Source organism: Anguilla rostrata, chromosome 2 (genome assembly GCF_018555375.3).
Source record: "Anguilla rostrata isolate EN2019 chromosome 2, ASM1855537v3, whole genome shotgun sequence".
Taxonomy (NCBI): Eukaryota; Metazoa; Chordata; class Actinopteri; order Anguilliformes; family Anguillidae; genus Anguilla; species Anguilla rostrata.
In genome coordinates this window covers 24588838-25165553 of record NC_057934.1, presented here as the reverse complement: position 1 = coordinate 25165553, position 576716 = coordinate 24588838, and the positions used below count along the sequence as shown (strand labels likewise).

At 41.3% G+C, this 576716-nt stretch overlaps 8 protein-coding genes, 3 long non-coding RNA genes and 1 pseudogene across 17 annotated transcripts; 9 read left to right on the top strand and 3 right to left on the bottom strand.

The window, feature by feature from the left end:
• Positions 1-40369: 40369 nt before the first annotated feature.
• Positions 40370-150602, bottom strand: tbkbp1 (TBK1 binding protein 1). 2 transcript variants are annotated; one of them, XM_064321369.1, is made up of 10 exons: positions 150112-150602; positions 91492-91724; positions 88474-88599; positions 86204-86308; positions 85794-85944; positions 81256-81458; positions 78224-78285; positions 53747-53862; positions 47487-48187; positions 40370-46897 (listed from the first exon to the last, which is right to left on the bottom strand). In XM_064321369.1, the coding sequence occupies exons 2-10, from the start codon at positions 91714-91716 to the stop codon at positions 46769-46771; spliced, it is 1818 nt and encodes a 605-aa protein (XP_064177439.1). In that variant the 5' UTR covers positions 91717-91724; positions 150112-150602; the 3' UTR covers positions 40370-46768. The 2 variants fall into 2 exon arrangements, with proteins under 2 accessions (XP_064177439.1, XP_064177440.1); XM_064321370.1 differs by lacking the exon at positions 150112-150602 and adding an exon at positions 93289-94936.
• LOC135247658 (uncharacterized) lies at positions 81389-87494 on the top strand. Of its 2 annotated transcripts, XR_010328263.1 has the most exons (5): positions 81389-81476; positions 82790-82889; positions 84985-85157; positions 85536-85624; positions 86556-87494. It is a non-coding gene; the product is annotated as an uncharacterized LOC135247658 (long non-coding RNA). The 2 variants fall into 2 exon arrangements; XR_010328264.1 differs by lacking the exon at positions 85536-85624.
• Positions 150603-165418: 14816 nt separating the features above from the next.
• Positions 165419-177642, top strand: pdk2a (pyruvate dehydrogenase kinase 2a). The gene is made up of 11 exons (XM_064321368.1): positions 165419-165829; positions 167013-167154; positions 170320-170391; positions 170484-170668; positions 171237-171326; positions 171571-171648; positions 172048-172124; positions 172227-172325; positions 172818-172928; positions 174349-174462; positions 175616-177642. The coding sequence occupies exons 1-11, from the start codon at positions 165712-165714 to the stop codon at positions 175757-175759; spliced, it is 1230 nt and encodes a 409-aa protein (XP_064177438.1). The 5' UTR covers positions 165419-165711; the 3' UTR covers positions 175760-177642.
• A 13535-nt stretch (positions 177643-191177) lies between these two features.
• LOC135247655 (uncharacterized) lies at positions 191178-195522 on the bottom strand. Its single transcript, XR_010328262.1, has 4 exons — positions 195411-195522; positions 194813-194892; positions 192639-193613; positions 191178-192418 (listed from the first exon to the last, which is right to left on the bottom strand). It is a non-coding gene; the product is annotated as an uncharacterized LOC135247655 (long non-coding RNA).
• On the top strand, positions 194843-290827 carry myo1d (myosin 1D). Its single transcript, XM_064321365.1, has 22 exons — positions 194843-195421; positions 225490-225698; positions 226949-227042; positions 228794-228959; positions 229178-229231; positions 229970-230065; positions 231549-231665; positions 233504-233707; positions 234628-234773; positions 235117-235231; positions 236055-236225; positions 243815-243885; positions 244946-245020; positions 245742-245874; positions 246612-246778; positions 247910-248117; positions 261078-261301; positions 261513-261651; positions 261768-261872; positions 262919-263032; positions 267070-267224; positions 284805-290827. Exons 1-22 carry the CDS (start codon positions 195327-195329, stop codon positions 284959-284961), a joined length of 3015 nt encoding a protein of 1004 aa, XP_064177435.1. The 5' UTR covers positions 194843-195326; the 3' UTR covers positions 284962-290827.
• Positions 290828-291118: 291 nt separating this feature from the next.
• On the bottom strand, positions 291119-298562 carry LOC135247654 (cyclin-dependent kinase 5 activator 1-like). Of its 2 annotated transcripts, none has more exons than XM_064321366.1 (2): positions 297779-298562; positions 291119-296114 (listed from the first exon to the last, which is right to left on the bottom strand). In XM_064321366.1, the coding sequence occupies exon 2, from the start codon at positions 295900-295902 to the stop codon at positions 294988-294990; it is 915 nt and encodes a 304-aa protein (XP_064177436.1). In that variant the 5' UTR covers positions 295903-296114; positions 297779-298562; the 3' UTR covers positions 291119-294987. The 2 variants fall into 2 exon arrangements, with proteins under 2 accessions (XP_064177436.1, XP_064177437.1); XM_064321367.1 differs by having other exon boundaries at positions 298308-298562.
• Positions 298563-299863: 1301 nt separating this feature from the next.
• LOC135247652 (26S proteasome non-ATPase regulatory subunit 11-like) lies at positions 299864-313695 on the top strand. The gene is made up of 13 exons (XM_064321364.1): positions 299864-300024; positions 302812-302913; positions 303405-303601; positions 303906-303963; positions 304881-305075; positions 306999-307143; positions 307703-307763; positions 309028-309090; positions 309248-309373; positions 309492-309527; positions 311977-312028; positions 312578-312720; positions 313402-313695. The coding sequence occupies exons 1-12, from the start codon at positions 299934-299936 to the stop codon at positions 312718-312720; spliced, it is 1269 nt and encodes a 422-aa protein (XP_064177434.1). The 5' UTR covers positions 299864-299933; the 3' UTR covers positions 313402-313695.
• An 8592-nt stretch (positions 313696-322287) lies between these two features.
• LOC135247651 (vesicle-fusing ATPase) lies at positions 322288-382693 on the top strand. 2 transcript variants are annotated; one of them, XM_064321361.1, is made up of 22 exons: positions 322291-322455; positions 341281-341366; positions 343872-343971; positions 345600-345639; positions 351419-351585; positions 352095-352202; positions 352560-352635; positions 353104-353259; positions 355971-356170; positions 357332-357497; positions 359065-359139; positions 359808-359995; positions 365548-365643; positions 366931-367087; positions 367395-367528; positions 367887-367953; positions 370586-370665; positions 371025-371159; positions 372776-372889; positions 377116-377171; positions 378946-379017; positions 381104-382693. In XM_064321361.1, exons 1-21 carry the CDS (start codon positions 322444-322446, stop codon positions 378974-378976), a joined length of 2244 nt encoding a protein of 747 aa, XP_064177431.1. In that variant the 5' UTR covers positions 322291-322443; the 3' UTR covers positions 378977-379017; positions 381104-382693. The 2 variants fall into 2 exon arrangements, with proteins under 2 accessions (XP_064177432.1, XP_064177431.1); XM_064321362.1 differs by lacking the exon at positions 378946-379017 and having other exon boundaries at positions 322288-322455.
• Positions 382694-388139: 5446 nt separating this feature from the next.
• Positions 388140-389400, top strand: LOC135249486 (uncharacterized). Its single transcript, XR_010328703.1, has 2 exons — positions 388140-388314; positions 388352-389400. It is a non-coding gene; the product is annotated as an uncharacterized LOC135249486 (long non-coding RNA).
• A 4718-nt stretch (positions 389401-394118) lies between these two features.
• On the top strand, positions 394119-401073 carry LOC135247650 (ORM1-like protein 3). Its single transcript, XM_064321360.1, has 4 exons — positions 394119-394471; positions 395226-395416; positions 396332-396483; positions 398298-401073. The coding sequence occupies exons 2-4, from the start codon at positions 395243-395245 to the stop codon at positions 398431-398433; spliced, it is 462 nt and encodes a 153-aa protein (XP_064177430.1). The 5' UTR covers positions 394119-394471; positions 395226-395242; the 3' UTR covers positions 398434-401073.
• Positions 401074-401853: 780 nt separating this feature from the next.
• Positions 401854-409225, top strand: LOC135242623 (uncharacterized; annotated as a pseudogene).
• A 1134-nt stretch (positions 409226-410359) lies between these two features.
• Positions 410360-460908, top strand: LOC135247648 (uncharacterized). Of its 3 annotated transcripts, XM_064321357.1 has the most exons (11): positions 410360-410504; positions 426553-426803; positions 435394-435577; positions 448096-448261; positions 449665-449767; positions 451163-451195; positions 451655-451687; positions 454529-454668; positions 456997-457135; positions 457558-457628; positions 458321-460908. In XM_064321357.1, exons 2-11 carry the CDS (start codon positions 426587-426589, stop codon positions 458549-458551), a joined length of 1317 nt encoding a protein of 438 aa, XP_064177427.1. In that variant the 5' UTR covers positions 410360-410504; positions 426553-426586; the 3' UTR covers positions 458552-460908. The 3 variants fall into 3 exon arrangements, with proteins under 3 accessions (XP_064177427.1, XP_064177429.1, XP_064177428.1); XM_064321359.1 differs by lacking the exon at positions 426553-426803; XM_064321358.1 differs by lacking the exon at positions 451163-451195.
• The last annotated feature ends 115808 nt before the right edge of the window (positions 460909-576716 follow it).

Genomic DNA, 576716 nt, shown 5'->3' with positions numbered 1-576716 from the left:
ATCTCATTGGCGATCTCAACAATTTTTGTAAAATCTATGCCTTTCCAAGCACACAGCAGTATCTTCAGAGAAACCATGGGCATTATTCCATTTCCAAGACAGCATGCAGCATGCTTTTTGAAGATTGTGTTCATCTTTATGCACTATTTACGTTTTTGTCATCTATTTGATTTTTTGAGATATTACATAAAAAGAGAGTTGACAGATAGTTGTCTGTTGTGTGTTTTTGTACTGAAAGTTATTCTACTAAGTATTAAACTAAGCACAGAGGACAAGAGTCACTAGGGCTTTGCACTGTCAATTTAGTATAACTATAGTTTTAAAGCACATTTTGAAGCTATTCTGTGTTTAGGTAAAACTAAACGCTATTAGCGTGCTGAACATGAAAATAACATCAGTGATTCATAGAGAGAGTGTCTCACCTCTCTGTCTGCTTTCCTTGCATATTAAGAGGGTTGTGTGGTTCTGTGGTTGTAGGCAGGTTCTGAGTGGTTCAAGCAGATTAGTCTTCAACAGCCAAGAGCCCTACTGCAACACTAATGCCAGATACCTAAGACCTGATCTTTGACACACCACGCTATTCATAGGTAGAGTCTGTAACATAAGCAAGGCGATTATTAGGCTGCTTCTGTTGTTTCTTTTCTTTGTTTTGTGTTCATGTGAAATCACTTTAATCCCAGTAGGAACCTGTTTATTTCACTGGTAAACACCATTTTATGCTTATGCCACTGAATAAACTTCCCTCCACTTCCTTTGAAGGTTTGTAGGCTTCTACATCATTTGATGATATTCTTACCACAGTTGTTTTGCCATTTATTTTGTTCCATTGATAGTTACAAACAGTGCACATGGATCATGTTATTTAAATGCAAATGCATTTCAAAGATGTCAGACCAGTGTTCAGTCCAAAATGGGGAAGTCATACACCGAGGTGTGTCTGTGTAGTGATGCGTTCACAAAGTAGCAAAGGCACTGTGTGGGAGGGCTTTGTGTGTGCGTGTGTGTGTGCGTGTGTGTGTGTGTGTGTGTACTGTATGTGTCTATTTGTGTGGTTACGGAATCATATGAGAGAGGGGGGGCTGAGTCAGACTGTGTCTATGACAGTAGTGCTATGACACATAGCGGAAAGAAACTTTGAATAATATCCAAAAAAGAACTTCTGAAAAGTCGAGGGCAGATTTCTTTTTAGACATTCTATTTCCTATAAAGAGGGCTTTTACTTTAAATCGGCTCTTGGTATGCTCCATTCCAATTTGTCTATATTATCTTTTAGGATTTGTTCAGAAATAAAATTCAATGCAGTCAACAATATATGCACCTTATTAGAGGAACTTTGTGACAATTTTTAAAGGTAAATGTTCTCATTTTGGTTTTATAACAATGTTGGCGCGACAATCAAACTATCAATGGGAAATATGGTTTTTGCTCTTTGAATTCATGTAGCTGACTGAAAAACTGTGGCTGGAATTGGCTCAAGCACCAGCATTATCTAGCTCTAGCTCATGACACTGACGCTGGAGGCACATTCGGTGTTCTCTTTTATTCCAGTAATTATTCCAGCGGAAAAACTGAACAAATAAACCCAGCTCCATTTGCAGACTTGCACTCCAGCCAGTGTTTTAGTCCTATTTCCCATGATGCCCCACACTCTCCCCCACCGCACAGCATGCCCCCCCCCCCACCCCACACCCTATCCCGCCATCATGCCATCAGCCCCGGGCCATGCTGTGCTTGCTGAAGCGCTCCACTCAGTGTGTGGCAGTGTGCATCCCGCCATCAATAGGGGTGAGTTACACAGGTCGCCGGTTCAAATGCGGGTCAAAGCTCCATGCTGATGATCGTCTGCCAAATGACAACTCAACGTGTTATTTGGGGTCATTTGTTTACTGCTGGGCCTGCCTCTCCCCGCTGTATTGGTCAATCAAGACAAAATCAGCCATCCACATGTATTTACAGAGACACAGATACGCTACATTTTAATTGTAAATGGTTTTTCATTTATTGACAGTAACTACTAATAATAACACCAACAGTAATATAACTACTACCACTACTACTCTGTTGCTACAGCCACAATTACAATGTCTGATACTATCACTACTACTACTATTAATAATTAATCATAGTACTCTTCTGTGTCTTCCATTAATATTTAATGTTTAATTTCCATCCTTTTCTGTGTTTTTTTTTATTTTTACATTGTAAACATGGAAACGTTCATTGCAAAAACTCTATCACCCATCTACATTCATCATACAATGCTGATAAAGTTAATATTGTGATCATTTCCGATCAGTTAGGCAGCAGAGTTTAAATTGCAAGCGGAAAAATAATTCTGCCTGCTCATCATTGCCAAATTTCCTCGCAATCTCAATATAAAATCTGATGAACATGTCTTTAGCATATTTGTGTCAATTCAAACAATGAAAGTACAAATCATATCGGAAAGGAAACAAGCCACTCTTACTGACAGGTCTAGCGTTACATGGAAAAATGGTAGGGCAAAAGGCCTGATTTTACAAGCTTTGCGGAACCCGTCTTTCCCAGCATGCTTGCAGCAGCAGTCACAACAGTCGCACCCTTGGCCCTGACTAACCCAGAGGAGGCAGGCCGATGCCCCTTACCACAGTTGAATCTGACAGCAGCACTAGTGGTGAACCAGGTTTCATGGAAGAAATCACCTCTTCAATGACCACTGCAACCAACCTGCTGGACATATTACATTACATTACATTACAGGCATTTAGCAGACGCTCTTATCCAGAGCGACTTACACAACTTTTACATAGCATTTTACATTGTATCCATTTACACAGCTGGATATATACTGAAGCAATTTCGGTTAAGTACCTTGCTCAAGGGTACAACGGAAGTGTCCTACCCGGGAATCGAACCTGCGACCTTTCGGCTACAAGCCCAGTTCCTTACCCACTGTGCTACACTCCGCCCTGGACACATGGACACATGGACAAGCAATTTATGGAGGCTGGATGAGGCTACCCTCGGTTGTTCAAAAAGAATTTTGTTGTACAGTTTGCAAAGAGGGAAAAACCCTAAAGTTAGACATAATTTGATGGATATAGGCCTTGAATTTACTCACATCTGGAAAAAGGAAATTCTTCGGAAAACCCAATGAGGTAAATGCTCAACATCAAATAACTTTCCAAGATGAGCACACTGCAGGAAGTGAACGATACCAAATTATGTTACCATAATAGTGCAGATAGCCCACTGGTTCCAAACGAGTGGAATTTACGTTCAGCCTCGCAATTAAGAAATTCTGCTCAAAGTGCTCAGTTAGCTAATGCTTTCTACAGACTTTATGTGTGAGAACAAATCTGTGGTCCACTGTGACAGGAAGAGACTTGACCCTGGTGATATAGTGAAAGTTGTAAATTCACATGTAAAGTGCCTTATTTGAGATTATTATTGTCATGCCTATAAGACTTTCAGGCAGTATGCCCTTTGTGCTTTTAGGCTACAGGGGGATGTTTACTAATAATCAGAGGCAATCCTGCATGCTAATTCATGGATACATGTGTTACTAAACATGATTTTGCATGGTGAGATATTCCAGCAATTATAGGCAGTGTGAGATAAAAAATTACATTACATTATATTACAGGCATTTAGCAGACGCTCTTATCCAGAGCGACTTACACAACTTTTTTTTACATATGGTAAAAATGGTTGTATTAAGTTTTTATTTTGTTTTATTTAATATAAAAAAGATATTATGGTTTATTGTATCTATCTAAGCTAACAAATGTGTCGTATTTTGAATGTGCAAATAACTAATATAACTTCACTTAATATGGCATTACTGCTTATATTATGCTGATAATAATTGCTTTATTATTAATTATTATTATTATTATTATTATTATTATTATTACATTTTTGTATTGTGGTATCTCTGATCCACTCTACTGTACTTGATGTTGCTGTGCCCAGAGAGAGTTTTTTTGGTCTGGCTGGCCACCTAGTGGATAGATATGCAAGAACACCCAAATGAGAGGATTGATGGGAAAGCAGGAAACAAGGAGCAAAATCAGATATGCTATATTATGTATTCAGTGCTGAGCACTACTTTTCAAAGCAAAAGCAAAGCATGATGTAATTAGACCCAAAAGCCAAAGCACATGCTTGGTTGTGGCCTTCTGATATTTGACTAGTTTAGAAGAAAATAGGTTGTGTGGATTGGAGGGGGAGCTCTCAAGGAGGATGGTGGCTGAGAAAATTGATTCAGCAGAGGGGAGACAAGTAGTGACTGGTTAGGTAATCTGCAGTGAAATGAGACCACCGGAGGAAATGTGGCCATTGTCGTGAGACATTACTGAAGATGTAGGCCCTTCTTCCTGACCTGGGGAGGTGTGCAGGATAACATTGACATAGTGCATCACCTGTTCCATCAACTAACATGCTGTTCAGCACCACAAGTTTGCTCTATGATCTACGCATCTGAGTTCATTTTGGTTTGTTTAGAGAGCTTCTGTGACTTTGCAGATTAGAGCTATTACTTTCATATATGGTCAAAAACATCACATGACAGTGTGAATGAAGGACAGTGCTGTTTGAGTGCTGTGCTGTTGTGTTCAAAGAAGGCTGCATTTTCTAAGCAAAGCGTAGGTGACACAAAAATCAACATGTAAAATAAAACAAATGCCTTTTTGCCTCATATTTTATTGTAAATCACAACTTAACTGCTACCATGCAACTCATAATTTGTTGACAGGCCTCTGTTGTGGGCTTTGTTTTATTTTGAGGCTTCATGGCTGGATTCATTGTCTGGATTAGTACTGTGTATGGTTATTAATATGATGAAAATCTGAGCACTATCTTCTTTTGGAGATTGTAAACTAATATTCTGCACTTGAGCAAGTTATAATAATGCAAATCTCAGACACATCATTAACTTTTTATTTAAGCATTTGAAGTATTTCAAAAGTTTTACTATTTGCTAGTATTAACATAATGTACATCTGAGGTGGATCACACTACAGCTATACCAAGGAAACAAAACTGCCAGGGTTTTCAGCTTGAGGATGTAAGAAAAATCAATTTTGACATAAATGTGTAACAATTCACATTGGAATATCACATAATATATTCTCCCTTTAGAATGACTTGATTCCTCAAAACTGAACACAATTTTAATATTGAAAATTAGTTATCTGGTCAAAAATATCTGTATTATTTTTTAAAAGTTTTTTTTTTTGTCTAAATTAACTCAGGTTGTGTTCTTGACATTGGATGAAGAATAACTGTCTGTTACGTTTTTGTCTCCTCACAAAAATAGACTAATATCTTTATGACTTTGATTTCTTGGGTTGCAATTAATTAACGGTTATGCCTGAATAACTTTGAACATATTGGCAGAGGTGAAACCCTGTGAAGGAACGTGTCAAAGTAGACTGCCTCTCTCTCACTGTTTCTGTTGCAACTTGCAGAGAAGTCTGCCACTGAATTTTTTTACTTGACCAAGAATAACTAGATCGTTAAAAGTTCAGAGAAGGCAAAGAACTGCCTGGTAATCATCACTTTACTTGCTTTTTTAAGTTGCAGTAACTTCTGAAATTTACACATCTATCTATTTAAATTCATAACATGACATTTTAGCACAATATGGGACAAATAATGAATTGCTGTAATTTGTATCAGTACCTATGCATTTATATTAATTAATATTACAATATATTGACTGTATATTAAATATTAGTAATGATATATTTATATGTTTGTACACAAGCCTACATCCCTGACTACTATATATCAGCCATTATTAGCCCCAAGTGATGTAATTAAAAATACAGAAAATTCAGGCCATCTTGGCTCCTCTCATTGCCTGTAATCTAGGCCTCCGAAAGGGGCTTTGGTTCCACTGACTGTGCTATATTGAGTTATACATAATTTGTTGCTTGTAAACCTTTGTAGCCTCTGTTGTAGCCTTTGTAGCCACTAGTTGTCACACAAGTAAATATCTATATATAATCTATTATATGTATGTTGCTGTAATGTGGCAGAAGTTATGAAATCAGATATACCGGTTCAACAAAACATATTCAAATGAGTCCGATTCTGCTCAAGGTTTCTTCCTGCTATCAGTCAGGGAGTTTTTCCTTGCCACTGTTGCCTTAGGCTTACTCTTGGGGGGCCAGTTCTCTGTAAAGCTGCTTTGTTAAATACAAAGCAAATACAAATAAAAATTGATTGAATTGATTGATTGATTCTCAAAATGCATCTGTAACATTATTACAACATTGCTAGTACATTACAAGAGCATTGCTTGAATTAGGAAACGCGCTTGTTTGTCATGGGCATGCTTAGTGTGTATAAATGACTGACTAGGTTGACTTTCTGACTGAACCCCCTCTAGAAGAGGTAAGGTGCTTCTCTCCCCATGCTGAATCTTAACAGGGTTGTGGTTAAGACTGTTCTCTCAGTATCACCTAAGCTTTGTGGTGGGGGAAAACACAGCTTTAAAACTGAAAGCCCACAACACTAAGAGGAAATGCAATAGCGTCAACTCCTAGGTGTCAACCTCTTTCAAATTCTCATTTATTCTTTGCTTTAAGGAAACGGTCTCAAAGCAGGTTGCTTTTTTGACAGAAATGTATTTCTAGCCTGAACCACAGAACATTTTGGATAGGTTTTCTGTTTTCAGCTGAGCCCAAAAGTTATCATGCCAGCTTCTGTTTTCAGTGCTGCAGGTAGATTTTAACACCTAAATGAGATATTCTAACACTTTCATGCAGCAGGGAAATTCTGCTGATGCAGTTATGCAATGCTGTGACAAATGATGAATAATTTTCAGGTTTGCTGTGATTTTCACTGGCACAGATTCAGCTGTACCATACATTAGTGTGGTCATAAGCTATGTTGCATTTCCTGCTTCTGTTGGCTCTCTTTCTGAAATGAGGCTAATGTGGCAAGCATATGCATGCCACTGTGTGGAATGGAGAATTAGTATTTTAGCAGTGCATTGTCTTCAATAACAGTGCAGCAAAGTTCTACATTTTCTATTTTTGCACTACTGTGAACAAAAAGAACAAAGTGTGAAGGGTGATGGTATGAAAAAAATAACTTCATGCTGTTCCTCCCATTTTCTCCCCAATTTGGAATGCCCAATCATATAGTGACATACAGTAATTGCCAAAATGTTTGGGACAAGGACATTTTTTTATTTTTATATTATTTATTTGGCTCTGTACTCTGTTCACATGTGGTTGAAGGGTGCATTTATTTGGCTCTGTACTCTGTTCACATGCGGTTGAAGTGTGCATTCTCAGATTTTATTTAAGGGTATTTTTATACATTTTGGGTTCATCATGTATAATTTACAGCTAAATAGGCCCCCATTTCAGGGCTGTTACGGCTGGCTCGAAGGGTCGCAACAAACAAAGTCCAAATCACCAAAAACAAGACAGAAACTGATCTAAAAACACAAACTCAGACATTTATTTATCTAAAACACAACTAAAACTCTCAAAGTTCACAAAATAATGAGGCTTCACAAAAACCTACCAAACACAAACCACACAAAAAGAAACCCCAAAGAAGAATTCTCCGCAGCTTCATACTGCAGGGCTTATATTGGGCCACAGGCAGGTGGAGGCAATCAAGCAATTGGGTATTACCTCCACCTGCACTACCCAGGCAAGCAGAGGCTAGGGACGTAACAAGGGCATCATAATGTTATTAAATACTGTAGCTTCAGGTATGTTTCTGATTAGTCAGGTGTGTTTAATTGCTTCCTTGGTGCAGATATGAGAGCTTTTAGTATCTAGTTTTGATCTCAGGCTGATCTCCCACCCATAAGACAAAAAAAAAGAAAACTATAAAGGTACATTGGTCCTTTTGTTTTTTTTTTTTTTGCTTTTTATACAAACAAAAACTGCAAATGACCGAATGTCCAAGGAAGTGTGCGCACGAACGCCGCAGGGAAGTCTGCGCGCGTCGTCGTCGCCGCAGGAAGGTCTGCGCACGCACGCCGCAGGGAGGTCTGCGCGCGTCGTCGCCGCCGCAGGAAGGTCTGCGCGCGTCGTCGCCGCCGCAGGAAGGTCTGCGCACGCACGCCGCAGGGAAGTCTGCGCGCGTCGTCGTCGCCGCAGGAAGGTCTGCGCACGCACGCCGCAGGGATGTCTGCGCGTGTCGTCGCCGCCGCAGGAAGGTCTGCGCACGCACGCCGCAGGGATGTCTGCGCGTGTCGTCGCCGCCGCAGGAAGGTCTGCGCACGCACGCCGCAGGGAAGTGTCTGAGTGTCCGTGGTGTCAGAAGTGGGATGGCAGATCCCGGACAAACCCCCATTTTGTTACGGCCGGCTCGAACGGTCACAACAAACAAAGTCCAAATCACCAAAAACAAGACAGAAACTGATCTAAAAACACAAACTCAGACATTTATTTATCTAAAACCCAACTAAAACAAACAAAAACTCTCAAAGTTCACAAAATAATGGGGCTTCACAAAAACCTACCAAACGCAAACCACACAAAAGAAACCCCAAAGAAGAATTCTCCCCAGCTTCATACTGCAGGGCTTATATTGGGCCACAGGCAGGTGGAGGCAATCAAGCAATTAAGCAATTAAGCAATTGGGTATTACCTCCACCTGCACTACCCAGGCAAGCAGAGGCTGGGGACGTAACAAGGGCGTCATAATGTTATTAAATACTGTAGCTTCAGGTATGTTTCTAATTAGTCAGGTGTGTTTAATTGCTTCCTTGGTGCAGATATAAGAGAGCTTTTCGTATCTAGTTTTGATCTCAGGCTTTAGATTGCCTTCACAGTCTATTATTGGCTTTGTCAACATGAGGACCATAGTTGTGCCAATGAAAGTCAAGGAAGCCATCATGAGCCTGAAAAAGATTTCACACTGTAATCTTTATGTTTATATGCATGTTAATGCCGACCCCTGTGTGTAACAGAGGACAGTGTATGTGCATTACTAATATTACTATCATAATATTACACCCATAAAATAGCAATAAAACTGCAACATGACTTAATACCAGGTTTTAGTTGGTCATAACATAAATTTCAGAGGCATCAAAATAGCAATATGCCAACATGACCACACCTCATTTTAAGACCAACCCATCCACATGGGTGCAAGGTCGTTTGCTATTTTAACAGCGTAGGTGCTGGAGGGGAAAATGGCAACTGCAAGTTTGTTACTAGCAAATACACTTTAAAGACTTTACAGACCCTTATTTGTATTGTATGACAGTTGTATTTGTCTGTTTGTATTCTTGTGTTATTGTTGTAACAATTTTTATGCTGCTTTCTTGGCCAGGTCACTCTTGAAAAAGAAATTTTAATCTCAATGAGACTTTTACCTGGTTAAATAAAGGATATATATATATATATATATATATATATATATATATATATATATGTAAGTAGTGGCTTGTGTGCCTAAAGTCAAGGAAGTGGTAATATCACCTTTCAACTCACCATTAACCTGTTCGACTGACAAGGATTTTGTTACAAAGAATAAACTCACAACAGGGTGCTAACATATTCTCAGCTGCATAATCAATTTTAATACCAACTTTAAATGCTTTTTCCAAGTTATCAGAATTATTGCGTATTTCAAGTCATTTTCATTACTAAGTTACAGTGAGGTAATTGCAGTTGTTGCATAAAAACACAGTTATTTACAGATTCACCTGGTTGTTGTGAATGGTAATAAAAGATAAATGTTTTAGCAAGGATACTTCAGGTAAATAGTTTACCATACAGACAACTGCTGTAGCTGCCATCTGGCTGGGAAATACCAAGAACATAGGCTAATCAACATGAGGGCATCATTGTCAAGCTAATATTTTGTACTGCTCTGCCATAAATTTGCAATGTATAAGGTAATCTGGTTGCTGCCATACATTCCAAATTTGGAGAGTATGCTGCAGGTCTTACACCAGCTTTAGCTGAATAAGTTTAATGTCTCCAAACAGCACAGCAATGCCATAACAGTGGCACATAAGACTACAGTTAATTTATATGGTGTTATTGGTTTCATTCATAATGTGTGAAATTCATTCCTACACTGCACAATGATGATGACAACAAGTCTGTTGCGTGGGAAAGGCTGTCGAATTGCCTTCAGAGTTAGTGCACATGGTGTGAGTTAATTACACGTGTTGTACTCCACAGAAAAATGATCAGTGTTATTTTAACCCTAAAAGAGTTGGAGTCTAAGATTACATGTACTTTACCAGAGTATTTGCATAATATTTATTTAGATATTATTGTGTACAAAATGTAGGCACAGCTAAACACCAGGACTTGCATTCCGGTCCTTAATCACAAAATTCTAAATTGTCAAGTTTGGTGATTTTTCTTAGTGATACTGATTATAGAAGACTGTGTACCCTTAGGGTATAATTTCTAAGTAGTCACATGTAGGCATGTGTTTGTTTGTTCATCAGCAGTTAGATAATGTTTTGCCCAGCCATATGCTGAAGAAGTTTTGCTTAAGAGCGGATACAGCAACTATAAGAATATGTACAAGGCTGGATCAATGTAGAATGTAATAAAACACAGAGCATATATATCAGAGAGCTTCTTGCTCTGTTTCAGAGAAAGCACTGTACAGATGTATTGTTAATTCTCTCCATGCTGCATATAATAAAGAGTGCCTTATCACAGTGGACCTTCTAAACTCAGAATGGATTATTTCCTTGACAATGTGGTGCCATGGCCTAGTTTTTTTTAAGAAGCTGTGGTAACGCCACATATTTATTTTTATATCCACACATGTATTTTTTGGAACTCCTTTGCCCATCCAGTAACCCCCCCAACCCCTGCGGACAAACCCACAGCCACACTGACCTCCTTTGAGATGTACTATAACTCATCACCTCTCATCGTGCAGCCACCTGTCCACTTGACCCCATCCGATCTACAGTTCTCCAATCTATCTCCAGCGAGATCCTTCCCTATCTGTCCTCCATTGTTAATTCCTCTCTTGCCTCTGGTCATGTTCCCTCTGATTTTAAGATGTCTTGTGTTACCCCACTCCTCAAGAAACCCACCTCAGACCCCTCCGATGTAATGAATTATCGATCCGTATCGCTTCTACCCTTTCTTTCCAAAACCCTTGAACGAGCAGTTCTTAAACAACTTTCTCCATCAGAACAACCTGCTAGACCCTCACCAGTCTGGCTTCCGATCTGGGCACTCAACAGAGACTGCGCTCCTGGCTGTGACGGAGGCACTTGCCACTGCAAGAGTGATACAGCACAGTCCTTGCATGAGAACAGTGGACAAGATGACAAGAGTAGAACACAATCACAGTTACATGCAAATGTGTAAAAACGTCTGTGGTAGGGTGGGCGTGGTTTGCGTCGGCTGCAGAGAGAGAGTGATAGGAGCGGCTCTCGGATCCAACGTCACAGCTGTCAGGTGGAGGTAATCGGCGCCGATAATTGATAATTGTTTAATTGCACTGATTGCCTCTGATTGTTCAACAGTGAGCCTGGGGTTTTAAAAGCGGAGACCAGGACCCTTAAAAGAAGGAAGCTGCCAGCTGAAGAAAGGACCTGCATCGGTTGTATGCAGAAAAAAATGTTCGTTATATAAAAAAGGACAGCAGAGAGAAAAACCGTGTCCTGTGTATGTATTTAAAAAAAGCCAGATCTGCAGAAATAAAAGAGCACGTAAGTGCAGAAGGGACTTGTGGTTTCCCGTGTTTCTGTGTGTTGGAAGTTCAGAGGGGTGGCACTCGTCTTGCCACAGTGGTGGCCCGTGCGGGGGGCGTGAGAGAAACTTCCAACACAGCATAAAATGGAACACAGCCCGGAGCATGGCGAAACCCCACAACCTGTGGTAGCGCTGGCCAGGATGCTGGAGGGGATGGCAGCCATGCAAGAGAGGCAGGCTGTGGTACACGCGGAGCAAATGGAGACTCTGCGTGCCCAGTCCTCCCTCCAGACTCAGGCGCTGCTGCAGCTGGCTGCTGCGGGAGAAACTAGCCCCCGAGAGCGACAGACACGGCCCCAAGTCCATCTTCCAAAAATGACCCAGGATGACGATGCCGAGGCATTTTTGAGGTGGCAGCGGGGGTGTGTCGATGGCCGGAGGAGGAGTAGGCCGTCCGCTCCTGCCCCTCTTAACAGGGGAAGCGCAACAGGCAGCACACAGCCTGCCACCAACAGCGAGGGCCGATTACCTGACCCTGAGAAAGGCGGTCCTGGACCGCCTGGAATATAGTCCGGAGGAACAATCGGAGACGGTTCCGAGAGACGACCCTGACAGGAGAGGACCGGCCATTCGCGTATGCGCAGAGGCTGCTGGACATGGCGCGGCGGTGGCTGCGTCCGCAACTCCGCTCAGCAGACGGGGTGGTGGAGTTGATGACCCTGGAGAGGTTCCTAGATGGCCTCCCGGGGGAGACTGCGAAATGGGTGAGGTGCCACCGACCGACCGGATTGGCGGCCGCCGTCACCCTGGCAGAGGACCACCGCCCGCAGCCAGTCGCAGCAGCAACAGCAGCAGGGGCGGGCAGAAACTGCTCTGCGCAGGAGAGACCCTCCTCGTTCCCTTCCGGCCCCTTTCTCTTCCCCTCTTCCCCGTGCCCAAACCCCCTCCTTTTCCCGGAACAACCCGTTTTTTTCCCCAGCCCCAGGCTCAGTGGCGGGGGGGGCTGACCCACAGAGGGCTCCTCAGACGCCTGGTCCGGGGTGTTGGCGGTGCGGACAACCGGGTCACCTGCGCCGCGAGTGCCCACTCATGGAGGTGGGGCAGGTGGTTTGTGTTGTCGGTCCGCCCACCTCCGCTCCCGACCTAGACGGAGCGTACTGTATTCCGGTAAGGATTCAAGGGAGTGAAGACTAGGCGCTGTTGGACTCAGGGGCTATGCAGACCATGATTCAACAGAGCCTGGTTCGACCCGAGGCATTGTTAGAAGCACCATGGGTGTCTATAAGGTGTGTGCATGGGGATTTACATGAATACCCTATAGTATCCATAGAAATCCGTTTTCAAGGAAAAAAGCATAAAATAAACGCTGCGGTTAGCTCCCGTCTTTCGCACCCTCTGATTTTAGGCACTGATTAGGCGGGGTTTCACCAGGCAGCTGGTAAAATAGGGGGGGTGCATTCACGACGGGTAGAGCTGTGTGATGTGTGTGCTGCTGTCAGTGGTGATGCGGGGTCGCCCGACGCGGCAGAGGGGGAGTCGGTCCCAGGGGAGACTCAGGTGGAGACTCCTCAGGTACCGGTGTTTCGTGCCATGGAGGATTTCCCACTCAAGCAGTCGGGACGACACCCTACGCTTTGTCTTTGACCACGTGATGTCCATTGATGGTCAGCAGGTGCGCCCTGAGACAACGCTCACTCACCCTTATTTGTAATAATTAGGGACTGGTTATACAGTGTGTGTCGTGACACTCAGACCGATGAGGAAATCACCCAGTTGCTGGTGCCTAAAAGCTCTTGGGAAATGGTTTTCCAGATGGTTCATTTTAACCCCATGGCTGGGCATTTAGGGTATGAAAAAACGCTAAACCGGATAATGGCTCGTTTCTATTGGCCAGGCATTTGGGCCGACATGCGTCGGTGGTGCGCGTCGTGCCCTGAGTGCCAACTAATCAATTCCCCGGCCATCCCAAAAGCGCTGTTGCGCCCCCTTCCGTCAATAGAGGTCCCTTTTGATAGAGTGGGCATGGACCTCATCGGGCCATTTGATCGGAGCACACAGGGATGCAGCTTTGTGTTAGTTCTGGTGGATTACACGACACGGTATCCAGAAGCAGTTCCTTTGCGCAGCATTTTGGCAAAAAGTGTTGCACAGGCATTGTTTCAAATAATCTCTTGAGTGGGAATGCCGAAAGAGATTCTGACTGACCAGGACACGCAGTTTATGTCACGCACTCTACGCGAGCTGTACGGGTTATTGGGCATTCAATCTATTAGAACCAGCATGTATCATCCCCAAACGGATGGACTCGTTGGGCGTTTTAATAGGACCTTGAAGTCCATGATCCGGAAGTTTGTTCACGAAGATAGCCGTAATTGGGATAAGTGGTTATCTCCTCTGTTGTTTGCAGTGCGGGAGGTTCCCCAGGCCTCCACAGGATTTTCTCCCTTTTAACTACTATTCGGTAGGAAACCCCGGGGGATATTGGACCTGGTTAAGGAAAACTGGGAGGGTCCGAGTCCCAGTAAAAATGAATTACAGTATGTGATGGACCTACGAGCAAAACTCCATACACTGGGTAGGTTGTCACGGGAGAATTTGCTCGAGGCACAGGCACGTCAGCAGCAGCACTACGACAGAGGAACTAAACTACGACAATTTTCAAAGTTCTTGTGTTACTCCCTACCTCTAGTTCTAAATTACTCGCCAAGTGGCAAGGGCCCTTTGTGGTCACACGGCGGGTTGGGGAGGTGGACTATGAGGTAGAGCGTTCTGATAGAGAGGGAGCAAAACAGATGTATCACCTCAGTCTCCTAAAAGCGTGGACGGAGGTGGTGGCTGTCTCTCTGGTTACGGTGGATAAGGAGAGAGATGAGCTGGGGCCGGAGGTACCAAATTCGTCCAATCAAATCTCACCCCTTTTAGATGACCATCTCTCACCGAATCAGAGAGCAGACCTTGCCTTGTTGCAAAAGCGTTTTGCTGATGTGTTTTCCCCCATACCAGGACGCACGCACCTCATACATCACCACATTGAAACTTCCCCGGGGGTGATGATGCGGACCCGCCCCTATAGGTTGCCTGAACACAAAAAGAAATTGGTTCAGGCAGAGATAAAGGCAATGCTAGAGCTGGGGGTAATAGAGGAATCCCACAGTCCCTGGAGTAGTCCCATTGTGCTGGTAGGTAAGCCTGATGAGTCTATTCGCTTCTGTGTGGATTATAGGAAAGTAAATGAAGTGTCACGGTTTGATGCTTATCTACCGTGCCGCTGTTGTTCGCACTTAACTTCTCTCTTCCTATTGTTTTGCAGACCGATGCGTCGGACAGAGGGCTGGGGGCTGTTTTGACCCAGCAGGTGGAGGGAGTCGACCGCCCTGTGCTGTACATTAGCCGAAAACTGTCGCAACGAGAGGCAAAGTAGAGCATGGTGGAAAAAGAGTGTCTTGCCATTCAGTGGGCGGTCGGGGCCCTCCGTTATTACCTTCTGGGTCACCCATTCACCCTCTGTTCAGACCATGCCCCCCTCCAATGGCTCCACCACATGAAGGATACCAACGCCCGGATCACTCGGTGGTATCAGGTATCTGGTCGTGGCTGACTTCCTCTCCCGCCCCGAGAGGGTGGGTTGTTCATCGGCCGGATGGCTCCCCGGCCTAAGTCGGGCGGTGGGGGTATGTGGTAGGGTGGGCGTGGTTTGGTGTCGGCTGCAGAAAGAGAGTGACAGGAGCGGCTCTCAGATCCAACGTCACAGCTGTCAGGTGGAGGTAATCAGTGCCGATAATTGCTAATTGTTCGATTGCGCTGATTGCCTCTGATTGATCCACAGTGAGTCTGGGGTTTTAAAAGCGGAGACCAGGACCCTTAAAAGAAGGAAGCTGCCGGCCGGAGAAAGGACCTGCATCGTTATATGCAGAAAAAGACATATGTTCGTTATACACAAAAGGACAATGGAGAGAAAAACCGTGTCCTGTGTATGTATTTAAAAAAAGCCAGATCGGCAGAAATAAAAGAGCACGTAAGTGCGGAAAGGACTTGTGTTTTCCCGTGTTTCTGTGTGTTGGAAGTTCAGAGGGGTGGCACTCGTCTTGCCACAACGTCATTGTGCAACCAATTTTTCTTTAAACTTATTTGGTTTTGTCATGCTAGTTTTCCGTTTCCCCACTAAAAAAAGGGTGACCATGCATTGGAAATTGATCTGAATATTTCTACTGATAACAAGTTAATTGCTGATTTTTGTTTTATTTTATTTTATTTTACTGCATGTAATAGGATGTGCCTTATCACAATGGTCCTTCTAAACTCAACAATTCAGATTATACATTTTTCCTGGACAAAATTGTTGATGAACAAACAGTTAATTCATGTTGAATAAGGTATTTCTGTAATATGGAGGCTATAAAACACACAAAGTGCTCTGCATGACTACTGGGGTATATGTGCTTCTAAAAATTGTGCATGTGTGTTTGTGTATGTTTGTGTTTGTGGTGGGGGATCTAGATTTCTGTTACATTGAGAACAATGCTGCTGTGTTCTTTTCTAATAATAGGCATACATGCTTGGCCACTCCCTGGCTTGTGGTGCAAAAGAGAATGAGGGAGGTGGAGATGAGGCCAATTCCTAAGAACATCAAGCCTTTCAAAAGAAGTGCAGCCGAAATATGACCCTGAGCTTTTGAAGACAGGATGGGTGGGTTCTCTGAGCACTTGTATGTCTTTGTAAGGTTCAGCTCCAGGTTAGCAACAGAAGGCGGGGGTCAGGGGCACTGGGTTGATGACAAAACACGGAAAAAGTAAAACAATTGTATTTACTATGTACATGTTAAAGATTTACAATATTCTGTAGTCAGCAAATTCCCCTTCATCTGTTTTAGCTTCTTTGAATTACAACAGACAAAGCTTGTGTGCTTTGGTTGTCTTGCATTTGCCTTTGTCAGCAACAGTGTTCTTAGATTTTCTTCTCTGCAATTGTGCAATTCATTTTCTGTGTTGTACAAAAAAGCAGGAGAGGCTAAATGCATTTATTTGCATGGCTCAGAAAGGAGCCATTGCAGACTTTAACTTGCATCGTGTGGCACATGGTCCTTCACAGAGTGGCATGGCGTGAAATGTTCTGGAATAAGTTGTATTAAGAAACATATTGAAAGTATTAATGATCCACATCATTGGCATTTTAAGTAGATGTAATTAAGAGGGTAAAAGATTATTATCCATCCATCCATCCATTATCTATATCTACCCATTTATCCTGAGCAGGGTCGCGGGGGTGCTGGAGCCTATCCCAGCCTGCATTGGGCGAGAGGCAGGAATACACCCTGGACAGGCCGCCAATCTATCGTAGGGCACACACACCATTCACTCACACACACATACCAATGGGCACTTTAGGGTCTCCAATCGGCCAGTTTTTTAACCTGCCTCCTGGCATTTGTCCTCACTTTAAAAAAAGAGAAATTACAAAAAGATTTTTGCGTGTGTGTGTGTGTATGTGTGTATGTGTGTGAGAGAGAGAGATGGCCAAAACTGCTAAACACAGAGCAAAAAAAAAAAAAAAAAGCAAAGCAGAACTTCAAAGAGCAAAGAACTTCAAATGGTTTACTACAAAAAAGATATATATATACATATTTTTTTTTCTATATCAGAGATATTTGTTTTATATTCTATAAAATAAAAAACAGGCTAAATATTAAATTAATATGTTAAGAAACAACAAAGAAAAAGTTAAGAAAGTTTGCCTTTAATAAGAACAGGAACACTGCTGGTCATGTTTTTCCTGCTTAAGTTTGTTACTCCTTTTCAAAATGAAGCTGTCATGTTTGCTGAGAATTAAATGAGGTCGGGCTCAAGCTGGTAGTGTGGATGCTACACAGCTCATCACTCACAGCACTGAAAAGTATTTCTTTCTTACATGATTTTGCATTGTTCCAGTGCTGTCGGAGTATATTAGCTCATTGTGGCAATGTTGACATTTGTCCTCATTTTCTGAAATCTGCTTATCAAGGATCATTTTTACCAAGTTCATATCACAACCTGTCAAAACTGCCACCAGATCAGGAAAAAAGTCTATGACAATCACTCTGAAAATAGGACACTGTAAAAGGCAATGATTTTAAATCATCTTAATAACGTTGGTGCTTTAAAAAATGTATTTAATCATTTTCTTATGTTAACATTTATCAAGTGTTTAGAAGTCAGACCCCTGAGGTATATACTGTAGGTACATAGGGTATATACAAACACATACATATGTACATTATTATTTTCTATCAATTATGTATTGATTTGTTGATAATAAAAAAAAGATAAAGGAGTAGACAGTCATACCCACAGTGTAGGAGGCCCTTAGTAAGTATTCAGTTTATGTACATAAGTCATGTGATTTCAGAAAATCACTTGTCTAAAAGTGCCATCAAACCATGACTGGTAATGTGTCCTCTTCTCTAAAACACCCACTTTCTGTTTCAGCAATCTAAGCTGTGAAAAATCACACACAGGACAAAGACAAGAACTACTGCGCCAGCTGAAAAGATCTTTTAAGATTCGTAAATCATTCATAAATTCGCAAATTAAGGTTAAAATATTAATTTATTGTAGCCTATTTTATTTCCCAGCAACAAATAACCATACCGCTTGTTCTTCCTGCATTATTTTCAAATATTACTTCAAAGAGCTAAATCTTTTATCAATAAGCCAGCAGTGAGATGTTCATACACTGATATACTTTCAACACTCAGGTTAATTAGCTGATTAAGCAACATGATAATGTAGTCGTGAATATAATCAAATGAAGTGGATCGTGGTGGAGCTACGATGTTGTCTTACTCTAAAGTTAATACTGGAATCTTTTTCCGATTTTTCATATTTCAAAATGGAAATACTTTAGTTGCAGGAAGGGATTTTGACACATGCACATATAAAGGTTTGAATATGTTGCATGTTTACTCTTCTCAAGAATTCATGTGGAATGGATGTTACTTCAAAAAGTGAGCTATGATTTGTGGCTGCTGACATCAGAGGCTGCGCTACCATGTAGCAATACGCTGTTCTAACCCAAGCGGCCAAAAGCTGGCTTCATTTTTGAAGCTCACTTCCTGATCTTGTTGAGACACATTGCTCTCTAGTGCCAGTATGGTTGGCTTCAGTGTATATCTTTCAGCCACCTTTTTCAGTGCAAGTCTATGGCACCAATGCAGTGAAAATATGAAGTAAATAATTTTTTCCTACAAGAACATGCAGTTGGAATATATGTTTTTTACTTGTCTGTTGTCCCCCTCCCTCGATGTGCCAGTTTATTACGTTATTGAGTCATTTGGACAATATAATATTTTGTGGACAAATCAGGGACAATTTGCATCTCTGCATGTCATCGTATCTCACATGCCCAAAACCAGCCCCGACTTTATGACCATATAATGGTCCTGATTTTTCTGTACTGTGCAGTCTCCGCCTCCAGTGGCAGGATGAAAACTGGACTTCCTCAGTTTCAAAACACTTTTCACAAACCCAAGGAAAGTCGATGGGTTACATCAAACTCATTTTGTCCACATTTTTTCTACAGTTTTTGTTCTAACCCCAATATAACTTCCCAAAGCCACCTGCCACAGAGTTTACCTCCTGTTATAGACTGATTTTTCTCTTACAGCACAATTTAGGTATAAAGAAAGTTGTTAAATGTACTGTAATATACTAGTTAAAATAATGGAGGGGGATCTGCATTATTTTAAAAATGTAATACTTTAAATATGTTTTAGGGGTAACTCTTAAAGCAGGAGATGTTCTCACTAAACTCTACTGACAGTATACTGTCTGAAACTTTTCACTATGATGCAGGGTGAGGTAAAAAATGGTGATAAGAGTTCTAATCAAAAACCAGATGATACATTCAGGAGTCAGATGTAATTAACTGTGAAGATTGCTCTAAAAGCAATACCAGTCACATTTGACTAAAAGCTTTACAGAAGGTTTGACCCTGATGTGACCCTGAACAACAGTAGGTGTGGTGACAGCAAGCGTTCTGCACCCATCACTTGTTGTTGCAGAAACAACACAACTGCACCATATGTCTGGTCTATTGAAACCAAAGGTCCCAAAGTTCAAATCAAGCTCGCTCATCTTCTGTATGCAGTGTTCAGCATTCTGACTGTGCATGCAGAGGGTGGATGGTGGCATGGAACTGTGGAACTGGAGTCCCCCGCTAATTAAACCCAACTAATTATCCTGACGAGGTGATTTGTATTAACACCCCTCATCTGTGAGACGCTCTACAAACTGTCAGTTCTGTCACACTTTATTTCACTTGCAAGTTTCGCACCTGCCAGAGCTCGGAACGTCCCAGAAAACAAAGAGGGAAGGGAGTGAAAAGAGACAGAGGCAGAAACAGCTCTGTATCCCCCCAGGGTGGAGAATATGCATTAAACTATCAGACTTTTCCGCTGGTAGCCACTGCATCATTTTGTTATGATACCGTGCCTTCCGAAAGTATGCAGACCCCGACCCCTTCAGTTCACACATTTTGTTATGTTACAGCCTTATTATAAAATTGATTAAATTCATTTTTATTCTCATCAATCTACACACAATACCCCATAATGACAAAGCAAAAACTGGTTTTTAAATTTTTTTTGCAAATTTATTAAAAATAAAAAACTGAAATATCACACATAAGTATTCAGACCCTTTGCTATTGCACTTAAAATTGAGTTCAGGTGCATCCTGTTTCCATTGATCATTCTTGAGACGTTTCTACAACTTTATTGGAGTCCACCTGTGGTAAAGTCAATTGTTTGGACATGATTTGCAAAGGCACACACATGCCTATATAAGGTCCCACAGTTGGCAGTGCATGTCAGAGCAAAAATCAAGCCATGAAGTTGAAAGAACTGTCCGTAGACAGGATTGTGTCAAGGTACAGATCTGGGGAAAGGTACAAAAACATTTCTGCAGCATTGAAGGTCCCAAAGAACACAGTGGCCTCCATTATTCTTAAATGGAAGAAGTTTGGAACCACCAGGACTCTTCCTAGAGCTGGCCGCCTTGCCAAACTGAGCAATCTGGGGAGAAGACCCTTAGTCAGGGAGGTAACCAAGAACCCAATGGCCACTTTGACAGGGCTGCAGAGTTCCTCTGTGGAGATGGGAGAACCTTCCAGAAGGACAACCATCTCTGCAGCACTTCACCAATCAGGCCTTTATGGTAGAGTGGCCAGACGCAAGCCACTTTTCAGTAAAAGGCACATGACAGCCCGCTTGGAGTTTACCAAAAGGCACCTAAACGACTCTCAGACCATGAGAAACAAGATTTTCTGGTCTGATGAAACCAAGATTGAACTCTTTGGTCTCAATGCCAAGTGTCACATCTGGAGGAACCCAGGCACCTCTCATCACATGACCAATACCATCCCTACTGTGAAACATGGTGATGGCAGTATCATGCCGTGGGGATGTTTTTCAGCGGCAGGAACTGGAAGACTAGTCACGATCAAAGGAAAGATGAACAGAGCAAAGTACAGAGAGATCCCTGAAGAAAACCTGCGCCAGAGCGCTCAGGACCTCAGACTGGGGCAAAGGTTCACCTTCCAACAGGACAACAACCTTAAGCACACAACCAAGACAACACAGGAGAGGCTTTGGGACAAGTCTGTGAATGTCCTTGAGTGGCCCAGCCAGAGCCCAAACTTGAACCCGATCGAACATCTCTGGAGAGACCTGAAAATAGCTGTGCAGCAACGCTCCCCATTCAACCTGACAGAGCTTGAGAGGATCTGTAGAGAAGAATGGGAGAAATACTCCAAATACAGGTGTGCCAAGCTTGTAGCGTCATATCCGAGAAGACTCTAGGCTGTAATCGCTGCCAAAAGTGCCTCAACAAAGTACTGAGTAAAGGGCCTGAATACTTATGTAAATGTGTTCAGTTTTTTATTTTAAATAAATTTGCTAAAATTTCTAAACCTGTTTTTGCTTTGTCATTGTGGGGTATTGTGTGTTGACTGATGAGAATAAAAATGAATTTTATAATAAGGCTGTAATATAAGACAATATGGAAAAACTGAAGGGGTCTGAATACTTTCTGAAGGTACTGTATTTGCTTTCAGTAATTGGTTGTGTCTACGTCATCAAGTGCAACAATGAGAGTTATACAGTCATATAATTTGAACTGATGAGACTGTTTACTAGACAGGTAGGTAGATGCTGTAGATGTAAACACAAACATTTTTTGCTATGGTGTAATAATTGTTTGCACAATATTTTTTCTTCTTTAGGATTGTCATTTAAAAAGATTAACTTTTATGGTTATAATAATAATAATAATAATAATAATGATAATGGATGGACTTGATAATTGATACTACACAAATAATTGATGACAAATATGAAAGCACTATATCATAAGTATGAAATAGGAAGTAGAGCAGTAGAGCTAATAGGACTTGATGTTTCAATCCCTGTGGTAAATCGGCACTCTTGATGATGGCAGTAAGATTGGAGTGGTGAAATGGAGGGTAGGTACGTCATCGGGGTCATCAGGTGGGCACCCTCCTTCTTTGACATTTCATTGATAAGCCCACGACATCTCCAGAGGGATCAATGGTGATACCTGGCATCCCAGGTACACCCCCCTGAGTTCCATACCCTCATGTCTTCATCTTGCAGTTGTTGTCTTTCCTTTTAATCCAAAGCCAATTGCTGCTTTTTTCCACTGCATTTGACAAGGACTTGATTGCTTGTTGGAGGGAGCGACCCTCACCCCCATTTTCTTCAATAGACTGGTCATAGATGTAGCAACAAATCCCCTGCATCTCACTTCTACAGGGAAAATCTTGGTCTTCCAGCTGTTCTGGGCAGCTTCAGTTGCCAGTTCAGAGTACTTGGTCTTTTTCCTCTCATAAGCTTCTTCAACTCCATCTTCCCATGGTACTGTCAATTCCACAATGTATGCCAGCTTTGGCTGTTGTGGACCACAGGACCATGTCTAGAGTGTTGTAGCCACAATGTCTGGGGGAATCACAAGCTTTTTTTCCAAGTCCACGTCCATTTTCCAATCTCGAGCAGCCTGCAGAATGCTTGCATTCTATGATGTTATATGGTGCTCTGGAGGTTGGCCTGCTGGTACAAATGGTGTGAAGTGGACATTTCCTGCCGATGTTTGTGGGAAAGCATTTGCGGTGGTTCGCCTCTGTTCCAAGATTGATGCCAGCTGTCTGAGAACTTGGTTATGCCGCCAAGTGTAACGCCCTTGGGTGAGGCTCGTCGTGCATCCTGTTAAAATGTGCCTTAGTGATGCAGGTGCTTGACAAAGGGAGAAAGCGGGGTTTTCTCCGAACCACTGCCTCAGGTTCTGGGGTGTGGGTAGGAGGTCATAAGTGGCTCTGATGACAAAACTTAGCCGAGATCCCTCCATCTCCCAGATATCATGCCAGCTGAGTTTCCTCTTTTCCAGGCTCTCCCAGTTAGTCCATTGGCCCTGCTAGGTCATTGAGATGGCCTTGGCGTGTCGCTCTGCCTCCTCCTGTCTTCTCACTTCCACGATGAGCCATTTCTTCTGCACTGATGTTGCCTCGTTCCATTGAGGAGCTTTTGGGACAAGCCCGAGACCGGCTCTCCCATGTTGGACTTAGCCAACCACATCCCTGAAGTGAAGAGCAGACTTAGCACTCTGAATGGCTTCAGATAGGGTCCACTTCCCCTCCGTTGCCACACGGGGGTCCGCTGTTCAAATAACAGTATCTTCAGATTCAGTGAGGGTCATGACTAACCTTGCTTAGGTGCATTTGAATTCTTCCACAAGACTTGTAATTGGTAATTCCAATTTGCCGTTCCCGTACAGTCCGACAGGACTTAAGCATCGTGGAAGTCCAAGTCACTGTTTCACGTGTGCTGATCACTCTTTCCAGATTTTCCACTTTGTTGATGGGGATTTCATACACAGTTAAAGGCCACATGAGTCTTGGGAGTATGCCAAGCACCACAGCTTGAGTTTTCCTGGCAGCAAGGTCTTGTTGATGAAAATTATGTACGTGATGGTATCCTTTTTGAGTTGTTCAAACTGCTCGGTGTCCTTGAGCTTTGCATCATACCATCGGCCCAAGCTTTTCACTGGCATTTATGAAACAGTTGGGACAGGTGTGCCATCAATATGAAATCTTTGATCCGTGACTTTACCTTTGACAATGGAGATGCTTCTGCACTTGCTGGACTTGATCTTCATCCTTGCCCATGTGACGTTTTGAGGAAGCTTTTCCAGAAGTCTCTTGGTGCAGGGGACAGTTGTTGTTAGTGTTGTTATATCGTCCATATAGGCTTGTATCGGTGGTAAGCACTGACCAAACTGTAGCCGTTTTCCTCCCGCAACCCATTTTGAGGCTGTGACAATGAGCTCCATTGCCATAGTGAACGTCAATGGGGAGATGGTGCACCCCGCCATAATGCCTACTTCCAACGGGATCCGCTTTTCTCTTTCGTTAAAATGCCTTTCACAAATTTAAAGGGACCTTTGCAGAAGTCTGTTCTTGCTTTTTCCTTCTTTTTGCGTCGTTTCCTTAAATTCTCTGCTCTGCGCAGCTTCGAGAGCCTCTGTTTTAGGTCCTCTTGAAGGAGGTTGATGCCCTCCCTTTCTTCTGCTGTTGCTTTTTTACACAACTTCCTCAGGCCTCTTCTTTCTTTAACTAGTCGTTGGATTTCCTGGAGACGACAGGATTTGGGGGAGGAGGCATATCTTTCCTGCTGACTTGTTCCTTCACTCCACATTTCTCCGTTCCGTAGCTGTAGACTAGGTCGCCCATCTTCTCCAACTTCTTTTCTGCTGATCCCTTGATTGCCACTTAAGATCAGACTCACATCTGCATTTATGGTTTCCCACTTCTTGCTGTTAGACTTTGGCAATTTCACTAACGGCTTACGTCCTTGCATGTTCTCCACTTTACGATGTGCCTGGTTGTGTCTTGGACTGTTTCTTGTGCCTGAAACTTCTTCTACATCTCGTAGGGTACTGATACTCTGCAGACTGTGGGGTTCTTCCTGCCTGATTTGACCTTCCTCTTGACAGAATCTGGTCAATGCGGGGCCCTGGGATGGAGATTTTCAAGCATTTCTTCCGTCTTTGATGAACAGAGAGTGGTGATGGAGGGAGAAGTAGTAGTAGTAGCCATTTATTTTGGTCCTTATTAACAATTTTCCAAAAAGAATGCACATAGAAATAAATAAATAACAATAAGGCATTAAATTAATACACGTGGCTTGCACTATGAGAAGTGGGCAGTAATGGAGCCTCTATCTTCCTATTCCCTTCCTGGTGGCGTAATGGTAACCAGTTGTCTACTTACCCTTTTAACCAGAGCACCCTGCCGACTTCCTGTCATTCTGACTAATGACACCCAGCACGACATTATGATCCCAGCTAGGAGCATCTTAGCAGAACTCAATGTGCTACAGCAAGTACTTCCTGGAGCTGGAGAAGTCAAGACAAAAGATCAATCAGCTGAACAGTCAACTCCAATTCAAGCTCATAACCTTACCTTCAACTTTGCAGACTCCTACCTACCTGAGAAATGGAGAGAGAGAGTGGAACATAAATTATGGGCCATGCCAGCGGTGTTCTCACAGCACGACTTAAACTTTGGGAGAACAGATAAGGTGAAGCACCACATCAACCTCCAGGATGGAACCACTTTCAAACACAGAGCTCACCCCATACATCCCCAGGACATCGAAGCTGTCCATAAGCACCCCCAGGAGCTGCTGGATGCCAGCATTATCCAGGAATCTGAGTCTTCTTTCTCTTCCCCTATCATAGTAGTCCGGAAAAAGAATGGTAAGGTATGCCTTTGCATCAATTACAGGAAGTTAAACACTCAAACAATAAAATATGCATATGCCTTGCCAAATTTGGAAGAGACCTTCACAGCATTACATGGGTCTTAATGGTTCTCAGTATTAGACCTCAAGTCAGGATACTACCAAATAGAAATGGAGGAAGCAGACAAGCACAAGACTGATTTCGTATTCCTGGAGCCGATGCAGATGTCATTTCGCTGCCTTAAGGAGTACAGGTTGAAGTTATCGCCTGAGAAGTGCAAGTTCTTCCAAACCACTGTCAAGTATTTGGGACACATCGTTTCCAGAGAAGGTGTTGAAACGGATCCTGAAAAGATCAAACCCTTAAAAACCTGGCCAAGTCCAAAGACCCTGAAGGAGTTGAGGTCCTTTTTAGGATTCTCTGGCTACTATCAAAGATTTATTCAGGAGTATTCCAAAGTAGTCAAGCCTCTAACTGATTTAACTGCTGGCTACCCGCCGCTACGAAATACCAAGAGAACAAAAGAGAGGATCGAGATGTATTACCACCCGAAAGAGCCATTCAACGACCGCTGGACTCCTGCATGTCAGAATACCTTTGAGGCAATCATCAACAAGCTTACCACAGCACCTGTCCTGGGTTTTGCTAACCCCAAACTACCGTATATCCTACACACTGATGCGAGCACTACTGGATTAGGTGCTGCTATTTATCAAGAGCAAGATGGACAAATGCGACCAATTTCATTCGCCAGCAAAGGGTTATCACACAGCGAATCTCGCTATCCCGCTCACAAACTTGAATCTTTAGCCCTCAAATGGAGTGTGACAGAAAAGTTCAGTGATTATTTCTGTGGAAGTCAGTTCACTGTCATCACTGACAGCAATCGATTAACTTACATATTCACTTCAGCTAAGTTGGATGCTACCAGCTACCGATAGCTGTCTGCCCTCTCTACCTTCTCGTTCACACTTCAGTACCGTGCAGGGAAACAAAACTTAGATGCCGACGGTCTGTCGAGACACCCCCATGGCAAACTGTTGAATGATCTCACATCACTGGACGGACGGAGTGTAGCACAGTGGGTAAGGAACTGGACTTGTAACCGAAAGGTCGCAGGTTCGATTCCCGGGTAGGACACTGCCGTTGTACCCTTGAGCAAGGTACTTAACCGAAATTGCTTCAGTATATATCCAGCTGTAAAAATGTTGTGTAAGTCGCTCTGGATAAGAGCGTCTGCTAAATGCCTGTAATGTAATGTAATCACAAAAAGAACGTGAACGGATTCACCAATTCACCTTACACCATTCCCTTGATGGAGAGAACTTCACTCTTGTTGCACCAGAAGTGGTCCAAGCTGCCTGCGGAAGTCATCTACTCTGCCAAGTTCCGGATACAGAATCCCGTGACCCTTACATCACACTAGTGGAATCCCCTGCTCTGCACCCAGAGGCTATTTCAGCTACCTTTGAGCTGGAAGAGAACGCTGGGGGAATCCCCACCATCCCTCATCTATCCAAAGCAGAGAGCTGACCCCAACCTTAGGGAAGTCATATTCCAGCTGGAGATGAGACAGAAGCCTCCACTAACCGTGCGAAAAGAGCTCCCTGAACTTCCTTTATTGTTAAGAGAATGGCCCCGCTTGGAACTAAAAGATGGAATCCTGTATCGAAGGCGAAAAGAAGGGGAACACACCACCTTCCAGCTAATGCTGCCCAGAGAGTTCAGATCTATAGCTATGACAAGCTTACATGACAACATGGGTCATCATGGATAGAGCGAACTGTCAATCTCCTGCGATCACGGTTTTATTGGCCTAGAATGGCTGCTGAAGTGGAGAAGGTGAAGTCGTGTGATCGCTGAATACGAAGGAAGGCCCCACCTCAAAAGGCTGTGCCACTTGTTAACATTCAAGTCACCCGTCCATTGGAATTAGTTTGTATGGACTTCCTATCAATCGAACCTGACAGAAGCAACACCACCAACGTATTGGGGGATAACCTACCATTATACCAAGTATGCAGTAGCTGTACCTACGCCCAACCAGAAGGCTTGTACTGTAGCCAAATGCCTTTGGGAGAACTTTCTCATACATTACAGCATTCTGGAGCGCTTGCTCAGTGATCAAGGGCCTGACTTTGAAACCAAGACAATTAATTAACTGTGTGAACTGGCAGGAATTTGAATTTGAGGACAACACAATATCACCCTAGGGGGGAATCCTGTTGAACGGTTCAATTGGACACTTTTGAGCATGCTGGGAATATTGAAAGATCAAGACAAAGTACATTGGCATGATTTTGTACAGCCATTGGTGCACGCCTATAACTGCACCAAGAATGATGGCACTAGGTTCAGCCCATATGAATTGATGTTTGGGAGGCAACCGCGGCTATCCATTGACCTTGCCTACGGCATCCCTGTGAAAGAACTTCCATAAACCTCACATTCACAATATGTAAAAAATCTAAGATTTCATTTGGAGGAGAGTGTACTGGAAGGCAATCCCCACTCCTGTGGAACATCCCAGGTGCATAGTCTACCACAAATTTAGGCCAAATGGGCGTAAGCCATCATGCAAATGTGGAAGGACAACACAGGAGCTCCACTTAAACTCATCCATCCGAACCTCCAGTTGAACAAGTCTCTCATGTTGCTGACTCTTTGGCAGAAGTATATGCAGAAAGCATGGACAAGCATGAATCTGAAGCCATAAAACTGGGAAATTCATCTAGGTCTCACGAAGGCCCTGAGAAGACAGACTTACCTGAAAGCAGCACTATTGAGGAGGTCAGCCTACCTGAAACTCACGTACCTGAACATTACTTATCTGAAGTGGACTTACCCGAAAGACACAATCGGACAACTGCTGGAGCTGAACTTGTGAAAGACATGAAACAGAGCGATTCATCACAAGAACCCATCGCTGAACACTTGGAAGTGGCAGTGACTACAGCTAACGAAGCACAAAGCAGTGAACTGTTAAAAAGGTAGATATCTGGAGAAATGGAGACTCGCCAAAACGGCGATGAAGGACCAGAAGGAATACAGGCCGAAGCTGCAAATCTCGACACTGCTGAAGATAAGGAAGATAGACAAGATAATCCACACAGACACTCCACTAGAACCTCCCCTGACAGATTGCATTACAAACAATTAGGGAACCCCCTTGTGTCCATTGTTCAGTCACTTTTCCATGGCTTAACTTTAGCCTTTACAGACACCTTACAAGGTTTTAGTTACACTGAAGTGAGTCCAAGGAAGTGTCACGTAGCTGTGACCAGACAGCCATGTAGGTGTAACGGGACATACACACCTTCAAGAGGGGAGGATGTAACCCAGCTTAATGGCTACGTCATTAACTAAATTACTTTGGTTGAAATAAGGGTTTTATTTAATATAATAATCAGCACAGATTACTAAATGATAGAAGACAAACGGTGAAGCATGGTGAAAATGAGAATCAACAGAGATAAAATAATCTATAAAGAGATGTGTAACATATTGCTCAATATCAAATTGCATGCAAGAGCTTTGAAATGGTGATTCTTGGAAAAAAAGGGGTTATTAATTATTGGATTGTAATGGTCCATTGCGAGTCAGCGTAATCGCTCAGTGGCCAGGCAGAATTTTGATCGCATAGCGATTAGTCAATCAGAGCAACGTCAAAAAAAGTTAATAGTGAAGAATCCTGTGAGGATCATTCTTTTCGACCTTTCAACAAGTTGAGATTGGACATGTTTTACAAGCAGTGGAAAGCCTTCGTTGCATGAGCTAGAATAGCTAATTTACTGAGAAAAGTGAATTTATTGAATAGAAATACTTTGAAGATACTCATTATCGGTTGTGGAACAATTGCGAGTTGGATTGACGACGAGTGAATTATAATTGCTCTCTCTTATCGAATTGTTTATTTTTGCTAGCAACATTGGCTTAGCCTGCTTGCCTAGTCACAACCTGCTGCATATGCAAAACTGCCATTAGATCGTTCAGCTAGAAATGTGCTGAGAAAATATTAACCTAAGACTTGTTAACAATGATAACCTTGCGGTCAAGCTTTTAAAAAGAACGGACATTCCACAAGAATCACCATCTCAAAGTTCGTTGTGAAGTTGCGGTAGCTTACATCGAGTGAAGGAGAAGGGAAAAAAACATTTTCCTTGGCTGGGTTTTTTTTTTTTTTTTTTTTTGGCTATGGTGAGAACTGTCCCTTGGATCTGTATTTCGCCTTCATCCTGCTACTGCCCAATCCTCCTGGAGCCGCTGCAGATGTCAGGCTGGCTGTCACGGTACAGGGGTTAGGACCCAGGCGCAGAGTGGGAAAAAACATGAAACTCAAATGTAGACACAAATAAAGACTTTACTCACAAAACAAAACATAACAAACAAAAGGCCACGAGGGGCAATTCCAAAAGAAAACTAAAAAAAATCAGGAAACACGTAAAGGAACTCAAAACACTCAAAGCATAGCAGACACAGGGAACAGAAACAGGGCAGAACACAGGCAGGTTCAAAAGCAGGCAGGAACACAGTCAGAAACAAAAATGAAATGCTAGAAGATACATTCAAGTCAGGAACAAACACAAGGAACCAGCACCTGAGTCAAGGAGACAAAGAACTTAAATAGACAAGACACAGGTGAACTCAATACATAATCAAACGAGAGGGAAGGGATAACGAGAGGCAGGTGGGGACGATGATTAAATAACGAGACAAATAATGGAAAACAATAATACAATTAACATGGGAAAACTGAGGGAATGAACAGAAATACAAAAACTGAGAAGTGCCGCCAACTGGCGGCCAAAAAAGGAAAAAATAGAAACAAAAAGACAGAACCATGACACTGGCGAGCCATTGCCCAAAGCGTATCTACAGAGGGAGGGAAGCGTTGGTCATTAGTTGGTCATTAAATCGTTAGTATATAGCAATTAACGGTGGTACCAATTCACGGTCTGGTGCCATGTGTATTTTTATCATAAGCAAATACTTCCGTTGTCATTTTTCTGAAATATAGCGTGTTTCTGTAATGCCACTGTGCTTTCAATTTGTTATGATTTTTTTGTTTCATTGCACTTCAGAGATTTATATTCCAAACTTTTGTATTTGTATTTGTTTTATGTCTTTGTGTTTTCATATTTGTATTTGTGTTTTGTTATTTGTTAATATGTTTTCTGATTTGTATTATGTTAATGGTGCATTGCTTTGGATGTCTCAGCAACCATCATTGCCAACAGTCCCTTATTGTTGCCAAAAATCATTTGTCTTTTGCTGTATTTCAGGGCCAGTTACTTAACAAATGAAAACATTGGCAACATTTCCTTGGAAAAAGTGCCTGTTTCTGTAAGAGATTTGATAATTAATTCCTATTGTGAATTGACTACTGAGTTGCGTGTCAGTGAATTTTGGGAGTTAGATTTTCCAGTGTGTCGGGATGAAGATGTCTCTGGTTTGAGACAGTATAAATCCATTTGAGTCATTCTGTGAGGCCTCTTCAATTATTATGGCCACTTTTTGCAACACCCTTGCAGAAACCTGTAGCCGCTGCAACAACCTGCTCAGAAAGGAGGAAAACATGGAATTGGGCCGCAGCCTCTGGCGCCCCCTGAAGATCCCCTGTGATGCCTTGCCTTATACAGAGGGCACGGTGATCCCTCGTGTCTAATCATTCTGTCCATGGCTATATATATATATATATATATATATATATAATTAGTAGTTGTTTATAAATGTCGAGGAAATTACAATATAACCTTACACGAGGCACCACTTACATAGGCGAAGCAGTGTAACTGCATAATTAAAAATCAGTCTCATAAAATTACAGTTATCTACACTATCCAACCATAAATTTGGAACTTCAGTTAATCAAAATTACAAATATTAAGAATCAAATAATTAAATCAAAGATTTAAGAGATAACTGGAAGGATTATGGCTTGGATAGGCTATTTTGACTCAAATTCTCATGTTCTGGCAACATGAAAACAGACACAGGTTTAATAAAATAATTAAACGTACAGACAGAGCATACACAAACTAATCTAAATGGGGAGAACTATGCTAAATATGGAAGGTAAGAGGGGGTGAGTGTGTGTGTGTGAGTGCACATGTCCCTTTGTGGAGAAAGGGGGAAGGGCAAATGGCGGGTTGGTCACGTATGTGTGGGGTACATGTAAGGAATAGTGTAACCGGTGTGACTAAATAACTTGGCTCAGCTACGAAAGAGTACTGCTCCTGGTAGTGCTGCAGAGCGAAGTGTAACCTCAGCTCTTAAGCCATAAATGCAACCAAGCTAGTTATTCCTCCACTACCAACTATCCTATGAGTGTGGTGTGGTTAGGGTTGGAAAGTTAGTCGGGGAGAAAGAGAGGGAGAGAGAAATGTGGTTGCATTCTACCGGTTACATAAGTAATTTTAATGGACAAAATGGAAACACACATTTACATTAACTTCAAGACAGACAAGCTAAAATGCTATTGTTGGGAGTCAGGAGCAGCCCCGCGCTGCCTCCCGCCACCTAACAATGTTTTTTTTTTTCCCCCAGGAACCCACCCACCACCAGGAGATCAGGACAAGGCAGGTAAAAGGGAAACCTTTATTTAACAGTTAATTCATAAAAAACAGAGCACGCCACAATCTCGCGCCAACCCCGCCCTTCCTTCTTCCCCCCGGCTTCCTCTAGCACTCTCCCACTCTGGCTCTCCCCTTCCCTTCCACGGAGCCCCGACGCAGGTAGGAGCGACACCCCTCACACGCCACCCACTTTTAAGCCGCTGGGGTTCCCCTCACATGTGCCCACACTCAGCAAAAAAACAGTGTACCCACTCTGGCCCCCCTGCGCCTCAGCCCTGCTTCCGGAGGGGGGAGACCTCACCCTGCCGTCTCACAGGGGGAGCCACTAACACAGGTGGGGTCTCACACACACTCACACCTCCCACTCCCACACACACACCACAAACAATCATCAAAATAAAAGAAAGGATGTAGTTGGCCCACGCCTCAATGCTGGGCCACTCTACATCCAAAAGAAATTAAGAAAGAAAATCAAACCCCCAAAGGTCTACTGTCTCCCACTGTCCACGTCAGTCTCTGGGCTGCTGGGCGGCGCCCCGGACCACTCTGCCGTCCGCTGCGCGTTATTGAAGTCCCACTGTTTGCCATGCAGAGTCCCTGCTGCGCCCTGCAGCTGGAGAGCGAGTCGGCGCCGGCTCCGGTCCTGGTCCGCGCTTTACAGTCTCAGAGTGGGAGACTCGCTGTTCCTCCGCCCTCGTCAGGGCTTGTCTAGAGTCTCCCCTTGCGGCGTTGGTCCTTGCCAAAGTAGCGCAGTGTCCTTGCCACAGGACCAGTCCGGCTCTGCACAGCGCCGCTCCTCCCCGGATCCCACCACGTTTTCCACTTGGTCTGGAAAAATCCTCATCTGAAGAACCAAACATCCACCCCGGCGTCTCTCGCGTTCTCCCTCTCACCTGCCTCCTTATCCCTGCAAGCTTGTTAGGGCAAACACGAAACAGCTGCGCCACGCCCCCAACTCCCGCGACCGGCGAATCGGCTTACGCCCCGATCTGCATGTGCACCCAGACTCCAATAATCAATCCCCCAGTGAATCCGGCACAGCTGTCAGGCTACCTCCTGACACTATTGCCTGGGATGTGTAGTCAGTCTTACTGATATTCTGCCATGCATGTTGTTGTCTCCAGTGTTGTTGGTTGGGTCCTGGAGAGAACAGGTTTCCAGGCGTTAGGCGAGAAATCCGATTCCTAGTTCTGTAGCAGTGGCGATGTTGTCCTCCCCCCGAGTCGGTCATCAGAAAGGTTCTTCTTCATCGTGGTTAGTCAGCGCAGCACCGGGCATACACTGGTTTCAACGTGGGATGGGTTAGACTTAGTCGCCGCAAGCGAGCTAAGTCATCAGAGCCTGATTAAAGTGTACAACAACTTGTGTGTTTAGATAAGTCGGTGACAGCAGTGATCTTATGCATGACTTTGAATTAGAGTTCTACAGAGCTGTGAGAACTCGAGTAAGGCCCATAGGAGTTCCACAGTATGTGGGAACTGAAAGAACAATGGCACTGTGGAGGGGTGGTGTGGTTAGGGCGCCATCTGCAGGCAGAGATGGAGCAGTCTAGCTGGTTCGCAATCACAGCTGTTGACAATGTTCTTGATTGCTAACTCTTTATCTTCTTCTGTCAGCAGCGAGACCAGGGTCTGGAATGAGATGCACGTGGGAGCTATATTGTGTATTCCCTTCTCCTATCATGTGATGTTTGTTTGTTTGTTTGTATGTATGTACCTGTTGAACGCACAATAAAGCTTGCTCCAGTGGTGGCCTGTACAGGGAGGAGAGGAGACAGTACAAGCCGTGGAAGGACAAGCAGGAGCGAGTGTGATGGATTTGCTGCTGAAACATCTAGCAGCATTGCAGGAGGGGCAGACCCCTGCCCTTTTGGAGCTGGCTCAGGGGCAGGCGGACGGTCTCTCCTGCGAGGTATGCTGCAGTGGAACCCGACAGGACAGCTGCTGCTGACAACCCCAACTGGCAGGTACGCCGGACTGCAGATTCCACAAATGGCTAACACGTACCTGGCCACGTTCGAGGGTACAGCGGCTGCCTGTGGGTGGCCCACAGAAGAGTGGGCTGTGCGTTTGCTTCCCCTTCTCACTGGGAAGGCTCAACAAGCAGTGCACAGCCTGCCGGCATCCTCGAGAACAATCTATGAAGACCTGAAGCGGGCGATTTTAGACCGAGTAGGTCAAACTACCGAGAACCAACGTCACTACTTCAGGTCTCTTCAATATGAGGACACCCCTTTGCTCTGGCTCAGCAGCTCCGAGACGCCGCTAACCGGTGGCTCTAGCCAACAGTGCACTCGGCGGTGAAGGATGTTGAGCAGGTGGCGCTTGAGCAGTTTGTGTTAAACCTGCTAACAGCCACTGCTGACTGGGTGCGCTGCCATAGACTAACCTCACTGGATGCCGCCATTGCCCTAGCAGAGGATGACCTCAGCATCCTCCAACCTCGCTCACCACCTGGCCCCGCCCCGAGGGAACCCCGGTCTTCTCGTCCAGTTCCGGCTCCTTTCCTTAATACGCAAGCTCCCCACAACCACTTCCGTGTTCCCCCAGTCCCTGGTTTGCGGCGCCAGCCACCCAGAGACTTACTCAAGCGCCTGGGCATGAGTGCTGGTATTGTGGGCGTCCCGGCCACGTCCACAGGGACTGTCCCCTGATGGAGGTGGGGCAAGTGGTGCGGGTCACTGGGTTGCCAGCCCCCTCCCCTTGTCTGGAGGGGATGTACCGGATACCGTTAAGGATCCAAGGGGTTACACGCCAGGCTTTGTTGGATTCAGGGTGTAAACAAACCATGATTCATCAAAGCTTGGTTCAGCCCAAGGCATTGGTGGAAGCATTGTGGGTGTCAATAATAGACTGCATTTTATATAGCGCTTTTATGCCAGCTTTTATCCAAAGCGCTTTACAATTGACCCCTCTCATTCACCCATTCACACACACACTCACACATCAACGGTGAAAGGCTGCCAGGGACACTTCGACATGCCCGGGGGGGGGGGGATCGAATCGGCAACCCTCCGACTGCCAGACAACCGCTCTTACCTCCTGAGCTATGTTGCCCCATATAAGATGTGTGCTTGGGGATATTCACGATTACCCAGTGGTGTCAGTGGAAATTCTACATGGGGGAGGGAAAGAATAGAGCAAAGGTTCCGGTTAGCTCCCACCTGTTGCATCCCCTTTTATTAGTTAGTGATTAGCTGGGGTTTACTAATGAAATGAGAAGTTACATGGGGAAGCGATTAGGATCGATAGGGATCTCTGAGCTTTGTGATGTGGTCAGTGTTGACACAAGGTCGTCTGACACTGTTGAGGGAGAGGCAAGGTCGGGAGAAGCTCTCGCATGAGCTTCTCTGACTTCCAGCATACAGCTCCAGGAGGACTTTCCACTCGAGCAGTCTCGGGATGATACTTTACGCTTTGCCTTTGACTAAGTGATAGTTATTGATAGTCACCGGTGAGGGTATGTGGAGGGGTGGTGTGGTTAGGGCGCCAGTGCCAGTTTACTAACGTCCATCTATGGCCTTATTTAAAAGAAATGTTAACCTTTGTTGGAGTACAAAATGACTCAAACAATGAGTTTGTTTGCCACGACTCAGGGAAATACGCGCCATGAAATTTGATGTGCTGCACATTCCTTGATAACCATATGTTTCTTTAACTTAACATTTAGCTAGTTAATGTTTGCACTGTTTTGTGTCGACACCAGGCAATCTCGACTACCATTAGCTAGCTAACATTAAGTTAACATTACATTGGCATGGACTCAATAAAGGAATGAAAGATAATGTTGCTGTAACCCGCCTAACCTTGTTGGAGGGCACATGAAGAGTGGCAAAGGCCGGACACGCATGACAGTCATACCAATTCATTTAGCTATGATGAGTTTATCTTGTTAAATCATTTATCATTGAGTTTAGATAATTTCCTTTTTGAAATATGACTCCCCTTACAAAAAACTAGGAAACTAAGTTTACTTTTATTAGGCATACTTACATTTACAATACAATTGTATTGGTGTGTTGTTACTCACATGCAGCTATAGAGAGCAGAACCTGGGGCATTACCTACTACAGTACTGGAAGTGAAGGCACTTATTTCCCATCTCGGGGTAAACAAAGAAGGCACTAGAAAATTCGAACATGCCTGCCCCATTTTTGGCACCTTACTTCATTACACTATATAGAGATGTTAGATGTTGTATAAAATAGGAGGTTTTGTTTTTTCAAATTGTACTCTTGAAAACATGAGTACATTAAAACTCAGATACTTGGAGGCTTTTATGCAAGTGTTTTTTTTTTTCATTCTTTAAAAAGGTGACTTGCACTTCTACTTGAGTAATTATTTTATGGCTGTATCTTTACTTTAACTCAAGTATGATATTTGAGTACTTTTACCACCACTGTCCCTGGTGGACAGACATATTTTTATTTTTGCTTTTTTTTCCAGGTGTTGAAATTTAATTAAATAAAACTGAAATAAATAGAATGTTCAAAGTGAAATATGCTAACTAAGGTTAGTCTACTTCATAGGTTATAGGGCATAATTTGGTGGCACGGTGGTGCAGTGGGTAGCACTGTTGCCTCACAGCAAGAAGTTTTTCCTCGAACCAAGAATCAAGCTACAAGAAAAATTTTATTTTTCCCTCACAACACAGCAGTGTCACAATGCAGTGCAGGGTAATGCTAATATCACTATCCACAAAGACAGAGCGAAGAATTATAATGCTTGTCACAATGCATGACACCACAGAAGATGTAGAAATGATACTCCAGCTCATTCGCCCATACAGCTACAAGAAGAGATTTTCACCCCAAAGATGCATCCACTGCTATAACAACAGCACCCTCTCAGAGTGAAGAAAAGGCTACTTTCCAGTTAATATTTAGTGCTGAATAAAGTACCTCATCAGAAACAGCAGGGAAATACCATGCATGAATAGGCCTAACATTATGTGGGTATGGGGCGTATGGCATCAGTCGGCATAGACAGGTGCAAGAACAAGTTTGTGAACCCTTTGGAATTACCTGGATTTATGCATTAATTACTCATTAAATGTGGTCTGATCTTCACATTAATCACAATAATATCACATTCTGCTTAAACTAATAACACACAATCAGTTGCACTTTTCATGTCTTTATTGAACACATTGTCCAAACATTGACAGGTCAGGCTGGAAAAAGTAAGCAAATCCGCGTATCTAGGACCTCTTTAGCAGCAATAAACTCCAACAAATGTTTTCTATAGTTGCCGTCAGACTTGCACAATGGTTAGGAGGAATTTTAGACCTCCTTACAAAACTGCTTCAGTTCTTTGATATTTTTTTCAATTTCTTGCCTGAACAGCCCTCTTGAGGCTATGCCATAACATCGCAGTTGGGTTAAGGTCTGGACTCTGACTGGGCCATTCCAAAACATTTTCTTCCATTTAAACTATTCTATTGTTGATTACTTTGTGGTTTGGGGCATTACCCAACTTCTATTAAGCTTCAGGTGACTTACCGCTACCCTGACATTCTTTTGTAAAATTTATTGGTATAAATTAAAAAAGGTAAAACTTTTGTTTCACATAGAACATTGTCCTACCATGATTGTGGAACATCCAGGGGATCTTTTGCAAACTTGAAACATGAAGCCATGTTTTTTGGAGAGCAGTGATTCCTTCCATAGTGTCTTCCCATAAATACCATTCTTGTTTAGTGTTTTTCTTGTAGTGGACACTTCAAGAGATTTCTTCAGGTCCTTTACTGTTACACTAGAGTTCTTTTTGACCTGCATTGCACACTTCCCTCTTGGCGTGATCTTTGCAAGGTGCCCACTACTAGGGAGAGTACCAACAATACTGAATTTCCTTCATTGTAGACAGCTTGTCTTATCGTGGATTGATGAACATCCAGGCCTTTACAAATGCTTTTGTAGCTTTTTCCATGTTTTTGCATCTTCTTCTAAGGTCCTCTGAAAATAGTTTGTTCAGGGCATGGTTCACATGAACAGATGTTTTCTGAGAAGAGCAGACTTGGTCAATAACCGAACTATGCCTTTTTTTATAGGGCAGGGCACCTTCAACCCACACCTCCAATCTCATCGCATTGATTGGAACACCTGACTCCAATTAGGTTTTGGATAAGTCATTAGCCTAGAGCAGTGGTGTCAAACTCGTGCCATGGAGGGCCGTGTGTATGCAGGTTTTCATTCCAACCAATTAATGCTGCCTTAATTGAGTCCAATTACTCATTCAGCCATATGCGTTTAACTGCATTGAAGTACAGAATATAATAAAATTTTTATTTTGACAATGCGGGTCACCATAGACGTCGGGTCACCATTGTGCACAAACCTGCATCCCTAATTCAGCAAATAATTTAACTAATTATATAATCAAGATCTGAGGCTGGAATGAAAACCTGCATACACACGGCCCTTCATGGCACGAGTTTGACACCACTGGCCTAGAGGTTCACATACTTTTCCCAACTTAGACTGTGCATTCAGTATTGACATTGTGGTAGTCTATTATTGTGACTTAGATGAATATCAGACCACATTTAATGAGTAATTAAAGCAGAAATCCAGGTAATTGCAAAGGGTTCCGAAACTTTTTCTGGCAACTGCACATGTGTGGTCATAGGAGTGGATCAAAAGCAGAAATGCATTTTCACAGCATCCCAGCTGTGTGAAAACAGGAGGAAAGGGAGACAGAGGAACACACACAAAGTTGAGACTAGCCAGCAGCCAGAATTAATAGGAATATTTATTTTATTTTAAAATGAGGCTAAATTTAGCCACAAAGTAACACTGATTAGCAATAACCATAACAATCAACCAGTATAGCCAGCAATTTCAGTTGAATTCTTCTTTTTGCTCTAGGTCAGCTGTCACTGAGAACCCACCCCCATGTGAACAGGGGGCCAAAAATAACTTGACTGAGACTGAAAAAAACATTGTAAATTCAAGGAAAAAAATGTGAAAATTAGATTTGTTATCAAATATAATATTTGAATACAAAATGATTTTTAACACAGTTTGATGGGCAATCTTTTAAAACAAAGTAACACCTTTGTTTTAAGAAAAAAAAAAAAGATTAAAAAAATTAGCAATTATTAAATACTAGCCTACCAATCAATATTTCTTCAATATGAATTCTTAATAGCACTATTCTAACGCAGTATTTGACTTTGATTTCATGATCTATAAAAGTGGTTCCCATACCTCTCCTCGGGTATCCCCTGCCAGAAGTATTTGATGGGTTCCACCTCAACCGCAAGCACTAATCTAGGGCTAGATTAGTTGTATCAAGCGTGCTTGAGGTGGAACACATAAAATACCTGGATCCAGCTGGGAATACCCAAGGAAAGGTTTCGGAACCTCTGATTTAGAATAAAGAATTTCTGTTGACATCATCAATGTTAAATTAAACTGAATTGTATCATAGCTTAACTGAATTGTTTAGGAGTTAAAATTTAACTGAATCAGAGCTAAATTGAATCAGAGCTGAATTGGATCAAATTGTATTGAATCATTACATTCAACTATCTTTCTTGTATCAGTCATATTGTAGATCATGGTCTTATTCCAGTTGCCTATTTATTTTACCTCTTAGATCCTTCACTCGCTCCTTAGCTCCACCCATTGTAGGATGCAAGGAAAGGACACGAGGATGGAAGAATCAAAGAAACATGTATTAAGCAAGTGGAATGTCCTTGTTCAGTCAAGCATCACTTTGAAACTATGTCAATACAGACGTGGCAGATGGGGAGAGGTGGATCTGCAGGTTGATTATTTATACAGGTCACATATTCAGAAAAAAAGAATGCACTCGTGTTTTCTTGCTCAAGCATCCTTCAGGAGCCTCCTCCTTCATGGAGTATTCAACGGGTTGGAATGTCCTTAAAGATGGCGGACCTTGATCTATTTCTGGGTCAGGCAAGGACCGAGGAGACAAGGACGGATAAAATATGCAATTGGAATGAGCCCTGTGTATCAAGATGCGTATCGAATCTTCTGAGAGGAAAAGATTCACACCAACAGTCTATGTCTACAGAGGCAGCCTATATGCTTTGAATGTACCATCATATCCAGTATAATTTATTTAATAATTATATTATTACAATAAACTTCAACATAACAACTATTATTAGACAATCATGAAATTATCATGGTATGAATTCATTCTATAAGAATGTTATCTAATGCTTATAATCTTTAGATCTAATGCTATATCTTTTCAAGATCTGCATCCAAGTAGTGAACCTAAGCTTCACATACCAGCACACATCAATAAGACTACTGAGACAGTAAGTCTCTGTATACACCAGTTACTTGAACAAATGACCAACTCAGAAACAGGATACAGGGATGAACCAAGCCTCTCAGTGCAAGTTGCAGTTTATTTTTCACAATATTTACAAAAAAAGACAACAGGAGAAATTACAGCTTTATACAATTCTTTTTTCTTCTATTTTTTTGAAGTTCTGAAACTGACCAGTGTTACAAAATACTTAAAATGTTATTCCTCCGCAGTATAACCTCAGCTCTTCGAAAATTTTGGCAAGTCATCATATATTCCCTGTGGGGGGTTTGAGTGTCCAAGAAAGGAGCCATATTCACAAAGCTTTGTCCCCTGAGTTATTTAAGATGATTTTTTTTTAAATCATAGGATACTCATGAAGCTACTGCAAGCTGACAGAAACAGCAAGCAATGCCAAAGTGGCTTTGACAATGTCATCAGTAGCTTTTGTAAAGTAGGAGGGTTCAAACATAAGCTACAGATCTTTAAATAACTCCTGAGGTAACTCTTTGTGAATTATGGCTGGGGTGATGTGCAATGTAATGATTGTGGTTGCCACTGATGCACAAATAACTTGTTACAGTGTATATACAGTGCCCTCCGGATTAGTTGGCACCCAAATTATCGAGAAATCTAACCTTTGATTGAGGTAAAATTATTGAAAGAAAAAATGTCTTCATCAAGAAATAGTGTTCTTCTCAGAAACACAAGACAATTATTGCACCCCCCCCCCCCCGAGAAATTCTTATGAACAATTTTAATATTGCCATTTATATTTTATATTTTAATTTACTTTAAAGCTCATCTCAAATTCCGAACTTCCTTTGTCATTCATCAGCATAGGGTCTGAGAACTTTTTGAAATGAAAATGTTGATCATAAATCATAAATCAAGCAATAGCTATTAAAAACAACCAAAAACCTGAAAATGCCAACCTTCAAGGATCAAATAATTGCTAATGTTGGTTGTATCTTGTGGTCACCCAAGTCTTCAAACTTGTAATTTCATGCCACCTCCATGCCAACAAGCTATTTGGCTTGCCAGAAGAAAGCTTCTACTGTCATGAAATGTAAGCGTTGGGAGTTTGCTGATCATCATTGGAACTTTAATTCACCTTCCTTAATTAATCAACTTTGGATTCTGCATGGAGGAATGGTATTAGATCTCTTGCTATATGTTCTTCCACCTTATATCAATAATAGTGTGTCAATAATTGTGATACATCCTTTTAAGATACTGAATTTACTTTCTCTGAACAATAAATCACAATAATGTTATACAATTATACAATTGGTAAGCACAGAAAATATTTGATAAACAATGAAGTGAATTTTAATCCGCATTTTGCATTCATATGAAATGAGGGTGGAAATGATTGACACACAAACGCACATATGCAGTGTGTAAGTATTTGGAAAGTATTTTTTGTCATTTTGGCTCTGCACATCAGATTTGATATGCAAGTGTGGACTGTCAGCTTTAATGTACGGGTACTTACATTCACATCGGGTGAACCATGTAGGAGTTGCCACCCTTTTTATACACAATCACCCCAAAAGTAATTGGACAATTGGCTGCTCAGCTGTTTCTTGGCCAGCAGCGTGTTAGTCACTTGGACATGCACAAGAAAGCTAATAAAAGGTCGAGTTGATTTTTGGTGTGGAATTTGCAATTGGAGTCTGCTGCTGTTGTCTCTCAACATGAGGACCAGAGAAGTGTCAATGCAAGTAAAAAAGGTCATTATTGGATGTAAAAATCTGAATAAATCGATCAGAGACATATTCAAAACATTGGGCGTGTCAAAATCAACTGCAAGAAAGCACTGTTGGGCTCAGCAATTGCAAACAGCCTGGTAGACCACGGAAGACGACTCTACGGATGACCGAAGAATGCCTTAAATTGTGAAAAAATATCCCCTTTTAAACTGTCAAAGACAGCAAGCACACGCTCCAGGATGTAACCATAGATATATCAAAGTCTAAAATAAAGAGAATACTACACTAACATAACCTTAGAGTGTCCACTGCCCATCTTCCGCCGTGGTCTGAAGACTCATCTCTTCAGACTATACCTGGACTAACTACCACCACTCTGTACATTTCATTCTAAATCAACCCCCCCCCCCCAGCACTTTTTGGTAATTTATATTTGCCCTAATACTGTAGCTTATTCTTCTGCCTAGTTGGCTTTGCGGAGGTTAGGTCAGAATAGTGTTCACTGTGTGAACTAAACTGTGTTCTTGGCCAGAAATAGCTGTACAAAATAAGTATTGTATCTTATTGAACCTGTGTTTTGTAGTTGTCCATGAACATGAAATGCACTTTTTGTATGTCGCTTTGGATAAAAGCGTCTGCCAAATAAATGTAATGTAATGTAAATATAGAAACCACTGGTAAGCTTCAAGAACTGAACAAGCAGTTTAGAGTTTGCTAAAAAGTACATTAGAAAACTAGTTCTGAAACAAACTCTTATGGACAAATAAGTGAGTATCAACCTGTACCAAAGTGATGGAATGGGAAAAGTGTGGAGAAAGAAAGGAATTGCTCATGATCCAAAGCACACACCTCCCCCCCCCCCATCTTGGAAACATGGTGGAGGTAGTGTTATGGTTTGGGCATGCATGGGTGCCACTGGAACTGGCTCACGTGTCTTCATTGATGATGTGACTGCTTAAGTGTTCAGAAACATTTGCTCACATCAACTAAATGCTCAAAGCTCATTGAATGGTGCTTCACCTTGCAACAGGACCATGACAACAACCAAACACACAGCCAAAGCAACCAAATCATTTTTCAGGGCCAAAAAGTGAAATGTTCTTGTCTGGCAAAGTCCACCATCTGACCTGAATTCAATTAAACATGTATTTCACTTGCTGAAGACAAGAGTGAAGGCAAAAATATTCTCCACACAAACAGGAACTGAAAATAGCTGCAGTACAGGCCTGATAGAGCATCACAAGGGAATATACCCAGGGTCTGGTGATAGTTGACGGACTTCAGGAAGTCATCAAAAGCAAATAATCTTAAATGACAACTTTATTTAAGATTATGTTCATTTGTCCAATTACTTTTGGTCACCTAAAATGGGGGGGGGTAATTCCTATATGGTTCACCGGATGTGGATGTAAATGCCCTTTTGTTTAATTTGGAATCCAATGTGCTAGAGTGCAGAATCAAAACATCAAAAATTGTGTCTGTGTACAAGTACTTGCAGATTGCACTGTGTGTGTGTGTGTGTGTGTGCACGCACAAGTGCGTGCATACGTGTATATGCGCATGTGACTATTATATGTGGCTATATGAATGTTGCCTATTTAACTTCTGCTCTGCTGATTTTGAACATGAGGTACTTAATTGGTGCTAGGTACAGAAAGGCAGTATACACCAAAGCCACCAATAATTAAATCCAGGTCTTATCTTTGGTTGGCCACAAGGTAGAGCTAGCTTTGTCAAATCAAGAAATTATGGCAGAGGTTGGTCTCAAAATGAGGGTCCAATCCAGGGCAGCTTTCAGTACATCTGATTAATTGCTTTTTCAGGGATTTGTTATTCTCCAAAACGCAGATAATTCTCCCTCATAATCTTTACAAGGTATCACGTAACATAATTGCTGGTTCTTACTGTGAGCTATATGCATTAATTCCCATTGAACAATACCCCTTTCTCTTTCAGTTAAAGAGGTCTGGAATAGCTATTCAGATTTGTTTTTGTCTGTTAAGTATTTTTGCAATCAGGGTTTGTTTGTGTTGAAGTGTAATGTGGGGCGACATAGCTCAGGAGGTAAGACCGATTGTCTGGCAGTCGGAGGGTTGCCGGTTCAAACCCCGCCCTGGGCATGTCGAAGTGTCCTTGAGCAAGACACCTAACTGCTCTGGCGAATGAGAGGCATCAATTGTAAAGCGCTTTGGATAAAAGCGCTATATAAATGCAGTCCATTTACCATTTACCAAGTGTGTAGGTCACGCTCTATTACAAGGTGGACTTTAGCAATGTATCTCTGAACTGTATAGCCACTGCATTCACTTAATAGTTCACCACACAGAATAATCATGCTAACCCTACATCTAGATGTATGTACAATGAATGTACCAGGTGCTCCTGGTGGCCAACCAAGGACTAAAACTAATGTTTACATATATGTGGCTAAAATGGTTTCCCATGATTTTCTCTGGCCCTTTGGCAGTTGAGGCTATGAACAGTCTCCAATGCCTAGAGGCTCGGTATTATGGACTTTAGAGGTGGCATAGCTGGTTCTCTTCCAGACAGTGATTCCACTGGGCAGTAGATGTTGTGGATTGCTAGACTCCATCAATGCTCCATGCAAAAGCGCTTCACATTACAAGCTGGCTGGGTGTGAGCTACCCCTCTGTACATCACTGCTCGGCAGGGACCAAGCGGTCAGCGATCAAAGTGGTCAGCACTGAAACTGTTTGTGTTTCTTTACCAGCCTTAAAGTTGTGACTGAAGCAAGGAAACACTAACAGTACACACACACACACATACACACACACACAAATTTAATTGATATTGGACTGAGCCCCTAGAAAAGGACATTCCCTTTTCAAAAGAAGATGCAAGAATGACTAAATATCAATGCTAGCTATGCGATGGTGCAGTCTGAGCAACCTCTGTAGGCATTTTAAAATAAAAGCTCTATTAATATCATAAAAGCATCTGGAAGACTTACTAACAGAAAAGCAGCCTGTTTTGAAATTACACAGACCATATGCATTTTCTAATTTTCACAATAAACATACCTTCAAAATTCAATTTTCCTAATACAGGGTTGCCAATTTTGAGATCTAATATTTTGCAGCGAGCTAATACATAATTAAAGAAATTATGTATTAGCTCGCAGCACAATATTGTTTTTAGTTGCAGTCTTTTTTTTGGTCTGAGATGTGTTTAGAAAGTGTAAGAACACGAGACAGGGCCTGAAAACGTGTGTCTCACCAAAAGCGTGACAGTTAGCAACCCTGCTTAATGTAACCGCAAATAGGACATGACTTCCTTGAACTGTTCATAACCTTTTGTAACTCGGAGATCACAATTTAAGAAAGGCGAGATATCCCATAAAAAGACTGAAAGATTAAAAAAATAATTTGAATCAGTGGAATTGTTTTGCTATGCTCTTGAGTGCTGAATGGCCAAAATGGTCAGACGTCCATAACGAAGGATTTGGAACGGCAGATCATATTCTCACACGTGCTACAATGGACCTTGCCCATTCTTTCAGGGGACCAATATTCACACAGTTAGCTGCCCATTTAACCAAATTTAGTGAGAGAGAACTCAACCCGGGACTCTGTAATAGAGGGGGTATATAGAAGGACACGCTATCACAGGGCTGGTTACAAGATGCAGGGTGCAAATGGGGATGGCGATGGGGAAAAGCGTAGCTGGAATAATTTTTAGATAGTTGCTGTGACTACTGCACCATCAACAAATGTGAGCACTGCTCGATTGAACACATCAGTGACAACTGCTAACCACAAACCAAATTAGTCTGGTAGCAAAACAACTAATCTAAAATGTACCCATCCATAATAATGACCAAATTAGGAAGTCATCAGGTTTTTTTTTTTTTAATAAAACCAAGTTCGTTATAATACAACTGTCAACTCAACTTTTGGCTATCTTACCTAGCAAGCTGATTGACTAGCATTTCGTTGTAAAGCAAGCTAGCTAGCAGTTCACTACTTATATTTTGCAATCTAGCTAGCAGGCCAAAATGATCTGCAATATGCTACTTCATGACTTTTGGAGGGATCATTCAATTTTATTATGAATTATAATAGTGTCAAGGATTTAATAAAATGTAACAAATAATACATACATTGTAGTGGAAAGAGTCAATCAACTTTTTAAAAGTGACATTTTGCATCAATATCACACCACCCTATTTACATGGAGATCAGTGGCTTTACCCAACAATTCACTGTGGTGCTTGTCAGGCTCAAGCGAGAGGTGTTGTGTATTGAATGAAACTTCTGATGCACTACAGGATGAGTGACATCACCAGTTCCATTGGGAAAAGAACAGTTGTGTACTCTTCTATCAATCTAGTCCCTCCCCAAAAAAGATGGTAACCGCATGTGATTCATCAGCAGGCTGCTCCCCAGGTGCTGGCAGCTATCGACATCAGAGAAGCGTGTGGTACTTTCGTCGCATTACAAGAGCATACACAATATCTGTTTGAGTAGAAAGAGCACGGGTCAACCCTGAAAGTTCCCAGATGGAAACAACCCTGAACATTGACTGAGTAAAACAAAACTGGGGCAAAGACTGACCAGTGGTCTGTCTGTGTCACATATCAACGAAGCAACTTGTCTTGATTTCCATGTGTCTTCCATCATGGTCGTTAAGAGTCTTTTCTCCCACAATGCCGTTCTGATGGGACTCATCTCGTTGGCACAATATTATTAAAAAGGTTCGGTAAGGCTGGAGCGACGGCAGGCCGGTGTGGCCCTGCTGCAGTCGTCAGATCTTGCTGTTCTCCAGGTGCGAGTCGATGTGTTTGATCAGGGCGTCATCGGGGTAGCCGATTGGGAAGATAAGTTGACATAGGGGGCAGCTCCTGATGTCATTTTCCTCTGTTTCCATCCACAGCTGAAACCAATGAAATGCTGCTTTTAACATTGGATATATGAAGTCTGTTAATTTTCCATAGGAATGCAGTCCCTGATAGAGGGCACATTGAACTCTTGAGCAGCATTATTACATTAACATGAAGGGAATGATTTACTGGGACCTTTAGCACAGGCAAAACCTTTTAGCACACACAATACTAATAATACAACTAAGGATTGGTGCAAAACAAATACCATGGCCAATCACAAGGCATGTTATTGGTTTTGCATGTGCTAAATGGTTTTAGTAAATCACACCCAAAGTCCTCAATAGGTGTGCATTTAATTACAGTAAACACAAAATCCACAAAAGATATGCATTTAAGATAAATCTATCCATCTATCATTTCATATATGGTCACAGCAAACTATGGCAGACAATATTTTAATTATTTAATGATGGGACAAGGGAAACGTGAACAGACACCCCTTACAAGTTAGTGTGAATTTTGTCATCTGTGCAGTCATACCTATCATTCAACAACAAAAACCCCAACATTAAACACTGTTCCATTACTCAGGCCCACCTGGGTACAGACTGGATTGAAAATGAGCTTGGCTGTACTCACATTGATGGACGGCCAGGACTGAGCGTGGTCAGCGTGCAGGTAGCCGGGTGGGTGGCAGCTGAGGGTGCTGGGCCCAACCGGGATGGGGAAGGCGGAGCAAGAGGCAGGACCCCGTATGATGGAGGCGGTGGCGGCCGAGGACACCCCCAGCGTGCGCGGCGGGCTGGTCGGGTGGGGGCAGGCCCACTCCTCCTCGTCCTCAGAGGACTGCGGCGGCTGCAGGGGTGCCGGGGGGACGGGCGGGGGCTCGAAGCGCAGGTGGGGCACCTCCGAGAGGGGGAAGGGCAGCTCGCGGGCGTGCCGGGGACTCCCAACCAGGCTGCCCCCCGCGCCCCCCTGTGCCCCCGGCGGGGACTCCCCGCGTTGCTGCTTCAGGTATCCCTCCCCGTATGGACGGGGTTTGGGCAGGGTGGAGACGGGGTCCAGCGTGAAGCGGGGCGGCCGCTGGTAGGCGGAGGGGTCGGCCACCTCGGAGTAACTGCGTCGGCCCTGGAAGCTGGCCCGCAGGTGGTGGCTGGCGGGGCGGCAGGAGTAGGAGGCAGGGCCATCGCTCATCTCTGGCAGGGGCGAGTGGCGGTGCATGTCCGGGGAGAGGCGCTGCAGCACTGGGGAGCGGCGCTGGGGGACGGGAGAGTGCCTCTGGGGGATGGGAGAATGCCGCTGTGGGACCGGCGAGTGGCGCTGGTGGGAGTGATGCTGGACTGTGGAGACAGCGGTGACGTGTCAGCACATGGGCTTAGACAAGATCTCCTCTCTGGCATCATACAGATAATAATCACCTCACCCAGGCTGATTTCAGGTTGATTATTTTTTAATCTGAGCATGTAAAAAAGCAGACTAATCAGTTGAAAGCTAAACATTTTGTAAAGTGCCCTACAGCGGGAACATGATCTTTTGGGGGAAACCAACCGGTTAAACTGAATTTGGCGCAATACCTACCTCAATATTTCAAGATTTGATAGGAATTTGAAAAATAATACAACCTAACACTAACTTAATGTCCTGTTGGCAAGCTAGTCAGATCGAAGAAAAGTGGCTTGTAGTATTCTGGATAGTGGAAACAAGGTGGATACAGTGGAGTTGGAAAGCTAATTGTAAGACGTGAATATGTGGATACAGTAGGTACATCATGAGTAAGCAAGCTAGGATTGCTGTAATTTTTTGATATATCTTCTCACCAAAATTAAATATACAGTGGGGTGCAAAAATGTGGGCACGCCTGGTCAAAATGCCTTTTACAATTAATATCTAAGTGGAGAGAAGCTAACCTGATCTCTAAATGGTACAAAGTTAAACGTGACACATTCCTTCTTTCTTTTAAAGCAAGATTACTTTTTTCACCACTGTAGGTGGGAGCTTATTTACTCAACCTTTGCCAAATCGGATGACCAGTTCAGGCCAGAGGGGTAAAGAGAATGAAGCAAAATGTAGTTTATTTACTTTCTGTGCCTTGGCACTCAATACGTGATATATTGGGGAAAATAAATAGAATAACTTACAGTAATACATCTTAAAAATGAAAATTTTCCCCCCAATCTACTCATAATAAGAAACGAAAAAATGGTAAATAGAGTACCAAAATTCAATCCGGGAAGTTTTATTTCGCCTTAAAAGTTGCACTGGGTGGACTGCAGTGTTCCTTCATTTTCAAGAGCTCAGCACTGTATTAAGATGGTTTTCCAAATTACCGCACTAATGTCAATTAAGCTGCAGGTCAAGTATATGCAAACTTAATTGCGGCGTATGATTGGAGTTGCGTAGCAGCTAATGTGCAGAAAATCTCCCGCTAGTCCCACAATACTTTGGAAATGTGAGACCAGCATTGATGTTACTCTTGTTTAGCAGTGAATTCCGCTTTGCTATTCTCCCATGAATACCATTTTTGCCAAGTCTCTTTCCTATTGTGGAGTCATGAACGCTGACTTTAGCAGAGGCTACAAAGGTGTGCAGTTCTGTGGATGTTCTCCTGGGATCTTTTGTGACTTCCAGTAGTTGTCACTGTGCCCTTGGAGAAATTTTGGCAGCCTGGCCACTATTCCAAACAAATGTTCTCAATTTGGAGATAATGGCTCTCACTGTGATTCAGTGGAGTCCCAGAGCCCTACAAATTGCTTTGTAACCCTTTCCAGACAGTTATTTTTCAACAACATTTTTTCTCATCTCTAATGCAATTTCCTTTAATCGTGACATAGTGTGCTTGTAGAAATTTTGTGGTGACTACTCTTCTTCTTCTTCTTTGGTTTTAATGATGGTTGGCAAACTAAAATTAGTATATTACCGCCACCTACTGTATGCATTGCTATCTGGTTTAATTCTCTCAAAAAATAAATAACAACAGCCCAACCCTCCCATATCTGACTCGCAATTCTTCACTATTTCTCTATATCCCTGGCGTCTGACTCCCTCCAAACCCTTTCGCCATAATTCTCTGTATTTCGTCCCCCTTCACATCCGTTATTCCCAAAATCTCTTTCGCTGCGTCCACCACCATCTTGATCCTCTCTGATTTTGTTTCTATTTCACTAGCACAATTGATCACCAACGCTATAAATGCCAAGAATCTTCTTCTATCCATATACATAATTTCTCTGTCACATCTCACTTGATCTTTTGCCTCTGTTTCAGTTCTATTCTGTTCCTTCCTCACAGTTCCCGTTTCTGACCTCACTCTCTTCGTTGCTTCTGCATATGTTATTTTGTTCTGCACTCGTGTTCTTTCTATCTCACTTTCCCTCTTCTTTCACACTGCTTTGCCCTCACTTCATGATTTCCCCCACAGTGAAAACATATTGTCTGGTCTTTAGACAGCCTACAATCCTCATCTGAACACCCATCTTTCCCACACCTTCTACACCTGTGATCCCTTTTCCTACAAACTGCTGCCACGTGTCCATAGTCCTGACACCAATAACACCTCAGTGGAACCCTCTCATATGCCCTCACCCTGTAACTAACGTAATCTGAATAAATCCTCTCCGGTAGTTCTCCCTCAAATTCTAGCAGAACCACTTTTTTGTTAATTCCCCTCCCTATAACTTTTCATTTGCCTTGCCTTTGCTTCCCATCCAGACCCGGGCTTCACATCCACCTTCATTCCTACTACATATTTCTCATCCTTATTTTCATTTTCAATTTCTTTTTTCCTTTTCTTATTTCCTCCTTCTACCATTTCGCACTCCATTTTGTCCCTCCAGCAAAGAGCGACCGAGTCTTGTTATCGACTCACTAACTTCGCAGTAAGTATAGAACTCCCTGGTCGCAGAGCTCTGTGAGGCCATGCTTTTCTTCTCTTGACCTCCGTGGTGACTACTCTGATGGTAAGTTTCAATATGAGAGGGGTTTAGATTCAACAAGAATGACTGCAATCAAGCCTGGTTGTGTTTAATCAGCTGAATCTAATTAAAAATTAAATTTGGTTAATTGGGTTGATTGAGTATTTAAGGGGGCCTGTTTCATATGGGTGATATGGATGTTTGATAGATTTTTTCATTAAATTAATGAAATAATTTTAAAAGTCTAAATCATTGAGGAAATCAGGAATGGGGTAAATACTTTTTCACAACACTGTATTGTGCACTCAGTTGTCCAACTGGGGTTGAGACTACAAACTGTTTTTGTTGCCCCTGGTACTCGATGTGATGCCTCTGTTAAACGCATCCGTTCAGTGAGCGAAGGGAAGTGTCTGTCAGCTCCGTGAATGATTCACATGACACTGACATTTTTTTTAGTGTGGTGCTTTTTCCTCTTGCATGGTTTCTGATGCATGGAAGAAACTGATTTATGTAAAGTGGCTTCTTTCGATGTAAAGAAACAGGTAAGGACACAATGCCCTTAAACTTAATTGGTGACCTTTAATTTCTATTCACAGAATTTCTGGACTGAGCAGTCATATTTACTGTCATATGTATTTGGTCAATACAATAATTCAGATGTATTTTAACATGCTTTTTTGCAATTATTTTACTACAAATAGAGATTCATATAAAAAGATTAGTATAAGATGAGTATGGTCCTCATCTAGAGATTGAAATCTCATAAATGTACAAATTAATGTTAGAATCAGTATAATTATTGTAATGCATTTGAAAATATAATAATTGATGACGCATTCTAAATGCACAGTAGTGGTGCTGACTGTGACCTGAAAATGGTGTGTGCTCTGCCGAGTTTTAAAACACTGACGCCCATTAAAGATGGCCTTACAGCTTTTGTGAACAGTCATGCACTTAACAGGAACTTCATATACAATGCAGCTGCTTTTTTTTTTTTTGCAAACGCACAAATGACTTTAAATGGACTGCTAAAAAACTGCCCAGTGAAGTGTTTTTTTTCTCCTCCACTACTCAGTGGTTTCACACTAAACACAAAGGTCTGCGCTGAATTTGATTGGAAGCCATTCCATTTCTTTACTCTCACATCTAAAACTGGCAAATGTCTCTTTCTAAGAAAAGAGAAAATAAAAATACAGTCAAAAGGCCTTTTTAACATATCCCAGAGACAACAATCATATAGATTGAGCATACAGTATGCTGTGCTTCCTGAAATCAGAAGATAGCGATCAGTAATTTAGAGAAAAAAGACCTCTGCATCTACGAATCAGCAGCTTCTGGTTCTGCATTTTGCTGTTTCCAATTTCAAAGGGGAAACATTGTTTGTGGTTGTGTGGTTGAGTAGGCAAGTGTTAAGAGATAGGGGGTGTGTTGTTTATGCTCTCTGGCTTCAAACAGAAACTATGAGTACATGCAGCCTAATATTGTACCTTGGTTTTCTGTGTGCATCCTGCAAAACCGGTCACATGAACATGCAAAGCACAAACTAAAGTCACGATGTGGTGATATATTCAAACAAAGAATTACCAACCCATGCGCTCAAAGAAGTTTTTAACAAACTAGGCTATATAACAAATGAATGGTGCGTTGGCTTCTCATAGATAAGCATAGAAACGAAAGACGGGGGCCCGCACTCTTAATGAATAGATATAGATTATGAATGTCTACGCAACAAAATTCCTTAAAACCCGCATCAATGAACACAAAAGCGCAATTAGAAGGGAAGATGTGAATTTGCCAGTTGCAAGACACTTTTTAGAACATAAACATACAGTACAAACGCTGAGAAAATCCAAATGAGCAGAAGGGGCGGAGATTTAAATAAACATATCCTAAGGAGAGAGGCGTATTGGCAATTTACATTAGATACAAGGTGTTCGGGGATGAATGAGGATTTTGAATTATCGTGTTTTTTATAGATCCCCTCATTGTCTTTGGCCTGCAGGGGTTTGCATGGCCCAACTTCTGAACCATCATTAATTAAACACTGTTTTCGTGGATCCTACACTTCATTCCATGTATCTGTTTTTGAATCTATTTTGTATCCCTTTCAAAACAATATGGTTGTTGCTGCAACCTGTGTTTTTCTTATTTTTCTTATTAGCCTTACTAGCCTTATTGTCATACACATTGGCCTAAGACAGGTTTTGGTCATTATTGATTATATGATTATATAATTATTCAATCATTTAGAAGCTAATTTACATAAATAATTGGCTATTATGATGTCTTGTTTATTCTGGTTTTATATTTCCTGTTTGTCAGAAGAACTTCAAGACACTGAGGACGGCTTAGGCCGAAACATGTCTGTCTCTTTGTCCAAATAGGAATAAAAATGAAAATGATTTTGTTGCGTAGACATTCATAATCTATATCTATTCATTAAGAGTGTGGGCTCCCGTCTTTCCTTTCTGTGATATATTCAAACAGAAGTGTTCTTCACATTAAAAATTAGCGCTCATTTTACTTTTCCTGTAATTTAGGAAATTCTGCCTTTCTTTTTGTATTTGCCTACTACTCTTCAAATGAGGAACGGCTGCAGTAACCAGACATGCAAAAAGTGCCATAGTCCAGGTGAAGAGCATCTAATGGTGATTATTTGCAATTTCCATATTGTTGGCATCTGTACATAAAAAGTAGCATCCTTGTTAATTAATTTGTCTCCTTTTCACCGTGTTGAGTATTCTAGCCTATCTGTATACTTAAGTAAAGATCAATAAACCATGGATAATCATTTCAAAAATAATATTATTAAGTGGGTTTAAGGGTCAAATCCTGAGGGCCAAATGCAAGCAATGAAATAACAACGTAGACTGCTTATCAGTTGAGTAATGTACTGTACTGCTAATCAGCTGAATAATGTAATGCAATGCTAATCAGCTAAATATTGTAGCGTAAAAGCAGAGGGTATGGACGTGTTTCCAGGCAAACCTGGGCTAGCCTGCTCCTGGGACATCTTCCTCAGGATCTCCGTCTGCTTGGAGCTCAGGGCCTGCAGGCGAGACAGCTCCTCAGTCAGCTCTGTGTAGGCCAGCGCCAGGTTTACCCTGAGGGAAGGTCACACACAGCAACAGCGCCTTGGATTATCACAATCAGCCAGTGGATGGAACAGGAAATGTACTTAACCCCCCAGTGAACTATAAAAAACTAGTGAATGCAGGAGAGGTCTTTGGTTGGACACATCAAGCCTGTACAAAGCACTCAAGTTTCTTCATAAAATAACAGTGTCCTTGAAATATTAATGTTTCAAAAACTTTTTAAATGGAATATGTCTATGTTATTGACAAACTTAAAATATCATTCAAAATGTGATAGGAGGAAAGATTGAACACTGGAATTAATTGTCACTAGTCTTAAAAGGGCAGTATGGGGCAAGCATGGGTCATATTTTGGTTACCCAAGAGTCATTGCATTTGTTTCAGCTACAAAAAAAACTACAAAACTAACTTAGTTATGCATCATCTAAGAACAGAAGATAGACTGATTGGAAAGTGAAACAAATTCCTCCCCAGTACATTGGTTGGTGCACTGTAAATCTTTCCCCAAAAAAACTATTTACAGAAGTGTTTCACTGTACAGGACTATAAATATTATATTTAGGGCTCTATTTTCCATTCGGCGCGTAGGGTGCTGCGAGCCGTCTCACTGGTGAAATTACGTCATGGAATTTGACACACCAGAGCCGTTTGGTAATTCCCTGACTCACCATGCCCCAAAGTGGGGGGAGAATCACTGCTGGTGGTGTATCAGTCAAGATCGAGAAGTGGGCTGCCTGGTGTGAGATTTGAGCCCTCGCCATCCAACCGCTCAGACCAAGTCTACAGCATAAATCACAGACCAGCATAGGGCAGGTTGCTAATTTCATGGCTTTCCCATGCAATGTGTGCATGATCACAGCCCACTCAAAAGCCAATCAATGTATCTTATGCTGTCCAATTTGATTTTGACATAAATCCCAGAATCAGGAAAAATACATACTTTGCATTTATTGTTCATTGTCTTTTTGTTCTTTTTTGATCATTTTAATTCCTGCATTTACTTCAATGTTAAAGAGTTTATGGCTGTTTTTATATTGCATTGTGTGTCCCTGGGGTACTGTATTTCATTCTTTCATTCTTTTTCTTACATCTATTTGTATTGAGGAGAATGACTATAAACACAACTTGAACAATCTTTTCATTTTAATTGACTGTAGTTACATTGACAGCCACCGTACTGGCATAAATTATGATTAGACTGCATTTATAAATTAATGTCTTGACAATTAATGTCATATTTTGCAACAATCTCTCTTTCTGGCATAATAAATGCAATATGTAATAAACATAATATCAACATAAAACAAAAATGTACGAATAACGGTGTTAATAATTGGAGTCAAACCAGTAACAATCATCCGAAATTCCTATACCAACATAATTGAGCAGTCCAGAATCAGATGAGATTCATTCTAACTCAATTTCTGAAGGAAGTGACAGCCCAACTCTGCACCTCCCGCAAAAGAAACATCCGATTAGGATATCCTTATCCTTATCATCGATTGCAGTCATCGACTATGGAAATTGACAGTACGCCAAGCACAATGCAGATAGCTCTTAAAATGGAATGAAACAAAGTTATTTGATTGGCTATTAATTAATCCATTTGCACCACACCCACTGGTAATATATTCTATACAATCCAGCCCATTTTCCAGGTGCGCCGCTCTCTTGGAGCTCTATGCTGCTTGCCTCTGGCCACAAAAATACCAACATCCACTAGCTACACCCAGTGCACCCACACACTGTGCCATGCAACACTGATTCTGAAAATAAAGCCCTTAGTGTCAAAAACAAGCATGTCGTTGTTCACTGGTATTATTTATTTTTACAAAACATCTGTATGCACACTTATAATAATAAATCACTTTTAAGAATATAATTATTCAGGACACTTGGTTGTACTGTACGGATACAAAAATACAACCTATGAATAAAATACAAACTATATCAGAACATTTTCACACATTTTCCAGGAAAATATACTTTTCAATTCATTGTCACTGGGGTATAAGTTGTGAATCAATGTTGATGTTGATTCAATCAACATCAACATCAATCATAAACTCTGACTTGCCATTAAATTTAAGTGTTTCCTTTTTATGCAGACAGATTGGCAAGTTTGTGCTGAGAACTCCAATGTGTGTTCTTAATTATGAATCAAAGTTTTGTGAATCAAACAAATTTTGATTGAATCTTGGCCATAGTCATGAAAGGGGTTAGAATTCAATTTTTGGTGTAGTATGAATGTAACTGAAAAACTTCTACATGTACAGCACACATGACACCCTGATGCACGCTTAGAGTACACCTGCTAGTCTAAATGCAAAGTTACCCATAAATGTAAAAAAAAAAATCAGATAAAAAACTGATATACAAATGTACAACAACTCGCTGGTAAATATAAGAAGCAACAACTTTCTGGTAAATATTAGGAGTTTATAGCTTGGTTGGCTTATTATTATCAGATGTTTGGTTAAGTATATGTTGAGAATTACTTGCATAGCAGTCTATTTGGGTCACATGACACTGGCAGCATGTTTTATAAAATACCACCAATCTATTCAATATACAATATCCAGTTGAGGCCCAAATTTCACATACACCTAGGCTAAAGATATTCAAACTCAGTTTTTCACAATCCGCACATTTTATGTTACCATACAATTCATTTGGCAAGTCAATTAGGGTATCTACTTTGTTCACATCAGAGGTAATTTTAAAACAATCCATTAGAGACAGATTTATTTCAGCTTTGACCCAGTGGGTCAAAAGTTTACATACACCAAGTCTGTCTCTTTAAACAGTCTGCAAGATTCCAGAAATTGATGTGATGACTTTTTAGAAGCTTCTGATTGGCCAATTGTCGTAATTAGGAGTTAATTGGGAGTTAATTGGCACCTGTGGCTGTATTTAAGGGCCTACCTTTAGAGCCACTACATTTTTTGTTCTTGATACTATGGGAAAATCCAAACAATTCAGCCAAGACCTCAGAAAAAAAACTGTGGACCTCCACAAGTCCAGTTCCTCCTTAGGAGAAATTTCCAAACAGGTACCGCAAGCATCTGTACAAACAATTGTATACAAATATAAAAATCTTGGGACCACACTGTATTCATCAGGAAGGAGGCACCCAGGGCTGAACAAACTTTGGTCTGAAACTGAACCCCAAGACAACAACAAAGGAACTGGTGAAGTATTCGGAGGCATCAGGTACCAAAGTATCTACATCCACCATTAAGAAAATCCTACATCGCCATAGCCTGAAAGGCTGTCACGCAAGGAAGAAGCCCCTACTCTAAAACCGGCATAAAAAAGCCAGAATGAAGTTTGCAGGTGATCACCAGGATGAAGACCTAGCCTTTTGGAGGAGTGTTCTTGCGTCAGATGAAACAAAAAATTGAACTGTTTGGCCATAGTGATCAGTGCTTTGTATGAAGGAAAAAGAGTGAGGCTTTTCATCTGAAGAACACCATCAAAACTGTGAAGCATGGGGGTGGCAGCATCATGTTGTGGGGGTGTTTTTCTGGAAAAGGGATTGGTGCACTTCAGAAAATAGGTGGAATCATGAGGAAGGAGGTTTATCTAGAAATACTGAAGCAACACCTCAAGACATCAGCTAGAAAGTTACAGTAAAACTTGGTTGAAACTGGGTCGTCCAGCAGGACAATGATCCTAAGCATACCTCCAAAGATGTAACAAAATGGCTTAAAGAAAACAAAGTGAAAGTATCTGAGTGGCTATCACAAAGCCCTGACCAGAATCCCATAGAAAATTTGTGGACTGAACTGAAAAAGCGTGTCAGAGCAAGAAGGCCCACAAACCTGACTGAGTTACACCAGTTCTGTCAGGAGGAATGGGCAAAAATTCTGGCAAAGTATTGTGAGAAGCTTGTGGAAGGCTTGATTCAAGTTAAGCAATTAAATGGAAATGCCACCAAATACTAACAAAGTGTATGTAAACTTTTGATCCACTGAAAATCTGATTTATTACATAAAAGCTGAAATAAATCTGTCTCTTGGCTATTATTTTAAAATGACTACTTATGGAAATTAAGTAGATATCCTAATTGACTTAAACGCAAGAAATGTATGGTAACATGAAATGTGTGGAGTTGTGGAAAATTGAGTTTGAATGTCTTTAGCGTAGGAGTATGTAAACTTTTGGTCTCAACCGTACAATTCAATATATCAGTGAGTTTCCCATTGTTTGAACATGTGTTAATCGGGGGTAAGTCTCAGAAAATGCTTTGGTTCATTAAGTGGGTTCATGGGCTCAGAAAGTTTGGAAACCACTTTCACATGCCGAGTAACACTCCTGGGAGGGAAAGAATAGCTAGACCCAGAGAGATGTGGTAATTTGTGCATGCATTGGTGTTTCATTAGAGAGAGAGTGAGTTCTTTAACACATAAATAAAACAAATGCAAATCTTCACAGTTCATCCTCACAGGATCCTGTCAAACATAATAAATTGAAATTACAAAGACAAAATAAACCAAAACACTAGGACAGCCTTTAAGCTCAGTTTCTGCTCTCACTCCTTCTGCATGTCCATCCAGTCTCAGACAAATACTGTCGAAAGCACACTTTTAAAGGTTAGGTTGATTAACTAACGCAGGTCTGGTGCATGTGCCAACTTAACCAGTACGTGTGGTCTCAGGTTGCCCTGATTTCCACTCCTTAGACCAAGCCCTGCACACATTGCGTTATCATGATGGCTCACACTTCTAGATTTACGTCCTGTTGCTTTCTAATGTACTCTGCTGTGTAAAAGCTGAGACATACAGTCTGTGTTGTATACTCAGTAGTAGAGACAACATGGCTGTCTTATGTGCCAGAATAACATTATGGAATATATGTTTTTAATAGTATATATATATATATATATATATATATATATATATATACTATTAAAAATAATAATATAAGATATAGATCAAACCATATGTTACGTGCTGGTGATTTAATCTAACCCCCCTGTGCTTCTCACCTCTCCCTTAATGAGCTGCTGATTACCTGATTGGCTTCACCTGCCTGTGGCTCTTCATAGACCTGCTGCAGCTGAAGAAGAGGAGATGCTTTTGCTTTTTTATTTTATGCGCACATTTTTGTTTTACGTAGAAGTAGGAAACCTGCAGAAGACTCACCATTTTTGTTTCGATTGGGAGAAAGATAACTACTTGTAGTAGTCTAGGGTTGGTAGTCTTATGTTGGCCCTGCTTTGGCCTGACCTGTTTTGTCCAACACCTCCGAATGTTTATATATATATATATATATATATATATATATATATATATATATATATATTGGTTTTTTGTGTTTAATTGTCATGTGTCTTATAATAAAAGTTTGTTTATAGTATGTTAGGGAAATTTCTTTTGAACTTTGTTTTGGGCACAAGAGACTTTGTGTTGCATTCCAATTCTTGTTCTCTTTGTTGTTGTACTGTGGATTTGGGACGTAACACTGTATACAACCATACTATCACACTTCCAGTCTGCAACCTAGTCGCCAATCTGGTCCTCAATACATAGAGCCCTTCATTTCTGTACCTGGTTACTAAGAGAAATAACTGACTCTCTATAGAGAAAGCTAATCTTCAAGATGGAATGAAAGCATTTACATCATGTGCAAATGCAAGCACTGCAATTATCACTACTTGGATGACTGACGCCAGGGAATAGTCAGACATGAATGTTTCAAATCAGAGCAAGGACTTCCTGACATTCAAGAAGCCACACAAAAGTTTAATATGAAACTGATTCAGGACACTTTGAACTTCTACCTCTGTTTAAGGCATGTTGAAATGAACACAAGTACAGCTGCTATACTATGGAAACCACATAGTTCTGTTCAGCAAGCCTCACCGAGGTTAGGATGTTAATGAATTCCATTGTGGAATTATAGGAAGCTTCAACAGTCATACCCCTGCTCTGTCCCTATACAGTACCTCACACTCTATCAAATATAAAGTGGGTTCCAAGCACTGGTTATGAGCCATGCTTATTGACTGATGCCTTTGGCCTTTATGATGTGCCCCCAAAGCACCAAACTGAACGTGTAGCTTAAGACAAGGCACAATTATTTATGTAGTACCTTTCAAACACAGTGGTAATTTAAAGTGGTTTACACAGGCATGAAAGACAATAAAATATAAGGGCAAATGATAGGTGCTATTCTGTATTTCCTCGCTCCCAGAGCCTGTTAAACTTTTCAGAAACATGATCAGCAGCTTAACAATGATGCAACACACTCGTTCAGCAGACCATGTCATGATATCCACCAGGTTTCAATGTACAGGCAGCACTCTTTAAAACATTTCATCAACTGAAAACTAAGCATAATTGCATTCTACAGTGTATGGATCATCTGCCTTGTTCATTGGGCTTTGTGAATTTGTGTATTTGCTCATCATTAATGACCACTGGTATATTAGAAACCTGCTGCCATTTGTGCCTGCCAGTGTGACAGCGATGGGTGAGTGATATTAGCAGCTACAAAGTACATCAGAAAAACTATATCAAGGACCAAAAGGACCATCAAGACTGCTGACCTGTTCCACGGTGAAGGTGCAACCAAACTATTTAAAATAAGTACCCTCCATCTGAGAGAGGATCACTTCCATGTGATCATCCAGCACACCTCCCCAAGTTTTCAGGGTGTAATACAATGTCCACAGATGAACTCATTATGCTTTTACCCCTTCCCACCAAGTCAGACTGTCTATCAGCATGGGAAAAAAGCTATTTTGTCATAGCTCAAAGAACAATCTCACACTGCTCTCTCAATTAGTCTTTCCAAAAAAGCCCTCTAAAGAACTGTATACCTTCCCTTAAAATGTGCATGCCCTCTTTGTCTTTAACTACCAATGACATCACCAACATCGGGGGTTGGTAGTGTGTCATAAAAATAAGGGTTTGATGAATAAGTTGTACAACAGAGATGGAGAGAAATGAAGAGAGAGAGAGAGAGAGAGAGAGTGTGTGTGTGTGTGTCTGTGTGTGTGTGTGCGTATGGAAAAACAGACAAAATCTGATAACTCATGTCTGATGCCTTATCTGATGGATTATTACCAGTTTCAGAAAATACACTTCTGTTTATCATAACTTGACTCAAATCAGTTGAACCTTTGAGGTTAGCAAAGCCGTGGATCATACAAATAAGCTACTGTTATCTGTACCACACAACCACTGGTATTTCTCCCCAGTAAATGCTTAGACTTAGGATAACTAAGCACTGATGATAATGCGTTCTGAATAAGCAAATTGAAAGTGTCTGTACACTGAATAATCAGGCACAATGGTGTTGCATGATATAGCTTTGCAAAAGGATGTGAAACACAACCTTTCAGCCAAGTAGAGGAATAACAAATGGTTGGCACTTTAAAGAAATGCTTATCTTGATAGATCAATTCAGACACACAGGCACCTGACTATCTGTTAAAAACAGAATTATGGACAAATTCGAAGAAGATTTTAATTCAGTTATATCACAGACTTGCCAAATACATGGCGTGACTTCGTTGAAGGACCTTCAGCGTGTATGTTTGGATTCGCTGTTATCGAACAGAGATGTACTCGCTTGTTTGCCTACAGGATTTGGCAAAAGTTTAATTTTTTCAAGCGTGGCCTACAGTATGCAGTCTTCTATCAAATAAATAATGGCCAGAAGAAGCAATGGTTTTGATTGTTTGCCCGTTACAATCAATACAATCATTTCCCCAAATAGTGGCGAACTGATGCGGGTCTGTGGAAAAGTTTGCCTCCGCTAATGTTTTCCGGTGCACGTTTCAGACCACGCCTGGCCAAAACACTCTGATTGGTTGGGAAAATACAACTATCCGGGGAAGGTTGCCTCCTTCGTTTATGCCTAGAACATCAAGGCATCGGCCAGGCTCTGTTGAACGAAGTGAAAAAAGAGACTGGCTCGCAAGGCTAAGTGACCAGTAAACGAATGTCAACACAAAAATAAGAACAGTAGTTTTATCCTGATAGCTGAACACTTTATTTGAAATCATTCATATATCCACAATATAAATTGTATGTGGCATAAATTATTTAAGGCCCTCTTCTCTGTGCAAGTGGAATCTGGGTCTACACCTGAAGACAACTGCTGAATAGTTTTTGTTTTACAGTTCACTTGTAATAAATTTAGTGGCAGCTTAATGCCATTTACATTACATTGCAATCATTTAGGCAATGTTTTAATCTGGAGAAACTTCCAGTGTAGAAGAAAATAAGTGCATTCACCTGATTAATACGATCAATAGCACCAGACCTGACTAACGACATTCCTAGACCAGTGAATGTATTTGAAATAGCACTAAAGCACTAATGCAAATTATCTATGCTAAACAAAGACTAAAATACAAATCCTGAATACATACAGAGTATTTCTATAACCCACAAAAATACTACAGTATATAATGTTTTGGTACAGAAGGTTAGAGTGCTAGGAAGTGGGGGGTGTTTAGTTTGTGTACGAAGATGGCCAATGATTCTGCTGTCCTGATCACCATAGGGGGGTTCATTCCGCCACTGCCATTGAATCCAAATAGGCATCCTGACTAGGAGAACCGACAGAGGGACGGGAGAGCCAGTTGCCCTGAGGTGGAACAAGATAGTTCGGGAGTGAGATCTGGCCAGGCTGTCAGGCTTCAAGTTTGATTGGAATAACTGCCCTGTAGGCTAGTAACAAGGTTTTAAAATAGATACATGCTTTTGGTAGCCAGTGAAGTAAGTAGGACAGTTACTTTACAGGACTGATTGACAAACTGTGCCCAGTGTAATGTGGAGTCAGTCTCAACAGGGGCCCTGTATGCACATACTTTTGTATGGGTAAAGCAGCTTCTTGCTGATTCTTGTTGATTAAATCTTTCATGCATTCTCACTGTTTTTTTTTTCCTGAAGCAGAGTGAAAGTGTAATGACTACAGGAAGATATCAATGAATACATTTACTATTAAATGAATAAATGAATACAGAACTAAATGTCTTGCTGTTGGAGGGGAGGAAAACTTCACATTTTGTTTTGATGTAAAATTCACAAAGTGCTTCACAGAGGCCTTTAAATAAATAAATAAATAAATAAATAAACTCCAAAACAAAGATCAAGCAGAGGCTGAAAGCCAATCTGTGTAGCTTATTGCTTAAATCTGGTGACATTTTTCAAATGACATTGATTTCCAAGAACAAAGAAAACTGAATGCTTAGGAAACTGCACTACCTTTGACATTAATTAGTTTGTATTTATGCATAAAAACATAAGAAATCCTTATCACACTTCAATGTTCAAGACTGCTTGTCTTGCTACTGTATATTTTTTCTAGCTCAACATTACCTAGCAAGAAAGCTGTTCAACAAAAGCTTGTCAGTGGTCAAAGATAAATAATCTAAGAGAAAATGACAGGTGAAAAGTTTTTCTCCTTTTTACATCTGAATTCCCCTATAACACCAGCACCGACAAAAAGCCTGGGATATGTGTATGTTTTTTTATTTTAAAGAAGTGCCTCCTAATCCACTGTCCATCCATATTTGCTTGAAACTTTGTTCACATAATTTATGGACTAGGAGAATTAGCAAAACACAAGCAAGTCACAATTCAGTCACATGCCGATTGCATACAGATTACATAAAGCATCATGCATGAAAAATACAGCTGTGTGTGTGAGCTTGAAAAACAACATAAATTGTTTTTTAAATGGAATTGATACTTTTCTGCAAAAAGTCACTAAACATGACAGCCCAATGTGTACATTTCAGTTTGCCATTGTTCAAGGCCAAGATAGAACAAGACCTCAAAGTTCCACCTTGGCAACTATTGCTATGTGACACATTCTGAAAGAAGCAATGCAGCATTACAATGTTGGACTTTCTTGTGTGCTCTCTGGGCTGAGTCACTAACCACCCACTGTTATCTTCCCCTTCCAGCTATGAAAGACAGGATACAGAACCACAAGGGTGGCATGGCCTGTGTAAGTTTCTTTCTTCAGAATTACAGCTGCTAAATAACACTCTGAGGAATAATAACATGACTCCTTCTGACACAAACCTGAAGTCAGAATACAAAGGGTTTCAGCCTTGAAAATACTGAATTGCTTCTTCTTAAATATCTTCTAAAAAGAATAGCATTTAAATATTAAGCCGTTATTCTACACATCAGTGAAACATGTTATTCTATTGTCTCAGCTGGACATCGCAAATTGTTTTTAGCTCTACATTTTGAATTTACAAGACCTGAAAAATAAGACAGCCCTTGACATGCTTATTGGTAACTAAATTACAATTCAATGAAGCACATTGATAAATTCCGTCTGGCAGAGGTCATGGAATTTACATTTTGTTATGGGCCAAACGTTTACCATTTTTAAATGCAGTGACCTAGATGTTTAGTCTTCTGATTTGTCTTATTTAAGCACGTCCTTATGTAGTTCACAATTAAATATTTCACATTTATAAATACCTTATCACTACATTTATAATACATTTTGAAAACAGAATTTTAAAGTCACACAGAAACCAAAAGCACTCAGCAAATGACTCAAATTAATGAAGTTTCTAAATCCATTCATACAGATACAAATACAGTGAATTGTATTTATAATTACATATAGCAGGCACTCCACAACAGCAACATAAATTCTTCCTGACATTTGAAATAAAATAGTTTTAAAATTTGTGTATGAAGACAAGTTAGCTACTTGGCAGTTTCATCAGCCATCCTTTTCCCCTGTGTTTGCAACTGCCGTACAAGTTTTGTTGCAGCTTTAAATTAAATAAAGAAAATTTAGTTACACAGTCAAAAACAGCAATACCAAACAGGCATATATATATATATATATATATATATATATATATATATATATATACAGTACTGAGCAAAAGGCACCCTAGATTTTTAAATATATAGTATATATTTGGTCTTAGATGTTTCTTTTTTGTTTTCTGCATTAGTGTGTCAGTATAAAAGAGCAAATTTGAGATTTCCAAACATGAATTTTCCAAAAAATGAAATTTTACAGATACATTTTTGTATTTTGCTAAATAAAGTAATATTTTAAGTAACAGACTACTTTTCAGATAAAAACTTGATCAAGGGTCTCTGGGATTACCTGGAGAGCCAGAAGCAAGCAAAACAGCCAAAATCTGCAGAAGAACTGTGGCAAGTTCTCCAAAATGCTTCGAACAACCTACCAGCCGATTTTCTTATAAAACTGCAGGACAGTGTACCTAAGAGAATTGATGTAGTTTTAAAGGCGAAGCGGGGTCACACCAAAAATTGATTTTATTTAGTTTTTAACTATTTACTGCTCTTTATATTATTTTTTTCGATATTTATAACATTTCAGTTCATTATTTTTGAAAGCATCTTACCTGTACAGCATTTTTTTACAGGTGCCTAAGACTTTTTCACAGTACTATATATATATATATATGAACAATATATTATCATATATATGGAAAGATAAGGACTCACAAAAATAAGTACTCATACCTTGTTTTTCATTTTAATTAAGAAAAATATTTTTAAAACCAGTAATGTGATTCCTGATCTATCATAACAAAGTGAGATATGAAAACCTGAAGTCCAAATGTACTGTAGACCATACAACTGTAAATCTACAACTGTTTGGCAGAGAACCTTAATGCAACAAATATGGAAATATCCATTGCAATTGCAGCAATGTATCTCTTTGTTCCACAGAGAATACACTATTACACCAATATGACTCAAGCAGACGATGCAATTAATCCAGGGATGCATTCTCAGAGAAAATCATTTGTACTGTACTAAGGTATCTATAGATTTACAATTTTGTTAATATTAGCTGTAGAATGTCAAAACAGACACATCAATGTGCATCAGATGTATATGTTTTGACATTCTACATACAGCTGGTTCTAAAACATGAAAATAATATAAAAGCAACACATATTTTAATGTGAATTCAAATTAAAATCGCAAGTTTCAACATCCAATATTCAACAGACTCAAGGTGGATCATGTCCAAGACGGATCAGAGTTTTATGGAGACAAAACAGAACTTTGAACTAGAAGAGTGCACTCAGTAACGTGCAGATCTCAGCCAGGCGTGTTAGCTTTGCTGATGCAACAATAGAGGCTACACAATCAATGCAACCAGACAAATACAATATAAAGTTTTTACAATGTGCCACTGAGAATCCCAAAAACGGCGATTCAGTGAATGCTAAAGTTGGTGACATCTTAGCTAATGTCATTCATATCACCCATGATGTGACAGAGCTAACGTTGATGTTATAGTCTGGCACTTTCGTTTCAAATCTGGACAGGAACAATCTGGACAGGAACAATTCCAAAAGACCAGCGATGTAAATTATAAATTTCAACGTGAAAATGGCAACAAAATAATTGCCACAGATTTAAACATTAACGTACCCCATTAGTTGGCGGATTATTTTGTTGGCATTTTAACATAGAAATTGACATTTTACAGCGGTGGTTTTTAATTCCAAACGGAAGCAGTTGTTGATCACTTGCGGCCCCTACCAGCCGGTTAGGAGGAGTGAGGAGTTGGAACTTAATGTATTTCAATGGACAATGATGGAAATTAATTCAAATAAAATACTTGTCCTTGGCCTGCTGCCATGCACAACAAGTATTAGGCTGATTGGCCCAGTAGTATGCGAGATTAGCTGCGGACAGATACACAAACAAACACACACGTGACCAAACGCATAATCCCCTCCAGGCTCTTGCCTGGCGGAGATAATTAGCTGCGCAGTTTTCAAAACAATGTGCATGCATTAGCCACATCCACCTCTGGCTATGCAGCTGTCCCCTCACCGCCTCACAACAGAGAAGCTGTGCGGTAACCACGTGTGGCCTCATGCGACCTTTTCCTTTTGAACATAGGTCAAAATTAATTTTCACACTTTTTAAGAAGTATAATTGCAGGCTGCTGACCATGACCCCTTTAATGCAACCTTGACCTCTAGTGGTAAAATATCATTACTGCGACTCTGTGATGTGAACAGACAGATAGACAGCCAGATGAACAGAAAAGCAAAAAAAAAAATAGAAATGCATTCTAATTGAAATGTAACACACTCAAGACAAATATGTGAAATAGTCTCAATATATTTGAATCATGTTTTACACTTTTCAAATATTTAAGGATAAAAATGCATTAGACAAAACATATAACAACAGTTATAGACAGGGATGAATATGCAACTTCAAATATCCTAAACAATTTGAGTGCCAAACCAGTTAGACCATGTTTTAGTACAATTGATCGTAATACGTTCAATGAAACCTCCAGCTTTTCAAATACAGGCAGCCCTCGGGTTACGAACGAGATCCGTTCCTAAGTCTGTCTTTAAGTCGGATTTGTAGGTAAGTCGGAACAGGTACATACGGTTGTTATATAGTGTCAGTTAGTCAAATGTTTGTCTTAGTATATAGTATATATTTTACCTTTCTATGCATATAAAACACTTAAGAAATATTTTCAAATACAACTTGCAATGTTTTCATGAGCGTCACAAAGTAGTGTGTGCGTTCGTTATTACAAACCATTGTATTTAACTCTAATTTTTAATATAATAGGCTTTATGGCAGTCCATTCGTAAGTAGGAGTTGTCCGTAAGTCGGACGGTCGTAACCCGGGGACTGCCTGCAATACGCACACTGGCATCAGTGCACTTGGTATTTTTATCAGAAAAGTTTCGGTCATCCAAAACTTCCCTTGCCCAGTGAAAAAAGCTTTAAAACAGCTGCTGACACATTCAGAGTACTACACAAATGGACATCACTCTGCTACACTGTCTGTCATTACTGCTGTAGCCCAACAGGCTCTCTGAGGCCTACTCTGTTCACTGACCCACACATCACAGGTTAATTTCAGTACTCCAGACAGGACAATCCCAGTCTCGGACCCCACAGCCAGTACAAGCTTCCCCCCAGACTTTTTACTTTAAAGGTTTATACTTACAAAAGCGGGGGTACCATTGCCAGTGGAGGAGCAATAACGAGTGCATAAGCCCGAGAAGCAGTGCAGGAGAGCTCAGAATCCCACTCTGTCTGTCTGTCTGTCTGAGAGAAGGAGTGTGTCTGGTGCCAGTGTGTGTAAGTGCGCATGCTCCCAGTTCAAGGCTCTGGGGAAGTGACACTTCTCTTCAAAAGGCTCTTGGTATTTATTGACCATTGTCTTACCTTGTCTGTCAATTCTTCCTTTTCACACATGCCTGCACACTTTTCACAGCTTCGCCTGTGGACTCGCCTTGTTTCCCTTATAGGTGGTACATAGAAAGCTGCAGCTCTGACTAGCCTGCACCAGTGCATGTGTGAAAACCACTTTTCTAAAAGTGTTACAAACATTAAATGGCTGCCTTTACTTCTGAGGAGGCAACAAGCTTTGGCTGGCCTAATCAGCGCTCAATCAGTGTGTGTGTTTACTACAAAGAGATAAGGAGAATAAAAATAATGCTTTGTGTGTGTGTGCATGTGCATGTGTGAGTGTGTGTGTGTGTGTGTGTGTGTGTGTGTGTGTGTGTGTGCATCTAATGGTTGCTTTCACAATGTCTGAATTAGCCTGAATTAGCCTGAATGTTTATTAATTCACTGCCTATATCTTCAAGCTGACAGTGAACCAATCCAGCTTAAAAAAATTCCACTGTTTTTGTAGAGGGAGAAAGTCAACACTGAAGTTCCACTGATTTAATGGAAAAGAGGCGTAAACTTTGAGATCAACAGAATTACTGCTGGTGCAAGTGTATCTACGTCACACTACTGCAATTGTCACATTATTATTGAAGAAATGTGAAATCATTAACTGACCTGCAATACAATAACACTGACTACAGGCTATAGCATGCCTCGCTAGCCAACATGGTCCTTGCTAGCTAACATGGTCAGCAGCAGCTAAATCCCTCTTCTGATAGTGCCTTCCAATTCCTATCAGCTGTCTTCTTGAAGTAACATAACAGCTAATTCTGATAAACATTATGACTAACCATTATGACATGTATTTTTTTAAAATATCGCGCATGTCAGGATTCGGCTCTGTTTCTGTTTTTCCTTTTTGGGCTGCTAGATGGAGGCACTTCAGTTTGTATTTCTGTTCGCTCCCTCTTTAGTTTCCCTTGTGTTAATTGGATCATTGTTTTCTATTATTCTATCATTGTTTTTCTCTGCGTCTCGTTATCCCTTCCCTGTCTGGTGTTATTGTGAATTGTGCTCACCTTTGTCTGATCAGTTTCCATGTCTATTTAAGTTCTTTGCTTCCCTGACTCGGGTGCTGGTTCCTTGTGTTTCCGCATGTGTTTCTGCCACTGTGTTTCTGACTCCGTGTTTCCGTCTGTGTGTTTCCGCCCGCGCTCTTTCTTGTGTTCTGCCCTGCCCAAGTTCTGTCCTGGCGAAAAAAACACATTTCTGGACGGACGAGGAGACCAACATCATGCTATTGCAACTAAAAGAGTTAAATATCCTAAAATACATGGATGGAAGAAAAACACGGAATGGCGAACTATTCAAAAAGGTTGCGACAAAATTGGAGGAAGCAGGATTTATAAGAAGCCCTGAGCAGATCTGTGTACGGTAGAAGCACCTCATCTCATCTGTACCAAAACTAAAGCGTATAGAACATACAAAATGTACAGCCCTGTAAAGTTGTCAATTTTTTGTCTTTAATAGTCCAGGCACAGACAACATAGACAGACAAAACCAACAAAAGACAGCTTCGATGAGGGCGCCGCTTGCTACTAGCTACCTGTTTTGGTTCCACTATGTGACGCAAAAGGTCAACCGGAAGAAAGTCTTCATCAGACACACCTCGGTCAATAAATCGATTCCTTCCGAGTTATGTATATTGGACAACAAAAATAGTCCAATAAAATCTCATCTTTGGCCAAATGAAGCTATTAATATACAGTGGCAAGAAAAAGTATGTGAACCATTTGGAAATACCTGGTTTTCTGCAATAATTGGTCATAAAATGTGATCTGATCATCTAAGTCACAACTATAGACAAACCCAATGTGCTTAAGCTAATAACACACAAATAATTATAATCTTTCATGTCTTTATTGAACACACTCATTAAACAGTTGCAGTGCTGGTGGAAAAAGTAAGTGAGCCCTTGGATTTAATAACTGGTCAAACCCCCGTTGGCAGCAATAACCTCAAACAAGTGCTTCCGGTAGCTGCGGATCAGACCTGCACAACGTTCAGGAGGAATTTTGGACCATTCTTCTTTACAGAACTGATTCAGCTCAGCTATATTCTTGGGATGTCTGGTGTGAATTTCTCTCTTGAGGTTATTCCACAGCATCTCTATTGGGTTAAGGTCTGGGCTCTGACAGGGCCACTCCAAAAGGTGGATTTTATTTTTTTGAAGCCATTCTGTAGTAGATTTACTTCGATGTTTAGGGTCATTGTTCTGCTGCATCACCAAACTTCTACTGAGCTTCAGCTGGCGGACAGCCACCCTGACATTATCCAGTAGGATATCTTGATAAACGTGGGAATTCATTTTTCCCTCAATGATGGCAAGCTGTCCAGACCTCGAGGCAGCAAAGCAGCCCCAAATCATGATGCTCCCTCCACCGTACTTCACCGTTGGGATGATGTTTTCATGTTGGTATGCGGTGCCTTTTTTACGCCATACGTAGTGCAGCGTGTTCTTCCAGAATAATTCAGCCTTAGTTTCATCAGTCCACAAAACATTTTCCCAGTAGCGCTGTGGAGTGTTAAGGTGCTCTTTGGCAAACTTCAGGCGCACAGCAATGTTTTTTTTGGAGAGCAGCAGCTTCCTCCGTGGTGTCCTGCCATGGACACCATGCCCGTTCAATGTTTTGCGTATGGTAGACTCATGAACCAGTTCCAATGATTCCTTCAAGCCTTTAGCTGTTACTCTAGGGTTCTTTTTTTGAGCATTCTGCATTGTGCCTTTGGAGTCATCTTGGCTGGGCGCCCACTTCTAGGGAGAGTAGCCACAGTACTAAATCGTCTCCATTTATAGACAATTTGCCTAACTGTGGACTGATGAATATCTCAACTCTTGGAGATTATTTGTAACCCTTTCCAGCTTTATGCAAATCAACAATTCTTGATCGTAGGTCTTCTGAGATCTTTTTTTTGCAAGGCATGGTTCACATCAGCAGATGCTTCTTGTGAATAGCAAACTCAAAATGTTTGAGTGATTTTTATAAGTCAAAGTAGCTCTAACCCACACCTCCAATCTCGTTTCATTGATTGGACTCCATGTTTGCTAACTCCTGACTCCAATTAGCTTTTGTTGAAGTCTAGGGGTTCACATACTTTTTCCAACCTACACTGTGAATGTTTGAATGATGTATTCAATATGGACAAGAACAAAACAATAATTTGTGTGTTATTAGTTAAAACGGATTGTGTTTGTTCATTATTGTAACTCAGATGAAGATCATACCATATTTTAAGACAAATTTATACATAAATGCAGGTAATTCCAAAGGGTTCACTTATTTTTTCTTGCCACTGTAAATCGATTTCAACTATGCATGTAAACGCACTGAGTGTGCTTACAGGCTTGGGCAACGGGGAAATGTGACAGCACAGAGATCTATCAAAATCCACCCAAGCTGAGGCAAAGCAAGAGCAGCGGCTCAACCACATTGCCAGCCTGAAACCCTGCCTGTGCAGACGGCCACCGCATCGCTGAGCTGGCTTCACTCCCACACGTCTGCTGCCTCAGTGCCAACTGATCTGATGCAGACAGCCACTGCATCGCTGAGCTGGCTTCACTCCCACATGTCTGCTGCCTCAGTGCCAACTGATCTGAACCCACAGCTACAGAGCGTCTCTGAAGGAGTGACACAACCCCTGAAATGGGTTTTTTAGATGGAACAGAATGTCACACTAGGGAAGAGTGACTGACCAGTGTGCTCGTGACACAAATAATGGGAGAATAAATTCTGACTAATGAAGCTTGTAAAACCTACTGTGTTCACCTATGTTACTTGAAACAACACAAGATGGCACAGATATATGGAGCAAACAGTAACATAAAGTAGTTCTGTGATCCAGCAATACAAAAAATAATATCAAATACATACTATGTTAAATGCAAAACATTCTCCATGATTTTTTCTAAATGATTAAAAATATTCAGGTAGGATGTCAGGAAGAATAGTAAGACATTATGAAGTTTGATCCATAATAGCATCAGTCATATGCACTAGCTTTCAAAAATCTTCATTTTCAAAATTCTGGTCATGATCATTTTGCATTTTGGCTAATTTAACCTATGTGTAAAATACACATAATAGTTATTAACAAACCAGACATGTAATGCAATTCAACACTGCTATTGTCGCGCCCAAACAAACACCAATAATGCATAATGTTTCTGTACACAACAGATTTAACTCTGTTATTGCTCAACTGTAGTATACCTATGGAAAATACCTAATAGTGGTATGTTTCATCTTTTGAATATGAGATCTGCCATGTATTCACACAATTTCTACTTAGTAATACCAGTGTTAGGCCTACACAGAATATTTAATAAACTGCCTAGCTTGCTAGCTTTGAATGTGAGTTGATGAACTACCTAGCAAGCACCTGCATTACCTCAAAATGGTGTCTATGTATCATGGCCTTAATAATTGTGAAGGCAATGACAATCGTCTTTAATGGACTTAAAGTATGATCTAAGCCACAAGATCCTTATATACTGGGAACAAATAGTGATGACTTAATACTGCCAAATTCATATACTTTCTCTGGTTCTCTTAGTCATGAAAAAATCAATAAAATTTAATTTAAAAAGCTAAAGAATGCATAAACTAGGAAAGTGTTATGCCAGGGTATGTCAAAAACTGTTGTTTATCAAAGCATAACATCGTAATAGAAGCTTATATAGGTGTTAGTTGCAATGGCACAGCCAGACCGGCTGTGCTTAGGCACCATCTATGTCTCTTTTTGAGTCATGAACTTGCATGGACTTTTTACACAGTATTGTCCATGGCATTATGAGCCACAAAATAAATATGAGCTGGCTCTGGTGAGAGCCAGTGAATAAAATCAAGCTCATCAGTATTAATGATGAGATGATGAGGGGCCATGTTACATGTTAAATGTTTTAGAACTCAGTCAAGGTAAGTGTGGCACCGCTCATCGCTCGCTTTAAGCTTGCTTTCTCCAAATTAAGAACAGTAAAAGGTCTTTTTGTCAGGTGAAATACGATGGAGAACAATCCCCACACAGGAAAATGTCCAGTGTTAATTCAACAGTGTTAATCAATTCCAACAGTGTTATGTGGAACCCCACTGGAATGTGGGACCAAATGTTATCTATTGAGAGTTGTATTAACACTGGACATTTTACTATGCAGAAGAAAACAAACACTGGTACACATAAGGAGGAAATCTAATTTAGAGTGGTGAAACATTTGGGAACCCCCTGCCATGCACTGATAACCTGGGCACTGCATACAGTATTCTAAAAAGGACAATTGTTTTGTTGAATAAAACATTTTAACTTTTATTATTGGAAATTTTTAACAGTTATCTGTCATTGGAAAAAATAAACAAACAAATTGCTTATGTAGTTTGTAGGAGCTCCAAAATGTTCCAAATCAGGAGTACCAGTGGCAAAAAGCTTACTGTAAAACCCTGTTGAGTGTGTCCATCTAGCTAGTGGAAAACCATCTGTCTGTCAAAGAGGAGATAGGGAGGAAACTGCAGAAGAGTGAGCCTTTGAAAGGCTCCTCTCATTTCTGTTCTCCATCACTAGGTTCTGTTGTCAGCGCATGGCATGTGGCAAAGCCATTGCAATGGAAAGTGGCATTTTTGTTATGGATATTGACATGTTTGAGCCTGTTGAGTAATGTGGAGACTTGCCGTGCACCAAAGCGAGAAGAGTGGCATGGTTGGGGGTGTGTCAATGAAGATCAATCAGCACACTGCAATTTTGGTGTCAGCGTAGTCTGCAATTTGTGCTTGCACCACCCACCTGGTTCAACTAGGTCTTTGGCGCTAATCACAGCCCAGTGTACAGCAAATTGCTAATTTTGGGGCTTTTCCCAATACATGCATGCATGATCATAAGCTATTCAAAAGACAATCAAGCATTTTTGTGGCTCATGTACTGTCCCATTTGACTTTGATAAAATCGCCCAAGCAGGAAAAATGCATGCTTTTTATTTATTGTTCATTGTCTTTTAACTTTTTTATAATATTAATTCCTGTTTATTTATGTTTTTAATTGCTTATGGCTGCTCTAATGCTGCACTGTGGTCCCTGTCTTACCATACTCCTTTCTTTTTTTTACGCCCATCTCTATTGACAAGCTTACAATAAACGGAACTTGAACTTGAAAAATCTGTTAATTTTAATTATGTGCCAGTAGTTAAAATGATAGCTATATGTAAGGTCCACACATTAACTGCAGTAGTTTCAGTTGAAGTCAAAATTTTACATACACCTTAGCCAAATCCATTTAAACTCAGTTTTTCACAATTCCTAACATTTAATCCTAGTAAACATTCCCTGTCTTAGGTCAGTTAGGATCACGACTTTATTTTAAGAATGTGAAATGTCAGCGTAATAGTAGAGACAATGATTTATTTCAGCTTTTATATCTTTCATCACATTCCCAGTGGGTCAGAAGTTTACATACACTCTGTTAGTATTTGGTAGCATTGCCTTTAAATTTTTTTTAACTTGGGTCAAACATTTCGGGTAGCCTTCCACAAGCTTCTCACAATAGGTTTCTGGAATTGTGGCCCATTCCTCCTGACAGAACTGGTGTAACTGAGTCAGGTTTGTAGGCCTCCTTGCTCGCACATGCTTTTTCAGTTCTGCCCACAAATTTTCGATTGGATTGAGGTCAGGACTTTGTGATGGCCACTCCAATACCTTGACTTTGTTGTCCTTAAGCCATTTTGCCACAACTTTGGAAGTATGCTTTGGGTCATTGTCCATTTGGAAGAGCCATTTGCGACCAAGCTTTAACTTCCTGGCTGATGTCTTGAGATGTTGCTTCAATATATCCACATAATTTTCCTTCCTCATGATGCCATCTATTTTATGAAGTGCACCAGTCCCTCCTGCAGCAAAGCACCCCGACAACATGATGCTGCCACCCCCGTGCTTCACGGTTGGGATGGTGTTCTTTGGCTTGCAAGCCTCACCCTTTTTCCGCCAAACATAACGATGGTCATTATGGCCAAACAGTTCAATTTTTGTTTCATCAGACCAGGAAAAAAAGTTAAAAATTAGTTTTAATGACTTCAACCTAAGTGCATGTAAACTTCCGATTTCAACTGTATTTCCTCCAAAGCTAATTTAACATCATCTGGTAGTGCTCAATAACAAAGAGACTGATAAACAACAAGCCATGTTATTGTTTTGTCTGCGGGGTATAGGTTAGGTAGCCAAAAAATAAAGTTAATGTGTGGGTCACGCTATTCAAATAGCATATAGGCTATACATTCCAAACGGAGAAGCTAAGAAAAACTGTAACTCCACCGCACCTCAGGAGTGCTATTTAAAAATCCTATGCCAAATGTATTCTGTAACATTGGAAACAAAATAATAACCAAGGCGAAAGTGGCCTGCAATGTATGCAAGCAGCAACTGCCCTCCAACCCTTCAAAGGCTGACACTGTTTTCCCCTCCAAAGCAGATTGGTCAGTTAAGTTTAGTTTAACTATGCCATTTTTGTGAATTAATAATGGACTTATGTTTTATATATTTGTCTTTCGTTTGAGCTACAGTTGATGCCAAATTATTTTATTGCTGTGACTAGGATCATTGGTGTTGTTATGGTCTTCCCTGGTTTATTTTGTTTAATAAAACTTTCATGTACTGTTCATGTACATTTTTTCTTAGTTTTAGCACAGCACATTTAAGCCATTTAGCTATGGGCTTAATGGGAAATTTAAAATGGTTCTTAATAAATGATGAATGTTTATTGAACATTTTATTGGAATTTTGACAGAAAATAATTTTTAACAAATTCAAACAAATTCTTATTTATGAGGTTCGTTCAAACACAATTTTTTGGAAAAAGTGACAGCACTAGCTAGCTTAGATTACTTCACTAGGTTACCTAACTTAGCTGGCTAACAAAGTAACTTAGTGTAACTCAGAAGTTGTGGCTACAAGCTAACAGTGACAGTGGCCATTTCACTGTGCAAAAGTGGCAAACTGACCACCTTTGTGTGTCACATAACACTGGCCAATCAGAGAATAAACCATGAGCTGAGGAAAAAGCGCTGTGCTGAGAAGGCAATTGCTTCTGTAGTTCTTATACAGCTCTGTGGAGAGAAGCCATACACAGAATGACACTGAGTGATGAGGTCAGGTGAGCAATGAGTGGTTTAGATATGCCATAAAGTACGGTCTTTTATAAGAACAATAACAGTAAATAACTAAATAAATGGGGGCAATTGTAAAATACCAATAAATACAGAAAATGTAACCAGTATTATGATTAAATTATGATTCTATTACAATTAAAAATTGAGTTTCAAAATGTGAGCGATAAATATTTTTTTTTTGCCAAAAAAAATATTCCTCACACCATTATACCACCACCAGCCTTCACCCTTTTCTTTTTTTTGAATTATGTTTTATTATGAACCATTTACATGGGGGCGACAAAAAGGGGACATGTACTTAAAACACTCCATACATATACAAGCAAATAATGCCAGTCCAGCTGCTGTCTCCCAGGCCCTAAGAGTTGCATTAGATGACCCGTTAAGTCTTGGCGTAGTTGTTTCCAAGAAGGTAACTTTGACACACAGCACTGAAATTTATTAAGGGCTCAAGCCAACTTTTGAGTATTGTTTTCTTAGCGGCAGTGATGCCTGCAAGAAAGATCCTTCTTGATATGTAATACAGCCTTCACCCTTGACACAGGGCAGGATTGGCATGGATTCAAGCGTAAATCTGACCATACCATCTGCATGTAGATGAGTTTTATTTTTAATTCTGTTTTTGATTGGCCCTTATAGTTTGTCTGTGATGCAGGATATTTTAGATATTTCCATAAGTTTATGACTAACTATTGACCTTATAATGGTTGTGGGTTCTTGGTTAAAAACAAAATAACACATTTCATGTAACTCCAGAGCACCTTGTACTTGTTATGCCTTCAAAGAGACCATACATATAAGCAGATTCATTTTATAGTGTCTATTCACCTCTTTTCTGTGTCGCACAGAAATGATACTATACAACAGGGAAACAGGTTATTTAAATTTGAAAGCAGGACATAATTCTAAGGTCATTTTAAAGGGATAGTTTACTTTCTAGGGCTTTTTGATATTTCAGTTTTAGTGCATACTTTCAATGTGTATGTTTTTAATGTTTAGTATGTTTTAAACTTGTAACCTCATTTTATTTTTTCTGCTGTTTCTTTTAGAAATTGAACCTTTGTTGTTATGCACTACACAGTGCTGATGCTTCAAGAAACTTCAAAATAAAGTCAAAATGAGGACAAAAGCAGAAAGTGTCATGTAATGTTTTAAAGTGCAGAATTGCCTAAAAAAGGCAAGCAGAAAAGCTGTGTTGAAACAGGTTCCAGGAGAAAAGCACAACGGTATGACTTGTGCACTTTCAAACTAAAGAAAACATACTTTTCATAAAAAAGAATTGGCTTATTCTAAAAGACATAACTTACAAGAATCAGCAAGTCAGACAGAAAATAAGAAAAAAGGAGAGCGGGGGGCGACTGGCTAAGGCGAAAACAGGTGAGTCAGGTCTGGAAACTCCTGTGGTTGCAGGTTGATCCTCTCACTTTCTTATCGACTCACTCCTCATAGATTCACTGTGTTGATGCAAATTTCAGTTTGTTTCAGCTGAAAATGTTCTGGGTTTCCACACCAGGCAGTGCATTCAGGTCTGCCCCCACCCTTTACCCAGGAGAGCTGTGCGATACCTCCTAACAAGGGGCACACAAGTTTGGATAACTGCTTCCCCGGAGGTGATGGCAGCTGGTGCTTCCCTTGAGAACAGCAGCCACTTCCTGACCCATGGGACCTTCCGGTTCTCACTAGCAAGTTCTCAGAAGCTGCTCAGAATAGCACCCAATATCTAACAGTGCAGATGCATTTATTTCTGAAAGTACAAACAAAACCTACATCTAATTTTTCCCCTCCCTCACTTGTACTGGTCAATGTACTAAATTATACAAGGGTCACAGTATGGTCTGCTTTTGCTTCTAATGAACAACATTGACTTAATACCTACATCAAATGCTGTTATGGGCCTCTATATATACCAGATTTGGGGCATTCTGAAAATGATTCACTGCAATAATCCTTAATCTTATAAAACTGTAGTTTACATCAGCAGGGGTTTGTATTTGTTATTTGAAATGACAAATTGGCAACTTACTGTTCATCTCCTGCCTTCTTTATCCACTCCACATCACACTGCTCACAGGAAGCAGACATTTCCTGAAAGGAAAAGTTCACAAAGGATTAACTGTTATACCTATGGATGGCTCTTGCAGGGACCCAGTGAAACACGATAGCAAATCTCCCATTTGAAACTCACTGAGCACTACCTGTGGCTTCAAATGGCCTTTATGTATGCACACTGAGAAACATGCTCAAAAAACAAAATGGAAAAACCAGCAAAAGAAATACAAAGCGCAATATTTTTTAAGAAGTAATTTGTTCAGTCATAACAAATTCAGCTCACTTCTCCCTTCCATTGCTCCCACTAAATGGAGTGTGCTTTTACATACAGTACATTCTCTCTCTCAATTCCACATGCAATGGACAGCTTTGGTTGTTTGTGTGAGCAGGGACCGTACACATATCAATCACATTCCACACAGCTGTCTTCAGCCAAAGTTGGAATTTCAGCAAAAAACAAAGTATGTAGGAGGCGTTATCGCCATGGAGTTATAAACCTGTCATTTCAATAACTACAAAGCCCACAATTATTGACCCCCACATTGAAATCAATCATTAAAGTAGTGCAACGAATTAATTAATTAAATTTGTGTGATTATGTGTGTGAAATTAGTTTCAATAGTGCTTCATCAAGCAATTTGTATATAAAAGTGTCTGTCATTCAATTTCTGAATAGCGTGTCAAAGGGGAGAGCACCTGTTGCCTATTGTCGAGCAGGGGTGGGGTTTTGTGAAGAAAATGGCACAAACTGTCTGTATTTCTTTAGTACAATTTTTTGTCATGGAAGGAGGGGGATATTGCATTTGCGTTGTTTGAGTAATTTCAACTTCAAAGTCCAAATGCCTGATGCCATCAGATCTGGCCAGTCTAGTGTTAAGGGTATTTACATCCTTATCCAGTGACCCACGTAGGAATTACAGCCATTTTTAACCACAGTTCCCCCATTTTTGGGGACCAAAGGTAATCATACAAATTAACAAAATCCTTTTTCTGATTAAAAGATTTTTTGTCATATTTAGCACTAAGGCTGTAAATCCATTGCATTCAATGACTGCCCAAAGCCTGTGACCCACAGACTTCACCAGATGCTGGGTATCTTCCCTGGTGATGCTCTACCAGGCCTGTACTTCTATCTTCAGTTCCTTTTGGTTTTGGATTTTTTTGCCTTCAGTCTTTTGTCTTCATAAAGTACATTAAATTGGATTCAGGTTGAATCACTGAATTGGCCAGTCAAGAAGATTCCAATATTTGGCCCGGAACAACTCCTTATTACTTTAGCCGTGTGTTTGGGGTCATTTTCCGGCTGAAAGGGGATGTGCCATCCAACAGGTTTTGAGGCATCTGGTTGGATCTGCACAGATAATATGTTTCTTTAAACTTCAGAATTCATCCTGCTGCTCCCGCCAGCAGTCACATCATCAGTAAAAAACATGTGAGCCAGTTCCAGCAGCAGCCATACATGCCGAAGCCATAACACTACCTCCACCAAGTTTCAAAGATGAAATGGAATTTTTGGGATCAAGAGCAGTTCCTTTCTTTCTACACACTTTTCTCTTTCCATCACTTTGATATGGGTTAATACCCATCTTCCATAAGAATTCTCTACCTCTAACCTGGCCGTTCTGCTCTTGAGACATGCAATGGTTTGCATCCTGTAGTGAACCCACTGAGGTTATGCTGACGTAGTCTTCTCTTTATTTTAGTCTTTGTCACATCTATGCCTACATCCTGGAGTGTTCTTGATCTGTTCAACAGTAGAAAATGAGTATTTCTTCACGACTGAAAGTATTCTTTGGTCATCCACTAAAGTGGTTTAATATTGTCTGCCAGGTTTGCTATTGCTGAGCTCAGCAGTGCATGCTTGCTTCTTATCAATGTCAAACAGTTGATTTTGACACACCCAATGTTTTGGCTCTGTCCCTGATTTATTCTGATTTTTCAACCCCATGATGGCCTACTTTACTGGTATTGACACTTCTTTGATCTTCATGTTGTCAGACAATAGCAACAGACTCAGACAGAAAGACTACATGCAAATGCCACGCCTAAAAATCAACTGTAGACCTTTTGGTAGCTTTCTTGAGCATAAACTAAACATGCAACACCATGCAGCTGGCCAAGAAACTACTGAGCAGCCAATTGTCCAATAACTTGTGCTCTGTTAAAATGGAGAGGGGGGGGGGGGGGCTATGTGTAAAAAAAGACTGCAATTCCCCTCTTCCCTCTGCAATAACCTCTTCGTTGTTTCATTTAAAATCCAATATGCTGGAGTACAGAGCCAAGCAACAAAATTGTGTCACTGTCCAAATACTTATGGTATGCTAAAGGATTTATCACATGCAGAAGGATTTTACACACTTTTTTGACCAAAAAAATATGTGAAAATATTGGCTCTGTGGAATTAATATACTAAAATCCTGAGTAAATCTGGCATTAAGTAAGGTTCTCACTGGAAAACAAATAAAGTCTCACTCAAATTAATATAAATTAATAAATAAATAAATAAAATAAGACTGAATAACTTCTGCCCTCATTCTAGAAGAGGCAGTTTTACCATTACAGCAGTGTCATCAACAAGAAGTGCATTTGATAACATGATATGAGACAAGAGGAGTTTTGTTGGGCCTGTTCATGTTAATGTCGGTGTGTTTGTGGAGGGCGTGTTTTCTTTGTATGTTGTCGGAGGGTGAGTGTTTACAGTCAGTGTGCATGGACTCCTATCTGTATCTTTCTGTTTGTGTTTGACTCTCCGTGTCTATGTCTGAATTCAAACTGTGGGCATGTTTTTATCTGCTGTTGGTGTGAATTTTCCTGCACTAAATGTGGGTGTGCCAGCCTGACCTGTGTTGACCAATCCAACCACAACATGCTGCCCTGCCAATCTGTCCTTTATTAGCATTATGTGCTGGGATCTGCCCACAGTCATTGGATTAGATATTGTTTTTTAGTGTGGGAGTGTGTGTGTGTGTGTGTGTGTGGGACTGTGTGTGTGTGTGTGTGTCTGACCTGCTGCCTCTGTGTCTCCTGCAGCTGTCTCAGCTCCTCCTGAAGCCGCTCACACTCCCCCTTCAGCTCCTCCTCCCGCTGACACGCCCCCTGTGCCTCATGCCGCGCCCCCTCCAGCTCCGCCTCCAGCCGCTGCAGTTTCAGGTCGGACAGGGCATCAAGGCTGCGCGAGCTCTGCAGGGTCAGCGCCGGGCAGTCCAGCACTGCGGCAAAAGCCATTGGTTAGTCACAGTCTTCCATATCATACTTCCATATCACGTTTTCACTTCATTCACCTTCTTAAATTTCAGACTTAATCAGAGAAGTCATAATTGAGCGTCATACAAGTAAGACCTATATTCTCTGAAAAAAATTAAGCGCACATGGACGATATCTCCAGGCTGCTGTTCATTTCCCTCATGAAAAAGCAACATGTGTTTTCAAGCATTTTTAAAAATGTATTCACATTATATAGTGTTTGCTGGTGTGACAAAACTTGGTCGCATCTTGGGGACGCAAAACTTCCAAATCTGCCTCTGTTTAGAGGTAGATAAAATAAGCATCTGGAGTTTTCTAAATGGCATTGGAGCTTTGATTGGAACTAAGCAATATTGTCAGATGAGCTTTTTGGCCACGCACATCAGCAGTGGGTGTAGTGCTGGAAGAGGACCACAAACTGGTCCCAGAGATCTTGTTAAGTTCGATGAAATTACCACCTGAAGCAAGTAAATCCTGTCCAAAAACCCTATGCCTGTAAGCTCAAACCTGGCCACAAATGGATCTCACAGCAAGACAATAATCCCAAGTATACCTCAGAATCAACAAATTGGTTATTTCACCACTAAATTTTTTCTCAGTCCCCAGACTTGAAACAAATCAATTATTTGTGGTTTGACATAAAGACAGCAGTCCATAAGAGCAGACCAAAGGATATGAAGAATATTTGTATGGAAGAATTGTCAAAAATCCCCCAATATACTCACCAATCTCTGAATTACTTATGCGATATCCTTGCTAATGGAGCGTGTGCAAAGTAATGAAAACGGGGAGGGAATATTTGAATATTTTGAAAATAATTTGATGCATAATTGCATAATTTGATAAAAGTGATGCCACACTTTGAGGAATTAAGTGTGAGCCTAAATGATGAGGCCTAATAATCATAATACAAGTGTGCAATGTGGGTTGAAGTGAAATATTTCTGGAACACTAGGAGTGGGACTGCCAACTGTTGTTGCATAGCATCTCTGATATGACAATGTTTCAGACCTGGGTCAAATATGTATTTTTTTTGGACTCAAAACTTTTCTATGCTTTACTGATCTTGCCTGGTGTATTGAAACCAATAAAATACTCTCAAAAAGTGAAAACCCCGCCATATTCCAGTCATATTGGCAGGCTCAATTACACCAGGCAAGATCAATAGTTCACAGAAAAGTATTTGAATCTAAAACAAATATGTATTTGACCCAGGACTGCAATGTTGTAAAACATACAATTCTCTGCAGTGGACTAAAACTAGATTAAAGAGGACAATGTGTTGTTTTTCATGCAGGTGAAAAACATCAATGCATTTGTGCTGTGTCACAGGATGACCTCCGAGGTCACAGAATACGGATGGCAGCATGCCACTGTGTCCTCTGGGTTGGGTCCAGGTGAGTCCCTATGCCCCTGCTTGTGCCAGCTTTTCCATCTATTGGATGCCAGGGGAAAGTTTTAGTGCCAAACTGCGAGTGGCACCTGCTACTTTGGCCGTGCTTGTTTTTACGGAAAAGCAACTCTTGCTGCCACAGAACAAGAAAACCCCGGCAGACTTCTGGTGTGCTGTTGTTCGAGAGATATTCCCAGGTACATCATGAATGATAAATGTCTGGCAGCCTTATAACATTCTGAAACAGAGAGCTTCATTTACTTGGATTCAGTCAACATTTTGTCCTGAACTTTGACTCACTTGTGCCTCACAAACACATAAGATTAAAAAGCAAACTTTGGTGATTGCTGAACTAGCCACTTGTGTTTGTGAAGAAAATATAAAAGCCGTGCATTTGACTTTTAAAGTGAAAGGTGAAATTCTGAGTGAATTCAGGCCATTTTCTTCTGAGCAACTTAACATTGCTGCTAAGTTATGGTTTTATGAATTTGCTTTGAGAATAAAAGAATTCAGTAGCATTCTGCATTTTGTCTTTGAATTATGTGTAATGTTAACAAGTTTGGGTATTACTGTGCTGTACCTGCGATTCAGTGGTGTGCAACCGGGACTGGCAGAAGTCCAGTTGATTTATCTTGTGAAATAAATACTCATAACACCTTTTCAATTCAAACAACATAGCGTTTCAAGCAAGACGCCATGCTCTATAACTGACCAGCAGTTCCATTCCCGGACATATGAATAGAAGCATCTAGAATCTAATCACAAATCCAGCACCCAAACAACTACCCCAACATCTGTCCCCTTTTAACTAAGTCCTCATATTCAACATTTTTTCTCTCACGTGGTAAAGTAGTCAAAGTGCTGTTAATTGCATTCCCTTAAAACAGATATCATTGCAGAGTGACATATTTGTTAGCTGGTGTGATATCCTTTGTGCTGACATTTAGTATTTTGATGAAGTATGGAACAAGAATAAATGAATCCCTGCAAAACAAATGAATTCTGTTTCCACCAGGGCTAATAGTTCTTTTGAGAAGAGAGTGTCAGAACATGCGTGGGTTTCATGATTGAGAAGCACACAAAAAGACAACCTTGAGTCTGTTTGTATTGTGGTAGCTCAAAAGCAGTTCTCTCCATCTCATATCAGTCTTCACATACGCATATGCACATACACCCACACACACATTGACCAGAATGCCACTCAGATACTCATGAAAAAAAATCTTCAAAATCCAATCAACACATGCCCTTTAAAAGTACAATCCATACTAGTGCTTGGAATACTGGGTGCAACTGAAATTGTGTTCCTTAAATAGTTTTTTTCATTCTTTAATTTGAAGCAGTAATTTCATTGCGAAAATCAAGTTTTAGGGAGTCTAATTACACTGGCTGTACTGCCACTGAAGCATTTATTGTGGTACATTAATTCACTTATAGCTGTTTAATGATGTGTGACAACACAAAAAAAGATTTCTTTAATTCAGGCATAAACAAGTAAAAGAATGCTAATAATGAGAGTTACTGTGGATGAAGCAAATTTATCTGAAGTCATTACACACAGATATACTAAGGGGACACTGAAATTGAGCTGAAAGCTCAACAACGGCATTTTGGTTTAAAATGTACAGTTTTAGCAGGTACTTTTCCAGGCTTATTGAGCAGCTAAGTACTACCACCTTGTGGTCACCCTCTGCAACAGCTGTGACATCATCATGGGTGAGCTTGTCATCAGCACTGTGACACAAGGCTAACAAGTCAAGTGTTTGTGAGTTAGCTGTGTGCCATTTCATCCAAACGGTGCTGAAAAGAGGTTTAGGCACTGGATTAGAACACATGATACTGGTGGCAACTGGATCCCTAGTGTTGTACGCACTTGAACTGCTTCAGAAAAACCTAAAACGGTACAAACCAGTGCTATTTAAAGAATGAGAGATGAAAGTCACCCAAGATTAGGATATCTATGAAGTCCATGATATGCTTACATGTTTTAAGAAACCCAGCCACCCACTCTGTTCTCTTTTTCCAAGGCTTGAATTAAGGTATGAGCTTATACTTGGTTCTTGATTTTCTTTTTTCCCGTGATTTTTCCCCATACTCAGAACAGAACAGAAGAACACCCACACATGGATTTTAGCCAGCTGACAAAAGCTGAAGATGACACAAAGGCCACTTCTTTGAGGCCTTTCAATCCTGAATAGGAAACAGAAGACAGCCAGAGTGGAACCACTTTCTGTCGAAGAGACATGATGCATCACCTGGCCTTCTAACTGAGGTATGGAGGATGTGGTAATGATATAACACAGCAGTAAACAGGACAGGGGAACATGCCAACATAGTGTATGTGTGTGTGTGTATATGTATGTGTGTGTGAGAGAGAGAATGTGCATTAGCGGGTGGAGTGTGTGTATGTGTGTCAGGGGCATAAGAGGGGGTGTGTACACGTGCATGCATATGAGTGGGTTGCAGGTGTATACCTCAGAACTGCATTACTACATTGTATATAAATTCAGTGACCAGTCTTGAAATAGAAACAAAGATTAAATGTGTTTCCAATTATCCTGCTCACAATATAAAATAGCATGTACTATAACAAATATTTACCGCAGTTTGAAAACACAACTTCAAAATTCAACCATTCATCCCAATATAGAATTGTTTTTCTCCACCCAGTTGGGAAAGGATGAAAAATCTATTCATCTGGCAAGTAAGATATATCATCCTACCACACCCTGGAGAACTGTGAGTGACCAATTTTTTCTTTTGCTTTCTTACTGTGCTTTGGCAACACAGCTGCATTTGTCAGCCCATTAACACTTGATTATAACTTGTATTTGAGACATACACAGACAGAGAGTACGTTCAGGCAGGAGAAAGTTGTGGAAAAGCTAGCGTGCACTAATGAACTCACTGTGGGAGACCTCTGGGCTGGCATGGAGCTGCAGATATTGCATGTCCTTGCTGTGTAGCTGTGTGTTCAGCTTCTGCAGGGAGCTGTCCCTCTGCCGCAGTGCCGCCTCTAAGTTTCGGATCCGTTCCATGTGCTTCTCCGCTAGGGTGGTCTGACAGCGAATACGCACATCACGTCATAGTTACATACAGAGAGCAGCCACAACAATTCCATTGGTTTAGGATTATGGCGCATCTATGTTAATCTTAACATGTTTAAAAAGGTCATCCATTTACTATATCCATCATAACCGTGATGGATGTGAGTCCACCGTAATGTCGATTTAACATTACCCCAGTCTACAGTTCACATTGCTGTTGCCATGGTTTTTAATTGCAGGAGGTCCTTCCAGAGTGGGTGCTAACACTCACCATCTTGTCAAGGTCCCTCTGGAGGTTACTCTTCTCCATATGGATCTTCTCATAGGCCTGGATCACATCCTCTAATTGCTCCTCACGTTCCTTACTCTTCTGGAGCTGAGGAAGTGGTTGTAGCAGAATAGGAAGGAATTTAAGAAGACTAGAATTATTTACTTAAACATAAAAAAACATGAATAAAATAATTATAATTATAATAATCAAGAGAGTAACAATTTTTACTCTTCATATGACAGTATTCCACAATACCCCTCACCCATGAAGTGAACAATATAACTAAAAGCAGGATTGTCTGAATTGTGTGCCACATGATTGCATAATTTGCTGAAATGTTTTACTGCTGCAGGTTTGGGTCACATACTACACTGGCTACACGAAGGTCCCTGTTGCACACGTCACTGTATGTCCAGAACTGAGAACAGAGTAATTCCAGGGAGGAAAGAGGTAAAGAAGACCAGAGGACAGCTGATGGGATACTCTCCTAGGTGAGGGAAAGGCTTTCATAAGGTCACAGAAAGAAAAACCCTGATTGACAGTGAAATATGACTCAAGCACAGTTGGTGAAACCTCACTTAAGTGCTCTGCCAACACCGCGGTCTTGGCAGCGCTGATTTGATTGGGAACTATCGGGACGTGACATGGAAGCAATTTACAGAGGGAAGTGGGGGAAGAGGAATATAAGGAAGGACAAAGGAGACTTTCAAGGTGAACCCTCAAGAGGGGAAGACCAAGAGAGAAGGAGAAGGTGTGAACAACAGAACATGAGCGTACTAACAGATGGAGACTTGAGGGAGGAGCAGGGGAGAGAGAGAAACAGATGACAAAGTGGGATGACAGCACATGTACTGCGTGAACAGAGTAGGCTGGCATGCAGCTATGGTAACATGTTGCAATCAATAAGACATGGAAACACTCAGCATGACTAAGAGAAGCAGTGGCGGGTTGTTTGGGGAGCAGAGTTTACTAAAACACATTGCACGGTACAGCAGATCACTCCTTTCAGAAATGCTCTAGATCATGCACATATAGGCAGTGCTTTGACTGGTCAATGATTGCGTTCACTGTGTCACTGTGATCTGTAGTCAAAAGTGCATTTTGGGCATTGGCTGTTAGCAACTACAAACACCTTTATTTATTTATTTATTTTTCATGATACTTAAATAATAAATGTCCCTCTGCCTCTCTATGTATCTATGGGTGTTTTCACACTTTCATTTTTGATTCAAGTGGACCGTCTCAAGTGGACCAATGACTCAGCATATTTCGTGCATATGGGGACACACCAAATGAATTCAGAACCCTCTGAAACAAACAAAACTCTCAGCACGGTTCTTCTCAAGGTCCACTTAATTTGTGTACTGTGAACACAAAGTGGCCCCAGTCCACTTTGCTTATTGCCATACACTTTCATACCGCGATACTTGCCATACATTGATTCTTTGCAGCTGTAGTGTTTTCTGAATGTACCCAGCTAAAAGGAAATAGCAGAATGGCTTCTGGTGGTGTTTGAGGGATTGTGTGGTCAGAAGAAACCTGTATTCTTCTTGCACCACACTTCCTCAAAATGCAGTACAACCAAATGATAAACATGTCAGCAGAGGCCATGTTGAAGAAAATTACCCATAATCAGGGATTGAAAGCAGTACACAATAATGTATTAACGGCAAGAAGATTTTTATGTCTTAATGGTCTATTTATTTTAGGTACACATTCTGTCACTACGTAAAATTGCCATGCATTTTAATCTTTTGCCATTAATGTATACTTGTGTACCACTTAAGTCAACCCCTGCCCATAATTCAATGTTAAAGCAGTGGGGTATCAGTTCTTAAGGAGCTGTTGTGTGTAGAACAAGTGGTCTGAGATCTCATCAATGCTTAAGTGGACCAGAAAGAGAGCTAAGTCCTCATTCAAGTTGACTTACAATGTGAATATAAAAAAGACTCATTTGAGTTCATTTGTAGTTGGTTCCCTTTTTGGTTCACTTTACTGTAAAACAACTGAGCTTGGTTCATTTCTAAATACCTATATGTGAAAACACCTCTTACAGTCTGAAGATCATGAGGATCTTCTCCTTTCTGTTCATCTCAGCCTTTGGTTGTCCTCTTTCTGTTTCTCTTTCCTGTTCCTTTTCCGCCCATGCCCTTTTCTCATCTTCTGTCCTCATTCAGCCTGTCCTCCATTCCCTTTTACTTTTCTCTCTCCCACCCTCTCTACTTCCCTCCATTGCTCACCACCTCTCTCCCTCGCTCCCTCCCTCTCACCTCGTGCGTCAGTGTGTTGACTCTCTGCTGCAGGCTGTCATTCTCCGACTGCAGCAGGGCTGTCTCCTTGGGCTCAAAGGAGCAGTAGGAGTTCCTCTCCTCTCCAAATTCACTGATCATGGGGAACTGAGGGAAAAGCAGAACAGGGCTTTGAGAGGAAGGAAGGCGTCTTGGATAGGCCATACACTGGACAGCATGAAAATGATGACGGCAGATTGCCTACCTTTGTTATCACATATAATCTCATCTCATTCAATAATCAAGACCAATACTTGGATAGATTACAGCTCCGTAGCTTTGAGGTTTAAACCCATGAGTAAATTATTGTCTAATTACACAGGTGCTCAATACACAGCTCAGGGAAAATGAAAGCCAGCCTCTCAACAGTTGCTGTGATGATTGACACTAATACATGCTACGTACATATTTCTGGATCTGCTTTTCAATGTGGCTTGAGTCATCGAAGTATAGAGTGCCATCATTCCCCTATTACAGCTGCATTCCAGAATTTGAGATAAACTGATCACCGGTAGTGCAGTTTCACCGCAGTTTCACATCACACGCATGCACACACACACACAAACAAACCCGCACACACACACACACACACACACACATACGCAATAATATGCGATATGTTTGGTTTGGTAGAAATCCTTCACAAAAATGTATGCAGTCTTTTGCAGTGTTTTATTTATAGAGAATTTAACATCACCCTAAAAGTGTTACCTGATTTACCAACTGGAAGAAATTGAGAATTTAACAACAATGCTTACTCCAGGCTGATCAGAGTGGTGACTTTGAGATTAGGGCTTTGTTAGTGTAAAATGGACAGGGTCAGAAGACAACGTGGGTGCTCTAAAATACTTAAAATTAAGACTAAGAGACTTATTAAGTTACAAGTGACTATTGAAGGTCTAATCTAAAGACCTAAAGGTTCCACTACCTTAAGGAGCAATGAAGGTTATAGTCATGGACATGTTATAGTCACAAAAGAAATTAAAGAAGATACCAAATGAAAGAAGATACCAAACCACAGCTTGTTTCTCCCAAGCTATGGTTTGGTAGAAGCCATCCAATGAATACCAAGACCAAAGTTCACAAACCAAAAACAGAATATTCCAGAAACCAGGGAAAAGCTGTTCAAATAATAAATTAAGGCCCCATGCAAGATACAACATCAAAAATACCAGATCCAGATGTATGGTTTAGAGGCCCCCAAATATCAGCCCAAAAAGTAAAGCCAAACCCACTTTTTATGTAGTTGAAAGAGAAGGAGTGACACCCCCTCTTCTCCTGGCCCATGCATACTTAATGATCAGGGGAAGATGCATGGCTGATTGGGGGAGGCCGAGTTAAAGTGTGGAAGGGAGGTCAGAAAAGGTCTAGCTTTAAGCTGAAAATGAATTTATTAAAGTGGTGTTACATTGTTCGAGACAGGGCTAAGCACCCTGATATTATAATCAAAAGATTCATGGATTTAGCCTCATTCTAAATATGAATATGTTATGATGTAATTCAGCCCAGCTATTGCAGTATAAATTTTCTTCTGTTCTTAACAACAGAGGTGATGGTTGTTAACAATAATTGTAGTGCAACCTACATCTTCAGGCAAAATATTATCCATGTGAGTCATGTGACAAGGCCACAAATAAGGTCGTGCCATGGTGACCTCCACTTGAAACTGGAACAAACACTAAAAATATAAATTCCAATCTGACCAGCCTCAACAACCATTATCTACATAAACATTAAGATATTCAACTGAAGATTTCAATTGGATGTCATAGATTGGCAAACCGTGATCCTTATGGTATTCTGTGGCCACACTGTGGCTCTGACCCCCAACAGTTCTGGTGTTCTGTGTTTTTTCAGAAATAATAAAGCCCTCCAGGAGAGGAGATACCTTGACACCCCAGATTTCTATATAACAAATTATACAAATTATACTGTCTCTCTCTTGAAGGCGATTATCTAAAAACGAGCTACCAGACACTCCTTTCTGTATTTCATCTAACCTGAGACCTCTTCAGTCATATATTCAGTCATCGGTGATTTTATTGGGTTAACTGGACTGGAAGATAGAACCTATGAGAACCTGTCATATGTGCTGATGTCTTGTGCAATTTGTGCTGTGCAGTGAGATGAGGCATGGGACTCCCAAACAGTATGTTTTTCCACATTGTAATAGTTACCAGTACACATACAGTACAGCAATGCTAGTCCCTTGCGTTCAGTGATGCACAATCAAGGGATATTATATGAACTGGCCTGCACACACACACACACACATGCACACTAAGACAGACACATACACACACACATACACACACACAAACATAAACACATACACACAGACACGTGCTCATGCACATACACAAAGATGAACACATACACACACGCACACACATACACAAACACTCACGCACACACACGCAGCACAGAAATATCAACACTTCATGACGTGGGTTAACATAATCTTGTACAACCACGTATGTGTCTGTGCCTACTTCCCTGTGCACTTGGAGTTCTGTCATGCTGTAGCTGGGTCCCACATAATATGCAGGTTTCAAACATTCTTTTGTTATGTAACACTATCAGACACTGACAAATGCTGGTAAATAACTGACTTTTATTGCAATAGGCCTTCTGTGAGAAAAAATACCACTCCTAGCATACAAATTGGACACCCAGGTGGGTGTACTGCCTTGAAAACAGTATCACTGGATACACAGCTGAAATGAATCACTCTACTTCCTGCCCCCAGAATGGTTATTTTTAATGTGTGATTTTATCTATAAATAGCTAATGAATCACATTAAAACACATGGTATTTAACTTGGATCTCAGGACACTGAGACCCCTTAAGGTCCTAGGCCTCAAGTGACTAAACAGTCTGCCTGTTCTATACAAAGGGCCTTGAATCTGTATATGATGGAAACACTGTAAAAAAATATCCATCGGTTGAGACCAGCCCCCACCCAGCTTCCCTTGTCAATGGACATAGCTCTCCCAAACCTTTATCTCGTAGATTTTCAGCTTCCTCTTGATGCTGCTGTTCTCCCGCTCCAGGCCAGTGAGCCGGGTCTTGATGTCATGGTAGGCAGTGATAAGGGCGAAGTGGGAGGCAGAGTACATGTCATCCGGGAGGGGGGCGCTCGGCCAGTTCACCCCGCACCCGTCCTCCTTCAGCCCATCACCCCCACCCAGCAGGCCCAGCTCACCCCCAAAGAGAGACTCCATCACTCAGCCTGCAGGGACAGGGAAAGAGGGACAGAGCAGGGTCACCCAACGTGCATATGTATAGGATAAATGCACAGCGCAATACTCAACATCGTCTACAAAGTCACTCAACTATGGAATAGACATTCAAATAAAAACTGACAGAACATTCAATAACCAAATGAAATATTTGTGAGGAATTATTCACAAAATGAAAGATAATGGTGCTGAATGTAGTGAAAAAATATGCTTTATGTCAGAATTCATTATATACAGTATTCACCAACAGGATAAATATTATCATGTTTTATTTAGGGTTGTGTATTTTAACTGTTGTGTATCTCTATGTTCCTCATAATATGATAAGTATCACAATATAACATATCGAGATATGATACATATTGTTATGCACTTAATAATGTTCATTGTACAAAAACAAGTCCATACATGTGTATACAAATTCCAAGGCCCATATGCAACCCTGATGTATGTATGTATTACTTGATTTTTAGGTTTAAGTGTGAATGTGTACATTGATTTGATGTTGTGGGTGTGAAAGTAACTGCATGCCCTCACACAGCAAAAAATGAAACTACCCCTAGCAAGATGAGCAAGGTAATATTGTGTAGGCTTGTACAGACTTCTGGTTATGACTACTTCTAATTGCTACTGGTGATCAGTTTATCTTTATAAATTTAAATACAAATACTGCTTTAAGATATAATGACACACAGCTGTGTCTCTTAGTGAGCACACTGAGTAAGATGTAGACACCAGGAACTAAAATAATACAAGCATCATTAAAAATTATTTCTGTTCTCAGTTATTTAGCTACAGCCACACTCAATGAATTGTACAGTACACATCCCTGATTTTTTTTTTCTGACACAAAGCCAAAAAAAGCACTAATTGTTCTCATATTTTATTTCCTTGCACCCTCCCTTGACACTAGTCTTGAAAAATCTGAGTTATAATTTAAGTCCCTTGCCTTTGGTTTGCTGTCTGAAGTTGATTGTAATCACAGTAGTTGGAAATGAGTTATCCCTATTTTTACCTCTTCCGTTATTTATCTTCTTTTTTTAGCTATGCCCAAACACGGTTGGTTTCTTGGCTTACTTTACAATATGAATTTCAACATGGGGAATATATGCATATCATATAAATATAGAAATCAGAAAACAAATATATTAGCATTTTGTTGCATGGAATTACTGAGAAAATTGGGGGTAAGGTAAAGGAACATAGTTTTATTTGGGTACATTTTATCTCTATATTAATCCTTCTAAATTGCCTAATATTCAATAATGTTTCTTTAATCATTGTGCATACATATACTGTTGATGCATTTAAGTACTTGCACTCACATAGGTGAATAAGGCAGCTATTGAATAAGGAGCAAGACCAAGATGGCGGCGCTCACAGATGCAGCGGCTAGACGATCTCCTTTTCGGTACTCTTTATGTGTGTTTTTGTTTATATGTCTATTTGCCAATGTTAAGTTTAGTCGTGCGAATTCCACCTACAGCCGGCAAGATCTTCTGATCATAGGATTACAGCTTGACCAGGCCTTTACGAGTGAACTTCTGCACTCACACAATATACGGGAGGAGATAGCCAGGACACCGGGCTCTCCGTGGATCGTTGTCGGCTCCAGCAGACGTCGGAGGCGGAGGAGACACAGGAAGCAAAGGCATGGATGCCGGTCCGGCCTACTTGCTAGGCTAAGGAGACAACCACACAAACCACCGCTACCCAGCATTTTTCTCACCAACGCCAGATCCCTCACCAACAAAATTGACAAACTGAATTTAAGGGATCTCCGCGAACAAACTCATAAAGGACTACTGTATTCTGTTAATAACAGAGACGTGGCTACACTCACTTATCCCAGACGTAGCTATTGAGCTAGCAGACCGCACAACATTTCGCTGGGATAGAAACAAAGACTCCGGTAAGAGCAAGGGAGGGGGCTTATGCATTTACGCACAGAACAACTGGTGCACTAATACCAAAATCATAGACAGACACTGTTCTTCCAATCTGGAGTACCTGACAGTCAAATGCAGGCCTATTTACCTTCCACGTGAGCTTACCGTTGTTATAGTCACAGCTGTGTACATTCCACCGGATGCTAACGCTAGCATAGCTTTAGGCTACCTGCTCAATGCTATAAACTCACAACAGAGCACCTATCCCGAAGCAGCCCATATCATAGCCAGTGATTTTAACCATGCAGATTTAAAGGCAGTCCTCCCGAAATGTGCTACCAGGGGGAAAAATACACTAGACAAGGTTTATTCAAACATTAGGAATGGTTTTAGGTGAACACCACTACCACACTTAGGCCAGTCAGATCACCTATCCATACTCTTAACCCCAGAATACACCCCCCTCTGGAGAAAAGCTCAACCCACCACAAAGACTGTTAAGACATGGCCTGAAGGAGCTTCCTTGCAGCTGCAGGATTGCTTTGAAAGGACTAATTGCGACATTTTTGAGGATCAGGACTTGGAGGAGTATACATCAACTGTGCTCTGCTACATACAGAACTGTGTTGACAATGGTACCGTCGACAAACACATCCGGGTGTACCCCAATCAGAAGCCCTAGATGACAAAGGAGGTCAAAACTCTCCTCAAGGACCGTAACACCGCCTTTAGGTCCGGCGGCAGAGCCCTATACAGCACTGCTAGAGCTAACCTGAAAAGAGGCATCAGGGAGGCTAAAGCAGCCTACAAGAGGAAGATTGAAGACCACTTCACCAACAACGACCCACGGCAGGTATGGCAGGGCATCCAGCACATCACCAACTACAAGACCAGCAACCGCACGACTGTCGACAGTGACGCCTCACTGGCAGAGGAACTTAATTGTTTCTTTGCTCACTATGAGGTGAAAGCAGCGAAGACAGACACGACACCTCCAACAGCCACATCCTCACTGTGCAGGAGCATGATGTGAGGCGTTTGCTCAGAGCGGTGAACCTGAGGAAAGCTACCGTCCCAGATGGTGTCACAGAAAGGGCGCTGAAGGAATGTGCAGACCAGCTCTCCGAGGTCTTCACAAAGATCTTCAACCTGTCCCTGTCTAAATCCATCATCCCACCTTGCCTGAAGTCTGCCACAAGTGTCCCACTGCCAAAAAAGACTGTCATCAGCGGCCTCAACGACTACCGTCCAGTTGCACCTACGCCGGTCATCATAAAGTGCTTCGAGAGGCTGATCCTGCAGCACTTCAAAGCCAGCCTCCCACCCACCTTCGACCCATACCAGTTTGCCTACAAAGCGATTAGGTCTACAGAAGATGCAATCACCACTGCTCTTCACACTGCACTGACCCACCTTGAACACCAGGGGAGCTATGTAAGGATGCTTTTCATAGACTTCAGCTCTGCCTTTAACATCGTCATCCCGGGCAGACTGATCACTAAACTTACTCACTTAGGACTTTCCCAACCCACCTGCCCAGACTGTTAGACTAGGCCCCCACCTCTCCTCCACCCTTACACTCAGCACCGGCGCCCCACAGGGCTGTGTGTTGAGCCCCCTTCTCTATTCCCTCTACACTCATGACTGTTCCCCCACCCATACCACCAACACCAGCATCAAGTTCACGGACGATACGACTGTGGTTGGACTTATCTCAGGAGGAGACAAGACAGCCTACAGGGATGAAGTCCAAGGACTGGCAGCGTGGTGTTCAGAGAACAATCTCATCCTGAACCCCTCACACAATATACGGGAGGAGATAGCCAGGACACCGGGCTCTCCGTGGATCGTTGTCGGCTCCAGCAGACGTCGGAGGCGGAGGAGACACAGGAAGCAAAGGCATGGATGCCGGTCCGGCCTACTTGCTAGGCTAAGGAGACAACCACACAAACCACCGCTACCCAGCATTTTTCTCACCAACGCCAGATCCCTCACCAACAAAATTGACAAACTGAATTTAAGGGATCTCCGCGAACAAACTCATAAAGGACTGTTGTATTCTGTTAATAACAGAGACGTGGCTACACTCACTTATCCCAGACGTAGCTATTGAGCTAGCAGACCGCACAACATTTCGCTGGGATAGAAACAAAGACTCCGGTAAGAGCAAGGGAGGGGGCTTATGCATTTACGCACAGAACAACTGGTGCACTAATACCAAAATCATAGACAGACACTGTTCTTCCAATCTGGAGTACCTGACAGTCAAATGCAGGCCTATTTACCTTCCACGTGAGCTTACCGTTGTTATAGTCACAGCTGTGTACATTCCACCGGATGCTAACGCTAGCATAGCTTTAGGCTACCTGCTCAATGCTATAAACTCACAACAGAGCACCTATCCCGAAGCAGCCCATATCATAGCCAGTGATTTTAACCATGCAGATTTAAAGGCAGTCCTCCCGAAATGTGCGACCAGGGGGAAAAATACACTAGACAAGGTTTATTCAAACATTAGGAATGGTTTTAGGTGAACACCACTACCACACTTAGGCCAGTCAGATCACCTATCCATACTCTTAACCCCAGAATACACCCCCTCTGGAGAAAAGCTCAACCCACCACAAAGACTGTTAAGACATGGCCTGAAGGAGCTTCCTTGCAGCTGCAGGATTGCTTTGAAAGGACTAATTGCGACATTTTTGAGGATCAGGACTTGGAGGAGTATACATCAACTGTGCTCTGCTACATACAGAACTGTGTTGACAATGGTACCGTCGACAAACACATCCGGTGTACCCCAATCAGAAGCCCTAGATGACAAAGGAGGTCAAAACTCTCCTCAAGGACCGTAACACCGCCTTTAGGTCCGGCGGCAGAGCCCTATACAGCACTGCTAGAGCTAACCTGAAAAGAGGCATCAGGGAGGCTAAAGCAGCCTACAAGAGGAAGATTGAAGACCACTTCACCAACAACGACCCACGGCAGGTATGGCAGGGCATCCAGCACATCACCAACTACAAGACCAGCAACCGCACGACTGTCGACAGTGACGCCTCACTGGCAGAGGAACTTAATTGTTTCTTTGCTCACTATGAGGTGAAAGCAGCGAAGACAGACACGACACCTCCAACAGCCACATCCTCACTGTGCAGGAGCATGATGTGAGGCGTTTGCTCAGAGCGGTGAACCTGAGGAAAGCTACCGTCCCAGATGGTGTCACAGAAAGGGCGCTGAAGGAATGTGCAGACCAGCTCTCCGAGGTCTTCACAAAGATCTTCAACCTGTCCCTGTCTAAATCCATCATCCCACCTTGCCTGAAGTCTGCCACAAGTGTCCCACTGCCAAAAAAGACTGTCATCAGCGGCCTCAACGACTACCGTCCAGTTGCACCTACGCCGGTCATCATAAAGTGCTTCGAGAGGCTGATCCTGCAGCACTTCAAAGCCAGCCTCCCACCCACCTTCGACCCATACCAGTTTGCCTACAGAGCGATTAGGTCTACAGAAGATGCAATCACCACTGCTCTTCACACTGCACTAACCCACCTTGAACACCAGGGGAGCTATGTAAGGATGCTTTTCATAGACTTCAGCTCTGCCTTTAACATCGTCATCCCGGGCAGACTGATCACTAAACTTACTCACTTAGGACTTTCCCAACCCACCTGCCCAGACTGTTAGACTAGGCCCCCACCTCTCCTCCACCCTTACACTCAGCACCGGCGCCCCACAGGGCTGTGTGTTGAGCCCCCTTCTCTATGCCCTCTACACTCATGACTGTTCCCCCACCCATACCACCAACACCAGCATCAAGTTCACGGACGATACGACTGTGGTTGGACTTATCTCAGGAGGAGACAAGACAGCCTACAGGGATGAAGTCCAAGGACTGGCAGCGTGGTGTTCAGAGAACAATCTCATCCTGAACCCCTCAAAAACGAAATAACTCATAATAGACTTCCAGAAGAGTAGTGCAGACCCCGATCCACTATACATCAACAGGGACTGTGTGGAAAGGGTCCCTGTGTTCAGGTTCCTGGGTATGCACATTGCTGAAGATCTCATGTTCATGTTTTGGGTTGCTTTGCATCTGTGGGTCCTAGAGTTCTTGTTAATGTCAATCATGAGCAAGGACCAAGACGTTTGGCCGCAAACCTGGTATCCCTCCAGGAATCCAAAACTTGGCTATGCTGGAATCTTTCAGAAAGATCAGACAATTAACTGACCACAAAATTCCCTTTTTATGGCCATCTTGTCTCTGGCCAGACATGAACCCGGCTGAAAATGTGTGGTTTGAATTGAAAAGGGCAAAACAAAAGTGTGGACTGAAGAGGGTGGAGGACATTGAAAGATTCTGCATGGAGAAAAGGTCAAAGTTCCCCCAATATGATCTCATAAAACACAACAGTAGACAACAGTATGCTTATCCTTGTGAAGGGAGGGCATGCAAAGTACTGAAAACAGGGTCGCTAATCATTTTGACACCTACCCATTTAGGAAGTAAACTACATTTCCTAAAGTAGGAGGACGTCCCCTCTCATTTGTGGTTTTGGCCATTTCAGCCACACCAATTGCTAACAGGTACATGAAATCAAGCATACAGCCATGCAATCTCCATTGACAAACATTGGCAGTAGAATGGGTCATACTGAAGAGCTCAGTGACATTCAACATGACTTTCAATGCCACCTTTCCAACAAGTCAGTTTGTCATATTTCTGCCCAGCTAGAGCTGCCCCAGGCAACTGTAAGCGCTGTTATTGTGAAGTGGAAACATATCGGAGAAACAACAGCTCAGCCACAAAACGGTAGACCTCACAAGATCACAGAACAGGAACGCCGAGTGCTGAAGTGTGTAGCTCATAAAAATCACCTCTCCTTGGTGGCAACACTCACTACAGTGTTCCAAACTACCTCTGGAAACGTCAGCACAAAAACTTTGTCTAGAGCTTCATGAAAGGTTTCCAAGGCCAAGCAGCCGTACACAAGCCTAAGATCACCGTGCTCAATGCTAACCGTCGGTTAGAGTGGTGTAAAGCACACCGCCATTGGAGCAGTTGAAAGCGTTCTCTGGAGTGATGAATCACGCTTCACTATCTGGCAGTCTGATGGACAAATCTGGGTTTGGCGGAATGCACCGTGCCAACTGTACTGGCCCGAATAGTGCCAACTGTAAAGCTTGGTGGAGGAAGAATAATGGTCTGGGGCTGTTTTTCATGGTTGGGCTAGGCCCCTCAGTTCTAGTAAAGGGAAATCATAATGCTACAACATACAATGACATTCTAGAGAATTGTCTGCTTCCAACTTTATGGCAACAGTTTGAAGGAAGGCCCTTCCCTGTTTCAGCAAGAGAATGCCCCCATGCACAAAGCAAGGTCCATAAAGAAATGGTTTGCTGAGTTTTGAGGGGAAGAACTTGATTGGCCTGCACAGACCTGACCTCTACCCCGTCAAACACCTTTGGAATGAATTAGAATGCTGACTGCGAGCCAGGCCTTATGCCCAACATCAGTGCCCAACCTCACTAATACTCTTGTGGCTGAATGGAAGCAAATCTACGGGAAAGTCTTCCCAGAAGAGTGGAGGCTGTTACAACAGCAATTAGGGGGTCCAACTCCATATTAATGCCCATGGTTTTGGAATGAGATGTTCAACAAGTACATACAGTATGGGTGTGATGTTTAGTTGTCTACATACTTTTGGAAATGTAGTGCATTTCTCATTACCTGTATTGTTTATTGTTTATACATCTGATTGTTAACTTATATATTAGTTTGCATTTATAAGGAGTCCAAGTGCATATTGTTAGGCAAATGGTATTGGACATCAATACCATGATAGGACTAACCTTAAACTGTCAACATCTAAGTAATTTATAGATGCATTTTTGTTAGAAGGTTGGAAAACACACTTATTTGTTGCAATTTGCAATGATGAGCTGAGCCAGTCCCTTCTCAGAGGTCAGATCCAGGGGAAACCCTAGACAGGAGAATGAATATGGTGGTTTTGAGAATTTTTGGAGTTTGAAGGTGGAGGCAAGGTTGGTAAAATGCATGATGTTTGGCTATGTCATTCAGGTAGGATGCCATTGGTGTTTTGGAGGTGTTTATGTTTTATTATTTATATATAAAATTACAGTAATTGTGCTTTTTAAAATAGATAAAACTGACCTAAAATAAATAAAAACGGATGTAATGCCAACTTGGCACCGACCTCACCAGAAATTCAGAAGACTAGTTATGCACTGGAAGATCCATGAGGTTGGCAGACTTGTTTTAGTTTTGTTTGTAATACTTGCATTTTACACTCCACATAGTTCCATTCATCTACTTTTAGTAATAGTTAGGCTCACCCCTGTCAGTGATCCTTGTAGGTAGGGGTTGGCTGTAACGTACAGTATATATACATGATGACCTTATTTGTATAGTTGAACAGCTCAAACTTGCGGGCTTGTCATGAAGAAGCCTACTCTGAATGTCAATATCATCCCAATGCTCCGCTCCTCAGACAAGGTAACATGTCTGGGTGTTCTGGAGGCAATTTCCATATCCAGATTTAAATAGAAAGAACACACAGCAATGGCAGCAAATTCACAATACCCCATACTTTCTGTTGGCTTTCTGTGTTTTATCAATAGATGATTTTTAGATTCAATATAAAACTCAATATAAAAAAGGAAATTTCTTATTCAGCATGAATGTGAGTTAATGAAACAGGACAAAACTTTGTTTGCAGTACAGTACATACTTTGAAATACTTTGTGGAGGTTCAGATGCACATTTAGTGAGTGTGTGTGTGTGTGTGTGCTTGCGTGCATGCGTGTGTGTGCATGTGTGTGTGTTGCTGTTAGCGTATTTTGTCACTTTTGTCACAATTTATGAATAAACATTGAAGCTAAATATAATGAATATCTATTATAATTACTAAAATGAAATATAATCCCATTTGGTCTAATTCATGATAAGAGAAAAGGTTTAGAAATCCAGTTCCACATTCATACCAAAAGGGGCCCCTGCATTGATTTTATAAATTCATGTGTACCTGTTCTTTATGATTCCCCCAAAATACACAAATCCACCACATAGGCCCATTTTATCAAGTAATGGTTCTCTTACAATGGTTATCTACTTTTTAAAAATTGATTTTCATATAAATTGACTTGTATATACGAACATACACATGAAAGAAATGTCAGGATATATTTGTCACAGTGAAATAAATTATAGCAACAATGGAGTTCCTAGTACAGTAATATGGCACACAAGGGTGGTTTGGAAACATTGTATTTTCTTTCATCTAATGATATGACTTTAACCAGTAACCCAACTTGCTGAAGTAATATTGAATCAGAATTATTTTCTTTTTGCCTTAAAGTTTTGGGGCTACCATATACAGTAGACAACATATTGTTCATTTTCAGCAGTGATTGTAATGAGACATTTTACAGGTCAAGTGTATACATTAACAACTGGAGACCTAGTTTGTTTATTGAAATCAAATTTAATTATGAATCTATTATTTAATTTGATGTACTATTTAGCCTACTGATAAGATACTTTGATACTTTGCTGAAAGCGAGTACCTTCCTTCCAGTACCTAGTAAGTGCGTGTGGCAAACACGCCTGCCACAGGCCACCGAAGTGGCTTTCCTTGGGGCCCTCCAGCACAGAGACACAGTCCAGATTTATTTTACAAGGGTTTGGCAAGGTGGTACAGTCAAATGACCAGATCTTAAACCCTGTCATGACAGAGAGCTCCCCGTGTGAGTGGGGGTGGCAGATTTAACCTGTACGCAGTGATTACCTCACTACGCACAGGTGCAGCCACTCCTGTTCCTGGGTCCAATTAGCCTGGCCAATTATCTAATTCTTAACCAATTATCCAATTGGCCAGGTCTAATTAGCTTGACCAGAGGGCAGGTGTGGCTGCTTAAACCAGCCATCCCCACACCACAGTGCAGTATTCCTTATTCACATTTATAGGCTTCCAGGAACATCATTGTTTTAAGATTACTTTAAAGCTGTAGAGTTCATTGAAAATTGAAAACAAGAGGGAATCAAAGAAAGCAGATTGAGGAGGCTATAAAGAAGGCCTTTGATATGAATAGAGACACACTAATGGAGACATCTGACAAATCTAAGATGAAATATTCTCATATGTTCTCATGTTCACATACAGTTTTTTACCCTCGCCAAAAAAATAAAAATAAGTAAAAAATTTTAAAATAATTTAAAAAACATATTCTGTTTCCTGGTGAGACATTGAGAAGAAAAGAAGGGCTTTAAAGAACCACCAATCTTTCATATAAAAGGGGTAAGAATCAAAAACACAACAAATTAGTACCTTCATCTATAAGATGCAAACCTTTTCAAAAGTATGTAAATGAAGATTTGTCTTATTTAACCTGTTACATCCTGAACTTAGTTCAAGAACATAATCCAAAATATGACAGCACATTTACCTGTGACATAAGTAAAACACTACATGTATTTCAGTACAAGGTTTTTCTTTGGAATCCACTGCCTCTGCTTCTTATACTGAGAATATTACAACATGAAGTCCTTTCAGTTTAATAAAAGTTTATTTGTTTATTTTATTTTATTGTTATTTATTTTTGTTTTTGTCAATATTCTCTACTGCTACAGAGTGAAACGTGTTATTAATTTGTTCAAATTTCCATCGAGCATAGAGGTAAGGCCCAGTGTTTTGGCAGTGATACAACAGCCTGAAATATATCCTCCTCGTTAATCCACCAGTTGATCCATCTTTGTGACTCATCAATTTTTTCTGACCTGAATCATTTCAATTACAGATTTAATTTGTACCAATTATGTGAAATTGCCTGCAAGCTCATGATCACGGCAAATATAGCGTTGATTTTAAGACTTATTTTTCACAAATTTGTTAGCCGCACCATGACCCTACAATGTAGAGTATATAGTAAAAATGAAAAGGAGAAAACTATGCAAGTAAAAAGAGCACGACTCAGCTAGCTCTAGCGCCAGGTCTGGTGATAGCCAATTTTAACTGAGGCAAGTGAACCTTTATCTTTATCTCTAAAAGCTTTTTCTTCATCCCTATCCTACAATCCACAAGGACTCAGAAGCTAAATGCTTCAGAGATTGGCAGCAGAGGCAAGTTTTCAAATTAAGCTTATTGCACAATGAATACTTTTATGAAAATGTGTCTTAATCCGTAATTAATAATTACATTGCCTCAGTCCAGCTTACTGTGTTACTGTGAAATTGTAGCCTACCTTTCATATTTGCAGCTTTTTAACATTTAAAATGTTCAGATTATGTATTTCATTCAGCATGCATTGTAATGTTTTAATATCCAGTTCCTTTGTGTCCAGCCTGATGTGTGGGAAAATATTTCAGAAAGCACATATACAAAGCAAAATGAAAATATGATTTCTGAGATGGATGTCTTTTAGATGTCTTTTTTCAAAATTATCCATTTATAATCCATTCAGCCTGTATCCTTTGTTGGACTGTACAAACCCCATTATGGTTCATCACTGTTAATCTTAGAGTATTTAGCACAGCCAGTTACCTACTACGTATGTACTCAATAAAAGCTGCTATAGAAAAACATTGTGGATTATAACAGAACTGCAGGTTACTCAATCTAGCTACAGAAATCACAGGACCTCTCTGTAAAGATCAAAATGTTGTCAGGGTTGTGTTGTGGTAGGACCCAAGCGCAGAGTAAAAACACGGGAGGCTCAAAATGTAGGTTTCAAACAAAAGACTTTACTACTACCAGTAACAAAGCAGGGAACAAAAAAAAAAGAGGCCACAACGGGCAATTCCAAAAAACTCAAATATACTAATATACAAATATACAAATATACTCAAAAATACAACACGGAGAGGGATTCAAAACACTAGAAAGGCTCGAAACACAATGGAACTTGAAAATACTCTAAACACAGGGAACAAACAGCAAGGGAGTACAACAGTAGCAACCCGTAAGGGGAAGCAGGGAAACAGGACTTAAATACATGAAGGTTAAACGAGACAACAGGTGAACACACTGATTGAATGAACACAGGAAACGAGACAGACATGTCTGGAATGTGATCACACAATTATCCCATACCACAACAATTAACAATAACCAGACATACATAGGCAGACCAAACTAAGGGATGCAAGACAGGACAAAAACTACGGGGAGGCGGGAACCGAGGAGGCACAGGCGGGAACAGAGGAGGCACAACCATGACAAATGTTCCATTCCTTGCTTTTACCTAAAAGACTTGGGAGTGGTTTTGAAAAGAGACACAGTTGTCATGTTCTGTGGTTTGTCTGTGTTTCCCTTGTTGGGCCGCCAGATGGCGGCACTTCTGTTTTGTGTCCTGCTTGTACCCTGTTTAATTGTATTATTGTTTTCAATTGTTCAATTATTTGGTTTTTGGTTGTCTCGTTTTCCCTTCCCTCTCTGTGGCCTGATTGTTCATTGTGCCCTCCTGTGTCTCGTCAGTGTCGTGTTTATTTAAGTTCCCTTTCTCCCTGACTCAGGTGCTGGATCCTTGGTTGTGTTTGTTGATGTGTGCCTCTGATCATGTTTCTGCCCCGTGTGTTCCTGCCCATGTTCTGTTTTCCACGTGCTTTTGGATTTTTGGATTTTCTTTGTTTCCTGTGTTTTTGAAGTTTTCCTTTGCTTTTTGAGAGTTGCCCTGTGAGGCCTTTTGTTCCCTGCTTTTGTTCCTGTGTTGTAAGTAAAGTCCTTGTTTCCTATCACCGTTGGGAGTTTTGTGTTTTCCCCCTCACTCTGCGTTTGGGTCCTAACCCCCCAGTATCCTGACAACAGTGGTAGAGAGGCCAATAAATTGAAGGGCGCATGGAATAAGCTGGTACAGTAGGTCATACATTATTTCTGCCTCCAAATAAAATGTTGTTGGTCTTCATTACCTTTCCCAATGTTATTTGTTTTAATCTTAGCCTGCAAACTTGTCACAGATGGGACATTAATCTACATTCACCACGTCATTATTGCATCAAGAAATATTTACCTAATTATACGTAAAAAGCACCCTTCCAGGCATGGTTTCCTTATTGCCCTCTGCATTTATGTAAACTAACTGAGCAGTGAATCAAAACAGAACGACTGCATAAATATTTAGCTACATTTATTTAATTAAATGTATTGACCAGATGGCTTTAAATTAAGATGGTGAGTATTCATTTTTGCTACAAACACTTTAAAGCATTCATGGTTCATATATACACTCACCGGTCACTTCAATAGGTACACCTGTTCAACTGCAAACTGCACCCGTTAACACAAATATCTAATCAGCCAATCGCATGGCAGCAACTCAATGCATTTAGGCATGTAGACATGGTCAGGACAATCTGCTGAAGTTCAAACCAAGCATCAGAATGGGGAAGAAAGGTGATTTAAGTGACTTTGAACATGGCATGGTTGTTGGTGCCAGACCGGCTGGTTTGAGTATTTCAGAAACTGCTGATCTACTGGGATTTTCATGTACAACCATCTCTAGGGTTTACAGAGAATGGTCCGAAAAAGAGAAAATATCCAGAGTGGCAGTTCTCTGGGCGAAAATGCCTTGTTGATGGTAGAGGTCAGAGGAGAATGGCCAGACTGGTTTGAGCTGATAGAAAGGCAACAGTAACTCAAATAACCACTCGTTACAACCGAGGTATGCAGAAGAGCATCTCTCAACACACACCACGTCAAACCTTGAAGCAGATGGGCTACAGCAGCAGAAGACCACACCGGGTGCCACTTCTGTCACCTAATGTGGCCGGTGAGTGTAGGCTATATATTATATTTTTTGTTTTTGCATCTTGACCTATAGGGGATCCCTGTTATTGGTCACCTTCAGAACAAAAAGCTTATGAATATCCATTGCACTCACTGAAAAAAGCAAACAAATGTGCAATATTATTATGTTTTTATTACTGAGGGAATATGCCATGTTCATATTTTATTTTTTAGATACTTACAGTTTCTGACAACCTGTGTGCTTCATAATGGCTGGTATAGCGGCATTCACAAGTTTGTGGTTTAAAGCAAGAAAATACATTTCAAGTAACTCTAACGCAGCTTGTAGTCCTACAGAGCCGTTACCTTTCCAGTGCTCCTAAATCAGTATAATAGTGCAACAACATTTCAACGTTAAGATGCAGTGTTTCACGTCCTTTTCTTTTTGAGTTTTCCAAAAGAAGAGGTTGCAAAAGGGGGCTATGAGAGATGGTCTGTAGGCATTTTTCTCAGCACTAGATGAGTAGTCTGGATGAGGACCTCAATCGTTGTACGCGACAGCCTGGCTTGGGACTTTCTCCCCAGTCTGTTGTTCCTCTTGTATGGCTGAGCGGTACGGCTGCGGCCCAGCGCATCCACAGCTGCGACCACTCAGCTTCCCCGAAGTCCAGCACACCTCACCGGCTGCAGCAGACTCCCCAGCTAGATTTGAATGCATCATGTCATGAATGATGTTGAAACATTTTTGTAACGTGACAAGAACATTGTGTGCTAGCAGGGTTGATTGGGGTCCACGAGGACCCTCCAGACTCCTCCAGCTTGGAGGATGTAAAATATTCAGCAGTGACAAAGGGAAGTGAGGTGAACTGCTTTTCCCACAGACTTCATAACAAGCCCCATCCATGCCACTGTTTACAACGAGTTCAGTTTTGTTTCCAAGGTCAAATCTGCTTTAGGGTTGCAAAAAAAACTGACCTTCCTACGACTCAATTTCCATAATCACTGAACACACTTGTGTAGATACACAGTGTACATGTATGTAAATGTACATGTACATGTACTAGGATACCTTCAGTACAAGACGCAATAGTCGTGTCAAAGCTGACTGAAAGCCCTGAGTGGAACACCTCAAGCAATCTAAAAATAAAAGGAATCATGCAAAATAAGCGGATGTTCCTCCTCATCGTTTCAGCTTGGCTGAAGTGGAATGGAGTGGAATTTTCCATTGCAGCTTTATGTGTCAGACTATTCCCCAGTGAGCAGTTTTTGACAGCCCACAGGTCCCTCTTCTCCCATCTTCATTACCATTGCATTTAAACAAAGAATCCAGACTAATCTCAGAATTTCCTTCTTGTCAGCTGGCCTTCAGAAAATTAGAAAAACACCCACATCCACACACACGCACACACACAGAAATACACACACATACACACAAATTAGGTGCTATTATTGTACAAGAATAAATTGACAGAGGGTTTAAAAGCCTGTCCACAGCTGAAATTTGCAGTTTTAGTTTTACTGTCAACAAACAGTAAACCATAAACTTGGCATGCACACATCCTCTGTCAATGAGCCACCTATGAAGGAAATACACTCCTGCAGCCATAAGTACACAAGCAGAGAGCATGCCGGGGAATAAAATGACTCTCTCTCTCTCTCGCTGTAATTCACCTGGATCAATGCTGGGCAGGGCTTGCAGAGCTCCACAGATCTGTAAATCAACCAGACAGTTTGTCTAATTCTCTGTGCCATCCCATCCGGATACTGTGAGTGTCTGTAAACCTGCCCAGGGTTAGAGTTAACTGCAGCTGCAGACTCAGCGTGCAGTTCCGTGTTCTCTGTGTCAGGTTTAAAGCACCATGCCCTCCACAGGGCTCACAATATTATTGCTCTCAGTGTTTCATCAGAGTCAGACCAGGATGCCATTTGTTCCAGGGTGAGGTAAAAGCCAACAGAGCCAGATCTAGTTTCCTTTTCAGAAGGTAACATCGATACTTTGCCTTTCCATTTCTCTTTACCAAAGGGCACATTTTCCATTTCCTGCTGTTAAAGTACTAGGACCCACTACAAGCAGTACATTACAACCACAGCTGAAAATGAAAGGGTACTTAAAAATAGAACCTGTAAGTGTCCTTTCATAAAAGATTGCTTCGTGCCATACAATCAGGTTTTCAGGAGCAATCCACTACTTGAGCTGAATTAGAAGCACTTGTGCTAAAACCAATTAATCTTATTCGGTATCAGAGATGTGCAATGTTTTTTCCTTTCAGATAATAACCCATACAGTATATACCATCTCATAAAAAACATGTTTTCAACGTACAGACATGGCAAGTTACTCACACATACAAAGCACTGTCTATAACTCATTTATTCAAACTGGCAAAATTTACGCCTGCTATTAAAAGTATTGATATCAATATGACGCCAAGTTGCTGTACTACAAACAATATAGGCTATCTTGCCTCACCGAAATTAAAGAAGCTGTATTCCAAAGCAATGCTACCCAATGTTTCCTAAATTGTTTAAAGTCACTTGGCCCTGTGTATATAAGCATGTAGTACATGAATAGGCCAAACCTATGTGTGGATGAGTAATAATTTGGCATTTTTGTAAATGGTAAATGGACTGCATTCATATAGCGCTTTACAATTGATGCCTTGCATTCACCAGAGCAATTAGGGGTCAGGTGTCTTGCTCAAGGACACTTCAACATGCCCAGGGCGGGGGATCGAACTGGCAACCCTCCGACTGCCAGACAAGCACTCTTACCTCCTGAGCTATGTCGCCTTTTGTACGTTGAAAACGTGTTTTTTTATGAGATATCATTTCTTTATGCAAAGTGTTTGTTATGAGAAAGTGAGAACAATAATGCATATAAATGTGGACTATGAGAAGTATGCGTACACGTACATACACGCAAACACACATACAGCTTAGGCAGTACCGGATAAAACAATGGCTGTGACAAAGGGTGCAGTAGCATAAGTATAAAAGAAGCTTGCACCATGAGAAAAGCAACACAGATGTCCCCAGTGTATGTACTCACTGATTTCACAGCCATTCAACGAGCCTTCATTGACAGAATTATCAGCAAGCTCCTAGAATTTGATCTCCGTAGATCGCAAATTGTGTACCCTTCTGTCCTGCTCCGTTTTCTGTTATTTAGTCGAGATGCACTTTTAGTGTTTCTATGGTTTATAAGGTATTTTGATATGCTTAGCTGTAGGCAGGACTCCTCTTTGCTGTTTTGCTTAGCTAGATCACAGACCTTACGTGAGAATTCGAGAAGTAGAACAGAACAGTGGAGAATAGCAGCACAGACATATGTCCCAGCAATCTTTGCAGATCAGACAATAACAATAGAGAGAAATGAGGATAAATTATGAAACTGAGTAGTTGAAAATATATGTTTTAGAAAAATGGGCATGTAGGTGAAGTTTGACATGATCACAGACTATAGTGCAAAAAAAAATTAAGTGACCATGAGGGAGATGAGTTTCCTTATTGAACGGTATATAAAACAGACGGTATTAAAAATTACTTGTTAAGATGGTTGGTGAAGTAATGTGTGACATTGCGTAGGAACTGTTGTAAAAATTTACTTTTCTCATGTTCATTACTAGTATTTACAATTACGATAGAGTCATTATTTTAAATGCAATGTTTTAATGCGGTGGGCAGATAGTATATACGTAGTAATTGTTTGTATGTGGGTACATAGAGAACGGGGCGAGGTAACATGAATGTAGAAACATGGCGTTTGCTGATAAGAAGGTTTTGTACGGTAGCCAAGTGAAGAAATATAGTTAGTAGAAATGGCACAGTGGTTAACTGGTGTAACTTTTTAATAAAATCAATACATTTTCCATCATGAAATGCATATGGCTGGCCATGAGTGACTTTGGGTAAACGTATGCATTGAAGATTCTGATATTCTGATAAGTGCAAAAGCAATACTGCCCTACAAAGCCTAAATGCAGTAACTACGGAAAGGATAAAACTGAGAAAAATGGCTTTCTTTGAAGTGTTTTAACTGGCCATCCAAATGGGTTATAGGTATATCAGTGATATTGCACTAATTGTACATGTATTCATGAAGTAATTGTAATGCCCAAAAATCATGATGGCTGATTTGACCTTTGACCCCAAAAATGTAGTTACTGCACTCTGCCTTTGCATTGCCTTAAATGGTTCTAATAGCAATGCAAAAGCAAAGTGCAGTAACTACAATGTTGTTGTTTCCTTTCAGCTTTTACATTGTGTTTTTTTTTTTATTATATTGTATATAATTGTATTTAACAGTATTTAACAACTATACTTATGGATTTGTGCATGTTTAATTAAGTCTGGACAAACTGAGAATTTTAGACGTCATATTTTAGTCTTAATATCATTTCATTTCACTTTTTTACTTATTCACCTATCTAGATAATAATTTTCCTATCAATTAAATTTTGCATCATCATCTTCATTTTCATCATCGTTGTCACCGCCACCACTGTTGTTGCCTTGATGACAATCACATTAATAATTTCCATTATTCTTGTCTTTATTATTTAACACAATGAATAAATACAAGGCTACACTGAATCACAGTAAAATTTGTTTATTATATTACATGTTTTAAACAGCAGCGACTGGTGAGCAGAAAATTGGTGGGGCGCAAAACCTTCCTTTAAACTAATCATTGATCTCAAACAAATTAATTTTCAGTAATAACAAGCATGCAAATGATCTGACTAATCAATTGGAAAGTGACACACAGCTTCTTCGCATTGTGTTAGGGAGATTAAATGATAAATGCGATTTAGAAAAATCTGTTTTAAATACTAAGCAGTGGCAGAAACTTCCCCTCATTTTCCTTCGGTATCAATACAATTAATCCACAAAATAGGCTACTCAATACTATCGTATATAGCCAGCTCTCCCCAAATAGGTAGTTTTAGCGAGTAGTCTAGGCCTTATAGCCTACATTTATTTTCATTTGCAGTACGAAATTGCGCACATTTTAATCAACATTATTTGCGGATACATGCACTTCTTTCTCCGCACTCGTATTCATGGCAAATATCCGCAATGCGTAGGCTAGATTGTAAACAATCTTGAAGTGCATGACATGGCATTGGCGATGATGTCAATTTACAGATGATAATGTTACAGCTTTCAGGGAGCAGGTAAGCTAACGCTAGCTAACTAAACATTGCCTGTCAGTCAGCATATATAGCGAGGCTGACAGGTATTTTATATTGTGATTGCTAGTTTCTCAACGCTTAATGTCATCGTTACTTAGCCTACCTGGGTATTTTCTTTTTAACGCCAGTTCCACCATCCTCTTTCCCCTGGATAGTGCCATCTCAAACAGAGTTGTTGTGTGAGATTAGATGGGTGAAATCGGCTGGTGTAGAATCCCAAAGCAGCTGCGTGAGGTAGGCTAACTTAGATGGGTAGAGCGTGAAATCGGCCGGTAGGATCCCAAAGCAGACCGCAGTAACTTCACTTACTGCGGTCTGCCATGGTTTTGAGTCGGATTTTGTAGTTACTGCAATTTATATACAGTTTTTTCTCTAAAACAAAGCAAAATTGAACTCTGAAACTTTGTCACAAGATAAAACAGATATCAAGAAGTTCATTTTTAGTTATAACTCAATTTCGACCAAAAATGTAGTTACTGCGGTTAGCCTTCGGACGGCAGAATAGTTCAAAAGCAGGTGACAATTATTAGTTAGCAAATATAAGTGTAAGATTTGCCTGAGAGCGGGAGGAGGGATTTGATCATCCAACCTTGCGCTTCCCAGTCAGTAACATTGGCATTGTGCCACCATGTTTTAAAGAAGAAGACAGGCCAGTAAGCACCACTAAGCTCCAGTTGCATCCATATGGCCTGGTGATATTGCAGCCAGTTAACTGAACATGTAGATGGTATGTCATAATGCAGTCTTCGGAGAATGCTGGGTAGATGTGGTGCAAATGCAATAGTTGAGAAGTAATAGACAATTATTAGTGAGGAAAAAAGCACCTTTAAGAAATTTACTTCAGGCTTCACATTTACCATTGAGCCACAAACGGACTAGCTGTGGAGACTGGAAATTTTTTTTGGTAAAAAGATATGTCCATTTTGCGTGTGTATGTGAGATTTTGATTGGCTGGTGTCGGTAAAATGTCCAATGAGGAAACATATTCTTTGTGGGCTAGGGGCATTTCTGGCAGGAAAGAGAAGAAGAAGAAGAAGAAGAAGAAAGAAAAAAAAGCAAAATCCCCTAAGTTTGGGGCTTTATTGTGTGGGCTAAGGCTGTCAAAAGTGCCATGAAATTGAGTTTGAATATTAGCTTTGGTAATTAGTTAGAGTTCGAATATATTTGAATATCATTTGCCTATAATTCACAAAAATAAGCTGCTTATTGTCGGGCACAATATGCACGTGACGCTCCCTCTAAACTGGCCCATGCGTTATTTTCCACAAGCGGGCAGAGGACATGCGTGAACTTTAATACTAGGTTATTACATCTGGGGCCTCATTTAGAAAACGTATTTTAGATCAACAGTGTGGCGCACGCGTAGAAAATCACGTCAAAGTAGTGATTTATAAAATTTCAACATGACTCGATTTGACCGTGGAAACGGTCGTGGCTCTACGTCAGGTCTTCACTTGACGTATGCACGCAAGTTCATTTTTATAAATGAGCCCCCTTCAGTTTCTATAGCCTGCGCAAATGAATAAAGCACTTTCTCGTGGATGTAATTTGCCACAAATCGGCATTTATTAATCATAGGGAAATGATTGTTTATAGGAAATCTGTTTATTTCTTAACACAAAAACTATTCAAACGGCTAATACCTGTAGCCTAAAACAACATTAATTACTTACTCTGTTTAGTTTGTTTAACTTCTTTCATCATCCAAATTTATCAAAATCTTCAGAACAGAAAGGAAACATAGCCTGCCATGGGAACATTATTTAACCTAAATTGTTAGCTGACCAGATCTGTTGAACTAAGTGAAAAAGAGACTGGCTCACGAAGCTAGCTGACCCGTAACGTTAGGTGTCCATGGAGCTGAACGTATCACCGGAGGTTATTGGCAAGGAAAACCAGATGATCCACTTGCTCTGGGTCCAGGGCAGAACGTTTTTTGTTGACAGAGGAAGGAACGTAAGCACAGGAAATGAACTTTGCGTGCATGAACATGATTCGCCGCATGCAATTAAAGCCTGCATGTTAATTACAATACGCGGGATCCAAAACTAATTTTCGAATGCTCAAATTTAGGTTCGAACTTTAAAAAGAGAAAGATTTTCGAATAGTTTTCGAACTTCGAATATTTTTTGACAGCCCTAGTGTGGACATGTGAAGTTGTTTATGAATTCTGTCTGTTGAAATGGGGTCAGAATGTACAGAAAATTAATGTTTTTAAGGTCTGAGTGTCTGTGGCTGTTGCGGTTATTTCTGTGGGGAACCCTGAAAAGTGCCAAACTCTCAGTGCTGTATAGATAAGGCGTAACTTGGCTGGATGGCATACCTGCCATCCCAATACATAATATAAAGGTCACATTACAATTTAATATGACATTGCAGTATCTGTATACTTATATTTCATGTGTCATATTGTATTCATATATACGTAAGACTTGCATATGCCATGAAATAAAGCATGTGCATAATACTGTATGTATAATACTGCTTGCTGTCTTATGTGAAAGACCATCTGACCTTTCACATAAATGACTGCATCCACTGTAAAGCAACGTGCCTGATGTACCAATACGAAACACTGAGGCTCCTCCTTCAATATACAACCAGGAAGTTCACACGGTGCTTCTGAGTTATTTGCCTGTAGTTAGATATAAAATATAACATTATGCATGGAAGTGAGAACAATGTAAATCTTTGCCTGGAATGTGACAGTGAGAAATTTGCCTTGAGCTGTCCGTCTACACACAATGCAAAAGCAACAGTGTACACTTTGCAGTGTTTTGCAAAATCCATTACTGAATACAATGGTTAATTGTAGAAGAATCATAATGAATAGCCTTCTGAGGGCAACATGACATACAATGTAAATCAAGGCCAAAATACTTGCAACTAATTCACCATGGTTAAAATATTGCTCAAACTGACAATACCAACATTATTGTTATTTAATGCATTTGTGAGTTCCCAACCGAACAGTGTAACAATACAGAGATGAGTTCCTGGCTCAGTGTGTGACCACTATAGATTCCCACATCACATTCTTGGGGCCCTAGCCAAACTTACTAGCCCGGTTATGGTCATCTAATAATCCTCCAACATAACTGGCTAATTAATCCCTCCCTCTCCCAACTCACTAATGTCTGACAAATATTCTGACGCAAAATGGTTGCTATGCATCACCAAGCTTGGTGCTACACAATGTTGGTGAATGATGGAGGTGAGTCATCTCCCTTTCACAGTAGAGCCTTAGGATCAGAAAATGAGAGCTGCTATATTAATGCAAACAGTCACGTCACGTGGACATATTTCCTGGAAGCTCTCCTTGCTCTTGGTTCTGCCAGAAATGCATAAATGATGTTTCCAAACACATTTTGAGGAGCTGACAGGGCTGTGATTATGATTTATGTTTGACATTATTGAGCAGAACAATCGCTCTACTCACTGTTCCAGAATTCAGCACAGGTTTTTGGATTACTGTACCATGTCCATGGATATTCATATCAAGTGCCAAACAACATTTTAGAATTACTCAGACGTGGGGCCTAAGAGTAACAGAAATATATCTGCTTTAAATATGACTAATATCACTGTTTATGGAACCAACAAAAGAAAACATGGGATAACTATATATTGAACCACACATCAAAGAAGTGGCCACAAATAAAAGCATTATGACATAGCCTTCTCAAATTCTTTCATTGCTTTTGTGATAAATTGCACATTTGAAAGAGTCTTACATGTTTATAGCTATTCTAGCATAATGTGTTTTATAATTAGCTTGTTTTTAATGACAGGTGTCTGTGATTTTTTTCAATTGGAAAACAATTTGCGCAGGAATTGTTGGGAGTGCAGATTCTGTAAAGTATTCATTAAATAAATAGTAATTTTGTGCATCAGGAAATGTTGCTGCTTCTTTTCACACTAGTGCGATGGAGGAAGATTTCCAAGAATATTACCAGGTCCCTACCCCACAAATTGAAGGAACGCTTTACACGGAAAATCGTCTCCAGCCCTGTTCACACATGACGCCAACATGGAAGCCTGCCCGAACGTTTACGGGTTCAGATGCACGTGTGAAAGGGGACGACGACGGACCAACAGGCCGAGGTTTCCGAGAGGCCGACGCCCCCTCCCGGCCTGCCTCCTGGCCCCGTCGCTGCACCTGTTTTTCCCACAGCGTGCGCTGGTAAGGCTGAGAGGATTTGAGCCAGGCTCTGGCACCCGTGCTGGGAGCCCATTAACAGGCACATTAGGGGAGCATGTCAGCGATGCCAGGACCAGGCAGCGAGGTGCTGTAGCGTCATGTGCGCCCACTGCCTGAGCAAGCAGGCCCAGCTGCCTCACACGCTCTCCTGCATAGCTCTTATCAGGCCTGGCTGTTACCATGGGTGCACAGCCTACCTAACATGCTTTCATGTGTTCATTTCCAGTTTTACATCAACTGTGTTATGTGACATAGGAAACTAAAAATCTCAGAAACAAAAATACAGTTGATCCATAATATGTGTAAATTTTGTAATTTTGTAAACAGTGTACAGTGTTCTACTCAGTGTTGGGAAAAGGAAACCGAAAAGCCTAAAGCCCGGAGACAAGAGATGATACAAACTTGTGTAATTCTAGATTGCATGAACAGAAGACAGCTCCAGTTCAATATACAAACCTGCCTATAACACTGCATGAACCCAGATTCCATAGGTGAGTCCTGTGCTCAATATTCACTGTTATAACACGCTATGCATGTAGGTCTTGCGACCTAGTCTTGCTCAGCGAAGTTCGGAGGGAGACAGCCACTTAAAGATCCCAAAGCCCAGTTAAGAAAGAATATAAGCACGGTGCAGAAATGCACAGTCAGGGGCGGCTGCTCTCAGCACAGTGCACCCAGCCTGTCACATCACACCGTAACCCACAAAGGGCCTGGGGGGCCGGACACCATCTGGAAGAGCAGGCACTTTGGTGTCAGAGCTGCAGTGGCATGGCACAAAGCAGTGAGGACCTTTTTCAAAAGCATGAGAGCCGTTGTCCTCTTCACATAGCTTAAGACGTGAGCTGGCCATTCATCTCAAGCACACACACCGTGGGAAAAAATAGGAATCTGTTATTATGATCGCTCGCACTCCCTGTCAAGTTTTGTTTTTGTCAGGTGATTGGGATGCCAGAAATGCACATACACACACCTACACACATACACATACTGAAATAAACTTTCCATTAATCTTCAATCTTGGCATCTCGGAGATCCTGAGGCTCTCTCTTTGATCCCCTAGTCCTCTCCTCTGCTCTTCTGTTGCAGCTGTGGTTCTCATCTCCCCAGTAATCACTGGCCAATGTTCCACCGCCTGTAATCCTTCGGATTTCTTTGAGAGCCTGCATCACATGACATTGGCCTGATAAAGCAGGAATAAATGAAAGAGAACTGCCGGAGCTGGAAGCAGCTTTGTTGCTAATCAGGCAGTTCACTTATTGAGAGGCTGGGGGATCGAGGAGCCACAGAACGTTTCCTTCAAGTTGCTACAATGTTGTAGCAACGCGCCAAAGATGCTGCAGGCACGCTGGAGTCAGCAGTGGCTTTTGTAGCACACAGGAAACGTGTGGGGATCTGGAAGCAGAGTGCTTTCTGTCGCCTACTAATGGGCAAGCGATGCTGTCCCAATCTTATTCCATTTATACTCTGATGCTTTGACTAAAAGCCACAACTTTTTTTAGCTGGAAATGAGAGGTTACGTAACAAAATGCTTGCAGACAGTTTGTTTAATGCTGCAACCCAGATTTTGTATCACTTATTTATGTCTAGCAGTTACTGGGATGGGTGGACCAGTAATTTGGTGGAGAGAGGCATGATGGCCAATGCTGAAAAGTCCAGTTTAATCCAGCCTAAGCAGGGGGGTATTTCACAGAGCGTGATTATTCTGTAAACCTTGCTTATTTCAGCAATCTGTATAGATTCTCGATAACTCTGTTTCATGAAGCAAACTTGACAAGATGCCAGTTTTGTCGCTAAGGCAACATATGCATTGGGACTAGCCTGGTCTGGAGCAGGCTAACGTGTTTGAAGCTTGAAATTAAAATTAATGTTTTTGACTGGTTTTTAATTATAGGACATTCTGTTATTCTTTAGAGTTGTAAACCAGGTATAGGGGTCTGTGTGCCTACAACATAGACATATTCTCAACATGATGTAGATTGTCGTTAATAAAAATATGGGACCAAATGGACCCGATTATGTAGGAATCGGCAAAAATTCTGGAAAAGTATTGTGAGAAGCTTGTGGAAGGCTACCCCAAGCAATTAAAAGGCAATGCCACCAAATACTAACAAAGTGTATGTAAACTTTTGACCCACTGAAAATCTGATATAGAACATAAAAACTGAAATAAATCTCTCTTAGCTATTAGTTAGAAATTTCTTCTTACGGAAATAAAGTAAATACCCTAATTGACTTAACACAGGAAATGTATGGTAACATGAAATATGTGGAGTCGTGAAAAATTGAGTTTGAATGTCTTTAGCCTAGGTGTATGTAAACTTTTGGCCTCAACTTTAGCACTGATGCAATAGGACTACCTAAAGTATTTATGTGCTCGGCAATCGGTTCCTAGGCTGCATCTTTCGTTTTATTAATTACTGTGGAGTTGCCTTTTTTGACTTATAATCTTCATAAAACCCCATAATGAGTACCAGCTCCCCTACTGTAAACAATACCACACTTTTTTTGCCCTTTTACTCTGATCGACATGTTGTTTCAATCGACATTCACTGACTCGGATTGTATAAATAGCCCATGAACGCGCACAAAACTTAAGTGCCCAAACCTGGCTTTCATTAGGCTTGAACTAGCTTCATCTCTGGAGTAGCAATCTAGGTTTGTGAAAGGGAACCGATCCAGGCTATGTAACCCATAGACTAATTCATGTCTAGTTTATTTTAAGCCCGGATTTTCTTAGCCAGCTTATTTAAATACTCCCCTGGTCAAGCTGGTTTTAGCTGTGTTTTTGACAGGTTTACCTGGTCAACCAGCTGTTCATCAGCTAACCAGCCTATATAGTCAGCTAGGAAACCAGTTGGACCACCAGCTGAAGACCAGCTTTGACCAGTCACAGACCAGCTATGACCAGCTATAAGTGGCAAAACACAGCTTAAACTAACTCTTAAACCAGGTTAGAATCCCAGCTGGTCTTAGCTGGAATTTTCAGCATGGTGAGGGCAATATTGCCAGGTTACAAATGGGGGAGGGGGGCAGTGAAAGCCACGCTTGGGGCAGACAGCTCTTCATGGGCAGTACATCAAGGGGGAAGAAGAACATTTTCTGGGTAATTTGTCAGTATGTGAGAAGGCTTTGCATACCACAAATAGCCTTAGTATTTCTTACATTCTGTAAATTGTTTTTAATGTTTTTTACGTATCATGAAAAAGGTTTGTTATGGTAATGTTACAGCTCTATCACTCTTGCTTTGTGACTATTATGTGACTGTTCATTCACATTCTTACATTTCACCATTTCTGCCATCTTTGCATTTAAGTGTAGTTCAACAATACTACAAATAGTAGTTTCATAATAGCAATTATAAAACCTTTACGAGTTTGTCAGTAAAGATGCCCTAAAATCAGGTATTAGCATCTATGTAAATGTTAATATACCTCAAAGGAACACTGCATTCTCTAGCAATTATAAAAGAGTACTGTAGGGAATGTAAGGACAGCTATAAAAGAGTACTGGAGGGAATCTAAGGACAAATCAGCTTGTAATCGTTTCGCAAAAATCATAAAATGCCGCACATCTACTACTGGCTACAGCCAGCATAGGCACAGCCGAGATACGATCTGAGACAGTGGGGCTCATCCTTGCACCACTACATGGGCCTTAACTGGATGAGCCATCCAGCAGGCCTCGAAGACCCTTCTTTAATACAGCCCTATGAGAGGCAAGTTCCAACAGTTCTTCATTACACATGGGGTCAATAAACCTACCTACTCTCAGCCTCTTTGTGAATTGTATGAAAATGGCATGAGCATGTGGCATGTCCAGCCAAGCACAAATTCAAGATGCACTGGTGTGCCTCACAGTCCAGAACTCAGATCTGACCGTGCCAAAGATGGCTGTGGATAGCAAAAGGGATTGGCTTATGCTCAAAATGAAGGATGGAAAGCAGGACAGAGAGATTCGTCCTGGTCTTCAACTGCTTGGAAATGCAATCATCAAGAAATGCCATGTCAGGAAAAGTGTGGGTATCCAGGCTACTGGAAATGGCTCATTATTTATGTCTCAGAGTTAAACACTGCAGTGGTGCAGTGACATTCCATCAGTCAAGACGGACGGGGGACTGAGGAACGGGGGTGAGGGCTTATCCCAGGACGACGCTGCGGACGTGCACCGCAGCCCCAGTCCGGCGGTCCGGCACTGCAGGGGTTATTCAGCACCAATTCACGCACCGTGAGCAGGGGGCGACAAGGCCTCGGGCCGTCACAGGGGCGATTTATGGGGACAATATCCTGCGCCTTCTCCCCCTCCGGAGATGCGTTTTCCTCCTGGAGGCTCTCAAGCTCCTCCCCCTCCCCTCCTATTGTGAACGCCCTTTCTCATCACACCCACCACACACAAGCAGCCAACTGGGTTGATTCCGAGGTACCTAGCAACACCGAGGAAGGAGGAAGGAGGAACACTGTCTACATTCTCCCGCCTGCTGCTCCAAATCCAGCATTTGCAGCCTGCAACGAGAACGCAGCCTACTCCAGTTTCCATATAAACCCCAACTTCTTCCACCCTCTTCCCGAACACCTGGTGACTCAGCACCAAATTTATACAATATCCAAAGATGCAAAGATGCAATGTTTACTGGTCCTAATAATCTCTGTGAATTCAGCCCGGCAGTTGCGAGAGAACAGCGTGTACAGCCCACACATTAAGAAAAACATTTGGAAATGATGAGCAGAAAAGAGATGAGAATGTAACGGCGACTGCGATGCTGAAGTGACGACAGCACGGAGGAAGCAGCAATGCAGAATAGCTTCACCCCAGGGTGTCCATATGTTTATGTCACATGGCTAATTCATATATTAATGCTTCCGAGCCCTAAATATCAGAGGCTACGCGTTGTTTCTCAATGGCTGACCCAGGCAAACCCCGCACTACTTTTTCAGCATAGACATGACTACTTCCTACAACATTCATTTAAGTACATCTGTTCTGACTGCTCTGAGAACACTGCACATCTGATTGCAAAGAATAATTCTGATTATCTATGCACTAATATCAATATTCCTTACTAGGTTATATCACAGATACAGATATCCAGTGAAAACTGTCCATGTTGCTGTGTACATGAATTGCATGAATTGCTGCTGAGTATGCACATACAGTATATACGTGGTATTCCATCTTTTAGAATAATATTTGTGTGACAGCATATATGCTGTATGTTACATATATGTGGCAGTATTGTTTGTTTTCCATTCAAAGGAATGAATGCAGAGCACAAGTGTCCTTGGCAAGGTCATCTCTCCACTGCCTCAGTGTAGCCCTAAATGCTCCCCTCCAAAAAAGGAGGGGGATTGGCAGAGAGGGAGGGGCAGGAGAGAAAGGGGGAAGGGAGTAGGGAGATGTCCTTGAGGGCTAGCATTTTCTCAGATACAGTGCGGGGGGTTGACGGGTGACTGAAGCAGACACGGACGAGTGACACATCCACAACCCGGAAACCTCAGCTGTGGACAAAGCCAGGATCCTCTCTAAGGGACCTGAGCATGCAGGCATGCAAGCGAGTGTGCACGGACGCCCAGCCACACATGCGTTCAGAGGCAGAGGAACACAGCTGCAGGCAGAGACAGGCAAATGCTGACAAGTTCCTATCTAGGAGGCCCAGGTGGGCACCTATCACGCAACACTCAGGCTTCTGGGAGGCGGGCATTTGGGGGGAAACAGGGAACACAGGGTGATAGAAAGAAAGAGAGGCAAACAGACAGAGACTTTGGCTTGTTTTGACACAGAAAGTGAGCACAGAACACAGTTTGGAGAAACGCAACAATGCTCACATACACTTTTATCTTTATGTAAATGTACACATGCACCGGCACTCACTCACTCTCTAAAAACAAGCACAGACATAATCACACCGCACATACACACACACACACACACACACACACACACACACACACACACACACACACACACACACACACACACACACACACACACACACACACACACACACACACACACACAAATACACACGTACATGAAGGGCTGGATTGGTGACAGTGGTAGTGCAAGTAGGCCTGGGTGCCAGTGTAATAGCAAATTTCATCCTGCGCAAAAGGAAAACACAAGACTAGTTGACAGAGAGAGACTCTATACTTGTCAAATTGTCTAATATATGCATTCCACTCAAAATGAAAGAAAGCTCATTTAAAAGATTTGGATTTTAAATGTTACTTACATTTCTGTTACATTACTTTTAAATAGACCTTAGTCTAAATGGGGCGACATAGCTAGGGAGGTAAGAGTGGTTGTCTGGCAGTCGAAGGGTTGCCGGTTCGATCCCCCGCCCTGGGCGTGTCGAAGTGTCCCTGAGCAAGACCCCTAACCCCCAACTGCTCTGGTGAATGAGAGGCATCAATTGTAAAGCGCTTTGGATAAAAGCGCTATGTAAATGCAGTCCATTTATCATCCATTTAAATTAAGCAATAATCAAACCAACTGTAATCAGTGGTTTTCATCATTCTACTTGCTAAAAACTCCAGTTGCAGTGACGTGACCCGAAAATGCAGAATTCCTCTAATCTGCCACTCTGCTGAACATAGCTCTGACTCTTTTTAGTCTGTCTTGTATTCCAACATAATAGCTACATTTTTTGTCAAACACCTTATTTTCCAAAAACTGTATTCTTAGGCAATAGTGCCCTGTCTAATTTTCATAGGGTTTAGGTTACTTATAAATGAAAAGGATTTATAAATATATATATATATCAGTTTAATACTTTTTGTATGAGTTTTATAAGGCATATGCTACCTCATTTTTATTACTTGATTGGTGACTGCAATGGACCCATTCTCCTGCAGAGAAGCATTGTGTCTGGTAAACTAAAAATGTACAATCTATAAATAAGTTTACTGTTACAAATTATAATAAAAAGGAAAAAATTACAAATAAAAAAACAATACTTTAGCATTATATCCAGCTGAGATGAAAAAAAGCCAGTTTCCAGCCTATTTGACAACATCATTTGCTCTAGAAGGCTTTTTTGAAGTGCCAAAAATGCATGTGATGACTCGTGTATCTCCCAAACAAGCATATCAGAAACAGACCTGACAGATTGTTTGGCCACAATGAGTTCAAACCTCCACCATAACCGCAGGTCATTTTTTTCACAATCCTCTCGTATAACCGTGCTGCAGGTGCGCGGCAGTCTCTAATCATAAAATTACTGAAATCCAGTTGGATATGCTAAATTCGGCAGTGCCTTGTTGCAAAAATAGGCCCCTAAGTCTCTATCGCACTACCCACATATACACACACACGGTAAACGGTAAACGGACTGCATTTATATAGCGCTTTTATCCAAAGCGCTTTACAATTGATGTCTCTCATTCGCCAGAGCAGTTAGGGGTTAGGTGTCTTGCTCAAGGACACTTCGACATGCCCAGGGCGGGGTTTGAACCGGCAACCCTCCGACTGCAAGACAATCGTCTTACCTCTGAGCTATGTCGCCCCATTCACCACCTCTCCAGACTCAAGACTGTCCCTTCCACTGAACCCTCCTCTGACATTGCAACCTGCACCTTTTACAGAGGCAGAGACAGCAAGACACTACACTCAGGACTAGCCTATCAGACAGACTCTGATCACACTGGGGCCAAATAAGTCTGGAGTCTTTTGAACTCTGTTGAATCAACTACAGTTCTATGCATTATATAAGTTAATTATTATAATATAGGTGGACACACAGAAGTGAGACAGCTTCACCATACAGGAAAATGGCAGAGGTGAGAGGAAGAGGGTAATTGTCCCTTAACCTGCCTAAAGTAAGGGTCACCTTGAGCTTTTAGCAGAACATGGGGGAGAGATCACTAAGGACATGTAAAAATTAGCATTTACCGGTTGGATATGCTGTAGTACTATATTAACATGGACTCTACAACATGACAACAGTAATCTATAAGTGGTTTCACAGCAAGAAATAGGTTACGGTTTGAATGGACCTACCATGCATTAATCAAAGTATTTAAGAGCAGAAACTGTGATCTTGCAGTGAAAGACATCAAGCAGTTAGCTCAGAGTTGTGGGCATTGTACAAACAGTTAACATTGGTTAGATAAGCTGGACTCCCTCAGAAGTTCCCATTAACTAAATGCCAACAGCCTCTGTCCCTGGCTCAGGGCCAGAAATGTGATCAATTACAATTATTCACATATGACACTTCATGTTGTTATATATTCCCCACAGAGGTCCTATACTAGCTAACACTCTGCTAACTGAAAGCACTATTCTTTAAACTAATCACACTAATTATCACATATCAAAAAGATAATTACTCTTGTTTCCAATGTGTATGTACACCAGGCTGTAGTGGCTCAAAATGTTGGACTTTCTCTTCAAAATAACAACAAACTATACTGAATAATCATTCTTGCTTAAGCAATAAGAGCTGTGTTCGAAATGGTGGGCTAAAGATGTGTTCATCCCACAGGCTATGCTGGACTGCGCACTCCTCAGGGAGATTTTTTGCCAAGACACTTAGTACATACCAAAATCCCTAATACCAAATTTAGCTACTCATTCTTGTGGGTAGAATAAATATAATGAAAAAAATGTTCTAGGAAGGCTTAAATTTTTATTTCAGAATAAAAAGTCATTTTTTCCATTACCTACTTTTGTTCCAGAATACCTTTATTTAACAAAATAATACAAGGAATATGTATTAGTTATATGTATATATATATATATATATATATATATATATATATATATATATATATATATATATAGAGAGAGAGAGAGAGAGAGAGAGAGAGAACAAGAGAGAGAGAATGGGAAATGACATGGGATAAGAATCAGGTTATTATACTTAGTTTATTATACAAGGCTTATATTATACAATTATACAATCTGTGACGACCACAAATTTAATTACTGGGTTTCCTTACTACAATCACTTAGACAATGGATGTTTAATATGTTTAATAATCAAAAACTTGAAAAAATTGAGAGCTCTGATGTTTGCTCATATGAATTGGTATACTGCATATTCACTGTTTTGAAATGAAAAAGCAAAAACTATTGTAAACAAGCCAATAATTCAAAACTCTTTGTAAATAAGAGATACTGTTGCAGGGTCTGTTCCCAGATGTTCAATACTGCAGTATATTTGCTGTATTTTAAATATTTAAAATAGAAATGTTCTCTATAACCATATACCTATATCATTCCATCCAAATTTAAAGGCAGTCATTTTATTTGTTTAATACTTTATTGTGTTATCCATAAGTCATCTACATTATTATGTTTTGCAATTCCTACTATTCAGACACAGTTCACATACTGTGACTTCAAAATTATGGCAACGGTAGTGCGAAAGTCATTTTGGTTTGTTTACATAAGTCATTTAGATTTTAGATCAAAAGATGTATACGAGACCAAAGTACAGACAATCAGCTTTTATTTTGTGGTATTTACATGCGTATATGTTTATTTTACAGAAACAGTAAAAACATAGACAACTCCTCCCATGAAATAAAAAGCCAATTTCCTGTACGTTCCTGTTCATCTTTTTATCTAAGATCCAAATGCATTAGCAAAGGCAATAATGAAAGAAAAGAGAAAGGAAGAGAAAGGAGGAAAGTGTAATTAATAGAAAGGTGGAAAGGGGAGAAGAATTCCAGGAAATGGGGAGGGGGTTAGAGATGAGAGAGAGAGATACAAAATAAAAATAAATTATGAAATAATAATAGTACAAAAGATTAACATTATGAAAAAAATATTTACCAGTCAAGAGGCAGTCATATTTTACAGGTGTTATTTTATTTACATATCATTTCTGACAGTCATATAAAATCCTGTTTTGGTAAGAGCATTACGGATTTATTAAAGAAAGGGGCTGTTCTCATTTTTAATGATTCATAGTAGTTACACTTCATCCCTTCTTTCTACTTTTATGTCTTCTAACAAATAAGGCATTGATACAATCAATAATTTCTCTTCAACAGTTTGCATACTTCTCAGATAGCACTAACAGGATTTGTGTTGTGGTTGCCATCTTGCAGTGTAGCCTCTGTTTGTGAAGTCTGACACATCCATGCCTGCCTTCTGAAGAGTGTTTCAGATCTGTCTGACAGGTGTTTCCATTTTTTTTCCTTCATTATGGTGAGAATTATTTGGTCATCTACCAGGCCTTACATGTTCTGTTTCTTCTTAATGGTGTTGCAAACAGTTGATTTTTGTAAGCATATGGTTTGACCTATGTCTCTTATTTTGTGGCGTCATAATGGCTACCTTGACTTAATTGGCACAATTCTGGTCCTCATGTTGAGAAATGCCAATAACAGACTCCAAAGGCAATGAAAAGCCTAGAATCAAGAGTAGATACAGAAAGCTCTCTTATACCTGCACTAATCAGTAATACCTGGGAAGCCATTTGCCTCTAACATTATAGTGCTTTAATTTCTACAAGGTGAAACCAATATGTATAAAATAGCCTTTAATAAACCTGTGAAACTGCACTTTCACCACACATGAACTGTCCATCCATCCATCCATTCTCTAAGCGCTGGATCCAGATCAGGGTCGCAGTGGCAACTGGGCAAGCAGAGCAGCCCAGACAAGGGGGAGGCGCCCAGGAGGCATCCTTATCAGATGCCCGAACCACCTCAACGACTCCTTTCAATACGAAGGAGCAGCTACTCTACTTTGATGTCCTCCCGGACAGCTGAGCTCCTCTCAAGGAGAGTAAGCCCTGCCACCCTATGAAGAAACCCCATTTTGGCCGCTTGTATTCACAATCTCACTCTTCTGGTCACTACCCATACCTCGTGACCATAGATGAAAGTAGGGATGAAGATCGACTGGTTAATTGAGAGCTTTGCCTTTCGGCTCAGTTCCTTCTTCCCCACCACCATCTGATACAATGCCCTGTTCATTACTGTGGCCGCTGCGCCTTCGCCACACGTGAATTGTTTGATTACAAATTGTGGAGAAAAAAAATCCAATCGCACAATTGCAATATACCTTTTAGACTGTACACAATAAAACCTAAAATGTTTGTAAATGTTTGTTCCACCTATAGCTTCGCAGTGGTGGAACAAACCCCCCATTCCTATATGAAGTGCTCAGTCACTGCCCATTTTCCACCGTGGCCTCTTCAGACTCTACCTTGACTAACACTACACCCCTCTGCAGGGCCACCCCCAGTCAAGTATGACACTCAATCAACACTTGGATCTTGGATCTTGATCTTCAAGCAGTGCGATGCTGAAGTTCTTTATCATATATCTTGTGTACATTTTATTTTAGTTTTTTATTTATTTTCCTTTATTTTACCAAGAAGGTAAATTAAGACTGGAATCTCATTTACAGTGATGACCTGGCTCACCTCTAGCTTAACACAGCCATAACTCTATTGCTTTACAGTATAGTTAGTGCTTTACTGTATGTGCTAGACTTAATTTTCATGGTTATGCACGGTTGTACTTTATGAGAATTGTATTTCATCTAACCTGTGTTTTGTAATTGTTCCAATGACCTTTGATATGCACTTGCGTGTTGCTTTGTATAAAAGCATCTGCCAAATAAAATGTTATTTAATGCAATATAAAACACAAGCTTACTCATTTTTATTTTTAACCTGAGATGTAGGTTTATCTTGGGAAATCTCTCCTACATTTCAGTCATCCCTCAGCTAGAGGTCGATAGAGGTCTTTTCAGTCAATTATCACACTGCCTCTCCCCCATGATCTACATCCATAACCACTAATTATGCACACGCCATCACTAAGAGTAATATTATCACACTGCCTCTCCCCCATGATCTACATCATAACCACTAATTATGCACAAGCCATCACTGAGAGTAATGTTATCACACTTTCACATGCTGATTTCACTGCTTAGATGTTTTCCTCGTTATAGACAGTAAAGCTTTAGATTTTGATTTCCATTTTCTTTTCTTTTCTTTTTTTTTTTTTGCTTTTTGTTTTTTAGAAGCAATGGGAATTGTAATAATTACAAAACTTTCAATATTAGTCATCTGGACTTCAATGTGTGATACAATAATATTTTCAGAGCCCTTTACACAAAAATGGTCCCACTGATTAATCATGTTGCATTATCTGTTGATGCAAGCTCTAAATCTAAACCTAAACTGTATACTACACCTATGGCTACAACATCAATTGGGATTTCATACCACATTACTAAGGAATTAACCAAGTTTCATACCACTTTCTAAGTTATTTAACTTTTCCAATTAAGAGATTTTAGCTAAATTTATTGAAAAGCTTATGATTGACAGCTAAATTCTGTGTCACTACAGGGAAGTTTTACTATGGTCGAATCTACAAATTAGAATTGAATAATTGGCCTGCAGCTATTACCAGCTGAGCGAGGGTTACCCTTGACAACAAACACCTGCATGCTCATTGGCTCTCATTGGACCATCATTGTCCCCCACCTTTACCTCTTCACAGCACAGAGGTCTACTCAGAAGCATAAATTAAATATTACAGAGCAGCATCCCTGTTTTGCCGGCAGTTCTTATGCCTTCACACGATTATGTTCTGGATATGTATTTTGTACGCAATAATCTAACTTGATTATATAGTGTGGACAGGATCATCAGCAATCCAGTACAACATTTCAGTTTATATTAACACCAGGCACAAAGCATGTACAAAAAACTCATAATCAAAAGAAAGACCAAAATCTGACAAAATTTGTCTTCAATTTTTTAAATTAATTTGTCTTTCTGAACAATTCTGAACAATAACATAATTGTGTACAATATTCTCAGAAATATTTCTTATTTATTCATGGCTTTAATATCAAGAATTGATTTTTTTCATATATCCAAGAAAAAACAAGTATGTTTCATCTCTAAATGATAGCCAGAAACTTTCTCAGATGGTGAGCTTTTGGTGATTGTGAGAAATTACACATAACTTGCATCTTATTATAACTTATCATACCACAGTAAATCTGATAGTGTCAGAACATTGGCACTTTCAAATCTAACTAATGCACAGTCACACTTTCATTACATTTTCAGCAGTACTTTGTTAGCATCATTGTTACCATTCTGTTCATCAGTGGCACTAAAGTACATCTTACCCTTCAAAAACTGTCTGATTGCTTTTGTATTTTTGTACTTGTTTTCTTATTGGCCTTATTTTTTTAACTATCTGCTTTATTCAATTAATATTTGGATTGTACTACTAGTACTACTATACTACTACTACTACTACTAATAATAATAATAATAATAATTTTGATAGAGGTTTATTCAATTACCATTTTAAAAGCATGTAGCCTACCTATTTTAAAATAAGTGATAGGACTCATTAATTACTTAAGCAGTGTTTAAATAGCTATTTTTTCAGCTGTAAAACACAGACGTTATTCACTCAAAATGTTGTTTTAACATGCCTGGTATAATCTTTTGAACTTCATTGTTCATTGACCCATTGAATAAGATGGGAAATCTCTTACAGGTCTGTAATGTCAGAATGTCATTGAAGCTTCTAGTTTTAATAATATTCTGATTTGTCTATTTATTTTTTGCAATTTCCTATTTTTGCCCTTTTGCTGTAACCTGCCATTTCTGCATAATTGGACCGGGAACGTTCATCCTTAAATGGCTTTCGTAGGATGAGTACTTATGCCAATTATAAATAATGTGCAGGCACACCTCATTTACATTTGGGATTGATGAACATGAACATGAATAAGAACAAAATTGAGGTGTCTCACAAGTTTTATTAATTCAGTATTACTTTTTCTTATGAACTCAAAATATACACCTTTCTTTGAACATTTTGATAAATGAGGCCCAGTGAGTTTATAATAATAATGATACTTAGAGAATACCACAGCCATGAATTAATGGAACTGATTTTACTGGAACTTGTGTTGAGCGGCCACTGTTGTGCAGACAGATGTTCATCGTGACCCTTAAATGCCCTTGTAATCTCATATGTGGACTGTGCAATCAGGCCAGTGCAGGTGGACTGCTGCTGCCCACCTGGTCTCCAGCCTGCCCAAATTCAAACATGCCACACCATTCTGCTGGCTTACGGTGGCTGCCAAGCATTAAAATGTCTCATGCTGGCACACCAAGCTGCGAATAGTACTACCCTTTCCTATCTTCAGATAACGGCTACACCATACTCTCCGTTCAAAGCTCTCTGTTCAGCATCCTCTCGCCAACAGGCTGACCCATCTCTTCCAAGAGCCAGACAGCTGCTCCACTCAGCACCAGCTCTTCTCTGCCCTTTTTGTCCCAGTGGTGGAACGACCTTCTACAATCAGAGGGACTCATCCACTGGGTATCTTCAGCAGGCATCTAAAAACTCCCCTTTTCAGACAACACATCAGTGCTTATATTGAATATTAAATATTTAAAAAACTATTTTCTCCCGTAGGTCTTGAGGCTTGCACACTCTCAGAAAAAATTTCTTGTAACTGAGTTGTCACTTTATAGGTACAAAAACCTATACCCCTTGCCAGACATGCATAATTCATTTTCACCTTTTTTGTTTGTGAATTATCAATTTTTACACAAATAAAACATTGCACTTTCAGGGTACATTTGGAAAATTTATTCACTGTACCTTATTGCTGTTCTGAGAGTGCACTTTGAAGATGGCGGTTGATCGTAACTGCGCATATCTCTAGCTTGTCTGGTGTTTGCTTAGCACATGAAATGATAATAATAATAATAATAATAATAATACTAACAATCTTTGTTCATATAGCACCTTTCAAAACAAAGTAACAAAGTACTTCATGAGACAGAATAAAAGTAAAAATGCACAAAGAAGACTGAAACAAGAATGAAGAAATAATACAAATAAATGAAAACAGAATGATAAAACATAGAGACACAATCAAAACAAGAGTTAATCAAAATCTTACGTACTAAAGAAGAGAGTAAAATAGCAAAAATGGTCAAAGGTGATAAGTAAAAAACATCACATTGGCTGAAAGCATTGGTTAAATTACCACATAAAAAGATTTATTTCTCCACCTTGGTCCCACCTATCTTGCAATGCTTTCACAGCATTAAGGTGGCATAGCTGCACCGCTTATAATCTAGCTTTACTCAGCTAATGACATCATCATCCTTGTTACAGCAGAGATGACTCATTCACAAACAACATGCGCAGTACTTCTAAAATCTGACTATAATTATGGCTCCGTTTACCAGCTTCTTAATGACCTGAGATCTTCTGAACAAGACAGGCTGATATCTCAACACAGTAATATTCCATTAATAAACAATGGAAGTACTGACTGCAGAGTTAGTAGGTGTGCTGCATGTTTAGAGTACTAGTCATTACACTAATGACTGTACTGCTACAGGGTTCTGGTTCAGTAGCACAGTGGAATGCAGCTGCGTTGTGAAGACAGCCTCTTAGCAGCAGATGTTATTTATAGGGACACCTGGGGGAATTTGGCAGTCCGCCACTGGAAGTGAGGCAAGTGGCTAACCTGGTTTCCTGGGCCGACACATTGGGAGCTCAAAGGGGCACAGCATGAATACCAAGGAAGAACCACACACACACACACACACACACTAAATCCTCATTCCCACACAGATGCACTCTCCTTTCCTTTGTTAATACACACAATCAGTCCCACTTATAAGTGAAAGTTATGTACCCCTTCTTTTCCTCTCAACATATACCATCAGACAATAACACATTGACATTTACATTTACATTTGCATCTCTTCTACCGCTTATATTGCATTACGCCTCCACAGAACGCTTGGAGCCTTGTGAGGTTGAGTGGGCAGTGAGTGCCATCACAGAATGGTTACATCACTCCTCATCACATAATCAACCATCTAACTGGGACTGCTCTACGGCCACAGCAATAAAAAACCCCAGACATCAGAAGCCCCCTAAATATACTGTCATACTTTCCTGCGGTATGTTTGACAGCACAGTCATATAGTTACATCAAAAATGCAAGAAAGATTGAGGTTTGATGGTCGTCATTGTCACAGTACTCATCAACACACTGACTATTCAGATAGATCTTGGGTTGTTCATACTCAGAATGGGCACCAACAGAGAAAAGGATCAAAAGGCTACAGAAAATGATGTTTAACATTCACATCAAGTATGATGTTCAGAAGCAGAGCTCAGCCCTGGGACATCTTTGGGACGAGCCCACCTTAAGGAGACAGAAACTTAGAATGGATAGAGGAACTGCCACCTTTGCAATGTGCATCAGTATTGGCCAGGGCTGTGGGTTTGTTATCAACTGAGTTAATGGGAAACTGGGCTCCTGACCAAGGCCTTTGCCCTGGAAAAGATACAAGGGACAACAATACATTCTGCTATCCTTAAATTCACAAACAAGACCAGGTCAAAACCTAGTATATGGCTGGACCTAACACACGTGATCCGGCCGACCAATGGTGTAACTTCATAACTCGGCCAACCAATGGTGTAATTTCATCACTCACTCAGTCACTCAGTCAGTCACTCAGTCACAAACATTGCTGTTGCGGTCCAGCCAAAAATAAATTAACTAAGGAATCTGAATACTGTATTACTTGAATGCCAGACTGTTCTGGCATTCTAAGAACCAATGCTTTGAAGTATATGAGATACTTCTTCATTAAAACTGGCTGAGTTATCATGTTCAGCTAAGTCAAATGCACTGATCTGCCCTCTGGCAAGAGCTACAACAGTATGTCAGCATTTGTCAGCAGAAAATAGAACACTGGCCTAAGTGGATTCCATCTTTCTCTTTAAGTGTGAAAACTCAATATGCATTTTTATAGGAAAGTTAATTTGTTAAATGAAAAACCAAATAAAACATCACAAATTTTACTTAGCTGGCTGTAGCTATAGCAAATTTTAATAATAACCAATAACTGTTTATTCATAAAATGATTAGTGCTTCTTCAACGATCAATTAAGCTATCAATAATCCTCAGCTAACTACCAGGCATTACGTTAGGACCAATTTAGCAAGCTAGGCAGGGATTAGCAGGATAAATATTAGTATAAATATATGTAGAAATATACAGCCATTCATACGCAATCTGAAAAGTTACAGGTAATTGCATATTTTAGTTTCGGTTAAGAGAATCAGAGAACAAAATATTACAGTGTAAATGGTAAATTTATAATAAGTGATGCACAATTTTTTTTGTTTTGGCTTTGTACTCCAGCAAATTGGATTTGGAATAAAACAATGAATATGAGGTTAAAGAGCAGGCTGTCAGCTTAGAGGGTATTTACATCTATATAGGATGACCTGAGTATTTCAGACTTTTTTATACATGACAGTCTGCACTTTAACCTCGTGTTCAGTGCTTCATTTCAAATACAACATGCTGGCATACAGAGCCAAAACAACAAAAATTGTGTCACTGTCCAAATACTTACAGACTACATTGCATATACAATACAATGAAAGAGGATACACATAGAGGATGTGCATCCACTCTACATACATTGAGAACTTTGTAGTACCTGCCATGTTTTTGCTTTATGGTATAGAAAGGGCTGGTTTAAAAAAGAAATATGTGCACTTACTAGTACCTGCTATTTTTATGGTATAAACAGTTTTTCTGCTCCTCGTGAGTATACTTATTTCTTGTGACTTGTGACTGATTGAATAGAATTTAAGCGATTTTACAGTGTGCTTTTTGGCATTGATGCCCTCACATTAAATTTAATTTTGAGCTTAAATTTGAAGGCTTACTGCCTCCTGATCTGGGCTTGGTCCCATTTTGGACTGATGAAATTTCTTCTTTGCCAAGGCCAAGGTGGCCTTGCCCTAAAAATGATTAAATTTGAAGCCGGACTCTATTATGACTTGTTTATTATTGTTGTGTCTTCACACTTCTATTTGAAGCAAACCAGAAAAACAGCTGCTTCTGTCTCACTACACAACTGTCTGACAACTCCTAAAACCAGAAATAAAAAAGTAGAATTCATGTCACTTGTACCAAGCACTTAGAACATCTAAATGCCCCTCGTGACTCACAAGGCTGCTCATGAATAATCAACAGCATGGGATTTTGCCTGCCAGGGCTAGAGAGCTTGTGGTGCATCAAGGTTCTTGCTCGTAATCAGCTAAATTTGTCAAAGTGGAAGTGGCTTACATAAATGTGCACTTATATTAATTTTGTATGGATGGAAGAATATAGCAGGAGAAAGAATAGAAGAAATACTAAATTAATTTCACACTGTATAATTAGTCATGAAGCCTATTTATCACCCATGTTTTCAAGAATGTACTCAATGTATTGTTTCAAGAAGGTCATAAAAACACATCTAGATTTTGAAAAAATCCAGTTACTGATCCATGCCATTTCATTGTTGAGTATGCAGTGCCCACATAATTAAAAAGCCTTCAGTATCTGTTGCTGAGGCTTCTGGATGACAATAGTGATGAGGGCACCTGTAATAAGGTTCCAAATCCCAGGACACGACAGTTCAGTCAGCAATCATATTGATTAACCTACATCTCGCATAGGATTAAGAAGAAACCTTGTGGAGATACCGACTAACAAATAATTAATATTTTTAAAAGTCTAAGCATTGTTGTCCATTTTAGAGTTTAGTCAAAAAGCTTGTTCCTAATAAAACTGATTCAAATGGACCTTGCACATTAATTCAAATTCTATTCAATATTTTTGGAACCAACCCAGAAATATTTCACGGCCCACATGATGTGCACACATCTAGTGTGCAAGAGCCATGCAAGGAATGTACTAGTAGCAACATATGGCACCACTGCCTGATAAGACTAATAGTCTTCCCTCTGTAAAGTAGGCAACTTTCAGCACAGTCCCATTTTAGCTATAAATGGCATTTCTTTCTGTTTGTACAGATGAGCTCAGACTTGTTACATGGTGTACTGAAAATCAGAGAAATGAACACGCTGTCAAAGAGAAAGAGACAATGATCCCTGGAGATCTCTGATGAGAGAAGAATACGTGAATTGCTTAATTTAATAAAATCACAGGGTTACATCCTGAAAGCCTCCACGAAGCCTCCAAAATAACAGATTATCCGATGTAATTTGTTGTGTGTATTCTCTATCGTAGAGTAACAGAACAAACAGCAATGCCTGTGTAAAGACAATGGAGTAAACATGGGGACATCACTTTCAAATTACAGTGCTGTTACTCAAATTTCCTTTGCCCACATTTTAAATTGTCTAAGCAATGAGGCAAGTCTTGTGATAAAATGTCCCCACTGCTAAAAAAAAAAAAAAAGGTCAAAGGGACCAAATTGAAACGCTTATTAATGCCTATGCAGACTAAACAAAAACCACTTAGTAACCGGCAAAACATTACACTGACAATGTCTGTGAATACAGTTTGTGAAAACTGAATAAAAAATAACACATAATCGCCCTTCTGTAGAAGGAATAGTGGATTTCACCCCTCTTCTAGTAGTGTGCTGAACACTAAAGGTGAGGTGAAATAGTGCGCTCTTGGAACACTGTATCCTTGTCATTAGCTATACTGAGTTAAGTTGCAAAAGGTATTATTAGGTAATTAGAAAGTTCTGATTTTGTTTGTGAAATTTGCCAATTTACACACAACAGAATTTCTCTGACCACCACCTGCTCTGATACACAACTACTGTATTCTGAAATAACTGTCCCTCAGAGGAGGTATAACTTTTTCACAAACTTAACAACAACTTGGTATAATGTTTGCCATCCAATGGGTGTGAGCAGGAGAGGCAGCTCCCCTGTTCCTTTTGTCATGTAGCTGTATTGCAGACATGAGACAAACATTTTCCCAGCTCTCAGGACTTATAACACTTAAAGAACATAAAATGTGTATGAATAAGCCCGTGTAAATGCATTGGTCAGTAAAGAGCTCATCTGGATACATGTTATTAATACTATTAATGCCTACTCTGAAATATGAGTTCTTAATGTCTAGATATAAATAATTGAGCTGATGTATTAACATATTGTATAAGACAAAGTCTACACTGCAAGACAAACTAAAAAACATGGTTTAAATGGCACGTGATAGCATCAGCGTGAAACAAGCGCAAATCCGCAATAGCTGCGACCGCACACGTGCATGCATCCTTGTGTGCATGCATCCACGCACACACCCTCGCACAAACAAGTGACCTCTTCTTTGGCTCATGATCAACCTTTCCACAAAATCTTGTGCAAATCTGTGAATCCATTCGGGAGTTATGTGCCTTTTTGTGATAGGCCACGACCTGAAAGTTACGCAGCTCTACCTTCGGTCACGACCAATGTCCATGCCAAATTTCAGCCTCCTGGGGCGAAAACTGTGGCCGCTACAGGGTGGGACACTTTTGTGGACCAACCGACCAACCAACCAACCAACCGACCGACCGACAGACAGAGCTATAGAGCAGCAGTCACAGCTAAAAAATGAATTGTTTAACAAACATGAAATGCTAAATAATTACAGCCATGAGTGCAAAATCTGATGTGCAAGGTAATCACATTACCAGCTATGGCTACACTATGACTGTTGGAAGAATTCCTAAATTCCTGAATTCCTGAAAAGAGGTTGGGCAGCCTTACATCTGTCACATGTAAAATCCACCTCCGGGTATTTACGTTTAATAATTCTTCACCAAAATGTTTCCAAATGTTTGTTATATGTTTTACTGCATTTAATAAATCACACATTCAGTATCCCGATCTGTTTAGGGAGTCCTGCTTGTTTTTCATTGCAAACAGGGCAGCCAAAACAAAGCACTTGAGTTATTCAACATACCTTTGCTCCTAACAGGGTTGGATATGTGTAATTGTACTGTAAATTGAAAGGCAAATTCACAGGCAAAACTCAGTATTTCCCCTGTATAACATTGTACATTCAAAATTGCACTTCACTAAAAATTTGTCACAAACGCTTTACAGCCTAACCCCCCCACACACACACACAAAAGCAAGCCTAAGGCAACAGTTCTAATGAAACAGACCCTTAGTATAACAAATATAAACAAACTCTTTGTGTCCACATACAAAACATAAAGTATGGTACAGTATTCTTTCTAAGTGGCTCCTAATTGACCAAATAAGATGCCACTGTCAGGTTTTCTTATTCATTGTTGTACTCTTAATTGTACTCCCTCTGTCCGCAACAGCCAACAGAGGTCAAAGCCCTTGCAAATTCTATTTGTGCAAGAAACAAGAAGTGGCTTCAAAGTAGTAAAGTGCACCCACATGAAACTGGCTTGTGACTTGTGATTAGCAGGAACACTGAAAGATGTGATTCACTCCTGTGCATCAACCCCTGAAATTAGAACTGGCTGGTAGTCCTCTTGGGCTTGGACAACAGCACGGCAAATTAAGTGCACAGCCATCAAGTCATGACCATTAGTAAATAGGTGTAATGAGAGGAGGACCACAGAATTCCACACTTCAAAGCCTGCCATGAATTCCCTACACATTTCAGACCAAGGGGCCTGCATTTCCATAGATAATGGACTCTCAATCCTGGCACTGGGGGTCACCAGTTAACAGATTTTCATTAACCGTATAATTGAACAGAGGTCCTATTAACCAATGAGTCCCAGAAGTGCTGAATGCCAGAGTGTCTTCAAAATGAATAAAAATAGACAGCATAAAATGGAAAAATAGCATTTTCCCTTGATAACCTGATGGTAGAAAACATTCTGAAATATGTTTATTCATAATGTGTAATATGTTTCTTTTGAACAATTTCACGGCAATGCTTTAATGTTGATATCACCACCCTGAACCTGAGTGTCATAATTATATTGAAGATGATTACATAAAAACAAAGTGTGATATAGGGTTGGATCTTCAGATCCGGGATCATGGGATTCCCCGTCTGGTTCCCCAAGAAAATTAACAGGAGAACCAGATATTTTTACATTCCTGAAAGTGGGAGAAATCTAATTTAACATGCAATGCATATGTAACAAATAAATAGACACAATACATTTTTGTTAAAATGCGTGTGAAATTTCCACTCATACAAACTACATTTAAACGGCTGGGCATTAGTTTTCCTATGCATAAATTTGGGGTTAAAATAGGCCAGTTTCTTTCTTTTGGTTCCATGCATGATGTCATGAAAAATACAATCATGTCCAAAGTGAATATCCTTATTTTAGTCAGTGTACATTTTTTGCAGGCACTTGCAATTTTTAACTAGGTTGCAGTAGGCTATTAGAATAGGTGATGAAGAGATTTGTCTTAATAGGCAGCTTAATGAAAGTACTGTTTAATAACTAGATTTTTTTAATGACAGAAGCTGACACTTTATTTAAATCCTCATTTTACAGGTTGTACATGAGATTTAAATATGTTTCTCGAATAGGCTACACATACCCATTTATTATCTGGTTGGTTACGGTTATTTATTATTGAGATAAGCAAGCCGAGCAGACTTAGTTGCGCGATACTTTTTATTTTTTGAAGAATAAAATCATTATAATTATTGTTATGACTATTGTTATTTGTTCAAATACAAATCAGTCAGAATATTTTTTGATCTCTAACTGTTCTTGTTGCAGCTTCCAGTTTGTACAGAAATTTCAGGAATCAGGATTTTCAAAATGACCAGAAATTGAAAATGGTCCATACGCAAACTCTTCAACCCTAGTGTGATACCAATGTTTATAATGGTGATACTCTTCTTGTACTCTCCCATGTTTTCCCTTTTCGAGCATGATGTTGTGAGATTCAGAGCCAACACCGAGCAGTGATTGACTGAATGCAGGGCCATTGAAGGGTTGTCATTGAGGGTGCTTGTCAGTAGGGTGTTATTAAAAACACAGATAAGGTGTTAAAATACCTATTTTAATTTCTGTTTACCATTCAATTTAAATAAAATTTCTACAAAACTACTGAATTTAGAATATATTTATATATAGTTCATATAGATATAGTACAGTATATTTTGAAGATTTAGACCCTGGGTTTTTAACGCAAAGGTACTGTAGGAGGTCTGCAAACACACTCTCAACTCCCCACCCCTCAGTTTGCAATTGCAAACTCAAACCCCCCTACCCCCCTCCGACCCCCCGCCACACACACACACAAACACACACACAAAACGTTTGTAACCTTCTGACTATGTTGTATTCTGTAGCTTCTGTAACCTGCCTAACTGTAACTGTAAGCTTGAACATTGGCAACACAGATTCATACTTGGTCTAGCGCTAAGAATAAATAGTCTCCATATCCACAGTCAATTGTCTTTGTCCATTATACTTGCATACATTTTAGACACGACAGATTCAAAAGTGTTTTTTGTTAGAACATCCCATGTTTCATGAGTTCTGCTATACAACAACCCAAACAATTGCAGTAAAATCTAGACTGCCATTGAAAATTCCTGACTGCTTATTTGACAATGCTTCCCAAAAAGAGACCCCCTTTTTTGGGCTTAGAGTCCTCTGAAAACAGTCATAAAAATTTTTGAAACTCAGAGTCAAATGTTTTATGATTTTGCTGAGAGGCTGCCATTCACCAAATTTAGCTCTCCACTTCAGTTGATGAAGCAGAATGGTAAGGACGTGTCAGGCTTATGACAGTGACACAAATGCACAAATTTGTGGGTGGAACTGCTATGAATTTCAGGAACTCATTCTGAATGGGATGCAAAAAGCAGACAACATTTCAAAAATGACTGATTGTGAAACAAAAGTATTTGGGATAGAAAATATTGCTTCACACCACAGGCAAATTTCTGTAGGTGTGGCAGTAAATTGTCTGATTGAGCTGCCTGGTCTTCATTACTGACATAACTGACATAAAACAACACTTCTGGACTAGATGAAGCTGAAAGTCTTATCAATGGTTTAACAGGGGGAGTAGATCTTGTGGGAGGAGATTACATAAATGACCACTTCTGGAAAGGTTTACTTAACAAACATCCTAAAATTGAATTGTTTACCTCATAAGTTGAAATCAGCAATGCTGAACATCAAATGGTTACATGCAGTGTGAGGGCAAAAAGCATTGATTAACACCGGAAAGATAGTACAACTGCAATTTCATTACAAATAAAACACATTGGGATGAATTAGAAAAATCTTAAAATTGGACCAAGTATAAACTTATAATGTGAGCAAATGCATAAAGTCCTATGCTTGAATCTAACAGAAAGCTGGTCTGGGAGTCAACCACCTTTTCACTTAACAAAGCTCATCATACATAGCATAGCATTATACATTCTCTCTCCTGGAGTGTGTGTGTATGTGTGTAAACATTAATGAATGAAATAGAATTTTCAAAATATGAAAACTGATTCCCAGACTGTAATTGATTTTTGCCTGAGATTCAAAATGACCAAATCCACAATGTACTACCCATGTAAGGCTAATTGCTTTTGATTTCTTTTTAAAGAAGCTGATCGGTTTAAACCAATTTCCATCTGGATTTTATGTTTGCACGCATCAAAAAAGTTGTTCCTCTTTGTGTAAGATTATATAGCGTCCTCTTGTGACAAACTTCACCCTTTGTCAAGCCCTGCCTAAGTCCCTCACTCCTTAGTTACTGTTGCTAATTCCGTCAAGCTTTTGCTTCGGAAACACCCATTGAGAGGACCTGTCAGTTATATGCATCATCTTTATCAGACTGAACACAGACTATCCCTCATTAATCAAGCAACTCCCAGGTATGTCACAGTGCACTGCATTTATTTTATTTCACAGTCATCTTGAAGAATTTTTTATTTTCTTGACTAAGTAGCCTAATGGAGGCTACCATTACTGTATTCCACCAATGCTTACCATACTTACTATGGCCGACCAGTTGACTCTGTATCCACGTGACTAACTAATGTTTCCAGGTAATCAAATCAAATTATTTTTTGTGTCATCATTGTTTCTTTCTATTTGTGCTCCCACCACCTTAGAGATCAGAGTTGCGCAACGTTAGGCTGTTTTTCTCCTAATGTCACATTAAGTAGGCTAGCCTAATGTTAATGGTGCTCCATAGTCAAGGTTGCCTCTTTCATTCTACTATAATAAAAATCCTGTATTTCAAGCTGCTTTCACAGATATGAGTATGGCAATAATCCATAGTTGGCGATGAAATTTATATGTAATGAGGAAAAGTTAGCTATCTGTGCTTTGTTGGGTAACTAGCTAACAATTTTACTGAACATAATATTTACATTCATTATGATCTATGTAACATGGAAAACTGAATTTTTTTTTTTAATTTTAGTTAGTATATACAGAAAGGCTCGCTACAACTCCTCAATTTAGCTACAATCCTCATAGAAGTTAATAATTTCGAAATGGACTTTGTGGTGGTTAGCATTGATTGCTATGCACAGGGGCGCTCTGATTCAGCAAGCTAATCAAGAGGCCTGTAGAGTTCTATGACGCATGGATACCAGACATTCTTTTATAAACCCTTTATGTAAGTTGTTCTTCAGCAGACATAACATACAACAATGCACACGGGCCTGTAACAAACATACTGCTTCTGCTCATTTACGTCATTCTTGACCTTCAACCCCAAAGCTATTGTGATTGGCTGTTAGAGCACAATGTAGTAATGGACTGCCTAGTCCAATATACTACATCCCCCCTCTTAGCTAGAGTATACTAACAAACAAAACACTTTCACTTTTCTTTGTAGACCTGTAAACATGAACAACATTCACTCACATGGTAATAACACCGCTGTAGAGTCATGCTGAACTGTGACCCTAGCAACACTCAAAAAATACCTGGCTGTACCACTGGTTTACTCAAGTACATAGTCCTGTAGCCTAGCTGGCAGTTTTGTGCTCCTGCCTGCTCAGGTTGTCTGGCACTCTTGAGTCTCTGTGACCAGCTCTGGTTCTGCTCTGTCATTTGGAATGTTTTGTGCTTGCCCGATCTCCTGGTCGGAATCAGACTCCATGTCAGTGATTTCATAATTGTCTCCTGTTCCTCCTGTACCGAGCTCCTGCAGGTGTGATGATGTCATACAATCTTGGCTCATCCCTGACTCCACTGTTGCTGGGTGCAATCCTTTTGCTGTCTCCATGCACACTCTCTCGCCCTTTCTGAATGAAGGAAGCGGTGACACGGACTTGTCGTAGCTCTTCTTTTGCTGAAGCTGTCTTTGTCTCAGACCCTGCTGGACATTCTCTGGTGTCGCTGGTTTAAGGGCCGCTTTGCTTGCAGGGAGGTCAGAGCAGAGGACACGTCCCATGAGTAGTTGTGCAGGTGAGTATCGCAGCCCTGTGACTGGTGTGTTTCTCAGGTGCAGGAGAGCCAAGTGAGGGTCAACACCTGTCTGTGCTGTGGACTTGAGCATGTTCTTTGCAGACTGAATGGTTCTCTCAGCTAATCCATTTGACTGAGGAAAGGCTGGGATGGAATGTGTTACCTTAAAGCCCCACTCCTTAGCAAACTGAGACATTTCAGCACTAGCAGAGGGGACATGATCTGCAATCAGCTCAGTAGGTATGCCATGTCTCGCAAAAACAGCTTTAGGCCTCAGTACCTCTAGATATTTGGAGAAGTAATCCACTATCAGCAGGAATGGGCGTCCCTGGAATTCAAAGATGTCAGCAGTTAATTTCTTCCATGGTGTATCAGGCACCGCGAGGAAGGAGAGGTTCCTTTTGATTGCTGGGCAACTTTTCTTGACATGAAGGGCATGATTCAACCATCATCTTGACATCTTCAGTGAGACCGAACCATTACATGAGAGATCGCTGTTCTCAGCCTGTCCAGTGCTGCTTGGTGCTCTGGGTGCCATTGCCATATTATGTCCTTTCTGAGCAGCGTTCTCAGTGGTACAGTGAGCGTGGCCTCGTCTGGGATGTACTGGGCTAGGAATCGTGTCCTCTGTAGACCCTTTTTGTCCTCTGGTGGGGGCATCTGTGTGATCGCTGTCACCTTGGAGTCATCTGCTCTGACCCCGCCTGTGCTGATGATGTGCCCCATGTATGTCACTTCACTCACCATGTATTGTATCCTGTCAGCATTGAACTTCACATTCAGCCTGATCGCTCTGTCCATCACCTGCTGTAGGATGTGGTCATGCTCCTCCTTTGTAGCTGCTGCTATGATCATGTCATCTGCAATCCACTAATGTCACCAAAGCTCTCTGAGTTGATCCGTTGGAACACCTCACTGGTACTTTTGATGCCAAAAGGCAAGCGTGTAAACTGGTACCTCCCCCACGGGGTGTTGAATGTGCACAGATCAGCTGACTTATCGTCTAATTTTATCTGCCAATAGCCGTCCTTTTCATCGAGGATTGTGAATATTTTCTTGCCTGCTAGGCTGCACTGCACATCCTCAGGTGTCGGTATGGAGTAGTGTTGGCACTGCACTGCTTTGTTTAGGTCCCTAGGCTCCAAGCACACCCCTAGAGTGCCATTTTCTTTTCAGTTATTACTAGGCTGCTCACCGATGGCGTCGGTTTTGTTACTTTACGACACACCCCTCTCCGTTCTTGATTGTCCAATGTCTCTTTCAGTCTGTCCAACACCGCAAAAGGAATTTTCCTGAACAATTTTCCTGTAGATGTGGTGCACGCCTGGAAATTCGCAGAGCCCTTTGAACACAGCAGCGTAGCGCTTGAGCAGCTCCTCTTTGGTGTGGGGTGGCGCTTGGTGTGCTAATGTTCCTACTTTTCTAATGAGGTCAAGCTGCACACAGGCCTCCCTGCCACCTGTAGTGGTGTGTCGGATGCGTCTGGGACATAAAACTGCAAGTGGGCCTGTTTGTGCTGGGTGTGCACTAGCAATGACATCACACCCTTGGGCGTGATGCGGGTGCCTCCAAAGGCTATGAGTACAGGCGCTGTCTTTGTCACTTTGCCTTGTTTTGGGAGTTCGTCTGCTATTGCTAGTGGGAGTCCATTAACTTCAGCCTGTGTCTAACTTAAAGTTGACCATTTGTCCCCCTATACGCAGTGTTGTGTGTCAGCTAGTGTCTTTTGGGCGAGCCTGCAGTTGTGTGACTGTGCCTATAAACAGTGTGTCTACACCCATAGCCTCTGTCTCAATAGGTGCAACACCTGCTCCTGACCGACACACTGCTACAAAGTGGTTTCTCTTACCACATTTTCTGCACTCAACATTAAATGCGGGACAGTTTCTGGGTTTGTGTGTTTTTCCACATCTGTTACAAGTCTTTGCCTGCTGCTCACTGGTTGAGTGCATGCCTTGCTTAGGAGACTGAGTTCTTGATGGCAGAACATGGTGGGCATTTTTCTCTACAGCGTGAACAAACTGTTCTGCACCACTGCTAGCTGACATAACTTTAGCCTAAGCTGATGTGACTTCTTTCGCACGGCATACATCAATGGCCTCAGCTAGGGTCAAATCTGAAATGGTAAGTAACTTTTCTCTCACTCTTCCATCTGTTACACTGAATACAATTTTGTCCCTTAGCATTAGGTCCTCAGTCTCTTTGAACTCACAGTTGCGTGCTCTCTGCCTCAGTTTAGTGACAAACTTGTCAATACCTGCCTGTTCATTAAACTGGTGTGCCCAAAACTGATGACGCTCAAAAACAGTATTCCGTCGTGGTGCACAGTAGTTCTCAAACACCTTCATCACCTCCTCCAGTTTCCTGTTCTCAGGATCTACACAAGGAATCTCCAGCGTGTTGTAGATCTCTAACGCGTCCTCACCAATGCAGTGCAGCAACACAGCGATCTTCCTTGCTTCCGGTTTACCATTTAGCCCGCTGGCTACAAGATACAGGTTCAGTCTTTGATCCTATTTTCGCCAATTTTCTGCGAAGTTTCCCGTCAGTGTTAACGGTTACGGTGGTGTGAACGACTGCATCGGTATAATCCAAACTCGACTGTCAGCAATGTCAATGTCTTTTGTTTAACTCACGCCAATGTTAGCAGAAAATCCAGTCGTTGCTGTAGCCTGCTGGTGAAGTCCGTGGTCTCACTCGTGCAGCTAACGCCGGTAGCTAACACTGAAAATGTTCCTTCCGTTGTGTCCGTTTTTTGACAATAAATATCCGTTTGCTTCTCCGCTTCTGACACCATGTAGAGTTCTATGACACACTGTGGGAATTTGCCAGACAAAGGATACCAGACATTATTTTATAAACCATTTATGTAGGTCGTTCTTCGGCAGACATAACATACAACAGCGCACGCGGGCCCGTAACAAACATACTGCTTCCACTCATTCACGTCATACTTGACCTTCAACCCCAAAGCTATTGTGATTGGCTGTTAGAGCACAACATAGTAATGGACTGCCTAGCCCCATATACTACAAAGCCAACATGCAGGACAGCTTGGAACAAGCTTCCTGAAATAGAAAGTGAAGAGAAAAATGGGGAGAAGGAGCAAACAAGCTGCTGATAATGTGATGAAAAGCAGTAAGTTATCAATGTCTGTAATTAAAATCTAACTTGATCTTTGCATTGTTATTTTTATGATCTGATTTTCACCCAGATGTTTGCATTAGGCTATTTTTTCAACCAATGTTTGCCCGTTTTTGTAATATTGAAAATTAACACCAATAAATTTACAGATTTTTTTTATTTTTTATTTATTTATTTATTTTAATAAAAATGGAAAACAATGAGCCTTGTACTTATGCTACCTAAGATATCTGAATGCTGTATGCAGTAGACCTGGGTAGGCACACTATATTAAATACATTTGTTGCCATGTATGGTTCAGCTGCCATGTAGAGCAACTAGCGGTCAGTGTCCCTGTTAAAAGCTGCCTTTGTTAAGTAAAGGTCTCATATTCCATAAAATATTGCCCTCACAGGCCAGTTTAAAATCTTATGTCAATAGAATGTCCTTGACATGACCCTGAGCAGTTGGCACAGTAAAAGTAAGTGAGTCTGCATAAGTGGGCTGTGCAATAAGAACAGCATTAGCTGTGAAGACATTGCTGACTGCCACACATTTATTGGACATCGCCTATTTTCTATTCCATATAAAACCTTCTACCATTCAAGGGCAATCTCATGAAAAGCAAAGAGTTCAAATGAAGAGTCAGTAGCATTTAACAGCAAATATTCTGATTGTCCTTGGTAGGGTTTCGTTCTCACTTTTTCCTTTTTTTTGTAACTTTGCTTCAACAATCACAAAACTCTCAGATGCATAGTTTTAGATGAATAGTTTCCATTTTCCACATTTTTTATATTGAGAGCTGTGTGGTACATGTTATGTGAATGTTAGGAAAGAATGTTACGAAAGTAACAGTGGTAATTTCAGAAGACAGAATGACGAGGCAGATTCTGACAGCAAGAGGAAGGGAGAGTATTAGAATTAGGCTACATTTCAAAACATCAAACATAAGTGCCATCAAAGTGACCAAAGTGACATCAAAGCACTTTTTAATATCCCCTAATCACAAAGCTTGTGAAAACTGTGGAGATTATGGTGAGGGAGTCTGAGATAAGTGCTAATAAAAATGAAGTAGCCTATAAGTAGAAGAGGGGAGGGGGACCACAGTCATTCGGTGCTTTTCTGAGCTGACATGTATGACCCTATGGCGTTTCTTCGTTTGGTGAGAATGAGACAGACATATTACTCAACTAATAGGCTACAGGAAACTTATCACAAATAGATTCACTGAGATGGCAGCTGGTGAACTTAGGGAGGAAGAAAACTAAACTTCATATAATAATTTTCCTGATTTCAAATGTGAATGTTTTACAAAAGTGACAAGCATACCAAGCCAGCAGCTGGTTAGACTGAATCTCATGTAATAGCAAATCCTTTTGCATTTCATGAAAAATCCTTTAGCTACTGTAAAACAAAAAACACCTGGTTGGTTTTAAGGTATAATAGATCTGCAGTAAAAAAAAAAAAAAAAACAATACAGAAAAAGATCTAGGTCGATAATCCATTTAAAGGTAAAGTCCCCACCTCTCCTGTTTCATGCTCATTGGCAGCCACTGTAGCAATGTTGAAGTCATAAAAAAGGAATGGAGAATGCTTAAAATGGAATACTGGATGAGCACTGTGCTGATGGTGACGCTAATGAAAGGACCACAGAGCACATATTTCAAAAATGTTATACACTCTGGTTGGGACGCCTTATACCTCCTGGTTCTGCAAACCAATGTGAGCGAAGGTTGTCAGCACATAAGCTAATCTGTTTTCATGTACAAAATTGACTGAGTACATCATCTTTGAAGGAACTAGGGAGAATAGGCACCGAAGGCCCTGTTCTGAAAATGTGTGTGAAACAGCAGGGGTGCATCCCAATAATAAAAAAAAGTATCCTCCTTTCCTCCACTACTACCTCGTCTCCTCCGGGCTCCAGAGACTGATCTTTGTGTACTCTCTCCCGCCAGTGTCCCAATATCGGAAGAGACAAGTAAAGCAGTAAACTCGGCTCCTTGTCTCCTCCCGGTGAAGGATACATTGATGTATGTTACCGCGGAAGTCTTTTCACATGTCTATGTGACATCATCAAGCTCACACCAACAGAGATTGAAAGACCATCCCACAGAATCTGACACTATCCAAACTTTGGTAAGCAGAGAGGGCTGAGAACTTGAATTTCTCAAATTATGAAGATATTAGCCACATTTATGTATGGTTCAGAGGGTTGTTATCACACATAGCATCCTACCCAAAAGATAGATCATATATAATGGATAACAAAATGTCCATTAGATTTGTAGTTCTAATCTAACACACAAATTTGGCAATTGAAGATGGGGAAGCAGTTTTTTATTTGCTTGTATGCATGTTGATTAAATTAATGTGACTAAACATAAAGCAGGGCAACTCTCATTAGTTAAATATGTGAATAGTATGCATGGATTCATTTATTCAACCATTTCCAAAGACTGTATTTACTATGAACAAATCAGATTTCACAAATTACAGTGAGAAATAAATGTGTTTATGTATGTGAACACTGAACATTGGGAAACAATAACTCAGATAATATGAAGCAATGGGATTTTTCCCTAATCTACAAAAATGTTTCTAAATTAGCTTATGTGAGATGCTTCGAATGTGGATGCCATAGAATGTAGGCTGTAACAGTATAAATAAAATGTTTATGATGGGGCTATTTCATCAAGAGTGTACATACTGTAGGCTTTGATGACAGAGAAGCAGATAAGCTGTCCCAGTTTTCTTCATGCCTCCTCATTCTGTCTTTTCCCCCACGCATTTCCTCCCCTCCTTTCCTCCACATACTTCCAGGTAGAAAATGAGTGGTAGTGGGGGAGTGCAGGAAAGCAGGTGAGGAGTGAAAAGTAATGGGACGCACTCAAGATCTCCTCAAGTGAGGCTGAAGAACTGTACTAAAATACCTGCGCTTATAGCCCAGAGGTTGGGGATTTGAAGCCCAGGTAAAGCACTGCTATTGTACACTTGAGCACGGCACTTAACCTGAAATTGCTTCAGTATACAGCACTGTATATCTAGCTGCATAAATTGGTGCTGTGTAAAAATATAAGCAGTGTAAGTAGACTTGTAAGTTGATAAGAGTATCTGCTAAATGCAACAACTAGGCTTATGCTGCAAACTAGAGAAAAGGAAGATCAAATTATACTGATAAGGAAAGAACATTTTACAAGTACAATGTACATTTTTATATTGACTCGTTTGCAAGTCGCAAATCATTCTTTTATATCATATGCAGGTGTATTTCATTGTACGTGGAAACTTGATATTAGTGTTTGCAGGTAAAGCCTGAGCTCAGTTGCTTTTATTTATTTTTGACACACTGATCTGTGAGACAAAATCAGCAGTTGAGGACTACTTTGACAAAAAAAACAGACAAACTAGACAAAAACAGATGTGCAGCTTCAGTGCATTTTCCCGTTGTTTATCTTTCTTTAAAAAGTCTATCAAACTAAAATGTATTCAGCCTTTTTTGTTAGTTTGTTGCTCTGTTTAATGCAATGAAATAGGGGGCCATGTGGTGCAGTCAGTAGGGTGGCTGACTGTCAGTCAGTATACTAATCCCTGGTGCAAGCATGGGTTTGATTCCCCCATGGCACTACTACTCTGTGATATAATCTCTGTTTGCATCCCTGTCTGCTTTCCCTGTTTGAATCAAATTTTCAAAAATACAGACATAATAAGGAATACTTTCCTAAAATTGCTACCTAAAACTGTTTCAAGAAGTTGGCTCATTTTCTTATATCAAACTACTACCCTGTTTTTTTTTTTTTCATTCAGCATTTTACAAAAGCAGCCATACCTTACATGAATATTGATTCTGCTCCACACTCCCCATGGAAATACCAAAGAATTTTGGATCAACCAAATTTGGAACAACAGCCAATAAGCAGAATGGCAGAGGTTTTGACCAATCAACTGGAAGGCATGAACAAGCTGCTCTCCGAACACTTCTTCTCTGATATCACCGCATTCTGCACCCTTGTGTGGGACTGGGTTATGGTGTGTGGGCAGGCAAAGGGTCTGCAACTCTACCCACTCTACCCCTAGGAAGGTAATCTGAATCCCTCTTCCAGGATTCATAACTGTATGACACATTTTCAAAATGCACTAGAAGACAGTAATGGAAATCTGCCCAAAACATAAAAGTAGATATATAAGCTAAATAAAGTATGGTTAGGAAAAAAGTGGCAGGGGACGTTGCGATGAACAAAGCTGGCATTTTCAAAGACGTCTCATAGACCCACAGGATAGGTAACTCACATGGCTGAGGACTGAGTGTAAAAGTTCTCATTAATTTTGCAAATATTAAGAGTTGAGTGTCATATCCTAATTTCCGTGCTGCTCTGTCAATGGCTTTTTCCAAAAAAAAGTCCTAATTGCAGGCATCTACTATTAGAACACTTAGAACCAGGCTTTAGGTCCCTGTACTGTAACTGTGTGCTACCCAATTCCAACTTTCTGCCCAGTGATTCAAAGGTATTTCAGAACCAGGGAGCTGTCCAACATTCGCTATCAGTCCCAACACCATGCCTGACGACACAAAGCTACCATTGAAGACCGTATGAACTGACACTGTCAACACAAAAAATCCAGGCTCTCTAGAGGACAACTTACTGTTGGGTGAGAGCATTCACACAGACGTTACAGTGCGATGAGACTATCAAATGGCCCCATCAAATACAAATGGTCGCAATGAACAGCTATAAAGAACCAGCCAGTATGCACTGTACTCGGATTGACAGGTTTTTGCCTATTCAGTAAATTCATTTTTGAAACAAGCTGTGAATCATTCAGTCAAATTACCAGAAAACACTAACGTCAAAGCCAGTAAAACCACACTTCATCCTGAAGAAACCATGCATTTATCCACAAGCATTTGGATGGCAGGACGTCAAATCTGAAATTCAGCAGTTAACATAACTAGAAGAAATGCCGATAGTTATCAGTGATGAGCAAAGGTAGCATCGGAAAAAGTGCAAGTAAGTTCATAAAAATCGTGGTACGTCAATCTGCATACGCTCATCACAGAACAAGGTCTCCATTTTACCCGTTGTCCCCTTTCCGAGTGACACTGGTCAGTTTCTGGGTTAAAGCCAAAGGTGCTGAATGTGTTGTTGCTGATGGCCAGAGCTGACGTTTGGAACCGATCAATGTAGGCTACAATGAATTACTGACTTGCTGGCCGGCGAGGTCTGCACTCTGCAGCCGAGACCTCTAAATTTTATATCTTCTGTTAGCACATTTAGTCATTTTCAAATTCTCTGTTTCTGCAGCGCTGATGACAAGAGAGAGAAGTGCTTGGTTGAACTAAATGAGTAGCAACACGAAACAGCTCTGCTTTGTTCATCGTTAAACGAAATGGTGGTCATTTATAGCCTACTGTTTCAAGTAGCCTACTGAACGCAGTCGGCTACCATTTACGGGCTTTTTCTTAAACAATACATAGCTAATTAAAAGTACATTGCAATTGGATACAAATACGAGTGTTTTAAATTAATGAAGAGCCTCGTTTTTTCCTGCCTTAATATATACCTAAATTGTTAAATGCTTGTTTTACAAGAACAAAATAAACCATGGACTAGGTAGCCTACACTCTTAAGTTCGTCGATTTCTGCGGCTAGGCTTTGCAACTCCAGCGCGGAGGTGCTGACGTTATCAAACCCCACACGTCCCCTTTAAGGCGATGCTTCAGCTTTGTACAAGAACAGTCTAACCAGATCCGCGATTGCATTTATCAAACAGAACGTCGACACTCAGATAACTAAGAGAAGGGTCATATGAACCTGACATCACATCACGGCCCGCCGTCCATACATGCCTCTCAAAAATATATCCCTGTCCTCGTTTTATTTTATTTATTTATTTATTAACTATTACTGCGAACAGCACAACATGGCTGTATACACGGAGCATCTCGTGAAACGTCAGCCTCTGCATTTTCACATACGCACTCATGTAGGCTAAATTCCTTGACCATACGATAACAATATAACAGCGTGAGAGAGCATCAGAAGAGACATGGAATACTCACACTAGTAGATTGAATGGTCCTGATGTGCCATGATTACAAAGCGAAATGTGTCCCAACTGTGCCCATTCGCTGTATGCCTGAAGACTGCTGATGTTAGTCGCTGCCCCTCGTGCTATTAGTGGAACAGTTCTCCGGTAGCGCTGACTGGCAGAGATCAGACGCTACAGCGTTCCGCTGGGCGTGGATTGTTGAATATTCTTGCCGCGCAAAGAAGGACGTCAACCTCTCGAAATGATGGGGCGAACACAAAAATTTCACGTCTTTCAAACACCCATGTACCCGAGATAGTAGCTACACTCACACCGATAAATTTTCCTTCTAAACGGTTTACGTCTTACGTTATGCAAGTGCACGCACTGTAAACTAGCGTAGAACGATAAGGGATGGTAATTAAATAAACCAGTTACTCCTAAGAATTAATGTCTTATTGTCATTACACCTACTCTTACTGAAGAAGTTACATCATGAATATCTAGTCGTCGTGCCAATTAAAACTATAAAAACATTCACTTACGAAATAATGTAAGGTAGGCCTAGTGATGTTTAATTAAACCAGGTGGTATCGAGGGGCGTAATGGGGGTGGCCTAAAACGCTCAAGAACCCATGCAAATACAGTCGTTTGCGGGGGAAATGGGAAAATATGTTTTGTTAATGAACTCCAGACAAAAAAAGAAAGCGGCTAATGTTTTGCGACCAGTGTTTACCACTGACTTGACGATAACCGCAAGAATGTGGAAGAATTCGCATAGGCTACACATAAGCACATATCTTTAAAAAGCACAATTATTCATACACAATGCAACTACGACTGATAGCACATAGCCTACGTACCTACCTTTACAGCACGTGTACACGAATAACAAAATGATTCAACATTGTATTTCAACTTGTATTGTCATGTGAGCGCACTAGGCTTACTAAAGTCAGCAAGAAGGAAGTTGTGCGTTAACATGCAATCGATTTCGTTTGCTTCTACCTTGACAATAAACACACTGAGATCCACGACTTGCACTTGTGCTCTTGACAGTACAAATAAAACATTGTAACACCAGCTAAAACACATTCAAAACATATAACATAAGCCTTTAAAACATAACATACACCCAAAACAAAATAAATCGTTGGACGCAATATTGTTGAGTAGGCCATGTGACTTCAGTTCATTAAGTACACGCCACATATTCTTAGTAATCCAGAGAAACTATTATACATAATTTTTAATGTACAACAATAAAAAAATTATGAAGCAAAGGCAACCATTTTTTTGTTGTTGTGTAACTTAATACTATTGCTGTTTACACAGAGATGCTTCTGCAGCCACAGACGTGAAGAGAATATTTATCAGCAGGTGTACCTATGGGCTCCATTCCGTCTCGGCGGGAGGTGGTGACAACAGACGCCTCCCTGACTGGATGGGGTGCCATTTAGAATCATCAACGTATCAGTCTGGTCCAGCCTCAGAAAACATAAGCAAGCAGGAGTTGAGGGCTGTTTTTTTGAGCTCTTCAGCACTTCCTGCCTTTCCTGTGGGACAAACATGTCCTTCTCGGCTCAGAAAACATGTATACAGTTTTCCACATAGACACCAATGGGGCACGAGGTCCAAGCACTCTCTGGATCCCTCTCAACATCTACTCATGTGGGCCCAGCTTTGTCTGGCTTTTCTGTGGGCAGAACATCTCCCTGGTCTACGCCACCAGGTGGCAGGCTGTCTCTCGAAGCAGAGGCTTCCCCTGTGAAGGTGGCACCTCCACCCAGATGTGGTCCAGGCGATTTGGTGTCAGTTTGGAAAAGTAAACACCGGCCTCTTTGCTCCAGCTCAGACATCACACTGTTCAGTGAGGAGGAGGGCAGTCCGTTGGGGCAGGATACCCTTGTGCATCAATGGCCGGACAAGCTTCTGTATGCATTCCCTTCATTTGCGCAGATTCTGGAGATACTGCACAGAAGAATCCACCAGGGCCATCACCGGGTCCTTCTAGTAGCCCCTCGGTGGCCAGCTGTGCCATGGTTCTCAATGTTGGTGGAACTTCATGGCAGCAGCCCCCAGGCAGAACCTACTTTCTCAGATGGACAGCCAGACCTGGATCATCTGCAGCTCTGGGTGAGGCCACTGCCCCCTGCTGGTAGCCTGCGACCACTCAGTGGTGAAGGCAATATTGCATGCCGGGGCCGCTTCTACAAGGGTGCTGTATGCATGCCGCTGGACAGGCTGTGGATCAAATGCACTGTGGCGTCCCAGTATTGCTGCATTTTTGTCAACACATCCTTGATGAAGGCAGTCAATGCCAACATTTAAGGTCTGTGTAGCTGCTATTTCCACTCAACATGCCGCCATTAACAGCGTTAGTTTTTGTTAGTTCTATTACTCAAATATCTGTTTTCACATAACCAGAAAAATAACCAAACTACTAAAATTCACTCTCATTATGATATTCACAAATTGCATTACATTACATTTATAAGTGCTTACCGAAGTTCATTGGAACAACTGCAAAACACAGGTCTGATAAGGTGTACAATACTCATTTTATAACAGTTATTCATAGCCATGAACACATTGAGTCCAGTTCACACAGTTAACACTACTCTGACCTAACCTATGCCAAGTTGAACTAGGAGGCATGCTACATAATCAAGATAATGATACAAAGTACAATATAAGTGATGGATGGTGGTACATGTAACATGGAGGTAGGACAGGAGGTACATATGTTGCATGAAAGAGAAGGATTTAAGTGATAAAAATTATCCCAGATTGGGAGTGCCCCACAGAATGGTGATAGTTATTTAGGCCAGGTATAGTCTGAAGAGATGAGTCTTCAGACAACGGCGTAAGATGGGCAACGAGGGAGTGGTTCATAGAGGAACAGGGAGTTAGTTCCACCACTGGACTGCTAGGGTGGAGAAACTCCGTGGTAGGGACGAGCGAGAACCATTCGCCCAGATAGCAGGGGGTGCAAGGAGTGGTTGAACTGGCGTATAGTATTGAGTCATGTCCTGTAAGTAGGCGGGGGCCATCCTGTTGGCTCTTATCTAAAGGCAGGGTAATGAAGCCATTATTGGAATTAGATGTGACACAAAAATGCAAGCTATATTAAGATGCACCACTGAGATGTGCAGCAGGGCAATGGAGCATGTACATAACAGGTAAGTGTCTCAGGGAAGAAAGGTTATCAGGATATGGTTATCAGGATATAGCACTTTGTTCCTCTCTCTTGTCCTTTGTTCCTGATGCTGCAAACTCATATAACACTCAATCTTCCCCCTGCAGGCAGCAAGAAAGGGATGGCAGTAGGTTTTGTTCAGGACTTGTCCATCACATCTTGGAAGCATTTCCAAAATCTTATCAATATGGGTAATATACTAATGGTGAACATGAAGTAATCAAGCACACGTCATCGATTTTTGTGGCAGTCACTGAATGAAGAACATTTTCAAACTATGGGTGACTGAGTCTACTGCACATGGAGTTAGCAAGTGTTGCAATCTTTTAAATATTGTGAAAATGTTTGTTCCTGAGTTTCTAGGTTTCTATCATGATTATATTTTCAGTATGACTCTTTAATGCCTTTTTTCCCTCTCTTTTCGCTAATACCCAAGTATTACATTTACCTGAATATAGAAAATGTACTTTTAACATGTAGCAGTCACATGATTCTATAAATCTTTAATTACAGCATTGGGTGTTCTGCAACAAGATCCTTGCGGATACCCCTCCGCATATTTCAGAATTTTTTTTTTTGCCCTATATGACTTTTATATAAATGAATGAATGAATGAATTAACCTGGCCTTTCTTTCCTCATATGATGCATTCATATCCATTTGAAGTACTTTTCTCTATTTGCTGAATAGATGGGTCACCTGTAGAAACCCATCCTGGCTTTTCATAGTCATTGTAAACTGTCAAGCTTATCACTGGAAAGAACAACCTGGAATTGGAATGTTTGTTATTTATGATTTTTTCTGCCAATTTGACACGGTCAGTTGTATGTACCAGCCATGCCCATTGTTGCATCCTTCACTGTCAATTTGAGGGCATGCACTTTGGTGCTTTTCATGCCACAGTCCACAAGTTGTGCTTGCAGACATGAATTATTAATCTAGCATAATAATAATAGGGGCGACATAGCTCAGGAGGTAAGACCGATTGTCTGGCAGTCGGAGGGTTGCCGGTTCAAACCCCGCCCTGGGCGTGTCAAAGTGTCCTTGAGCAAGAAACCTAACCCCTGACCTCTAACTGCTCTGGCGAATGAGAGGCATCAATTGTAAAGCGCTTTGGATAAAAGCGCTATATAAATGCAGTCCATTTACCATTTACCATAAATATGTATATCTATTGTCTGTGAGCTGGGTGGGATAGAGCCTATCGCAGTATGCTTTGGGCGAGAGGCAGGAATACCCCCTGGACAGGTAACCAATCCATCACAGGGCACACAATCCATTCACTCACATTCCTTTAGTCCTACAGCCTAACATGTCTACTCAATGGCCATGTCTCCAATTAGCCTAACCAGCATGAATAGCAGGAGGAAGCCAGAGTACCCAGAAGAAATGGGGAGAACATTCAAACAGAAGCTTTTCCTGGCAGGGATTCAAACCAAAACCGTTGTGGCCCAAGACCTATCTCATGCACCACCGCACCACCCTATAAAGTGATTGTAGTCTCTTTTACAGGGAGGACATGACTTAAAACACATGCATGTCTACTTTATCTTTCCAAGTTCAATAGAGCATTAAGGAACTTTAAAACCACATCACTAGAGTGAAGGTGATGCTTGTAATGTAATGTATAGAGAGCCGGGATAAGGAAGCAGTTATAAATTAATACAGTGATGTGAAAACCGCACCCACTTTCAGGACTATGGTTTAGCATGTTAGGACATAATTAACCTTTGTCAAGTCCTCACCAAGTCCTAAACAGTAGATACATCTAGCCTCATGTGACAAATAACAGATTTTACTTCTCCATTATCTTTTCAACCAAGAATAAGCCAACATACAGAAACATTCAGTGAAAAGGAGCACCACATGATTCAGTAGCTTATAAATCCCCTTGAGCAGCAATAACCTGAAGTACTTGTTTTCTGAATTAGTTTATCAGTGTTTTAAATTGCATCGGAGGAGTGGTCAAAAGTTTTCGAACACACCCATTTTTCCAGTTTTATTGAAATTTAAGCAGTTCAAGTCCAGTGAATGACCTGAAAATGTACAAAAAATAAGTGGTAAACTGCCAGAGGTCATAAAAAAAGGTTTAGATTACAAAAAACTGAAAAATAATGTAAATTTCAAAGTTATGAAAAAGGCCTTTTCAGGGAACAAGTAATTGGTTAACAACTTACAGCTTTTCTGCAGCAATGGAAGTAAATTAAGCCTTGAAAGTTGATGCAAACAATTCCTACCGGTGTCCCAACTTTTGCTGATTACTTAAAAACCCTCTGGCTGTATAAAATCAGTGTTGGAACAGATTGCATTACTACACCCTCCAAAGCATTATTTGGAAAATATTGCACTGCAGGAAGTAGTATATTGCTAACATAATGGCGAGAAAAGGGCAATTAACAAAGAAAGACAGACAGACCATTGTAACCCTTAAAAGTGTAGGTCTTTCCTTTTGAGAAATTGCAAAGCAAGCCAAGGTGTCAGGGAGTACAGTTTCCTTCACCATCGAAAGGCACTTGGAAACTGGAGGAAACTGACAGGAAGAGGTCACAAGACAAGTTTCTGGGAGTCTACAGCTTGCGTGATAGGCGGCTTACAGGACAACAGCTTCAAGCACAGCTTAACAGTGGCCGAAGTAAGCAAGTCTCAGTTTCAACTTTGAAGAGAAGACTTCAAGTTGCAGGTTTGACAGGTTGAGTGGCAGTACAAATGCCATTGCTAAAATGGCTAAATAAGGAAAAGAGGCTTGCCTGGGCCATGAAGCACTGGCAGTGGACTACTGAAGACTGGAAGAAGACCTATGAATCAAAATGTGAAATCTTCCTTTAATCACGCAGAGTTTTTGTACGCCGTCTAGTAGGTGAAAGGATAGTTCATCAGTGTGTGACACCAACTGTCAAACATGGAGGAGGAAGCGTTAATGTCTGGGGCTCTTTTGCTGAATCTAGAGTTGGCGACTTGCACAGAGTGACTGGCACCCTGAATCAAAAGGGCTACCACAGCATTTTACAGCGCCATACAATACCCTCTAGTCAACGCCTAATTGGTCTGGGGTTCATCCTACAGCAAGATAATGACCCAGAACATACCTCCAGGCTATGTCAGAACTACCTTAGAAAAAAAGAACGAGACTGTAGGCTTCAAATAATGGAATAGCCAGCACAGTCTTCGGACTTAAACCCCATCAAGTTGGTTTTGGTTGAACTGGAGAGAAGGGTGAAAGCAAAGCAACCTACAAGTGCAACACATTTGTGGGAACTTTTGCAACAGTGTTGGAAGATCTTTCCAATTAATATTTGAGTTCCAGAATGAATGCCACTAGTGTGTTCAGCTGTTATATCTGCAAAAGGTAGCTACTTTGATGAGTCAAATAATTTGAATTAATTGTGTTAAACAGAACAATTCCATGATTTTTTTTATCTACAATTGTTTATGTGTTCTATGCTTTTAATTTCAGAGTACATTGAGACAACTGCATAAATTTCAATAAAAACTGGAAAAATTGGAGTGTTCTAAAAATTTAGTAGTGGTAGTGTATATCAAGACCTTATTATATATTTGTGTGTCTCTGGTCTCATTGTGCTGTATCGTGATTTGTATGAGAGACAGCAACAAATTTTTTGACTGCGTCCTTTTGTTTTTAAACTACTTCCCTGCGCTTTGTTTTATTGTTTGTTTTTCAACTTGTTTTCTGTGTGTTATAGTTTTTACCTGGTCTACAGAATCATTGTAGGGGTGCAATTTTATTTTATGTTTCCCTTATATAATTGTAATTTTTCTTTGGTCTAGTCTGTTCGACCCCCAACCGCATTATCTAGGTATGTTAGTCCGACTTTGAAAAATTTGAATTAGTATGATTTCAGTCGGACTACAATGTTTACATGCTTTTTAAAAGTCCAGTTTTAGCCAGACTAATATAATAAATCGACTTTTTCAAGCACCATGTAAACCCACTGAGTGAATCTGTCTTTTTGCCTCTTGACCAATCTGTCTCACTACACATGGGGGCAAGATAGACTTGTCACAGGTCAAAGTTGAGTGGACCCAAATGCAGACTCAGACAGCGAAGTGGCAAAACTCCTGTAGGAGATGTTTAATGCAACGGTACACAATACAGCAGGCAGTCTCGTAGTCAGTTCCTGCATCAAAACCAGAAAATCCACCGGGGCAAAAGTACAAAAACAGAAGGCAAAATCAAAGTTGAGAAACAGGCGAAGGTCAGAACAGGAAATCAACAAAGCAAAGACGGCAGGCAAAAATCTGTGGTTGGGAAAACAGGCAAGATCAAGCATGAGACAAACTAACAAGAGAAAACCGCTAGAAAGGCACCTTAAACAGAGGCACAATCTGGCACCGAAGAGCAGGGGAACAGAGAATATATACTAGGTGAACCAGGTGAGTGAAATGAGAGATAATTGAACATGCAAACAGGGAACAGGTGAATAAAGTGCGATTGATTAACTAGTGTGTGAGAATGCAACCCGAACACGTGAGAGTGATCAGCTGGGGGGAGAGAGAGTTAGAGGAAACCACGCCCATAGTACAAACCGAAACAAATATCGTGCAAGAGAAAAACAGTTAACCAAATAAAAGGTGAAATGACAACAGGAACATAAGACTTTCGTCCTTTACCTGGCTGGTTAGTCAGCACTGATCCTGGGGTCTTACAATTCTTAATAAGTTACACACCAGTAGGCTGTGGTATTCTTTACATTACATTACATTACAGGCATTTGGCAGACGCTCTTATCCAGAGCGACGTACAACAAAGTGTATAACCATAACCAGGAACAAGTATGACGAAAACCCTAGAGAGAAGTACCGGTCTAAGTGCAGGGAACAACCGCATAGTTCAACTTGAAGGTTAAACTGATTAACACTAACACAACGAGAACGGCAACAACGCAGTCTATGGAAAAAATACAAGCAGTAGTTAAGACAGTTAATGCACCTAAGTCACCTACGAAACAGCTGCCTAGTTACAACCCTAAGCTTACAGTCATTTACAGGGGGGTAGGGAGGGATGAGGAGAGGTGCAGCCTGAAGAGGTGAGTCTTCAGTCGTCGCTTGAAATGGGTCAGTGTCTCAGCTGTTCTGACCTCCACGGGGAGGTCATTCCACCATCGTGGGGCCAGAACAGACAGGAGACGTGTTCTGGAAGTGCAGAGGGGGAGGTGCCAGGCGTCCTGAGGTAGCAGAACGGAAGGATCTGGCTGGCATGTAGGGTTTGAATATCTTGTGGAGGTATGCTGGGGCTGATCCCTTGATTGCCTGGTATGCTAGGACCAATGTTTTAAATTTGATGCGAGCTATAACAAGCAGCTTTAACATTTATGGATTGATGTAGCCATCTCCTGATCTCTAGAGGTCAATAACCTTTTGCCTGGTGGCTTCAGGGGGTTTTCTGCCTTTCGTCATGGTGATGGTTGACCACCATATTTCAAATGTGTAAAAAAGGAAATAATTACAGGCCACTATATAGGTCCTGAAGTTGTATATAGTTGTATATAGATTTGCTTTTGTTGGATTTATTTTAAATAATAGTTAGGGGTATTTTCAGGAATAAAATTATTAATAAAATATGTTTTTCCAGATTTTTGAGCATAAACTAAACCTCAGTGATTATATACTTCACTTAATACGGCTTTTGTTCATCTTCATCAATGGGGTGAATAAAAACAAAGTCTACTGTATAGAGTGGATGGTTCTACCTTAATTAAAGGATGTTAGTCCAGACCATTCATATTAAAATTGTCCAGAGGATGTTGAGCGTGCATTCATATATAGTGCCTCTCCGAAGACTAAACAGGTATAAAAAATAAAAATATTAACTGTGATGAGTCACCTGGATTGTAGACAAAATAAAACAGAAAGTTTCGTTCTGAAGACACATGACACTAAACATGAACTGTTGTCTCTAGGAGTAGGTTGAATATCAACTTTTCACATTAAAACATTTTAAGATCACATTGAAGTGCAAACTATTGTTTGTTTCTAATTAAATTATGTGCTAAATAATGTGCAAATCTTGATACTGAAAATAACATTAACTTACATAATTAGCAAACAATCTCATTGTAAGATATGAAATGAACACAGATGCACAAAGTGCAGGCAGGATGAAATTAGCAGACATCTGAATGGTGTATCCAATGCTAAAGGTAAAAAAAACAAAACTGATGCTACAAGACAAGGTTATTCTATGTCTAATCTATAGGTGGAGGTTTCAACTATCATTACAGTGAATGTTACAGACCTGGACATTGAAGAAGTTCCAACAACAAAGAAAATTAATGAAAATGATGTCAAGCTACAGCCTGTCTGTCCCAAGGGAATCACTATACTGTCCCAAGACGACAATAAACAAACAAACAAACAATGAATTAAGTAATTTTCAGTGTTTTATGTTTTATATAATTTGGAAATTCATAGAAGAAAAAACTTGCGTTTCAATATATTTAAATATTATTTTTATATATATTTAATCTGACTTTGCAACTGAGCAAAATGAGAAATAATAAATTAAGGTGTAAATTTACAAAAGCATTTTTAGTAAAATAGGAATTACTCAAACTGGTCAAAGAAGACCATTTCATTGCTCATTCCATGCAAATCTTATAAGGACAGAAATAGATTAGCCTTGTTATATCCTCATTTACACTTGTACCTAGGGGCACAAGAGCTAAAAATGATATGGCAGTGATCTATTCCTGTACTGCATGCTGGATATAGAACAAGCCCCCACTGTATTTTGGGGAATTACCATGGGAAAATGTTGTGGATATCTAACATATTGGAAACTAGGCCCAGGATAAGATGGATTTCATCTTGTGATAACAGCATCTCCATGCTTTACTTAAAAAATAGTGGTCTGTAAGGGCCTGTAAGAATATTGCACTTTGACATACTTTTTCGGTCTTATTCCTGAGCCGCCTCTTCATTTCATGTAGTCATGTATATTAATGAAAACTACAAAAAGCATAATTGAAAAACACAGAAAAAATAAAATGGCTTGTCTATGGCCACAAGTATTTTGGAGGATTGAAAAAAATAGTAAGAACTAAAGAAATTATTAAGATCAAATTAAATCCTACCAATACCTGATATAGACTAATCCTGAAATTGTCTGGAATACAATTACCTAAAAGCTTACATTCAATTATACTTTACAAGTACTTTGTGCATGTTTAGTCATCCCTTTAGATAATGGTCACATTTCTCAGCTGTGGAGGTGTTGATTGATCTGTGGGCAGGTCAGGGGGTTCAGCTGGCTCCCCAGGCCGATTGGAGTGACCAGAGCTCAGACAGGAGGGAAAATTTCCCCTGGCTTACCTTACGTCCCCTATAGCTCTTCCAGGGAAATGAGCATATAGCCACTAGATCAGATCTTCCTGAGGAACTGCTCCAGCTCCAATCTCACGGTTACCCCCCTGCATACATCTGACCACCACTTCATCTCCTTCTCCCTCCCTCTTGCTCCCCATCCTCCCTCTCCTCCTCCCACCCCCACTGTCACTGTCCATTGTAATCTCCGCTCCCTCTCACCCTCTTCTCTCACTCCCAGAGTTACTGCTTCCCTCCCCCCTCTTCAATCATTCTCCAAGTGCCCCACTAACTCTGCATCCTCCACCCTAACTTCATCTCTCTCCTCAGCACTCGACACATTCTGTCCTCTTGTCCCTAGGCCAGCACGCTCATCCCCTCCCAGTCCATGGATGTCTGACATCCTACGCACCTCCAGGGCCAGCCTCCGCACTGCTGAGAGGAAGTGGGGATAATCCAGGGACCCATCCGACCTTTCAGCCTATCAGTCTCTCCTGACAGAGTTTTCTTCTGCTGTCACTGCCGCTAAGGCAAATTTCTATCAAACTAAAATTCATAACTCCATTTCTAACCCTCATCAACTGTTCTCTATTTTCTCCTCTCTCCTAAGCATGCTGCCTCCCCCACCCCAGTCTTCCTTCACTGCAAATGACTTCCCAGTATTCTTTGATGAGAAGATTGCAGACATCCGTAGCTCCTTTGCCCCCTCTGCGCCCTCTGCACCCTCTGCGCCCTCCGCCCCCCCTGCACCCTCTGCGCCCTCTGCGCCCACTGTGCCCTCCGCCTCCCCTGCACCCTCCGCCCCCCCCCTGCACCCTCTGCGCCCTCCACCCCCTGTTTCTCCTCATTTTCTCTCCTCAGAGACTCTGAAGTTTCCCAGCTCCTGCCCTCCCACCGCCCTACCACCTGCGCTCTCGGCCCTATCCCCTGGTCTCTCCTCCAGGCAATCACACCAGACATCCTCCCAATTGTCACCCCCCTTGTGAACTCCTCCCTATCTTCTGGATGTTTCCCCTCATCCTTCAAGAGGGCCCACATCACCCCGCTGCTGAAGAAGCCCACACTAGACCCCTCAGTCATCCAGAACTACCGCCCGGTATCTCTCCTTTTTTTTCTATCCAAAACGCTTGAACGAGCTGCATCTAACCAACTCTCTGCTTTCTTCTCTCAGAATAACCTGCTTGACCCCCACCAGTCAGGCCTGGCCACTTGACAGAGACTGCACTCCTCTCGGTCAATGAGTCACTTCATGCCGCACGAGCAGCCTCCCTCTCCTCTGTCCTGATTCTGCTAGACCTTTCCACTGCTTTCAACACTGTGGAGCACTCCATCCTCCTGTCCTCCCTGGCAGCAACAGGGATCTGCGGGACAGTCCTTGACTGGATTGAGTCCTACCTCTCAGATCATTCCTTCCAGGTTGCCTGGGCTGGTAAAGTATCGCGGCTCCGTCCCCTCGCCACGGGAGTTCCCCAGGGTTCAGTCCTCGGTCCCCTTCTCTTCTCCAAATACACCGGATCCCTTAGCCCTGTAATCTCTGCCCATGGCTTGTCCTATCACTGTTATGCCGACGACACGCAACTCTTTCTCTCCTTCTCCCCATCGGACACACAGGTCCCTACCCGCATCTCCGCTTGCCTGAGGGACATCCAGAGCTGGATGGACAATCACCACCTGAAGCTCAACCTGGGAAAGACGGAGCTTTCCTGCTCTAATCTCTCCCTTCCTTGATTTTTCCATTTCCCTAGGGGACACCTTAGTAACATCATCACCCTGTGCCAAGAATCTCGGAGTGGTGATGGACAACAGGTTGTCCCTCTCCAAGAAAATTGCAGTGGTAAGCCGGGCTTGCAAATTTTTCCTGTACAACATCCGGAGAATCCGCCCCTTTCTCACCACCTACTTAACTCAGCTCCTGGTCCAAGCAATGGTACTATCCCACCTGGACTACTGCAACTCTCTTCTGGCTGGACTACCGGCATCTGCCGTCAGACCCCTGCAACTCATTCAGAATGCTGCAGCTCGTCTGGTCCTCAAGCTCCCCAGACACTCCCACGTCACTCCCTTCCTCACTACCCTCCAGTGGTTGCCTGCTATGGCTCGCATCAAATTTAAAACATTGATCCTAGCATACCAGGCAGTCAAGGGATCAGCCCCAGCATACCTACACAAGATCTTCAAACCCTACATGCCAGCCAGACTCTTCTGTTCCGCTACCTCATGGTTGCCTGGCACCTCCCCCTCCTTGCACTTGCGCTTCCCGATCACGTCTCCTGTCTGTTCTGGCCCCACGATGGTGGAATGACCTTCCCGTGGAGGTCAGAACAGCTGAGACTCTGACCCACATCAAGCGACAACTGAAGACTCACCTCTTCAGGCTGCACCTCTCCCCATCCCTCCCTACCTCCCTGTAATCTCTAAATTGACTGTTAGTTTAGGGTTGTAACTAGGTAGCTGTTTCGTAGTTGACTTAGTCAATGCACCTGTGTCTTAAACTACTGCTTGTATTTTTGCATAGACTGCGTTGTTGCTGTTCTTGTTTGTGTTAGTGTTAATCAGTTTAACCTACAGGGTCCAAGTTAAACTATGCGGTTGTTCCCTACACTTGGAACGGTACTTCTCTCTAGGGTTTTTTAACAAAAAAATAAACTTTACTTCAGAGTTTTTTAAAATCAAATCATTCCGTTTGGAATGAATTTATTAAGCCGCGTTTCCACCAAAAGTACCCGGAACTTTTGAACGAGGCTTTTGTTTGTAATAGCCGCCCTGCGAGGCTTTCTGTTCCCTTTGTTCCCCGTTATTTAAGTAAAGTCTTTGTTCTGTCGACTTCTGGAGTTTTTGCGTTCTTTCCCGCACTCGGTCCATTTGGGTCCATTCCCGCGCCCCCCCTGACAGCTATAACCAAAACTAGGCTACTGCGCCGCATAACATACAAGTTTGATTTGAAGTTATTAAAATAAATTGGTTTGCGGCTGCATATTTTCAAACATGGCGGTTGAAAATAAATACAAAAAAATGCTGCGAGTACTCGACCAATCAGAAATGTTCAGCGCTGCAAGCTCCACCCAAAAGGTTCCTGTACTTTCGGAAAGTACTACCCCCCCGAGCTGGAACTTTTTGGGGGGTAAAATAAAGCCCCCGGAACTAAATTTAGACCCTAGTTCCTGCGGTGGAAACTCACTGAGTTCCTCAAAAGGTTCCTAGTTCCGGGGTAAAGTTCCTGCGGTGGAAACGCGGCTTTAGTGTTACTTGACATTTATCTAAATATTCTCTCCTGCTTTCTCTTGCAAGTTTACTCAAGTGCACCATCACCCTCAAAAATCACTTGGAGTCTGTGGAATTTTTAAGAGTTCAATTTATTCCGCTGTACTTTTGTAAGTAGAAAAATAAATGCAGGCACGTCTTCGTTTCAAAATAGGTAGTTTAATGTAGCAAAGGAACTAGTGGGTCTGTTACCCAAGTACAGATAAACAAAGAACCAACAAATGACGGAGACAGTGAATACTTATACCCTGTTCCTTCAAGGAAACAAAGGGCCAAATGGTTATCTTACACCACACATTGGGGGGGAAGAAACAAGGTGTAGGGGAGTTGGACTAGTAGGGGGTAGAGGAATGGTATTGCATATCAAAGGGAGACAATTTGACTGGGCAAGGGGGTAGAGGATGTAGCACAAAGGGTCAATTTAACTGGGTTTGGTGGTAAACAATCAATGTTATCTGCAACTGGTCCACTACAATGTGAGACACCTCAGAGGGGTAAACTGTGGCTCCCATGTTTTCCAACAGAGTCTTTTATGTGCACTGGAGAAGCAAAAGTAGGATGTTTAGTTTTCTATTAAATAGCTATATAACTGTTGATTTGATGTAATTATTTGGAAGAGCGCAGTGTTTTTCAAATATATATCACCATAGCTTCAAACAGACAGTAGAGGGCGTTTTTTCTCAGAACTTTGTATGCAAAGGAAGTTTCCCATGCCACCGAAAGTTTTGCAGTTTGTGGTGTGGCTGTTTACAGACAGTTTATCAACTAGCCGTCCTCTGTGAGAGGACATACCATGTCCAGACATACATTATACATAGCCTGTACAGTAAAAAAAAAAAAAAAACATTGTGTAGTGTAGTAACAGTAAAAAAAAAAAATTACAGAAGGATTTCCAAATTTCTGAATTATATGAAATTCTAAATACACTTTCTGTTGAGGCAGCATTGAAACAGGGTGGCCTAAGCAAAGCAGTCAGTTCTTTTGTTCAGACTGCCAGTTCAGCATGATGAGCATAGTCCAAGTAGTCTATTGGTGCCAAAATGTATAATTATATTTAATGCTTATTTTTTACATAAGAATCATTGTCAATAAATTAGAAAATAGTTTCATTACATTTTCTGTCTTCCATGCAAAAGTGCCCCACACGCCCTTATAAGACACTATACAAATTTAATTTGTCAACATTTACAAAAAAGCTACATGTACAAACTGTTATTTGTTTGTTTGTTTGTGTTTGTTTGCTTATGTTGCATATCCATCTTACAAGAAACTGACTTTGTATAATTTTCATATACTGGAGAAATTTATGGTATAAATTCATCAGAAGAATACAGCTAGGCTATATCGTTTTAAACATAAAATAATTGCCTGCATGCTTCACAACCTGAAATTAAGATTTAAAGAGCTAATTTGCTTGGACCACAACGTCAGATACTATTTTGACAGTTTTCCATGTTGGTCATGTGCTTTCAAAGTGATCTGTGGAAAGAACTTTTGACGTCACGATTGCAACCAGGACAAGAGGTCAAGCACGCTTCTTCAAGAGAAGGCACAAGTATAGGGTCAGGAAAACATGCTTCTCCGGTCAAGTACGCTTGTTGACGAGCTATTTTGCAGGAGCTTTGGCTGGGACTGCCCCCCGCTTCGTTTCATTGGGTAGATCTGTGGCTTTAGAAATCGACTCGCCACTCTATTGGATGCAAACATTGTTATACGGTATTTGTGCTGTACAAAACCAACACGAGTTCAAAAGAGGGAGCAGCAATTTGGGGATACCCGATAACATTTTGTTCGTGTCAGTAATTAATCGGAAGATTTGTTTTGTAATACTTGTTACGGTTTGTTTCCACAATGAAGTTTGTGAGGTTTCTAATGAAAAATGCAGCTTTGGCCAATGTGCCAAAACACATTGATCATTTTTCCAAGTTTTCGCCTTCACCTCTGTCTATGAAACAGTTCCTTGATTTCGGTAAGTATCTACTTGTGCTACCTGTTTTATTTCACCGTGCAATGCAGTGGTTTGGCGTCACACTTAGGAGCGTATAGTGCAAGCTTCAGCTTCAATGCGGGCACCTGATTGTGTTAGAATTATTAGCGCTAGATTCGTGCTAGTAATATATTTAACACAGGAATATATGCTATCAGTTTTTACAAGTCCTTCATAATGGAAATGGTTGCAATCTGGCAACATTACATTCATAGTTAACTGCAGTCCAGGCGTTCCAGTCTGTTATTTGTCTGCACGCAGTTCAGAGCTAGCATTGCGTCAGAATATGTGTCGTCAACGGTGGGTAGCCAGAAGTCAACAGCTAGCTACTATATCGCTTAATGCTGGATATTGTGTATGTAACATCGTAAGAGATTTCTGTGCAGTGGTGAAAAGCACTGGTTTTTTTTAAAGGGGCCATTAGATATTGTCCCAAGACAACGTTGCAGTAAATTACACTCGTACTTCAGCACGTTTATGAACAGGGCAGGCTACCACGACACTGCAGATACAGGAGAACAACACAATGATATCTATAAATATTGTCTTTCTCAACCCTACAAGACACTACAATAATGTTATGTTAATAATGTCACGTGGATTCATTTTTGTCATGTATAGTGCTCGGTGATTTCTGAATTTGAGAAACGATGCACCGAAAGAGTGGCCTACTGCATGTCAAAATATGCTCGTTTTATTAACTGTAGGTTAATTTTTTTAATTGAGGTTTGCAAACGTACGTGAACGGTGATGTTCATTTATTTATGTATTTATAGTTATTGTATACTAGTTCGGTTATTTTCAGCTTTGAAAGATAAGAGGAAATGGTGGCTATATATTTTGGGATTTTTCTGCTGATTTTTTTTTTTTTTTTTTTTTTTTTTAAAGCTGAGAAAGGGCCCTGGGTGAGCCTTTATGTATTCACCATCTGAAAAATGTGAGATCACTAGCTTCAGATAACTGTTCAGTTTCAAGAAAGTAGGCTACTCATCAACTTTCAGTGCTGACAAAGCAGTCTGACTTTGTTCATATTTGCCCTGGCTTGGCTACTGCTTCAAGCATCCAAACTCTTTTGTGGAAAGTAACCCCTTATGCATCACAGAGGCCATGATGCATGTTTGCTGCTGGTGCCATGGTTGAAGATCATGGTTAAACCCTTTTTCAGGTTCCACAAATGCCTGTGAAAGAACCTCTTTTGCCTTCCTGAGACAAGAACTGCCTGTGCGTCTTTCCAACATTATGAAGGAGATCAACTTGCTGCCAGACCGACTGCTGACCACCCCATCAGTTCAGCTGGTGCATAGCTGGTAAGAGAATAGTGTCATAGCTAGGGGTGGGACATTTTAAGATTTCCTCGAAAAGACAAGCTGATAAAGCAAACATCATTCAATTTAATGGGGCCCAATCGTAAAGAAATCACCCCAGTCAAATTGTGCAATAGTAGGCTCAGTAGGTTTTAATCAGGTGATTTTAATGACATTACATTACTATGCAGTGTCAGCTTGAGATTTAGCAGTTTGCAGTTGTATGAGCGGAAGGTAACGTAAACGCATACGTGTGTGTGCGTACCATATGTATGTGTGTGTGTGAGTATATATATGCGCAAAATATTAAGCCAACTGTATGTAAATGCCCAAGTCTGTTTATTTATGTCCCAAATCCCAATAAGTACCCATAGAAGTAAAGCTAAATTACTTTTGACTCCAGATAATTATTGTGAAACAAAATATTAAAACTAACGGGATTGACTCGCTAAGTGGCATATCAATTATGTTATCGTTTGTTTGAGACGTAGCTCTTTAAAAGCATAAGAAACATCAGAATGTATTTTTAGCAGTTTTTGCCGTTTGATGAGTAACATTTGTAATTCACCCATTCGTTCCAAGCGAAGCTTCCAATGGGCATCGTATAATATTATTAATAGTATGCCCTTTGTCCCACATTCATGCATCGTAAAGTTCTGCCCTTTGGCGCAATGCAGTGAACTTTGTCCTAGTTCGGTTCCTCCTTTCACTACCAGTCACGTGGTCCGTTGTTTTCGAGGTTTGCTTGGCCGTCGGTTTCAGAAGGAAGACGAAACCAAGCTATCACAGTGGTCAAAACAGTCTATTTTCGCATACGTTGGATTGCCGCGTATTTTTTAAGTTAATACTTTGAAATGAGAAATAATTACGTGAATGTACACTGTTGTAATCTCCTAAGTACACGGTTCGCTTGCTGTTCTCTAAATGCTTAACACATTGCCAAATAGGCTACGTATGCGGGGTGGGACGTGGGACCTGCTTCCTCCTCAGCTGTGAGCTCGCGTTGTTTTTGTACTGTTGAGTGACCAGAACATTCAGTTCCCATGACTGGTTGATTCTTAGAGTTACCATTGATGACTGTATATCTGTGTACATGACTTTGTAGGTATATGACTGTAGATTGGATCAGCATTTTATGTGCAGATGGGAAAATGTAAAGTAATAGAGCCAGGTCATATTGCTATTTTTGATGAAAAGGTTTTTAAAAATAATTATTTTTAAAAAATTGGTACTGAGAAAATGGGTGTAACTTGTGAAATACAGCTGTGAAATTATTGTTTCTGTTGAATTCTAAGGAAATATTTTAGACTACTGATCAGTATACCCCAATCACAACCTGAAATCCCCATCATTACAATTAATTATTTTTCTCATGTTGAATTATTGGTTATTTTGCTAGTTAAAAAAAAATCCCCCCATAAATTACCCCCTTGCTCAGATTTAAGAGGCATAATTAGATTATATACAAAATCTTTCTAAAGGTTATGATTGAATTGCAAGGAAGGTGCCAACAGCATGAAATGCCATCCTGCAGTGAAGAAAAACAGGTTGTTCTGTGAAGTCATCTTATGATTTATGCTCCCTCCACCTGTATCTCTGTATTCTACATTTGTCATATCAGAAGATATATTGTCCCGGCTTGTTTTTATCTTCTTCTGGTTCAGTGTTTTGAAACTGTTGATTGTCCATGCCTTACTGCTCCTTGATTGGTTATGACGTTGGGTTGGTTCCACACTTCTTGTGAGGGTTGAGAGAGCAGCTTGACTGCCGTCAGACATGTTGAATCCAGTTGTTGTTCTGATTCTCAATACCACACTGCAAATTCTCTCCACATAAGTAGTTTTTCCAAAATGCTCAGTTTACAGTAATTACCATAAACTTTAATACGTGATTTCCTTTTCACCCCGGACATGTCAGTAATTGCATGATGGCTGGAGAACAGGAAAATGGTTGGAGTTTTAGGGGACAACTCCAGGGGGAGTATTATCTTTTTGCAGATTAGCTCTTGACAGCTGCTTGATTTATTAAAGCTTCATTAACTTAAATTTGCTTTGTGACATCAAATTGAGAAGTGCATGTCTTTCATTCAGGGTAATGTTAAGTACATTGGTGATTAAAAATTCTTCTGTGGCTTTGTTTTTTTAATTAGATTTGTGCCACAACTCTGGGGAGTAATCAGTAAGCTCATAGTCTTCTATCAACATCACAAAACGTGTACATGAGAAGTGTATTTAACTGGGGAGAGTTTAAAATAGTTTTGACATCAACAATAAATGGCATATTAATCCTGAACAGGTCACAAAATCATTCTGCGGATGTTTATGTGAGGATCTTTTTCAGTTGCCTGGCACAGCAAGAGTCATATCAGTTGTACTGTTAGAATGGAAAAGTACAACACTCTTCCTCTAAATATACATAGCCCTTGAAATCCTGAATAGGAAGTAAGGGGCAAGACATTTTCACCTTAAATAGCCATTTAATCAGCCAGATTATATTATTCATATTCTAAATGGGTTCAGACTGAGCAGCAGTTAAACAGAAAGGCATTCCGTGTCAAAAAGATAAGGAACATCAAAAATATTACTCTGTTGTGAAATAAGGATAGAGGAGAACAATCCCTAGGTGTTAAGTTGCTAGGCTTCAGTTTTAACATGAGAATACCAATAACAGTGTACTGAACAGTTGATTTTAACAAATCCAATGTTTTGGCCAAGTCTGATCTGACCTGATTTTCCACCCCCAAGATAGCCTGTTTTACTGTCATTGACTCTTATTTGGTCCTCATTGAGAGACAACCGCAACAGACTCCAAATGAAAATTCCAACCTAGCATCAACTTTAGTCTTTTTGTAAGCTTTCTCATGAATGAACTGATGAGACCCACAGCTGGCCTAGAAACAGCTGAGCAGCCAATTGTCCAATTAATTTGCTTTCCTAAAATGGGGAGACTATAAAAAGGGCTGTAATTTTTACAAAGATTCCTGGATATGGATGTATGTATATGGATATGGACCGTCTGCACTTTAACATCATATTGATAGTTTTACTTCAAATCCAATGTGCCAGACCATAGAGCCAAAGCAACAACGATTGTGTCTCCATCCAAAAACTTGTGGACTGCGCTGTATGTTGTGAGCCTGACCTGATCATGTCTGTCTCTGTGCTTTAGGTATGTCCAGAGCTTGATGGAAATCCTCGATTTCCTTGACAAAAGCCCAGAAGACCACAAAGTCCTGGGAGAGTAAGTGACAGCCTCTGTACAATGTTCTGTCCAGGTCCTCTGATTTCTCGTGCTTCATACAGTGTGATCAACTCCACTTGTCTGCCTTCCAGGTTTGTGGACACATTGGTGACCATTAGGAACAGGCACAATGACGTGGTGCCCACTATGGCACAGGGCGTGATTGAGTATAAGGAGGCCTTTGGCCAGGACCCTGTCACTAGTCAGAACATCCAGTACTTCCTGGACCGCTTCTACATGAGCCGTATCTCCATCCGAATGCTCATCAATCAGCATAGTAAGTTCAGACCTCAAATCACACCACTCACTCCTTATCTGAACCGATTTTCCTATTGATACTGCTAAGGTTCAATTGGCTGTATCAATGGACTTGATTGAAGTCCAGTGCCATCATTGAGTAATTGGCAGCTGCTCAGGCGTCATTTAATTTATTTCAGCTGTACAAAGACGATTGGCAGCATCAAAGTGTTTCTTGTGAATGTTGACGGTAACACTTTGAACTGCTGACACATAAATGGTGTATGCTGAGGGCACCATATGAAACCTGGCACGATCAAAAAATTTCCCATGTTTAACAGTTTTTATAATGGACAAAGCACTGGAAGCCTGTGTGGTAAAATGGCATCGTTATCTACAGTCAATTTAGCACCAGATTGTCAGGCTTTCGAAAGTGTAGTTTTGACCCTTTGCCTCAAAGGCTTTTTTGGTGTTGAAACTATCAAATCTGATTTGATCCAATCTGTCTGGCATCTGACAGTCATGCTTTTTTTGTGCTGGTTTTGTCCCACTTTAATTTGCTGTTATTTACCTAATTTTACATCCCTACCCTGCTTCCCTTTTTGCAGCCCTGATCTTTGATGGAACTACAAACCCACTTCACCCCAACACCATTGGGTGCATTGACCCTCACTGTGAAGTCGCAGAAGTTGTCAGAGGTATTGTGAAACTTCAGCTTATAATTTTTTTGTGTGGCTGTAAGAGCAGCATGTTTGACTGAGCAGGAAATGAGACAAAGACGACAAAATGGCTCGTGTGTTCTGTACTCTGGTTTCAGAGATGGTGAACCATTATCTGGACCCATTTATCTCTGGATTTATTGTCTTTTATTTTTACAGTTTTGCAAAAACCATACTTTTCCCTCCCTTAATTTTGTGTGGTTTTCATTTTCCCTTCCTCCAGATGCTTATGAAAGTGCCAAACTGCTCTGTGACCAGTATTACTTTGGCTCACCTGACCTGGATCTTCAAGAATTGAATAGTAAGTGGTATTGCGACACCCAGTAGTGTGCTTTGTGTTCTCTTTCTGCATGACATAACTTGGATTAAATGTGGAATTGATGGCAGTCCCCTTTCTTTTCTACTTTCTCACATTATTAATTTACAAATAACTTTCTTTGTACGCTTCAGTGCACAAATGGCTTGTTCATCTTATGACTCTGAGTACAATCTGTCGTCTGCCCTAGAGTGCATGTAATAGACCATTGTAGAAGGGTGGCTGCCTCTGTCAATATTGACATTGGGTGACTGAATTCCTATTACTCTCTGAATTATGTTCAACTGTGCAAACACATCCGGTTAAATGCCCAGGAGAATAATGCTGTTTGTTTTTTTGCATCTGTACAATTCTGAATGGATGCCTTTCTTTTTTCTCACCCAGCCAACCAGAAGGGGCAACCCATTCACATGGTCTATGTTCCCTCCCATCTATACCACGTGCTGTTTGAGCTATTCAAGGTAAGAATGCAAACTCATTGCACATACAGGAAATGTTATTGGAAATGTTAGTTATTAGTTCATATGAATGGTGGATAAATAGTCCTGTTTTTTCTTCCCCAGAATGCTATGAGGGCCACAATTGAAAACCATGAAGCAAGTAGCTTCCTTCCACCCATTCAAGTCATGGTTGCCATTGGTGGAGAAGACCTGACAATCAAGGTATGTGCATTCAGATTCAAGAACCATGCATGGCCTTTAAACTTAAGTCAGGTATCACATTGATATAACATAGCCCTCTATAAAGGTCTCCTTACATTTGCTCCTTTTATCCTTTTCTTATGAATGGGTTATGTAAGGTTGAGCCTTTCTTGTAATAGGATGATTAAGGTTTTATAGCCTGTAACTAATCATATAACTAATCTGACTGGTAAATTATGAGCCCTCAAACTCAATCTGGCCTTGCAGGAATTTCCCCAGCATTGGCTGAATCAGTTTCTAGCTGTGCACATGGGTTAGTGATTACACAGAGGAATGAGAAAAGGGAATTTTCATTGTTTTCTTACCTTTACAAATTATACAGGTCTTGACACGTCCTCTTAACTGGCACAGTGTAGTCATAACTACACACCTCTGCCTCAACCGTGTGTTTTTTCTGGTTTGACCACTGTGTCACGAATGACTTTGGTGACTGACTGTTTTTCTCTAATGCAGATGAGTGATCAGGGTGGTGGAGTCCCCTTCAGGAAGATTGAGAGGCTCTTCAGCTACATGTACTCAACCGCCCCTGCTCCGCAGATGGACCACCACCAGAGGGCGCCACTGGTGGGTCTCCCTTGCTACATCTTTCCCTGCACACATTGCTAGAGTGTATTCTACTACAATTGCATGCTACATCATCTACATAGTGTTGTATCACTTAGCTTTCCTTTGCTTTTCTCTCCGAATCTGTTGCTGCAACCTTCAAATGCACACCATGTTTACTGCTTGCTAGGTAAGCAGACACTCTATATAATGCCCTTGATAGTGATTTGCATTAGAGAGGGGCAATCATCTGTATACTGTATTTGAACTTCAGGCATCTATGATCACATTGGCCGTGGGGGGAGGGTTGGGCAGTTGAGTCCCAACTTGTACTTTTTATTATGTGGTATTATTAGGCTATAAGTATATGCTTATCAAGGTTTCCACTGATAATAATCAGCCATGGTGCTCTGCCACTGCAAGATTTAGTGTTCCTTGTTAACATAAATACCCAAAAATCTAATAAATTTTACTATGATTACTGACAACAAAATTCTGAAAAATAAATTGTCCAGCAGAATGCGTGAGATGCTGATAACTGGCTTATAAAATACCTTATGCAGTATAATACTCATAAACTTCATCTAGGTCAAGCAAAGATATATAAAGATATGCTGCTTCATTTTAAATAAAAACTAATTTGACTGCTCTGCAACATTAATTTATTATGTGTTAAGCCTAGCGCTATAAAAAACATAGAATTTGTCACCCTTGCTTACGTAAATTTGTTAACATTTACTCAAAGCTAGTGATAGCTTTACCGAATCCATACCGAATTTGATAGGACCCTGGGGTACTGCTATTTGTTCATGAAAGTTGATAGATGGGACCAGTTGAAGTGGACTTGTGCTAGCTTTTGTTTGTCGTAACGTCATGAGCAAAAGCTAGTGTTAACCTAGTAATCCAAATAGGCTAGCTATACACAGTGCTGTCACTGCTGGAATGGGTTGAGGAAATGTGCGTTCCAGCTCAGTTTTCTGATTACATCATAATTTTTCAGCCCATTGCTTGCGTCCAATAGTAGCTATGATCCTATTAAGACCACAAACACAGCACTGTATGCTATTGAACTTATTGGGCCATCTTGTTGTTACATGAGCTGAAGCCATTCTGAGCATTCTTAGTATAAAGAATGTGGTGGTGTGGAGTAGTAAGCTTTTCTTCTCTCAACAGTAGTTTTTTCCCAGCCTTTTTTGGATTATCCTCAATTTCCTTTCCCTCTTGTCGCAAACTGTAAACATTTTAGTAGACCATTTGCCCCATATCATGTCAGAGTTGACTGATTTGAACCAATCAAAACAACTTTCTTTCTACGGTTTAACTGATTTTCATTGATTGAACGAACAGTGAAGCCTGTTCAATCACTAATGTGGAGGTCCTATAATTTGGTGATATCAGTGGGACAGTAATGTTTATAACCGCTTTACTGTGTCATCTGCAGGCTGGGTTTGGCTACGGACTCCCAATCTCACGCCTATATGCTCAGTACTTCCAAGGAGATCTACAGCTGTACTCCATGGAGGGCTATGGCACTGACGCTGTCCTTCACATGAAGGTAATACTGCACTGGAGAGAACAGCCCATCTAACATGCAGTTAAATTATTTGGGGGAAAATTTTTTTTTTTTCAAATATATGTATTTGATTGTTTGATGTATTTTGAAATACATTTATTTGGATTATTTGACTTATTTAAAAGTAATTAAATGGCAAATATTTGAAACTAGGTACACTACATGGCCAAAAGTATGCAGACACCTGACATCCAACATCTCATCCAAAATTACGAGCATTAATATGGAGTTGGTTCACCCTTTGCTGCTATAACAACCTCCACTCATCTTGGAATGGTTTATACTCGATGTTGGTACATTGGTGCAGCGATTTTCTTCCATTCAGCCAGAAAAGCATTAGTGTAATTGGGCGCTGAGTGGGCGATTAGGCCTGGCTTGCAGTTGGCTTTCCAAATGATCCCAAAGGTGTAGGATGGGGTTGATGTCAGGGCTCTGTGCAGGCCAGTCAAGTTCTTCCACACCTTTCTTCACAAAACCATTTCTATATGGACCTTGCTGTGTTCCCAGGGGCATTGTCCTGTTAAATTGTCCCAAACCATGAAAAAGAGCCCCAGACCAAGGGATGTCCAGATCCTTTTGGTCATATACTGTATGAACAGTTACTTTGTATTTTATTTCATGTATGTATTGTGTATAGGGGCGACATAGCTCAGGAGGTAAGACCGATTGTCTGGCAGTCGGAGGGTTGCCGGTTAAAACCCCGCCCTGGGCATGTCGAAGTGTCCTTGAGCAAGACACTTAACCCCTAACCCCTAACTGCTCTGGCGAATGAGAGGCATCAATTGTAAAGCGCTTTGGATAAAAGCGCTATATAAATGCAGTCCATTTACCATTTACCATTGCGAATGCTCTACATACCTTTAAATGGGCAGTTTGCCCAAAATAAACTTATATTTCTACTTACCAGGAGTGTTGTCTGTCCATCCAGATGGTTTCTCTGAGATCTAATGAGTTTTCTAGATTTCCACTGCAGCTCACACTGATACAAGGGTCCTAAATATTTGTAGTGCTCATCGCACCAAAATTTATATTTAAAAAAACTCTAAAGTGTAAACATTGTTTTAAAACATTGTTTCAACATTTTTTTGAAAATGTCTTCTATGTGTACATTACAGTGATGTTGTCCTCTCTCCAGGCTTTGTCAACAGATTCAGTGGAGAAGCTGCCTGTCTACAACAAGACAGCACTGAGGCACTACAAAATTAACCAAGAGGCTGATGACTGGTGTATGCCAAGCAAAGAGCCTCTGAATCTGGCTATCTACAGATTTGCCAAGTGAGGGACCATCAACACAAATTGTGAAGTTCTTGTCTTGAAGAGGGCAAGCAAGATGGATCTTGCATTTGGGTGAACTTATGGAGAGGAGTCCAGAGAAGACAAAAGAACATGAGAGACCAATCTCAGTAGTAGCTGTTGGACTCTGTAGACCATCTTGATTGACAGTGATTTATAATTTAGTGGACAATTGTTTTCCTCCAGGACTGACCCTGTCCCACCTGTTGTGTTTTTAGGTACCAAAAGGAAATCTGAATTGAGTTGAGTTGAACAAAATTCACTCATAGATCACTGTTGTCATGGGAATTAATGGAATTCTTATTGTATCACCATTCCCTCCATAGAAGTTTGGATGAGTGTGTAGTCTGGATGGTGGTTGTGAAAGCACTGTCACCAGGGTCCATAACAGGGGGTTTGTACCCAATCACAGGCCTTTGTTTTTCAGGAAAGCAATGAGGGGCAAGGGCCGAATGAAGACCAAGAAGCAATTGGTGGCCTTTGTATGTTGACATGTGGTAGCTGTGTAGAGAGGCTCAAAATTCTGAAGTATCGGTGTCGTGTCTAAGTGCCTTCTGGTGATATTATGGAAGGGAAGTGGAAAAGAGGGATGAGAGCAAGCCCTAAACTTAATATGTACTGTAAGAAGGACCCTGAAATCATTCATTTGGATTGCTATCATATTACAGATTAAGATGGCAAGCTCTGGTCCTTTGACAGCCTTTGATAAAGATGAGCTGTAAAGCCATTTTTAGGTATCCTGTCCAGGAGTCTAAAGTCTGGATTATTAATCTGTTTGGGCATACTGAAATTTTATTAGTGTTACCACTTCCCAGTATTTTTGATTCATTCAAAACTGACTGAAGTTGAGTTACATATATGAAATTGAGCATACTATAGTCAAGTATATGGGTCATGTATAACATTTCCCAAACCTGTGACTGTGCAGCTCATTTGAAAAACAGTCTCTTTGTCATTATAACCAACAAATATTTGCATTATTTTAATGTGATTGCTGTTAGTGAGTTGTCTGCTGTGCAGTCAACACATCCTCTGTTGGTGAATCTATATGGTCTCAGTAGACCTTCGGATGGACCTTTCACAGTAGAGCTTTCACATTAATATACTTGATTGTCTTCATTTGCAGTCATCAGACATAGGCTGTACCAGAGCCACAGGCACCTATTTCTGTAGCAGGACTGCAATCTGTCTTAGTAATGTGATTTTAAAAATCTTCCAGATATATGCCTGGGTCATATTGAAAAGTAGCATATTGGATTCAGTCTATTATTGTGGCATTTCATGTATGGTCATGTGTGGACCTTACCAAACTGTTCAGAAAGTGTTATGGAGTCGTTTTAAACCAATGCAATGCTTTGTTTCGGTCTGATTTAAACTGCTTCAATATTCTGACATGAACTGAACACATAAATGAAAACATGCGAATTTCACTGTTAGTGTGTACCCATCATAGCAACAGGTAGACATTTTTACTGTTTTGAGATTCCGTGATCCTGTGCCTCAGTACTTGGCACAGTGAACTGTAGTTGGTTCTAGAATGCCTGACTAAACAGCTTGTAGTTTGCCCTGAGTACAAGTATTTTACTCTCTATTACCCACGTTCTTTTATTTTTTCAACCAGTGTTTGTAACCAGTTCTAACCCCAGCACTTGCATGCTCACTTGCCAGGATTGGTGTCAAGTTAATGAATGTATTGTCCTGAGGGAAAGCTGGTTGTCATCTGTAAGGCTGTTTATTGGGCCAGCTGAAGAAAGTGTGGTATGTATCTTCAGCTTGGTGGAGATTTTTTTGTTTGTCTAATAATGGGTCCACCATTTGCACACACCAGTTATATTTTTAATGTTTGACCATTAAAAATCCCTGCTTTTTCGTTTTGTTTTTATTGCCTTTTCTTTGCATCCCAATTTAAATCATCTTCATGTATATTTAAAAATAATATATTTTTAAAGAAATGTGCATGTTTTTTTTTCTTTTCTATTGAAATTGTTTTCCAAGTTAAATAAATGGCTGTTTCAATGAGAATCTATTGGTCATCTCTGACTAGTTATTTAGAACTGTGTTGCTTCCCTGGGGATGGATCAGAGAAAGAGGTGTTATGTTTTGTGCATCTTGCCAGGTCAATTGGACTTTTCACAAAATGGATTGGGTTAGGATTTTAAGTGGATAGAGCTCATCCTGGACCTGGAGTTCGTGGGAATGGAGTGGAGTGAGTTTGGAGGAGGATGTAATATTTTGTTCTAGCATAGGCTAGAGTCTAATCAATGAGTAACAGGCACAGTGCTGCAGTTGTATAACAGTCTTGCTTAAGTAAAAACAAAGTCAAAGGCACCCTGTAAAAGCAGGAGTACAAATATGACCTGAATTGCTACAGGCTTTACTGTAATTGAATGAATATAAAAATGCTACAACTGAAAATAAAACGATATGCTGTATGACTCATTGTGTTTGGGCATAAAAGATTAGACTAATATTAGATTTATTTGCCCAAACACAAAAGATTGTACTCACCTCAACATTTTCTGAATGTGTTGTTGATTAGGGTAACAAGCCATGTTGCCATGAACTGAGTACAGCAAATAATGCAAGTAATTATCATAAAACCATAAAACTTAGTACCAATGCCATGGTCAGAGGACTGTAAATTCATACCAATATACAGTTAAATGCAAAAATAGGGACATATTAGTGACAGTGACACAATGTTTTTGTTTTGGCTCTGTAATCCATCACATTGCATTTTCAATAAAACGAAGGTGCAGACTGTCAGCTTTCATTTTAATGTATTTATATCCACATTGGGTGATTTGTGTAGGAATTACAGCCTTTTTATACATAGTCCCTCCATTTTAGGGGAGCAAAAGTAATAGGACAGATTAACATAATCTGAAATAAAGTCCCCATATTTAGTACTTGGTTGTAAATTCTTTGCCTTCAATGACTACCCATTGACGTCACCAGACGCTGGTTAGCTTCCCTGGTGAGGCTCTGCCAGGCCTGTACTGCAGCCATCTTCAGTTCCTGTTTGATTCTGGGGCATTTTGTCTTCAGTCTTGTTTTTAGCAAGTGAAACACTTGTTCATTTGGATTCAGGATAGGTGATTGATTTGGCTAATAAAGAACATTCCACTTTTTGGCCTTGAAAAACTGTTCAGTTGCTTTGGCAATGTGCTTGGGGTCATTGTCCTGGTGCAAGGTGAAGCGCAAACAAAGTCAAATGCACCCTGTAAAAGCAGTACCTCAATATGACCTTAGTCATATTATATGACCTTAATTGCTACAGGCTTTACTGTAATTAAATTAATATAAAAATGCTACCACTTAATAAAATAAGGTATGATTCATTGTGTTTGGGCATAAGAATATTTGATTCTGTTGCCCAAACACAAAAGATTCTGCTCACCTGAACATTTTCAGATCATTTTGTTGATTTGGGTAACAAGCCATGTTGCCATGATAACTTGTGTAACTTGTGTAACAAGTGAATAAATGATATTTGTACCATTAAACGTGATACAAATGCCATGGCTAGAGGACTGAAAGTTCACACAAATATACAGTTAAATGAAAAAAATATTAGGGACAGTGACACAATTTTGTTTTTATTTTGAGTTTGTAATCCAGCTCATTGTGTGTGCAATAAAGTAATGAATCCGAAGTTAAAGTGCAGACTTTCAGCACCACTCTCTTACACTCTCTTTTAATGTTTGGCACTGAATACGAGAAAGAAGTTGTACTGATCACTTATCCAACAAGTTTAATATATTTAATTTGATTTCATTTGCTTATTATCAGACAATAATTGTCAATTAAATTGCAAATTTCCTTGATTTGTTGAAATCTGGTGGATCAACCTTGTCCAGAATATTGAACTTGCAACCAGAAATTAAAGTGTGTATTTAGTTATGAGACAAAGCCAATCAATGTCTAAACCGTCCAGACCCCACAACGCGCACCGTAGCGTTACATATACAGCCGGAGATCAGCAAGTAGCGATTAGGTTCCAGGGATTAGTCATATCCTAAATGTATCATGAGTAAAACTTGGCTAACTATATAGCTAGCTAACTATGGCATGTCCTCACCTCTGTAACGTTATTTGTTGTCCTCCGTGTGTCCTGTATCAGTGGTTGTAGCGTTTGTGTGTCCATACATCTGTATCGGTGGTTGTAGCTGTGTGTCATTAGCTCCTACTCATGTGTGCAGGATGGCACCCGTACACGGGTTGTAGTTGTGTGTCCGTAGCTCCTACTCATGCGTGCAGGATAGCATCCGTACGCACAAACTAGGTTAACTAAAGGTGAAACGCTAACATGTTAGGGTTACGGTTAGCTAAAGTAACGTTAGGCGATAAAGCTGTTTTTAAAAATCTTGTGCCGTGAGTGACCACCTGCGCATGCGTCCTACTAAAGCGTTTCACTAAACGTCCATGAGTGGTTTTCTATGAAGTCAACAAAAAAAAAAGCTGAATATTTCAAAAAGTTTTGAATATTTCAAAAATCTGAATTCAAGCAACAATGTCTGGAACTATCCGGTCATTTTGGTGTAATAAGTTTGAGTGTAGTGCAAAAAGTTTAGGACTAGTTAGAGCTAGAAAAATTGGGCAGAAAGTGCAGATAATAAAAAATAAATAATGCCGAAAGCAAGTCCACTAATAAGTGCAAAAGACCATAACATGCCCATCAGGCCATCTTTTTATGTGTTTGAAAAAGGGGGGAGGCGAGGAGAAATACTACCATGTTCCACTTTTAATATACTTTGTTTGTGGCAATTCTAAAATACAATATCTGGAGAGCATTATTGACACACCACACGTTGGTATGTTGGGCCAGATTTGGTCATTAATGAAATGTTTGTAAGCTTCTATATGGGGAGCCTAGGTCAGGCAGTAAACAAAACATATTACAAGGCCAATGGTACCACAATGGCCTCCACTTTATCCTGGTGCCTGACCTGTAATCTTCAGCCTGGTGCCCATAGTTGTATAAAAATATTATAATATATGAAATCAGAGAGTATTAATTAAGCAACATAAACAATGGGATGAATAACAGATTCAGCATATTTCAGCACTTCTAGACTTTGAGTAGAGTGTCTTCCCTTTCACTGTCCAGAATACTCTTATCGTCGTAGTCTGATCCCTTAAGCTTGCAGTTCTTTTTACGCCGAGCGATGCTTTCAAGTATTTGTGCAGTTCAGACATTAAGGTTTATTGATGTTGGAGCTTCTCAAACAGGCCAACAGTTTGCTGATTACAGCCTCTACTCCGAGGCCAATGCACCACTCTGATTGGCTATTAAGGACTACGCACCCTCCTGTACCTATTGGTTTATTGCAGGGGACTTTGACCATATTCAGTTGCTGTGCAGTAATCATCCTTACTCCTGTGAGAAGTCAACCAGTGGCAGGCCTCATAGTGGGTATGGGTCAGAGATAAAGCTGACTTTGATTTTGAAGAACTAACATCAATCACGTCACTCATCCATGGGAATATTATGTAACTTGCAAGTTTTGTGCCAGCAATGCATGATAAGGACCAAAATGCTAGCAAACAGGGTGAAGGTTGGCTGCATGAGTCAAATATTGAAAGGTTCCTGCCAACCGCGGGGTGGCTTTTTGCTTTATCAAATGAGAGCAATGCCAAGTGGACTGCCATGGCAAAATTCCCGTGTGAGAGTGGGCTGTATCACTGACCTGGGACAGCTCAAGTCAGCTCAATGAAACTCATTCTCTGGATGTACTCCACTTTGGTAATTGTGTTTGTTCTGAATGACATTGCATCTGGTTTGCAGTCAGGTTCATCCAACCTTTTGTAGGTTACCCTTTCTATGTTTGCCTGCACATAATATACAGTATGCAGAACTGTACAGAACAATAGTGGGGGAACAGAAAGATTAAGACTTATACTACTGAAGCAACAATAAACTGTTTGCGCGTGATTCACATCACAAGTCTATCGTATGTGTCCCCACATGTTATAGAAAAGGAATCAGTTGCTTCCAGAATATTTAGTCCATTATTTATATTGTTATTTGTGTGATACAGTAAAGAGATCTCTAAAAGTGCTATTCATTGATGCTGGAACGGTTTAGTCACCCTTTTGTGACAGCATGGCTACAGCTTCACCAAAGGACAATATTGTTAGCATTGCATTGGGCCTCATGGAATAACTGCAGTTCAGATGGACACTGAAAGTTTATCACCTTCCTTCCATTGAACTCATACACCTAAGTAAAATGGACCACAGTGCTTTATTGTGTAAGGTGTGATAAATTCAATGGCCTTTTTTAAAAAATGAGTTGTTTTCCACAGCAGAGTTCAGGTAAGATAATGTGAATAATGCCATATGAATGGAATGATTAATAAGATATGACTTTATCCCAATGTAATTATGGAAACAAAATGATTGCTTCTGCAGAGCTGTCTGTGAAGCCTTCACTACAGCTGTGTTGAGTGCATATTTTGTATTTCTATAGCACTGTAATGTTTTTGCTATTGCTACATTATGCTTTTGAAACACACAATGAGCTGAGAAGAGCAAAATAACCATCACAGCACACAGAGATGTAAGAAATTAATTTCACAATCTTGCTCAGCCACATTGAATCAATTCAACCATTTTTGATCTCATCAGCTGTTCTTCAGATTTAAATTACCCTGATTATGTCTGTGCCGGAACGACATATTTAAAAAAAGTGTTTTTCTTAACCTGTTTCACAAATGAACAGGATAAAAGATGACACTGTTGTCTTTTTATTTAAGTCAAATTAAGACTACTGCATAATCAGTCATCTCGACTACTCTATCTAATCTACAGTTCAAAAGTTAGTCATGAAATTAATAAAATAAAGTTACAACATATCTAAGGACTGGGATATTTGATTACTGTCTTTAATTATGCTCAGTCTAATAATAAAAAAAGTTAGTAAAGACACTGTTTAAAAATAAAAGGTAGTACTACTTGGTCTTCATTTTTTTCATAAATGCAATTATAGAGAGTTTCTGTAGTATAATGATGCAATACAGTGATAGCAGTATAGTATAATGATTAGGGACGTGAGCTTGTAACCTGATGGTTTCAGGTTTTATTCTTTTGTAGGACATTTCCATTGCATCAAGTTATCTGACCAAAAAAAATGCAAATGCTCTGGATAAGACTGTCTACAAACTGCTTATAATATTATTAAATAGGCAGTGATAATTATATGTTGGAAAAACAGAAATGAAAATGTTGATTGGTGACATACTTGCTTCCAAGCACCACTAGTCAACACAGGTTAAACAGAATAACATTGCTTCATACCATGTGACTTTCTGGTCATCTAGCATGCCCAAAAGTCATCAGCGGATTCATCTTTCAGGCCTGTGTTTATTTCATAAGCCCCCTGACATCCTGCCTCCCATCAACTTTGAACATTCTAGAACCTCTGCGTAACAAGGCACAGTCATTTCTGCAGTTTAGAGTGAATACAAATTAGAACCATAAAAATAAAGAAAAATATTTGCATAAATGTGAGCTCACTAGGAGCTGCACCTTAAAAACACGTACGGTATTACAAGTACATAAATTACCTGACACTAACCAAATGATGTAGCAGCTGACAACGGACGTCACGGATATCCACAGATTGACCTTCTCCTACAAACATCATGCGTTATTTTTATGCCTCTAGCGTAAATGTTTCCGCATGTTTCCAACCACCATCATCAGTCAGCAAGCCTCTGCTGAATGGTTTTCTTCCAAGAAGCAGGTGGTTTGAAGTTAAGCTGTCACAGTATCTGGTTGACATTATTAGCAATAAAAGCAGCACTACCATTTTATTTATATGTCATATCAAGTCGCTTTCAGCAGATGCAACACTCGTGAAAGTCACTGGATTCTCCTTATCATTGAATGAATAAACAAAGGAAACATCAAGCAAATGCTGCAAATGAAACCATTTTATACAGTTCTTATCCATCCATGTTTATTGGTCAAAGCAAAGATTTTGGTTCATATGGATCATAATCACATCAGTAGCTACAACTCAGGCTGTTAATTAGACCTGTAAATGTTCTCTTCCCAGCTTTTTGCCTCACAGTCTTACTCATACACAAACATGAACTAACAAACAGTACATCTAGCCATTGTTACCCAGGTTTATGTCATATGATTGATTTACAGGAATGACCATGCACTGAAATTGAACCCAATAGCTATTTACACATTATTGAACCACAAATTATTCCAAAATATACTGCCGAAAATTCCTGAAATTAAAAAATGCATCTCTATCATCTCTATTAGCAAATTTGCAGTGAATACATTCTCAGTTAAAATGTCATTTGGTCAAATTTCATTGGATTGTACAATCACAATATATCTGTCAGGCAGGATATTGTGGCTATGAATAGCATCCTGGCAGGTATTACATGTTCCCTGGCATTTTGCCCATGATGTAATGATTCTGTGCTGCAGAGTGGGTTTAGTGAAGGCCAGAGTTTAGTTCCCCGCATCTGACAAGCAACCTCTTCACTTCCTCTAATGCTCCTTGTGTGCACAATACATTACAGTTGCAAATCAGTGGCTTAGCTAACTACCGAGTTTATGTGTTGATTTAATTAAAATTAAAATTGAGGGTATGTATCAGAAATGTTTCCCAGAGTGCAGTGTCTGTTAATAATAAACTGGTGTCACTGATATCAGAAAATGTCTGGGTTAGACAGTCATTTCACTGCAACTCTGCACTGCCTTGTATGGCCTATATAGTTATATGATATTAAATATACACTTTATTGCATAAAAATAGTGGTTTTAATATAATAATAAAATTCAGACGGTGTAAGTTGTTGCATAACATGAATTACAAACTATGTAATTATTTATCATTACGGTATAGAGTTAACAGCATGTGCAGATGTTAAATTAACATGGCATATAGCCCTGAACTCTAACTCTAACTGTATAGCCCTGAATAATAACATTCAAATAGACCATTTTTTAGAAGTTTATCTTTAGTTAATAAATATAGCAGGCTCTATTATTTATTCATGTTGTACTATACTTATAAAATAAAATCAATATACAATTGTGTGTGTGTGTGCGCGTGTGTGTATGCACGTTTGTGAGGAGGGGGGTTGAGGGTCGAGGTGTCACATTTCAGTACTCTCATACTTTCAAAACATGTCCTGAATGCCACAGTATATGTAAGTGCTCACAGAATCTATTCAGAAGGCTTTTAAGACTCATTGGTCACTGCAAACCATCCTGAATGTCAAAGAATCTATGGTGCCTTGTGCCTGTATTCGATCAGCACAAACTTGTAGGTCCATATTTCTTAAATTACACCTAAAGAAAATACTTCATTTTGTGTTTTGAGTGATCAATATTGTGCAGCTGACCTTGACACACTCATGGGACATTGTGGAGATGTTTTAGAAATTCTGATGAAAATCAAAAATTACATGAGGGAAATCATTAATCTAGCTTAATATAAAAATAATCAGTATTCTCAGAACTAGCCAGCTCAAATATGATGCCATCTTTTAATATAATTTTCAGAAAAGTATTTTCATTTTAGGATTAGGTGAAAAACGGCTGCTACATTATAAAATAAACCAGCAAAGACACTGGGGACATGACCAGCTATTGTACATTTCTGGGCAGCCTGATTGAATGCAAATATACAAACATTATCAGAATCCACAAAGACTGTTCTGTAAGAGCCAATGGCAAAAACCATTACCTCAGATCTAGCAAGCGTTCTTGTTTACAGTAGCCAACAATGGGAGATGACCAGAGGGGGACATCCTTGGCAGAAGCTTTTGATCAGGTCAAATGGTTTCCAGACAAAGTTTTTTGGAACTGGTGTTCTTATAGAGTAAGCATAATGCTGCAGATTCTGAGATTCTAAATCCAATTGGACAAAAAGTCAAATCCAGAGGTAGCTCACATATCGGGGATAATCTGATTTTATCACCTTACAACCGGTCTGTGTGAAGAAAACACTGTGTAATTCATTTTTGCGCTGACCCATTTATGAAGGGTAACTTCTCATGGTGTTATTGGCCCTATTGGCCAATAACACCATGAGAGAGGAAAGCAAACAGGCTGAAAGGGAAGGTCCATTAACTAAGGAACAAAACTGTTTCTGGGAAGCCCATTTATATACATGTCAGCATAGCATCAGACCAGGCTAACTTGCTCTGACATAATCAGGTCTAACAGGTGACATGTAACATGCTACAATGTCAACAAAAAAAACAAACCTGTGGGTGATCTGTTTTAAGTAGCTGAGCCCATTAAAGTGGTGCTTAATTGTTATCAATGAAAATAAGTAATTTCAAACTAGAGAACAGTATAAAATTCAAAATAACAACCGCACAGATTCCCTTAATAGAGAAAAGTGCTTCGGGCCTAACACAGGTCTTTACCAGACAAACACTTGTCTGTGCTATTCAGCATCAATGAACAGAATGCTACATGTTAGTATGTAAACATACTAGGACATGATGGACCGGGCAAGATTGCTTACGTTCTGGAGATGATATCTAAATTGTGAAAGCATGTTTTCACTATAAGCATCACCTGTTGTAAACACAAAATGCCCTTCTCTTAAATTATTTTCATGGAACATACCAGGTGACAAAAACAAATAGTAAAAAAGTTAGGGTCAGAAGGTGAGCAGAAGGAGGCATTAATGCTCCCTGATGGCCATTTTGTGTTATAGCAAGCATTAAATATTGTCTCACACACATTAGGCTGCAGTTCGGGCCATAACAATTGCAGTGTGAATAGTGCCCTCTGGCTGTAAGACAGCACATAATGCCTTTTACTCTATTAATGTTTAATATATACAGTATAATTCTACTACACAATTAAGGTACACATTTTAATAGCTACACACAACAAGAGTGCAAATCCACCAAGTGAGTCATTGAGTCTCTTATGTACAGAGTACAGATGTGACAGGATGATGAGATTTCACAAATTCAAATAATTTTTTCCTGATCTCACCACTATCAAGTAGAGATTTGCATGTTTTATACATTTGAAGTGTGTAATGTGATATCCTCGTTTTCACATAGATTAATCTTGGTTTATGACAGCCAGTGCTAGTCTCTCTTTATAGTATTATTATTTATTATTATACATTTTATACTCCACTTTGTTGCTCATGATATGAATAATATCTCTAAACAAACAAGCCAAATAAACATTTTAAAGAGGGGTTTCTACTGTGTGTCTGGGTGGGCAGAACTTGGAAGGAGGCAGAAAATGCTTTTTATTCTTAGAGGGGAGTCAACACACCCATCTGTTAGAGGTGTGAGAGGCTCATTCAGGCTTGTGGGGTTGGGCCCATCATGGCTAAATATGTCTCTAATGTGTAGAGAAGAAAAAATGCCCCAGTCTTACAGTATATAAAATTACTTGGATACCTATCATGGTGTCAAACTCACTATACTGTGTAGTGGGTACAAAGTTCATTCCCTGCATGTGGTGAACTCACATGTGGTGTTCAAAGGGTGCCTGGAGAGGTTGATCCCACACAGTGATTCAGGTTCTGCATCCAGTACCAGCCTATCCCTGCTCTTTTTCCACCTCTTATATTTCCTGTGCAGATTTGTTTTTACTTATTTGAGCTTTTTTTTTAAACCTTATTTGAGATTATTTATCTTGCTTAACTTATTCAAACATTACCATGGCCATGTCCAGCCTCTTTGTGGTGGGAGTAGCTTAGCTTGGATGGTATTGTCGCTTGATATTCTCTGACCTGATTTGTACACAATGGGGCCTGTTAGATCTGTAAAGCCGCGTCACATCTTCAGTGGTTAATGTGTCCACTGAGGTAGCCTATAGACCAGTGACAGCAGCGTTCTGGCTCTTGGCATAAAATGGAATAACACACATGAATAAGACAACATCAGACAGCTGTGATCTTAATTTTTTACATTGATGGCGCCAGATGTTGTACAGATTATAAGGCTCTTCCTATTAATAGATTCACTGTATCAGCCAGACCACATATTATAAAATCAGTGAACCTGTATTGCATCTGAGTAGCAGCACACCAATAAAAAAAGGCCCAGCATCGTCCAGTAAGGCCACAAATATACAGACTACCTATTGCATCATGCTGGTGTGCCTGACATGAATCAAAATTGTTTTCAAATTCATGAAATATGCCTTTTTTCCACATCATCTGATTAGTTTTTATGTTACAGTGACAGGAGTATTTCTTCTGGAGTTGCCAAAAAGTTACAAAAAGTAATTGTTTGGCATACTGCCAGAACATTGGTTTGCCTGAATGAGGGCAAATCACTGTTTATTATATTACATTTTTTGAAGTTGTTCATTTTAGGAAATTGTATTAGTCGGTTAGCCTGTTTTAGGTTAATTGAATGGGCAGTTCAGATGTTTCCATCACACTCATCCTCCCTCATCTGTTCCCTGTTGTTCCAAGTATTTAACCTTTGGATGACCAACTTTTCATGTATAAGGAGCTGCATGTGATGCAGGTGATCTGGCAAGCTATGTTTAATTCTACAAGTAGTGGTGGGGTTCATCACAGAAACTTAGCATCTTCTTAACAGACAAAAGGAAAAACTACAAAACAATGAAAATTAAAAATCTATTTTTGCATTCCCTTCACCCTCTCAACAACTGGCAAGCTAAACCATTGTTCCAGCCCAGTGCATACTGACAAGCTGAATCTAATTCAAAGTGGTTAGCCTTATCCAAATATATTCAAATGTAAAAGCATAGTGATTCCGCTTATCCAAAAATATCCAAATGTAAAAGTATGGCTCTTACACAGTCGTAGAGAGAGAGAGTCAGATCAAACATAACAGGGCATGTTTCACGAAGCAGGATTAGTGAGTTAGCTGGATGAAACCCGGAAACCTCCCAAATCTGGAACATAGACTAAGTAAAAAAAGAGCCTGTAGCAATGTGAGTGGCACCGCTCGCGTATAGGGAGAGAGAGAGATACGAGTTCGAAGTAATCACTTCTTTTTATTGAAGCCAAACACTCGGCTTTTCGTTCATCTGGTTACATGGGTTTTCACAGTACTTTTGCCGTAGCGCCGTACTTCCTCCGTCACCAGCCCCCCGTCTGCCTCAGCGAACGCCTTTTAAAACACCCATGCTCACTGTCAAGGTAATCAGCACATCGTTAAACACTTAAACATTTAAAGAGCGGTGCTGATTAGCAACCTCTAACAGCTGTGGCGCAGAGTCCGAGAGCCGCCCCGCCCACTCTCTCTCTGCAGCCAACACACAAACCACGCCCCCCACCACCTTCCGGGCTTTACTCAGAACAGTTATCTAGTTAACATAGTAATCCCGTTTCATCCAGTGAGCCCCCCTACCCGCGGGACAAACCCACAGCCACACTGACCTCCTTCAAGAGGCTGGAGGACTCTGATGTACTACAACTCATCACTTCTCATCGTGCAACCACCTGTCCACTTGACCACATCCCATCTATATTCCTCCAATCCATATCCGGCGAGATCCTTCCCTATCTGGTCTCCATTGTTAATTCCTCCCTTGCCTCTGGTCATGTTCCCTCTGATTTTAAGATGGCTCGCGTTACCCCACTCCTCAAGAAACCCACCTCGGACCCGTCTGATGTAAAGAATTATTGAACCATATCGCTTCTACATTTTCTGTCCAAAACCCTTGAGCGAGCAGTGCTTAAACAACTAACCTCTTTTCTCCATCAGAACAACCTGCTAGACCTTCAGCAATCTGGCTTCCGATCCGGGCACTCAACAAAGACTGAGAGAGGTACTCGCCACTGCAAGAGCCTCACGCCTCTCCTCTGTCCTGATCCTCCTTGACTTGTTTGCAGCATTCGACACAGTTAACCACAAACTACTCCTCTCCACCTTGGCTGAGATGGGCATTTCTGGGACTGCCCTGTCTTGGTTCACTTCCTATCTTGCAGATAGGTCCTACCAGGTAACCTGAAAGAGGTCTGCCTCTGCTCCTCATCCCCTTGTTACAGGAGTACCACAGGGATCTGTACTAGGTCCTCTGCTGTTATCCATACACTCCAAATCTCTTGGTTCTGTTATTAATTCACACGGCTTCTCCTATCATTGTTATACCGATGACACACAACTTTTCTTCTCCTTCCCCCCCTCTGCCTCACAGGGTGATGATAAAATATCTTCCTGCCAAGCTGACATCTCAACCTGGATGGCCAGCCACCACCTGAAGCTCAACCTCAACAAAACTGAGCTGCTGTTCTTCCCATACAAGACCTCCCTACTACGTGAGCTCTCAATCACGGTTGATAACACCACAGTGACTGCCTCTCACTCTACAAAGAGCCTGGGGTGGTCCTGCTCAACTACCTGGGCCTCAAGGAGCACATCAAGGCAACATCACGGTCCTGCAGTTTCCTTCTGTACGACATCTGTACGATTCAACCATACCTGACTATGCACTCCATTTCACCTTAAATCCCCCCTTTCATGACACTCATGTCCCCCCATTCCAACACTTTTTGTAATTTGTATTTGTCCTAATATTGTAGACTGAGATCTTCTCCCTAGTTTGGTTTGGCATAAGTTAGGTCAGAATAGTGTTCACTGCCTGAACTGAACTGTGTTCTTGGCTAGAAATAGCTGTACGAAATGAGTATTGTACCTTATGGAACCTGTGTTTTGTAGTTGTCCAATGACCATGATATGCACTTTCGTACATCGCTTTGGATAAAAGCGTCTGCTAAATAAATGTAATGTTTCGCTAAATCTCCCCAGGTTTTCTAGGTTTGTTTGCCACATGCACTTCTCTAAAACCTGAATAGCACTTTACTTTGCACAGAAGGGCATGCATGAAAGTGGGCTTTTTATGCAGGGTTAATGAAGTGGTGTTCAACAGGTGTGCTGTCTCAAGGTACCACCTGTCTATCATACTTCCTCTGGTTCAGTGTGCTGCACGTGTGTCTGAGTATATACTTTAAGTCATATCAGAAAGATAGGTGGCTGCAAGACTGAAGAGATTCCTGTGTTTGGAGGAGGATTCTGTGATGAATCTGGACTTTGACTGGCAGGCAGAACAGCTTACATAATATGTGGTTTATGCCCTCCAAGGAGTGAAAAACCTGGCAGTTGATCCCTAGAAATACTGAAATACCATGGTTTTACCGGATATTAAAAAAGTGTCTTCAAGGAATTAGTTAGGAACCGAGAATGACAGCATAATTTCCTTAGGAATACTCTGAGAAATGTTGGGTCAGGCTGAATATTGCAAAGTGAGACAGACTTCTTTTGACTGCCCTAGAGTATAGAAGCGATTATTTTTATTTTTCCCAGGGGGAAATTCAGGAGCTTGAGTTGTGAAGGAGTGTACCCTGGGTGAGAGAAGAAAACCACATGGGATTTAATAAGAGCCAGAAGTTCTGGATTAGAGGAGAGAATGGAGTTTTATTCACACCCATGAAAACAGTCAGATTTACACATTTCAGGCACTTCAAAGTGATGGTATGTCTGCAGGAAGGGGCAGGCGGTGGAGGCACTTGCACCAAAGACCAAAGATGGTCTGAGATTCAAATTTCAAGACAAAGAAGGCTAACTGGAGGAAAAATTGCCTACCTGAAGTAAACATACAATTGTTGGAATCAACATGTAATGAAAAATAATATTACAGAGGTTTCAGGAACATGAAGCAGACAGATGTTTAACATGATGAGGGATAGGCTGCAATTTAAGTCTTAAAATGTGAACTGTAGCCTAATACTCAACAATCCAACAAGACAGGGTTTTCCGATTAAACGTTGCTATATATATATATATATATATATATATATATATATATATATATATAAAACATTTATTTAGCAGGCACTTTTATCCAAAGTGAGGTACAAAAGTGCATATCAAAGTCATTGGAACAACTACAAAACACAGGTTCGATAAGGTACAATACTCATTTCATACTGTTATTCATAGCCAAGAACACAGTCCAGTTCATGCAGTGAACATTATTATAAGCTCTGTGATAGGGATGAGTGAGAACCCTTTACCCGAATGGGAGGGGGTGCAATGCGCCCTGCTGTAGAGTGGAGTGGTTGAGTAGGCGTATAGAATTGAATCATGTCCTGTAAGTAGACGGGGGCCGTCCTGATGGCTGCAGTGTAGGCGTGGGTCAGGACTTTGAACCTGATCCTGGCAGCAACCGGTAACCAGTGGAGTCACCTAAGCAGAGGAGTGACGTGGGAGAACTTGGGAAGGTTGAAGATGATTCGGGCAGCGTCATTTTGAATCATCTGTAGTGGCTGTATGGCACAAGCTGGCAGGCTTGCAAGGTGAGAGTTGCAGTAATCTAGACGGGAGGTCACCATAGCCTGGACAAGCAGCTGGGGGGAGTGCGTAGTCAGGTATGGTCGAATCCTCCTGATGTTGTACAGGAGGAATCTGTAGGACCGTGATGTTGCCTTGATGTGCTCCTTGAGGTCCAGGTGGTCATCCAGGACCACCCCCAGGCTCTTTGCAGAGTGAGAGGCAGTCACTGTGGTGCCATCAACTGTGATTGAGAGCTCACATAGTAGGGAGGTCTTGTATGGGAAGAACTCAGTTTTGTTGAAGTTGAGCTTCAGGTGGTGGCTGGCCATTCAGGTTGAGATGTCAGCCTGGCAGGAATATATTTTATCATTAACCTGTAAGGCAGAGAGGGGGGGAAAGAGAAGAAGAGTTGTGTGTCGTTAGCATAACAGTGATAGGTGGAGCCATGTGAATTAATAACTGAACCAAGAGATCTGGTGTATATGGATAACAGCAGAGGACCCAGTCCTTATCCCTGTGGTACTCCTGTAACAAGGGGATGAGGAGCAGAGGCAGACCCCATCCAGGTGACCTGGCAGTCCCAGAAATACCCACCTCAGCCAAGGTGGAGAGGCGTAGTTTTTGGTTAACCCTGTTGAAGGCTGCAGACAGGTCTGGATCAGGACAGAGGAGAGGCTCTTGCAGTGGCGAGTGCCCGGATCGGAAGCCAGACTGGTGAGGGTCTAGCAGTTTTTTTTTCTGATGGAGAAAAGAAGTTAGTTGTTTAAGCACAGCTTGCTCAAGGGTTTTGGACAAAAAAGGTAGAGGCATACTGTACTGATAACAGTAGCTGTCGTAAAGACAGGTTGGATTGACTGATGGTTGACAGCTGTTGTGAAGTTGTTGTAACTTGATCATACTTGAGTAAAGCTGCACTTAACAGACACCTGATTGTGAGACTATTATTTACCTATTAATATAACATTACATATACGGTTTGATAGATCATTATATCAGAGGGGTCTGAGGTGGGTTTCTTAAGGAGTGGGATAATGCAAGCCATCTTAAAATCAGAAGGAACTTAGCCAGAGGCAAGGGAGGTATTAACAATAGAGGACAGATAGGGAAGGATCTCGCCGGATATGGACTGGAGGACTGTAGATGGGATGTGGTCAAGTGAACAGGTGGTTGCGCAATGAGAAGTGATGACTTGGAGTACATCAGAGTCCTCCAGCCTCTTGAAGGAGGTCAGTCTTGACGTGGGTTTGTCCCGGGGAGTAGGGGGGCTCACTGTATGGGCAAAGAAGTTCCGGATGTTAGCCACCTTTCCTTCGAAGGCAGCCAGAAAGTCATCTGTGAAAAGAGAAGAGGGAGATGGGGGTGGAGGGGGAATGAGGAGGGAAGAGAAGGTGGAGAACAGTTTATGTGGGTTAGAGAGGCATGCACTGATCTTCGGCTGGAAAAATTAGGTCATAGCCAATGTTAGGGCAGATATGAAAGTTGCCAACAAGGTGTGATATGCGGTCAGGTCATCAGAGGATCTGGAGCTCAGTAGAGTGTCCAGCTCATCCAGAAAGCAGCCGAGTGGACCTGGAGGACGGTACAGAACAACAATATGGAGTTTTGTAGAATGAATAACTGCATGAAATTAAAAGGAGGGATATACACTCACCGGCCACTTTATTAGGTACACCTGTTCAACTGCACGTTAACACAAATATCTAATCAGCTCAATCACGCATTTAGGCATGTAGACATGGTCAAAACGATCTCCTGAACTTCAAACCAAGCATCAAAATGGGGAAGAAAGGTGATTTAAGTGACTTTGAACGTGGCAAGGTTGTTGGTGCCAGATGGGCTGGTATTTCAGAAACTGCTGATCTAACTGGGATTTTCACGCACAACCATCTCTAGGGCTTACAGAGAATGGTCTGAAAAAGAGAAAATATCAATTGAGTGGCAGTTCTCTGGGCGAAAATGCCTTGTTGATGGAAGAGGCAAGAGAAGAATGGCCAGACTGGTTCGAGCTGATAGAAAGGCAGCAGTGACTCAAATAACCACTCATTACAACCAAGGTATGCAGAAGAGCATCTCTGAACGCACAACATGTTGAACGTTGAAGCAGATGGGCTACAGCAGCAGAAGACCAATCCGGTACTAGCAAGGTGTACCTAATAAAGTGGGATATATATATATATATAGTTGATATTTGCTATATATATATATATATATAGCAAATATCAACTATAGCAAGCATGGTGGTGTAGATTAGTGTAACAGAAAGAATTATGCTGTTGCAGGGTCTCTTAAACTTTTTTTTTTTACAGTAACGGCTGGTATTCGTTCTACATGAACTTCGTACAGATTTTTTATGCCACTTTAGTCCGCAAGGTGGCACACGTTCAGCTCTCACACTGTACATGTAAACATCTGACAACATCCACCCACAAATCTCTTGTATTATGCTATGTTTAATCATTTTTATTTTTCAATGTTCTTTTACAGCGATGAACAGCAATATAAGAACATATAAAAATATTAAGTCGCGATACCACTTCGACTACAGCATTGGCTCATGGTCACGGTTCCAGCAGCGTCAGTAAAATGTTAAATAGCCTACGTTTATCGGTTAGTAACTCTTATGTTATAACGTTCATTTTGGTAGTCTGGTAGTTGTAGTAGTAGATTGTATTCATTGATAACAATTAAGCCCCACTGTAATGAGCTCATTTTATATTGTACCTTCTTCGCCACATTCTTAGTTTAGACTCCTCTTATACAGTACTTACGGTAGTTGCGCAGTCTTCCCGTGCTCAGGTGAATTGGGGACCAGTACCAGTAGTGCGTTAGAATGGTCAGGACCGGGTGGCTGTAATAGTTTCAAGCAAATGGAATAGCAAGGAACATGAGAATTATAACGGAGTTACGGTACCACTTTTTAGAAACGGACAGTTAAATTCCTTCATGTAGCCAATTTATTTTCAATACTTGGGCGAACCGCAGTAGTTTAACTCAGGAAATAAGGGAACTTAGAAATCGATAGCAAGCTACTGCTAGCACTTTCTAACTGCATTTCCCTCAGAAACTAGGGAAATTAACATTATTATTTATTTTGCGGGTATCTTTTTACCGCATATCACGGTGTATGGATACACACAAACAATGGTTATTGACACGCGTTTACGTTTTACATAAACTGCTACATAAATTGTTTACTTTTGCTGTAGTCGGACGTTTGTAAAACATTTTGCCGGGAGTTTTGAAAGTTTTTAAAGATAATATTTCCATTAATAGAAGGCTACTATGGCTGAACACGAGAGTTTGGAATTTGGAAAGGCGGATTTTGTGCTTCTCGACAATGTTTCCTTGGAGGAATTCATGACTAACCTCAAACTCAGGTAGGCATGTGTTCTCTGTTTCGTTCTTCTCTGTAGTTTCAATGTGCAGGAGTAGCCAACCGTGGAGACAAAAGCATGGAGAGGACCAGTTCGTCATGTGGGCAACCTTTAAGGGATCCATACGAGTCATCGTTCAGCTTCCTAACCTATTACGATTCTCGCATCGTTAAATACGTACCATACGCTATCAAAATATCAGGAGAGAATAGCAGTTTGTATTGATTCACTGATGGTTTCAGAATCATAAACAGGTTTATTGCCAAGTAGGTTTTCACATACAAAGAATTTGCTTTGGTCTGATGATACATAACAGTAAACATAAAATAAACATAGTGCAAACAGTAAACATAGTGGAATTAATTAGTGGAATTAATAGAAAATGTCAGTGTGATAAAATTTTATTAGTCTGACAATGCAAACCTTTTTCGAGGGGAGAGACTAGTGTCAACTAAATATGAAAACCAATTCCAAAGGCCATTTTCCTTTATCTCAGTTTGCTGTCAGTAAGGTCTAATGTGTAGGAAGGGAGGTACATTATTTACATTCTTGGTTCCTTATGTATTTTACTGTTGTGCTTTCACGGAGCATTATTAAGAAAGCTTGTCCTCCAGCGAGGTAGATTGTGAATTTCTCCCCCACACAATATTCACTGAAAAATGTGATGTGCATCTGGATTTTGAAATGTCCATTACAAGAGAGCAGTCCATTTTTCTTCTCAGGTGGTCTTTCTTGAGCATGGGCATGAGAACACCTTAAAACGCTGATTATTGATTATTACGCTGATTTTGTGGCTGAAACCTGACATGGGTTGCTGCACTAGCTTCAACCTTCAGTGTACTGTAACTCCAGAAACGTGGCAGTGAAAGGTCTTATTAGGTACATGTAGCTGCACAGTTGTACAGGATTGTAAGTCCCAGGTCAGTTTCCTCTGAGCTGAACTGCTGCCAGAGTTCTTCTGTACATGCTGTCCAGTGCACATTTTATGTGTTCACATACATAAACATACATAGACCTCTCAGCTGGGAATACAGCTTGTAGTAGACTACATTAGCTCTCTTTTTTTCTTTTTGCTGACAGTCCTGTGTTCTCACACAGCAGTTAGTGAGGAGATTAAATAATGAGTTCTTTAAAAATGGGAATTTTGGCTAGCCATAGCCTTGTTATGGACTTCCTTAGTGAAGGCCTCTCATCTAGTCAAGGTGCTGTTGTAACCAAGCTCAGGTACGCCCAGTTGCAATGATGTCATCTGTTGTGATGGAGACCTGGATCTTTTTGCCCAGTGGACTGAACACATGGAACTACATACTTGTATGAAAATTGATATGCAATATACGCATTTGTGTGAAGGTGTTCTGTGGTCTCCTTTGGTGTTGTGTGACTCCACTGCTTGAAGAACTGTGTCAAAGTAGTTCACTGTTGAACAAAATTCAGTCTTGTTACCTGAAAATATGGAATTTAATTTCAAGCATGCATGTAAGGCATGTAACTGCTGCTTTAACAAGGTTATTTAAAAACCACATGGGAAAGGAAATGGTTGCATCGTGGCATGAGATTTGCCAATCAGATCAGATTTTGAGAGATTATAGATATGGCTGGGAATAGCATGTCTGGAGCTGCATTTTCTCCCAAAAGGCTGTTGTATTTGCAGTAATGCTTTAAAGAAATTCACAAAAAAACACCACCTATTACAAGAAGTGCACAGCACTGTGAAGTGTGTCCTGACTGGAGATATGGTAGAAAGAAAAGGGTTATTCACCCATACATTTCTTAGAAGTTCCTTGGCAAGGGTTAAAAGAGTGATTTAAGGCAAACGTGCAAATACATTTCAAATGTTAAGGTGGGCAAGAGTTGCGGTGTATTTGCTATGCTTGAGACTTATGTATAAACATAATCTACAACATAAACTATGTTTGTTTGTTTTGAATGCAGTGGAATTTTGTATGTGAAAATGGCCTTGTAATCGGCGCTATCATACAGATTTATTCCTCCAAGCAGATGCAAATGCTGTATGATATAAAAGAGGAGACAGGGACATTTAACAACAAGCTAAGTCATTTCCTTTTCTAAAGTAGAATACCTTTGCTCAGTGAAGTTCAGGTCACGGTTAAAAATAAGAAAGAAAATCATGTCATTGTCAGTTTGAATTACCTGTTTGACTGGAATCCTGAGCTGTGTGGTGTGAATACCGATTCAATCTGAACTGACTGTACCTGTTTCGTCAACACTGCTCCTATCAGTTTAGCAAGATCAGTACACTCACCACCCTGTATTCATAACCTTGGAATCAATCTCCTCTTTGTTTTGCTGTTGTTAATGATTGTGTATGACAGGAAGAAACACTGGAAGCTCAAGCTTATTCTAGCTTATATGAATCAAGTTCTGTGATTTTAAAATGGCCCCTTTTTGGTCTCCCACGATTAGGCTATATTTTTTAAAGTATATGGTCATTAGACTATTCTTTTTTATGCCTAATAATGAACACCAGGGTTGTTTTATGACACTATAAATTTGCCACTTAAGATGTAAGTTTTCTGGAGGAAAATTAATGTACTTAAAAATGACTGTGAATTGGGTAGTCAACACAGCATGTCTGTGATAGTCTATTCAAATCTACTGTACTTTATTATCCTGATTAAAAAATGCTTGCCACATCCACCCAAACTAAACTCGGGTCATACAGTTATTATTTTAGTTACTTTAATCCTTTGGACATAAAGTCCATTTGTGAATATTGTCAAATTAAAATGAAAGTCTATAATTTCAGCAAGGTTTTGAACCAGTTTTTTTTTTATTTGGTATTTGGCCCTCATTTTGGTTTAGGTTCTCTGCAATATTCAGTAGTCTATTCATTTATTTTACTGTCACCTGAAAAATTTAAGGCATTTCAAGTGCGTACTTGGCCCCAGCTTAGACCGAACACTGGAACTCTGGGTTTTGTCATTGCAGGTTCACCCTTGGAACATTTTAAAGTGAATTGTTCTGGGCATTGCAATGGTATGTGTAATATGATTGGCATTCCCTTAGAAAGAGCTCTTGTCACTAGCAGAGACAAGACTGGTCTCATAGTTGTATTCTTTTCTGTTTTGGAATGTCACTTGTATTTATATACTGGATTCAACGCTGCTGCCTCCTCCATCAACTTGGGAGCACGCAGACAAGCACATGCTCTTCTTCAAAACATGTGTTGGCGTCAGCCCACAACCATGTTGCTGCACAGGCAAACAGTTGAACTGTAGTGATTATGTCATTCATTCATTTGTGGTCTGTAGGTACCTGGTGTATAACTGGTGTCAACCCGCTGACTGATTTCTCCAGTGCTGACTTTATCTGGCATCCCTGGCGGGCAGTGCACAGTTTCCTTTGTGACCCAACGGCCAATTATGCATTGAAACAGTCTTGTTCAGCAGTAATGCAAGATCAGGTTTTGCATTTCCAACTGGATCTGGATGAAGTTAATGATTTGTCTTTTTGGACTTGAATCAAAACTCCATTGTGCAGGTTCTTTACCATGTGAAGGTGACGTGTTGGCCATTGTGAGGGTGTACTGAGGTTTAATTTCTCTGGTGGGACCTTATGTGTTAGCCATTCAAAAATGTCCGGGCTGGAAAAGTGGGAAACAGGTGTTAGGACCCAGCTTCTTTCCGTGGAGTCAAAGTCAGGAGGATGCAGGAACTCACCAAGACAACAAACACTTTACTGAAGAAACTAAAAGTTTATTGTAATCACACTGGCCAGTGGGAAGGTCACTGAAATACAACACAAGTTTACGGTACAGCAACCCTCCACGCAATGGTCTTGAAGCCTTGTTTAAATACCCTCTGGGGCCTTGACTGGGTATGCATGTCTGTCCTCTCTGTGAGGGCCTATCTCTTTGTTCCCTAATGACATCTGTTTTGTACATAAACTACCAACGCCGTTAGTATTGCCTGATACTGTATGGCATTACTACTTCCAGAGGAGAAAAACTCTGAACCCATCACAGGATACATGCATTGCCTAGTATGGTTTCTGCCCATGGCTTGAAGTCAGAGATCTTTGAAAAATAAGAAAGAAAAATGACATTTTCAGTGGCTGCTGGGTGCCTCATCCTGTTAAGGCACTATTCTAGTGTATCGGCTCCATGGTCTGGTTTTTAATCCAGATCATGCAGTGCTAACTTTGTCTGGCATCCCTGGTGGGCAGCACACAGTTGGCGCAAGGGCTGCCCAAGTAATGAAGGGATTCAGTCAGCCAGGACAACAGTGTCTCGTCACGTGCAGGACGACCCCTGCTGACCAATCAAGTGTTTGCCGTTCGCCTATTGAGCTGCACGTGAACTGTCATCCTCCGACTTGCATCTGTGCAAGCATGACTTATAGACTGCAACATGAAAAGAAGTGGCGCGGACTGATCGTCTGTGCTCTCCTGAATCCATAGCAGAGGTTGCAGCAATGAGCGCTGATGATGAATATGATTGGGCGAAAAGGGAGGGATAGAGCGTATTTACAAAAATTTTGAATCTCTTTACTTGGACCCATATCCAGCCCATGATGTTTTTATGTTTATTTAGCAAGAGATTGAAGGTGATGGTGTTGCGCCAATATTCTTTCCCCATCATGTTCTTTGGCTGGAGGTATAGAGAAGGCATTGTTCACTGTGGGACTCTGTGCAAGAGGGGCCGGATGGAGCCACGCTGCTCAGCCACTGCCCACCTCAAGCCCAGAAGAGCAGCAGCAGCAACAGAGCAGCGCCTGTCCATTGTGACTAGTGCTGCCAAAAGGCCAGGACGGGGCTACCACAGATTAGCTGGCCCCCAGAAGATCAGCAGCGCACCAGCTGCGGCTGTGTGGATTTGTACAGGCTGTCTGTTATCTGCGTCTTGGGGCACACGGAATGACTGCGTTTACTTTCCCAGATTTTTCACTGCTTTTGATTTACTGTCATTTCACGTGTCTTTTCACAAAATATTCCATGTTGACTACGGTTTAGCGATCATAAAGTGAAATTGAAATTGAAAACTTAGAAGTATCTTCCATTGTTGTTGGCATCAGTAAGCTGTTGTTTTAATGTAGTATTATCATGTCATTTAGCATGCCCCCTTTAGGGATGTAGGCTAAGTATAGCAAAAGCAGTAGTACTATTACAGCTAAAGCACCATTTTAGAGCCGCAGCTCAATTCTACCATGCTGATTTTCTACCGAGCATATTTTAATTATAGACGCTTAGAAAAAAGTGATGCATGACCATGAATTGAGGGAGGGAGAGTTTGTGGCCAGTGGTTGCTAGCTCTATTCTAAGCCCCGCCCAGCTCTGCCTGATTTGCTCTCTCCTCCAGCGGGCCTTTTCAGGTCAACGCAGCCAGCATAGGCCTCTGCTAGCAGAGGGCGTGGCCAAGGGACACTTCCTGCCCCGCCCCTTTTTCACATCTGTGTCCAGGCGTGAGGGAGGGGGACACAGGCCACCCAGAGCGGCTAGCATTGTGCTGCACATGGCTGCCGAGATCTCTGTGACCTTTCGCCTCCTGACAGCATGCGTTTTATGGTGCTTTTTCATGGGAAAATGGGAAAGCTGGTTCGCGTTGGTCATGTTCAGTTAGCAGTCAACAAACCCCCTAGTGAACCAATGAATGTATTGGACCGAGTATGAACGCAGGCCGTGTAAAAAACAGTGTCTTTGCGTTTCTCCTCGGTTGCCCTTAGTAGTTTGCACAGCGCGTCCGCTCAGTTTAACTTCACATTAAACATTTTGCTCGGACTGCTGGGAATGTGCCTTCTAAGTATAACACTGTGGAAGTGGCAGAGCCTGTGGAAAAGTCTGGGCCAGCTGCTGCCCAGTAAGAACAGTTCATTGGGCTCACCCATGTTTAGCCATGGACTCCACTCTTTTCCCAACTGTTCCGAAAGAATCTTTCAGGTGAGATGGGAACCTTTCAGCCTGTTGTTTCTGCAATCAAGAGCATGCAATGGATAAAGATAACAGTGTTAATAAAAGGGAAGTATAAAACAGTGTACAAACTTTGATCCTCACATAAATGAGCAATATTGGAATTTAAGACGAAGAACCCAAATAAAATGATAAATGTTGTAGATATGAACAAAAGGCAATCCATATTTAGAGATTGTGCAAGCAGTTACTAAGATTTCTTCCTGTAAAAAAGAAAAATTTACGGGAAGTCTTATCAGCCAATACTTCTCAACCTCTTTTCTTGTTGAATCTGGTATGAGCACATCACCCTTGTTTGGAAAACTCCCTTTTGTCCACAACTTGTGTTCATCATTTCAGATCCTACCGTATGATGGACAGTATGGATATAATCTGATAGTCATGGAACTCATTCCTTTATATGGAAGTTCTGGTTTATCTTTTCCTCGGTCTGCTACAAACATGTTGGCAAACCAGTGAACCATTCCAAAACAATTAGTGTGGCATTTCTCTAATTCTGATCCTTGAGATAAAATAGCAGACAACGCCTTTGACGTGTGGGCAGTTTCCTGAAAGTCATGTAAACAGTTTGCCTCTCTTAATGTTAACATAAAAAACGTATCCTTTGTCTGTGACCCTAATCTAAATAGTAGCCTAACCTAATTCACAAGAAGTCGATCCCTTTTATTTTCAAAGTTAATCAGCACCAGTGTTCATCAGAAGTCATTTCCTTCAGAACATCTGGCAGTGGGGATCAGCATTAATTTCAGAGCCTACTGTCAGGAAGGATTGAGACAGTAAGGAAATATCAGGGATGCTCAGCAGCTGGCTGGCTCTTCTTACTGGCATTTTCCTGTTTTAACGCATTCCTTGGGGCTCAGTCAGAGTCCTCTTTTAGGAAACATGGACTGCTATTAATAATGGTCGCCTTTAATGCCTAGTGGCTGATGTTATTCAGATCAAGTTCATCGTGGATTGTAGTCCAGGACTCGCATCCTAATCTCACAGGATTGAGTGAGATTGTAATCCTCAGTTATTTGCAGCATTGCTTTATTCCATGGGATATTCTTTCAGTCACTGTAATCTCTGTGGAGGTTGAAAAGCTTTTTTTTATTATTTTTTTTAAACATGTGGATCCCTCACAGCATTGTGCTCATGGCATAATGTTTCACAACATTATGTTGCTATACAACATCGCATGTGAGAAATGTTAGAGCATCCATAAAACTGACTGCAGTATGTGGTATTTATTAACACATTTTACAGGGCAGTTTACAAAATCGTGGAGCTTCAATGTTTGGAACAGTGCACTGTAGATAAGTGGAAAACCTTTAGACTTCTGATAAAATCCAATGCTCTAACACTGCTTGTATATCTGCTTTTACATTGGTGGTTGCTAAAGGTGTTTCCAAGGCAAACTGATTGCTAACAGTATTCGACACAAATATGTTTGTAGATCAGCCCAGTGCACAGGTAAGGTATTCTCTGGTATCATCTCCCCCCTGGTGCTTAAAACATTTTTTTCTGTGTGTCTTTATGTAGAGCAGCATAAACATGGAACATAAGAATGGTATTCCCTTGGAGAAGCACAAGTAAAAGTCATTAATATCTTGGCAGGGCAGTCACTTCAAGATGACTTATGTTTAACCATCTGAGAAGAGATGGGCGTTATTCCCAAGATAAGATGTGCAGAAATGCAAAACGTTTATAGAAAAAGTACAACAAAATGGTTTTGACTGAAACCGCTTGATTTATTGGGCCTAAAAAGGCTTCTGTACTCCCCCTTTTAAACAGTGTAGTGGAGATATTGGACAACAACCCATTGTAAGCCATGACGAATTCTGTGAACCGAATTACACAGTAGCAGCAGCCGATGACACAGTCATCCCATGGGGGTTTGTGTTTCTTTAACAGCACTTACTCACAGTGCGGGCAGCATAAGTTAATTCTTCAGGGGTATAGGATGTCCTCTCTTTTCCACACAAATCCTTAGAAACTGTGTAGAAAGAAGCAGCATGTTTATGATTTAGCAGTGTGTTTATTATTTAAACCCTGTGTATGTTTTAAAGCAGGAGCTATGCCTTCCGGAGTTCAGAACTTGCAGTTTTTTGTTTTTCCCCATTTTAATGTACATACTTTTTTAAAATACCAGTTTTATCTTAAGCTCAAATTTCCTCTTGGGTGTTCCCACTCTTTCCGTATTGTATGAAATGATGTGCTGTTCTCTCACTTCTTCATCCACTTGAGTGGCAGTTGTTAGTGCTCCTTCCAATACTATATTTAAATATTTCATACTACATTGTTATTCTGAACTAGAGCCCGACCGATGCCAGATTTTTGGGTCCGATGCCGATCCCGATTTTGGAGAGTCCTAGCCCACCGATTACCTATGTTTTGACCGATATTTTGTCAAAAAGTGCAACATTTTCGAATCAATTTGAAAAACTTATATTTTATCAAAGTTTCTATATTTGAGAACATTTAACTTATAAGCAAACAAATAAATAAAAATAAACACACAAATAACTTTTTGAGAGATAAAAAATGTAGGCTATATTAAATTAAATATATATATTAACACTATCTTCAAGTGGTGTGAATTCAAAATAACTCCACACGTTGCTTTTACTCCTTTCTTTTCCAGCCATCTATAAAAAAATTAATTAAAAAAAAATCAGTTTTCCAGTTTCATGTATTTTTATGAATATTATTATTGTTGTTGTTGTTATTAATTTGTTATTGTTATTTCTTAGTATATATTCTCAGTAAATGAATTATATTTTCTTATTCAAAGAGTAAGACTTTATCTAGCAAGCTTCCCTGTCCATAAGAATTCGGTGGTGAAAAAAACTACATTGCGATCTGACGCACTCTGACACACACTCACTTGCAATAACGCATTAGCTGTTGACATAGCCTCATTATTTCTTATTATTCATTCTCAGTAAGTTAAATGAATTATATTTTCTTATTTTATTCCTACTACATGATCTCAAAGAGTAAGACTTTATCTAGCGGAGCTAATGAGTGTATCAAGTGTAACGTTAGATGAAACTAAATTGACTAGATGAAATACGTAACGTGAGGCATGTCCATAAGAATTCGGTGGTGAAAAAAACTACAATGCGCTTTCTTGCAGGTTGCCTGCGCTAAGTGTTGGTTGATTCACTTCTCGAACAGCAATCCTTCTCTCATGTTATCACGACAAAGCTAGATAACATGGCTTAAAATGATCCACGCCAGAAGTGTTTTATCGGCGTTTTTACTGTCTGGTTAGCTTGCTACGATGACGCGTGACTTGATGACACACTCGCTTGCAATAACGCGTTGGCTATTGACACAGCATCATATAGTAGCTAATATCATTATCTCAGATAAAAAAAACAAATGTGTGATGCATTCAATCACCATTTTATTTTGGCTGGTTATTTATTTGAGAATACACCGATGTCCTCTGGAAATGTCCTCACTGCCACTTCATAAAGGCTTGCTAGCCAGCTAGCTTGCTAAAGTGAACCAAATATGTTAGCTAGCTCGCTCCCTTGATAATGAAGATTGATAAACATAGTGGTCGTATAATTTAGTGAAACGTATAAAAACTTTCACTAAATATACATACCTTTATTGCGGCAATCGAATCTGTGCAGACAAGTCTTGCAGTGGAGAATATTGGAAGAGGCACGAGTGAAATGTCTTGTTACAGAAGTAGCGCGTCAGCTGCTGCAGTTCACACTCGTATTAGAGCTCATCTACTGAATAATTCTAGTAAATAGCAATTACAACGTTCGAACAGACAAGTACAGATAAATAATCAATGTTTTTTTTTTGTTTATTATACTTATTTAAAAATTGGCTGCATAACTGCCGATCCCGATGTCGTTAAAAAAAAGTCAAATAATGGCCAATATATCGGGCAAACCGATATATCGGTCGGGCTCTATTCTGAACTGGCATATTATCTTGAGGGATTCATTGACTCCCAATGCCATTGCAGTCCCAGTGACTGAACCTATAGTATATCAGGACAGGTCCGTGCAGTAGGGTCAGTGGAGGGGAATGGGAGATCATGGGACCCACCTTGCTCAATTATATGTATAGAATTCTGAACGCTAGTTCAGAAGCCAGTCAAAGACGAGAGGGATGCATGGTGAACTAATGCCACGTAGCCTATATTTTTAGGGTGAAGCGCCATTCAAATTTCTACTCTGGGTTGTAACTGAATGGAAGCTTGCCAAGTCCATTATTTGTTTTGTGAAAGATTTTGCTTTTTTTGGATTAATAATGAGGAGTTGTGTGAACATTTTTTGAGTGAATTTCTGTTTAATGTAACACGGTTTTGATATGTTTTTAAGTATGGCTGGGACCACCCAGTGTCAATCATATCAGTGTATTAATAATTGTTGGAAATGCCGCAACATCGATAAGCAAGATAATTTATAACTTTTTTCTTACATAAATAAATGTTCTGCATGCTAAGCTTATCCAAACACTAGTAGTTTATGGTTCTGTAACAATCACCTCAGGTGCTTAGGCACGGCTCTGCCAAGAAGCATACAGTATCTGTCCCTTCCGAAAGGGTGATCAGTAAGGCAGGACAGATTGTAAACAAATTCAGGTCCTGTTTGAGACCAAAGAATGTTTACTGAAGTCTCTTTCTGAACAAAAACAAAGATGCTTTCAAGCTATATCCATTTGTTCAAAGTTTCACATGGTGGTAGTTTTCGCCGCATTTAAAAATAAAGAATCTTTCTGTGATGTGAACTTTGAGTGATCATTTATATAATTACTATAGGCTAGTTGAAATAGTTTGGCTTAGCCTTGTACTACCGTGCAACTCTAAATGCAAACAGAACATGGTTTAACCGAATACTTTAACAAAAAACGTTATTTTTATGAGATTTCATCTAGTTTCACATGTTTAGTAGTGACTAATGCTTAACAATTTCATTTGTATATGATAGCCATTAAACGTCTCTAGTAAAAAAAATAAAGCTGTTTGGTCTCTCGAGTCAGTAAGGAGTTATGCCCATGTTTGTTCAAATAATACAATTCAGTCGTAGTGTTCAGTGTGGTGACTAATGCCTCTGGGGCAAACAAAAACTACAGGATTCAATAGCTGAATACGTTTTCAATTCAAATAACAAAAAAATCGTTATTTGTCAATAATTTTTTTTCTCCGTTTCATCGATTCCTCAAAGTTTCTAATCATCTCAGCCCTATTTTTAAGTGACTAAATGTATTAAACTTAAGCTTGCTTCAAAGTCTGTTTGGTGAGAAATTGCGGAACATCTTGGAATGAGTGGCAGTTTTTCTTGTATTTGTCCAACAACTAGTTGTGGAAAAAAATCCACCATATAATTCCAGAGTGTTCCTTTGTGCTTTTCAGAGATTCTGTGTCACTGGGAGGACCCATTGAGACTGAGTGAACAGATGTCCTGAATGATACTTGAATAATTTCTCCTGAAAAAATGTCTGTTGCTGTAATGGAATTGCAAATGAATAATTCCTCGCTTCATTGAGGAATTGTGGGTATTGTCTATACATTAATATTTTATTGTGTCTAAAACTTCACGACTGTGGAGGTTAAGATATAGACAATCCAATACCATTTTGGTGGAAGAACCTTCTTGCCATGTTGATGTTATCAGCCAAAAAGTGAAAGCCTGCACGTAAGCCTCATATTTATCAATCATTTATCAGAACACAGTGATAAAGGACTGCATGTTCCCCAGATCATGCCACTCAGAGGCCAATGGACGGTATCATGAAGGCAAGGAGGATTATACTTCCTGAACAAATGATCAGATTTATTCAACGCCTGCTCTTTGGAGGTTTCTTGTGAATGCTATTCCATTCATTTCCTCACTGTTGTACAACTGCATTCTCAAGCATTTAGTTAATTCTGCACTACTGAATTCTGAAGATCTTAGTTCATTCTGCACAACTGAATTCTGAAGATCTTAGTTCATTCTGCACAACTGAATTCTGAAGCACTTGGTTCAGTCTGCACAACTGAATTCTGACACAGTTCATTCCGCACAAATGAATTCTGAAGCATTTTGTTGGTTTTGTACATATGAATTCTAAAGCATTTTTCTTATACTGTTTCATGTTACAAATAATTTGCTCGTCTAAGGATAGCAAAATAATCGTTCTGTACATTGCTAAAATGATGCACCCAATGATCTGGAATGGAGCAGTGACAGGGCATCTCATCCCACATTTCAGTATTGATTCTTCTCTGCCATTGGCTGGGTGTGCCAGCTTCGTTGGGCAAGCAGTCATCCACCACAATAACCATGCCACTCGGATGCTGGTTTTGAGAGTGAAAGAATCAGCAGCTGGCTCTATATATTTTTGGGGATGCTCATGCTCTTGTGATCCATTCCAAACTTATGGATGATGATGTGATGTCATGGTCTACTGTCACAGACAGCTGTCAGAGATGGAATTTCATCACCTCAGACCATTGTTTGATTAAATGATCAGTGTTAAATAATAAGTTTACCCAAAAATCTTAATAATTTTAATCAAACTATATGTGTGACTGACTATAATCATATCACGTTATGGGCATGGGGTTGTCTTGACATGTTAACTTATTTACCTGACCAAGACAACATTGGGTTTTCATGAAATTTTAGATAAGACAGACGGAAGTCCGTAATTGTCTTTTCCCCACTGCCTCATTTTTGCAGCCTGTAGTACACGTTTTTGCACGGTTGTGCACATGGGAGACAGAAGGGCATTATCAGAGGTTGTAGTTTCTGGAAGCTTAACAAGAATAACTATTAGAATAGTTGCTTTAGCGCGAATAATTATTATATGTAAATGTATATATCATGTACATGTACTATAAAGGTGAAGGAGAGTATATAAAAAATTAAATGGGCCGACATAGCTCAGGAGGTTAAAGTGGTTGTCTGGCAGTCGGAGGGTTGCCGGTTCGATCCCCGCCCTGAGCGTGTCGAAGTGTCCCTGAGCAAGACACCTAACCCCTAACTGCTCTGGTGAATGAGAGGCATCAATTGTAAAGCGCTTTGGATAAAAGCGCTATATAAATGCAGTCCATTTACCATTTAAATATGAATAAAATTCTCTGTAGGTAAACAATGAGTGAAGGTTTGTGCTTTAGCCATCAGTAGGCTATTCTTGCCTCCAGATGTAAAAACATAAAGAGATGATTCCAAGAGCAGAAGTTACTGAAGAATGGTGCCGCAGACATAAGCGATTCTCCGTTTTGCCTATGTATACTTTTACTCTCTAAATTGAAAAGGTGATCCATTTCATTATGCAATAGAGCATATTTGTCAGCCCGGTGCTAACAGGACACTCTGAGAGGAGAAGGTAATGTTCTCGGCTAAGTTTTAATCTCAGCGAATCTCCAAATGAAACAGTGGAAACTGAGAGTATCCCCAGCTAACGTTCTCAGTTGCAGTGTCCCTGAAGCACTCTACTTGTACTTGTGTGTTTTGTCTGCTGCTCATGATGTTAAGTCTAAAGGTCTGTGTGTTGTGTAACAGTTGCAGGTACTGTTAAAGTAGAGCACCAAAGTAAGGTGATATCCCACACATGGATGAAGGATTTAACTAGCACAGTAGAGTAGCTGTGTGCACATCCAACCAGTTATTTGGCCAGGTGCAGGATAAAAGTACATGTGAAGATTGAAGGAAAATGTATATCCGCACACTGGATTATAGCTCCCAATATTTTATTGACTAAAAAGCAAAGCAACGTTTCAACCCAACAGGGTCTTCATCAGGCCAATGAAGCCTGACGAAGACCCTGTTGGTTTGAAACTTTTCTTTGCTTTGCTTTTTAGTCAATAAAATATTGGGAGCTATCATCCAATGTGCGGATATCCATTTTCCTTCAATCTGAAGGATTTAACTACCCTGAAAATGCAGGACAATTAGACGACTAGCATTTTAGGTGTGCCATTGCTGTAGATCCACTTAGGCCTAACATGTAATGCACAAACCGCCTCACGGGTGCCGCCTCACAATTTCACTATGGAAACACAGCTATGAAAGACTCCTCGTGGATCAGGTGGAGAGAGCAGATGCAATGGAGTGAGAGGGGAGGTCAAAGTTCACTCTTCCTGTTTGGACAGCGTTGGTAAACAGAGCGGCCGCAGTTTCTCCTGCACGACCAGCGGTCATGTGACCCTGGTCGTCTGCATCGCTACCTTCCCCCCCCGCCCCCCTGACTGCTGTACATTCCATGTTCTCATTTCAGCAAATATACTGGTCCAGTCCTCCCTGGCAGAGGGTCAGCCCCTCCCCGCCCAAGCCTCGCTTGTGCTCAGGCTTTTGTTCCTCCCCTCACAAAAACAAACTCCTGCTCAGAACACATCGTTCTACAAGACGGTGCCGATCTCCACAGCACACGGTTAAATTTAGCTCAAACATTACTGGCCAAACCCTGATTTAATACACGCTGTCTTATTTCAAATTTTCATTGTTGCGGTGCATTTTTTTTTTCTCAGATGAACCCCTGGAAAGTATTTATAGATGGGGTTGAACTGAACTGTGGGCTTTTCTCTCTGTTTAGTTTTACGTAATCTCCTGTGCCCCGCCGCACAGCCTCTCTCTGCCCTGCGGCCCACAGGAAAAGAAATATGCAGGGTACGGCAAATCATTCCATCACCAGACCAGGAGCCGTGGAGAAAATGACTGGGAAAGAGGGATTGGGTGCTTTGATGAGAAGTCCTGTCTCTCCCCAGATGCATCATATAAAAAGGTTTTCTCCATTACTCCATGTGTGCGAGAGTAAAATGAGTCCCCAGGGAGAGTCTGGTGGGGGGGAGAAGGAACCTTTCTCACTAAGGGCAGTGAGACATTGCATTTCCTACCTTCAGCACAGGCGGTCTGTGTTGTGCCCGAGAATAATTGACGCCAGGCTCTGCGCAGTGCCTTCTCCTCTGCCTCCTCTTTAGTCGTCTCCCCTTCTCGGTCTTAGCTCGTGCCTAGCTGTCATTTTCAGACCCTCAAAAGACCAAGAGAAGGCACCGTAACCCTGAAAAAATGTCTTCTCCCCACAAGGTCCTTTGCGTGGACACATATATGAAAAAGTCCCTCCCACTTTCTCTCACTCTCTCCCTCCCTCAGCAATGAAAAGACCAGTCTCGCCACAAGAATTTCCGCACAACCCCCTGTAATCTGAAACACATTACTGGCCTTGCATAAACAGGGCCCATGTTTTCAAGACGAGCCCTTTTCCTAAAATAAGTGCACCGCCACGCAGACGTCTCATTTGTGTACTGTGGGCCTTGGCGAGCGGGTGCTGGCCAGCCCTTAGATGTGCGGGGTCCTCCCATTAGCCAGTCGCCATTTTGTCTTTGTCCATGTAGCCTTTGGCTCTGGATGATTTGTATGCCTTTGTGCCCACACCCCCCATGGCTTATGTTCTGTGTTATCTTTGCAGCACTCATACCACAAGGTGGCTGCATACCAGGATTCTGGAGAACACAGCCCAGAATTAACACATGAAGTCATGTTTATATTATTGACCATTTTGGGCATTTTAGTTTGCAGTAGATGTGATGTCAGCCTCTATCCCATAAGAATCCCCAAAGGAAACACATGTGGTGAATGTGGAATCTAGCTGTACAAATGCAGCAAAACTGTATTCATTTGTTAATAAGAAAGTATCTCTTATGACTAATATCTTCATAATTTTGAGAATGTGTAATATTTCTGTTTTAATTTCAAACAGAATAAACAAGCATATAATGCCCTTGAAATGTTTCTGGAAATCTGTGACCATTAGCCACTGGATTTTCATTTCAGTGACTTCAGTAATCCCTGGCAGTCCCAGAAATGGGAATTTCAGGAACTTACTTCCTGGTGTTTTGTTGTTACTGATTACATTGTTCAGCTCCCTTTTGTCTGTCCATCTGTCCACCTGGATGAGTGCCCAGTATTGATGTGACAAAACCCTTTTCACAGCCAGTCAGTAAACTGACTGACTTGGTGGATGATTCACACACTGTTGACAGAATTTTACCCGTAAGGGCTGACTCTGGATCAGTTTGATCTGCTTCATCACAATAGGTGGGATAAGGTTCGGTAAGATGTTTTCTGGATTGGTTTCTGGGGATGGAAAGTACCCACACTGGATACACACTGCTAATGCCACACCCTTTTCCATTGTGGTTTTCTGTGCCCCTTTTTCGCCCTAATAAAAGTCACGGCGGTTTCCTCAAATAGCGCGCTGAGTAATGTCTGACTTTGTTGCATGAGCTCTTTTTCTTTCACATCTGTTATTTCATTCGCATACGAGGCAGGCTTAAGTGTTAAAGCGCGAACCGGCTTACCAGAGGGCTCAAAGCCGAGCAGAAAGTCCAGATCCCCATGAGCCTTTTTTATTGAATCCCGGAACAACGTCCTACAAAGCATCTTTTTTCAGCCCCTTTTCCCTCTCAGACATGTCAACGCTGCAAGCCGAGGTGGAATGGAATGAGTAGCTCTGACCTCCTTCAGACAGTGGGATGCTGGGGCAAAACAATAACACGCGGCTATCAGATTTTCCACCAAGCTGTTTACACCTGGCTGGCTGGCTCCCATTTCCAAAACATTTCAAGTAAAGCTCACCGGCACGAGGAGGCACAAAAGTCAAGGGCTGCTTTGTTCATTTTGGCCTTTTTATCCAGTGGCCATTTTGACATTAAGGCCCTAACATTATAAGCATTGTCCCGGGGATGATAAATGCTAGCAGAGTAGATGTTTCACAGGGAGTGAGAAATGGGGAGATTGGGGTTTGGAGATCTGGCAGTCAAGTTTTGCTGCTTGCATCCTCCTCTGTCAGGACATATGAACAGATAACCTGTAGTATCTCATATGCCTTAAGGTCTTATGGCACAGTTTCAGCAGGGAGTAGATTGGGAATGAGTGGAGTTCCATATTAACCTTTATTTATCCAGGGTAGGTTGACTGTTAACACCCGCCAGTGACCCTAACATGCAGGTCTTTGCACATGAGTACATACAAACTCCGCACAGAAAAGCCCCAGCTCGGGATTCAAACCCAGTTCCTTCTAGTACCCACCATCATGCTGCCCATTCTGTATACTATATATACTGTACCTACACCATTTCAGCTCAGAATGGATTGGGAATAAGGCAGAGAAAAGGATATATTCATATATAGTATATTCTATAGCATATCATATACATACATATCTTAGCACATATTCAGTGGAGTCTGGACTGGGGTTAAGGTAGGGAATGGAGAAGGTTGGTTGGTGGTGATGGGGGATAGTTCAGTGATCTTGAGCCTGCTGGCGTTTTTTGTGGCTGTGGAATTGACATACTGGCAACTGATTAGACCATTGAGAAGTGGGAGTGTTAAGTATTTAAGGCATCCTCATCCAAGGAGCAGGCCTGCTATTTACAGTAAGTACTTGCAGAACCTATCAGAAAATCCCCTTTGTTACATGTGCCTTGTAGACAGATGCCTAGGGCTTTAGAAGATTCTGGCTTATGGAAGGGTATTCTGTGCTGGGCTTGCTGTACCAGGCCTGTGGCAGAATTTCAAGGCCATTTTGTCTTGTTTGCTAAAAATGATACTCATTAGGACTTGAAAATATCCACAAAGTTCCATGTAAAACTGCAGCTTTTCACTAATTTAAATTCCCTGGAAAAATAAGTAGGCTATTTGACAATAAGGTTGGGAAAAGTGCTTGGTTTAACATTCAAAGTACATTAAGGGTAGGTTAGAAGATTGATGGATAGGCCTATTTGTACAAAGAACCAAATTATTTCCCAGTGTTATAACATTTCAGGAAACCTGGACTGGGCAAGGAATTGAATGGAATAACATTCAGCTAAGCTAATCAAGATGTCATCATGATGTCAGTACAAATCCCTGGATTTAGCTTTTCTTTTTTTTTTAACATTGACCTGCTTGTAAATGCATTTGAAGTCCATAAAGTGTGTACAGAAAAACCAAACAACAAAGTGCCAGGGCCTGATGACTTCCCTGCTGAATTCTTTAAATACTTCTGGCAAAAAAGAAATTACCTTCCACTACACCTTGCAAGCCAAATACAATTTGATATTAATTCAGCCAAACCTCCATAACAGCCCTTGGATTAATTTGGACCAGACTGAATGTAAAGACAATTTCATTTCTGATTTACCATTCATCAGTAATATGGTTTAACAACACAACTGTTTCAAAAAGTTCTGTAATATCTTCAACTCTGACAGCCTGGTGGAAAGTCAGAAAAAGTCCACACTGACACCCTGTAAGTCGGCCCCTTTTTTGGCACAACCCCGACTTCAAGCTGCACAAAGCCCCTCTGCTTTAGCACATGGAAACACAAAGGGATTACTCATCTTCACCAGGTCACCAAGACAATAAATTTGTAACATTTGAAGATTTGATCCAGAGGTACAGAGTTAGGAGGGAACTACAACGAAAATCTATAAATCCAAATTCAATGTAACTTCACCCCTCCCCCCCAATTAGTGGAAAGGAAAAGTACAACCTATTCTGCACAGACAAAACAGTGTATCTATCTATTGTAAAATGGAAGAGAGAGACAGCTTCTCAGGGGCCATGTTTACATGCACATCATTATTTTTATTTATTAAAACTCAAGTATTCTGGTTCGGATGCAGCCCATGTAAACACCTTATCCTGAAAAGCAAAACCCAGTTAAGGCCTTATTCCAAATATGTGGAATCCAAATAAGGTTGCAATCACCTATAATACCACAAAAGGAGAAGCATTCAAACACCTTATTCTGTTTACAACTCTAAAACACAGTCTGTGCATGTACAGATTGACAGTTGGAGTCAGCTAGCTTGTTTCTTTAAAAAAAAAAAAGCCCTCACTTATAGATTAACACTTGAGGAGACAACTCTTAATTTCTGTATTAAAAGACTTTCTCATTAATTCATGCGAATACGCCAAAATAAGAAAATGCAATTAATTGCATTTAAAAAGTTTAATGCATCTGTTAGGCTATTAAAAATGAATGGTACAAGTTAGTAAACATTCACAGAACTACTGTAATTTAAACAGTACTAAACAATACTAAACTAAAGAAGAAAAACAATACCAGTGGTTCAGACCCATTGAATTGTTTACACTTCATGCACATGGAAGACTTACAAGGACGGCGTTTCGCTCTGACCTCAGGATGTAAATGGAGTATTTGGCTAATTGTGCACACAGGAATAAGTTTGGGCTATTCATCATTCATGTAAACGGCACAACCAGAATATAAACCAAACCAGAATAAGTATCATTTTTCAGAATTTAGTGTACATGTAAACATGGTCTATCATTGATATCTGATTAGAACTCCAGAAACCTTCATACCCAATGAATGTGTATCTGTAAAATCTGCAGTTAAATGTAAATATATTGGAACAGTGACATAATTTTTGTTGTTTTGGCTCTGTACTCTAATAAATTGGATTTAAAATAAAACAATGAATATGGCATTAAAGTGCAGACTATCAGCTTTACGTTGAGGGTATATACATTCATATTTTGCGGCCTACAGTAAGTAGGAATAACCTTAACCTCATATTCATTGTTATTATTGTTATTTCAAGTCAAGTCTTTGGCTTTGAAAAACTAATTTGTTACTGTAGCAGTATGTTTGGGATCATTTTCTTGCTTTAGGTTAAAGCACCATCCATTGAGTTTGGAGGAATTTGCTTGAAGTAGATAAGATGCTTCTGTACACTTCAGAATTCATTCTGCTGCTACTATGAGCAGTTACATCATCAGTGGAAATAAATGAGCTAGTATCTGTGGCAACCATACATGACCAAACCATAACCAACGTGGATAAACGGGGGTGCTTTGAATCTTGGGCAGTTCCTTTTGGCCTCCATACTTTGCTGTTGCCGTCACTGATACAAGTGAATCGTGGTCTCATTTGTCCACAAGACCTTTTTCCAGAACTCTTCTGGGTCTTTTATGTACTTCTTGCCAAACTGTAACCTGGCCATTCTGTTTTTGCGGCTAACTAGTGGTCTTCTGCAGACAGTATTCACTAACACATCCATGCCTGCCTCCTGACGAGTGTTTCTGATCTGTCAGACAGATGTTTATGGGTTTTTATTCATTATGGTGAGAATTCTTTGGTCTTCGGCCTGTCTCTGATATTTCTCAGCCTTATAATGGCTTCCTTAACTTTCATTGGCACAACTCTGATCTTCATGCTGACAACCATCTATTTGACAAACATTTGAGTGACAGCAATCAAAAGCTAAAAATCAAGGCTAGATACTGAAAGCTCTCTCATGACTAAGGAAGTGTAAGGAAGAAATTGAGCACTCCTGGCTAAGGAGAAACACTTGTGAAGCCATTTGTCCCAAACATTATGATGCCCTGAAGGGAGGGCTAAAAAGTGTATTAAAAAGTGCTGTAATTTCTACATGGTGAAACCAAATGCATAAAAATCCCCTTTAACAAAAGTTGAGAATCTATACTTTATCCATGTGAATTGTTTGATGACAGATCTAGAACTGTGGAGTACAAAGCCAAATAAAGAAAAAATGATTTTCCCGAACATTATAGAGCTCACTGTACATATACAGTGCCTTTGGAAATTATTCAGACCCCTTAACTTTTTCCACATTTTGTTATGTTACAGCCTTATTCTAAAATTAAAGTCATTTTTATTCTCATCTACACACAGTACCCCATAATGACAAACGAAAGAACGTTTTTAGAATTTTTTGCAAATTTATTAACAATTATTATTATTTATTTTTTTCTTTCGGCTGTTCCTGTTCAGGGTCGCCACAGCGGAACAGATTTGGCATATTTTTTACGCCAGATGTCCTTCCTAATGCAACCCTCCCATTTATCCGGGCTTGGGACCGGCACTACGAATGCACTGACTTGCGCATCCCCAGTGGCTGGGTTTTGGGGCACTGGCCGTGATACGAACCCGGGCCGCCGGCATGGCCGGCGGGAGCTCTACCTTGCAAATTTATTACAAATAAAAAATTTAAATATCACATTTCCATAAGTATTCAGACCCTGTCCTATGACACTCTAAATTGAGCCCAGGTGCATTCTGTTTCCATTGATCATACTTTAGATGTTTCTACAACTTGATTTGAGTCCACCTGTGGTAAATTCAATTGATTGGACTTGATTTGGAAAGGCACACACCGGTCGCACAGTTGACAGTGCATGTCAGAGCAAAAACCAAGCCATGAAGTCGAAGGACTTGTCCGTAGACCTGCGAGGCAGGATTGTGTCGAGGTACAGATCTGGGGAAGGGTACAAAAAAATTTCTGCAGCATTGAAGGTCCCGATGAAAACTGGCCTCCATCATTCTTAAATGGAAGAAGCCAAACTGAGCAATCTGGGGAGAGGGCCCTTGGTCAGGGAGGTAACCAAGAACGCAATGGCCAGTCTGACAGAGCTCCAGAGTTCCTCTGTGGTGATGGGAGAACCTTCCAGAAGGATAACCATCTCTGCAGCACTGCACCAATCAGGCCTTTATGGTAGAGTGGCCAGACGTAAGCCACTCCTCAGTAAAAGGCACATGACAGCCCGCTTGGAGTGTGGACTCTCAGACCATGAGAAACAAGATTCTCTGGTCTGATGAAACGGAGATTGAAGTCTTTGGCCACAATGCCAAGCATCACATCTGAAAGAAACCAGGAACCGCTCATCACCTGGCTAATACCATCCCTACAGTACAGCATGGTGGTGGCAGCATCATGCTGTGGGGATGTTTTTCAGCGGCAGGAACTGGGAGACTAGTCAGGATTGAGGGAAAGATGAACGGAGCAAAGTACTGGGAGATCCTTGATGAAAACCTGTGCCAGAGCGCTCAGGACCTCAGACTGGGGCGAAGGTTCACCTTCCAACAGGACAAAGACCCTAAGCACACAGCCAAGACAACACAGGAGTGGCTTCGGGACAAGTCTGTGAATGCCCTTGAGTGGCCCAGCCAGAGTCTGGACTTGAACCCGATCAAACATCTCTGGAGAGACCTGAAAATAGCTGTGCAGCAACGCTCCCCATCCAACCCCACAGAGCCTGAGAGGATCTGCAGAGAAGAATGGGAGAAATGCCCCAAATGCAGGTGTGCCAAGCTTGTAGCCTCATACTCAAGAAGACTCAAGGCTGTAATCACTGCCAAAGGTGCAGTTCAAACTCTGATCGACTGCGATTGAGGACCTAGGAGGGAGGGATTTGGGACTGTGATTGGGGGTGGGGGGGAAATCACACACACACCACAAGGGGAGAATGTGATTGCGTGTCAAGGATGAAGGACTCCCCTACAATAAATCTGTATTGTAGTGGCTTTTTAAAGGTTATGTGCTTCGTTAAGGGAGGATTACTGTTCTTTCCAGGCAACCTGGGCTCTTTTATTGTTTTCTTTACCTGCAGAACCTGACATAACCTGAAGTAACGCACTAATGAACTATAATGAGGTTGAGGTAATAATCTTAATGCCTGCTTGTTTGTCTATGGCAAGCAATCATAGATGTTTTTTTCATTTACTAACTTACCCCATTTTGGTTTTCCCTCACAACCCCCCCCCCCCCCCCCACATAACTCACATTCACACTTGTAGTTCTTAAAACAGATAAATCAAATACGTTAATTTAAATCCAGATTTATTGCAGATTCAGATTTAACATGAACATTTAAGCACTTGAGAGGGCTTTTAAGGACAGAAGGCCTACTAGTTCCTGTGCTGTTCATCCCCAGCTCTGCAGGCTCTATGTCCCTTTTTATTTCATCAGTCGCGCCCCACCACAGCAAGCCGTGCACAAACCTCAGGGACCCACCCAAACAAGGCTATAACTTGTAGCTGTGTTTTTGGTGAGGTCTGTAATATGTTCCTTTTCAGTCCCAAAGGGGAATGGCAGCCTGGTGGGCTGCTGAAGGGAGTTTTTCGCAGGGATGGGCCTCTGACTCAACTCAAGCCTCTGGGCAGAGAGGAAATAAACGAATGGCCCCGCCCACTGGGTCGCTGGCGGGGGAAAGGGCAGATGGAGGGCTGAGGCTGGTTGCTTGCAGAGGACCCGATTGTGGCTGAGGGTGGAGATCAGATGGCAACTTTTTCCCCCTACAAATCTCTGGAGAGCACAAACATTCCAGAGAGAGAGAGAAAGAGAGAGAATAAGGAATGAGAGAGAATAGCAGAGAGTATGAGAGTGAGAAAGGGAGAGAAGGAATAAGGGATGAAGTATAAAAGGAGAGTGAAGAAAAGGAGAGAGAATGTTAGTAGTAGGTGTGGTTGAGAGAGAATAGGTCTAAAAACCTGTGACTGTGAGAGAGGAGTGAGAGAGGAGGGAGATGAGGTGAGGGCTGGGAAACGGGACTGAGAGGGAGGCGAGAGCAGGAGCCCGTCCAGCTCCGGGCGACAGGGGCAGCGCGCTGCAGACGTTAAGTGGGACCAGCTGTGAGGGGAAGTGCGTCTGGCAGGGCAGGAAGTACATTCAGAATAACGGCAACACCCTTGATCTCTTGCCAGCTGGACCCCACCCAGGGGCTGCTGGGAAATGGGGGCTGGATACCATGGGAGGCTTCTGTTGTGCCCTCCCCCTCTGCAGAGACCTTCGGCCTGGAGCCACACCTTCTGCAGTCCCTCTTGGAGGTGTGGAATAGAAGGACATCATGTCATGCAGATGATTTATTGCTCTCTTTCAGAAACGGCAGGACAGGTATAAATTCCACTTCTAATGTGGTCAAGGGCATGTGCTCACTGATGTATTTCTCAAACATCCTAAAGCACTAGTCTGGTTGTGGACGTGTTCCTTTTTATGGAACAGAGATGATGAAATAGGAGATGCCTTACGGTCATTTGTAATGAGGGGGAAAATAACTGAGGATTTTTTTTTCTTTTGTAATTGGATTCAATTCATTTTTTTTTTTACATGGTTCAATAACCTTTGAAAATAATGGGGGAATAGACAAATGCAGGTCAGTTTTGCCAGTGTAATATAGCCTTGAACACAGTTTATAAGATCATAATGAACTGTTGCCCCATCTCAGTACAAGAAGACCATGAGTGTAAGAATTGGACTTCACACATACTTATGGAATAATCATGTTCTAATTGACCTCTTGGCATGGAAGAGTGCCCATTTTACACATTCCGATTGATATCAAGGAATGGTAGTGTAACCATCCTGATTGATGTTATGGCATAGCAGGGTACCCATTCTGATTGATGTAATGGTGTGGTAGTGTACCCATTCTGATTGATGTCCTGACATGGTAGTGTGTCCTTTCTTATTGATGTCATGGCATGTCAGTGTACCCATTCTGATTGATGTCATGGCATGGTAATGTATCCTTTCTTATTGATGTCATGGCATGTCAGTGTACCCATTCTGATTGATGTTATGGCATGGTAGTGTACCCTTTCTGATTGATGTTATGGCATGGTAGTGTACCAATTCTGATTGATGTCATGGCATGGTTGTATACCTGTTCCGGTGGATCCATTTTGAAACCATCCATGAGCATAGTATTTGTACGAGCAGCGAAGTAAAACAAAAATAGGATTTGATGATTTTTACTGTTCGGAAGGCTTAGCCATGGAATAAAATATGGGTTCATCAGGTTTCTGATACTGTTGTGCATCTTGCGAAATCCAAAAATCTGTGTCATAATGAATGTGAAATTATTACTACAACACTTCCAGTTTATTGTTGCCTTCATGAGTGTACATTTACAAAATAATTTTGTAACAGGTAAATCTAAGTGCATAGTATTTTATGTTGCTGCATTGTGATTTTGGATTGGAGCTAGTGAGGTTACTGTGGGATATGTTAAATGCATGGTGTACTGTTTGACACCAGTGAGCCTATTTGTTCAATGCTTTTAAAATTTCTTTATAGGGATATATCATTAACTGCATTATTTAACAAACAATGTTTGACCGGGGAATGTTTAATACATTCTAATCTAGATATCTTTCATGTTGGGTCAAATTGCACTACAGTATATTCTTGTGTCAATGCCAATATCAATGCTTGCCACATGCACATACACGTCAAGCATTTTAACTGTCACCAAGTCAGTGACTATTTTCATACTGTACTGTGGATCTTGTGTGATGATGTTCATTGCTCATGGGCCCTGCGCTGTCCCTGACAACACAGCAGACACACATATGCACGCAAAAACACAATGCACCGACCATCTCGCAAACGCGGCATGTTCCGTAGAGAATTTTCACAAACGATTTTTTAAATTTGTCAGCAGTTGAAACCCTGTAGGAAATCCTCAGTTCACCAGAGCTGAGTTATTATTGTTTAATTGTTATCATGCCCTCCTCCCGCCCCCCTTTTCCAGGCTGTGCCCTTGTCACACAGACCCCCGATTGATGGCCAGACAATGGAGCGAGCGCACAGGCCTGCCCGCAAACCCGGCACAAAGGGCCCTTTTTGACACCTACCCAGAATGCGGCCATGACCGTGCCACCCCCGGCGGTCCGGTTACATGCCGCGTGTCGCCGGGCGTGCACGAGCGTGTCCGTTGCTCCCACGGCCCACCCAAGCATGTCGTAACATGCGAGAGCTCGTGCTTTGGTTGGTCCCTCTGGAACAGCTCCCGGCCGTTGTGAGGGGGAACCAAGCAACCGCTGGGTTCATGGGCTATGGGCTCAGTGAGTCAACACTGAGACCTTTATCAGAGAGCCTGGTAATTAAAAGAGATGAGTCATCCCCAGTGGCGAGTTCATCCCCACTGCGTAGTGCTCCTTCTGTTAGTGTTAGTAACGTTTCCTGTGTCTCCAAGGGCAAAAGTAACATAATGACCCAAGGGGACAAGTATTTTAACGCTTGACGCAAGGGTGCAGAACTCTCTCAGGCTGTATTTGAATCCCCTAATCATCAGTCGAGTGTCTTAACCACAGTTCCTTGTTATTGCCTCTTGATGCTGGGTGAAGTACCGTACATGGAAACCTGTATGAATTGTGTTTAGCCAGTTTCCCTGTTTGACATGTTTTAAACCTCTCTACTATGTATTTTATGTTTGATGGACCAGTGGTGGTCTATAAACTGAAACGTCTTGTTTTCCTTTGTCAAAATTTGATATTGGCACCGATTATCTGAATGCGACAATTTTATCTTGATTTTGTCTTACATTCAATCTTTTTTAATTGAATTGACTTGATATTCAGGATTTTGACTTTGATAGTACACTCACCGGCCACTTCATTAGGTGACAGGAGTGGCACCCAGTGTGGTCTTCTGCTGCTGTAGCCCATCTGCTTCAAGGTTTGATGTGGTGTGCGTTCAGAGATGCTCTTCTGCATACCTCGGTTGTAACGAGTGGTTATTTGAGTTACTGTTGCCTTTCTATCAGCTCAAACCAGTCTGGCCATTTTCCTCTGCCATCAACAAGGCATTTTCGCCCAGAGGACTGCCACTCACTGGATATTTTCTCTTTTTTGGACCATTCTCTGTAAACTCTAGAGATGGTTGTGCGTGAAAATCCCAGTAGATCAGCATTTTCTGAAATACGCAAACCAGCCCGTCTGGCACCAACAACCATGTCATGTTCAAAGTCACTTAAATCACCTTTCTTCCCCATTCTGATGCTTGGTTTGAACTTTAGCAGATTGTCTTGACCATGTCTACATGCCTAAATGCATTGATTTGCTGCCACGTGATTGGCTGATTAGATATTTGCGTTAACGGGTGCAGTTTGCAGTTGAACAGGTATAGCCTACCTAATGAAGTGGCCGGTGAGTGTATATTTTAGTTAATGTTGAGTGTCGTTGCGCTTCATATTTTGCCTTCTGATGCTTACATTTATACTGCATTACATTCACTTTACAGACACTCTTATCCTTATAAAATTCAAGAACTTCATTGATATGAATTCTGTTAGCACTTAGGCCTAAGTGCCAGCATTAATCACTTCAGGTAATGTACTAACTTAGGCATGGGATCGTTTTGCTTTTTATTTTTAAATGGAAAGAAAGCACTCACACAATGGCAGTGTAGTTAGTTTGTTTTGGGTGAAGAGGCCGTGGGGAACTTTCACCTGTGTGAGAGAAGTTTGTCCTGGAAGCATCCCACACACTGCACTGCCTCTCCCCGTGCTGGGGTCCTGATCAATAAAGGCAGGATTGTCTGCCTGTCTGACTCAGTCCACAGGTATTTGCTTAGGGCCATGGAAATCTTGACCAGAGTATTACATTGCGGTTTAGGCATGGGTTTGGGGGGTGTTGGTTTACTGCTGCCAGCGTGGGCCTACCGTTGGCCTGCAGGTGCTCTGCGTGGACTGAGCCTGTTAATATCCTGCTGTTCACTGTATGTGGCTCACCTGTAAAAACTTACAATGCTCCCAACGTGGTTCTGTGAAAAACGAAACCTGTAAAAGCCCTTGGTGTGTCTTGCGACAGCCAACAAACCATTTTCCCAGTAGCTCATATTTCCTTTTCCTGAAAACTGAAAATGCAATCAACTGTAAAAACCCATTCAGTCTGATATAGTGGACATACCCCATGTGAAATGATGAGGTATTCTGCTGACTATGATGCAAGAGAAGAGCCCGAGGTGCTTATTGATCCCTTTCCAATCAGAAATGGATATGACACTCCTAGTGCACAGTGGTTGAGCCGGTCCTGATTTTACTAGAGGCAGGTACAGTATATGCACTAAATGTAGGCTGTCTCTTTGTAGTACAGTGACCTGCTTATGGTGAGACGTGATGGTTTAAACATCTGTACGTTCAGAGTGCCCCTCCCTGCTTTCATTAATGCACATATTGCCTGACATATTGCCCTGGAAAATGGCACTTTGCCACAGTAGGCTGCGCAGACCCGCAGTCTCTTCCACTCAACAGGATATAAATCCCATGTGTCTTGTTGTTCCAAGATCCCTTATCAAAAAAAACAGTTCTGTGGTTGTTAGATGCAATTTCTCAAGCCCTGCTATCCAAGAAGTGCATTATTTTCCACTCTATACAAAGCCATTCGGGAGTGTGGGTACCTCCCTGAACTGTACTGTACCATCTCTGCCATGTTTCTTATTCATTTGTACAGGCGATGGCCTTTTTAGGCTAATTTTATTTGAAAGTTAACTGTAGAAAGCAAACAACTGTGGGAATGCCTTACGGAAAACGTGTCTGTCCAAGCTTATGACAATATTAATGCGAAAATGGGATTTTCCTCAATGCGTAAGGCCCAAAGATGACTGATGAGCACTGCAGCGTTTTTGAGCAGGAAACATTAGCACTGTGGGCTGCTCTGAACAGGTGTTGTTAGCAGCGTTGCCCTGAGCAGTCTCAGTGATTTATGCTGTTGTCCTGAACTGAACGATGAGTACTGTATATGAACCTGAACAGGAATGCATAGCACGCTTGTCGTCCCGAACAGGAATGACTGGTGATGTTGTGATACCCAACAGGAATGATTAGTATTCCTTCCCTGAACAGGAATAATTATCATTGTTTCCTGTGAAGAATGAAAGACTGAGGGAGAAACCATCTACAAAGCTGCAGCTCTTCGCTGTGGCTAGCCAGACGTCTTCCAGGAGCAGGCCTTATCAATCCTGCTGTGGAGTGGGGGGGCATAGAGGAATGGAGAAGAATGGGTGCTTTATTTTAGGGAGCGGTCGGTCCTCTCGGAGGAAGGAAGGAAGTGAGGCAGGGGGCCGGCGGGCGTATTGAGGGAGCTCGGTTGAGCTGCGATCTGCTGGACTTCGCTCGCAGCCCCCAGAGGGGCCAGGAATTCGGGCAACGATGGAAGGTCTCCACCCGTCCCGCTGGATCCAGAAGGTCCCTGTCCCAGCTGGAGTGCAGGGCGTCTTGGTGTTTTTTAGTGCGCCCTGTGTCAGGCTCAGCACAAGGTGCAACGCTTTGTTTTTGCATTGAGCAGGTTTTAACCTCTGTGGTGGATTGTTGATGCCTGAAAGAAGTATATTGTGTGGCTCCTTTTCTCCCCCCTGTGAGAGGATTTCATTTATGCACTGGTGGCAGTATCTAGCCCCTTTCACACATGGAAATCGCAACACTCCCAGGGTCAATTCCATGTTAGGTCGTTTTTCTCCATTCACACACAGCTCTCCTATATGGAAAAATTCTGTGTGACGTCTGTTCACTCATGACGTGACTGTTCTGGATGAGGCAAAGCAGGATGGCTACCCTTTCATAGCAATGAAGGACAAATATTAACTAGAGCCATAAATCTCACTTGATCCCAACCCAGCAAATTTGAGGAACATTTTACACGGAAAATCGACTCCGGCTCTGTTCTCACGTGATACTGACATGGAAAATTGACAGAATATTTACAGGTCAAGACACATGAGTGAAAGGGGCTTCAGCTGCACTACATATTTTTGGCAGGTGTCGTACATTTTGCTAGACATTTCTGCATGTCATTCTAGATCTTCCTCTTGACTTCAGCCAGTTTGTTGCTAAACAGTAAAGGGTAGTCTGAGATTTTGATGAAGGTATAAACAAATGATATAATTTACAGGCCTGTGATCTCATATCCAGTGGTCTGTCCATCCTAAAACCAGCCTAGACTGCAGCATATTTAAAAATCACCTACTGCAATGCGATGCTCTACAGTTTACTGCAACTTCACAGTCATCATTGAAGATGTAGGTTTACCTGATTTTAAAATGAATGTTCAATTTTCCAAAAAAAATTATAATAACAATTTGAATTAACCCAAGATTAAGAGTTTAACTATAGTTTCTAACTTCTAACTGAAGACTAAATATAAATGGTATTAGTGAGGCAGAATTTTTGTGAATCCAGGATGTGTTCAATCAATCAGTTTCTCTGGGTTTTATTGTCCCTTTTGTCAAATCTGCTAATCCAGTGTTATTATGATGATATGTGAGGTAATTATATTGACAGTAAATAGCAGGCAAAATACAGATGGAGAAATGAAAGGGGGTCAAAGGCACATGAATAAACAAAGAAGATGAAAGTGTAACTTTGGGATAAAAAAAGCAGGTTTATTGATTTTTTCAGCCCAAAGTTTGCCTGGGTCACTAAGTTCTGGGTTTGCTTTGATTTTTGAATTCTTTATGCGGAAGCCTTTTCACCCCTTCATCTTTCAAATCAATACACTTTTTCATGACTGCAGTTTTTAGGTCATGAATAGAATTACGAATGAAATGCCTTATTCACATCTTGACGCCGATTCAGAAATCAGAATTTTCAAGTGACTGACCCTTGCACGCATGACCGTAGGTTTGAAAAGGGCCGGATCTACACCTACATTGGGGAGGTGGTGGTGTCGGTGAACCCGTACCGCGCCATGAACATCTACGGACGCGACACCATCGAGCAGTACAAGGGCCGGGAGCTGTACGAGCGGCCGCCACACCTCTTCGCCATCGCCGACGCTGCTTACAAGGCCATGAAGAGGAGAAATAAGGACACCTGCATCGTCATCTCAGGTGGGGGAGCACATTGGCGCGACAAAAAGGGACGTCCGCTTACGTCACAGCCTCAAACTTTCAGACCCCTTTTGTCTGGGAAGTATCAATGGCATCAGCTAGGCAGAATGCATTGAGTTATGTTCATCTTCTCAACTACATCTCAGTGTATTATAAGTGATTTGAATCCCTGCCAAACCTTCCCACAATTTGTCTAATCAAAACATGCCAGAACGAATGGTCATTTTCCCAATTGCTTCAATTTCTGTCATTTTAAATGAAACATTAACTTCCTGGTACAATGATATTTAATTATAGGTGGAGCAAATTCTTGTGGGAAATTCTTTGGAGTCTTTTCTGAGACCAGAAAGGCCAAATGTGTTTCATAAAGAAAACATTGAAAGTTATCCAAAGTGGACACAGTACTGGACTGATTACGTGTGATGTGCCCTCTAGTGGTGAAAGGAGCACTTGAAGTGAGTCTTCCCCATTTTATGAAGTAAACCCAATGTTATTGCTTCATGAGCACAATATTGTGGGCAGTCCTGAATTTTTACATTTAAAAAAAAAAATCTGTACATTTTATAAATCTAGTTAGAATTAAGAATTAATTTGGACACTTTCATCCACACTAAATCATCCATATTCCACCTATAATATTCACCATACCAAAATGTACTCTCAGGAATGACAAGAAGGGGTTGCTGGGTGGCGTGGTGTGAAGGAACTGTTCTAGTGCATGGATGAACCCCAATTTCTGGAATCTAATCCCAAATGTGTTAGTGCCACATGTGACTGGTACCTCAAGAGGGTTATGCATAATTGGCAGTAGTGTCACCCAGGGTTAGGGAGGGTTCAGTCGGTTGGGATCCATGTCTCATAATTCTCTTTGTGACATCACTTACTTTGGAGAAGAGTGCATGCCATGTGTGTCTACACTTTTCCACATTGGCAGCTGAGATTACAGTGTGGGTGTGGCTTTATATGATTGGACATTCCAAATTGGGGAGAATGTGGGATAAAAGCTTAAAATTATTTTTAATTAATCGGACATCATTATTTGGTCTTTACATGTTAGGCAGTTAGTAAATTAAGGCCATTCATTGTTTTCTCTGAATGCCATGTTACCATAGCATAGTTAACAGTGTAGCTCCAACACATCCATAGTGCTGGAATAAACATTGATACATACTTTCAAATATTACATATAGAAGTCTCATTGTCATGGCAACACAGACATCATTCACAACATTATTGCCATTGCATTGTAGGTGAGAGTGGAGCCGGGAAGACAGAGGCCAGCAAATACATAATGCAGTACATCGCTGCAATCACCAACCCGAACCAGCGAGCAGAGGTGGAGAGGTGAGAGACAAGAAACCCATTTTTGAGTGGACACTTAAGTAAATATGGTTCACTGCAGGAACTGTTTTATTACAAATCACGGTGACATCCTGGTTATATGGACAGGCATCTTCATCGAACTGAGGGATCTCTCTACAGCAGGCCATTACTTGAGTTTTGATAATATCCCTTAGGAGTAGGCTGTGAACTTTGACTGTTAAAGGGGTAAACAGGTATTTTAAAGTACAGGCAGTCCCTGGGTTAAGAACGTCCGACTTACGGACAACTCGTACTTACGAATGGGCTGCCATAAAGCCTATTATATTAAAAATTTTAGCTAAATACAATGGTTTGTTTGTATTGTTATGTTTGAGATGTTTTAGTGTATTTGGAAGTGTTTTATATGCATAGAAAGGTAAAATACTGTATATACTATATACTAAGACAAACATTTGACTAACTGATGCTAAATAAGAACCGTATGTACCTGTTCTAACTTACCTACGAATTTGACTTAAAGACAGACTTAGGAATGGATCTCGTTCATAACCCGTGGACTGCCTGTATAAAAACAGATGTGTAGGAGGGTGCTATTTTCCAAACTGAGACTGGATTGCTATCTGATGATTGTAATAAATATATAGTATATATTAATGAATATCATTACTTCCGTTCAATGTTGTTCATGAGCAGAGCTGCAAGAATTCAATGTTAGCAAATTTCTTGACAAGTAGATACCTGTATCAGAAAAATTACCAGGTGTGTCAAACACACAACGCCTCTGTCTTGTTCCCATGTCCGGTTCAACGATTGCATGCTGTAGACACTTAATGCAAACATTCTCATTTTATGTCCCTTGTGCAACAAGGTGATAATTTTCATGTTACTTCCTCATGTCACTTCTCTTCCGATATGATGTATAATCATCCAGTGCCACAGTTAAGTCAAACAGATAAAGGCTAGTTGTAAACATGGACTCCTTTACAGCTTGGAATTTACTGGTTTAATGTTGCTGGCAGTTTTGTTCAATGAACAAGTCAGAATTTCGAGGTGCTAAACGTAGTAATTTGTGTACTTGTGAAAGAGAGCCACTCCCCCTAGCCTGCTGTTGCCTCTTTTAAAAATACACATATTTTTTTCTGTCTGCACAGCCGGTGCGAGGAGAAAGAGAACTAACGCGTTGGCGTTTGAGACGCTTTCTCCTGCCCACCATAGGTTTTTCCCACGCAGTTCCAAATGCTAGGGGCGGAGGAGGTGTACAGCTTGGAAACTGCGCAGCGAAGCATAATATTTGTGTTTACGTGACACCAAGACAAAGACGGCACAGCAGATGGCTGATGAGGCTTCAATCTGCCTGGTGTAAAATGGAGAGCAAATCACTTATGTTGGCGTGCAGCGGCTCTTAGATATGGTCACCATAGAGAACGGATAATCGCAATAGTGTATTTTCCGTTTGGTGGAGAGTATGGAATGTCACGATTTGTGATTCTGCTGTCAGCCATTCTCCACTGATGTTTTACTGCAATTACCACTCAATAAATTTAACTTTTCTGAGACTGCTTTTTCAGTTAAAACATGCAGGTGGTCTGCCTGCCAGTGTCTGTGTGTGTACATGCATATGCATGCGCATGCATGTGTGCACACTTGTGTGTGTCTGTGTGCGTCTGTGCATCCACGTCTGTGTATAGGTGCACAGTACATTGCATTTGTGTATGCATGCCTATGCGTGTTGATGTATGGGTTTATACTGATTGCCGGAAGCCTGTTTTCAGGGTGAAGAACATGCTGTTGAAATCGAACTGTGTCCTGGAGGCCTTTGGGAATGCAAAGACCAACCGCAATGACAACTCCAGCCGCTTTGGGAAGTACATGGACATCAATTTTGACTTTAAAGGGGACCCCATTGGGGGCCACATCAACAACTACCTACTGGAGAAGGTAGGGTGCGCCAGAGCGAAAGAAGAGTGATGCTGAAAAAGATGCTTATCTTTCAGGATTGTTTATGTCTGAACCTCAGACAAATTGCCCCAATTAAAAAGAAAATCAAAAAAGAGAGCTGATGTAAAAAGTAAATATGTAAATTCAGCCCATATGCTTACCTTGATAAATCTGTCTGTTTACCATTCTTATACTCTGAACCCCTGTCCTATTCTCAGTCCCGAGTCATCTTCCAGCAGGAGGGCGAAAGAAGCTTCCATTCCTTCTACCAGGTGAGTGTTTCTGTATCAGAGGTGCACAACAGGGGCCAACCCATTTCAGGATTCTGTGCCAACATTTCCCAACATTTATTGAATTGGCCCAATCATATCGTGATCTGACATGTGTATAAGCAACAGATAGAGTCACAGTCTGCAAGTGTATCCTAGAGATTTCACTGTACTCAAGCACAGGAGTGAAGCAGCATAGTTTATAGAGTTGTAAGAAATGGTAATTGGTTGGAACAAAAACCAGCATGCAGATCGGCCCTCCAGGACCGGAGTTGTGCACCCCTGGTCTGTATAGCGCAGTGGTCTCCAACCCTGGTCCTGGAGAGCTACAGGGTCTGCTGGTTTTCATGGTGACTCTGCACTTCATGAATCAATTAGAGCAGTTGATTACACAGTTAACTCAACTCACGTGGTGTCTTGGTTCTCAATTGGGTGCTGATTTTATGGTGAAAACAAAAACCAGCAGACCCTGTAGCTCTCCTGACCATGCTTCGGTATTTTTAATTCATGTCCCTTTCTCATTTCAATCTCCAATGTGCTGACCTTGATTATGACCCAGATTGTCTTTCTACCCTTGCTCCTCATTACTGCCGCAACCTGTTAAAGTTTATTTGCGCTGTATTATGTAATGCTATCTTATCTTGTAATATTATCTTTCCCTTAGGCTGCACTGTATTATCTTAATTAGGGCTTTGAAGTAACTGCGTTGGGCTTTTCTTGACCTCTATAAATCCCTTTCAGCTGGTGAAAGGGGGTCCCGACCCTCTCTTGCGATCACTGCACATCCAGAAGGACCCAACCGCCTACAGCTACATTAAAGTCGGAGGACAGGTCAAGGTGTGTTCTGGCCCAGGGCCTTGACTGCTTTCTGATACTAGAAAAGCCCGTCTTTCGCTTTCAAGTTTACATTTACTGTCTTTTTCTTTTGTCTATGACAACTGCAAACATCACAAAATGATGGCGTTCTATGCCAGGTGTCTGGTGATATCACAGCACTCCATTCAAAAGCAAAACGATGGCTACTCATTCCAGAACCTTCTGTCTAAGGATTTCACCCATGTCGTGTAGAGTATCTTACAGCTTTAATTTATCTTTTGGACCTGTCATTTAAATACACATGAATGCATTGCATCAGAAAGGGCAGAAGATGAGTGGTAGATGGTAAAAATGGACTGCAGATTTCCAAATTGCAAAATGCGTCCCACTAAACAGATAAAGGACAGCTGGCTGAGAAACGGCAGTACAGTAACTGACAGTTTGGTAATGGGAGGTGTGAGGAAACGTGTGTCATGACCATATATGGCAGAATCGGGGATGAGGTCATCATCAGAGCAAAAATCAACATTTTCTTCGTCTTGCTTGTGTCAAAAGCACTTTAGTTGTGCTGTGCCAAATATGGCTAAATGGAACTGCTGCCATGACACCGATTGTATGAACATGTGGCACAAGCATTCTTCACAGGCCTATCATGTAACAGCTTTGCAAAAACATGTTTTCTCATCTGTTTACGGGCTACTGCTGCCAAAATCTCCATGTAAAGACACAAGTGTCTATGCAACACTAATATCTATGCAGCGGTGGCTTCACTGATGAATTACCTCACACTGTTGATTGCTACCTTCATGCTGTAATAAACAGTGTTTGCTTGTTGGCCGTCTACGACCGCATGATTGCGTGATGGCCAGTGACATCACCATTTGCAGGGTTATGTAATGCGGTTTAAGGAGCTTTTTTATTGGGAGCATTATGTGCCCGGTTAAATACAGCAGTTCTGCTGTTGTTGACATCTCAGCTGTACTCATGAGTTTTAAACGAGAAGGAACCAAAAAGAAAAGTGAGCAAACAGATGGAGACAGACCAGCATTACTTGCTATTTGCGGCTTATTGTGAGGGCAGATTCTGCACTGAAAACACTGCTGGTGGTTTGATGAGAAAATGAATACCAGGGGAAGTGTTTGGTCGGTCTGAGAGAGCTTATCCTCCTGCTGTAAACACTTCAACGCATCTCGATAGCTTATTTTTAGCATTGCAACAGTTCTCACCTGATAGTGATGATGATGATGATGATGACAATTTTACTTTGATTGGTATTGTGAATATTATATTTATTACTTTTGCTGACTAATAAAACAGATGTGCACTGTCCCTATTTAGTAATAATAATAATAATAATAATAATAATTAATCATAAAGATGATGATGAAGCCAATGTGTAGGATGTCCGGAGGCTTATAGTCGTTTTGCTTAGGTGTGGTGATTTTTGAAATGCATTTGGATTTGTGTGGGTTGTTTCTTATCCTTCGTTCTCTTTGCGGTTCAGTCATCCATCAATGACAGCGCTGATTTCAAAGCGGTGGCTGATGCCATGAAAGTGATTGGCTTTACGGCTGACGAAATCCAGACCGTCTACAAGATCCTGGCCACCATCCTGCACCTGGTAACATTTGTCCCTCCTACAGACATGATCTGTCTACACTCCTGGGCAAAAAAAATGGGCCAAGCCCAAAATGGCAAAATATTAAGCTTTTAATGGTCTTAACAACAAATCATTGCTCAGAAAATTAGCAAGAATTAAACAAATGCACTCCTGAGACCTCCTGTGCCACCATTTGCTTGTTTACTTTTGCTGCAGTGAACTGTTTGGGGAAAAGCTAGAAACGGAAATTCACTTATACAGTAGACAAATTAACATAACAATGTCAAATAAAAGAGTCATGTTTTGTGTTTGGTTGCATATCATTTGCATGCCATGTCTTCCTGATGTCTATGACCTATCAACATCATCAGAGTCTGGATATCTTATTTTCAGGTTGTCATACAAGCGAAACAAAAACTCTTTGCATTTGAATGGATCTCTATGGGAACTGGGAGGTATGACTAGATTCAGCTGTAAATTATGCTGATACAGCATGGAACACATTTGTTGGCTAAATGGCTTTAAGTCATCAAGGGTCCAAGGTATCAAATGAGCCTCAAACCACCATGCTGCTGCCAGATATGCAGTAGATACTACAAGCATTGTTTCTCCTGAATATTTTTTCTATTGAGTTCAACAGGAAAATTAATCAGGAGAAACAATGCTTGTAGTATCTAGTGCCTATCTGGCAGCAGCATGGTGGTTTGAGGCTCATTTGATACCTTGGACCCTTGATGACTTAAAGCCATTTAGCCAACAAATGTGTTCCATACTGTATCAGCATAATTTACAGCTGAATCTAGTCCCACCCCCCCAATTCCCACAGAGATCCATTCAAATGCAAAGCGTTTTTGTATCGCTTGTAGGACAACCTGAAAATAAGATATCTAGACTCTGATGATGTTGATAGGTCACAGACATCAGGAATTTTCTGTCTGTCCATCTCTGCCTGACTGTTGACCTTTCACCCTGGTTTGCGCAGTGTTGGTACTGTAGTCATCTTGAACTTTCACCACCGCTTGCATAGTTGTAGTACTGTAGACATCTTGAACTTTCACCACCACTTGCATAGTTGTAGTACTGTGGACATCTTGAATTTTCACCCCCATTTGTGTAGTTGTAGCACTGCAGATATCTCATCTGGTCCCAAAGACTTAGTCTATGTGGCACATGCACTGAGGTCATATGCTTATTATTGTTTCAGTCATAGCATTGAATCATATGACCATGCCTTATCTCTTAAGTCCTGTTGATCTCCATTAAGTTTCACTGCCCATTTAGTAGCATCTGTGAATCAGTTATATTTATTCAGCCCATCAATCAGTAAGGACGCTGGATTTATTCTTGATTGATATTAATTATCATTGTCTTATTATTCAGACCATGGTTTATTAGAAGTCATTAAGAGTATGTTGAAGCAGTCTATGATAGTTTTAGCACCCTTGCCCATGAGTCCTTCCTTTGAAGGAAGTCCAGGGTGGCTGAATGATTTTTTTCATCTGCTTGGCAACTGTTTGTGCCCAAGAACACATACAGTATTTTAACAATTTTAAGAGTGTTTTTACATGGCAATTTCTATTTTCACTCTCCTAATGTCTAAACCCATAACTCCCTGATCATGAACGGAGGGACCACATATACTGCTCGATATGCATGCTTTTGTGCATGAGAAATATTTATTCTGAAAATGGGAACCTTTAAATTGGAAACATTTAAAAAAGAGTGTTCTGTAGATTTTGACCTTATAGCATTCTGGGTCCTGGGCAATACCCAGTATTCCACACTGCTAGCCCAGAACAGTCACTTCCTGGATTCCATTGAAGATGCCAACATGTGACTTAAGTGTGTGTGACCTCCAGGGTAACCTGAAGTTTGGCAGCGATGGGGATGTGACGCTGATTGAGAACAGCAAGCTAGTGTCCGTGCTGGCCGAGCTCCTGGCCACCAAACAAGAGAATGTGGAGAAGGCCATGCTCTACCGCACAGTGGCCACAGGCCGTGATGTCATCGACAAGCAGCACACGGACCAGGAGGCCAGCTATGGCCGTGATGCACTGGCCAAGGTAGCCGCGCATGCCGCAAGTCCTTCTGTTTTTCTTCTGCTTTGCATACTTGGGTTTGAATTTGCATTCATGCCCAATTTTGTTTGCATTTCAAATAATGTTTACGATTAGGTTATTGTTAATAGTAGGACTCGATTTTTTGTTAAATTTCAATTTTACTTACAGTAATAGTTTAATAGTTTGCAATTTCCTTATGCCATCAATCTTTATTCATCAATTTGGTTGATATCCAAATATTGTCAGTAAAGCAAAAAAGCCTTTTCTGTGTCGACTAGTGAAACTTGCATTAAATGGAGCCCTTTCAAGGCTATTATCTATATTGGTTCACAATCAGAACATGAGAGATTTACAGGATTTGCAGATTATTTTGCAATTCACTTGGTTTTTAATAAAGCTGCCAAACATTATCACTGTGAAGATCTAGCCCAGAGCAACAAAGCATGTTGTTTTTGAGGAGCTCAGTGGTAATTATTTGACATTTTATGCTTCCTCCAGGGCACCAGAAATACCTGTGAGACACAACTAGAATGTTCTGTAATATTTGATAAAGGTTTCCTCGTCATATTGTGTGTGCTTCTGTTGATACTCTAATCGAGTACCCAGTGTTGGCGAGGTACCTAATTAATTCCATTGCACATAGCAGTGCTATACACTACATTTTTTCACCTTGCCCTGCTTGGAGCTGGTTTCAGTTTTTTTGCTGTTCAATTTAAAGTTCAGTTGCTCATATTGCTGAAAATTTGTCAATGTGAACATTACTTGTAAACAGAACTGTCTGGTGAATGGATGTGTATGATGCTGAGTTTAATGTGTAAGCATTTGCCTCAACAAGGTCATATTCTGTAACATTACAACCTTGACAGGCATTAAAAGCCAAATGACCTTCCATTTGGGTTCATTTTGTGTGCCATGTTCTGCAGGCCATCTACGAACGCCTCTTCTGTTGGATTGTGGGACGAATCAATGACATCATTGAGGTGAAAAACTATGATGCCAAAGTCCACGGGAAGAACACGGTGATTGGTGTGCTGGATATTTACGGCTTTGAGATCTTCCAGAACAACAGGTAAGCACAGCGGGCAGTTTGGAGTTACCAAATAACATTTTTCTTCAATTCTGTTGAGAATGTATATGTATTATTTGTATTCGGATTATACTACAGTAAAAAAAAAGGTCTGTACTGTATGTACAGTATTTGTCTTGAATCGTCATTGACCATTTAAAGCAATGTTTAACATTTATTTTACTCATTTTACTAAGGCAAAATAATGGTAGTAGGGTATACCCCTCAATGCCTTTCTCTCCCTCTGTGTTTCTTATCTCCATTTCTCTCATTTTCTCTTCTTCACACTTTATTTCCAACACTCATTCCCTCTGTTTCTCTCTCTCTTTGTCTCCCTCTTTATTAGCTTTGAACAGTTTTGTATAAACTACTGTAATGAGAAACTGCAGCAGCTCTTCATCCAGCTGGTGCTGAGACAGGAGCAAGATGAGTACCAGCGTGAGGGCATCCCCTGGAAGCACGTAAGCCCATTTCATGTCCCCTGCACTCCCACTTCCTGTTACATCTCTTCCACTTCCTGTTCTACTCAAACATGCTTCCTGCTACACCTGAGTTTCAAGATGGTGGCAAGTTTTGTCTGGGGCACGTTTTGAGCCTCAGCCCTCCACAGGGCATTGAGTATGGCAGTGTACATATACCTTGTGGTCTTGTGACCTACTGCACCAGAAATGCACATAAACGTTTGTGAAGTCGTAAAGAAAATCTGATGATGTTGAAAGTATGTTGCTTGAAAGAAAAATCGGGGTAGACATAGTGACTTGTTTGGAAATGCTATCAGTGAAGGTGCCTAATGGCAGTGTTGGAGTTAAAATGTGAGGATAAATTGTATTGGGTGTGTGTGTGTGTGTGTGTGTGCGCGCGCATGTGCTTTTACTAAAATCATACTTTATTAACTAACACGACAAATAATCAATATTATCCATGATTGTAATTAATAAAAATTATGTAGTTTAGATGGGAGAGGGCCTGGGCATGGGGAAAGAGTTCTGCCTGAGCTTTCTCTCAGAAGTACTAAATCTAACCTTCTTAATGTTATTTGGGAGACCAGTAAAACATAATGTGCGATGATTCGCTAATACTTAAGGTAAACATGAATGATGTGCCATGAATGATATAAATTATATAAATGCTCAGGCATAAATACTTGGGACATACATCTCCTTGTGTGAATTGACTCCCCTTCTGCAGAATAAGGAACGCTGATTAATTGCAGTTCCTCCCTCGCAACCTATTCTACCAACTTTTGGAGTCTTACAGCAGCCTCTCCCTCTGTGTCTGTGACAGATCGACTACTTCAACAACCAGATCATCGTGGACCTGGTGGAGCAGCAGCACAAGGGCATATTCTCCGTGCTGGACGAGGCTTGCATGAACGTGGGCAAGGTGACGGACGAGATGTTCCTGCAGGCGCTCAACAGCAAGCTGGGCAAGCATGCCCACTACACCAGCCGAAAGGTATACCCCCCCTTCCCCTCTGCCAGTCAGTCTCCGTCTTGTCAGTTACGCTCGCTGTCCTGTCATGGCGATGGAAGTCCTGTCTGGACATGGCAGTTTCTTCTGCGTTGCTGTCCCATCACGCTCCACATCCTTTTGGGATATTTTCTTATTTCTCTTGAAGATTGGCTACTAAATATTCCTATAGTTTTTTGCATGCTGACCAAATATATTAAGATAGCCTTATCTATTTAAGACCAATGCAATGAAATTTTTCACTAATAATGTAGGTATTCCACTTTGATTTAGGGTGTGGTAATGCACCAGTAATCGACCAGAGATGAAAATACCAGTCCTCGAACGGCAGCACTTACTTTTAGAGACCACAAGAGGGCGACAGTCGTCAATTAAAGTTTCCCTCCACCATCGCTTTGCTCTGGGCAGTGATGTCACTGGTAGCCAATGATAGTCAGTCAATATTGCGTCTTCTAGAGTGGGGAAATGAACCAGACAGCACATTGGGCCTAGTCTCTATCTCTCACAGCTCACAGCTTTTTCCCCCCTGAGTCATCGCGTCCCGCTGGCGGCTGTGGCGGTGTGTCCGTGCGTGGTTCAGTTCACAGTCATGCCTAAAATCTGCCGGTTTGACCGAGCGACCGATTAGCTTTTTCCGTGAACGATGGGATAGTTTCTCAGCTGCGTTACTTGGCCCTGCTACATATGGATGTGGCCTGTCATATCCTCCTGGGCCTGGAGTGGTGGGCAAAGCCCGGTCATTGTGTGTAGCCCTTGCACGTGCCCAGAAACTCCTCTGTCAGATTGCTGAGGTACAATGTCTCCCTTGCTGCCGAAATAATAAAGCTGTCGGTTTTTTAGCAAACTCTGCATTTGCGGTATGAAGCTTGTGTGGCGACATAGACATGGTAGGGTTGGGGTAGTATGGGCTTTTACTTAACCCAAACTACCAAAATGTAGTATGGGTTTGACTCCAAAGTCATGCAGTTAATTTAATCATTGGACTAATAATTTGTCTTTCGAAATCAGTGATAATTTTAAAGTTATTTGGATATGTAGTATGTTCAGAATTAATGTATTCCATTTTGACAATAACTAGGGAAAAGATACTTTTCTGAAAAGCTTTTTTGTGTTTGTTTTGTTTTCTTTTGCAGCAATCTTTACATAATTTTATTAAACCAGTAAACAGGGCTGGGCTGAATTCTGTTAATGACATTCCAAATCAAAAGTCTTGAATCACTTTCCATTCTTTAAAGATTCAAATTAATCCCATGGTGGCTGTATAATTGCATTTGACCGTGACCTGACTGTAAATCTCTCAAACTGAGTTTAACATAGTTAAGTGTTAAATTAAGTATAGTTAAGTTAAACAGGATCAAAAACCTATTGGTTTTTGCAAACATTGATTTAGATTTCTTAGACTGTGCCTGCTTCAGACTGTGTCCTGCAGACCTCATTCATAATTCAGTTTTTTTGTATTTGCACCTTCAGGAGAATCTAATCCTGTTCTAACATCCTGTCATATCAACAAGCTGCAAGCATACTGTATTTTCGCCGCAGCTGTTTTGGAAACTTGTTTGCTTGTTTGTAAGTAGTTTGTTAGAGAGTGAGGGCGAGAGTGTGAGAGAAAGAACAGGGGAATGAGTGGCAGACAGATAGAGTTAAACTCGGAGGAAGATGAGATGGCACAAGTTAAAGGCAAAGAGAGAGATGAGCTTGTTTTGCAGGAGTGGCAGTAAAGAGATCAACAGTCTGTCAAAAGTAATGTTCCTGCCTCACTGCCGAGACTCTCAAATGTTGGAGAATTTCTAGGTTTTTCAGACTGACTTTTTATGGACAGCATTTCAAGGGCAAGCTCAGGTCCCAAGGACTGTTCATTAATCCATTATGAAATATGTGCTTCCTTCTCATGGTTATATATTGTGCTAAGATTTGACATTGCACATGTATACTTCTCTGCTCCACCACTGTTTTTCACTCAAGCCCATACTGCCTATGGTCCATGTAGGAAATATATTCCTATATTCTATTTTCCATGCTTAGAAAGTAAATGGGCCATTTACCTCAGGATTCTCCTTTCTTTTTGCTATTCCCGTGGTACATTTTGCATGAGCAGAACTAACTTTAGCTTAAGGAGCACCTCGTTCCTTGGTCTGATTAAAGGGTCTTCATTATCCCCTGCATGCTGTGCAAAACAGTTCCTTCCCCTCACCTCCTAGCAGTCTAAACTGTGCCCTCCACCACACGTTCTTAATTGCTTCCTAGCAGAAACCTTCGAGCCGGCAACCGGCCTCGCCCGGGAGCCCCGCCCATCGCCCTCCTCGGCCCCCCACGCTTGGTCAGATTCCGGCCTGCGGTCTCCCCCCGCACGTGCTCAGTGGTGACGCCGCGCACGGCTCTCGCGCTTCCTTAAAATCGAGTTCCAATTGTGGTGTGATTCATCCGTCAGTACGGCAGGGGCTGGCGCGCCGTATCGCCCGCCCCTCTCTGTGGCCGTTTCCGTTCCCCGGGGTATATATAGCTGTAAGTCGGCGCAGTTGTGATGTCATTGTGAAGAGGGTAGTAATCACAGCCCCATTCATTAGAACAGGCCGCGCACGTGGGCTGCCCATGTGAGCACGTGCGCCGAGGTTGGTGGAGGGCGTGCGCATCCTTTTTAACGGCCGCTCGTCGTTCTTTCCCCGTGCGCCGCTCCCGTTCTTTGTTTTCTTTCTGGTCACGGCACACCCTTCGCAGCGTGGCTTTCTGTGGCGTTGGTGTGCTCTGAGGAGCGTTTAATCGTAAATCCGCGCCGGAAGCCAAGCCCAGCTCGTCGTCCGAGGGCAGCCGCGTGGCAGCTGCAGTGGGCGAGGTGTGATATGCGATCCCTGACCGCGCCCCGGCTGGCGCCCGCGGCTTGGCAAGACGCCCCCTGCTGGCGGAGGACGGGCGGGGGGGGGGGCCTTGGAAACGGCGGTGTGCTGGGCAGCAGGAAGGGGGGGACTTAGGGAGGGAGACGCTGAGCTAACTGAGAGCGCACAAAATGCCCTGGATGCAGGTTTCGGGAGGTGGGCGCCCCCTGTCAGTCAGCCAGCAGAGAAGCCACAATGCTGAAAGTTAGCGGGGATGGTTGGCGGCCTGCCTCGGTGAAGCCCTGCGCTGCGGCCAGCGGGGCGGCGCTGGCGGATCGCTGCAGCACGTGCGCCCTCATTCGCTCTACCGGTTCGCTTTGGCCTCCACATCATCACTGAGGCCCTGCAGGGCAGCCTGTAGCTTATCGCCAGGCCGGGACCTGCGATATCTGTGTCACGCGGGCGTGGAGTGGTGAGCCGCCGGCATTGTAGGGGATATTGAAAACACCATATTGATATCCCCTCCAGTGTCTCGGTCCTTCAGTTAATGAGATAGACAGAGGAAAAAACAATATCTGCTGTCTTTGGCTGTTGTGTGCTTGTGAGGCCTGAATGTGTTCTTGTGTGTGTGAGTCTGACTATCTGTGTATGTGTGCCTGTGTGTGTGTGTCTGTCTGTCTTTCTGTGTGCATGTATCTGTGGGCGTGTGTGTGTGTGTGTCTGTCCGTCTGTCTGTGTGTGTGTGTTTACCTCTGCCCCTCTTTGAGAAGTAGCAGCCACCTGTCCCTCCATTTCCCCTCCTCCATTTAATGCTGCCCCCTGCTGTCTGACATCTGTGAATGTCACCCTTGGGATTGATCTCTGACAAAACACCCGGTTGCTGACTTGCGGTCTTCTCCTTTAGTACTCAGCCCTCTCCCCAGGCACTGTCTCTGGGGCTGGCATTGTACAGGGAACACACTTTTCTCTGAAAAATTCAACTTAGGACCTGTTATGACTCAGCCTTTCAAAGCCATCTAAATGGCCTGTGCCTCATACTGAACAAATGGCTTTAAAATGTTTCACTATACAGTACATACTGTATGTGCTTATTTAATGATATTTCTCTTTTTCTCTCTATAACACACACACACACACACAGATACACACTCACTGAAAAGCCAGTCATTTGAACAGAATTATAATTTGCACAGATATGAAATAATATACTTTGAGAGATATGAAAGAGCTCAGTCAGTTTGTCCTATCAAGTAGATGTAAGTATGTGCATTAACCATGGCACCCAAAACACAGAGTAAGACCGTTCTTAAATAGGATTACGTATTTATCAAATGTATTCATACCCCCAGTCGGTATTTTCATTATCTATGTGACCCTTATGACACTGAAAAGAAGCCTTGTCTTATAGGAGGTTCACATAATCCATAGGAGGGATCTTTTATTCATTATTTAATAATCTGGAATTGCCTTGCCCCACCCACTCATTGGTGACACACCCACTAATCTGCAAGGAACAGCACAGTTTAAACATGTGCACTCTTCTGGTGATTACACATTACAGATCGCACAGCGTCATAGGAGAGAGCATCTACCAATCAAAAGGAGCCGTATATCTTTCACTGGTGACAGCTGGTAGTCCCTGGGTACCTGGCAAGCCGTTGGGAGGAGTTAATGTAGCAGTGACACGAGGAATCCTGGCCAAGTCAAACCCCCTGTACACCTGGGGGGACGAGGCCATTTTACAGTCACCTCCTGCTTGTGGAGATCACTGGCCTATAGCTTTACATTGCAGGCCCATTGTTACCATGGAGATGTCTGCTTACTGCTGTGCATGTAACCTGTCTTTATTCCCAATAGTAACAGGTTTGTGAAGTTTCCGGTAAAACTGCATTTCTTATGTTTTTGTTACCCTGACATGTGTCAGATCAGTGTTCGACATTAAAATTGAAATATTAAATTATGAGTAAAAACTGCAGTACAACCTCAGATATCTGAAAGCATTGGGAATTGAGACACCCTGGAGGCATAAATATTGCTGTGCAAGCTTATTTGGAGTCGCTTGATATTTATTTTCTTGCTTTAGACCATGAACACCTGAATGTCCTGCACTTGCCTTTATAAAGTTGGCAGATCATTGAAAACTTCTGTAAATATTTTAAATTGAATACATATTTTCATCACATACAAAAAACTCTGTGGATCAATCAAAAACAAAAAAAAGTGTTTTTATCTCAAAGTGAACTATCCCTTTAAGTTTCAGACAGAATTACGTGATTACGTTTATTGCACTTAGTTTTGAATATAATCACCTTGTGTTCATTATTTTTTGAATTTATGATAGAGCTTTAGCTCTGGGCAGGAATTGTACTATTAGGCTATAAAAATAAAAACAAATTTAGCACTAGCAGTTCACGTTGTTTTATTGCAATTTGTTAAGGTTTACGACGGGGCACACTAGGCCACTGTATTTTGTGTATCAGCTGTAAATAGCAGACACCTTAAATAAGTAGTGATGCCTCCTCTATTCAGGGAAACAGCACAGGTGCATTTTAAATGGGGTCAGAGCAGGGGAACCCATGGTGAGAGGATAGTCCCGCTGCTGCACACGCGGGCAAAGGCAAACTCGCAGCGGGAAGGAGGCGGTCGACCTCTCCATCACCCCCTGGGCCAGGATTGGATCAGAGGAGCCCCGCCGAGCCCCCACCCCGCTGCGGCGTAATTACCCCAGAGATGACTGCAGTGCAGCCCTCCCATGTGCCACAGACACGCGTGCACGGTAGTCACGCGGTCGCCAACCGGTGCGGCCATAGTCACGGCAACACTGCCTCATGGCAGGAGCTGGATCTGTTTCAGGGCTCGTACAGTAGTATTGGCTGCGGCAGTGCCCCCTTTTGTTGGAAGTTTGATCATGTAATTCGTCAATGAGGAGCGTAAAGGTAGCAGGTTGAGTGGCTGTGTGTGTGATGAGGGAAACCGTAGTTTGCCGGTCTCTCTCCCTCGCTCTCTGAGGGATGTGTTGGTTAGTCATTAGCTGTTAGCAGCCAGCGTCGTGAAGCTCAGGCTGGCTGGCTGTGACAGACGAAGGCAGAGCAGCCATTCCGGCTCTTCCGGGTCTCCCTGGTCATCCCTGCAGGGCCACCAACCGCATTAAAGCTGCAGCCGCCAAGTAAGACGGACGAGCAGGGAGGTGCCAGCTGAAGCCATTTCCCAAGTCTTTATGTGGACTTCCTCTGACCTCACCTCGTGGAAGAGGACAGTCCTGGTCAGTCCAGGTTTGGCTCAAAGGCTTTCTGTTTTCCTCTACTTCAAACATGTACCTGTGCATCCCCTCCCTTCTGAGATGGGGAATTAAGGAAAGCGTCAAAACATTGCACACTATCACCCCATCATACACCTCTGGTGTATAAATTATGGAAAGAACTCGGTCGAGCTCTAATGGCGGCTAGGAATTAGAAGGCGTGGCCGAGTATACACCAGCCCGCCCATTTTGCTGCTGAAAATGGCTGCCTCCTCTCTTGCCCTGAGGAATCTGTGCCTCAGTAAGCGCCGTGATTATGAGTAAATACAAGCCAGAAGGAGGCAGAGACGGGGCCTCCCTCGCATTGAAAACCGAAGGGTTGCCTCCCGCATCGGAGAACCATCCCCAAACTCACGCGCTAGATAAGAGGCGCAGGCGCAGGGACGTTAGCTGCGGGTATCTTTCCGCTAATTCCTCCGAACGCCTCAGGGTTTTATGTAACCGGCCGCCGGTCGGGGAAGCTTCAGATCTTCGTTTGTGTCATTGTTCTCCCCGGCTTTAATCTCCGGGCTTTCCGCCGGCTTGGCTGGCTACCCGGGCCCCGTGTCAGCGCTGCCTCCTGTCTTTACCGGAGCTGAGGCCTCTGCCGTTTGATGTGGGCTCAGGATGTGTTTTATGAATGGCGGCAGGTCTTATATAACAGCTGCAGAGATGTCATTCCTTTGTTTCCCAGCAGCCCCCTGCGGGCCCTGTGCTGTCCCTGACGACACACAAGCTCACACATACATGCACACACACAATCTCTCACGCACGCACACACACACACACACGCACCCACACTCACACATGCACGCACGCGCACACACACACACACATCCTATCACACACACGCGCACACAAAGCGCGTTAACAAGCTGGCACTGGGCTGCAGCAGTTCCCTGCATCTGTATTTAGAATCAGATTTCTTCCCTGCGCTCAGGAAGCATGGCCTACATAGAGGCGTCGCTGGCTCCTGTACTGTGGAGCCTGAAGCTGGATAAAACCACATCTCTCATTTATTTTTCATGCAGCCAGATTTATACTCTGTTCATCCCACCCCCCTCACTGAAGAGGTAGAAATGGATCACTTTCTCATGTCACCCACACGTGCACCACTGACCCCCCTCTCCAGCGGGAGCGGGAGCAGGGGTGGGGTGTCTCAGGAGCGCCCGCCCCAGTTTTCCCGTGAAGGCGCATCCTGGAGGTTCATACACCAGGTTGCTTCAGCCTAATCGCAGCAGCAGAGCTCTGATTCTGCAGCAACTGGACCTGAACACTCTCCCCCTCTTCTCTCTCTCCTCCTCTTCTTTTCACTCACATCCCTTATTCTCTCTCCCATCCCTTACTCCTTCTCATCCCTGCATCTTTTTCTCATCCCTCATCCCTTATTCTCTCACCTGATACTCTCTCTTCCCTTATTCTCTTTTTTATTCCATACTTTTTCGTCCTTTATTCTTTCTCTCATCCCTCTCTCCCTCTCCTTCCAGCTCTCTCCGACAGACAAGAGCCTGGATTTTGACCGGGACTTCCGCATCCGTCACTATGCAGGCGACGTGGTGTAAGTACACTGGAGCTCCTCCTGCCAGGTCTCGGTGTTTCGCTTCTCAGTAAGTGCAGTGATGTAACTGGATGGGGCCACCAGGAACTGACCCTGGATCAGGGACAGTGCCTCTTCAGGCAGGAAACCCCTTCTCATCTGCTCCTTATAGGTCTGGAATGCATACCGCCAACAGTGCATAGGACAGGTCCTTGAATGTGTTCCATGAGTCCTACTCATTTCATTCTGTTTCTGCCCATAGCAACTGCTGTAGGCTCCACCTACCAAACCAGACCAAACCAAACATTCTGTCTGTCTTATATATACCATCCCACACACCCTGAATTTTAGACTGGAGTGAGTATACAATGGCCAATAAATTGTGTGTGGATATTTAAATAAAGGAATGAAGGAAACAAGAGGAGCCGCTCTTCAGATGTTCAAAGGCTCTTTGGTTTAATGGCATTCCCTACCAACATGTTGCAATCGAGGAGCATTGTTGTCATGGTTTCCACCTGCTTTGTTTTTTTCATGTCATGTTCCGAACAAAGATGATGTATAATTCAAGAAAAACAGACAAACAGACTTGGGCAGAGCATAGATAACCAATTACAGGAACAGAAACCAATGAATTCAACCCTGCTGCTTGTCAGTAAATTTCTCTTCGTCTCTGTGTGTTTAATGCCCTAGTAAATACAATATGGTCCATGGGAAATTGGAGGCCTATGAATATATGATTCTCAGAGGTGCACTATGCAGCAATGTGGATGCATGAAAGTGGTTCAGTGAAACAGGCCCATTTTTCTGCTGTTCTCCCCGTAGGCCTTTAAAACACTGATCACACAGACGGCTCTTAGACTTTCTGACTTACTCATGCATATGTAACAGCAGGCCATGCGTGATCTGTGATTCTGTCACCGTAATCTTTTATTTCCTGGTTGGATTTTGTCGTCTTATTGTATTTTTTTTGTCCCTTGGCATTGTCTGGAGGAAATTAATTAAGCGTGTGTTTTTATGTGTGCGTGTGTGTGTGTGTGTGTGTGTTTTTTGTTGGTTATGTGTGTTTGTTATGTGTGTGTAGGTACTCTGTTACAGGTTTCATTGACAAGAACAAGGACACTCTGTTTCAGGACTTTAAGAGGCTGCTGTATAACAGGTGAGAACCTCCTGCTCTGCTTAGTGCTGCCTGTTCCAACACCCCCAATGGAGTATGGAGATTGTTCTGCTTCATGTTCCAGTGAGATTGGTGTGTGTTTTGCAGAGGTGGGGGGGAGGTGGGCTCTAACTATATTACATTGTTATATTACATCATTGGCATTATTCTCTCTCTCTCTTTCTCTATAAGTGATGCCCTGTTTGAGATGCAGTGTCATTTGAATGATGTATGATGTGAAATCCTCAGTGATTCCATATTTACATTTGATTAGTCCAACCTTGTTTCAACATATTTCGTGAAACATGGGTTCAAATTTACTAGTAATATGATAAAATATGATATTACCAGTAATGTTTACCCCTGCTTTGTGCTGTCTTGGCAAAAACTATTCCCCCCTTTCTCACTTTTCTTTTTCACTCCACATACCTTACCTTATATCCACACTACCTTTTTTAGCTTCTCTACCTTATTTCTGTCTCCCATTTTTCATCACACCTCTTAGCTTCCTTCTCTCCCTTCCCTCTTTTTCTTTCTCTCTATCATGGGAGAGAGCCCTAGTATGGCTGGGAAGTAGTATCATTTTTCAGCTCACTCAGACGTGTTTTGTCTTTTAAGTTTCTGATGCATTTAATTTGCAAATGGCTGGTATGTACGTTGGGCAGTTTCTGTCGTTTAGTGTGGAAGCCGCTGCAGTCCCTCTCTCCTTCTCTCCGCTGCCTAGTTCCAACCCCGTGCTGAAAGGGATGTGGCCGGAGGGGAAGCTGAGCATCACGGAAGTGACCAAGCGCCCGCTGACGGCCGCAACGCTCTTCAAGAACTCCATGATCGCGCTGGTGGAGAACCTGGCCTCTAAGGTGAGGGAGCCCCGGGCGTCCACCTCCCGCTAGCAGTTGGCTCTCGAACCTGGCGGCTTGAGTCACTGTGTTTCCGTCACGAGGCAGACATCAGGGGCCCCCAGCTGAGGTTACATTTCTGAAATCAAGACTTAGCTTTCTCTCTCTCTCTCTCTTTGTCTCTCTCGCGAGATGTGATTTTTGGTGAATGATGGAATGTACTGAGATGGGAGGACTTTTGGGGTGGGGCCGCCTAGTCTAGTTCTTTTTTGTTTGTTTGTTTGTTGGGGGGGATTTCAAAGTCATTTTTCATATAATCATATTTGATCACAAAAAAAGTCAAGAATTGCCATGTCATTTAAAAGCATGGATTTTTTAAAAGTAATTTTTAGGAAGTGATTTGATTTGGCTAAATTCAGTGTAATTTATTCTGATGTGTTTGATCACAAAGCAAATTATCATTGCTAATCAACCAAAATGACATTACATTATATTTAAAGCATTTAACTGAGGGTCTTATTCAGACCACCTAATATAACTTAAATATTTGCATATACGCATTCATTTATGCAGCTGGATATGTATTAAATGTGTTTTGGTATAATTGCTTTGCTGAAGTACAGTGCCCTATCCTTTGGACTACAGTGCTACCCAAAACGGTATGGAACTGTGATATGAGACATGGTAAATTGTAATGTAAGGTGAGAGAGCCTTGTGTGGGCATGCGTTCCTCACTCGCCCCCCCCGTGTGTCTCTAGGAGCCGTACTATGTGCGCTGCATCAAGCCTAACGACTTGAAGTCACCTCTTCTGTTCGAAGAGGAGCGCTGCCGCCACCAGGTGGGGTACCTGGGTCTGCTGGAGAACGTGCGCGTACGCCGCGCGGGATTCGCCTACCGCCAAACCTACCCCCGCTTCCTGCAGAGGTAACTATGCCATCCTCGTCCTGGCCTGTCAGCTCTCTGCCATTCCGCCATTGGCTGGAAGTCATGAGTTCCATGACCGGAGGTCCCCAGGCCTTGAATTCATATATGGAGGTACTGGTAGCCATTGATACTAATTGATTACTTTGCTGTTCTTGTTATTTTATTATTTCATTTTTGCATCTACATTTACAGTTTAGGAATTTATCTTTTTTAAAATCTTTTCAGCTAAAGAAATAGCGTTCAGACATAGCAAACAGAATTCTTGTGAGTTCATTGAAATTTAAACAAACCATCTGGCCTTCTGTGGTGTGAGAAAGTAGTAGTGACACCATGTGTTTCGGAGGAGAACTACAAATGGCTATCTCCTGAGTTGGCTCTGGGGTTTGCGCGGTTGCGGTTGCAGATGATTGGACATTCCAAATTAGAGTAGAAATTGGATATTTGCAGCCCCACATTGAGTGCCAAGGCTACTTAAAACATGCAATTTCTGGTCAACTTTCTTCCATGAAACTGGACTGCAGGTTATCTGATTGGCACAGATGCGGCATGCACACAAACTTATCACAAGCTGCCCCGTTCCTCTGCCCGGCTGGCTCACAGCCACTGTCTCGTATCGCCACCCTGGACCTTTGCGGTCAAAGCAGATCAGATAGTGCGGCAAAAGTTTGCATAACATAACATTCCTTGTTTTCTTTCTCAATATTTGTGACAATATTTTGCTGGTAGATTATGTCATGTTCTACAACAGTACATGATGAATAGAGGATAGAACCAGAGCTTGTGGGGACCTGGTAGGGTGCCTGATTCAGAATTAAACAGCATGGACTTTTCCGCTGGGGAAATACTTTTTGCCTGCAAACAGCAAGGTATTTTCTGGCAAGGAAAGACTTTTTTCTTGAAAAAAAACATAGATTTCTTTTTGCCTGTATTAGATGATTGACACTGAGGAAGAAAGAGAAAGAAAGGGATTATCAGAATTGCTATAGTGTGGGGCAGCAGTGTAGCATACTGGCCCTGACTGAATAAGAGGTCTTGCAGCATGGTGGTGACCTTTGAGGTTACCAATAAGTTAAGAGGGAACATTCAGTTGGAGACTCACAAAGCATGCTGGGATACCCTTACCTTCATCAGGTATAAGATGATCTCGGAGTTCACGTGGCCCAACCACGACCTGCCGTCGGACCGCGAAGCGGTTAAGAAGCTGCTGCAGTGCAGCGGGTTCGAAGGCGACGCGGCGTACGGGAAGACCAAGGTGTTCATCCGCACGCCGCGCACCCTCTTCACCCTGGAGGAGCAGCGGGCCGAGATGGTGCAGCGCATCGTCCTCTTCCTGCAGAAGGTGAGCGCCTCTGACCCTTCACCTCTTGACCCGCTGACCTCCCATCACACTTGTGCGACCTGCAGGTTTTAGTCCTGTCAGTCAGTTTTGATTGGAAAATGACTCATGTTTCCTGACTTGTTTTCAGTTAATCAGACTTAACTGTTACACAAACCAGGCTGTGACATAAAATTGAGGAACTTAATAGAAGTATTCCATGTAGTCATCTGTACCAAGAGGTTGAGCGACCCTATGCTTTGTGTTGCTGATTCTTTTGTGGATTTGTGGTTCTGAACACCACAGATTTCACTGTGGCTATGATAAGCCTTGGTACGCAGTTAAAGAAATATATGCCGGGTTGCTGCCAATTTTCTGCCATGAATCAAGAACCTGTCAGAAGAAGTGTCGCTCAGAATAGAGCTTAGTTTAGCATGTAGCACAATAAATGAGATCTGACAAAAGCATTATACATTACATTTAAAAATTAATTCTCTCTATTAATTCTTACTTAAATAGTGCTGTATTTACCAGCATCCTCTTTGCCTTTTTTGACCACTTCAGCACAATATCAACATCTGGGTAGACTTATCATTATTCTTTGGATTCTACCCTGAAGAGAATTGATAATAGATTCCAGAATCATTAACGTGCATATCATTACATGATATGCACGTTAAACTAACTGGCTTGTCATTTACTTGCTCCCCGTTTCATATGTATTGGTATAATACTGCTGCGTCTCTATTAACCAGGTACTGTGTGTAATTTAAAAAGAGGCATTGCTTTGTTCAGAGAAACATTCACTTGTAAAGTCCTTCCACTGATACTGAGTACTAATACATAGTCCTAATAACACTGTCAGTACTGAACTCCAATTCACGCAAACATCTGAAAGTCCATTTCTTATCCCTTCAGTGTTATACTTGTAGTTTTCATGGCCGCAGGGAATGAAAACTAATATAATATAATATATTTTTATGTGCATTTTATTAGCTTTTCTATCATGAGAATCCTGTTCTTTTCAAAATGGATTCTTGGTTATGTTATTTAATGTGTGAAAAAACCCGGCAGACAGAGGCTTCGAACCATTAGCGAAGGCTGTCTGGAACTGGCTGATACACAGCCATTTAAGGCCCTCTAAGTGTTACATTACTTACAGCATTATAGCATTATCTCTCTCCTTTCTCTCTCCCACACACGGCTGAATTAGTGAGCACTGTTCACCCACACTGCAAACCTCTGCCAGGTGGCGACGAGTCTGAATTGCGACAGAACACTCTTATCAGAGGAAAAAGAGATAACCAACAACGCAAATAAGCGCATTTATATGTCATTCCAGATTGAAAATATTAATGTAATGTTCTGTGTGATTGGAATACGTTGGCTTAGGTTAGACATTATCATAAGCGCATGATATTATTAGACTGTTTGAGAGAATGCTTCCTCGTAAAGCTGCCCCACTGGCTGCCCAGGTAGTGAGAACATTTTGTTCGAAATAAGCTGCATACAATGCAGTTACATATTTGACAGTGATGTGTGTTGGAAAGCACTGTCATAGCACAGAGAAAGTAAGAGTTCTGTGGTGTTCTCATTTGCATGTCCCTTCCTTTTTGGCATTGACAGCTCTAGGATGTCGAATACAATGGGAGCATGAGATCATTTTATCGAATGGTTGATGGTTGTGCATTGTGAATGCCTGACCTAATCCATCATTACTGGAGGGCAAGCAGAGTTAGCCTACATTTTGTGTGTGCGTTTGTGCATGCGTGTGTGAAAGAGAGACAGACAGAGAGAGAGAGAGAGACATGGAGAGGGAGAGACAGAGACTGCTTGTGCAGTATCACTGCCTGGCGAGGTGGTATCAGGTGGTAAACCGCTTCTCTCATGCTGTGCATCGCAGCGGAGGCTGTCATGGCTCCTCTACACTGGGAGATCTAGATCTTCAGTGTTCTGTCCCCACAAGTCACTATCTCCAGCTCCTCACCTCCCTGCCCAGAATGTAGCTGCAGATCACTGAATGGTGTGTGGAAAGGAAAAGGGGAAACCCCAAGCCTCCCCTCCATCCGCACCCTAACAGAGTACCACCAGGCTGTGTAGTGTACTGCCGACGAACAGATGGATGTCCCTTAAGGCCAGTGTGTAGTTAAAGTCTAAGGGGCAGTACTATACCTTACAGTGGATGACAGTATTACAAACACAATCTTGATTTGTCCTAAGGAAAATCTCTTGTTAATCTTGTTTTATACACAACAAGAATCTCTGTTGCTATGGCTACCTAGGGGAATAGGAACAAAATTACCCAAGAAGAAAATTACCTGAGAAAATTGGGATAACTTAAATGTTGCCAGCAACCAAAGTGGGAAATGTAATTTAGCCATGCTGTTACTAACCATGGGTATTTTAGTTTATTTTTGTGTTCAGTAAGTTTCATTTATTTATAATGTTTTTTAAAGGTCTATGTTTGCTGGGTGCATAAATGGCGGTGCAACTTAAATGGCTGTACAGATTTAACAGATATTTGTAGTAAACTAAAAGCAAAAGAAATGATATCAAAATTTTGGTTTCACGCTGGATTGATAAAACAATTTAATGTTTACTGAGGCCACCTATTTCTTCCAGTCGGTTTCTTTCCAAATTGTTCACTTGCCACCTGGTCAGTCAGTTTGAATGCATTTGTATAAATTACCCAGACTAACCAAGGTGCTTTTGTTCAGGTAGTGAAGCACAAACATAATGCTGTGCCCATATGGACCTTATGGAGATTATGTAAGTCACAAGGTTTTTGGGGACACGTTTGCACTAGTGGCCTTGAGAGTCAGAATTACCGCCATCCTGTTCGCCCGCCAGACACGGTGGTTGAGGAAAACTGGAAGCGTGGTTTTGTGGGTACATATCTGACATGTGTGCCCTCGGTCAGCTTTGATTTGTGGGATCGGCTCTGCATCAGGAGTGAAGATGAAATGAGACCCTAATCAGAGCCCTGAACTAACGTCTGCTTTCATTGGCTGCTCCGTCGCTCACTTTCTTCAGCGATATCACGGACCTTTCAAACCACACCTGCTGACAGATATGTTTTATATGAGAGATGGAACGAATGCGATCTCTCAGTACCTGTCTTTGCGGGTACTTTGTGTCCCATGGTGTGCATTTTGGGGATTTGCTTTGTGCTGCTGCCTCTCGTCATGGTGTCAGTAAGGTGAAATTTCAAGACGCTTCAAAATACAAGCTGTGACAGTTACGTTCATGTCCCCCTAAGTGCAGAAGCATCATAACCGCTGAGTGTAGTGTTTGTATCCCCTAGTGTGTAAATCAGACCCCCGTTAGGAGGACCCCGCGGTTCAAAGTCTGGCTGAATGCCCCTAGAGACACGGAGCGCGTGTTAGCGGACGTCAAAGCGTTAAATCGTTCCTATCAGGGATCGCTTATCTGACCTCTGCATTGAGCGGCGAGCCTTTGGATTCTGGAAGGGGGGGCGTCGTCACTATAAATATTCTCAGACGGTTGGTCCCCAGACCCTGTCTATCAGTCCCCCCGGAGCAGAGGTCACCGCGGCTGCTCCGCGGGGCAGGAGGACCCCCTGGCAACCAGGCGCTTAACCGTCTGATGGTGCGTTATGAATACCCGTCGACCGCGTTGGTGAAATGGAGCACGTGGTCCTGCTCTGTCCCTCATTATTGCAGCGTCCTGCGCTTGTCAGTGTCGGAGGGAAACGGCAGCCCCCCCCCCGAGTACCCGGCTCGATAGCGCGCGGTAGCTTCGCCATTAAAAAGCGCAGCGCTGCAGTGACGTCATGCGACCAGCCCTGAAGCGGCGGGGTCAGCGCACGCCCGCGCGGCTTTAGCATCGACGCGTCCGCAGGCTAACCCCACAAAGCCGCAGCCAGACGGTGCTTTTTCTCATTGCCGCCATACAAACGGATAGGAGATCTCTTATGGCCTCGGCTCTTTGGTAACGGATTCGCTGGGGGGTGGGGGGGGGGGGCGCTGTGAGGATATTGGTTGCGATTCGCCGAGTGACCTTGAACGTATCTGTGCATGCAGTACAGCTGGCTTGCAGACGACGGAAGGAGACGTTGCTCGCTTCTCATTCATGTCTCCTACAGCCAGCCATCCAGTGTGTGTGCTAACATGACAGCGATCCTGTTACACGAGTGTGACTAGGTCACTGTGCGTAATGGATAGCCCTGCTAAGGACATACCCATTGCAAGTTGCTTGCTGTTTTCCCTACCCTGCTTCAGCTGGTGTGCTTTGCGGTCAGCAGTTACTCTCTTCAATAAATCACACTTTATGGGAACCTCTCTGAACATTTCGCCCGAGTTGGAATTCTTCCAACATGCTATTGGATGACTGAAGATGACATTAATAATGCAGGAAGAGCCTGTCATTAGGGTGAAACAAACAGATGTGTTTGTGGCGGCAGTGTAAATAACTGGCCACTGCCATTGTACCCTTGAGCAAGGTATTGCTTCAGTGTATGTCCAGCTGTATAAACTGATGCAATGTATATAAAAGTTGTGTAAGTCACTCTTGAGTAAGAGCGTCTGCTAATTTCCTGTAATGTAATATGTTTGAGATTTTGTATTTCTAGGACAGCTGCCGGAGCCGTAGAGCCTACTCTTCCTAGGAAATAACTTAAACATATAGCTATGTATTTTCCAGCCCATTTCTAATGCTGTCCTGATAAACTCCATCCAGATTCACGCTGCATGAGCTGCATTATGGACTAGACCCCGCAGTGGCTCTGTACACCTTCTTCCAATACGGTAGCCGTCCTTGACTGGCCGGATGTCCATCACAAGCTTCCCTATGCTTTGTCACCATGGAAGCCTGCACACAGAAGGGGTGGGGCTATCAGATGCCGATGGGGAGGGGGGAGTCCCGGGTGCTGTCCTGCAGGTGCGTCAGAGCTCTGGAGCAGTGCTGAAGTAAAGCAGCAGGGCAGGTCACACAGAGCAGGGGCATCACACAATCTGTCATAAACGCATACACACACACACACACACACACACACACACACATACATACACACACACACATACATGCACACGCACGCACACACACATGCATGCTCACACGCACACACACACACGCATATACACACGCACGCACACACGCATATACACACACGCACGCAAACACACACACACACACCCACATATGTACACGCACAAGCACACACACAAACATTCATACACACACACACACTAATATACACACGCATGCGCACACACACAGGTGGTCATGCAGTATGGGGTCACACAACTTCTCATGCAAGCGCACTTACACACTCCCGTGCATACACACCAGCACTCATACGCACGCACACTCACATATATACATTCACACACACACACACAGATGAGCATGCAGTAGGGTATCACACAATTTCTCACACATGCACTGGAGCAGTGCTGAAGTGAAGCAGCAGGGCAGGTCATACAGAGCAGGGGCATCACACAATCTGTCATACACGCACACACACACATACGTACACATACATACACATACACACATACACGCACATGCACGCATGCGCACACACACACACACACATATACTGTCACTCATGCACACACACATATTCAGTCACTCACGCACACACACACACACATTCAGTCGCTCATGCACACACACACATGCACACACATTCAGTCGCGCACACACACACACACACACGCATACAGTCGCTCACACACACTCGCACACACACGCAGTCGCTTGCGCACACACACACACATTCACGCACACACATTCAGTCGCTCACGCACACACACACACGCACAGACACGCACACACACACTCACGCACACACACGCACACACACACACACACACACACACACACACACAGACACACACACACACACACACACACACACACACTGCTGCTGCAGGCAGCTTTTTCCTGTGTGTCAGATTCCCCTGCGCTTGGCAGTCTCTTTATCAGTATCTTTCAGACCCGCGTGCCCTGTGCCAGTGAAGCCCAGAGCACTGGAGGTGCCAGGATTGCACCAATCCCTCAGGCAACACGCCTTCTTTTATTTGCCAAAATACAATGAAGTCTGCAGAAGTCTTATCCAAGCTCCCCAATCTGAGAGAGTGTCTAGCCTCACACAGCCAAAAATGGCTATGATGACTTGGAAAAAATGTTTGGATGGGTGAGAATCTTCAGTCTCACACGCTCTATTTGTACTTATCTAAAGACCACGGACCTCTCGCAGCTCCTAAAAGCAGCGGAACACACCCCTGTTTCATGTTTCAGGAGAGACGATGCACTGGGTCACGACTCTCTTGCACACGCAGGGTTCCCATGCGTCCTGGAAAAAATGGAAAACAGAATTTTTTGATGCCGTTTTCAAGCCATGGAAAAGTTGTGGAAAATTATGAAATTGCCCTAAATGTCCTGGAAAGCAATTAGTTGCCCTGGAAAATATTTTTGATGAAACATTTTAGGCCAAAACCACAGAGCGATCCAGTGCACAAAGCCCCGTGCGATCCAGGGTGAATTTGTTTTAGTTTAAAAATTTTTGAATCAGTTTTTATTTCCAGTGTATTTCCAGTTTTCTATTGCAGTTTAGTTTTATTAGTTTCTGGCCATTTTTATTTTAGTTTTAGTTTTTTGACACTCTATTTGGTTTTAGTGTTTGTGTTGGTTTCAGTTTTTTATTTTGATTTTAATTTAAAAAACCATCCTTTGCTTTTAACACGAATGGATTTTATTGACACCAAACTAAAATTATTGACATTGACAGCTTTGCTGACAACAGCTGCTCTCACCATTTGGAGGTGTGTTCAAACTGCAAAACTGCAAAACATATTTGGACTGTTCTCTTTTAAACAGTGGAAGTTGTAAATGGTTGTAATGAAAATTCAAAAAATAAAGAAATTTTTTTATTTATGTTCCCCACACACTGAGAAGATCCTCTCTACAGCTCGATGCCATACATTTTGTTTCCAGTAATAACTATGCACTTGCTTATGTCAGTAACATTAGTGTATTCAAAATGCTCCCACATGCTACTTTCTCTTTTACAACCACCAGACAATCAAGATCTTGTGACTGTCTTCATTTTTCATCTTCAAAAACGTCTCCAGAACAAACAGATTCCTTACTGGGGATTCTCATTGAATCTGGCACTAAATGAATCTTATTCATTTTAAATGGACTAGGCCTCGCGGTGCATGATAGTGCATTCTGCAAGTGGTGTGGTACCTTCGCCAGTTCTGTTTTTGCATAGAATGTACTCCATCTTTGCTCTATGCAAATGAAGGTGTCCAGTATAGCTGGCTCTGGCTCACGAAACTCAGATCAGGTGCCGGCAGTGTTCTATGCTAGGCTACTGTACAGCAATTGTTCATATTGATCCTATAGAGGCATCTATTTGACGGAACCCGCCTACATGATTTGCATAGTAGCGCCCATTTAATAGACATTTGGTGAGAGCGTAGCATTACACTGAAGCTCCACCAGCGCATTGCGTTCCGTTTGCTTTGCATTCACCATCAGCATTGTGTCCATGTCCCGTTCTGCCTGCACCACAGCACGCGTGTTTTGAAAACAGAGCATTGGGGAAGTTGGTCTCATAAAATATCCTGGAAAATAATGTCTTGAAATCAGTGGGAACCCTGTCACGACCAATTCCTGCCAAGAAAAAATTAAAAAACACCAAGTCTGAGACCAGCAGAACCCAATGAAGCATGGCGTCTCAGGGGTTAACTGAACCAGTCTTGGGGCGAAAACACGAGGACACGGAGGTGCTGCATTATTCATTACTCCTTTTTAATTAATATTTGATAGCTCTGAGCCCACCCGTCTCGTTTACCCTGTCAGTCTGAGTGTCTGATGATGGCGGTTTATGTATTCTGTTTTTCTACTTTTAGAAGTGCTGTGCTGCAGAATGCAGCACTTTACCGGAGTCAGCCGCTTTACCTTTTTCTTAATTGCACAGTTCTGTTTGTGAAATGATGCTACACCATAGGTGACCAAGTGGGTCCTTCCATCACTGCCATACTGCCTTGAAAACGTATTCCCTACAGGATATCATTACACCGCACAACTAAAGCATTGTGTGACCTACACAACACCTCCAGCAAGCTTGCAAATGCTTGATATTAAACAACCACTCAGCACACATGCATGTAAATGTTAATATATACTCAAAATTGTGCTCAAAAAAGGATTCAGAAGAGAGCTTTACTGAATGCACATGTCAGCATTGCAAAAAATGTACTGCATTTTAACCTTAACTTTCAACTAATGTAACTGTGTTGCATTTAGACTCAAAAGAGACCAGTAACCAGACTGCTGGGTCACCAACTAATGCATGCATGCAAATGAGCAATAAACAGGAGTAATTATGTACCAAATGGCAAAATTGTGGTGGTAGTGATCCAAAAATGTTTGCTGTAGATGTGATTTATTCTGACTTCTTTGTGCGGTGTACACTGCTAATACACCTGTCGCCATTTTAAGCCTTCTTTGTTTCGCTTACGTAAGTGGAAACGTGTGCTTTTAAACCACTGACCTAAAAATGGATAGTTCTGCCCTCTGCTTTTTCCCCTGCCTCTAGTCTGGTAGCTCAATGAAAGCTTGTGTATTTTAGGAGCCTCCAGCACTGTGCTTTCTATAACCGTACCGCAGAACGGGGATATTTTGAGGGGAAATAATTTCAGTTTGGTCGCTGGCGTGATGGCAGAGCACCAATTACAGCAGAACACCAGTGATATGACCCGCAGAATTACTGACTTACCGCGGGTCAGCCGAACAGGGTAGAAACACAGAAATAGCACAAACGGTGAAGCCTTTCAAGCTCCTTGTTATATGATGCATAGCTCATCTTTGTTATTGACACTGATGCAACAAAGAAATGGCCTTTAAACGGAAATGAATCACACCTTCCAGCGATGAAAACCAGGACCTACTTTTCTCTTCATAATTGGGTGTTGGGTCCATCTAAAATCAGTTGTCGCCCACGTAAAATCTGATTTGTACCAAATAAAAGCCAGTTTTATATTGCTAATTTTGGCTGTTTTGTTGCATGATGTTGGCTCACATTTTATGTTTCTGCTGCCTTTTGTTCCCTATGTCCTACTGGAGCTGGGTTTGTAGAGGGACACATTTATATCTTAATGTAGAGAGCAGCTGATTACGCCCCTGGTCATGAATGTTTCACCCTCTGACCGATACTGCAGCCTGCGGCTTCCATTGGTCCACTGGCTCAGAGCCCCATATGCGCTGCTGTGGGCGAGCTCATTAATTCTGCGCACATGTGCACATGCACAGACATTCACACCCTCTCTGCAGTGTGGGCAACAGATGCAGAAGGTCAGCCATCTTTCAAGCTGAAACATGAGGAGCGCGTTATCTGGCCATGGGTCGGGTTGAAATAAAATTGCTAGCACTTTGGCTCCGAAATGATAAACAAACCGGAATGCCGACTTCTCAAAATAAGCAAATAAACAAAAATACACACTAAAATAAAATATTTATCTTATAGGCATTTTTCTGAAAAAAATATAATATAGCAGGTTTTTGTTTATTTTTTTGTTTGAACAATGAAAATACATGCATTTCAACCTAGGTAGTTCTCAGTGTATTGATATGCTTGGAACATAATCATTGGCTACACAATAACAATGGGTGAAATATATGACTCCACCAAAATTTGAATTATCACTGAGTGTGTAAAGATCATCAAATATGCATAAAAATATAAGGTTTTCCATCACAAATATGAAGGTATACAAAAAAACATGTGGTGAAAACATCATCTGGTTTGATCAGATCCTTCTTTCGACACAGATCCTCTGTACGGGCAAGTTAATCCGGACACCTGGGCTCCCGTAATTTTCCTTCCGTAGGATAGGGAAAATTTGATATTGGTTTTAGCTGGGCTAAGATCTGATGAGCAAGTAGAGGGACAGGGAAATAATGAACTGCCTGTGGAGGAGGTTGACATCTGTCCAATAGGAGATTGATGTGTCACAAGGAACCGGCTGTCTTTACCCTAATTACTGACAAATGGCAGAGCGCATAGTGTAAACAAGCGCCATCAAACCCTCCTGGAGGTCACGGAGAATGTGCGGCACCATAATGATGCGGGGCGCAGCTAGCCAACGCTGTGTATTGATTTATGCAAACGCTTCTCCCGTTTCTCCTGCGCCTTTCTGTCCTAGTTGGCCGGCTGCGGTCAGAAGCGTTTGATGCGCTGTCGAGCTTTGCGGTGCGTCGATTGCGCTCTGTTGTCTGCTGTTTGCCGCTCTCCCCGATCAATCGAATTGAAGGGGGACCGCAGGAATGTCCCTCGTGAGCATTTGAGTGGAGGAGCTTGGCTTGCAAGGCTTTGGGGGAAAATTGGGCCACCCTCGTCCACCTTCCCACCAGTTTTGGGTTTAGTGCTAGGCATGATAATTCCAGGCACTTCCGGGCACTTCACTTCTCTGAAATAACGATATGCTTGAATCCACTGAGCTGTCAAAGCTTCAACCGGGCCTCATTTTTCATGCCATTTTAATATACCATTAACTCACCACCTCCCTGGCATGGATTTTAATACAAATTATTCTCACCCTCTATCTGGCAGATGGTATCTATTCTATAATTTCTGTGCTGTTAATTTACTCCCCAGCACTGTGTAGGACAGGAGTCAGAAGAATGCTGGTTAAAAATAAGACCTTGGGATTTTATTCTAATAGTTTCAGACCAAATTAGTCTCCAGTCACTGCTCTCCCTTTCTTTGTCCAACCTGTGACTGATGATCATAAAATTGTGGATTACATCTGCCGCTAGGCTGCCATGTTCATCGGGGATTTACCCAGCATGCTCCTGGTCAACTCCTGACGTAAATGCAGCGGGTTTCAGCGGCTGACAGGCTAGAGCAATCTGTCACACTTTGTCTCAGGCAGTGATCCTCCATTTGCCTTTGATGAGCTGCTGAGACTGCGTCAGGGGCCCGGCTGCGAAGGGGCGCGTTGCGGACGAGTCTTTAAAATGCCGCTCGGGCGGCGCGGCAGCAGGGGAAGAGGAGGGGCGTACGCGCCGGGCTCATTGTCCCCGGTCCCTGGGGCATTGTCTCGTCCCCACCCTCCCGCAGATAATAGCCGCCGTCTGCGCCTTTGTTCAAGTAGGGGAATGGGCGCCGTGCTGCCAGGCTGCTGCTTCTCCCATCGCTAAACACAGCAGAGCTTAATGGGAATACCTGTGCAACTGATCGCTGTGTCCTGATATGTTAATCCATGCCTGTAGCTCAGCGGCCTGCCGTTACTTTTGATTACAGTCCTTAACTCTAGTGCTCAATGTGTAAGTCATACCAACACACGATGCCCAGCAATTAATATAACATGCATTCTGCAGTCACTGCTGCAAATAACACTAAGAAAAGTGTAAATTACATGACTGAGTATATATTGAGAAACTGCAATGAATGTAAGTGGGACAAGATATATTGAGAAACTGCAATGAATGTAAGTGGGACAAGATCATATGTATTTTTTTTAAACTGTACATCATAAGAGATTCATGTACCAGTAAGGTGCTGATTCTGAACTTTGAGATCCTGCAGGCAGCCAGAAATTCCAGAGGTGTGAAAAAAGAGGCATCTTGCTCTGCCTCAAATTAAGCACTGCTTACCACACATCCTTCCTTTTCCAGCTCTGTCTGTGTGTCTACATTATGATATATTTTACACTGTATTTATGTATGTAATATGTGTAAAAAGGGCTGCAATTCAAATCACCCGGTATGGATGTAATTACACTCAAATTAAAGCTGACAGTCTGCACTTTGATCTCATATTTCATTGTTTTATTTCAAGTCTGATGTGTTGGAGCGCAGAGCCAACACAACAAAAAATTGTGTCACCGTCCCAATACTTTCGCATTTAAGTGTATGTATTATGGAATATGAAGCATGTAGAAAATGTTAATTGTAACCCCACATGACATGTTTTAATGTTGAAAATACACATTGAATCAGTGGACCAGCCAACCATCGTTTGATTTTATTTTCTCACAGACCAACCCCCACCAGTCTACATGTTAATAACAAAAAAAAATATTGGACAGTGCACTCTGTCACCCCCTTGAGCTGGAGACCCCTGCTCCTGTGTCAGGGAGGAAGAGGATGATGAATGCTTTTCCCCCAGTGGGTCTCCTCCCCCCTCCTCCATTACTTACAGAGCCGAGTGCCATAATGAGGGCGGCAGGGACCCTATGGGAGTCAGCCCACTGAGGTCATGTGACGTGGGAGGCAAAGAGTGATTCTGCACTGACTCTGGATCATTTTTTTTTTTTTTTTTTGGTGGCACACATAATGGTTGGGGTCAGTCTATTCCCTGATCTGTATCTCTCATTGATTCCTCTGAGTGATGTCTTGATGACCTCCCAAAGTGACCAGCCCCGTCTTGTCCCAAAGGACTTGTAAATCCAGTATTTAAAAAGCATTTATCATGTATGCCTGCATAGGGTATTCGTCTTGCAGTATCTGTATCGTATTTGTATTTTCGAAGTATTTAAATATGTATATGTTAGGCTATTTTGATGCAAGGTGACGTTGATTGATGGTTCTGCCTAATCTTTAATCCTGTTTCTGAAATCAGAGGCAGTTCACTAGACATTGCACGACCCTTTGTGTCCCTTGTGTAGTTTGTCCATTTGCGAATCAGGCTGTACTGCTATACAGCGAGCTAAATATATTATTTGCAGCACAACAGTGATAAAACTAGGGTAGATTACATGGGAAAGCACTCTCTGGGGCCCTAGTACCATGCATCATTAACCCAGGGAGGGAGTTATATCATTGTAACTGCAGTGCTTCCAGCAGGCTCCCAATAATGTATCATATTATACCGAATGCATCATATTTATTTAGGTATACTACTTGACCCTGAACCACCCTTGGGTGCATTTCTTGCTTACTCATGTGCATGCGTTTTCATGCAGCAGTTTTTTTAATACCTGCCCGTTTCCTTGTCCTGGCCCGTAGGTGTGGCGCGGCACGGTGGCCAGAATGCGCTATCGGCGCATGCGGGCCGCCCTCACCTTCCTGCGTGCCTACCGCCGCTACAAAGTGCGGACATACATCCGCGACATGAACCGCTGCTTCAAACACGTGCGCACCATGAAGGACCACGGGAAGCACATCAAGTGGCCCATGCCGCCCAAAGTCCTGCGCCGGTTCGAGGAGTCGCTGAGGAGCATCTACAACAGGTCGGCGCTCATTTTGCCTCCGCGTGACCGCGGCAGAGAACGCTGCGCCAATGCTCAGTTAATATTTCACTTTGTGCTTGCGAGCGCTCCCTGTAGCCTCAGGCCTGTCTGTATTAATGAGCATGGTATTGTGATAAAAGTAGGATTTGACCTTCTTTTGAGAAACCGCTGTGTCTCACGCTGTGTTCATTGGCGTGGGGGTGGGGGGCAGGTGGTGGGCGTGGTCCCTCATCAAAGGCCTGTCACCTGAGGAGATGCTGCAAATGAGGGCCAAGGTGGCCACTCTGGAGGCTCTGAAAGGTCAAAGGGCAGACCTGGGCCTACAGAGGGCATGGGAAGGCAACTACCTGGTGAGTGCCAAGAATCCCTCTACCTTCACTCAGGAGGCTTTGTTCTGCCATGCTTTCTCTCCACTCCTTCAAATTAGATTTTATTTTTCACACGTCTGTCCATTATCTGTCTGTAGAAGCGGGACAGCCCCGAGATGGCGTCCTCCTTCACCCTGGTGTCCAACGACCTGCAACGCAAGGACAAGTTCATGAGGGTCCTCTTCGCCTGCAACGTCCGCAAGGTGGGTTCCCATTACATTACATTTATTTGGCTTTTATCCAAAGCGACGTACAAAAAGTGCATTTCATGGTCATAGACAACTACTAAACACAGGTTCGATAAGATACAATACTTATTTTGTACAGCTATTTCTAGCCAAGAACACAGTTTAGTTTCACACAGTGAACACTATTCAGACCTAACCTCTGCAAAGCCAACTAGGCAGAAGAACAAGCTACAGTATTAGGACAAATACAAATTACCAAAAAATGCTGGGATGGGGAAACATATAACAAGCATCATGAAAGGGGGGGGAGGAGATTTAGAGTGAAATATACAGCGTGGTGGTAGTTAGTCCAGGTATAGTCTGAAGAGATGAGTCTTCAGGCCACGGCGGAAGATGGGTAGTGAGGGGGAGGTTCGAAGAGGGATGGGGAGTTCGTTCCACCACTGGGGAGCTAGGGTGGAGAAGCTCTGTGATCCCTTTGGTCAGGTGGGAGGGGGTACAAGGCGCCATGCTGCTGCAGAGCGGAGTGGTCGAGCAGGCACATAGGATTGAATCATGTCCTGCAAGTAGATGGGGGCTGTTCTGTTGGCTGCAGTGTAGGCAAGGGTCAGGGCTTTGCACCGGATCCTGGCAGCGACCGGTAGCCAGTGGAGCGATCGCAGCAGAGGAGTGACGCGGGAGAATTCGGGAAGGTTGTAGATGAGTCGGGCAGCAGGCATTCTGAATCATCTGTAGTGGCTGTATGGCACAAGCTGGCAGGCTCGCAAGGAGAGAGTTGCAGTAATCCAGGCGAGAGGTCACCGTAGCCTGGACGAGCATCTGGGTGAAGTGCGTCGTCAGGTATGGTCGAATCCTTCTGATGTTGTACAGAAGGAATCTGCAGGACCGTGATGTTGCCTTGATGTGCTCCTTGAGGTGCTCCTTCCCCTGACGCCCCGAAGAGAAGCGCTGCGTTCCTTCGACCTCACGGCAGCCGGGCCCTGTCGTCCGCTCGCCGGCGGAGTTCTGATTTGAAACGCATTGCGTTGCCGCGGCAGTGACGGTGGGTTTCCCTTTCCTAGATCAACCGCTTCCACAAGTCGGAGGATCGCACGGTCCTGATTACTGACCGACATCTGTACAAGATGGACCCCCTCAAGCAGTACAAGCCCATGAAGAGCATCCCACTGTACAACGTACGTAATATACAGCGTCATCCTCCTCCACCATACAGTGCTACGGGGTAACTAGAGATTTGTGCTTTCAGTGGTTATCTTTCTGTTGTTCCTCTGTTTTCTCTTCTGGTGACATTTTCTGCATTGGGGAGTGCTTTTATGTTCCACTTGACTTAATTCCAATTCAAAAAGTGAAAAAACATATTTTTCTTTGCCATGGCTAACAGGTGCTGTTTACAATGGTACTTGAAACACTTTAGTTACTTCAGTCAACACAGATAATTTGTTAATATTGCACAGTTTGTCAGCTAAAAAGCATTTATCATATGTCAATGAGATGGTATATATAAAGTGGCAGTGCAGGGAATTGGGCAGCTCCAAGGCTGGAGGTTTGATTCCCAGATGAGGAGCTACTGTATTATGTTGTATTACATATAGCATTGTTACATTGTAGCGCACAGCATATTGTAGCAATGCTTACTCAAGTAAACTAACAAAAAAATATAATTGGAAAATCTTTTTTTTTCTTCTTTTTATTATTATCTTTCAAAAATATGGTGGAATAATAAATAAAAAGTGTACTTCAGTAATTGCAAGGACAAATCAGTTTGCCGTTGTTTCTAGGAAATCTTAAAATGTGCCACCCCTGATTTTCATGAATATTGTACAATGCTTCACGTTTGACATATTCCGTTCAGGTGTTGCAGAAATTTTTGTTTTACATTATAATTTTTTGCATCCACTCTACAGACTTCATTATTGAGTATGTTCTGTAATGCCGTCACAGGACACGGTCCATGCGGATTTGCCCATCTGAGCTCGGCTGATGAAATCCACATTGTGTTCACACTGCATTAAAAGCACCGTCATCTCTTAAGCACCGAGGGGTTCAGAACCTTGAACTGTCAGCGGGATCAGTGTGGGATTTAACGGGCTTAAACCCGAAGAGTTGACCTTGCGACGAGCGACCATCAGCGATTTCTCTCCTGTCGCACGAAGCCAAAGCTCTTTCGATGATTTCTCTGTGACGGCCGACCGCGGGCGCTGCCGTGTGCTGGTGGGAGACGAGAAGCCCTCGTGTATCCTGGGGGAGGGGGTCGGGGGGAGATCAGGAGCCCCTGCACGTGCCTAGGGCTAAATATAGAAGCCAGCTGTGCAGTCTCCCCGATTGTTCAAGCGGGACAAAGCGAATGTGTTTACACAGAGTCGTATTGATGGGGTACACCAAAGAACGGAACCGACAGTGTTTTGACAGCTCTGTTCAGTACAAAACGTGCAGGACCTGAGAAAGGAAGACAGGCAGCGAGAAAAGGAGGGAGGGGGAGACATAGACAGAGAGAAGGGATGGTGTGAATACAGCGGCGTTCAGCTCGGTCTGCGCAGCGTGTGAAAGGCGTCTGGAGGCAGGCCAATGCAGAGCGGGGGGGATGGAGAGCAGGGTCAGGGAGGAAAAATGCAAATGAGGAGAAGACCTCAGGATGCGCTGCGGTTGGATCCAGCCGCTTCGGGGCACCTCCGTTTCATTCCTTAATTTTGCCCCGATCGACCCCCCGTTCTCTACATTTTTCACTTCTTCCCTGCGTCTGTCTTCTTCTCTCTCTCGCGCGCTCCACCGTTGTCATGCCAACTTCCCGGGAGACAGGGTTGTCATGGCAACGGTGCAGGAGGGAGGATCAGCTGATGTCTGGTAGCGTTCGGGCATGTGTTCACAGATCTGCTTCCTCTGTGCGATTCTGCCCTCCTCCTAGGAGCTTCACTCTCTCCTTCCGCCTTTCCCTCTTTTGTTTTCCTTTGCTCGGTTCAACACTTCCTATTTATGCATTTCTGCTGCAATCTCTCTTGCTCTGTCTCTCCCACTCCCCCGCTCCCTCCCTCCCTCCCTCTCGACTTTTCTAAGCCCTCATGTAATTTGTGTTCTCTACCTGCACTGATTAGTTGCTGTGAAACCCTATATAGTTATATGTAGTTCAAAGATGACCCAGTGTGTGAATTAGATATGAATTTTTGAAATTGGTAAGAAAGCATTGTTTGCACTGGCCTTTTTCCCACGACAGTGTTCAGTTTCACCACAAGTCACCACAACACAGCTGTTCACAGTAAAATCAGCAGCATTTGTATTTGCAGTTTATATGATATTTAAATGATTGTTGTAAAAATAGACACAGGCACTTGGCATCACAATCCGCTTTGCCATACATGCTCACCAAGTCCCATATGTTGTAAGGGGACACCAAACGGGCAACAGAAACCAAAAACAAAGCCAAACAAAGCCACGATGTCCTTGCAGAATTTGTGGAGAATTGCAGTTGAATTAGTTTCGCTTTTTGTTCCAGGTTTTCCCAGGTTTCTTTTAATGCAGCCATAGAAACCCAGAGTTTCTTTGCACATTCAAAATTATTTTTTAAGATAATCCTAATCATTTTTGTTATTATTGTGTATGTATATATATCATTTTTTGTCTTAGCATCTCAATAAAAAATGTCAAAAAATTGGCTAGCTTTATGTATTCAGTTTTGTTGTGCAAAGAATCCCCCACCCCAGCAGCTCTGTTGATTGTCCTGATTTCTCCGCTTGAACCAAGGGCAGCTGCCTTTCTGTGCTGTGGATGTCCAGAGTGATTCAGCCTAGGGTTATGTAACCGTGAACATTCTGAGCTCTTTCACTGCGTACAGGAGGAGGAAGGGCCCTGCCGGTAACGGCCACATGACTGCAAACGGTACACAGTTCACGTGGCCTCCAACCTTCTGTGCCCATCCTGCAGTTTTACTGGTGACTGCACAGGCCACCGGGTACAGCGAGTCCTTTTGGGTACAGCTCTTAACCAAGACTGGGGCAGAGGGTCCTGAGCCAAGGACTGCAGAGGGATGCGTTTGCAGAGCAGGCCCATCGCCTCAGTGTTCCGAAGAAGTCTGAGTGTTCCTTGCCCCCAGAGGACTCTCAGACGCACAAAAAAGGATCACGGATGCTTCCGGCTCCCATGCGCATGGGCTTTTATCTCAGTTGTTATTTTGGTAGTGACCCCCCATAACCCAGCGGCTCTAGCCCTCGCCTTCACCCCCAGCTGTTTTTCCAGTGTGCTCAACGAGCCGTCGACGAAACCGCGTTGCCGAGCAAGGAGACCAGAGGAAGGCGGGAGACCGGGCCCCATTACCAGGCATTACGTCTGTCTGCAGGCGGCGGACCAGAGGCTGAACCGGAGATCATTACGGCAATCCGCTTTGGCCTTTTGCTTCTTCTCCGCCTGCAAGTTGTCTAAACGGCAGCATTTGACCCGTTTACTGGTGGTACATTTTGCCAGCCCTTTTGCGTGACTGCGGTAGTGTCGGGTCAGGTTGCAGTAGGAGACACTGCACTGTGAAACCTCTTATTTTGTTTGTTTTTTTCCAGTCCTGTTCGATGTTGTATGAATTCAGCAAGCCTTCATTTGGAATCTAAAGTTTTTTAATAATGTGTACACATGCATAGTTGTATTAATCCTGTAATGTAGCAATCCTGAAACAAGAGGCAGATGGCTTAATGTCCAGCTGGCAAGCACTCCTGATGCCACTCTAATCTATCTCATCTCTAAATGATTAGATGGTGCAATTTGTTTGAATGTTTTGTGCCATTTGACTGGGGTTGAATGTGCACCTGCCAAACAACCAGAAAAATATCTCTCACTTCGTATTTTTTGGCTTTGAGTTATTTGAGACAGCCATTTTATTCCCCTCTTTCTGCATTCACTCATGCCTATAGAGCAGAACCCACTGCTTTACCCAATAGTGTGGGAATCCCTTTTTCTTTCTTCAGCATTTTTTGTTTTCAGTTCAAACCTGAGAAGACCTGATATCATTTGAGATGTTTTTTCTTGGTTAATGTACTCCTCTTGAAATGTATTACGGTTATGCTGTCATGTTGCTTAGACTGCTGTTGCTACATGGGTTCAACTCTTAAAGCAAGATGTGCTTTTGCATGTTGGTCAAGAATGTCAAAAATAATGAAGGAAAGTTTATGAGCCGGTAACGGTGATGACACCCTGTTGAAATTAAATTCTGCATGGTGTCCCTTTGTCGTGTCAGGTGACGGGGGTGAGCGTGTCCCCTGGGAAGGACCAGCTCGTGGTTTTCCACACCAAGGACAGCCGGGACCTCATCGTGTGCCTTCAGGGCATGGTGCCCGCTGGCGAGAGCCGCATTGGGGAGCTGGTGGGCACCCTCCTCAGCCACTTCAAGAGGTAAGGAGCTGGCTCGGTCTGGAATGGATCCCGCCAATATGACACCTGCTTCTCTGTTGGGGTGGGCATTAAACAAAGACATTGCTGGGGAGTCCCATTCATGTACCCTTGTATGTATACTTGTATACTTTCCTAGGGTGGCCCTCAAGGGCAATCTCTCTTCAAAGGTGGAAGCTCAAACATTAAGGAAACCATGCTCCAAATCCAGAAACGATGCAGATTTCAAAGCTAAGCTAAACCAAAAGCAACAGCAGAAACATACTGCAAGAGAGGGAACATACTGCTGTATAGCGAAGCAAAGGTTGAAAGGAAATGTGCTGCTAGTTCAGAAACAATGCAAATTCAAAAAAAGCATACAAAAATGAAAACAAATGCAGAAGAGGAATATAGCTGCAAATCCAGTTCATACAACGGAAGTGCTCCATTCCACTAGGGGGAGTCACACAATGGAATGTACTCTTGTACAGAGAGGAACACGACTTGTGACATGGCAGCGGCAAGAAACATGCATGGATGTCCGAAGAGGGCAATAAATGCCAAAAGTGAACAAAGTTGTTTTTAAAAGTTCTTAAACATGGTTACAAGGAAATCATTATGCAAGGAGCAAACGAGTAAAAAGTTTGTATGTATTGAAAACGTATACTCTCAGGGTATTGGTTAAAACAAAGTTCCTCAAAAATTAGTCTCTGCCAAATGTAGTCTAAATTATTTGGGCCTTAATGGTTACAGCATGTGATATACGTGCATTTAACCAACCACTGAGGAACAGAGAGGTATTATATTTCTTCAGTAAGATCGCAGGTAATCTACCCCTGCAGTTGCAGAAATCTGAAAGGCAAATAGTTATTCTTGGACCAGTGTACTCTCATGGTTCGATGGTAAGAGGAACTACTTATCTTTTATGTATATTCTGATTAGCCATATCAAACATGCTTTTGAGTTATCAGGAAAATGGGTAAATGACCCTTCAGAAGAATGTTAGCTTCCGCTAGTGCTCGGCTGCTGTCTTAAATGCCAATGCTGTTTGCGTTTTCTGCGGTGTAAGATCACTTTCTGATGTATACCGTCACTCCGCAATCTTCATTTTCCAAAGCCCGCCCATAGGTTATTATAGGCAGGCCTTAGAAATCAGTGAATGAGGAACATAGCAGTTCCTCATTTAACCATTCAGTTTAATGTTCTTAGAAATTTCACATTGTACTATCGATTTTGCTATACATATGAATACATAAGACTCCTGATTCCAATGTGGAACCTGCTAAAGGTTAATACAGTATAATAATATATTATCATCTAGCTCATTAGAACTTCTCTGTATAGGCATGCAGTCCACTTTGCATGTTTTTGCTACCTTTTCAAAAGGCGGTGCTATGTTCCTGTACACAACAGAGGGACCTTGTGCTTACATTGTCAGAGTGCACCCATTGCCTCAGATTTTGCTGTAGAGTGGCTATAAAATGTGCTGTAGCAGAGAGAAATTATTATAATGATGCAATCAGAACTGAAGTGTCTGTGTATTAACAGAAGCGAACAGAAGAGTGGTACTGAGCAGAACGAGTGGTATGAATAGGGCGACAGTGGTACAGGTCGAAAGAATGATAATGAAGCAATAAATATATAAACAGAAATTGGAACATGAAGAATAAAGCAAATGAAAAGCCTTGTTAAATGACCTATAATTCAGATTCTTCAGGGTCACAAAGAACAAATATAAACCTGTATGCACTGTCAAAGCTCGTGCTCTGGCTCAGAATGGAGCAGTATTTTTTTTTAGCCATGCTTCAGGTATTTGAAGGCCAAAACTGAATTGTAGCTATTTTTATTATTCATTTCATAAATACCTGCAGTAAGGGTTTTATAGAGACGTAACATTTTAGACAGTTCCAAATATCTGTCAGGATATTGTAACAAAAGAATCCTCTGAAATCTAGGCACCTTTCTTTGTACGAACAAAGAGTTCTCCTCAGAGCCACTTTCATGTTTATCCTTTGACAAGGTTTTCTCCTTCACTACAGAACATGCATCACTCACATAAAACCCGGCTTACACAACCCACCAGTGATTCACTGAAGGAGACTCACAGCTCATGTCTTTATCCTTATGTATGACAGCATTTGTGGAGCTGGAGAAGGACACAGTGTTTTTCAAGGCTGCCGCCTACCAAACATAATTTTGTTAGCGTTGGACATTTTGTAGCAGCTTACTGATCTATCTGAATAAAACAATAACCATTATTCTTCATAATGCATGTGGAACCAATATTTATAAGGTGGAGCCCACTATAATACCAAAATACATTTATTGGTGATAAATATAATGTTACATATAAATATAAGATTACATCATGTTATAAAAACAACTGTTTGTTTTTGTGACCTGTCTGATAATTGCTGAATGCCTTATTTGTATTAGCAGTATCATACTGTTCTTCAGACGGTTCAACCTATATCTCATTCTTATCCCTTTCTCTTTATTTATCCCTTCCTTTGCTTCAACCCACCCCACCCCCTTTGCCTCCCTCTCTCTCTCCCTCCCTGTCTCCCTCCCTCCCTGTCTTCCTCCCTACCCTGGAGATGAAATATTTAAGGAGCAGAGCTGGCTGCTTTGTGGGGCTGCTCTATATTTAGCTCCGAGCTGCCGCATTCGCATTCACTCCGTACAGGAGGCAGGAATCGAGGTGCCTTGGGGAGGGGCGAGGGGCGAGGGGGGGGGGTGCATCTGTTCCCCAACCACCCCAGCACCCGCCCATCTGCGCTACCTGCCCATTAACCACGTACTTAGATTACACACCCAGTGCCCCACCTTGCTTAAATCCATTAACTATGCCTGACCTGAGACAGTGCAATCCTCCACACCTGAGCCAATCACACCGCGCCCAGCAGCCCTGATTAACATCTTTTCATCCCCCGTGATTACATTTTCTTTGGCAGAAGCTTTTATCCAAAGCGAGATACAGTAAGTGCATACCGAAGGTCATTGCAGCAAATACAAAACACAGGTCAGATAAAGTACTATTCTCATAAAGTAGCAGCTGTCCATAGCTGTGAGCATGAAGTCTAGTTAACACAGTGAATCAAGGGTCACTCGACCTTCCACAGAAGCATGTTGCATCCTTTCTTGTTTATTTTTCCCCAAAGACAATGCAGTTCTTTCACTGATTGATGCTACCATGAGCCATTAGAAGACGTATTAAGCAAATAAGTTTACCATATGTAAAGGGGTTTTGTGATATTTCTGGGTCTATCATAAATGTCTGGATCCAGATGTCATTGTGCACCTTATGTTCCAACTACTTTGTCATGCCATTTTAGCTGAAAACCTGTATCTCCCTGTCGATCTCTGATTTTGATCTTAGCCTAATTTCCGCTAAATATGATTGGCATGTTGAGATTGTTGGCCTGTGAGATTTGCACAGCATGCCACATTACCTCATGCCATGCAAAGGCGTCTTATTATTGCATTGACTGACACATTTATTGCATTGACTAACACGTTTACGAACTGAACTGGTCTGCAATGGAATATCAGTTCCCCTATATTGACGTTGCAATGGCATTGTAGGCAATAGATGGTGGCTCATTGTCCTCTTCACAAAACACTCTCTTCTGTTCTCTCTCTCTTCCTTCTCTCTCAATCTCTTTCCCTCTCTCTTTACCCCGCTTCCCCCATCGAGTGACTCAGCTGAATAGTGCGCTGTGGCTCTGTATTGATTGTGCCTTGACCAGCCCATAGTCTGTGCCTACTCAGTCTTTAATCAAGTGCGTCCACCCCTTTCTGATTTTAGAACATGCAGGGCACTCGGGCGATTACAGATATCACTGATGAAAGATCTGGCTGTGGCACCTAAGAGTGTAGTCTGGTTATCGCCAAAAGTAAGGATAAATGTTGGTGACTGAGTAAATGGACGAGCCCACACAGCTCGACAGAAACAGATCCTCTGTTCCGCATGACTCCTGACAGGATGGCTAAACGATCCCAGGTGTCACTGATTATAGAATGCTCCTTGCGTTCATATAACCCTGATTTCCATGCAGCATTGCCGTGATTGGCCTGGTCCACAGTTTGGTGCGCGAGACAGCCGCAGGGTAAGGGTAAAGGGAATGTATCCCACAGTCTTATCAAGTGGCCTGAACTGACGGCACACAATGAGCCTCAGACGTTGCCTGCCTTTACGCTGTCGCAGTTGCTGCATTTAAGCAGCCCCTTATTAAATTACTTACACAGCTTGTTTTCTTTTACAAACATTTCCTGAAGCAATTCAGGTTAAGTACCTTAAGTGCTTCCCAGGGTACAATGGCAGCGCCCCCCAGGAATCAATCCTACAGCCTTACAGTTACAAGCCTACCCTACCCATTATGCTACACTGCTACCTCTTATCTCATGTTTATCAGTTCATCAGACTGAGAAATCCCATTCATTCATTCCTTTTCTTTTTTCTCTTCTGCTGTTGAAGTCTCTTTTCTGAATAGGGACGTGTGACTTAAATAGCGGAGGGAGAATAAATCCGAATAGTGAAATATTTATGCGAGTTGTCTCATTGTTTTTGTTCATTTTGTCTGCCTACCTGTCTATGTGCCTCCTATTGTACTAAGCCATCAGCATTGTGATATATATAAATATAAAATGTTTTACGCTGCTTAGGAAGTACAAGAGTCATGGGTTTAAATACCTAGACCCTCTTTGATTAATAGAATCTTTGTAATGCAAAGATAATGGGTTTGAATTTGAGGAAAACAAACCCCGACAGAAAGCTAGTCCATTGTGACTGGCTGGTGCTGTCTGTCTCCTCTCTCAAGGTCACTGTTTATGCTGAATTGGGGTTTTAGACTTGAAGAAGTCACGGTTAAAGCCCCTCTTCTCCTCCCCTCCCTCCCTTCCTCACAATTCCCCCTCTTTCTCTCTATCCCTCCCTCTCTGTTTCTTTCCAGTCCCTCCCTGTGCTTAGCTTAGCTGCCCTGTTTCTGTATCCTTCACTGCCTCTCTCTCACTCTCCCTCCTGCTCCTCTCACGTCCTCTCTCCCTTCCTGGCTGCTGCAGATGCAGTTCCCATAGCAACCATGTTTGTCTGATATTTAGTCCATTAATAACCCTTCAGGTTGAGAATACTAATGGCAGGTTCTCTCCCTGCGTGTATGTATGCGTGCATGTATGTGTGTGTGTAAGTGTGTTCGTGTGTGTGTGTGTGTGTGTGTGTGTGTGTGTGTGCTGCGCATGTGTGTTATGCTGTATGTATACCTGCTTCAATGCATGTGTTTGCACTTCCCCATCCAAAATACTCCCAGCATTCCATCTCATCCCCCCCATTAAATAAATCCATACCCTCTCTGTTTTTTTCTGTTTGAGGCATCTGATGACACCTTTGCTGCAGCTGTGATATATCAGCCAATTCTTTGCATTTCTTTAAAGCTTTAATGTTTTACTGTTTCTTTTCCTTTACCATTGTTCTGTGCAGTGAGTGAGCTTTGGGCCTCAGGTTTGTACCCCATGGTCCTGTGTTAGATGATGTAAGCACTTAATGTATGTGCATGACTGCTTCACAGTCCATTCATCCCCATGCATGTGTATGCATGTACAGGCACACCCACCCCCCTTCCTCGCCTGTCTGGGTGTATCTCTATCCTGTGAGCTGTTGTCTGTGGCTGCACCTGTCTCTCTCGGCTCTATATGTTGTAACGGGGCAGGGATCTGGGTAGATGGAGTGATGGAGAAGAGGGTGGGGTTTACTGTACGTATGTGGACTGGGATTAGCCTATTGACCTGACCTATTTTTCCTCTTTTGGAAAAAAAAAGAAACAACCTGACTCCCTATCAGAGAGGCGGGTGGCTTGTGAACAGTGGAATGTGTAACCTACTGTTATCTCCTACCCACAGTTACCTTCACACTCCTCCTACCCAAATTCACCTCTATACTCCTCATACCCAAATCCACCTCCATATTCCTCATACCCAAATTCACCTCCACACTCCTCCTACCCAAATTCACCTCCATACTCCTCATACCCAAATTCACCTCCATTCTCCTCATACCCAATTCACCTCCATACTCCTCATACCCAAATTCACCTCCATATCCTCCCAATACCCAAATTCATCCCTCCCTCATACTCCCTCATTCACCTCAATATCACCTTTACCATACTCCTCATCCCCAAATTCACCATCATACTCCTCAAACACAAATTCACCTCCATACTCCTCATACCCAAATTTTCACCTCCATACTCCTCATCCCAAAATTCACCTCCATACTCCTCATGCCAAAATTCACCATCATACTCCTCATACGCACATTCACCGCCTTATACTCACAATCCTCTCCATACACCTCATACCAAATTTGGAATGTCTGTTTAACTGAATTGTTGCAATTGCAGCCATGTTCATGCGTGGTATATACTGCTGACTCAGGATTATAGACATTTGTGGTTTTCCTCCAAAACACATGATGTCGCCAGCCTGCTTATTTTCACACCCCAGCTGATAGCTGATCTCACACTGAGCTGAGTCAGAGGAAGACCTTTCATATGCGACTTTGTCATACAGTCCATGGGCACCCGAGAAGGATCGCTAGAGAGCGATGAAATGTGAACCTTATGGAGCTATCAGTTGGCACTGGTGCAGTCTGGATTTGATTGGAGACTGTGGGGGAGCGATGGAATCAAGTCACAGTTTTGAAAGTCTTTTTCTTTGGGTTCTCGGTCAGGTCCCAGGAAACAATGGGCAAGTCTCTAGTCAAGTGCAAAATTGGTCATTTTGACTACAAGTCATCAAGTCTCAATTGTTTGTTTTTCTTTATAAAACCATTTCATATTTCCTTTAGAGTCATTTATGTTCCTCTTAGTTAAATTCATTGTGTGGTGTGCTTTCATGTAGTTATTTTTTTTTTCTCAGATTTTTTCCCCTAATTTCCAGTGCTATTCAATTCCCTGTGTACTTCTGCCTAAGCCGTGCTCAAACTCCGTAAGTTGTGATCAAACCGTGCCACCTCTTAGATGGGAGGCTGTCAGAATGTGCTCTTTGGTGTTATAAAATCAGACCTGTCCATGCCCACTTCCTGCATTTGTCTTAAGACAAGTCAGTTTCTTTCACCTCACATTGGCATATACAGTATATGAATGAAGAAACTGACAGGAGCAGGTGTTAAATCGTAAGGTAACAGGCTGTGTGCTGTGTCATATCTAAGTTGTTGTGCTATATATTACAGTAATGACAATAATATATTTTTATTATATGCTTATTTGAAAAATATATACATTTACACAGAAAATATGTACAGAATTTTTTTTAAACACTTGTACCAGAAGTAAAATCCCAGGAAACGAACCATCCTACATTTTTCTGGAACAACATTTCCTCCTCTCAAATGGAAGAAAATTAAAGCAGGAGGGATGTGAGCACAGAAATCTCCTGTACTTTACACAGCGGAGGGACCTTAGAAGTGTCTGTTTTAGGGGACATGTGTGGTGAGCCATGCACAACGAATGAAATGAAATGAAACAGCATCCTCCTCTCAAGAGCAGAAAGCCCTAAGTGCAGAGCAGTACTCTCAGTCTGGTGGCTGACCTGAGCGAAGCTCTGCCTCCAAGAACTGCACACTGATACAGCTGCAATCTTAACTGCACACTGATACAGCTGCAGTATAACTGCACACTGATACAGCTGCAATCTTAACTGCACCTTGACTCAGCTGCAGTATAACTGCACACTGATACAGCTGCAATCTTAACTGCACCGACTAGCTGCGATAGCACACTGTACAGCTGCAATCTTAACTGCACCCTGACTCAGCTGCATCTAACTGCACACTGATACAGCTGCAGTATAACTGCACACTGATACACTGCAATCTTAACTGCACCCCGACTCAGCTGCAGTCCAACTGCGCACTGATACAGCTGCAGTCTAACTGCTACACTGATACGCACCTGATCACTCATTAATGCACCCTGACTCAGCTGCAATCTTAACTGCACACTGATACAGCTGCAGTATAACTGCACACTGATACACCTGCAATCTTAACTGCACCCTGACTCAGCTGCAGTATAACTGCACACTGATACAGCTGCAGTATAACTGCACACTGATACAGCTGCAATCTTAACTGCACCCTGACTCAGCTGCAATCTTAACTGCACACTGATACAGCTGCAGTATAACTGCACACTGATACAGCTGCAATCTTAACTGCACCCTGACTCAGCTGCAGTCCAACTGCGCACTGATACAGCTGCAGTCTAACTGCACACTGATACAGCTGCAGTATAACTGCACACTGATACAGCTTCAGTATAACTGCACACTGATACAGCTGCAGTCTAACTGCACACTAACACAGCTGCAATCTTAATTGCACCATGACTCAGCTGCAATCTTAACTGCACCCTGACTCGGCTGCAGTCTAACTGCGCACTGATACAGCTGCACTCTGATACTGCTGCAGTCTAACTGCACACTGATACAGCTACAATCTTAACTGCGCATGGATACAGCTGCAATCTGATACACCTGCAGTCTAACTGCGCACACTGATACAGCTGCAGTATAACTGCACACTGATACAGCTTCAGTATAACTGCACACTGATACAGCTGCAGTCTAACTGCACACTGATACAGCTGCAATCTTAACTGCACCCTGACTCAGCTGCAATCTTAACTGCACACTGATACAGCTGCAGTATAACTGCACACTGATACAGCTGCAATCTTAACTGCACCCTGACTCAGCTGCAGTCCAACTGCGCACTGATACAGCTGCAGTCTAACTGCACACTGATACAGCTGCAGTATAACTGCACACTGATACACCTGCAATCTTAACTGCACCCTGACTCAGCTGCAATCTTAACTGCACACTGATACAGCTGCAGTATAACTGCACACTGATACAGCTGCAATCTTAACTGCACCCTGACTCAGCTGCAGTATAACTGCACACTGATACAGCTGCAGTATAACTGCACACTGATACACCTGCAATCTTAACTGCACCCTGACTCAGCTGCAATCTTAACTGCACACTGATACAGCTGCAGTATAACTGCACACTGATACAGCTGCAATCTTAACTGCACCCTGACTCAGCTGCAGTCCAACTGCGCACTGATACAGCTGCAGTCTAACTGCACACTGATACAGCTGCAGTATAACTGCACACTGATACAGCTTCAGTATAACTGCACACTGATACAGCTGCAGTCTAACTGCACACTAACACAGCTACAATCTTAATTGCACCATGACTCAGCTGCAATCTTAACTGCACCCTGACTCGGCTGCAGTCTAACTGCGCACTGATACAGCTGCAGTCTAACTGGCATCAGCGCACTGATACGCTGCAGTCTAACTGCACACTGATACAGCTACAATCTTAACTGCGCATGGATACAGCTGCAATCTGATACACCTGCAGTCTAACTGCGCACTGATACAGCTGCAATCTTAACTGCGCACTGATTCAGCTGCACTCTGATACACCTGCAGTCTAACTGTGCACTGATACAGCTGCACTCTGATACACCTGCAGTCTAACTGCGCACTGATACAGCTACAATCTTAACTGCGCACCGATACAGCTGCCCTCTGATACACCTGCAGTCTAACTGCGCACTTACAGAGCTGCACTCTGATACTTCTGCAGTCTAACTGCACACTTACACAGCTGCACTCTGATACACCTGCAGTCTAACTGCACACTGATACAGCTGCAATCTTAACTGCGCACTTACACAGCTGCACTCTGATACACCTACAGTCTAACTGCGCACTTACACAGCTGCACTCTGATACACCTGCAGTCTAACTGCACACTGATACAGCTGCAATCTTAACTGCGCACTTACACAGCTGCACTCTGATACACCTGCAGTCTAACTGCAGACTTTATACAGCTGCACTCTGATACTGCTGCAGTCTAACTGTGCACCGATACAGCTGCACTCTGATACTGCTGTAGTCTAACTGCACACTGATACAGCTGCAATCTTAACTGCGAACTGATACAGCTGCACTCTGATACACCTGCAGTCTGACTGCACACTGATACAGCTGCAATCTTAACTGCGCACCTATACAGCTGCACTCTGATACACCTGCAGTCTAACTGCGCACTGATACAGCTGCAGTCTAACTGCGCACTGATACACCTGCAGTCTAACTGCGCACTGATACAGCTGCAATCATAAGTGCACACTGATACAGCTGTAGTCTAACTGCACACTGATACACCTGCAGTCTAACTGCGCACTGATACAGCTGCAATCTTAACTGCGCACCTATATGGCTGCACTTTGATACTGCTGTAGTCTAACTGCACACTGATACACCTGCAGTCTAACTGCGCACTGATACAGCTGCAATGTTAACTGCGCACCTATACAGCTGCACTCTGATACACCTGCAGTCTAACTGCTCACTGATACAGCTGCAATCTATTACTGACAGTGCATCTAACTGCACTCTGATACAGCTGCAATCTAAGTGCACACTGATACAGCTGTAGTCTTAACTGGATCAGCCACGATAACTGCAGTCTAACTGTACACTACTACAGCACAGTTGAATGCACACTGATACACCTGCAGTCTAACTGTGACCTGACCAGCTGCAATCTTAACTGCACACTGAACACTGCATCTAACTGCAGCACTATACAGCTGCACTATGATACTGTAGCAGTCTAGCTACTGTGCACCGATACAGCTGCACTCTAACGCTGTAGTCTAACTGCACACTGATACAGCTGCAATCTTAACTGCGAACTGATACAGCTGCACTCTGATACACCTGCAGTCTGACTGCACACTGATACAGCTGCAATCTTAACTGCGCACCTATACAGCTGCACTTTGATACTGCTGTAGTCTAACTGCACACTGATACAGCTGCAATCTTAACTGCAAACTGATACAGCTGCACTCTGATACACCTGCAGTCTAACTGCGCACTGATACAGCTGCAATGTTAACTGCGCACCTATACAGCTGCACTCTGATACACCTGCAGTCTAACTGCTCACTGATACAGCTGCAATCCTAACTGTGCACTGATACAGCTGCAGTCCAACTGCGCACTGATACAGCTGCACTCTGATACACCTGCTGTCTAACTGCACACTGATACAGCTGCAATCTTAACTGCGCACCTATACAGCTGCACTTTGATACTGCTGCAGTCTAACTGCACACTGATACAGCTGCAATCTTAACTGCAACACATACAGCTGCACTTGATACTCTGTCAGTCTAACTGCACACTGATACAGCTGCAATTTTAACTGTGCACCTATACAGCTGCACTCTGATACACCTGCAGTCTAACTGCTCACTGATACAGCTGCAATCTTAACTGCACACTGATACAGCTGCAATCATAAGTGCACACTGATACAGCTGTAGTCTTAACTGTGCACCGATACGGCTGCAATCTAAATGTACACTTAACACAGCCGTAGTTGAATTGCACACTGATACACCTGCAGTCTTAACTGTGCCCTGACGCAGCTGCAATCTTAACTGCACACTGATACACCTGCAGTCTAACTGCAGACTTTATACAGCTGTAGCTTGTTCAGCACACACTGCTGGGCTAAAAACTTCTCAGGTCGCATTCTCAGCAGTCTGTGCCTTCTGCTGGGGTAAGTCTCCAGTAAGCTCAGGAAATGAGAAGTAACTCAACTCCTGACTGCCTCTCAAAGGATCAGCTGATATTAGAGCAAATTGCAGAAGGGCTTCAATTAGCAGAGCTACAAACCTATAACGGAAACCGCTGCAGTGCAATGAGACAGGCTTTTGGTTCTGTATGATGTATATGATGTTAACACAACAGACTGTATATAAGAAACCTGTCCGCACTAATGAAGTGTCTCGGGGGCACAATAGCGGTGACTTCAAACCCACAAAATGGCGCTTTCACATCAAAGGGGTCTTCCCTTCGACATGAAGCAGACATTCAGCCCCACCCACCCCACCTGCTTCAGTCCCATTTGGCTGCAGCCCCACCTACGTGATCGACCCGGGCCAGGCTGCGGGACAGAAAGGAAATGAGAGCCATGGCATCTCGCCCGCTGATTCGGCGCTGGTTTTTGGCAGCGCACCCCTCAGCTGCGGCGCTAGGCTCGCTCCCCCCCACCCCCCCCCCAGAATCAGTTTCACTGTAATCTGCGGGCTGTTGGGAGTGGGGGGGATTAAATACTTTCTTTGCCGCAACCGTACCCCCTCCTTTTTCATAAATGACCTACTTTGTAATCTCTTCCTTGAGAATTTAGCCCCCTGTATTTAAAAATCAGGAAAGGGGAGGCAAATGGAAGAAATCGGCTACGGATTCGCCTCTCACCCGCGGCTTAATAGAGATCGGATGCGGAGGCTTTCATCGGCTGTGCGTCGTTTTTCTTCTTTGTTTTTTTCGGGTTGTTTCTTTTTTTGGGTTGTTGTGGGGGCTAGGGAAGGAGGCTGCTGCACTAAAGTTTTTTTTTTGTTTGCTTGTTTGTTTTTTTGCAACCAATTTTATAAAGATGATTTCATTCTCACATTTCTGATGGTTATTTTTAGCTGGCAGCCTGCTGTTTAGCTGTATTCATTTGCATTACCCCATTTCTGTTACGTTGGTGGAACCGGACGCGCTGAGATTACAGTACCCGCTTACCTGAAACTGCTGGAGAGATGTTGTTAGCCCTGCGCCATGCTTCTAATGAGATGCATCTTTACATAAGTGTTGCTAATGATCTGCTGCGGGTAGGAGGTGCGATGTAGCGGCTTCAGCCCCCACATTCCGACGCAGGTGCGAGCGCCGTTAACCTGGGGGCCCAGGTGGAGGAGTTCTGCTCTTGGGCTCAGAGTCCACTGACTGCAGATGCTGTTGCTGATCCATGAGGCAAAGTGCATTGAGCATTCAAGAACAGTTTTGTAGAGGTAGCTGTTAATAAGATCAGTAGTTTCAGAGGAACGTGCTGCCCAAAGCCCATCTGTATGTTTTATTTGAGATTGTACAGGCTGGCGGGCTGTGTTTTAGTGTTCCTGTGTCTTCCCATTCTTTTTAGGTACACATTGATTTGACACTAGTCAGAAAATTGGGTCTGTGGTCTGACAGCGAACAATGAAACTAATTAAACGGGGGTTCATGTGTGCAAGAGGTGGACCAGAAGGTCTTTCTGAGGAGAGCAAAGAATTTAACCGAACCAACAGTTATCAGCTTATACTCAATTGTATTTGTGACATTTTGAGAACAAGAAATATGGGGAACTCTTTGGGCTATATGATTGTGGTAGAGAGGGCAGTGATCCCAAAACCCTGTAAGCTGAAACGCAGCTAATAAAAACCATTTGCTAAATTCTGTGCATTGCCCATTGCAGGGACATGCCTTCATTAGAATGGAGTATTTTAGGATTGAAAGCTCTTTGTGTGAGGATTGCCATAGGGATTTTTGTGTATGTGATGGAAGATATTCTGTGGATGATCTTGGTCCTCTCTCCTCCCTCTCAACCCTTCATTCCTCTGTGCAGGAGGACTGGGATATCTACACGTGCAAACTATTGATCATGAGAGGCTGGTCTTTTCACAGTGTTCAGGCACCCAGGATGTAGCATATGGCGCTGGTTTCGAGAAAGGAAGCGGGGAGTGAGATTCGGGGGGGTCTCCCTTTTTTCTTTTCTTTTTTAAGTATACCAGCACCAAACTGTTTCTTTTAACTCTGCAGGGCTGTAATTTCACATCAAGGGATTGGTATGGATTTGGGATTTGTTGGTCTCCTTAAGCTTTCCTCTGCCTCCTGAATGATTCTCAGTCCCGCTCGGAATCAGTGCGCGCATTGTTGGCTCTGGGCATCTGGCCCCATTGCTTTTAACCCTGGTCTCAGTGCACGCCTTGTGCCATTGCTGGTAGCAGGGCTGGACGTGGCGTTTGGAGGACTCATTCTAGAGCGAACATTAGACGTACAGTTGCAAATACAATGAGCTGCTTGATGGATTCTCTTCAACATTTAGCTTCCTTCCAAGAAACTCTACAATACATAGAGATCTTTTCCTGGTGTATATTTAGTGCACAGTGTCGGTCTGTCTATGATGTGACGTGACATTTCAAGGCCCCTCTTATTTGTTGATTGGTGGTTCAGAGACGGTAAATCATGGATAATTTGCCACATTAGCAATGCTCCCAGCACAGACATCCATCCCTCTGCTTGGCCTTACAGGGTCCTGGAAAGGTGGTTGTGTTTCTGCCCCTGTGCGCTCAGAGCACGGACATTCATTTTAAAAAGAGGTTACACACCAGGACTTGTTACCGAGTCTCCATAACTCAGTATTAGTTACGATACACACCGAGGCTTTACTTTTGATTCAAATGAGTTGGAGGTCCAGAGAAAGATGATGTCATGCACACCCAGGTTTGATACCAAGATATAGGTGTGGCCATCCGTCTACCTGCCAGTAACACTAAGCTCATTAGTAGAGAGAGAGAAGGCGAGATAGAGAGAGAATGAGAGGGAGAGAACATGGATTATAGGGCAGTGAGGATAGTTGCCTGGTGTGAAGGGCACACAAAGCCAGGGAAGAGAAACAGGAGAGAATTGATTTTCCAGTGAGAAACCTGATGCTGTGGCAGGACCAGGGCGGTGCCTGACCTGGAGAGACAGGTGTGGTGGGAGTAGGACAAGCTTGCCAATGCAATAAACCCACTTATGTCAGGGGCATGACAAAAACCCACCTCTACACCTGCCAATGTGAAAAGTGTAGTGTAATTATTGTCCACTTATCATCTGCATTTTGAACACATTTTTCATGAAGCCATACTGCAGGAAGAGCTGCGGTAAAATAGCTTACAAAATGTATCTCTGTACATATGTGATACAAATGAGACTATCCTGGAATCATCTCATACAATCAAAGCAAGGCATGGCTTTAAACTTCAGTGTATTTGAGTTGACTAAGGTGGTGTTTATGCCCCCAGTGCTAAACCACAGTCTAAATGTTCCTTCAACCACAACGCAGGAGAGAATTGGTAAATGTAGGGTTTGGTGGCCTGCCTTCCTTTTTTTGTGACTTGGAAATAAAGGTGAAATACATTGAGGGAGAGGGTGGGGTGAAGAGACAAGGGGTAGAGAGAGACCAGTAGCATAGGGGCAGTCAGTATTTACCGGTGTGTCTTAAAGGGCAGGGATTTCTGGGTAAAAATGGGGAGAGATTGCCACTGCCAGTCACTCCTAAGTGTGATAAGACCCATGTGGCTCACATCAGCAAATGGGATATATGGAGAGAGAGAGAGAAAGAGAGAGTAACAATGCAGCTTTGGAAAGGGAGGGAGAAACATGTATCGATGGAAGCGTCCCATTGGCCAACGGGTAACCATGACAGATGGAAGGGTTCAGTGGGTTGCTATAGTAACCAGGAGCCCCATGGCACACATTTCTGTTGTAATGTATAGACACACACGTACTGGACCAAGGTGAGCATGTAGGAGTATAAACAGCATTTGAGAAATGCTTTGTTATTCTTTTTGCACATGGCTTTACATAGCAGCCTTTGTTATGGTGAATTGTCTAGTCACCAGATATTAGCATTGTTTTCCCTTTGCTGTAATATTACAGTGATTTCCCTATTAAATGAGGACAGCCGTGGAATATTTTTTATAATAAATACTTCAACTGGAAGCCTGATCTGTAACCATAACTGGATGTTGCACAATCAAATTCCAAGGTGAACATAGTACCATCCGTTCTGTCATTGTCTTTTGAAATATTTTTCATGTTTGTTGTGGATCCCCTACGTTTCTGGCTTTCTATTGGTTCTTAATCTCACCAGGGACCCTGGCCTTAGTTTAGAGTCCTACTTATGGAGGCCTAACTGTGGGTGAATCCCGCCATCAGCATTGCACATGCTCTCACTCAGGGAAATGGTTTAGCAGTCTCATCCTCGCTGCTGACTGAGACAGAACTCATATGGGGTGCTTCTGCCCACTCTCATGATCCACCAGTGCTTTCTTCAGCCCGCACAAGTTCTCCGTATGTGTACCTGCATGACCTTGTTTTTAAGTTTCTAAGGGCAACTAATGATGCATCTTTAAGCAACCATTCCCTCAAGTATAGGCTCAGCTGTGCCAATAGTTCACTGTAAAGGTAAACAAATCTGATGACTCTTGATATTACACAATTGCATACTTAAGGACACTTTGTATTATGTATCAATTTACTTTTGTCATTTTAATTTAGCTATGTATCATATCATAGTACCAGTCTGTGCTTGTAGAGCATTTGCCTTTTTACTTTGGTTGCTCCTAAGTAACATGCTACTGTCTCTCTCTCTACCTCTTCCTCCCTCCCTCTTCACCTCCATCCGTCTGGCTAATCCCTGTTTCGCCTGTATTGATCCTCTGAGAGAGAAAAGGGTGAAAAATGCCCATTGAACAGGAAAGCCTAACGCAAGCTGACAAGCACATAGCTAAAATCTTAGCCACTTTAGAGTTGAATCTGAAGGGGGGGGGCACTTCTCTCTCTTCCATTATCCTTGACCATTTATATTGATTGGATGTCGCTAATCTTGTATTTAAGCCACGGGCTATCCAAGCAACAATACACAGAGAGTGATGCTCAACCTCTGTCTTCTTGCTTGGTGAATGTTAACAACTAGTCTCTAGGAAACAGGAAGTTGTGCCCTAGCCTAAATGGCTTCTGGGTTTGAAGCTTATCTCTGTGTAGCTTTGCAGCATCCATCACAGAGTCGTTCCCCTGACTGACTCTATAATGCTGAGTGCCAGTCAGACGGTGACTGAGGGCACAGCTTTCATTAACGCCAATGAAATCCTTCACCAGAAGCTGTGGGTCTTCAGGAAATGTCCATGCTACCAGCACTGCAATCAGGCTTTCAAAATGTCTAATTAATTCTTTCATCTTCACCTTCGTGTTTATGTATGTGGAGGATGGTCAAATGCATAGATTTGCTGCCATGCATCATCTGCTAAATCCCGTTTAATATTGAATGGGGTGAGGTTCCCTTACTCTTTGATGTGCTTTAAGATCTTTGATTATAATCCTCATACAAGTCCATCTATATTTTAGTTTTTCTTAGCAGAATGCCACAGTATATCCCTTGGAAGTTTAAGAACTCAGTGCAGTTACTTGAACAGATCACACTTCATCTTTAATGTTGCAATCCTGTTCTGAATACAGCATTAGAGATTGACATCTATTATGCGCACATATTCCACGTGTGAAGGATATTCCACGTCCCATAATTCCAATGACATCACCACAGTGTTAAGAATCAGAGTAATGCAGACTCCAGAGTCAAATACTGATAATCCACTGCCACATTTAGGTCGCAGAAACCAGATATTTCGGCCACCATGTCTGTTTCTAATTAGAGTATTAGCCTAACTGCCTTCTCTCCTGGGAGTCCCAATTAAGAGACATTGGAGCTGTGGATGAGGTCTGTTAATTAGCCTTCTGGTGTAACAGTCAGGACTGGTCCTGAACCAAAGAGGTAACTAAGTTTGCCTTGTGGAGGGAGGGCAAACGGAGGGCTCGCTACAGGCTTCCTTAGCTTTGCTGCTCCCCTGATCGCATCAGTCTCACTCTTCTCTTCTCTTTGCAGTGAGAAGAGGAAGCTGCAGGTGAACATCGTCAGCCCCATCCAGTGCAGCATGCATGGCAGGAAGTGTACCGTCGTTGTGGAGACCAAGATCAACCAATCGCAGCCAGACTTTACCAAGAGCCGATCCGGCTACATCCTGGCAGTGCCAGGCAATTAACGGGGGATGGGATCAAAGGGGTCTTTCGCCAGGATTTTGGGGGCAGGGCACCTCGATGGTAGGCCAGTTTTGGGGACAGGTCTGCTTGATTATGTTTTTTCTAGATTATTTCTGTTTGTTTCAGTCTGTTCTATAAGTCGATTATTAGAAAGAAAATCGAAAAAAGAAAATCAGATGAAGAATGTGTTTGATGAAACCATACCAAATATGTTTTACGTTAAATATTGAAGGAAAGGACCTCAGTCGGAAGCGCAAAGGAGAATTTTAGGTGCGAGAACGATCTGTCCACAAGTTAAAACTATTAGGCTAAATGTATTTAGAAGTAGATAAACTGTAATATCCCCTTAGCATGCATATGCACGCTCATCCCATGACAGATAATTAGTCATTTAATTCCTGGAACTCGTGGTTCTCTGAGAATAACAGCAAGCTTCAGTTTTTATGAAATAGTATGAAAATGTTCCTCTGAAGTGAGAAATGGGTTCCATTCTCATTGATTTTTGAAAACATTCTTTAAAGCTGTAGGCTGTGTGTTGGATTAATGGTTTTTGTCTGCCCTTTCAGGTGCTCTTCATGAAACCTCAGTTAAAAACCCATCCAGATCAGAGTAAACTGTCCCATCATTTGAATGTAATATTGAACATTGTTTCCATCTTCAAGGAGCAACCTGATGTGTCTCCCTACATGCATATCCTAAGCGAATCATTGTTTTCTTTTCATTTCAGTCATGAATAGTTAGTTTGGAGCACCTGCATCTCCTTTTACCCTCCTGCCATTTTAGCTGTGAGGTTTGCCTCCATCAGTACTGGTTTATTTTATTCATTCTTGTTTATTTTTGAAAGGATCTTACCACAGCCTGTATTCTTACCGGTACATTCCAGAGCCTCAGGCCTTAACCCTGCCTGACATCCACCTGCAAAGTTCTGGTGTGTGTCTGTGTGTTTGTGTGCACGGGTGTGTGTGTGTGTGTGTGTGTGTGCTCATGCGGAGGTGGGGGATAGCTTTTCCATATACCATATTTTTGATGGAAAAAGCATGATGACCTCTTTCAAAGATGTTCATCTTGTTACAGTGGCAGACTGTCCATCGTTAAGCCCAGATTTATGTTGAGAAGGATGTGCTGAGCACATCCTCACACCCTTAAACTGCTTCTTAGAGGAGCAGTAAAATCTTAATTGAGCCTTAATTTAAAATGTGTATCTTTTTTTCTATATCTTTATAGTATATATTCATGCGTTCCCATTATGTATGCAAGATTTTTAGTTCAGATGTACTTTCAATGACCATAGTTTGGTACATTTATATTTGTATTACAGTAGAGATCTTAGACTAATGACAACCGATAGCCAGCTTGCAGGACATGCTCTTTGTAATGTGACCACCAGCTTAATTTAGGCCGGAGAATAGCAGAATCTCTGTCAGCATTCATGTTCGGCTAGCGCTCACGTCTGAGAATTATCCTCATTGGTATCAATGGATAAAGGCTTTCTTGAGCCTGTTGACTCTAATTAGCATCTCTTGTAGCCGCAGTGGCACTTGAGGAGCACAGGCTCTCTGTCAGTGGGCAACACAGGACTGAGAAGAGAAGGGAGCATTCATTATCTGCCGGCACCCTTTCTGCTCTACTGTTTCCAGTGCAGGGAGACCTGCAAAAAGCTTCAGTTTAATTGGCAATAGAAATAGGAGTGGGAGGAGTTATTTTCTGTCCTCTTCTTGTCAGAGTAAAGAAGGACCATTTACTTGTTTAATGGGTGTCTTTGAAACGTGTACGTCGCAGCAAAGTCATCGTTTAACCTACATAGCTAATTTTAGCAGCCTATTTTGCTCCAGACCGCAAAGCACCACTAACCGTGATAGAGTTCCGCTGTTTGCCAAGTTTTAGCGATTGTACATTTTACAAGCCAAAAAAGATGTTTTCTAAAATAGCAGACGTATTCTTTATTTGCTCTGTAAGTGAAATCTTGTTTTGCATTAAGCAAGCCCTTGTGCTTGAATGATCTAGAACCTATTCCACCAAAGAGTTCTGCAGTCGTGCACCAGAAGAGGTTTGGAACACCTTTTTGTTGGCTTTGATAGTTTGCCAGTCCTTCTGTGGAAACATTATGTAAAGAATGTGATGAAACAAACAGGTGGATTGTCTTTATTTCCATGTTGATAGCTGTCAGAGCCATTGCTCACTCCTGATACATTGTTCAATTTAAAACACTCCCTCTAACTGTACGGCTACTGTGATAGCGTTGTTAGCATATCATTTAAACATTGTCATAACTTTAGGTGTTGTTTGGCCTTCTGAAAAACCTTGAACACTACAGTCTTGCCCTCGGTGGCCATCAGAATCTGTCAGGGATAAGAGAATTCAATAAATCAAACCAGGAACAGTTTTCCTGCATTTGTCACTGTTAATTAAGAACCGGGTCTGAGTCCTGAACTCAAAAATATAGTTTTTTAAACTTATTTATCTTTTATTTTGTCCTTCTGATCATCTCGCCCGGCTGTGCCGCAGTGTGGGTGCATGTGTGCGCGGCATTGACTCAAATCCGACTGGAGCGGTGGCAGCTCGCTTTGATGCGGAGCTCCCAGGGCGCATGGCCTAGTTTGAACGACTCCGGCAGAGAAGAGAAAGTGGCAAACTGCAGTCTCTGTGAAATCCATTATTTATCTCTGCATTCGGGAGAAAAGAGAAAGTCACTCTGAACCAGGGCCTGGTGACTGTCATCTGCGCGTCTTCGGTTGATCGAAGCCTCTCCACTTGAAAACGACACACTGAGCACTCACCAGAACCTGCCGCACCTCATGTTGCGTCATTCACTAATGAATCCACGCAGTGCTTCTGGCAGCACTAGAGTGAGTGTTATGAGACTGGGGGTGTGAGCCATCTTCAGAGAGACGCAGTGATGTCAGAGCGCGGACAGGTTGTGTGCACTGGCTCACACATGGAGGGCTATGCTAGTGGCACGTGGCCCCCAGGGGACCCCCCTTTTTTTCTCCAGGCTCGCTATCACCCCTTCATTTATGTGCTGATACATACATACACAACTCACCGTAAAGTATAACTTCCTGGAAGAAAGATTGGTGAAAGATTGAGGTCGTACAGTTAAAATAATCTGGGAAAATGAACAGCCCAAAGTTACAATGCTCTCACCGAAGTAGCCATCAATGAAATATAGCCGAACAGCTAGGTAACCTGAAATAGAAGCGCCCGCAGTTGGTTGATGTTTGCGTGTTTGGGGAAAGATATGTTCCTGAGAACTAAGCGGAGCTCTGCCTTCCCCTCCCGTCTCTGCGTGAGGCTTGGCTCGGAGCCCCGCTGAGCGTAAGCTGGCGTCCTGCGAGGACAGGCTTCGATCACATGACCCCTTGCGCCCTCGAGCTGGGGAAGAGAGCCCACATCAAAGCTGCAGAGCTGGACGATGAGCGCACCGTAATGGCGGCTGCCAGACGTCCCGTGGAGTCTGATTGGCAGACGCCTCACCTGCGATAGAGTAATGCGGAAGCCTCTAGAACGCTGCAGTGGAGCATGGGATGGGCCTGACAACACTGCGATGTCATGCCTTGCCTGAGTGGCAGAGGCTCAGATCTTGGATCGTGGCTCAGGCAGTGGCTCGGTGCTTCAGACAGAGGGGCAGAGCATCTCAGGGCCCCAGATGCTCATGGCCAGTAAGACAGGAGAATAGAGGCCACCCTCAGCCATGTGTTCCAATCGTGTTCCATAAACACCTTTACTGACAGGACGATACAGAAAGAGCAGGTTTCAATATGTTACTGTCCATTGACAACAGCAGTTTTCATACTGGTTTCTTAATTTCCATTTTACACCAAGTTTATTTAGCACATTCGCGCAGTGATGCTTAACAGGTACATTCCAGCCAAATATTTTCAAAATATTCAGGTACTGCATGATTACTGTGGCAGGATCCTTGACAGATCTATCACCTGCGGTATGAAAACCAGACAGCCGAATTGGAGCCTGAATCAATCGAGATTTAATGTAAGTCACTGCTGAAAATATTGCTGAGAGGGCCTTCTCTCATGAGAAAGATTCTTTTTTTTAAATTGGTGGAGCAAGTTGCCTCCAAACCTTGTCTCGATGCTGTTCTCTGTGGAAATCAATATTTCTGTTTCCTACTGGGTAGCCAGACTTCCTGTCTTTTCTCTTACCTGAGTGCCTTCAAAACAAATCATTCTTTTCGTAATGGCCAATAGCTAACGGCTAACAGCCTTTTTGTAAGCATATTAAAGGTATATGTGATGATTTTAGACTAGATTTTCATAGTAAATATATGCTACCTGCACGCTAAAGGGAAAATTGCATACAGTGTGTATATATATGCTTGTTAATGATATGTGCCTAATTTTGTATTTGACATATTTATGTAATATATTCATAATGGTTGTTCTTTAAGGACAGTGATTGGACCAAATCACAGGGATCATAATTTCTTTTCATGGAAACAAAAACTGTGTGAATATAATGTTGACCTGATTTGAAACCCTTAGACTTTTTTGTTTGTTTTTTAATGATTGCTCTAGGCTTTGTCCTGAATTCTTCCAGTATTGATTAGTGGATGTTTTTTATTCCAATTATTTAAATTTTTTGTTGTTATTATTCTTTTGATTTTCTAATGTTGAATGCAAAAAGAAAATCTGCTCTGGAGCAGCTGTTTTTCAATGCCGCCCAACTGAATGCATTTGCCCTTCAACTTAATTCCTCCAAGTTGTGATGATGCCAGCATTTTTCGTTATTACAAATGGCCACTTTAGGTCCCTCCTCCCGGTGAGTCAGCTTTTATTCTAAATACTAGGAGATACTAGAATATGAATCTTTTATAATCATTGGGCCTCATTCACAAAACATGTGTACGATCATATTTGATCGTAAACTGTAAGAACTTTTCCACAAATATGTTGACTTTCATCTTTTTTTTTTAAATCTATATTTGTTCAAGGCTGTTTCCTTATACTAATACATGAACAGGATTGCACATAAATAAATAAAAAACTGTCAGCATTATCTCATACACAAAAACAAAGGGCTGCACATGTTTCATATTGGTTTTTTATAGCAAAATTTTTAAGAACAAAAGTAAGACTAATTTAAGAAACGTTTTGTGAATGAGGCCATTGTCAGGAAAATCACAGGGATATTGGAATTGGCCTTTAATGTAGTAGCTCCATATGTATTAAAACATACCCTTATGTAACATTCCCAGTTAAAAAACATGTCAGTCTGCCAAAAGGAGTTACCCCAGGTTTTCTGTGCATTCTTTCACCAAGGTGATAGCACTCTACCATCAACCTGCTGTTGTACTGTAATCCTTGTGAGCAGTGGTGGATGAAGCAGAACCCCAGGAACTGACCCTGTGTCAGTTTTTTGCATAGTTGTTTGCGTTAGGAGCAGGTTTGTAAACTGATGCTGAATCAGTTATTGATGGGAAGTTACCCAAAGCTGTGCATGCAGGGCTTCTGATACATTATTTCTGATGCATGTTTTGTTTTTGTTTTGTTTTAAAAAATAAATAAATATGGAAGTCACAGTAATCCAGATGAGCTTGCTTCCCATTCCAGCTTGGTATGTGAGAGGACGCACTTCCAACAAATGCTTTACCAATGAAGACTATGCAGTCTGTTGTACATTTTGTGATCCAGTACTAAATGGGCGGAGCTTCTTCCTCCAGCAGGTGCGACAAAGCCCCTGTGCCTTTTGCTTTCTGTGAAGAACAGCAAAATTATACTTGGACTGCCTAGCATTTTTCCAGAAATGTCTTTGGTGTATGCTCTATTTCATCATGCAATGGTGACTTGTATCTAAAGGCTCTGTAATGCTGGCTCATTGCTGTACTGGTCAATAAAGAGCTCATGTAAGAAATTTGCATGGCCTGTGTCATTTTTGATAAGACTAGAGGATCCGATAGCAACGTGTTGTGTTTCAACTGACATTAATGTAAACAGGTAATATTATTGTGAAGAGGTAATATTAATGTAAATAGGTAATATAACATATATCTATTGGTTTGATGTCAGTTGAATATCCTTACCACCGGCTGTTAAAAAAAAAAAAAAGATTTATTCCCAATGGTATTACTGTGTTTTATTGTTGACAGGTCATCAAAGATCACTGAACTTTGTGCCTGCTCTGGACATCGAAGACACATATGGAGCCAGTCTTTTGTGCGCCATGAACGATCAGTGCATTTTATTTTCCATCACAGTACAAAAATAAATAAAAGTAAGCAGAAACCAAAAAAAGGTTCAGTTACAGCGAGGGCTTTTTTAAAAGTAAACAATCATAACAGCTCAACGCCCTGTTCCCACCCCCTCCCACCAGTCGGAATCCATCCCCAAATATCCCCAACCTCCGTTTAAAACAACCCATCTCTCCTAGTCTTTTCTTCCCCTGTCCCCGTGAGATAAGCCTATCATGTTCTTCTGTACAAACACACTCTCTCACGCACGCACACACACTCACATGCAGTCACTGAGAGTGCATCTCCTTTTTAATCATCTAATAACACTGTTTTTTTGATCAACAAAGATGTACGCAACAAGATACACAAAAGAACCAAGAGAAAAAATGAACAGTTACCTTTTTTTGTTTTTTTAAGCTTTTGAAAAGTATTTCTTAATCAACTACTTAGTGTTGCAAGTGAAAAAAATTGGCACATTGTAGTGAATCGGGGTAGCCACATCTTCAGGTGGATGGTTCCAGAGTCCCCTGTTTTTACCCCAAGATCCTCCCCCCCACCCCCCCCCCCCCCGCTCCCTCTCAAGTCCTGCTGTCTCTCGAGAGAAAATCCCAAAACAAAGTAAAGTGTGTGTCCCTGTTTTGTCCCTATGGAACAACACAGCTGTCGACCATGTCCTCAACTTCTCAAGCCTTTGTAAACTCGTAGTGCAGGGTCAGTTCTTGAGCATGACGGAGATTTGTCTCCTTCACGTTTCATGAGGATGGCACGCCAATTTAACAGGGCACAGAGACACTTGTATGCAGTACGTGTCCAATGTCTGTCTCCAGTGTCCAATGTTTGTCTCTAGTTTCTTTTTTTTTTTCTTTTTTTGAAGAACCAATGCAGAAGATAAGAAAAGAGCACAATGACGCAGTATCCAGGGACGACTTGCATCAAATGTTTGTTTTTTTTAAGCACGGAACATCAGAGAGAAAAAAAAAATGTAACCAACATGTGCATATATTTGTCACCATTTGTCATTTCCTGAAAGAAAATCTAAAGACACAATTATTGAAAAAAAGCATGCACAATTGATCACCGTTGACATCATAAGAAAGCGGGCAAATAAATATTTATTGAATACTTTTTTTTAGTTCCTTTTTGTTGTTGATTGTGGCGTTTGTTCCTTTTCATCTTGGCAGCTCCTCAGTTTCCCCTTGAAAGCTGTGTCGCAGAGAGCTGGCAGCAGTTCACAGTCTCTGGAATACTTTCTGCTTTTTGGTGTTTGTTTCCTCAAAGAAGGGGATATTCTCACATTCTGATTCTAGTTTCCACACAGACAGTACCAAAATCTCCTATGGGAGATGAGATTCAAGGAGGCGGTGGTGGTTGGCCTACCAAACAACGGTCTTCCCGTTGTCATATTGACTCCAAACAGATTGTAAACTTGCTTTTCCCTACAGCAGTTGACAAGAACTTTCCCTGCACGACTCCTGACATTTAATCCAATGTACTCAAACAGGAAAAGGCAGTGTGTGATTACATAGTCTGGGGAGACTTGACTGCCCTCTTCTGAAATGTTCCCCCAGGTGAAACTATCTGTCCTCCTATACACCAGCACCCCATATGACTCACTCCAATTTCAACACATCACTGATGTTCTCATCATAGTTGAATATGTGCCTTACTCATATTGTTATACAGGCTGTCGCACACCTATGATCCTTCCATCCTCTTTCCCAATTATGATAGATCTGCTGTTGCGTTGCCCTAAAATACAAAATTCCCACCAATTCAAATACATTGATCTCAACACTATCGTCTTTCCCGTCAGTTGAATGTACTACTTCTTACTAACAGTCTTTCTCTAACACATTTTGTTAATGATTGTTTTTGTTACTGATGATAAAATTATTATTCTACAATTTTTGTCATTTCATTCACAAGGAAAGTATTTAAATATTAAATATTTTTTCGTGAATTCAATAAACTGTATGCTGTCAATGTATTCATTTCAGAATTTACAGACCTTAAGAGTTTTTATTTTTAGATTCACTGGATTTTCCTCGAAGGTTTGGCACTGGTGTTACATCTGTCTTTTGAATTTCTTTGGGGACTTCAAAATGATTTCATACTAGATTTAAGTAAAATCCCAATCAGACAAATAACTAGTCTTAGCAATCATAACCAGATAATCAAGTGCTTTCTAAATGCACCTTGGATCCTTGGCTGAAATTGTAATGGGAAAGAGTGCGCAAGGAAACTGTTGCCCTCTGAAAATGCCAGTTGACTTTTAACGTGTGTAAGGAGCTCCTCCTGAAAATAAATTAATGCTATTAATAAATAAACCTCAGACATTAGCCTGTTGAGGAAATCAGAAAAGGATGCATTCCTTCCCCAGAAAATAAAGTTGGACATCAATAACACTTGAGCTGGACATGGAAAGATAACCATTCTTGTGACGTCCCAAATATAAGCCATGCTTCCCCCTCCAGTCATTATTTTTTCATCTGCCATTTCTCCCCATCCCTCACTTCCACTCCCTCACGCACAAGTATTTGCACTTTTTGTTTTATCACTGGTTGACCCATACATATATGCCCACACATAAACGCACACACGCACATGCACCTCGGTGGTGAACCATTGTGCACCAGCGAGGAGCTGCATGTGTGCAGTACTGTCAGGCCTCATCATCACACCCCACTGCAGTCAGGAGCAGAAGAGCTCAGCATCTCCAGGTCTCAGGCAGGCAGAGACCACTGCTGCAATGGACCAGTCATCTGCAATGTCAGTGGTAATCCAGTCACGTATGACACCAATACGTCAATCAATCCCCAGCCCCTCCCCCCGGCTCTCATGATAGGGTAGCGCAGTCCTTCAACCCGTCAAGGGTCTTGTGGCAAGAGACACAACAGTGTCTGCAGTCCTTTCCACATTCTGAGCTGCAGACATATCTTTTTTATGTGTGTGTGTGTGTGTGCGTGTGTGTGTATTTTCTTCTTTTCTTGTCTTTTGTCTAGTTTGTCGTTTTTAATAACTAAGTGTATTTTATGTATAATATATATATATGTATATGTATTAGGAACAGAGAGTCTGCTCAAGTCTGGCATTTCATTAGGTTGTGGCTCAATACTCATTCACAACTAAGAGACTCTGGAAATGTATGCCATTTGGGGGGTATTAATTTATTTTAGATAATCTTGCTGTTTTAAATATTATTTTGCTTATTAGTCATACTTTCATCTCTGACCTGAAAATGAACTCTGATAACATGCTTAATTAAGATTTTTTTGTATTGATAGCAGGTATATATCTCTGTATTGATGACTTCTTTCAAAATTTCTAAAATACAGTTAAATTTTGAGTGGATACAGACTGGACTTTAGCCTCTGTCTTCCTGCAATTCTCTGAGCAATTTTGCAGCCCATAACACCCTGCCCTGATATCCCTCTCCACAAGCCTCATTAGGAAATTCACGTCTCACATTGCTGCTATTGCTTCCTCAAATAAAAAGATGATAGAGATGGTACTTGATTGCTTCAGTCTTGCCAGATGACTGGTATGGGGTTATTATTATTGTCATACCAATTCAACCTTTCTTAATTAGGGGATTTTTAGCCTTAGAGGCACAATATCAGAAAATTCATCTAAGAAGGTTTCATAATTGTCCCTTTCAAAAAGACCTGAGCATGGGATCGGATTTGGATTTTGTGTCCTAGATGAACTATATCTAGTGAACAAGGTCCAGTGCACAATCTCCCATAGCACACGATACGTATCACCTTTGAGAAATGCCAGATGAGAGCAGACTGCTGCCCCGCCGGTGGCCATCCTCTGACCACCTCCAGCCCACCAGGCCTCACCGGTCCAAGCCAATGAGCAGACGGCTCCTCTCCTCCTCCTTCTGGCTCTCGTTCTTGAGGTCGGCAAAGACCTGGGTGAAGTAGTGCGGGTCGGAGTTGATCTGCAGCATCTTGGCACTCATTAGGTTGATGATTGACAGGCAGCGGTCCCAGAAGGCCTCCTTGGAGCTCTCCACAAGGAAGGGCTTAAGCGGGTAGGAGATCTCGTTGCCCATGTAGGAGTAGGACAGGTAAAGGCAGGTGAGCAGCACGGCCTGCAGCTCGTGCTCTGTGGCCACCTCCGAGGAGACCACGTCGCGGCACAGCATGTAGACGAAGACCACATTGGCCGGTGTGATGAAGCCCTGATCCTGCCAGCCTTGGAGCAGCAGAGAGCGGTCCACGCTTCGCAGCCACAAGACGGGATCAGTGGGTGAAAGGTGTTTGAGCCGGTAGCAGCGCCGGCAGAGGAACTCGCCCAGGCAGCGCAGAAGCTCGCTGGTGGAGGCCTGAACGATCACCCGTTTGGGCGTGCCGGGGGCGGCGGTGGAGCCACCCAGGGGAGCCTTCTTGACAGAGGAGGCCACATTGCCGGAGGTCTTGGAGCCAGAAAGGGCGGGGGCAGCGGAGTCCTGGGCGAAGGTGGAGAGGTTGGCGCAGGATTGCGACTTCTTCAGGTTCTCGTTGTTGAGGTGAGTGACGTTGTTCTGGTAGGTGGCATTGGGCTGCACCTTCTTGGAGCCTTTCTTTTTGGCTGAGACGGCCACGATGCGTTTCCACGGCAGCACATTGATGAGCGAGTGGCGCTTGAGGTTCTTGTCTTTCGCATTCTTGCTGTTCTGCACGGCTGTGTAGTGTCCCACTGTGGCAGGCCCATCCTCAAAAAGCGCGGCCTTACGGTAGCTGGGGGACAGAGAGAGCACGGTGCCCATGGCGGCGGGGAGTGGGGGGGCAGGCAGGTGGCGTGCACAAGCCTCGCTGGATTAGAGGAGGACAAAAGAGATCCTGCCTTGGCTGCTTTCAAGAACAGGCACCTATGAGGGCCAGTTCCTCTCAGGTGCCCAAAACTTGTCAAGCCAGTCTCCAGGAAGAACTCTGAGAACACTGTGGAGAGGGGCTTTATGCTTTCTCTTTCTCTTCGTGCCTGAACAATGTTAAGAATAAAAAAAGGATAACTGATCACATTCACTGATTCACATTTGATCTATTTTTCAAGAGTATTTCAATGCAGTATAGAACTATTTTCCGTTACTCTTAAAGAATTTAATAAGAATGGAACGTAGATAACTATAGCCTGTGTTTTTATATATGGGTTTTCTATATAGCATGTGAATTATTTTGAAAACACAAAGCACATTGGTTGCTTCAAAGGAACAAAATTACCCAGTACCATTTTTCCTTCAATTTCTTTCTTTTCATTACTTTTGTGAATTGCAATCATTGAAGCTGTGGAAAGGAGCACACAATTTTAAAATAAATATGGCGTCTACCTGGTGGTTTTCAACTAAGTTTTCAAGAGAACTGGCATAAGAATAAATAATTAGCTCTCTAACTGTCTGCAGAGAGACCCAATATCAAAATATCAAAAACATTCTGGGGCATTTAACAGCTCCTGTTTTCATGTAAACAATGTACTCATAAGAATCTAATTATTGGTCAGTCTCCGCCAAATCAGACCTCATGCTCAGTTTTGACATCCAACGGAACTCGCCGTAACCACGGAGACCGGAGGACAAGATAGTGAACATGACAGAGCTTTAGAGTTAGGTGTCTGCAATGACCCTAAATAAATATGTGTGACGTCGTGTCCTGAGCCTTAATATGACATTATGATTGATTTAAAAAATGTGTTTGTTTTTTTAACATGGCCTGTTGTTTAAATGTAACATATGATTTAAGATAGGAGACTTTTTTGTGTTATAGGCGACTGTTAATTGTAATTTCTTGTCAATGAGATCTCTGATCCACTAACGTATCTTGCAGGGAAATATGACCTATGTCTATGGAAATCTATATATTTCTCGAAAAATAGCCCCCTTTTTTGCACTTGGCTATCTATAAGGTTATCATCGGTGGGCTATGCTATGACGCAGCAGGCTAAGCTACATATAGGTTAGTTTTGTATTTTAGGTCTCAGTATCCCGAATTTCATGCGCGGATGTTCATGTTATTGAGTCTTTAAAACCCTCTCTGGAAGGCCTATTCTCGTCTACTACAGATAAATCTGGGTCTTTTTCGGTAGGCTACTTCAAATATAGAACCTGACTCGACTTGGATTAAAGCATAATAAGGTCAATAAAGCCTCGGTTTAATAAAATGGAAGCCAACTGAGTAAAACGCCGCAAGCTGAGGTCGTTTGTGAATAAAAAATACAATATCGTAATACTGTAGCCTTCTGTGTATCATTTTCATTCCATTGGCTTAGGAAGAGGAAATTATCTGCGTTAATAAACCAAATTGTTAAGTCTAAGTGGTCTGTTATTTAGGTCTTAAGAATTTTATAAAAGAAAAACACCGCTAAAGCGCACACACTCATACACACACACTCCACAGCAACAGAGTAAGCTATTTCAGCAAAATGGAATTCTCAGTAAGGTCATATTCTTTCATTACCCTCGCATCATATTCAAGCCGCAATCAAATATATTTTGATATGTAAGGTATTTCGAATTGGGCATTGTTTATTAGATTATCAATCGTATAGGCTGAGGAGCAATTTCCCTGCGGCAGTTCATCAGGGCAGAAGTAGCCTAAATAGGAATTGACTTTAAGAACATAAATACCTAAATAAAATACTTGAATACTCACAGATTTAAAAAAGTGGTTGAGCTTTCTTGCAGAATCCAAATAGTCCACAAAGTTCTGCAGTTATTTTTCTTGATCTTTTAAATCCGACCGCACCAATTTCCAGGCTTTAACGGCGGCGTATGTCGGCCACTGTCCAAGGTTCTGAATTTTTGCAGTTTGTGAAATAATACCGATGTGTATTACCAAAATTCGTTATAAATATTTGTTTTAGACGGATCAATGTTATTCCACTATGACACTACCAGTGAAATATCACCAATTTTTTTCGCTAAAAAGCCCCACTTGTGCTGATTTTTTTCACGGTCTCTAGAACGTTTGATTCCGCCTTTCCTGAAAACCCCCTGACAGCATTATTTGTTTTAATGACGAATAGCCTTAGTATAAAATTAGATCAACTAAAGCGTTTTGCTTTGAGGGCAAATATTATACAATGATACCGTGTATCGATATCTCTGCGTTTCTGTTACCCTTTGATGTTTTGAGCTTCAATGAGGTATCTCGGTCATCTCAAATGGAATGTATAGCCTACCTCAAAAACAAAAATGTACAAATTCCGAAAATGAAAAGAATCAGTTTTCAGATAAATAAGCAGAATCCGCACGCCTTGACGCAGGCATCCGCAGGTTCTCTGCAGCTCCGGTGATGACAGACAGACTGGGGGAGGGGGGAATGGTGGGGATGCTGATATGATGCTATTGGTCCTCGCCAGTAGAGAGACGGATTTGAGCGCGGCTGTGTGCTGTTGCTGGCTCATGCGCTTGGCGGATTGTTCATCGCTCGGCTGTGGTTGGGCGCCGCTGTGTGCTCTGTCCGTGGTGCTGTATTTACCATTCAATCCCAAAATCTCAACAAGAACGCAACAAAAAAGGGGGCCGGCCGGATTATCGTATGCAATTTATGTTCATATTCTTCAGCCTACTGTAACGACTCAGAGCTAAATTTACAAGAAACATTTAATTCTTGTAGTTTTCCATGTTTTTGAATTTAAAACTCCCATAATAGAAGGCCAAGTAAGCTATTCATTTTATAGAACATTTTTTAAACCGGAGGTCTACTGTAGCACACTGTCTTCCCCTTGAATTTAAAGGTAGTTTACAAGGTAATAGAATAAGTCATAATGTCCTTGAGGTTATGATGATGATCCCACTGCTGCTGAAGATGATGAGGATGATGCTGACTACAATTCTTATTATTATTAGACTTAGGCTATATATTTTACCAGTGGTAGGCTATGTAGCAAAAGCAAAGCTAGGCTAGAAGAAAATGGCATAGGCCTAAATATACATTTTAAACACATTTAAAGTACAAACAAGTATGCTTATCGTGTTTTGTTAACTGCATTTGCAAAATAGAATTAAGAACATAATAAAATTAGAATTTAGGAGGGAAATTGAGAATGGAGGAGGGAATGGAAAGAGCTTTTAGGCTTATTTATTAGTTATGTCTTTATGTGAATCACAATGTTATGGAAAATGATTATTAAAAAAGAATTGGTAATTGTCGTAGAAAAGTAGCTATGGATTCTGGAATGTAATTTATGGTTACTGTTAATTCTATAAACAAGCACATACACACGTAGGCTATACCACACAATTGAGCATTCGACTGTAGGCTAACAATTATAACAATGTGAAGGCATTCTTAAAATTGGGTCTGGCTTAAAAATCATAGCAATATGTAAGAATTGATTACATGAAAATATAAGCATTTGCTGTGCATTTAGCTTTGGTTCATCCTGAATTCCACGAGCCCACATTTCCATGCACTGAATAGTCTACCGAGAAATCACTTACACAGCCTAATTAAGCTTTATGCATAGCGCATATCCTACATTACTAACACATGATCATTATTGTGGGTTACAAATACTGTAGCAAGGTAAATTATATATAGATAGTGATGTATGGACATCATGGGTCATGATCATGGGCAATGTGTTAATCATATGCGAAAATTTACGGTAAATAATTACATTAGTAAGGCCTATATTGTATCGGACGTTAATGAAAAAATCTGAACCGGATGACTTTCCTTCAATGACTACAATTCCCGCCAAAAACCAGGTTGACCAATAACTCGATTTCCCATAAAGCTTTATCGGCAATTTCCTGCTGCTGTCGCGTTTGTTTGGGCAGGCTGCCCGTGAATAGGTAAGATGGCGGCCGCGGCAGTGGTAGAGTTTCAGAGGGCTCAATCTCTCCTCAGTACGGACCGCAACGCGTCCATCGACATTTTGCATTCAATAGGTAAGTTAAGTGGTCGTGGTGTGTGTTAACGTTGGGTAAGTTGGATCAGGAGTCTGGTTGTTCGCGGTTCCGTCATTGCCAGGTGCATTTTGTCCACCCGCGGGAGCCGGTTTGCTTGTTACTGTAGTCTAGCTAGCTAGCTAACATCTTGAACTGCTGCTGCTGCTGACTCACTGTGAGACAGACGTGGTAGGCCGGGAAATGGAGACCCTGGTTGTGAGTGAACTTGGATTTCTGTGCTTGAAGCCAACACATTTCAGTCATTTTTTCAATAAAACCCATTGTTAAATAAAGACATTATTCTGTTCACTTCTATATTTGTACATCGGCATCATGTAAATATATCCTTTGACTTTCGATTCTAGCTAGCTAGTGTAAATTAATTCTCTAGCTAGCTAGCTAGCAAGACTAGCTCGTTGGTATTCGCTATCTAGGTAAAGCTCGGAATCTCACCACTGCCAGTGTCTTTGGCTGTTGGATGCTTTATCGTCATTACATTGTTTGCTAGAAAGGTACGTGGCTAACGTTAGTAGAATACATCCAGAATATCTTAGCTTGGTAGCCAAGTTATTATTATTTATTAAGCGTCATAGTTGGCGCTACCAAAGATGTGCTCGTTTCAATTTAGGATATGGCAAGTCATGTAACGTTTGGCGGATCGCTGGCTAACTTTGTAGTAAAAACTCAAATATGCTTGCTGACGTTGTGGATTTAATGTAGGCGAATCTTTTTAATCGGTGAATATTGCCGCGTTTTTGTCCAAAACATGGTTTGCTTGCTAATGAGCTACCTAGCTGATTACTAGCTAGGTCGCTAGCTGTGCAGCATCATCTATTAAACAAACTTGCTAGCTAACGGTACATCAATGTAGCAGGTTAGTTGCTGATATTAGTCGGTAATGGTTAACGTTAGAGTTCGATAATTAGCTAGGAATTTGTACATTTACATTTTGTGATTTTCTAACGAATAAAACTTGTAACTTGGTGTCATCGTTCCTCAAGACTAGACCTAGTTGTTTCGTAATTAACGGCCTGGTGAACTAACGTTAGTCAACGTTAATTTACTCCACCCAGAAGTGAAGCTTCGAATCAAGTTATAGTATCTGGCTAGTTGGCTATTATTATGCAGTCTAATGTTACTTATCTTTTTATGTACAGGCGTTGCAATACTTAGAGTGCATACTTAAATAGGTGTTGGGTTGTGTTGGCCCCTAGCTAGTTGCAAGCTAATGGTGCGTGACTTCACATTATTATGGTAGGTAGGTATGACGTTAGCTGTTCCACTGCGCTCGAAGTGGGCAAACAAGTGTATCAAGGAATGCCACGCGTAGGTCAAAACATGAGTTCTATTTTAGTCTCTGCCTTTGAAATGGGTAGCTCAATGATTTGCAAAAACTCTCAAGATGACTGTCTCAAGATGGCCATGCTGTTGTTATGCACATACGATACTGTTCTACCGGTGATTGCATGGAAGGATTCTTACAAGGGAGTCCCTTTACATGTTCATTTCACCTAAGAAGTGAACCGTGTCAGAGTAGCTTCTGTATTGGAAATTCAGTTACCATCACCAAACGAAATGAAGTGCATAACCTATGACCAAGCAACAAAATGAAAGCAAAGCTTTAGTGTCAGGTGTTCTTTGCAAAGAAAAACATTAAGACTGTTCTGTAAAAAAATGTCTTAGTTGCTAATTATGATGACATGCAAGTGGCAGCTTAAATATAGACTTAAGTACACCGTTCTTTGCTTAAAAAATGTGTCATGTATGTATTTTCTAGTGCTTGACTAATACCAGGATCAGAATACTTGGATATGCTCTCCAGGATGTTTTTATTGTCACCTGGCAAAAGCAAAAGTCCAGCTTTTGTGAATATTTTGCTGCATGCAAGCTGTTTTTAAAAAGATGAATGATGGTGTCCATGCCAGTGTATTTTACACAGATTTGGACTGTCTTGTTTTTTCCTCTTGTGCTTGGTATGATTTTAGAATAGGTGCACTGGCTGCTTTTTTACATTGTGATTATCATCTATGGTCCCTGCTTTAAAAAAATTGAAGCTAATAATTTATAATTGTTGTTGCAAAGCATGCTGTATTGATATGACTTCCCATCCAGTTCTCCCAAAATATTTTCTCAGTTATTCTATTTTGAGGCTATGCCTCTTAACACTTTACTTTTGGCAAGGGTTATTTTGTTCTGTTCCCCTGGGAAGGATGATTGATCACTAAGCTTAAGAAGTATGAAAACATTTTGAACCTGGGTTACTTGCTTGAAGAAAAAAAATCCACACCTGACAACCTGAACCTAATGGCCAGGTCTCTCTTGTAAAAGAGATTTTGATCTCAATGGGACTTCCTGGTAAAATAAAGTTTAAATAAAAAAAATAAAATTGTGTTTTGGGAAGCTATTGCAGATTTTGCTGCAGTGTGTCAGAACTCGCCCAGGGAGAACTCTGTGTTCTGCTGCTTGGCAAGGGTTTGAGTGTTACCTTAGAACAGTGGTAACCGACCCTGTTCCTGGAGATCTAGCTTTAATTCCAACCCTAACGAAGCTCAGCTTCACCTTCAGCAGCTAGAGATCTTGCTGAGCTAGAGTCAAGTGCCCCAATTTAGGGTTGAAATGAAAACCAACAGGATGGTAGATCTCCAGGACCAGAGTTTGTTGCCACTGCCTTAGAATGACCGAACAGCCAGTCGCTTCTGCACAGCTTGCGCGTCCTGTCCCGTTTTCTCAAGCCCATGGGGGTCTGTCATCAACACTAATCCTGAACTTTGCCTGTTATTCCCTCAGTGAAGCGAGACGTTAAGGAGGACGATGAGGAAGCTGTTCGGGTTAAAGAGCAGAGCATCCTGGAGCTGGGATCTCTCCTGGCCAAGACGGGACAGGCTGCGGGTAAGACCTTTGCGCATCGCTGCCAGTGAGTGCAGACTCCTTCAGCTTCCCTGAGCTGGTTGGCAATCGAATCGACGTGTGTTGTGTTGACACAAGTCAGTTACAGTACTAGTGATCAGTTCCATCTGTCAGAATTTTTTTGATTTACATTATTACCATGAAAAATTCCATGTCCGATTTAATAATGTGCACAGATTATGGTTTACTGGACTGCTGTCATTAGTACAATTTACGGGGCAAATAGCCTATGTGGCAGCTAATGGTAGATTTGGGGAGAGCGTTAGCTACTGTATCATTCATAAAAATCATCTTAAGATGGCCACATGCTGTTCTATCTTTGACAGTTGGCAAGAAGATAACTTTACAAGGCATTTCTTGACAAATGAATTTAGCTTAAGAAGTGAAGTCTGGCGTGTAAGAGTAGCTCCCCTCAGATCCGCACCCCCGATTCTAAGTGCGTTGGGACTGTGCGCTCTGGCTCCCTCCCGCAGAGCTGGGGGGCCTGCTGAAGTACGTGAGGCCGTTCCTGATCTCCATCAGCAAGGCCAAGGCGGCCCGCCTGGTGCGCTCCCTGCTGGACCTCTTCCTGGACATGGAGGCGGCCACGGGGCAGGAGGTGGAGCTCTGCCTGGAGTGCATCGAGTGGGCCAAGGTGGAGAAGAGGACCTTCCTACGCCAGGCCCTGGAGGTAAGCGGCCTCGTCCAGTCGGACCTAGAAGGGAGCAGCAGATCTCTGCATACTGGCTGCTCAGCACATGGCTGTGCTAAGTTAATTTACATGGTGGTTTTTTTTTTCCTCCCCCCTCAAGGAAAAATTAGTCCCTATGCTTTTTCCAGCTGGTTTGAGTATTGTGAGTTTGTTATCGAATATTGTATTTCCAAGCTTTGGTATTTCGCTGCTCCTATTTATTAGATATTGTGATTTCTTTTATGAATGTAGGGAAATTGGATGGTAGATGTAACAATCTTTACTTGTCATTCCCTTTCTGTAGGCTCGTCTAGTTTCCCTGTATTTGGACACAAAGAAGTACCAGGAGGCCTTGCTGCTCGGTGAGTTGCAGCTCGTTTCCCTGCGCTTTGTCAACTGCCCTTCTTCTGGTGGTATTCAATCCGACGTTCCTTGTTGATCGTTGTTATTCCGGCCGCAATGAGCACAATGAGGGATTTGCATGAAGGGTGTTCTGTCACTAAGTTGTTCTACAACAACAAACAGAAATGTAATTCTGTTCCTTGTTGCAGGGCTGTCCAGTTGGTGCCCTCAGTTTTGGCCTCAAAACCTAGAAGTATCGAACAATCCGTTCCCTCTACAGTCAGCCTCTTATCTGACCCATCTCTCCCTTTCAAACTTCAATAAACCGCTTTCCTTTCTGTCAGCTTCTTACAAGTTTAGGAGCTTTGTAACAAATCTGCTAGATCCATGCTGTGATTGTTCAATGAGGAGTTATGCGGAGAAGATCAAACCGCTTTTGATTTTAGGGAATGCCTTCCCTAAATCATAGTGATGAAATTAATTGTTCAAAGAAACGTATTGCTAGTTTTGAAGTGTTGTTCTCTGTGGGAGGCACAGATTGTTTTTCTCCATATTGGTTCTCTAGACGCTGAGTGAACTCATTCACCTATACCAGTGGTAACCAACCCTGTTCCTGGAGATGTACCATCCTGTAGGTTTTCATTTAAACCCTAATTTGGTGCATCTGAATCTACTAATTGGCTCAGTGCAGATCTTTAGGTGTTGAAGGATGTGTGCGTTGTTAGGGTTGGAATGAGAACCTACAGGATGGTAGATCTCCTGGAACAGAGTTGATTACCACTGAGCTGTACCGAAGGTCTTTTATACACCTATTATGTTTGGGGTCTATTATTTTCAATAGGAGAACTTATGGTATCCAGAGGGAGTGCGGCCATGTAGATCATTGGGCAGGGAACAAAGTTTTAAATGCTCATTACTGCTGCTCCCCCCTCTGCAGGCTCTCAGCTCCTGCAGGAGCTGAAGAAAATGGACGACAAGGCCCTGCTGGTGGAGGTGCAGCTGCTCGAGAGCAAGACCTACCACGCGCTCAGCAACCTGCCCAAGGCCCGAGCCGCCCTCACTTCTGCCAGGACCACGGCCAACGCTATCTACTGCCCGCCCAAGCTTCAGGCAGCCCTGGACATGCAGTCAGGTGAGCCACCGCCGCCTGCTAACCCTGTGGTGAACATGCGCGCTTAGCCAGCGCTTGTCCTTTTCTGTGTGCGAGTGAATGAAGAGGTGTGGTAGCTGGGACACGTGCGGCGACCACACTAATGCCAAACTGAAATGGCAGGAAGCTGCCATTCGTTTTAGAGAGCGACCGTTGGATTCGTTTGTGGCCGGGATCAGTATCTCCATACTTGAGGGCCTTAGCTGTGTTTCTTTGTCTCATATTTAAATGAGCAACTGACTAAAACATGGATACTCAAATCTGGACATCGAATCCAAATGCATCCCTGGTTTGCTTTCCACCCAATTAATTAACTGATCGATAGGGGTGAGACGATACACAAAATTCACGATACGGTGTTCACGATACGATACTCCTTTTAAAAAAATGGAAAAAACACTTCATTGAACTAGTCTTCTTATTTATTGAACAATGTAATGTAAAATGTCACTAATATGTCAAATTAACTGAGTAATTGCAGTGCGAATTCTAACATCTCAAAATAAAGTGCAAGTTTAGGTTAACAATAATAAATAATAACCATACAATAACAATAAGATATGTTTGGATTCAAATGCCAACCACCTTTAAACCTTTGAAAATAAATAAAATAAATTAACAAATAAATAAATAATAATGCACATAGAACCAACCTAGTTTAGTTTAATTTACACTGATTACTTTTTTATAACACAAGACAATTCTTTGCACTGACACGATGTACTTCTGCAAATTCTACTTTTTAAACCTCAATATTAAAGGCTAAATATCCAAATGAAACATAAGCCACACTTAAAGGCTATACTTCATGTATTTATTTAAGTATGTTGACAATGGCAATGTTGTTGACTCTCGGTGTGACGTCTTATAAACGCCGGGCTGTCGTTCTGTGCTCTCTGCTTTATGCTTCCGACACGATGCTCATAAGCAGGGTGACTAAAAACAAAATACGAGTTTTGCCCTGGTTAGGCTGTAGGGTTAGTCTGCCATTTAAAAGCTATTTGGCGAACTAACTTTGTTATTTTAGTTTGTTGTCTTCATGTGACCACGGATGAAGATGTTTGTGCTTGGGTTCACCGTCCACTCTGTGACATACAGTCTATTAGGTTGTGTATCGCGTTGATAGGCGTTGTGATTAAAATCCTCCCGTAAAGTCACAGGCGAAGCTTAGATAGTTAAGGGGCAGCTTGTTTTTGGCTTATTTGCCTTACATAGTGTTAGCGGATGGCTACTTCCTGGTCAGGCGAAAGGGCAGGCGGAACCGGCCAATGAGGAGCCGAGTTCAACGAGTCTCGTGGCCGTGACGCGAGATGGGTTGCCAGGTTACTGCCATGTAAATAACGCAATAACACAGTACAGACAAAGTTTGGGCATCCGCCACTGTGGCGTGTAAGCCTCACAAATTTACCAGCCACTCCGCAAAATCACCCGCATTTGGCGGTGTTAATTTTACACCCTGGCTACAATTGTGATCATCGGCAACTTTGTCTTAGAGGCAATTCTAGGACAAAGTCATGTTTTTCTTTAAGAATATTGATTATGATTATGACTAATGAGTAACGATGAAATGTAAAATAAAAATAATAATCAATTTTTTTTAAATCACGTATTAATTTCACAATATGCGATACAGTGCCACGAATCGTTTCGCCATTGTTTTGTATCGCGAAATTCGATGCAACAATATTTTGTCTCACCCCTACTGATCAATTAGTGCTACTGATTGGCCAGACTGTCTTCACACCTGTCTCTCAGGTAAAGGGAAGTGCCCTAACCTATTCTAACAAAGACTGCCACTGGGCAGTAATGAGAACTACTCTGGCTGAAGGCTTTACCTGCCAGTCTTACGTAGGTGTACTCTGTGCCGCCATGAAGAAAGCTGACTGCGTCCTGCCCTCTCCGCAGGGATCATTCACGCCGCCGAGGAGAAGGACTGGAAGACGGCCTACTCCTACTTCTACGAGGCGTTCGAAGGCTACGACTCCATCGACAGCCCCCGAGCTATAACCGCGCTTAAGTACATGCTCCTCTGCAAGATCATGCTCAACTTGTGAGTGTTACAGCTGAGCTCCTTACCCCACTATGCTGAAATGCTATACTTGCACAGTATGTAATGGAGTGGGCCATGAATTTGAGAAGGGCTTTTGAAACTGTTTATTTGATAAGCTCAGTCTTGGAAGAGGCAATAAGGGGTCTGTATGGAGTAGGAAAAAAAGCCTGGGGAAGGTGGTAGTATAGCATTTATAAATGAACTTTATTAAGGTCCCTTGCTTGAGATGGGTAAGATGTAATGAGTGTTTCTTGGGTTCCGTCTTGAAATGCTTCATGAATTCTATTAACACATATTAAACAATTAATTTAGGGTTTGCTGTTCATGTTCAGAAGAGGGAATTGCAATATACCTTTAAAAATAAATCATTGGAGCTGGGTGGTTTTCTGATCACGTGCGAGTTTACTTTCTCCCATATTTGCATAATAAATAAATATTGGTTGCTTGTGAACGGGAGCTGTTGATGGGAGCCTATGGGGGGGCAGTGCAGTGCATTGATGGTTTGGCTTTGAAGAGAATCAGAGCCAGTGACCCTGTTCTTTCACTGTCTGTCTCGCAGGCCAGAGGACGTACAGGCCCTCATCAGCGGCAAACTGGCCCTACGGTATGCAGGCCGACAGGTAAGAGCCACGGTCGCTGCCTGTTTTTGGACCGGCCCTTCCTTCCTTCCAGTCCTCCCGTGGAAAAAAATATATATATTTCAATGTTTACAATGTTCTTTTTACAGCGTCCTTTGGCTCGGAGCCTGAGCATTCTGAACACAAGCCCCTGAAGACGGGTATTTTTGTAGCCTTGTTGCCGATGTAGTTTGGCTCCGTCCTCCAGGAGGCAAAATTTTGAGTTACAGAGTGAGGCGTTCATTCCAGTATCAGTCACGACGGTCACCCCACCGGTCGCATCGCTGCTAGGCAATGAATCAGCTGGATGGAGCAGAGTTGTTTTTCTTTTCACAAACAACTGCTGTTTCCTTTGAGCTGGGGAAATAAATCCACATCTGGCCCGTGCATTGATTGTATTACAGCAGATAAATGGGATAGTGAAAATGGGGGAAAATAAAGATAGGAAGCAAGGATAGTTGTAGTTTTTTGTTTTTGTTTTCTAGGGTAGGATAAAATTAGAATGGAGTTCTCAGGAGCAAAACGAAAAGGGTTTAGTGTATTGTCCTGCATTTCAGTATTTTAGCCGAGGCCCCATATGGGCTCACAGTGATGATTTTTATTAAATATTACTTTTTCGCACACAATTCACTTATACAGCTGGATATTTACTGAAGTGAGTCAGGTTAAGCACCTTGCTCAGGGGTGCAACCGCAAAGCTGCCACTGGAAATCGAGCCCACAGTTACAAGCTCAGTTCATTAGCCGGTGTACGACATTGCCACCATGATTTTATGTCTTAAAAATTGTATCCACATTTTGAAATAAGGCTGGTTGGTAGGTTTCTATGGAGGTACTCAATCCAGGTTTGCAATGGGACACATGATTGTGTGCAGCTGGACAAAGAATCCGGTTTCGGTGCTCTTGGCCACTTATTCAGCGGCGTTCAAGAGTGTTCATAGTGCATTATTGCTTGTTTATTTGTTCTCATTTAATATGCACATTTTTACTCAGTAATTGGCATTCAGTAGCTGCACTCCCATGTTTCTGCAAAAAATAAAAATAATTCTATGGTCCTATGACTCCTTTTGGCTACATAGTACCAATGGAACAAGCAATACTAGCTGAAGCTTAACACCCAGTTGTTCAGTTGTGGCCCCACTATTCCCAGAAAGAAAGTTAAGAAATTAGCCGTTTCCGGTTTGTGTGTGTTGAAGTTCCAGCAGTGGAAATATGGCTATGTCAAAGTCAGATGTGAGTTGACGGTCTTCCTCTCCATGTCCCTGCAGACAGATGCGTTGAAATGTGTGGCGCTAGCCAGCAAGAACAGGTCCTTGGCAGATTTTGAAAAGGTGTGTTTTTCCTTCCACATATACACATTGACACCTCTATCTCCCAAATGATTATGCATGTATGGTATTAAATAAAACAATGTTAATGTTATAGTAATATCAACAAAAATGACAGTGAAATGTTGGTTAGGTTATTGTAACTCGGTCTGTCTCTCAGGCCCTGACAGAATACAGAGCAGAGCTGAGGGACGACCCCATCATCAGCACCCACCTGGCCAAACTCTACGACAACCTGCTGGAACAGAACCTCATCCGTGTCATCGAGCCCTTCTCCAGAGTACAGGCGTGTGGCGGTCATCTTTTCAAAGCCCTCATAATCCGCTCTGAATGCTTGTTCTGTCTGTGCTTGAGAACCTCCCCCGTCTGACTGTTAATATTTTCTGGTTGTGTTTGTTTTGCAGATAGAACACATATCGACTCTAATCAAACTCTCAAAGGTACGACCTGTTCATGTCTTTGGAAGCCGCTGGTATTTGATGAAGGTGTTATAAAAACCTGAAAGAAAAGAAGATTGACAGAAAAAAAACTGCGGAAGATATTAATCACAGAGTGGTGCATTTACTTGGTGATTTGTTATGCGTTATCATTTCATTTATAATCTTTTGCGTATTCTTCTGGCAGCCAGTATTTTCTCCATAAGCGAAATTATGCTGGTAGATCATTCTGATTGGTTGGTACCGTATAGTTCCCAATGCCGTCCTATCCTTTAGAGCCAGCAGGCTGTCATAATGAATATTCATCATATGGTAATATGGAACAGCAAGCGCCAGGGGACAGAAGAGATGATGGGTAATGTGTCAGGAAGAGCAGATTTTAGCACACCTCTCTGACCGCCAGGTTTGTTTGTACTAGTCTGTCTCTTTCTTGTTGGTGTGACATTAGCTGCTTTTCGGGTCCTTACACAGGTGGGCAGTGTATGTCATTTGTCATGTTCAGGATGGTCTGCTTTCACAACCATTGCTTAGTTCAGTTCTTTTAGCTTGGTTGCAGTTGCACAAAATGTGCTGCAATCTCAGTACTCAAAATGCATACGCAACCACATGCCATTCCATGGCTGCCATTCTATATTTGCCAGCTTAATCTAATAGAAATGATATGAAACAGAGTGGCATGCCAGGATCAAGTGTTGATCGTGAAACCTCAGAAAGCGATTATTTTAAAACCACAAAAGCAAACGGAGCAGAACCTGCTCCTGGTGAGTACCATACGTCCACTGCAGAAATGGGATTCTTGCTTCCAGTTGAAGTCTGTCGACAGACAATAGGTGACACCCTGATGAGGCTGGCCTGGTACCAGAACCAAAGGCATTCATATGTCAAGCAGACGGTCAATTGTTAAATTACAATTGGGAGTTTGAGGGAAGGTAGTGCAGGAGCATTTAACAGCAGATTACTTCTTTCATCCTCTGTCAAGTTACAAAAACTGTGTCATACAGAACTATTTTTATACCCACGTACACAATGGTATTACATGCATCAATGAGTTGTTTGATGCAAGTTTTACTTTTCCTAATTCTGTGGGACATTAGATTGTCAAAGGAATTATTAGTTCCTCAAGCCTTGGACTATTTGGATTTGTCCAGTGACTGATGCTTTGATCATTTTCAGTGGTTAGTCAATTGACTGATGTGCCTTTGTGGAAAGGTAGTTTTATGAAATGCACAGCTTAATGTGTTTCTGTACAGAAGTGGTTCTGATGTGCTGCACTTCATCTATGGTGACAAATCCAGTTTGTCTGTCTTATTTATTTTATGCATTATGGAATAATTGTATGGAGAAGATGGTGAGGGTATGTAACCTGTACAGTACCAGTCAAAAGTTTGAGTGCACCTGCTTGAAACCAGGTTCTTCATAATGATTTGTGCCGTTATCTGTATTAATTTGCCTGTGAACACTTAATATTTCATTATATGATTTGTACATGTACAAGTAGATAACCTTTGGTGAATTGCATTAAAAATAAATTTTTTAATGAAAATGGAAATCACACAAAGCAAGGGGATTTCAGTCTGACCCAGTCTAGCCCAACACTGTTAAAATGCTGAAATATGTATAACAGTGTTAGAACCCTGGCTTAAATGGATATTCTCTGATTTAACTAGCATGGTACCTAATTAACCTCTTGTCAACAATCATTGTTAAAAGGTGAGGGTTCATGATTGCTGCAAGTACAGGTAGAATAGGTGCAACTTCCAACTCATTCCTGAGTGTAAGTGAGCAGAAAATGGGGAAATATGCTCAGTTAAGCAAAAAAAAAAACGGTCAGTAATTACTTTTAGAAATGGAGAGCAATCTTTAAGACAAATCTCAAGAACTTCATCCAACGATTCGAAGAAAACGGCCGAACAAGGTCAGGCAGGCCAAAGGTGACATCAAATTCAGAGCACAGGTCCACTGAAGTCACTAGTTTGCGAAACCTGCAGTTATCTTCCCCTGAAATACAAGATCTGCTGAATAGCTGGGAAGACGTATCTGATCATTTCCTGCTGAAACGTCCGAACCGAATGCCTTGTGTTTGTGAGGCTGTCATCAAGGCGAAGGTGGCTATTCTGAGGAATCCAAGATTTAAGAGACAATTTAAAATTTTCTTGAACATTATTTTCACACTCCTTATGTTTTGCTGTGTATATTATAACAAGTTTTTATTTTCAGGCATTTACAGAAATTTATACAATATTTTAAAAAACCGTGTTCCCAGCAAGTGTACTCAGACTTTTGAGTGGTACTGTATATGGTAATATTCCTTTATTTTTGATGGGTTTGTCACTTATTCATGTTTTTTTAAGTAAGGTGACTGGTTGTACAAATTTGCAAGAATGGCAAATGCAAAATATTGAGCATCATGTTCTGTGAGTGCTTTCTGACTAGACTGCTTCCTCGTTCATAGGGAGATGTCGAGAGGAAATTGTCGCAGATGATTTTGGACAAGAAGTTCCACGGTAAATATGACAAATTGTACTTTTGCACGTCACGCTGTACATTCTTGTCTGTGTTTTATGCAGTAGCTTTGTTCAGTTGCTGTCTTCCCTTTTATCAAGCAGATCTGTGTAGTCCGTTTGGTGAAAATTGGCACTGCCATTCTGCTTTTCATGCCAATCGACTGGCTCACTTGCCAGATTCCCAATGGCAAAACCGCCCAAGCTAATCTCGCAAGCCCTGGGGGTCAGCGTGTCCTTTCACTCTCAACTCCCATGTCCTGCTACTGTTGGTAATCTCCATCTGTCGCATTACGATCACATAACCACATCTTTCTGGTTAGGGCCAGGACAGTGGACAGATAAGAACATTCACAGTGGCCCTTACTGAGGATTGGGTTGAGTCCCAATTCGCGTGACTTTCAGTTAGTTTGTACCACGTTTCGGCAAGATGGCCCCCAGTCACATTACAGATTTTAGGTCTGTGTGCACTGGAGCATCATCGTCAGCCATGTGTGCTAGCAGTCAGCTGTCCTTGTTCTTGACCTTGTGCTTTCCCCTTTGTTTGAGCAGGAATACTGGACCAGGGAGAGGGAGTGCTGATTATATTTGATGAGCCCCCTGTAGACAAAACCTATGAGGCAGCCCTGGAAACCATTCAGAACATGAGCAAAGTGGTGGATTCGCTCTACAACAAAGCAAAGAAGCTGACATAGGTAAGCATAGATCTGCCATGCCAATTATTCCTATAGAATGTTATCTGTCCAGGTAGCATGTTAGACTACTTTTCATCTGTGCATGTTATCTTAGCCCATTGTTATATGGCTAATTAAATGTAGTCTTATTTGTAATTTTACCTGAGATGTGAATTGCATGGTTTGATATTGAAACCGATGGTTTCAGTAACTAGATTACCTGCACAATATTACCAAAATTAACAAAACATCCTTCATAAAGAGGAGCAACTCTTGTAATTTTCTAGTGTACCATAACTGAAGGCTAGCTAATAGCTATAAATGCAATCAGTATAATCTCATGATTAATAAATGACATTTCATAGGTAAAAATGGTTTCGGAAACCGCCTTTTAAACTTTCAAGCTTGGTTTTTCGGCTAGATTTGTAAACTACATAAATTGGGAAGCTAGCTTGCCTTATGAGTTTTTCGGTTGGCTACAGTCCTTATGATCATTTAGCAATATTTTACTTGGGGGAAAAAGTTAAATAAAGAAGCATCATAGACACCAATATAGTTGTCTAATAGATTTCCCTCTTAAGCCTTACTGTTCAATTAAAGTTTATAACGGAGACGTGGACACAAGAAAATGTGTTCTTTGAAGCCAGCGTGTTCAAACGGAGCACGGCAGCGGGACTAACCGGTCGTCCGTCTCATTCACAGAAGTGAAGACCTCGGCTGTGGAGAATGTGTGTGACCGGTGTATGGAACATTTGGGAGAAGGGGTGGGGGAAAGGGTCGGGAATGGAAAAGACTACAGAAAAACCCACAAACTGCACCAGGATTCCTCGGTTCCCTACGGAAAGTTTTTAACTTCTCTTTCAACGGACAGAACTTTTCAATTGCATCATTTCCTCCCCCTTTCTTTTTGGTATTCCTTTTCAGTACTCTGTAATACTCAGCGGCCCTGCAGGCCATCAGGGAAAACTGTACAAACACAATAAAAAATTAAAAGCATATACAGTATAAATATATAAATATATCCATCTCTTTCAGAATAAGTCAGTCTACTCTGTTGCCATCCAGAGGCATGCTGCTGCCTCGACGCCCAGAGATATGCAGTGTGCAAAACCCGCCATGGTCAAAGTGGTCTAAGAATACCTCCCTCGTTCCCCTGTTGTACTTCTTACTCAAGCACATTGAGTGGTTGGTGGAAGGAAATGTGTGGAAGGGTCTAGCAGGTTAGTCACATGACACGCACAGTACTCCTCCTAGCTGTGTCCTTGTGTATGCACGATGTTACCAATCTGTTCTCCTGCACCTCCTGCTTTCACCTCTGATAATGATCAGCCAAATGCAAGTGCTTTTGTAGAGGAGGTTAACTGTATGGAATTTAACCACTCTTTGCCCATTCATTGAGAGGACAATTAACATCTTTTCCATATTCTGTGATGTTAGTACCTGCTACAGTCATGTTAGTTTTTGGTCTGTTGGTAGGGGTGTCTGCTGGTCAAAGCTGAACTCTTGCCTACTCTTCCCATATTGATGGTTACTCAAACGGTAGTTCAAAGGTTCCAGTAGGACATGCCAACCGCCAGTTTGTATTTTTTAAAGGTAATTTTTCTAATAAATATTTTGTATTTTTGTGGATAATTGTATCTCTTGCAGAACAGTTTGCCCTTCTCAAGAAATGTCTTGTGGTTTAACGAGTGACCTATTTGTTGTTTTTTGTGTTGTGGGGAAAAGGGAAAAGATGGGGAATTTAACTGAGACTGATATTAAGCATGTTGAGCTGATTTAAGAAGCCTTTAGTGTCAAAGCTGGTTTCAGGATGATGTTGAACACTTTGCCATTGAAACTAGTTAAATCGTTGACTATAAGCATTTTTTTGGAACAGGTCTTGAAAGTGGTGCCTTGCTGCTGTTGTCAGGACAACATGTGAGGGAGGGGCAAATTAGTGCTTGTGTGTTCTGAGGGCTAGCCAGTTTCTAATTGAATGGTAAAGCTGGAGAAGCAGTTATTGCCATGTGCCTGTCTTTTGCCTGACTTCCTGACTGTGTTCTCGATTGCATACTAACCAGAGGTGGCATTGCTGTGGGCACAGAGTGTTGCAAAGTTCTTGTTGAAGAATAACTTTTACTTTAGTAAGTTGCTTGCTGGGAATTATGTTCACTGAAGACCATGTTGCCATAATCTACACTTGGGTTCAGTACACCGTGTCCTGCTATTTTTGAGGAGCACAGAGGAGATGTACCGTGTGTGCCCATTTTGAAAGGAGTTTCTATTACAGGGCTAACTCATTACACCTGGGATGTGTAACAGGATTCATCAAGGGACACAGGGTTGGCTGTCGGGTTTTATTTTTATTTTTTTATATTTCTTTTTTGCCTATTTTATTAATATTTCTTTTGAGTAACTAACCATGGGTAAGGTTGTGGCTAATGGAAAGATGAGACTAAAATCAGCTGGGCTTCAGCCCTTCTATAATGTGGGATCTCTCATCCCTGCCTTTGAGCATTTTGTTAGCATATTAGCACCCCCAAATGTAGATATAGTGTTTGCAATTGTACATTTTCGATGCTCTGTTGATTAGGGGTGGACAATACCAATACTGTACCTTCGCATCAGGCTGGCAGTGATTCACAATGTTTTTGCCCCCCTCAATAATAACAAATGAGATTCATGCCACTCTTATTATTGTACTAGTGAGTATTGAGAATGAATGAGTGTTCATTTTTGCTTGGTGTATGGCTGGTGCAAAGCATCAAACTGCACTGAATACTTGATTTGTTGGGAGTCCGAAGGGTGTAATTGCATGATTTGATTTATTTTATGAATAGGATTGTTCATTTTTTATTGCCAGAAATCAGAGCCTTTTGACTTCTCAAAACCTAGATATTCTGCGTTATGATGGGATTTGCTGACCCTTGGTGCAAACATCACCAGTTTGTTCTGCTGAGTTGGCTGAGAAATGGCCAAGATCTGATCTGACGAAACTATTACTTGTACGAAATGGCCCTCTACTTTTTAAAGGATTTTTTATTGTTACTGAATAAACAACTGGCCGTCATAACTTGCTGCTTAACCAATTTTTATGTAAAGAGCAACATTTATTTACCTTCATGTGATTTGTGAGCTAAGCCGCGATAGGCTGTATTTCAGGCTCTTTTTGGTCACCACGGGCTTAAATTAAATTCCGAACGATACCGTGCTCATCAGAAGGCTCCATTTTCCAAACATTTTTTCATCGTCTGACACACTATCAGTTATGATACTGCAAGGCTGCCTTGGTGTGTTCCTTTCATTTTGTAGTGGCACAAACCATGTTTAAAAGTCATCACCCCACGGTCTGATTTTAGTTAGACTTCTGTAAGGCAAGCACAATCTTCTTTATGGCTTGTGTATTTTGTCAAGCATAAGCTTGGGTTCCAACCCTTCATAGAAAAATTGGCATTTTTTTCACCCAAATTACTTTCTCTAAGTTTACGTGGTTCTTTCATATTTGAAAAAATGGGTATATGATGTTCTAATTTTTTCATGCAAGTGATGCAGCTACATAGTTATCCTCTATTTCATCTATGACATCATCATAGGATCTCGTAGTGTCATATCCTCACTGACTGGGGCCAAGCCTGTGTTAAATGATTTTGTGTTATGAACACATTTGTGTCACTGCGGTGTCCTTCACAAAATTAGGTTGAAGGCCTTTTGGCCACTAAAACTGAAACGGTGTTTAACATGGACTTTTTATGTTGCAGTTTTCCTTTACAGTTTATTTAGCCTCTGATATTTAATAAACTGGTCTCCTATCCCACTCTGTAGGTTTTTGTTTGGCTTTTTCTTTTCTTTATTTTTTTCCCCTATTCGGCCTTTATCTTATTCTGAAAGAACTTCGTATTGTAGCCCCTAGGCCACAGAATCCTCCACTGATTCCCACCCAACCAAACCAAAAAAAGAATGATTGCTTGTTTTGGGTTTCTTACGCCATCAATATCAAATGTACAAGCGGTTCTTGCTGACCAACAATTACCGAGTATATCTGATGTTCAGATGAGTTCAAATAAAATGTTTTTTTTTTTTTCAAAAGCGTTATTGTTTCTTGACTTTTTGTACTTCAGCTTTCTAACGTTTAATGTGGTGTTTTCTGCAAAAGACATTTTGGGTCATCACCTCATTGGCAACAGATGTATTGATCTTTTTTTATAAGCTTTTGTACATGGTGTCCCATCTATGATTTTCCACTGTCATAGCCTCGTTTGCTGAAGTTAGCCACTTAAACTCGAAAGCATTCTGGTGCCTTGTTTTTAAAGATTTGACCCCAAAGTGAAAACCTTCCTTCAGGACATTCTAGGACACTGCTGTCAATCTCTTGCCCTGGAAGGCTGCAGTGCCTGCTGGTTTAATACTTTTCAGCACCAGTGATTAATTGGAAGTCATTTATTTTCTAAAGAATCCCCACACCTTGTTCCCAAGGCATTAATTGGCTGCTGATTGAAAGGAAACCACAAATAAGACCTTTCAGGCTGCCCTTACTTGAGTTTGACACCCCATTGTAGTACGTTGTCCTCAGTGTTTACATTTAGGCATTTAGCAGATGCTCTTACCCAGCACAATTTACAAAAGTGCATACGTACAGTTTAAACAACAAGCAGTGATAAAGTCATTAAGCCAAGATGCAGTTTAAACGGGTGTGTTTTAATTCGGTGGTGGAAGACTAACTTGCCCTGACTGTAACAGGGAGTTTGTTCCACCATTTTAAATTTACTTCTGTCTGTCTGTACAAGCCCTTGTCCTCTCTTAGTCGTGGAATTTTGTGTGTCAATAGGTTGTCCCTATCTTCAAATTTTATCTTTAATGAGTTGAGATGTTAAATAATAGGACCGCATTTTCTTACCAAGGACAAGGAGACTTTAAAATGACTCAATCTCTGCAATTAAAGCTCACCCACAATGTGCCATGGTCAGTTAAGGGTGTTTTTGCTGGTCCCTTTTTAGGCTGAATTGCATGCCAGTCAATTGAGGTGGCATTTCTGACTTTAGCAAAAATGATGGCTGCTTATCTTTGGATCCTTCTAATGAGAAGAGTCACTTTGTCTTGTTTATACATTCCATTTATCCAGTCAGCTTTATCTCAATTGCCCTTGTTCATAGACAGATCAAATGCAGGTTGTAACATGCATTGGATGGCACCATGTCTATTGTTTACTATCCAGGAAAGTAAACCTATATATGTAAGTGTGAAAGAATGGTGTATTTGTAATGTAATTGTAAACAGGCTTGCACAACAAAAAGGCTTTATTGTTGCCTACTTTTGATTGCTATTAATTGCTAAATGCATTTAAATTTATGTAATTGAGTTTTAAATGGCCTTTCTACAACGATAAAAGTTTGTAGTTAATCGGTTCTATGACATAAGTTAATTGTTTAAAACTGTTTAGTGACTTCCTAATATTACACACCACAGTGCTGTTGGCACACTCAGTTTCCCACTGTGCTCTTATCAGTTTATTATTAGAACAAATTGTATGAATATCTTTGACAATGTTTGGACAACTGATTTTGATAACCATATAGTTAATGCAAGAACTGTTTCTTTAAGGAGGTGTTCATTATTCTATGTTAATGCTGCTCTTTATTTACTGATTATAGATACTTTCCTGTGTAAGTCATTGGATAAGAGCACTCACTAAATGGATAGGAAACAGAAGACGTGCAATTCATAGATTACCATTTAGAATGGCTGATACCCGTTTTTGCTTGGGCTGTTTAGTTAGGAACATAGAACTCTTAAATATATTTCCTGTTAAATTATATGAATATTAAATATGCTAAATTCAAAGAAACCAAATACATACGGTAAAAAAATGTGATGGTTTCTGAATGCGTAGTGATGCAGGTCATGGCAAAGAAGAGCCGCAACGGATAATTAAAGAACCTGTGAAACAGGATAGATTGTAATGAATGAGAGGAGACTATCGTTTCCTTTTCTCAGGCGTTCTTCCTCTAACATACAAGCAGAAAACATTCTCTTCCTTCACAAAAATTATCTGCACAGCCTTTTCTGTAATACTGGAAAAAACATACATTTAATTTATATAACTCACTAATTATTCATCAATAAACATTTTTCCTGCTAACCATAGGGTGTCAGACTAAATCCCAAGGGGGCTGCATTGTCTGCGTGCTTTTGTGGTTTCCTTTCAATCAGCTGCCAATTAAGGACTGAAGAACAAGGTGTGTGGATTCTTTAGCCAATCAGTGATTTAACACTGAAAACCAGCAGACACTGCAGCCCTCCAGGACTGGAGTTTGACGCCTGTGTGTTAACCCATACATACTGGCTTATTAATGCACATAGCCCAGTGGTGTCAAACTCGTGCCATGGAGGGCCGTGTGTATGCAGGTTTTCATTCCAACCAATTAATGCTGCCTTAATTGAGTCCAATTACTCATTCAGCCATATGAGTTTAACTGCATTGAAGCACAGAATATAAGAATTTTTATTTAGACAATGCGGGTCACCATAGACGTCGGGTCACCATTGTGCACAAACCTGCATCCCTAATTCAGCAAATAATTTAACTAATTATATAATCAAGATCTGAGGCTGGAATGAAAAACTGCATACACACGGCCCTCCATGGCACGAGTTTGACACCACTGGTCTAAGCATTCAGACTCCGACTGGGGACCCACTTGTAGATTTTTTTTAATTATGTGTTTTTTTTATTTTTACAGGGATTAATTACCCTTTTAAGACACATGTCAGAAGTAGCTATGCATGCCATAAAGAATAAAAATCACGTTTAGATTCTGCTTATTGTGCTATATTGCAAACTACTGCATAAAAGAAGTTACAAAATCATTTAATGGATCAAGTTTACGTTTGATGTGAATTAATAGGCCCGTAATTGGGGGTGCGGACACATGGACACTAAAATTAGCTATTTTGTCAATAATAAAGAATTAAGACGGAGCAAATGATAACGAGCCAAACCTGCATTGTGTTAATAAGTTTAAGGGAAAGAATTAATTTAAACATATTCAACAACCTAATTAGGGGCCTATTTATTCCCCTTAGTTTTGAATTTGATCAGTTTCAAAATTTTTGTTACCTCTTTTTATGCAGTTGTTTGCAATATAGCGCAATGTGAACATAGGATCTTTATACCTGTCTATAGAATGCATATCTGCAGTGTTTTCTAGGATGAAAGCCAAGGTTAGGAATTAACCAAAAACAGTTTCCCAAAAAACTGCTGAACTTTTGTTGGCAAACACACAGGTCATATTTTGGATTGGGACCAATGTCACAAAATGAATTAATTCACATTCACTTCAGGAAAAAAATCATTTAGATAAAAATAATTTATCTCTGAATCATTGAAGTTGTTGAGTAGAAAAAGGTTTACTTAAACTTGGTTGCTAATTTTTGAATATTGCAAGCCTCTATGCAATGAAAATAATTTACAGTATAAATAACCAAAGAAAACAAATGCTGTTATGCCTATTTATTTCAGTGGCAATTTTAAATAATTTATTTATTTAGCATTGGAAAAACTACGCACTACAAGAAAATTTGTTTTTTGAAAATTTGGTAATAGGTTTTGCAGACCACATTACATACAAAAGTATCCCAGTGATTACAATTTCCAGGTGTGCATCCGTGCATCCAGCTGCCGAGCAGAAGTACACTTCATCTGGAAATCCATTGCAGAACGGACATACTGTCAAACTTCCAGCTCTCGTGATTAACGGTAGAAGGGTTTTTCTTCCACGTTTACAAACTTGTCTTCATCGCATTGCTTAATGAATACTTGAAATGTAAGAAAAAAAGTCATTGCTCAGGGTCCCTCAGTACAGCAGGTGGCACTCAAGTCCCATCTACACTGTTGAAAGACAGCATTTGCCAGAAGATTAACCAGGCCTTCGCAGAACTGGAAGGTAAACATTGACAATGGTCACACAAGGCTTCATGAACTGCATAATGGATGAAGCCTTGTGTGCTATAAATCGCACCAGCCCTGGTTCTAGACTGCTCTGATAGGGGGGACAGACAGATTTTGGGGGAGCAACTTTTTATTCAGGGCTCCGGGTGTACTATACAGTTTCCATTTTTTTCATCCTTTGTATGCTGTAGTGTGCATTATAAACGGCGCAGTCCTTAAGTATTTGGACAGTGACACAATTTTAGTTTTTGCTCTGTACTCCAGCACATTGGATTTGAAATGAATAAACTTAAAGTGCAGGCTGTTAGCTCTGATATGATCTGCTCAGGTACATCCATATTGGGTGATCTGTGTAGGAATGACAGCCTTTTTATATATAGTCTCCCCATGTTAGGGGACCATGAGTAATTGCACAAATTAATATAAATTCATCATATTTAGCACTTAGTTGCAAATCCTTTGCATTCCATGACTGCCTGAAGTCTGACCCATAAACATCACCAGATGCTGGGTATCTTCCCATATGATGCTCTGCCACACCTGTATTGCTGCCATCTTTAGTTCTTATTTGTTTTAGGTATAATTTTCCTTCAGGCTTGTTTTAAGCAAGTGAAACGCATTTTCGTTTGGATTTAGGTTTAGTCTGCTCCGCTAGATGGCACTAAATTCTACACACCGCACCTATTAAAAAAAAGATGATTAACAAAACATCCTGACTCAAAATAACAAAGGGTATATCAAATTCTCTTGGCTGTGTCCCCTTTCAAAATTAGACTTGATATATGTCGTATCCAATTGAGATTGACAACATAAACGTCCCCTCCCCCAATGTGTACAATACATGGCCTTGGTGCATAGTATCAAATGTTGTTCTGTTGTGTGTGTGTGTGTGTGTGCGTGTGTGCGTGTGTTTGCGTGTTTATGTGGTTTAATGATTTAATGTTGTTTGATAAAGACATTTTAATGAAAGTTGACTGTTTCTACACGCACGCACACGCACACAGAATTTGGAACATGAGGGCAATATGCATTTTGACCACGTGGTGGTGGTCATACAGTGTGGCAAATGGCAAATGCTACACCATTTTCACCTGGCGCTTATTTATTTTTCTTTATTTACAAAATATCTTTTCATTTTGGGATTGTTGATAAAGACATCGTTTTAATGAATGGAAGTTGAATGCGTGTGTAGGAACATTCAACGCTAATTATTTAAAAATGTTATCCTAAATCAATCATAACGTTAAATAATAAGTTCCAGACATCTGCAACAATTTAACTGCTCCGGGTAATTACAATCTGATTCAGTCGTTCAAAAGAACGATGACGTTGGCGAAATGCAGCCAGTGTTTTCCAGTTCACAGGTATCCTGAGTTTCGTACACATGCCTGCTTAGGTGCTGCGCGAATTTAATGATCTGCATATACGAGGATCAGCTACATCCGCCGGTGGCTCACTGAAACGGAAGAGAAATTGCCAGATCTAAGATTTGTCAACATATGCGTCTCTGATCCAAAAATATTCATCAGTTTATAAGAAAAAGTTCACACGTCTATGGTTTCACAAATCTAGACAGTATTAATTGATTAAAACAAAAAAACAAAAAAAGAACGCTACACTATTACTCCACTTCACACATATGTATCAGTGAATTTGCGCAGTCCCTGTTTATGACTGACGACCGTGAACACCCCACTGTACGTGCGCGCACCAGTCCCAACGTAAGCGTACACTACTACCCTAAGCTCTGTTTTGCGCTGTCAGTGGTGCTGTGTGGAAGCTTGTGACTGGACTGCTGCTGAGTAACAACAAACACGAAGATGGCGGCCCGGGTAAGTTTTTAAATTATTATGTATTAAAGCGGGTGTACGAAATTCTCGCCGCCAGTCTCGAATGACATAAGTTAAAAGTGGGGAAGTTAAAAGTTTCTGTGAACCAGTCAGTCAAGCTAACAAACGTAGCGCAGATGCACGTCATTCAAACCTCAACCAGCCCGGAAGATGTATTTGTGTGCTCTGCCCCTGGTTATGAAGCTGGCCAGTCTGCCAGTATCGCGCACAGAACTGAAGTAAATTAGCTGGTAGGCTTGTCTGCCACCTGGCAAGATAGGCAGCTATAGTAGAAGAGCAATTTAAATGACTATCTGTTCTGCCGGGCGGTTTAGACCCGTGAGCAAACTTTAGCAAGCGAGCAATATCTCATAATTTGCTAGCTAGCTGAACCCATCATTAGACATGGTTACGTTGAAATGATTGTTTCAGGTGTTTGGTTACTTGCTGGCTAGTTAGTAATAAGTTGGCTGGTGAAAAAAAATCTATGTTGTTGGCCGCTGTCTGGTATTCCATAATGGTAGCTAGTTAGCTAGCATTATGGAATATTATACAAGTTATTTAGCTAGTTAGTTAGCTAAGTATTTAAACTTTCTTCAAGATTAGTTCAACAATGACTAGCTACTTACCAATACGCAATGCGCTGTTGAGAGTGTAAACCATTCTGTGAGGCTGCCCATTTTTGAAAACGTAGGCTAACAGCAAAAGGAAATGTGGTGGCTAACGAGGAATATTACTATTCATTAGAATCGACGTAACTAACAGCTGTTGTTACGTTAGCAAATGACGAAGCTAGCTAAATGTATAGTATTGTAACTGTTCGTATACCTTGAAGATAAAGCAAGCAATCTAAACCGAAAGGCTGTCTTCATGTTTTAGTACTGTCTTTTCCTACTAAGCAGAACTGCGGGTACTATTCTGTTTGGTTTACTGTGACTGGGACCCTGACATGTTCCAATTACCCCACACTGTTTCGAGTTTCCCAGCCAGGGAAGACACCCACCCTGACAGAATTGGAATTTTTGAAATACACAGTGTGTGTGCGTGTGTGGCTTGGGGGCTCATAAAGCATCACTCACGGTGTCTTTAGGTGTGTCTTCAGCTTCCCCTCTTGTCATGAGGAAATGCATTGTGTCATCATGCATTGCATTTTAAACATGCTTTTGCAGTGCCATGCTTTACTTGCTTGGCCAGCCCTCTTGAAACGGTTCCAATAATGGAACCTCACTGCTCTGTCAGCACTCTGCAAACTCATGACAAGCTGTTCTCCAGGAAACAAAAAAAAACCCTCCTTAATGGCTTGCTCATTTCCATTTCCTCTCCCTCAAGAGCACCTGCTTTCCCAAGGGGAGTTAGCCATGGGGACAGCGTGGGTCTAAGTGCGAGAGCGTTTCTCTGTCACACGTGTAGGGTCAAACCCTAGAGAACCTGTCTCTCGTCTTGAGGAGCAGACAAGGCAGGGATGTTGGGGAAACGTAATTAAATGAGGCAGTGCCATTACGCACATCGTTCAGCCTACAAAACGCAGTGCAGTCTGTGCAGTCAAGGAAATTACATCTGGGGCTTTTTGACAAAGAAGCATAAAGCCATCACACTGTATCCATCTTGACAGATAGAATCTGTGTTTCTGTGACGTGCAAATTTGATAAAGCCAGTGCACTCCAACTCACTGAATGAAGGCTGGGGCATGTTGCACTGCTGGAGCGTGAACTGGTACTGATGAGTTAAGAGGGTACTCTCATAGCCTCTCTTTGTCTTTTTTTGTACCTTTCCTGCTTTCTGTCTCATTTTGACACTTTGTGCGCTAGGACGGGCAGGGTCTCAGTCATGTGCAAGTTTGGTTTGGACCTGTTCTCAGAATGGGGTGGCTTTGTTCTTTTTGTGAGGATTAGCCTACTTTGGAGTTCTACATCAAAATGTCAGGAAATTCACTTACTGTATCACTAAGAGCCTCACATCAGGACTTCCTTGCTTATTTTAAACTGGGTTACAAACTCAAGTCAAGTAGAGTCACCATTTCTGCTGGTGGCTGTGATTTCCTTTCGACAAATATGCAAGTTAGACCATGAAAATGTGGCTGGACTGTGTAGCGAATCAGTGATTTAAATGAATCACTCAAGTGTTCAGACACATGGAAAACCAGCACGAACTGTGACCTTTGAGGACTGCAGTCTGAAACCCTGCTCTAAACAGTGCTGACAGGTTCTAAAGTATTGTTTACATTCCATGCCAGGTGATTATGCAGTCTCCCTTAGTTAACAGGTTCAGCCAGCCTTCTGATTGTAGTATCCACCGTGGACTCGATTCCAAGATCTGAGAACCATATCCAAGGCTAAACATGCCAAATATTGCCTCTGTATTATCAGCAGTACAGACATACATTGCTGTTATAGTCTGATAGACAGTTGTAATTTGCATGATTGGCCCAATATATCAGTTGAACAACCAGAAACAATGCTTAAGAAACTCGTAACTTAGAGGTAGCAGGTTCAATTCCCACTTGGGGAACTGCCATTGTACTCTTCAGGCTACCCAGATTTGCTTCTGTCAATATTCAGATGTATAAATTGACAGCATGTTGAGTAAGTGAATTACTAAATGTAGAATATAATGTAGCCTAGATGAAGTTCACCAAAAATACCTGAACCGAGGAGCCTCTTATAGGCCTACTGCATGTTCCCAGAAAACATAAATTGCATGTTCACTTGTGCATGGATGTTCCTATAGGAAGAAGAAGCAGGCTGCAACACAGAAAAAATATAGGCTTCAGCTTTAACAGCTCTGCAGCCCTGATATTACACTAAAGCACAATTGGATCTTCTTTGGATCCTTGTGTGTTGATTTTGGGGTGATTTTGTTAATCGTTTTGTCAAGCCATACTTTGGAAGCCTCAAGCTCATTGAGGCTTCAGCTGTTTTTTAATTTTTTTGTTCCACTCCCACAATTCTGGCGGACGATTGTTTGTGCTGTTCAGAGAGTCGTCAATAATTAATGACAAGCTTTAACGAAAGTGGCGCAAAGTTTGGAGAATATTAATTAATTTGTTCTTCCTCGCTTTCTCATTCGTAACACTTAGGCTAAATACTGTCTGGTACTGTACAATAGTTTTCTCAGTATTCGTAAAATGACTGATTTCTTACTACTTTTAGTTATATAGGCTATATCTTGGGCCACTGTAATAATAAATGTTATTGTTAGCTAAATTATACAATGCATTATCCCATAAAAGCTTTCTCAGTAAATTGCAGCAAAGCCCACACAATATGACTTCTAATTGAGATAACTGGATTTAGTTCAGCACCAAGTTATTTAAATTCACCAAATTTAGGTTTGGTGTACAGTATTGTTAGCTTGGAATTAATGACGAATTGTGTGTGGTTACCATTAAGTATCTTATGACGCTTCAATATCAGAGTGATTTTTGCATGGTAAGAATATGGATCTACTGTAACAGACTGATTGTAAGGTGGATACTTGCTCAGTAAGTCAGTTATCTCAATTAGAAGTCATATTGTGTGGGCTTTGCTGCAATTTACTGAGAAAGCTTTTATGGGATAATGCATTGTATGAGCTAGGGAACCTGTCTGAATCCAGTCCTAGAGGACCGCAGTGTCTGCTGGTTTTCGGTGTGTTTTAGCACCAGTGATTAACACAAAAGTCTTTTTTTGGCCAGAGAACCTCAAGGCCTCAATTGGCTTATGATTGGAAGAAAGCTGCAAAGACCTGAAAAAACCGCAGCTGCAGTTTGACACCCCTGATTTAGGGTCTTACTCATTTGTAGTGTGAACACAGAAACATTCAAAACATATATCCCTTGTTATACTGTTAGACTACATAAGGAATTAGGCCTATCGCAATACAGTATTTTTTGATTAGTTAGGCCTAAATGAGCAGACATTGTTAATGTGAGTACCACCTCGGTAGATTATACACATGTGCATGCAGCGTCATTTACATGTGAATGGGTAATGTTATTTTCCCAGACGTAATGCAGGGGCTGACTGTTGGTGCAGTCGCGGCTCCGTTCAGCCAAGCGCTCTGAGACGCACAGAGGGCTCGCGGGCCGAGTGAGATGGCGCATTGCTCTGGACCGTTTCCCCTCATCAAAAATTAATATTCGATCAGCCCGGTTTTCCCTCTGCTGCTTACATTTAACGCCGAGTTATTTAGATTGGGAACCCTCTGGCTCTGAACATACCGTACCTTATAAATATATCCTGCATATCCAAGTATGTCTGGGGGAGGAGGGGCGGGGAGAGATTAAGCTAAATCCTGATTATAAAACACATTTTTGTTGATGTGGTCATGCTACATATGATGGCAGTTATACCATAATATGTGCCATATTTTGAAAGCATATATAGCGAACAATTTGGCTTTAGCATCGCTGCCTGTTTGCATCCCTGCGATTGTTCTCTCACTGCAGTTTGCAGCAGAGGCCTTTAGCCGTTAGCCTATTTGGTCCCCAGCCTGGACCTGCTTGGCTTCGAGTCCAGAAGCGTGGGAGTTGCGGTGCGGTGCTGTCACAGCTTGTCAGGCTCTGCATTCGCAGTGTCCTCCCCTTCACTGGCTCTGCGCACAGGAAAACCGAAGGTCCCCAATACACCCGAAACCTGTCCTCCAAGCCTGAAACACTACAGAACACTGAGGGGAACACTGGAACATTTGCATTTAGTCAGTCTCTGTTAAAACCCTTGTATCGTGTTTTACCCGATGCGTATTGTCCAACACCGACTTGATGTGTAGCACATGTCTGAAGGCTATAGTGTCTGCTTGTTTTCAGTGTGCTTCACTTCAGTGAAGTCTTTGATTGGCTACAGAATCCATTCACCTTGCTCTTAGGTTGTTTCTTAGCTGCTGATCGAAAGGATACCACACATATTTTCGGGCATTGCAGGCCTCCAGGACATTGGAGTTTGACACTGACATATACAAGGAGGTAAAACTTGAGTTCATGCGCTTTTTTCTGTTTTTCTCATAAACTGACTGACAGGAGGCAGTATTTCAGCCAAATTTACTCTGTGTTTTATGTGCGTTTGGCGTCCATGGGTAACGAGCCTGCCAAAATCTCGCACTACATGGATAACATGGTCGAGGAGTATGCACTTTCAACCACTGTTGCTCCTAGCTGATGTTGTCTTTCCTTAAGACTTACATGCTAACATCACCTTAGCCTCTGTTCCTTGTGAAACATCAGCAAGTTCAGCTGTCTTAGTCACTGAAGCTCCTGCCATATGTGCCCCAACAACCATCCGTCTTTCAAAGTCCCCCAGATGTCGTCTTCTGGCCATGGTAGCCAGAAAAATGGGTCACTGGGCCTGTTTCTGGATTTAAAAAGAAACATTTAGGCCTATGTGTCATGCTTGGTGCACTCTGCAGGACTTTTCAAATCCTAACTGATATTGAAAACGTGGGAGACCCCACTAGACGATTTGGCCAAAACAGAGCATCACACACTTAACATTTATACTCAGGATCAATCAAAGTCCCAACTTTCAGAACCTGGGATCTTGCTTAAACTCATGTGATACAATGTGGCTCTAGAGCAAAACAAGCATGGATGCTGACAGTCAGATGAAACTTGTTGCTCTTGTTGTGTGTGCATTGAACAAGCATTCATACTGTTGCCATAATTCGGGTGTGTTCCATTTCTGCTGCTCATCTGGGAGGCAGCAGAAGTCCTCTGTATTTGCCGCCATTTTCCTGTCCTGTTCCACAACTTCCATTTCCCATTTAGCTCGGCTCTTATTGGCAATTGCGGGTTTCTGTTAGGGATTCGCAGGAATAAGACAAATGTTGATTGAATTCTGGCCATACTTTTTGAATACAATGTAAACTTTAAAGGTTCAAAGGCCCCTTTGTAGTGTGTTCCTTGAGTTCATACAACAATTTAGGTCAAGTGTGAGTATGCCCATAATAAGAGCTTAGATTCTTGGTCAATATTTCCACACCATTACTTAATTGAATTGAATACTGCACCCTATTTACAAAATCCTCTTCTGGTTTTAGTGCATTTAGCCCAGTTAGCCATACATGAATAATTATGCATGGCTCAGTGAAGCTATCGGGCTGAAGCTAAGTAGGGCTTGGCTTGGCTAATTCTTGGATGGGCGACCCCCAGAGAAATCTAATTTACTGCTGCGAGAATTGTCCCCTCTGGGTCCTGATTCTTTGAAAACTGGGTCTGTACTATGGAGGGCTAAACATACCAATGATGAAATAAATTGTTAAATAAATGTGGAATTATACATAAATGAATATATGAATAAATAGGTAAATAATAAATACCTCTTCATTTTGACATAAATCATTCATACCTCATGACTGTCCTTTTCACATTATTTCATTTCATAATAATATGTTGTAATTCCAAATGGTGTTTTTGTTTTCAAACTCTCCTTTTTCATTTTGTGATAACACTTTTCAAAATGATCAGGCTTAATGCCAATCACCAGCTGGTCAACGTTTGCTGTCTATGCTCCAGTCAATGCTGTAACGTTGTAATATTCAGATCAGGAGGGGCAAGGCAGTGTATTTACTGATTGTGTGATGCAGAAGTTTTCTGTACGCGAGAAAGACGAGAAAACAGTTATATGGGTTTTTTTTTTTAGCCAGTGCAATGTTCCATTTTGCATTATATTGGTGCAAACAACAAAAAATAGTAATAAAAAAATAAGCAAAACTTGCATGCTGGACCAGAGTAATCACACTTTCAGTTGCTAGTCGCTAGTTAGTACTAGTTTCCTAGCTTCTGTCAGTGTTCTAAGAGACAACCGTGAAGTGCTAACCAGGAACTGTGAGTGGGGTGGCTGGTGGCATTAGCTCCGCTAGCTTGTTAGCTAGGTAGCAAGCAATGGGTTTTTAACCGGAGGTGTTCTTAACTAACCAACGGAAACTGAATAATAAATAAAAAGTAAAACCAACATTTGAGAACTGGATCAAAATAACAACATTCTAGCTGCAAAATTGAAGATGAAAAATCACCAAAAATACTTCTTGGTCATGACACATTATGTCTGGTCAGTAAGTCCCATACATATTTTTTTTTGCCTTTGCCTAATGTTAACTGCGTGTACCTGCATTCCCTCAGTAAATCACTAATTCACCAGCCACCTTTGAATTTTTTTCACTCGTCTCTCCGCTGTTCATTTTCGGTCCGTCACTGTGTAGCGGCTCCCCAGAATACCACAGTTGATGCTGCCGCAGGAGGGTGGGGTCGAACGAGGAGGCCATGTTGGCTCTGCTGTGATCTGTTTGCTGTAGGATTGTCACAGCAGGTGTGAACTCCACTGAACTCTGCAGCTTTTTGCTGTTTCCCACTCACTTGAGTTTTAAATGGACTGTGCAATCAATATCAGTGCTGGGGATGACATTGGCTATCATCAGCATTAAGAAACTGACAGGGAAACGCTGTCTAGTCTCGTTTTGGTTAATCATAATCTATGACTTTGAGTTTGAAAAACGTCAAATGACAAATATTTACTTTGTGCACGGTATAGGCTGGCTAGGCTACATGTAGCCTACCTTGCACTAGTTTCCTTTTAACAAATCTTTTCAACCAGTATTTCTTTTCTCTAAATTTAAAATGTTTTTTTTATATAGCCCATCTTGTAAATGCAGCATCTGTCTATCATTTCAGGAGAGTGGAGACAATCAATAATTAAATACTAAAACATGAGGTGGTTTTCATGTGCAACCACTGAAAACCACCTCAAGTCCCCTAAAGAACACACTCTGCTTCATCTCTTGACCAAAACCCAACCGGTGTTCCATTGACATGCCCTACAGAATTCAGTGTGGCTTTCTGTGTAGGTACAGTATATGTGCTACCCTGTTATTCACTACAGTAAAACAACAGCTACTGTTGATTTAGCCTGACAGTTTTTATGCCACAAACACTTTAACATAAGAAAGGCTCATCAGATTTTGATGGCAAATTTCTGTTTTGCTTAGGGGGTGTGTGTACGCGTGGGTAGGCCAAGATGTTGCTGGAAGCATTAAGTGAGGCGTTGTTTTTTGTTTGTTTGGCGTGTGGTGCATGTACCGAATCGCAGTGATACACAAAAGTTTATACACCATTTAGGAGAGTGTTACAAATGAATGTTGCAATGTTCTGTAATGGCTGCATCTCCACTAATGGAAACTGTACAGTACATCCCATTATCAGAAGATAATCAATTTATTCTTTCACCCTTGCATCCTTTACCCAAAGATTTAGTGATGGTCATAAATTCTAAAATTCGGATTCACTTCCCTCAAGGGCTTATTGAGAGCATAGCTACAGCTCTGTTTTCCAAAATAAAAGAATTATAACATAAACTGAAATGATACATAGCAATGCATTCTAAGACTGCTGGAGGCTGTGGCTCCACTCCCGAGTAGGCTGAATATCCAGGGGCGTGGTTTTCATCATTGATGATTCGCGTTAATGTGGTCACATCCAACTACACACCTTGTATTCAGATCCAATCAGTGACTCTTAAAACAGTACCTCTAGATAATGTGAACCATCAACTGTCTTTTTAAAAGAAGAATTTTCACCAGAAATCCCGTGGTGCATTGCCCCAAACAAATTGCTGTAGGTGTTTTGTAAAGTATTTTTAAAAAGTATGTAGTATAGTCTAGAAACAATACAAAAAAAACTATTTTGAAACCGGAACCAAATGTGAGATTAGTAATTTACTATTTTCAGTTCAGTTTTTTCCAGTGGAGGTTCTCTTTAAGAACAAATGAGTAAAGATTAAGGTAGATGTTGCGTAAAGCAGTGCAGTAGAGGAAAGGACAGGATTGGGTTAAGCGCCGTGGACCCTGATGCCGAAGCTGAAGATATATGGGGGAGGGGCCAGTGCTGCTCTTGGCAGTCTGAACACAGATGAGGTTCCCCTCCCTCTGCATAATTAAAGACCGTAGGGATGCTCGCAGGCGGCTGTTCTGCCTAATACAGATGCCGTGAGTGATGCTTGTCATCTAATGACAAGACCTGCCAACCGCGCATCATCTTGTGTCCGTCGATGCTTCTTTCCTTTTAGGCTTAAAATGACTAGCTGACCATTGTGCGTGTTTCGCGTCCGCTGAGCCGATCGTTGGGGACGGCCTTGATGGGCACCCTGGTGACTGAGGGTCCCCTTTGTTAGCGCTCTTAACTCTCAGGCCCGCTCAAGGAAAATTTAGACGGTAGCCTACAAATTGAGCAAATTAAACAGACACCCATGTGTGATGCCCAGGACGTAGATCCTGCGCCTGTGGGCTGGCAGCTAAGATAAGGCAGGCTTGCACCTTTGTGGATCTTTCACCATGGCAACGGCTTGCTGCCTGTGCTTCCCGAGCTGCCAAGCGCGCTGGCCTCTTTTCTGAATGGAAATCCTAGCGAGATGTTCTGTTGTCTGACTGAACAGCTTCTACCATATTATGTGCTCTGCTGAACAGGTTGGTGGGTTTTGGCTGAGAAATGTATATTTGGGCCTGAATTTGAATGGGCAGACTGTTACCAACCTCATTCACCAGCCCCTTCCTATAACGAGAGTCTGGTTTCCACAATTTTATCTAGAGCAAACCCCTGACCCCCTCTATATCGTATCTTTCAGGATGATAGGTTGAAGATGAGTTGTTACATGCCAACTCAAACAGAAATGGGACGTTGCATTGTGGTTTTGATAGAAGGGTTTACCACAAAATTTTCACATGCTGAGTGCATTCCTGCATTTTAATTCATTTCATGCGTTTCCACCCAAAGTAGGAACTACTTTTCAAGGAACTAAAAGGTTCCTTCAGCCCGTTGTTGTCTGCGTTTCCACCGCGGTGTAAAGTCCCGCGACGATTAGGCGAATTAGTCCGCTGACGTATGAAAAAGCGTCGTCGTCGTCGGTCCATCTGTCCTATGATTTCTTCTGTACTGCCACCGAAGTACGTTATTTTCTAATAATGGGACAGCCCGGAGGGGTTTCTTCCACTTATACAACGGGTTACCAACAATGACTATATATGGTTACTTTAGTATTTATTGATTTTTATCGACTTAATCACCTGAAATTAAAATATTTTTCCGCGGCTGTTTGGGCATATTATTTTACCGTTGTCAAGCAAAACTCTCCTTGGTGGTTCCACTTGGACCATTGTTATGCAACAAACAGGATATAACAGACCAATATACAGATTGTAACTGTTTTACATATCCTCTCAAACACATTCATTAGGCTATGTTTTTATGTGAACATTCACTTTCATATCTTGACATCCGAGGCGACAGAATGCATTCACATTCCACAAATAACTGGTAACAACATTTATAGCAGAAAACATGCACACATCGTAAACAATTTTGGCTGTTGAATTGATTCATTCGACTCTCATCGTCATTTCCATATAATCGCAAAATGACAAGAATAAATAGAATGAAAACTCGGACTTGCGTGAAAATTTATATTAATATTGCAGTGCTACAGCCACCGTTTGCTTTCATCTTTTAAAGTTACTGTTGGCGGAGCAGCTAAATACTTGAAGCGTGCCCTGCAGATGCGAACCATGCATGATAAATTAAAGTCCATATGTCTAGTCTTCCTGGTATTTTTGTGGAATAGCAGAATCGCAGAGTAAAATTGTGGCAGCTTGAAAAAGCAAAAGGGACGATTACTAGAATTAACCTGTTATTTTACCCTGACAAACAGTGCGGAAGGTGATTTTTTCCAGTTTGCTTTTACTGTATCCCCAACGTAAATTACGCAGAACTACCGCATGCCTCACATAATGTGTCAAGCATTTTGAGTCTATTATAACGCACTACAAAGAAAATCCGGATGAAAATATTCAGCAACTGAATTAAATCGTTTGAATGTTTCGGTACGTAATATGCTGTCCCAGCACGAATGCTTAATATTTTATAAAAAACCAACTTAATGCTAAAGCAAGAAAAGAACAGAAGAGCACACAAAATAATCCTCAATCTTAATTTCTCATCTGTAGATGTTGGCAGGCTATAACCAAAAGTAAGCTACTGCGCCGCATAACATAATGTTTGAATTCAAGTTATTATTTTATAAATAATAAATCGGTTTGCGGCTGCAGATTTTTTTAAATGGTGGTTGAAATAAAATGCTGCGAGTACTCGACCAATATTCAGCGCTTGCGCCCCACCCCAAAAGTTCCTGTACTTTTCGGAAGTACTACCCCCCGAGCAGGGACTTTTTTGGGGGTAAAATAAAGTCCCCGGAACTTAATTTAGACCCTGGTTCCTGCGGTGGAAACGCGGCCTTTTCTTACATTTGGTCAGGCTAACATGACATATCTTCACATCCTGAGGTTACATGTAACAATCAGCTTGTTTGACATGCAATTTATACTACTTTTAAGAAGAAAAAAAACCAGGAACTTGTTATCTATTTCTGGAAAGTTGACACACAACAATAAAGTTTATGTTTGGAAAAGGTCAGACAGCACTGTTGCCGTTTGAGTCTCAATAGAATGACCTGGATTTATTCCCCGAGTAGGGTGCTTTCATTTTTTTTCAGAATTCATGGACAGACTCCAAAGTATTTGCTAAAATATTTTGGAGTAGTGTGTCAGAGTGGAGTAGTTTACCTGAGTTTGCAAACTTGCAGGTTCAGTGACCTTATACATCACAACAAACAAAAACTGACGGGACCTTCTGAATTAATTGTATTTCGCCATGAGAGCTTGTATAAGAAGACATATTCAACATTAAGGTTCCCCCTCTGTTAGGCAAAACGAGAAATTCTACCAGTAGACACAGAACATACCAGCATCCTTAGGAGAAGTGTGTCTGGCATTGTGGCTTTTACCCCTTTACTACAGGGACCAGGCCAGTGTTTTTGGTAGTTTACTTTGATTTATTTGTCTAGACAACTGTTATAACAGCAATAGCTGTTAATAGCTACACTCCACTGCCCTACACAGTAAAATGTCTGGTGTTAATTCAACACTAACCGATTACATTTTGTTCTCATTGGGTTGAACTACTACTGGACATTTTGCTGTGTACTTTCCTACTACCACTTTAGACTTGAGGACACTAGTGACATTTTGCTGTGTGTTAGGATGGAGAAGCAGTATGATGCATTTACATCACATTTAAGCATTTAGCAGTTGCTCTTGTCCAGAATGATTTGCACAGCTAACATTTTAGATCCAGTCCACCAGGATGTGTACTGAAAGCTCACGGGTCCAATTGCCAGTGTCCCACCTCAGAATTGAACCCGCAATTTTGGAGTTACGTATCCAGGTCTCTAACTGGTGTACACTGCTGCATACCGCCCCTCTGTCTCAGTATTCCATTGAAAAAGTCCTATCCAGCCTCCAGTCTAAAACACCAAGCCCTCCTCGCTGCTTCTGTGAAGGCTTGCCTGCTTAATGCTGAAAATGTGGGTGAGCTTCCTGGGTGAAACCAGCCCCCTCCGTGCGGCAGACACTACCGAGGGACGTGGGACAGTCAGGACGGCTTTGACAGTCCCCTCCGTACTTACCCAGCGCTGTTGCAAGGTCCCCGCAAGATTGCAACGTCGTCCTGTCCCCCACGTGCCGGTGTCATTCACTATTATCATCCCCGGCGCGGTTCGAGGAGGCCAGAGGGCACAACCTCATCCTTAAAGAAGACACTGAGCGTTCGTTAGGCTGCGAGAGGGATCATTAGCCCTTTCTTAGCTCTTCATAGCTCTTCTGCTGCAGGGATATAAGCATTAAAGTGGGGGCTGTGCTCCCCTCCACCTTTCCACCGTGCCTTCTCCAATGCTGCCCCAAGGCTCTGGAATAGTCTACCATTTTCTATTAGGTCTTCTCCCTCCATTGACTCTTTTAAATCCCGTATAAAGACACACCTTTTTACATTGGCGTATGAGTTTTAATGCTTGGCATGTGTTGTGTCTTTGTGTATTGCATTTTATACCTTTTGTTTATTTATTTTATGCATCTTTTTAATTTTCATTGTACAGCACTTTGGTCAACTTCTGTTGTTTTTAAATAATATAAATAAACTTGAACTTGACTTGGTAGCACTGTTTAGCGCAGATTAATCTTGGCTCTTGTTCCTTCAACGGCGGTGTGGCCGAAGATGCTGGAGACTCAGACCATCAAGATCGCGACGGATGAAGCCGTCTCTGCGTAGTGGAAATGCACTATTTTGTCTGGACCATGCGAGTTGTGCTACAGAGAGCAAGCCCACGCTGCTCAAAAGCCAATCTAATTAGCATTATTTCCACATGCTGCTGTGCATGCTGGGTAAATGGAGGAAGAGGGCGAACGCTGCCATACTGCCCTTCTGTCAGAGCTCTGTGCGGTCATGCCCCATACTGTGTTTTGCAGAAAGAACCTGAATGCCTGTCAGTGTAACACTGCTACTGATCAGGTGGATGTTTCATGTAGAATTTCAGTTTTCTTTGAAGCAGTGTCACCTATTGTTTGGGCATTCATTTGAGCATTGTCAGGAACATCATAATGGTTTAAAAATATGGTTTAATACCTTTCAGAATTAATGTCTAGGCCTATCGCGAAGTAGTATAGTATTACTAACATAAATTTAAAGGGATTAATTATGCAACAGATTCATTTTGCTCCCACATTTCCCCAGATTAAATATTAACTAAGTAGAAGTTTCAGTTACGTCATTCTTGTCATTTAACAATTTACAGCTCGAGCATGGAAAAGTCTCCTTGGTGATCAATAGCAGGGAGAAAAGGGAGCAGATCAGCGGCACTGCAGTAGTAATTTGGTATGAGTAGTCAGCACTACGATGTCACAGCAGACATGGATCCACACATTTCTAGTGAAGTAGCAAATTTACAAGGATCCTCAGGAACCAGGCACCTCCCCCATTCTATTCAGCTCCTTTTGGTTTTAGTTTTCTTCTGCCAGATTAATTTATCCAATTTTGATGACTGGTAGTGCTTAAAGTGAAGGAGCGCTCTGTTTTGTCAAGATTAATGAAGAACACTTAGGGGTAGTATTTATAGACTTGTGAGTGTGGAAGAAATACTGCAGGTCTGAGGGACTAACGGCAGGCAGCCCTTATGGAGTGATGTATGCCTCTGCCTATACCGTATGAGGTAAATGTTCTGCTCTGGGCAGGGAGCCATGCCTGCAGTGGGTATTTCTCACTGGCTCACTGCTTCTAGCGCATTCTGTCACACAGGCCACTGTGCATGCGCACACCTGCAGGCACACGCAGAGGCATTGACTGACCAGCTGCTAGGCTGCTCTGTTGCTAGCACAGGTAACGCAGCGCATTGTTGACACCCAAACCAAAGAAGTGCTGCAGTTAGTGCTGCAGTCCAAGAATTATGTAACAAAAGATTTACACACATCAAAGTGTGCTTATTGGTCTATCCTTTTACAAAGCTTGCATGATATATCCGTTTTCAGTAGAAATGCAAAGCTAGCATTTTTTTAGCGAGTAATTAAGAAAGCCATTCAGTTAAAAACAAGGGATTAAATTTCTCTTAAATTAAGTTCCCTTTGTTTGGAATTGGCCGTTGATAGCCAACTTTTTTTTTTTTCTTCTTTTACTGCTGGAAAAGCATCCCCATGGCAACCAGAATGTAATGCGGGCACAGTCAATGGAATAGACTTCATGCTTTATTTATTTAGCCTGTTAATTTTTTTGTCTCAATTCGTGTGCATATCTTCTTGGGGAATGCATGATTTGTTGGTAAGAGTCTGTGAGCAAGGTGTTTTGGTTAAAAAAAAAAAGTTTCTTGTTTTTTTGAGATTGAATAATTCAATTCGCTTCTTGTGGAAAGGCATATAATTCAGAATCCAAATATATACTGATATGTTCTGTGCAGAGGGCTGATTGCTTAGTGCTTGTTACTTCGCACCCATCTGCTTTTTGTCAGTGCATCAGTACAGTCGCCCACTAATCTTCACCCCATTACAGGCACCCAGAATCTTTAATATTTGCACCAAGCAATACTATAGTCACACCTTTGTGACTATAGTATTGTGGAGGTAATTGCGGAGGTAATGTTTTTCACATTGTGCATTTTCTCCACTAAGGTAATTCCACTCCCAACACATACAACTCCAGTCAGATGCACACTGTAGGGTTTTTGGCAATGATTCTATATTACATAGGGCTTAGTGCTGAGGTGAGCATACTTTTCAGCTAACACAAAACGTTTTCACAGTGTTGCTGCCATGTAGTGGCAATGTTATTACATTGACAAAGCATTCCAGTAACATTGTGAGAACATTCTGTGTTAGCAGAACAGGATGAGCCACCTAGTTGGTGACATTCACATTTATTTATAACATCACATTTGGCAAATGTTTATTAGGATGTATTGCTTGCTACAGTGATGTAAAAAAAAAACCACACCCTCTTTCAGTACTGTGATTTCTCATATTAGGACATAGCTAAGGCTTTTTATGGTCCTCACCATATAGGCCTACTAACAGTAGATAAATCTAGCCTTATGTGACTCATAACACATGCACACACGCGCGCACACACAAATTTTACGTTGCCATTTTCTTTGGTTTCGTTATTTCAAGTTTGTGTAACAGGTTTGTGTAGCATGTCGAGGGGAAAGATGATATCTGTGATGTTCTCAGAGAAGCAATTGCTGCTGCTTATCAGTCTGTGAAGGGATATAAATGCATTTCCAAACAATATGAAGCTATCATTCCCCAATGAGGAAGATCATTTACAAATGGAGAACATGTAAGACAATTGCCAGTCTTCCAGGAGTGGTCGTCCCAGCAAATTAGCCCGAAGATCAGAACGTATGATGCGCTGAGAAATTTCAAAGAACCCTAAAGGTACATCCAGGGATCTACAGGCCTCTGCCAACACAGAGTTCATGACCCCACCATTAGGAAAAGGCTGAACAAGCATGGTTTTCGTGGAAATGTAAGACAAAATCAAAGTGATATCTGTACCTGAGTAGCACTTATGCTGAAGGGTGTGTAGCTATGAAGTCATTGTCCATAAAAACCAAAAGGATACTTGCACTCCAAACAAAGAAAATAAGAAAAAAGCCACAAAAACAAAGTGCAAAACTTTTCACTTGCACTGTTAAATATTTGCATTTTATTTTCTTGCATTTTTGTTTTTATGGATATTTCATGGAAAGGTAAAAACAAAAAGAACATTGCAGTTTGAATATATCCCTTCATCGTGCAATGTCAAGGATGCCCACATGTAAAGCTTCAAGTGATATGGTCAGCTGTAAGGCTTGTCCTAATCCAATCTGCATGGTAGAGCAGGAGTCAGGTGTCTGTGCTAAGCCTCCACTTGTATATGCAAGGTAATCTTTGGCTTCTGACCAAATTTAAACAGATGATCCAAGAAGTGTGTACATTAAATTAGCTATCCTTGACAAAATACATCCATTCATAAGGGTAATGATATTTATTCAGTGATGATCAAGTGTGCAGTTAGCATTCACATTTTTAAAATTTGTTTATGGCTCTACACAGTAGGCTATATTTTGAATAGTTTTTTTTACTTCTCTGAATTCAGTATGAAAATATGACATTTTCGGTCAGTGTCCATATTTTCTTATTTCAGAAGTACGTATTTGAAATGAACTCCCTGATATTTGTAGAGACAACATGAATATGCCGGAGATCAGCTGTTTAAGTAAAAGTGTCTTGAGCTGGCTTTTCCAACTGTGTGCTCTGACACAGGGGACTCTCCAAAATCTGGCCTAATGAGGGTTTTAACAGCAAGGAGTGGCTTGGAAGCTGAACTCCTGACCAAGAAATTTAAAATGTCATTTCCCGTGTGGCCTACTTGCTGTGTTTTACCCTCCTCTAGCTCTGTCTGCACCCTCTAGCACAGCGCTTCTCCTTAACTACTTGATTGTAAAATAAAAGTAAAAATAAAAATAGTAGGTGAACTTCAAAAATAGAATTACAATTGCTGTTAATTAGCAGACACTCATATCCAGAGTAACTTATAAGGAATAATAATGGTATATTCATCGATTTGTATTGGTGCTCAGGGCAATTTTGACCTTATCTTAAAATAACCAGCAGCATTGCCAAAGGGATCTTTGGAAAATGAATTGAAATGTAGTGTAGGAAATGCTAGTTTTTTGCATCACGTTTTGCACAACTGTTGGTGCAGTTGGTGAACCAGTTGGTTGGGGGTTTTATTATGAAAGTAGGCTGGATTCAATTTACAGTCTCACGCATGTGCTTGGTCATTAGCTGGGTATGACAGAGCCCACAGGTAAATATATATATATATATATATATTTTTTTTTAAGTTTGCCATTTTGCAAATAAAAATTTGCCGTAAAATTTTTTTTTAATTCCCATTGTATATTTCTGAATACTTTTTTTATTAGTTATATGTATTTTTCCTAATGTTTTTTGGTCATTGCCCCTTTGGGATTAACTTGGAAATTTGCATCTACTTGGGTGGCAGTTTATACCAGTCGATCTGTCCCATAATGAAATGTGTGCCAGTAGTCTTGACACAGTAAGCACTGCTGCTGTGAATTACATTGCAGTCCCCTCCCCCACCTCTCATGGGGCCTCTGTGGGATATGAGTTGAAACTGGCAGGAGCCCTGAGGTCTGATTGAATTTGCGAAAGTGCCGGTGCTGAGGATGTGAATGTGTGGTTGTGTTATGAGCTCTGGCAGCTGGGCTCTCGGAACAGGGATTTTTTGTGTCTCACTGCCAGGCAGAACAGGAGGGATTACTCCCGAGTTACTCTGACCTTGACACTTTGACACTTCAGCAGATGTATAGACATCCACTTCCAATGTGGTTGCATGATGACTGTGTTCCTTTGTTAGTTTTTTAGTTTTGGGAGGACAGTGGCATTGGTTGGAATTTATTTCAGAAACAATAGACTGTTTAGCCTTCCGGACCTAGGGGACACCTTAGCTGAGTTTAGGAGAAGTACACAAGTGAACATTAACTATTTTTCAACTCAGTCTCTTTTAAAGACATGCTAATTTAGGCTAGAGTTACTTGTACTTGTAATTGTTTTTATTATTAGTTTGGCCTGCGTCCTTTTATGGAAAGTGCAAATTCCTGTATAAATAAAGTTATCATTATGTGAATACTCTTAACTGAAGACTACTATCTTAGTACACTTGTGAATAAGCCATTTCTGGTATGTGCAACAGAAATCACTTGTGAGGCATCAGACCTCAGCCAAACTACATCAAAAATGGGGTATGCGCCACACGGCAAGGGATGCATCTGCTCTGTGGAATCCTATGGTAGCAGTGTGAGACTGCTATCAAGTAGTGAGCAGCTGGGGCTGCCTGTGCAGGGCAGCGGGCACCTGCTCCTCTGGTCAGAATACCAGCCAGTTGACGGCTGCCAGACGTGCTACACAGTGAAATGTCCAGTGGTAATTGAACTCTAACAGTGTTCATTTAACTCTTAATAGATAGCATTTGGTCACACATTCCAAGAGTTTAATTAACACTGTTAGAGCTGAATTAACACTGGACATTTTACTTTGTACAGAGGTGACTATTTATGCACCGGACCACCAGATCATGAAGCACAGCACTGGAGAAGGTGACATCTTACACAAACGTAAATCCAGCCTTTACAAATACTATCTTGAATGCGGAAGCTCTCTGGCCCACATCATCTGAGCCTGGAGATCTTGCGACTTGATTGGGACTGATGAGGGGTTTTAAGTGAATGAGGTCTGATTAGAATGCATTTCCCAGCTTTGCACATGTTGCTTCCTGTGATGTTCGTGGCTTTACAGAGCACATCACAAAGGTCACTGTCAACACGAGTAAAATGCATCTTACCTATATTATACGTTTTACACAAGGGTGAAGCCAGGCCATGGTAACTGCTCTGACTCTTTCTTGTTTCTCTTTCCCTGTCGCTCCTACAGACTATGCAAGCCGCGCGATGCCCGACAGACGAGCTGTCGTTGACAAACTGCGCCGTGGTGAGCGAGAAAGACCTGCAGTCCGGACAGTGAGTACAACTCTGGACAGGAAAACAACATTCACTGTCCCTCTTGGCAACCAGAGGCCCATATAGTACTGCAGAACACTAGATCATAGAAATTTCTAGATCAGCCTGAGCTCAGGGGCCTAAAACTGCTGTGCAGTTATTTATCTGTTCTTTTCCATAGGATGATGTGCTCCTCTCAAGGCACATTTTAAATATATGTTATATTTTTCCTACACCTCAATGAGAAGGAACTTTTTTTCCTATTGATGAGCAGTGCAGGATTCTTTACACGGTCCAAAATATTTCTAATTGGAATTTATGCACCTGCAGTAAATTGGTTTGGCCTTGTACCTGAGCGATTGACCAATCTATTATTGACCAAGATAGCTGAGAAATTATTATTCATAAATGAATTGTATCTATTCAATGCATATCTTTGTTCACTGTCACTTTAGGTGCCAGATCGTGTTATTGCCTTTAATTAGGCTACTTCGAATGGGCAAACATGAGAACCCGTACTTTTGCTGTGTTCATTCTAGTGCTAGATATGGTTGAGTGTTCTCATTTTATTGCTAAGTTCACAGACAGTACGGTCCTGGGAGGGAGCAATAACTGCACTATTTAGTCCTGCTCGATTGAAGCAGGGAGTGGAACCACATGTTTAATACAGTAAATGTGCATATGAGCATTGCTGTGTGTGAACGCACAGTAGCAGCCCAGTAGACTGCTGGTAGGGCCTGCGCAGTGAGCTACTTGCCCAGTCAGCAATGAACACCACCAGCTTTGAGGTCTGTTCACCAGCTGCATGATATGATCAACTAAGGGTAAAATGGATCAAAGAAGGCATGGCTCAATAATTTATCTATAAAGATGAACTGCAACAAATTTCTACATTTCTGGAGAACAACAAACTACATTGTTGGAAATCAGCAGTCTGTGCAACATTACATCAATTACATTATTAGAACATTAGCGACCAGTTCTAAATGTGGTTGTGAGTTCTGTTACTTCTGTTAATTTTGTGAATTCTGTTACTTGTACATACTGGAATGGCCTTTGCTCCTCTCAAATGTGCATGTAAACTGGCACGTAACAGCAGTGAGTCATTAGTCATATGGTTGTTAAACCAAAAGATGTAAGTATGACCATAGCCTTTCTGACACTCTCCCCCTTTTTAATATTCCTGCTGAATGATCTGAAACGAGATGCCCTTGCCTTTGTACTGCCCTGTGGCCCCCCAAGATCAGCTGTGTGGTTTGTGTCTGCTGCAAAAGCAGTCACTTTAATTCTCAAACCCTAAAAGCTATGCCCATTTTCTTGTCAGCTTAGATGGGATTGGCTGTGAATTTAAGGCACAAGCACACAAGGTATAATTCTATCCGCAGTGTGTACACTAGCTCTGCCTTTTGTTTAAAATCAACTGCAACCAGTTCATGACCTTTCCGTCTGGCCAATACTGCACTGTGGCGGAGGAGAGAGAGCCTGAAATATTAGCCTGTGCTTTCACTTTTACAATGCTGCTGCTTTGCAGTGGCCATTCATCATCCACATGGGTTTTCACTGCCCGTTCAATGAGCCAGTAGACCAGTTTTACATTCATATGGATTCAGCAGATCAAGGCTGTTGGCATAGAGCAACCGGGGCTTTCTGATGTCACCGATCTGTCAGTTAACCAAAGGGTTATTGTTTCATCAGAGGGGTGAACGCCAGGTCGTTTGACATGTTTTGTGATGATCCTCTTTATTCAGGAGTCGGCAACCCTGGTCCTGTGCCAGTGATTTGGTTTCTGTTTCTGGGTTCTGTTTGATCTGAGCTTGATTAAACCTGATTCATGAAAATTAATCCAGTTATATACTTATTGGTTTTGATGGAACAAAAACCAGGACCATCTCTGGCACTGCAGCACTAGGTTTGCCTACCCCTGCTCTAGATCTACAGAGGCAGATGCATCTCAGATTGGTATTGATTTGCAGTGACAGATGTGCATTGTTTATTGGCTTGTGACCCTTTCATTGAGTATTGACTGACCTGTAATTTTATCCATATGTTTATAATGCTAATCATCAACTGGAAAAATGTAGTCAATTTGGAATTTCAACTACAGTTTAGAGCTGCATGATGAAATTATTTTTCAAAACCTTCCATCCTTTGTTATTGTCAGTGTTTTCACATTAATTGAGATGTGTATTGTACAATTTAATAGTATTTAAGATCAAGCAATCAGTTCGGTCAGAATATTACTCCCCAGCTAGTTAGCATCACCACTGAATCTGAAAAAATAGGAGTGATATGACCCCCCTGTTGCATAGACTGTGTAGGCTCACATTTAGGAAGCCATAGAGTTGAATGTCTCACTGTTACTCTGTGGAACACAGTGTTCTTTTGAAGCGAGTGCTTACCTTGATCCATTTGGTTGCATGAATGTAAATTTTTTCTTCAGCAAGTTAGCATGCTTAAGGTAAAGTAATGTAAACAGCCACACCTGTACACGCTGTGTTTTTCATTCTTATTTTTCATTCCCTGCAGGCATGTCGTTGTCAAGACCACGCCTGCCCACAAGTTTGTCTTCACTGTAAAAACCCACCACAGTGTGGTGCCAGGCACCATTGCCTTCAGCTTACCGCAGGTGGGTGGTGTCGTTTCATCTGAAAGCCACCAAGCACCGTTTCACTGGACACATGCACACCTCCATTCACTGTATTAACATATGCATGCACATGTAGGACTTTTAGGAATAGAATGCTGCACTTCCTGAAAGATTAGTCAGTCTTTATTAATTATTGAAAATAATCTCTGCTGAAGAAGTTCAGTTGTATCAGATGCAGCCACAGCTTGGTGAAAATTAACATAGTTTTTTAGTTTACAAAATGGCTGACAGAGTGGTGATGAACCATTGAGGGTCATTTGTATTTCAGTCAAAATTGGACATTTCAAAAAAGCATACTGTAGTGCTCTCTGTTTTTCAATTAATCTAATCTAATTTGATTTCACTTATTAGTTTTGACCAATATTGTATACCGTAACAAATCCTGAGATAAATTAAAAAGAATAATAACTTAGTGTGTCCTGACATTTTCCATTTTACTGACATCGAAGCATCTCGAGATATTCAAGTTTTTATGAATGGAGTATGTTCTTTTTTCCTTCAAAATAATAGGTTTCTTTGAAAGCACTGAGATACTGTAGCTGGACACGTTCATGAAAAACATGATTGAGGTTATCTCAAACTGTTTGTTGTAACGTTTTGATATTTTTGGCCGTGAGCTCTGCCATGTTGCAACACTGGGACACGACATACCTCTTCAGCTGTTTTAGCAGCCTACCTGCATGCACCTTTTCTCTCTTTTTCTGTCTCTGCACTAACTGCTGCTTCTGCCCGCTCCAACTCCTTCAATAAACATGACCGCAGCAACTCAGGTACCACAGTAAACCCCCTTAGACTGAATATATTTTACAGCCAGACCTGTAAAATATAATTACATCATTATGAAGCATTAGTGGAAACAGAAGTCAAGCAGTTAACTGATCATCTTACAGTAGTGTTACCCAGTACAGTAGTACAGTAAACACTACTGTACTACTGTACTTACCACTACACTACCCAGCCTGCTGAGAATTGCCTTCTTGGCAGGACTGTTAATTCTGAAAAATGTAAGTTTATTCTCCCTTACCTGAATATAGTTTGGTTGATTGATTCCATTTTATTTATTTATTTATTTATTTATTTTTTAAGAATTTTGGATTTTGTTTAAAACTCGGGTCACTATGCAATTATGACACTGTCCTTTCTTGCCCGTACAACTGATTACAAACTCAAAAGTCACTGCTGCTGTAAATGTTCAGAGTCAGCCACAACAACTATGTTTTCCGCTTGAAAAAAGTTGTGTATGTCAATATACTGTATGTATACGTACACTTTCAATTATACAATTCTAAATACAAGGAATAATTTAATATGTCAAAAAAGTACATACTTTTATTCAACGTAATTAAAAATGGCATTCATAAGAACAGTAGTGACTGATGATTTGTAACATATACAGTATATTTTGACATATTAAACATATATGCTTAATACATATATGTTTAATATATGTCATATTTTGTATTACATATTTATGTATATAGTTATAGGATTTACATTTTTGTATGTATTGTTCTTTTTACTTGTTTGTGAGTGCCATCTATCAAGAATTAGGGCACTTAGGTTAGCTCGTAGTGGAGGAGGCACTGATGAGCTATTTCTTATTTCAGAGGAAATGGGCTGGCCTTTCCATTGGACAGGAAGTAGAAGGTAAGTCACAAAGTTAAAAATGTATTTATCCTGTAGTCACAGAGACAACAGTCTCCAAAGGCATTTAGCTGTGTGCTTATAGTACATCAATTCATCACATTCAATTAATAGAGGGTATGCACATGACGTCACAGTAAGTGGAAGTCACTGCCGTTACACCGACTGAGTGGCAGAAAGACTACGGCAGCGTTAGCGTTCAGCTTGAATGCCGCGAAAACACAAAAAACACATCTAAAATGGGAAAGAGCTGTTGTGCGATTGACTGTACAAATAGCTCCAATTTCTTGTTGAATCTATAATTTTACAGACTGCCGAAAGCTAAAGAAAAGAGAAGCAAATGGATCGCTGCAATTTGCAGAAACAACTGGAATCCAGGCACCGAAACATGGATTTGTGGTTGTCATTTTGTGTCAGGTATGTTGGATTTTTGGGTAAAATCATACCTTAAGTTATGTACTGTATTGACTACTAATCAATTAAATATTTAGCATCTTTCATTTATATTCTGTGTAACTGTAAAGTTTTTGTCAGCATTTATTAAAAAACATCCATGATGATGAGCCTTGTGTTCTACAAACAAAGGGGGGATGGTTAGATAGAGTTAGCTAGCCAAGCATATAAATTATTAAGGTATGATTTTACCCAAAATTCCAACATTCCTGACACAAAATAACAACCGCAAATCCACGTTTTGGTGCCTGGATTCGAGTTGTTTCTGCGAATTGCAGCGATGCATTTGCTTCTCTCTTCTTTAGCTTTTGGCAGTCTGTGAAAAGATAGCTCCAACTTCTTGTTGAATGTCCATGGACCACTGGTTCTTTGGTAAGTTGTAAGGATCACTGTCGAGTCCAACTGCCTTTAATTTAAGCAGATAATTGTTTGTTTTACTCCCGGTTTTGCAGTTTCCTCTACTAAAGGCAGCCGTGTCGCAGGATGTTTTGTCACTCAGTCCCGTCTGAGGGGGCGTATTCCGGTGGGAAAGTGACGTCAGTGCATACCCTCTATAAGTAATGCACCTTGAATGATAAGACAAATGTGCAATGACACAAAAAACATGGGATTGTTTCAGGCAGAGAATCTTCCTCTGAAAATATGAGAAAATTTGTAGAGTGAGTTTTGACAGCTGGTTAAACAGTGGCTTTTATTACAGAAGTGACATCATGATCATGTGATTTTTATAATTTCAAGATGTATCACTGTTTCCTGTACAGCAAGAGTGTGCTCGCAGTAACTGCTGTATACTATATTTTTTGATGAAGAGGCTTTGTACATTACATTTACAAAAGTATGTGGACACCTGAACACCTCATCCATATGTACTTGTTGAACATCTCATTCCAAAACCATGGTAATTAATATGGAGTTATACCCCCTTTGCTGTTATAACAGCCTCCACTCTTCTGGGAAGGCTTTCCACTATATTTTTGAACTTGGCTGCTGGGATTCGCTTCCATTCAGTGATAAGAGCATTAGTGAGGTTGGGCACTGATGATGGGTATAAGGCCTGGCTCGCAGTCGACATTCCAGTTCATCCCAAAGATGTTTGATGGGGTTGAGGTCAGGGCTCTTTGCAGGCCAGTCAAGATCTTCCCCACCAAACTCAGCAAACCATTTCTTTATGGACATTGCTTTGTGCACGGGGGCATTGGCATTCCTGTCTGAAACAGGAAGGGGCCTGCCCCAAACCGTTGCCACAAAGTTGTAAGTGCACAATTCTCTAGAATGTCACTGTACGCTGTAGCATTAGGATGTCCCTTCACTGGAATGAAAGGGCCTAGCCCAAACCATGATGAGCAACCCCAGACCATTATTCCTCCTCCACCAAACTTTACAGTTGGCACTATTCAGGCCAGTTGAGTTGGCACCATGCATTTTGCCAAACCCATATTCGTTTATCAGATGGCCGGATAGTGAAGCGTGATTCATCACTCTAGAGAACATGTTACCACAGCTCCAGATTCCAATGGCGATGTGCTTTACACCACTCCAGTCGAAGCTTGGCATGGTGATCTTTGGCTTGTGTACGGCTGTCCGGCCATGGAAACCCATTTCATGAAGCTCTTGATGAACAATTCTTATGCTGACATTGTTTCCAGAGGTAGTTTGGAACTCTGTTGTGAGTGTTGCAACCGAGAACAGATGATTTTTACGTGCTACACGCTTCAGGACTTGGCGGTCCCGTTCTGTGAGCTTGTGTGGCTTGTGTGACTTTTGAAAAATTGCTCAAGCTCTCTCAAGTGGGATGGGCTGCATTGGTTAACTGCAACTTTCAAGTCTTGCCACAGATTCTCTTATTAGATTGAGGTCTGGGCTTTGAATTGCCCATTCCATTTATAAACCACTCCAGTGTAGCTTGGCTGTGTGTTTAGGTGGAAGGTGAACCTCCACCCCAGTCCAATGTTTCTTGCAGACTGAAGCAGATTTTTCTCTAGGGTTTTCCAATATTTGCCTCCATCCAACTTGCCCTCAATCCTCAACCCGAAATTTCCCAGTGCCTGTCGATAAAAAACAGCCCCGTAACGGTGATGCTGCCACAACCACGGTTCACCGTGGAGATGGTGTTCTGAGAGAGATGAGCAGGGTTCACTTTGTTCACACATAGCATTTTGCATCAATTTTGGTCTGACAAGAGAACCTGTTGTCACATCTTTGCTGTGTCTTCCACGTGCCTTGTGGCAAAATCTAAATGGGATTTGATGTGGCGGATTTGTAGCAATGACTTTCTCCGTGCTGCTCTTCCATATAGCACAGTTTTGTGGAGCGCATGTGTAATAGTTGCCATTTCGACAGCTTCCTTCTGAGTTACCATTGGCCCCTTGGTGGCTTCTCTGGCCACCACTCTCCTTGCCCAGTCGCACAGATTTGGTGGATGGTTGTGCCACATTCTGTCCATTTTTCCCATGGTGCGCACGACTGCCTGCTGCCGTGGGCTATGCGTGGCAAATTGTGGTCACTCACTCACCCATTCCCTCATGGATGACCTGAGAGGGCCGTTTGGAGGGACGAATGTGCAGGTGGTGCTTTGTTTAGTAGGACGCATGTGCAGGTGCATCTCTCAAAATCACTACTTCGAACGACACAAGATTTTTAAGCACAGCTTTATCGCCTAACGTTACTTTAGCTAACCCTAACATGTTTTAAACAGCGTTTCGCCTACTTTAATTGACCTAGTTAGCACGTACCACCGATACAGATGTATGGACACACGGAGGACAACAAATAACGTTACAGAGGTGAGGACATGCCATAGCTAGCTAGATATATAGGTAGCCATGTTTTACTCATGACACTTTGTACAGGTGCGCCGTGGATCAGGACAGTTTTGTGCTTGTTTTTTTTTAAATAATGGATTTAAGTGTGCTACGGGGAATGTTCAAATTTGGGATTATTTAAAATCCCAAAGATTATTTAGGTGTCATAGCAAAGGGAAGAATGCGTATGCAATCAAGACTTTTCTGTTTTTTATTTGTAGTTGATTTTTTTTTTTTTTAAAGGATTTTTTTCCAACATCAAAATTTTGTAATACTTTGTGTAGATAAGTGACAGAAAATCCCAATTAAAAATCAATCAATTTTAGTTCTAGATTGTAACACTATAATATGTCCAAATGTCCTTGGGGGGTGAGTACTTTCGCAATCCACTGTATAAAGAGCTAAAGTGGCGGTTCTTATATTGCGAGATCTTTTACTGCCCAAGAGACGTAATCATCAACTGTAAACCAATTTACATTTGAACCAATCTGTATCACCTGTGTTTAGTGGTCTGCCATTCAGAATTGGGCTTGAAGTGAATATATACTACAGATTGGACATGCCAGTCAGAGGAATTTGTTAAAAGTAATTTCACATCTTTAACTTACGGCTTAGTCAGCTCTTTTAATTTACATGGGGGGGGGGAGCTATTGTACAGGGTCTTTAAAAATGCTGTATTCCAGCTGTCAGGCACAGCTGAATAAGCCGTACTCCCCCTTGTGCCTGGCTGATCGATGGCCCACAGAAAGAAGCGAAGCCCCTGGGTGGCAGGGAAAGGGCCCTGGCTGATTGATCGGGACCAGGGGGGGGAGATGGTCGCCCACGCTGCTCTGGTGTCGGCATCAGCCTGCGGCCTCGGCTTAAGAGGAAGCGATTCCTTCCGTACAGTAACCTTTCTGTTTCTTTTGTACCTCTGGCTCTAGTGCCCCCTGCTGACTAAACCCTGTACAGACCACCTGTCGTCAATATTAGGCACAGTACTGCGGAAACGGTTGTTAGGCGTAGGGAATGTAGAGCTGCACATTTGTTCTTTGATCATGCGTGGTGATTAGACATTGCGACTTCTGCTTCCGAAGAGAGAGTCTCCTTTCAGCAGCCTCTGCACATTATTGTCAAATGAATCTTTGTTATATGAAGGAACGAGTATAAACCTGCCCGATGGTAATTGGTCCAAATTGAATCATCTACAAATAATTAAAACAGAAATGCAATTTTCTTTCTTTACCTTAGGTGCAAACAAACAAGCTTGTCCGCATTATCAGATTTTTTGTTCTGTGAGGCTGCCAGGCAACTAGCCTTCCTTACTAGAGTTGCCATTCTGCAGAATGCGCTCCTGTTCACATACACTGTGTTCAGAACGATCAATTAGGACCTTTAAGTCGGTAGCATCAAAGGGTGCCTCAGTGAGAGATTTTTCCTTATTTTCCCAGAACAGGAAAATGCCTGCTTTGAATGATTTTTCTCTGAGCAGTTGGTCTTTTTCAAATAAACTTTTGTTATTGCCTATTTTTACTGGATCGTTTGCACTAAAGCAGATGTGCTCATTGGCTGATCCGTATAGATGGAAACCGCAAATGCATACTGTGCACTTGTTAACGAAATGCCCAAAGTGCTTTCTTGCATGTGATTTCATGGTGAACGGCTGTCGGGTGTCAGCTTGTAATTAAATTTTATATTATCACCTCCCTCTCATATGTGGGATTGTCATCGACTATGAAGTGGGTGTCAAAACTGGCAGCTGAATCATATTCCCGACTAAAGAAAAGAATATCATGAAACGGTGACCACCTTATTAAAGGACATTGCTACTGGACATTAATTTTATTTAACCTGGTTTTTTGAGACTAGTAATATTTTCTCAGGATAGACCTTGCAAGACAGACGCATAGCAAGTCAATGACATTTCAAACAATAATTCATTCAAATGCTATTAAAATTTAGACATGAATTTTCTGCATAACCGTTGATTGTTATCGGTGCAATCAGTGATAAACAGATGATCATTTAAAAACAATCAAGATGTATGCTAGAAATTCATATTTATGTTTTTGAACTTTGATAGGGGTCTAGCGTCTTTTATTTGAAGCTTAGCTTCATTTATTTTTAAAACAAATTATCATATATGTCTATTCCACCGTGGAACAGCGTGTTCACAAATCATCTAGGTTGTGTTTCTCTGGAGCTGGAGTAAAAGCAAATCAATTAGGGGTAATTAAGGTCTGGTATTTGTATGCCTTTGTCACTCTGGCAGTTTGCAATGGTGATTCAGATTCATAATGGAGAGTTGCTGGAGTCAGTTCAACATTTGGCCTAGTAATATGGCAGTAGTTTTAAATATAGTGCTTTAACAACATTTCACTTGTGGCAATGCTACACTTGCATGTAAAACGTAGCCAGTGCAATTGCAGCCACCTATAGGGGCAAACTAACAGCCGAATTCTAGAGGTGACAGTTGATGGAGACTCCAAAAACTGTAGTCCTGGTAGTTTGCACTCTTACTTGACAATGTTCCCATCCACCCCCTGCAGTTGCCAGCTACAACTTTGACAAGTCCAAGCAGTGCGTGGGCACCATGACTGTTGAGATCGACTTCCTGCAAAAGAAGAATGTGGACAGCAGCCCCTATGACTCAGAAAAGATGGCCAAAGAGTTCATCCAGCACTTCAACAGCCAGAGCTTCACTGTGGGGCAGCAGGTACAGTGACAAGCAGGGCGTGGCACAGGGGTAGGCCAGGGAAGCGGAGGGTTAAGTGCTGTGTGTATCTACGCTGCTGCAATAGATCCTTGAGTCTCTTGCTTGCTTGTTGTCATTCAGCTTATCTTCAGACTCAATCCCCTATAGAGGCCTGGGTTTAACCAACATTTCTCTTAACTTTAACCCAAAATTAAATCAAAATATTAGCTTTTGTCTGCTCAGATGCAGTGTGGTGAGCAAGTTATGAGAAATGCCAAACACGCCTGTTTGTTAACAAAGTAATTTACATATTTACAGCAAAAATGTATGTTTGTCAAAGATTCATAAAAATGTTGTTACGATTTGAAATGGTTCAGGAAATTAGCCATCATGCTGAGTGCAGAAGCAGTAGAGACCAATAATGCTTTATGCTGTCAGTGAGTGTGAAGCCATTGTAAATCAATGCATCAGGGTGAACAGACCTAGAAGCCAGATTTACCATCTAAACTCTGCACCTCCTCTTTCTTCAGCTGGTATTCAGCTTTTGCGACAAGCTGTTTGGCCTGCAAATAAAGGACATTGAGGCAATGGACCCCAGCATCCTCAAGGGGGAGCCAGCGTCCGGCAAGAAGCACAAGGTACAGAGAACCTCCAGCATCACACGCTTAGGATCCAGCAGTTCTGTTTGCACACATTTAAAGTGCCTGCATGTGCCTGCTCAATGAATGCTACATGCCCTCATTCTGCATATCCATTTAATATTTCCGTGGTATGGATGTTTAAAGTTCAGAGGAAGTCTCTCATTGCGGGGGTTTGACAGCAATGTTCCACCTTGCTTTTCAACACACAAAGGATTTAATTGCCTAGCCATTGTGCTGTGCTGCTACCAATAATATCCAAGTATGTAATATGTTACTGTTGAAAAGTCAACATTCAGCTCAGATCTCTGAACATTTTGTCCTGGTCTGTTCTTCTGATGTACTTCCTCCCTGCAGATTGACATTGGTCTGTTGCTGGGCAACAGTCAGGTGATTTTCGAGAAGGCTGAGAGCTCTTCTCTCACCCTGGTTGGTAAGTGTTAATCCGGAGGAAAACTGCCCAGTCTGCAAATCATCCATGTGAACCAGAAAAAGTGTCACTATATTTCACTATATTTCAGTCATAGTACTTGACATAGAGACTAGCTTTTCATGTCAGTAATGCACTTAGTGACAATCATATAATGGTGAATAATTCTGCTGTTCAATAAAAACCATTTAAAAAAACATTCAGCTGTTGATGTTGATGTCCAGCATATTAACAAAGGTGAATAAATATATTCAAATAAAGAAGTTTTAAAATTTGGTGAATACAGGAATATCATAGCACTTGATTCATGCAACATTTGTGGTATTTGGATGTGTTGAATGATGAAGTTCAACTTTTCAGCAGGCGCCATACATACAGTACGTGCATGCCTTTTCCCATGCATTTACCCCCTTATTCTCTTTTTTACTTCTACCCTCTATTTACTGTACCTTCCACTTCCTCTTCCTGTAGGAAAGGCTAAGACCAGGGAAGCCCGCCAGTCTATCATCAATCCTGATTGGAACTTTGAGCGAATGGGCATCGGCGGCCTGGACAAGGAGTTCTCCGATATCTTCCGCAGGGCCTTCGCCTCCCGAGTCTTCCCTCCTGACATAGTGGAGCAAATGGGCGAGTCCTTCTTCTGTGGCTTCTTACTCACATTCTCCCACTGTCCCCTCCCTACAGCCCTTCTCCCCTTCCTAAACCCCTCTGTCCCCTCCCTACAGCCCTTCTCCCCTTCCTAAACCACTCTGTCCCCTCCCTACAGCCCTTCTCCCCTTCCTAAACCTCTCTGTCCCCTCCCTATAGCCCTTCTCCCCTTCCTAAACCCCTCTGTCCCCTCCCTACAGCCCTTCTCCCCTTCTTAAACCCCTCTGTCCCCTCCCTACAGCCCTTCTCCCCTTCCTAAAACCCTCTGTCCCCTTCCTACGACCCATCTCCACTCCTTAAAGCCCTCCGTTCCCTCCCTAGACCTCTCTGTCCCCTCCCTACAAACCCTTCTCCCCTCTCTATAAAGCCCTTTGTCCCCTCCCCACAGACCTGTGTCCCCTCGCTACAACCCTTCTCCCCTCTCTAAAGCCCTCTGTTCCCTCCTACTACCCTTCCCCCTCTCTAAAGCCCTGTGCCCCCTTGCTACCACTCTCTTTTCCCCCCTACAGCACTTCCCGCTCTCTATAGCATTGTGTCCCCTCCCTACAAACCCTTCTCCCCTCCCTAAAGCCCTTTGTCCCCTCCCTACAAACCCTTCTCCCCTCCCTAAAGCCCTTTGTCCCCTCCCCACAACCCTTCTCCCCTCTATAAAGCCCTTTTTCCCCTCCTCACAACTCTTCTCCCCTCTATAAAGCCCTTTTTCCCCTCCTCACAACTCTTCTCCCCTCCATAAAGCCCTGTGTCCACTCGCTACAACCCTTCTCCCCTCTCTAAACCTCTCTGTTCCTTCCCTAAAGCCCTCTGTTCTCCCCCTACAACCCTTTTCCCCTCCCTAAAGCCCTTTGTCCCCTCCCTAAATTCCTCTGCCCCTCTCTACAACCCTTCTCCCCTCCCTACAGCCCTCTGTCGCCTCCCTACAACCATTCATCCCTTCTTATGGCTCTCTCCTCTTTCTATAGTGTAGTGCCAGCAGAAAGGCTGAATCTGATGGGTGATGAAGTTTCTTACTCTCACATCAGTGGATGAATTCACACACGCACACACACTCACACAATAAGAGCTGCCCTTTGAGGAGAGCTGTGATTAATGTGGTGACTGGAAAATGGTAGCCGTAATGAGCTGGTGGCCCCCAAAACCATAAAGGTGAAGATGTAATTGGACATTTTTGAGTAAAAGCTGGTGGTAAAGGTCTCTGCGTGCAAACCCAGAAAGATAATGTTGCATCAATGTCTCCCCAATGCCTACACCACTGTTTGATTTCAACAGTCCATTAAAAGGTCAGCACAGGAAGTGCTCTTATCCCAGGGGCTCAGAACATTGTCTCAGCTCTTTACTGTAGCTCCTCCAAGCTAAAACACCAGTGTCAGTGTCATTTCAACTGCTAAAATATTGTATTTTAATATATATATAGGACAGTATCCACCAACTCTTCTTAATCTATGTGATTAATAATAAATAGCATTAAGCAGATAGACAGTTAGGTTCACATGTGATCATTTTGGCCAAATGACGATATATGAAAGGTATTTCATAAGGGTGTAATGATTCATCGATTATCTCAACCCATCAGTTGTAATTCCTGAAATGCAACTGCATAAATCTACCAACAGCATTTTTAAAATCAAGTCTTGACTTGTATCTGTCAAAAAGTATTTAAGATGCTGTGAAACAGTTCTTGCAATTGAACAAACTTAATCATTTAGCACAACACATTTACACTAAAATCTTGTTTAATCTGAATTTGTATTTTGCTGAACTTAAATATTGTGATCAGGACTGGAGATCATGGAGCTTACCCACGGTGTAAATTGTGCAGGTCGGGTGAAAATTTTTTTTTACTGGCTACAAGCCGGTCAGGCAAGTTGAATTTAGTCAAAGAAATTTTCTTCTAGCCCTTACCTAATCTAATATTTTTATATTTGAGAGAGAAAGTAATAAAAATAAGATTTTAATTCTCATTACAAGAGCAAAACACTTGTTAAAACAAACCTATTTTTTGTTTTGTGCTGTATAGGCCTGCCTAAAGTAAATGGTATCAATGACAGAAGTCTGCTGTCTAAATGCCTTTTTCCACACAACATGTCAGTGAGCTTAGCTTGAGCTAAATAAAGTCTGATTGGTTAAATGATCTGGACAGTAAAGTCAACATACCCCCACATAGTTAACATTGTAGTTGTTAGGTAAATATCGCTAACTAGCTAGCTTACACATCTTACACATATTTTAATTCTCACTGTGAGAAAGAAAGCTTTTTAAATGTAACTTGGGCTTGTAAAAAATCTCAGCAGGTCTAGTTGGGGTTAGCATTTATTAACCCATCTGGACTGTGCCAAAAATACTCAAGTTCCATGTTGATTGATTGACATATGAGTCATATAGGTTTGCACCATTAGCACTTTAAAATCTGAAGCTTTGTTTTAACTGCCTCAGAGCTCCCAGTGCATTTCTTTCCTCATTTGTGCTCTATTCTCTCTCTACCCCTGCTTTTCTCTCATTTTCTCCGGCTCTTGCTTTCTTTTTCTGTGTCACTTGGCCTCTTCTTTCAAGAACTGAGAGTGAGACAATGACAATTTTCTGAAAGACATTTGTAAATAAAAAAATATGTGTTTCTTCTGAAGTGTGGTATGTGTTATCTGTTTTAATCCCTTCTTTTTCTCAGGGACTGATGTTTCTTGTGCGTCTTTCCTCAGGCTGCAAGCATGTGAAGGGCATCCTGCTCTACGGTCCCCCAGGCTGTGGGAAGACCCTCATGGCGCGACAGATCGGTAAGATGCTGAACGCCCGCGAGCCCAAAATCGTCAACGGGCCTGAGATCCTCAACAAGTACGTGGGCGAGTCCGAGGCCAACATCCGCAAGCTGTTTGCCGACGCTGAGGACGAGCAGAAGAGGGTGAGGCTCCCCATCAAAAAAGTCACACTGGTGCCACACACAGCCGTGTATACACATACGCATACATGTTTGTTCATACGCACACCCACCCACAAACAAACCCACTCACATTTGCACTGTCACAGTCAAATTTTAAAGGGTAAAAGAAAACGTGACCAGCATGTGGTGTTGAGAGATAAATATCGGGTGAAAGATTACAGACCTGTGTGGCAGAGCCTGGAACAGCCCCTCCCCCAATACCTGCATCCAGCCCCCCAGTGTCCATCAGGTCATGGGACAGTGATGGGCTCGTTCCTCATCATCTAATATGCAGCGCAGTAGGAAAGTGTGGGAGCCAGTGACCCTGTCCCTACACGTTACGTGGTGTCTCACAACTGTGCGTCCATGTTGGCTTAATGAGAGACCTTTGTGATAGATGTACGTGGTCAGTGGTCATAGACAGCACTTCAGACTTGCTCCTGGCTTCCACGAAGACTTTTGAGAGACCCAGGTGCCAGTTACCCGAGGTGCCAGGTCATTGTTTGATGCACTTATAAACTTAAGTTTATAAACCAGATAATACACGTTTAATGAAAATAAACGATGACTGATTTATGGAGCAATATCAGCACTTTTGCATGGCTATTTTTCAGTTTCTCACAAAATGTGTTTGCCTTTAATATATGGCTTCAATAACTCTTGAACTTTAAAGTAATTTCTCCCAATAAGCCCCATGGGAGTTTCTTGTACTGGGGCTAGGTTATACCTTATTCTGTGCTGCTATTTAGGTTTTCAGACTGTGCGTAGCCTGGAGAAGCTGTAACCACATCTCTGCAGTGTGTGCCATCTTCCCTCAGCAGATGCATTTTTTGTAGAACCATTCAGATTCACCTCAAAGGCTACATCTGATTCACCTACTCAAGGATTTGAACCCACATCAATCATATTCATAGTACGTTTGCAGGAAGGCCACAACAAGCCACAAAAACAATAGCCTTGTTCTGGTTCAAAACTGGTTGCAGCTAGCAGAGATTTTTCAGTTCCCCAACTTTGTAAATGAGTGAACAACAACTACCTCAGATACATATGACTCTCTGTTGTTTTTTTATTATGCAACAACACAAATAGTTTTTGTCAAGATTACCTTTTTAGTTTTGCTAACCCTGACCCCTTTCCCCTCAGCTGGGTGCCAACAGTGGCCTGCACATAATCATCTTTGATGAGATTGATGCCATCTGCAAACAGCGAGGCAGTATGGCGGGCAGCACGGGTGTCCACGACACTGTGGTCAACCAGCTCTTGTCCAAAATTGACGGCGTGGAACAACTCAACAACATCCTGGTCATAGGTACGGCTGGGCGCAGATGTTTGTGTGTGTGTGTGTGTGTTCAGTTATTTCTGTGTTTACAGTGTAGTTTTAATGCTTGGCTTTGGGATAGGTACTTCTGACGGCATAAAATGGTTAAAGACCTTGTGCAATCATCCATCCATCCATCCATCCATTCATTATCTATACCGCTTATCCTGAGCAGGGTTGCGGTGGGTGCTGGAGCCTATCCCAGCATGCATTGGGTGAGAGGCATGGATACACCCTGGACAGGTCGCCAATCTATCACAGGGCACACACACCATTCGCTCTCCATTCACTCACACACTCATACCTATGGGCAATTTAGAGTCTCCAATTAGCCTACTTGCATGTCTTTGGACTGTGGGAGGAAGCCGGATTACCCGGAGGAAACGCACGCGGACACGGGGAGAAAATGCAAACTCCACACAGAAAGGCCTCAAGCTGAGATTCGAACCCACAGCCTTCTTGCTGCACCACCACCCCATTGTGCGATCAATTTTATTACATTTTTTAAACATTTGTAGTGTTCCTTAAGCTATAACGACAGGATGTATATTTACCTTTTTCTAATTTATTAACTGGAAAATAATACATTTCCTTTTGATGTAGTTGATGTTTGCATGGGAGAGCTGGAGGACACTTTTTATAGGCAGCCCACTAAATGGACTCACACTAGCATTAAGGCAGCTACCTAGCAGAACATGTAGAACTATTTGGAAAAGGATGCCTACTCTTAAAATCAAGGACACAAAAACCAATTGAATCAGCGCTATGACCAGAGCAATCCTGCTGTACATACATAGTCCAATATTAGCCCATAGGAACATCGCCACCTCCACCTCTGGAGTGGGATGTGAAGCTGTTTTTCCTATGTAGTTGGCTATCTAGGACAGCAAGGTCTGTATTATCTGGCTGCTCAGTTTCTCAACAATCCATCTACCAATGTCAAAAACCAAGATAGCTCGCTTGCTGGCTAATTTTATTTATCTGATAATTAAGTCATACCATGTCATCTGTTTGAACCTTGGTGATATGATACTACTCACCCTGTAATGATGTAGAATAACATTAGCCAGCTAACTGAGTTAGTAATTCCATCTGTGTTCCTCCTTGTGGAGCTGTATTTTACTTTAAAATTTTGACATATCCAAGCAGTTGCTTATACAGCAAGTCACGATGTCTGCCCATATAGCACCCATGGCGCAGTCAGTACTGAGTAAGCGTCAACCAGGCACAGTAACATATTTGTACAATTAACAGGTTTTCCATCGCCATGCATGTTTAATGCAAATCACCTTGTTGATCTTCAGCAGGAAGGTCTTCAATGAGTAATACCAAATCATCAAGCAGTGGATACATTTTTGCTTTAAGGATAAAAGGATATGTCAAAATTTCAATAGAATTACAAGTGCTTAGTTTATTTTCTTTTGTTGTTTGTGAAAGTATAACTTTTAAAAACAACGAAAACTGGTTGCACCGATTGTTTGGGTGCAGGAAGCAGTAGAGGGAGCTCTTTTCTATGGCCTATGTGAGACACCCATATCAACTCTTTTCTGTCCATCAGGAATGACCAACAGGCCTGATCTGATTGACGAAGCCTTATTGAGACCTGGAAGGCTGGAGGTGAAGATGGAGATAGGTAAGAATTATGAAAAGCACAAGCACTTCAGTGTCTCTTCAAGCATATCACTGGTCCCTTTCCTAGGGTTGCGTATAGCTTGTGTCTGTTATTACTTGGTTCTTAATCTTCCTTCATAAACCTTCCATTCTGTAATTTCCTGTATACTGTGCCAATATGCAATTAAGTTTCCTCTCTTTTGGGTGGCCCAGTCTGTCGCTTGCTTTACGGCCTGGATTAAATCAAAATATTTCTTGTTCTCTTCAAATTACAAATAAATGCTGGTGTTTGATTTTGTTCTTAAGAAACACAGATTGGCAAGTAATTTAAGTGATCCCTGGATTTGCCAGACTGGTTTTTAATTGACAATCAACAGTGAAATGTTACTTTGAGTCTAAATGAATTAAAAGGGCTGATACAGGGGTCATTTTTCTGTTGGGGTGTTGTCACCACTGGTTTCCTCTGGCTCTCATATACATGTTACTGCCTTACTTCTGCATCACATCCTCCCCCAGAGTTTGCATACATGTAATTTACATGTACATGTTTATGTACATTTCTATGTACATTTAGCATACTTTCATTCAATCCGTACCGTGTGAAGTGCATGCACATTTCCTTTTTGTACTTGTCTATCCTCCCCATCTCTTCCCTCAGTCTCATGCCCTCTTTTCCCCCTCCTTATCCAGGACTGCCAGACGAGAAAGGCCGGGTTCAGATCCTGAACATCCACACAGCCAAGATGAGAGAATTCAATCTGCTGGCCTCCGATGTGGACGTGAAGGAGCTGGCCACAGAGACCAAGAACTACAGCGGTGCCGAGCTGGAGGGGCTTGTCAGGGCCGCCCAGTCTACAGCCATGAACCGCCACATCAAGGTCAGCCTTCATTGACCCACACCAGGGCTACCTATCATTCATGCAAAGATTCAGTTACATTTACATGTTACCATGGCAACGAGCATTAAAAGATGCAATAACAATAGGTCATCTGTATATGCAAGATAAAGCTAGGTTAACTTCTGTTCAGTTCCTGTCACGGAAATGTATCACTTTGCTGCCCATGCATTTTCCCTTGCTAAATAGCTTGACAGCTTGGCGCGTACCTATAGAAATGTTAAGTTGTTCATAATGTCTGTTGTCACAATAATTGCATTAGTTATGTGCAATTATTTAGTTGTAACCCCAGTGCATTGCTGGACTGCCAGCTTCATCTTTGCACTAGGCCTACCATACAGGCCTTTCTACAGTTCACTTGCTTTAGCTCACTACTTGACTTGCAGTGCTTTAGCCAACAGCGTAATAACGGGTAAGATCCTGTGTGAATTAGTACATAGTTACGCATGCTTAGCGGCATATCCAATAAGGGGTTCATACGTCAAAGTGACACCTGTTCTGGAAGGGGACCGGAATGAGAAGCATACAGTGAGTGCTGGGGATGCCATCTGTGTACTTACACCGGCGAAGCGACCTGAAGCAATGGTGCAATATCCCCATTCCAGAGATCTGTTAAGGTTGACTCGGTAATTATTCCTGTGCCATAATTTCAAAATAGATACGATTGACAGACATTTAACGAACGCTGTATTGAAAGTTTTTTTCCCTGCAATCAGTGTGGCTTCATCCTTATAGCATTTGACCCTGAGTTGCCTGGACGTCGCTGTTCAATGCATAGTGGGGATGTAGGGCCAGCGAGGAAACACTGTAAATACCTTGTCTTACCAATGGATTTGATTGCATCATGCAAACGTCATGGTAACTTATGTATGCTTACTGGGTTTATGTGTGGACATGCTCCAACTCCCAGCTAGTACTGTGAAATAGCAAGTGTATATCTTTTTGTGGTTTTTTAAAGCCAAAAAAAGGAAATCGAAAAATGGGATTATTTTCAAAAGTTAAATTAAATTTTTATTGAAATGGGAAAGGGATAATCCTACTGGTGGGGGTGTTCTCTCTCTACTACTCCCACCTCCCTGGATGATCTCTGGTACCCTACATTGTAGCCTATTGTCTATTGTGAAAACTGTGCTTTCAAATGCACTAAAATTCATAAAATGTGTGTTCACCTCCTGTATACAAGAGGGCGACATTAGACAAACAGACTGATTTGAGATCCACAAAGGCTGCATCCCAGTCCAGCTTTTGCTCCACCCTTGCAAACTTCAGCTTCAGACTTCACTTGGGGAATCCCTTTTGAGACCTGGATCTACCCTCTGTTGCCATTTAAGTGTTGGGGGCACCATTGCTCAGGAGGTAAGAGTGGTTGTCTGGCAGTCGGATGGTTGCCGGTTCGATCCCCCGCCTGGGGCGTGTCGAAGTGTCCCTGAGCAAGACACTTAACCCCTAATTGTTCCCAATGAGCTGATTAGTACCTTGCATGGCAGCCCTTCACCATTGGTGTGTGAGTGTGTGTGTGAATGGGTGAATGAGAGGCATCAATTGTAAAGGGCTTTGGATAAAAGCTCTATATAAATGCAGTCCATTTACCATTTACCATCCCTTTGAAGTTCGCAAACTCCAGTGGTTACTAGAGGTATTGCAGCTCATTGGGCCTCTGATGCCAAAAAGCAAATTTCCCCATTGAAGTCCATTCACTATGAATTTAATCAGATAAAATTATACTATGTTGTATTATGTACTTTTGAATAAAAAAAAGTATTTCACACTAAACTAAGTCTGAGCTGCACAGACATAGAAACACTACATGGCCAAAAGTATGTGGGCACCCGACCATCACACCGATATGTGCTTGTTGAACATCTCATTCCAAAACCATGGACATTAATATGGTGTTGCTCCCATTACAACCTCCATTCTTCTGGGAAGGCTTTCCACTAGATTTTGAAACATGGCTGCAGGGATTCACTTTCCATTCAGCCACAAGCGCATGAGTCAGGTTGGGCACAAAGCCCCAGCTCAGTTGGCATTCCAACTCAAAGGTGTTTGATGGGGTTGAGGTCAGGGCTCTGCAGGCCAGTCGAGTTCTTCCACACCAAACTCGGCAAACCATTTCTTGATGGATACCGCTTTGTGCACAGGGGCATTGTCATGCTGAAACAGGAAAGGGCCTGTTTCAGCTTATGTGGCCTAACACTTCGCAGCTGAGCTGTTGTTGCTCCTAGTTTCCGCTTCACAATAATAGCGCTTACAGTTGACTGCAGCAGCTCAAGCAGGGTAGAAAATTTTCTGACTGACTTGTTGGAAAGGTTGCATCCTATGACAGTGCCACGTTGAAAGTCACTGCGCTCTTCAGAATGATTCATTCTACTACCAATGTTTGCTTGATTTTATGCACCTGTTAGCAATGGCTGTGGCTGAAGTGGCCAAACTCACTAAATAAACATACTTTTGGCCATGTAGTGTATACATTTTTTTTCAATTCCGATTCAGCCCTTCACGTTTAAGTACCCAGTGCGCATGCACTGGCGCCAAAAAAAGCCCCACAGTTCTTGTATATCTCGATGGTTAAAAGTCAAGTGAGTTTGTGACAACGAACCTCCACCCCCAACATTTCTGAAGGGAATATCTCTGCAACAGAGCAGACCCGGCAAGGTTATATTGCCCACAATTCACGCCAAACTTCCTGTTCAGCGATAGTCACATTAACATTTATCGTGGTATTATAAATTAATAAAAGCACTTCCGGAATGATCACCAATTTTTTATAGTGTTATTGTTCTTTGCATCAAAAACTTTTGCAGCATTTTCCAATGGGCTATCCACGTGCATGGTGATAATTACATTAATTTCATTATTTATGGTGATGAGGAGAAAACGCAACAATAACATGAGATACAGTTCAGCAAAGCTCTGGGATTGTAGGCTCATAGGCCTATCGGTTTTCATAATTCAGTGAATTAATTGTTTGGTTGTTAATCAAGCAAAATAAACGGGAACTGAGAGTACTATTTTGTTTAAAGATAATCCTTTTTTTATGCTCCAGCGAATCGGTTGATACTACATTTAAATGCTACACACTCGTATGGCACAAAGAAAAATGTGCACAAAACTCCCTTTTTTATTTATTGTTATTAATTTGCTATATTGATAATCAGTTCATAGCAAGAGAAATCACCGCGCTCACCCATTTTAATTTGTTTGGTGCACTGAAACCAGTGAAATATCATCAATTGAAAAGAAATTGGTTCGCACTCAAAAAATGGCTACAAAGCTTCAAAAGAATGTCATTATTTATTGTTTTGTTTTCTTCAATGCAGAATCATGCACAAATGTTTCAGCATGTTGCCTCCAGTGTTCAGGTACAATGATTAAGACATTCCACCTTCTTTTGAACAAGTAACAGCTGCTTTTCATTAGGGCTGCTAGCCAATTATTATGAGACAATTCAATAAGGCTGCTAGCCAATCATAGTGAGACAATTAGATAAATTGTTAAATCACCCCTCTATTATTCTCCTTGATTGCTCTTGTAAACCAATTTACCAATTTATTTAATTGTCTCACAATGGACCTTTTTCAAAAACTCTGCAGGCTCTTTTAGGTACTTCTTTCCAAACTGTAACCACCATTCTATTTTTGGGACTTTCGCATTGGTAACAGGGAAGTGAGGATTCTTATTGGCACAGGCACACAAATACCTTCTGGTGTGGTATTCCATTCTCTTATGTTTGATTTATGATAGCGTTGAGACAGATAGGTGTGATAACCACAAGCTTCCCCGATGAGCTTCTCACACACAAAGCCTGTGTCTAAGTACATACCAAAGGTCATTGGAACAACTACAAAACACAGGTTCAATAAGGTCATTCTCATTCTGTACAGTTATTCATAGCTATGAACACATATGGTCCAGTTCACACATTGAACATTACTCTGACCTATGCTAAGTCAAACTAGGAGCATTACAAGCTACAACATCAAGACAATGATACAAGCTACAATAAGTGCTGGATGGAGGTACATGTAACATGAGTGGCACAGGAGGTACGTGTAGCACAAAATAGTGATAGAAATGATTGATAGAGGGGAATAGTGATAGAAATGATCCGCAGTGGTGATAGTTAGTCCAAGTATCGTCTGAAGAGATTCAGACCACAGCGGAAGATGGGCAATGAGGCAGTGGTTTGTAGAGGGACAGGGAGTTCGTTCCAACACTGGGGAGCTAGGGTGGAGATGCTCCGTGGTAGACGAGCGAGAACCCTTTACCCAGATGTGAGGGGGTGCAAGGCACCCTGCTGCTGCAAAGCAGAGTGGTCGTGCAGGCGTATAGAATTGAATCATGTCCTACAAGTAGGCAGTGGGCCGTCCTATTGGCTGCAGTGTAGGTGAGGGTCAGGACTTTCAACCTGATCCTGGCAGCGACCGGTAGCCAGTGGTGTGGGAAGGTTGAAGACGAGTCAGGCAGCAGCATTTTGATACATCTGTAGTGGCTGTATGGCACAATCTGGCAGGCTTGCAAGGAGGGAGTTGCAGTAATCAAGACAGGAGGTCATAGTCTGGACCAGTAGCTGAGTGGAGTGCGTAGTCACGTATGGTCGAATCCTTCTAATGTTGTTCACAAGGAATCTGCAGGACCGTGATGTTGCCTTGATGTGCTCCTTGAGATCAAGCTGGTTGTCCTGGACCACCCCCAGGCTCTTTGCAGAGTGTCAGGCAGTCACTGTGGTGCCGTCAATTGTGATTGAGAGCTTGTGTTCTAGGGAAATTTTGTGGGACACATAGGGGAGGATCTCACCAGATATGGACTGCAGAACTACTAGTTGAGTGGCCGCACACCTGGGTTGCATTGACAAATCAGCCCAGGGCTTAAGGTGTGCTCACTTTCCATGGTGGCAAAGCCAAGACCGGGAACCCTGAAGAGCTGGTAAAGCTGGAGAGCTGAACGGCTGAAGAGCAGAAAGGCAGAAAAGATTTTGCTGTGTTTGGTCTATTTTGTCTTTGTCATTTTTGTTTATTGTTATTACCCGGAACGACTGAAGGGGAACTGTGTGCGTTTATTTGTTTGTTTTATGAGCTTGTTCTTTCTCTGTCTGTCGGCGAAAAAAACGCCGATGAAAACTGGAATTGCTGATACTCCCTGTGACCAGGGAGTTTAACCCGGTGTGTGATACGTATTTTCAGGACAGTACAGTTTTACCAGCCAGTGTAATGTGAAAGCAGGTTTGGTCATTAAGTGCTTGTTTTTCACTGTGATGTAACACGAAATACAGAGCAAATCAACAAGTGTACAGAAAATTTATCTTACTATGCAATACTCACAGTGGTTTTGTGGTTGTCTTACCATAGTATGTTGTCATCATCTACTGTGAGCCACCTTCCTCTTCTTCCTCTCATTCCGTCTGCCTTCCTCCATAAATTTGATTCTGTTCAGTCTCCATTATCTTAGTGAAAATTAGGTGCATGAAATTCAGATGTATCTGTATCCCCCCCAGTCAAATAGACTATAGCTCAAGCACCCTTGTTTTTCTGCAGGCCAGCACTAAGGTGGAGGTGGACATGGAGAAGGCAGAGAAGCTGCTGGTCAGTCGAGATGACTTCCTGACCTCCCTGGAAAATGACATCAAGCCTGTGAGTCCCCCCCACCCCACCCTCGAACCTCCGCTTTAGTTTAATCCTCACACTGTCTGGGTGTTTTGGCAGTCTGTGCAAAAGAAGGAACATTTTGCACTAGCATTTTATTTCCGGATGTGCAATAATATTGGGGTTGTTTCAGTATCTGCCAACGATCGGAAGGAAAACCAGAAAGTTGGTATCTGGCCAGTGCTAAGATTGTGACCGATATGATGGGCCGGCCAGTATGATGACACAACATACATGCTCCAGAGAGGTGACACATTTGATGCTGTAAATTAATTGAGGATGTCTTGCTCATAACATAAGATAACATAACATAACGTAACGTAACGTAAGACGAGAACAGGCCATTCAGCCGAACACTGCTCGTCTATTCCTACCACTAAACTACTTAATGCTTAGTTTACCTTAAAGCTAGGTAGTAACACTGTATCAAGCCGGGCCTTGAGTACCCCCAGTGTTTCTGCGTCCACTACATGTCCAAGCAAGCTATTCCACACATTGTGTGAAAAAATATTTCCAAATGTGATAAAGTAGCCTGCTCCTGATCTTCGGAACCTCCCAGCAAACCTAATTATGCTAATATCTTTTTTAAATGGCTTAATTAATTTTGCTTAATTTTAACTCTAGAATAATAATGGAAAACAATTTTGATTTTGTTAAATAAGGCCAATAGAATCAATTTGCAGTATCATTTGCATTTTTCAAAAAACTTGTGAATTACAAAAATGCAAGGCTGAATTAATTAATTTACTTTACTTTATTATGATTATTATTATTATGAATTTGTTTTTTTACACAATAGACAGTAAGCATGGAATGAATGAAATATGAACTACAAGACAGCCTACCACATGAGTCACCATGTGAAATGTTGAATGTGTACATAGCCCATACCAAAATACATTTTTTTTGAAAATCAGACCAGTTTTCAAATGTTACAAATTTTACAGTGATGCTCCGATGAGTAAACACGCTACATGTTAACTTGGTGACTTGATGTTTAAAAAAAAAGAAAATAATTCTGTAACAAGTTTGAAATACAGACAAGGGGATACAATGAAGACAACAGGAGGAAGGGGGTGTTAAGCAAATATAAGGGTGATCAAATTACGATACAACTGGATGCGTATTTTACTGGTGATGTCTGCTATAGACTGGTCATGTCTGGTTAAGTCTGGCCATGTCTGGTTTAGTCTGGTCATATCTGCTTAAGACTGGTCATGTTTGGTAAAGTCTGGTTTTGCTGTCTGACCTGTCTTTCCTCTCCCGACCACCCAGGCCTTTGGCACAAACCAGGAGGACTATGCCAGCTACACCATGAATGGCATCATTAAGTGGGGTGACCCTGTAACCAGAGTCATGGACGATGGGGAGCTGCTGGTACAGCAGACCAAAAACAGCGACCGTACGCCCCTGGTAGCTGTGCTACTGGAGGGTGAGCCACTCTGCTCTCATATCACATATACTGTATATTTACATGTAAAACAATATATAATCTTGTTATTTTGTTCCTTAGATATTCAAGAAACGGTTTTTTTAAGATGCAGTATGCATCACTTTATGAGTCCTTCAGTCCAGGCAGAATCAGTTGACAATCCATTTGAACCTATAATCTGGAATGCTTACTGCAGCTTCAAAGGCTCATTCTACAGGCTGGTCTATTGGGAATGTTCCACTAAGACAGAAGACATGGGAAAGAACACGCTCAACCATATGGAGTCATACCTCTCTATTTATTCCAGGACCCCCTCATAGTGGGAAGACGGCCCTGGCGGCCAAAATTGCAGAGGAGTCCCAGTTCCCCTTCATCAAGATCTGCTCTCCAGACAACATGATTGGCCACTCGGAGATCGCCAAATGCCAGGCCATTAAGAAGGTGAATGGACCCATTGTTCCACACATGAGAAATAATGCACACTGATCAGTCGCTTAATAACAAGGGTTGCTGAGAAATTATTAGTGTGTGTGTATATGTATCTAATGGGTAAGCATCCCGATATTGAAAGTTGTGTAAGTCTTGACTTTTGTCCTCATGCTTATATCCTAAAAATCAAAAAATAAGTTGTACACTCATCCTAATTATTTTAGAGGGCTGAGCAGAGGGATTTATGATAAATGACAGTCTAGCTGTTCTAAGCACTGACACACACCATACAATATTTAGGGTCTCTCATGCCCCAGTGCTTTGTGGTTTTAGTCACGTCTCAAACGGTCTTTTCCCACCTTGATTTTAGATTTTTGACGATGCTTACAAGTCACAGCTGAGCTGTGTGGTGGTGGATGACATTGAGCGCCTGCTGGGTAAGGCCATTTTGCTCGTACCTCTTTCCTGTCACCTCCCACAAACAAACCAGAGGCCCTCCCATGGTGGTCACCTGGCACCACGTTCATCTGTATCTCTGAAAGGTTATACGAAAAGTGAGGGAGGGGATTTGGCTGATGAAGAGCTTATGTGCCTAACTTCTAATTGCTCACAAATTCCATTCTGTGCAAGACTAGTATGTAAGGAGAGAATCTGTACTTATATCTTGCAGTTGTACTTGGGGAACAGAGATCTGCAGGTTGGACTTTGTCTTTTCACAGTTATTTCTGCACAGTTAGTTTGCTGCCTCTAAAACTAAAACCAACCCATGTACATCCGATCTTAATATCATCTCAGTGAGGCCATTTCATTTCATATGTGCATCAGTCTATTTAGATACAGGCAGTCCCTGGGTTACGAACAAGATCCGTTCTTAAGTCTGTCTTTAAGTCGAATTTGTTGGTAAGTCGGAACAGGTACATACGGTTCTTATTTAGCTTCAGTTAGTCAAATGTTTGTCTTATATATAGTAAAATATATACTATATACTAAGCCGCGCAATGTTTTCATGAGCGTCACAAAGTAGTGCGTGCGTTCGTTCGTTATTACAAACTATTGTATTTAACTCTAATTTTTAATATAATAGGCTTTATGGCAGTCCGTTCGTAAGTACAAGTTGTCCGTAAGTCGGACGTTCTTAACCTGGGGACTGCCTATAATATAGGGGTGTGAAAAAATCCAGTGTACCGAAAAATCGTACCGAACACAGTTGACAGGAGGAACTAGGAGGAGAGAGAGGGAGAGACAGCGACGAAGGTCAGCGGTCAGATTCGAACCGCTGACGTCGCGGCTCGCAATGAGCATGTGGAAAGCGCTCTATGGGCTACCCCACTGGAGGCCCCATTCTTCCCCTATTTTTAATAAAATGTTTTTGTTTCGATTTTATTCTAAACAATTTAGTTTGAAAGAATGTGTTTGATATGGCCATTTTATTTTACTAAATTTCCCAAAATGGGTTGTATTAGCCCTGGATGCTGATTTCTTTATCGTGACTTGTTCAAACGGCTGCTTGAAAGAGAGTGTTATCTACGTTGGCTAAGTAGATACATCGTTTTCTCATAAAATGTAGTCGATAAAATAGTAGGCTACTTCTTTGAGGCATGTAAAAAAAAAAAAAAATTTAAGTCTTGTTATTTCATTGAAAATAAACAGCACACTGAAAAGTGATGTTCGATTATTATCCATTTATTATCCATTATTCCATACCGTACTCACTCTCCTCCCCAGAGACTCCTCTACATTCAGCTACATATAAACATATAGCTACACTAAATGCTTCACAAACTGTTGTGAAAAATGTAAGAGGGAGATTCAGTGTACTTGGCTAGAAAATGTGTAGCCAGCTTAGTGTCAAACTAGTATTAGCTAGTCCAGCAAGTGCTGTGATAGCACTTTCAGTTAATCAGTCATGAGAAGTCACACTGCTAACTAGCTTATGTTAGCTAGAATTTTGTTTGCTGGTTAATTAGAATTTGATTTGCTGGTTAACCCTAGGCTAACGTTAGGAAACAAAAAATAAAGTTTCTTCAAATTTTATGGAGAATTTTTGAAGGCAGAAAATTCATGAGATCGGGGAAGGCAAAGGAAACACTTCATTCTAGAATAATTGCTGTGGACTGATAAAAACAGAACATTTCATGGAGATCGGGCATTGGGTGCTTATCTTGTGGTGAATGCAAAAACATTGTTTTGCCAATGTCTTCGCTTGGTTGTGGTGTGTGGGCATCTTCTGCAGCTGTTAAATCTGCTTCAGGTGGTATCTAATCAAAGATCCTCTTGGGTCTAATGGATGGTCCTTGCACAAGGACCAATCAGCACAGATGTGGGCGGGTTTATTTCCCATTGATTGGCAATTGATTAGCTGTTTCAATTAAAAGTTGAGTTAAAGTGCACATCGTGGGCACAGGATTTGATTGATAGTTTATCCTGAGAAATAAATAAATCAGAAGTTTCCAGTTGAACGTGCAAGATTTGTTACAACTAATTTGAAGGTCTGAAAGAAAATGTAAGGAGTAAAAAGTATGTTTCACTCAAATGTAACGGAGTAAAAACTTAATAATAAAATAAAAATATTATAGTGACAAAGTATAAGTACTTACTACCCCTGTATAAATAAAAATTTTAAATTTAACAATTTGTTAGCAAATTATTTAAGAATTCAATATATGTTCTTTTTAGAGGCAGAAAAATCCCGTTCATTTACCTGCATATTTTGCACAGATAGTTAACATCGTCGGCAGAGGCTGACCAGTATATCTGTTCTCCCATATTATCTGCTAAGATTTGTGTCAGTACATATTCCACTGATAAGGCACTAATGCAACTGTTTAAGAATGATTTAAAGGTCCAGGAAACTGAAATCTGTGAATTCTTTGCTGATATGTTGTTTTATACTTTTTTGCATTCACAAATGGCCCAGAAATATTTTCAAATAATTCTTGCAAAAAAAAAAAAAAAAAAACCTGTGCAGAGATTTGCTTGCTTTCCCCCTTAACTAAACGGTAGGTTTCTAGTGGGCAGGGTTAGCTGGGCACAGTGTTTGAAGTAAAACCTGCCTTATTTGTATCTCAGATTACGTCCCAATCGGACCTCGCTTCTCCAATCTGGTCCTGCAAGCATTGCTTGTCCTGCTGAAGAAAACTCCTCCTCGGGTAAATATTCCTGTTATAATTAATCCAGATGTAATCCCAACAATCACTTCACTTTGTACAGCTGTAATGCTTCCCACCTTTCATCTGAAATGGTGTGCATGTGAAAGTGACCCCAGCCCTAATGGGGAGAGCTGTGGTTGGGGCTTGGTTACTAAGCCATATCCGAGTAGGTGGCCTGGGCTAGCATGAATCAAGAATGAGTCACCACTGAAACCACTGAGTAGTCAATGGATGTATAAGTGCCTAAATGAGTAACACTCCGCTTGAGTGAGAGGGGAGGAAGGATTGTTGTGTGAGAGCACAGGAGGTACCTGTGGTAACACTTAAAGCCCCCCCCCCTTGCGCATTCCTCCCCTCAGGGCCGCAAGTTGCTGATCATCGGAACGACAAGCCGTAAGGACGTTCTGCAAGAGATGGAGATGCTGGACGCCTTCAGCACCACCATCCACATCCCCAACATCGCCACTGGGGAGCAACTGGTGGAGGCCCTGGAGGTGAGGGGGAGGTGGAGGAAAGGCAAAGACAGAAAGTACACGAGAGGAGGGAGCTGGATAGGAGCCCTGGGCAGGGTTTGACAGCCAGCTTGGCTCCATGCCCTGCTGCCGCTGGATTTTCCTTGTCAAAATGAATGCCTTTCTTTGCGAATGACTCACATTAAATGGTGCATTAAATAAGCAGTCAATTTTCATCAGAAAATGTTAAATAAAATAGTACTAATCATGTAGCAATCATTATAGGTCCCATTCTCATATAATAAATTCAGTCCCAATCCGGTTAAATGCTGGCTGAGTGAGGGACATTTCACTTCTTTAGACAAAATAACCTCTGTGTAGATAGCTATTGTTACCTACTGCTTTTGTCAGCATTCCCTTGTGAGATTCTCAGGAAAGGGCATTAGCTGCTTTCTGGTGTAAATGCTTATTTATTTGTGACAACTAACATTGTTTAATAAAGGCAAAATATCACACATACTGGTTAACAATACAATAACTTCTGACAGAATGACAGAAGCATATAACAAAACAAAAACATGATTTTTGGTTAGCTATGCATCTCCTTTGTTTTTTCCATGGGAAGAGATGCGTCTTGGAAGAGATGCTCAAAATGTTGCTTTTTGTGTACAATGAGGGCCCATCCAGCAAGAAGAATTTTTTCCTGTAGTGGTGAGGTGATGGTCCACAGTGGAAAGATTCAAAAGAGCTTTTTTGCGCTTAGCAATTGCAATAAGCTTCTTCTGATCTAGTTGCTAGGTTGTACATGCACTATATTGTCCGTCCTCTCCTGAAGGGGTAATATTAAAAATGTCGTATTGGAGAGGCTCGGTGGCACAGTCCTCTGGTTAGCCAACTCTTAGCCTGTACAGAAAATACAACCCCCCCCCCCCCTTCATGGTCACTATATTCAATGACCTGGTGACTGAGGGCATTTCCCTCCCTGGGGCAAGAGAGCAGCAGAGAAGGAGTGGATGCAGACATGGAGAAGGAACTGCATCTTGGGGCAGAAGTGGTAGAAGGAACACAGAAGTGAGAGAAGGACAGGCTGAGAGAAACGGTGGAACAGATGGTGTGGAGCATTTTTATGCTGCCAAAACGGCACAGCCGTGGCTGGAGGCATTATGTTTTCAGGTTGTCCGTCCGTCTGTCCGTCCCAATTCTCGTGAACGCAATATCTCAGGAACGCTTTGAGGGAATTTCTTCAAATTTGGCACAAACTTCCACTTGGACTCAAGGATGAACTGATTAGATTTTGGTGGTCAAAGGTCAAGGTCACTGTGACAAAACATGTTTTTGGCCATAACTCAATGATTCATATGCTAATTATGACAAAGTTTTACACAAATGTCTAATAGGATAAAATGATGAAGTGATGACATTTTATATCCAAACTGGCTACTGGTTGGCAGAGGCATACAACCGCGTGGCAGTATTTCTAGTTCTTCTTACCTTAACGTTGCACCTTGCCTGATTTTCATGATTTGACAGGCAAAAATGTATCGTTGGGTTTTGATTCTGCAATGATGAACATTAATTGAGGTCTACGTAATGGTGCCATTGTAGGTTGTAGATCAGTGAGAATGGTGCTTACCCAGGTTTCTGTGTTTTTTTGTTAGCTTCTGGGCAGCTTTAAGGACAGTGAGCGAGCCATGATCACCAAGGAGGTGAAGGGCAAAAGGGTGTGGATTGGCATCAAGAAGCTTCTGATGCTCATCGAAATGTCTCTGCAGGTAAGAGCCTGACTTGTAGCCTCAAATATCATAGAACTGTGTTCAGGTTTTCAATCCTCTTTGTTATCCATGCTACTACCACTGGTAGAAATATTGAAACACACCACCCTGTTCACATTTTAACAACATCAGTATTACAATATTATAGTATTTAGCTACCACTGAGTGTAACCTGCCCAACCAATTTTATAATTTCAGTGTTTCCCACAGGATTTTGTGAGACTATGGTGGGTGGACCTCGGACCCTCTAGGGGGTTCCGGGGACATGCTCCCCCGAAATAAATTTTTGTACATTTTAAAGTTAAATGCATCAATCTGGTGCACTTTGAGAGCAAAATTAAGAGGCTAGATCTATGAAGAACTTTGTGCTCATGTAAACAATGTTGTGCTCTAGTAAGCAATTTAATCATAAACACATTGGTCAACACATAAACACAGAAGTCCATATTTCATGCGTGGGGGCCTTTAATACAGATTTATGATTTATCTTATAGGTAGAGGACATGGTATTCATCGACTCTCATCGCCTTTTGTAGCTGACATTTGTATTGTACCTCTCCAAAAATGAATAAAATGCTTTTTGTCCATTATAAAGCATATAAATGAGCCCCTTATGAAGGTTTAAGATGAAACATTGCTATCAGATTCAAAAATAGTGCAAAAATTTTGTCACACAAAGCGGTACAGTAACTAAATGTGTAATAATTAACTCTTGTATGTATTTCTATACTCTGTACTCTCGTATGTTTTCTTGTATGGGGATGGGATGATATGAAAACAATTTTCAACCGTCCACCACATTTTGGCAGTGTTCCAACTCTCACGTCATCACTGTTGCATGCTTCACAAAAACTCTACTAACTAACACTACTAACTAACGCTTACATTACAGTGTGAAATATCCACATTACATAATACCACTAACCTATTTAAAGACACTCAATTTCAAAAATAACGTATATAACCGAAATATATTGAGCAGAAATACTTACATAGCAATGATGAAATTTTATCTGTGTTCAGTAGATAGAGAGACAGAGACAGTAAATCAATGAGACTGTTCTATTCGCTTCTGTTTTGACCCAGAAAACGATGTTAGCTAGGTCTATCAGCAAACATATGGCTTAGCTATGCCCCAGAAGTCCTCAATAATAATAGTATTTTCCAAGAAATTACGAAACATCGTTGACCACGTTTCGTTAGGTGCAGCATCTTTTACTGCTACCACAAAGTGAATGCGATGATAAGAAAATTTTCGGTTACTGTGACCTAAAAAACGCTATTCCAAAAGCAAAATTAGACATGTTATATATCGTTAGAAAGCTTATACTCTCACCTACTGAATAAATGAATTGGCAATCAAGCCAGACTGTGCTAAAAAGGGCGACAACGCCGTAAACAACAGGTGTTATATTACGCACAGCTATTTTGGAAGGTACTGAGGCATCACAAATTCAAAAAAGTGTAAAAATATTTTCGGTTCATTATGAAACTGTGGCGGGACAAATTAGACCATGGCAGGCCGTCACAGTCTAGGTAATTAATGGGAAACACTGCATTTACGCTAGATCCCTTGTTACATTTATGTTATTGTTCATTTTATCTTAACTGTTACACTGAGCTGGCCAGCGGAGGATGAGGGCTCCCTCTGTAGCCAGGTTTCTTCCCTTCCGAAATGAGTGTTATTCTTCCCATTAAGGAGTTTTTTTTAACCTCAATTGCTCCTTTTTTTGGCATTCTGGCCTGGTTGTTTTGGCCAAATTTTCTTTTGTATTCCTACAATAAAGTGTCTTTGTAACTGTGTCTCTGTAAAAAGCGCTATACAAATAAAATTGAATTGAATTAATATTCATATTCTCTGGGAGTTCCCCGGGAAGTACAGTGCTTTGAAGAAGTATTTGCCCTGATATCATTGCATATTCTTTAGACAAAATGTAATATTACACAAAGGGAACCTGAGTAAACAAAAAACACATTTTTTCAATTATTTAGTGATCTAAAATCAGAAGCTATCAAACACCCCCCGTGAAAAAAGTTATTAAACACCCATATCACACATGTAAATTTCTCCCTTAAATGTAATAACTGGTTGCACCACCTTTATCAGCAACAATTGCAACCAAACGCTTCCTATAATTTGATATCAGTATTTCACATCGCTGTGGAGGAATTTTAGATCACTCTAAACCGCAGAACTGCTTTCAGGTCCTACCACAACATCTCGATTGGGTTCCAGTCAGAGCTTTGACTAGGCCACTTCAAAAACTTTGTTTCTTTTCAGCCATTCAAAAATACAGTTGACTTGCTTTTTGGTATTGGATCATTGTCTTGCTGCATAACCCAATTATGCTTTAGCTCAGAGACAGATGACATTTTCCTTAAGAATTTTCTGGTACTGCGTAGAATTCATGGTTTCTTTAACAATGACAAGTCCAGGTCCTGAGGCAGCAAAAGCATCCCTGCACCATCATACTACCACCACGTTTCTTGTGGTTAGCAGTGGTTTCCGCCTTGCTACTCTCCCATTTCTGCCCAGTCTCTTTCTTATTGTGGAGTTATGAACACTGATCTTAGCTGAGGCTAGAAAGTCCTGCAGTTCTCTGGATGTTCTTCTGGGTTTTTTTGTGACTTCCTGGATGAGTTGTCGCTACACCCTAGGAGAAATTTTGGCAGGCTGACCAATCCTTGGAAGATTCACCACTGTTCCAAGTGTTCTCCATTTGGAGATAATGGCACTCACTGTGGTTCAGTGGAGTCCCAGAGCATTAGAAGTGGTTTTGCAACCCTTTCCAGACTGATATACTTCAACAACTTGTTTTCTCATCTGTTCTGGAATTTCCTTTGATTGTGGCATAGTGTGCTTGTAGAAACTTTGTGGTAACTACTTCCCTCTGATGGTAAGGTTCAATATGAGTGAGGTTCAGGTTCTCCAGGGCTGGCTGCAATCAGGCCTGGCTGTGTTCAATCTGCTGAATCTACTTATCAATTAAATTCGATTAATTGGTTCATTGAGACCCTAAAGAGGCAATTACTTTTTCACATGGGAGATAATGGTGTGTGATAACTTTTTTCATTAATTAAAATATTTTTGTTCTTAAAAATTTGTTTTGTGTTTATCTAATATTACATTTTGTCTAAAGATCTGAAACCATTCAGTGTGACAAATATGCAATAATAGAGGAAATCAGGAATGGAGAAAATACTTTTTCACAGCACTGTAGCTTAAGGGGCCTTTCAATGTGGGAAAAAAAATTTCATATCATATATTTACTTACATATTAGTATCCATGCAAACATTAGTATGGTAAAATTAGTATAGTCGTATAACAAAAGTGCCCTACTTGAGAACGGAAAATGTTGCCTTCTGGTATGTTTGCCTTTTAAAATGAAATGCTGAATTGCCCCTGCTGAAATGCATAGCTTTCCACTTTTTCTGCTGTGTACACGATACCCCAACTTTTATAGCTTTATAGCTAACTCAGCACCCAGGTGTTGCAGGTCCTACCTGGACTCAGATTAACACTATAATTTAAAACCATGATTCAATGTATTCAGTAGCTTTGCCTGACCATGGTAGCTGCAAAGGTTTACTTATCCTTTGATTTTTAAAAAATATTACCATTTAAGTTTTACTAAATGTATTCACATGTGTCTCTTGGTCTCAAAGCCAAGAAATTAAAATTTCTTCTTGAAGTAATACGTATTTTATAAATATGGTGTATGTCAATTAATCTTTGTTTACAGTCACTATCAGGTTTTCACACAGGGTCTTTCACATGGAACTGTGGGGGGGGAATTTAAGGTTACATGAAACCTGGAAATTTCCCTTTAGCAGACAATCAAGTTGAACTCCTGAAAGAGAGTGCAATAGGCTGAAGAGAATGTGGGAAAAAATGTGCTGCTGGTAAACAGGTCCCTGATGGGAGACTGCAAATCTTTTTAACAATGAATCTTATGAATATTATTACACTATATTTGAGAATCTAATTTTGCAAAGGATGCAGATCCTGGAGACCTCTTGCAGATTGTCTTGATGGCTTTGCCAGTGGCTCTCATTACTCATGGGTCCTGAAAAAAGGAAGCAAAAACATGCCACCCTAATTATCATAGATGTGTTCCATCACAAGCCATCAGCATCTAGCATGCTTAAGTCACTAGCATGCTTATGTCCTCATAGTGTTTATAAAGTCCAAAGAAGGCAAGTAACAGTTCAGCTTCTTTTCCAGATGCACCCAGAGTACAGAGTCAAGAAGTTCCTGGCGCTGCTCAGAGAAGAGGGAGCGTGAGTAACTTCTCTCTCCATTTGCCCTGGCATCCTCTGCTGCCACACACTCTGCTTCACCCTCACACACCCCCCCCTCCCAAATATTCGCCATTGTCAGTTCCACTTTTTACACTCCCCTCTCACACTCCCATATGCAGTCAGGTGCAGAGTCCATAACATCCACTCCATTCCAGCATAGTCACAACTATTATGCTGCTTTGTGGAGTAATGTAAAATGAAACAACTTTAATTAACTGGCCCACTCTGTGCTACATATCAAACGTGGTATACAGCAGAACTTTGACAGATTAACCAGTTCATTCGTCTGGATCCTGAGAATGCCCTTGGTTGACTAGACTAAGGGCTATGGGAAATAGGTGGCTAGGTTCCAGCCGCAGTTAGCACTCATCAAAGCCGTGTTGCAAATGGCTGCCAACTAGTGCAGGCTGTGACATAGTCCTCTCAACATAACCATTGCAAGTCCGTGCTTTGTATCATAGAAAAACCTTTCCTTACAAGAGCTGGGTGATCTGTGGCTGTATCAGTAATTCAATGACACTCTGAAGCTGATACTGGTGAGAAACTAGTTGTGAGTGAAAAGTGAGGAAATGAAACCAGAATACTGATAATGTGTTAGTTGATAGCTAGTTAACAAATCTTATCTAACGTTAATTAGATTAGTTAGCAAGAAACTTTGTTTGTTTACAGTACACATCTTTATACACAGTCATGAATACCATTTACCTTACAGCTAAATAATTGTGTGTGCAAGCAAGTGTGAAGCTTAATGCTTCAGACTACCTACAGTATAGCCTATGTTTTGGGTCAGTAAGAGTAAGATACATTGTATCTATTGCTAAAATAGTTTGCTGAAAGAATATCAATGAAAATAAATTTTTACAGATATTATACTTGAAAACCTCTGTGTTTAAATGATCATTTAACAGCAAATGTCTATTTAGAAATTATATGACTTTTCTTGTAGCTTCCAGGATTGGGCCAGATTCATATGATCTCCTCACTTCAGTTTTTTGAAGAAGCTGTTTTTTTACCAATAAAAATATAAACATTCCACACACAGTTTGAACAGACTGTGGGTAAAATGAGCTTTAACATGCTGTGCATTGATCCACACTGAATGTATTGTATTTACTTGGTATGTGTGTATCCTGGTATTGATAGTGCTTTAGAACATTATATTCTGAAATGTGATTTATTTAGCAGAAACCTAGATTGAGAAAGCATGGCAGCTGTCCCTTGAAATCAGAAAATATTAATAGAATCGGATCAGGATAGATCTGGAAAATAAAGTGTAGATTAAATCAGCTATGTGCAAAGGGTTTATAAGTAATCTATCCAAAAGATAAATTACGTATTCATGGAACTTTTACAATTGTGAACATTTACTGTAACATCCCAGAGTGTACCTCTGATAGCACCAATTCTTTGGGTTTGTTAATAATATTTGTGTTATAAATAATATATTGCAATTAAGATTGTAACAGACAATTATTGTTCAGTAATTGTTATGATTATACTGATTGATATTTAACATGTAAACTTCTTTGACTTCTCTCCGATTTGTGAAAAAATGCAGTATCCTGGAATTTGTACAGTCCCTTAACTATTAAATCATTAAAATTCTGCTTCCTTAGAATTTGTAGAAGGTGCAACGGCTCCCGATGATTCTAACATACAGTAAGCAATGCACACTATGCAGCGCCCCCCCTCCCCCATATCTGTTGCATTTCCTTCCTTTGTTTTGCTTATGATTATGTTTTGTAACCACCAGGTTGGACGGCGGCAATAACATCCTAATGTAACCCCCTTTCCCCGGTGCATTGCCCAGCAGACTTCAGTCATGGTAAGGGGTCCAACACTGCTACAGGGAGCAGTGCCTCCATTCCAAAGCCCGAGTTGCAGCCAGCATTGGCCTTGGTCAACTTAACCCCAGCAATCTCACTTTCACTGCAGAAACGGTCACCACAGCCCAGCCCCCTGTCACTGTCTAGTTGCACTCAAATTGCTGAGCCAGACTCCACAGATGGACTTGCGTCTGTGTACCACAGTTGACCAGGCTCCCAAAAGGAACGTAATGAAAGGGTCAAAGTCTGCTCAATGTTTAACCCATTATATGGGAGTTGTACTCTCAGTCTGGATCTGTATTGCCTCTAATGACACTTACCTGGGTGCAGATTTGTGAAACAAGAATAAAGGCTCTCAAAGAAACATCAACAGTGTACAACAGAAAAGGCACATTTTCAATTTTTTCCAATAGTTTGGTCCAAATAGCTGTAAGCCATAAAGATTCCCTATTACCGTTTTACCTGAAGAACACAATTTGGCTGTAACTTTGATCAAAGTTAGGAAAAAATCGGGTTGTAGGATTTATAGGGCTCTGTTTATCTAGGCCCACCTTCGGGTCCTTATGGCTTCTCAGCAGGGGTTTCATGGGGTGATTATTTCACGGTATGACACCTTGTCCAAAAATATCACAGTTTTAGGTATCACCGTATTATGCGGCCATTTGCAAAACATAAACAGGTAGTTTTTGAAAGAAATTGAAAGAAAAATGTATCATAATAACAACCCTGCCAGGTAACGCACATAGGGCTGTGATGCAATATCAGCTATGTCCCCTTACACTTTTTTGCACTTGTTAACATGAAATTTGGTGGACATGAACACTTGGAAGGGGGACAAAATAAATCATTTGCAAGCAAATGCTGTTCATCAGCTTGTTAGATTGTGAGAGTCAACAGCTTTTTTGAAACCGTTGTACTAAGAAATCAGGCAATGAACAGTTCATACGATTAGTTTAATTGCTGTTTAACTAGGGATTAGTTTAATGTTAACGAAAACCCACAGCAAAAAAATACATATTTTTTAACGAAAATTGCAGTAGCCTATATGGAAAATAAAATGCATAGTTTAAGAAATAATTACTTAATATAAACAGCCCACCTGTTATGGAAGCAGGAAAAAAAGTGGACAGATGTATTTTAATCCATCCATTTTAATCCAGCCGTCAGATCATGCACGATGACGTGCTGATAACCGGTGATACCGTAACAACCTTACTCCTCAGTCATATTTGTGATTCACAGATACGTTTATGAATACAAACATGGGATTGTTGCAGAGTCCTGTCTGTTCTGCTTTCCTTTCCAACCGCTCCAGCTCGAAGATTTATGAAAATTTGCATTTCCTGCTCTTTCTGTTTGGTTTCTTCACCTCCCAGTCAGCTCATACCGATGGCATTGTCACCCAATCCATTATAACTGGCACTAATAGCAGGAAATGCAGATCCTTTCATAAAACGCACATGGTCCCATTCATTTTCATATTGTTTATTGAAACGTTTTACTGAATTACACTTGTATGTGTTCCTATTAATGGCTGGTGTTTTTCACAAGCTACGTGTGTTACACATTTGTAAGCAGCAGCATACAAACCTGGCTTTGATCCCAGGTGATGATTAGAGAACAGTGTCACATGAGCATAGGGGACAGTGAGAATCCTTGATTGCATATTGTGTTGACAGGTGCATGTCATTGTCCAAAAAATATGGAAACATGATATATGACATGAGCAGACGGTCAACTCCCCTGACAAAGCCCACTGAATTATCTCCAAAAATGGAGAGCAAAATCTCCTCACCGTGAGCCAATGTGTTTGTGCTCTGAATCTCAGACCCTTCACAGCACATATTGAGCAAATGAAAGGGGAGGGGCTTCTGCATGGAGCCCATGCAAAGCCTAGCGAACCCCTCCCAGCTTCATTGTGAGGCCCCTGATTGGCCAGGAGACTGAAGGCAAGGGAGGATGAGAACAGAAACAGTCTTCCAGTGCCAGTATAACCTCCTTTTCCCCCACCCCACTTAACCCAACCCCCCTCCCCCCCCAACCGCACACTGGTATCTGACCAATCCCATGCCTCTCCTCCAACAGTGATCGCAGCTTCTATGACTAGAGCCAATGAATCCGCATTCGCCCAGCTGGGGGAGACAGAGGCAACAGGAAGCGTCATCATATCCACTCACTCAGCTAGAGGGCGCAAGAGAGAGAGACCATCAGTCTCCTCTACTTCCCCCAGTCTCCATGGTCTGCACGTTTTTACTGACCCCACTCCTCTCTGATTCCATCTGTATATTGAATAATGCATAAATTAAAATCTGAATATTTGAATAATGCATAAATTAAGATCTGAATACAGTTCAGATATGTCTTTGTCTTAAAAGCAGTTTCGAAGGCACGTTGTGTGCCTTGTGCTCTGCTAGCATTGCATTCTTGCTCCCTGTATGCATTTTACATATATACATATATACAGTATATAAATACAAACCAATAGAGCTGTGCTTGTTTTGTGCTCTCTGCAGCATGCGTGCGCAGAGCTGTCATGCGTTTGATTTATGAATGTTTTTGTATATTGTATAGATATATAAATATGTAAAATGCCTCAACTGTAATCATTCCAGGAGGTGGAGATACCTAAACATCATTCTTATTCTCTCTGTACTTTTCCTTGCTCTAATGATTTTTATGGAACTTAAATTAATCGAATTGTGTAAATTGTGCATCCCTGCAGCAAGCCAGGTTGTTTTCAGACATTGGTATTGGTTGTTTTGTCACCTTCCAAACGAATAAATGACTTGAGTATCAGCGTTTTAGGTGTATTTGTATAGATGTGTGATTCTGTACCTCGTTGCATGAAAAAGAGGAAAGTGTCTTTGGTCCGAAGAGCAGGGACTGACGATATGGAGCAGGGTGCATGCTTACTCTCTGTGGTCATTGCTTGGTGTTCAGATTGTCTCTCAGTATTAATGTGGTGTGTGCTTTGGGTGCCTTTTGGTTTGTATAACATACTCTCTCCCACTATATAAACTGCATAGGCATGGAGAGGCATAGTACAATGTTCATATTCCCTCAAGCTAGAGTCGGTCAAAACCATGGCCCACCTCAGATGGCCCGCTTTGGAAATGTGGGGGGGGCTTTGTCAATGTTAGTTGAAAACAGAGGGGCTACTTTATTAGCCGTTACCACCCCATGTAGGATAAAATACAACAGTGCATAGACTGTTGAATGGACTCTAGTGGAATGTGGAATGGTGCCCCCCCCCCAGTAAAGTGGTGTAGTCTGTTCGCCAGGTCTAATCCACAACACTCCCTCAAATCCCTGGCCCTGTGACATCTGTCTTTGCCACACGAATGCATATAAAATCACTGATTGTGATCAATATCTATGTGGTTTAGTAATAATGACACTAAGTCAGAATTGTATCGTGCCCTCTATGTTTTAGGTGTATGTACCTAATGTTGATGGTGGGTCATGCACTGATATTGTACAATACTGTTTCTGCTTTCCTGTCTTGTCAAAACCTGCAGGAAAAAAACAAAACAAAGCCAGTCTGACAACATGGTGTATACATCTCTGCTGTAAACATGTGCTTGTTGTCAAAAGTTCTTTTTCGTTATCACTATTAAGATGTATGGCAAGATGCAGATGTGTTATTGTAATAAAAGCACAAATACACCGAAGAAAGATTATGTTGTTTTCCTTTTGTGAAGCCAGTTATCCACTGTTCCAATAGCCCTTTTCATGCATGCTGCCCGCAGCCCTAAGCTGACAATTTAAATTTTGCAGTGAATTCTAAGAAAAATCTGAATACAGACTTCAGCAGGATGACTCATCTAGTCAATGCACTGGTTTTAGGGCAGTGATAGGCAGCACATTATATGTGTGAGGGATTGGGGTTAGGACCATTCTAAGAGCCCTGACTCATAGGGGCCCTCAAAAATATTAGAACAAAGGATTAATAATGAAGAACTTATTTTTTCTACGAGAGCTGCAAGCCTGCAGTGGTAGAGCTTTTTGAAATATGGAATGGGTTCATTATTAGGTTCGGGTGGTGTGGCGATGGTAATTGTGCAGGGATGGGTGGCCTGGGCTGGTGGGCTGGTAGGAATCTTTTCATGGGGCCCAAAATCCCTGGTGGATCCCTGGTGGTAGGCCTACTATGCACTTTGGTATCAAATCCTGACTGAGGCAGTGCTGACCAATGACATTAGAATATGCTCTGAATATGCATCCTACTAAACATGTAATTATTTCTTTTTTTAATTAAACTAAATTTGTGACTACAGATCAGAAGCTATACCATGAGATAAAAGTTATGCAGTTTTTTTAGTTAATATTGGCTATTTCACTTAAAATGGAAGCGTGTTGGACTGTTATACATGGTGACCTGTGCTGTTCTGAAATGAATCATCCCCACACCCTCAGCGTTCAGACTGGCAACCGCCACACATTAAGCCTCACTCATTCTCCCTCTGCCCAAGATCAGCTCCCTCTTCACACACCACCTGAGCTGCATATCTTGGGAAGGGCTGCCAGGTCTGTACATCTGTGTCTTTGGATGTTTATCCAAAGACTGTTGTCATTTTCACACATCCAAGAAACGGGAGAATTTACTGTAGTTCTAGGAGCAAATGCTGATGTTTGCTGAAAGACTTGTGATGATAAGTGATCATAATTCACTTAATAAGAATGAGATCTTTGGTAGGAGGTGAAAGAGATCTTTTCAGCTGAGTGCATCTCTCTTGCTGTATTTATAATCCTGTAGATGTCATCTCCAGAGTAATACTTCTCTTCATTCTACAGTTCTGCACAAAAATGGTTTAAATTATTTACTGATAATGTTTCAGTCAGACAGTAAATTCTTTGTCATTTGAAATTATTTGAAATGGTATGTGCAAAATGTTCAGTTCAAGTGAAGCAGATACGTATATTTGAACTTTAATGAATAAAACAGGATTGTGTTTATATTTTGAAGGCCTGTATTGACAATCTCATCTGCTCGTTATGTATGTTAATGCACAGCTCTTTGTTTTGCTGGATTGGGATGCTGACTTTTTTGCCTTACTGAAATTGACTGCAGGATATGCAATGTATAATATTACAATATATTCAAAGTTAAACCTCTATTAGGTGTATTAGCCTGAATTTTGCCCAAATACCAAAGAATTCTGTTTCCTCATTATTGGCTAGCGATAAAACAAGTGTAAAACCTGGATGGCACTACCATGTATTATATAGATATGAAAGATTATTTAGAAACTATTTCGTTTGATTTATGTATTTTTTAGTGTGGTTTATTATCCATTTGTTTAATTGTGCAGGCCTGCCTTATGATTGGCTGGCACTACAGCCAGGGCCATCATTGGATGTTCCCAGTGGTTGATTCAGACAAAAGCCAAGGCAGAGACAAAATTCATAGCTGGTTTACGTGTCTAAGTAGTATCACTTCTCCTTTACAAATGGATGTTGTTCCAGCCAGTCTTGGAGAGACAAAAAAAGTATGTGAAATCAAGACCTAGAAATAAACAGAGTGAAGAGAATACATGACTAGGAAGGAGAAGAGGAAATGAAGGACAGGAAGTGGTGATACATAGGATAGTAGAGAGTGAGACGAACAAGAGAAGAGAGGGTGGCAGAAGAAGAGGGGTGGACAGACAGGAGAGAAGAACAAGAGGACGGATCAAGGAGGAGATGGTAAAAATAGACCGAGGATATAACAGGAGATGGTAGTGCAGACAGCAGAAGATAAGTAGACTGGTGTGTAATTCAGAACTGTACACAGGAGAAAGGTGATGAGACAGATAACAGGGGTGGTTGATATAGAGGTCTTTGAGCCTGTCCTAGGGACTACAGGCAAAGTCTGGGAGAAAATCAATTAGCCAATCAATTAGCTGAATATGAGCGTGGAATGAGATGAGGGAGTGGGTGGGGTATAGGGGGATAGAGGGTTGTTCCAACCCTTGGGTCAAGTGGAACACGCGGAGGGTGACACCAATGGGTAAGTTGGAGGGCGACAGATGGAGACAAAGGCTAGTAGGTGTGCTAGCATTGTGCAGAGGAGTAAACATCGACCATTTCCACATGATAGTGGATAGTTCTGATAAAGGAAGCGTACCTGGAGGCGCTCTGCTATAAGAAGAGAAGCTGGTGATCCTAGCAGGGGGCTCAAAATGAGAGAAACTCACTTACAGACATACAGAAATACAGACACAAAATAACATCACAATGGCTCAATTTGTTAACAGAACATCTCTCAATGGAACAAATCACTGCATCTAACAAAAATCAAACATCAAAATATCATGACACCTTGGCCCCCTTCCTGAAAACTCTGAATCTGCCAGTGAACTAAGACCTCAATTTTCTTTTCTTTTTTAAATTTTTATTTTATTTTTTATTTTTATTTTTATTTTTATTATTAGTGGTAGTAGTAGCAGTAGTATTATTAATTTGCATATTTATGTTGTACATCAGTACCTGTTGAGATTCATTATAAACCTACGGAGTCTGTCTGTCTGTCTCTGTGCAGCTTTTACAGGCAAACTGCAGGTACCTAACCAGAAGAATCTCCACCGAGTAATGAGGAGAAGGATACCCTGCCGATGTAAACTTTGCCTATTGGTGACATTACTTCAATTTATGCATTACTCTATAGAATTCCCAGTAACAGTTAGAACCTGCATGGACCAGACACAATCTGGACCATGAGATACATTACTGCACTATGCTTTTGCTGGAAGTGACCCAGGGAGGCATCTGCATTTCCCTCTTGATCATCGGGTTTCCAATGTGCATTTTAACTTTTCAATACTAAAATATGGCCAGAACTGCAGTTTGCAAAGTGATTCAGGTACATCAGAGTTTCTGTCACGTTCCTTATCAAGCTGGGATTTCATCCAGTCGGGCCTAATTATTTTCTGACATAGACATATTTCTCAATGGGTACAGAAACAAGTAACATTGCTGCCACCTGAGCTTTTGAACTCATGTTTCTGATTATATTCTTTCATTTATCCCCACTATTAATAAACATTAAATACTCAAGTGTGTCTGGGTGTTTTTTTAAGTCTCTGTACAGATACTAGTGAGTATTTACTCAAGGTTTTTAAATTCAGTCCTGGGATTACCTGCTTTGTTGCTATTTTTGTTTTTCACTTTCAAAAGCTTTCTAGTGTAACCAAGGTGTATATTGGTGTACAAGGTGCCTCGGTGTAATGCTGCAGATTGTTTTAGATTATACGTTAATCAAATATTGACGTTATTATTAATGTTCTGTGAAGTTGTTGCCTCAGTATCAAATAACAAAGGCCAAGGAGTTTGACTTGATTTTTCACACATCCATTAAGTAGATGGCTTCTTCATGGCTGATTTACAAATACTTCACACTCAATGTCCCCCCACTCTTTATCTAAGAATTATTTGTCAGTGAAGTATGTGTATGAGTGTCACATGGTCTCATAGTGTATTGTTTGACTTTAGTGGAAGCAAAAAAGTGCATGTGTCAGGCATTGAAATTTTCTTTGAATTGTCATTTTTAATTTTGTTAAAAAAATAAGGAACATGAATGAACTTTGCAATGTAGCTAGCCTGATTCAAGACTTGTTAAATCAGAAAAAATACAGGAATTAAAAAAAAAAATTTAATTAATTTTTATTTATTTTTTTGACCACTGAAATGATAAATCTCTATTAGCAACATAATAGTTAATTTTATTTCTTAATTAGCAAGGAACAAGAGAACGAAATGTAACATCCTTCAAGCTTTTTGAAAATATTCTGTTTGCTGAAATAACATTACATGTGGCCAATCGACTTTGTAAAAATATGTTTTTTTAATACCTGTGCATACTGAAATTGGCGAATGTTATTTGCTGAAGTAGATGTTGACCAATAGCTAGAATTTATAATTGCATGTATGGAGCAGTTGTTTTGTATATCGTCATGATGGTAAGCAAAGTCAAGAAAAGGGGACAAAAGATAAAGAAGTTAAGGAAGAAACACAAATAACTCAAGGTCAGAGTTACTGTATATTGTGTGACTGTATAAAGCACTATCTGAATGATTACTCTGTGTTTATAAGGGCTGAATGTCTGTGGTTTTTACACTTAATTCTTTGGGAATCTTATTGTTGTATAGGTAGCGATTCTCATTGTTACATGGGATATGTCCTGCCAACCTATCGCTTTGCAGATGACTCTTATTGCATTTTTTTTGTTTAACAGAATCAAATACAAGTGGTGTGTTGGAGAAATTACTTGCAGTTACCTCTAGTGAGCATAACATGCAACTAAGCAGAATTAATTTAACTCTAACTAGGTCCTACTATTTCAGCTTGATTGAACTATGAAATAGCAACACAAGAACCTGAATTAATTCAAGCTGAAATGAAATTGCATCGAAATAATTCTACTGTCTCCCAGTGCCCTAGCCTGTGTCCATGCTAACTGAAATTAACACATGATTTGGAGAGAAAGTGCCCCAAGTACTAGTCTGGGGTCATTTTTCCATAGCAACCTGCATGCATATTGATCATCTTTGAAACCGTCCTACTGTATGATCATGAAAAATCAAGTATGCATGATTAACAGTGTTATCAGTGAAAATAGTATTTGACAAAAGAAAATCTTTTTGCTGAATTGCTGTCAGAAGAGCATAAAAGAATTAAGTTTTGAATACCCTTCAGAAATGTGGTTATATCGCTTTGATTACATGTCTGTTCTCAAAAGAAAAACCAATATGCTAACTCTGCAGCTGACAGTAGAAGCCACAAAATCAACCATCTTACTTCGGTGGTAACCTGGTTACCTGAGTTTTCCTGGATTTCCATAGAAAGTCCAGATGGTTGCCCAGGCAACATGAAAAACACCCCGGAAATATGCTATCCATTTGAAAAGGTTGATTTTACTGAAGCCATTCACATTAACAACTCTACTGCTCTAGGATACAACTACATTTTTTCAACCTCCTCTCCCATAAACTGATTCCCCCAGAGTTCAATGGCATTTTATACTGCCAGAAGTGTCCCTTTAACCTTTAGTGTTGCTATCAGGCCTGAGACTCCACAGAGACTTCCACATCCTCCTCTTCTTATCCAATCATGGACTACTGGTGGTCAGCGGCGGTTTTAGTGATTTGGAGGCCCCATCAAAGACCAATGTGAGGCCCTTCTCCATTTTGCTTAACGCAATAATAGCTAGTGAACAAAAACTATTTGGAGGCAGCTCTTTTCAGTTAACAAAGCCACAGAACTAAAGGACAGACCCAAATGAGAATTCTAACTGAAGAACTTCAAATGACCTTTAGTCAGTTAGAAGAAGACGATATGGCAAGAAAAAGATTATAGTATAAGTATATAATCTTTAATTCTTTCAAGACAAAAGTATAGTACATGCTTTTTGATAAAGCATTTGAACATCCACTATTCTCTAGGGGTAAAAGTTCCGGTCCGAGCAGGTGTCTGGTTTGTGGTGGGCTGCTGGTTTCTGCCGGTGTTGCCTCTGACACTTTCCTCCCACACTGTAGCTGGTTCACCGCAACCAGCAGAGACAGAAGTTGTAGTATTAGGGAGGGCAAAACGGAGCTTTAGAATGTCGCCAGCAGTGTATGCGCGTGAGCTTGACAATACATTTCTCACAGAAAAGGTCTTGCGACAAGGTTTTTTCGCCTTTTTTAGTTCATTGCAGTGGGGATAGAAGTGACTATAATTAAGTGGTACTGTGCTGTTAGCCTTTATTGATTGCCGTACAAGGTTAATGTGAAGTAGCTAGCACAATCTGACAGTACTAACTCATAAAAATGTACTTTAAATGGTACTTGATCAATCGAACGGTAAATGTGAAAAACATTCGATTATAGTCAGCGGCACCGACATTTTCAGTCACACTCTCAATAAACTGCAAAAGTCCCAGTAGAAGATTGCATCTTTAAAAGTTATATATTTTCTGAAACATTATCGATTCTGCTTGGCCATAGTGAGTGAAACTAGGCGATCTGAGCATACAGTCGCTATGTAAATTACGTCAAAAGGATTCAGCCTTGTTGTTTGTTGTTGTGAATGAATCTTTTTAGTAAACTGATTCTACTGATTCAGTACACTAAAAAGAACTGTTTTGCCCATCACTATCTCAAATACACTTTGAAAACGCTTCATGGTAACAAAGATAGTGACTCTCCGCCTCTGATGGCAACTCAAATTTCTACGTCATTGATTAGGCGAAAATGCAGGAAGGTCAAGGTGGAATAGTCCATTAAATGTGAAATGTGGGTGATAATAAATATTGGCAAATATAGATATTTAATTGGATAAGCCCACATTTACATGTGGATAGATTTATTTTTATCTATTACAGATTATCATTTGTTTGGAGTGACAAGGAAGGAGAAATGTTTTATGTTTATAATGTTTTATAAAAAAAAAAAAAAAAAGGGAACAAATTCACGAGGCCCCTTTGGCGGACGAGGCCCCAAGCAATTGCCTACCTATGACCTATGGTAAAACCGCCTATGCTGGTGGTGGCCAGAAGATCTCATTGGAGCATTCCCTTAGCCCTTTGGAACCCTTGCTGAATATGTTTACAAGCTCTCAGTGTCTTTGTCAGTTCTGAGCTTTAAAGGGGAATTACACTTTAAAACACATATGGGCTTATTTTATTTCTAATTGTATTATTATTTCTAATTTTCTTCTAATGAATGTGTCAACCTTCATTTTTCGATTAGTTATTTCGTTTTGTTAATATTTTACGATGCTTTGTTGCTTACCTCTAGGTCCTTGTTTCTAACGTTAGACATTTAAAATGAAATAACTAATCGAAAAATGAAGGTCGACACATTCATTAGAAGAACAATATAAACATAATAAGCCCATATATGTTTGAAAGTGCAATTCCCCTTTAAATATAGCAAAAAATATTTTTGAATTCCACAGTTTTGTTGATCCTCTGTATGGTAAATGTTCTGCTTCCTGGTTGGTGAAAATATAAGCCTGACTGCTGTTTTAATCATGGTAGCCTGCTTTGTGTGGCACATTTGTTTTAGCATCCGCACTGTTTCTGACAGCTCATAATTTAGCCTGCTTCTTCTGCTGTTTCTCTGTGAAGAGGGAATTTATGAAAGAGCCTTGAAAAACTGATAGACTGGTTCACTGTTTCTGCCAAGTGATCACATAATGTACTGCACATTTGTTGGTGACTTCAGACAAGACAGACTATTCATTGTTGGGGATTAATTTGTATTTTAGTGTCATTCATGATGAATGCATTCAATTTAACCATACAGTCACAAATAATTCCGTCGTAGAGACTGCCCTAGAAAAAATTATACTCTGGAAGTTTTTTTTTCTTAATTCATGGTTATACTTCAAGTGCTAGACAAAACAAAATCAAAAAAAAAAAAAATCAAACCAAATATCATTTCTGGTGGGTCAGTGCAGAGACAATGCAGAAAGTGCATAATATATCACTATTGTGCATTCTGTTTATTTCCCTATATAAAAAATTAAAAGATTCCACTCCCTATATATACTGTTTGAGAGCCATGTGTACTTTGCGTGTCTGACTTACACTGGGAATCCCAGCAAGTCTTCAGGATTATACATATAGAATCTTAGCTGAGGGGTTCTGTCTGTTTTTCCTCGTATTTATCATTATTGTAATTTCAATGAAGAGCATTTCAGTATAACCTAAATAAAACAGAGTGTTCAATAGATACTGAAACATAAAATGTAGGTACTCTTGTAAATTTTATTATACTGCACTCTTGCCAACTGAGACTTGCACACTCAGTATTATTTGCGCATCCCCCCTCCCTTCTTTTTTTTCTGGAACTACACTGAACGGTACATGGAAATGTGCAAGTGTGGGAATATACAGAACAGAATAGGGACAGTATGCATTTCTCCACGTGTAATACAGAAAAGTGTGCCGTGTTACATTATTCTCAACTTTGAATGAGACTCTGCTACTTTCTCCCAGAACCTGCCTTGTTTGTCATGTTCTTTTAACATATATGCATCATGAAGGTCATAACCGAAAACCCACGTCTGTTCGTGCAGAATTCTTATGACCCATCAGTCTGGTCGCATTTGGTATGGAACAGGGCCTTACACTTTGGATGAGAGGACAACATATTCTGGGATGCTGCACTCTCCCACAATGTTAATATGATGTACTGCCTCATGAATCCAACAGTGAAAGCTGAAGTTCTGCCCCCCAAAGGGATATTGCCATTGACTGTAAACAGTGGAAGAGAGAACTGGAAGCTTATTTCTCTGACCCATTTAAGATGGGACCACTTGCACTGATTAAATAACCCTGCTGAATTTGTTCAGTTCTGTACCCCTTCAGCTCCCGTGGCAATCCTTCCATTAAATAATTGTGTTATTGCCTTTCAGCAGTGTCAGGAAATGCAGGGAATGTGGGAGAAACTTTGTGTCACTTGGGCCGTCATCTGTTATGCTCAAAAGCAATACTGTAACTGTGAGTTAGTATATTTTTCACAAATGCTTAAGTATGGGCAAGTGCAATTGTATTATATTTTCCCCCTTAGGGGAAAGTTAGGCCTACACATGGATGCAAACAATACTTATTCCATATTGTGTATGGATACACTAACAAGTTCTATGGTTCTTTTGTTGATGGTGTCAAACAAGCAAGGATTAATTAAGAATGTTTATTTTCTGAATCCAGCGGTTCCAACAATCTGTCACATAACGGGTAGGGAGGACCCAAACGCAGAGTAAGGAAAGACAAACTCAAAAAGGGAAAATTAGCAAAGGCCACGATGGGCAAAAACACAAACTCCAAAATATCTAAGAAAACAGAAAACAAGAGGAACTCAAAAACACGGGCAGGGCAGGGCAGGGCAGGGCAGGGCAGGGCAGGGCAGGGCAGGGCAGGGCAGGGCAGGGCAGAACACAGGCAGGCAGAGTACACGGGTAAGTACATATGGTCAGAGACAAACGCAAGGAACCAGCACCTGAGTCAAGGGGACAAAGAACTTAAATAGACAGGGGTAACAAGACACAGGTGAACTCAAAGAACAATCAAACCGGAGGGAAGGGAAAACGAGAGGCAGGTGGGGACGATGATTAAATAACGAGACAATAATAAAATAATTGAAAGCAATAATACAATTAACCAACAGGGGAACGAGCAGGACACAAAACAAAAGTGCTGCCATCTGGCGGCCCAACAGGGAAAACAGACAGAAACACAGAACCATGACACAATCAATGTCCTTGTTGAGATGTTCAGCACTCTGAATATTGAACCAAGTGATATTGCATGCTAGAACCACTCACTTAACCTACATGTAAAATATATTTTATGTGATTTCATTTAATAATTATTATTTAAAATGAGAATTATCAATTAAATCGCCAAATTCATTGATAGGTCAGCCTATAGTGCACTGGTGGAATCAACCAACAAGTCAAAACAAGCTCTATACCAGGATTTAAGATTAAATAATTGAATTCAATAAGTAGCAGTCAATTATAATGAATTGAAAACATACATTCTTTATTGAATGCAGGCACACAACTTCTAAATTACACAACAGATGACATACATCAAAACATTAAACAACTAATCTAGAAATACCAGGAGAGAGAGAGAGAGAGAGAGAGAGAGAGAGAGAGAGAGAGAGAAAAAATGGATCGGCCAGACCTTGCCAAAGTATCACCCACTTCCAGTATAAGCGCCACAAGGAAACCAGCTAAAAGCATGCAACCAAGGAACCACCGCCAAAATAAAAAGAGGAAAACTTCTTCTTCAAGGCTCCGACACCAATGCAATACAACAACCTTTTTCTTGTGGCAATCTTAAATACCTTACCCAAAATGGCTTGAGGATGTTTTGCCCTGATTGGGTGATGCTGAGTTAAGGTGTAGGATAGAAGGGAAGGGGGTCAGTCTAATTTATGACAAGGACTGGCCTACCTAAAGATTGCATTCAAACTTAAAGAGGACACGGGAAAGGGAAATGTTAGGCATGTAGGGTCTCCGACCCCTGATATGGTGTCCTGTGTCATCTGGTTTGTCTCTTCGGAGGGGGAGAGACCCATAGATTGTCTGCCTAGATTAGGGTATCAGTGGATTTTATATTGCCCCAATCACATTTGCTTTGATGCCTGTGACAGGGAGGCCAGGCCATATTCTTATTCACTGATTCCCTCTCTAAGGCCAAAATATAAACACTACATATCCTACAATGGACTTAAAACTTCAAACTAGCCTGGAGACACTCCAGCCCTAAATACTTTTAGATGCTCGATAGTGCTTTTGGTCTCCTTTTGGTCTCTTTCAGTAACAGTACAGCATGTGTGCACTAACAGAGCGGTTACTATGGATATGTGAATAATTTAAGTGCAGAGGCACCCGTTGATGTAACTACAGCAGTTGCAGGAAAGAAATACACAGAATGCCATCAGAACACCAACACACACAGAAAATCTGAATGAAGGGAGGAATTAGACATTCAGATAAATTCACAGAAGATGTTCTCAAGTGGGCATGCATACAATCATCATTCAATCTCAGATTATGTACTAAAATGTTTTTAAAACACAACACTATTGGTAATGTGTCATAACCCATGTTAACCCATTTTAGTAAAGCAATCTTTGGGTCCAACTCAATGTTCACCCCTAAGTCAAATATCTGATTCAGGTGTTTAAATGGGAAAATACAATTATGCATGCAAGAGACATGTCTGGACGGTGCATAGCCAAGTACAACTGTCTATTTGTTCTATTTTTGTCATGCAGTACCTTTCTGGCAATTTGGTAATTTTAAATGTCATGAATTGTCTTTATGTAGTCAATCCATATTCCGTGTAGAACGTGCTCTTGTTGTATTGTGACGTCTATCCACCGGGGAATGAAACTATATTGCGAGGTCAATTCCAAATAAAGGAAGATGCGGAAATCTGCGCAGATTCTACGCAGAATTGATTCTCGTGTATTTTATACACTGCATGCATGACGTAAAATTGGGCGTGACATTTTGAACCTCCACGCAACACACAGCGCACTTGCCTCTTATTAGTCAAAAAAGTACCCTGTGATATGATTGAACCTATCAGAGAAGAATGTGATTATTTTTTCTTAATCGATTGTATCCGTCCAGTGTTGTGTATTCGGTAAATCATGATGATCCTCGTTGAGCTTTAGTCGTATCTTCAGCACCAGGTTTTTGCAGAAGAAACAAAGTGGCTGGGAGGGCAAGATGGATGTGCTTTTCGCGCGAATGTAAATCCCAATAAAACACGAACAAATACAAAGATCTACAAGAGGACTCGGAACACAAGAACTGGACTGAATGCATTTAAGTTTAACACTCTAGGATCGATGTAAATAGACACAAGAAAGACAATTTCTTGTTGATAGGAAAAAGTGTTTAGCCTTGGCTACTTTTTATTGGAAAACTCAGTGAGTCGTCAGTGAGATTCGCAAGTTCATTTCTTCTGTAAGTATGATGATCAGTTTATTTTGAAACGTAGCCTGTATTTGTTATCCCCTAGAATGTATAATTGGTAAAGTAAGCAATTATCTTCTGTTAAATAATTTGACAGATAACGGAAACTGCGTGAAACCGTATACTCTTCATATGCAAATAAAGCACTTTAATCGGTTGTAACGGAATCATATATACCTTTTTATAGCAGCTGATACGTGGAAACGCTGCTGTAAACGTATACGCTATTGATTGTGAGAAGTATTAATAACACATAGCCTTTACAAACTAGTATGTTTTTAAAAGTGGGTTTCTGTCACCACATTTCTCACTGTGGAGTTGAAAAAAAGTTTACATTAGTTAGGTTTGTAAGGTTTGCTTTTGTTCCATAATTTACTTCATTGGTAGATACATGTGATAACTGTGTTTAGCATTCAAATTAATGCACAGCGTAGGCTATCTGGAATTATGGTATCAGTTCTACAGCTGCATTATGTTCACAGTACATTGTACTGCTCATTTGTAAGTGAACAGTAGCCTACTGATTTTGCCTGGACCTGGAGTCAACATAACCATATCTAGATGTAGAAGATTGCAGAGAATTTAAATTCACATCTGGCACGTTGTCCCTGACTCCTGGAACTTGTTTCAGTGTCCACTGCCTGGGCGGGAATAGCTTAGATGGCAGCGGGAACTGGTTAGGAGTTGTGCCAGTCATGGTGTGCATATATGTTTGAACTGATGTGAGTTATTGTGGTTATCTCAGGTGTTCATGTTGCCAGGATGAATGTGGGCACAGCGCACAGCGAGGTGAACCCCAACACACAGGTGATGAACAGCAGGGGCATGTGGCTCTCGTATGTTCTGGGCATCGGCCTGCTGCACGTCATTCTGCTCAGCATTCCCTTTGCTAGCGTGCCAGTGGTCTGGACCCTCACCAACCTCATCCACAACATGGTGAGTGGGGGGGCGGGGTCTGGGGGGGGGGGGGGGTGTGTGACAGCTAGGCCCAGGAGAGAAATGTAAGTGTGGGGAGCAATGAAATTACTTTAACACAGCTAACACAACATTCTTAACACATTTCATTACACTACCAATGTATTAAAGCCTGGTGGAGTTCTGGCCTAGCTAGAGTCTACTGAGCCATCTATGTTTCATATACTGTTTGTAACACAATGTATGAATAACATGTATTGTACATGTGTAAACTAACTGCTTAAAGCATAAGCATAGTTTTTAATTATTCTGTCACTAGTTGGAGTTATACTGACTTATGCAGTATCCTAGTGAGCAAAAGCCAGAATCTAGGCGTCTTGAGGAGTGGAAATCTAGGTTGAGAGATGTTCAGACAGAAACGGACTAAGCTAATGCCAGTATTGCTCAGATTTTACATCCTAGTCGGTTAGAAAACTTTCATTTTTCAACCAAATATAGCCAGGTTTTCAACTCCAGCTTAGATGGCATTTCACCAACTTTTCCACCACAAAATGTGGGCCATCAGTTGAATAGGCCTGGTGTATTCTTCCTATATAAGTCCAAGTGCAGAGATGAAGTATTGTGAAGAAAAGGAAAAAGAATGAAAGTAGTAGCTATTATAGGTTCATTTAGATACTTATGTGAATTTTTCCTCTCCATTAACTAGCTTTTTTGTGGAATTTGAGTTGCTGAGTAGAAAACTCCAGTCACAGTTGAGTAACTCCCAAGCACTCTGTTTCAGCTTGCAGCTAAACCTTGTCCAAAAAGGATCAAAGTTTGTCTGTGATGAGAATCAAACTGGCTTTCTTGGCACTGTGACAGCCTGTCAGCCTGTTACATTGTCTTTCACCCTTGATCCCTTTCCCTGATGTTGAGCACTGTGTGTTTCTGGTGTAGTGCATGTACATCTTTCTGCACACGGTGAAAGGGACCCCTTTTGAGACTCCGGACCAAGGCAAGGCACGCCTCCTCACACACTGGGAGCAAATGGATTACGGCATTCAGTTCACCGCCTCACGCAAGTTTCTCACCATCACACCCATCGTCCTGTGAGTGACATAGTATGCCTTTCCCTCCCACACTGACACTTCTCTTGTTTTAGGCCCTTTCTCATGTGTCCATGGCCCCACTGCCCTGTAACTCTCTACAACTGCTCCCCTGGGCCATACATCCATCAGCATGTAATATACCCCAGCTCAATCTCCACCCACACAGCCCAGTGAATGATGGAGCCCTCTGTGTTTCAGATAGATTCTAGCTCCTGGCATTAAAGGCATACTATGCAGGATTTCTTAAAGCCTTGCTGTGGTCCTGTGTTTACAATCAAAGAAGTCTCCTCTGTCTTCAACCATGCCTACTCACCCCGAGTACCCGGCCGAGTAACTGATACGCAGATTCATTATAAATTAATGGTAAATTTCTTCCATCAATTATTCGGACCAGACATTACATTGTCTGGCCCTGACCACGAACTGGACATGTACAAATAATTTGAAAACCGGATATTCCGATCAAAAACCGGACATCTAGCAACTCTAGCTGGATAGCTAGAGGTAACGCTACTTCCAGATTCAACAGAAAACAAGCCAACACCATCAGCTTTTCATCCCTTTGGCGAATTTCAGCTGACACCACTGAGGAAAAGCAATTCCTAGGTTAACTCTAGTTCTTGAACGAGCTTGGTCAGGTTGTCTTCTTGCTTTGCTGTATTTGAGTTGTATTTGGAATAAGGATGGTTTTACTTATCCTGGTTTGGTTGTTATGTGTAGGACATCCCACTAGATCCACGTCTCAGCCAGTCTACTGAGCTTCACACCCCATTGCTGTGGGTATTGCGTCATGTTCGTACTCTCTTCAACAACCTCAGCATAGCCAGCTTTCAACTCAGCTACAAGTCAAAAATAATTTTTCCACACTACCGGCTTGGTAGTACTGCAGATGAGTTAGCTCTGATTGGATGGGAGAGGCATATCTTTCTCTGGTGGCCTGTAGGCTCTTGTAGGATATGAGTATGCATCAGAAGTAAAATTCCTTGCTTTAGGATGCATGCTTTAGGCTATTGTCTGTTGCTGTAGTATTTAAGACATCCTCCTTGAGGTTCCCGCAAGGAACACAAGCACTTCGTCACATTCCAGGAAATAGCAAACAGGTGACAATGTGTCACCACTGCAACCGCAGAAATCTGGTCCGGGACTGTCCAGTTCAAAAGTACAGATCATTGAGTGCTCATTTGCAGTCACCTTCTTCTGGCCTTAATGAACAACAGGTTTTGATTAATGAAAAACTAAATCTCTGCCCTTTGTCCTTCTCAGTAGAGCCAGTTGAACCTTGCTGTGCCAGTTGCCGTTGCTTAAGTCAACACACTGCAGAGGGCATGATGGTTTGTCATATTAAACCCTTCAAAATTCACTGCTTGTCAGCGGCAGATGGTGACTCAGAGCTCCTGCAGTAACTGCTCGCAAGAGGAGCCCTATTTAGAAGCACTTATACCATACACTTTGTCACTTTTTTCTCAGCTCCACAGAAATCTCATGAGAGCTCTCTCACACTCGTTTCTTTTCATGCTAAGTGATGCCATTGTGCTTCACTGGGCGGCAGCGCAGCGTAATGTTTAGTAAACTGGTCTTTCTACGCTAAGGCTGTAGGTATGATTCCCAGATGGGTCGCTGCTGCTGTACCTTTGAGCCAGGTACTTAACTTGACTGACTTCAGTAAATATCTGGTTATATTAGTGTATTTTATGTAAAAACGTAAGCTGTGTAAGTCCATCTAGATACTAGCGGTGCTAAATGCCTAAAATGTAAATGGTGAATTTGACGTTGCGTCTTAAGAATGAAGTGGTTGTTGTCTTCTCTTTCTGTAGGTACTTCCTCACCAGCTTCTACACAAAGTATGACAGAGTCCACTTTGTCGTCAACACCGTCTCCCTGCTGACCGTGCTCATTCCCAAGCTTCCCCAGCTACACGGAGTACGGCTCTTCGGCATCAACCAGTACTGACACCTGAATGAGGGATCGGCATAGCTGCCCTCCCTCATGCTGCTGCCCAGCTCTGCCCTGCTACCCCCCTCCCCCAACACATCAGCCTACTGATGTCTTGTGGCTTGAGTGGAACTAAGCAGTTGTGATCTCCCTAGCGGTAGAGTTCGATCACCCCACTGCAAATGGTTTGAGGAGCTTGATGGCGGCACTCTTTTGATCTGCTTAGAGTCTTGCGCCCTTTCTAGAAATTGGATGTGTTGTGTGTAATTTATTTGCGCTGCATTTTTTGGGTTGCCAAGGGAACTGCAAGGAGCTGAGACAGGGTGGTGAGGGGCAGAGGTTGTGGGGGATGGGGTGTTGAAAATACCCCTTAATAATACCTTTTCCTGTCTGCAGTCAGGGACTACTGTAGCTTAACTTCAAAAATATTGTTAATCATTTGCAACACAGAAAGACTTGGCAACAGTCAAGCCAGAGAGAATTTCTACAATATTTATTTTCTAATACCTAAACACCTAAGTGGTATTTCCTTTCTCCTCCACCAGGAGGCACTGTCTGTTTTCCATTTATTTTCCTGCCTGATGATTCCTGTATGATTTCTTTCCTCTGGACCAGACTCTATACTTCTTGTGTCTAATTCTTGTAAGTGTGACTGCCTGTTTCTGTCATGAGTCATGCTCATATGAACAGTTGATTCATCCCAGGGAGCCTGGGTGGGTGCCTAGCTCTTCTGTGGATGCACAATTGTAGAATTTTGATAGTGGGTACAACATTTTCATGACTGTTTTAGGAGTGTAAAATTTCTGTTGCCATTTTACAGTACCAGGCCCTCCCCCTGTTCTCTGCGGTGATGAAACGAGGCTAAACGGGATCATTTGGTACTTTATCTGACCACTTGGCAGGTGGTTTATTCTTAGCCCTGGATTCTAATCTTTTCAGTGAAGCAGCTGACAGCATTGAATTCAAGGAACCATGAGATCACATATATATGGAATGTTCTTTTAAAATAGACAACTGCATCTGCCCTGCTTGGCTCCTCAGCAAACTCTCTGTTCCGATGAATTACTGTCTGTAACTACAGAGCAACCTCCACACCATGCTTCAGTATCAATCAGACTATTCCACATGGTCTGCATTGCGTACTGTAAGTATGTGGGGCTGCGTACTCCATTTGGCACCATGTACTTTTGAGACACATTGTGGGATTACAACAAAAAGCCATTTTGGGAAGGGTTGAGTTCACACTTACCTCTGCAGGGCTCTGCCTTCCTGGAATAAGGACAGAGTGTCCCTGACATCAGCATTTCTCCTGTGTGCTGTAAGCTGAGAGCTGTGTTGAATATATTGCTTACACTCTGGGCTCACCTGCATTATGTCTACTTGGCTACTGATAGTGGGGGAGGAGGGCAGGGCATGGATGAACTGGGGTAAATTATAAAAGATACAGAACACAAGCTGATGCACTCTTTGGATTTGTGGACATAGAAAGCTCTGTTGAATAATGTATATTCAAATAGGAATCCACGATGCTTGTGGTGTTTTGACAAATGGAATCACACAGCATGCACACAAATGAAAAGTAGGATGATAAAAAGAAAATAGGAAGAAAACAATACGCAAACCAGGATGGTTTTGAATGGACATTTTGACCTAATAAAACTGGTGGACTTTCGTGTGGAAACCTACATGAGGTCAAAGGTTATTTATGCAAGTACAGTTTGTGAAAGTTGGCAAATATGTGAGTGCTGTGTTTCACAGTGCAGTCGATATCAAAGTAGCACTAATGTTCATATGAACCCAAGCTAGGCCACACTGGCTTTAAAAAAGGCACAGCCAGAGACAGTGGATAGAACTAAATAGAGGAGACATGCTTGTAATTGGCTATGAAAATACGTTTGTGGTAAGGGTCAGAGTCTATTAGTGGAATAGGTTTTTTAAAATATGTACTTACTGCTGAAAAAATGATGTTTGTGACCATCATTTATGTGGATTTATTTCTGCTGATTTGAGTCTGACCCAAGTTTTTTAATTTATATTAACCACACTGTAAGGAATTGTGTATATCAACAATGGCTGTAAATGGTTAGATTAGGACAGGTTCCTTGCATTTTTATCTTTTTTTCAGTGAAAGCAATATTATGTAGCAAAAAGAAGCATGCATATATGCTGATATAGTACTTTGTAATATCGCTGGAGTGTGACCGAAAGTACTTTTTTTTTTTTGTTACTGAAATGCGAATTACACTATGTTGTTGGACCTTTTTTTAAAAAATGACAGTGCTGCAGGTTAGACAGCACCACATCATCAGCCTGGCTCTATACTTCAGTAACCTCTGACTGCTTTCTGCTCTGCTCCAGCCCAGGCACAGGTCTGTCTCTTGACTGAGAAACAATAAAAAATTGAGGCTAAAACACAAAGACTAAAAACTGATGGAGCACTTCAACTACCTGTCTTCTACCTGAATCACCAGGGCAACAATCCAATGTCTAAACATAACAGTATTTGCTCTAAAAAGCACAGACTCAAATGAAATGTTACTGTTATTGGGTAAAATGGTGTCAAGTGGATTACAATACTTTGGAGCACTGTATATTTCCAAATTGATCCGCATACCTGCATATTTGTAGGCAGTTCTGCAATAAAACAACTGGGTAGTATATGTGGTTTTGCTGCTCCTTTAATTAGATGCGCTTCTTGTACAGGAGCCCAGTAGGACTCAAGTGGATAGTGATTTGTAGAAAATTAACAAGAGTGAGAGGACTGCTCTAATTTTTGACAATATGGGTTGGGTTTTTTGGAGGGTTGGAGTTATAGGGTTACATCCAGGTTTGCCAGTCTTTTTCAAATTCCAGGGAGACTCAGGCTCCAAGAATTAAGAAGCAAGTGTAATGTTTGGAACTGTCACACTGATGGGCAGCCACAAAACAGTCAGGCAGTTTTCACGTTGAATGTGGAAGTTATACATATACCATTTCAGCTTTGTGACAAGAGGGATGCTGGGATGTGGCCAAACCCTGGGTTTCACTACCAGACTACCTTCAGACATGAGGAAATTAGGGGAAGAACAAACAAACGTCTTTGTAGAACAAACCAAAGGTTGTGGTGAAATGGCTCATAAAACATTTGGAGATCTCTCATTGCTGGAATTTCACCACTTCCAGTTTGCTGTACTGTTTTTAAAGGGTAACATCACTGATGATAGTCCATTTTATACATTGTTTCTTCCCTTGGAGTTCAGCAGGACTGCATAGGAGCAATGTTCTTGGTGGTGAAGTTATGCTCTTAAGAAGACAATATTGTGCCATCAGTGCATGTAGCCTATTTCACACTCAAATGAATGAGTGGTACCTGCTAGCTCCCTGAAAGTCATTGTTTCTAATGTTAGTACAATCCTGAATCATTCACATGATAACATTGAAATGCTGAGACTGAAAATCATGAGATTGGATTGGTATGTAGTGGCCAATCAGTGCCAAAATCACTCAGCGAGGGGGGTACCCTGTACCACTGCCAAGTTTCACAGGTCTCACTCATGTGATTAGGCCAAAACAGGGCACAGGAGGAAAAAATAATGGCAGCCAGTTCAAGAGGTCAGCAACACAGAAGATACAGATTTATGTTCCAAATGAGGAAACTGAACACAACAGCAGGTTTTAGATTTCTAAATGGCAAAAGTGATTTTTGATTACTTTATTTGAAAAATTTTGCTCTATAGCACCACCACACGATTCAATTGAGTCAATACTTTTTTATTTTGGCATTGGATGTGAGTGCCACTATAGCTGCCAAATTTAATACATTTCTGTTGAACTATTTGGGAGTTATTAGTATTTTTGTGATAAGCCACGCCCATGTTGCTATTCACTACATTCATCCAGATTTTATTGTACCAAAATTCTGTATAGGTTGTGGACTATGGAGGCTTTCATACAATGTAATTTTTGTAGAAGTATTTTTCAAAAAATGCATTTTTGAATATCCTGCGATAGATAGCCTGTCTAGGGTGTATTACTCTCTCTCGCCCAATGCACGCTGGGATAGACTCCAGAACCCCCCGCAAGCCTTCTCAGCGGGTATAGATAATGGATGGATGCATTTGGGAAATATTAAGCATTGTGGCCATGATGGATTGAGGCACATTTGTCCTCCAGACAGAGACATGTATGTGGATATAGAGCTCATGGTAGTAGTTCAGAGTGAGGAATAAGCTCAATGGTTTGATGAATTACTGTAGCGCCTCCTATTGGCCAATTCTCACCATTGCTAGTACCTGCGATGTTTGGACTCCTTAATATTTTTTTCAGTTAAAGCTAATTAAGATTTGGGGGTTCTTAATTAGCCTGAACCAATAACTTATCAGAAATGTATCTTCAGATGCCACAGAGATGTAAAACTTTGTAGCACAGATTTGGTATAATTATTCTTTCATTAATGAGGCCTGTGCAGTGCCTGTTAGCAGCTTTTCCCACTTCATTTTTCAAAGCAGTTGCATCCAAAGCCCTGCTTATGAACTGAGAAAGCAACACAGGATGGTGATCACTTTTAGAGCGGTGTCTGTGTAGGATGAGCACCCCAGTCGGACGGACACAACGGCATCAGACCCAGGCAACGAACAAACGACTATGAGCAAGCAGTGTGTATGAACGATCGCGGCTTGAAGATCCACCAAGCGAGGATGAAGTGCCTGGTGGGGGAAGGAGCATCATCTCCCTGCTGTGCGTCGAGGCGAAGGTCTTCTTCAGCGCCATTTCCAAGCGGATATGCACCTACCTGGCAAAGAATACCTACATCGACACTTCAGTCCAGAAGGGTAGCGTTTCAGGGATGCCAGGCTGTCTGGAGCACACCGGTGTGGTGACACAGCTCATCAGGGAGGCCAGAGAGAACAAGGGCAACCTGTCAGTGTTGTGGCTCGACCTGGCAAATGCATATAGCTCCATTCCACACAAGCTGGTGCAGCTAACACTAACCAAACATCACGTCCCCAGCAGAATCAGAGACCTCGTCACTGATTACTGCAGCAACTTCAGGATGAGGGTCTCTTCAGGAGCAATTACATCAAGCTGGCACAAGGTGGAGATCGGCATCATCACAGGGTGCACTATCTCTGTGACACTGTTCTCTCTAGCTATGAACATGCTCACTAAGTCTGCTGAACCGGAGTGCAGAGGACCCAGAATGAATTCCGCTCAACAGCAATCTGATGGGTGGTTGCCGTTGAGCGGAATTCATTCTGGGCCCTCTGCACTCCGGCGTTCATGGATGACCTCACAGTCACCACAGAATCAGTCCCAGGCTGCCGGTGGATTCTGCAGGGGCTTGAAAAGCTGGTGGAGTGGGCCCGGATGCATTTCAAACCAGCCAAATCTAGATCTATGGTGCTGAGGAAAGGGAAGGTGGAGGACAAGTTCCGGTTCAAGATTGCAGGCACAGCCATCCCAACCATCACAGAGAAGCCAGTCAAGAGCTTAGGGAAGGTTTTTGACAGCTCTCTGAGGGACACAACATCCATCCAGTCGACCTGCACCGAGTTGGATAGCTGGCTGAAGGCTGTGGACAAGTCTGGCCTACCTGGGAAATTCAAAACCTGGGTTTATCAGCATAGCATTCTTCCCAGAATCCTGTGGACCCTCCTCGTCTATGCAGTTCCGATCACGACAGTCATGACCTTAGAGAGGAGGGTCAGCAACCACCTCAGGAGATGGCTGGGGCTGCCAAAGAGCCTGAGCAGCATCGCACTCTGCGGCCCCCACAACAAACTGCAACTATCCTTCAAATCCTTGGAGGAGGAATTCAAGGTAACAAGAGCCAGAGAAGTGGTACAGTACAGGGACTCAAATGATCCGAAGGTGGCCAAAGCAGGGATCCAAGTGAGGACTGGCAGGAAGTGGAGGGCACAGGAAGCAGAGGCAAGGCTGTGTCACAAGAGGCTGGTGGGAGTGGTCACACGAGGCCAAGCTGGGCTAGGATCCTTTCCAACTCCCCAAATGAACACCATCAGAGGGAAGAAAAGGCACCGCCTAGTTCAGGAGAAGGTGAGAGCAGCAGTGGAGGAGACAAGAACCTGCAAGGCGGTGGGAATGAAGCAACAGGGGGCTTGGACTAGATGGGAAAATGCGGTTGAGAGGAAAGTGACCTGGGCTGAGCTTTGGAAAGCCGAGCCACACCGCATCAAATTTCTCATCCAGGCAGTGTATGATGTGCTTCCAAGCCCATCAAATCTGCACACATGGGGCAAAGCAGAGTCACCAGCATGCCCACTGTGCTCCAAGCGAGGAACCCTGGAGCACATCCTCAGCTGCTGCACAAAGGCACTTGGAGAGGGACGGTACTGATGGAGGCATGATCAGGTCCTGAAGACCATCGCTGAAGCCATCAGCGCAGGAGTTGAGTGGGCGAAGCGGTCCCGACCCTCCAAGCAGACCATCGTCTTTGTCAGAGCTGGGGAGCAGCCAAAACCCACCAGAAGAACTTCTGCAGGCATCCTGACCTCTGCACGGGACTGGCAACTGTTGGTGGACCTTGAACGGCAGCTGAAGTTCCTAAACCATATCGCAGCAACCATCCTGCAACCAGACATTGTTCTTGTGTCTGAGTCCACCAAGCAAGCTGTGCTGTTGGAGCTGACAGTCCCATGGGAAGATCGCTTGGAAGAGGCCTTTGAAAGGAAGCTCTCCAAGTACGCGGGACTGGTCAGCAAATGTCAGCAGGCTGGGTGGAGAGCGAGGTGTCTCCCAGTGGAGGTTGGATGCAGGGGATTTGCAGCCCGTTCTTTAGCCAGAGCCTTCAGCAATTTGGGCATCGAGGGAGAGAGGAAGAGGAGAGCCATCTGCAGTACCACCGATGCGGCAGAGAGGGCTTCAAGATGGCTGTGGCTCAAAAGAGGAGAGCCATGGGGTCATAAGTAGCTAGCCACCTGGACACAAACTGGGGTCTGATCAGCCCCGGCTGGGTCACCTGGAGGAGGGTGTATGATGTTGAAAGACCCAAAACACTCGATGATTCCAGGAACATCACTGAAGATGTGTCCAGATGCATCAGCAGATGTATGTACACAGCTAGGAGTGTGACTTTCATCATTAACACAGAAAGCTTGTATGTCCCAAGCTGATCACGACACCTGCCAGAGTGTTCGGTGCAGGGACATTAGAAACAAAAATTAATTACAGTAATAAATGAATCATTTAATGAATAATGACCTACCTCTAAATTAATGTACAGATCATTATTCATTTATGTACTGCACATATGTATTATCCCTGAATTACATTATGGTGAATATAAAACTTCTGTATGAATTAAGTCACACAAAGTACATAAGATCATATATCCTCCTGGGTAATGTTTTATTGGGGAAAAATTGAATTGCTCTGCCAAGATGGTATTATGATGGTGTAAAGTGGTGTTTTTGTCTATTTGTAGATTTCTCTTGTCAGTAAGGGTTTAGCTAGGGCCCTCCAAGACTACAAGAATGTAACTTTGGTTACTCAAGGAGAAGTTGCAGAATGTTCAAAATTACATGTAAGGTAAACCAGAAAGAGAAGTGAAATGAAGTTGTGGCAAACACGCCTGCCACAGGCCACCGAAGTGGCTTTTCTTGGGGCCCTCCAGCACAGAGACACAGGGAGAAGATGTTCCAACAGTCCAGATTTTATTAACGAGGGTTTGGCAAGATGTTAACGCCAAGGAGCAGATGTTAAAACAGTCATGACCGAAGCTCTCCTGTGTGGGTGGGGATGGCAGATTTAACCTGTGCGCAGTGATTACCTCACTACGCACAGGTGCAGCCACTCCTGTTCCTGGGTCCAATTAGCCTGGCCAATTATCTCATTCTTAACCAATTATCCAATTGGCCAGGTCTAATTAGCTTGACCCAGGGCAGGTGTGGCTGCTTAAACCAGCCATCCCCACACCACAGAAGTGAATGAGTCTTGAAAACCAAAGTTCTGCAGTTTGAAAGACTTACATCATTCAGGATTTAAACAGTTAACCTAAATATACATTTAGTCAGTAATTCCAAAACCCAGGCAGACCTTGTCTGATTATGGATAAACAAAAGTAGCAATCTTGAAATATATTTGTTTGTCTTGAAAACACTATTAAAGAAGGAATTAGATTTTACCATGATTCACTGAAAAGTTGTTACGATTAGGGCTGATGTCACTGTCTTTCAGTTAGAAAGATTTATAAAGTACAAAAGTTTGAAAATATTTTTCTTGCGCCTTTGTACATTATTGTAAAAATTACAATAAAGTTCAGTATTTAAGTATTTAAAAGTCAGTATTCATGTAATTCAGTATTGTCTTGTGTGTGTGTGCATGCGCACGTGTGTGTGTGTGTGTTTGCGTGAGCATGTGTGTGCATCTGTGTGTCTGTGTATGCATCTGTGTGTGCATCTGTGTGTCTGTGTATGCATCTGTGTGTGCATTTTGTATTGTGCAGTGTGTGTGGAAGAGAGGAAAAACAAACTTGTGGTCACTACATGACAGGAGAGCTGAAAAATCTGTTTCAACTAATATTCTGAACAATTTTTACTTTCCTTTGGTTGTAATTATGTTGTGTTGCAATTCCCAGGAATTTGTAGTGACTTCCAAATTCATGTTGCCCTTGGCACTCTGTCAGTTGTCTTTAGTGGATATCATTTTTGCATTTGGTGTCAGGTAATGATGTCAAAATAACACAACATATTGTCTTGTAGGTCATTTGTTGTTGTCACAGGAGTTGTCAACTCAAGTTTGGTTGCCTATTGAAGTCCCAACCTACTTCAAGAACAGTTTGCAGACACTCAGAACTCGACTTTTATGGTAATGAACCTCTTAGCGCAAAGCCCCTAGTGGTCGACACGCCGGCGTGCTGAGATTACTGAACTCAGACATTTGGTGCTACTGCAACCAAAGTATGAGTTAAAAACAGAAACTATGGAGTGAATTTAGTGCCAATATTATTTACACGTGTTTCACAATTCACACGTTTTATGCATCACAAAACTACAAATCCTGTTTTACAAATCTGAAACTACAATTACAAAATACAAATCTCAAGCTGTGGACACACAAAAATACAAATAATTTTGGCACTATATTTTCGTGTAGTAATGGAAGAAAAAAAAACACATGTATGCACCAATCAGAGTTATGGTACCTACAGCCAATCAGAGGAAGAGGAGCTCACAACCTATCAGTGAGCAGCAAGGAATAGCCTTTTGTGGCCCATACCAAGTGGCCAAAATCAGACTTCATTTTTGAAGCTCACTTCCTGGTCTTGTTAAGAGACGTCCACGGTCCACTGCGAAGTCAGAAAATGCAGACATCCCATTTCGTTGTGATTTCATTATGGTGGGTGCTATTTACAGCTGCACTGATCCACCATAAAATAATCCTCCTCTGAAGTTTTTTCGGTAGCCAAGTCATTTTTACTATTTCATTTAGCCTACTTCACCAAATATTTAGTTGGCAGAAAGTGTAATCAGCTAACGCTTATTTGCTATTGGGTAGTCAAGTATGCTAAAACAGTTCGCAACTTCGGCTACCAAGCCATTTGACTAGCAAGCTAGCTAACTAACCCTAGCCGGCAAATAGTTTTGCTGATAGACCTATCTGACATCGTTTTCTGGAGCAAAACAGAAGCGGATAGAACTGTCATTGATTTACTGTCTCTGTCTCCATCTACTGAACATAGATAAGATTTCATCATTGCCATGTAAGTATTACTGCTCAAAATATTTCGGTTATATACGTTATTTTAGAAATTGAGTGTCTTTAAATAGGTTAGTGGTATTATGTAATGTGGATATTTCACACTGTAATGTATGCGTTAGTTAGTAGTGTAATAGTTTTTGTGAGGCTGTTGTAGTCTGTAATTCCCGGTCACTTGTCTCCCCAGTACTGTCTCTGTGTCTGTGATCCCTGAGCTGCTTCACTCCCCTGTACTTGTGTGATTTCACTATTCGGGTGGTTCCGGGTTTTCGTGGTTTCCCCCCCTTCCTTCCAGTCTCGTTTTTACTTACTTCCTACTTAATTCTAGTTTTACTAATTTCTACTAATCCTTACTAACTTATAGATTGTAAAGTACTAACCTCATTAATATACTAACATGTGAATATTACTAATGGACTAACACACACTAGTTTTGGGTTTTTGATAGTTTAGATCACTATACTAATACATTAACCAGTCTCCCCTTTTCCATGCTGCGCTGTAGCTCCGCCCCTTTTCTTTCTACCCTGCTGTAACGCTGAGTTCTGCAATTGCCTGCACCTGTCTCTTGCTCTGACTGCACCAATCTCTCTCTGCACGCGTTTGTACCTGCTCACCCAGGCCGTCTATTATCATTGTGGTCTATGTGATTCCAGTCCGCATTTTGTCAGTCCCCTGTCACTTAATTAGTTTTCCTAATGATCTTCACCTGGATGTTGATTGTTACTCCTCCCTCACTCACTTAACCCCTCCTTGATTGTTATCTTCCCCAGTGTATAAATGTCAGTCTTTTCCACCTGTTCAGTGTCAGAACGTTGATTGAATTCATTGTGCCGATTGTTAGTAAGCCTTTGTCTATCGAGATTCCTGCGACACCCCTTTGTACGACTTCGAGTTTGCCTGCCCCGTTTGGTTTTGTTTGCTTCTGGTTTGACCTTCGCTTTGCCTAGACTTCTCTTTTGCCTGTCCCTTTGTACCTTCGCCATTCTGATCTCCTGGTTTTTGATTTTTTGCCTGTTTTTTCACTATTCTTTTGGAAACCCGATTTGGCACCGTCCTCTCTCTCATTACCTGGCTTCGAACCTCGGACTGAATAAAGACAACGTTTTTTGGATTTCCCTGGTCTGCGTGTGGGTCCTTACACAGAACATCACAGAGGCATACAACAGTAATGAGGAAAGTGTTGAAACATTGCCAAAACGTGGTGGACAGCTGAAAATTGTTTTCATATCGTCCCATTCCCATACAAGAAAACATAGGAGTGTACAGAGTATAGAAATACATACAAGAGTTAATTATTACACATTTAGGTACTGTGCAGCATTGTGTGACTATTTTTGCATTATGTTTAAATTATATCTATGTTTCATCTTAAACCTTCATAAGGGGCTCATATGCTTTACAATGGACAAAGCATTATATTCCTTTTTGGAGAGATTTTGGATTTGTTTCTGGACCCTTAGCTATTTTAGACCAGTGTTAACAATTTAGACATTTTGGGTAGATTTGGAGATGCTGGGTACACTGCTTAGTTTTTGCTTCATAGATCTTTAGTAGTTCTACATATCCACCCTTAGATTTTATGAACTCGTGGTCAAGAAGTTTTTGATCCAGGACATGTATACTTTAACCCGCAATCTCCCAGTATTTCATTGCGAACTAAAAAAGGAGCAAATTCATTTTAGATTTTTTGCCTTGACCATTGCATTTGTGGCACTTTATTTCTTACAAAATTATGAATATAAAGTAATCTAAGCTAGTATTATAAATGGAACAAATATATTGCTTCATTTAAGACATTTTTCTAGTCTCTGTGGTGTTCACATCTGGAGTTTAAATAGGGTAACCCCTAAATGGGCAAGGATTGACAGGTACTCTAGTGGTTGGGGTGGAGTTAACTAGCTATTGTTCCCACCCATTATCTCCCTGTGAGAAGTGTGAAAAGTTCAAGATCTTTCAAGGGGATTTTCTCTGCTACTTGATTTTAGGAGTACCAACATTCAAATAAGCATATCTTCTTCAACTATTTTCAGATTTCAATGTATGACACATCATTTGAAAGCTTATAATCTGCACTTTCATAATCTGTAAAAACTGAAAAATGACCTTGCCCTACTTGAGGACCAAAACACCAGCACCTGTCACAAATCAGTTCTGTTTTCTACATTGAATTCAATTGGCAGCAAGCTCTTTTGCAGTTGACGTACTATTTTCCGTTACTTCCTCAGCTTCACTGCCTAGCCCCTCCCTCCCTTCGAGCACTCTCCAGTCCCCGTACTCTACAGGGCTTCGAAACATAACAGCGATTTGAAAGCTTAACAGCGTGTCGACAAGTAGCCTATCGCGTCACATCGCTACTGTTACCCTAAAAAGCAACATTTGCAACGTTTTAGGTGAGTTAAGGTCCTATAACCTGGGAACAGAAGTGTACATTTAAATAGAGATGTTAACTTTTCACGTGTTGATTTCGTTGCCTGTTGATTCTGTTATAGCCTGTTCGCTACCAATAGGGATTCTTGACTCCCTACACAAAGTTATTTACTCCATCCTCCCATGTTATTGGGTGTAAACGTGATTCGACATAGCCTGTATTGCGTATATAGCCCAAATTCACTTTTTATTTGTATGTCTTTTTTCTTGTGTTAAAGAATAAATTAGTCATATAATGGACCTCGGCAGTCTTCCACAGCGGAGGAGGTTACTTTTATTTTTAAAGTTGTAGATGCAGTGTTTAAAACGGATCACTAAATAACTTATCATAAATCATAAATCCCGTGCGTGGAATTAGGCCATAGCTTATGGGAGTTTAATTGCAGTGGGAGTCGAGGACGTTAAAAGATAATGGGTGGGAGTAGGCTGTTTTCTAAGGAAGGTGTCAGTCCATCTGAAACAGGCCACGTGCAGTACTTGAGTGTGACGCCGACGCGCAAGTGCAATAAAGGCTTGCTTACAACTTAATTTATAAAATAGGTGCATTTTAATCGGCAAAACCACTAAATAATCGGATTTTTTTAAAGCTCTGTGGATTATCTGATTTTTATTAACAAGCCCTTTTTGAAAGCACGGCGAACGAAGACATCGGAGAAGTCAAATAGGCTGAACAATGGTTGGTTAAAAACTACCTTCCAGCACTCGAGCTAACAAACCGCAGCCCGGTGTATTCACTTCTGCATCATTCAATAGGCTACGTCTTTCTGTGGTGTATTTTCAAATTTACTCCACCCCCTCCGCAAAATAAGATAGCGAAACTAAGTTTGCCTTTTCCCCAGGTTCCAGTTTTATTATTATTATTTTTTTTCTGCAAGGACAATACAAAAACGAAAAGGCTTGTGTTTTTTTTAGCTGCTTATAACATATCTGGGAGGGAACTAGGGACACACCCCCAGTAGCCTAATATAAGGATGAAATATAAATCAGAGCATGCATACCTAGCATTTTAGAGTATGTTTCTGTGTATAAACCAAGCGGCCAAAACCAGACTTCGTTTTTGAAGCTCATTTCGTGGTCTTGTTGTTCCTGGTTGCTCACTAGCGCCACTACGGTTGGCTCCAGTATAGGTGTTTTCATATCCGCTTTCCATGCAAGTCTACGGTACAAATTCGGTCAAAATACAAAGTCAATAATTTTTTCTCATGAATACAAATAGTCACAATATGTGTATTTTATTCGTCTTATGGCTGTCCATGTCTCGATTTCATGATTTATTGTGTCATTTGGGCACTGTTATAATATTTGTTGTGGACCAATGAGGTACAGTTTGCGTCACTTCCTGATTACTGCGGAGGACTAAGCTACAGTAGGGCTACAGTCTATGTTCACTGGGGTGGGAGGTGGCACCTCTTGGCCTTGACATTGTGGCTCCGACTACGGTCCACCTGTGCGAAGTCAGAAAATGCAGGCATCCCATTTCGTAGTGATTTCATTATGGCGTGTGCTATTTACAGCTGCAGTAGACGACCATAAAATAATCATCCTCTGAAGTTTTTCGGTAGGCGAGTCATTTTTACTATTTCCTTTAGCCTACTTAACCAAATAATTAGTTGGCAGAAAGCGTAATCAGCTTGCTATATTTGGTAGTCCAGTAGCCTATGCTAAAACTTTGCAACTTTTGCTACCAAGCTATTTGACTAGCTAGCTAACCCTAACTGGCAAATATTCAATCTGTCAGTCGTGTACATTCCGTAAATGTCTACCTGGGCCATGCTTTACGCATGTGGCAAAGCTACTATAATCCCGATTTTGGGATAAACATTGCAAAATTTTCAGTTTCACGAAGCGAATTAAGAGTCTTAAGGTTTATTTGCTGAATAACATACAACACACGATGAAATCACACACACACAATTTAACGAAATTAACCATCTTTGTAAGACTGGCATTTAGAAAGGAACATGTTTTTAACATTTAAGAGACCGACAAGAGCATTTAAGTGGTTCTCAGAATTGGTCCTGGGGGCTCCTTGCGTATATTGGCTTTTCTCCATTGGTTTTGATGATTTACAAGAAAAAAAATAGCCTAATAATAATTAGAAATTCAATGTACATTATTTTTGTCTTCATGCACCAGGTGGAAAACTTGCTGTACAAAGTGCGTTGTCATATTTACACGCCTGCAGATCAGTTATTAAAATACGTGGTAGATTTGTTAATCACCGCTGACAGTGTTAATTTTTATTCGGTAGAAAGTGACTTGCGAACGATCGGTCAGCTAGCGTCACCCAGCAAGTGAACACCACAAACGGCGATGGAGTAGCTAGTAGCAGTTACTGGCTCATTAACTGACTGTGGCGAAAACCTATGACGATAACTTGCTTGGTTAACAGCAGGTCTACCAGACAGTTATATGAAAATTAGCCTAGTCAAATCGCCAGTAGCCTACACATCTCTGATTGATTGACCATCAGTGTAGTCGATGTTCTTCCCCTGTGGTTCATATTGCTAATGCGTGAGCTAACCACGGATAGCCTACCTAGCTCACTGGCAAGCTGATATGCTAGCTAAGCATATTCGTTTTGCTCAGAAACATGAATTGAAGATAACTGAACATAATTGTATTATTAATGTCATACATATAACGTGATTACATGACACAGTACAGTCACGGATGGAAATTAAACTCCGTAAACATTTGATAATATATTTTAAAACATAACGGCAGACAGTCAGCTAGCCTCAAGTTCGTTCTGCAATCGTTCGTTCGGGTTGATGAGCTTTTTCGCACCGGACTGTCAATCACATTGTAAAAATCACAAGACCGCTTAACTCTATGGTTTTGGCTCCAAATTGACAAAATGGCCACGCCCGCCTTAGGCCTATTTCACATTTCCGGGTATGTAAACCGGATGTAGGGGTCTCTCATTTCTGGTTATCTTAACAGCTACCAAAACAATGGCAGCAACGAAGAGCTTTTTTGTTTTGTAGCGTTCCCCTGTGTACCAATTCGAAAAACAATTTATTTGCCCTTTCACAGCCCTTTCCCACATATGTACTCCAAAATAAGAAAAAAACTTGCTAGGTAGCATGACTGTCATAATGTTGCAAACTAACATAGACTAACCCATTACGATAGCTAGCTAGTTAGCTACTGCTTTGTGAATAAGATTACACTCGATATTAAACTTTTCTCCTCACATACATTTGGGTCTAAATCAAATGTCTGAGTCCCCTACCAACTCCTTTGTTTTTTATTTTTTAATTTTATTTTTTTTTATCATTCATTGAGAACTAACGCAGTTTAAGTCATGTGGTACTTGTTACTCAAGAATGTCATAAAATCAGTTAGCTAGCTATATTTTATGTTATGATTAGCAAATTACGTTTTAGCCAGCTAGTTTGTTAGCAAGCACATATTTGGATATTCAACGTTGAAACTGCAGATGCACGTTTATTTTAGTTGTTGATTGTAATTACAAAATATACTGACGGACATCGCCACAAGCCTACTTAAGATATATCAGCTGATTTAAAAATGTGTGGGTAGTTTTTTTTTTATCAGCGATGAAAACAAACAATGAACTGTTTGTGAACTCAACACCGGCATTACACAGGCGATTTAACAAGCAATATAAATATTTATTAGGACAAGTACAGCACAAACATGTCACAAAATCGTAACGGTAGTACAAAACTTAGTTCAGAGATATTTCACTTCGGTATAACACAAGTAATTTTGTGGAGCCTAACACATTGTACTTACATAGCTTTGCCTCCCCTGCTGACCGTCAACGTTAACATAATCGCTTTTCCTCACAGCTATCCGGCTCCCTATTCGTTCATTTTCGGGACAACCGAGAGAAACAGAGATGCTGTTAACGGACAGCAGATGTTGCTTCACGCTACGAAAACACAATGGAGTCACCTCCAGAAAATAATTTATGTTATGTCGAAGTGAAATATCTCTTTAATCGGCTAACTTGCTGTGGTTAGCAAGCTAGCTATTTAGCTTTCTGGCGAACCAGAGCTAACGTTATACTTACCTTCATAACCGAATATAAACTTCTCAAAAAAGAATTTATAGCCCTTGTCTAGTTTAGACTGCTTAACGTTCACTGGCAATGCTTCGACAATGCGGATAACATCGGACATAGTGAACTTTGGCAGAGCTATTAGGGACTGTGAGAACACGTCGCTGTTTAGGCTCAATTTTTCGCGCGTAGTACGCGCGTCGTGCGCTCGCGGCCGCTTCGCGTGCGGTGGGTGTCCGGCTTTACGCACCGCTTACGCTACGCGTGCGGTGGGTGCCCGGCTTTACGCACCGCTTACGCTACGCGTGCGGTGGGTGCCCGGCGTTAAGCAGCCTTTAATGAATCCATTCATTCATTTGAAATCGATGCTGTATGCAACAGGCAAAGCAAATAGTGTATCTATAGTCTACATAGGTTTGTGTTTATACACATCTGAAGAAAATCACGTTTTCAACGTACAAAAATACAAAGTTACTCACACACAAAGCACTATAATTCATTAACGCTTGCAAAATCTCGGCCTGCCTTTAAAAGTACTGATACCAAAATTACGCCAAGTTACAGCAATATTGGCTACCTTACCTAACACAAATGAAACATGCTGTATTCCAAAGCAATACTGCTACCCAATGCTTCCTAAATTCTTTCAAGCAACTTGCCGCTGTGATTTTCCATCTTACCGTGTGAACAGAATGTGGTCATTGAAAGCATGTGTCATATGGATGTGTGAAATAGCAATAATTTATAGTGGGGATAATTTTACTGAATAATTTCAATTGTTTTACAGCAGTGTATGTTTTTTGTAATAACTACACAATATGTTTATAAAAAGTGTGCGTGCAGTGCTTTGGGTGTATGTGAAGCACATCGTGAATGAAACACATGAATGAAATATTTTTGTTTAGGAAGTTCTATTCAGAAAGAAGAACTCTTATTGTTTAACATTGCAGAATAAATTATAGTATTGAACCCCCCTCCCCACCTGGCCTTTTCTATATGCTGCTAGGGAAAATTTTGTCATATGGATAATGAAGTATTCTATATATCTATGGATGTATACAGTATATATACGTGTGTGCAGCATTTAGAATATTGTACATGTGCAAATGTCGGAAATGTTGAAGAGGTTGTAAATTTTCTAAGCATAAGGATATCCTTTGTGGTGTGTAAGTGTTCATCAGCTGTTGAGAACATTCGTTTGAATGATGTGCTCTTCCATGGGGCCATTTTTTTATGTGATACTTTGATGTTTGAATGAGCACAATGGGCCTCATTCACCAATATCTTCCGAAGTTTTTTCTTAACTTTATTCTTGAGAAAATTCCTAAGAAATTCTATGTCAGATTCACGACGTATTCTTAAACCACAGAATTGTTCGCACATGTGTTCTTAAAATGATGAATCCCATTGTCCTCGTAAGTGTAAAGCGCGTGCCAGTTGTTCCTAATTAGCATAGGTAAATGCCCCGCCAATCCCCATAAAAGGGCATGAGACTGCAGGGCCGTGTGCACACACAGAACTCGAAAAGAAAAGTTGAGAGCGAACGAAGTCAATAATGCCCAAACGAAAATGTAAAGACGGTGGAGCACCGGACTCCAAACCTAAGTAAAACTTAAGAAGTTCTGAAGTGGATGTTTTGCTGCCGGAAGTGAACAGAAAATGACCTGTCATATTTAGTAGCGTCAGTAGTGGATATAAAATAACACAAAAAAGATGCATGGGATGATATTACTCGTTCAGTGAACGCTGCATCCGGAGAAGGGTGCACAAAAAAAATGGTTTGATGTCAAATCTGAGGCAACAAAAAAATTAAAAAATACTGGTGGGAGTGGGCGCAAGGAATTGCGTGTTATGCATTCAAATGACAAAGCGCTTCTCTTCACATTAATACCACTAATTAAATCAACCGGCAGTAAACTGCATTGGAAAAATTAGCTGTTTCAACCGGGTCGCTGCACAAAACACTGCACAAAAACTTATTGCCAGTCATTTTGGTGTCACCCCCTAGTGACGTTCTCTTCTGCAACATGTCCATGTGTTTAAAAAGTGTTACTTAAGTGCTTAGTTTGTATTCAAAATTATTTGCTTTTACTGTATAGACCAAACATTGCATAATTGAAACCCCAAAAAATAAAAGGTCACTACAATGGTTTGATTTTTATCATTTAATCCCGCTGAGGCAACCACCCTCTGAGGCGGAACCTGGCACCTTAATGCTTTGTAAAATAATGAAAATAATTATTAAAATATATTATAAATGATAAAAATATTATTGTAATTTAAATCCTATAATATTATACAACTGTAGAATTGAAGAAAATGCAATAACCAATTATTTTGCACAAACATGTCAGCACTCGAATGTGCGTAAGTGTGCTCTTGAGTGTGCGTAGATTCTGTTCTTACCTAAGAACAAATCCCAAATAAGAAAACATTGGTGAATGTCAGAATCTTTGTGAAAGCTGCGTAAGTGGGTTTTAAGAAGAAAATTCTTCTTAAGAACGGTTGGTGAATGAGGCCCAATGTGTTCAGATGGTAAGAAGAGAGAACACGTGTCAAGTTACTTGAAAGAATTTAGGAAGCATTGGGTAGCAGCATTGCTTTGGAATACAGCATGTTGTATTTGTGTTAGGTAAGGTAGCCAATATTGTTTATTGTAACTTGGCATAATTTTCATATCAGTGTTTTAAAAGCAGGCCGAGATTTTGCAAGTGTTAATGACTTGTAGCGCTTTGTGTGTGAGTAACTTGGCATTTTTGTATGTTTAAAACGTGTTTTTCTTCAGATATCAGTGTTTGTTATGAGAAAGTGATAACAGTAATGCATGTGTGTGTGCACATACATACATGCAAAGATGCATACAGCGTAGCCAGTCCCGGATGTAGACAGGTGTGATTGGGAGGCGGAGCGGGATTTTGGGGGGGCCAAGTTTAGCACATAATTCGTGATGAGGAGAGCAGTGGACCTGGGTGTAAAAATGCGAAGTGATTACGGTTATCCTTGTGTGAATTTGAACAGTCTGATCAACGTGTACCGTCTAGCACTTTTGCTTTGCTATATGTAAAACAATGGCTGTGACAAAGGGTGCAGTGGTGTAAATGTAAGAGGCGGGAACCATCAGAAACTGAACAGAAATTCCCCAGTGTACAATTGAGGCCATAATTGATATACACCTAGGCTAAAGATATTCAAACTCAGTTTTTCAGAACTCCGCACATTTCATGTTACCATAAATTTCTTTTGGCAAGTCAATTTGGGCATCTACTTTGTTCTCATCCAAGGTAATTTTAAAACAATCAATTAGAGACATTTATTTCAACTTTAATTCACTATATCAGAATTCCAGCGGGTCAAAAGTTTACATACACTAAGTAAACAGTCTGGAAGATTCCAGAAATTGATGTACTGACTTTTTAGAAGCTTCTGGTTGGCCAATTGTCATATTTAGGAGTTAATTGGGAGTTAATTGGCACCTGTGGCTGTATTTAAGGGCCTACCTTTAGAGCTACTGCCTTTTGCCCTTGATACCATGTGAAGATCCAAGCAATCCAGACAAAAAAATGGTGGACCTCCACAAGTCCGGTTCCTGCTTAGGAGCAATTTCCAAACAACTGAAGGTACCACGAGCATCTGTACAAACAATAGTATTCAAATATAAAAATCTTGGGACCACACAGACACTGCATCATTCAGGAAGGAGGCACAAATGAACTCTTAGGGCTGAACGAACTTTGGTCCAAAAGGTTCAACTGAACCCCAAGACAACAACAAAGGAACTGGTGAAGGAGTTGCAGGCGTCAGGTACCAAAGTTGCTACATCTATCATTAATAGAATCCTACATCGCCATGGCCTGAAAGGCCGTCACGCAAGGAAGAAGCCCCTGCTCCAAGACCAGCATAAAAAAGCCAGAATGAAGTTTGCAAGTGATCACCAGGACAAAGACCTAGCCTTTTGGAGGATTGTTCTCTGGTCAGATGAAACAAAAATTGAACTGTTTGGCCATAATTATCAGCGCTATGTAAGGGTGAGGCTTTTAATCCGAAGAACACCTTCCCAACTGTGAAACATGGGGGTGGCGGCATCATGTTGTCGGGGTGTTTTGCTGGAAAAGGGACTGGTGCACTTCAGAAAATAGATGGCATCATGAGGAAGGAGGATTATCTAGAATACTGAATCAACACCTCAAGACATCAGCTAGAAAGTTAAAACGTGGGTCTTCCAGCAGGACAGTGATCCTAAGAATAACTCCAAAGCTGTAACAAGAGCGTCTGCCAAATGCCTGTAATGTCATGTAATATTCCGTAGCAACAAGATAAACCCGACATTAGCCCTAAAATATGCCAATACAGCAGTGAAAAGGCTGCTCACTGAATAACGAAATAAACGAGACAAAGTTTTTTTTAAAAATTATACCATGTCATTCTACAGTCAATATCTGGGACTAAACATTGAATAAATATACACTCTTACCATTGGTTTTACGCGTAGATATGTCCCTTTTGCGACTGAGTGGTCATATATTGTCTTGGATAATCCATTTGTGAAATGTCGGCTACCTTCAAAAATAGCTGTGCGTAATACCACACCTGTTGCTTACGGCGTTGTCGCCCTTTTTAGTACAATTTGGCTTGATTGACAATTCATTTATTCAGTAGGTGAGAGTATAAGCTTTCTAACGATGTATAACATGTCTGATTTTGCTTTTGTAATAGCGTTTTATAGGTCACTGTAACCGAAAATTTCCGGCACCTGCCAATGTCTAAATACATAAAACGGTAGGCTGCTCTGCGCGTAGGTCGCGACATGATATCTCGTCTTTTGTTTCGTTTTTTCTCAATGTCGTATTTATTATTTGAAATGTGTATTTATGTGTTATTATTCTAACTGTCTCTGAGGCGCTCTGAAATATTCATTCTCTGCTAAGCTGAGCAATGGATTGGAATATGTGTCTGACGTACTGTTGCACGGTATACTGAAACTTCAGCACTTTTTTGGTACTTAAAAAAATAAAAATAAAAATAAACGGTTCGCTATTAGAATTTTCCGACGTTCGGTAGTTTTGTGTCAAATGTAAAAGCCAGGGAACTGTGTCTCCCGCATTACTGATTGAGAGGATGAAAAGTGTAATTTGTCAGAATCTTCGCTAGATGGCAGTAGCAACTAAGGTTGGCAAGTGAGGTGACGTGCGCTTGTGCATTCTTCGTGGTTGATATAGCGCAAGCTTAGACTCAGTTCACTTTAGTAGCAATAGCTGTTCTAATTTGTAAATACTTTATTATAGGAAGATGCTGTATTGTTATTGAAACATGCAGTTTTTAGATGTGAAAGACCTGTTTAAAGATAATTTACTTTACAACTTTAATTTTTGAAATATATTTAATATAGTTTTCTATGGTTTAGTATTGTAACACTATAGGCCTATGCTTATTGATATGTTGAACAGGCTTCAACTTAAAGGTTGTTAATAAACCAGGTTTTTAATAATCTGTGAATTCGAAAATGAGGTCAGCCCTTGTGGACATTACGTTTCTGATCTATTAAGGTAATTTCAGTATCGTTAGGTACCGATTATTGAATCAGTATTTCTTCAGTATCGAGTATCGTGATACTAAACCTGGTATCGGTATCAAAGTCAAAATTTCGGTACCATGACAACACTAGTGTGACACTTTTTTTAGTTGCGGCATGGAAGCGCTGCAGCTGTACATGCACGCTGGGCCATCTAAGTGTTACGACATGCCATCTAGCCTAAGTGTTACGACATAGTAAAGGCCTTTACGAGAAGCGGCCAGGACACATCCATGGCGACGCAACTGTCATCCGACAGCGTCTCTTAGCACTTAATTGGCCATAAGTCATCAATTTTTTATACAATCATCATGATATTCAGTAGATATGTTGTGTGAAGGTATATGATCATGAGGACAAAGCCATTTTAAAATCGCTCCATAGGGGGCGCGATGGTGCCAATGCTTGTACCCCTCCCAACGCCGCTTGTTGCTTTAATAATAATAATAATTGGATTGACCAACAGACAGACAGGCAGACAGATAGACAGGCAGGCAGACAAACAAGTTGACAGGTAGACAGGCAGACAGATAGACAGGCAGGCATACAAAGAAATTGACACAGACAGACAGACAGACAGGTAATCAATAGACTGAGAGCTGGATATTTTCAAACAAGATTGGGATCAGAGAGGGTAGCTAGCCATGACTGCTGACATTTAGATAGGAGAGAAATGGGATAGAGGCAGTGCAATAGAGGAGAGGGAAGAAAAAAAAAAGAACAGAAACAAGATAATAATAATAATAACAACAACAATAATAATAACAATAATAGTAACATCAATAATAATAATAATAATAACAATAGTAATCATAATAATAATGACAATAGTAATAGCAGCAATAATAATAATAATGACACTAGTTGTTGGGAGATGGATAAGTCAAAAAAATCAAGTTATGGAGGGGTATGGAGTATTTCTGTGGATGTGTTTTGACCATTGCTGATGGTGATAACAATAGAAACAATAATACTAATAATAATAATAATGGGGGGGAAAAAAGAACAGAAACAAAATAATAATAATAATAACAACAATAACATCAACATTAATAATAATAATAGCAGTAGTAGTAATAACAATAGTAATCATAGTAATAATGACAACAGTAATAGCAGCAATAATAATAATAATAATAATGACACTAGTTGTTGGGAGATGGATAAGTCAAATAAATCAAGTTATGGAGGGGTATAAGTATTTCTGTGGATGTGTTTTGACCATTGCTGATGGTGATAACAATAGAATAATACTAATAATAATAATAATGGAGGAAAAAAAGAAAAGAGTAAAAATAAAAAAGGGTACAATACAGTGTGTGCATGTGTGTGTGTATGTGGGTAGAGTAGTAGTGGGGTTAAGAGGGTGTGTGTATGTGGCCTTATTTCACCAGCAGTTGTAGAGATTTTAGGAGTGGTGAGAAGTTTTTATTAAATTTTTCATTTTGTTTTCTGATTGAGGCTGATATTTGTTCCATTGATATATGTTCTGTTAGCAGGTTTAACCACTGTGAGATGGAGAGTTGATCTCTGTTTTTCCAGTTTAGTAGGATTGTTTTCTTGGCGATAATTAGGGCTACAAGTACAGACTTGTTATTTAGAAAAATATTTCCCCAAAGAACAGGTTCCACAATTGTTGGCACCCCTGGTTTAATGCTTTGTGAACACACCCCTGGCAAAGATGACAGCCATGAGTCTTTTCCTATCATTTGTGATAAGTTTAGAGAACACATTTGGGGGGATTTTTGACCATTGCATGTAGAACTTTTCAGAAGCATTGATATCTTTGGGTTTGCGCTTATGGACCCCCCCCTCTTCAGTTCAGACCACAGGTTTTTGATGGAATTTAAGTCTGGAGACTGAGATGGCCATTGGAAAACATGGATGTTGATTTCACTTAAGCATTTCTGTTTATATTTTGATGTATTTTGATGTATGCTTGGAGTCATTGTCCTGCTGGCCAAGTCCTAGCTTCTTAGCAGAGACAGCCACATTTTCTGCCAGAATTTCCTGGTACTTTGTTGAATTCATTGTGCCATTGATGTAAAATAGTGCCCCTGGACCACTGCCAGCAAAACATCTCCAAAATATCAATGACCCACCTCCACATTTGACCATAGGTATAAGGTGCTTCTCCTGTATGCATTCTCTTTTGCCGCCAAACATGTCGATGGTATGTATGGCCAAAACGTTCAATTTTGGTCTCATCTGACAATAGCACTCTCTTCCAGCCATAACTCCAATGAGGTTTGGCAAGCTCCACATTCTTGGTTTTGTTTATTGTGCTCAGTAAGGGCTGTCTTCCTGCCACCCTTCCAAAGAGTTAGTTGGTATGGAGGTGCCATTTTATGTTTTTTTTTTGACTTGTTGACCGCAAGAAACAAACCAATCTCTGCAATTCTTAAATAGTGATACTTGGGTTATTAATGGCCTCCCTCACCATCTTCCTCACCGTCCGTGGAGACACCATGCACTTGTTTCCTCTTCCTGGCAAATTTGCAACCATTCCATATGTTTTACACCTTTTTATTATTGCCCTTACAGTGCTAAGTGGTATGTTTAACCGTGTATGTCTTTTTTTGTACCCATTACCAGACTTGTGACGGTAAATTACCATCGGTCTCTTCTGAGAGAGGGAAACAACTTAAATACAATACAACTTACTTACGCCTAAAGTAGCCTATTTATTTATTCTAGACATTTATTCAAGTGATAATATAGTAAGGTTAACAAGGTAAGATTGCTGAAAAACATGCTTCATTGAATAATCCTAAAATTTGTCTTTAGTTTGTTTCACCTATATTTTTGGCTGGACCGCAACAGCCAGGCCAGCCCTACAAACGCGAATGTCTGTGACTGAGTGACTGAGTGATGAAGTTACACCATTGGTTGGCCGGATCACGTGTGTCATGACAACCAAATAAACAACAGCTTGAGTACAGCATTTTCTCCTCAGGCAGAGTGACAAACAGGGCAGAGGATAGGATTACATTGCTGGAGAACAAGAAAAAAGGTAGATTTAACTAGCTAACGTTAAGGTAGATTCTACAGTTTAAATAAAGATTTGCAATATATTCTCTATTGATGTTCATTCCCAACTAATTCTTATTAATAATATATCGTGAAATAAACAGATTTGCAACTATATATGAAATAGGCTAAATATTGCTGAAAACCTGTACCTAGTTATGTATGAAAAAATGTCCTTGTTATCCTCCAGTGGTTATTTTTTCAGTACTTTCGCGATTTTTTTCAGTGCCGGCAAATAAGTCAGAGGTGGCCCAGCGTTAGCTTTTGGTTGCTAAGGGGACCTGTATCGACCACCCCATATAAATGAATGGAACTTGACATCAAGCATACTGTATAAGTGTCCTGTCTTGCATATTTAAGGTTAATATGAGAAAGGGTGGTTGCTATCGGCACGTCCAGGAATCTGTACATATTCACAGTTGTAACCCAAGTCGCAGGACGCAAAATAGTCGTTAGGAAAGCAGTTTGAAATTATGAAGCAACGTCTGTGCCATTGGGTTTAGTGGGTCGCGATGAGATGATTCCGAGCGTGTTGCTTGTCTTGAAGTTGATATAGTAAATAAGGCTGTATTAATGTAACTAAATGTAGGCTATATGTATGTAGTCGATTTTTCACATTTAGACAGTTTATGTGTATTTTTACAGGACTTACATTTTAATAGGTAACGATGTCCAGTTCTCTCTAATAAATTACGAAGTAAATACACGTCCCGCCCCTAGGGTGGTCGATAATGTGCTCTTGCTCTAACATTACTTTCGCTAGAGAGGGGCTCAAGGTTCTTATGTGAGAGAATTATCTAACGTTACTCATTCTCAAATGTAACCTTATTAGACAAGTACACAGGCAAGAGTAGTGGAGGCGAGTGGAGCAGGAGAGCAGAGTGAAGCAGGAGAGAGGGCAAAAAGAGATGAGTGGAGAGGAGAGTGGAGGAGGACAGGAGAGAGGAGATAAAATGAAGACTAAGCACAGGCTATCAGGCCGGGACCCTATATGGGTAGACAAGACAAGGTTCCACCCATGGCTCTCAGCCAGGCTGCAGATTTTGCCACTGAGGCTAATATACAGTGCCCTCTGTAAGTAGTGGATCAAAGAGGCACAATGTCTGAATAAATAGATGTCAATAAATATGTTCTAATGTTTGTTTTGCAGTCAAGTGTCATTTTATTTCATATTTTTAAACGACCTATTGATATGATATTCCTAGAGGAAACACTGTTAGGTCCAGCCATATACTTGGTTTTTACCTGGTCTTGTTTTTAGGTTTTCTCAACTGAGCACAAAGTAAAAATTATTGGTTTATCCACTGAAAAATCTTTTTCAGTGATGTTTCTGTATACTTCAAAATTCACCCAGCTGCTGCCGTCAGCAGTCACATCATCAAGGAAGACAAGTGAACAAGTTCCAGTGGTAGCCAAACTTGCCCAAACTGTAACACTACCTCCACCATGTGTCACAGATAAGGGGGGTGCTTTGGATCATAGGCAGGTCCTTTCTTTCCCCAAGTTTCCTCTTTCTATCACTCTGAAACAAGTCAAAACTCATAAAATGAGTGTCCATAAGACTGCATCCAGTATTCTATCCATAGTATATCCATGGTCTGGCATTCCACGAGGGTGGTTAGTTGTTACATTACAATACATTGCTGGATATATACAGAAGAAATGCAGGTTAAGTACCTTGCTCAAGGGTACAATCGAACCTGTGACCTTTAGTTTACAAGACCAGGGCTACGTTTCCCAGAGTCTCCTTAGCGCTACATGGGTCGTAAGGTATACCTCAAGGTCTTCCTTTAGGTCTTGAGCTGTTTCCCAGCGCTTCCTTAACTAAGGTATACCTTCTGAAAGGTATACCTTTAAAAGGGTGGTCTGAGGCACTCGTAAGCTGTCCCTTAGCGATGCGCTCCGCTCACGCTGTCGCAGTTTTAGCCTTATTATGCTAACATTTTGCTTTTCAAATCGACAGTTGTACTGCAGTGCGCATCTAGTAGCACATCTGCATGCGAAAATGACGTACAGTTTAATATTAACTTTACGAAAATGAATTATCCAATCAACGTTTCTGTGCATAGCACGTCATGAAAATGTTGTCGTTTCACCTGTCTGTTCCCATCATGATGGTAATTAAGTATAGGACCTATCCATTGTTCTTGGTTAAACTTAAGATTGTCCAACAGCAAATCAAGGTGGATGAACATATCATTTTAACAGGTAGGCCTATGCATAAGGCATACCCGGTATAGAATTAATCATGATCAATTTCCACAGACACGCTTTTGTCTTTCATCTACGATCATTTTTGCACTGCAGAGAAAAGTCCACGGGAATCCGTGGATATGCTGCTACAGTTGCCTGTATATTGTGTGACAAAAACAAATTAACATTAGACCTTTGTTTCAATAAGAAGAAAATAATTCACCCATATGTAGCCTATCCTTTTTACTGGGCTTCTAAGAAGTCCCAGACTATGCTCTTTATTTTATTTTTTGTAGCCTATATGTACGTATTTATTGAAACTATCACAAGGTCTCGTCTTGACTCTTAAAGAGATTAGCAGATGATCTTTAGTAGGTATAGCTTCCTCTTCTGCAATATTAGATTGATGTAAAATGATTATGACAACACTTGTTATATTAAAACGTCATTCATAAGCCTTTACAAGTGAGACAATCGATTCGCTTGGCATCGATTGATAAACTTTTCAGCACCACAGTGAAGGCCAGCTCCAACTTACGACGTACCTTTGGAAGTGTCCCTTAAGGGAACTGTTAAGGTATAGTCTGGGAAACACTCGTAAAAAAGCGGTTTCCCTTTTAAAGGTATACCTTAGAAACCTTCGTAAAACGTGAAGGTACATCGAAACTCTGAAACGCAGCCCAGATCCTTACCCATTATACTACACTGCTGCCACTGCCACTTTACAGTAAGGTTATTCCAAATCCTTTAGCAGACAGCCCCATGCTTTAGGCAGAAACCACCAGAACGCTTTGATGCCCCTTGTCCTGATGGTTGCCGTCCTGTTGATTGTCCTTCCAGCTGCAGTTTACAGCCTGTTGTATTCATAACTTCAACAGTGTGCAGCAGTGGAATTATGACTGAAGAGACAAAAATGCAGTATGGTGGTTTGAACAGTCAGAATTGAACCTTAAAGTACCATTGGCTGTATTTATTTATTGCTGTTTCACTGAGTCAGCAATTCACAAAGTCAGATTTGTAAGTGTGTCCCAGAGTGATTCCATTTCGTACACTCCTCACACTGTTTTCTTTCTCAAGTGCCAAACTTGGCGATTTCAGGAAAATATTGTGTGAATGTTTCAAAAAGGGCAGAGGGGACAGATTTTGTTGCTGACAGGGTATGCCATTTAATTTTGTTTCATTACAGCTCTAAACAGAACCCCACCACAAGCTAAAGTACAATGTTTAAAAAGTTGACTCGAATCCTTCTGGAGGAGGTGGATAACAGCGGTGAGCTGAAATCGCTCTCCAGTGTCTATGAATCCATGCGCCTGGATGTGCTGTCTGTGCTGAAGATTGTGGAGTCCAAGAAGTTTTTCTTCCTCAAAACTGAAAGCTACCATCCCACAGGGTTTAAATTGCGGGATTTACTCCAGGCCAAGGACACTGTGGACTTTGGTGAGTTATTTAAGGCCTGGGCTCTTCACTATAAATTTGTTTTAAATGGTTTAATGTGATATGGGAAGATATTTTTACCACATTACTTCAGTCTACTTTTAAGTGCTGATGATCCAAATCTGTGTCTGATTAAGGCAGATACCTACATTGCATGTAGAGTTGAATGGTTCTGAATGGTACTTGACAGCATTCAGCATCGAGCAGAGAACTCTGCAATAGCAAGCACAGGTAAAAAGTGATAAGGATTAGATCTCTAAGCAATAACTTGAAGTATAGTTGATATCTCCATAGGCTATTTTAAATGAAGGTGAGGGAAATTGTGGAATTAAATGGTTTGTCATATATAGAATTTTTTTTATCTTGAATTTTAAATATTGACCTTAATTTTAGTTGTATCATTTTATTAACCCTTAAGGCCTAGGAGTGGGTTTATTTGCATTCATTCTGTTTTGTTTTCTTACAGTGAATTTTTTGATAAATCTGGTTTCACAATATATTGTTTGAAAGTGTTAAACCTCACGGATCTATCTCTGTAAACTTTTACAATTCCAATGGTTCCTTATTTTGTAATGTGTGGAGGCCTCACCTTTTCTGTATTTTGTAAACCCACTGATGACACGAATCACGGTAAAGTTGTTATCCTTATCATGGCAAGGGTCCAGCGAACAGAACTCATTCTAGTTTTTAGTCCCAAAAACATGCTCAGAGAAATGTTGATAGAATGTCTATTGTTTACTGAGCGGTTGTCTGTGTCATGGTTCTGTGTTCCCGTCTGTCCTTCCTTGTTGGACCGCCAGATGGCGGTACTTCTGTTTTGTGTCCTGCTCCCCCTGTTTGATTGTATTATTGTTTTCAATTGTTCAATTATTGTTTTTTGGTTGTCTCGTTTTCCCTTCCCTCTCTGTGGCCTGATTGTTCATTGTGCCCTCCTGTGTCTCGTCAGTGTCGTGTCTATTTAAGTTCCCTTCTTCCTTGACTCAGGTGCTGGATCCTTGGTTGTTTGTTAGTGTGTTCCTGCCCGTGTTCTGCTTTCCACGTGCTTTTGGACTTTTGGATTTTCTTGTTTCCTGTGTTTTTGAAGTTTTCCTTTGTTTTTGAGAGTAGCCCTGTGAGGCCTTTTGTTCCCTTTTGTCCTGTTTTGTCAGGTAAAGTCTTTGTTTCACTTACCGTTTGAAGTTTTGAGTTTTTCCCCTCACTCTGCGTTTGGGTCCTAACCCCCCACGCACCCGGACAGAAGGATCCAGCCAGTGCTGGACCCAGCGGAGCTTTTTTTTCTTCCCCCCTCTTCCCTTTTGAAGTTTTTTTTTGTTTTTTAATCATGCCACTGGGGTGGTGGAGTGATCCCGAGGACTTGCCACCCAGCGACTGGGAGCTCGACCCAGTTTTCGCCCTTGAGCCGCCCAGTGCCCGGGGCGGGCGGTCACGGAGGCGTCGTGGTCGGGCTGCCTCCCGGTCGGAGGCCAGCGGATCCCTGGCCTGCTTCTTTTGAGGGGTCTCGGTTGGTAATATTTCCAGGGCCCGGCCTGCGGGGGTCCCGCCGGTCCCGTCCGGCTGCCCAGCCGGGTTCCCTATGACTGGGGTCTGTGTTCCTGTCCCCTGCCCAGCCCCGACTGCAGGGGGGTCTGGCTGCTCCGCCCCAAGTCCAGGAGAGGCCGCCGCCTGCTCCGCCCCAAGTCCAGGAGAGGCCGCCGCCTGCTCCGCCCGTTGTCCCGCAGGGGCCACCGCCGCCTGCTTCGCCCGTTGTCCCGCAGGGGCCACCGCCGCCTGCTCTGCCCGTTGTCCCGCAGGGGCCACCGCCGCCTGCTCTGCCCGTTGTCCCGCAGGGGCCACCGCCGCCTGCTCCGCCCGTTGTCCCGCAGGGGCCTCCGCCGCCTGCTCCGCCCGTTGTCCCGCAGGGGCCTCCTCCGCCGCCTGCTCTGCCCGTTGTCCTGCAGGGGCCACCGCTGCCTGCTCGGCCTGTTGTTCCGCTGGGGCCACCGCCGCCTGCTACGCCCAATGTTTATGCTTCGCCCCCGCCTCGAGCCCCGCAGAGGCCTCCAGAGCCATCCAGAGCCCCGGAGAGGCCGTCTGCTCCGTCTGTTGTCCCGCTGGGGCCGCCACGGCCTGCCCTGGCCGCTGTCCCGCAGGCAAAGCCACCTGCCTTGCCTAATGTCTGTGCCTTGCCCAGTGTTCATGCCTTGCCCAGTGTTCATGCCTTACCCAATGTCTATGCCTTGCCCAATGTTTGTGCTTCGCCCGATGTTCACACCTGGCCTAGGGTCCGTGCTCCCCCTAGTGTTCCCGCGCCCCCTAGTGGCCGTGCTCCCCCTAGTGTTCTCGCTCCCCCTAGTGTCCGTGCTCCCCCTAGTGTTCTCGCGCCCCCTAGTGTGTCCAAGCCATCGCTGCCCCTACCCAGTGCCCAGAGACCTCGCCCTATCCACGTTCCCCACTGTGGGTCTGTCTGTTCACCTGCCCCCTTGTCTATTTGTCTGCCCGCTTGCCAGTCTGCCTGTTTGCCCGCATGTGTGTCAGCCAGTTTGTTAGCCTGTCTATCTGCCCCCCAGGCTGTCAGCCCATCGGCCAATCTGTTCTCCCGCCTGTCTGTCGGTGTGTCAGTCTGCTTGTTTTTTATCCTGTCTGCCCGTTTGTCAGGTTGTGTGTCAGTCCTTGAGTTCACCCCTCTTCTTCCCTGTCTGTCGGTCTTGCCGTGTGCCTCCCCGCCTGCTTGTCCCTTTGTCTGTCCTTGTAGGTTTCCCGGTGTTGTTCCTGTGTCTGTGTCAGTCCGTTTCTGTCAGTCTCAGTCCAGTCCGGTGTTTGTCGTGTCCCTGTCCCTTGGTTGTTTGTTAGTGTGTGCCTCTGATCATGTTCCTGCCCCGTGTGTTCCTGCCCATGTTCTGTTTTCCACGTGCTTTTGGACTTTTGGATTTTCTTGTTTCCTGTGTTTTTGAAGTTTTCCTTTGTTTTTGAGAGTTGCCCTGCGAGGCCTTTTGTTCCCTTTTGTCCTGTTTTGTCAAGTAAAGTCTTTGTTTCACTTACTGTTTGGAGTTTTGAGTTTTTCCCCTCACTCTGCGTTTGGGTCCTAACCCCCCACGCACCCTGACAGTCTGGAGGAATTATCATTGTTGTTCCTTTTGCCGTTACATACAGCCCGAGAATACCAGGGTGATAGGACGTGTTACTATCTTCGGTTTACATATACTCTCTGGAACAAGATGAGCCAACCTAAAAAGTTCTCTGACCAGTACTGGCCAAGCAATCCCTCAGTGTAACCAATGGGAGCCACTGTGTGTATGGATTAATTCAATAATGGCGGCAGTGTAGTATAATGGGTAAGAAACTAGTCTTGTAATCTAAAGGTTGCAGGTTTGATTTTCTGGTAGGGTACTGCCGTTGTACCCTTGAGCAAGGTACTTAATCTGCATTGCTTCAGTATATATCCAGCTGTATAAATAGATGCAATGTAAAAAAAGCTATGTAAAAAGTTGTGTAAGTCGCTCTGGATAAGAGCGTCTGCTAAATGACTGTAATGTAATGTAACAAGAACAGGATAACCTCACTAGTACACAACCAGCCAATGGCAAGCTATTATAGTGACAACTGAGAAGCATTTTATCCAATTAAAGTACAATTCTAGTGGTGTATACTGTAGGCTTCTATGAAAGGACATGCATTGTTCCTCATGCATAAACTTTGCCTTAAATTTTTTCAGTATGTATCCTGAGAATGTTACTCACCGGCAAAAAAGTTCTTAAGACAGCAGAGGGCATCTTCAGTGAACGACTTCATCCCATTTTATATCAATGAGCATCTAAATACATTCTCTAAATATGTTTATTATTTTTTATTATTGACTGTACTTGTGTAGTAGGCCTGATTTTGACAGATTAATGCAAATTAAGAGCCTAATTGTGCACAGCGGGCTATGATATTATTCAATTGTATTATATTATTTTGCCGAAAGTTGTGTTGAGTGATGTCACTGATCACATGTAAATGTTTTCAATTTTGAGGATGTATGTAACCGTGACGCTCTAAATGATGCCATGGCGCAGCACCATGGCTGATTAGCCCATTAGCAAAAACCCTGAAGCCTATATAATTATAGCCTAATAATAGCCTAGAATAAGTACTAATTTGAATGACTAGGCTAGTCTGTCAGTTTTGACTAATCAAAGCAGCAAACTGCAAAATTGACCTGTTCATAAGAAACACAATGTCCTGTACCCCATCCTGTCCCCAGACAATGCAATCGCTGATCAGTGATTGCTGTGTCTTATATCTCATATCACACATTTTCAACGTACAAAAATGCCAAGCTACTCACACATAGAAGACATACACTGTCTATAACTCATTCATTCACACTGCCAAAATCCAGGCCTGCCATTAAAAGTATTGATATCAAAATGACGCTAAGTTACGGTACTAGAAACAATATAGGCTATCTTGCCTCACCAAAATTAAATAAGATGTATTCCAAAGCAATGCTACCCAATATTTCCTCAATTCTTTCAAGTCACTTGGCCCTGTGTGTATAAGCGTACAGTACATGGACAGGCCAAACATATTTGTGGATGGCTTTCTCACAGTCAAGATAGATTGAATAGGCGTCTATATGTCCAATTTGTATTGGTATGTATGTATTTTGCTGCCCAGCCATTCTGTTGCATGAATGATTGTATGTTTCTTGGTATAAATGTCTGTTCGTAAATGTGAATGTAACATGCTGCGAGGGAAATGTCCTCATGGGGATAAAGAAGTTCTCTATGTATGTATGTACAATATGTATTTTATATGCAGTATTTATTGTACGTAGCAAATATACAATAACTTGTACATTTACTCAAATTCAGTTCAGAAGCATAAACATATGTTTTCTGGAGAAATATGCCGACTGTAGTTACTCACCAGCAGTTTTCTACATGAATTTCAATGTGATCCATGAGGCAATTTGAAATATGTGACACTTTGATCTGACACAACGTTTGCATGACATTGTAAAATGGTAAGATTACAAAACACAGGGCCAAGTGACTTGAAAGAATTGAGGAAATATTGGGTAGCATTGCTTTGGAATACATCTTATTTAATTTCGGTGAGGCAAGATAGCTTATATTGTTTCTAGTACCGTAACGTAGCGTCATTTTGCTATCAATAGCTACTTTTAATGGCAGGCCTGGATTTTGGCAGTGTGAATGAATGAGTTATAGATGGTGTATGTCTTCTATGTGTGAGTAACTTGGCATTTTTGTACGTTGAAAACGTGTTTTTTATGAGATATCATTTCTTTTTGCAAAGCGTTATTATGAGAGTGAGAAATGCGAAGTGACCCTGTAAGAAACGGTTGTGGATTATGGCTATCGTTGTGTGAATTTGTACAGTCTGATGAGCGTGTACCGTTTAGCAGTTTTGGTTTGCTATATATGTAAAATAGTTCAGAAGGGTGCGGTGGCGTAAGCGTAAACGCATCAGAAACGCAAGTGAAATATGGCCAGTGTAGGTACTCACAGATTTGACGGCCATCCAACGAGCCTTGATTGACAAAAGAATCAGCAAGCCCGTAGAATTAGAACTCCCTAGGTCGCAACTTGTGTACCCTTCTGTCCTGCTCTGTTGGCTGTTATTTCGTGGAGATGCACTTTTAGTGTTTGTAAGGTTTATAAGGCATTTTGATAGGCTTATCTGCAGGTAGGAATCCTCTTCGCTGTTTTGCTAAGCTAGAACCGGAAAACCTGATAGTGGAGAACAGGAGCAGACACATATGTCCCAGCAGGCTTTGCATATGAGAAAATAACAACAGTGTGAGATAAATTTTGAGAAATGATGAAATTGCGTAGTTGAAACAATATGTTTTAGCAGAATGGGCATGTAGGGGAAGGTTGACATGATCACAGACTATAGTGCAAAGTAAATGAAGTGACCATGAGCGAGCTTAGTTTCCTTATCGAATGGTATATATAACAGTCTGTATAAAGCATTAGTCCTTAAAGTAGAGGGTTAAGTTATGTGTGAAATCTATTGCACTGATGTGCTTTTTCTCATGTTCAGTAATAGTAGTTATAATTATGAGTGAGTCATGATTTTAAATGTAATGTTTTAATGGGGAGTTGCAGAACTTAGCTACATACGTAGTAATTATGTGTATGTGGCTAGATATAAAACAGGGCGAGGTAACATGAATGTAGAAACGTGGCATTTGCTGATAAGAAGGTTTTGTACGGTAGCCAAGTGAAGAAATATAGTTAGTAGAAATGGCACAGTGGTGAACTGGTGTAGGCTAACTGTTTAATAAAAGGAATACATTTGCCGTCATGAAATGCATATGGGTGGCCGTGAGTGAGTTTTGATAAAGCAAATATAAGCGTAAGAAAACGTTGTGTAAAGTGTAAAAGAGGAAATTATCTGCCTGAGGGCGAGGCGGGATTCAATCCTTCAACCGGAGGTTTACCAGTCTGTGACTTTGTTAGTGCAGCACCATGAAATAGCTATGCAATGCGTGAAATATCATTAGCAAACCTGTCTGTGGTTTTAAAGAAGAAAACAGGCCAGTAAGCACAGAAGAGCTCCCATTGAATCCATATGGCTTTGAAATATTGTAGCCGGTTAATAACTGAACGTGCAGACGGTACGTCATAATGCAGTGTATACGTTTGGTGAACGGCGGGTAGATATGGTGCAAAAGCAATAATTGAGAAGTAGTAGACAATTATTAGTGAGGGTAAACGCAGGTTAAAGAAACATGTCCCTAGTTGGGCTTGAACCTAAGACCCCATGTTTGCAAGACTGTAACCTTGCCCACTAGGCCACAGCAGACTAGCTGTTTAAATTGGAAATGTTTCAGAGTAAAAAGGTATGGGTATTTTGCGTGTGTATGCACGTTTTTGATTGGGTCGTGTAGGTGAAGATTTGGCTGATGTCTGTAAAATGTCCAATGGGGAGACATGTTGTTAGTGCGATAGGCGGCAGGAAAAATAAGAATGAGAAGAAGAAGAAGGAGAAAACGCAAAATCCCCTTAGTTTGGGGCTTTATTATGTGGACATGTGAAGTTGTTTATGAAACTGTCTGTTGAAATGAGGTGAGAATGTACAGAATTTAATGTTTTTAAGGGCTGAGTGTCTGTGGCTGTTGTGGTTATTTCTGTGGGGAACCCTGAAAAGTGCCAAACTCTCGGTGCTGTATAGGTATGGGGCATGCCCCCGCCAAGGCGTAACTTGGCGGGATGGTATACCTGCCATCCCAATTTGGACAACCTTAACAGACGATCACCCAATCCTACTGGAGTATCAGAATTCTTAATAAATAATTAAAACAACCAGGTGTTGTGTCCTCAGGCTTTTAGTCTCCATTGCATCTTTGCTTGATCTTCTTGAGAAGTTTAAGTAGCCATGCGCTTAATCTTTGTATTGATCATCGTTGCTACATTGGGTGGAGATTAGATTAGAGGCTTTTTTCCCACAAACTTTGGATGATATAGGCCTACAGTGCATGCGGTAACATAGATGACAGTTTTGAGCATCTCAGGCATTGTGGTGGTCAGATTATTTTTCAGAAAGTCGTTTTGAGTGTTGTCTGAACACAATGAAAATGATTCCATTTCAAAGGATTTATGTTACCGTGGCACGCTAAATCTTGCTGTAGTGCAGCCCGACACCTGATTATTACCAACGGAAATCCAGCAGTCAATATAATTATAGAATAATAGTAGCATGTAATAAAAAAGTTCCAATTTGAGTGACTAGGCTAGACTAGTAATTCAAATTGCAAACCCCAAAAGTGACCTGTTCATGAGAAACCCAAACCTCCAATTTACGTGAAAAGATATACGGTGCCTTCGGAAAGTATTCAGACCCCTTCACCTTTTACACATTTTGTTACGTTACAGCCTTATACTAAAATGTATTAAATTCATTTTTATTCTCATCAATCTACACACGATACCCCATAATGACAAAGCAAAAACAGGTTTTTAGAAATTTTCGCAAATTTATTAAAAATTAAAAACTGAAGTATCACACTTGCTTTGTCATTATGGGGTATTGTGTGTAGATTGATGAGAATAAAATTAATTTAATCCATTTTATAATAAGGCTGTAACGCACAAAGGAAAAAGTGAAGGGGTGAATACTTTCCAAAAGCACTGTATCCTGGCAAAAAATTGTACTGGGGTAATATAAAATGGTTATATCACCCAGCCCCAGCTGGAAGGTATAAAAACACATTTTTATATGTTGATGTTGTCTAGATATCCTACTGGCTCTGTTATGCATCAGGAAAAATCTGTCAGCCTACATTGAATAGGTATGGCTCTGATAACAGTAGAGTGTTGAAAACAGCTGTCATTTTTGAACTATATTTTCACAGAAGACAAATTAATTTACATGACGAATTCATTTTTAAAGTTCCTCTATAAAACCAAAGTCAACATGCTAATTTCCCTTAACTGGAGAACACATAAGGTATTCAATGTGTATAAATAAATAATAAATCCAACTTGAACCAAGACATTAATTTTGTTTGGAGTCCATCAGTAAAGCAAAACTCTTCTGGCTCTTTTGCAATGGGAAAGTGATGTATGCTTTATGACACGTCTCTCATTTTCATACCCTCTAGGTGGATGCCATCAGGACAGCATAGCAACTGTGGATATAAAGCAAAAATGGGAGGGAAATGCTGGAATGAAAAGCACCTCATCTATTCCCAAGACAGAAATAAACTGTCAGGTGGACATTACTGGCTCTACAACTGAGATAAAATTGGAGAGCATGTCTATGAGCCGTTCTAAACTACAGAACAGGTGAGTTTGCGGTACAAAGTGCCAATAACAAGCCCCATTCAGACTATGAAAGCTTTCCTCTTGAATTTGTTCAGAAGAAATCTGGGTGATTCACCATCACACAGCTGTAACTTGCTAGCTGGTTTCCAGCTTGGTTTAGACTGTGTAGTCATAACATACCATTAAACAAAGTTGGGCTTTAGTCTACTGAGGAGGGCTTTACCTTTTTTTTTGAGAGAGAGACCATGTGGAGCAGCTGGGCAAGCAACTAAATCCATACAGTGCAGTGAAAAAGTATTTGCCCCATTTCTGATTTCCTCTATTATTGCATATTTGTCACACTGAATGGCTTCATATCTTTAGACAAAATGTAATATTGAACAAAGGAACCACACAAAAATTAAAACACATTTAACTTATTATTTCATTTATTTAATGAAAAACGTTATCAAGTTAACAGCCATATCACCTATGTGAAAAAGTAATTTCCTCCTTAAACTTTAGCCCACTCTTCTTTGCAGAACTGTTTTAATTCAGACAAATTGGTAGGTTTGTCTAAAGATCTGAAACGATTCAGTTTGGCAAATATGCAATAATTGAGGAAATGGGGATGGGGCAAATAATTTTTCCTGGCACTGGATAACAATATAATAATAATAGCAATTATAATAATTAAGTTTTAAGATTCAGTTTATTACACAAGGACATCCTTCATACCGCGGCCGGCGGCAGCTATGGGCAGGGGTGGGCTTAGCCCACCCAAACGGGCGTCTTGCCCACCCAATCAAAAGTTTAAAAAAAAAAAAAAATTAAAAAAGACATTTTTTGTTCAGCCAATGGAAAAATTGCACAGAAAATATCAGTACCGTTCCTAACTTCTGATTGGGTGGGAAGCCACGGGTTGAAACAGCTAGTTGCTCTGATGCAGTGTACTGCCAGTTGATTTAATTAGCGGAATTAAAGAGCATATTGCAGGTTGGAGACCCCAGTGAGTCAATGTGTAGGAAAATGATGCAGGAACTAGATGTTCATAAAAATATACTTATATGTACACACTAGTGACTTCTGGAGTCGTTTTTTTTTGTGAGAGAATTTTACTTAGGCATCTAAAAGACGCCAACCCGGAAGTGACGTAGCAGAAGGGAGAGCGGTCAAGTTGAACAATAAGAAGAATGGATCTCAACGCTAGTTTTGACACAAGAGGTTGTAAATGTTTATGCAAACGCATATGACGGACCACAGCCTTACCATTATGAGCCTGCTAGGTGTCCAAGAAACCAGGCACAGACCAGGGTTACAAGGAATAACGGTCAGAGGAGAGAAATTGAGTTGGTGTGAGGAGAACCAGTGGAGAACTGGGCAGGTGTCTTGGTGAGTGACCAGCGTTAGCTTATAGATATATCCACATTATATAATACCACTAACTTATTTAAAGACATTCAATTTCAAAAATAACGTATATAACCGAAATATTTTGAGCAGTAATACTTACATAGCAATATAACATTTTATCTGTGTTCAGTAGATAGAGACAGAGACAGTAAATCAATGACATTGTCATCCGCTTCTGTTTCGCTCCAGAAAACGATGTCAGCTAGGCTATCAGCAAACAAATGGCTTAGCTATGGCCAGACGTCCTCAATAATAATAGTATTTTCCAAGAAATTACAAAAAATCGTTGACAACGTTTCGTTAGGTGCAGCGTCTTTTAATGCTACCCCAGAGTGTGCGTAAGTGAATGCGATGATGAGAAAAGATTTGGTTACGCTGACCTATAAAGCGCTAAACGCTAAAAGCAAAAATAGACATGTTATACATCGTTAGAAAGCTTATACTCTCACCTACTGAGTAAATGAATTGTCAATCAAGCCAGACCGTACTAAAAAGGGCGACAACGCCGTAATCAACACGTGTGGTATTACGCACAGCTATTTTGGAAGGCACCCAGGCGTCACAAATGCGCTTATATTTCACAAACGGATTGTCCAAGACAATATGTGACCACTCAGTCTCAAAAGCGACATGTCTACGCATAAAACCAATGGTAAGGTTGTATGTTTACTCAATATTTAGTCACAGATATTGACTGTAGAATGAACAAGTATCTATGGGCGTTAGCTAACGATATTAACGCTGTGTTCACATCACAACACTGTAAAGTTTGCTATCATGTATTAGGCTATAACAAAACTAGTATTGGTTGTCTAATACCTGCAGGAGTATTTTGTAACAAATGCAGCAGTGAAGTCCCGTCTCTTCACCTGCACAAAACGCACCCAGGCACGAAAGCTAGTGTACTCGATGTCCTGACAGGCTGGAGTTTGTGCAAATTGCACAAACACAATAATTTACCATGATGATACATGGTGAAATGCAATATAAAACTACTGAAGAAAAACCAACTCACTATATCACGACCGCTAAGACTCACTACTACTGCACATTGGGCTAATTATGACGCAATGTTGAGAAAAAAAAGCGTTTTTAGGAGCTTTGCTCAAAACGGCCACTAGTTCCTCTGAATTTGTGCCCTTATGTCTTGTAAAAATTATTCAAGCCTGCATTAACTTTTCAAATGGTCATTTACAGACAAGGTTAAGTATACATTTCATAAAAAAAATTTAACCTGCAAGATGGTCTTTAATGTGACGAGAACTGCTATATCAATTTAAGGCATAACACGCGCCCACGCCCACCAGCACCCCCCCCACCGGACAGCATCCAACAGCACCCCGTCCCCCCATCGAGCGCACTGGGTGACACCAATCCTAGTGACGAAACTGCGCCCAAGTTGCCCACCGATTATTTCTACCAGCCCACCCTAATACAGCAGGCTAAAACCGGCCCTGCTTCATACGCACATTCATGACCCCCCCTACATGCGTGCATGATATCATCAGAGTGCAGTCTGTCACACAGCAATGCTCCTGGAGCAGTTATGGGGTTCAGTACCTTGCTTAAGTTAACTTTGGCATTGTTGGTGGTTAATAACATCATCGTATTGCTACTCCACAACTGGAATACACCCTCCTGGTCATGCCAAGGATCGAACCACCAGCCTTCCAGTTGTGAGTCGGTCTCTTAAGCCACTTGCCGCCCTCCCATGTATTTCCATCTCTGTCTGTAGCCCTCTCTGATTTCCTCCTGTCTGATTAAATTTAGAAAAAAACAGGGTGGACTCTCCATTACAAAATTTGCCTCACAGTTTACTAGTCTGTTTAAACCCTGTTATATAACAAGCACATTAGCCACATATTGTCTGTGAGTAATGGTATGAAAACAGGGTTGTTTTTAGGTCTGTCCTTAAATAATTCTTTTTTTTTTTGCTTTTATTTTTATTTTGCAAGCATATGTATACATAAACTCACATGATAAATTTTGGTGACATAGCAACAGACTTCACACAGTTTGATAGTTCATGTCTTAGGAGTTGTTAAAGAAAGAACAGAATACGCAGAATATGAATAAATATTACGATTAGAAAATGTGGAGAAAAATCCCTTCTTAGGTTCGGTGGGTGAGTCGGTGATGCAAGAATAAAGACTAGAAATTATGATTTCTTCTAATAACCTTTTTATTCTCTTCAATCAATAATCCTTTTCATGTACGTAGGCCTACGGGAGGTCTCCAGTACCACAAAGACACATAGAGAGCTTCTTTGCATTATGTTTTACATCCTTTTTATACAACCAGATCTCCTCCTACCCTAATGCATCTTCCCTTTAAAATAACCAATCCCAGCCTAGGTCAAACTTATGTTTCATCAGTTAGTTTAACAATAACTATTATATAATCTTCCATTTTAATCAATAACAGATTTCACTACACACACTTACAGAGGAATGTATATGCATGACTTGAATAACAAGTATTTGTCCTCATGGTTAACAATTGTTCAATCTTCCAGTTCCAAAGTAGATGCACTTTACATGCATTCACTGCATGTGGTAATCCAACTGAAATATTGACTCATATACACACCACCATGTTCTAACAAACTATGTTTATATCATTACCGTTGCCGTGATTACTTTGATTTTCATTCATTCATTTTAATAGAATATAATCTATACATTTACTAGATATAGCAAATCAGTTCTTTCTAGGTCAGTATCCTTTCTCTTCTCTTTCAACTCAAAGGTCTTCTGCACAAGACTGTTTCCCAACAGAAGTTACTTACAAAATTCCACTAAGTAAATGTTTACAATTTTCCCTCCTGCAACTGGGGTTCAAAGATTCTCTAGGTAGTATGCATCAGTGTACAAGGAGACCACTGTCTTTCCTTAGTTACAAATTCTTAGACATAACACAGAATATCTATTGTTCTTCAGTGATCATCCCATAATCACATACATTTAAATATATTCTTGATCAGTACAATCTTTAATAAGAAGAAATGTAAAAACATTAAAAGAATGAAGAAAAAACATACTTCCACAAAAATTAATGAATAAATACTGAAACACTTAATATTTTACAGTGCATACAAAATTAAACCACTTGACAGGAGTGATTTATAGCATCTAAATTTTGAAGTTCTTGTGATTCTACCTACATTAAAGCTGCAGTACCTGACTGTGGATGTTATTAACACTACTTGCTACAGTAATACAAGTGTTTTGATATTAGTTATTATATAATGTCAATATGGTGAAAATATGCTTTCAGGTCCAGTGCACTTTCTTAATGAGGTATTTTTTTGTTAAAGGGCAGCTTCCCCTAAACATCTCAATTTTAAAGTTGTATTCATATTTTATATTTTATCTATGATCTAAGAATGTCCAGTAAAACTGAGTCTGGAAAAGTCCAAAATGTTTGAGATGTGTTGCTTGAGAAAACAGCATGTCAATTTCCCATTCCAGTTGGTGTACAGCCTAGGTGACAGAATTGCATCAGTAAAATGATCACTTCTGTGAGGTACAGAGGTTTATCATTGTCTATAGATAGAGGTTTATTGTCATTGTTCAAGACAAGAAAATTAGTGCACAGCACATATAGCAAGAGAGGAGAACTGCGGCAATGCGTCTATCATGAATCATTGTTTTGTTTTAGTATTATGTAGCATTCTACATCATTATAAAACATTAGCAATTGTATGCAAAATGTAATAAATAAAATGTAACTGTACAAATTCTGTACCTGTAACACTTTGGGCCATAGTATGTCTCTACTCTATGATAGACATGTATGCATTATACTATGGGCATAATGGACAGTCCAACTTGAGTGTGTTGAGTCTGAATGTCAATGTATCATTACAAAGCTGAAAATGGGTGAAATATTCCTTTGAAGTAGCTGTGTTATGCTACTAAAATGACCAGTAGATAGGTAAACAATCCTTGTTCTACCATGGTTCTGTGTGTTCTATTTACCTTATAGCCTAAATTTTATCCACACTTGCATAACACACAGCACAGGTGGTCTTTATAGTGCATGCTAAATATTTTTTGTAACTTTCTGGTTAACTTGGGTACAACGATCTATTATGAAAGCATTTGTCTTTGTTAATGCAGTCTCTATCTGCTTCTATGCTGATTTCCCTGTTGTCTTCATCAAATTCTATTCTCTACTGTATAGCTAGACTTTCTGCTCATAGAACACACAAGTCAACAATGTACACTGATGCTGACTTCTGAAATGGTAGTTGTGCCAAAAACACAACATCATAAGAGTGTGCTGAGTAACTACTGAGTATCTACTGAGTCCAAAATGAGAGCTGTATGGGGTTTTTGATGCCTGTTTTTTCAGTTCTCTCATTACATTAGTGCACATGCCTAACCTGTCCCAGATCTCTTTCCAATTCCACTATGTAAATACATGATGTGGAAGTGCAATTTTCTCTTGCTACAGTCATAGCTATCATTTTAGTAATGATATTATAATGGGTAGACCCTGGGATATGAAAGCAAAATGAGTGGGGCAATGCCCAAGATTGCTAAAAACTGAGAGGCCACACTGACAGAAAAGCCCTGCCTTGAACACAGTTGGATGCATCATTTGCACCAACCTTTTTACATTGTATGTTGTGCTCATTGGGTACTAAACAAATTCCATCCAGGGCAATAAATTTCATTCATTCACTCATTAGCTAGTTATTATCATTGTAAAGTGTGTGAATGAAACGATAGCTTGGTAGCTATCTAGTTCAAAATCGAAATTAAAATGATGCTGTATATTATAGCTAACTTGCTGTACGAGATTTTTTTTAAATTCTAAAATCACGCTGACATAAAACATTTACTGGAAAAGAATATGTTTGAGGGTTTCCCCCAGAAAAGTTGTTAGGCCCGGTGGCAAGTATCTTTTGACGGGGGCCAGTGGCTTGGTGTGGGCCGGCAGCCAAGTGTCTTTTTTGACGGGGGCCTGGCACGGGCCAGCGACAGACTGATGGCAGCATTAAGGCTGTCCGGACTATGAACACACTGGGGATTCACTCTTGTTTATATGTGCAATTTTAATACACTTTTTTAAAGAAAGGACAACAGTTTGTTATTTTGTTATCTTTTTAACTGCATATTTTTTTTAGTTAAGTAAGACTGTTTATTGTAGATGGTATATTTATGTATATGTGCACTGTTGGGCTTGGAGAAACCGCATTTCGTTCTAATGTATGAGAGTACTGAGGAATGACAAATAAAGAAATCTTGAATCTTGAAGGTAGGGCCCTATAGTTTCTGTGATAACAGAATCATGGATGGAATCGCGGAATTGATAATTTCTAAAAGCTATAACACAGATTCCATAGGGCCCTACATTAAGTCAGTGCTAAAAGCTGACTGGATATTTGAAAATATGACTACATAATGTGAATGTTGTTATAAATAAGTCATTTATTCAACACACATTTAAAAAAATCAACAACTATTTACAGCATAGCAGAGTCTTACAAAGAATCTGACAACAATGCACTGTCTTAGAATGCTGTGTTTTCAACAATAACAAAAGAAATTAAATAATAATAAATTAAAATAAATAATATCAAAGTTTTTGCACTCTACAAGAAACTTGAAAAAAGTCCTGATTGGCTACTGATTCTTACAGCCTTGAAATGCTGGGCACATTTCAACAACAACAAAAGAAATTAAATTAAATTAATAAATAATATCAAAGTATTTGCACTCTACAAAAAACTTGTATTCAAGTCCTGATTGGCTACTGAATCTTACAACAAGCCTTGGAATGCTGGGCACATTTAAACATTTAAAAAACTGTCTAAGGTTTTTTGGCTTTTACAGTACTTTTCCTCCTTGACATTATCCCTAAATGTCACAAAGGAAGTATCTGTGTTACTGACTGTTTGGCTAGCTAGCTAAGTTAGCTAAATGACCACGTTGTCATAAAATTTTTCCCGACCGTGAAAACTGCCTCACTTGTTTACATTTTGGACAACATTAACTAACTATACAGCAAGCAGAGGGCAAAACATGAGTCAAGGTCAAAAACGAGCATACGGTCAAACACGAAATCCAATCAGCAAACAAAGCAGAATGTCTAGTCTAGAGTTTAGTAACTGTCTGAAAAAAAATACCGTTAACCCACGTATCAGTTACCCTCCAGTCTGTGATATTGCTTAGCTAGCTGGCTACAACTAACCAACTGGCAATTCTGCAACAATACAGTAATTGTGTGGGCACGCTCATTATCTATCATCAGGACCGTATGCTAACAACTAATATAAGATAGTTAAGGCTGTTTTATACTTCTGTGTAGTCTGCATATTTCCCATAATTTATTTCAATAGACGTGCTTTATTTTGCATTATTGTATTAGTGCTCCAGTACAATCAATTAACTGGGATGTTGATAAACCTGATAACTGTCCGTTTTAGGTACTGCCTGAAATGAATTAACTTAGCAAACAATGTAAAGCAGCAGAAACTTTGTCATAGTACAGTAGCTCTCACAAGTCTCTCTCAAGGCATCTGTCCAGTTCGCAACCGGTTCTCCTCACACCACGACTTCATCTATTGGCATTCCCTGTTGTATTTGTCATCCTGTTCCCGGTCCCCTGGGTGCCTTGCAGGCTCAAAATTATACAGATGTGGTCCATCACAAGTATTGGCAAGAGGATTTTGTACCTCATCAAGAGATTGTGATTCATATTTCTGTTAATATTGCTTACTTTGCCAATGATCTTAGCTGTCGCTCTGTTCCGACTCCCCTATGTGACGTCACGTTAGATTATCCTGGATTTGAGGTGGGCATAGCCGATCACGTTACAAAAGTAAGCACAGATGTAGATCTAAGCATATTTTTTAAACTTTTTTCATTTTTAAAATCCCATTGCTACATAATTTCTCCACATATTAAATCATGGTTATGCCAACCTGCAAGTTGCCCTTTAACTTGAATAAAACGCTTGGAGTAGCCTTCCACAAGCTTCTCACAATACTTTGCTGGAATTTTTGCCCATTCTTCCTGACACAACTGGTGTAACTCAGTGAGGTTTGTGGGCCTCCTTGCTCGGTCATGCTTTTTAAGTTCAGTCCACAGATTTTCTGTGGGATTCAAGTCAGGGCTTTGTGATGGCTAATACTTTCACTTTGTTGTCTTTAAGCCATTTTATTACAACTTCGTAGGTATGCTTAGGATCAATGTCCTGCTGGAAGACCATGTTCCGACCAACAGAACTTTCTAGCTGATGTCTTGTGGTGTTAGTTCAGTATTTCTAGATAATCCTCCTTCCGGAAGATGTCATATATTTTCTGAAGTGCACCAGTCCAGCAAAACATCCCCACAACATGATGCAGCCCACCCCCATGCTTCACAGTTGGGATGGTGTTCTTTGAATTAAAAGCTTCACCCTTTTTCCTCCATAAATAGCCCTAATCATTATGGTCAAACAGTTAAATTTTTGTTTCATCTGACCAGAGGACACTCCTCCAAAAGGCTAGGTCTTCGTCCTGGTAATCACCTGCAAACTTCATTCTGGCTTTTTTATGCCGGTCTTGGAGTAGGGGCTTCCTCCTTGTACGACAGCCTTTCAGGCCATGGCGATGTAGGATTCTATTAATGGTGGATGTAGATACTTTGGTACCTGACTCCTCCAACTCCTTCACCAGTTCCTTTGTTGTTGTCTTGGGGTTCAGTTGAACCTTTTGGACCAAAGTTCGTTCAGCCCTGGGAGTTAATTTGTGCCTCCTTCCCGAACGATGCAGTGTCTATGTGGTCCCAAGATTTTTATATTTGCATACGATTGTTTGTACAGATACTCGTGATACCTTCAGTTGTTTGGAAATTGCTCCTGAGGAGGAACCGGACTTGTGGAGGTCCACAATTGAGGTCTTTGCTGATTTGCTTGGATTTTCTCATGGTATCGAGGGCAGATAGGCAGTGGCTCTAAAGGTAGGTCCTTAAGTACAGCCACAGGTGCCAATTTACTCCCAGTTAACTCCTAATTATGACAATTGGCCAGTCAGAAGCTTCTAAGAAGTCATTACATCAATTTCCTGAATATTACAGAGACAGTCAAATTGGTGTATGTACACGTTTGACCCACTGGAATTCTGATACAGTGAATTAAAGCTGAAATAAATCTGTCTCCAATCGATTGTTTTAAAATTACCTTGGATGTGAACAAAGTAGATGCCCTAATTGACTTGCCAAAATAAATGTATGGTAACATGAAATGTGCAGAGTTATGAAAAACTGAGTTTGAATATCTTTAGCCTAGGTGTATGTAAACCTTTGGCCTCATCTGTATTAAGCATCAGCGACAGTTTGAGAAACCAATTGCTTTGCAATATCAAATTATATCAGTGTAAACATTTCCATCAGTTCCTATATGCAGATTGACTGGGTGGAGTTCAATGTATTACCGGGCTCTTACAGTAGCTGTTGGGATTTTATGCCTAATTTGAAACAAGTGTTATTACCGTTATTGACATTACTTTGAATAGATATTTGGTGGATGTGTAGTGGACACATTTCTCTGTGATAATTAATGTTTTTTTCATCTATTTCTAGCGACTTTACTATCACTTTTAGGAATAAGGGACTGTAGGGATTCCCGATGAGCTAGTATTCCCCTTTTGATGAATACTAGCTCATCTCATCAAATGCTTTTGCATGTAGATAGAATACACAAATCATTGATATGCCATTTGTCATGTCTTCTATCTGTCTAAACATGTAACATTTTATATGCTGCTGAATTGTCACTTCAGAAATACTGTTTCAGACATGAGAAGTGTTTAACCCCTTAGTGCACATGCCAGATCTGGCCAATCCATGTCCTTATAGGGGGTACCCTATTTAAAACTTTATAACTACAGATGTGAACACCACAGAGACTTGAATGAAGCAAAACATTCGTACCATTTACAATACTAAATTAGATTAGCTTATATTCATAATTTTGGAAGAAATAAAGTGCCACAAATGCAATTGTCTATGCAAAAAAACTAAAATGAATTTGCTCTTTTTTAGTTTTTTTTTTGCGAAGAAATACTGAGAGATTGCATATATACAGCAGGTTAAACTGTACATGTCCTGGATCAAAAACTTCTTGACCACAAGTTCATAAAATCTAAGGGTGGATATGTAGAACTACTAAAGATCTATGAAGCAAAAACTAAGCAGTGTGCCCAGCGTCTCCAAATCTATTCAAAATGTCTAAATTATGCATTGCTGTAAATCACGACATATTCACATATTTCATTAAAAATCTACTGTTTTGACTCAAGAAACCTACTGTTGAATCATTTTCAAGTGGGGATTACAAGCTTTCCATCTGTATAGTGGTCTAAAATATCTAGGGGTCCAGAAACATAACCAAAATCTCTCCGAAAATGAATTAAATGCTTTTTGTCCATTATAAAGCATATAAATGACCCCCTTATTAAGGTTTAAGATGAAACATTGATATCAGATTAAACAATAATGCAAAAACATTGTCACAATGCGGTACAGTACCTAAATGTGTAATAATTAACTCTTGTATGTATTTCTGTACTCTGTACTCTCGTATGTTTTCTTGTATGGGATGGGACAACATGAAAACAATTTTCAACCATCCATGACGTTTTGGCAATATTCCAACTCTCACGTCATCACTGTTGCATGTTTCACAAAAACAAATAAACTACCAACAAACGCTTACATTACAGTGTGAAATATCCCCATGATAAAATACCACTCACCTATTTAAAGACACTGAATTTCAAAAATAACAAATATAACGAAATATTTTTAGCAGTAATGCTTACATAGCGATGATGAAATCTTATCTGTGTTCAGTAGATAGAAACAGAGACAGTGAATCAATGATACAGTTCTCTCTGCTTCTGTCTTACTCCAGAAAACAATGTCAGCTAGGTCTATCAGCAAACATATGGCTTAGCTATGCTCAGAAGTCCTCAATAATAATAGTATTTTCCATGAAATTACAAAAAAATTGTTGATAACGTTGCGTCAGGTGCAGTGTCTTTTACTGATACCACAGAGTGAAGTACGCTGACCTATAAAACGCTGTTCCAAAAAAAAAAAATGCAAAAACGCCCAGAACGCTTATACTGTCACCTACTGAATAAATTAATTGTCAATCATGCCGGACTGTATTAAAAAGGCCGACAACGCCGTAAACAACGTGTGGTATTACGCACAGCTATTTTGGAAGGTACCCAGGCAACGTAAATGCACGTATATTTCACAAGCGGATTGTCCAAGACAAATATATGACCACTCAGTCTCAAAAGGGACATCTTTATGCATAAAACCAATGGTAAGGGTGTATATTTATTCAATATTTAGTCCCAGATATTGACTGTAGAATGACATGGTATAACTTATCTTGTTTATTTAGTTATTCATTGAGTAGCATTTTCAATGCTGTATTGGCATATCTTAGGGCTATTGTTGGGTTTATCTTGTTGCCATGACGAAATATGATTTTTGAGTGGTGAAATAATATTTTTATGAATGCTCAGATAGACAATATTGTCCATTATGTCATGGGTGGGGGGTGTAGTTGCAGATGAGACTGCAGGGAGACGGTGCTTTTTGAATGAATGACCAGAGCGACAATGGTTGTGCTGCGAAACTCCATATTAAGCATAGTTGTCTTGTATAGTCTACTAATGAAACTAAAACAAAGCGCTTCTGTTTTTAACTCATACTTTGGTTGCAGGAGTAATGAATGTCTAAGTTGAACAATCTAGGCACGCCGGCGTGCCGACCAGTACGGTGTGTGCATTAAGAGGTTAATGACATGGGAAGTTTTACAAAACAACAAATATGGGATATCAACAAATTACTAGCCCGGGACTTCACTTAAAAGTTAACAATTAGATAGTTGTTTAGTTTTTGGTGCATATTTTGGTGTTTATTTGAGATAATGCATAACTGGTGTGGATTCCTTTAACAGTCACTCTCAGCTTTAATTTGTCATTTTTGGGTTTTTCTGCCTACAGAGTTAATCCGGGATCAGCATACCCACTGCTGATCTGTACCCCCAGCATTTTGTGAAAGTTTTGTGGACAGTCCTTCAAAGCAGAATGCAGTGATGCAACTAAGTACATTTCTGCATATTTCTCATTCCAGTAAAATAGATGAGAGCCACTTCCTGTTCCAGGAAATGAAAGAGAACAAAAAAATCTTGGGGCTTGGTGTGGTATATGAAGTCATGAAAAACAAAAACCCGATGATATTGAAGCAGACAACCAAGGGAGAGGGGAGCGCAAAGATATTGGTCATCAATGTTGCCTCGGTAACACCCACAACAGATTTTAAATGCAGCCCAACTCATCTGCTCTAACTAATTTTCTTTTCTATCTTCCTCCTCAATCCCTTCACACACTGGTTGCTGCTTTCACTAACCCCCCCTTATAACAGCTATTCTATACCGTATATTACAACAATGGCTGGGATTCAGTCAACATTTGTACTTAACTGTAACTTCTGAAATAAATGTAGTGTGATTTTTTTCCCCATCAACATGCAGTTTGTTTGGGTGATTCTGGAATGCTAAACTGCTGTTACCAATGTCTTGATAAAACTTGGAATTTAAATAATGAGGAATTTAAGTTAAAGATATATGCGGACTGAATCAATGCTGATCTCATCTAATAACCACATTTTCGTTCTACCTATGCCTTTAGTGTTCAACCTAAAATTAACATACGTAGTCAACTAATGACTTAGTCAAGGTTCAATCTCGACCCTGCACCAATATGACCCATCCTATTCTTATATGTCCCACTTTTGCATATTGCATGGACAAAAACATTTTTGGCATTGTCATATACTATATTGATGCCCTCTGATACTTGTAGCCTTCATAGCATATTCCTATATTATGGGCCTTCTCAATTTCCTCTGATACTTTTATATCTATGGCCTTACTTGAGTTTAGGGCTTCAGTTACTGCACTTTAAAAATGTAATGTGCAAAATAATGTTTCCTTTATATTATATTATATTATATTATATTATATTATATTATATTATATTATATATAACAGCGGTAACCAACCCAACACTGTTCCTACAGATCTACTGCCCTGTAGGTTTTCACTCTGCCCTTAACAAAGCACACCTCATTCAACAGATAGAGATCTTGTTGAACTGCTAATTAGTAGAGTGAATTGTGCCATATTAGGGTTGGAATTAATGGTTACCAATGGTTATATATTATATTACTCTTTTCCTAATCCACAAGAGTATATACAGCCAAATGTCTCATGGCAATGATGTATGTTATAGCCACTGTATTTTTTGATATTTACAGCTCTCTGATGAAGGCAGTCCAGAGTATTACCTATTGAACATTTATGCTCCTATTTCTTTTATCTGCCCTTACTGAGTATGCTTGACACTGGCTTCATGCTTCTTTGAACTTACTATAAGGCTCGCTGCACATTCAACTTGTATGTAGCTACATTGTAATACCTTTTGTAAGAGATAATCCTCCATCAATAATATTAATTAAATGCATTGTCTGATGAGAAACAATGTTTAAAACAGTTTGCTAGTAATAATGAACTTCATAGCTTGACGTGGGTTAGTAGCGCTTATATGCTTTAACGGATGGTAACTTGTAGCATTATCAAGATTGTAGCCTTAAGTTGAGTAATTAAATGGAGATCATTGGCTCAGGCTTGTTTTCATGCAGATGGAAGCTGGTGGAAAAGTAGACTGTAAGCAGCAACTGAAACTGGATGCTGGCTGCGTTCTGGGATTCAAAGTACACCCCCTCTATTTGAAGACGACAAAGGGTGAGTGCCAGCCATTTTAGATGATAGTTAAAACCTTCATCGCTCTCTTCAGGTGTGCTGAACTCCTATGGGGCGGTAATGCAGCCTGTGTTTCAGGCCTCTTTAAATCACACTCATCATCAGAACTGTGGAGAGATGTTTAATTATTCAAATCAAGAATACGTGAATCTTTGGATAAGTGAATGAAGAGAGCAAAAGCCTGCAAATGCTGTAGCCCTGCATCGACACAGTTGATTAGCCTTACCACTTGTATGGAATTGTATCCATAAACCTCACTGTTAAGGCTATTTGTTGCCTTCATAACAGAGAGGAAAATAGTCATCTGATGTAACATAAATATATTGGATTAGCTGCCTGAAATATTAGTTGCCAGAATTTCTGTCTTGTATATGCAGAATGCCATTGCATTTTATCCCGAGTGTCAAGTGAGCTGATGGTCCTGACCTTTTATGGAGGGCAAGACTGTATAAACTCCTCAGCATATCTGAAACAATCTGAAATCCAAGGGCGTTGACGTCAGCGGGTGATTGTTCAGCCAGTTTGTATGCATAAGATTGCCTCTCAAACAAATGGAACTGTACCACTTAGACTTGAAAACTGCTGTTTGAAATGTAAGGGATTTGACAGAAACTTTCAGGGTAATCTTTTGGATAACTAAGTGAAGAGTCTGGTCTAACATCTGCAAAGCCAAACTAGGCAGAAGATTAAGCTAGTACACAGCGAGTATTAGGACAAATACAATTTACCAAGAAGTGCAGGGATGGGGCAACACTTATGAAGCAACACTTATGAAGCTGTAAAAGCTCCCCTTGAAATGTTTTTGCAAAACCTAAGACAGCGTTTCCCAACCCTTTTCCTTCCTCGGCATACCTTCCAAATTTACAGAATCTCATGGTGCACTATTCTCAAAAGTGAGCAACGTATTGACCATGATGTGATGTGTCAACAGTAGGCCTAAATGTTATTTTGGGGTTTTAATTAAGCAGTATGCATTGTACATAGCATTTATTTTGGCTTTTGTGACTGAAATTTGTTCACTTTAGTTTTTAAAATTCAGTTGACCTTTACATTTTTTTAAAGGATTTTTCACACGGCACACCTAACCTCGCCTGAGGGCACACCAGGGTGCTATGGCACACTGGTTGGGAAACGCTGACCTAAGACATGCTCATGAGAAATGCCAAATTCACATGTGTAAATCAGCTGCTTTGTAGGACTGCTCTCCCTGGATAAATGGCACTCTTCAAAGTGGAGCACACTGTGATAGAAGTAGTAGCATTATACCTGCATGGTTTCTGAAAGGGCGCTGCTGGAATATTGGATATCTTGAGGTGTGACCTTACCTGTCACTGGAGTTGCTCCTAATTGAGAAACTTCTCTTTTTCTCTGTTTCAGAGCGCACTGCAAAACAGTTCATGTTTTCAGATGGTATTGTACTGACCTTTTGATTTACTAATCTCTAACTTTGCAATCACTGCCAAGCACCCAAAGGGACAGAGATTGACAGAGAGCTAAAACCTAACTTAAAGATGAGGGTTAAAATGACGGAATATCAAACAAAATGTTGCAGAAATGCAAGATGTATGTGTAAGGTACTGTTTAGCACTCATGATTTTAATATGTTTTTAATAAGCCAATGAACACTGTGGGTTTGTGTCAAACAGCTGTTGCTTAAAAGGTGTTTAGGCAGGCAGATGGGCTGGGCAGTCATATTACATTTTAGTTGTTACAGGCATATTACCACAGAGCATTATTTATATCAACATAGAGCTGTGATTCAGAATGCCATAATGTGAGGTGTAAACAGCATTAGCAATGTAAGCATTACTGTGCAGTAGGTGCTACAGAGAACAGTGACAGTTTGTCCTTTTTTCACTGTTCTCAAAGGTATGCCAGAGTTAGAAGAATCGGTGGCTGACGGTGAGTACTTGTTGCATTCATTGCATTACTAATTCATTTAGCAGTCACTCATACTCAGACCGACTTGCAATGCAGGAGAACATTCGTATAGTTCATTCACCTGATTTGTGCGAGCCACAGTGCCAGATCAGTGAGTTTAACGCCAGAAAAGCACTAATGCAAATTAGCTATGCTCAGCAAGAACCAAACTAAAAATCCTGAATACATACAGATTACATTAATGTCAATCCATTAGAGGAACAATCTTAAAGTTTAAAAATGTAAAAAATATAAAAATACCAGAGCCTGAACTAGGCAAGAAGTAGGAGTGTTTGGGGGTGGTGTTTGGGGGGAAGTAATATGCTGTCAGAAGAAGTGGACATTTTACAAAATGTTGTTTTCAATAAGTACTTGTTTTAATTAAAACTATGCAAGTCAGCAAATCTCAGCAAGTGAGGCGGAAGATGCCATTTAGCAAAAGATACCTCTGCCTATATGGCATAGTAACAGATGCTGTCCACCAGTTTAGACCAGTGACAAATCATGTCAATCTATCAATCATTGTTTTGTCCCATTGGCTGTCTTGCCAGGATACCATCTAGGTAGATTTACAAAGTCTAAGCCAAAATGAATGACTGATATAGCATACATAAATATAGTATACAGCTGCCCAGACTGTGACTGTGCATTGAAAGGTCCCATGTTCAGTATTTTAATACTAAGGGTGCAAGGTTTTGACACTGACTGCAGCTTGCAGGGTTCATACACTTTTTCACCAATGATTTTCAATGACTTTTCCATGACTTCTCCACAACCCTTTAACTGAATTTCCATGACCAAAACAAATGACTTTATCTCATCGGGACGATTTAAAATTATTTATTGTAACACTAAGTAAAATTAGGTCTGCATCTGAAACATATGGTGCCTCTCTAAAACAAATAAACACCAGACAGACACACACTTATGCTGGCCCCACACTAGAGGACAACTGGGCCGATTTTGTGCTCGATTCGCTCTTCCCGACAATCGCGGGGGCGTTCCCGATCCGAGGTTAATCTGAACCGATTATCTGAACAAATGATCCTGTGGTGTGAGGGGTTTACAGACATAATCTTAATATTACCGACTGGATCGGAGTCTCCCCGATCTCACACTACAGGATTTCATGTTTGATATTTATGATTTGAAATCCTGTAGTGTGAAAGGAACAGCGATGGAATATTGAGCAGAAACCCGCAACAGCCAATGAGAGCGAGCTGACCGGGAGGCGTCACCAACCAAATTTATTTCGGCTTGCCGAAACCGAAGAAGTTCTCTGCGGACGATATTGTTTTTTCACTCGATGCGGTTAGGCAACTGCACGTAGCAACAAAAGTATCAATATTATTGTATTATGTATATATGTAATTATTGTAACGTTGTGGTCTCCATGGAGACGGGGAATCAGCTTGCGGAAATAAAAAAAGTCCCTGGAATCGCCACTCTGAAATTGTTTAGTATAAACGCCGTGTGTGGTCCTGCGTCTTGACTGAATCGTCTGGTGTGTGCGTTCTTATGATTAAAATATGAAAAATCGGTTAAATCTGTCGTTATGTCTGTGGTCTCCCACGTTTTTAAAATCGGTTAAGATTTGAAAATCCTCTAGTGTGCACCAGGCTTTAGATACACTCTGTCATATTTTAATTAGAATAGTTTAACATTTTTGTCAATGTCTCAAACAGGGCTCGAAATTGCGACCATTTTGAAATATAATTGGGAGCATTTGTGCGAGTGCAAATAATTGTTCTGGTGCAACCTTTTTTTTTCTTTTTCCAGTCGAACGTCTCTTTCTCTGTACATTCGCTAGTTAGTACACTCAGTATGTGCCTTGTGAGCTGACGGTGACCCTTCTAACCAATCGTGAGCTTGACATTCTTACCTTTAATGCTGATTTTAAATTGGTTAATATTAGCCTTCAATCACTCCCTTTCGCTGCACTCCACTGTCACGCGACACAGAGAGCTAATGCGTTAACTAATGTTACCTGAAGACAAAAGTTTATGTTCAATTTATTAGCGTTATCGAAAGCTGAAAAGTTGAAGCGAACGATTACGGCATTTTTTTTGAAACGTTAACGTAGTGTTTTGTGTAGCGACCCGGTTGAAACAGCTAATATCTCTCCGATGCAGTTTACTGGTGGTTGATTTAATTAGCGGTATTAATGTGACGAGAAGCGCTTTGTCGTTTGAATGCATAACACGCAATTCCTTGAAGTCACACATTTTAGATGTGACAGTTTAACTGTTACTTGTAAACCATACTGTTATATTGTCGTTTTTTATCAATAAAAAATCTATTGCATATATGGTTGGTGCTCCTTATATTTTGGTGGGTGCTCCTAACTTTTTGAAGTTGGGAGCACCAGTGCTACCAAGTAAATAAGTTAATTTCGAGTCCTGATATATTATTGAAGCTGCACTTCCCTGGCATATTGTCGGCACACTAGGGCCTACGTTTACTAACTGCTACATTAGCAGAAGCGTGCCTGTTGGGCGTGCCTGTAAACAGACTGCCAGACCGAATTAACTTCTCACACCACCAAAATGCCGCAAAGGTTACGTGCCAATTTACGTTTTATTACTATACATACTATTTTTTATGATTGGATTAATTAGTAATTATATTTGATGCAACTTTAGCTATATTTCCATTACTTTTCCAAAACTTTTCAAAAAATATTATTTTCCATAACTTTTCCAGGGCCTGGAAATTGCATTTTAAATTTCAATGACTTTTCCAGGTTTTTCATGACCATACGAACCCTGAGGTTGTCATTTGCTGTCAGTTTAACGTTGGCTACTTTTTTCTTTGTACGCTTAGATTTTCCAAGGCTGAAGTGGCGTGTGGAAGCAGAGCTTCAAGATTTTGGAGACATGGATCAAAGTGCAAGGAAACTCATCTGGGTGTCCCTATATAAGACACTGAAGTCCCCTCAGGACCTGTATGAATTGGGTTGCATGGTATGTGCATTGGGTTCTTTCAACACATAAGCCGCGTTTCCACCAAAAGTACCCGGAACTTTTAGTCCCAGGAACTGCTTTTCAAGGAACTAAAAGGTTCCTTCAGCCCATTGTTGTCTGCGTTTCCACCGCGGTCTAAAGTCCCGCAAATTAGGCAAATTAGCCCACTGACGTATGAAAAAGCAACGTTATCGTAGGTCCATCTGTCCTATGATTTCTTCTGTAACCCCATACTAACACCGAAGTAGCCTACATTATTTTCTAATAACCGGGACAGCCCGGAGGGGTTTATTCTACTTATATACAACGGGTTACCAACAATGACTATATATGGTTACTTTTGTATTTATTGATTTTTATCGATTTAATCACCTGAAATTGAGATATTCTTCCGCGGCCGTTTGGGCATATTTTACCGTTGTCAAGCAAAACTGTCGTTGGTAGTTGGACTTGGACCGTTGTTATGCAACAAATAGGATATAACAGGCCAATAGTCAGATTGTAACTGTTTTATATATCCTCTCAAACACATTCATTATGTTTTTATGCGAACATTCACTTTCATGTCTTGACATCCGAGGCGAGAGAATGCATTCACATTCCACAAATAACTGGCAACAACAGCAGAAAACATGCACACGTCGTAAACAATTTGCTGTTGAATTCATTACATTCTCATCGTCAATTCCATATAGGCTAATCTCAAAATGACAAGAATAGAACGAAAACTTGGACTTGCGTGAAAATTTAAATTAGCAGTGGTACAGCCACCGTTTGCTTGCCTTCAAAGTTACTGCTAGCCGAGCAGCGAAGTATGCCCTGCAGATACGAACCATGCACCATAAATTAGTTTATAGTCTTCCTGGTCTTTTTGTGGAATTGAAGAATGGCAGAGTAAAATTACGGCAGTCTGAAAAAGCAAAAGGGACGATTACTAGAATTAACCTGTTATTTTACCCTGACAAAAAGTGCGGAAGGTGATTTCCAGTTTACTTTTACTGTGTCACCAATTAAACCGTTTGAATGTTTTGGTACGTAATATGCTGTCCCAGCACGAATGCTTAACATTTTATAAAACGAATACTAAAGCAAGAAAAGAACAGAAGAGCACACATGTTATAATTCCAAGACGTTGGCAGGCTATAACCAAAAGTAGGCTACTGCGCCGCATAACATACAAGTTTGATTTCAAGTTATTATGAAAATAAATCGGTTTTCAGCTGCAGATTTTTTAAAATGGCGGTTGAAATAAAACACTGCGAGTAGCCTAGTCGACCAATCAGAAATTTTCAGCGCTTGTGCCCCACCCCAAAAGTTCCGGTACTTTTGGAAAGTACTACCCCCCGAGCAGGGACTTTTTTGGGGGTAAAATAAAGTCCCCGGAACTTAATTTAGAGTTCCTGCGGTCGAAACGCACTGAGTTCCTCAAAAGGTTCCTAGTTCCGAGGTAAAGTTCCTGCAGTGGAAACGCGGCTGTAGACACCACCATGATAAGTATCATTTATATGGAGAACAAACCTTGGTATCTTTGAAAAATTATTATGTATAGTCTGTGTTTTTTTAAAGAGGTATATCTGCTGTGCTTTACCTGTCTTGTTATCTCCCTCTGTTAGAGAATACAAGCCATTAAAATGTTTGTCATTTAATCTGAATATCAACTTTTAAAGGAAATCGCAGAGTACACACATCCTTAAAACATTTTCAGAGTGATCATCAAACTGGGCATTTGTTTGAATTCTTATACAGTTAATTTAAAATGATTTTTAAGGCCCACTCAGTTATCAGTATTACTAACTGACAAAAACTACACACATTACAAATAAGTACCATGGTGGATCATGATAATTCTGATAATTAACATGCACAATAGTTTAGCATTTCCAAGGCATGATTTATTAGCAAAACATTAGAAAACTATTCCTTTCGATATCTTGACTGACAATTGAATGGCAAGTGAAAAAAATTAGCGAGTGCTGAGTTTGTTTCCATGGTGATGAGCTGCGCAAAGGCCACACAAACGTTCAGGAAAAAAATTGATATGATGCTTATTAAGAGTTATTACCAGGGAAGAAGTGGTAAGGCATGTATGCGTCTAGACTGAATTCTGATATTCTGCTGTTGGTCTCCGATGTTGCTGATATTGTTATAATTAGTTCTGAAGACGGTAGACTATTTTTTCTATGTTTATTTTAGGTAAAGCATTTACCTACTCCCTATAAAATGGTATGGAAAGCTCAGTCCAGTGCTTATCAGTGACTTATATGTGATGACAGATATGGTGAAAAAATGTCTTTTTTTCTGAGGATTACTCTGCATTTGTCTATTCAGCTGGAGGAAGGCATCTTCACAGGTAGCGTGTCCAGGAGTGTCCAGGATCTGCTTCAGCTGTTGGGACTGGATAGTGTTGAGTCCTCTGACGCACATGACCTTGTCAAACCCATTGGTTTCCTGGTCAGTGCTCTGTCCGGTGAGTCATTGGCTCTTTTTACCCTGTTTTTTCTGATTACCTCTTAAATATGGTGGCCATCTGTGAAATACACTCCTGCATGGAGGTCATTTTTACTGATTGTGCATGTGTGTGTGTGGGTGTGTGTGTGTGTGGTCCAGTTTATTTTATTTAAACCTTGGAGAAGCATTGAGGGAGAGCCTCTTATCTACAGTTCTGCTTCAACAAAAGAACAATGAGAAGACAAAGGCTAAACCAATAATCAAAGAACAAAATGGTATGGTAGTTTAAACATTAGGTTAAAATTAATTTACAACATTTGTTAAAAAGATTACAATTATAAATATATCAAATTCAATGTGTGTGTGTCTGTGTGTGTCTTTGTGTACTTGTGTGTGTGTCTGCGTACATGCATGTGATTTACTGGAGGCCTTGTCTTTTAGAGCTAAATGAAGAGGTGGTGACTCTTATTCTGGATCTGGATGATGAAGTCAGAGGTCAGGTGCTGGAACTGGTGAGCTGTTCACACTTATCAGTAATTATATTTAATTGTAGTATAATTATATAGTATAATATAATCAAAAATAAAGTGGAAATTGACTGTATGAAGTGGGTTTTACCAGTTGTGCGTGGACAGTACCCACAGCTCTTTTTAAAGATGCAGTATGTAAGTTTGTCATATTACATTTAAAACTTGTAAAATTATATGTGACCCGTTCTATCATAATCAGTCAGAAGTTAATTTCATATAAATCAAATTGTTTGTGAAAAATGTTAATTTTGGGTTGTCTTAGGGTTTCATCTTTTTAGCAGGACAATTTCTTGGCACTTATCTGTGTAGCCCTAGCCTCGCCGGCCCTGTTTGCTCTGACAGTGCTGTGAATGTGCAACAGGAGGCAGGGCAGACGGCTGTCCTGATTGGTTGTTAAGATTCAGGCGCAGTGAAATTTGGAGTGGCTGATTTCAGAGCCTGGACCAGTCAGAAAGACCAGATTTTTTTCTTAGGCCTTTTATTTATATCTGTCAGGGTGGGAAGGAAATTTAACCAAATATGAACAAAAGTGTTCTTACACAAAACTTACATACTGTACCTTTAAGTGTACAAACGAGTAAAGCTGGAAAATTTAGCATGTGGTAGATGGCAGTTGTTAAGCGGCTGCATAGTGGTAATGTGCTGCATTTCTACTTGATTACCTGTTTTTGCAGGTGGAGGGAGTGCTGGAGCAGGTGTGCAGCTTGGATGATGGTGTCCCTCAAAAGAGTGGACAGTTTTCCGAAAATACCATGAGGATGGCCACTCAGGTACTGGCATCCTGCGGGCTCAAATTGGCCAGGGATAGCCTAGACCCAAGCTTGGGTTTCCCAGGGCATCCTGATGTTACCCTCCTGGCCCTTTACATCTTATTGAAGGGACTGGACAAGCTGTTGGGGCCATGAACATTCTGTTCTGGACTATCCGTTATGAATGCTCAGGCTGATGATATTAAAATTAAAGAAACTGATGCGCATAATTTTTTAAAAATGCAGACATCCATCAAACACTTCTAAATGGGAAATAGAAACAGACTTTTCCGTCCAATTGTGAACAATCATACATTTTAGTTATTTGAACAAAAGTAACTCCCAAACCCCCAAATAGTTTTGTTTTCAGCAGGTTTCAGCAGTATTTTAGATTTACACAATATTGTTCAACATACATGTAGGTCTACTGCTTCCTACTTACAGTTTTCATGTATCTGAGCGACTGGTTGCAAAAATACTCTCTTGGTACACTGCACACTGATGCAGTCCATTTGTGCTTGAGTCAAATCCATACAGTGACAAAAACAGCAATACACAAAAAACATCAATCATAATCTGAAATATACAAGTGGGTATCGTGTATTGGTAAAAAAAAAATTTAAAAACAATGCAGAGAAGTCATTTGAGATGGAATTGATGCATTTTTGTGTGTGGTAATTTCTAGAAAAGGTTTTCTTGAAAGTTCTGTAGAAGTCCTAGAAACATGCATTATTAACCCTTGTATTCAGTTTACTTATAATCATTTATGAAACTTGCTTGCAAGCTAGCTTCCACATGCAAACACTGTTGAAAAGGTATGGACCCCAAGTTTACTACACATAACCATCTATAGATAGGGGTCTTTCAATCTGTGGCACATTGAAAAAAAACATTTATCAGTGTCAGTGGAATAGACCTGGAATTCAGCTCTGCCTTACTGGCAGAGCCTGTTTTTTTACAGTTCCAAACAATGTTTTGTGTTCCCACTACCTAAGTTGAAAAAAAAAGTTTGTTTTATGAAAGCTGAAATAAAATTTGTCTACTGTATTGCATGTACAGTTGTATGTAGTGTGGGTAGCGCTGCAACTTTGATAGTCGAATGTTTGATAGTAAAATCGACACTGTTTACAAACTAATGAGGAGAGAAAGGAGAAAAATAAGGTTTCTGGACAGATATAACATGCACTACATTTCCAAAAGTATGTGGACACCCTTTCTAATTAGTGGTTTCGGCTATTTCAGCCACACCCATTGAAAGCACACAGCCATGCATTCTCCATTGACCAACGTTAGCAGTAGAATGGGTTGTACTGAAGAGCTCAGTGACTTTCAATGTGGCACTGCCTATTTCCAACTAGCCAGTTTGTCAAATTTCTGCCATGCTAGAGCTGCCCCAGTCAACTGTGAGTGCTATTATTTTGAAGTGGAAATGTATAGGAGCAACAGCAGCTCAGCCACAAAGCGGCAGGCCACACAAGGTCACAGAACGGGACTGCCAAGTGCTAAAGTGTGCAGCACGTAAAAATCATCTGTCATCAGTTGCAACACTCACTACAGAGTTCCAAACTTTTTAAGAGAAAAAGCATAGGCAAAATGGAAATTGATGTTGATGTACATGAACAATTTATGTTTATTGTATTTTTTACTTCTGGGTTTTTAAATTGTATACAGTAAGCATCTTTCAAGAAAGCCAGACTGTTATGGCTGGCTCGACTGGCCGCAACAAACAAAGATGGATCAAAAACAAGACAGAAACTGATCTAAAAACAAACCCAGACATTTATTAATCTAAATTACAAACAAAAACCCACAAAGTTCACAAAACCAAAGCTCTCCCCACAAATCACAAGACCCAAAAGAAAATCTCCCCTGCCTCATACTACTGGGCTTATATTGGGCCACAGGCAGGTGGAAGCAATCAGGCAATTAAGTAATTAAGCAACTACCTCCACCTGCACTACCCAGGCAAGCAGAGGCAGGGGACGTAACACAGACATCCAAACATAGTCTCTATGGACTATGAACTTCTTAATATTTATCACTCCCTGACAGTATCCATGTATCATTTTTTGTGTCCTTTCCAAGTAAAGTATATAGCATTCATAAAAATATATCTTGTTCCTTGACAGTGTTCACGTAGTTTGAGTGTACTTTTTAATCTGTAGTATTTGATACCCAGACCTGCCAACCAAATATTTTGAGTACCACAATAGTCAGTGTAACGCTTAGTTCACATGCTTTCACACCGCTTCGCTTTGCACACGACAGTCTGCAAGAGACACAGACACACACACACACACACACACACAAGCACACACACATATGCCTTACTTATGTGCTGTACTGGGCTATATTATGATATACTTGCAAGTCAAAAGTTTGAGTACACCTGCTTAAAACCATTTTTTTCATGATTACTATTTCATTATATGATATGTGTGCTTATACAAACTGATAAGCATAAGTGAATTGCATTCAATTATTTAATAAAAATTGAAATAATTTATTTGGTATATTGTAACATATGTTTTCATTTTCAAGTATTTACAGAAACCTATGTTGTAATGTAACATAACAGAGTGTGCGCGATTCAAAGTTATAACAGGGAGTCTCCGCGGTGTTTGAGTTACTGCAGCTAAATTACTCCATCAGTTATTCACACCGTAGCCGTCTCGTAACGAGGCTAAATCGTATGCGAGCTACTACTACGGCTAACTATATACACAAATGTATCTCATTAGGATATACCCCTTGAAATGCATCATCACGTAAAGTTACCGAACATGTTTTAACGTTTTATATGTTAACATTACGGTCACATTTTTGTGCTTGATTATTACTCCCCACTTCCCATTTTACCTCAGCAATGCAGCGTTACGCCTCGGTGGATAATAAAGTACCGCTGCGTATCAGTGGATGTTGAGTGAGTGAGAGTCGGGGAGGGGTTACAGAACCACAAGCACAAGGTCGTAGCATCTGGTTCAATCCGAGGGATGTAGTTTAAATATGTAGGGATGTAGGCAGGTGTGGGCTCAAGGAATTGCGTGTTATGCATTCAAACGACAGTGATTCTCATCACATTTATACCGCTAATTAAGTCAACCGGCAGTAAACTGCTTTGGAAAAATTCAACTTGTCGCTACACAAAACAATGGACACAAGAATTATTGGCAGTCAGTTCGGTGTCACCCCCATCTGATGGTGTCACCGGGTGCAGTCCACACCCCCGGCACCCCCCTAGTGACACCTCTGGTTGCAACTATAAACTAACAGAATTTTCCAGGGGGGTGGGGGGAGACATCTTGATGAAAGAACAGATACAAAACAGATTTAGATACAAAAGCTACCCACCCCTCCCCACACAGAAAAGGGCGCCATGCCCAGAAACATTCGGAACACATTTTAGAATAACAAATACAGGTAAATGTGCACAAATTTGGGTAAATTGTGCCTTGGCGTAGTCATTTTATAATATTTTCAAATAAAAAATTCTGCACAGTATACCTTTAACACTTTGACGATGGGACTCACGTTCCTAGAATAGCAGCTGGCAGTCAAACGACTGCTGCTCTTATTTTAATGGGAAAGGAGAGGTAAATATATTATTGTGATGGGCTATACATAGGGACAGGCTATGCTTTTTGCTCGTAATATTTTGTTTGTATATTTCAATCAAATTTACATTTATAAATGGTTATTCATCTACCGGTTTAAAGGTTTGAGCAGTCTGACATCACCTCATGTTGAGATATTTGTCTGCATTAAGTAAAATATACAGTATACAGTATATACTGTATACAGTAAAATTGTTTTTAATTTAGAATTTATTCAAGATAATTGCCCACGAGTCATATCTCTCCTGTCAGCACAGAGCAATGAGATGATAAACATTGAGTGAGCTATAAAAAAAAAGAAAGAAAACCAGGAAAAATGGAAAAAAAACAGCCACTTGGTCGCGTACATTTCTAAGTACTCATCAGATTGGTCTGTGTGGCAGGCTATTTGCTTTATCAAAGCTTAGCTGTGTGTTAACAAAGAAAAATAGCTTTCATCGTTGATTTGGACGTTACCACAACTCCCTTCACAACTCTTTTTTCATGAATAAAGTCCCATGCTTTATAATCTGAGGATATGAATGGTCATGCGTATCCTTTGGAAATGTGTTTTCTTAATAATGTTAGTATGTTCAAAAAAATGCCTGTGTATGGACATTATAGGGCATTTTTATTTACTGTTATATTTATTCCGCAACTCTATTATAATCATATCAGACTCTGTGTAATTTGGTTTTAATTGTATTTGGTTTTTATTGTATTCAATCAAGTTACAAATATAATTGACATTTCTAATGACTGCTGACATGTCAGGACTGTTTGAAATTTCATAGTGCTAGGCTAAATATTTCCTTAAGTAAATACAGTTGAAGTCGGAAGTTTACACACACTTAGGTTGAAGTCATTAAAACTCATTTTTAACCACTCCACAGATTTCATGTTAGCAAACTATAGTGTTGGCAAGTCAGTTAGGACAGATACTTTGTGCATGACACAAGTAATTTTTCCAACAATTGTTTACAGATTATTTCACTTTTAATTCACTATATCACAATTCCAGTGGGTCAGAAGTTTACATACACTAAGTTGACTGTGCCTTTAAACAGCTTGAAAAATTCCAGAAAATGATGTCATGGCTTTAGAAACTTCTGATAGGCTAAATTACATTATTTGAGTCAATTGGAGGTGTACCTGTGGATGTATTTTAAGGCCTACCTTTTCCCATGATGTCAAGCAAACAGGCACTCAAAGTGCCTGTTTGCTTGACATCATGGGAAAATCAAAAGAAATCAGCCAAGGCCTCAGAAAGAAAATTGTGGACCTCCACAAGTCTGGTTTATCCTTGGGAGCAATTTCCAAACGCCTGAAGGTACCACGTTCGTCTGTACAAACAATAGTACGCAAGTATAAACACCATGGGACCATGCAGCCATCATACCGCTCAGGAAGGAGACGCGTTCTGTCTCCTAGAGATGAACGTGCTTTGATGCGAAAAGTGCAAATCAGTCCTAGAACAACAAGGCCCTTGTGAAGATGCTGGAGGGAACAGGTACAAACGTATCTATATCCATATTTGTTTTGCAAATGAGCCATTGGAAGTGTAAATCGGACAGACATAAGACTAGTGCTTTTTGGAGTTCTGTGACCTGCCAGCTGGGTACACATAGCCTGCATTGCATGTTTCCTAAAATGATTGTTACATAAGTGTTCCTCCCCAACTGTATTCAAAACTATGTAGGCTTATTTTGGAATACTCAGTGCTCCGAGTTTAGATTTCTGTTCTTTTTGAATGGGGAATAATCACATGCATTTGGTTTCAACCATGTCAAAGAGGTCTTTGACTAATTTCGAGTTTCGATTGCCAGAGCATACACAGAAAAAATGTTTTCATTGGATACACCAAAACATTTTTTACTTCTGTTTGAGGAATATCATAGTTTATGTGTTATAATTTTTTACTTCTGTTTGTGGAATAACAAACAGGTTTCTCTGTAACAATCTTAAAAGCTGTCACAATTCCAAGATATTTTGAATTCCTTGCACTGAAGGTTCAGCTGGGGCCTAACTCAGTAATTGTGGTTGGGGTCTATAGACCCCCATCTGCTGAGTTAGGCTCCATTGATGCAATAGCGGATCTACTGTCCCATTATTCCGATGCTGAATTGATTGTTATGGGTGATTTTAACTTGAACTGGCTGAATGATACTTCCAATCATTTCAAGGAGGTTAGTGCTGGCCTTAACTTATTCCAACTAATAACAGAACCCACTAGGCCAAATCTGAAAGACAGCTCAAAATCTACCCTAATTGACCTTATTTTTTCTAATAGGGTTGATAATATCACTGCCTGTGGTGTCTTTGAGCTTGGAATCAGTGATCATTGCCCTGTTGGCTGCATTAGAAGTACTCGGCTAATGAAAACAAAATCTCACAAGGTTATAAGGAGAAATCTAAGACATTTTAATGAGCAAGCCTTTTTATCTGACGTTTCCCATAGTAATATACAATACACATCTGAGATTACTGATGTCGACTTGGCTCTGGATTTCTTCACAAAGACTCTTCTTTCTGTCATTGACAGACATGCTCCACTGAAAAAACTTTAAAAAGATAGAGATTAAAGATAGTCACCCCCTGGTTTTCACCTGAGCTAGCAGCTTTACTCAAAGAAAGGAATAGAGCCTGGTCTCTTGCCAGACACTCCGGTGACCCTTCACATCGGGCAGCTTTCAGGCAAATCAGGAATAGATTCACATCTTCGGTAAGAGTAACCAAATCCAAATATTACCTAGATCTAATTACCTGCTCCTATGCTAACCCGGCTAAATTCTGGAAGGCAGTGAACTCAATCAAAAACAGACCCACTACTTCCCTACCTTCACACATTGATTCTGGTGACTGTTTGATCTCTGATCTTAATGAGGTTTGCCTAGCTTTCAACAAGCACTTTGCTGAGGCTGGGCATTTATTCGAAAAGGCTAGTGTTGTTTTTGAGACCTTGCAAACCATTGATCCCAGGAGCGCTACTGGAGACGATAAATTAGATCCCTTTTTTCTAAAAATGGCTGCTCCATTCATTGCAGAGCAGTTATCACACATATTCAATCTTTCTATTTCAACAGGCATATCCCTAGTATCTGGAAATTGGCACATGTATTTCCACTGCACAAAGGAGGTGATAGAAATAATCTAAACAATTATAGACCAATCTCCAAATTACCATGCCTAGCTAAAATTCTGGAATCTCTGGCAAATAATCAACTCAAAGTATTTCTTTCTAGTCATTCAGTTCTAAGCCCACATCAATCCAGATTTAGAGTCAAGCATAGCAGTATCTCAGCTGTTACGCTAGTTACAAACAATATTATGTCTGCTCCAGACAGTAAGAAACACTGTGCTGCCCTTTTTGTAGATCTGTCTAAAGCCTTCGACACAGTCGATCACGCTTTGCTTTTACAGAAGCTGTGCAGCATTGGTTTAGATGGTAAAGCTTGTGATTGGTTTCATAATTATTTGTATGGGAGATTTCAGTGTGTGAAGTCTGGGAGCACCCAGTCTGGGTTCCTGCCTGTGTCGAAGGGGGTTCCGCAGGGATCAGTTCTGGGCCCTATCATTTTCACCATTTACATTAATAATATTGTTTCCTCACTAAGTGATTGTCAAGTCCATCTATACGCAGACGATACTATTGTATATTGTATTGCTGATTCTGCTCAGCTTGCCATTGAGAAACTGCAGCTTGCTTTTAATGCCCTTCAGGAGGCTCTTGTTAAGCTTAAGCTGGTTCTTAATGCAAGCAAAACAAAATTCATGTTGTTTACTAGGGCCAGAAGCACTGATTATGATAGTATATTTATATCCACTGCAAATAGTTCTAAAATTGAGAGAGTTTCTGAATATAAATATCTTGGCATCTGGCTTGATGAGAAATTCTCATTTAACCTCTTAAGGCACAAGCCAAATTTTGCCAATCCTTGCCAATTTAGGGGGTACCCTATTTAAAGCTTTATAACTCCAGACGTGAACACCACAGAGACTTGAAAAATGGCTTAAATGAAGCAAGACATTTGTACAATTTACAATACTAACAGATTAGTTTATATTCATAATTTTGGAAGAAATAAAGTGCCACAAATGCAATTGTTTTGACAAAAAATCCAAAATAAATTTGCACTTTTTAAGTTTGCAATGAAATACTGCGAGATTGAATATATGCAGGAGGTTAAACTATACATGTGCTAGGTCAAAAACTTATTGACCACAAGTTCATAAAATCTAAGGGTGGATATGTAGAACTACTATAGATGTACGAAGCAAAAACTAAGCAGTGTACCCAGCATCTCCAAATCTATCCAAAATGTCTAAATTATGCATTGCTGTAAATCATAACATATCCATGTATTTCACTACAAATCAACTGTTTTGACTCAAGAAAATCACTGTTGCATAATTTTCAAATGGGAATTACAAGCTTTCAGTCAGTACAGTGGTCTAAAATAGCTAGGTGTCCAGAAACATATCCAAAATCTCTCCAAAATTGAATAAAATGCTTTTTGTCCATTATAAAGCATATAAATGAGCCCCTTATGAGGGTTTAAGATGAAACATTGCTATCAGATTAAAAAAATAATGCAAAAACATTGTCACACAATGCGGTACAGTACCTAAATGTGTAATAATTAACTCGTGTGTATTTCTATACTCTGTACTCTCGTATGTTTTCTTGTATGGGGATGAGACAACATGAAAACAATTTTCACCCGTCCACCACGTTTTGGCAATGTTCCAGCTATGACGTCATCACTGTTGCATGCTTCACAAAAACTATTACACTTCCGTCTAACGCTTACATTACAGTGTGAAATATTTACATTATATAACACCACTAACCTATTTAAAGATACTCAATTTCAAAAATAACGTTTATAACCGAAATATTTTGAACGATAATACTTACATAGCAATGATGAAATCTCCTCTATGTTCAGTAGATAGAGACAGAGACAGTATCAATGATATTGTTCTATTCGCTTCTGTTTTGCCCCAGAAAACGATGTCAGCTAGGTCTATCAGCAAACATATGGCTTAGCTATGTTCAGAAGTCCTCAATAATAATAGTATTTTCCAAGAAATTACGAAATATCCTTGAACACGTTTCGTTAGGTGCATCGTATTTGTCTGCTAACAGAGTGAGTGCGTAAGTGAATTCGATGCTAATAATATTTTCTGTTACGCTGACCTATAAAACGCCATTCCAAAAGCAGAATTAGACATGTTATACATCGTTAGAAAGCTTATACTCTCGCCTACTGAATAAATGAATTGTAAATAAAGTCAGACTGTACTAAAAAGGGCGACGACGCCGTAAACAACAGGTGTGGTGTTACGCACAGCTATTTTGGAAGATACCCAGGCGTCACAGATGCGCCTATATTTCCCAAACGGATTGTCCAAGACAATATATGACCACGCAGTCTCAAAAGGGACATCTCTACACGTAAAACCAACAGTAAGGTTTTATATTTATTCAATATTTAGTCCGAGCTATTGACTGTAGAATGACATGGTATCATTTTTAAAAACTTTTTCTCGTTTATTTTGTTATTCAGTGAGCAGCGTTTTCACTGCTGTATAGGCATATCTTAGGGCTATTGTCGGGTTTATCTTGTTGCTATGACGGAATACGATTTTTTAGTGGTGAAATAATATTTTTTATTAATGACAGGATAGACAATATTGTCCATTATGTCAAGGGTGGGGGGTGTTTTTTAGATGAGACTGCAGGGAGGGGGTGCGTGTTAAATGAACGACCGGAGCGACAATGGTGCGGCTGCGAAACTCCGTTTTCGGCATAGTTGTCATGTATCGTCTACTAATGAAACTGAAACAACGCGTTTCTGTTTTCATCTCACACGTTGGTTGCAGTAGCACCGAATGTTTGAGTTTAGTAATTTAGGCACGCGGGCGTGCCCACCACTAGGGGCTGTGCGCTAAGAGGTTAAATTCCATATAGATAATCTTGTCAGCAAACTGAGACAAAAAATTGGCTTCCTTTATAGAAACAGATCTTGCTTCCCTATGATCAGTAGAAAAAGAATTGTTGAAGCAGTTTTCCTTTCAGTATTAGACTATGGTGACATTATTTATAGAATTGCTGCTCCTTCTTCCCTCAAGCGCTTGGACACAGTCTATCACTCTGCCCTCAGATTTATCACTGGCGATAGTTATGGTACCCACCACTGTGTCCTCTATGCCAAGGTGGGTCTGTCTTCTCTGGCAGTGAGGCGTGATAAACACTGGTTTTTGTTTATCTTTAAGGCCATTGTCGGAATGCTTCCACCTTATATTACAAGGTTGTTAGAGTGGCGCTCTGGACCCTATCAAACCCGATCAAATGGCTTGCTCATGCTTAAGGTCCCTCGGGCTCGATCAGAAATTGGGAAGTCAGCATTCCATTTTAGTGCCCCAACCTCCTGGAATGAGCTCCAACAATTTCTGAAAATCAGCTCTCTACCAACTTATGGGCAGTTTAGATCGCTGGTTTTGAACATTCCTGTCTCTGAGTGTATCTGTTTTTGATCTTATCTGTGCTGATTTTATTTATTTTATTATTTTATTTTATTTTTATTTTTTTATTATATTTTACTGTATTTTATTCTAGTTATTTTATTATTTACTATGTTAGTTACTGTTGCTATATTCTATGATCTTTTATTACACCTATTGCGTTTTAATTGTGTTTGTAATCTCGGCTACATTGAAAATGAGGGCCTGGCCCTCAATTGTACCTCCGAGAATTTAAATAAAGGTTCTGACTGATGTGTCAAGCTAGTAACAGCTAGCTAGGTAACATCTTAATTACGATGCTAAAAAGTAATGGAAACTGGTTGTGCTGGCCCATGCAAACACTTAGAAAATAAATGTAGCCAAAACTGCAAAATTTCAGACTTGAATTTCAACTTCTGGTTGGACAAATAGCTATTTTATAATCCTGTTTCATGCAATGCCAGTATCATAATCGTATAAACACAAATTACTTTACAGGACTGTACATCAACATTTACGTAGCAGTCTACAATCCAGCACAAATCTGCAGTTTAGGCTACATCTCATTGCATGTGTTTTGGCCAGTAGCTCCACTTGAGAGGAATGGTGTACACGAAATGTTAGAACTAAGCTAGAATGTAACCTAAAATGTAGGAATAGCATCTAAAGCCGCGTTTTCACCAAAATTACCTGGAACTTTTAGTCCCAGGAACTACTTTACCAGGAACTAAAAGGTTCCTTCAGCCCATGGTTGTCTGCGTTTCCACCGCGGTCTAAAGTCCCGCGAAGATTAGGCAAATTAGCCCACTGACGTATGAAAAAGCGACGTTGTCGTCGGTCCATCTGTCATATGATTTCTTCTGTAACCCCATACTACCACCAAAGTAGCCTACATTATTTTCTAATAACCGGGACAGCCCGGAGGGGTTTATTCCACTTATATTCCAGGTGATTAAATCGATAAAAATCAATAAATACAAAAGTAACCATATATAGTCATTGTTGGTAACCCGTTGTAGGGTTACCAACAATGACTATATATGGTTACTTTTGTATTTATTGATTTTTATCGATTTAATCACCTGGAATTGAAATATTCTTCTGCAGCCGTTTGGGCATATTTTACCATTGTCAAGCAAAACTGTCGTGGGTAGTTGAACTTGGACCGTTGTTATGCAACAAATAGGATATAACAGGCCAATAGTCAGATTGTAACTGTTTTATATATCCTCTCAAACACATTCATTATGTTTTTATGCGAACATTCGCTTTCATGTCTTGACATCCGAAGCGACAGAATGCATTCACATTTTATATATAACTGGCAACAACAGCAGAAAACATGCACACTTGTAAACAATTTGCTGTTTGATTACTTTCTCATCGTCAATTCTATGTAGGCTAATCGCAAAATGACAAGAATAGAACGAAAACTCGGACTTGCGTGAAAATTTAAATTAGTAGTGGTACAGCCACTGTTTGTTTTCCTTCGAAGTTACTGCTAGCCGAGCAGCGAAGTGTGCCCTCCAGATGCGAACCATGCACCATAAATTAGTCCATAGTCTTCCTGGTCTTTTTGTGGAATTGAAAATGGCAGAGTAAAATTATGGCAGTCTGAAAAAGCTAAAGGTAGCTGATTACTAGAATTAACCTGTTATTTTACCTACAAAAAGTGCGAAGGTGATTTCCAGTTTGCTTTTACTGTATCACCAATGTGAATTACGCAGAACTACCGCACACCTCACATAACTGTATCAAACGTTTTGAGTCAATTACAACGGGCTAACAAAGAAAATCCGGAAGAAAATATTCAGCAACCGAATTAATCCGTTTGAATGTTTTAGTACGTAATATGCTGTCCCAGCACGAATGCTTAGCATTTTATAAAACGAATACTAAAGCAAGAAAAGAACAGAAGACCACACGTTATAATTCCAAGACGTTGGCAGGCTATAACCAAAAGTAGGCTACTGCGCCGCATAACATACAAGTTTGATTTGAAGTTATTATGAAAATAAATCGGTTTGCGCCTGCATATTTTTAAACATGGCGCCTGAAAATAAACACAAAAAAAGGTCGAGTACTCGACCAATCAGAAATGTTCAGCGCTGCAAGCTCCACCCAAAAGGTTCCTGTACTTTCGGAAAGTACTACCCCCCGAGCAGGAACTTTTTGGGGGGTAAAATAAAGCCCCCGGAACTAAATTTAGACCCTAGTTCCTGCGGTGGAAACGCACTGAGTTCCTCAAAAGGTTCCTAGTTCTGGGGTAAAGTTCCTGCAGTGGAAACGCGGCTTAAAAGGCAGATAAAAGTGAGAAAGGCACAATACCTTGCTTAGCTTTAGCGATTAACATCACCCTGTCTAGTATGAAAAGTGTCTTTATTGCGTTAAAATTCCCATAACTAAAACACATTCCTTAAAAGTCAAAAACTCATCAAGAAAAATCATTGAAGACAAAAAACTGAAACAAAATTTAAACATTAAGACAAACAATGAAAACCCCATTCTTTAAATCTATTATTATTATCATTATAAATGTGATGGTATTCATGTGAATGAAAAAAAATCTCATATGTTCTTCTGTGGGGCTCAGAAAAATTGATACCTGGCAAGTAATTGGTTCAGTGTGAAGAAATGTACTGCCCAAAATAGTGTCATTTCGCCAAGGTAAATTTGTTATTTTGAATGGACTTCAATGAGAAAATTAGCTTTTTGGCACCAAACTGCTTACTAAACTGCTATAGGTCTGGTAACTACTGGGGCTTCGGGGGGAATGTCAATCCCTGGTCTTCTGTAATACCTGAATACAATGAAACCAACTTCTGGCCTATTAGTGCACTGTCTGTCAGTTATGTGATCCAACTAAGAAAGAGCTGCAAAAGAATGAAAAACCAGTAAAAATATTGCAATTATGTGAATTTAGTGACATTTACATTTCAATATTAGGTATTCAATGGCTTTCAAAATTGAAATCTTTATGTCTCTTCTTTGCTTCCATAGGGTTTCATGTTTTTGAGTGACCGGTTGCAACAATAGCCTGATCTCTTGGCACACACAGTCAATTTATGTTGGCAACAAATCCATACAGGCACAAAAAACAATAGATCACCTCGTGAATCCTCTGTCAGTCAAAATAAATAATAAATAAATAAATAGTCTTGTGAATTGGAAAGATACAGTTGAGGCCAAAAGTTTACATACACCTAGGCTAAAGACATTCAAACTCAAATTTTCATGTTACCATACATTTCCTGTTAAGTCAATTAGGGTATCTACTTTATTTCCATATTTGAAAAATCTGAGAGATCCTAAAAACCTGCATTATTTAATATGCATGTCAGAAATAATGGAACTAGTCATGGAATTATTTCTGTGGCCATATAGGCAAGTCAACAGATGGCACAGACAATTTAAAATGTATTCTTACTGTGTTGGCCTACCTTAATGCCATTAATTATAGCTCAGTCCTGGATAGCATCAAAAATGCCTACTGAACTTTTGGTTGATTTCAACAAAGTAACTACATTTAAATTCAGATCACACAAAGTATGTGTATAAAAAAGTATTGAGTGTTAGAGTCCTGCCCACTGCAAAAAAGTGACTTGACTGGAAGGTTTTTGACATGACTTTGCGCCTTTACAGTAACCTGGAAAATATGTTTGTCCGTGTACCGAAACTATCTATCTCAGGGAGTCCTAACTAAGGTTACTCCATCTGGTTAGTGAAACTATCTAAAATATCCCAGACTATGGCTCCATTACTATTTATATGAAATACTAGGATCCATCTGGACACTGAAAGTAACATCTGTTCCAGAGCAGCTTTACTTCCAGTTAGTGAAACTATCACTATGTCCAGTGAGTAACCTGTATTACAATGTTGCCCCCAAAACCATATATAAGGCCAATACACTTACTGATCCGCGCGGAAATGCACACCCAGGTCATGCAAACAGTTGGTAATAACCAAGGATCGATAGTTCAATGATGCTGAAAGGTAAAATATTTTATTTCCAAAGTCAAACAAAGAAAGACTGCTATTCCATTGGTAGAGAAAAAGACATACAATATAACAAACTAAGACAAAGAAAAGGAACACAAAGAGATTATTGATGTATGCCCAAAATTTTCATACGAGAGGACTATGGTACCAGGAGAACTGTTAAGCAGATTCTCCCAGAATATTTCTTTGGACTTCCCTTAAATGCATTCCTGAGCAAGCCTTTCACATTACACTTCACTTTGTATGCCCAAATAAGGTCTGGGCAGGAACAGGTCTGTAACACCCTCCCCATCACGAAGAGCCCCCCCGCTACGATGGAACGCAGGGCCGGCCCTAGGATTTTGGTGGCCGTAAACAAGTCTGTTGACCAGGGGGGAGTGCCTGTTGTTAGATTCTGCATATATTTAAAATATTTTTTCCCAGATTATATTGTTGAAAACCTACGTAACGGATGTTTATGTCATCAAGCTTTGACTAGCCAATAACAGAGAATTCCGTGGAGACTTAAAGACAAGGCCTTCCAGTTGCTCAAAGAAACCCTGTGCTCTGACCCAGTCCAAACCCCCCGATTTTCACCTCAGACAGAAGCTTCGAAAATGGGGCTGGGTGCTGTTCTGTCCCAGGTCTATGGACCCGATACTTTTTCTAAGCCGTAAACTGCACCCAAGTGGGACCAGATTACTTTGGGGTGGGTTGGCAATAGGTCAAGGTACACTACCTTTCCAAAAGTATGTGGACACCCCGTCTAATTAGTGGTTTTGTTTATTTCAGCCATACCCACTGCTAACAGTAGCATAAAATCAAGCATACAGCCATGCAGTCTCCATTGACAAACATTGGGTCATACTGAACAGCTCAGACTTTCAACATGACACTGTCATAGGATGCCACCTTTCCAACAAGTCAGTTTTCTGCCCTGCTAGAGCTGCCCTAGTCAACTGTAAGTGATGTTTTTGCAAAGTGGAAGCATGTAGGAGCAACAATAGCCGCAAAGCGGTAGGCCACGCAAGCTTACAGAACAGAACCACCAAGTACTGAAGCGTGTGGCATGTAAAAATCATCTGTCCTCAGTTGCAATACTCAATACTGAGTTCCAAACTACCTCTGGAAATAACATCAGCACAATAACTGTTTGTTGGAAGCTTCATGAAATGGGTTTCCATGGCCGAGCTGTACACAAGCCTAAGATCACCAAGTGCAATGCGAAGCGTAAGCTGGAGTAGTATAAAGCACGCCACCATTGGACGCTGGAGCTGTGTAAATGCGTTCTCTGGAGTGATGAATCACACTATCTGGCAGTCTGACGGATGAATCTGGGTTTGGAAGAATGTATGGTGCCAGCTGTACTGGAAGTGAATCCCTGCAGCCATGTTCCAAAATCTACTGAAAAGCCCTTGCAGAAGAGTGGAGGCTGTTACAGCAGTGAAGGGGATCCAACTTCATATTAATGCCCATGGATTTGGAATGAGATGTTCAACAAGTACCTATGGTCAGGTGTCCACATACTTTTTGGAATATACTGTATTTACCAGGGGTAGACCCAGCCACACATGGCCCCTTCCCAGATCCACCCTAGAATAAAATACAATGGACAGACAAATGAACAATTTAGGAAAAAAGATAATGGTAACCATACACCGAAAAAACATGCATCAGGCCGACCTGTAAAAATAGTGATATTTTGTTTTTACACATTTGTGTTTGATCATTTTGCAGTATGTGATCTATAATAAATCGGTGCCTTTACGGGTCAGATCCCACGCATTGTTTTTGCAGTGGACAGTTAGAATTCTCTTTTTTCCTATATGGTCAGCTCTATGCACCTACTGTATAACTATGTTCATTCTGCTAAGTACAACAACACTTTCTTGTTTTAGACCAACTGAACAATAAATAACAAACATTGACACAGAGTGCAGTCAAATTAATAAATATTGCATAAAAACATTTGAAGATGTTGTTGACAACATACACTCCAAAAGATACCATGTTTTTTTCTAACCAAATTGTTAGCATACTCTAACCCTACCACTACCACTAACACCTATGACTTATAGAAGGCAAAGCAATATCTTTCTGTGCCAACCAATTCCATGATGATGAACAAAGATGCAGTCTATTTATAGACAGTGAGCACCGCCAAAGAATTACAGAAGAGACTGTTGACCAAAGTAAAACTGAATCCCAATTTGAGTTTATCTGTATTGTGCTTTTATTTTTAAGCCTATGCCACTGCAAATTATTTCATTGTTTTTTATTCGTATTATTGTTATTATTCACCTATTTTGGTCCAGGTAATAGAATTGCACTTTTTAAGATGTACTTCCTATTGCTTGGAGAGAGAAAAATATTTGACTGCTCAAATGTCTGTTGTATGTCTGCAGTTCTGTGCACTGAAAGCAGCACATGACAGTGTGGGAACATTGCCGTCAATCTGTGATGTTCTGTGCAAGGACCCACACGCAGACCAGGGAAATCCAAAAAACGTTGTCTTTATTCAGTCCGAGGTTCGAAGCCAGGTAATCAGAGAGAGTACGGTGCCGTAAAAAGAATAGAATAGTGAAAAAACAGGCGAAGTGTCAAAAACCAGGAGATCAGAGTGGCGAAGGTACAAAGGGACAGGCAAAAGAGAAGTCAAGGCAAAGTGAAGGTCAAACCAGAAGCAAACAAAACCAAAAGGGGCAGGCAAACTCGAAGTCGTACAAAGGGGTGTCGCAGGAATCTCGATAGACAAAGGCTTACTAACAATCGGCACAATGAATTCGATCAATGTTCTGACACTGAACAGGTGGAAAAGACTGACATTTATACACTGGGGAAGATAACAATCAAAGAGGGGTTAAGTGAGTGAGGGAGGAGTAACAAACAACATCCAGGTGAAGAACATTAGGAAAACTAATTCAATGACAGGGGACTGACAAAACGCGGACTGGAATCACATAGACAACAATGATAATAGACGGCCTGGGTGAAGCAGGTAAAACACGTGCAGAGAGAGAGAGGTACAGTCAGAGCAAGAGACAGGTGCAGGCAATTGCAGAACTCAGCGTTAGAGCAGGCTAGAAAGAAAAGGGGCGGAGCTACAGCGCAGCATGGAAAAGGGGAGACTGGTTAATGTATTAGTATAGTGATCTAAACTATCAAAAACCCAAAACTAGTGTGTGTTAGTCCATTAGTAATATTCACATGTTAGTATATTAGTGAGGTTAGTACTTTACAATCTATAAATTAGTAGGGATTAGTAGAAATTAGTAAAACTAGAAATAAGCAGGAAGAAAGTAAAGCGAGACTGGAAAGAAGGGGGTAAACCACGAAAACCCGGAACCACCCGAATAGTGAAATCACACAAGTACAGGGGAGTGAAGCAGCTCAGGGAAGGTAACTACGTCATGAGAGCTTGCATCCAGGCTAGTGTCCACATGCAAGCACTGTTGAAATGGTATGTGCCTCACGTTTACTACATGTAACATGGCATGGGCTTCTCAGACTAACCAACCAGCAGTCAAATATCTCTTGCTCTTTCACTGTTGGAAGTGGCAAACATTTCTGTGGGAGAAAGGTATATCAGAAAGAAAGACTGTCAGAGCAATGTTTGAGGATTTACAAGTGTGCTAACCTCTTAACCCTAAAACATTTAAAAAGATCACCTGTTGGCCCTGCCCACAGAGAATGAGACACACCCCAGCCCTCCTGCTTCTCCACACACCTCATCATGAACGCTCATCAACCTTTCTAGCTATGACTTCTCGGCAAGAAAGATTACAGGATTACAGACTGGAGTAATGTTAGCTTCTTTAAAAATGTCAGCTCCAAGAGTTCCAGTAAAAGCTCTTGTTACAGAGCTTACAGGTAATGCAATAATGCATTTTAATTTAGTCACTGATCGGTTTAGTCACCGTTATGACCAGTTTTCTCAGTTGGCCACACCAGCACATGATTTGGTCTCATCAACACCTTCAGAACTGCTTTAATGCTAGGACGATTTGCTAAGTGTTTGACTTGATTTGACTCTTCCAAGTGTTTTCAGTTTGGAGATAATGGCTCTCACTGTGGTTTGATGGAGTCACAGCCTCTGAAATGGCTATCTAGTGTGATATGTTTCAACAACTTTTTTCTAATTTCTTCTGGAATTTCCTTTGATTGTGCGCTTGTTGAAACTTTGTGGTGACTACTTTACTCTGATGGTAAGGTTCAATATGAGTGAGGTTTAAATTCAACAGGGCTGGCTGCAAGCCTGTTTATGTTCAATCTGCTGGATCTAATGACCAATTTAATTTGATTAATTGATTAATTGAGTAACTAAGGAGTCAACTACTTATTCACAAGGGTGATATGGGTGTTTGATAACTCGTTTCATTAAATATAATAATTAAAAAATGTGTTTTGTGTACACTCAGTTTCATTTTGTCTAAAGATCTGAAACCATTTAGTGTGACAAATATGCAACTGAGGAAATCGGGACAGGGACCTTTTCATGGCACTGAAACATATTTTAACAGAAAGTATAAAAATAACAAAAATGGAAATGAATTTTGTGTGTTGTCAACAATTGTTGTTTATTGTGTGTTTTATTTTAGGGTTTTTAAATGTTGTATGTCTAGAGCAAGCTTCTTTCTAGAAGGGCAGACATTTAGAGATAGTTCAGATGGATTGTGATAATAGTTGTAGTATAATATAAAAAAATAGATGTGTTATTCCCAGACAGTAATTGCATGTCCCGTCTTTAGGGTACTTTTAGAAATATTTATCATTCCCTGACATTTTTATTGTACCTTTTCAACTAGTGTGTAGCATTCATAAAAATATATCTTGTTCCCTGACAATGTTCACATAGCTTGTGTGTACTTTTTAAACTGTAGTATTTAATACCTGTTTGACAAAGTCTGACTTGAAGGTTTGAGGATGCATTATTTTCTTATGGGAAGATGGAAAAACAGGCAACAGTTATTTGAATAAACATAGGAAAGTTGGAGTGAATGTATGTTTTTAATTTGTGCTTGGCTGGTTTGTGCTTGGTATATTCAATTCAATTCTATTTTATTTGTATAGCACTTTTTACAGAGAACTGTCACGAAGACACTTTACAGAGTAGCAAGGCAAGAGACAGAACAAAAAGCAAACAAAGAGCAAACAAATATATGTAAGTACAGTAACCTACGGGAATTTTTTTTTCTGTTCTGTTACATGCCGTACATTTTGTTTAGTTTCATGTGATGTATTAATTATATAGTACATGTTTTTGCCAACCTCAGTGATCAGACAGATGCATGCACCACACCAGGTGAAAGACTGGCATAATACAAATAAATAAATACTTAGGCATAATGAAGGCTATAATCTTGAGAAATGAAGACTGACTTCACATTAAACGAATCGGGACATGTTTTAAACATCTGCTTCTCCTTGTAATTTATTTAGCCAGTAAATTGTGTTTATGCCCAGTTCTCAGTGCTCTCAGAGAGTCCGGAAGTTCAGTGCTTGAGGCCAAGTCATCAACGGGATAAGAGGCATAAGTTTATAGCAGGTATTGCACAGTTACACAAACGTGAAAATATGAACATTTCACCTGCACCACTCCTGCTCTGAAGTGCTGGCCACAATCAAGCACCAAGGGTGTGAGAAGCAAAAGAAAATGTTAGCTAATTATTTGCTCTTATTAACAAGCTGTTCTGCAATTCAATGCAGCTCATAATTAGGGATCCAATTGCCATAGATGCATAGCCACTCTATTTTATTTGCTGGTTTTATTTTATTTTGCAATCCTAGCAAAACAGCCCAATGGTAGAGATTTGCCCCAAATGACTGTGGAGCAGATTTCATCCTGATTGGCCACATGGTGTCACTATAACTATTTTACAAAAATGATTTCTCCTGCCCTGTTAGTCATAGACACATAAAACCAGCGTCTGTTATTTTACAAAAAAACAAATGATTCCACAGAAACCATAAAGTTTGTCATATTCATTTTTAAATAAAACCGGTATTGACACTCCTATCAGGGCTTCCAAACCTGACATATTGGCCCAATTAAAATGTAGTAATGCTATATAGCTCCATATTTTAAATAAAACTGCCAAAAAAACACTTACTAGTTAAATATTTAACATTTGCTGTCGTGGCCAACCTCAACCTCTTCTCAGTTTTAGTATGACCACATGGGTGATTTTAAAAGACTTGAAACTAACTGCACACGCTTCTCCTGCTTAATGAACATGCTTTGGATTCCACTTGTACTCCACACTGGATTTTCTGCCATTTTTAATTTTCTCAGAAACACTCATGACAACTCCTAGGCTGTGGATATATCACCACGGATCACCAATTTGTTCATCTGATGGTTCTTTAAAATAACACTGTAAAGACTCACATCAACAGTGGACGGAGTGTAGCACAGTGGGTAAGGAACTGGGCTTGTAACCGAAAGGTCGCAGGTTCGATTCCCGGGTAGGACACTGCCGTTGTACCCTTGAGCAAGGTACTTAACCGAAATTGCTTCAGTATATATCCAGCTGAATAAATGGATACAATGTAAAATGCTATGTAAAAGTTGTGTAAGTCGCTCTGGATAAGAACGTCTGCTAAATGCCTGTAATGTAATGTAACAGACCAACCCTAATATATTGGGCCAATTGAGGTATCTTGGCAATATAATGCTCCATATGTTTGTTTGTTTTTTTTTTTTTTTTTAATTCACTAAGTAACTCTGTTCCTCTCTATGAGGGAGGTCTACCTATAGTGATCAGCATCCTTATTCAGACCTATGTGGATTACCAACCATCATGAATTTTGTTATATTATTTCTGTGATTTTTTAATATTTCCCATTTTCCTCCTTTCTCTGTCTAAACCTAATCAACAGTAATTCTTATGAAATTTAGCACATTAGTAGTGGTCAGCTAAAATCTGAATTTTGGTGCTGATTGGTCTCATGGTGGCAATATAGCCATCATTAGAATTTGTAGTATTCGAACACTCATAGCTATTGTGCCATTTTGCCTAGATACTTGAAACAAACCTCTCAAGATTCCATTCCTTTCAGAGTGAGTTGTAACGGGGCACACTGTAGACACATTACAGACTGATGGGTTTATTGTGTTGATACATGCTTGGCCTCCATGATAGCTGCTGGCAGTTGTATTGTTTTGTTCTTCTTCAGAGAAAGTAAAAATGTTGCTTTCAAACTGAGCATAGCTATTTGCTATTCCAGCTTGCTGGCTTGAAACAGGGAAGGCACAAATCTTGCCATTAATCTGATCGTCTCACAGTGGTTTCATTTCTCTAACCTGATTGTCAGTGATGTAACAAGTTTGAGTCATTTCTACCCATTGGTAGGTCATTTGTTCACATTATCCCATGTCATGTAGTAGTGATCTGTAACATCTGCAAAGTTAAATTGTATGTAACTAGAAATACTGCCTCACGGTTGTATGCCTCCGCCAACCAGTAGCCAGTTTGGATATAAATCATTATCATCATTTTATCCTATTAGACATGTGAAATTGTGTGCTATTGTGTGAAACTTTGTCATAATTAGCGTATGAATTCTTGAGTTATGGCCAAAAATGTGTTTTGTGAGGTCACAGTGACCTTGACCTCTGACCTTTGACCACCAAAATCTAATCAGTTCATCCTTGAGTCCAAGTGGACGTTTGTGCCAAATTTGAAAAAATTCCCTGAAGGCATTCCTGAGATACCGTGTTCATGAGAATCCGGACGGACGGACGGACAACCCGAAAACATAATGCCACGGCTGTGCCATTGCGGAGGCATAAATATAGATGCAAGTTCATACAAGACATAAGGGCACAAATTCAGAGGAGCTAGTGGCCGTTCTGAGCAAAGCTCCTAAAAACGCCTTTCTTCTCAACATTGCGTCATATTAGCCCAATGTGCAGTAGTAGTGAGTCTTAGCGGTCTTGATATAGTGAGTTGTTTTTTTCCAGTAGTTTTATATTGCATTTCACCATGTATCATCATAGTAAATTATTGTGTTTGTGCAGTTTGCACAAACTCCAGCCTGTCAGGACATCGAACACACTACTTTCCTAACAGGAAAAGGAACGGTGCTAGCTTTCGTGCCTGGGTGCGTTTTGTGCAGGTGAAGAGACGGGACTTCACTGCTGCATTTGTTATTTTGTTATTTGTTATATGTTTGTTATAGCATGATACATGATAGCAAACTTTACAATGTTGTGATGTGAACACAGCGTTAATATCGTTAGCTAACGCCCATAGATACGTGTTCATTCTACATTTAATATCTGTGACTAAATATTGAATAAACATACAACCTTACCATTGGTTTTACGCGTAGAGATGTCGCTTTTGAGACTGAGTGGTCATATATTGTCTTAGACAATCCATCTATTTTTGCTTTTGGAATAGCGTTTTATAGGTCAGCGTAACCAAATTTTTTTACGCACACTCTGTGGTAGCATTAAAAGACACTGCACCTAACGAAACGTTGTCAACGATTTTTCGTAATTTCTTGAAAAATACTATTATTATTGAGGACGTCTGGGCATAGCTAAGCCATTTGTTTGCTGATAGCCTAGCTGACATCATTTTCTGGAGCGAAACAGAAGCGGATAGGACTGTGTCATTGATTTACTGTCTCTGTCTATATCTACTGAACACAGATAAAATGTTATATTGCTATGTAAGTATTACTGCTCAAAATATTTCGGTTATATACGTTATTTTTGAAATTGAGTGTCTTTAAATAGGTTAGTGGTATTATATAATGTGGATATATCTAAGCTAACGCTGGTCACTCACCAAGACACCTGCCCAGTTCTCCATGGGTTCTCCTCACACCACAATTTATCTCCTCTGACCGTTATTCCTTGTAACCCTGGTCTGTGCCTGGTCTCTTGGACGCCTAGCAGGCTCATAATGGTAAGGCTGTGGTCCGTCATATGCGTTTGCATAAACATTTACAACCTTTTGTGTCAAAACTAGCCTTGAGATCTATTCTTCTTATTGTTCAACTTGACCGCTCTCCCTTCTGTTGCGTCACTTCCGGGTTGGTGTTTTTTAGATGCCGAAGTAAACTTCTCTCACAGAAAAAACGACTCCAGAAGTCACTAATGTGTATATATAAGTATATTTTTATGAACATCTAGTTCCTACATCATTTTCCTATACATTGATTCACTGGGGTCTCCAACCTGCAATATGCTCTTTAATACCGCTAATTAAATCAACTGGCAGTACACTGCATCAGAGAAACTAGCTGTTTCAACCCGTGGCTGCGCACCCAATCTGAAGTTAGGAACGGTATTGGTATTCTCTGTGCTATTTTTCCATTGGCTGAACAAAAAGATTAAAAAAAAAAAAACAATTTTTCTTAACTTTTGATTGGGTGGGCAAGACGCCCGTTTGGGTGGGCTGAGCCCACCCCTGCCCATAGCTACCGCCGGCCGTGCCCACAGCATGATGATGCCACCACCATGCTTCACCATAGGGATGGTATTGGCCAGGTGATGAGCGGCGCCTGGTTTTCTCCAGATGTGACACTTGACATTGTGACCAAAGAGTTCAATCTTGGTTTCATCAGACCAGAGAATCCTGTTTCTCATGGCCTGAGAGTCCATTAGGCACCTTTGGCAAACTCCAAGCGGGCTGTCATGTGCCTTTTACTGAGGAGTGGCTTCCGTCTGGCCACTCCACCATAAAGGCCGATTGGTGGAGTGCTGGAGAGATGGTTGTCTTTGTGGAGGGTTCTCCCATCTCCACAGAAAAACTCTGTCAGAGTGCCCATCAGGTTCTTGATCACCTCTCTGACCATGGCCCTTCTCCCTCGATTGCTCAGTTTGGCTGGGCGGCCAGCTCTAGGAAGAGTCCTGGTGGTTCCAAACTTCTTCCATTTAAGAATGATGGAGGCCACTGTGTTCTTCGGAACCATCAATGCTGCAGAAATGTTTTTGTACCCTTCCCCAGATCTGTACCTCGACATAATCCTGTCTCTGAGGTCTACAGACAATTCCTTCGACTTCATGGCTTGGTTTTTGCTCTGACGGGCACTGTCAACTGTGGGACCATATATGTCTTTCAAAATCATGTCCAATCAATTGAATTTGCCACAGGTGGACACCAATCAAGTTGTAAAAACATCTAATCAATGGAAACAGGATGTGCCTGAGCTCAATTTTGAGTGTCATAGCAAAGGTTGAGTGTCTGAATACTTATACTTAGTACTTAGTTTTTTAATTTTAATAAATTTGCCAAAATTTCTAACAACCTGTTTTCGCTGTGTCATTATGAAGAATTGTGTGTATATTGATGAGAATAAAAACGAATTTAATCAATTTTAGAATCAGGCTGTAACATAACAAATTGTGGAAAAAGTGAAGGGGTCTGAATACTTTCCAAAGGTGCTGTACAAGAGCAGAGAGCAAAATGTTACAAAGCCAATCTTCAGGAAACTAGTGCACCGAATGTGCATATCTGTTCCATTGTATGTAGGCTACTTTTTAAATTGTTCTGCAGCTTTCCCTTTTAATTTACTTGAGCACAGTTTATAGTGATTGTATTCCAACTTTTTTATTGGAGAAAGTATTTTCATCAAAGCAGAACTTCAGTATTAAATAGTTTTATGACTTGAACAATGAGCTCTTCATCAACTTTCAAAGTCAAATTCTTAGCATTAAAGTCAATATGTGACTGAGAACCTTGACTTGTCAGTCTCATTAACTATGGTTCTGTATAAGATAAAGCTTGTGAGGCTGAGGCGACAGAACAGGGATAACTTTCTTGTCAGCTTTTTTGTAGCCAGCAGGGAGCAGCAAACTCCTATTGCAGTGATCTGAAGTGGCATTCATGCACTATAAATAGGAATTGCCACTGGTAAGAGACGATTGGGCTGCCTCCTTTTCCCCAACAGTATTTATGTGCTTTTCCAAGGTGTAACACTGATGTGCTGACTGTAACCTTCATTTTAACTTGGAATATGTACTTGGGTATAAACGGAAAGATTTCCACTTAAAATGTACTATTATCTAAATGCTATGTTGAGATGTTATACACAGCAAGAGAAGGATGTTGCAGAATAAAGAAAGGGTTTAATGAGCGATGGTTCTTGTCCCCTATTTTTTCTGTCCATTTTCTGTACTCTCCAACTATCTTTTGTTCCTTTTCTCCTTCCTGCCTCCACTTCTCTTTTATCTCTCTCATTCACATTCTCTCTCTGGCCCTGGCACACTTTTTTATTTTTTATATTTTTCTGGGTACTCCATGTTCTCAACAATTAATCCAAAATTAATTACTCCACCACACTTTTAACTAGTCATTCTAAAAATGAGTGTATTGTATATATAAACATAATACTAACAGAAAAAATAGAGAAGGTGCACAACTCTTGTGTTTCTCTGTATTGAGTTTATAATCAAATGTAAACATCTTTCTTGCATGCAAATAAAGCCAATCACAGAATATGTGCACACTAAGAGTAGTGGGCAGAATTTTTGTCTTTTATCAGTGTTCTCTGGCCTCAACCACCTATTCAGAAATGTATTTCTCAATAATAAGTATATCCACAAAATTATTCATTCTAAAAAATGAACTAATCCAGGGTCAGGGATTTGGAAGAGAATCTTCTCTCTCATTCCTGGCTCGCTCATTATGCCAGACCCTGGTTTTGGGCAAAGGAGTTTTGAAAATTCGGGGGACGTGTACTGTAAGTTTCAGTAGTGGAGTGCAGAGTGATGTGAACTTAGTGTTTAATATATGTCACATCGAGTAGCTCAGCTCCTTCCATGTGTAGTGTTTTATTTAATTTTGTAAATACACAGGCAAACTCATGTTGAACCTCACCCAGGGCTGCCATTAAGTGCAGAGCACGTGAAATATGCATGTGGTGTCAGGCTTTGTGTCCTTGCCATGTGCACATGCTGCCCTTAACTCATGGAACTGACAGCACAGTGATTAGATTTTTTTAAATTCACATTCACATTCAAGAGCCACAACCTGTGTCACCCATGGGAGGCTCACGAAGGTATGTCTCTCTGTTTCTCCCTCTCTCTCTCTCTCTCTCTCTCTCTATAAAATATGCTTTATTAATATGACCACATAATTATACAGTATTGCCAAGGCAATCATTTACACAATCAAAATAACAACATGATTGTTATACATTTTAACAAATTCAAATTAAAAATATTTATTGGTAGGTAATCTAAATACTGCCATAGTATACAGCAAGAACCAACAAATTGGACAACAACAGTATCCTTCTTCTTCTTCTTATTATTATTATTATTATTATTATTATTATTATTAATAAAAACAATATTTTTAAAAATAATTATTCGAATTTTATGTTGTTGATATTATTTGCATTATCATGCAGCCCAATACAAAAAATATTATATTTTTTATTATTATTATTATTATTAATAATAATAATAATAATAATAATAATAACAATAATAATAATAATATTTTTTAGTATTGGGCTGCAATAATAAAAATAATATCAACAACATAAAATTCTAATAATTATTTTTAAAAATATTGTTTTTATTGTCATAAAAATTGCTGCATTGTTGTTGTCAATAAATGCCTCTCAGATTTTGGCAGCCTAAAATGTATTTAGCAAAACTGGAGCTTTTGGTCCCTCTAACATAATTTTCAGCTTTTATAATTCTGTCCTTTATAATTACAGATAATTATTGAAATGTATTTTTCTTATTTTAGATTTGTGACTTGAGGAACTGAAGTGCTTTTTACACACTCCCAGTTAAATGAGACTGGCATGGTCTCACATGAGACACATGCCCTCTTTACTCTGAAATGGGTGGTCCATGCAGAGTTGAATTGAATATAATTAAATCAGCTAAAATAAGCTGCACTTGCTGAAAATATCTAAATAAGATTATAAATCCATGGCGATTCACATGCACAATTAAAAATGTCATCTTGCTTTTACTCATTTTTAAAAATATTTGACAAGATCAAAATGGAAGGTAGTATGTGATACAAAAAGGAATCACCAATAATTCCAAAAGTTGCAATGTTTGTTCATCAAGTTATTACGTGCTTGTTAAGAAAGTGAATCGAATTTAAGCACACATATCTCAAATCAGGATTTGACCCTAGGTGTAGCAATGCAGCACAGCACTTCATTTGCAGAACACAGTGCTGGAGTTGTGGATGAGATGCATAAGTAATGAGGGTAAAGCTGCATCATCAGAACTGTGCTAGATCCCCTAATGATAAACAGCACCAACTCCAGGATTTGGAATGCAGGTACTATTGTAAAGAAGGGAGCAGACTGAATTTCCTCCTCTATGTGTGGGCTGGGCTGCAATAAGCACTATGAAAAAGGCCGCAGGGACCATGTGTTTTGGAGGAGAACTGCGATGTCTACACTTCCTGAATTGGCAAAGGGGTTTGTGCATGAATATGGCTACGATTGCAGATAACTAGACATTCCAAATTAGGGTTGGAATTGGAAATGAGCTCCATGATTTATTTATCTATTTTTATTTTAAAATTATCTCTATATTTAATATTATATAATATTATATAATAATATATATATAATATTTCTATTTGAGAGTCCCCCAAAAAGTATTGGCCCACAGATTTTTTTGTTATTGAAGAGAGTATTTATTTGTTTTGTGTTCCTTATTTATGCACTTCTACCTCTTCCATCTTCAAGGTTTTCCTTTGGAATGCATTATTTTAGCTAGGTGGATTGTTTCCTGGTACCCCCACATACAGTGCCCTCTGAAATGATTGCCACCTTTGATTAAGCTGAGAAAAAATGCTGTATAAACAACACAGGTTTGTGCTATATAGTATAGTGCAGTGGTTCTCAACCTCGGTCCTGGGGGCCCACTGTGTATGCTGGTTTTCGTTCCAACCACAATTGCAATCTCAGAATTCTAACAAGCTGTTCATTGTTTTAAATTAGGTGTTTTTCATGTTAAGAGGAATTATTTATTATCTTAAGCTACATTAGGCCTATGTCATAAATTGCCATGCATGGTATGAAGAGTAAAATCCCATTGTGTTATTGTGTTGCTTTTTAAGTGATTGCAAACAATCACTTAAAAAGAGGTAACATTTTTAACAGATCAAATTAACAAGGGGAATTAATAGGCTCCTAATTAGGTTTCTGAACACACGTGTTTAAGTGCTTTAAGCACATAATATTTCCCTTAAACTAATTAGCACAATACAGCTTTGACTCGTTATCATTTTCTTTGTTTTTGAATTCTTCGTTATCTATCAAATGATTAGATTTAGTGGCCAGGTGTCCGCACTTTCCCCAATTAGGAACCTGTTGATTTGCCTCAGTCTTTATTTTGATTAGTTAAAAAGTTTTTTTAACCTCTTTATGTAATCGTCTACAATATAGCACAATGTGAATATGGGACTTTTATAGTGTATGCTCAGATCCTTGCTCCAGTTCATGATTCCATTGACCTTAACAAGAATTCCATATCCCACAGGACCCAATGTGAACCAAACCCATGAATTTTGGTGCACCACCATTTTTCACCAAAGGTATAACATACTTTTCAACATGATCATCCTTCTTCCAATGCCAGAAAGTTTTTGGTCTCATCTGACCATAACACCTGGTTCCAATCAAGGTTCACCATTGAAAATTTTATATAAAACTCCATATAAATACTGAATAAGCCATGCCCTGTTTAGCTTTGGTTATCAAGTACAAATAAGTTACAGGGTACTGTGCATCTGGCAGAAAATCAACCTTACAGCACACTATATATGATAACAAATCTTATGTCTGTTTTATGTTTGCTTTTCCCATTGATACTGTATCTGGACTTAATGATAAAAAGAAAATGTCGACTCTGTTTAACTCTATATATTTCCTGTTGCTTTCATACATGCACATACATTCAAAACTTTAAAATTCCATTACTTCAAGCTTTCAGATATAAAGATATATATTTTTGATATCTTGGTGATAGATGGCCCAATAACAGTGATTTTTAAAAATGTTCAGGAGTTTCGTTAAATGCAGAAACATTTGTAACCACAATGGTTCCGTAGCTGTCAGGGTAGGTGGACCGAAGGTATTGGAATCCTCTCATTGTTATTATTATTATTAATAATGTGTATTATTATTACTATTCTTATTCTTATTATTAGAATTATTACTGCTACTACTATCCATCCATCCATCCATCCATTATCTATACCCGCTTATCCTGGGCAGGGTCGTGGGGGGTGCTGGAGTGTATCTCAGCGTGCATTGGGGGAGAGGCAGGATTACACCCTGGACAGGCTGCCAATCTGTCACAGGGCAAACACCATTCACTCACACACTCATACATATGGGCAATCTAGAGTCTCCAATTGGCCTACCTGCATGTCTTTGGACTGTGGGAGGAAACTAGAGTACCCGGAGGAAACCCATGCGGACACAAAGAAAACATACAAACTCCACACAGAAAGGACCAGAGCCACAAAACTCTGAAACCCTCTGCTCAGTTGTAATGTATGTTAATTTAAATTTCATGTGGGTTTGGCTATTTATCATATTTAGGGAAACTTGATTCTGGTGTGCAGTTGAACTTACATATCAGCTAGTTCATATTTGCTATGAGCTATGCTGCAAAAGATGCAAAAGATAGCAAAAGATGCTGATATGCATCTTTTGCTACTCCAAAAAGACGTATTCATGTTTTACCCATCGTTGTTTGTATGCTCTGCCACTACCAGTTTAAAAACGCAGCCCACAGCAAAAACAGAATGGGAAAAGTTTAATATTGAACATATTTAATAAGGGCTATTGATATCTTTCATTACTGAACCAGTTTTAAATGAAGAAATTGTGACATGGAGCCTACTGTACATAAACCAGACAATGACTTAAAATAATTTTAAAATGATTAAATTTGCTTGCAAATCTTTTTTCTGTGTAAACTGAATGATGAACACAATGCAGTGTTTCCCTGTTTTATTTCAAGAAAGTTGCCAGACTAAATCACGACATGAAAATGTCATCACCACAATTAGTTATTGATTCTCCGATTTCCATCAGAATTTCATATGATACTGATTATTGGATTACAACTTGCAGTCAATATTGATTATACTAATTGATTTATGAATGGGCACATCAGGTAATCAGTGAATGAGCAGCTGTTATAATAATGAAAACTTAAATTTATCATGCTTGCTGCTTGGATGCTTTGTACGGTCAGTGGGCTGTTCTGAATTGTAGTTTTATAAAAACATGCATTGCACAAAGCTTTGGAAATAAGGAAATGTTATCATGCTGAATAAGGGATGGTTAGTCAGCTTAAAACTGTTCAACTTGTTTGTTAATCAGTGGAATAATAGAGAGCCGAAGTGTGATGTTGAGTTCTGAGTGTACATTTTCCTAATGAGTTTCCCCATTGGGATTTAAACAACTTGAGGATACAGTTTTCAGTACAATTACAGGACTTCAACATGTACATCTATGACCCTTCTCTCAATCATGGCATTCACTCTGCAGTTTGGTTTGAAATTGAACAAATTAAATTAATTTAGGCTATGGGGCGGTAAAGTGGCTCCTCCTGCCTCTCCAATTTCTATAAATACTCCATGGGTTTTACCTCTTCATATCACATTCTACGGTAAGGAACTACATTTCCCCACAGCATGGAAGGAGTAACAGTCGGAAAAACCACACTCCATGGTACAACGATACCACCCGGGCCCTGAAGCAGTCTACTAGAAAACTGGAGCGAAAATGCCAGTCAACAAAGCTAGAAGTATTTCTTCTCGGAAAAACAGCTTTCTTCAGTATAAGCAAGCTCTTGCTTCTGCTAGATCTGCCTTTTTCTCAAAACTCATTGAACAAAACAGACATAACCCAAAATTTCTATTTAGTACTGTGGAAAAATTAACTAAAAAACAATCATCAGAGTTTTCAGCTTATCCTTCCAATCTTAGCAGCAATGACTTTATGAACTTTTTCGATCAGAAAATTAGAGACCAGATCTCTAAACTGTCTCCATCATGCACTATTCCTGTTCATATAAATAAACAGCCCCGTGCCTGGGTACAACAGGAAGATGTACAGACAGTGGCACTAAATTGTTTTACGCCCATTAGCATGGATGAGCTATCTGAACTAGTTATGTCCTCAAAACTGACTACCTGTCTGCTCAATCCCATTCCTTCAAATTGGGTTAAAGAACTATTTCCTCTACTGGGCCAGCACATACTAAAATCATTAACACATCTCTAGTTACAGGATATGTACCTGAGTCACTAAAAGTGGCAGTTATTAAGCCATTATTGAAGAAACCAAACCTAGAACCTGATAAAATGGGAAATTATAGACATATTTCAAACCTTCCATTTCTATCGAAATTATTGGAAAAATTGTTGCTAGGCAACTTAGTGCATACCTGAGCTCTAACGGTATCCTTGAAATATTCCAATCTGGGTTTAGACCCCACCACAGCGCAGAAACCGTACTTATCAAGGTTACCAATGATCTACTACTGTCAGCTGACCGTAACTCTGTGTCGGTTCTTGTACTCCTCGACCTGAGTGCAGCTTTTGACACAATTGATCATGGAATTCTACTGGACAAACTCCAGGCCTGTGTTGGACTTCATGGACAGGCATTCGCCTGTCATATCTATGTGACAGGAAACAGTTTGTTAAATTAAAAGAAGAAGAGTCCAGCTCCTCAAAAATGAAATACGGTATTCCACAAGGATCAATACTTGGACCAGTACTTTTCTCACTTTTTATGCTACCACTTGGCAATATTATCTGGGCACGTGGCATAGCGTTCCACTGTTATGCGGACGATACACAGTTTTATATTTCAATGTAACCTGGCGAAGCACTGCTGCTTTCATGGTTAGAGGCCTGTATTGTAGATATCAAGGTTTGGATGCTTTCAAATGTTCTGCTCCTGAACTCGGATAAGACCGAAATGTTGGTTTTAGATCCCAAAATATTAAGGGAGAAAATGTCTACTCTATCCTTAAACTGTGATGGTTGTTTGGCTGAACCTAATATGGTCGTTAAAGACCTTGGTGTCACCATATCCTTTGACAGGCATATAAAAAACATATCCAGAATTGCCTTCTTTCAGTTACGCAACATAGCTAAAATCAGGCATTTCCTGTCAGTCGGGGATGCTGAAAAATTGATCCGTGCTTTTGTTACGTCTAGGCTAGATTACTGTAATGCCCTGCTATCTGGCTGCCCTAATAACTCGTTAAAGAGTCTCCAGCTTGTGCAGAATGCAGCTGCTGGTATCTTGACCAGAACTAAGAAGTGTGAGCACATTACTCCAGTGCTAGCATCGCTTCACTGGCTACCTATTAAGCATAAGATAGATTTCAAGGTTTTGCTCCTGACCTTTAAAGCTGTGCATGGACGTGCACCAGTGTACATAACCAACCTGCTCTTACCTTATAAGCTCACAAGATCGCTCCGTTCGCAAGATGCAGGCTACTTGGTAGTCCCAAGAATTTCCAAAAACCTAAAAGGTGGTAGAGCTTTCTCCTACAGAGCCCCACTACTGTGGAACCGGCTTCCAAAATTTATAAAGTAGTCAGACTCAGTCTCAATATTTAAATCTAGATTAAAAACGCACCTTTATGCAAAGGCTTATAATCAGTTATAGTCTGGAGACAGGGTGGGAGAAGCCTGTAGTCATAGAGCATTGTGGGGTGGCAATCATTTCATTACTGTCACCTGTCAATCAGCTGTGACCAGACTTTACATGGCTGGCTCTTGATAGGTGGGTATGGTTGTCCCCCCCTCATGACCGCATGGGCTCTCCATCCTTGTCCTAGTAGCTATGCAGCGATATATTACTCCTGGCGGAGTCCCCCCAATTCATACTACTGCCACTTTACCCGCTGTCTGTTATATTGCAAATTCCCTAATCGCCATTTCTACCCTCTTCCCCACACTGCCGGCGGGGCTCTTGTACCAATCTTCAAGAGTGCTGCGAGAGTTGTCTGGTCTCCCCCACCACTGAGGTCCAGCCTCTCTTTCGTCATTGCCCTCCACCCTGCCCACATCTGTTGCCAGCTGCTCCCCACCACCGCCACCCGGCCCAGCCCGTCATCTGAGCCACATCATAAACTCTGCAAGACTGACTGACATGTTGGTCACCAGTCGGCACCCTGAGCCAACCAGAGGAGGATGGGTTTCCCCCTTGAGCCTGGTTCCTTCCGAGGTTTCTTCCCATCTGCCACAGGGAGTTTTTCCTTGCCACTGTTGCCTTAGGCTTGCTCCTGTGGGGGTATAGGCCAGGGTTGTCTGTAAAGCGTATTGTGACAACTGCTGTAAAATAGGTTATACAAATAAAATTTGATTGAATTTGATTGATTTAACAGTGCATCGCCAATTACACGTCACGCCCCTTGAATTTGAATGCAAGACTGGCAAGCACGTTTTTATAGTGAGAACAGCAAACTTAAATGAGCAAATAAGAATGAACTTCTATGTAACACGGCAGTGTCAATACCATGTTTGTATTGCCTACATATATTACATTTATCAGATATATTGATCATGACAATGCTAAGCTACAGTACTGCAAAAAGTTTTGCCCCTCGGTCAGGCACTCTTCACCGTAAGAAGAAATTTTAGGATGTTTCCGATATTACTTGTGTCGAAAGTGCTGTGACAGAAACAACGATAGATTTACTCAGAAGCCACATCTGTCCAAAATGTAAACAAGTCAGGCAGTTTTCACGGTCAGGAAAAATTTTATGACAACGTTGCCGTGCACATCAATGTCATCAAGCTAATGTTTTTAATAAACAAGTGAAGTCGTTATTTTGATGGCGATTAATAAGTCATGCAATGTTACAATGTATCGAATGAATGTATCAAATGTATCAGGTAACGTTAAACTAGTAGCATGATACATACAGCAGTTGTCACAATACGCTTTACAGACAACCCTGGCCTAAACCCCCACAGGAGCAAGCATAAGGCAACAGTGGCAAGGAAAAACTCCCTGTGGCAGATGGGTTTGTAACAAGGTTAGTTAGCCTACTAAATAAGAAATGGTGGCTTGCTAGGTAACGTTAGCTTGTGATAGTTGGAAGCGTCAAGTGGTGAACATCACTTTATGCACAATGAAGGTAATGAACACTGATCTCAGACCTGCTGTTTTCCTATAGTGCGTTCACGTTTTAACCAACAGATGTTGCTGGTGAGCTTTCCAACCGAGCCACCCCACTGTAACTGTAGTTTAAAAAACATCTTAAAAATACATTAAAAAAATAAATAAATAAATTGCCCGATGCTTAGGCCCGGCGGGGAGTCAACTTAGGCCTGGCGGGCTGCCAGGCTTGCAATACACTGGCGGAAACCGTGAACTTGTAGGCCTCCTTTACCAAAATGATTATGAATTTTCAGTTGCTTTTTACAAAGTAGATAGTTTAGGTGTTACCGTAGATTGTAATGTTATGGAAATTAATAGCTGGTATGATGCCTTGTTATATTTCAGTATAAGTATAGGAAAAGTCAATTGGGGCAATTTCTCTTTTCCGGAACAGGGACATGGCACCTTCATCTCTATTATTAAGCTGCTGTGCATGTGCAGTGATAATTAAACTTAATCAGTAACCTGTTATTGGTGAATTATTGTTTCAAACCCTTGGATAACAATGTTGATGAGTAAATCATTTTGAATTATATATTATAATTAAATAACTTTGAATTACTGCTATGTCACTGTATGTAATGATTATTTTTCTGTTTATGTAACCTTTTTAAAGATGGAAATGCTTTGAGATAAAATAAATCTATGTTTCAACGAGAGAGATGATAGCAGATAGCCAAGATAGTAGCCAAAAATGAAGTAAAGAAAAATTCCATGCCAAAGTGGATTTAAACACAATTAAACACAGGAATTGCCAAAATTACTGCTCCTTTGCAGAGATGTCATTACACATTTCATAATATTACATTCTCTTAGCAGACACTATTTTCCAGAGCCACTTACAGACGTGGAGAACATCAGTGTTGATCTCAAGAATACAAAACTGAAATATCACCGATAAGCACAGACAGGCCCATTACGATTAATAACAGTTTGGCATTAGCTGAACAAACCAAATATTTGCATTTTAAACCAAAGCAAGTACATCTGCGCAGCTAATCTTTAAAAATAATTTTTTTTTTTTACCCAGCTCTGTCTATTAACTGGGAGTGGCCTGTTTGTCTTAACTCGTTATCTTGCATGTACTTCAGAACTCCACTAACAAGAGGTTCATACCCCTTTTTCCAACACATTTGTGAAAGATTGCACCACCCCAGTCATTTACATGCTGATAAAGTAATTAGCACCCATTAAGCACCGTCATTATTTTGGACTGTGGGCATGGAGCAGTATTTAAAAATGTTGCACAGGGAATGTTACTATTTGTCTGAAGCAGTGGGAAATGTTCACATTAAAAATGAGAGCAGTTACATTATATTTAACATATATAGAAATAGAAATAGGTTTAATATTATAATAATTAAAGAATGTGCACCTATTAAACATAAATTAAATGTAGTGAATGCCATGCAGCCCACCCATTTCAAATGAAAATCCGAGGTTCCAGACTCATCTTCGAAGAGACACATCTTTCTGCATCGACACAGTTGGTTGTAACAGACAAGTATAATTTAGTTTTCTGCATACGTTTTGAAAATATTTAATCCGCTGTATAGGGTATAGGGTTGCACATTTATTTGTGATGTTTAAACAATCATAACCCCTGATCTCTTTTGACCTTGGGACTTGAAGGCAACATCAATTGGTCCCCCTTTTATGCTTCAGTAAATATGCTAAGTGAACTACACTGGATTTTCTGCTCTTTGGAAATTTTTAAAAAAAAGAAAATGCTACATTTTGCCCTCCTATGGATGAAGTTGGCGGATATTTAGTAAATATGATGTTTCACCAACTAGGCAGCATTTGTATAGTCATAAGAAGAACACACTTTGCATGTGTAGGCCACGTACACATAAATGCTTAGAAATAAAAGACTTGTAGCATGTAAACAACTTAAGATGCATATTCACACACTCACTAGTATATCTTCTAAGGGGCATAAGCTTGACCGTCCCACCTGGTGATAGCAGAGAACTGAAAAAGTGTGAAATTTTGGCCTTTTCATTCCAGAGTTTTATCATGTCCAGTTTCAGTCCTGGTCTGTGTCTCGGCTCACTGGTTCAGGTCTGAAATTTTTCAGGGTCTGGATTTTTCTTCCACCACTGTTCTAAAATCTTCATTTCTTTCTGCTCCATTTGCTATGCTTTGGATATTCAGTTTAACAGCAAAGAGATTGATTTGTCCATGTTAGAGAGAGAAATACCAGCATTCTTTTGACTCTTAATGACAGTGGATGTCCATCTAGACATAATTATTTCTAATGGACTCTGTCTGTTTAAAAAAGCAAGTGTCAGCAGAGTTTGTAAGAATATTTGTTATGGCCTCAGATGGGGTAAAGTGAAGAAGCAAGAAAGAAAGTCTGAGAAAGTACAAGAGAGTGAGAGAAATAGTATCTGGACAGACTAGTTACATGGAATTGAAAAGGATTTTTACATATATTTTATCAAGGAATACATACTTCACATGCTGGGTTAGAAAGCCAGATAGATCTGTGCATTATCTCCTGTGTTTGTGTCATTTTGCGTGCTGGAAAACTGTCAGAATTCTACCTACTCTGTTGTTCAGCCTCTTCTAGTCATGATGTACTGGCTAAATCTAGAGAATAGCCTTGTGTAAGGACAGCTTAAAACCTGTTACATAGCTGGAGAAAATTCAAGCAGCCTGTATAATCAGATTGTCTGGCATGCTTTTATCTTGTCTGTGCTAAAAGGTTCATGTTAAGCAAGTGTTTCCCTGGTATTACCATGTGCAACATACTTGGTCAGTCACCTGACTTGCACTTATGTCAGCAGCTTGGGATCACTGACTTTAATTTTGTAAGTGCTTTAGCTTGGAATTCACTTTAGCATACCACCCCCCCTTCCCCAAGCCCCCAACCAGCATGCATGCTCGCACACACATGCACGCATGCACGCTCCCATGCACACCATTTGCAGAAGGGGAGCAACTGACAAGAGACCCCTAACTTCTCTGATCTTTCTTAAAAAAGTACAGTTTACAATAGGACTGATATTAAGAACAGACCTGGGTCAAATACATATTTGTTTTGGATTCAAATACTTCTCTACACTTTACTTATCTGTCTGGTGTATTGGAACCAATGAAATACTCTCAAAAAGTGCAAACCCTACTGTGGCAAACACGCCTGCCACAGGCCACCGAAGTGGCTTTTCTTGGGGCCCTCCAGCACAGAGACACAGGGAGAAGATGTTCAAAACAGTCCACATTTATTCCACGAGGGTTTGGCAAGATGGTAAAGCCAAATGAGCAGATGTTAACCCTGTCATGACGGAAGCTGCCTGGTGTGGGTGGGGATGGCAGATTTAACCTGTGCGCAGTGATTACCTCACTACGCACAGGTGCAGCCACTCCTGTTCCTGGGTCCAATTAGCCTGGCCAATTATCTAATTCTTCACCAATTATCCAATTGGCCAGGTATAATTAGCTTGACCCAGGGCAGGTGTGGCTGCTTAAACCAGCCATCCCCACACCACATACCCCCAACGCCAAACTGAGGCCAGGGAGAATCACGGGCCGAAGCCTACCCCCCCACCCACCACCCCCCGCCCCCGCACTCCCAACAAAGCAAAAGACAACAAATAAAAAATAAGAACTACTCTAAACACGCTACAAAAATTTTTAAAAAAAAGTCAGGGTGGGTGGCCCCGGAACAGTCCAGTACATGCGGTGACCCTCCTTCGGACGACAAGGCAGCCCTTCTTCCTCCTCCCTCCTGGAGCACGGGAAGTCCTGGGCTGCTCTGCTGGCTGGTGGGGCCGTCACCGGCTTGGGCTGTTCCAGGGGCTGTGGTGGGGTGGCTGGGCTGGTGGGCTGGTGGACTGGCCTTGTGGTGCTGGGGATCAGGAACCCTCGTGGCTGTGGTGGCCGCCAGTCGGCTCTGCTGGCGGGCGGCTGCAGGCTTATCCCCTCATGGGCTCCGGGCAAACCAACCAGGCCAAAACAAAGAACTGAAAACGACCAAACGGACGAGTAAGGAAGCAAAACGGCGCGGCCACCGCTCGTGCGCCGCCCGTGGCTGACCCGCCTTCCCGGCCAAGTCCAGCTCACGGCGCGACCACCTCTCGTGCACCGCCCGTCGCTGACCTGCCTCCTCGGCCAGGTGCAGCTCCTCAGCATCCCAGCTGAGGATTGCCTCCTTCCCCTCCCTGGTCATCTTCCGCTCCCCATTTCTGGCCCGGAGGATCCGCCCGAAGCCCTGTCGGGAACACCTCAGCCGCCCCTCCTCCAGTGTGCTTCCTGGCCGGCCCTCCTGTGCCTCTTTCCTGTGCCGGAGGAGCCCCACGTTGGGCGCCACTGTGGCAAACACGCCTGCCACAGGCCACCGAAGTGGCTTTCTTTGGGGCCCTCCAGCACAGAGACACAGGGAGAAGATGTTCAGACAGTCCACATTTATTCCACGAGGGTTTGGCAAGATGGTAACAGCCAAATGAGCAGATCTCAAACACTGTCATGACAGAGAAGCTCCTGATGTGGGTGGGGATGGCAGATTTAACCTGTGCGCAGTGATTACCTCACTACGCACAGGTGCAGCCACTCCTGTTCCTGGGTCCAATTAGCCTGGCCAATTATCTAATTATTAACCAATTATCCAATTGGCCAGGTCTAATTAGCTTGACCCAGGGCAGGTGTGGCTGCTTAAACCAGCCATCCCCACACCACATACCCCCAACGCCAAACTGAGGCCAGGGAGAATCCCTGGCCGAAGCCTACTCCCCCCACCCCCCACCCCCACACTCCCAACAAAGCCAAAGACAACAAACAAAAAACTCCAAACACGCTAAAAAATTAAAAAAGTCAGGGTGGGTGGCCCCGGAACAGTCCAGTACATGCGGTGACCCTCCTTCTTCCTCCTCCCTCCTGGAGCACGGGAAGTCCTGGGCTGCTCTGCTGGCTGGTGGGGGCGTCACCGGCTTGGGCTGTTCCAGGGGCTGTGGTGGGGTGGCTGGGCTGGTGGGCTGGTGGACTGGCCTTGTGGTGCTGGGGCCCAGGAACCCTCGTGGCTGTGGTGGCCGCCAGTCGGCTCTGCTGGCAGGCGGCTGCAGGCTTATCCCCTCATGGGCTCCGGGCAAACCAACCAGGCCAAAACAAAGAACGAAAAACAACCAAATGGACGAGAAAGGAAGCAAAACGGCGCGGCCACCGCTCGTGCGCCGCCCGTGGCTGACCCGCCTTCCCGGCCAAGTCCAGCTCACGGCGCGACCACCTCTCGTGCACCGCCCGTCGCTGACCTGCCTCCTCGGCCAGGTGCAGCTCCTCAGCGTCCCAGCTGAGGATTGCCTCCTTCCCCTCCCTGGTCATCTTCCGCTCCCCATTCTTGGCCCGGAGGATCCGCCCGAAGCCCTGTCGGGAACACCTCAGCCGCCCCTCGTCCAGTGTGCTTCCTGGCTGGCCCTCCTGTGCCTCTTTGCTGTGCCGGAGGAGCCCCACGTTGGGCGCCACTGTGGCAAACACGCCTGCCACAGGCCACCGAAGTGGCTTTTCTTGGGGCCCTCCAGCACAGAGACACAGGGAGAAGATGTTCAAAACAGTCCACATTTATTCCACGAGGGTTTGGCAAGATGGTAAAGCCAAATGAGCAGATGTTAACCCTGTCATGACGGAAGCTGCCTGGTGTGGGTGGGGATGGCAGATTTAACCTGTGCGCAGTGATTACCTCACTACGCACAGGTGCAGCCACTCCTGTTCCTGGGTCCAATTAGCCTGGCCAATTATCTAATTCTTCACCAATTATCCAATTGGCCAGGTCTAATTAGCTTGACCCAGGGCAGGTGTGGCTGCTTAAACCAGCCATCCCCACACCACACCTACCTTCTGATCATATTGGCAGGCTCAGTTACACAAGGCAAGATCAATAGAGCGCAGAAAAGTATTTGAATCCAAAACAAATACATATTTGACCCAGGTCTGATTGAGAATGATACTGAACTGTCCTCATTTACTAGAAAGCTACCTTATTTCTTTCATCACTGGGACTGGACAATGCTGGTATAGTTATGGACCTAAGCACATGACTTTATGTCCTGCGGCCCCCCCACCCTCAATCTGCCTGTATTCAGCCTGAGATTGTCATCTACACTACTACCATGCAAATGTTGTCTCCCCCTGTGCAAGTCCCCTTGAAAAAGGGTGACATTTGCTAGCCGAAATAATAATGCATTGCATTGGAAGGCTGGTTCTCCTGAGAGAACACTGCAGACCCCTGATCCAATGAATTTGATGTTAAAATTATTGAATGCTCTGTCCTTCTACCTTCACAGCTAAATTATCTCTTGATCTATGCATGCCATCAAGGTCTGGCAACTTTACCCATTCTGTACTGAAGTCATGAGTGCATAAATTGCATAAATACTGAAAAGAGCAAAAATGCTTCACTAACTCGTTTTCTTTTTCACTCCTCTTTTTCTTTCTTAGTCTTTCTCCACATTATCACTAATTCATTCCACTGTTCCTGTGTGATCTGCTCTGTTATCAAAAATATCAGAGCTGAGGCTGTGTGACAAACAGGATCCCCTGAGAGTAGGTGACAGTCACTTGGATATGCAACATCCTGTCTTATTTAACTCAGTGGTCAACCGGTTGCTCTTACGTGATCCCAGAATGAATCAATGAATGAATGAATCAATGAATTGTGACCAGTAATATTTATGTTACCTGCATCATGCTCTTAAGTGACATGTTCACCTTTCCTCACTGGCCAAAATGTTTTGTGATTAGCTGAACTGGACCAATGAGATCACAAATTGGTATGTCATGGGAAATTACAGTCATAGCTAGCATATATCTTTTCCTCATTGATTTACATGTCAATATTATCACACTACTTTTCTCCTGCTTCGGTAGCCTGTTGTTACACGGCTCTGACCATAATTTCCACAGCCGGTAAAACTAGTTTATGCCAGAGCTGCAGCTGCATGTTCTTTAGCCTCAGCCCTGTGCCTTTGGTCCTGCTTAAGCTGATTTTCAACACATCAAAGAAGAGTCTGATTCATCTGACTAAGCAAAAACAGCAAAAATATAAAGGCTTCCAACATCACAACCTGATTTTATGGCCTACCTAAATCATACATTCCACTTTCTTGTCATTAGATTCTTTATTGTCTTTCACATGCATTTATAATAATAATAATAATAATAATAATAATAATAATAATAATAATAATAATATGAAAGGCCTTTGAATATTCACTCCAATAATTAGTAGGTCATATTTGAACCATTACTACATTACTTCTTTTCTTCAAAACCATAAAAGAATAAACATAAATAAGGATTACTTTATAAAAGTAGGCTACCATTACAGATATGCTAATGTAAAGTCATAGTAAATAAATGAATTTGAAGCATAAAAATGATATGTAGGCTTACGTTCTAATGTTGAACACTTAATTGCAGGGTTTTAGAGAAAGGGTCACATAAGCACAGAAAATTTACTTGAACTGTAATTTACTTGAACATGCATATGGAACATGCACCAACATGTTTTGGTAAAGGTAAGGGCTAATTTTTATATCCAATCTATTGCTGGTAAATAGCCTTATATTGTGATAAACAGATGGGTGACAAATTAAAGAAAAAACCAACATAAAGTCATAGGAAGGTGTTGGTTTTAAAAAAGGCTTGTTGCAGTCTGTGAGGAGTCTACGTTGGTGCTGTTGTTGAAAATATCATGCTTTTGTTGTAACATACATAGTCTTTATCAAGGATCGTGCAAAAATTTCATGTTAATAATACGCCTGTAAAAATATATAAATAAATAAATATGACTATTTAGCATTCGGTCCGTGGATTGGTTTTGGCAATGCCAGCTGGTGGAGAGAGCACACTCACCTGGGTTGCATTAACCAATCAGCCCAGGTGCTTAAAGTTTTTTTTCGCTCCACATTTCGGGGCTGATACTGAGAGCACACACCGAAATAGGGTTTAGTTTGGAGTTTCTGTTTGTCAGAGTGCACTAAATTAAAGTAAACTCGCCATTGAAAGGCTGGAGGAAAGCGGGCCAGCTATGAGCGGTGAGCTGAAATGCCACTCTTTTGTCTTTTCTGTTATTTTAGTTTGTTGTGTTAGTTTATTGTTTTTTGCCTGGACCCCGTGAGGAGAAAGGGTGAAGGTGTCTGTTTTGATTTTGTGTTGGTGTGGGTGCACTCTCTCTCTCCATGTGACAATCAACAGTCCACTCCCAGAACTGCTGCATCTCCCTCCCAGGGGTGTCACACTGATGTGTGACAGACTGAATATCCAAAATAGGTTGGAACTTATGTACATTAGCGGTGACTTGACAATGCATCCTGTTGTTCATACTCTCTTTTCAGTTCACTACAAAGATTTAGTTCACTTCTGCCATTATTCATTCAGTTCAAACTCTGCTCAGTTCCCATGCAATACATGCTATTTGGATGCTATGCATTATGTAGAGGTGGATGACATGTGAATTCTAGCTTACTGTTTTAATGAACATCTCCCAGCATATGGCTTCCATTGTCCTTACTTCCTGGTTCCTGTATGTCACTTCCTTTCTACCATACAACAACACAGCAGGTAATACCAATACACAAAAGTTACAGTGACACCTAGTGGTGTAATAGGAAATATAACTAAAGCATAATAAAAGCATTAGAGGACACAACACATTACTTTCAGGTAGTTATGTAAGGCAGTTATGTAAAAGTGTGCTCCTTGCCAGACCTCCAAAAGAAAACGAACTGTTTACTGTTCTGACAGGGATTCAGCAAGTGTGATGAAGAGACAGTGCTCATTTGCAAAACATCTGATAGGATCAGATCATTACATGAACTTTAGGTTCTCCACTATACAATGTAATCATGTTTTGTATTGTTTGAAAGGCAATGCCATGGGGAAGAATTTTGTGGTGAGGTGCTGACTAAGATCTTGATACCTATGGGTCAGCGCCCAGCTAGTCTGGACAAACGCATGTACTTTCCGGGGCAAAAGGGAGGAGTCGCCTGCCGCTGGGAGCCAGCCGCGGCTTCCCTATTGGTTAATCGAACTGTCTCAGTGTGCCGGTTCTCCCTCCCTCCCCCCCCCCCCGACACTCCCTCTGTTCCGTGTGTGCTGCAATCTAAGTCTTAACTGAAACACACCAGGGAAACAGACAAAGCTATCGAGCTAACCCAAATTATCTACTAAAAATAGAATTATGGACAAATTCGAAGAAGATTTTAATTCTATTATATCACAGACTTGCCAAATGCATGGCTTGACTTCGTCGAAGGACCTTCAGCGCATGTGTTTGGATACGCTGTTATCGAACAGAGATGTACTCGCTTGCTTGCCTACAGGATTTGGCAAAAGTTTCATTTTTCAAGCGTGGCCTATGGTATGCAGTCTGCTATCAAATAAATACCCAGAAAAATGGCCAGAAGAAGCAATGGTATTGATTGTTTGCCCGTTACAATCAATAATGGAGGAGCAAGTGGAATTGTTGAACCAAAAAGGAATTAAATAAATAAATTTATCACCGATAAATAAATTGTGTTTGTTTCTTTTATTATCAAACCTCGAACCGCAGACTCTGCATATCTCGGTGATAAACTTTGTGTGGTTGATGATCTGATGTTAATGTTAGCCATTTTCCCCAAATAATGGCGAACTGATGCGGGTCTGTGGAAAAGTTTGCCTCTGGTAATGTTTTCCGGTGCACATTTCAGACCATGCCTGGCCAAAATCATCACCACATTTGGAGCGCCGCCCCTCTGCACTCTGATTGGTTGGGAAAATACAGCTATCCCGGGAAGGTAGCCTCCTTCGTTTATGCCTAGAACGTCAAGGCATCGGCCAGGCTCTGTTGAACGAAGTGAAACACTACTGGCAGACAGCAGTTTCCTCTGCCTATGCATAACTGTTAGCATAGAGGTAAGGTTAAAACACAATTTTTCTGTCAGATAATCAAGATAACATAAACCTCATGACACAAGAACAGTTTTTTCCCGACTGCAGCTGGCCTCATCAACAAGGCCCGGGACCCCCACTGACACTGTCTGTTATCCTGACCCCCACGGACACCAAACAGACAGCACCTGTACTTACTCTAACACTTTGTCCCCTTTCACTATTGTTTATTGTTTACTGTTTGCACTATGTTTATGTTATTGCACTATGTTTATTTTATTTTATTTCATTTTATTTATTTTACTTTATGTTCACTGTTATGCATCACCAGACCAAAACAAATTCCTTGTATTTGTAAACCTACTTGGCAATAAAACCTGATTCTGATTCTGATTCTGATTAAATTAATCCCATTCTAGTAGCACCTGGAAAGACTACATGCATTCCTTTGCCACTCTGATAGTTTCGGTGTTTGGTTTGCAGAGGGGTTTCTTACAGTTGGTGACCTTGACGTGCCAAATTTTGTTTCTTACTGTTGGTGACCTCGATGCAACGTTTGGTGCATCTGAGGGGTTTCTAAGAATTACAAACGTGTTTATATGTTATTATTTGTACAAAGATCTTTTTCAATGAGGGTTTAGTTAATTTCAAATACTGTATGTGTTTTCCTTAATTTACAGCACGATCTGTGACTGGCATGCAGTATATGCAGCAGTGGTCTGAAAACATGATTCACTAACACAGTAACAATAAAATGATAATAACATGTTCGTAGAAAAAACTACACATTTTGACACTGATAGAATGTATTCAATAGTTAATTTACATTTGCCTGTCAGCATATTTATTATGTAATACTGTTAAGGATAAAGTGAGCATCTATTAGACGTTTTGAACAACTGTGTTGAAATTATTACTTTCTTCAGTATGTTGTCATTCAGTATTGTGGTCCAAGTAATTATTTCTCATCTGCCTTGGTGAGTCAGGGGGCTTGTAAGACAGCACCAAAAGAAATGAACAAAATGAATGAAGAATGAATCAGGTCTTTGCAATGTCCGTACTCAAATGAATCACTAAAATGAATTGGATTTTACACCCATATAGCAAGCCTGCAACATTACATCATCTCACTAAAGGAGTTCCTGCATCTGCAAAGTGGCATGATTTGCAACACTTGAAGAGTGCTCACTTTATCACTGTGTTGTGGGGTTGCTGATGCTGTCAGGGAAATGGATGGTATCAGGGTGGATTAGTTGTGCATTGACTTCTCAGAACTGCCATGGTGAGGACCTCCTCACTGGGTGTTTGTTTCACACAAAACTTAAGAGAGCCTGCATATCCAAATTTGACCCCTGATTAATGGTAAAATAGTTAGCTATATATCCTGATGGTAATTCTAATGTCAACCTTCCTTGAATGCTTTTTAAATGTTTGCAAACCTTTACTTAAGTTTGTCACATTTGGTACAGTATTTGTGTGTAATGAGTGCAGAAATCTGTGTATTACAGGTAAAAACTGTAATGGAATTCCCAACATTTTCTTGTGTCCTGTGTTTGACTTCCTTGCATAACTCTTTGTTTTCTGATTTCAGTCGATATAATATGACTAGTCAAACAGACGCTGTGAATCTTCTTCACTCATTCTCTCTGAAGCTTCATCACTAAAGCATGAACCCTGCAGTTATTTTGTTAATCAAGGTCAGAAGGGAATCCTCAAATTTATGCTTTAATTCCTTTTTACTGGCTGGAAACCCCCCTTAGATGGGCAAGTGGTTGTATTTGTAACGACTAAATGACTATATCCAAATTACAGCAGTGCGAAGAGGGCCCCTAGTGGTCACACCTTCATCATGTGGTAGTGCAAGCTTCCTATCAGCAAATGCGCTTCCTTTCTGTGTGTCATCACGACAATAGGCCAGGCAGTTGCGGATGTGCTCCAATTATTCGATTGCTGTGCTCTGTATTTCCCAGGCTGCTGCAGTCGATCGATGGCCAGCTCTGAGCTCTCTGCTCGGCTGGCTCCGGTCTTTGATTCATCTGAGGGATTTTACTCCCAGCTGCCCAAGTGGTTTATAAAGGCTGTCCGCACACTTTGCCTCAGGGATTGGTTGAGCCTCCAGGAAATGATTTATATGGATATTGTATTGATTTGCTGCTGGGAAGATGAGTTACGTTAAAGCTAATGTCCTCTGTCTTCACATCACCTCTTCAGGCTGTGATAGAAGTTCAGCTGCAAAGCTCTTCCTGCATTTTCCCTGAACTGTCTCACACTTGTCACAATGTTGATGGTTGGCTAAGAGGTGTCCACTCCTAGTGCTGTCGGTCTACATGACTCCCCTCACCATTGCTAGAGAAAGGACTTCCTTGCAGGGCCAGCTCTGAAGGCTGACGCCGGGCACCCACCGCACGCGTAGCATAAGCGGCGCGTAAGCAGCACGGCGAAGCAGCACGGCACGACGCGTTGTGTGTCTACACGAGTTCCGTTTGTGTCGCGCAAAGGCTTGCTTAAAGCTCTATATTCCAAGTAGCTCTCGCAGTCTGCAGTGGGATTACATCGTGTATATCACGTTTGTTCACGACTGTTGGTTAAGTGAATACTTGGTGAGAGACCTTTCTCAGTTTGTTAATTTGGTAATATTTTGTTAACTCATGTAAATACGTGAGAAAGTAAACGCTTTAAAGAATTACCATAAGCTTAAATCGCAACGTAGCCTACATAATAATCAATCTCAAACTGTATTAATTTATTTGCTTGGTTAACAAGCGTGCCAATTTTATGAAGAATATGTAATGATCATAATAATAATAAATAATCCGTAATCAACCATTGGGAATTCCCCTGTCGTCTTATCATTCACGTCAAAACATTTATAGGATCAGATTTAGTAAAATCAGCTAATCATCAAAAAGATAGCGTAACAGTTTAAACTTGAAGGGATATGAACACCACAACACCATGAACACCGGAAGCTTTGAAGTACAAGTGCAATAAAGGCTTGCTTACAACTTCATTTATAAAATAGGTGCATTTTCGTCGGCAAGACCACTAAATAGTATGATTTTTTAAAGCTCTGTGGATTATCTGATTTTCATTAACAAGCTCTTTTTGAAAGACATCGGAGAAGTCAAATAGGCTGAGCAATGGTTGGTTAAAAACTACCTTCCAACACTCGAGCTAACAAACCGCTGCTCGGTGCATTCACTTCTACATCATTCAATAGGCTACATCTTTCTGTGGTGTATTTTCAAAGAGCATATTTCTGTGTATAAACAAGTCATCATGACGCGCAGCAAGCAGAAAAATAGAACAGAAGTGAAAAACTACGCTTCAGTTCGCTTGTGTCACACAAGTTTCGCAGCCGGTTCGTGCCGTGTTCGCAGCTGGTGTAGAGGACGTCACTCGCTGCTGTTCAACAGTACAACTACGCTTCACTTATGAGCGTAGTACGCGCGTCGTGCGCTCGCGGCCGCTACGCGTGCGGTGGGTGTCCAGCTTGAGGCCCCCAGTCACTGGGTTCATAATTCAGTTTAGGTAGTGCACTGATCACAAAAAATCTTTTCGTTCTGCCATTTTATTATTCCTTTTTCCCTTTGCACCAAGGCCTGCTCAGACTTTGAACCTAAAAAACTTCCCCATCTTCTCTCACACTGTCAAATTGAGTCATTTTCTTCCATAAGAGTGCTTATTTGTTAAGGATAGCTGAACATGATGACTGAAGTGTAACTTTTCATTTTCAAATAAAAAATAATGTTTTATAAACTTTATGGATGAAACATCATAAGTAAGACGGTCATACACATGTTGACGAAGAAATTCGTGAGAAAATTCTGAAAAGAGCACTTGCCCTCAAAATAATACCATCTAAGCAGAGAAGGACAATGTCCTTGAGGCATCTGAAGTTTCAAATTAAATATGTATTTAACCAAGGAGAAGTCACATATGGGCATAATGCATCTTAGGCAAACTTCTGCATAATCACATCTAGATTATGTAATTCATAAATATTGCTATTTTCTGAATGTTTTATTGTCATGTAACCAACATAATTTGGTAAATAATTGAATTACTTTTTGTGAAGGCAAAATTGTGTACATGAAGACTGTGGTTTTAGAACCAGGTACTGTCACTTCCATTTAGTAAACAGGTCATGATCTTATTTTTCCTGCATTTAATTAATTCGTGTTTTGAGAGTATCTGTTATAAAACAAATTTAATAGTTGCAATAAATCATTGTCCATTTGTTTCCACACTGGCAGTTATAAACACTTCTGCTTGTTAGGAAATAAAAGCACTTAAGTGATTTCCATATCATGTAAACAAAGTCTTACCAGCGAGTATCATTACATTTCTGTGGTATAATGCAAACATATTCAATAACTGGCCAGCTATTTAGCTGCCATGTCTTTAGCAGAATACCTTAAAATTATGTTTTAAGTTCATGCATACATTAGACTCAGGTTCCCTGACAGTAAGCTCATTCGTGTTTCTCTTGCGATATGGCCCCCAGTCTTCAGCACAGCTCTGACAGAATGTGATTCCATAGTGACCCTCAGGACTTGTTTCAGCATAGAGCCCTCAAGGTTCCAGATGGGAAGTGACTGGCATGTGTGACAGTGACATGACAGGCAACACAGTGAGGTGAGACCACATTGCCAAGGGTCTCCCTGGGGTGATGGAAATTCTCATATATTATTGTGAGTGGCTGCATAATATATACTGAAGGACAGGTATGTACAGTAGGATAGAAGAGAATTTTTCATAGATAGATATTTCAGTCTCAGGAATCAAAATATATTCACCATATGTGAAAACATTCCACGATATCCACAATTTCTTCAGATGGCTAACATTACCTGCAAGATTTTTGAATATGAATGAACTTGTGCTGCTCTTTGCATACCACAAACTGGAAAATGGCAGTAGATATTGGGCCAATTATCTATACCCACTTCTCCTGAGCACTTCTCCTCGCGGGGGGTGCTGGAGCCTATCCCAGCGTGCATTGAGCGAGAAGCAGGAATACACCCTGGACAGGCTGCCAATCTATCGCAGGGCACATACACCATCCACTCACACATTCATAGCTAGGGGCAATTTACAGTCTCCAATTGGCCTATCTACATGTTTTTGAATTGTGGCAGGAAACCGGAGTAAGCCCACTTGGACAACATGAAAACTCCACACAGAAAGGCCCTAAGCCGAGATTTGAACCCATGACCTTCTTGCTGTGAGGCGACAGTGCTACCTACTGCACCACCGTGCCCCCCACCCAATTATGAATCATGTTTTAAAAATAAAATGTGTCATTCTATCGCATAATTATCATTCTGGTGTTCAATCATTTTTCTTCCCTGCATTTGGAAAATCAATTGAACTATGACTCAAATATAACTGCTGAAATGTGTGTGTGTGTGTGTTGTTTTTATGCCAGTGCAGCACTGTGGTATGTTTGTTTAAATAATTATCATTCAGTAAAGATCCATTATCTATTATTATGAGTGACAGTATAAACACTCTTCTGGACCTTCAGTGTTCAAAAGTGATTAAAGGAAAAGAAACTTCCCTTCACTCACTTGTTCTCAAGGTTTCAGCTTATGCATGGTGTTCAACAAAAGTATAGAACCACTTCGGTTACTTCTGTTGCAGTACAAGTTAAGAAATATTAAAATACTGTGGGCTCCATAATGTTTGTGAAAGAGGCACAGTTTATATTGATTTAGCTATGAACTAGATTTATAATCAAACAATTCACATGTGGTTATAGTTATCGGGCAAGTGAGGATTAAGTGAAATATGTTAAATTTTCTAGTTAATTTAATTTGTTTGTTTTTCATCCGACACTCTGCATACCAAACACAAGCACGTCAACAGTTAACCCCCCCCCCCCCCCTCACTTATCGAACATGTAAAATAAATGTAGTCAACTTAATTTATTAATTGTTATCAAAGATCAATACTATCAATAATTAAATTGGCAAATTCGTTGATAGGCTGAGCAATCTGTTGGATCAACCTTTATTAAATGTACAATTCAAAATTCAAGATTAAAATTAAGAAATGTATTAAGTTACAACAAATATTCACTTCTGATCTAAGGACAAGTGTCAAGTACTGTAAAAGAAAACAAACACAATGTTAAAGACATGGGCAAGTTACAAACACAAAATAAGTGAAATGAATGAAATAGCAAACCACAGGTTGTTTCTTCCCAAAATAGTCCCAAACCAAGATCAAAGTCCAAAAGTCAAAAGAAAGCTGAATATTCCAGAAAGCCAGGGATGAAAATGTAAGAATGGTCAGTGAGCTGTTGGACAAAAACTTCAGATTCTGCACGCACCATATAATACGCAACACCAGGCCCAGAGGCAAAGTTCAGATTCCTCGAAGGTGCTGGCAAAATAGTAGATATCAACCCCAGAATGTCCATCGCAACACATGTTACTGACTGATATCATGCACCCCAGAACCACTTTCTTCCTTCTCACTACAACCTATAACCTCACTATGACCTACTCTAACTAAAAAGATACAGAAAATTCCATTTTAAAGCAGTTCTACCAGGAAGGGGGGCAACCTGCGTGCGCTGATTTTTCATAGACAAATAATTGCAAAGTTTCCACTTTTAACTGAAACTAACTCCAAAAATAAAAATTTCAATTATCAGAACTCAGCAACCATTATCTGTTAAGGCATTAAGATTTTCACTCAGTGATTAAAATTCAATTTTAAATATTGCGTTCAAATTTAAAATCTTTGTGCAGTATATTGCCATGCAGGGTCTCTGACCCCGATGTAGAAAAAAGTTCTGTAATTTATCACTTATAACTAAAATGTATAAAAATACCCTTAACCCTCCTGTTATGTTGCGGGTCAAATTGACCCTTTTTAAAGTTTGAAAATCTAGGAAAAATACTTAAAATTATTTTTTCAGTATGAAACTTCTTCTACTGGCCTTAATTAGTGTAATCAACATTTTAAATGAAAATGGTTCATTTCATGTATTTGCAAACCCCACCTGTATGGGGATTGACCCGGGAACATTTTTGCTGTACCTAAAAAATGAACAGAACAGGAGGGTTAATAAAAACTGAGAATCTGCACTTTAACCACACGTGAATGATTTGATTAAAAATCTAAAATTGTGTACAATTTTCAGTACAGAGCCAAATCATGAAAAAAAATGTCTTTGTCCAAATGTCATGGAGCTCACTGTGTATCAACTTTTTGTTATGATGTAAACTTTGTTATTGCTTTCCATTTTGTGCTTGAATAGAAAGGCTTGATGAAATTTTAATATGATGTATTTAGTTTTCATAGATTGGGAAATATAATTCTTGAGCCAAAACAGAATGCATTGTCATCTGTGCTTTTGAACAAAGCATTCCCAAGCTGGAAAAACAATCAAAACTTCCAACAGTCTGGCTGCCTCTGCCGCTTTCTGAATGAATCCAAACTTTATTGCTGCTCAGTTATGGGTTCGATCTTGAAAGCCCAGCATGAATATGGATTCTGTTTGAACACATTTCATGAGCCATCACATGTGAGATCTGGGGTTCTCTATGGTACTGATATTTGCTCGAGGCAAATTGCAAGTCAGTAGGAAACATCAGACACGATGGGATCAGAAAGTACAGTAACATTATGTGAATCTCCCCAAATATGGCTACTGTTTTTCTACCACTGAAGTTGTTTCATTTGGGAACAATTTGATTGACTTCTGACACTTCGTTGCTGCAACAACTACTCCAAAGAAAACTAACTGCTTTTTTTAATGCTGCTGCTTGAAACTTGAATCCAGACTAATATGTGACAATACTGCTGGACACATAGATGAAGTTTTCTAGTGTTGAAACTGATGGTTATTGATGGTTACTGATGGTATCATAAACATAACAAAATAATACCCTACTGACATACATTATCACCCATGTAAAATCATCAGTAAAAAAATTATTCTGATCATTGGTTCCACTTAATTTCTGACATTCCCTAAGGTATATCTTAGAAAAATAATTGGTTAAGAGGGCTACTGTTACAAGGACTCATTCACACACACCTACACACACACACACACACACACATGCGCACGCACATACACACACACATGCATACACCATGTCTACTGACATTGGAAAGTCATGTTAAGAGTATTAAGAGACCTTTTTTTCCATCTGCTTCTCAGTTGAAACATCTTTTTTTTTTAAACACAAACCTTTTTAAGCTGGGAACACTTATGGCAAATAACTATTATTTCATGCACCTTGCTATAAAGCAAATTAACTCTTATTGCTTATTGCTCAACAATTGTCTTTGCCCCTTTTCATTTCTAGAATAATTATATTTTAGTGTGCAATTGCAGTGATTGCATATGGACAGTTGCTTGGATTTCCACATGGATAAATGCAATATTTGAATGGTACTGATGATGTACAATTGCTATGTTTGTTTTGTAAAGTGATTTACAGAAGTGGGCCCAAAGGAAAACAGACTCTGTTTACTGTGCTGACAGGGAGTCAGCAGGGTCTGATAAGGAGACAGTGCTCAGTTGCAAAACATCCTACTGGATCAACATTATGTAATCATGTTCTGCATTGATGGAAAGCCGATGTCATGGGGAACAAGTTGGTGTCTTTGGTGGTGGAAACAAAGGTTAACCCGGTGTGGTATGCTTGCAGAGATAGCACAAGCAGGACCATTAATGTACTGTTTTGTTATCACTGTGTCTTCATCTGATGACTTGGTGCTTTGCTTTGATTTTTGAATATATAAGGGAAAAGGTTCAATGGTTCCAGGAGACTTGTCAAACACGACCTCCTACGCATATGCATATAGCCATCTCAACACACACACTATTTTGCATGTGTTTCTTAATGTCATTATGTATACTGTAAAATAAACTGCATTCACTTTCACCTTTTGACAGTTACCGCTGCACACCTAACATAAGCATAGATCTCAGGATATCTGCACCCCGTAGTCACTCGCCTATACACTAGTGCCGCAGCAAGATACACTACTGTATCTGCGCAGGCTACACACGCCAGAGGCATGTCCGCATCTACTACCTATGATAGATAGCGATCTATTTAGGGAAACACTACTGGCGTATCACTTGCACTCTCCTTCTATGCATAACTGTTAGCACAGAGGAAAGGTTAAAACATAATTTTTGGTGTCAGAAAACTGAGATAACATTACATGAATCCTGTTCCAGTAGCCCTGGGTAAGACTTCATTCTTTCGGCACTCAGATACTTCCGCTGTTTGGTTTATGGAGGGGTTTCTTACAGTTGGTGACCTCGATGTGATATGTTTTGGTTTCTTGCTGTTGGTGACCTTGAAGCACCGTTTGGTGTTTCTTACAGTTTCATGAAAATAAATACAATATTCAAATCGTTAAATTTGAATAAAAGGTGGACACATTCTGCAAAAAAATGAAGATTCCAAATGCATACGCTCCTTTGCTTTCAAGACACAAACAAATTTTTCATTATTTAGTAGTCAGAGAAAACATCCCCTTCCTCACTCACTCACATGACGCCCCAAGAGTAAAATGAGTATTTTTTACAGATAAATTGCAAAAAAATATCATCAAAGTAGTCACTGCTTCAGGACAGTGCCAACTCAGTGCCAAGACTTACTCCTTATTGTATAACCGACTGCCGCTTTCAGGCATGAATGAAAACTTCTTTTTGAAAGCATTCTGGGTCATTCATGGGTTGAAAGAAGATTGTTGTATTATTACATGCCTAGGGAAAGTGGCATTTTACTTAAAATGGCACATTCACAGCTTGAATTGTCAGTGTTAAGGGTTGTTCACCAGGTCACTTGGATGTGATTGTTAGCATTATAGTAAGCTCACCAGGCAACTGGAGCAGTGGAGCCGGCCAATAACATCAGACTTGGAAGAACAAATGGATATAGTTGTAACGGTGCTCTACCCATATTTAGGGAAACAAAGGCTAAGCAAATGTTTAAAAAAAGTGTCTTTGTTGTAACTGCCAATGATAACCAGCAGCCTGTTTGCTAGATTTGCTGGTCTAATGTGTGCTTGGAAGATCTAAAATTAAGTGAAGGCACAGTTTACTACCTTGCATGTTTTGCATCCATATCGGGTGGTCAGTCCAGGAACTACAGCCCTTTTTATACATAGTCTCCTCATTTTAGGGGAGCAAATGAGATATTTAGACAAATTAAAGGGGAATTTCACTTTATAACACTTCTGGGGTCATTTTCACACCTACCCAGACTTTTGTGTGTACCCCAGACAGTTTTTAGGTTGCTTGCTTCAATATTTAGTTATTTCATACCCGTGTGAGCAACCCCCCCCCCCCCCAATAGAAGCCCATTCAACATCAAACTCCACGTTAGACTCATTGTAAACACACGTCCCTGCTTCTTATGACTGATATTGTCCTTCTAATGAAGGACGACACATTCATTAGAAGGACAATATCAGTCATGAGAAGCAGGGTTGTGTGCTTACAATGAGTCTAATGTGGTGTTTGATGTTGAATGTGCCGTTAGTTTCAGGAGGGTGATTGACTAAGCCAGTCAAGAACATTCCACTATTTGGCCCTGAAAAAACTCCTTTGTTGCTTTAATAGTATGTCTGGGGTCATTGTCCTGCTGCAAGGTGAAGCGCTGTCCAATGGGTTTTGAGGCATTTGGTTGGATCTGAGCATAAGTTTCTGTACACTTAAGAATTCATCCTGCAGTTGCCATCAGCCATCACATCATTAATGCAGACAAGTGACCCAGTTCCAGTGGCAACCGTACATGCCTAAGCCATAACATTTCCTCCACTATGCTTCATACTGTAGATGCGGGAGGTGCTTAGGATCATGAGGGGGAGTGGGGGTGGGGCTGCTTTGGATCAGCTCCTTTCTTTCACCTCAATTTCCTCTTTACAGGTTAATATTCATCTCATATGCCTATAAGACTGTTTAATATGTCCCCTTTTTTTTTTTTTAGCAGACTTTAACCCGGCTGTTCTGATCTTGAGGCATAACAGTGGTTTGCCTCTTGGAGTGAACCCCCTGAGGTTATGTTAGTGTAGTCTTCTCTTTATGGGAGTCTTTGATTCACCTATGCCTACATCCAGGGGAGTGTTCTTGATCTGTTCGACAGTTGAAAAGAGCTTTTAGCTTCTACCAGGTCGTTTGCTGTAAATGCACTTTCAGAGAGACACACGGACAGCACATCTGGTCCTGCACATAAAGTTATAGCTCAGGGGAGGGTCAGAATGCCATAAACTCGACTCATGGGACGAGCGTCTCCAGGAAAACACAATCAGTGCCCCATCGCATGCAGTAAACCTTTTCTGACCCAATTTTCATGCTCATCACTCCGCTTCAGGTGGCACCTGACATTCAGATAATGTTTCGTCCTGTCTAGAAAATACCAGCAGTGCAACTGTAGCCTGGCGTGGTCATGAACATTTTGTGATTTTGTCCTCTGAGCTCTTCCTCTCCCTTATTCTCAATTAATATGGTCATCCCTCTATATCACCACATGCACTCCTTCCCTTTGCATCTCCCTCCCTGTGGCTACTGCTACTGTTCCTCTCCATGAATGTGAGCAAGTCCAAACCTGTGCCCCCCTGCCTGTCCACCCACCCTTACAGTGCTTCTTTAATATATGCCCTAATACATATTTAATGCCAAGTTGCAGGGCCAGCAGGTTGAATTGATGACAATGGGCTCCAGCAGCTTTGTTGTTGACAGCTAATAGCAGAACCCCTAGCAACTCCACAGTGGGTTGTGAATAGAGAAGGCATGGTCCCTGCTGTCCATAGGGTGTGGTGGGTGCCTGTGGGAGGAAAAGTAAAACTTTGAGAGAAGGATGGGTTGTCCAGGATGTCTCCTGTGCCTCACAGTTCCTCAATTATCCCCCGATGTGGGTGACAGAGGACATGGGTCTGCAGTAGAAACTGCCCTCTTCAGATCCTCATTGATTTGTTTGAACTCACAGAGGACAGTATGGAGGTAGGAACCACAGTGAGGTCTGCTCCCAGAAGTAGTGTGGTCTAACTGCTCTTGCTATGAGGTGGGGTCATGTGGTGTCATGATCCAAGAACTTCTCACGGATGTGGAAGCATGGCCTATTTCAACCCGCCACATGCCCTGAAGGTGAAAAAAGAAAATATTGCGAGTGATGACTCACATCAGGAAAACAGCCAGATTATGAGCATGCAGCTGAATGGCTCTAAGCAAACCATATAGCCTTTTTGACTGAAGAACATTATTTCATCAGGACTTGTTTATAAGTGGCAAAATGTAGAGATCTTACACATTTAAATCATTGTAATACCCCATTTTACAGACAATGTCAATAGAGTTCATTGCATATTTATAATATTATTGTATTATTGAGGCGATAAGGCACAGTGCCCTTTGGGAACAGGGGAAAAAATCTGTATGAATTAATACATGATTGTGCCTCTTTGATGTTCAGCTCAGTCAGGATAACAAAGCAAGTTCACATATTTATTCAGCGTGGTATGAATCCATCTATATCCCCAGAGCCCCAGTTCAGCTGTGTTCTAAAGGCATTTTGTCAAAATGACACCATCCTTTCTACAGCATGGTGTCCAAGGATTAAATGTACACATTGTTCTATTTTCCCCCAAGCATGTAAATTGTGAGCATTGGGTAAGAAATGTTGCTTGAAGGAGAGCAGAACATATGGATTTTCAAGGAGCAAACTTGACACCATTTTAACCCTTCAAATTTGCCACTACTTCAATGGACAGTGAAACCTGAATTTGCAGTTGTTCTGATTCTTACCCTGATCTAATCTTCTAATGGGCACATACTTTATTTCATTGTAAATCTTGGCTAGCTGCTTACCCCATGGTATCTGAGAATTTTCTGGTTTTTCCCTTCTTGACCCCTGGAGAAAACAAAGGTGTCAGCTGTGTGAATCACACAAAATTAACACACCAGCTTCCTACACACCAGTGACGTGCAGTCAGGGTAGGCTAGGTAGGCAGTTCCTACCCTGTGAAAATCACTGAATTGAGCTTTTCTGAAATAAAGTCATTTAAAAAACTTGTATGTATATGTCAGGAGGTAGCCTGACAGCTGTGCCGGATTCACTGGGGGATTGATTATTGGAGTCTGGGTGCACATGCAGATCGGAGCGTAAGCCGATTCGCTGGTCGCGGGAGTTGGGGGCATAGCGCAGCTGTTTCGTGTTTGCCCTAACAAGCTTGCAGGGATAAGGAGGCAGGTGAGAGGGAGAACGAGAGAGACGCTGGGGTGGATGTTGGGTTCCTCAGATGAGGATTTTTCTTTTCTTTTTTTTAAGCTTTAAGTTAGTTTAGTTTTTGTTGAGGGTGGGTTTTCTTTCCTTTTGTTATTGTTATTTCTGTTTCTCTTTGTTGTTTGAGCTGTCTCCCATCCTGGTGGTGCCGGGCTGGCGGTCCCGGACGCTGCACTGGTGCCACGAGGAGCGAGCTGTGCCCAGACCAAGGGGAAAACGTGGTGGGATTCGGGGAGGAGCGGCGCTGTGCAGAGCCGGATTGGTCCTGTGGCAAGGACACTGCGCTACTTTGGCAAGGACCATCGCTGCGAGGGTAGACTCTAGACCAGCGCTGACGAGGGTGGAGGAACAGCGAGTCTCCCACTCTGAGACTGTAAAGCGCGGACCAGGACCGGAGCCGGCGCCGACTCGTTCTCCAGCTGCAGGGCGCAGCAGGGACTCTGCATGGCAAACAGTGGGACTTCAATAACGCGCAGCGGACGGCAGAGTGGTCCGGGGCGCCGCCCAGCAGCCCAGAGACTGACGTGGACAGTGGGAGACAGTGGACCTTTGGGGGTTTGATCTTTGTTTTTTTTGTTTTTTTTTTTGGATGTAGAGTAGCCCAGCATTGAGGCGTGGGCCAACTACATCCTTTCTTTGATTTTGATTATGATGTTTGTGGTGTGGGAGTGTGAGGTGTGTGTGTGTGTGTGTGTGTGAGACCCCCGCCTGTGTTAGTGGCTCCCCCTGTGAGACGGCAGGGTGAGGTCCCCCCCCCCCTCTCCGGAAGCGGGGCTGAGGCGCAGGGGGGCCAGAGTGGGTGCACTGTTTTTTTTTTTTTTTGTTTTTTTTTCTGAGTGTGGGCACGTGTGCGGGGAACCACAGCGGCTTAGAAGCGTGTGGCGTGTGAGGGGTGTCGCTCCTACCTGCGTCGGAGCTCTGTGGAAGGGAAGGGGAGGGCAGAGTGGGAGAGTGCTAGAGGAAGCCGGGGGGAAGAAGGAAGGGCGGGGTTGGTGCGAGATTGTGGCGTGCTCTGTTTTTTTTTATTTTTATGAATTGACCATTAAATAAGTTTCCCTTTTACCTGCCTTGTCCTGATCTCCTGGTGGTGGGTGGGTTCCTGGGGAAAAAAAAAACATTGTTAGGTGGCGGGAGGCAGCGCGGGGCTGCTCCTGACTCCCGACATATATTTTGTGCTTTTTATGTTCTTTCTCTGTATATTTGCAATGGTTTAAAGATTTTTCATTAGAAAATATCCACTAATGCTGCTTCAAATATGAAGAGAATGCTGGAGGATAGGCAGCCCGTCTCTGCTTTTTTTCCCCCATTCAATCTAAAGGCAAGTCTCAGAGCTCTTTCGCGCATGAGCTCTTTGATTAATATATATGACACAGGTAACGTCAAAAGGCAGAGCTGTTGACTGCCTTTAAGCGTAAATGTGTATATATTGCAGAAAATGCAACTGCCACATTTACGTATTATGCGGCTGTATAAATTTGAATCTCATTTTGAACATACGTCATGCCTTGCCCTCACGTCAGTTAGGCCTACTGTAGCTAGCTGAGAACTGCTGAGAAAATGGAAATACAGCTAATTAAGTCATTTTCGAAGCTAGATTTCCCAGCGAAAAGGGAAGTTTTGGAGAAGGAGAGACCCACGCCAAAGATGGTCAATCTTCAGCAAAGAAAGGGGCAGAAAATTGTCAGAACATTTAATACGCAGTGGTATACAAAGAAGGACTGGTTGTGTGGCTGTGCTAGCAGCAGCAGGCTTTTCTGCTTCCCTTGCCTACTGTTTTCCACCAGTGACAGCGTGTGGACAGGAGCTGGATACTGCGATCTGAACAACTTGCCGGCTGCACTGTCCAATGAGAAGTCCTCTGTGCACATACAGAGTCAAATAACCATCAAAACTTTTGGTATGTCCCGGATTGACCTTGCATTAAACAAACAGAGAAGGTTCAACATCACCCGTCACAATGAGCAGGTAAAAGAAAACCGAGAAATATTAGATCTGATCAACGCAACATGTTTTCTGGCCAAACATGAACTAGCATTCCGTGGCTATGATGAAAGCGCCAGGTCTAGCAATTGTGGTAATTATGTGGAGCTTCTGAATTTTATGGCAGAGAAAGATGAGAGGTTGGCTGGACATTTAAGGACCCCACCTGTGTTTTCTGGTCTGTCAAATAGAATACAGAATGATTTGATTGAGTCGGTGGGGGATGTTATCCTAAATGACATTAGAAACGAGATCAACGCATCACCGTTTGTTGCTGTTGAAGTGGACGAGTCAACTGACATCACCAATAAAGCCCAAATCTCCGTTGCTTTGTGCTATGTATCTAAGGGGGAGGTAAAGGAGGCATTTTTAGGTTTTGATGATGTGAGCAGTGACCGACGAGCAGCTGTGATTTCAGAGTATGTTTTGATTGCATTACAGAAATATGACTATGTTGATAAGCTAGTGGCACAGACATACGATGGGGCGTCCGTAATGGCCTCTGAACTGAATGGAGTGCAAGCTAAAATAAATTACTGAAATTATGCCAGTATGCTACTTGCGTATTATGCGCATACACTTGCTTGAGTCTAGTCATCAGCAAGTTCTGCTGTAGCCTATAGAAGGTAGAATTATATTCCCAAATCATTTTGTTATTATTAAGGTTTGGGTTTTGAATAAACCTGACTTTCATATGAACCAATGACACTGATCTCACTGCACATCACTGCTACACACATTCCCATTCTCTTCCAGATGACATTAAGGTGATTACATTTATCATTCTGTTTTCTGTTGTCCAGACATGTTCCTCCTTCTCCCAGGCCTTTCCCCTGCAGTTGCTTTGATATTTTCTTGTTGAAATCAGTGTGTACGACATTTACCACAGGCACCGCCTTCATCATTGCCCCCCCCCAAACCAATTTCTCTCACCTCCCCACCATTCAGACTTTAATCCTTTCCATCGAAGTTCTGTTTTTTGCTTGCTTCTCCGCCGTCTTTTCTCTTTAATGAAGTGAAGGCGAGGTGACAGGGCTCTGTGGTCTTTATTTCCCAGCACCTCTTGCTGAAATGCCTTCCTCTTGTGCTTTGATTAAATTTCCGCTTAGTATTCAAGGGGGGTTGTGGTGAGGTGAGGTGCCGAATCACCTTAGGTCTCCCCCTGCCTCAGATAAACCCAGCCAAGGCTGCTCGTCCAGTGTCTGTCCATGTCGCGGGAACACAGCTCTGTGTGGCAGTGTGCCTGGTGTAAGGACAAGGGCTGCAATGGAATGTTTCATGAATAGGACCATGTATGCCCACTGTTGTTATCGCTGAGAAGTCTATTCAGATATGTCATCCTTTAAGCTTTGAGACAGTCCAGTTCTCAGGTCACATAAGCCTATAACAAGTCAGATAGATAGATTTTTTTTCCATGTATAAATCTCCGTAATTTATCCTTGACATGAGTTCTTTACACAAATAATAATCTATGAGTGATTTAAACAATATGATCAGATGGTGTCTGGTTGATTAAGCCATTTGAGTACTTGTATACTTGTAGTCGCATGGTGTTTGCCACTTTCACTTTGGGTCAATGTTCGTTTGTCAGCCAAGGGACATAATTCATCAATGAGGTGTTTCTAATCTAATGAGTAGTGTTTTCACAACTATCGAGCATGTCCATGACTTGTTTTCATTGCAAGTGTGGAATTGTATTATAAAGGAGCCAACCAAGATGAGTACCATTTTCACATAAATGCTGGGTTCATAAAATAGAGAGCTCCTTATCAAATGTCAAAAGCTGGGATGATTATTGCTTAATTTTCAATATGTCTTGAAAAAATCCAGATGGCTAGATAGAAATGTGTTACTACAGGTACTTTTCTATTTGAAAAAAAAAACAAAAGGCCTCAGATGTTTTACTGTAGTGAGCATTGGTGCACTGTGCTTAATTTACAGAAGCTATGATTCATGTTGTTGCTCTCATCCCACGCATGGGTGCATGTCAATGTTTCATACCACCACCAGAAATAAAACTTTCACAATTGACACAAGTGACAAATTGTTGTTTTACTCAAAAAAAAAAAAACTGACAGGCTGCATCATGGAGGTTTCAGAACATACATAGGTGTGCGTGTGTGTGCATGTGCATATATTATAATCAATGTGCCTGCAAGGATGTGTGTGGGTTTCATGCCAGTGCATATCTGTGCACACTCATTCTGTATACTTGTATTTTTGTATATGCTAGTTTATGTGCTTGTTTTCTGCTGCTGTGTATGTGTCAGTGGCAGCTGGTGACTCAAAAAATTGTGGAGGACAGGAAGAAAACCAACCCATGGCATCATGTTATTTTACACTAGTTGGCTACTTATCTGTACTTTCTTATGTTCAAGTTATGTTATGTTATTATGTTCAAATGTAGCAATACTTCAACTAGCAACCTAATGCAAACTTACTATACAACTAAGGTAAGTAATGCATCCAAAGTTTATCCCCATCTTCCATAAAGAACAAATATTATTATATTATCATTTATACAATGGCTTGGCTGAATACTCGATTCTGATTGGTCCAAGGGTGGGCATTACTTCTCAGTAAAGGGACACCTCGGCCTTTTAACAGTTCTAAAATCAATGCGCTACAAAATCCAGCATTCTAAAGCAGTTTAAACAGCAACATTATTCTTTCGCTTTTGAATTGTTGTTACATCCCGTCCCCTTTTCAACGTCCAATTTCACAATTAATGACAATGTTGAATCGCATTTGCTAGCTTCATTTACGGTTGCCAGCCATCGCGCAAATTGGAATCGTCCCTTATTTGGACAGTAGAACAGGTTCCACATTTAACTCATGGCTAAGGGACACATTTTCATCCACGTTTGTGAATAGTTGCGTTTATAGTAGCCGCTGTTTTGAATACAATTCAATAGTTAACTAGTTAACAAGCATGCCGTGAGACCATTCTGACCTAAAACCACAAATTTTAATATTGGCTAGGGGAGTGACGGCGAAACTGTCATAAAGCTACCTGGCATTCAGAACCCGTTTCAGAGGGTCTTAGAAAAATGTTATGTCTCCATTGCGCAACCACATCATTTAAAAAGTAAGACAGTGCTAGGGAGATGAATTTGATTGACTTATGATTTCATGCAGTTTCATTAAATAATGTAATGACAAAAATTGGTGCCAACTGTATGGTGTAAAATGAGAAGGAACTATTTTTTCTTTATAGAATCATTGTTTACATAGAATTAACGACCAGAGTGTTACGTTCGGATGCAGACAACGTCGGATGCAGACAACTTCTGTGATTCACAACAGTGAAATTTATTAGCACGTTACAGGAACGAATAGAGAAAGAGGAAACTGGAGCTGCTGACGCGGAGGTGGGTTGTAGGCGTAGCCAGGTGCAAAAGCTGTTCATTGTGACGGCGAGGGTTGAATCGTGGCAGGGAGTTGACTGGAGTCGGACCGGAGGTGGAGCTGTCACGGAGCTGGCAAGACGATGACTGGACAGGGTGGAGCTGGACTGACATGGTGGGGCTTGACCGGACTGGGCTGGACTGGACCGGACCGGACCGGACTGGACTGGACTGGACTGGACCGGACTGGAAGGCCGGCGAAGGGCGAGCTGGATCCGGCGAGCTGGAAACTCGAGGGCGTCGACGAGACAATGACAGGACCACAAAACAATCTCGAAGACACGACAACGAACAGGACAGGCGACAAACATACAACAAGACAGAACCTGAGATGTAACGGACAGTGTAGGGGAAGCAGGCAGGTGCACGGATCTGAGAACGAGAATAAAAGTACTGAGTTAATTCAAGACAATTTTGTGTGGCCGACGTGGGATAGCAGACAGGCTAGGATAACGATCTGGCGAAGATCTGTAGAAGAGCTGAGAATATAAGCAGGAGAGGAAGCGTGCGGAATGCAGAGAGCGCAGGTGAGTGGTATTATCCTAACTGCTGGCTGAGGGCGAGGGTCCGCCACACTGCAACAGAGAACAAAGATCGTATGAGAAGAGACAAGATACGTAAGGCAAACACAAAACAGGAGAAACACAAGGGATATGACACAGAGGTTTTTGCTTAACAACGGTGCAAATTGAATTTTGCTTGGCAACGGTAAAATAATATGCCCAAACGCCCGCTGAAGAATATTTCACTTTCAGCTGATTAAATCGATAAAAATCAATAAATATAAAAGTAACAATATATAGTCATTGTTGGTAACCCGTTGTATAAGTGTAATAAACCCCTCCGGGCTGTCCCGTTATTTGAAAATAATGTAGCCTACTTCGGGGCTGGTTAAGCGACCCTACATTATTTTCCAATAAAAAATATTGTACAAATGATACTGAGATTTGGTAATGGTTTATTTCAACCAATTACTCTTTTTTATATTTTGATCTCCCTCTTGCTTCTCAAAAATAGACCAGCTGCCTCTGATGTGTGTGTAAATGTACTGTGCGTGTGTGTGAATGTGTGTGCGTGTATGTGTGTGTGTGTGTAGCACTAAGGGTGTGTGATCCTCTGTGTGCTGCCTGGTGTAGGTTGAAAATGATGGCAGTTGCAGTGCATGAGCTGAACCCGACCAGGGGAATGGGCGAGGAGCCTGCAAACACACCATTCTGTGCAGGCGGGAGTAATCGATCTGCTGCTGTCTGTGGCCTCTGCTGCTGCTGCTGCAGTGTGTGTGATCATCTGAAACAGGGAGGGCCCACACTGACTGTCTGGTTACCTCAGTCTTTATCTTTCTGCTTGGAGAGAAAGAGGGAGAAAGGCAGATGATGGTATATTGAAAAAAGGTCAGATTTAAACATGCAGGCAAAAAATATTGAGAGCACAGAACCTAAGACACTGCAACATGGTCATATGACAACAATTGCAAAGATAGTAAGCGGAAATAAATTAGACGGAAATGCACAAACATGTCTGAAATTAATTTAAATTGGAAAAAAGAAAAACTAATTACAAGTAACAAAATAAGGCACTGCTATTTTCTTGTCAGGTGATGATTGGTTCTACTTCAAACTGAGGGCATTAACTGGGTCTTCTCAGCATCTATTTGGAGTCAATTTTGCACTTAAGTCAGATCACCAAGAGGCCAAGTCTTTTGGTTGTGTACTAGTGTGGTTGGTCCATTATGAAAAACAAATTTGGCTCACCACATACAAACTGTGTATGTCATCTAAATATTTGCTTTCTTAGTATTTTAAGCCCAAGATGGATGAACTTGTTGGTTGATTTGCGAGTAGATATTATGGTTTGTGTCTGACCTAGGTCAAATGCGTATTTGTTTTGGATTCAAATAATTTTCTGTGCTCTATTGATCTTGCCTGGTCTAATTGAGCCTGCCAATATAACCAGAAGGCGAGGTTTGCACTTTTTGAGAGTATTTGATTGGTTCCAATACACCAGACAAGACCATTATGTAACGGCACGGGTGCTGGGACCCAGGCGCAGAGTGGAAAAAAAAAACACGAAACTCAAAAAGGGGAAAATTAACAAAGACTTTACTTACAGGGCAAACAAACAGGGAACAGAAAAGGACACGCAGGGCAAAAACACCAACTCAAAAAATATCTAAATAAAACAGAAAACAAGAGGAACTCACAAACATGGGCAGGGCAGAACACAGGCAGGTAGAGGACAAGGGCAGGTCAAACAGAGCACAAGGACAGGTCAAACAAAACACAGGCAGGTATATTCAGTCTGAAACAAAACATAAGTCAGAACAAACACAAACGGGTAACAAACGCAGGCAGGTACAATGGGTCTCAACAAACGCTAGTCGGGAACAAACACAAACAGGTAAAAGAATGCAGGCAGGTATAAATGGTCTGAACATACATTGGTAACAAACACAAGGCAGAACAAACGCAAGGAACCAGCACCCGAGTCAAGGGAACAGAGAACTTAAATAGACAAGGGGTAACAAGACACAGGTGAACTCAAAAAACAATCAAACCAGAAGGAGGGGATAACAAGACACAGGTGGGAACAATGATGGGATAACGAGACAATGAAACAATCATACAATTAACAGGGGGGGAGCAGGACACAAAACAGAAGTGCCGCCATCTGGCGGCCCAACAGGGGGAACACAGACAGGAAAACAGGACCATGACACATTAAAGCATAGAAAAGTATTTGAATCCATAACAAATATGTATTTGGCCCAGGGCTGGTTTGGTTAACACCTGGAACAACAAGCATACTGTAAGTACTAAGTAAGCATTTGCAGAAGTTACATACTTCCCTCTGTTGGCTTCTCCCCATATTTTTTACATTACACAAATTCCACCTTTGTCACAATTTCTGTACAATATGTTTAAAATTATACTTATGTCGGTACAGTATGTTTAAAATTTAGTCTTGTGAATGCAGGTTAAGTGAAATCATTCTATTTACAGTATGTTCTCACTTTTGTCTGTCACGTTTTTGCATTTATATTTATCCTTTTCCATTTTTTGAAACCATGTTACATTTGTTGGCGTGTAACCTTTTTATTTAATGTTCTGCACAAAAATAAACCACAGAGAAAGAAAAGTGACAAGGACTTGTTAGTATGATATATTAATACCTTGATACTGTTGCACACTCATAAAGATGACTCTTCAAGCCCGCATGTTGTTGAGGGTTCTTTATCAAACTCTGCAATATACAATACAATGCACAAAAGAATGATCACTTCGTAGTAGCATGTTTCATTTTCACTGCTTTGGCGAACATACAACTCTGCGCACCAAAATAATAACACAGTTATTATATTATCATCACATTAACATTACTAACTTCGCTTGATAATTTGCCCCCTTCATCGCAAACAGAAGAAACAATTAAAACTTTGGCAGCTGCTATTACCATAGCCCTGCAACACATAACCTACTAGCTAACGTTAGTACCATGTACTGTATACGTTATAAGGGCTAGTACTCGGTCGGGAGCTACCGCCACGGATTGTCTGCGATTCAGGTTAACTTTCGTGGTCGGACACGCTGACGTTGCGTTTTGACGCTTCCTGTTAACTAAAATAATTATCTCAATAACCCATTTACACTGATCTTATCCCATACATTCATCACTGACATCAGGTAGGCGAACGATATTCCCGCGAAGTAGCTAGCTACATCCCTGCTATGGCTAATCATATTGCTAGGCTCCACTCCACATGCGCCACGTTAGCTAACTTAGTCAAAAAGTACCGCGAACTACAGTATAACACTCCAAATATACACTCTAGTTCCTCAAAACACATTATACACATTTCCTCCTAATACAGTAGCGTTGCATCACTTATAAACCATTATCTCACCTGCAATATACAATACAAGGCACAAAAGAATGATCACTTCGTAGTAGCATGTTTCATTTTCACTGCTTTGGCGAACATAGAACTCTGCGCACCGAGACATCCCATTTCCTTCCCAAGCAGCTCCGCTACTGCCCTCTGCTGTGCATTGCGAGTACTGCATACTCAGATAGCCATAGATACCTGACCCAGATGACAAATATACATGAATACTAACAGTAAAATAAAAGAATACCTCCCACAGCGCTATACTTAAATCTAAACAATGTAAACTAAAACAAGAAAATAGGGAATAGGGGGTCACCCGTCATTGGCTCTATATTGCCACACTCTCCCCTCCACAATAAATGTCTCTCAGACATTCCCTATAGAGCGATGAACAGTCTTCTTCAACTGTAGAATTATGGCCGCAGGTTCACCGGGAGTCAGTCTCTTGAGAATACTCTGTCCAATAACAGTCTTTGACATGTGTCTCCCTTTTCATGTCAAGTGTCCGCAGCAGACACCACTGGCCAAGTGATATCTAAAGTGCAACTCGCTCTTAGGCGGTCATATGTCTCAGACTGAAAGGTTTGAACCTATACCTACCCCATAACTCTTTTTTAGACCCTATATCCTATGTCCCAGTAAACTAAAATGGCATCCTATAAAAATGGCTGTATCATCTTTACTTATTTAATTGTCACTACATGAACTCTGTGACTATGAACTTATTACTAAATTGTTAACATAAACATTAAGTGTATGTGTGTGGGTGTGGTGTAAGTTAACGTGTTATGTTTGGGTGGGTGCGTGTGACTGTTGGTTGGCCTAATGAATTGTATGTGAGTATTTTGGGTGGGTATCTCTGAAGGAAATGACATGTTCTCGGAAGAGGTGGCTGTTGCTCAGCGTCACTTTCGTCTACTTCATCAGATGACGACCCTCCATCAGCGTTGGGCTCGTCCGCTTCATCTTCCCCTCCGGGATCCGTTCCATTTCCAGCTTCCTCCTGATGTTCCTCTTTCTCACCGTCGTGTTCCATCTCTCCGCTGTATTCCTGTGGTTGGAACTCTTCCTCTTCCACTCTCAGCTGGCTTCCACGTCGATTGAGATGCTGTGTCGGTGGCGATGTGATGATGGCTCTCCACTCACGTTCGTCTTCTGAGCTACTGTCATTCTCGTTCTCGTTCCGTACAGATTGCTTGTTTGTCTTTCCTTTATTTGGCTCCCTCTTTCCTGTCTTTGCTGTCTTATTCTCTTCCAGGGGCAGGAAGTCGCACGGGAGTAACAGGTTCCGGTGCAGGACTCTTATCTTTCCTGGGCCTCTCTCGGGCTTGACCGCGTAGACAGGGCTGTCCTCGTGTTTCCTCTCGGTGATGACATGGACTTGATCTTCCCAGTACGACCTGAGCTTTCCAGGCCCTCCTCTGTCTCGGAGATTCCTCACCAGCACTCTACTTCCTGGCTGTAGCTCTGCTCCATAGGTCTTCTGGTCATACTGCTCTTTTCCTCTTTTCTGCTCCCGCAGGGCTGTCTGAGAGGCTAACTTGTATGCCTCTGCCATCCTCTTCCTCCACTTGGCGGCATACTCACTGTGAGAGGAGCTCTGGTCGCTCGGTGTCAGACCAAACATAATGTCCACCGGTAGCTGGGGGTTCTACCATAGATAACGTAGTACGGGGCGTAACCAGTTGCTTCACAGCGCGTACAGTTGTACACATGCACCACCTTGTTGAGGGAGCTTTTCCAATCCGACTTGGCTTCCTCGGTCAGGTTCCTTAGCATGGAAATCAGTGTTCCATTAAATCGTTCGACCTGACCATTTCCAGACGGGTGGTAAGGTGTCGTGTGTGATGCTCGGATACTACTGTACTCTTGCAGCTTGGAGAACAGCTGATTCTCGAACTCCCTGCCCTGGTCATGATGTAGCTCGGCAGGAAATCCGAACCTCAGGAAGAAGTCTCCAAAGAGCTTACCAGCTGCTGTCTTTGCTGACTTGTTGGTGCAGGCGTATGCCTGAGCCCAGCGAGTAAAATGGTCCATGACCACGAGAATGTACTCATATCCTCCTTTGCAGCTTTCCAGGTGCAGGTAGTCTATCGAGACCATCTCAAAGGGATACGTGGTCACGATGTTCACCAGTGGTGCTCTTGTGGGCTTGTTTGGGCGTTTACGCTTCAGGCAGCTACAGACCCTGGTCACAAAGTGCTCCACATCTCTTTGCATATAGGGCCAGTAGAAGCGATCGCGGATCAAGCTGAGGGTCCGCTCCACCCCAAGGTGTCCCATCTCCTCGTGCAGCTCTTTGAATATCAGCGGATGGAATTCTGTAGGTAGGACTAACTGAGTCCGAGCTGCTGACTTCCTGTACAGGACTCCGTCTTTGATGCACAGCTTGCTTCTCTCTCGCACCAGGACGGCGGTGGCGCTACGTTGATCTTTCTGCGGGGGCCACCGACCTGTCCGGAGGTACTCTCTTACCCTTCCGATGACTGGGTCATTTTCCTGTGTTTTTTTAATGTCTTCTAGGGAAGCTGTTTAACTGTGGAGGTTACTCGATCATTCTGAGGTTCATTACAGGCGGACATGATTGTGACTGGGCACATCCAGGGCTCCCATTCATGTGATTTCACTTGGAGGCTCTGCGTGACTGCTGTAATTACGTCTGGCTCCATCTCCTGCGAACATGTTTGCATGTAGCGCTCCATGTCCAGGGGCATCCGGGATAGCCCATCCGCATCTCCATTCACTTTTCCCGGTCGGTACTTGATCGTGAAGTTGAAATCCGCCAGCTCAGCAATCCACCGGTGCGTCGTGGCGTTCATCCAAAACTTCTTGTTTTGTGGATAGGGGCCCTGTTCTCACACTACACGTAACTTCCCTAGTCTGCCCTGCCGGGATCACTGTCTTTTGCCTCGCCACTCTCACGATGCCCTCCTTCTCATTGTGGTCACAGCTCTGCACCAGACGGATCAACACACTTGCTCTGTTACAGTCTATGAAGAAGGCTTCTCCGACCACCCGTGGGGTAACCTCTGGATGCTGCTCCATCCCATCCATCACCAGGTGCTCTATCACGTTGTAGCCAATGATTGGCAGTTCTGCCACCCCTGGCTCACTGGAGACCAGTACCGGTACAAGTAACTCTGGCTGAGGACTCCCGTCTGCTCTCAACTTGAACTGGAGCTCCACCCAGCCCGCAAATGGGATCGGCGTATCATTCACTGCTCTCCCAACTATGGTTCCGTTCTCACCCATGATCTCATCAGTGCTCCTCAGCTGGATGTGTGGGAGGCGGGACTTTCTCCACTTCTCATTGATAATCGTGACTTGGGAACCCGTATCCCATAGCGCTTGCGTTGCCACTCCCTCCAAGGAACAGTCCACCATGCACTTCTTGCCAATAAGAGCAGTCAGTTTGGCTTGACGGGGTAGTGAGAGGTGGCTGGCATAGGTGGCAACCTCAGTCGACCCTGTTTTCATGTTCCTCTCCACTTCCATCTCTAGCTGCCGGATGCGGTTACGTAGGAGCTTGTGCATCTCCTCTGCTGTTGCAGATTGGCTTGATACAGGTGATGTTGGTGGGATGTTGGTCTCAATGGTTACTTTTGCACTATCAGGGTTCGCTGCCGGCCTCTTTTGTACTAAACAACCCCGAGACAAATGTCCTGTTTGTCCGCGCTTAAAACAATGTCTACACTGCTCAGCTGTTCCCTGCTGCTGACAGGCTGTACATGCTCTCCTGCCACCTGGTTTTGCTTGGCGATACTGAGGGGGAGGGTTGGTGAGGCTCTTCCTGATTTCAGCTACCTCTTCTCTAAGAAGTCTGAGATCTTCCCTGAAATCTGACTCTCTTGGACTGCTGGCTGGTGGTGGTTTACGGTTCTTCTGCTTTACCACCTCGGCGGACTGTTCCTGAACCCTCACTCTCTCCTCACCTGCATCTTGACCATGCTGACTAGTCTGAGGCTCTGTCTGGAGTTTGTTGACCTTTGCTATCTTGCCACCTAGGCTCTTCCTCTGCTTAGACTGTCTCTCCTCCACAACACTAGCGGCTTTATTCATCCTGTCAATGAGTACTTCATCTGTCACTTGCTCATCATCCAGATATGACTTGAGCTGGAATTTGAGATGGTCACTGCTCAGACCTGTGCTAATTGACCTCAAAAACTTCCTCTGGATAAGCTCGGGACTGTACTGCTCCTCAGACCCGACTTCTTGTGACGCAGCTAGCAGCCTCTCCTTTATCTCTATTGCCCTGAAGAGAAAGTTCTGGGGTGACTCTTTGGCGTACTGGGTTAGATTTTGAGTCTGTCGTACAGATCGGTCGAGCTGTCCTCTTTGAAGTGTGCCCTGAGCATTGTCTTTAACTGGGGGAGGGTCAGGTCTCTCTTTATCTCCAGCATATCCCGGAGACTCAATCCTGGACTGATGGACCTGATCACCGCCTCCGTCACTTCAGCTTCGCTGTGTCCTTTATTCAGGCCCCTGTCTATTTGGTGCATCAGGTTGACGTATGAAAGCCTGTCTTTTTGCCCTTTTTCTCCGATCTAACCTGATATTTTGAACTCCTTCCTTATTGTCACTTCTGGGAGCCTGCTAGCTGTTGCTGCAGACAGTGCATTTTGAGGAGCGAACACCTGACCCGAAGCTGTGATGTTCATTTTCAGTCTCCTATTTTCCTCTTGGAGCTGTGCATTCTTTTCAGCTAATTCAGCTACGCTCTCCTCCTTAAGTAGTGCAGGACTGACTGTTTCTACTCTCTCCGGCTTTATCTCGATTACAAGGCTTTCAAGATTATCTAACTTCTCCTGGGCTAAGAGCAGCAATTTCCGTAGAAAAGCCTTAGCCGCTTCCTCATCTTCATCATCAATCACATTGTCCATTGTTTCTGAAATTATTTTGATTAACAGACTTTTGCTCGTGACCCCTCCACTTTGGATTTTTACTTCAGCACCAACCTCCTTGAGCTGCGTGAGTTGTAGTAGCCATAGCTTCTGTGACACGGCCTCGGCCAACTCTTCCAGCTCCATCTTGCCCGTGCTGTCGTCTCACCACGTTGGGGGGGGTCGTCACTCACAGCTGTTAATCCACATACGGGCCACCATTTTTGTTGCACACTCATAAAGATGACTCTTCAAGCGCGCATGTTGTTGAGGGTTCTTTATCAAACTCTGCAATATACAATACAATGCACAAAAGAATGATCACTTCGTAGTAGCATGTTTCATTTTCACTGCTTTGGCGAACATACAACTCTGCGCACCAAAATAATAACACAGTTATTATATTATCATCACATTAACATTACTAACTTCGCTTGATAATTTGCCCCCTTCATCGCAAACAGAAGAAACAATTAAAACTTTGGCAGCTGCTATTACCATAGCCCTGCAACACATAACCTACTAGCTAACGTTAGTACCATGTACTGTATACGTTATAAGGGCTAGTACTCGGTCGGGAGCTACCGCCACGGATTGTCTGCGATTCAGGTTAACTTTCGTGGTCGGACACGCTGACGTTGCGTTTTGACGCTTCCTGTTAACTAAAATAATTATCTCAATAACCCATTTACACTGATCTTATCCCATACATTCATCACTGACATCAGGTAGGCGAACGATATTCCCGCGAAGTAGCTAGCTACATCCCTGCTATGGCTAATCATATTGCTAGGCTCCACTCCACATGCGCCACGTTAGCTAACTTAGTCAAAAAGTACCGCGAACTACAGTATAACACTCCAAATATACACTCTAGTTCCTCAAAACACATTATACACATTTCCCTCCTAATACAGTAGCGTTGCATCACTTATAAACCATTATCTCACCTGCAATATACAATACAAGGCACAAAAGAATGATCACTTCGTAGTAGCATGTTTCATTTTCACTGCTTTGGCGAACATAGAACTCTGCGCACCGAGACATCCCATTTCCTTCCCAAGCAGCTCCGCTACTGCCCTCTGCTGTGCATTGCGAGTACTGCATACTCAGATAGCCATAGATACCTGACCCAGATGACAAATATACATGAATACTAACAGTAAAATAAAAGAATACCTCCCACAGCCGCTATACTTAAATCTAAACAATGTAAACTAAAACAAGAAAATAGGGAATAGGGGGGTCACCCGTCATTGGCTCTATATTGCCACACTCTCCCCTCCACAATAAATGTCTCTCAGACATTCCCTATAGAGCGATGAACAGTCTTCTTCAACTGTAGAATTATGGCCGCAGGTTCACCGGGAGTCAGTCTCTTGAGAATACTCTGTCCAATAACAGTCTTTGACATGTGTCTCCCTTTTCATGTCAAGTGTCCGCAGCAGACACCACTGGCCAAGTGATATCTAAAGTGCAACTCGCTCTTAGGCGGTCATATGTCTCAGACTGAAAGGTTTGAACCTATACCTACCCCATAACTCTTTTTTAGACCCTATATCCTATGTCCCAGTAAACTAAAATGGCATCCTATAAAAATGGCTGTATCATCTTTACTTATTTAATTGTCACTACATGAACTCTGTGACTATGAACTTATTACTAAATTGTTAACATAAACATTAAGTGTATGTGTGTGGGTGTGGTGTAAGTTAACGTGTTATGTTTGGGTGGGTGCGTGTGACTGTTGGTTGGCCTAATGAATTGTATGTGAGTATTTTGGGTGGGTATCTCTGAAGGAAATGACATGTTCTCGGAAGAGGTGGCTGTTGCTCAGCGTCACTTTCGTCTACTTCATCAGATGACGACCCTCCATCAGCGTTGGGCTCGTCCGCTTCATCTTCCCCTCCGGGATCCGTTCCATTTCCAGCTTCCTCCTGATGTTCCTCTTTCTCACCGTCGTGTTCCATCTCTCCGCTGTATTCCTGTGGTTGGAACTCTTCCTCTTCCACTCTCAGCTGGCTTCCACGTCGATTGAGATGCTGTGTCGGTGGCGATGTGATGATGGCTCTCCACTCACGTTCGTCTTCTGAGCTACTGTCATTCTCGTTCTCGTTCCGTACAGATTGCTTGTTTGTCTTTCCTTTATTTGGCTCCCTCTTTCCTGTCTTTGCTGTCTTATTCTCTTCCAGGGGCAGGAAGTCGCACGGGAGTAACAGGTTCCGGTGCAGGACTCTTATCTTTCCTGGGCCTCTCTCGGGCTTGACCGCGTAGACAGGGCTGTCCTCGTGTTTCCTCTCGGTGATGACATGGACTTGATCTTCCCAGTACGACCTGAGCTTTCCAGGCCCTCCTCTGTCTCGGAGATTCCTCACCAGCACTCTACTTCCTGGCTGTAGCTCTGCTCCATAGGTCTTCTGGTCATACTGCTCTTTTCCTCTTTTCTGCTCCCGCAGGGCTGTCTGAGAGGCTAACTTGTATGCCTCTGCCATCCTCTTCCTCCACTTGGCGGCATACTCACTGTGAGAGGAGCTCTGGTCGCTCGGTGTCAGACCAAACATAATGTCCACCGGTAGCTGGGGGGTTCTACCATAGATAACGTAGTACGGGGCGTAACCAGTTGCTTCACAGCGCGTACAGTTGTACACATGCACCACCTTGTTGAGGGAGCTTTTCCAATCCGACTTGGCTTCCTCGGTCAGGTTCCTTAGCATGGAAATCAGTGTTCCATTAAATCGTTCGACCTGACCATTTCCAGACGGGTGGTAAGGTGTCGTGTGTGATGCTCGGATACTACTGTACTCTTGCAGCTTGGAGAACAGCTGATTCTCGAACTCCCTGCCCTGGTCATGATGTAGCTCGGCAGGAAATCCGAACCTCAGGAAGAAGTCTCCAAAGAGCTTACCAGCTGCTGTCTTTGCTGACTTGTTGGTGCAGGCGTATGCCTGAGCCCAGCGAGTAAAATGGTCCATGACCACGAGAATGTACTCATATCCTCCTTTGCAGCTTTCCAGGTGCAGGTAGTCTATCGAGACCATCTCAAAGGGATACGTGGTCACGATGTTCACCAGTGGTGCTCTTGTGGGCTTGTTTGGGCGTTTACGCTTCAGGCAGCTACAGACCCTGGTCACAAAGTGCTCCACATCTCTTTGCATATAGGGCCAGTAGAAGCGATCGCGGATCAAGCTGAGGGTCCGCTCCACCCCAAGGTGTCCCATCTCCTCGTGCAGCTCTTTGAATATCAGCGGATGGAATTCTGTAGGTAGGACTAACTGAGTCCGAGCTGCTGACTTCCTGTACAGGACTCCGTCTTTGATGCACAGCTTGCTTCTCTCTCGCACCAGGACGGCGGTGGCGCTACGTTGATCTTTCTGCGGGGGCCACCGACCTGTCCGGAGGTACTCTCTTACCCTTCCGATGACTGGGTCATTTTCCTGTGTTTTTTTAATGTCTTCTAGGGGAAGCTGTTTAACTGTGGAGGTTACTCGATCATTCTGAGGTTCATTACAGGCGGACATGATTGTGACTGGGCACATCCAGGGCTCCCATTCATGTGATTTCACTTGGAGGCTCTGCGTGACTGCTGTAATTACGTCTGGCTCCATCTCCTGCGAACATGTTTGCATGTAGCGCTCCATGTCCAGGGGCATCCGGGATAGCCCATCCGCATCTCCATTCACTTTTCCCGGTCGGTACTTGATCGTGAAGTTGAAATCCGCCAGCTCAGCAATCCACCGGTGCGTCGTGGTGTTCATCCAAAACTTCTTGTTTTGTGGATAGGGGCCCTGTTCTCACACTACACGTAACTTCCCTAGTCTGCCCTGCCGGGATCACTGTCTTTTGCCTCGCCACTCTCACGATGCCCTCCTTCTCATTGTGGTCACAGCTCTGCACCAGACGGATCAACACACTTGCTCTGTTACAGTCTATGAAGAAGGCTTCTCCGACCACCCGTGGGTAACCTCTGGATGCTGCTCCATCCCATCCATCACCAGGTGCTCTATCACGTTGTAGCCAATGATTGGCAGTTCTGCCACCCCTGGCTCACTGGAGACCAGTACCGGTACAAGTAACTCTGGCTGAGGACTCCCGTCTGCTCTCAACTTGAACTGGAGCTCCACCCAGCCCGCAAATGGGATCGGCGTATCATTCACTGCTCTCCCAACTATGGTTCCGTTCTCACCCATGATCTCATCAGTGCTCCTCAGCTGGATGTGTGGGAGGCGGGACTTTCTCCACTTCTCATTGATAATCGTGACTTGGGAACCCGTATCCCATAGCGCTTGCGTTGCCACTCCCTCCAAGGAACAGTCCACCATGCACTTCTTGCCAATAAGAGCAGTCAGTTTGGCTTGACGGGGTAGTGAGAGGTGGCTGGCATAGGTGGCAACCTCAGTCGACCCTGTTTTCATGTTCCTCTCCACTTCCATCTCTAGCTGCCGGATGCGGTTACGTAGGAGCTTGTGCATCTCCTCTGCTGTTGCAGATTGGCTTGATACAGGTGATGTTGGTGGGATGTTGGTCTCAATGGTTACTTTTGCACTATCAGGGTTCGCTGCCGGCCTCTTTTGTACTAAACAACCCCGAGACAAATGTCCTGTTTGTCCGCGCTTAAAACAATGTCTACACTGCTCAGCTGTTCCCTGCTGCTGACAGGCTGTACATGCTCTCCTGCCACCTGGTTTTGCTTGGCGATACTGAGGGGAGGGTTGGTGAGGCTCTTCCTGATTTCAGCTACCTCTTCTCTAAGAAGTCTGAGATCTTCCCTGAAATCTGACTCTCTTGGACTGCTGGCTGGTGGTGGTTTACGGTTCTTCTGCTTTACCACCTCGGCGGACTGTTCCTGAACCCTCACTCTCTCCTCACCTGCATCTTGACCATGCTGACTAGTCTGAGGCTCTGTCTGGAGTTTGTTGACCTTTGCTATCTTGCCACCTAGGCTCTTCCTCTGCTTAGACTGTCTCTCCTCCACAACACTAGCGGCTTTATTCATCCTGTCAATGAGTACTTCATCTGTCACTTGCTCATCATCCAGATATGACTTGAGCTGGAATTTGAGATGGTCACTGCTCAGACCTGTGCTAATTGACCTCAAAAACTTCCTCTGGATAAGCTCGGGACTGTACTGCTCCTCAGACCCGACTTCTTGTGACGCAGCTAGCAGCCTCTCCTTTATCTCTATTGCCCTGAAGAGAAAGTTCTGGGGTGACTCTTTGGCGTACTGGGTTAGATTTTTGAGTCTGTCGTACAGATCGGTCGAGCTGTCCTCTTTGAAGTGTGCCCTGAGCATTGTCTTTAACTGGGGGAGGGTCAGGTCTCTCTTTATCTCCAGCATATCCCGGAGACTCAATCCTGGACTGATGGACCTGATCACCGCCTCCGTCACTTCAGCTTCGCTGTGTCCTTTATTCAGGCCCCTGTCTATTTGGTGCATCAGGTTGACGTATGAAAGCCTGTCTTTTTGCCCTTTTTCTCCGATCTAACCTGATATTTTGAACTCCTTCCTTATTGTCACTTCTGGGAGCCTGCTAGCTGTTGCTGCAGACAGTGCATTTTGAGGAGCGAACACCTGACCCGAAGCTGTGATGTTCATTTTCAGTCTCCTATTTTCCTCTTGGAGCTGTGCATTCTTTTCAGCTAATTCAGCTACGCTCTCCTCCTTAAGTAGTGCAGGACTGACTGTTTCTACTCTCTCCGGCTTTATCTCGATTACAAGGCTTTCAAGATTATCTAACTTCTCCTGGGCTAAGAGCAGCAATTTCCGTAGAAAAGCCTTAGCCGCTTCCTCATCTTCATCATCAATCACATTGTCCATTGTTTCTGAAATTATTTTGATTAACAGACTTTTGCTCGTGACCCCTCCACTTTGGATTTTTACTTCAGCACCAACCTCCTTGAGCTGCGTGAGTTGTAGTAGCCATAGCTTCTGTGACACGGCCTCGGCCAACTCTTCCAGCTCCATCTTGCCCGTGCTGTCGTCTCACCACGTTGGGGGGTCGTCACTCACAGCTGTTAATCCACATACGGGCCACCATTTTTGTTGCACACTCATAAAGATGACTCTTCAAGCGCGCATGTTGTTGAGGGTTCTTTATCAAACTCTGCAATATACAATACAATGCACAAAAGAATGATCACTTCGTAGTAGCATGTTTCATTTTCACTGCTTTGGCGAACATACAACTCTGCGCACCAAAATAATAACACAGTTATTATATTATCATCACATTAACATTACTAACTTCGCTTGATAATTTGCCCCCTTCATCGCAAACAGAAGAAACAATTAAAACTTTGGCAGCTGCTATTACCATAGCCCTGCAACACATAACCTACTAGCTAACGTTAGTACCATTTACTGTATACGTTATAAGGGCTAGTACTCGGTCGGGAGCTAACGCCACGGATTGTCTGCGATTCAGGTTAACTTTCGTGGTCGGACACGCTAACGTTGCGTTTTGACGCTTCCTGTTAACTAAAATAATTATCTCAATAACCCATTTACACTGATCTTATCCCATACATTCATCACTGACATCAGGTAGGCGAACGATATTCCCGCGAAGTAGCTAGCTACATCCCTGCTATGGCTAATCATATTGCTAGGCTCCACTCCACATGCGCCACGTTAGCTAACTTAGTCAAAAAGTACCGCGAACTACAGTATAACACTCCAAATATACACTCTAGTTCCTCAAAACACATTATACACATTTCCCTCCTAATACAGTAGCGTTGCATCACTTATAAACCATTATCTCACCTGCAATATACAATACAAGGCACAAAAGAATGATCACTTCGTAGTAGCATGTTTCATTTTCACTGCTTTGGCGAACATAGAACTCTGCGCACCGAGACATCCCATTTCCTTCCCAAGCAGCTCCGCTACTGCCCTCTGCTGTGCATTGCGAGTACTGCATACTCAGATAGCCATAGATACCTGACCCAGATGACAAATATACATGAATACTAACAGTAAAATAAAAGAATACCTCCCACAGCCGCTATACTTAAATCTAAACAATGTAAACTAAAACAAGAAAATAGGGAATAGGGGGGTCACCCGTCATTGGCTCTATATTGCCACAATACCATAATACCATATTTTCCAGGACCAGTAAATGCAAAGGAACCCTATCACTTCAAAGATCCAATACCATATTCCATCATAGCTATGACATCCTTTTCAACATTTGTGTCCTCTTTCTGATTCCGATGTTGGCGGACAAACAGCTGAATTTTGGTCTCACCATACCATAACATCCAGTTCATATCAATGTTCAGCACCGGATCTCAATAGCAGCACAAACTCCTGCAAGTACCTAAACATTTTGGTCAGAAACCTGGTATATCTGTGCTATGAAGCTGAAACTTGGCCACAAATACATTTTTCATCAAGACATTAATCCAAGCATACCTCAAAATCATCCAATAAATGGTTAACTGACCACAAAATTATTGCTTTGTGATGGCCATCACAATATCCAGAATTTGTGGTTTGAATTAAAGAGGGAAACCTACAAGCACATACTGAAGGATTTGAAGGACCTTGACAGATTCTTTATGGAGACCTGGTCAAAGACACCCTCCCTTCTGACTATATTCACCCGTTTCATTAAACATTGTAGACGAAAACAGGAGTATGAATACCTTTTTGGAAAACAAAGCTTGTCAAGCAAAATGTCCCATTTCAAAGCATATACCTTGAACTCCATAATGTTTGGGACAAAGGCATTTTTTTCTTGATTTGGCACGCCACGATTTTAGATTTGTAATCAGACAATTCACACATTGTCAACATGCTGATTCTCTCCTTTTATTAAATATAATTTTTATACATTGGTTTCACCATGTGGAAATTACAGGACTTTTCACATATAGGGCACCACAACATTTGGGACAAATGGCTTGACAGATCTATTTAACATTATCAGTCAGGTGTGTTCAATTGCTTCTTTAGTGCAGGTAGAGAGAGCTTTCTGCTTAGAATTTTCATTTACTTTGCTGTGACCGCCCACCCCCTCACCTACTACAGCTGCGGTGGATTTTTCGTCACCAGCTGCTTGAGATTTCTGGTCACCAAGAGAGGCTGGCTCAAAAATAAATATCAGCTCCTTCCTGGAAAAATGCCATCTGAGATATTTCAACCCAGATCTTGAAACATGGCAGCTTAAAGCCATGCATGGAAAGGAAAGGAGAACTACATAGCAGAGGCATCTCAGGGTAAAGTGACCCTCCCTGACCCCCTTTCTTGCTGTTATGTTCTTGTTGCTATGGGCAACAGAGAGGGCTCATCATAAAACAGTTTCGCCCACCACAGAAGACCAAGAACAATCATTCAACGCCATCTAAGGCCCCACACAGACAAAATAAAGCTGTGTACGCAGAAGATTTACACCTAATCATTTCTAAAGGCAGGAGTTACCCAACTGTTATTCAGTCACCTCTTCATGAGACTTTTAATGGCCCCCATTATTTCTTTAACCTTCACAATAGCATTTAGATATTTACACTATACAATTATACATTTCCATCTGTAAAAACCTCTATCTTGTGAATCTAATTTAAGCTTAAAAGAAATATTAATAGAAAAAGAAAAACTAAAAAACATACAGTGACAATGGCACTTTACTGAGTCAAATCTTTTGAAAATACAAGCATGTTCCTAAGGTGTATTCCCATTGAAACCCCTTAGATGCCTTTCTGTGGTCAGTCTAAACAAGGCAAGCACCACTGGGTTAAATATGTAGCCACTAATGGTGGCTGCTGATTGCACTGGGGCTCATTAGAATTTTGCTTTAGAGAGAGACAACAATGTCAGAGCAAATCTGGGGGCCTACCATACGCCACAAGTCAATTGGCATTGCAGTGAATGGCTGGAAGCCTCAGGGGTGGGCATCCTTAATAGAAATTTGATATAAAAATGTTATTACCTAAGAGCTGTTAACCACAGCCATAATGTGCTCTGTAATGATCATCCTGGCTGTCAGAACTTTTTGGTCTTTCACAGAATTGAAACCCACTACCCACTGGGGGGGAGGGGGGGGGAGAAAGAGAGGGATTGAGCTGCAAGGATGACTATATTGAAAGTCTTTGGACAATGGAAATAAAAAGAGGTAAATAAATCAAAAGGGAGAATAGATCAGGGACAGTGCAGGGACAGAGAAGAAACGCCTGGCTTTCACAGCCTAAAGGCAAGCTGAAAACATAAGTGCAGTTTTCATTCCATAGGGCATGCTGTGTTTCAGTACCAGAAAATGGTTTCCTGTCACTGAAGAGCAAGGCTTCCTACAGGCCAGTGAGGGTAGCCCCACGGTATCTGTATGAACTCTACCATTAAGGGATGCTTTACGTAAGGAATAAATCATGACGTGCTGTTATTGAAAAATAATGTATGGCGGCGGTGGTGATGTGCCCGAGGTGAAGCCGAGTGTCTCTTAACCAGCCCCGAAGTACATTATTTTCTAATAACGGGACAGCCTGGAGGGGTTTATTCCACTTATACAACGGGCTACCAACAATGACTACATATGGTTACTTTATATTTATTGATTTTTATCGACTTAATCAGCTGAAAGTGAAATATTCTTCCGCGGTCGTTTGGGCATATTATTTTACCGTTGGTTGGTAGTTCTATTTGGACCGTTGTTATTCAAAAACTCTGTTTGGTAGTTCTATTTGCACCGTTGATAAGCAAAAACCTATGGTCGTTAATTCCACGAGAACAACGATTCCATCGAGAAAAATAGTTCCTTCTAGTTTTATACCATACAATTACCACCAATTTTGGACATTTTTGTCATTACATTATTTAAGAAAACTGCATGAAACCATAACTGAATCAAATTAATCTCCCTAGCTCTGTCTCGCTTTTTAAAATGTTGTGGTCTCACATTGTAGACATACTGTAACCTTGAGTTAGGGGGTCCCCTCTCGTGTGGCTGCTACTATCCAATGCGCGAGAGCGCCCTCTACCAGGTCACTTTATGAAAATAAGTGGCAGGTATTTGAAGGATGGTGTGCCTCTCGTCAGTCAGTGCCTTACCAGTGCTCTGTTACTGACGTGCTGTGCTTTTTACAGAACTTTATGGATAAAGGGAAATCCTTTTCAACCATTAAGGTTTACCTGGAAGCTATCACTGCTTGTCATGTTTGTTTCAAAGACTATGCAGTGGGGCAACACCCCCTCAATCACAGGTCTATGAAGGGGGCTCGCCATTCTCTGCCTGTTGCTAAAAAGCACATCCCTTCTTGGGATTTATCACTGGTGCTGGAGGCTCTGTCTCTACGGCCATTCGAGCCTATAAATGAGATCGAGTTAAAATTGCTGTCTCTCAAGACAGCATTGCTGCTCGCTCTAGCATCGACTAAGCGAGTCAGTGACTTCCATGCGCTCTCAGTGCATCCCTCGTGCGCAATATTCTCCCCTAATATGGATAGGGTTTCTCTCAATCCCAATCCAACCTTCATGCCTAAAAGCTTCCCAGCTTTCACGTGTGTGGTGTTGGAGCTTGCTGCTTTTCACCCACTGCCTTACTCCTCTCAAGAGGATCAAAGGCTGCATATGCTATGTCCTGTGTGTGTTCTCCACATGTATATGACAAGGACTAAGGCTTTCAGAAAGATCGACCAGCTCTTTGTCGCCTGGGGCCCGCCCTGCAAAGGGAAAGTCATCTCTAAGCAGCGGCTGTCTCATTAACTTGTGGAAGCTATTGCTATGGCATATGATTCAAAGGGGCCATATGACTCACCCCCCTCGGGCCTGAAGGCTCATTCTACGAGGGGCATGGCTGCATTGTGGGCCCTATTCCATGGGGTCTCCTTGAAGGAGACTTGCTCAGCTGCAGTCTGGGCTTCTCCACATACCTTTGCTAGGTTCTACCGCCTGGATGTCACCAGGACTCCGGTACCCCACGCAGTTTTGGGGGTGTGTGTTCACGCATCTCCCCTCACCTGCTTTGTGTTTAGTACTTCCTTACATGGGATGTGCCAGACATGCCCTCCCCTCAAGGGGGGAGGCTGCCCTTGCTGCCCTGACAGTTCTCAGCTGTGAGCATAGGGCAATCTGGGAGTTGTCCATATCTCCCCATAGGTGGATCTCGAAACGAGATGATGAAAGAGAACTTTAGGTTACTATCGTAACCCCGGTTCTCTGAAACATCGAGTGAAGAGATCCACCAACACTGCCCTGCTTGCCGCGCACGAGAAGCGAATATGTTCACTGATGAGTAGTAGCGCTGCAGCGTCCTATATGCTCTTACAAGAGGGTGGTGCCTCCTGTAGCATTCGACGCGCTACTGTCTGTCAGAGCCAGACTTGGTGTAATTGGATGCTTCTGAGGAGTCATGGCCGGATGTCATTCCCCCATAGGTGGATCTCTCCACTTGATGTTTCAGAGAACCGGGGTTATGATAGTACATTACATTACATTACATTATAGGCATTTAGCAGACGCTCTTATCCAGAGCGACGTACAACAAGTGCATAGGTTTCATGATGTAGAGGCGCAAAAGAAACACTAGAGTGAAGTAAGGATCGTAGTGCCAGAAGTGACCACATCGATCAGGACTCCAACCCTGTAGAGTAAGCTTGATCAGCAAGCAAGAATCCTACCAAGTACAAACTAGCACTGGAATCACACCTAATCATACAAAAACAATCCTGCCAGATACACTAACAAACAAATTATCCTAGCTAGGTACAGTGAGCTGAACTATAGGCTAGGGAGGGGTGGGGAGAGGTGCAGCCTGAAGAGATGAGTCTTCAGTCTGCGTTTGAAAGTGGTAAGATTCTCTGCTGTTCTGACCGTCACGGGGAGGTCATTCCACCAGCGAGGGGCCAGGACAGACAGCAGACGGGAGCGGGAAGTGCAGACGCGAAGAGGGGGAGGTGCCAAGCGTCCAGAGGTGGCAGAACGGAGAAGTCTGGCTGGTGTGTAGGGTAGTAACCTAAACTTTAGTAACCTAAAGTTTCCTTATTGAACAGTATATATAAGAGACGGTATAAGGACTCACTCATTTGAGTGATGGGTGAAGTAACGTGTGACAATGTGTAGGAAATGTATTGCACTGATGTACCTTTCTCATGTTCAGTACTAGTAGTTATAATTATGATTGAGTCATGATTTTAAATGTAATGTTTTAATGGGGAGTTGCAGACAGTACTTATGTAGTAATTGTTTGTATGTGGGTGCTGGGTAGATAGAGTACAATGGCGGTGGCAGTGTAGTATAATGGCTATGGAGTTGGTCTTGTAACCTAAAGGTCAATTTCCCGGTAGGACACTGCCCTTTGTACTCTTGAGCAAGGTACTTAACCTGCATTGCTGCAGTATATTGTATGTCCAGCTGTATAATTGGATACAATGTAAGTCGTTCTGGATAAGAGCATCTGCTAAATACCTGTAATGTAATGTAGATAGAGAACAGGGCGAGGTAACAGTTTTCTACAGTAGCAAAGTGAAGAAATGTAGTTAGTAGAAATGGCACAGTGGTCAACTTTTTAAGAAAATTCATACATTTGCCGTCATGAAAATGCATATGGCTGACCATGATTGACTTTTGGTAAAGCAAATATGTGTAAGAAAACGTTAGCATAAAAAATGAAAATATCTGCCTGAGGGCGAGGCGGGATTCAAACCTTGGACCTCTGGCTTCTCAGTCTGTAACTATGGCATAACTATTTAATGTGTGAATTTTCACGGTCAAACCTGTTCATAGTTATAAAGAAGAACACAAGCCAGTAAGCACAGCTGAGCTCTGGTTGAATCCATATGGCCTTGCGATATTGTAGCCGGTTAAGTGAAAGTGCAGATGGTATGTCATAATGCAGTGTATATGTTCTGTAGATGTGGTGTAAAAGCAATAATTGAGAAGTAATAGACAATTATTAAAAAGCAGGTTATATAAACTTGTTCCAGTTGGGGCTAGAACCTGGAAGCTTATGATCCATAGAATATGACATTGACCACTCTGCCACAAACAGACTAACTGTTGAGACTGGAAATGTTTTAGAGTAAAAAGATATGGCTATTTTGCATGTGTATGCGAGATTTTGATTGGGTCGTGTAGTTGAAGGATTAGCTGGTGTCGGTAAAATGTCCAATGGGGACACATTTTGTTTGTGGGATAGGCGGCAGGAAAAATAAGAAGAAGAAGAAGGAGGAAACGCAAAATCCCCTTAGTTTGGGACTTTATTGTGTGGACATGTGAAGTTGTTTATGGATTCTGTCTGTTGAAATGGGGTGAGAATGTACAGAATGTCATGTTTTTAAGGGCTGAGTGTCTGTGGCTGTTAGGCGTAATTGGCGGGATGGCATACCTGCCATCCCAATATGACAGATTTGTTAACAAACCTGGATAGAGTACATTTATAATGTTAGTGAATTGCTATGATTAATTCCTACCATGTGTTCATCATGATGAACGTTTGGTAAGTATTTGATTGTGCAGCTGCATAAGCCCATGGTGGATCTGATCATTTTCCCACAGGAACATGTGGGAGAGGGTGCACTACAGTGCAGGAGAGCTGTAGAGATGATCTCTCTGAGATGATTTCAGACAGAAATGTGAAATGTATCCATAGTGCATGCACAGACGTATTTCGCTCTTTGAGGTTTCTGACATTGGCATGATTAGTTCCATGAGAATTTAGCATTAATCAGCTGTTTCCATCTCTTGAGCCACAAACATGCAGGAATGTTATATGATCATATATTAAATAAAAACAATATTATAAAATTATAAAAAAAATATTAAAATGATATGATCGTATAAGTGACATTTGCCTGTTCTTCATGATAATTTAGTGAACATCTTTTACCTATAATTTGTTTTATCTGTTTATCCCCTAAGACTTTGAAGCCACAGATACTGTGAATACAAAATTATTCTTCCTCACTAATCCTCCTGTCCTGGCAGAGCCCCAGAGTGCATGAAATAACCCCCCTGCCCCCACCCCAACTCAAACACACACACACACACACACAGAACACACCGAATTGTAATGTCACCTCTCCCTCACACGTCCTGCTGCAGAGGGATTATCTCACTGCATCATAGAACCTGCACTCAGAGCTCTCCCACATACAGTATATGCCGCAACTTGCCTCATTTGCAGGTAGTCTTCCTCCCCTTTGTCTCTCCCCCCTGGCTGTAGGTAATGTGGTAATGTGGGAGAGTTGCCCTGTTTAAGTGCAACCGAGATCAGTCATACTCTTCAAGCTTAGCAAGTCCCCCATACTTGTTTTTCTCTTCCAAATGTCTCCAACTCAGATTTTGCACTTCGTCATCATTGGACTCCTTCCCTCTCCCTCTGCTTATATCACATCCACTGTTTACATTCAATGGAGACTTTGTTGACTTTATAAAATTACTGAGATTTTGCCAAAGCAACTTCAGTAAACAGGAAACGACTAACATATGGCACAGGCCCATACCCCACCCCCACTGCCTCATCCCCCCTTTTTCTGTGCTTCTCTCATCCAAAATGTCATTCTAAACATGTAACATATTGGTTTTCCAGTTGAATTTGTGATGAGCCAAAATGATATGGTACGTTCTGTAGAAAAACACTGCATTTCCCCCAGTTTTGCAGGAGGTAAAATCTGACAAGTTTATTTTCTCATCTCGATCTCCTGCTGTGCAGGCGATTTCATAAGATATATCAACAAGCTTTGGGAAATCACTGCTCTCTTAGTGTCTGAAATAAAGCTCAGATTGATGATAGCAATTTTGTTCTGCACCTCCGTATTGTTCTGGACAAAACAACATATATTGCACCTATGTTGTACCTGACAGTAAATGTTAGCCTGTTTTTACAATTTATTTCTTCTTCCTTTTAGCTACTTTGTTATCCAACATTGCATTCTACTTTTATTCATAATAGTAGGCATTGATGACATTTAGTTCAGACAAAAATAATCAATAAATAAATGTTATTTTTGTAGTTGGAACATGGAGTCACAATGTAAATGTTGTGTATATGAGATTTAAATTAAAATATTATCTGAGCCAACCCAATGCATCTTTACTGCAAAATAAGAGGGAATTGATGTTTATGGTTTTAATAGTTGTTTATGGTGGGAGATTAGAATAAAATACAGTGTCCTGCATTATATAATAATATTTTGATCTTTTTACTGTGCTCTCACTCTATATGCTGAAATACAGATCGTAAAATCAACTTATTCTATAGTATTGTCCGTCCATCCATTACCTATACCCGCTTATCCTGAGCAGTGTTGCGTGGGGTGCTGGAGCCTATCCCAGCGTGCATTGGATGAGAGGCAGGAATACAACTTGGACAGGCCGCCAATCTATTGCAGAGCACATGCACCATTCACTCACACACTCATACCTATGGGCAATTTTTGTCTCCAATTACCTGCCTGCATGTTTTTGGACTGTGGGAAGAAACTGTACCCTGAGGAAACCCACGTGGATACTGGGAGGGAACATGAAAGCTTCACACAGAAAGGCCCAGGCTGGGATTTGAACCCAGGGCATTCTTGCTGTGAAATGTAAATTATTATAGATTTGTGAAATTTACAATATTTTCCAATACTTTCCAGTAAATGCAGTCAAATGGGAAGCGCAGTGTAAGTGCTTTACATGACAGCACAATATTATTATTTCAGACGCCACGTTGATGCATAGCGTTTTATTACATTTTTACAATGCACTAAGGACACTAGGATCACAATTATTATGTAACCATGCCCTACTGATGCACACTCAAAAAATTCAGAAGGCAGAGACGATGATTTAAATCATGTCAGTCAGCATTGAACAGATGCTTCTGTAAGGTACAGTATGTATAATATCGACAGTAATATTTTAGGTACAGAGTGTTGTCAATCATTAGTCATTTTATAATCTGGATATTCCTGACCTCATTTCAGTTTCAGAATGTCAGCTGTCACCAAAGCAAAGGCTTGCAGAGTTTACTTTTAATTCAAGTGACAGTCATTTTGCCATGTGGAAAATGCAAATGTGTGGAAAGTGTTAATGTCCAACAGAATTTGAGCTTCCAACTTCCATTTTATAATAATATGAGGTACTTGTAAAAGAGTATACAATTTTGAACAATAGTCAAGTTGTTGTCATGAAATGGCTGAATTCAACAGCTACTGTAAATGTGCATATGTATGGCCATAATCATCAAACTTATTCAATGGTTGACTGAAAGTGGCATGAAATACAAGTATGTTCAATTTATACAGGTGAAAAAAAGCCTCTTTTCCACTGTAGGGCTGAACGGGCGCTAAGTGCCGTTCCGCGCTGCTCAGGACTCGTGGGAACGGTTACCGTTTCTGTTTCCATCTGTCGGGCTGCTAAAACCAGGACTAGGAAGTATCTAAGAAAAACTAGTGACGACAGCAAGTGACGCAGTGGATCAGCGCCAAGTCATAAAACTGACGTAAATGTGAAACCAATCAGTGAATACCTACATCATTAAGCCCGCCCACCCGAACGGTTCTGCTGCACTGAGCACGGTTGTCTAACTGTAATGAGAAAATCGTGCTGGGCACGGTTTCTAAGCGTTTCCAGGTGGAAATACCATTGGAACCGTTCCTCTCCGTGCTCAGAACCGTTCAGCCCTACAGTGGAAAAAAGGCTAAAGACTTCACCTGTTGATACACATAAAAAATATTTTGCTTCTCATGATGTACAGTGGCAGGCCAAAGAAGTGCAAGAGTTGTTGCTAAAAAGAGTTAATTTCCTCATTTCAACACGTGGGAAATTTGAACAAGACTCGGATATAACACAACATTTTGATAACTATGTCATCAGCCAGCTATGGAGTCTGCAGCGGGACACAGCCTCATTCTGTGGGACACAGTTAGCCTCATTCTGTCTAGTGTACGGTTAGTATCTCTTAAAAAACACGTTTTCAACGTACAAAAATGCCAAGTTACTCACACATACAAGACATACACCGTCTATAACTCATTCATTCAGACTGCCAAAATCCAGGCCTGCCATTAAAAGTATTCATATCAAAATGACGCCAAGTTACGGTACTACAAATAATATAGGTTATCTTGCCTCACCGAAATGAAATAAGATGTATTCCAAAGCAATGCTACCCAATATTTCCTCAATTCTTTCAAGTTACTTGGCCCTGTGTTTTGTAATCTTACCATTTTACAATGTCATGCAAACTTCGTGTCAGATCAAAGTGTCAAATATTTCGAATTGCCTCATGGAACACATTGAAATTCATGTAGAAAACTTCTGGTGAGTAACTACAGGAAGCATATTTCTCCAGAAAACATATGTTTATACTTCCTTCTGAACTGAATTTGAGTAAATGTACAACTGATTGTATATTTCCTACGTACAATAAATACTGCATGTAAAATACATATTGTACATACATACATAGAGAACTTCTTTATCCCCATGGGGACATTTCCCTCGCAGCATGTTACATTCATATTTATGAACAGACATTTATAGCAAGAAACATACAATCATTCATGCAACAGAAAGGCTGGACAGCGAAATACATACATACCAATACAAATTGGACATATACACACCTATTCAATCAATCTTGACTGTGAGAAAGCCATCCACACATATGTTTGGCCTGTCCATGTACTGCATGCTCATACACACAGGGCCAAGTGACTTTAAAGAATTGAGGAAATATTGGGTAGCATTGCTTTGGAATACATCTTATTTCATTTTGGTCAGGCAAGATAGCCTATATTGTTTGTAGTACCGTAAGTTGGCGTTTTGATACCAATACTTTTAATGGCAGGCCTGGATTTTGGCAGTCTGAATGAATGAGTTATAGACGGTGTATGTCTTGTATGTGTGAGTAACTTGGCATTTTTGTATGTTGAAAACCGTGTAAGAAACGGTTGTGGATTGGGATGGCAGGTATGCCAGCCCGCCAAGTTACGCCTTGGCGGGGGCATGCCCCATAACTATACCTATACTCTTCCGGACGAGCTCAACACCTTCTATGCACGGTTTGAGGCAAGCAACGCCATCCCTACTGTAAGGCTAGATGAGGACCAGGACGACTGCACTCTGTCCCTATCTACGGCTGACGTGAGGAGAGCTTTTAAAAGAGTAAACCCTCGGAAGTCACCAGGGCCAGATGGCATTCCAGGCCGTGTCCTCAGAGCGTACGCCGACCAGCTAGCGGAGGTATTCACCTCTATATTCAACCTCTCCCTGAACCAGTCTGCAGTCCCCACCAGCTTCAAACAGACCATCATTGTTCCTGCACCAAAGAAACCTGCCATCTCCTGCTGGAATGACTACCGCCCTGTAGCACTGACCTCCATCATCATGAAGTGCTTCGAGCGGCTAGTCAGGACCCACATCTGCTCCTTTCTTCCTGACACCTTGGACCCCCTTCAATTCGCATACCGCCCCAACAGATCTACAGACGACGCCATCGCCCTGACAGTGCACACCGCCCTCTCCCACCTGGATAAGGGAGACACTTACGTGAGGATGCTGTTTATAGACTACAGCTCAGCATTCAACACAATTGTGCCTGCTAAGCTCGTTCCCAAGCTCAGGAACCTGGGTCTTAACATCTCCCTCTGTAACTGGATCCTGGACTTCCTGACGGGCAGACCCCAGGTGGTGAGAATGGGTAACCTCACCTCTTCTGCACTGATCCTGAGCACCGGAGCCCCTCAGGGCTGCGTACTCAGTCCCCTCCTGTACGCCCTGTTCACGCACGACTGTGTGGCCACACGCAGCTCCAATGCCATCTTTAAGTTTGCAGACGACATCACCATCCTGGGTCTCATCTCCAACAACGATGAGACCGCCTACAGAGAGGAGATCAGCGTCTTGGCAACATGGTGCCAGGACAATAACCTCTCTCTCAACGTCTGCAAGACTAAGGAGATGATTGCGGACTTCAGGAAGCGACGGGGGGGGGGGTCACGCCCCCATTCACATCGACAGAGCTGAAGTGGAGAGAGTCTCCTGCTTCAAGTTCCTCGGTGTGAAGTGCAGCAGTGAAAACTGCCCAAAAGCGCCTATACTTCCTGAGGAGACTCAAGAAGTTTGGCATGTCTGCCAAAACCCTCATCAATTTCATTGACAGCATCCTCACTGGCTGCATTACTGCCTGGTATGGCAGCTGCTCCGCTGCTGACCGCAAAGCCCTCCAGAGGGTGGTGAAGACAGCGGAGCGCATCATTGGCTGCCACCTCCCCTCTGTGCAAGGCATCTACCACACACGATGCCTTAGGAAAGCACAGAAAATCATAAAAGACTTCAGCCACCCAGGCTATGGTCTGTTCTCGCTGCTGCCGTCTGGTAGACGCTACCGGAGCATCCGAGCACGGACAACCAGACTCACAAACAGTTTTTTTCCCCAGGCCATCAGGCTTCTCAACCAGCAACATTAATCTCAGGGATCACATTGATCACATGACCTCCTATGACCTCCTTCACTTCCTATGTACGTTCAATGTACGTTCAATGTACATTATCACAATCTTATGCACATATTCATCAGCACTCCTGCACTTTATATGTTTAATATTTAAATATTCAATAATCCAATTCTCACTGTCCATATCCCCCATCTGTACAGGCTGGTACTGCTGCTAATATGTAATATTATGTTTAATATTATGTATATTTTAGATATTGTTTGATATTTTTGCTCTGCTTCTATGTAGTTGCTGCCTGCCATGTCATAAGAATTTCTTTGTTCAGAATGACCTTGTGTTATACTGTGCACTTGACAAATAAAAACACTTTGACTTTGACTTCATACAGCACCGAGAGTTTGGCACTTTTCAGGGTTCCCCACAGAAATAACCACAACAGCCACAGACACTCAGCCCTTAAAAACATTACATTCTGTACATTCTGGCCCCATTTCAACAGACAGATTTCATAAACAAGTTCGCATGTCCACACAATAAAGCCCCAAACTAAGGGGATTTTGCGTTTTCTCCTTCTACTTCTCTTTCTTCTTCTTCTTCTTCTTCTCATTCTTATTTTTCCTGCTGCCTATCCCACGAACAACATGTCTCCCCATTGGACATTTTACCGACCTCAGCCTCACCCTCACGACCCAATCAAAAACTGGCATACACACGCAAAATACCCATACCTTTTTACTCTGAAACATTTCTAGTTTAAACTGCTAATCTGTCTGTGGCCTAGTGGGTAAGGTTACAGTCTTCAGTACATGGGGTCTTAGGTTCAAGCCCAGCTACGGACACATTTCTTTTACCCTCACTAATAATTGTCTACTACTTCTCAATTATTGCTTTTGCACCATATCTACCCGCCGTTCACTGAACGTATACACTGCATTATGACGTACCGTCTGCACGTTCAGTTATTAACCGGCTACAATATTGCAAAGCCATATGGATTCAACGGGAGCTCTTCTGTGCTTACTGGCCTGTGTTCTTCTTTAAAACCACGGATAGGTTTGCTAATGATATTTCACGCATTGCATAGCTATGTCATGGTGGTACATTAACAAAGTCACAGACTGGTAAACCTCCGGTTGAAGGATGAATCCCGCCTCGCCCTCAGGCAGATAATTTTCTCTTTTACACTAACGTTTTCTTACGCTTTTATATTTTCTTTACCAAAACTCACTCACGGCCACCCATATGCATTTCATGACGGCAAATGTATTCCTTTTATTAAAAAGTTACACCAGTTCACCACTGTGCCATTTCTACTAACTATATTTCTTCACTTGGCTACCGTACAAAACCTTCTTATCAGCAAACGCCACGTTTCTACATTCATGTTGCCTCGCCCTGTTCTGCAAAATCATGATCACGCTGTGATACAGTATGTAAACGTGTAATTATTAACTCGCGTATGTTTTTCTGTACTCCACAGTATGTGATGTTTTCTTGAATGGGGATGCGACAACATTACAGCAATATTCAACCGTCCACGACGTTTGGCAATGTTCCAACTGAGGTCATATCCGGTACATATATTAAACACAAACTACAATCAAACCAGCGAACGCTTACATTACAGTGTGAAATATCCTCATTCTAAAATACCACTAACCTATTTAAAGACACTCAATTTCAAAAATAACATATATAACCTAAATATTTTCAGCAGTAACACTTACATTTGGACAATGAAATCGTATCTGTGTTCAGTAGCTAGAGAAATGAATCCTGTCGCTCCCCAGTTCTAACTTAGCCCAGAAAACAGTATATCAGCTAGATCTATCAGCAAACATATGCCTTAGCCATGCTCTGAATTTCTCAAGAATAATAGTGTTTTCCAAGAAATAACAAAAGTCATCGATAGAATTTCGCCAGGTGCAGTGACTTTTACTGTTACCACAGATTGAATGCGTAATGCAGTTGTAATGAGACAAGACTTTCGGTTTCAGTTCCAAAAATAAAATTAAAAATGTTATACATTGTTAGAAAGCTTATTCTGTCAGCTGTTGGATCGATTAACTGTCGATCAAGCCAGCTTGTACTACAAAGGACGACAGCACCAAAAACAACACGTGTGGTATTACGCCCAGCTATTTTGGAAGGTACCCAGGAGTCACAAATGAGCATATATTTCACAAACAGATTGTCCAAGACAATATATGACCACTCTGTCAGGAAAGGGACATCTCTACGAGTAAAACCAGTGATAAGGTTGTATATTTATTCCATACTGAGTCACAGATATTGACAGTAGAATGACATGGTATAATTTTTGAAAAATTAATCTTGTTTATTTCAGTGTTCAGTGAGCAGCGTTTCTTCACAGCTGTACTGGCATACCTATGGCTATTGTTGGCTTTATCTTTTTGCTACGACGGAATACAAATTTTTAGTGGTAAAAGAATGTTTTTACATATGCCCAGATCAACACTATTGTCCAGTGTGTCATGCGGGCGGGGTGTAGTTACAGATGAGACTGCAGGTAGGGGGTGCTTAGTAAATGCACGACCAGCCTGACAATGGTGACACTGAAACTACGTCTTCGGCATAGTTGTCCTGAATCGTCTACTAATAAAGCTAGAACACCAAGTTTGTGTTTTCAACTCATAATTTGGTTGCAGGAGCACAGAGTGTCTGAACTGATCAATCTAGGCATGCCGGTGTGCCGACCACTAGGGGCTTTGCGTTAAGAGGTTAATGTGCCTATACAGGGCCTGAACTGGTTTGACCAGTGCCCTCTTCTGGGCTGCTCTCATGCTGTCACCATGCCAACAGAACACCCCCTGAATCTGTGTTTGGTAGGCCAATTAACACTGCAGGGAGAAAATAAGCTTGCTAATCTGTCACCCATCCTATCAGACGAACACCCGTATGGTACATACACAGATTTTGCTGTGCTCACTGCTGATAAGAATTAGGGTTCTATTTTCCGGCGGGCTGCGAGCAGTCGCTCTGGAAAAATGGTATTTTCGGCATATATTTTGACACACCTGAACAGTTATATCGTGACTTGGCGTGCACTGAAGTGGGACTGCTGCAGGGGGTGTGTCAGTAAATATCGCAGTCCAATTTTGGCAGCTCGTTGGAATTTCTGGGACATTCCAGTCATTCCTGCCTAGACCACATCTATGGCGTATGACATGTGGCACAGGCCATCATATGGCGAATTGGTAATTTTGCTTTGTCATGCAATGCCCATATTCACAGTCTACTCAAAAGGCAATCAATAATTTTTGTGGATCATATGCTGTCTAGTTTGACTTTGATATAAATTCCAGAAGTAGGACAATTGCATTTATTGTTCATTAATTTAAAAAAAATTTAAAAAAATAGTTCCTGTATTTATTTCTATTTTTAATTGCTTATCACCGTTCTTTGTGGTCCTGTATTTCATTATTTTTCTTACACCCCTCTGCAATGAGAAAAATGACAATAAATGCAACTTGAACAATCTTTTCATTTTAATATCAACATTAAACAAAAATGTATAAATAATTATCATTTGAGTGAAACACATAATAATTAAAAATTCCTATATGTATTAGCCCATACCAACATAATTGAGCAGTCTAACTGATCTTTTAAATCAGCTTGAGCATGTATTGCCTTGTCCAATATTTTTCTCCAGGAAATAATATTTGTGCAAAGATAAAACAATTTTTTTGGCATGTATACTTTATTTCATATTACTGATGGTCACAGTATGCCATTACCACTCGTAGTCAATAAGATATATACAGCAAAACCAGCAGAATTGTAATAATTTTCTCTTTTCACTGAATTAGAAGTATGGGATCAAAAGCTGTGTAATTACACCAGCGTTTCCGCGGCACTCTAGTCTGGTGTGCCGTCAGGCGAGGTCAAATGAAGTAAAAAAAAAACAAAGGCCAAAATAAATGTCATTAAAATGCATATAGTTTAATTAAAACCCCAAAAGGACATTTAAGCATGTGTGTGTGGAGGGGGGCTGCAGGGTGAATATTTTTTATCCTTTTGAGAGTGGTGTGCCACGAGATTCTGTAAATTTGGAAAGTGTGCTGCGGTAGGAAAATGGTTGGGAAACGCTGAATTACACTATAAAGAGCATTTAAACAAATGTTAACATAGTCTGATGTTTCAACTGCAAAGTATGTGCGGAACCGTTATAACAGTTAATGAAAAAACTGCATGAAACGTTAATATCTGCAATATTCACAGGACAAAAACGGTGTTGGTTATAAACAATATATTGTGCATGGATGCTTAAACCAGTGACCAATTAGGAAAGTAATGCTATTTTTCGTTTATTGCCAACAACGGTAAATATGCGGCATTGGAGCTATGTTTTCATCATGCTTTAATACTCTTATTATCTTATTTGTAGTCAGGTCAATAAGGAAGAGTAAAGAAACCTTGTTCAGCCAATCTTGATTTTCTGTTGGCTTTATATCATTTGTTGGCCAGTTACTAATCATGCGTGAGGTGGAAACCAGTTTTTCCTCTTCAATACCCTTCTATATGTACTGTGTGTTCTATACTGTATGTAGATGTGACAGTCATGCTGCATGGGGATAGACTTGCTTCACTCCTCATGTCAATGTCTATGAGTAAGTAATACAAGTCAAATCTACACTACCTGTCAAAAGTTTTAGAACTCCCCATTTTTCCAGTTTTATTGAAATTTAAGCAGTTCAAGTCCAGTGAATGACCTGAAATGGTACAAAGGTAAGTGGTAAACTGCCAGAGGTTAACAAAAAAAGTTTAGGTTACCAAAAACTGAAAACTTATGTAAATTTCATAGCCTTTCAAGGCCTTTTTCAGGGAATAAGTAATGGCTTAACAACTTACAGCTTTCCTGCAGCAATGTAAGTAAATAAAGCCATGGAAGTTGATTCAAACAATTCCTACAGGTCTCCCAACTTTTGTCGATTACTCACAAACCCTCTGTCTGTATAAAATCAGTGTTGGGACAGACTGCATTACTACACCCTCTGAAGCTTTATTTGGACAATATTGCACTGCAGGAAGTAGTATATTGCTATCATAATGGTGATAAAAAGGCAATTAACAAAGGAAGACAGACAGTCCATTATAACCCTTAACAGTGTAGGAGTTTCCTTTAGAGAAATTGTAAAGAAAGCCAAGGTGTCAATGAGTACAGGGTCCTACACCATCAAAAAACTGGAGGAAACTCTGACAGGAAGAGGTGAGGCAGACACAAAGCCACAACAGAATCAGAAGACAAGTTTCTGAGAGTCAACAGCTTGCGTGGTAGGCGGCACACAGGACAACAGCTTCAAGCACAGCTTAACAGTGGTCAAAGTAAGCAAGTGTCAGTTTCAACAAGAAGAGAAGACTTTGAGCTGCAGGTTTGACAGGTCAAGTGGCAGTACGAAAGCCATTACTAAAATGACTAAATAAGAAAAAGAGGCTTGCCTGGGCCATGAAGCACCTGCAGTGGACTACTGAAGACTTTAAGAAGGTCTTATGGACTGATGAATCAACATTTGAAATCTTCGGTTCATCATGCAGAGTTTTTGTATGCCGTCAAGTAGGTGAAAGGATGGTTCCTCAGTGTGTAACACCAACGGTCAAACATGGAGGAGGAAGCATGATGGTCTGGGGCTCTTCAGCTGGATCCAGAGTTGGCAACTTGCACAGAGTGACTGGCACCCTGAACCAAAAGGTCTACCACAGCATTTTGTAGCGCCATGCAATACCCTCTGGTCAACGCCTAGTTGCTCAGGGGTTCATCCTACAGCAAGATAATGACCCAGAACATACCTCCAGGCTATGTCAGAACTATCTTAGAAAAAAAGAACAAGATGGTAGACTTCAAATCATGGAATGACCAGCCCAGTCTCCAGATTTAAACCCATCGAGCTGGTTTGGGTTGAACTGGACAGAAGGGTGAAAGCAAAGCAACCTACAAGTGCAACACATTTGTGGGAACTTTCGTAACAGTGTTGGGAAGATCTTTCTGAATGATATTTGATTTCCATTGTAGAACGAATGCCACGAGTGTGTTCAGCTGTTATATCTGCAAAAGGTGGCTACTTTGATGAGTAAAAAAAAAATTGTGTTAAACAGAACGATTCCATGATTTTTTTTTTTAAATCTCCAAATGTTTATTTGTTCTATGCTTTAATTTCTGCATTAGTGTGTCAGTAGAAAGGAGCAAATTTGAGATTTCCAAACATGAATTTTCCAAAAAAATGAAATTTTACAGATACATTTTTGTATTTTGTAAAATAAAGTACTATTTTAAGTAATAGACTACTTTTCAGATAAAAACTTGATCAAGGGTCTCTGGGATTACCTGGAGAGCCAGAAGCAAGCAAAACAGCCAAAATCTGCAGAAGAACTGTGGCAAGTTCTCCAAAATGCTTGGAACAACCTACCAGCTGATTTTCTTATAAAACTGCAGGACAGTGTACCTAAGAGAATTGATGTAGTTTTAAAGGTGAAGGGTGGTCACACCAAACATTGATTTTATTTAGTTTTTAATTATTTACTGCTCTTATATTATTTTTTCAATATTTATAACCTTTCATTTCATTATTTTTGAAAGCATCTTACCTGTACAGCATTTTTTTACAGGTGACTTTTGCACAGTACTGTATTTTATAGGACATAAACTCCAGATGATAATGGAATCTGTTTGGTTCAGGATTAGGGCATGTCTCCAAACTCAAACCTTTAGTTTTCAGGACATATTGTTCTCTGATTTTATATTTCATTTTCAGGTTGGACACATTCCGATGTTATCATTCTCAAGGATTTCATTGTTCATTTTTGCAACAATGTAGCACTACATTGTCAATGTTCTAGTCTCTGACAATGAAGCTGGGGGCTTGGTTGCACACTGACTGGAGCTTTTGGTGTGCCCCACCGACCTCCTCCTCATCCCCCCGACCTCTACCAAATCAATGAAAAAAATAAATATTTTCAACATACATCCCTGCAAAAATAGTGATGGAAGAAGTGGTTACAGAAAATGTCAAGGGGATTTTCTCAGATGGATGGATCTACAAAGAGAGTGACTGAATATATACGCCCAGAAAAAAATAACACTGAAAAAAGAGTTAATAATACAGCGGGGCCCTCCTACCACCGAGCTCACCAAGGAGGATCACGACAGGACAGAAGGATTTGGAGCCTGGGGATATCTCCAATGAAGCTGAGGCAATCCTTTCTTTATGATGCCCACTCCTCTGGGGCTCAGGCACTCCAGCTACTGCAAAGTGCATGCAAGGAAAAAGGGAGCCAGACTGACAGAGCTTCTTTGCGTCTTCATTTTGAGTCTTTTCCAAATACTCTCTCGCTGATTGATAAACTGCTATTAGCCCATTGCTGGGATTTACTGAGTACCCCCACTGTACAGAAACTGGACTAGATCCAAGATAAGAGCCCTGGAACATACAGCTCTTAAAAGCCCTGCATTGCAGGGACAGACCCTCTGATTTATCTGTCTGAGAATGGTGTTGGGATTTCTCCAGTATGAGTTAAGAGAATATAAGCAAGGGTCATGAAGCATGTCAGCCATGACATTCTAAGAATGCACCGTTGCAGTTTACATGCTTTTGGGGTGAAGGGGTGGGGGGTGGGGGAGATTGTAGACTGTTAAGGAGAAAATATACTTACATGAAAATATTTTGCTGCATATATTGGAAGGTGGACAAAATGAGGCAGACCTAACCAGGCCAGATTATGAGGCCCAGTGAAGACCAGCACCAGTGCCAGCCTGCTTTGCTTTCACTTTTTTGCTTAGATCATGTCTTGAAATGTTGATTACTGGAGCAAGACCATATTCAGGGGACAGTGATGGTCAAAGCCTTCTAAAGGTTGGACAAATTTATTGGCTAGATCACTGCCAAAGACAAGCATCAAGGGCAAGGCATGAAGGGCAAAAGCAAAGTTACATGCTGCAGAAACCAATTCAGACGAGCGATGATGCCAATTGTTTGCTGAGGAATTCAATGATGTTATCATTGCACCACTGTTCCACACATTGAAATCACTGAAATTCAAGCAGGATTTGTGTGGCTCCAGATTTTTCTAAGAAATGACATGGTTCCTCTTTGGGGAAAATACAAAATGATCAAAAGCTAATCCTGCAGTGATCCCTCCACAGTGTGAGATCAGAGGCTGAACTCCTCACCCACTTCCGTGTGAAGCCTGATCCAAGCAGTAAAGCGATTGTCATCCAGCCTCTCCAACACACTAGATTAGTGAGGCTGTGGATGGTTATAGAGGGGAAAGATGGGGACACTAACGTAGACCAATAGTCCATAAACACAGATAACACCAGAAAGACTTAGTCTGGGATAAATGGCAACAATGGTCTCTAGCAAAAATACATGTGATTGTACTGAGAAGCCTGGCTTAAGTCTGTAACATGCATTCCAACAGGAGATAAGAACATCTTGGCACATTGCCGCTGACAGCAAGAAGTGACTTACTTGACAAAAATTTAACCAATTATAAAATATCACAAATCTGTTTTAGTCTGCTGAAGTCAGTGGCTCAATAAACAATCGCTTATCCAATGACAGTGGGAAAACTGTTTTAATATAGTTAACATTTCACATTTGTAAAGACGCAACGATTTTAAGATCCTTTTATTGGTTTTTAAGTCACTAAATGGCAATGCACCCACTTATTTATCGGAAATGCTTTTTAAGTATGTCCTCGGCAGAGCCATTAGGTCCTCTAACACCGGTCTCTTAACGGTTCCAAAGTCCAGAACAAAAAGCCATGGAGAGGCAGCTTTTAGCTATTATGGCCCAAGAATTTGGAACGGCCTGCCAGAAGACCTTCGGGTCTCTGAATTTGTGGACATTTTTAAAAGAAATCTTAAGCCACACCTTTTTAGCATTGCTTTTACCTAGGTTTTATAGCACTGTTTTATCCATATTTTATTATATTTTTTATATTATTATTTTCTACTTATTTTATTATTACTATTATTATTTCTTTTAATTCTTTTATTTCTCTTAGCATGGCTTCTTACCCTCCCTGATTTACTTTTTATACTTTTATTTTTATTTGTACTACTTCTGTTTTTATACATTTAAAAATATATATTTTTATTCATTTCAAACTATTTACTCAGCCTGTTTATCCAACCCTGTTTATCTGCTGTGTTTGCTGCACCACTTTCTCTACTGCTGCCGTTTACCCTAATTTTTATCTTGATTTTAGTTTTGTCCTAGGTCTTAAATGTTTTTTTAAAAATGTATCCGTCAATCACCATGTTTTTTTTCTGTCTTTTTATGTACAGCACATTGAGTTGCACCCGCTGTCGGAAATATGCTTTATAAATAAAGTTTGATTGATTGATTAATTGAACAATGTGACATAACTGAGGTGAAAAAATGATGAATTTCCAGGAAAAATTACAATTATTTTAATCAAAACAAAACATCAGTAAAACATGCTGTAAAGACATGTTAGCTTTGCAACCTATCAGCTGAGCTTTTGCTGCCAGATGCAGCTGGCACAGGCTGCTCAGGTGTCCAGATAAACTGCAACACAGTCAAACCTGCAGCTGAAATCCAGCATAACCGTCAATGTAGAGTGCATCTTTTCTTAGAATGGTTCTATTCATTATTAGCTACTGGTGAATATAAGCAAAACCCAGGCAGCCATGTTCTTTTGGAAGTCTTTCATTCTCATGCCAAGCAATTATGTAGATAATTTGTAGATGTTAGAATTCCATGTGATTGCTATGTAAAAATCTATAGAATTTATGACCAATCCAGCCATTGCATATCTGTGGGTCAGACATTTTATGCTCTGGAGAGAGTCTGCATTATTCGCACTAGTGGGTCTCATTCATGCCCACTGTGAGTGTGACTTGGGTCAGAAACAGCAGGTTGTTGACTCACTCCAATGAATTTATTGCTTGTATACCCAAGAGTCTCTTGTAATAAAGAGTAAAGGTGTTCACGGTTACTGGATGAAGGTCATTTGTAAAAACAGTCATGCACATCGCGTCTCCTGGCTTTGTGAGCTGCACTGTTTCACTAATCCCCTTTTTTTCATCCCATCCTTAACTTTTGAGCCACCCCCTAGAAAAATGATGCGATGAAAACAAGGCAGAGAATCATAAATCTGGTGCTGTGTTGTTGTACATGAGTACTGACAAGCATTCAAGATTTTGTTCCTCCTGGAGGAGTTATTTGCCCCCATGCGACTCTTGGCTTCACTTTGTTTTCACTTTGAAAGGAAGCTGAAGAAACGCACACTCTGTCCTACTTTATGTTCTTTTTGACACATACTCATTTCTATTCTGTCGGATGCATTTTTTTCATTTTAATCAAAGGCCTGGGGTTAGTTTCTGGACACCCTCCATTTACCCATGTATAATTTCCCAGTTCATATTTACAAATATAATGAAGTTCATTTATAATTCAAGTGAAAACTATATAATTTCCCTTCATATAAAGATACTTCTATTGAAAATAAAGCTTGATTGGACTAATGATGGGACTAGTTGCAACAAACTCTTTCCTTTTGTATTACAAATCAATTTACAGCAAGTTTCCATGGAAGGGTTCTGAGCATGTGGTAAACTCCAAGTCTAAGCTTAATGCTTCTGTAACTTTGTTACAAGACTGCGTGTAATGAACACAGACTATTCATTGCATTTTTTCACAGCTCCCTGTTTATTTGTGAGACTGAATGACATTTTTGGGACAAAAGAGGCCTAAGTAAAATGGGTCTTCTTAATGCATCCTTCATGTTTGAAGCTATTCTTCAGTGTACCTTGTACTTTCATGAGGAATGTTGCCATAGCTGTTCAGCTAAAAGATGGCTTTTGTTTACGTGTACAAAACACACAATCAATGCAAGGAACAGAGAACAGCTTGACCTTGAAGTTTTAAAACTCATTTTATGGCTTTCATATAAATTCTGAGGAGTTATGAAATAACAAACACACTACTGGGAGATGGAGGTAAGACTGACAGAGGGGTGTGGAAACAGATAGGCTTAGTGGAAAAGAGAGACCTGGGAACACTCCACATTATTTCAGAGATTCCAGACATGAGCGCCATGGCCTAGACTTACTTGTCCCTCGCCATGAATGTTGAACGTGACCGAGGTCCTGCTCATTCACCACGTCAAATCACTTCCACCTGCAGCGAATGATTGAAAAGAAAAACACGACACAGACTTTGATCTCTGCAGCAAAAGAAATAAAGCAGCCATTGTGATAGACTGTAGTGACGGCACAAGTATTGTTAGTGTATTCGCAGTGCAGATTACATGCTCCACAACATATATACCTGTGGGAGTTATGCTCATCCATTTCCTCATGAATGTGCGGGGGCTGCTATCGGCTCACCAGTGCTTCCATGACATGCAAAGTCATGGTTATTACGATGTGAATGTAAGAATGTGTCTGCGTGTGTGTGTTCCATGCATTATTCCATCCATGCACTTCCGTGCTTAAGGGCCGACTAAGGACACCTGTATGTGTGTGTGTGTGGCATATAAGCAGACACAGTTTTTGTTTTGGTTCTGTAATCCAGCACACTGAATTTTCAATAAAACAATGAATTTGAGGTTCAAGTGCAGACTTTCAGATTTAATTTGAGGGTATTTACATCCATATTGGGATCCATGTAAGAATTACAGCCCTTTTTATAGATAGTCCCCCTATTTTAGGGGAGCAAAAGTAATTGGGCAATTGGCTGCTCAGCTGTTTCTTGGCCAGCTGTGTGTCATGTCTGTACATAATTATTTCATGCCCATGAAATCATTTGGAGTCTGTTACTGTTGTCTGTAAAGCAATGTAAGACATCATGAGTTTGAAAAATCTGAATAAATCAGAGACATAGTTAAAACATTGGGTGGGTCAAAATCAACTGTTTAATACATTGTGAGATAGCAGGAATTCACCGTGAGATAATCAGTAGCAAATTACCTGGTTCACCTCAAAATACAACTGAAGTGGCTGAACAAAGAATACTTTCAATTGTGAAGAAAAAACCCTTCTCAACTGTCATTCTTCAAGAAAACTCTCCAAGAAGTAGGCATAGATGTGTCAAAGACTACCATAAAGAGAAGATCACTTCAGCAAAACCTCAGAGGGTTTTGATACAAACCACTAGTAAGCCTAAAGAACAGAATAGCCAGGTTACAGTTTTCTAAAAAGTACATTTTAAAAAAACTGTAGAGTTCTGAAACAAAAGTCTTAAGGACAGATGAGATTAGTATTAACCTGTACCAAAGTTTGGAAAAAGAAAGGAACTGTTCATGATCCAAAGTTTCCTTCCCATCTACGAAACATGGTGAAGGGAATATTATGGCTTAGGCATGTATGGCTGCCCCTGGAACTGGCTCACATGTGACTGCTGACGGCAGCAGCAGAATGAAGTGTAATGAAACATGTCATCCCTCAAATATAACCCAATGCATCAAAACTCATTGGACTTGACTGGCTAAGTCAATCACCCATCCTGAACCCAACTGAACATGTATTTCACTTACTGAAGACAAGAGTGTAGGCAAAACACCCCAGAAATAAGCAGGAACTGAAGATTGCTGCAGTACAGGCCTGGCAGAGCATCACCAGAGAAGATACCCACCGTCTGATGGTGTCTATGGTTCGTAGACTTCAGGCAGTCTTTGAACACAAAGGATTTGCAACCAAGCACTAAATAAGATGATTTTTGCCACCATAAGATGGAGGGATTATTTATAAAAATGGATCACCTGATATTAGACCTACCTATATTTCACCATGGTTTGAAGATCTCTTCAGACTATACCTGGACTAACTATCACTACTCTGCAGGGCACTTCCAATCTAGGATCACTCTTATCACTTATATCGTTCTATCTTGTTCCTCTAGAACTTCCATGTTACACTTGAATCTCCATCCAGTACCTATATTTAACTGGTATAGTTATCTTGATGTTGTAGCTCATCGACATGTACCGTAACTTTCTGACCTAGCCTATGCTTACTGTGTGAACTGGACTTAATGTTCGTGGCTATGGATAACTCTTATGTAATGAGTATTGGACCGGCATTTTGTAGTTGTTCCAATGACCTTCGGTATGCACTTATTGTGTGTCATTTTGGATAAAAGCCTTTGTTTGCCAAATATATGTAATTTAATGTAATGTAAATACCCTCAAATTAAAGTTAGCATTCTGCACTTTAACCTCACATTCATTGTTTTATTCCACATTAAATATGCTGGAGTACAGAACCAAAAACAACAAAAATTATGTCACTGTTCCAATACTTTTTTTTGTTGCATTTAACACCTTATATGTGTGTTTGTGTGTGTGTATGTGTGCACGTAGCTGCATGTTCACATGTGTCTACATTTAGGTGTAAGCATTCATATGTGCCTGCTTGTATGTCGATGAAAGAACAGAGCAGTGCATGTCAGGCCTTCTCCTATTACCGTGGCTCAGGTAGCCAAGTACAGCCCAATCAGTGAGCCACCTCTCTCAAAGCGCTTAGGCTAACAGGCTAGAGTGCATCCATCCTTGCAACACCCAAAATTCTACTCTGTGGACTGGACTCTCGACCCGTGCTCAGCAGGGTTCTGCGTTTGTCAAGCACAGCTGTGGCAGGAGTGGTTTTTTGGACATTTTATGTGGGCATATGTTTTGTGCCACTCTGGATAGCTCTGCTTGAAGTGTGCACTTGAATTAGCTCAGCTTGGCAAAGGAAGAAAGGCAGTGACAGAAGGACTATTGGGGGACTGTGTGTGTGTGCTTGTGTGTGTTGTGAGTCTGTGCTCACTTGCTCATATATAAATGCGTGTGTGTGAGTGTGTGTGTGTGTGTGCATATGAGGGAGGAAGAGTTGAATAAATTAAATTATTAATATACCCCTGTTCATTCTGATAACTAATTACACTGAAGCATGGAGCAGGAGGCAGATTCAATGACTCACCCTCTCTCAAGTGCACGAACGTACACACACACACACACACACACACGGTGTTTCTACACAGTACTTTGAGAGATAGGCCTAGCACACTCTGCTACTACTAGTATTTTCTATCATTAGCGGCATAGATTAAACACTACATTAGGTTTAACCCAGCTGGCGTCTGTCTGCACTTTTGACAACAACAGCAACCTCAGCAAGCTAGCAGGCTATATCAAACCTATTCAATCTGCTAGTAACTAAAAGTCTGTTTACGATGACATAAATTTGTATTACACAATACAGAAGCTGAAAACATTTCCGGTAAAAAAATTTACTTGCATATACCCAAGACATTTGGCAATAACTCTATTTTTAATATTTCTATTGAAATCTCCCGCAGCCCGATGGAGACAAAGAGAGGCTAATTCTGAGTGTTTAACCTTGATTAGTCAAGTGTTTAACCTTAGTAACTCAAGCTCTGATGCAATCACATAAAAAGACTGTATTATATTTGGCCCCACTCTCCCCTATATAGCCTACCACAGGATAACAATGCAGTTTGGTGCCAAGATTACAACCTCTCATTCAACTGAATATTTTCAGCTATTTACTTTAATGTTTGAGTTTTCTTTCATCAAATGCACTACCTGCACATCATGGAGGTAAGTAAAATGAGCACATTTCAATGGCTTCCCAAAAATATTTTTATTTGGGCTATTGCAGGAGGAGCTAGGAGGCTGTGTGCATGTGTGTGTGTCTGTGTGTCTGTGCATTTAATGAATGAAAAATATGGAAGAGAGTGGAGGAAGAGCAGAGAGCACTAGAGAAGTGTTCTTAAAGATCCAGCCTCTAATAACGTCATTGCCTATTAGCCACAACTTCTCAAGCTATATTCCATCGTAGCCCTATCCCTCCTGCCCCCCGTGGCCACAGAATGGTAATAAAGCAAATATACACTATTTATTTTTTTAAATGGACCACAAAAAATCTGAATCTGCAGACTCAGCACCTGCAGACTCTTTTCTGGCCATCAACACCACTCATTCCCTTATCAGCACTCAGGGCAATAAATGGCAGTAAAATAAAAGGAGTCTCCCCATCCCCCAATCACTTATTACACAGTGGTGAACATCATAAAACGTTTTTTTGTACTTTCCACAGTTACCTGGTCTCATTTATTTTTGTGAAAAATGCCCTTTCAGCTTTCAGAGCAGTACCTCAGATCACCAAATAAATCATTTATAAAAAAGGTTTAAATGTCCATATGGAATGTAGTTACATTGCATTCTGTAACGGTTTGGGGAGGGGAGGATACGACCGCACACAAACAAATATTCAGAATATAAGAGGGGCTCTTTAAGTTGAACAGGGGGGATGTTCAACCACTAGGTCTTGTGAGAGACAGGGAAAGGAAATAAACAAACAAAATGAAGTAAGATAAATGAACAGAAAATTCCACCTCACACTGAGGTAAGGTAAGATAGGAGCAAAACAAAAGAGGCTGACTGATAGTAGCGTGAATCAAGTCACCAGAAACCCACTATCAGTATCACAGCTAACTCAAAACTTTGCTCTAAGCTATACCGACTTACCAAGTCTTTTCTTTTTTGAATTACCAAGCACCTTACCGGCTCTTTGCAAAATGAGAATTAGACGCAAAAGCAATGAGGTGCTCTTAGAGGGGAGTTATATAGAATGACCACCAGCTGGAACTAATTGACCATAATTAGGGCTCCGCTAATAAGCTCCGTAGAAGTAGGAAGAGTACTGCACGTGTATCAACTGACTACTCGTACTCGTTTGCTGAAAAGAGAATAGCTCTCCAAATGAGTAGACTGTATAGCAAAAAGGAATACGAAACCATGACAGCATTCACTTTCGGTACATACAATACTGGCTCTTTTGTCAATGTACATGTGTCTGTAATCCAAAATGCCTCTGCTTGTATTCTAGCTAACTCTGTTAGCTAGGTCAGGTGCTATTTTCAACTCAATCTGACAAGTACCCATTTAGAACATGGCTGGTTTATCCGACCACCCCATGTTCTTTTTAGTATGGATTTTGTATAGCAGACGTTTGCTTATCGGAACAGTGATAGGTTTACTTTTAAGTCAATTAATTTACAAAAGAAAGTAAACAAGATCGTAACCTTTCAAATGAGCCCTCATTCTGTCGATGGGTCCATTCCCAAGTAATCTAACTGCATACTGCCAGGGGGGTCTCTGTCACAAAGCTTGTACTGATGGTGAGTAAATGCGTGCTGTCAAAAAGTCAGCTAGTTCTCCTAACAACTTGCCATTGTGAAATAAAATTATTTATTATTTAATTATTATTATAAAAGTATTCATAATTATGATGGATTGGAGAAAAAGGTTTTACGCTGTGACCTAAGTATTTGAAGAGCATTAAAAAGCAGATCTCAATTAGAGGCTTCATTTTTATGTTTATAAAGTGGAGATTGGCTGAAAGATGGGTCCTAGACAAAGTCGTGACCCCTCTGGAGGGCATTTAAAAAAAATAAATGTTCTCCTTATTTGTTCTTATTCCACATCAGCACTCTGGATGCCACTTGTCCAACAGCTGTTCAGTAAGACCTACAAAATTTGGCTAGTAGTTCACCTAGTTGCGTGTGATTTTTGTGCAAATAGTGCAGATATTTTTTTTAGATGTTTACGATTTCACATTGAATAGTTTCCCATTGATTAACCCGTAAGATTTCACTACTTTTAGTTATCTACGCAATTATTTTTGCAGTGGTGGGAAATTTTGGGGGTGAATTTTATATAATAATTTAGATTCTAGCTGATGTGAATTTTGTAAAATAAACAGTACAGTTGGATTTTTATGTACATTTTCACATATTTCCTAAATTTTGATAAATAATTTTGATGGCACACATGTGCCCTTCAAATAATGCCATAAGCTCTCTGCTGTGTGTTGCCAAGTTGTAACTCTTTATTTAAAAGTAGTACACCCAGGTGAAAATTGCCTTTATAAATGCTTCAGGAAAAAAGGTTAACAAATCACATTACGCAAAATGTCTGCCGACAACAACAAAAAGCTTGCCTGAATTCAACAACAAAACATTTCATTCATCTAATACAAAATCCAAATAAAAGAAAACATCAGAAAAATAAACTAAAGAAAACAAATGCACATCGTGTTCAGACAGCAAGGCTAATTAAAAAATGCACTCACCAATGCTGAGACTCACTTGAAGAGAAAGTTGGCACGGCAGGTCTTCGTCTTGGCAAACCTTTTGATTATTCTAGTGCTGAAGTCCTACAGTTGCTGCATCAGCTCATTTTCTATTGACAGCATGGCCAGAGCGTTCAGCTGTTGTAGTCCAATGATGTTTTGCGTGAAAGTTGTTATTCTTTCCAAGGTGGAAAAATTCCTCTCTGACTCAGATGTTGTCATAGGGATTGTAGTGACTTCGTATTCTAAAACTGTAATAGTCACTTCATACCTGGGATAGCCATTAAGTCTATGTGCATTCCAGATGAAGAGTTCCGATCCGAAGGTAAAATGAAACAATCATTTATTACTTTTTTTAAGTTTAAACAAACAAAACAAATGAATACCCTTCATTCCGTGCAGGTGCATACGTTCTTGCGGTAGAAAACTTTTTTGTTTCCCCGGTCTTGCCCCCTCCCACATGAGTAACCATTCATATCCAGGTAAGACATATGGGTAAGCACGACGTAACCAGGCCAGGTAAGGTCTCTTAAATGGTAAGTATAAGGCATAAATGCCTATAATACAATAAATCATAAGTTTACAAAATCAAAATCTAATGTTTACATTTTCATAATTAGATGGGTTAGGTCCTGGGTTAGATGGCATTGAAACCAAATTTTTCCTAATAAAGAATTTCCTATAATTCATTCATTATAAATAATTTTCATTTACAATAACCCACAAGTTCATAAACGGCTCCTACAGGGGTTGTTTTAATGATCATCAGTAGTGTGATTTTGGTGGATGGATGATAACAGAGAGATAGAACCATCCTCCCACTATGGTACAGAGTGCTCAATTCAGTTATGCTCTAAAGGCCATAGGTTGACAGCACAGTCAAGCTCTGCTGTAGGGAAAGTCTTGTCAAAGTGGGGGAAAAGTGAGGTGAAAACCAGTTTGGTAGCAATAAGGTGTTCACTCTCTGAAAAACCACTGGTCCACATGTGAAGTGGTGATATTGCATGCATCACCTGTGCTGTATTTGTGACTCTTCGGTCTGGCTTGTTTCCTCCATCATGCACAGTTTTGGTCAATGTGTCAATCTGACGTCTTGCATTTTCCACACTCTCTATGAACATGATGAGTGCGTCGCTGATTCCTGCTGCATCAATGCTTGGCTTTTGGATAATGTTGTATAAAACATCTACTTCTGGCACGAACATGGAAAAGAATTCCAGCAGCTGTAGAAAGGCAGTCACGCAGTTTCCTTGACAGGCTATAGACGCTTTCATCGGACGCACGCGTGTTGTCAAGGTTATGCGCTTGGCCCTAAATTAACTTCCGGTCTGTGTTTGTTTATTATTGGGTTTGTGTTTACTGGCTAATATGGCACCAATTACAAACGGAGTGAAAGTTAAACTGATGAGCAGACTGACGTTGGGCTCAGGTTGTTGTGCTGTGGGGTGCAACTTGGAACAAATGCCATTTCGAAAATTTGTAAAAATACATTAACTTTGTAACCCCACTAGGGAATTGTGAAACGAATTGCTTGAATCCCTGCGATTATTATAGCTGGTGCTTGCCCATTGTTACTTCGTATTTTTGAGAAATAACTGCACATCGTTACCTATTAAAATGTAAGTCCTGTAAAAATACACATAATAAACTGTATAAATAAATGAGCCAACTTCATACATACACATTTAGTAATACTAATACTTATTTACTATATCAACTTTAAGACAAGCAACACGCTCGTAATTATCTCATCGTGACCCATTAAAGCCAATGGCGCAGACGTTGCTTCATACTTTCAAACTGCTTTCCCAACGGCTATTTTGCGTCCTGCGACTTGAGTTACAACAGTGAATATGTACAGATTTCTAGACGTGCTGATAGGGATCACCTTTTCTCATATTAACCTCAAATACGCAAGACAGGACACTTATACAGTATGCTAGCAAATTTATGTTAAGTTCCATTCATTTATATAGGGTTGTGGATACACGTCCCCTTAGCAACCAAAAGCTAGCGCTGGACCACCTCTGACTTATTTGCCGGCACAGAAAAAAATTGTGAAAGTGTTGAAAAAATAACCACGGGAGGATAACAAGGACATTTTTTCCTACTTAACTAGGTACAGGTTGTTACCGATATTTCACCTATTTCATATATAGTTGCAAATCAGTTTACGTTTTCCTGTCTGTCGAACGAAGGTGGTCGAATAGGTGCTCTCACTAGCACTGACTTTGTTTCAGGTAACAAACTCATGATAAGCAATAGCTAATAGCTAGCTGACCAGTAACAAGCCTTCAATAGTTATGAACAATTAGCTAACTAAATTGATTGTAGCTAGCTAGCTAGCTAAACGTAGCTAACATTGTATAAATTATACACAGAAATGTTAGATCAATGCTAGTAGTTGATACGCTATAGCTACGTTTTGAACGAAAGTTATGATACCTGTTTCCAATGACTTGACAATGTTACATTGCCTGATCATTTTTTGTTGTGGTAACCTAGCAAGATGACCCAAACTATTAGAGCCACAATGTTTTTCCATCAATGCATGCTATACAAATAAATACCAAAATAAATATAGTAATTGCATTGGCTACACATGCTGCCCAGCACTAGCCCCATTTTGTGTCTCATGTAATCATCGTTTTTAAGCAATATAATAGAAAGAGTGCACTTTTTACACAAGAATGTGCATGTAACCAGAATAGTTATGGATTATGCAAGGAATGTATGATGCTCTGCAAGGTGCTGTTACGTCCCAGAATGGTCTAGGGGTACAGGGGAGTAACAAAATGAATGATCATTAAAGATTAATTTTATTTACACAATTAATTTAATATACAACGAACAAACAGGAGGGGAAACACTGGATGGTACCAAACAAAAGAAAATAACCAAAACAGAAAAATATAAGCTACTAACAATTCTAGAAATGAAAGAAACTAACTAACTGAAACCCGAAAATCTTCCGAACTTAACTAGCTATACTGACTATTCTAAACTGAACAAAAACATACAAGGGTGGTACACGCCCGTATCTATATATATATATATATATATATATTTATATATATATTATATATACAAGTGAAACTAACAGTGATGGTCAAGAAAAAAAAAACACCTACCTAAATCCCACTCCTAACCCAACACAAAACCAGCAACCAAACCAGAGACGCAAACCCAAATTCGAAGTCTTTCAGAAAATACGGTCGATACACAGAAGTCAAAAATAGCACGAAGTCACAATAGCAATACAGGAGTGAACTAAAATTCAAATCCAAGTCACGCCTGGGTAACTGACAATATTAGCTATATATAGGTGTGGGTCGGTTCCTCATTGGCCGCCAGGCAGGTCCGCAGAAGAGGATTGGGGGGAAAACAATGCACTCTTCCTCTGCCTCACCAATTGCGGAGTGACCTGTAGCAGACTTGACGGGATAATGAGAACGGAAGAAAAAACAAACCTGGCACGTAACACCCCCACCCATAAAATCAAACACATAGTAATGCTAGTTAAAATCAATACAATTTAAAATTAAGTGCGTGACAGGGCGTCCACCAATACGTTTTCTGACCCCTTTTTGTGCTTAATATTCAGATGGTAATTTTGAACCAACAAGGACCACCTCATCAATCGTTGGTTATTGTTGCGCATGCGGGCCAAAAATACCAACGGATTATGGTCGGTAAACACCGTAACAGGTAGAGAGCTAGACCTGACGTATACTTCAAAATACTGAAGCGCCAGTAGCAATGCTAGTGTCTCCTGTTAAATGGTGGAATAGTTTACCTGATGCTTGTTAAACTTTCGGGACAAGTAGCATATGGGATGGTCGATTCCATTCATATCCTCCTGCAGAAGCACTGCTCCAGCACCGCAGGCACTCGCATCCACCTCCAGCTTAAATGGTAACGAGAAGTCTGGGGCAGCAAGCACAGGAGCACTACACAAGAGCGCCTTTACGCTCTAGAAAGCCAGTTGACACGCGGGGGACCAGACAAAGGCACAAGAAGGACTGAGCAAGCTTGTAAGGGGAGAAACCACAGTAGAAAAATTCTTACAAAAACTGCGGTAATAACCCGCCATGCCCAGAAAACGACGAAGTTCACGCTTAGTGGTGAGCACTGGAAACGCATTGATGGCAGTGATCTTCGCATCCACGGGACGCACCTCTCCTTGACCAACTTGTTTCCCGAGATATGTGACCGTAGCCTTTCAGAATTCACATTTTGCCAAATTAAGGGTTAAAGAAGCTGTACTCAGACGATCTAACACAGTTCCGAGGGTTTTTACATGTTCCGTCCAATCAGACGAATAGACAACTAGATCGTCTAAATAAGCTTCGCAGTGTGAAATCGCTCACGAAACTCACTAACATAATCCAGAATATTTGTTTCAGAGCAGGAATCATCACACAATAACTTCTCTTTAAGTAACTTCAATGGTCCTCTAACAGTATGCCCGAAAACAAGTTCAGCAGGGCTAAACCCCAGTGATTCCTGCACAGTTTCACGAACAGCAAATAACACCAAAGGGATACCTACGTCCCAGTCATTCCCGGTATCTAGGCAATACGCGCGTAACATAGATTTCAGGGTCTGGTGAAATCGCTCAAACGCACCTTGCGATTCAGGGTGATAAGCGCTGGAAATTTTGTGGGTAACAGACAGAGTCTTCATCATTTGGGCAAACAGCCTCGACATAAAGTCTGGATAATCTTAGGCAACAGTTGAAAGGTTGAAAAGAACAGAACCAATGCCTTCACTATAACAGGAGCCGTAATTTTACGAAGAGGTATCGCCTCAGGATACCTAGTAGTTGTGCACATTACGGTTAGCAAATACTGATGTCCAGACTTAGTTTTGGGTAATGGGCCAACACAATCAACCAACACGTGCTCAAATGGTACACCCATAGTTGGTATTGGATGAAGGGGTGCGGGCGGAATAACCTGACTCGGATTTCCCGTATGCTGACAAGTGGAGCAAGTAAGGCAATATCGGACCACAGCAGATTTTAGACTAGGCCAGAAGAAATGTCTCAATATCCGATTGTAAGATTTCGTAACGCCTAGATGTCCAGACAACACATGATCATGAGTCAAATATAACACATGCTGCCGAAATTCAGAAGGCACAACAATTTGATACACCGCACTCCACTCTAATCCTGTAGAGACAGTGGGAAACCACTTGCGCATAAACAACCCATTCTCCATGAAATAAGCAGATTGTTTTTCTTTGTTTGCCGAGGACAAATACTTTGCCAGAAAAGAATCAGCCTGCTGGGCAGCTATAAGGTGCTCTCGAGTAAAGGGCAAATGCAATGAGTCAGTCTCTGCGTCATTCATACTCACAGGGACCTCCGTTTTCAGCGAGAGTGAGGAGGACTGTTCCCCCAAAACTGGAGAGGCTAGGAAGGAATCAGACAAGTCAACATCTCCAGCTTTACGAGACTGGGCACGGGTGACAGCACATGCGGGAAACACAGTTGGGAATGTACGAGTTAATTCGTCAGGGTGAGTCTTAGCGTCTGGTGTGTCCAACACTTCCAATACCGGCAGTACCTTCCCACCAGCAAGATCGTTACCCAAAATAAAAGTAACACCTTTTACGGGTAAAGAGGCCCTTACTCCCACTTTCACAATGCCATTTACTAGCTCTGACTGAAAATGAATAGTATGCAATGGCACCGTCATAAAGCCCATGTTAATGCCTTGCACTAAAACATGAGAACCATTAAAAGTCTCGCTGGACAAAGGCAGTACATCAGAGAGAATGAAGGACTGTGCCGCTCCAGTATCCCTTAGCATAGTTACAGGTACCGGATCTTTCTGATCTCCGGACAACGAAACAAACCCCTTAAGAATAAAAGGTTCATAACCAGAGTCAGGAACATTCTCAGCGCTAAGTACAGGTTCAGAAATACTAGGGACTGTTTTAATTAAACCAACACTCTTGGGCTGTTCAGAACTCTGCCGCTGCTGCTTTCGTTTTAAAACCAAACAATCGGAAATTATGTGACCAGGCTTATGGCAGTAAAAACATTTCCACTCCGTTGCCCATGGGGGAACTGGTCGAGGACGACTGTCAGGTTTTACAGAAGACACAATACTAGAGCTTTTCTCGGCTCCTTGAGACGCAGCACGAGGAGAAGACACAAACACAGTTTTGTGAGTTGACACAAACTCGTCCACTTGGACAGCTGCCTGTGACAGCGAAGTAACCTTTTGCTCATTCAAGTATACAACAACATGCTCCGGCAGGGAGTTCTTAAAGTCCTCGATAAGAACCAACTCACTAAGAGAGTTAAGGTCAGTGACTTTATTAGCTGAGCACTATTTATCAAAGAGAACCCCTTTCTCTCGCGAACTGAATGTCTGATTCAGGGATTTCTTGTGATTCCTGAACTTCTGTCTGTAAGCCTCAGGGACAAGCTCATAGGCGCCAAAACAGCAGTTTTAACCGTGTCATACTGTAAACTGTCTTCCAGCGACAGTGCAGAGCATACCCCCTGGGCCTTGCCAATAAATTTGCATTGCAATAAGAAAGGCCAGACATCTTTCGGCCATCTTAGCGAAACTGCAATACGTTCAAATGCACTGAAGTATGAATCTACTTCAGTCTCTCTGACTTGCGGTACCAATCTAATGTACTTACTAACATCTAATGTGGCTTGCAGGGGATCGGACAAAGGAGAAACATTTGAGAGAGCTGAGGGGGTAGACTGTGCGACAGGACCTGGCTCAACTTGCTTTGTCGCCAGCCAACTTGCTTTGTGAGCCGTCTCAGCCTCAATCTCCAATCTGCGGATCTCCAATTTCAAATTGAGTTCTGCCTGCCTCGCCGCCGCCTTTTCCTGAGCCTCTAGTTGGAGACGAACGAGGCGCACCTTCAAACGGGGATCACCACCACTGAACCGCCCACTCCCAGCTGACACGGGAGAAAATGCAGGCAGTGTAGGCTTGCCCTCAGCCTCCGCTTCAGGTTCAGCCTCCACATCGCATTTAGCTGGCGGAGCTACAGATGCATCTGGATCCTCCTCAAACGCAGCAGCATCAGGCAGACCCGGTAACACATAAACCCGGAGCTCAACCAACCCCTCTAATATGACGGCCTTAATGTGTTTCTTAAGTGCCTGTCGAGAAACCGCGATACCAAAGTGTTCAGCCAATAACAAAAGGTCGTCTTTGCGACACTTATCAAACTGCTCTAAAGTAGGATTCTGGAGAAAGCAAACCAAATCAAAAAGAGCCATTTCCAGCAGTCCCTATTGCCACAAGAGGGCGACAAGACAACAACACACACCGCAACTGCAAATAAATATTAACCAACAATAATCAGACAATTAAGTTTCGGGAAATAATTAATAATGAGCAATTAATTATCCCGGATGAGCCCCCAATTTTGTTACGTCCCAGAATGGTCTAGGGCAGTGGTGTCAAACTCGTTGCCATGGAGGGCCGTGTGTATGCAGGTTTTCATTCCAGCCTCAGATCTTGATTATATAATTAGTTAAATTATTTGCTGAATTAGGGATGCAGGTTTGTGCACAATGGTGACCCGACGTCTATGGTGACCCACATTGTCTAAATAAAAATTTTCTTATATTCTGTGCTTCAATGCAGTTAAACGCATATGGCTGAATGAGTAATTGGACTCAATTAAGGCAGCATTAATTGGTTGGAATGAAAACCTGCATACACACGGCCCTCCATGGCAACGAGTTTGACACCACTGGTCTAGGGGTACAGGGGAGTAACAAAATGAATGATCATTAAAGATTAATTTTATTTACACAATTAATTTAATATACAACGAACAAACAGGAGGGGAAACACAATTCTATAAATGAAAGAAACTAACTAACTGGAACCCGAAAATCTTCCGAACCTAACTAGCTATACTGACTATTCTAAACTGAACAAAAACATACAAGGGTGGTACACACCCGTATCTATATATATATTTATATATATATATATATATATATACAAGTGAAACTAACAGTGACAGTTAAGAAAAAAAACACCTACCTAAATCCCACTCCTAACCCAACACAAAACCAGCAACCAAACCAGAGACGCAAACCCAAACTTGAAGTCTTTTCAGAAAATACGGTCGATACACAGAAGTCAAAAATAGCACAAAGTCACAATAGCAATACAGGAGTGAACTAAAATTCAAATCCAAGTCACGCCTGGGTAACTGACAATATTAGCTATATATAGGTGTGGGTCGGTTCCTCATTGGCCGCCAGGCAGGTCCGCAGAAGAGGATTGGGGGAAAACAATGCACTCTTCCTCTGCCTCACCAATTGCGGAGTGACCTGTAGCAGACTTGACGGGATAATGAGACCGGAAGAAAAAACAAACCATGGTTTTTGCTTGCTTTTATTGTGTAACCCTCCCACCACACCACCCTGGGACAACAGATGGAAATTAGCTTTTAGCTAAATCTGCAGCAATATATTTATTGTGTGCTGTCCATGTCAAATAAATAAAAATAAAAGCTAGAACTGACAGTTAGTGGGCAACAGCCCAGTTAAATTGGAGAGGGTCTCTTAGCCAGCAGCCCCATGGTGCATGAGATTTCATGCCGTTCACTTTCAGTACAAATGCATCAAGCGTGCACATTCGTATGTTCTACACAATAAGTTAGATGGAATAGGACAAATGGGGCGAGCCCGGTGCGTTCAGTTTACAGACAAAAAGTGTTTATGGAGCACATTTTCTTGAACAAGCAATACCAGTATTTAATGTTGATTAAAGCATATTCGCCATCAATCATGTATTGATTAATTGTAAACTAAAAAATAGACATTACTTTTTTAAAAACTGAAATGCTGAAGCTGCACTTTTTTGACCAAATAACCCATCACCATTGTGCACACACACACACACACACAAACAAAATACCAAAAAACAAACAAACATAGAAATAAAAAACAAAAAAACCCTGCAGTACCAGATGTTGTTGTCGAGGACACAGTGCTCTACACTGAATGCATGATGTGCATTATGAAGAGATGGTACTCTCACACTGAATAGCCTGGGGTTCCATTACCTGATGCATGACCAATCTGATATGTTGGCTGTACAAGTCTGGACTTACTCTGGATTGCCAATCACATTTATCATAAAACAACAGAAGCCAGACATAATTCGGATGGACTTGCATTGCAATTTCTGGTCTTTGCTGCTTTAAACTTATTTTGGTCAATGAAATACAATCATGTCTATATACTGTGTGTAGTGTATTTCAGTGTGCTGTAGAATAGTATCTTCCAGACCAGTTAGACACAGTGACTTTGTGTGTACTGTAGAACACTTATATACCTTTCCAATTATGGACAGTGTATTTGTGTGTACTGTAGAATAGTTATATACCTTTCCAGTTAGAGACAGTGTCTTTGTGTGTACTGTAGAACAGTTATATACCTTTCCAGTTAGAGACAGTCTTTGTGTGTACAGTAGAACAGTTATATACCTTTCCAGTTTTAGACAATGTCTTTGTGTGTACTGTAGAACAGTTATATACCTTTCCAGTTAGAGACAGTGTCTTTGTGTGTACAGTAGAACAGTTATATACCTTTCCAGTTAGAGACAGTGTCTTCGTGTGAGCTATAGAACAGGTATATACCTTTCCAGTAAGAGACAGTGTCTTTGTGTGTACAGTAGAAGAGTTATATACCTTTCCAGTTAGAGACAGTGTCACTGTGTACTGTAGAACAGCTGTATACCTTTCCAGTTAGAGACAGTGTCTTTCTGCAAGCTGTGGAACAGTTATATGCCTTTCTATTAAGAGACAATGTCATTGTGTGTATTGTAGAATAGTGATATACCTTTCCAGTAAAAGACAGTGTCTTTGTGTTTACAGTAGAACAGTTATAGACCCTTCCAGTTAGAGACAGTGTCTTTGTGTGTACTGTAGAACAGTTATATACTTTTCCAGTAAGAGACAGTGTCTTTGTGTGCACTGTAGAACAGTTATTTACCTTTCCAGTTAGAGACAGTGTCTCTCTGTGAGCTGTAGAACAGTTATATACCTTTTCAGTAAGAGACAGTGTCTTTTTGTGAGCTGTAGAACAGTTATTTACCTTTCCAGTTAGAGACATTGTCTTTCTGTGAGCTGTAGAACTGTTATATACCTTTCCAGCAAGAGACAGTACCTTTGTGTGTACTGTAGAACAGTTATATACCTTTCCAGTTTGAGACAGTGTCTCTGTGTGAGCTGTAGAACAGTTATATACCTTTCCAGTTAGAGACAGTGTCTTTGTGTGTACTGTAGAACAGT

Bases quoted from the DNA above. Each gene is read 5' to 3' on its own strand.
- tbkbp1 (XM_064321369.1), bottom strand. From the start codon at position 91,716: ATGGAGTCTCTCTTTGGGGGTGAGCTGGGCCTGCTGGGTGGGGGTGAT. The intron at 88,600-91,491 runs GTTTGGGAGAGC...CTTTTCCCTCAG, and splicing joins TGAAAATCTACGAGATAAAG to TTCCCCATGATCAGTGAATT. The intron at 53,863-78,223 runs GTAAGTTGCCAA...ACCTTCCCTCAG, and splicing joins AAGAAGGCAGGAGATGAACA to GGTAAACCTGGCGCTGGCCT.
- pdk2a (XM_064321368.1), top strand. From the start codon at position 165,712: ATGAAGTTTGTGAGGTTTCTAATGAAAAATGCAGCTTTGGCCAATGTG. The intron at 170,392-170,483 runs GTAAGTGACAGC...TCTGCCTTCCAG, and splicing joins GACCACAAAGTCCTGGGAGA to GTTTGTGGACACATTGGTGA. The intron at 171,649-172,047 runs GTAAGTGGTATT...TTTCTCACCCAG, and splicing joins GGATCTTCAAGAATTGAATA to CCAACCAGAAGGGGCAACCC.
- myo1d (XM_064321365.1), top strand. From the start codon at position 195,327: ATGGCTGAACACGAGAGTTTGGAATTTGGAAAGGCGGATTTTGTGCTT. The intron at 227,043-228,793 runs GTGAGAGACAAG...GCCTGTTTTCAG, and splicing joins CAGCGAGCAGAGGTGGAGAG to GGTGAAGAACATGCTGTTGA. The intron at 261,302-261,512 runs GTCGGCGCTCAT...GGTGGGGGGCAG, and splicing joins CTGAGGAGCATCTACAACAG to GTGGTGGGCGTGGTCCCTCA.
- LOC135247654 (XM_064321366.1), bottom strand. From the start codon at position 295,902: ATGGGCACCGTGCTCTCTCTGTCCCCCAGCTACCGTAAGGCCGCGCTT.
- LOC135247652 (XM_064321364.1), top strand. From the start codon at position 299,934: ATGGCGGCCGCGGCAGTGGTAGAGTTTCAGAGGGCTCAATCTCTCCTC. The intron at 305,076-306,998 runs GTGAGCCACCGC...CCCTCTCCGCAG, and splicing joins AGCCCTGGACATGCAGTCAG to GGATCATTCACGCCGCCGAG. The intron at 309,374-309,491 runs GCGTGTGGCGGT...TTTGTTTTGCAG, and splicing joins AGCCCTTCTCCAGAGTACAG to ATAGAACACATATCGACTCT.
- LOC135247651 (XM_064321361.1), top strand. The intron at 353,260-355,970 runs GCGAGTCCTTCT...GTCTTTCCTCAG, and splicing joins TGACATAGTGGAGCAAATGG to GCTGCAAGCATGTGAAGGGC. The intron at 372,890-377,115 runs GTAAGAGCCTGA...CTTCTTTTCCAG, and splicing joins TCATCGAAATGTCTCTGCAG to ATGCACCCAGAGTACAGAGT.
- LOC135247650 (XM_064321360.1), top strand. From the start codon at position 395,243: ATGAATGTGGGCACAGCGCACAGCGAGGTGAACCCCAACACACAGGTG. The intron at 395,417-396,331 runs GTGAGTGGGGGG...TTTCTGGTGTAG, and splicing joins CCAACCTCATCCACAACATG to TGCATGTACATCTTTCTGCA. The intron at 396,484-398,297 runs GTGAGTGACATA...CTCTTTCTGTAG, and splicing joins ACCATCACACCCATCGTCCT to GTACTTCCTCACCAGCTTCT.
- LOC135247648 (XM_064321357.1), top strand. From the start codon at position 426,587: ATGTTTAAAAAGTTGACTCGAATCCTTCTGGAGGAGGTGGATAACAGC. The intron at 435,578-448,095 runs GTGAGTTTGCGG...TTCTCATTCCAG, and splicing joins CGTTCTAAACTACAGAACAG to TAAAATAGATGAGAGCCACT. The intron at 454,669-456,996 runs GTATGTGCATTG...TTGTCTATTCAG, and splicing joins TGTATGAATTGGGTTGCATG to CTGGAGGAAGGCATCTTCAC.